The sequence below is a fragment of the Engystomops pustulosus genome, chromosome 1 (assembly GCF_040894005.1).
Source record: "Engystomops pustulosus chromosome 1, aEngPut4.maternal, whole genome shotgun sequence".
Taxonomy (NCBI): Eukaryota; Metazoa; Chordata; class Amphibia; order Anura; family Leptodactylidae; genus Engystomops; species Engystomops pustulosus.
In genome coordinates, this window is record NC_092411.1 from 262,338,255 (window position 1) to 262,863,534 (window position 525,280).

The window sequence follows — 525,280 nt, forward strand, 5'->3', positions numbered from 1 at the left end:
GTATTGGGGAAGGCCGGGAGAAAGCAAAACAAGTCAGACAGTGGTAATTGGATTTGCTACTTAATTACCATCCTGCCACAACAATGTTGTCATTCAATAGGAGAGGAAAGTTACCAGGAAAATTGTTGCAATTGATATTGCATCTAAACTATGAAACGCGCCGGAACATTATTTACTAGAATACAATAATATAATTGTGAGGATATATCCAAGAAAATGCAATAAGCTTAATTATTATTGGCTTATTCCATCGACCCACTTCCTACTTCTGGGACAGATTAAGATAAATGTGCCAGAACTCTGGCTTAATTTGCTACAGAAAATTGTCCTACATGAGGTGCACCGTATTTTTGAGATTTCACTGTGACACCTGACCGGTTTGGCTTGGGGCCATTCGCAAGGGTGTTATCTAAAGTAAGTGATTCTGTTATCACCCTATGACCCCTGTATAGACATCTGGGCTACACTACCACAAAATCAAAAGGCTGATATACTTTGTAGTAGTCTGCGTACTGGTGGCAGCTAACCTTGGTGGGTCGGAAATTAAGGTGAAGCCTCAGGTAGACAGTAGTTAGAGGCCTGGGTCAGGTACAAGTGGAAGATCTGGGGAGAGTTCAATTTAGAAGCAGAAGATCTGGACAGAGTCCAAGGTAGAAGTGAAAGCTGTGGACAGGGTCCAAGGTAGAAGAAGGAGATCTGGACAGAGTCAAAGATAGAAGAGGAAGCTGTGGACAGAGTCCAAGGTAGAAGTAGAAGATCTGGACAGAGTCCAAGGTAGAAGTAGAAGATCTGGACAGAGTCCAAGGTAGAAGTAGAAGATCTGGACAGAGTCCAAGGTAGAAGCAGAAGATCTGGACAGAATCCAAGGTAGAAGCGGAAGCTGTGGACAGAGTCCAAGGTAGAAGCGGAAGCTGTGGACAGAGTCCTAGGTAGAAACAGAAGCTGTGGACAGGGTCCAAGGTAGAAGCAGAAGATCTGGACAGAGTCCAAGGTAGAAGCAGAAGATCTGGACAGAGTCCAAGGTAGAAGCGGAAGATGTGGACAGAGTCCAAGGTAGAAGTAGAAGATCTGGACAGAGTCCAAGGTAGAAGCAGAAGATCTGGACAGAGTCCAAGGTAAAAGCTAAAGATCTGGACAGAGTCCAAGGTAGAAGCTAAAGATCTGAACAGAGTCCAATGTAGAAGCTAAAGATGTGGACAGAGTCCAAGGTAGAAGCGGAAAATCTGGACAGAGTCCAAGGTAGAAGTAGAAGATCTGGACAGAATCCAAAGTAGAAGCGGAAGCTGTGGACAGAGTCCTAGGTAGAAACAGAAGCTGTGGACAGGGTCCAAGGTAGAAGCAGAAGATCTGGACAGAGTCCAAGGTAGAAGCAGAAGATCTGGACAGAGTCCAAGGTAGAAGCAGAAGATCTGGACAGTCCAAGGTAGAAGCAAAAGATCTGGACAGAATCCAAGGTAGAAGCGGAAGCTGTGGACAGAGTCCTAGGTAGAAAGCGAAAGGCTTCAACAGAGGATCAAGGCAGAATCTATGTCATAAAACACACTTGCGGTCAGCAACACTGTAATGGATAGTGGCAGAACGTAAAACTTTGTGATTAACTAACAAAGTGACTTATAATGCTCAGAAACCTTACAGTGGGAGGAAGCTTTCTTCTAAAACCAGTGGTGAGAAGGGATAGGACAAAAACACATTGCATATTGGACCCTCAAATTTTGTAACTTTTAAAATTAGGAGTGTGCAAAGATCAGATGAGGACACATTACACATTGAATCATCAATATTCATAGCTTGACCGAAGGGGACAGTAATGGCCGGATCACAAGAGGAAGAGGTGGAAGGCACCAGATGGACATTCCCACAGGTACCTAGTTTGTTTTGTCCATGATATGGTGGGACTAAGTAAAAACATTGGGGTTTGTTACAGGACTAAGGCTTAACAAAAAGGTCATAACAATTAATCGAGACAGCTCCAAATTTATCATCCAGCATGAACCACTACAAAAATCTTGCATAATTTGAGACCAAAAAGTAAAAAAATTGGACCAGATAAGTTTGTCTGACCAATTGTGTATAATATTTTGGTTAAAACAACATAAGGCAATTATGAAAATCATTTATCATGATGGTTGATGTTAAGATCACTGCTTTATGGCTGGGGACTCCACAAATTTTCAAAAATAGAGGTGTCGAGTCCTGTCATTAGGAAATTAGGAAATACCTGTCTCACTCTGCTCCCTTTATTATCTATGGGACTGAAATAGAAGTTGTAATGATAGACAATTACTATTAAAATGTGTGTGAAGAAGAAGTTGTAGGACATCATACATAGGGGGGCACCGATGGAAGCACAGATTGACCTGAAACTCTCTGTTTGATACTTGTTATTTGTATTATTTTCTATCATGTAACACTTCCCAGACCTCGGTGTCACTTCAAAGCCATTTCATTCCTCTTTGTTCCCAATCTGTTAGGATGTTCCCAGGCTGCTGCATGTTCTGGACTTTGCTGATCCGCCAGTTTGATTAACCTTCGCCTGTGCTGACTACAACACCGACTGTCCCGGCCCGTGCCTGACTTTCGTTACATTACCAAGCGGGACATCCGCATATGTTCCGAAATGTGCCTTCAGCTTTTTATAGATGAAACCAGAAGTCAGTTTCATGCCTCATCCCCTTCCTATGTATAACGGGGAAAATATGTACAAAAAAAAAAAAACTACGTCATTTTGTACAAAAAATATGGCACCACATAACACATGTGATTCTATTGATGTCATTTGCGGCAGAGTAATTTCGAGAAAAGAGTGAAGAGTATCTACAAAATCTAAGAACAGCAACATTTTGAGAAACAATATACAACAATTATATGTCCTTTAAAAAACATAATGATCAGACTAACCAAAAAAGAGCAATCCAAAAAACAGGTGCACCATGGGAGAAGTCTAAAAATATAAGAACTACTCTCTTATGGGGTAATGTGTTAGAATGTTTAAAGGGGTTGGCAACTTTACCTCATGTTTTTGTACTATGTGTGTAAGTGTGGGGGCAGGATATTAAGTAATTTACCATTATACATCTATTAATAGTTCTGTTCCACTTTCTTATTATGTAAAGTGAAGCCTCCTGTATTTTAACTCATCAGACCAGACATTCCTGCCATAAAATGGCTGCAGATAGAGGGTCATGTGATCTTTAACTGTCCGTGAACAATCGCCCTGCCAGGGCCTTTATTTAATATTCATGAATACTATCATAAGGTCCTGGCAGGGCGATTGCTCATGCTCAGGAAAGCGGAGTAGAACTATTCATAGATGTAGATTGGCAAATTACCCAATACCCTGCCTCTCACACATTACAGAAACATGAGATCAAGGACAAGATGAACAAAAAGAAACAACAGAGGACGGCGCCTCGGGTGATATCGTTTGGTGGTCCGATTAGGATGTAGGAAGAAATCAGGGGTGCTCACCTGCTTAGTTCTTGAAATAAAGCTCATAAAATGTAGGTAGTCGGTCTGCACTCCTTTGTAGCCAATTAGATGACAAAAAATGGTCCACTAGGCTTAGTCTATTTGTAGGGGGTGTTAACGTTAAAGCAGCTCCCACAACCTTGATACCCCGGAGCACCACTGGGGGTCCGGTATGCAAAAATTAATTGAGAAGAAAAAACAACAGGGCTATCGTGGGGTGCTGACCGTATACTACCCAAAAATCCAAATAAAGCAATTTTAGCCAAGAATACAAACAACTTTTAATGTTCTTGTAGGAATACAAGCTAAAAAATTTATTAAAAAAAAACAAGTAAAAACCTTAGATGTCCAATCGTGACGCGTTTCGGGTATTCCGCCCTTTCTCAAACATAGGACAGTCATAGGACGTTGGTTTTATTTAGCTTGTATTCCTACAAGAACATTACAAGTTGTTTGTATTCTTGGCTAAAATTGCTTTATTTGAATTTTTGGGTAGTATACGGTCAGCACCCCACGATAGCCCTGTTGTTTTTTCTTCTTAATTAGAAACATGAGATGTAAGATGAGAGTCCTGAGTTGAAACGGAGGACTCTTATATTTCATCTTTTTAACCACCGACCACTGACACGGTACAAAGAAATTTTAGCTTTTCAAAAAACAAGAGGTAAAGTGTCCAACCTCTTTAACGTGAAATAGCCCCATCATCTGGAGGAAGAAGGGAACACATGAGGATGGTGAATTTCATGCACACAGCAGTGCTCCTAGCAAGATGCATTGTTCTCCATCATGAAGTTAGCCCAGCAGGAAGTTTATGTTTCCATATTTATTTAATACTATAGTAGTGACAATAAAATAAAGCCGTCATGCGGTGCACCGATTACCATACACATCCCATCTACAATGAGGAACTAACATTCCCACCACTAAGACACCAAATCCTATTCGCTTTGCCGCTGACAATCTAGTTCCCTTTCAATGCCTTATGTGATTAATTAAGAAGAAAATTAATTGCAATACTGAAGGGACTGACGGTTTTTTTATTATTTTAACCTCATGGCAACATTAATTTATAGGGCTAATTACTGGGCTGCCCTTTGTATTATAAATCCTGGGCAGATAAAGCTCTAAACAACTGACAGGTACTTTTTTTAGTACCTCCCCATGCTGGTATTGTAACCATAGTATGTAATATACTGCAACTAACTCACAGATAGGGACTATTTTTAAGTTGCTATTGGGGTCCATTTGAATTGAATCTCCAGGAACCCCTATATTGAGATTTATTTGTGTGACATCTTATAATAAGCCCCCTGCTGGAGATTTAGATTGAACAATGTATCTAACCTGGGACAGGCCTGTGTGTATAGGATCTACCCACTCTACCACAGTCATGGCTGAGAGGCAGACAGGGGTTAAAATCCTGAGATCTGCCCCACACCGGCCCTTAGCCGATAACTGGCCACATACATTTTCCTCTTGACCTCACTGAGGGGCAGACTCATTTCCCAGTTTCCTGTCTTTGACAATATTGCTGTTTGGAGTGTTCTGTATTTGGACCCTTGGCTATTCTTGGACTTGTGATTTGGACTTTGACATGTACCTGTTGTCATGACCTTTGGCGTGGGCCTGGTTTATCTCTTGGTTGGTGATTCTGTTATTGACGTACAATCCTGGTACAGACCTTGGCTTGTTCACTCCATTCTCCATCCCTTGCACATGATTTAGTGAAGGGGATGTCGCCCAGTTGGGGGCTGTCGTTTAGAGTTGTCAAGCAGGCAGGGACAGTTTGGTGGGTTTAGTGCTAGGGCTCACTAGCTCTTTCCCATCCTCATGGTCTAGGAGATGGCATAGAGGGGATAATAATTGCAATAATTGGGGTTTTGCAAGTAATTGCAATAATTTCAGGTCTCCATGGGGACATTCCCCGATGACTCATAAAAGGTCACTAAATGTATACGGAGCAAAGTAGATTTCTGAGTTGTTGTCTATAGATGGCAGTAACCAAAACTGTGTAACCAGGGCAGCACAGTGGGAAGAAGTGGAAAGACCATCTTTGTTTTAACAGAGAAACAGGGGTTTCAAATAGAGAATCTACAGTATCTCATAGTTTCAAAGTTGGATATTGGTGGCACCTTTAGAATTAAGGCAACACTAAATATGGCCCAGGGCTATTCTATCTACACAAATATGGTTTAATAGGCAAATATCGCTTTGTATGGAATTGCCCTTATATGCTGCAATCAGCTTTTATACCTCTGATCTGTCATAAAACAGGACAATGACTGTATAGGGGTGGACCAACTCCCCAATAACGGGCTCAAACACCTATACTAGTGACTTTGTAGACTGCAATGACAAATATATCAGCTCAACAGATATATGTGTGCAACATGACTTGTATTTATCACCTACAGAAGTTATACTGGATTTATTAAGTGTCACATAGCCAAAGATAAGAACATTTATATGAATTTTACAATCTTGCTTTATTAGAGAGCAGTAAATTCACGGAAAACACCATGGTATTATCAGAAGTAGAGTAAATCAACTGGCAGCGGAATAAAAGAAATTTTATATTGTGTGAATTTCTCCTTTTTATTTGGTCTCGATGACCAATTGATCTCAGTATTAGAAACATTTGACAAAATGCACTTGAGGAGCCTCCACCAAGATGAATTATTGTACTACAATATGCTCCTAGTTTGGAGCATTATAGAGAGCTATATGAAGCTTTACAGGAGGGAGTGTAAACATATTGGGGACAACTTCATGCATAGACAGTGCAAAAACTTCAAGAACTTTAAAATGAAGGTTTGTAGAAGCCTCCTGGAAGAAAAATCTTCCAATTATGTGGACTTTATACTTTCAGCGGAAGTTTTGGAATCAGAATGACCAATTATATTTGAATAAACTATACAGTAGAAGAGGAACATCTAAGCTAAACCGGTTCTTGCGCTCTTCTTCTCGAGGCATTCACATTTCCTTAAGTGTGAACAGAACATTATGTAACAAAGTTAAAGAATGGAGATCGTGAATTTCTAATGTTTTGCTGGAACCAGAGAGTTCTCTGCTGCACCAAAGACAGACATCAAATCTATGGTGTTTTTCACCCACTGTGATCCTTCTAAATGAAGTCTAAAATTCTGTGAAATCTTTTCGAGATCACGTCATGGCGGCTTTCTTGGTCAATTATGCCAAAGAAAAGACAAAACTACAAATCTGGAACTCATCTATGCCTCAATGTAACTCCTCGCACTGTATAGGGTTAGTGTAGTCCTGGAAGCTACCATGCAAATGAATATGTACAGGAAAAGGTAAAATGTGGTATATAATAGCCGAAAAAGTGCTCCAGCAAAACAATGCTATTCACATCAAGAAGAGGCGTTAGTAGATACCACTTAGCTGGGATGCCACATTCTACCTGCCGATCAACATTAGGCTACATTCACACAATGTATGCCCACCGTACCGTAGTACGGCGCGCATACATTGAGTGACGGGGAGAGGAGGAGGGGGTGAGTGCCTCTCCATAGCGATATATGCCCGCTACGCCGTATTATGGGAGAAAGATAGGACATGTCCTATCTTTCTCCCAGCTACGGAACGGTACGGTGCGCCACGTGTGCTGCACTGTACCACTCCCGAAGGGCGCTGTGCCGTGTATGGGGGACGTATGTACGCTGTATATACATCGGCCATTTATACGTCCCCCATGCGTGTGTGTGAATGTAGCCTTAAAGTGACAATCAGATTATTCTGGCCAGATGCCGCTTGAAATTAAATTTGGTCATAATCTGAGTAAAACACCCCAACAGCAGATTTTGACCCATATTTTTCAGCCAGTCATAGAAAAAAAATCTACATGTTCCATATTCTGGGCAGAATCTAGGTGGATGTCATTGGAATATAGGTTATATCAGTCAAAATCTACGTCGTAAGGCCCAACAGATGATCTGGTATTTGACCCAGATAGTTTTAGGTACCCTTATAATGTATGCTCCATTTTTTGAAAGGTGCCAATATTGGAGGTGCACACCAAGGTAAGCTGTGTAGTACTGTCACTGACTTATTATTTGGGGGTTTGAACTGATTTAGACACCCTTAGGAATTTGGTGGACTCTCTAGTAGTGCTGTCCCTATTCAAAAAATTATTAATTATGTAGCAAGACATTTTTTTTTTTTAAAGGAATGCATTTTTGAACAGACACAATTACATTGCATTGTCTGCTTAACACAGATGATACAAATTGAGTGGTTAATAGCCGGAAAGAAGAGACAAAAACATCACAGTAAGAGGAAGTTGGCACAAGTTCTACTTATAAATCAATTCATTTCCTTTAACTACTTTGGCATACTCAAAAGCTGAAAAGTACGGTGTTCTTGGAAGATTCGGTTGGTTAAAATCCACATGGAACAAGCCAAAGCGAGCGCCGTAGCCAGAAGTCCACTCAAAGTTGTCAAGTAGGGACCAAGCAAAATAACCTTTCACCTTCACCCCATCTTGCCTGATAGCTGCCAAGGGAAAAATGCAATGTGTTAGATATATTGAACAGCTAATACACAGTCCTATTGATGTGATACCCATCAGTACATTTTGTAAGTAGAACAATGCAGAGCACTGTATACAGTATATTAACACTTTAACATTCACTTAGAGGGAACCTGTCAACACCCGTCACTACTTCTCAGCATTCAACAAATAATATCATGTGACCAGGGTGACATCATCTAAGGTCTTCTTTTGCCTCCTAACATTGGCAAACTCTACCCCATGCATGTATCTGGTAACATGAAATCATAGCATGCCTCCATGGTTTGCAAATGTTAGGAGGCAAAAGGACATTAGATGATGTCTAATGACATTGTTCATATGTCCCTTGACATTGGTCGTATGGTCATATGACATTATTTGCTGAATGCTAAGCAGGAATGGGAAGGAGCTGCTGTAGTCAGCTCAAGAAGGCCAGGCCCCTTCGTCTCCTGCTAGACGTGAATGTATACAAGGCAAGATTATAAAGCTAGTTTCATGGCGATGTGAGGAAAACAATTTTTAGCCAAAAGGGCTCTATGGGATCCTTTAGTAGCTGTATTTGTGAAAAATGTGGTGACAGGTTCCCTTTTAAAGCGGTTGTACCAAGTTTGTTTGTTATCCCCTATCCACATGGCTTGGCTATTTTTAATTCAGTTTTATGGATTTTAAAACAAAACGCCATAACAAGTGCATGAAAAAAGAATAGTCATTAAAGGTGGAGAGAACTAAACAGAATATACATACATCACAATGAAGTCTCCTGTACCCTATGTTTATGTTCCATAAAGCAACAAAAGAAAATCAAAGTTCTACCTGTCCACACAATAGAGAGAATACAGGGATATGGGGCCACACATAGCCAACATGAAGGAGCAGCGTATCAGCGTTACTTATGGTGGATTAAGGCTGCCAAGCTACATGCGGGTGCGGGCCAAGAGGAAGAATTAGGGAGGCTATAATTTGAACAGGTCAGCTCTGCCAGCATGAAGAGGTACAGGAGGCAGAAAACAGGAGAAGCAGTAAAAGGACAAGGGGAGGGAAGAGGAAAGGACAATATGCTAAAAAACTGAAACGGTGGTGGGGACGGGGGAGAGGGCAAGACATTGGTGGGGAGAGGAGGACTAGGGAGTGATAAAGGTCTATAGGGCTGAGCTCAAGAGGTTCTTGAAGTCCAGGGACTCACGAAAAGCTATCCAGGGTTTCCATAGCTGAATAAATTTTTATGAAGTACCCAAGGAATCAGCCTTCAATTCCTCCAATCTGAAGATGTGTAGCTGTTCCTGGATCCAGTCAGAAATGGATGGTGGTGTAGTTGAGCTTCATTTACGGGGGATGACTGCGCGCGCTGCAATTAGGGAGAATCTCGGGAGACAATTTTTTTTTTGCTTTTAGATAGAGCCTGGAAGGATAGATAGCACGGCCACCTTTGGCGCAGCTGAGCCTGTTATACTCCGTCTGCCCCGCACCTCCAGCACAGATCCTGAATCACGGAATAGATCGAATGCAGCAGGGATGGAACCCTATACCATCTGGAGAGGATTTTAAAATTCTTCTCTTGAGCATTGCAAGCCACAGAGAGTTTGTGTGTGAATAAAAATGCTTTGTCCCAGTCTCCGGGGGATAGGGAGGTCTTTAGGTATATGGTCCATTTATTGATGAAGGGTGGAGAGGAACTGTCTGATTTGGCTTGGCTATTTTTGACGCTCCCAACCACTGTCTATGAGAATAACAGAGATATCCAAGCTCTGTTGTAAGTTACTTCCAATATTACCATTATATGGTATAGTGCTGCAGGAAACCTGCTTGACCTGCCGCACCATCATTTCATCAGTAAGTGTGAATGGCAGTCCCCATTTTTGTTATCAATGAGAGTCTGTTCTCTAGGTCAATAGAGATCCCAGACATCCACTGATCAGACTATCCCGTAGGTAGGAACTGTGTACGACCAATTTAAAGAAGACCTTTCTTCACCTCCAACTTTTTACTCTTTAACAGTTGTCACTTCACTCATTCCAAAGCAGCTGAACTGCAAAGGACTGTAACATGTTGGGGATGGAGATTGCAAGGCACGGTCTAAGTGCTCCCTTGGTTTTCATCCTTTCGCTCTATATGGGGTTCAGAATTTCACTGCTGTATAACCATTGGGCATCTACTTCTTAAGACCTAGCCCAGAAGTGTCAAGAAATGCCAAAGTTTGGAACCACATAGATAGGCAAAGAAGTGTTCAGTTGACAATCCGACGGCAAGCAAAATTTCTCGAATCCGGTTTACCGGCGACAAGCAATCTGGGGCAGTAGGCAAACAGAGGATTCCAGCACATCTGGTAAGTGGGCATAAGCCAACTGATTAATTTTTTCTGTATTAGGGGGTTTCTAGGCTCCCATTGAACAGTAATTGGCTGTTTTGTGTATTCTCCCGGCTGCATCAGATGTATCAGCAATCGTGTGACTGCTGCAGTCAAGCAGTAGACTCCATAGTCAAAAAAGAGGGAATGGTGACATCATGTGTAGAATGTCTATGTCCTCACACAAAGAACCCAAATAGACAACATTGCCCGACTAGCTATGAGAAAGGCAGTCGCAACGCAAGAATCAGAAGCTCCAACATCTTATTTTTAATGTTCCATCTGCCACAGCAACCTTGGAGTTTTTTGGCGAATCCCGAAAACCTGTCCAAGTACACCAGCACAGGGTTCGGTCGTCACATCTATAGGAGATGTATGGACAGATTCAGAATCAGCACAAGACAAGTAACACAATGCACCTTTCAATGAGAATGAATTCGAGATGGGAATAGCTGCTTGTGCTGTACAGCGCGATTTGTACTTACTGTAACTTGATGTGAATTCTTGTCAAGAAAAAAAATGTTTATCCAACAAATAAGACTACAAATACTCCGCATTTCCAAATAGCGAAACACATCCAAGTCGAACTTTTATAATCCATCCAAAGAAACCAAGAAAAAAGGCAAAGAAATGTAATAGCGTGATATGCCAATATGATTTATGAAGCACTGAAGCAGTGAAAGTAAAGTAAAAAGCAACCTTTGTGTGCGCAACTTCTCCTTAAAACTGAGTGGAATTTTAAGATAACAGACAGAATGGAATGACTGTGGATCCAAGGAAACTGGAACAAATGCGATAAGCGCCGCTCTTCTTAAGTTTCAAGAACATTCACTCCTACCTGAAGACTATATTAAGAAGAAAAGAGCAGGAGCAAACAGGCGAGATGTATCACGCTATTCTTAAGGCGTCTCACTAGCTACACATTACTTAAACCATTTGAACGTGTTTCGAGACCCCCAGCTATAATTACTGCGTGATTTAGAATACTGAAAGCGCGCTGCTCTGGAGGAAGGCGAGATCCCATTCAATAAAATACATTATCTGGCTGTGACCGTGCAGTTAACCTGTCATCTGCAACCGGAGGGCTTGACCAAAACATCCCTCGAAGCATCTCTAAGGATAGGACGCATTCTCATAAATTAAAGAGGTATTCCGTTTTTACAGTTCGGGCCAGTCAGCTATTACTGATTTAATTAGTACTTGCAATTCAAGAACCTAATTTTTAACTCTAAATTGTAGGTTTCTCTGTTTTATCCTATTGGAAATGAATAAATCAATAGTTAAAGGAAATCTACCGATCTATTTATCAAAATCCATCATGATAAACCAGAGACACTTACTCATAGATCCAAGCACCGTGGCTGTGATAATCTTCTTATATTTATTATTATCTATGGTTTCCTTTCTTCTAAAATCAACTTTTACAATTATGCTATTGATCCACAAGGGCTCTGGGGGGGGAGTTAACAGAGCCCAACCATGCTGCAGTTTTACAGGCTGTTATACAGTCTCTTTCTTGCTCCTGCTCAGCACTACCCCCCTCTGTCTGCCTGATGTAATCACATGGAGGCAGGGACATTGGGAAAGGGGCAGGGGAAGTAGCTGTGCTACTACACAGTGTAAGCTACATAACAAAGGGGCTCTGTTAACGCCCCGAGAGCTTCCTTTCTCATTAGCATAATTTTTAAAGTTGATTTTTAGAAGCAAGTAGATATAAGATTATCACAGTCACGGTGCTTGGATTTACGAGTAAGTGTCCCTGATATATCATGCTTTAATTTGATGGTAAATTTCCTTTGAAAAGACAAGAAACACAATGCACTTCACTAGTCAACAAGCCAGGTCCTTTCCTGCCTGTATTTCGGAGCAGCCATTCAACTCCTTTGGAGATAAATCTCCTGCCAGCTGAAATGGGCTGCAAACTTTTCCCAGTTTGTGGTCTGTTTCTGCACACATTCATGAGGCCTAAAATGTATTGAGTAACTATTGGGGTACACTGGAGAGGCTGCCAAGGATGGGGTACATGAGTAGGAAACCATCTCTGGGCAAGCAAAAGTGATTAGGTTTGCAAGAGTATACAGTCATGGCCATAAGTTTTGAGAATGACACAAATATTATATTTTCACATGATCTGTTGCCCTCTAGTTTTTATGTGTGTTTGTCAGATGTTTTTATCACATACAGAAATACAAGTGCATAATATGAGTAACAAAAGCTTTTATTGACAGAATGAGTTAATGCAAGTCAGTATTTGCAGTGTTGACCCTTCTTCAGGACCTCTGCAATTCTCCCTGGCAGCTCTCAATCACCTTCTGGACCAAATCCTGACTGATAGCCGTCCATTCTTGCACAATCAATGCTTCCATTTTGTTGGTTTTTGTTTGTCCACCCATTTCTTGATGATTGACCACAAGTTCTCAATGGGATTAAGATCTGGGGAGTTTCCAGGCCATGGACCCAAAATCTCTATGCTTTGTTCCCTGAGCCATTTAGTTATCACCTTTGCTTTATGGCAAGGTGCTCCATCATGCTGGAAAATGCATTGCTGATCACCAAACTGCTCTTGGACGGTTGGGAGAAGTTGCTCTTGGAGGACATTCTGGTCCCATTCTTTATTTATGGATGTGTTTTTAGGCAAGACTGTAAAAGAGCCGATTCCCTTGGCTGAGAAGCCGCCCCCCACATGAATGGTTGCAGGATGCTTTACAGTTGGCATGAGACAAGACTGGTGGTATCGCTAACCTTGTCTTCTCCGAACAAGCGGTTTTCCAGATGTTCCAAACAGTCAGAAAAGGGATTCATCAGAGAAAATGACTTTCCCCCAGTCTTCAGCAGTCCACTCCCTGTACCTGCAGAATATCAGTCTGTCCCTGATGTTTTTTTCTGGAGAGAAGTGGCTTCTTTGTTTCCCTCCTTGACACCAGGCCTTGCTCCAAGAGTCACCGCCTCACAGTGCGTGCAGATGCGCTCACACCTGCCTGCTGCCATTCCTGAGCAAGCTCTGCACTGCTGGTAGCCCGGTCCCGAAGCTGAAATACTTTTAAGAGACGGTCCTGGCGCTTGCTAGTCCTTCTTGGGCGCCATGGAGCCTTTTTGACAACAATGGAACCTCTCTCCTTGAATTCCTTGATGATGTGATAGACTGTTGACTGAGGTGCAATCTTTCTAGATGTGACACTCTTCCCTCTTAGGCCAGTTTTGTGCAGTGCAATGATGACTGCACAAGTTTCTTTAGAGATAACCATGGTTAACAGAAGAGAAACAATGATGCCAAGCACCAGCCTCCTTTTAAAGTGTCCAGTGGTGTGATTCTTACTTAATCATGACAGACTGATCTCCAGCCCATCCTTATCAACACCCACACCTGTGTTACTGGAGCAATCACTGAAGCCATGTTAGCTGCTCCTTTTAAGGCAGGCCTGCAATGAAGTTGAAATGTGTTTTGGGGGAAAAAAGTTCATTTTCTAGGCAAATTTTGACTTTGCAATTAATTGCTGTTAAGATGATCACTCTTTATAACTTTCTGGAGTATATGCAAATTGCCATCATAAAACCTGATGCAGTAGCCTTCTCAAAAATTATACAAAAAATGTACCAAGTCAGAGCCAAGTTGAAATCTGCTTTGATGGGTAATAACATTGTTTAGACAAAAAAACTAGGAGGTACCGAAGTGATGATATGGCCACTCAGAGCTCTTATCTCAAAATCATCTGGGTTGTACATGACGAGACAGAAGGGTTTCAGAATATCACTGGTTAGCTCTCCAAGATGTCTGAAACAACCTCTCGGTCAATACCCTGGAAAACTATGTGTAATTGTTGATGCTGTTCTAAAGACAAGGGCCCACAATTACTAAAATGGCAGAAACCAACCAAAGATATCTAGCAGTGGCATTGTAGAAGACACTCAAACATATCTAAAGAAATGAAGATGTCTTATAATGAACAGCATGTCCTGGTAAATCATAATGGCTGCTCCATGCCTCTTTCAAAAATGTCAAAGTATTATCATATAGAACAAGGGGTTTCACAGAAAACCCCAAGGGGGCCAGGGTTAGCATAGAAAAGAATAAATAAATAAAGCTTAGATACCCAGCTCCGACTCCCAGTTCAAGCATTGCAGTGCCCACTGGTTTACCAAAACTGCAGGCTGGGTCGGAACACCCCGTTGTCAATAGAATGTCTGCGTCCAATCAGTGACCTCCGCAGATTCAATTGAAAACACTTGTTACATTTCACTGGGACCCACTGATAGCGGCAAAGGATTCTGTAACTTCCGGTAGGGTGCAACCTTGACCAGAGGGATAGTTAGTTGTTTTGCTTAATTTTTCTTTTTAATTTTTGCTAAATAAACTTATGTTTTTGGGTTGATGCGAGTACTTTCAACACACAACCATGATATCTGATGGGCCATGTACAGAAATACAGTGCAACTTCTAGAAACATTTAGATTAGTAATTGCTGGACTAGATTATTTTCCTCCACAGAGAGAGGTGACTTTGTCAGTGTCTAAATAGTTTGTCATACTTTGGAGTTACGAAGAAGATTTCGGGATCATTTTGCTGGAGTACAGTCGTCCTGGCTTCTCCTACCACTCTGCCGCATTAGCTAAATCATCCTTGGCAGTAATTCAAATTCCCCAAATTCTGAACTTATTACATTTTAGCTCGGCAACAGCGAGCGGCGGAGCTTCTTGTGACTCAGCACATTTCCAGAGCTTCAAACGTCTCTTTTTCGGATGCCAGTTCCATGTTCTATTCCCATCCGCGGAAAGTTGGAAATGTGTGTTTGAGTCTGATTGTAGCAGGGGTTTAGTGGTGTCCGCTCCATGCATCTCCGGCATGTAAAAGGATTGTATGAAAGATGTGCCACGGCTTAGAACAAAGCTGTCCTTGCTGCATGCAGAGCAGCGCATTTATTACCGTCATTTATATACATTGTCTATGTTAATGAAGGGAAAGTTCTGGAAAAAGCTTTTTATTTAAGTGAAGACATTTTTCATATCGACTTAATCTCTGTTTCCTAGAACAACTTTTGAACAGGTGTACATGCCTCGCATCTAGAAGTTGGGAGAATTCTGGAGGATTCTCAAAGACATTTGCTTTAGTCATTTAGATATAATATTAGAGACATGGAAGCACACTGCCCTCTCCAGTCTGTGCCGAGGCAACTCCACAGACATAGGATTTCACAGCAGTAGTGTTTTATAATGAGAGGACAATCCAAAGACAGGGACGGAGTGGTCTGATGATGTGATATGTAGTAAATCATTTAATTCCCTAGAAGGGATGAATTTTAATAAAGAGAATGTTTGAAGTCAGTTTAAGAGGAGTAATACGTGCAAAATGATTTTACATTGCACAAGGTTTGACAAGTTGGCACATCTGAATACCTCACACTTCTGTCCTGAAGTGTTACTGCACATTCTACACCAACTCTGCAAGCAACTACTCTTGTAAAAAGTTACATGAGATAAGCACATTGGCTTGAGAGATGAGGCATTCCCACAAAAGTACAATTAAAATGTAGAATGCAGAAAAAATTAGAACAAAAAGTTGCAAGTTGTTTGTCTGATAACTCGAGAGCAGGACTTGATAACAACTTGATTGGAAAGTCCCCACCCACCTTAAAAGGGCTGTACTGGGTATCATTTTTATGTCCTATGAAAAAGATCATGTAATTGGAACCCCTACCGATCTCGTAAACGGAACCCCACTGATCTCGTAAACGGAACCCTACCGATCTCGTAAACGGAACCCTACCGATCTCGTAAACGGAACCCCACTGATCTCCTAAACGGAACCCCATTGATCTCCTAAATGGAACCCCACTGATCTCCTAAACGGAACCACACCGACCTTGTAAACGGAACCCCACCGACCTCGTAAACGGAACCCCGCGATCACGTAAACGGAACCCTGCAATCACGTAAACGGAACCCTGCAATCACATAAACGGAAACCCTGCAATCACGTAAACGGAACCCTGCAATCACGTAAACGGAACCCTGCAATCACGTAAACGGAACTCCACCTATCTAATAAACGGAACCCCAATTCACCAATGTAAAGAACATTCTAACTAACCGACAGAGCAGCAGGTCGAGCATCTTTGTGTCCGTTGTTCTTATAGAGAGTGAATGCTCAGAAATTTAAAACGCTCCTATAGTGTTGAAAGGAGCTAAAGGACACATGTTTGACCTGTCGCTCCATTAATTAGCGAGAAGAGAACCCCCATACTCATGATCAGTCAGATTGTTATCACCGATCACAGTATTTCGCCACCCATGAAGTTTTAGTAAGAAGTGATAATAATTGTACAGTTCCCAAAATGGTAGCAATGGAAATGTCAGCTTGTCCCACAGGTCCATGCACTGATAAAAAAAAAGTTATCGGTGGTAGAATAGCATAAAACTTATATAAAAAACTTAAAATGCAAAAAGGAAAAATGGCATAAGACGCAAAGGGTTAAAGCGTAACTGTAAAGTGACAAAAAATAGTTTCAGCACAGCTGGAGAGAAACTTTAATGATACCTATATCATGCTACTGGCTTCTTCCTAGCTGTAGATACAGGCTGGCATATGCATCATCTCTTCTTATAAAAACATATTTAGCTATTGCTGAAGTGGGCGGCACTTTTTGGCATTCATATGAATCAGGAGAGCATGTTTATAATTGGCCAACCAGAGCCATGTGATAAGTCACATGCTTGTGGCATCACGCAATGTCATTTGGCAGAACACTAAGCCTTTCACATGAATCAGGACAGCAGGTTTTTAATTGGACAACCAGAAGCATGTGATGAGTCACATGCTTGTGACACCACTCCAGGTCCTATTTTCTTGCTCTGCTCTACACAAGTCTCCTGCCATCTCTACCTGTTCTATACAGTTTCCCATGGTCACAAGAAAGCATGGCAGATGGAGATTAGCCTTGGGGACATGGTAAATCCTCTTCTAGCAGCTTAACACCTGCAGGTAGCTAATTATAGTAAATTAGAAAACTGCTTATTATTGCTTAGTGCAGAGTTAGGAAAAAGTTCTGATACCTTACAGTTTTACTGTAATTTTAAACTCCAACATACCATAGAGACTTATCTGTGTAGGCTATGGTGCTTTACCGTTATTGTCATTGTATTGAGCATTAAATCTCTAGTGGCTGGGGACAAGTCTATGGTTCTGATCCAGATGCCACTTTTGTATACTAGTCGCAGGCATACTACAATATACACATCTATATAAATCTTAGATGTTGTATTATGCAAATGTACTGAAAAATACTTTAAAAAGTTTCACCTTTCCAGACTTCTGCCAATGTTTCTTGAAAATACCCCCATCTGTGTGTGTCCTGGAGAAGCGGAGGATCACTCTGAGCAAATCCATTCTCAGTGATGTAGATGTCTGGATCACCAAACTGCTCCTGGGAAAATAAATCCAAATTATCAATGATTTCTGTGCACTCGCTCTTGTATGGGACTTGATTGTTTATATTTGCCCCATTTACCCCAGGACTAGACAAATCAGCGCAGACATCAGAACTAGGGTAAAGTGCATCAATTTCCAACATCTGTCCTACTGCTCCTAACACACACAAAGGTATGCCCGCATGGCATACAGATATTGGGGGTCATTTACTAAGGGCCCGATTCACGTTTTCCCAACGTGTTACCCGAATATTTCTGATTTGCGCCGATTTTCCCTGAATTTCCCTGGGATTTTGGCGCACGCGATCGGATTGTGGCGCATCGGCATGCACGCGACGGAAATCGGGGGGCGTGGCCGAACGAAAACCCGATGGATTCGGAAAAACCGCGACATTTAGAAAAAAAAAGTGTCGCGAAAATTGCACTTACCTTCACTCAGCTCGGCTCGGTGTATCCCAGCGCAGCAGCGCCACCTGGTGGACGTCGGAGGAACTACCTTAATAAATCCCAGCCTGACCCGAATCCACCGCAGAGAACGCGCCGCTGGATCGCGAATGGGCCGGGTAAGTAAATCTGCCCCATTGTTTCTAGCTGTTGTAAGCTATAGGGACCTTTTTAACTGAGATAAATATCCTTTACAGGACTCTGATGGCAACTCCTTCTCTCTCAACAGAGAACAAATGCACATGTACATTTGAGGAACCTTAAGTCTATACTATGTTCCTGCTGTTTCAGTGGAAGTTCTTTAAACCTGTAGTTGATCAAACATATTAGATCGAGGTTGGCTAATCCCTCCACTTGTCATGGCTCCAGCTGTGTGGCCACTCCCCCCTCCTTAAGAAACAGCAGCGTGTGGCCGCACATTCGCTAATAGATAGAGCAGGCACCATACCGCCACCAGGCTGCCATTGCTGTCTATGGGGACGTATATGCGACCGCAAATTTACGGCCACATATACGTCCCCATAGACAGTCGTCTGAATGTACCCTATGGGTGTGAAGGAAGATCTATGTACTACGTGTCAATGTGTCCAGGCTAATGTTGCCCAAATGCAGTAATTAGTGGGTACAACCCTAACCCATATATTACAGGTGACTCTCCTGCCCCTTGTATGCCATGTAATTCATGACACGAACACTGGATGGTGCCATTACATGGGGACATATGTGACCAATGTAAGATCAGTCAAGGCAAGTGATGAACCATGATGGCGCAGTCACAAAAACTTTCCAGGAAATCCTGACTAAGGCAAATTCAAAAACGAAGGCCTCATGCACACAACCATTATGGGTACTGCCCCGTGACGAGAGCCACAATCCCCCATAGAGGTCTTAGGGTGGTGAGCACAAAGTGTCTTACCGAACTGTAACCAAGCCAGGTGCACCCTCGGGAGGGGTAAGGAGCACTCGTCCCTCCTCTCTCCTGAACCAGCCCGATTGAGCACGTTTGTGTGCCATGGGGCCGAAGACTTTAATTAATACAAATAGAGCTCTGGCAAAAAAAAACCCCCTTGAATGAAAATCGTCAGTTCATAATGGCGTCCGTATTGTACTATACATCTCTATATCTCTGCTCAGCTTTCAGGGCCGTTTCCAAGCAGATGAATATTTTTCCATCTACTGAAACCTATTGAACCAATTTCTTACATAAAATGCCCACTTTCCGTGTATAAGATGCCACTATATGAGCTTAGATCAATAGACATCTTTTAGCTGGCGCTCTTGCCAATTAGCAGGCTTCATTTTTAGCCATGAATCATAAAGCCATGACAATTATTAGTAATAGATGTTATTTTACAAGAGGGAATGTTGAATATTACACCTTAATAGAACCTCAAATAGCATCTGCTATCGATGTTCACCTTATAAACCTGTAATTTTCTGGACATCCCGAGGCCTATGTGTTAGATGGAGAAGTTTTTTTTCTCAGTATTTTTTGCCATAAATAGGTTTTATACATTAGGAGAAACAATCTTCTAACAATGGAGTCAGGATCATTAGAAGCAATATACAGACGAGCATCATTAGCAATGCTGAAGAACGGTCCTCATCTGCTGCTGCTACAAGTCATGGTAGGTGGGCTTATGAGTGTCTTTCATATTTCATAATTATTTCGCTATTATGGGGATGGGCTCTTTATAGACATGCAAGATGTAGCAGTATAGTAGTTATTAGAAATGACATTTCTTAGGGATCATTGCATTCGCTTTTCTCGGACAACCACTCGTTCCGATTCTTCCCGAGGACAAAGAATGTTGCACAAGAAAATTCTCTGTGCCCCATACATTTTCTCTCCAAAATAAGTTAGATGAACATTGGTTGAATGTCAAATAATCATTAGATCTTGGCTGGAGCCATGACAAGCAGAGGGGTTAGTCAACTTCGATCTAATATGTTTGACCAACTACAGGTTCGAAGAGCTTCCACTGAAAGACAAGGAACATAGTTTAGATTTTAGGTTCCTCAAATGTACATGTGCATGTGTTCTCTGTTGAGAGAGAAGAAGAAGCTGCCATCAGAGTCCTGGAAAGGAGATTTATCTCAGTTAAAGGGTCGCTATGGCTTACAACAGCTAGAAACAATACCCGTTTTTCTTCAAAAAGTCTTGTGCTCCATTGCGTAGAAAATAAAGTTTCAAAATGTACCTGCCAGAAAAGAACCCAAGTCACGGAGGCAGTCCACATGGTGTACAAGTCATAAAGTAAGCCTCAAACATCTTCCTAGCGTCTCCCTCCTCTCCCCCCTCCCTTAAAGGAAACCTACCACTTGTAGTGGCAGGTTTCCGATGGAAATACCGGGCACCAGCTCAGGGTGAGCTGGTGCCGGAGCTTATTTTAGTTAGTGTTTTAAACCGCGGTATCGCGGTTTAAAACACTTTTTAAACGTTGTAGCCGGCGCAGGCAGGTACGCGCTCGGCGCTTAGCGTGCGTGCGGCTACATAGGAAGTGAATGAGAGCCGCGTGCATGGTAAGCGCCGAGCGCGTACCTGCCTGCGCCGGCTACAACGTTTAAAAAGTGTTTTAAACCGCGATACCGCGGTTTAAAACACTAACTAAAATAAGCTCCGGCACCAGCTCACCCTGAGCTGGTGCCCGATATTGCCATCGGAAACCTGCCACTACAAGTGGTAGGTTTCCTTTAAAGTGGCATACTTGGCTACAAGAGGTTTAAATCCGGCACTGGGCATGTGCACAAAGAAGGAGTTTACACCTCAGCACCTATGCATAGAGAAAGTGACGCCAAAGTGCAGCCTCCATGTCCAGTATGAACAGTCCCACACCAACTATGTCACTATTTAGGAGGGGGAATGGAGGAAGAAGTTAGGAAGAATTCTGAGGTAGGACATCCATGGAGCAGCCCGAGGATTCAGGTTCTTCTTTGACAGACAGCCAAGTAATTTTTAAACTTTATTTGCTACTCTACAGAACAAAAAGGCTTTTTTGGGGGGAAAACAGAAATGGTTTCTAGTTAAGTTAAAGAATATCAGGTTGATGTCAAAACCTGATGACGGGTTCACTTTAAGATAAAGAATAATGGGAAATATTGCTTTCCAATGACCATTGATGGCTAAGGAGCATTAGGTGACCCCAACACTTATCGAGTGGTTGGAAGCTCCTTCCAACATTCATCTAATGTATATTGCTGATTTTTAACATTTCTGTAGAAGGATTTACTTTATTACACAATATCAGTATCTAAAACTATAGCAAAACAACCCAACACTGAGCAATATGTAACTTTTGTTGTCTTTTTTTCCACATTCAAATATTGGATGTCTTATACCATACCTTTATATAAGCCAGAAGTCGTCGTAGACCCCAAGGCACCACAGCTAGCCATTCAATACCAGATATAGGCCATTCTGGATCCTTTACTCCTTCTGCTTCCAAGTCAGATTTAAAACTTGGCCCACTCTGGTTACTAAGAGGTTTCACATTTCGAGTAGTATAATAGTTGAGGCAGAAGAAATCAGCTGTGCCTTTTATCATGGTTTTTTCTTCATCCGTGAACTCTGGCAGTCTAGATGTTGTCAATCCTTCCTCTATACTCTTTTCGGAGATCTTAATTTTCATCCCTGAAGGATAATCCCCATCAATGAAGATAGGGTTAGCAAACCAATGGAGACGGAAATCTAAATATCTCTTGCATGCTTCTTTATCGTCACTGGAACTGGGATCCAAAGGCTCTGCCCAATCGGAATCCAGAGCTATGGAGACATAACCTTTTTGCTTTTCTTTGAAATGGGTGTTGTAGGCATGCCACGCTTTGGCATGGCCTTTTATCATGTTGTGGGCAGACTGATATGCTCCATAGCCTGGCTCACTTTTTCCTGGAGCAAATAGACCTTGCTCATAGCTAAGCTGGGCAACAATATGTGGCTCATTTATGGTTATCCACATTTTAACTCTGTCCCCAAAGGTAGAGTAGCAAAACTTTGCATATTGTTCGAAAAATTCAACTGTCTTCTCCGAGTTCCAGCCACCCTGATCTTCTATGGCTTGAGGCATATCAAAGTGGTAGAGTGTCACCAGCGGAGTTACATTCATTGCTAGAAGACTATTGATCAACTTATTGTAATAGTCAACCCCTGATGTAATAACAGCAATATGTTAATGAGTGATGCCAAAAACATGTTATAAGAATTGTATTTTACAACTATTTTCTTCAAGAATAAAAAAGTACTGTAGATATTTTACCAAATAGAAGACCATTTACAACGCTGTATTTAAGTGGGAAGAGTCAAGAGTAAAAATCACAGCTAATATAGGACCAGGAAGGGGTGGGGTTTGTGCAAGCTCCACCCAAAAGATACAGCCTTGTTTTAAATCCAGAGGATGTCATAAACTGTTAGAAACTCACTTTAAAGTGAACTGGTCACCACATTTTTCACAAATACAGCTAGTGACAGGTTCCCATAGAGCCCTATTAACTAAATGTCACCCTTTATTATCTTACTTGGCATCCAGCTAGATTAAGCAGGAGCCAGAGGGACGTGTCCTGTACTGCAGAGTCCAGCAATACCGCCACCTGCCTCCTTCTTACCATTCAGCACTATATGTCTTGTGACCAGGGTGATGTCATATAAGGGATTTTACCCTTATTTGCAAAATCTACCCCATGTATGTATCTGATCACATGAAATCACAGAATGCCACTACTAAGGTATGGGGAAGAGTAGAGGTCAATGGAGGCATGCTGTGATTTCATGTTATCAGATACATACATGGTGTAGATTTTGCAAATATTAGTGGGTAAAGGAACTTAGATGACATCACCTTGGTCACATGACATGCAGTGCTGAATGGTGGGGAGGCATGGAGAGCAGGATACACCCCCTCCAACTCCTTCTAGATCTATGAGCGATAAAATTTTTTAGCCAAAGGCGGGTGACAATTAGTTAACAGTGCTAAATGGGAACCCATCACTGGCTGTATCCGTGAAAAATGTGGTGTTAGGTTCCCTTCAATAAAAAAAAAGTAATTCTAGTCCATCAGGATTAACACTAAATTAGTGTTAACTATAAAACTGCTACAACTTGCCTTAAGCTTTGTATTAAAAGGAAATACTATACTGTATACTCTGGATAGCGGCTTCTCTACGACGCCAAATCAGCTCAGCATGTGAGCCAAGACAGAGGTTCTACTGAGGTGTATGGAGAAAGCTTGTCCAATGCTCTATTTCAGTCTACGGGACTTCAGATGAACTTTTAACAGAGCCAGGCACTGTAGGCCAGCTAAAGGGGAATTGTGGTCCCCTATTATGCCAATCACTGGGCTCTGACTGCCAAGATCAAACTTTTATCTTTAAATGGGTTGGTCAATAATCCAAAAATTTACCAGCGAGTGAGTACAAGATCCTAATAGGGTCATCCATAATATACTATACAAACACTCTCTGCAGTCCGTTGGAGCCATGGGTTTCATGACCCGCCAGCAGCAGGACCTGAGACTTCCTGTGACGCCCCCTCCATGAACACCACTCCCATGTCAGTGGTTGGAGGAGCATGCAGATATCTGTCAGAGGTAGGAGGAGCATGCGGATATTTGTCACAGTTAGTCAAGAGTCCTGCTGCCGGGTCATGCAGTTATAGGCCATGCCCTTTAAGCACTGTGCTGAATAACCTGTTTTTTTTTAACATATGCTAATTATATGTAAATATCTTTTACTGTACCAGCTAATTTCATGTAGACAACGAGGTGGTTCTGCCATGTCAATCCATGCCATACAATGGTAATTAGAACATGTTACTAATAGGCAGGAAATATACCATAACGTCTATTTGATCTTCGGCATGTACCCATACATAGATTGATACTGGTGAACACCCAGAATTAATTATGCCAGACAATAGCAATAACCTTGATTAAAGCTTCAACCTTGTATCCGTAAGAAACAATTACCTTTCTGGTTGATAAAACCTGTCGTCCCATCAGGTAACAGACGTGACCAGGAAAGAGAGAAGCGGTAATGAGTCAATCCAAGCTGTTTGATGCATTTCAAATCTTCTTCCCACAGTGTGTAGCTGCCACAAGCTACATCTCCAGTCTGGTTCTTATAAACTCGATCTCCTCCCTGATGAGTGAACGTATCCCAGACATTGAGGCCTTTCCCATCTGCATCCCATCCTCCTGGCCAGAGGAAAACAGGCAGTGCTTTATTATAGGTCTTTGTGCAGACTAGAAATACACAACGGACACATAGTCCTTTGTAGATAGCGGAAATCTTGAAGACTACATATATAATACAACGATGATTCAGAAATGATATTAAATAGGGAATACAACTGCACGATAAACAATTACTGTATATACTCGTGTATAAGCAGAGTTTTTCAGCACAAAAAATGTGCTGAAAAACGTCACCTCGGCTTATACACGAGTCTATCCCGATGCCAGCGCGTCCCATCTTCTTTCTTCCACGCGGCTCTTCTTTCTTCTGTCATGGACACGGCCATGTTATCTTCCTGGCTGGCGCCTACTATGATGTCAGCAGCGTCATAGCGCTCGCCTGCTGGAAGAAAACATGGCCGCGTCCATGACAGGAGACAGAAAAAAGAAGAGGAGCCACGGGGAAGAAAGAAGACGGGACGCGCTGGCATCGGGGAGCCGCGCCGACATCGGAGGGTGAGTATATAAGTTTTTTTTTTTTTAAGTGCTGGGGGAGGGGAAAAACGGCTGTATACTACAAGGGGCTGACTGGCTGTATACTACTAGGGGGTGGCTGTATACTACTGGGGGCTGGCTGGCTGTATACTACTGGGGGCTGGCTGTATACTACAGGGGCTGGCTATATATCACTGGGAGCTGGCTGACTATATACTACTGGGGGGGGGGGCTGTGACCAATGCATTTCCCACCATCGGCTTATACTCAAGTCAATAGTTTTTCCCAGTTTTGGTGGTAAAATTAGGGGTCTCGGCTAACACTCGGATCGGCTTATACTCGAGTATGTACGGTGTGTATGTATATATATATATATATATATATATATATATATATATATATACACACGTATGTATATATTATACTTTACTTGGAAACAGAGTGGAGTCTGAGATGGCTTGTTAGACTTTCATTGGACCTGTCTTGCAGAAAACTGCACTATTAATGGACCACCTAGTTTTCATTGGTGTGGTTTTGGCAAGGACCACCATCAAAGATGGACCTGGGCCAGAAAATTGTTTGTACTTGGGTGAAGATAGAAAAACATCATAATTTAATTGGATTTGTAGACGGATCCATTTATAGCAAAGTATCTATTTTTTAACGGATTCCTTTAACAGATCCATTTAAAAAAAAAAAAAAAAACCCTTGCTTTCCATTGGTATCAGTCAGTGTTAGTGTTTTTAGCATTCCTCTGCTTTGGCCATTATAGGTTTGATGGAAATTCTGGAATGTAACATTAGAGCATGCTCAGTATAAAAAAAACGGATAGCTTAACGTACGGTAAAAACTGGTAAAAATCAAGACCATCTGTCATCCATGGAAAACAGTTCGTATTCAACTATCCGCTCAAACAGGGGTGCGCCAGCCATGAAGAAAGTTGAGCCTCTTGCCTCAGGCAGCACCACCTGCAGCAAGATTGGGGGGGGGGGGCAGCATCAGGGGCTCATTTATATTGTGCAAAGCCGGACCTGCCATAATGGGGCACATTTACTTACCCTGTCTCCGGAGTTCACCGAAAGTGCGTTGTCCGACGATCATGCACTCTGCCGCAATTCACTAAGATTGTGCGCCCGATATCCTGCATGTGTCGCTTCCCCCTCAGGTCCGACAGAGTTCACCATCTTTTTCGTGGTGCATGTAAGTGCTTAGGCTTGCGACACAATTGGGAATCAGTCGGATCGTCCAACGGCACAGCCCCTAATTTGTGCCGCATGGAAGCCAGTCCAGCTGCGCCAAAAAACAATTGCAGAGCAGACAGTTGCTAAATACCTGTGCAAGCCGTGCAAGCCCCAAAAAGGGTGCACAGTCTGACGAAAGTGAACACAACCCTTAGTAAAAGATCCCCAATGTCTTAAACTTGATGTCATCATGGGTGTTCATAGAGAGAGCACTTACTACAAAAAATAATCTGCTATACAGTATTACTACTGGAAGCGGCAGAGCATTCAGGTTCACCCCTGCCCTCAAATAACAGAAGAGGTAAAAAGAGATACTAGTGGATACCATTACAACACAGAGGTGTGGCCCTAAACTTTAGCTATTTCTACATCCCCTGGTACCCAGGAGAAACATTTTTTTTTAAAAATCTACTTTTTTTTTATTTAGGAGCTTGTAAACTTATCATAAGTACCGTAACAAGTCGGTGATTTTTTTTTTTTTACTGCCGGACTAGATTTAGTTTCCCTTTAATAGTATTAACGAAATGTTTAATCTGCATGAAATAATGACGAGATCCACAATCGTTCCTTTAATTATTTATTTCCCAGCAGAGGGAAGATTTACATATGTCAGGAAACTAATTGTGTGTGCAGCGCTTGATTAGAAAAGGATATTTTTGGACAGGATGGACATGAAATGAGTAGCTAAGGGATATTCCTGGGAAAAGGCTGTAAATGACCTTCATCAGTAGAAGTGCAGAGTTTTTTGTTGTATAAAATCTGCTTCCTTATAGAATGTCTCTCGCTCTCGCTGTGATTGCTCTCGTTTCCCCCCCAGGCTTTGAGCCCTCGTATTAATGGCTAGCTAATGCCGTCCCATTGGTGAGTAAGGTTTCATTAACGAGGGAGGTCACAAAAAAAAAAGGGGGGGGGGGGTTTCCAACTTAATTATGAACTAATACAAATAATGTTCGACTGGTAGCACAAGAACAATTCCTGTTTAACCTTTTCTCAAAATGCCAGTTCTATAGGAGATGGAAGGAAAAAAAATTTTACCGATTTATATTGAAATGAAGGTAAAAAGTGAAAAAATTATACACAGGAAATTGTATGAAAGGCATAGGACTTAGTATAAAGGAAATCTACCATCAAAATCAATCATGATAAAGCACGGGAACTTACCGTGACTGTGGTGATCTTCTTATGTCTATTATATATGGCCTGCTTTCTTCTAAAATCAACTTTTAAATTATGCTTATGAGTCTGAAGGATATGGGTGGGTTACAGAAGTCCAAAGTGCTCTAGCTTCACAAGCCATTACACTGTGAAGCACCGGATCCTGGTTTCACCCTCCCCCTGCACTTCCTGTAATCTAAGCAGCAGTGAGCACACAGTGGAAAGTGTGAATGTAACCCCCTGTGAATCTGCAGCATGTAGAGGCATTGATGACACGCCCATAGCCTTTCAGGCGTATTAACATAATAATAATAAAAGTTGATTTTAGAAGGAAGGAGGCCATGGATAAGAAATATAAGAAGATTATCACAGTCACAGTACCTGGATCTATGAGTAAGTGCCCCTGGTATACCAAGCTTAAATTTGATGGTAGATTTCCTTTAAGAGAATCTCCAGCAGATACATAGCCATTTCTTAACCCCCTTAAGGAGGCAGCCAATTTGCACGTTACGGCTCAGTCTGTTTTGTTAAAATCTCACCAGTCTCTTTGCGTCGCAATAACTTTTTAACACTTCAACTTGTCTTACGGACACATTGTAGTTTATATTAGTAATATAATTTTGCCGATTGGTCAGGTTTTTGGGGTAAAAATTCACCAATTTAGGAAAAATGTGAAGCGATTTTAATTTTCTAACTGTCAAATGTTCTATTTTTATTAGACATTTTTATCTGAGACTGAGGCGCCGGACAGGGGACAGAGGGAGGCGCCGGACAGGGGACAGAGGGAGGCGCCGGACAGGGGACAGACGGAGGCGCCGGACAGGGGACAGAGGGAGGCGCCGGACAGGGGACAGAGGGAGGCGCCGGACAGGGGACAGAGGGAGGCGCCGGACAGGGGACAGAGGGAGGCGCCGGACAGGGGACAGAGGGAGGCGCCGGACAGGGGACAGACGGAGGCGCCGGACAGGGGACAGACGGAGGCGCCGGACAGGGGACAGAGGGAGGCGCCGGACAGGGGACAGACGGAGGCGCCGGACAGGGGACAGAGGGAGGCGCCGGACAGGGGACAGAGGGAGGCGCCGGACAGGGGACAGAGGGAGGCGCCGGACAGGGGACAGAGGGAGGCGCCGGACAGGGGACAGAGGGAGGCGCCGGACAGGGGACAGACGGAGGCGCCGGACAGGGGACAGACGGAGGCGCCGGACAGGGGACAGACGGAGGCGCCGGACAGGGGACAGACGGAGGCGCCGGACAGGGGACAGACGGAGGCGCCGGACAGGGGACAGACGGAGGCGCCGGACAGGGGACAGACGGAGGCGCCGGACAGGGGACAGACGGAGGCGCCGGACAGGGGACAGACTGAGGCGCCGGACAGGGGACAGACAGAGGGGCCGGACAGGGGAAAGACGGAGGCGCCGGACAGGGGACAGACTGCCCTGTGCAGCAGCATGCACACTGCAAGCATTTCAGAAACCTGGATATGGATAATGATTGGCAATTACCTCACATCATCCACAGGGGGGGATTCAGTTGCAAAATCAAGATAATATAGATTTGTGAAAAGTTGCCTCAAAATAACCAAGGAACATCTGATGACCTAAGAGTGGAGAGTTTACTAGCCACATAGTATCATACAGTGGTTGTACCTTAGTCTGCAGCCTAGTACCATTCATGTTTACAATGTAATACCAGACACATATATATTAATACAGCAATGTCTGATTAACAATGATCCAAAGGGATCCAAAGTAGAAAACTGGACAGTTTGGGAGGGGATAGTGTAAAAATCCGAATAAGAGTGGGGGGAGAGGGGTTAGAATTATCAGAAGTGTGATTCAGATAATCAGGGGAAGAATAAGCCTAATCAGAGGAGTGATTAGGATAATCAGGGGCGGGGTTAACATAATTAGAGGTGGGGTAAGAGTAATCAGAGGTAAAGTTAGCAAAATAAGAAGTGATTAGGGTAATCATGGGTGGGGAAAGCATAATCAGAGGTGTGGTTAGAATAAGAATAGATGCGACTAGGATAAATCAGGGGCATATCAGTTTAGAGGTGTGGTAAAGATAATCAGGGGTGGGGTTAGCATAATCAAAGTGATTCGAATAATCAGAGGCTGGGTTAATCTAATCAGAGCTGTCAATAGGAGAATCAGGTGTGGGGTAAATTTAATCAGAGGTGTTGTGAGAATAATTAGGGGCGGGGTTAACATAATCTGAGATGTGATTAGGATTATCAAGGGCGGGATCATCTTAAAGTGCCTTAAAAATAATTAGGGCGGGGTGAGCATAATCAGGGGTGTGATTAGGATTAACAGGGGCGGGGTCATCCTAATTAGAAAGGTTGTAAAAATAACTATGGGCAGCGTTAGCATAATCAGGATGTGGTTATTATTATTAGGGGCAGGATCATCGTCATTAGAAGTGTTGTAATAATAATTAGGGGCAGGGTTAGCATAATCAGATGGGTCATTAGGATTGTCAAGAGCGGGAATATCTTAATTAGAGGTGTTGTAAGAATAATTAGGGGTGGGTTAGCATAATCATAGGTGTGATTAGGATAATCAGATTTGGGGTTAGGATGAGCAGGTCTGGGGTAAGAATCACATGGAGTTGTAGGTGATAAGTACAGGAACTGACAAAAAAGTGGAAAGCAACCAACAACAACTTATGGCAGACATTAGAATACAAATTAATTTACATATTAGATATTCATAGACATAAATGCTGATTAGATAGATGTGATATATTAGCAGATATTTCATGTAAAAGAGGTTATCATTATTATAAAATGTGCGCTGACAATCTAGATGGGGGATTGAACTCGCCATCGTCTTCTGTCATGTTTCCTGGTCATTGCTGTGAACAGCTGTGGAAGCAAAGTGACTCAATCAGTAAGTGAATGGAGGGCTAAGTGTTCCCAATATGTTGAAGTCCTAAGGGCCGTTCTCAATTGTTCATGCAGATGTAAATGACTCACAGTCCTCGTCAATTAGTTCTCTAATATGTCTGCTTACTCTGCAGTCCTGATGGGAACATGCCGAAATCCACTGGAAACGTAAAAAGTACACTTATTCCGATACCAAATCACAAGTGGAAGAATTTTCTTAAATAGTTTTCCTAGTCTGAATACATTATGATTCTTAGATCCGATTCCTGAATGAACATAATACAACAGTGTTATGGCGGCAACTGATAGAACCAAATGACTTACAGCGAGACCCATCAGTTCTGCTGTATTATCCGTCATTTAAGCCAAATAGGATGGAATCGGCTGATAAGGGCTTTACAACGACATCCTTAGCACTCTCTAAAATAAAAAAAGTGTTGTGTTTTGCTAAACTTTCAAGTAAGAAAGTTCTGGATTTCATGTAGTGATATTCTAAAAACCATCATCAGTTTTTCCAGCTTCAGCCAGCAGGGGGCAGCATGACGATTTTAGAAATGGCGCAGAGCAGAGAGGATGGTTCCCTTTAACTCCTTAATGACTTCTGGGTTCTCACAGTGCTTTTTGAACACACCGCACGCTAACTCTTCTGATAAGACAGGATTCTATTGGCTGTGCTTCAGAAGATTGCAGAACATGGCGTCCTCAGCTGTTCATCCGAATTTTGTATTGCTTGCTTTGGGATGTGTCTACTTTTTGACATTTTATTCAGGTACTGTTTATTTTATCTACTGTTGCGTTTGTTCCTTTTACATAGGTGACAACTTTAATACTTTTGTGCATGTTTTTATGCTAGTGTCATCACTGCCATATTGCTATAGGCCAGTGATGGTGAACCTTTTGGAGACAGAGTGCCCAAACTACAACCAAAATCCACTGTGAAGTGCCAACATGGCATATTAAGCAGTAACTTATTGCTACCTCTTCTTCCACATCTTTTAATTGTATCGGCGCTTTGAGGCCACCAATACAGTTGAAAGAAGGAGGGAAAATCAGACTCTCGTAGTAGCTTCCCTCCAGGGTCTATCTGTACAGGAAGAACGGTGGGTCCTGCAGGATGAGCTCCAAAGACATTGCAGTTCTGTCAACACTTTTCCTGCAGTTCCAAAGAAGTGTGGCTTAAGTTGCCTGGGACTACAGAAAGATTTGGTCCTACTTGGTGAACTCTGTCCTGGGGCCATGGTCTGAGTGCCCACGGAAATGGCTCCAAGTGCAACCTATAGGCCCTGCCCCTTCCTGGAGACATGACGTGGGGGACATGTAAGGGCGTGATGTACACCTGAAATGTGTAGGCCATTTGTTTTCCCACCATTACTTGGTCAGTATGTACTGCTGTCATTTTATCATTCTGGATTTACAAAAAAAGTCAAGGATTCTAACCATCACTTGGTTACATTTCTTCTGTATCACAGCCCAGCATTGTCACTAACACCGGAAAAGCACTGATCCTGGGTGTTTAACCATTAGACATGGACCGCGATATCTAAGTGGCTGTAGAGGGTGGGGACTTCCTCTATGGCCCCTGGCACCAAGCAGAGGCAATCATGGGGTGCTGATGGGCTCACTCCTTCGAAGGACCCCAAGGGCTGTCTGTACCACCTTTCCATTACGACACAGAACCAAAACCTAATACGAACTGAAAGAGGAGATTCTTGTCTTCAATATGACACCAATGTAATGGCTCTAAGTAATATAGAACTGAAAATGGGGGCTTCTCAAGTGACACTCCCCCTGCACCCTTTTGACTCATTTCAGGCAAAATATGACTTTTCTCTGCTCATTTTCACATGACTTTGGAAAAGATTTATTTATTTATTTATTTATTTTTTAGGTAAACAGGTGAGAATTCACAAAAAAGAAGGAATTCTAGAAAGGACATGTCATACCCTTCCTGAAAATGCTGCTAGTTTAGTGTGGTAAAAACTGGTTCCCTTGTGGTTACTGTATGGCGGTGTACGTACAGGGCCGGTGCAAGCACTGGGCATACCAGGGCAAGTGCCGGGGCCCAGAGCTGCTGGGGGCCCCACATATGGCTGTAGCTAATGAATCCATAGGGTGTGGGGGGAGCTAATATAAAATAACCATGAGGGGGTTGTTTGCGATGATAAACTAGGGAATATTTTAGGGAAGGAGGATTACCGATTTTGTCACACTTCAATGGTGGCTGCACCCTCTACTACATCTACTGCTGGTGGCTCCAAGTCTTCCTAAGGCCACGGCCCCCCATGACTACTAACGGCTTATTTACATGTAAAATAAAACTTTATCACTTAACCTTTGCTCAAGTAAATGAGAGCGGAGGTCAAATTAGGGAGTAACAATAACCCCTAACCCCTTTAACATCACTACATAAAGCAATGAAAGAATAGTCAACCAAAACATCTGGACCCACCCGGTTCTGATGCACAGATGGACCCTGTTCTTCTGCTTTCGTATGATGAGGTCTCCCTCTAGTGGCCACAATACAGTATTCAGCATCACAATAAACCTTGTCTATAGTAAAGCAAAGCTCTTCTGACAACCCTCGGCATGGATATCATATGAATTAAATGAAATAATTTGATTTGTCTCTTTGTAGCCCTTTTTGTGTAAATAAATCCTCTTTTATTCGTTTTGTAATAGGTTATAAAAATCCATCGCTATAATAATCTATAAAAGTTTGCTGTGCGTAATATTGGTATATTTCAGAATTTATTCTATCGATTTCTCAGTATAAAAGGGTTGAAAGTGAATTTTCCTCCATTGATTTTCGGCTGAATTAATTCAAAGTCCCCTCCTCCTCCTCTGAAATGGACTTCTTTTTTTGTTTCAGTTTTCATCTCGGGTTCAATATATTAACCTTCAGTAAAACAAACATTTAATGGCGTTTGAGGGATGATTTTTTTTTTTTTACAATATAATAAAAAATGGCTCATTTACTTACCCGGTCCATTCGCGATCCCGTGAAGCGTTGTCCGATGTTGATTCGGAGCTTGCTGGGATTCACTAAGGTCGTTCGCCCGATATCCACTAGGTGTCGCTGCTGCACTGAAGTCCACCGGAGTTCACCTTCTTCGTTCTGGTGTTTATGAGCGCTATTCTTGCGAAACAATTTTTTAAAAAAATACCACGTTTTCCCCAAAACCTTCGGGTTTTACCAACGGCCACGCCATGCTCCAAAAACCCAGGGCAATTCAGGGAAAAACGGCGCAAATCGGTAATAATCGGGAAACGCGGCGATTCGGCCTCTTAGTAAGTGAGCCCCAATGTCTTGGTGCCAGGGGTTGTGGACGCAATGGGCCACATTTATAAAGTGTCTGCGCCAGTTTTGTGTCGCGGCTGCTCTGTGTCCAAAACGTCAAAAAATTCAGCACATAAACGGACGTTCTGTGAACATTTAATACAACAACTCAACAGAATTGTGTTGCACGCAGATGTTAAAGGTGCAACAAAAGCAAAGTTGGTGCCCACTTCCTGAGCAGCGCAGGGGTGCCAGATTCATGAAGAACATGCGCCAGTTTTGATGGACCTCCACAGGCAAAAAGGTTCTTGACCCCTGCTCTTGAGAGATATAAATATATATATATATATATATATATATATATATATATATTACCGTATATACTCGAGTATAAGCCGACCCGAGTATAAGCAGAGACCCCAAATTTTACCACCAAAAACTGTGAAAAACGATTAACTTGAGTATAAGCCGAGGGTGGGAAATGCATTGGTCATAGCCCCCCCAGTATATAGCCAGCAAGCCCCCAGTAGTATACAGCCAGCTCCCTATAGTATACAGCCAGCCTGCCCCCATGTAGTATACAGCCAGCCTGCCCCCATGTAGTATACAGCCAGCCTGCCCCCATGTAGTATACAGCCAGCCTGCCCCCATGTAGTATACAGCCAGCCTGCCCCCATGTAGTATACAGCCAGCCTGCCCCCATGTAGTATACAGCCAGCCTGCCCCCATGTAGTATACAGCCAGCCTGCCCCCATGTAGTATACAGCCAGCCTGCCCCCAACTGCCGGCATGGACGCGGCCATGTTTTCTTCCAGCAGGCGCATACTATGACGCGGCCGCTGCTGATGTCTATGCATTGCCGGCAGTTAAAGAAGACAGAAGAAAGAAGAGGAGCCGCGCGGAAGATAAAAAAACAAAAAACAACCAGCATGTACAAAAATATATACTTAGGTGTAAACATTTTTTTGGACAAAGTCCATCCAAAAGTATAGAATCAAAAAATGGCAGCACTTCAAGGTTCCAGTATAAGAAAAACATTTTGGCTCCTCCAAAATAGAGCCTTTCTCAAGCCTATATATGTATGGTGAGGTGTCACACTACAGTATACGCTGTATACTCACAACACTTTCTATAGGCCATAGTTCATGTCATAAGATAAGACTTCTTCTAGTAGAAGATGCTCTTTTTTTCTTTTCACATTTGTTTTGGTTATTATGTTGCAATTTTTATTTTTGTCACCAGGGTCTGTCTGTGGTCTGTCCCCCTATATCAGTGATGGTAAACCTTTTAGCAGCTGAGTGCCCAAACTGCAACCCCAAACCCTCCTTATTTATGGCGAGGTGCCAACCAAAAATTAAAGCAGTAACTTATTGCTCCCTGTTCTTCAACAACTTTCAATCATATTGGCCTCCTGAGGACAGCAACATAGTAGAAAGAAGGACAATGTTAGCTTCTTTCTGAAAACAGCATGTTTTAAGTTGCTTGTAACTACAGGAAGATTCTTCGATTCCTGTCTGGTGTGCTGGGGCGATGGCCCGGGTGCCCACAGAAAGGGCTCTGAGTGCCGCCTCTGGTACCAGTGCCATAGGTTCGCCACCACTGCCCTATATGATGCCCCTGGCTCTCATATTATATTCTATTATTTAGCACATGCAATGCTTTGCTCATGTTTTATATTTTAAAACTCAAAGAGAAAGTGTCATCAGTGACCCCCACAAACCACACAAACCGTACTTTTTAGATGCCTGTATACATGTCCCAGTGATGTGTTTATACATGGGATTAGAGTCAGCATTCTTTGGATAAAATACTTTTATTGATATCCTTTGTTCCAGTCATGGAGGCGAGGAGCTCTCTAAAATACAATCAAGCTACCGGTACTCCTCAATGACGGTGAAACTGCTAAAGAGAATACCTAAGAGAGGGGTGAGGAGGAAGGTTGATTGCTCTTTACATAGTCCGTATCCCTCTCTACTCCTGCCTTCCTGAGGAAGTGGTTAATGAAGCAGCTGAGCGAATTCACGCAAAGATACTGTCCCTCTCTCACCTGCTCCTCACCCCATCCTAAGGAATTTTCTAATGGCAGACGGTCCCCAAGTACAAGTTAAATACTAGGTAGAATGGTGGTAGCGGTGAGACCTGTCAATAAGGAACATTGGATTGGACTCACATCAGGTGAGTTTTACATAAGTTTACAAACTGATTTTTAAACACTGCAGCCATGGTAAGGAACCATTTAGGGATAAGGGCAATGCTTTTTAATCATAGGTTTTAATGAAGTGTTTATTTTGGGTGGCTTTATTTGGCAGGTTGCCTATAATAATGGGACATCATTACTCTCCCTGTAAGGAGCACATGCATCATCTGGAAGACCGTGAGCTGTGGAGACGGCTCCAGTTTCCATCAGCATCTGAAAAGTGCAGAATAGATCCACAGATATAACTAACATCTAACATATTATAGGTCATCTATGTTTTTAACTAGAGAAGAAAAAAAAAAAATCAACGTCATAGAAAATGACAATGTGACCCTAGGGAAGACCGCTATAAAACCTCTGTTTCCGAGATCAGTGCAGGTCCCAAAACTGACATCCAAATATATAATCAATTCAGGACATACACTCTGTATATATTTTATGAATAGATAACATGGAAATACCCCTTTAGTGCATACAAATGGAGGACGCCGGCATGTACATGTGCACCACTACAGTAAAGACCGATGAGCCAGTCTATTACATCACAGGTAGGGAAATTGTATACTTTACAAAAGAGCAAAACTAAAATGAAAGGATTAGGAATTAAAGGATCAGTGCACAGTGGGGCACATTTACTTACCCGCCCCTGTGCGCTCCCCGACGAAAATGCACAGCTGCCGCAATTCACTTACATCGTGCTCCCGATATCCTGCATGTGTCGCTTCCCCGCTCAGGTCCGCCAGAGTTCACCATTTTCTTCCTGGTGCATGTAAGTGCTTGGCTTGCGGCACAATTTAAATGTCAAATCCTGCGCTCAGTCAGAATCATTCACCCCCCCCCATTTGTGTGGCATGAAAGCCGGAGCCGATGCGCCAAAATCCGATCGTGTGCACCAAAAACCCCTGCTAAATGCGGCGCAAATAGGAAATTGACGATATATCCGACATTAGTGCGGTCTGTGGACCCTTAGTAAATGAGCCCCAGTATATCCACATTCATACAACAGTGATGTCCAATATCTAAAAAACAAGTGATAAAATAAGAAAAAGTTGCAGATGGCTTTACCTTCAATCTGATAAGCTGCTGTTGATGCTCCCCAAGCAAAGGATTCAGGAAATGTTAACCTTTCCATATCTTCTCATAAATCCGAAGGCAGAAAAATGGAGCTTTTTATATTATACAGCCAGGGATTTCCGTCTATTATTATCCTCGATCTGGAGAATAAAAGCCATACAAAAGCATGAAACATACACAGTCACAAAACCTATTAACTTACAGCAAACTACTTAATAACAAACTAATTGTCAAGTTGTTCCATTGCTAATTGTCAAACGCACACTAGATGGCGCCATTACAGCATTTCTGATACAACCTAGTTGTTAGACCTTGTAACATTGTATCTATTGTGTGTTCTTTATAGAAGGCATCAAATTATACATGTACTGTATAGACCTATCGTCATCATATGCATATATTAGGAGAAGTGATGAACAGACCCATTAAAATTTGTGTTTGGCCAAACCTAAATATTACATACATGTTGGAGTCTGGGGTTTGGTATCCCCAAGCAACACTTGCAATCAATACTGGCAACAATCTTGAGTGTTAATAATAATAATCTTGATTCATATAGCGCCACTAGATTCAGTTAGGGTATGAGATTTTCTTTCTAGAATTCCCTCTTTGATATAAAACATCTCTTCCAGTGCCTTGTGAAAATGAGCAGAGAAGAATCATATTTTACCTGAGATGAGTCAAGTTTAGAGATTGCATCTGGTCTCTTCTCCTCTATGTTCATTTCTATAGCACAAAATGTTCTTTTCTTTCAAATTGCATCAAGCTTGTGGCTCTGTGATCTACAGAACCAGAGATACAGACATAGGGGAGCATTTATCAGTGCTTCTATACCAGTTTCTGTTGTAGAAGCACTGAAATAATAACAATTTCTTGCAGTGCACAAGATACATCAAGAGGCCTATGCCATGACAGGGGATGTGAACTTTATTATATTTCTAAATGTCCCCCACAGGTGAAAATCCAATTCCAGCCATTTGCTTTTCCTGTCTGTATCTATGGTTCTTTAGCTGATGGAACCACAATGTGATCTGAAACATCAGATTCCTATCTTTAATATGACACTAGCACCTAGGTATTATAGAACCAAAGATTAAAGACTTCTGAATTGACACACTCACTTGACTCATATAAGGCAATTTTATAAGAGGGAATTTTAGAAAGGACATTTCTTACCCTACTTGAGAGGCTGGTAGTTTAATGGGGTAAAACCTGGTGACAGGTTCCCATGAAGTCCTCCCTATACACATTTCATGAAAATCAGTAGGTTTTATTGGCTATGGATGACTATCTAACCCAATCTGCCCAAGTCTTTTATTCAAGGGAGATTCAGTACAAATCTTGTATATACAACAATAATAGACGGATCTGCTACTTGGTGATTGAATTCAGTGGACTTTTGACAGCTTCCGTTATTGTCCGTTTGCACGAGGTCTATTATTAGAGGATAAAACTGAAAATGTTTTAGATAGGAACACACACACACATATATACACTCACCGGCCACTTTATTAGGTACACCTGTCCAACTGCTCGTTAACACTTAAGTTCTAATCAGCCAATCACATAGCGGCAACTCAAACCGAGTTCAAACCATGCAGTTCAAACCGAGCATCAGTATGGGGAAGAAAGGTGATTTGTGGCCTATGAACGTGGCATGGTTGTTGGTGCCAGAAGGGCTGGTCTGAGTATTTCAGAAACTGCTGATCTACTGGGATTTTCACGCACAACCATCTCTAGGGTTTACAGAGAATGGTCCGAAAAAGAAAAAACATCCAGTGAGCGGCAGTTCTGTGGGCGGAAATGCCTTGTTGATGCCAGAGGTCAGAGGAGAATGGGCAGACTGGTTCGAGCTGATAGAAAGGCAACAGTGACTCAAATCACTACCCATTACAACCAAGGTAGGCAGAAGAGCATCTCTGAACGCACAGTACGTCCAACTTTGAGGCAGATGGGCTACAGCAGCAGAAGACCACACCGGGTGCCACTCCTTTCAGCTAAGAATTTGCACAAGCTCATCGAAATTGGACAGTAGAAGATTGGAAATACGTTGCCTGGTCTGATAAATCTCGATTTCTGCTGCGACATTCGGATGGTAGGGTCAGAATTTGGCGTCAACAACATGAAAGCATGGATCCATCCTGCCTTGTATCAACGGTTCAGGCTGGTGGTGGTGGTGTCATGGTGTGGGGAATATTTTCTTGGCACTCTTTGGGCCCCTTGGTACAACGCAACAGCCTACCTGAGTATTGTTGCTGACCATGTCCATCCCTTTATGACCACAATGTACCCTGTAACATCTGATGGCTACTTTCAGCAGGATAATGCGCCATGTCATAAAGCTGGAATCATCTCAGACTGGTTTCTTGAACATGACAATGAGGTCACTGTACTCAAATGGCCTCCACAGTCACCAGATCTCAATCCAATAGAGCATCTTTGGGATGTGGTGGAACGGGAGATTCGCATCATGGATGTGCAGCCGACAAATCTGCGGCAACTGTGTGATGTCATCATGTCAATATGGACCAAAATCTCTGAGGAATGCTTCCAGCACCTTGTTGAATCTATGCCACGAAGAATTGAGGCAGTTCTGAAGGCAAAAGGGGGTCCAACCCGTTACTAGCATGGTGTACCTAATAAAGTGGCCAGTGAGTGTATTATACACATACACACAGTACAGAGCAAAAGGTTGGACACACCTTCTCATTCAAAGAGTTTTCTGTGTTTTCCTGACTATAAAAATTGTAGATTCACACTGAAGGCATTGAAACACTTGTGGAATTATATGCTCAACAAAAAAGTGTGAAACTGAATGTCTTATATTCTGGTTTCCTTTTGCTTTGATTACTGCTTTGCACATTATTGGCATAATCTTGGTGAGCTTCAAGAGGTAGTCACCTGAAATGGTCTTCCAACAGACTTAAAGGAGTTCTCAGAGATGCTTAGCACCTGTTGCTCCTTTTAACCTATACTCTGAGGACCAGCTCACCCCAAACCATCTTGATTGGGTTCAGGTCTGGTGGCTGTGGAGGACAGGTCATCTGGCGTAGCACCCCATCACTCTCCTTCTTGGTCAAATAGCCCTTACACAGCCTGGAGGTGGGTTTAGGGTCATTATCCTGATGAAAAATAAATGATGGTCCAACTAAACCCAAACCAGGTGTAATAGCAGCCCCTGCAGGATGCTCCTTTTCTGGTGACTACCTCTTGAAGCTCATCAAGGGAAGCCAAGAGTGTGCAAAGCAGTAACCAAAGCAAAAGGAACCTAGAATAGAAGACATATTTCATAGTTTTGATGCCTTCAGTGTGAATCTATTTATATAGTCATGAAAATACAGAAAACTGAATGAGAAGCGGTGTCCAAACTTTTGGTCTGTACAGTAATATATATATGTGTGTGTTTTAGAGGATTAAAGGGATATACCAATTTCCTGGATAATCGGAGCAACATCAATTCAGACTGAATAGATTTGGATCCTTTCAAATCTTCAATGATTATAATGGACTGCCCTATTTAAGGGAACCTGTCAGCAGGAATGTCATTTTCAGCTGGTGACAGGTTACAATAGTCTATGCTGTGTTGATTTTAAAAAGGTATTTGTCAGCATTCTGAATAAGTTCAGTACTTTAATTCACATTACCTGGCTCCCTCCCTGTGGCGAGTCCATGGGAGGGGGCAGCTGCAGCCTGTATCTCAGTCTCCTCATGCATTCTCCCTCTCCTCCACACCATCCCCCTGCTCAATGCACATGACAGGAAATGAGGAGGGAGCTGGATAAGTGTGGAGGACAGGAGACCGAAACAGGCTGCAGCTGCCCCTCCTTGGGGACTCACCACATGCTGCTGGCAGGGAGCCAGGTAATGTAAAATAAACTAGTATAAAGTACTGAAATGATTCAGAATACTGACAATGACATTATAAAATCTGTATTGCGGGAGATTTTATATAACATAAGCGGTTACCATGGTATTGACGACAAACAAAGTAATAGCCGTTGCTGGTAAAAATCAATAAAATGTGGGATTATTCCTGCGTCTTCCTCCTTTGTGGTAAATGCTCCTAAATCTTCAGTCACCTAATCCTCAGCCGCAGTAAATATTCTATACTGTAGCCAAGTGTTAAACAATGGCTGGCAGAGGATTAGCGCAGTGATTTGTGTCAGCAGCTGGAGGGCAGCACTTAGCACGGTGCCATCATTCATGTCATCATCATGTATGTATCCGCAGGAAATTCCTAACACTGGGAAGGGATCTGGGAATTCAGTCTCATGAAATCAGCAAAAAAATAAATAAAAATTGCTTGTGTTCTGGATACGAAAGGTTCTGGAAGATATTTAGGAAAGAGCTTCACCCAGTGCCCAATGCACCAGTCCAAATCACAACGGCGGAGCCTGCAGCTTCATAGCCAGGATCATAGGTCCTGCGCTTCCAGCAAATAATAATGCAGTTAGCCACCAGGGGGCAGCACAGCAATCCTGTACATAGATGCAGAACATCCTATACATAAACTCTGAACTCTATGGAGGCAGGACAGTCCCTTTGAAGACCTAAATTGAGGAAGAGTTTTCCTTTTGCCTGGTTATGACCTGGGTGGGAAACACACGTTAATGTACAAGAGGCCTAAGTTTGTAAAAGAAGTTACGAATCAAGTTATTCCCTCCCATAGAGATGTGTATTCCAGCCTGTACAGTGTGTGTCTATGGAGGCTGCATGAGCTCACATCTAATCTCCCTGTATTTGGTTAAACAGCTCTGAGAAGGGAGGATTTACAGTTCTATCATCACCATAGACAGGGGGCATCCTCTACACCTAGAGGAGAGGTGGTTCTACCATCACCATAGACAGGGGGCATCCTCTACACCTAGAGGAGAGGTGGTTCTACCATCACCATAGACAGGAGGCATCCTCTACACCAAGAGGAGAGGTGGTTCTACCATCACCATAGACAGGGGGCATCCTCTACACCTAGAGGAGAGGAGGTTCTACCATCACCATAGACAGGGGGCATCATCTACACCTAGAGGAGAGGAGGTTCTACCATCACCATAGACAGGGGCATCCTCTACACCTAGAGGAGAGGAGGTTCTACCATCACCATAGACAGGGGGCATCCTCTACACCTAGAGGAGAGGTGGTTCTACCATCACCATAGACAGGGGGCATCCTCTACACCTAGAGGAGAGGTGATTCTACCATCACCATAGACAGGGGGCATCCTCTACACCTAGAGGAGAGGAGGTTCTACCATCACCATAGACAGGGGACATCCTATACACCTAGAGGAGAGGAGGTACTACCATCACCATAGACAGGGAGCATCCTCTACACCTAGAGGAGAGGTGGTTCTACCATCACCATAGACAGGGGGCATCCTCTACACCTAGAGGAGAGGTGATTCTACCATCACCATAGACAGGGGGCATCCTCTACACCTAGAGGAGAGGAGGTACTACCATCACCATAGACAGGGAGCATCCTCTACACCTAGAGGAGAGGTGGTTCTACCATCACCATAGACAGGGGGCATCCTCTTCACCTAGAGGAGAGGAGGTTCTACCATCACCATAGACAGGGGGCATCATCTACACCTAGAGGAGAGGTGGTGCTACCATCACCATAGACAGGGGGCATCCTCTACACCTAGAGGAGAGGTGGTTCTACCATCACCATAGACAGGGGGCATCCTCTACACCTAGAGGAGAGGAGGTTCTACCATCACCATAGACAGGAGGCATCCTCTACACCAAGAGGAGAGGTGGTTCTACCATCACCATAGACAGGGGGCATCCTCTACACCTAGAGGAGAGGAGGTTCTACCATCACCATAGACAGGGGGCATCATCTACACCTAGAGGAGAGGAGGTTCTACCATCACCATAGACAGGGGCATCCTCTACACCTAGAGGAGAGGAGGTTCTACCATCACCATAGATAGGGGGCATACTCTACACCTAGAGGAGAGGTGGTTCTACCATCACCATAGACAGGGGGCATCCTCTACACCTAGAGGAGAGGTGATTCTACCATCACCATAGACAGGGGGCATCCTCTACACCTAGAGGAGAGGAGGTTCTACCATCACCATAGACAGGGAGCATCCTCTACACCTAGAGGAGAGGTGGTTCTACCATCACCATAGACAGGGGGCATCCTCTACACCTAGAGGAGAGGCGGTTCTACCATCACCATAGACAGGGGGCATCCTCTACACCTAGAGGAGAGGAGGCTCTACCATCACCATAGACAGGGGGCATCCTCTACACCTAGAGGAGAGGCGGTTCTACCATCACCATAGACAGGGGGCATCCTCTACACCTAGAGGAGAGGAGGCTCTACCATCACCATAGACAGGGGGCATCCTATACACCTAGAGGAGAGGAGGTTCTACCATCAACATAGACAGGGGGCATCCTATACACCTAGAGGAGAGGCAGTTCTACCTTCACCATAGACAGGGGGCATCCTCTACACCTAGAGGAGAGGAGGTTCTACCATCACCATAGACAGGGGACATCCTCTACACCTAGAGGAGAGGAGGTCCTACCATCACCATAGACAGGGGGCATCCTCTACACCTAGAGGAGAGGAGGTTCTACCATCACCATAGACAGGGGGCATCCTCTACACCTCTCAGGTTCTACCATAACCATAGACAGGGGACATCCTCTAAACCTAGAGGACAGGAGGTTCTACCATCACCATAGACAGGGGGAATCCTCTACACCTAGAGGACGGGTGGTTATACCATCACCATAGACAAGGGGCATCAGCTACACCAAGAGGAAAGGTGGTTCTATCATCACCATAGACAGGGGACATCCTCTACACCTAGAGGAAAGGTGGTTCTACCATCACCATAGACAGGGGGCATCCTCTACACCTAGAGGAGAGATGGTTCTACCATCACCATAGACAGGGGCATCCTCTACACCTAGAGGAGAGGAGGTTCTACCATCACCATAGACAGGGGGCATCCTCTACACCTAGAGAACGGGTGGTTATACCATCACCATAGACAGGGGGCATCCTCTACACCTAGAGGAGAGGTGGTTTTACCATCACCATAGACAGGGGGCATCCTCTACACCTAGAGGACGGGTGGTTAGACCATCACCATAGACAGGGGGCATCCTCTACACCTAGAGGAGAGGTGGTTTTACCATCACCAAAGACAGGGGGCATCCTCTACACCTAGAGGAGAGGAGGTTCTACCATCACCATAGACAGGGGGTATCCTCTACACATAGAGGAGAGACGGTTCTATCATCACCATAGACAGGGGGCATCCTCTACTCCTAGAGGAGAGGAGGTTCTACCATCACCATAGACAGGGGGTATCCTCTACACCTAGAGGACAGGAGGTTCTACCATCACCATAGACAGGGGGCATCCTCTACATCTAGAGGAGAGGCAGTTCTACCATCACCATAGACTGGGGGCATCCTCTACACCTAGAGGAGAGGAGGTTCTACCATCTCAATAGACAGGGGGCATCCTCTACACCTAGAGGAGAAGCGGTTCTACCATCACCACAGACAGGGGGCATCCTCTACACCTAGAGGAAAGCTGGTTCTAACATCACCATAGACAAGGGGCATCCTCTACACCTAGAGGAGAGACGGTTCTATCATCGCCATAGACAGGGGGCATCCTCTACACATAGAGGAGAGACGGTTCTATCATCGCCATAGACAGGGGGCATCCTCTACACATAGAGGAGAGAAACTTCTACCATCACCATAGACAGGGGCATCGTCTACGCCTAGAGGAGAGGAGGTTCTACCATCACCATAGACAGGGGGCATCCTCTACACCTAGAGGAGAGGAGGTTCTACCATCACCATAGACAGGGGGCATCCTCTACACCTAGAGAACGGGTGGTTATACCATCACCATAGACAGGGGGCATCCTCTACACCTAGAGGAGAGGAGGTTCTACCATCACCATAGCCAGGGGACATCCTCTACACCTAGAGGAGAGGAGGTTCTACCATCACCATAGACAGGGGGCATCCTCTACGCCTAGAGGAGAGGAGGTTCTACCATCACCATAGACAGGGGGCATCCTCTACACCTAGAGGAGAGGCAGTTCTACCTTCACCATAGACAGGGGGCATCCTCTACACCTAGAGGAGAGGCAGTTCTACCTTCACCATAGACAGGGGGCATCCTCTACACCTAGAGGAGAGGCGGTTCTACCATCACCATAGACAGAGGGCATCCTCTACACATAGAGGAGAGGAGGTTCTACCATCACCATAGACAGGGGGCATCCTCTACACCTAGAGGAGAGGTGGTTCTACCATCACCATAGACAGGGAGCATCCTCTACACCTAGAGGAGAGGATGTTCTACAATCACCATAGACAGGGGGCATCCTCTACACCTAGAGGAGAGGAGGTTCTACCATCACCATAGACAGGGGACATCCTCTACACCTAGAGGAGAGGAGGTTCTACCATCACCATAGACAGGGGGCATCCTCTACGCCTAGAGGAGAGGAGGTTCTACCATCACCATAGACAGGGGGCATCCTCTACACCTAGAGGAGAGGCAGTTCTACCTTCACCATAGACAGGGGGCATCCTCTACACCTAGAGGAGAGGCAGTTCTACCTTCACCATAGACAGGGGGCATCCTCTACACCTAGAGGAGAGGCGGTTCTACCATCACCATAGACAGAGGGCATCCTCTACACATAGAGGAGAGGAGGTTCTACCATCACCATAGATAGGGGGCATCCTCTACACCTAGAGCAGAGGTGGTTCTACCATCACCATAGACAGGGAGCATCGTCTACACCTAGAGGAGAGGATGTTCTACAATCACCTTAGACAGGGAGCATCCTCTAGACCAGTGATTTTCAACCTTTTTTGAGCCGCGGCACACTTTTTATACTTAGAAAATCCTGGGGCACACCACCAACCAAAATAGCACAAAATGACACTAAAACAGTCATATTATACATATAGTTAATAATATAGATTCTAAATTTATTTTACTCACTCCTGGGCCTGGGCCTGTTTCAATGAACACAAAAGGGATATCCTGGCAGGAATGGTGGAAAGACGCACACGAAGCTCTTCCTCAACAGTTCTCAGTTTCTCCCTGTTTTTAGTACATGGTGCTGATTATTATGTGGCTCATATACTGCAAAATAAAGGGGTACAATGAGAAGTACTATGGCCATGAGGCCAGAGTACAAGTGCCAGCTCATATACTCAGCATATGATCTGGTACTTGTAGTACTCCAGCCTCATGACTATAGTATTTCTCATTTTACATTTCTCTGGGAAACAAAACACAGGGGGCACCATAGTTTGGGGAACTTTCCCCGCGGCACACCTGACCATGTGTCGCGGCACACTAGTGTGCCACGGCACACTGGTTGAAAATCACTGCTCTAGACCTAGAGAGGAGAGGCGGTTCTATCGTCGCCATAGACAGGGGGCATCCTATACACCTAGAGGAGAGGAGGTTCTACCATCACCATAGACAGGGGGTATCCTCTACACCTAGAGGAGAGGAGGTTCTACCATTACCATAGACAGGGTGCATCCTCTACACCTAGAGGAGAGGCAGTACTACCATCACCATAGACAGGAGGCATCCTCTACACCTAGAGGAGAGGAGGTTTTACCATCACCATAGACAGGGGGCATCCTCTACACCTAGAGGAGAGGCGGTTCTACCATCACCATAGACAGGGGGCATCCCCTACACCTAGAGGAGAGGAGGTTCTACCATCACTATAGACAGGGGGCATCCTCTACACCCAGAAGAGAGGAGGTTCTACCATCACCATAGACAGGGGTCATCCTCTATACCTAGAGGAGAGTTGGTTCTACCATCACCATAGACAGGGGTCATCCTCTACACATATAGGAGAGGAGGTTCTACCATCACCATAGACAGAGGGCATCCTCTACACATATAGGAGAGGAGGTTCTACCATCACCATAGACAGGGGCCATCCCCTACACCTAGAGGAGAGGCAGTTCTACCATCACCATAGACAGGGGACACCCTCTACACCTAGAGCAGAGGTGGTTCTACCATCACCATAGACAGGGGGCATCCTCTACACCTAGAGGAGAAAAGGTTCTACCATATCCATAGACAGGGGCATCCTCTACACCTAGAGGAGAGGAGGTTCTACCATAGCCATAGACAGGGGGCATCCTCTACACCTAGAGGAGAGGAGGTTCTACCATCACCATAGACAGAGGGCATCCTCTACACCTAGAGGAGAGGAGATTCTACCAACACCATAGACAGGGGCATCCTCTACACCTAGAGGAAAGGAGGCTCTACCTTCACCATAGACAGGGAGCATCCTCTACACCTAGAGGAGAGGCAGTTCTACCTTCACCATAGACAGGGGGCATCTTCTAGACCTAGAGGAGAGGAGGTTCTACCATTACCATAGACAGGGTGCATCCTCTACACCTAGAGGAGAGGAGGTTCTACCATCACCCTAGACAGGGGACATCCTCTACACCTAGAGGAGAGTTGGTTCTACCATCACCATAGACAGGGGCATCCTCTACACCTAGAGGAGAGGCAGTTCTACCATTACCATAGACAGGGACATTCTCTACACCTAGAGGAGAGTTGGTTCTACCATCACCATAGACAGGGGCATCCTCTACACCTAGAGGAAAGGAGGCTCTACCTTCACCATAGACAGGGGGCATCCTCTACACATAGAGGAGAGGAGGTTCTACCATCACTGTAGACAGGGGACACCCTCTACACCTAGAGCAGAGGTGGTTCTACCATCACCATAGACAGGGGGCATCCTCTACACCTAGAGGAGAGGCAGTTCTACCTTCACCATAGACAGGGGGCATCCTCTACACATAGAGGAGAGGAGGTTCTACCATCACTATAGACAGGGGACACCCTCTACACCTAGAGGAGAGGTGGTTCTACCATCACCATAGACAGGGAGCATCCTCTACACCTAGAGGAGAGGATGTTCTACAATCACCATAGACAGGGAGCATCCTCTAGACCTAGAGGAGAGAAGGTTCTACCATCACCATAGACGGGGGCATCATCTACACCTAGAGGAGAGGAGGTTCTACCATCACCATAGACAGGGGCATCCTCTACACCTAGAGGAGAGTTGGTTCTACCATCACCATAGACAGGGGCATCCTCTACACCTAGAGGAGAGGAGGTTCTACCATCACCATAGACGGGGGCATCATCTACACCTAGAGGAGAGGAGGTTCTACCATCACCATAGACAGGGGCATCCTCTACACCTAGAGGAGAGTTGGTTCTACCATCACCATAGACAGGGGCATCCTCTACACCTAGAGGAGAGGCAGTTCTACCATTACCATAGACAGGGACATCCTCTACACCTAGAGGAGAGTTGGTTCTACCATCACCATAGACAGAGGGCATCCTCTACACATATAGGAGAGGAGGTTCTACCATCACTATAGACAGGGGACACCCTCTACACCTAGAGCAGAGGTGGTTCTACCATCACCATAGACAGGGAGCATCCTCTACACCTAGAGGAGAGGAGGTTCTACCATCACCATAGACGGGGGCATCATCTACACCTAGAGGAGAGGAGGTTCTACCATCACCATAGACAGGGGCATCCTCTACACCTAGAGGAGAGTTGGTTCTACCATCACCATAGACAGGGGCATCCTCTACACCTAGAGGAGAGGCAGTTCTACCATTACCATAGACAGGGACATCCTCTACACCTAGAGGAGAGTTGGTTCTACCATCACCATAGACAGAGGGCATCCTCTACACATATAGGAGAGGAGGTTCTACCATCACTATAGACAGGGGACACCCTCTACACCTAGAGGAGAGGATGTTCTACAATCACCATAGACAGGGAGCATCCTCTACACCTAGAGGAGAGGTGGTTCTATCGTCGCCATAGACAGGGGCATCCTCTACACCTAGAGGAGAGGAGGTTCTACCATCACCATAGACAGGGGGAATCCTCTACACCTAGAGGAGAGGAGGTTCTACCATCACCATAGACAGGGGGCATCCTCTACACCTAGAGGAGAGGAGGTTCTACCATCACCATAGACAGAGGGCATCCTCTACACATAGAGGAGAGGAGGTTCTACCATCACTATAGACAGAGGGCATCCTCTACACCTAGAGCAGAGGTGGTTCTACCATCACCATAGACAGGGAGCATCCTCTACACCTAGAGGAGAGGAGGTTCTACCATCACCATAGGCAGGGGGCATCCTCTACACCTAGAGGAGAGGAGGTTCTACAATCACCATAGACAGGGGCCATCCTCTACACCTAGAGGAGAGGTGGTCCTACCATCACCATAGACAGGGGGCATCCTCTACACCTAGAGCAGCGGCAGTTCTACCATCACCATAAACAGTGGGCATCCTCTACACCTAGAGGAGAGGAGATTCTACCATCACCATAGACAGGGGGCATCCTCTACACCTAGAGGAGAGGAGGTTCTACCATCACCATAGACAGGGGGCATCCTCTACACCTAGAGGAGAGGAGGCTATACCATCACCATAGACAGGGGGCATCCTCTACACCTAGAGAAGAGGAGGTTCTACCATCACCATAGACAGGGGGTATCCTCTACACCTAGAGGAGAGGAGGTTCTACCATCACCATAGACAGGGGGTATCCTCTACACCTAGAGGAGAGGAGGTAATACCATCACCATAGACAGGGGGCATCCTCTACACCTAGAGGAGAGGCGGTTCTACCACCACCATAGACAGGGGGCATCCTCTACACCTAGAGGAGAGGCGGTTCTATCATCACCATAGACAGGGGGCATCCTCTACACCTAGAGGAGAGGTGGTTCTATCATCACCATAGACAGGGGGCATCCTCTACACCTAGAGGAGAGGAGGTTCTACCATCACCATAGACAGGGGGCATCCTCTACACCTAGAGGAGAGGAGGCTATACCATCACCATAGACAGGGGGCATCCTCTACACCTAGAGAAGAGGAGGTACTACCATCACCATAGACAGGGGGCATCCTCTACACCTAGAGGAGAGGCGGTTCTACCATCACCATAGACAGGGGGCATCCTCTACACCTAGAGGAGAGGCGGTTCTACCATCACCATAGACAGGGGGCATCCTCTACACCTAGAGGAGAGGCGGTTCTACCATCTCCATAGACAGGGGGCATCCTCTACACCTAGAGGAGAGGTGGTTCTACCATCACCATAGACAGGGGGCATCCTCTACACCTAGAGGAGAGGCGGTTCTACCATCTCCATAGACAGGGGGCATCCTCTACACCTAGAGGAGAGGTGGTTCTACCATCACCATAGACAGGGGGCATCCTCTACACCTAGAGGAGAGGAGGTTCTACCATCACCATAGACAGGGGGCATCCTCTACACCTAGAGGAGAGGAGGTACTACCATCACCATAGACAGGGGGCAACCTCTACATCTAGAGGAGAGGCAGTTCTACCATCACCATAGACAGGGGACATCCTCTACACCTAGAGGAGAGGCAGTTCTACCTTCACCATAGACAGGGGGCATCCTCTACACCTAGAGGAGAGGCAGTTCTACCTTCACCATAGACAGGGGGCATCCTCTACACCTAGAGGAGAGGCGGTTCTACCATCACCATAGACAGAGGGCATCCTCTACACATAGAGGAGAGGAGGTTCTACCATCACCATAGACAGGGGGCATCCTCTACACCTAGAGCAGAGGTGGTTCTACCATCACCATAGACAGGGAGCATCCTCTACACCTAGAGGAGAGGATGTTCTACAATCACCTTAGACAGGGAGCATCCTCTAGACCAGTGATTTTCAACCTTTTTTGAGCCGCGGCACACTTTTTATACTTAGAAAATCCTGGGGCACACCACCAACCAAAATAGCACAAAATGACACTAAAACAGTCATATTATACATATAGTTAATAATATAGATTCTAAATTTATTTTACTCACTCCTGGGCCTGGGCCTGTTTCAATGAACACAAAAGGGATTTCCTGGCAGGAATGGTGGAAAGACGCACACGAAGCTCTTCCTCAACAGTTCTCAGTTTCTCCCTGTTTTTAGTACATGGTGCTGATTATTATGTGGCTCATATACTGCAAAATAAAGGGGTACAATGAGAAGTACTATGGCCATGAGGCCAGAGTACAAGTGCCAGCTCATATACTCAGCATATGATCTGGTACTTGTAGTACTCCAGCCTCATGACTATAGTATTTCTCATTTTACATTTCTCTGGAAAACAAAACACAGGGGGCACCATAGTTTGGGGAACTTTCCCCGCGGCACACCTGACCATGTGTCGCGGCACACTAGTGTGCCACGGCACACTGGTTGAAAATCACTGCTCTAGACCTAGAGAGGAGAGGCGGTTCTATCGTCGCCATAGACAGGGGGCATCCTATACACCTAGAGGAGAGGAGGTTCTACCATCACCATAGACAGGGGGTATCCTCTACACCTAGAGGAGAGGAGGTTCTACCATTACCATAGACAGGGTGCATCCTCTACACCTAGAGGAGAGGCAGTACTACCATCACCATAGACAGGAGGCATCCTCTACACCTAGAGGAGAGGAGGTTCTACCATCACCATAGACAGGGGGCATCCTCTACACCTAGAGGAGAGGCGGTTCTACCATCACCATAGACAGGGGGCATCCTCTACACCTAGAGCAGGGGCAGTTCTACCATCACCATAGACAGGGGGCATCATCTACACCTAGAGGAGAGGAGGTTCTACCATCACTATAGACAGGGGGCATCCTCTACACCCAGAGGAGAGGAGGTTCTACCATCACCATAGACAGGGGTCATCCTCTATACCTAGAGGAGAGTTGGTTCTACCATCACCATAGACAGGGGCATCCTCTACACCTATAGGAGAGGCGGTTCTACCATCACCATAGACAGAGGGCATCCTCTACACATATAGGAGAGGAGGTTCTACCATCACCATAGACAGGGGCCATCCCCTACACCTAGAGGAGAGGCAGTTCTACCATCACCATAGACAGGGGACACCCTCTACACCTAGAGCAGAGGTGGTTCTACCATCACCATAGACAGGGGGCATCCTCTACACCTAGAGGAGAAGAGGTTCTACCATATCCATAGACAGGGGCATCCTCTACACCTAGAGGAGAGGAGGTTCTACCATAGCCATAGACAGGGGGCATCCTCTACACCTAGAGGAGAGGAGGTTCTACCATCACCATAGACAGAGGGCATCCTCTACACCTAGAGGAGAGGAGATTCTACCAACACCATAGACAGGGGCATCCTCTACACCTAGAGGAAAGGAGGCTCTACCTTCACCATAGACAGGGAGCATCCTCTACACCTAGAGGAGAGGCAGTTCTACCTTCACCATAGACAGGGGGCATCTTCTAGACCTAGAGGAGAGGAGGTTCTACCATTACCATAGACAGGGTGCATCCTCTACACCTAGAGGAGAGGAGGTTCTACCATCACCATAGACAGGGACATTCTCTACACCTAGAGGAGAGTTGGTTCTACCATCACCATAGACAGGGGCATCCTCTACACCTAGAGGAAAGGAGGCTCTACCTTCACCATAGACAGGGAGCATCCTCTACACCTAGAGGAGAGGCAGTTCTACCTTCACCATAGACAGGGGGCATCCTCTACACATAGAGGAGAGGAGGTTCTACCATCACTGTAGACAGGGGACACCCTCTACACCTAGAGCAGAGGTGGTTCTACCATCACCATAGACAGGGGGCATCCTCTACACCTAGAGGAGAGGCAGTTCTACCTTCACCATAGACAGGGGGCATCCTCTACACATAGAGGAGAGGAGGTTCTACCATCACTATAGACAGGGGACACCCTCTACACCTAGAGCAGAGGTGGTTCTACCATCACCATAGACAGGGAGCATCCTCTACACCTAGAGGAGAGGATGTTCTACAATCACCATAGACAGGGAGCATCCTCTAGACCTAGAGGAGAGGAGGTTCTACCATTACCATAGACAGGGGACATCCTCTACACCTAGAGGAGAGGAGGTTCTACCATCACCATAGACGGGGGCATCCTCTACACCTAGAGGAGAGGAGGTTCTATCATCACCATAGACAGGGGGCATCCTCTACACCTAGAGGAGAGGAGGTTCTACCATCACCATAGACGGGGGCATCCTCTACACCTAGAGGAGAGGAGGTTCTACCATCACCATAGACAGGGGCATCCTCTACACCTAGAGGAGAGTTGGTTCTACCATCACCATAGACAGGGGCATCCTCTACACCTAGAGGAGAGGCAGTTCTACCATTACCATAGACAGGGACATCCTCTACACCTAGAGGAGAGTTGGTTCTACCATCACCATAGACAGAGGGCATCCTCTACACATATAGGAGAGGAGGTTCTACCATCACTATAGACAGGGGACACCCTCTACACCTAGAGGAGAGGATGTTCTACAATCACCATAGACAGGGGGCATCCTCTACACCTAGAGGAGAGGAGGTTCTATCATCACCATAGACAGGGGGCATCCTCTACACCTAGAGGAGAGGAGGTTCTACCATCACCATAGACAGGGGGCATCCTCTACACCTAGAGGAGAGGAGGTTCTATCATCACCATAGACAGGGGGCATCCTCTACACCTAGAGGAGAGGGGGTTCTACCATCACCATAGACAGGGGGCATCCTCTACACCTAGAGGAGAGAAGGCTATACCATCACCATAGACAGGGGGCATCCTCTACACCTAGAGAAGAGGAGGTTCTACCATCACCATAGACAGGGGGTATCCTCTACACCTAGAGGAGAGGAGGTTCTACCATCACCATAGACAGGGGGTATCCTCTACACCTAGAGGAGAGGAGGTAATACCATCACCATAGACAGGGGGCATCCTCTACACCTAGAGGAGAGGCGGTTCTACCACCACCATAGACAGGGGGCATCCTCTACACCTAGAGGAGAGGCGGTTCTATCATCACCATAGACAGGGGGCATCCTCTACACCTAGAGGAGAGGTGGTTCTATCATCACCATAGACAGGGGGCATCCTCTACACCTAGAGGAGAGGAGGTTCTACCATCACCATAGACAGGGGGCATCCTCTACACCTAGAGGAGAGGAGGCTATACCATCACCATAGACAGGGGGCATCCTCTACACCTAGAGAAGAGGAGGTTTTACCATCACCATAGACAGGGGGTATCCTCTACACCTAGAGGAGAGGAGGTTCTACCATCACCATAGACAGGGGGTATCCTCTACACCTAGAGGAGAGGAGGTAATACCATCACCATAGACAGGGGGCATCCTCTACACCTAGAGGAGAGGCGGTTCTACCACCACCATAGACAGGGGGCATCCTCTACACCTAGAGGAGAGGCGGTTCTATCATCACCATAGACAGGGGGCATCCTCTACACCTAGAGGAGAGGTGGTTCTATCATCACCATAGACAGGGGGCATCCTCTACACCTAGAGGAGAGGAGGTACTACCATCACCATAGACAGGGGGCATCCTCTACACCTAGAGGAGAGGCGGTTCTACCATCACCATAGACAGGGGGCATCCTCTACACCTAGAGGAGAGGCGGTTCTACCATCACCATAGACAGGGGACATCCTCTACACCTAGAGCAGAGGTGGTTCTACCATCACCATAGACAGGGGCAACCTCTACACCTAGAGCAGAGGTGGTTCTACCATCACCATAGACAGGGGACATCCTCTACACCTAGAGGAGAGGTGATTCTACCATCACCATAGACAGGGGGCATCCTCTACACCTAGAGGAGAGGAGGTACTACCATCACCATAGACAGGGGGCAACCTCTACATCTAGAGGAGAGGCAGTTCTACCATCACCATAGACAGGGGACATCCTCTACACCTAGAGGAGAGGTGATTCTACCATCACCATAGACAGGGGGCATCCTCTACACCTAGAGGAGAGGAGGTACTACCATCACCATAGACAGGGGGCAACCTCTACATCTAGAGGAGAGGCAGTTCTACCATCACCATAGACAGGGGACATCCTCTACACCTAGAGCAGAGGTGGTTCTACCATCACCATAGACAGGGGCAACCTCTACACCTAGAGCAGAGGTGGTTCTACCATCACCATAGACAGGGGACATCCTCTACACCTAGAGGAGAGGTGATTCTACCATCACCATAGACAGGGGGCAACCTCTACATCTAGAGGAGAGGCAGTTCTACCATCACCATAGACAGGGGACATCCTCTACACCTAGAGCAGAGGTGGTTCTACCATCACCATAGACAGGGGGCATCCTCTACACCTAGAGGAGAGGGGATTCTACCATAGACAAAGGTTCATTACTGTAAGAGCAGTGAGACTCTGGAACTCTCTGCCGCAAGATGTTGTAATGGCTGCATCGCTGAAGGACACCCCACTGCTATTAACAAGGGCTGTAAAAACATATTTGACCTAACTCAATGGAGCAAAGGTGATAGTATAATATAAATCCTTCAAAATTAGATGTGCTATATGTGGCAGCATTAGGGATGATTATAAGACACCAATAGGACACTATAGGAATAAAATGGACCTCCCTACATATTACACTGGACCTTACATAACACCAGACTTGGAAACTACATCAAAGGTTTAAAAAAAAAAAAATACAGAACCCAAAGTCCAAAAGGTGTGAACAAGCTGTATGGTGCTGCCTGCACAGGGCTTCAGGTCATTATTATGTGCACACACCTGGCCATCACATACATAACACACCGCTGTATACTACAACTGTAATGTAATACGGTACAGCACATAATACTACATATAACACACTACTGTACTGTATACGGCACAATACCATGTATAGCACACTGCTCTATAATATGCTATAGATGTAATACAATACTGTATAATCTGCTACACTGTACTATACATAATACTGTGATACACGAAATGTAACTTACAGTATTGCATATGACCATATATAATATACTATATATCATACAGCATAGACTATATACTGCATAACATACTATCTACAGTATAATGTAGCATGTGCCCTTTATATCCTGTGCATATACCCTACTACGGTGTATAATTATATTTATACAACTATATGCCATACTTTAGTAAATATACCCTGTATAGCCTACCACAGTATATAGCTATATTATCAAACAGTATTATATATGTGTACCCTGTACCCTACCACTGTGTATACCACCCTGTTGTATATCCCCTATCATACAGTATTATATATGTACCCTACCCCCTACCATAGTATATACCACCCTGTAGTATATCCCCTACCACTGACTGTATATAGTTATAACACCTTGTAGTATATCCCCTACCACTGACTGTATATAGTTATAACACCCTGTAGTATATCCCCTACCACTGACTGTATATAGTTACAACACCGTGTAGTATATCCCCTACCACTGACTGTATATAGTTATAACACCGTGTAGTATATCCCCTACCACTGACTGTATATAGTTATAACACCCTGTAGTATATCCCCTACCACTGACTGTATATAGTTACAACACCGTGTAGTATATCCCCTACCACTGACTGTATATAGTTACAACACCGTGTAGTATATCCCCTACCACTGACTGTATATAGTTATAACACCGTGTAGTATATCCCCTACCACTGACTGTATATAGTTATAACACCCTGTAGTATATCCCCTACCACTGACTGTATATAGTTATAACACCCTGTAGTATATCCCCTACCACTGACTGTATATAGTTATAACACCGTGTAGTATATCCCCTACCACAGGCGCCTCTATGCTCCGGCACAGTGCGCCTCCCCTGTGCAGCCCGCGCTATTATTGTGTACACGGAGCACCCCCCTCCCGCTGACATGTCTGCGCCTGGAGAGGAGGAGACAGGGGGGAGGAGGAGACCATCCCGGGAGACTGGGGGGGAGGACAGTCTGGAGCAGCTGTGTGTATGGGAAGGAAGGGGCCCTCAGCAGCACGGCCCCGGGCAATAATGTGACGGACCTCCCAAGCCGTGCAGCCGGGAGCGCGCCCTGTACAGCTCCGGCCTCCGCACTGGACTAGACCGGGATCACATCCTTCGCTCCGCAGGCAGGGGGCGCCACCGTCCGTGTGCTGCGGCCCGGGCTCAGAGTGTGCGGGATGGAGGCCCCGGGCCTGGCGCTGCTCGCTCTGCTCTCCCTGGTAGCCGCTCAGTGGCCGCTGCCCCCTGGGTGCAGGCAGGACGGGAGGCCGCGGGGAGCCGGGGGCAAGAGCGGCCCGACCACCGGGGGAGACGGGGGGAAGGTGCAGTGCAGCAGCCTGGACACCCCGAGGAGCCTGCCCCTGGGAGCGCTGCCCAACCGGACCAACACCCTGTGAGTACCACCGGCCTGAGCACTACTACCCCTGTCCTGTGTGTACTACCACCCCCAGCGTGTGCTGTCCTGTGTGCACTACAACCCCCAGCGTGCCCTGTCCTGTGTGTACTACAACCCCCAGCGTGCTGCCCTGTCCTGTGTGTACTACAACCCCCAGCGTGCTGCCCTGTCCTGTGTGTACTACAACCCCCAGCGTGCTGCCCTGTCCTGTGTGTACTACAACCCCCAGCGTGCTGCCCTGTCCTGTGTGTACTACAACCCCCAGCGTGCTGCCCTGTCCTGTGTGTACTACAACCCCCAGCGTGCTGCCCTGTCCTGTGTGTACTACAACCCCCAGCGTGCTGCCCTGTCCTGTGTGTACTACAACCCCCAGCGTGCTGCCCTGTCCTGTGTGTACTACAACCCCCAGCGTGCTGCCCTGTCCTGTGTGTACTACAACCCCCAGCGTGCTGCCCTGTCCTGTGTGTACTACAACCCCCAGCGTGCTGCCCTGTCCTGTGTGTACTACAACCCCCAGCGTGCTGCCCTGTCCTGTGTGTACTACAACCCCCAGCGTGCTGCCCTGTCCTGTGTGTACTACAACCCCCAGCGTGTCCTGTGTGTACTACAACCCCTAGTGTGCTGCCCCTGTGCGGACTACTACTACCCCCAGCGCGCGGCTGCCCCTGTGCGGACTACTACTACCCCCAGCGCGCGGCTGCCCCTGTGCGGACTACTACTACCCCCAGCGCGCGGCTGACCCTGTGCGGACTACTACTACCCCCAGCGCGCGGCTGACCCTGTGCGGACTACTACTACCCCCAGCGCGCGGCTGACCCTGTGCGGACTACTACTACCCCCAGCGCGCGGCTGACCCTGTGCGGACTACTACTACCCCCAGCATGCGTATGGGGAAGCCTGCAGTGGGGTGGTACCTGTGGGTCGCAGTGTGCAGGGTCTTTCCCCCCAATAGTTTGGACGAGCGCTCCCTCACCCGCTGCTCCCGGGACACTTGTGGACTTCACTCTGTTTCTGGTTCTCTTATCATCACTCATTGATCTTGTGGGTTGTGCCCAATCTACATGTTGTGTTTATAAGCGGGCGTTGTCTCACTACTGCCATGTACAGGGTGCTGGTGTGTGTGTCCCAGCTGGGGTAGCGCCATCCTTAGGCCTCGTATGTGTAATGTGTCGCATCCCTTTAGGGCACCCATCACCTACTTCTCTACTCAGGTAGAGGATGAAATGTCCTTTATAGAATCCCTTTTTTATGTGAATTATCTTCAATTTTGCCTTTTTTTTTTTTTTTAAATCTCCAACGTTTTGCCGGGAGATGAGTCATGTTTTGCCGGGAGATGAGTCATGTTTTGCCGGGAGATGAGTCATGTTTTGCCGGGAGATGAGTCATGTTTATAGGGTGCAGTGGTAGGGTCACTTCAGACACTCCCATCTTCAGTTCTATAGGTACAATTTCACATTAGAGGGGATTCTAGAAAGGATGTTTCACACCCCACCTGATGGGGGTGGTAGTTTAGTGTCCCTTAACCTTTTGTTTGGGGCGTTGCAAGAAATTGGTGAAATATGGGTGTGTTAGGGGTAACAGGTCCCTGTCTATGTCAGAGAGGTGGCATCCGATGACTCGTGTACGGGCAGCCCTGATGCTGGATGCATGGAGGTTACAGCTGAGGGTGACGCTGGTCACATCGTATCTAGGTCTCTAGTGTGAACACCGGTCAATCCTCTTATGCATATCGACCTCTCCTTAGTGTGTAAACTGTGTTCATATAAAACTGAGACGACCCCTCCCTGGAGCTGCTGATGGCACTGCGGCCCCCCTCCCTCCCAAATTTGTTGTGTGTCCCCCGAAAGCGGCTCATAATTGTGTACAGAGACCCCTTTCGCACTACATTTTTCCATGCGCGGAGTTCTGCACATGTATTTGACGTGCAGAACCTGCACTGACCTCTGACCTATTGTACTCAATGGGTTTTATCAGACTTGGATTTGCTTATTTTTTTTAACGTGGGTGAAACATTTACTTTTGCAAGTCACACGCATGAATATCGCCCCATCAGATCAAAAAAGCATAAAATCTGTATTATTAACACAGAGACGTGATGAGGCGGCCCCTCTATACTCCTCTGTACGTGTCATATGATACCATACATCAAAGTCCTGCCCTATAAACAAACTAGTCCAACTTTAGCATCTTTATTTATTTATTTTTATTTTTTTTAATTAAAAAACTTTTTACACTAAACTCCACACTCTGCAGATCCATACGTCTAAGATCCGGGACGTTTCGGCTGATCTGCTGAGACTTACTTCTTGGCCTAATCTAAATCTGTATTAAAAAAAAAAAAAAAATGTAAAAAAATAAAATACTCCTGCCCTCTGCGTCGGAATGTCTCATAATCCGGTATATTCTAGAGACATTTGCTGGTTGAGTTATTTTTGGGAGGTGTCAGATTTACACTGTTATGATTTGGTTTTTATGGGTGGGGTCTGGTTTTTCAGTGTCCCCCCTTCTAGTAGTTTAGGTGTTAACATGAAAGACATGAATAATTGTCCACTTCCTGCAGCCGCTTTTATAGGAGGTCATAAATCCCCGGACCTTGACCTGCCGAGCCCCGTCCTTCCAGGGCCTGGATGACTTCTCCTGATTTTATGACTCGGATGCTCCGATGACTATATAACTTTGTCTTAAAGGGGATGAGAGAAGTGAGAGGTCTCCTTAGGAAGAAGCCGGCGTCATTCTTCATTCCCAAACTTCTGAGAGGAGTCTCCAAAGGTGGAAACATTCTTAGAAAACCACATCAAAGCCCCTGAAGCTTTTGTAGTCTTGAGCTCGGTGATTGTTGTGTGGGGGGGGAGAACATTAGCCCCTCAGCCTAAACCACACAAGTCCCTGCTGGTTCTGCTGATGTGTATCACGTCTGTATGATGCCGGCCACACAGATGGCTCCCTGCAGTGTTAAGACCCAATTCACACTAACGTATTGGACTTCATGTTGTTCCGTTACCCCTCTTTTGACTTGTCAAATTTGGGGCAAATTGTACTAGTGTTGTAGTGGCTCCGTTTTATATTTTGTTCAGTTTATAAGGAAGACGGAAAAATATTCTAAATGTCGAAGAATTGAAAAAAATAAATAAATAAATAAATAAATAAAAAATTTTGTTAAATTTTCCTTTAGGTTTTTTTTTTTTTTACATGGTTACCTGCATGGTCCAGATGACACCTCCCCTTTATCGGGTTCGGTACCATCGCGGAGATACTAAATTTATATTTGTTTTTTTTAATATTAGATTTAATACTAAAAATTAAAATATTTTCTAAAAAAAAAAATTTAGTTTTGTCCGATTTTTCTGTATAGCAGTATATTGTGAATATACTGCTTGTATATTATGGTCTGCTTCCGGCATACTGTAATACAGATATGCTTTCTGAAAGACTTTACCAGGCTCTCAGCTGTCACAGCAACCAATCAGCGCCCACCAGTGATGTCACCAAGATGGCGGCACCCTCGAGGCGCACTATATGTCATTGCTCCCATGCACATGAAAGTGTTTTCCAAGTGTCTGCGTAGAGGCTGTAGAAAAGGCGAATCAGATGATCCTACCTGTTCCTTCCCATAGAAGTCTATGGGGAAAAGTGAAATACGTGTGACACACAGGTGTGATCCTCGGAACTGTTGCGATTTAACGCAATTAAAAGCTTGGGACAAGCTAGCGACGTCTTTGCCGGCCTTCCGTATTTTTTACCGAGTCGGAAAAACTGATAAGAAATACGACTCTGACTGCAAACACAGACCATGGTTCAATGTGCGGAGATACCAGAGCGCTGTGTGCAGCTATTTCTGACACCTTCCATAGAAATGGGACCTGCCGCTTCCATCAAGCAGTAACGATGAGACCCCGTGTTCTCATAATCTGGGGGGGGTCCTTCTACCTCATTACATTTCAGTACTTCTCTATAGGTAGTGAGACTTCTGAGCGGAGTCTCCTGTATTATCTGTGTGCGGTGTATGGGGGACATCGTAGCAGCTGGTGTCCACCCACGGCTGAGAATAGGGTAATATTACTCCATGTGTATACACAACACTCAGGATTAGTCATTTAGACAAAGAACATAGAAAGCAGAGGGAACCTACCTCTTGTTTGGGGTGAAATAGATACATTTACATTTAGACAACACCTGGCTTAGCAGTCGCTTTTCTGTTCCCGTAGTTGTAACGAGAGCGAGTCATAACCCTAATCGCTGTGTAGAGGACGCGGTCACTTCCCGGTGGTGACGGGTTAGTCCTGTATGTTGAGGCTGATGAATGTGCTGTGGGTAGGTTGTATTTGGCCCCAGGCGCAGTGTCTAGGATGGTTTGTTCTGGTGTTTACATTGCTCCTCTTTAATAAAATTGCACCCGTCCATGACCAGTCTTCAGACTCTTCCTCCCCCACACGTCATACTTCACCGTATAGACCTCGCTCCTTACTGGTAATGACCCCCGGCGATCACAATAACCAGGCTATAGAGTCCGGCTGATGTCATGTGATGCGCTATAATATAGTCTCCTTGCAATGTACAGATCAGGAACAATGGCCGCCTGTGGCGAGTCATGTGACCATCAGCCGTTCCGTGCCAGAAATAATGGAACTGCTGTGCGACTAGTCGTCAGATGACACAAATTGTACAAACTTATTTTGTGGATATTTTTTTTTTAACAATTGTTCCTGTTATGTTTTCTTCTAGGATTCTGAATAGCAACAAGATCATGGATCTGAAGAACGCTTCCTTCGAGGGCCTGAGCTTCCTGGAGAGGCTGTGAGTATTGGCTTGTGATGAAGTTATTAAAGGGTTTGTGTGTGACGCAGAGAGGAGCATGTATAACTATTGCACTGTTTCTCAAACCGAGCTTGCTTGTTTGCATTGGGTTTAAAGGGGTTGGCCACGTGAGTATGGGGCAGGATGTTGGGTAATTTACTAATATACATCTATTAAAAGTTCTGCATCGCCGGCGAGTCATGTGATCTCTATCTGTCCATAAGAAACTGTCCTTTTCTGGATCTTATAATGTTATTCAAGAATATAAGATTTAAGGTCCTGGCAGGTCGACTGCTCATGTACAGATAAAGATCACATGACTCTCCATTTGAGGTTATTTTATGGCTGATGAGCTATAAGACCGGAGGCTTCACTTTACATATCACTAAAGCGGAGCAAATTACCTAATATCCGGCCTCCCCTCCCCACACTTACACACACATTACAAAATATATGAGGTAAAGTGGCCAACCCCTTTAAGGCTGGTTTCACACGGACAGATTCAGGCTAGTTTCCTGCAGATAAACAGATCCGAACAACACTTGGTCAATGTAGTTCAGCTCGGCTAAATTAGAAACCACAAATCCTGGTGGTGGGTTCGGTGTAGGTTGTCAGGTCCTATTCGTATGCTGCGGTGTAAAAACCACGGGTCCAGTTCATGCACAAGCTGACAGGACCCATATAGGACTGTCTATGATGCTAGATGAGCACACCGAGGTTGGTTTAGCGCCCACCCCTCAACTTATTTCAGAATATATTTTCATAATCTGTATTGAAACGTGGCGTAATGCCATGCTGTGCCCTCAGCAGCCGCCACACTCTCTGCGAATACTATAACCAAGTATAGAGTTGTGTGTGTGACGGGACTGTACCGCAGGGTCCTGTATCCACATTTCTTTCTTTTGTGGATTGGGGATATGACTCGTATGATCGGAGTGAATCCTGCGCGTCAGGGGGGGAGGGGGAGCTTGTGTTTTCTGATGTGCTTTATAAACGGCAGTGAATTGACTCTTTTGAGGGGGGAAGAGTCAAAGAATGATCTGTACGTCTTACAAGACCCAGTCGTGTTTCCAGTCATACGTGTGCATGAAGTGCCCCGCTCTGCAATGGGTTAAAGTAAAAAGTATTTGAAATACACAAACAGCACAAAGCACCCAACCACGCACCCGCATCATATTCCCACCCCAGGGCCGCCTATAATAGTGTGCCCAGACTAGGGCAAGAGTTTTCTTTTCTCTTTTTCGTCTTTTTAAAGCACCACTTTATGAAGAACACCATTGCATTATTGTTATTTACTGTAAATGTAGCAAAGCTTCCTCCAGTGTGGACTACTGCACATGACGGTGTTCAGTGTTGCCCCCTGTTGGATCTGGTATGACTGTGTATTACAATACATGATGGCAGCACGTGTCCGCACGCTCCTCTGTCTGCATACCATGTGGGGGACAGCATCCCAGGGCTATATATATCCAGCATAGCACTGCAGCAGGAGATATTTATAGCTGTAAGGAATGAGGACCGCTGTTCACAGGGAAACTAATAGTTTACATCTGGATTTTAGAGCCCAGCCCACGTCCATCTTATAATGTCTTCATGGGCTCTTGGGGCACGTTCACACTTCAGTTCAGTGCAATGCATATCCTATCACTCTGGTGTTGCAGCATTGATCAAAATAAGTAATTGTGCTGCTGCAGATCCAGATTCCTGTGTTGCTCCAGTATTTCAGGCCTGATTCCAGCTGGAAGTTCTGGGGGTCCGGCCTCCTTGGACCAAGGGACAACACAGGAATGGAAATCCCTGGAACGCTGAAGTGGCGTCCCATGTCTGAGGAACATGCCCATAAACCAGAATTATCAGCGTTCCTCTCTTTTTCCCCACCTGGCCACTTGTCCCTCCTGGAAAACCCCTTTTAATTATTTTATTCAGACATTGGGGGGATTATTCTCCTCTGTGGTGTCCGTCTGGTTTTTGGAAATTTGTTACATTTTGACTGTAACTTCTGTAACCTATAACATTTGTCATTGTGTTTGTAATACCTGTCATCCTCCTTTTACAGAGATCTACGGAATAACCTGATCAGCAATATAGAGCCCGGTGCCTTTGGGGGTCTCTCCTCTCTTAAACGGCTGTAAGTTATCTTCAAGTATTTAGCATCCAAGAATAGCATTGGTGAGGGTCCCCGAGCGTCCCTACAGAGATCATATCACCCGCTCCGGTAAAAGAAGGAGCAGAAGTAGTCAACTAATATAAATGTTGTCCACTTATCAGAGTTTTTTTTTTTTTCTTCTCACACTATATAAATCGTATATCTTCTTTAAAGGACATATACCACCAGGATGAAAGAGTGTAAACCAAGCACTGGTGTGTTGTGCCCCCTGTGGCATGAACTGCTCTTTTTTTAAGCTTCTTATGCCCTTGCTTTTGGGAATATGGAATTCGGCAGTAAAATGTTGTGTATTTGATGCATAAGAAGATCCCTATAGACTTCCAATAATATTACACTGTATTCTCTATGGAAGCCCAAAAAGGAGGAACACAGTAAATCAAAATGTAACATCACAAAAAGTTATTTCTCAATGTTTGGCCAAACAGAAGTAATAATCACTGGTCTGCTCTTTTCTCTCTTTTAGAGATCTAGCCAATAATAGGATTGGGTGCCTTAACGCGGACATATTTAAGGGACTCCCCAGCCTGGTCAGATTGTAAGTATTGATGATGTGTAGTAAGAGAGAACAGATAAATGCAGACCATGTATGTGATATAAGGTTACACGACCTCTACACCCTCATACAGTGTCTAGTGAGCGCTGACACTTCCAGTCTGTGTAGGAGACGCCCCTATGACCAGCTTTGTTTTTGTCTCTGCTTTACCTGTTGGGTCAACAGCTAACGCATGGACAGATGTATTGATATGGGTCACCTGTATGGTTCTAATTTACATTTGCCCGTATATGAACAGACTCCCGGGACGCAAGAGCTGGTCGTATTCCTGCCCCTTTTTTGCAGCGAGTTGGGTGCATGAACGGACCTGAAACACCCGGACCGCAAACGAATTGTGGATCTCCAGATTTTGACCTGTTCTGCAAACTAGGCTAATGGGGAGATCTAGTATGTAGCACAGAAACATCACAAGCTGACAGGACCTCTTCAGGCTCAAACAAAATAAATAGTTTTGTGATGCAGTTATGAACCATTCCTGAGACGTGAGGTTAGCTCGGCGTGGGGCCAGACACACTCATGCTCCTGCCAAGGTCCTGCCACAAGTGATTGACACAAAGGACTAAACTAAATAAACTTGGAACGTCAATTGCTAAAGGGGAGATCAGTCACCTAGAGACATAATTTGATGGTTAATGTGAGCCATGAGTTGGCTATTGGTTTATAAGGTGACCATCTCTGTCTATGGCTCACTACTAACCCCATCAGGTAGGGTATAAAATGTCCTTTCTAGAATTCCTTCTTTTATGTGAAATCTCGCCTATTTACCTAATAACTATATCCCCCAAACGTTAGGCAAATACAACTCTTCTGGTCTTATTTCCACATGGATGGTGCAGGGGTGTCACCTCAGAATCCCCTCTCTTCTGTTCTATAGAACCATGATGCTGGTGTCATACTAAAGATAAGAATCTCATCTTATAGTTTACGCTTCTGTGATCTACAGAACCGGACATACAGGCAGTAACTGGATCTTTATCTATTAGTCTTTGGCGGCCTGTATCTCCGGTTCCCCAGTGCATAGAGCAACATTATGAGATGATCTGAAAGATGAGATTAGCATGTTTCTAGGTGTTATAGAACAGAAGATGGGGGCATCTGAAGTGATACTACACCTGAAACCACAAAACTTGACTCGTCTCATGTGAAAACGAGGCAAGAAGAGTCATATTTGCCTGACTTTGGAGGAGATTTTTTTTTTTTAAATGGGTGAGAATTCTTAATGGGGATTTCTAAAAGGCAAATTTAATTCCCGACCTAAGGGACTGGTAGGATAGTGGGTAAAACCTGTTGACAGGTTCCCTTTAAGATCAGACTTTTAATCTCTTGATTTACAAGCCATGTTATCTGATGCTAATGATGCGTCTACATCGAGTATAGTCCTCGGATCCCTTCTTGCTATAGGCGCTCTGCATGTCTGTGTATAATTACAGGGTAGGGCATTGCCAGCTCATTGTGCTAATGAATGGGTGACTAGTAACTTTTATTAGCTTTAGTTATTATTTTTCTTTCTGTGATTCACTCCCAAAATGCCCTTAAACCACATCTATCCGCTGACTGATCCTGGCGGGACGCCCTCATTGTAGTAAATGGTTAAGCTGTAACCTGATCATGGGCTTTACTTTGGTGTCTAATGAAAGTTTATACTATTTTGTCTTTCTAGAAATCTCTCTGGGAATTTATTTTCTTCGCTGCCTCAAGGAACGTTTGCTAACCTGGCTGCCTTAAAGTCACTGTAAGTCTATCCGCCACGATTTATATGGAAAGGATGTGAACGGGTCATGTGTCTGTCAGCGTGTACATTACCTGCATAGCTGAACAGGCTGCTCACCACCGGTCGGTCCATGGAAAAACTAAGCCAGCATGATTCACACCGATCACAATATAGAGGATGGGACTCCTTGCATCGTAGTGATACATGATACAAGGAGTCTCCACTTCCTGCTCCATGAATAGGCTCTCCATGTATGATGCGCATAGTCTTATCCTCTGCACAGTGGTCCATAGTCATGTGTTACTGGGCTAAAAAGAAATCCATCATGATAAACCAGGGACACTTATTATATATCCAGTCACCGTGACTGCGGTAATCTTCTTATTTTTGCTATCCATGGCCTCCTATTTTGTAAAAAAAACAACTTTACAATTATGCTAACGAGCCTCGGTGGTGTTGCTTCACTAGCTGTTACACTGTCTCTCCTCCTGCTCCCTCAGCACTCCCCCCTTCTCCTGCATGATGTAATCTCACTGCAGCATATGACATTTCAGCACACAGTGCACACAATGCGACTGCCTTAACACCCCTTATTAACATAATTGTAAAAGGTGATTTTAGAAGGAAGGAGGCCATGGATAATAAATATAAGAAGATTACCACAGTCACGGTGCCTGGATCTATGAGTAATTGCCCCTGGTTTATCATGCTGGATTTTAATGGCAGATTTCCTATAAAGTTTCCTAATGCTGATGCCAGGAAGCATCACACATCACACAGGTCCAGGAGGGGATTTCATCTTTCAGGATCTTCTATCCCCAGTGGTTTGTAAGGGAAGTGATAACATGAAGAAAAGTTCCTGTATTGTCCGTCCTGTGGTTCCTGTAGGCAGTACAGGGGCGAGATGACCCTAATCCGACTGTCCATTGTCTCCTTGCCGTCCTTTTAACCCTTTCCTTGCGCGCACATGACCAGATAATGGTCACACCCATGAGAACTGCTCCGAATGTTTTTTTTTTTTTTTTTTTTTTTTTACTTCCCCCGCAGCGAATTCCAAACTGAATTTCTCCTATGTGACTGTAATCTCCTGTGGATGCTGCGTTGGATCAAAGCAAAGAACATAACTGTCCGCGAGACCAAATGTTCCTACCCCAAGTCTCTGCTAGGACAGCCGGTCACCGCGGTAAAGCCTGAACAGCTGACCTGTGGTAAGTAGTCGGAATGCATTTCGGAATTGGGAGAGTCGATTGTTTCTTCCCAGATGTCTTGAAGGTTGTGTTTGATAATGGATTCCTTTACGTCTTCCAGAACGTGGTTGTATGGAATGGACCTCGCTCGCTTTTAGCTATATAGTTTATAACTCCCCTACGTTCATCTCCTTACATTTTATTAAATTGCTGTGTTTTGTATTGTTCTTTTCCAGAGTCTCCCCTCGAGCTGCCTTCGTTTTACATGACCCCTTCTCATCGCCAAGTGGTCTTTGAAGGGGATAGCCTCCCTTTCCAGTGCATGGCCTCCTACATAGACCAGGACATGCAAGTGTTATGGTATCAGGATGGGAAGATTGTGGAAACAGATGAGTCGCAGGGAATTATTGTCCAGAAGAACATGATCCACAACTGCTCCCTGATCGCCAGGTACCACATTGTCCCACTGTGAAAATATGAAATAATTCAAAAAAAATTATGATCGTTCCTCTTTATAGGAAATCTATTATGATAAACCCGGAAAACCTACTCTGATCCAGGCACCAGGACTGTGGTAATCTTCTTATTTGTTATCCATGGCCTCATTCCTTTTAAAATTATATTTGTTACCAGAGCCCCAGTGTGCTGCAGCTTTACTGGCTGTTACACTGTCTCTCCTGCAGCTTTTATCTCTGTCTGATGTAATGTCATGGTAACGGAGGAAGATTTATCATACAGTAGGAAGGGGAAGTTCTTCTGCACAGTGTAGCAGCTTGAGCACCGAAGGGCTGTAGCTTCACAGGATGTTACACTCTCTCCCTCAGCCCTTTCCCCTGCCTGATGTAATATCATGTCAACAGAGGCAGTTTTATCATACAGTGGGAGGCAGTGAGTGTGCACAGTGCAGCTACAGCACAGAGGGGCTCTAGTAATGCCCCCACACCTCCCCAGAGCCCTTCTAAAATCAACTTTTAAAAGTATGCTAGTGAGCTAGAAGGAAGGAGGCCATGGATAACAAATATAAGAAGATTACTGCAGTCATGGTGTCTGGATCTATGAGCAAGGTTCCCTGTTTTATCATGATGGGTTTTGTTGTAGATTACTCTTAAAAGGGAATTGATCAAGTTCCCAATTGGCCTCATAAGTAAAAGTCAACAATGGATAGTGTGCAGCAAGAACATATATTTGCAAATACAGGGACCCTTAAATGTGCCCCCATTTTTGTGTGTTATAAATAATGTTAACTAATAAGGCTGAGTGTGTTAAGGTATAATAGTGTAGTTTTATATTGACTTTTTGTATTGTATTGTTTTTTTCTTAGTGCACTGACAATTTCCAACATACAAGCCGGATCAACCGGGAACTGGGGCTGCCGGGTTCAGAGCAGGCGCGGTAATAACACCAGGACGGTGGACATTGTGGTGCTGGAGAGTTCGGCACAGTACTGCCCTATGGAAAGAGTAGTCAACAACAAAGGAGACTTCAGGTGGGTGACATTTTGCGTAGCCCCTCCACACCCTGAATGTGGTTGTCCATGTCTGTGGGTTATGTTTTGATTCAATGGATAGTACACAGACAAATTCATTTCTATGGGCTCATTCTCACAGATGTGGTATCAACTTCCCCGTGTACGAGGTAAAACGAGGCAGATCCTAGTGCTATTCGGGCAGTGTTTTCTACTGTCTGACGATGCCGGTCATACAACATGCGTTCATTGTGACATGTAAAGCAAGTAGCCCTGATACTTACTGTACTCCTGTTGTCCTTCAAAGCTGCTATTACTCCTCTCACATGAACTGTCATCCAGCTTCTCCAGATAAAGTGGCGTGCTTGCCATTCAGTACTTTGGGAAAGTTGGGTGGAGAGATGTCTTGCTGCTACTTTAATCAATGTACAATTTGTATTACTGATTATGTGATTGTATAACCTACTAGGTGGCCCAGGACATTGGCAGGGATCACCGCTTATCTCCTGTGTACACGGTACTCAGCCGGAGGCGGCATTTACCCTGGTAATCAGCAAGACGACATCCGAGCCTGGCGCCGATGTGACCGAGGAGGCTTCTGGGCAGAGGATGACTATTCCCGGTGCCAGTATGCCAATGATGTCACCCGGGTGCTGTACATGTTCAATCAGGTATTATTTTACATAGCAGATTGACACCTCCCCACATTGGACCTTAGAATAGAGAAACCATGCTGTAGCCTAACCCTAACCATGCTGTAGCCTAACCCTAACCATGGACTGTGAGTAGATCTATAGCTTCACATATAATTCACCAATACTCAGAATTGCTTTAATAGAAGATTTACATACAGATGAGATGAAACCTGGCTAAACCCACAGAACTTGGAATCAGAACCAGACTGAAAATGATATTAGACCTACCCTTGTCCTCATTATCTCTATATAATGGTTACTTGTGTTCCAGATGCCCCTCAACGTCACAAATGCTGTAGCAACCGCAAAACAACTTCTGGCTTACACCGTAGAAGCGGCAAACTTCTCTGACAAGATGGACGTCATCTTCGTGGCAGAAATGATCGAGAAATTTGGACGTTTCGCAGATAAATACAAAGAGGTAAGCGTGAACGTGAGAAGTTTGTCATCTATATCCTATTATGCGTGTGGATGTTGTAAATGGGGATAAACCTGCTATCGCCTGTCCCATCTTTTGCAGCTCGGTGACGTAATGGTTGATATAGCAAGTAACATCATGTTGGCTGATGAACACGTCTTGTTGATGGCACAGAAGGATGCCCGCGCCTGCACACGTATAGTGCAGTGTTTACAGAGGATCGCTACCTACAGGCTCGCCAATGGGGCACAGGTCTACTCCACAGTAAGTCTATAGGAAAAATCTGTAGAAGTTATCAAACTGGAGATTTCCACTGTTAAAGGAAATTTACCATCAAAATCCTGCATAATAAACCAAGGACACTTCCTCATGAACCAAGGGGCCGTGACTGTGGCAAGGTTAATGAGCCTGAAGGGCTCTTGGGGTGTTTCCAGAGCCCCTCAGTGCTGCAGCTTCAGCAGAGCAGGTCACCTTTCCCCCTAAACTGAGAGGCTGTGGTTACACCCCCAGAGGCCGTTGGTCTCATTAACATAATTTTAAAAGATGCTTTTACAAAGAAGGTGGTCATGGATAACAAATATAAGAAGATTACCACAGTCACGGTGCCTGGATCTATGAGTAAGTGGTTTATCATGATGGATTTTGATGGAACATTTCCTTTAAAGGGTATTTCTCGGGGATCAGGTAGCCAATGTGCAATAGACCTCCTAGCAGGCCTAAAAAAAGGAAACAAAAATATATAATAAATATACAAATAATCCTGCTTCATTTCAGATTTTTTTTTAAAGTTAGAGGAGCTGTATGTAAAAACCTTGTTATTAAAGTAACTTTATGTGTGGATATCTCTCTTTCTGTGGCATCTGAAAACCCAATTGGAATGTATGTAGTAGTCGTGAAGGGGTTAGCGGCTAAATGGAAAAGGGATAGTGCAAAATACTTTATATAAACCTACATTCTTTTTATTTTCCCAGTACTCCCCAAACATTGCCCTGGAAGCCTATGTAATAAAATCCACCCTCTTTACTGGCATGACCTGCACAGTGTTCCAGAAACTGGCTGCGTCCGACCGCATATCATTGGCTGATTTCGGAAGACGAGACCCCGACGGGAACCTGGATAAACAACTGAGCTTTAAGTGCAATATGTCCAGTACCTTCAATGTGGTGGCCTTAAAGGTAACTTGTATATTGTCTTTGTGTATGTATGTTTGCTTGCTATGCTATGTTACTTCTGTAAATTTGGGTGTTAAGGAGAAGGCATAATCCGGCACCCCTTTCAGATTGGCGTATTCTGATCTTGGCATTGGATTGCATTAATTTAATATTCCTATAATAGAGATTCCCCATCTAACCTATTTATGACATATCCACAGGAAATGTCATGAATAGATGGTAGATGCAGGTCCTACCTATGGGAGCGGCACCTATTTCTGGCTCAGCCCAGCTACCAGAAGGGAGTAAGCGTGACCTCCCTTTGCATAATTAGTCCATCAGTCCCAGAGATAGGACTTTCATATCATCTATTTATGATCTAACCTGTCACGTGGCAAATACATAGGTAATGCCCTATGTTTTTCGGGGCCCCTTATTGAGTGTATGAACTAGTTCTAAGATCACCATCGTTTCTGCAGGGCTCCTCCGCAACTTGGGCCTCATTTATCAAAACTGGTCTAGTTGGCCGTGGCAATCAATCGGAGCTTAGTTTTGATTTTTATAAGCTGGGCTATGATTGGTTGCCATAAGCAACTAGAACACTTTTGCTCTGACAATTTTGATAAATCTCCCCCATTAGGGGAGATTTAAAAGAAGTGTCTAGTGTAGAATTGTTCCAAGTGCCCATGGAAACCAATCGGAGCTCAGCTTTCATTTTCCCACAGCTGTTTATAAAATTAAAGCTAAGCTCCAATTGGTTTCCATGAGCTACTAGAACAGTTTTACCTCGGACACCTCTGATAAATCTCCCCCACCGTCTTTTATATTGTGTGACGTTCTGATTTTGTGTCCCTCCCTCAGAACACGGTAGTGGAGGCCTCCATCCAGCTCCCCGCCGCGCTCTTTGTACCTATAGAGAAGCGGGAGAGGCGAGCAGCGGACGAGTTTGTGTACAAGCTGCAGCTCATCGCCTTCAGAAATGGTAAACTTTTCCCTCCCACCGGGAACGCCACGCACCTGGCAGACGACGGCAAGAGGCGCTCCGTGGTGACGCCCGTCATTCTCGCCAGGCTAGGTTCGTATGAAAAGACCAATACAAATTGTTATAAATATGCTGCGCAGTATTATAGATGTCCAAAAAAGTTCTGCAGGACTGGACTCCTCCTCATAAATCTGCATTATCATCTACCTTTTTAGATGGTCCTAGCAAGAACCCTCCCAGTGTCCCCATTAACATCACGCTCCGTCGCATCGCTCACGGGAAGGACCCGGTGGCGGCTCAGTGGGATTTCGACCTTCTGAATGGACACGGTGGATGGAAGTCAGAAGGCTGCAGCATCATCGCATCCGATGAGAACATAACTACAATACAGTGCCACACACTCAGCAACTACGCCGTGTTAATGGTAGGGATTGTACACTGCTCCGTGCCCTATCAGTAGTAGTATAGTATAGTGCCACCTAGAGTTTAGGATGTGCATGACCACCGAGTGAACAGAGTGACGATGGAAACCCATGTTCGGTCACTCCTCACAGCCCGGTCTATGCATTATGATCCATTGGAGAGAAGCCATTGCCTGGCAGTATAGCTGAGGGGATGAATGGCCCTTTCTAGATTCCCCTCTTTTATCTAAGATGTTCCCTGTTTACCTATATTTAAAAAAAAAAAAAAAATCTCCCTTAAAGTCATATGAAAATGAGTAGAAGTAAGTCATATTTGCTTGAGATGAGTCAAGGTGAGAGGCTACAGTGGCAGTGGGACTTCAGATACACCTTAACTTCTATAGTACCTACAAACATGCTGCTGGTGTCATTTAGGATAAGAATCTGATCTTTCAGGTCACTCCGGCAATACAGGCAGTTAAAGATCCGATTCATGCCTTAATTTTATCTGCATATCACATTTCCAACTAAATCTTTAGCTGCCTGTATCTTCTGGTCCTGTAGATCACAGAACCACAAGCCTGATGTGATCTGAAAGAGAAGATTCTGTAATATGACACCACATGTTTTTAGTCACTAAAGACCCAAAGATTGTGCCGTCTGAAGTGTTGCTACTACTGACGTCTCTAAACTTGACTCGTCTCGGACAAAATTTCACTCGTTTTTTGCTCATTTTTATATGAATTTTTTTTTTAATATGTAAAGAGGGGAAATTCCAATAGGAGGGAATTGTAGAAAGATTTTACCCCATTGAACAAATAGGGTATCGGGTTCCCTTTTATGGGAAGTAAAAATTAGATGCCAGAAGGGGATGGAGACCGCTTCTGCCCTGTACATACTATATGTGTATCATAGACTTGCAAAATGGAAATTAATGATCGTTGAGTGAACTCCTATAACTTTTTCCATTTTTCGTCTAAAGGATCTGACTGGAGCGGAGATCTACACGCACCCTATGACGCCCCTGCACCCGGTGGTGTATGTGTCCTCCGTGGTGCTGCTCCTGTGCTTACTGGTGCTGATCATCAGTTACTTGTACTATCACAGGTATGGCTGTAGTCCACTAGAACATAACCCTTCCATTATCATTGTATCTGGTCCTGTTAATTTATTGTTTACAACTTTAACACGTGTTGGTTTTGTTTTTTTCAGCGTGATCCGGGTCAGCCTTAAGACCTGGCACATGTTGGTGAACCTGGCTCTTCACATCTTCCTGACCTGCGCTGTGTATGTGGGAGGCATAAACCAGACGGTCAATGCCAGGTTTTGTCAGGCTGTAAGTTTGGCTTACAATAAGGACGTGTTCACATGAACAGTTTTTATATTGCATATATAGGACTTTCCAACAGATGGCCTGTCCTCTGTATAGGTCATCCATAGTAGATTGATGGGGCTATGACCAGTTGCTGTACACTACAGCTCCTTTGCTTATCCGATGTAGTGCTGTACTTTGAGTAGTGGTTGCTCCTGGTATTGCAGCTCACTACAGTTTTGTCTCATTCAAGTAACTGAGACTAAGATGCATTACCAGATTATTCAGAATAGAGGCACTGCTAGGTATGTATGCCAATAGTCAGTCCCACACTGGTGTAATATTGATGTTTTGTCCTTAGCCTGAACTTGAAGGGGTTTTACCAAGTTGGCAAATGATCTGCTATCATAGGATGATAACAAGCTAATCAGTGAGGGCTGCTGGGATCCCAAACAGTCTGGAGAACCGGGGTCCCATACTCACTAATGGTTGATTGGCAGGTTGGGGATATGTACTGCCGTTTCATAACATAGTATGGAAATGTTAGAAATTGCTGCCCGCAGTGTTGGATCCCTCTGTTTCTGGGAGTGCTAGAGATACCTGGGCGCTGTGCTCTACAATTTCCAGAGGCTCTCTGTGCTGCGGATTCACAAGCTGCAGTTCATGAGCACCTCCCACTCCCACTGTGTGCTGGAAGCATCTCTGCTGCAGCGTGATTACATCAGGCAGTGGGAGATGGGGAAGACAGTGTAACAGCCTGTGAAGCTGTAGCACTGAGGGTCTCTAGAAACTGTCCCAGTACCCTTTCATTAGCATAAATGTAACAGTTAATTTTAGAAGGATGGAGGCCATGGGTAACACCACAGTCACGGTGCCTGGATATATAAGCAAGGGTCTCATTCCCAACCAATCAGTTCATCTAGTTTTTGAGCACAATATGCTATATAAGGCTTTCTTTTGTCAGGTAGGTGGTCTGAGCAGGTTGTCTGGCACCACACACCTGGCTGAGAGCCTAGTGAGGTGCTGAAATGAACAGCGCTGATTACTTGGGAATAGTGGAAGTGATTATAAATGTGAGAATATGGATCTCTGCTTTATTTTGTAATGATTTATTGCTTTGCAGATTGGGATTCTCCTGCATTATTGTACACTGGCCACTGTGCTGTGGGTGGGAGTCACAGCACGTAACATCTACAAGCAAGTCACCAAAAAAGCCAAGCGCTGCCAGGACCCAGACGAGCTCCCTCCCCCTCCCAGACCAATGCTCAGGTATGGATGGATGTGTTTTTGTATGTACAGGCAGTCCCCTACTTAAGAACACTCGACTTACATACGACCCCTAGTTACAAACGGACCTCTGGATATTGGTAATTTATTGTACTTTAGTCCTAGGCTACAATAATCAGCCATAACAGTTATCACAGGTGTCTGTAATGAAGCTTAAGTGTTAATCTTGATTGTTATGACAACCCAACATTTTTAAAATCCAATTGTCACAGAGACCAAAAAAGTTCTGGCTCGGATTACAATGACAAAATATACAGTTCTGACTTACATACAAATTCAACTTAAGAACAAACCTACAGACCCTATCTTGTATGTAACCCGGGGACTGCCTGTATATACTTATGTAGATGATAAGTAAGTAATCGCCAACATTAATCTATTGCAATTCGTACAGTTTAGCCAGTAGGTGGCACTATCGCCCCCTTCTTATTTCATTATTTATTTTTCTATGCATTAAGCCTTAAGGTTTGGACTCCATCCAAGGAAAATACTTGTGACATTGTATATACATGTGCGAAAGTGATGAATGACGCGGCCGTGTTTGCTTAAAGGAAATTTCAATGGAGTCAAATAAGTCAGCGATTGCACAGAAGTAGGAAGCCATTAAGGAAGCGGCTGTTTACATTGAGTCTTTCCTCGTGCCGGGTTAATATTTTCGTCAGGAGTCATTTATGCGTTTCCTTTATTTTTGTTTTTACGGCAGATTTTATCTCATCGGAGGCGGCATTCCGATCATCGTATGTGGTATCACAGCCGCGGCCAACATTAAGAACTACGGGAGCCAACCCACTGCACAATAGTAAGTGTCTGCTGCTTGGTGGCGCTGCTGGGTGGCGCTGCTGGGTGGCGCTGCTGGATGGCGCTTTAACTTGTTTTTGTTGTGTTTTAGTTGCTGGATGGCGTGGGAGCCCAGCCTCGGAGCCTTCTATGGTCCTGCCAGCTTCATCGTGTTCATAAACTGCATGTACTTCCTCAGCATCTTCATCCAATTGAAGCGTCATCCTGACAGAGTCTTCGAATTGAAGGAGCAGACAGAGGAACAGCAGCGATTAGCCGCCAGCGAAAACGGAGAGGGGAACCAGCAGGATTCGCTCTCTGTGTCCTTGGTTTCTACATCTGCTTTGGAGAACGAGCAGACTTTCCAAGCCCAACTCCTCGGCGCCAGCCTTACCTTGTTCCTATATGTTTCCCTTTGGATATTCGGTGCTTTATCCGTTTCCTTGTATTATCCAATGGACTTGGTCTTCAGCTGCTTTTTTGGGGTGACGTGTTTAAGCCTCGGTGCCTTTTTGGTCGTCCATCACTGTATGAACAGAGAGGACGTGAGACGAGCGTTGATCAATACGTTCTGCCCGGGTCGGAGCACATATTCTGTACAAGTCAACGTCCCGCCTTCTAACTCATCAGTGGCCAATGGCGATGCCCCGAAGTGTACGAACAGCAGCGCCGAGTCGTCTTGTACCAATAAAAGCGCGTCCAGTGTCAAAAACTCCTCCCAGGGTGCCAAGTTGACCAATTTACAGGTGGCCGCGGCACAATGCGACCCTGTACCCTTACCTGTCGTTACGCCACCGCCTCCCCCGCAACTGGACAACAGTTTGACGGAGCATTCGCTGGATAATGATATCAAGATGCATGTCGCCCCGGTGGAGGTGCAGTATCGCCCCAATGGTCACCCGTCCAGGCATCATAAGAACAGGAGTAAGCACCGCTCTAGTAGGCTGACCGTCCTTAGGGAGTACGCGTACGACGTTCCCACCAGCGTGGACGGCAGCGTACAGAACGCAGTACCCAAAAGTCGCCAGAGTTACTCAGAAGGTCACTCCCGCAGCCGGAGGGCGTATTTGGCGTACAGAGAGCGCCATTTTAATCAGTGCCATCAAGAGAGTAGCGACGCTGGAAGCTCTCTTCCTAGATATAGCAGAAGTATGGAAAAGCCTCCGTCCGCCAACCACAAAAAAGACATTTTAAGGGAACCCATCGCCGTGGAACTGGAAAGTCAGCAGAAGTCGTACGGCCTGAATCTGGCCGTCCAAAACGAACCGGTTAAAAACGAAACGACTGAGGAGCCTCCTATAAACACAGACAGCAATGGGAATGTTAGGACTGGCCTATGGAAACATGAAACTACTGTGTAGTATCTCCAGAGTGGGTCACCCACGATAGCGACGAATCCTCGGCTTCAGAGCCGTCTCCTATCGCATTGTTTACAGACACTTTTCTAACCTATAAGTTATGGGAGAACACGAACTATGAAGGAGGAGGAGAACTGTTCAACTTCACGTGACTTTACATATCAAAAAGAGACAGTGTTTTGTTTTGTTTTTTATCCACATGTGATTTTTTTAAAATATTTTTTTTTTAAGAAAAGGAAAAAGAAAAAAAAAAACACTTTTTATATGTATTTTTTGACATATACCCGATGCCTTGTTTCTTATCGGATTTGTATTTAAACTTGTAATAAACAGCGTTTGTCACTGCCCTGTTCCTTCTTTGTCTGTGGCTTTGTGTCAATCATTTTCTTTGAAACAGGATCAGTGGGACCTGATAGAAGTGTCATGCGTTATAATTCGCTACCTATCACATAGGATAGCTAATGGAAGGATAAAATAACATTTTGGATGCAGATGAAAATCCCAATTATATTTGTCTGGTGTAGGGATGTGCGGTTTTGTGTTTGGTACAGAACAGAAACACTCACCGCCACTGTGATTGGTGCTGGTGTGTGTAAGTGTGGTGGGGGAAGGATATTGGGAAATTTCTCAATTTAAATCTTTTAAAAAATCTGCTCTGCTTTCCTGACATGTAATTGCTGCAGATAGAGGGTCATGTGATCTTATCTGTCCATGAACAATCATCCTGCCAGGACCTAGATCTTATATTCATGAATTCTATCATAAGGTCCTGGCAGGGTGATTGTTCATGGACAGATAAAGATCACATGACCCTCCATCTGCGGCCATTTTATGGACAGGAAGACAGGAGGCTTCCCTTTACATATCAAGAAAGCGGAGCAGAACTATTAATATTGGTAATTGGTAAATTCCCTAATACCTTGCCTCCTTTACTTACACATATTGCAAAATACTTGAGGTTTAAGTGTCCAAACCCTTCAATCTTCTTCATACATACAGTATGTATGGATACGGTTTGACTAATTCAGAACATAATTGGTATATGGAAAATCCATACAACTTTGTGACCTTATATGATTTATAATATTAGCAAATTTCATTTTTAGTAAGGATTTCCTCTTGTTACACACAGTAACCTAGGTTCCTCCTCTGGACCCCTGTTCTGTGCCTACCATAAATTAAGCCATAGAAGAACATCCATAGGCAATATTAAGCCGACCGGATAAAATGATTTTGGGTCCCCTCCCAGTATATGGTTAGACCCTGGGCTCAGCAGAGGATCAAGTAGGTCACTCTGCCTCAATATTGATGGGTGATCGATGTACATGCTCAGCTGATTCTGAAATACTCGAAGGGTGTTTCCACATATTGTGTTCTTGGACTGTTTTTAAAAGGACTGAAAACAAGCTTACCCTGCCAAACGTATGGGAAACATTCAAAGACTCATGCGTTTTAAAAAAACGGACCTAAACACATGCGTTTAAAACGGTCTAAGAACACAACGTGTGGCAGCACCCTTGGGCCCAGACCTAAGCGTTGTATTGTACTGGCAAACACAATAGACAATAATATTACACATCCTCTCGAAATTCAATTTGAGTTAAAAAAAAAAAAAAAAAAAAAAACATACAAATCTACACTGTTCCAATTCACCTAGAAAAATTACCCGGTGGAGCAGAGTTGTACCAATGGCGGAAAATGGTCCGTCTCCAGTTTTCAATAGTTAAAAAACGAAGTGTAAAAAAATCAGCCTTGGCTCAGTGAGTCCTGGCAGTGGTGATGATACTAATGTGAGGGTGAAGCCCCTGTCTACACATGGCTGGAAATAACCACCTTGTAGGCCAGTGTTGGCGGACCTATGGCACGGGTGCCAGAGGTGGCACTCAGAGCCCTCTCGATGGTCACTCAGGCTGTTGCACCATGGCAGAGTTCGCCAGACAGGGATCCTCCTGCAGTCTCAGGACTTGCCATGTTTAGCATTTTTTTAATGTGGAGCATCCTGGTCTACCTGAGGCTGCAGGAAGAGAGCGGTGTGGACAGGGTCAGGTTAACACTGGAGCCCCTCCCGAGCGACCCCTGAATCTCCCTGTTTAGGAAGCTGTCAAGGGAAGCTTCAGTGACAACCCAAATTTCCTCTCCTTCTGACAAAGATATTGGTGCCCTCAGACCTATTGAAAGCTGTGGTACAGCACGAGCAAAAAAATTGCAATAAGTTACTGTTTGAATTGCTGTTTTGGCGCTTTGCAAAAAATTTGCAGGTTTTGGGTTGCAGTTTGGGTACTCGACCTCTAAAAGGTTCGCCATCGCTGTTGTAGCTGTCGGGGATGTAGCTGACGCCACTGAATTAGCGATCATCAGGCTCCTCTGTGATCTATTTATCACTGGGTGTTGGAAGGATCGATACCTCTCGGCTGTTACTGGTTATGGCCGATTACTTTATTTCCTTGCGTCATTTGCCTTTTGTGAGTATATACATATATATCCTACATATATATGATTTAAAGGGCATTTACCACCAGGATGAAGGACTGTATGCAAATGAGGGGTCATTTGCAGTCTTTCATCCTGGTGATAGGGAGAGAGAGAGAGAGAACACCGCATGACAATGTGTAAGGCACTGTACCTGTAGCACAACACTACAGCGCCTTGGGAGGGTCCGTCACTATACAGGCCCAGTGTATGAGACCCTGAATAGGAGGGTCATAAAGCTATCCAGCTATATCCACTATACAGGTTATGGCCTGTATAGGGGAACATGAAGTTTACTGTGACTTCAAAGTTTAGAATTTTTCAGGTTGTATAAAATATATATATGAAAAGGGTGCAATCTGTATACAGATATAGATCAGTGGGCATCAGTATGATATTGTCATCTGGTACCCATGGCATGAGGGGTAACGTGCTCATTTGGTACAAATCAATTTAGTTCTGGGGCAGACAGAAGTTCAGCTTCGGGTGTAATAACACCCGTGATCGGTACAGGCAGTCCCCAGGTTACATACAAGATAGGGTCTGTAGGTTTGTTCTTAAGTTGAATTTGTATGTAAGTCAGAACTGTATATTTTATCATTGTAACCCCAGCCAGAACTTTTTTGGTCTCTGTGACAATTGGATTTTAAAAATGTTGGGTTGTCATAAGAGCCAGGATTAACACTAAAGCTTCATTACAGACACCTGTGATAACTGTTACAGCTGTTCATTGTAGCCTAGGACTAAAGTACAATAAATTAGCAATATCCAGTGGTCCGTTTGTAACTGGGGGGTCGTATGTAAGTTGAGTGTTCTTAAGTAGGAGACCGCCTGTACATGCCACCATTTTTTTTTCCGTGGATGGAAAAAAAATCGCTTCCTGATGGCATAGTACATTTTAAAGTTAAAAGGGGTTGACCACTGTGTTTAATATTTTTTGTAATGTGTGTGGAAGTGTTTGGGGGTGCAGGATATTAGGTAATTTACCAATATACATCTAGTAAAATTTCTGCTCCACTTTCTTGATATGTAAAGTGAAGCCTCCTTTATTTTACCGAATAAGCCATAAAATGGCCGGAGATAGAGGGTCATGTGGTCCCAACTGTCTATGAACAGTCGCCCTGTCAGGACCTTGATCCTATATACATGAATACTATCATAAGGTCCTGGCAGGGTGATTGTTCATGGACAGATAGAAATCACATGACCCTCTATCTGTGGCCATTTTATAGTCAGGAATGTCTGAGATATCAAGAAAGTGGCGCAGAACTATTAATAGATGTATTTATTAACACACATTACAAAAACATGGGGTAAAGAGGCCAACCCCTTAAATGTACCATGGAGATAGAAAGGGGGGAATTCATCATTGTCTTTTTTGTTTGGCGTTGTTTTGGCGCAGTTGTGGTACAAATGCTGCTTTGCGACTTTACATTGTGGCAAATGAACATGCGTGTGACAATGCAAAGTCACTTTAAAATGCGCCAAATTCATTATTGGTATGACTGGCTTATACAATACTGAACTGAATTCATGACAAATATTCGTTTAGGCCACTGCCAAATTTATCAAGACATCAAGGCACATCTGCGCCACAAAAACGCAAAAATAAAATAAATAAATACAACATCCATAGACTCACTTCATAATTTTAGATAAAACATAAATGGAATTGAACAAAGACAACCAAGTCAAAGACAAATTGTAATGATAAATTCCCCCCATAGATACTAATTTTGTGCGATTTCTACAGCTGCCATGCAAAACAATGGGGCACATTTACTTACCTGTTCATGTCGCGATCCCCGATCCGGAATGTCTGACAATCATGAACTCCAGCCCGATTCACTAAGATCGTGCGCCCAATTTCCTGCATCTGTCGCTCCCCGATCAGGTCCGCCGGAGTTCACCTTCTTCTTCCTGGTGCATGTAAGTGCTTGGCTTGCGTCACAATTTAAATGTTAAATCCCTCGCTCAGTCCAAATCCATCGGATCGTCTGACGGCCACGCCCCGATACGCCAAAATCTGATCGCGTGTGCCAAAAACCCCTTCTAACTGCAGCACAAAATGGAATATTGACGGAATATCCGACAATAGTGTGGTCTGCGGACCCTTAGTTTCTATGGCAACAGACAACAAACAACCCATGTGTAGTCTGCTTCTAGCTCCATATTCCCAACCTTTCTATATGCCCCGCCTTCTTTCCAACATAGGGTAAATTTGGTACTCTAGCAAAAACGTGCAAAAAAAAGGAAAGAATAAAATAATGTGCGTACAGTCTACGCTGTGTATACATCTGGATATATATATATACCCTTTAGCAGATAGCCTGTGTTACTGTCTAGTAGTAACAATTCAGTTTTATTAGGGTAATTTATTACACCGAATGGCCTTGGTGCTAACAATAAAGATGAGACCATGAATCCTCCATTGATGTGGATGGTGCAGACCATGTCCTTCTCTATTATATTTCCTGGAAAGAGGCGCCTAGTAAATCGGAGGATCATTTCATGGAAATAGATGGGCAATCGGCTAATGGAGAGACGTCTAAATGCTGGGATTTTGTTTCTCACCATCCACAGAAGTCATGCTACATTTCCTTAGGGAATGATGAGCCTGTACATTAAGGAATAGCTTACACAACAAACCAGCCATGTGTATAGTAACACCAAATCCTAATTGTATTCCCAAATAAGGAGAATCCATAACATACATTAATCCCCAGAACTGGTCATATGATACAAGTGCAATGAACTTGGACCTTCATGATGTAAAGATGACCACCAAACAATACATGCAAGGTCACAGTTCAGGAAATACTTCAAGACAGATCTAGATTACAATTTCTCATAATTTTTGGAAAAATACTCAATTTATGCAAAACCTTTTGGGCTAATGGAATAGAATAAGATGCAAACCACAGTTTTTTTACTTGAAAAGCCCTTACAAAATGTCCCTCATGTTGTTTCTCAAAAATAGGGGAACACACAGACTGCCCAGTTGAGCTTTTAAGAAAATCTACCAAATAGATGCAGTGCACCAAGCACCTGAGGTAGGGTCAGCTTTTCTTTTTGCTTCAAATAGCTTAGTTTTTGAGAAAGATGTCTTTTTTCACATTATGCAAATGAGCTTCAGGGGCTCCTCTCTACATCATGGAAGCCCCTGCATGCGAATTTCCGAGAGACGGATGTCTGTACTTGCTCTCTGGTTTAGAAGGAAGGAGGAGGGCAGAATCACCGAATGGAGGCCTGACTTATTATGTGCCGACGGATGTCGACAGGATGTAGACAGGAGCCCCTGTGGCTCATTTGCATAATTTTGCGTTTTTCTCAAAAACTTTCCTATTAGAAGAAAACGAAGAACAGATTCTGTTTCAGGAACCACAGGTCATCATGTAAGTGTGATTGGTTTACAGGCACTGCACCCATGTGGAAGATTTCCTTTAACTTTTGATTCTAAAACTGTTATCAAACTATAATTCTCAACTTAAGTTTGGTCCTCTTGTAACAGCTGGAAATCTCCCATGATGCAGTATGTACAATGGCATCTTTTAAAGGGGCACTTTGCAAAAATGAAGATTTTTGTTTCAATCTTTGCCCCAAGGTCCTGGCTGCTACACTACTGGACAGCACGTTATGAGCGATGTCAATTATCATGATAAAGTGTATATAAAGACAAATGATAAAGACGTATATAATGTGGATTTTATATAATTTATATATAGTAGATGTATATAAGTTTTTGACCAACAACACCCCCCTGGCTTTTCCAGATTTCTCTGATCTTAATTTCTCTTTCTCACGGCAGCATTTCACCCAGAAAATCTGTTTTAACTACCGGCTAAGATTCTATCCGGAATATAGGGTTGTTCTCATTTTTTCTCTCCCTGAGCAACTGCCACGGTGGCTGCCCATTGATTTCTGTTGGGTAAATTTGTGGTAAAAACCACTGTCTGATTTGTCTGAAATTGCAGACACATTGATCCACTAGGATTGGTTGGTTTCATTACGGTTCTGTTTACATCGGGAGAAATAATTTATCACGACTGGGTGTATCATACACCAGTCATGATACAGGAGGGTCATGGGTAGATTGGGTGAAGGAAAGTGCGCCAAGGTGAATTCAGCCTAACGCAAGCGTAAGCCAATGGGCCAGGCTGGGCCGTCCCCTATCCATCCCACTCCCCACAATCCCAAACCACCCACTTGGCACATCCATTAATTGTGACTTTTTCATGGCTTGTACAGCAGAAAACAGGTGTACATGGCATGATAAATGCCCCATATTAGCAAAGATTTATCAAATACTGGATTTTCCTCCTGCTTCTTTGATCCCTATGCAGCCAGAAAATGAAATTTGCACTATAACCAGAAACAGGCAAAGGCTTTAGCTAGTTCAAGGCCAACATGCCCCATTCAATGCTCCTCCATGTGCATTTGGCCTTGTAGTGGTGAGAGGAAGGAAATAGTTGCAATTCCGGGAAGGCACCTGGAATTGTAACTTTATCAAAGTTTTTTTTACCCCATTGTGTGTTAACCCTAAGTGCAATATATAGACAGCATAAAGCCAGGTTGATAAGTGGACATCAGAGCCCTCCATGGAAACTTTTCACTGGGAGCGAATGTCCAAATTAATAATGATAACGATGGATTTAATGATAACTTCTATTGTTATGTAAACCAATTCATCCATTTCATCTGAATTATTGTGTCTGTGGTGACTTTTATTACATATACAGCACTTTCCATAGACTCCCCTGCATCCCGTCCTCCTCCCTCCTCTATAAGAGTAGCATCCACTTCTCGTCTTCCTAGCACAACGGAGCGGTATCTGACAGCAATCTGTGCCCTGTCCACCTCGATTTACACATGGACACTCGGAAAGTGGAGAGTATTTCAGCCCGGCTGGATGAGGCAGAGGATTCTTCAGGCGGTAGGACCTGAGGCATGCTCCTGATGCATGGACATCCATAATAGCTTTTATTAACCTGTCCCTTAGGACTGCATGACAAATTAAAACGGAGGCGATAAAAGGCACCGACCTGTAACTGCGAGAAAGCAAATGAAAAAGATTAATAGACCTGGCGCTGCTCCATATGTTTTTCTACAGGTTTGCTTTTACTGTATTGTGTTCTGTGAATTTTATTATTTTATCCGGTTTTTAGATTTTAATTTTTTTAAATATTTGTTTTTGGATTCTTATCAACTAAATTTTTTTTTAAACTTTATTCAATTTGAAGAAAATTTTCGTAATCCATTGTCGATAATTTCATCGTCTTGGTTCTTATTTGTTTCCTTATACATTGTATAGTGTAAGATTTTGAGTATACGATCTTCTTCTAATTTTCTTTCCATTTTTTTGTAAAATTCTTAATTCCTATATAACCATTGAAAATGCAGTCACTAGGTAAAAACTGCAGTAGAAAGATATGTTCCCTGGTGCCAGTGTCATGGCAGTCATCCAGTCAGGCGCATCAATAACGCTACGATGAGGATTGTAGATTTTCCAAACCACTTCTCGGGCTGGTGGAGTCTATTTGCATATGTGGCGATGCAGAAATTATGGACCACACATGGGAGACATAAATTGGCAAAGGAAGTTGTTGCGTGGAGTTGTTGTTGTGTATTTCTTAATACTTTTGATGCCCAAAAAGTTTTGGATCGTTCAAAAAAAGTTTATTTTAGCTGTAACAAAAAAACACAAAAACATCTGATGATGATCATAGAGATAGTAAAGTAATTTGGGTTCTCCAGGTGCAGATTTCTAGTTCCGGGAACAGGGTCTCTGTTCTCTTAGTTCCTCTTATGTACATGATATAAGAGCATGTGTTTTTACACTTTTTGCATGCATTTTTTTTGCTCTGATAACAAGCAGCGCGACAAAACAAAAACTGTTAGTGTGTGCGGAATGGGCTAAATAGGTTTTCAATATCACTCTAAAATCCAGAAAGTGCTGATGTCATCGATCATTGAGTGAGTAGAGGGGGAGATTGTCACTCTCAGGCATTTTTAGTGGGAAATTAAGCTATTGAGCTTTATTTAATTAACTCTTTTAAGTCGCTTCAATGCACTTTAAGAGCCAGTTTTTAGTGCCGGGGTTACTGAAGTGAGACCTTCAATACCATAATGGCTGATGGCGGTTGTTCAATGCCTTGTGACATGCATGTAGTGAGGGTGTGTAACTATTCGGATGCAGCAGAGCCGGATTTGCAATTCAATCCGCCTCTTTATTTGCATCATGATAATACTCTAATTTTAAATATAACCAATTTTTGAGGTTTTATAAAATATGCAGTTTTATAAAAAAAAACAAACAAACATTTTTTGTCTTGTAATAAAAGAGGTGGAGATCCTGGTCATTACACCTCTCTTCATGCTCTAAACATTTGGTGTATGTGCAGTAAAGCAAGATGTCCTGACCTGGACTTCACTACGTACAGTGCGAATCCCAGTAGACTAAAAGAGAACCTGTCATACAAATTAACCCACCCAAAATAAAAGCATTACCCTTAACCCTAAATGGTTCCTTTCCATGGCTGCAATGTTACACAAGTCAGTTTGTAAACTTATGTGCAACTCGCCTGATGGGAGTCATTCACACTAATTGAGTCCTGGATATTAATATTTACTTGCATTGCCTTGTCTCTTTGATACTGATTAACAGGTCTATGTGCTGAGATATTCTGCTATATGGATCATTGAGAGATAGCTCAATGATCATTGACATCACATGAAATCACACAAGCCTCCATGATGAAAAAGTAGAAGGTGAAGTATGTAACTGGACTGGAAGGAAAGTATCCACCACAATAGTTGCCATCTTTCACAAGTTATAAGCTTTTTGGGGAATGAGTTCTCAATTTACTTTTAATAATTAATTAAAAGTAAAAAAAAAACAATATAATTTATTAGGAACAAAAAAAAAATGCAAAAAAAGTACATTTCTAAAAGTCCACTTTTACCTGTATTTATCCAATGCCATAGCCCGGTAAATCACCTTAGACTACGGTACATTACTCAGCAAAATGACTGAAAATTAAAATATTTTCAATAGGAAGTTGTGATATTAAAAAAAATAATAATAATAAAAAAAATATATATATATATGTTAAAATAATTAGTTTTCTTTTTGTATTACCAACCACTACAAAAACCATAATTGCGACCGCATACACAAAGGGGCACATTTACTTAACCGGTCCTGTTGCAATCTCCGAGGTGCGTTGTCTGACAAGGATGAAGTCCGTCGCGATTCACTAAGATCATGCGTCCAATATCCTGCATATGTCGCTTCCCCGCTGAGGTCTGCCGGAGTTCACCTTCTTCTTCCCGGTGTATGTGAGTGCATGGCTTGCACCACAATTTAAATTTTAAATCCCGTGCTTAGTCAGAAGCAGTTGTCCGACGGCCACCCTCCCCGATTTGTGTCGCATGAAAGTCAGCTCGATTGCGCCAAAGACCCCTGTTAAATGCAGCGCAAATTGGAAATAGTCAGGGAACCCAACGGAAATGCGGTGTGCGGACCCTTACTAAATGTGCCCCAAAGTGTCAGGTTATTTCTTTGGACTTTGGTTGTTTAGGGGTTAAGGATTTGATAAAAAAAAATACTAATATTAATTTACTTTGCAATGATTTTCATTCATAGATTTTCCTCCTTAAAGACCAGAGATGTAAATCCCCATTTACCGCTGATGATCACATTAGTGTTACACTTCTTACTACCCTACTCTGTACTAATATGTAAAAGTCCAATTAAAATTACAAAACTGTTCAATGATCCTACAGAGCGTGAAGTAATAGATGTGACATGGGAACAGATGGAATATTGTGGATTTCACAGTTTCTGTCTCATCTACTCTTTGCCGAGCCAAGATGAGGTGGAATACTAAAAGCAGCCAAAATCGGGGCTTATATTCTAAGCCCCCAAATACTATGCGTTATTGTAAATCTATAAAAGGGGAAATAAACAGATTTTTTTGGAGACTTTTACGCTTTAATTATCTTTATTCTGTTTAAATGTTGCATGGGCTTTATCTAAAATAAAGGAACGTATCAAAATCAAAACCTATCACTAATGCACATGATAAGGGTACATTCACATGCCGTGCGGGCATACCGCCATGTGCTGGAGAGGAGGAGGAGGTGGCCCCTCCTCCCTCCATAGAAAACAGCGGTGCGCAGCTGCACACTCGCAAAAAAGATTGATGCTCTATCTTTTTGCGGTGTACAGCGCGGATAGGTGCCACACATTGCTGTCTATAAGGACGTATATGCGGCCACAAATTTGCGGCCGCATGTACACCCCCCCCAGATGGCCGTGTGAATGAGCCCTAAGGGTCAGAATCCTGGGGGTCGCCACGGCAGATACCTCCACCAATTATAAGAACAAGAATTCTATGTCAACAGGATAGATGAATAGAGTTTAATCTCTTGGAGTCGCACCATAGTTTCTCATTATATGACTTCACACTGATGCATACGTCCGCAAGACGGGGAATGATAGCACATGTCCTATCTTTTTCCTGTGCACAAAGCGGTATGGCACAATATCGCTCCATGCGACCATTGCCGTCTATGGGGGGCATATGTACGTTCGCAAGCTTTTGGCCATAGATTCGGCCCCCTATGGTCGTGTGAACTGAAGATAAAGCCCATTCTTACTGGTGGTCCTAGGAGTCCCCAACCGGAAGCCGCATGTAGAGTCTTATCGATCTGTGAACCAGGGCGTAGTCCTTTTTAGGTTTTAGATTCCCTTTTCCTTTTCTTCTGACACGGTAGAGTACGTTTATGGTGCAGAAATTGTGTATGACAACAATAAGCTCCACTGGTGCGGGTCTACCTTGTGGTCTTACAATGATGAATACTATTTATTCAGGCATTTATGGTTAATTTGAATGTTTGCATGCTTTATAATCACATCATGGCGACAAATAATTACTTTGCTACTATATCTGTAACAGGTACCAATATTTAAGGCTTATACAAAATGCCTTCTATCCATCTACCCAGCAGTACCCAAAAAGAGGTCAATATATCCACTACAGTGTCATAACACTGGTATTAGTAAGGCTGTCATGTTTTTAAGGGTTTGCAGAGTCTTCAACAAGTTTCTCACCCCTGGATTTGGGGATCCTCTGCCTCTTCCTTGCAGATCCTCTCCAGTTCCCTCCGGTTGGATGGTGACTTGGTGGAAGCCATTTTCCAGTCTCTTCAGTAGATGCTCCATTGGGTTTAGATCCGGGCTCCGAGTCCGGGTCAGGAATGGTCACAGAGATGTTTTGAAGCCACTGCTTTGTTATTTTAGTTGTGCGCTTAGGGTCATGTTGGAAGTTGGTCACTAAAGTGCCCAAGATATTTAAAGCAATTCTTTAAATCTATATATGATATGACTGTAGTGTATAAGTCATATTTGGCTCAGGTATATATATAACCCATGTCATAAATAAAAGTAATTTATGATGTACAGTCAGGTGATAGACAGGTACCCACAGCTCCAAAATTACATATGGATTTGTGGATCAATGGTAGAACACATAAAAAACACATATATAGTATAGACGAAATCTCCATCATACGAAGAGTCAAGGATAAAAACGATGATGAAATAAGGAGCTGATTATTACATAATAAATATCATGTACACGAAGATTGTTTGTACATTATTGCTGCCAGAGGGGAGAAAATTAACAAATCCTACTTTATTAAATGACCTATTGACTGTATTTTAACATGTATTAATAAACCCTCCAAACAATTAATAAGAAAAAAAAATAAAACAGGCTAAAAATATCAGCAGATGCTCATATCATCAGCGGCCCCTTGGATAATTTCCCCGGCAGTGTGATGGTGGTAATTTTCTTGGTCACGTCTGAGTAGCTTCTTAGTCAATCTTTGTAGACACTTGGCACTTTGGATTTATCTCTTGGGGCTGGTGTGTAATACCGCCATAGCCGGCTGCGCGGAGAACGGCTTCACATCTACAGACGTCCTTCATATTCAGAGAATCTTCTTCTCAACTGCAAATATCTTACACCCAACGTTGGGTGGTGCCCTCAGAAGATCTGACCTCACTGAAGTTATCTCTTACAGAGGTGAGACTAACATTTTCCATCACACTCATTGTTGTGTATGTGTCGTGTATGTGGTTATTTACAATTCCAGAAATTGCCTGATTGTGACCACTGGTGGTTCAGGTATTCGGAGTTTGTCTGTAAGTTTCCCTCTGTACCACAAACTTCTACCAGAAGGAATCCCATAGTTTCTGCATATCTCAGCTTATTGGACACTTAAAATAAAAAGTTACCTTTTCCTCTTGTTCAGACTACTCTACCATTTTGTGATTTTGTACTGTGTCTGCTCTCTTTGTTGTGACCTGGCTCTGGTGACTATTCTCAAGTGTTTCTACAGTTTGTCTCTGTGTCTGTGTTTTTTTCACCTGACAGAGAGAGGGAGATTGTCAACCAGTTGCTGGCCACTGTCTTGGGTGGTTTAGGAAAGTAGGAAGGGCAAAATTGATGGGTTAAAAAGTTACGCTGAGGTTTTTGTAATTACCATGTTCCCCTATAGAAAGTATACAATTCTACTCCATGCACCCGAATGAGCTGCAATACTAGACGCAACCAGTGGAAGAGAGTAGCGCTGTTACAACTTTAGACATCCCCTTTAACTGTGATTATGCAGTTATTAACACCAATCACTTAATGGACAGTGCATTTGTTATAATGTATTAGGAAGCTGGCCCGGTCATGTTATATTCACCCAATACCTGGCGACATTTTGACGATATCCCAATGTACTCACAGCCCAGCAATGAGACTAATTGAAGCGCGATGAGTGGGAGACTTATAGAACAATTGTTACTATTCTAGAAATCATGACACAATCTGAACCAAGAAGTAAAACCCAAACCTGGATGAAGGGACTGCGGGAATTCCATAAAAAATATCGCTTTCCCAGGAAATATCTACATAACTGCTGCCTTACAAGACACATCGTAGCTTGTCTGAACCCAAAAGTTACAGGTGATAATCTCATTTATTTCTATATAATATACACTGATATATATACACTTATATATTTAACTGATTGGTAACGACTCGGTACTAGGATTATAAGGCAGATGTATCTTTATTCTTTTGTGTTGTGTTATGCTCTTACTTTTATTTTCTTATTTTTTGGATCTCCTCTGCTTTTGATTTATCTTTGTGTTAATTTCCTTAAGATAAATCACATTCCTGTTTTGTGCAATTTTGGGCCCAATTTCCATAATTGCCGCAGTTTTGTGTGCGACCTATACCAAGCTGTTGCTCACTCTTGTGCAAATCATCCATCTCATATTTATCTATTAATCCATTTTATCTATCTATTGTCTATTTATCAATGTCATATCTAACCCTTAAGTCATTGCATATCTACAGTAGCTACCCTGTTTCCCCGAAAATAAGACAGTGTCTTATATTAATTTTTGCTTCTTAAGAGGCACTAGGTCTTATTTTCAGGGGATGTCTTATTTTTCCATGAACAAGAATTTACATTTATTGGTGAACAAAAAAATCAACTTCTCTAGCATTCCTATAAATCTCCAAATTCTGAATTTCTTGCTGTATTTCTTAGAATCATTGGCCACAATCTCTCATGTTTAGTAAAAGTACTTTCCATAAATGACGCCTTCTTATCCTGGTAGCTGTTGGTATCACATTTGCAGCACAACAGCCGGTGATTTACTTCCATGAATTCTTCCCCATGTCACAATCTATTGCAGCACCTAAAAGATTTCCTAATACTAATGTATGGTGCGGGGGGAGCTGTAGCAATGACGGCCGCTAGGTCTTATTTTCAGGGGAGGTCTTATATTTCTAAGCCTAAACAAAATTGTACTAGGTCTTATTTTCAGGGGATGTCTTATTTTAGGGGAAACAGGGTATTTATCTATTTATCATCTTACCTGACATACTAAAGAGTGGAGGATGTGCACCATTATATACATATTATGCTGCACATTGTATAGCATAACATATATATATATAACATATATGTGATGTATATATGCTCTGTATGTGTGTATAAATAATTATAACTTGCATGTGTGAGTATATAAATATGTATATTTCTTTAGTGAGAAGGGGGGCCCCATGCAGAAGCCTGTATGAGGCCCTGCTTCTCTTAGTTACACTACTGTATATATCTATTATCTATCATATATTTATCTATCTATCTATCTATCTATCTATCCATTCGTCTATCTATCATCTACCTATTTCATATCTATCTATGTATCTATCTATCTATCTATCTATCTATCTATCTATCTATCTATCTATCTCATATCTATCTATCTATCTATCTATCTATCTATCTATCTCATATCTATCTATCTATCTATCTATTATCTACTATCTATCTATCTTCTATCTATCTATCATCTATCTATCTCATATCTATCTATCTATCTCATATCTATCTATCTATCTATCTATCTATCTATCTCATATCTATCTATCTATCTAATATCTATCTATCTATTATCTACTATCTATCTATCTTCTATCTATCTCTGATCTGTCAATTTTCTATCATCTATCTATATATCCTGGGCTTTTATATATACATAGTAAAGCACCTGTGCATCCTGGTCCGTTTAATATGACACATCCTAGAAGTGTCAGGAATGATGTGGGTTGTCAGTGGGATGTTATGTAGCATCGCTCCCTCTGGTGGAACATTCCCGCCATGTACAGAAATGAAGTCTGAGCCAGGGTTTTAGTGTTTAGCATAGAATCCACCCCCCACTCCGTGTAAAAACTCTAAACCCCAATGAAATGGGAAAAACATTCACAGTAAAGTCTCATTTGTGTTTGTCACATATGTTTTTGTACATGTTGAAATACTTCCTAATGTTGTTAGTGATGATGATCTCTTTTACGATACTTTTGAATGCTTTTGAATTCAACATTTATTTAGCATTTCCTGGCAAATGATGAACTGTGATTCAATTCAATTCAAAGAAGCTTTATTGGCAGGACCAAATACAAGTCAGCATTACCAAAGCATTTATAAAATATTGAATAGTGGGGAATAAGGTGGGGTACAGGGTGATGGGGGCAGTATGAAGGGGGACATGGAGTTTGAGGGGTTGTTGCTAGTATCACATGTCTCTTAGTCTATGGCAGGCAGCGACATTATGGGGGTCATTTACTAAGGGCCCGTTTCACGTTTTCCCGACGTGTTACCCGAATATTTCCGATTTGCGCCGATTTTCCCTGTATTGCCCCGAGATTTTTGGCGCACGAGATCGGATTTTGGCGCACGCCATCGGATTGTGGCGCATCGGCGCCGGCATGCACGCGACGGAAATCGGGGGGCGTGACCGAGCGAAAACCCGACGGATTCGAAAAAAAGGCTGCATTTAAAAAAAAAAAAGTGTTGCGGGACTTGCGCTTACCTTCACCAGGAATAGGCCGGCGAATTTCAGGGCATTCCAGCGGGCCTCGGGGAACTTCAGCGCAGCAGCTGAACGTCGGAGGAACTACCTTAGTGAATCGCCGGAAGACCCGAATCCACCGCAGAGAACGTGCCGCTGGATCGCGAATGGGCTGGGTAAGTAAATCTGCCCCATTGTGCCGATATGGCCATTGTGGTATCCTCTTCCACCAGCAGGATGGAGACCTTCTCTCCCTCATCCATGGAGCATTGAGCAAAAATTTAGAAACTTAGTATAGAGGTTACTACATAGGTTCATAAATGTTAATGCCATAATGCTTTGATGTACAATAGTAGATAAAAACTAAAAAAAATTTTTGGAAATGATAATCTTTACAAGAATTCCAGAGCCGATGATCTTCTGATGGGTAAGTCATGTTCTCATCTGGTATGATTACAAAATGCAGGGTTGTGGAAGATTACATGGGAATAACACTTTGACCAAATGGTCACAGAAAACCAATGGGGACAAAAAGGCAACAACATACAGCCTCAGGTATTTAATGGTAAGGTGGAGTTAGTGTCACATCTCTATCGGTTTTATCCTTTGTCTGTGGTATGCAACTGAGATGGTGCTGATTGTACCTTTTTGCCTTTCTAAACTACTACAGTGTGAACATGGGTTTAACTGGTTCAGTTATCAGCTCTGGTAACCTCTTGTGATTGGCATCTTCTCATCTACTCACTGCTCCCTGTGTTGTCTACCAAAAACACTATTGAGGCCGGGGCTCTGAGATCACATAAGAGACATACCCACTGCTCCTACAGTGCTGGCTAAAGAGTTCTTCCTAATTGTCTTCATTTTGTGCTTATTACTCAGATCTTTGTTTTACTGGTATTTTGACCTTTTACTCTACCATTTTGTGATTTTTTACTGTGTTTGCTCTCTCTGTTGTGACCTGGCTCTTGTGACTTAAGTGTTTCTACTGTTTGTCTCTGTGTCTGTGTTTTGCACTTGACAGAGAGAGGGAGATTGTCAACCAGTTGCTGGCCACTGCCTTGGGTGGTTGAAGAAAGTAGGAAGGGAAAGATTGGTGGGTTCAGAAATAGGACTCACTGTCTTGTCTTTTCTGTTCCTAGCCCTCGCATTACAGTTAGTCTTCATTAAGCCTCTGACCTAAGCCTCTGTATTATCAGGGCAGCAGTCTTTTCAGGTTTTTCTCACATTTCTGTAAATCATGGAAATGTTTTAGAGACAAACGTCTCTACATCCCAAAATCCATTTACTTATTTCAAAGTGCCAACAAGTGGCCAAAATACAGAGCTTTCATTAATAAAGAAAATATCCCCCCTCCTAAGTTTTATGCCTCACCTTAAATATTTATAAATTTTCCCTCTCAAGTTTTGAGCCCTCTACCTGTACCCGATAGCATTGTTGACCTTCTTAAGTATTGTGCCCCTTCTTGATCCCCGACAATTTTGTGCTTCTCTTCTCCAGTTTCAGCGCCTTCTTGGAGTTTCTTCAATCTTAGCTTTGGGTGTTCGATTCAGGGAAAATCTGAATTATCTTTGGATTGTCAGGCTTGGAGGTTGTGGATCCTCTGAACCACTGCGGACGATGGCACAAGCCACTACCTGGGACCGGAGTCTAAGTGGTACCCGGTTTTCACCAGAGCCCGCCGCAAAGCGGGTTAGACAAGCTGTGGCGTGGTACCACCAGGTCGTGGTATAGAAACGGCAGTCAATCTCGTAGTCGGGGACAGGCAGGAGGTCAGGACAGGCCGCACAGGATCGGAGTCAGAGACGTAGCAACAGGTCAGGGCAGGCGGCAAAGGAGCGATGTCAGAAACGGAACCAGGGTCACAACGGGAATTCACAGGAAGAGCACAAGGCATCAGAAAAGCTTTCTCTAAGGCGCTAGGAACGAAGATCCGGCAGGGGCTTGCAGGAAGAGGCAGGCTTAAATAGATTTTGCAAAATGGCCAGTGCCAATTAATGGCGCGCTGGCCCTAGCATTCTGGGCCGCGCGTACACAGCGGAAGGGAGCAAGCCGGGAGAGGTAAGCAGCGCTGGCGACTCACTGGCAGGGGCAGAGATATAAGTCGCGGGACCACCCGTGACATGGATCTTGCGCCCGTGGAACCAAAATGGAAAAATCACTAGGAGTTCCAATAATAATCTGTCCTCATCCACATCTTCTTGTTTCTCCAGCAGTTCCAGGATGTGGCACTTTAAAATAGAGTTAAATGCGGCAAGTTCTGGGCTACCTTGGAATGCTGGAGATGTCACTCAGTACCTGTCTCTAAGTCTCCCCTATGGCACGAGTGTCATACATTCCCAACACTGACCTAGGGCATTTACTATGATGACAAGGGTCCATGTGTGACACCTCAGACATCACTGAGTCATACCCTCACATTACTCCACACACGCAGCAAGTCCTCAAGGATCTTCATTTTCTGAATGAAATTCTACAGTCGCTATTCCCTCCCTACGGCGAGTCATTTTGGCGTCCTCATCTGCATAGCGCACGTCACTTCTACTTTGTGTTGTTGAATAATTTGGATAAATGAACCTTCAGCAAGTAATCACATTCTCTTAACCACATTTGGGCAGTGGTACGTGAAGAATAAGAAAAGCTTTGTGCCTCGTCCTTTCTGGACCTTGTCACTAGCTTCAGCTCTGATCCATGCTGACACTTATTACTTACATCACAGCCCTCTGAAAGCAGAGCCCATTTACTAAGAAGCTGTCACCAATGATTAAACATTTGCACATGAATTTGTGCCGAGGACTTGGTGAGAAAATAAATTAAGGTATTTCCATTGTAAGAAGCAGGTACAGGCAGCGCTGCACACTACATCTCCCGCTGACCTACTTCTCCCATAATGCACGGAGCTTCTTCCTCTATCTGAGACGTTTCTGGTTGTGTGATTTTTCTTATGACCATACGCCCCACGTCTACTTCCTACATCTCATAGTCACTGCTCTGCACTAATGAAAAATGTGACCCTATAGAAATCCCCTGTAGGAAGTTCCATTACTTATTTCATTAACTTGTGAGCAAGACTATGTCTTGGGAAGTAACCGATGTCAAAGTATTATTATACAGTCCAGGAGTACTGGCCCGAGTCCTGGGTGCCAGTAATACCAACAACACACACAATATGACACATGTAATAGCACATACAAAGTAACAAGAGGCAAAAAACTCTTTTCGGCTTGGGAGCAAAAACAATCCATTAGGTTAGATACATAGATTGATAGACATTAGATACGAAATAGATAAAAATAATAGATAGATAAAGATATGAGCAGGGGTGTAACTTCAGAGGGTGCAGTCGCACCAGGGCCCAAGAGGCTGAGGGGCCCATAAGGCGTCACTTTCCCATATGAGAAGACTATTACTATAAACCATACATTATAGTCAGGGGCCTGACACAGACTTTGCACTAGGGCCCATCAGCTTCAAGTTACTCCACTGGATATGAGATATATTGTTAGATTTGAGATAGATAGGTAGATAGATATGAGACAGATAGACATTCAAACTAACAGAAGGCAAGTGAACAGCTGAAATGTCGCCTTTGGTGGAATAAAGAACCACTGCACGAGGAGTGTTACCTTTATGTGAAACCTAGATAGATAGATAATAAACAGATATGAGATAGTGTCAGCACCTGTCCAGCAACCGCGCAACCACAACCAGGCTTGGCGCTAGCTGTCAGACTAGGTAAGTAGTGGCGAACTCACCCTGCGACGTCCCTGCGGACTAAGGCCCTGTCTAAAGCAGATAAACCGCCCTGGTAAGGGCGAATCCGCTATCAGGAACCTAACTGATGGTCCCTGAGTGGCCCTACAAGATGACAGGGAAAACCTACTTTGTCTGGCAGCTGCTGGATGGTGGAGCGGACAGGTAACCGGGATACTGATATAGGTCAGTGTTCACACTGGTAACAGAAACCGACACTAGACAGACAGGAAGGTGGGGTCACACTAGGAGATAAACGATACTGGGGGACAAACAACACATACCGTCAGACAAGCGGAGTCAAACAAACCGGGTCAAAACCAAGATGGCGGCAAAGGAACAAATTCATATAGCAATTAGAATGGTCAGAAGGCAAAGCAGAAGTCAATACACAGAATAGCAAGAAACGCAAGAGCACTAGATACACAGATAGACTGCAATAACCAGCACCCAATGAAGGGGCTGGGCAGAATATAAGGCAGTAATAGACACTACCTCCAGCACTGACTGGCTCAGCCGTCCATCACTCAAACCGCAGCTGCAGGCAAACAATTACAGAGACACACCCAGCTTTCCCAGGATCAGAAATGGAGCTGTCAATCACAGGCAGCTCTGGGTGTAGTTTTCCAGCAAGAAGCCTGAAACCTGATCCATTCAGTACAATTTGTGAGTCCTGACAGATAGAAAATAATAATTCCTTTATTTGTATAGTGTACACAGATTATGCAGCGCTGCACAGAGTTTGCTTACAATCTAATAAACCTACCAGTATGTCTTTGTGGGAGTGTGGGAGGAAACCGGAGGACCCGGAGGAAACCCATGCAAACACAGAGAGAACATACAAACTCTTTGCAGATGTTGACCTGGATGGGACTTCAACCCAGGACCCCAGCGCTGCAAGGCTGTAATTATAACCACTGAGCAACAGTGCTGCCCCTATATAGATAAGCAAGATCTTTCAAACTGTATGAAAATAGACCTCACTAGTATCCAAATTGGGTTGCCCTCTGCAGTACCTCGGGGGTACATCAATATGTTACAGCCTTGGTTACAGCCAACAAAGGATCAGTCCAATATTGTATGGATATGTAGATAGATAATAGTTATATAGATAGGCAATGATGTTTCATTCTGTTAATAATTTTCTTGCCAGGTCTGCTTATTAACTCCTGACCTCTAGAAAGGTTGACTAATAAATAACCATACATGGGTACAGAGGGTACTAGAGATAAAGGCATCTAGGAATGGAGGCTCCACCAATCGCAGCCTGTTGTGGCTCTCCATGTAAACCTGAATGGGAAGTAAGTTACAAAGAAGTTACAGTGGCTGCAAAAAGTATTAATATCCCTTGAACTTTTCCTCATTTTTAAATTTTACAAGCCACAAACTTAAAGAGGTTGGCAACTTTTTTGTAATGTATGTGAACGTGTGTTGGGCAGGGTATTAGGTAATTTATTTCTATCAAACGTTACTGTAAAGTTTATTACGTTTTTTCCATTGCTGTAATAGTTAAAAAGAAACCTTTTTTCCAATATATGTTCATTACAGTAATGCAGCCATTTGCCTGTTAATGCTCTCCTTTCTGCCTGCCTCGGCAGAGGGTAAAGGGGCGGGGTTATGCACAGTACTCCTTCCTAAACCTCTGCCCTGTAGTAACAGGAAGCCTGGAGGATGTGCATGTCTGTTCTGTCTTGTCTGGGGTCAGGAAGTAAGAGTTCTCCTTACGGAGACTGCCAATTAAGGCTTCCGTGTAGGCGCGGGGAGTCTTATAGCCATGGACGCTCCACTAGGGGGATTCTGGGAAAATATGCAAAGTTTTCCAGGATGGGATAAGGAAATTCACGCCACTTTTAGCTACCTTGTAATGCAGCTCCCTTGACATCACGCATGACCGACAATAGGCTTTATGACATGATGCGGGATTAAAACCAAACCAGTATATCTATTCCAGAAGGAACAGACTCCCAACCGTAGATAGTCTTACTTCCCGACCCTAGTCATAAGCCTCTCACTCAGCCAAACCACTTCCCTACACTGTACTGATGAGACCCAATCAGGAGTCTGATCCTTCAGGAATAGATGTACTGCTTTGGTTCTAACCCTGCATCATATCATAAGGCTTCTTGTAGGTCATGCTTGATTTTAAGGGAGCTACCTTACAAGGTAGCTAAAAGAGGCGTGGCTATCCTTATCCCATCCTGGAAATCTTTGCATATTTTCCTGTCTTGTCTACACTCTGCCCATCATGTTTCCATACACAGTGCAGCTTCCCCTAATATACACATTACACAAATACACACAATTTCTATATGCAAATTAGACATGCTGTATGGATACAAGTAAAGAAGAGATGTATACCCCAAAATAGTCCAAGTATTTGGAATATAATTATTTGTTCCACTACTAATATGAAAAAAAGAGGAATGTCTGACTTTTATATTCCTATGTTGGAAAAGAAAGTGAACTCCAGTGGAATTAAAGATAAATGGGCCTGAGAAATGAATACAATGGGGGTCATTTACTAAGGGCTCGATTCACGACGTGTTAAATGAATATTTCCGATTTGCGCCGATTTCCCCTGAATTGCCCTGGGATTTTGGCGCACGCGATCGGATTGTGGCGCATCGGCGCTGGCATTCACGCGACGGAAATCGGGGGCTGTGGCCGAATGAAAACCCGACGGATCTGGAAAAACCGCAGCATTAAAAAAAAAAAATGTGTCGCGGAGCTTGCACTTACCTTCACTCAGCCCAGCTCGGTGTATTCCAGTGCGTTCAGGGGAACTTCAGCGCAGCAGCGCCACCTGGTGGAAGTCGGAGGAACTGCCTTAATGAATCCTGGCCGGACACGAATCCACCGCAGAGGACGCCCCGCTGGATTGCGAATGGACCGTGTAAGTCAATCTGCCCCATTAAAGGGCACCTACCACCACAAATCTACCTATAAAGGTAGATCGGGTGGTAGGTGGATCAATGGGACGTGAGGATAGCCCTTTTAAGGGCTAATCCTCGCGTCCTCGCACTTTTTTGGAAACTTTTATTACCCTAATATGTAAATTTTGTTATGCGGCTACTGGGGCGTGGAGTAGCCGCATCTGAGGTTACACGAGGTGGCTACTTCACGCCCCGGTAGCCACTTTACCCCTCCTACTCACTATCTTCGGGGCGCAGCTGCTCGTAGCTGCGCGCCCTCATCCGACGATCCTGCCGTCTGCGCATGCGCAGAACAGCAGTCCGCCTGTGCAGCCCCGGCTGCGGAGCAGTGACTGCACAGGCGCGGGCCTGCTGTTCTGCGCATGCGCAGACGGCAGGATCGTCGGACGAGGCCGAAGATGGTGAGTAGGAGGGGTAAAGTGGCTACCGGAGCGTGGAGTAGCCACCTCGTGTAACCTCAGATACGGCTACTCCACGCCCCAGTAGCCGCATAACAAAATTTACATATTAGGGTAATAAAAGTTTCCAAAAAAGTGCGGGGACGTGAGGATTATCCCTTAAAAGGGCTATCCTCACGTCCCATTGATCCACCTACCACCCGATCTACCTTTATAGGTAGATTTGTGGTGGTAGGTTCCCTTTAAGTTCTATTCTATGGGAACAAATTCAAAAAGATATTAAAAACATTCCCAAGATTCCATCACATAGAAGTGTCCAGATATTTATATTGCATAGAACATATTTTTCCCCACAATGGCTGATAAAGATGTATGAGGGACGTAATGCACTATGTAATCGGTGACATGGGATGGGAGCAGAGGATAGACACTTGTTATGGTGCTGTCCCAGGATGGAGGTTTTTTTGGATTGAAGTTATTAAAGAAATAGAAAAACTGACAGGTATACATGGGCTATACTCATTTCAAGTGTGTATTTTACAGACTCAGAATAAATACCTATATGCAAGATTTTGTAAGGAATGGATTGCAAAAAGTCCTCCAACCACCAATATGTGGATTAGAGTATCTAATCTGTCTCTACAAGGAGAATGGTACCATTTGAAGACAGTTGCCTATAGGAAAGCTGTGCAATTTGAAAAGATGTGGAAAAATTGGATAGAAAATAACTATCCAATAAGGAGGGAAAAGATAAAGAGGAAAAGTAGGACAAAGACTCCTGTATACAATATTTAAGAGTGTGGGCAGTGTAATGTAAAATTATGTAGAAAAGGAACAATGTGATATGTGTATTGATAGGATTTTTTTTTCCTTTTTTTAATCTCTTGTTATTTTTGTATCCGATTAATAAAAAATAGAATATAAAAATTAAAAAAAAAGGTTGCTGTATCTCCTCCATCCTCTTCCTGCGTTCCTGCGAGTCAGCAGTTGCTTTCATATTGCTATCTGTACTCTCCCTCCCCCCCCACTGTCCTGTAGTGATGGGTTTATCACAGATGAGCTGACTCTTTTAGGTGAACAAGGAAAGTTGGCTCCCAGCAGTAACCACATGGCTCAGTCAACCCTGCCCTTTTATTGTTGACGCCAACTTGAAATCAGAATAAGTGGGGGAAGTTGCTCTGACTTCACAAGTGGGGGAAGTTGCTGATGTCACAATGAGGAAGTGCCCACCAACGTCAGGAGAAGCTGCAGAGGATTTTACAATTAGGGCTCATAGATATATTAGGCTGCATCTCAGGCTAGAAAAACAGCCAGCAAGATGATAGAGGTATCGTTTGAATTGTTGTCAAAGGCTCTCTCTAGCTGTGCTAAAACAATTTTTGGGCAGGTAACTTTAAATGCTTTAAATGTGTTATGCTTTAAATGTTCTGCACCACTTACTTAAAATGTAGAGTAAGGCCCCTTGTTCAGAAAGGACTTTTATCTCATCAGTTCCCTAAGCTGTTCTGAAGAGACCCAACCAGGTACTGTCTACCGTTGGGAATCTGTTCCTTCTGGAATAGATTTGGTTTTATTCATGATTTATGTCATAAGGCTTCCTGATGGTCAAGCTTGATGTCAAGGGAGCTGCCTTGACATCAATAGCTTAAAGAGGCTATTATTTCATTATCCCATCCTGGCATACTTATTTGCATATTTTCCCAGAATCCCCTATTGTACTCCGGAGCGGTGTTAGATAGCGTTATCGGAGGTTTCCGATAACGCCATCACTCTAACACTGCTGCATTTTTTTTTAGCACAAGGAGCTGCTTACTAAAGTGCCGAATTTCTGGGTGACAGGTCCTCTTTAATAAATAACAGTGAATATTTTTCCTCATGGTGCGATGTACAATTGCCAGGATTTCACATGGAGGATGTGTCCTGCTGTCACAGATCTAGATGCCCCTTATTATTGACAGAGTGATAATGTGTGGATTGTGTGACTATTATGACTTGTGTTTGCATTATTCATGGTATTTATTGCCCTTTGCATGGTGCGTATCTCTCTGTCATGGAAGGTCAAGGCCTGAAATGACACAACGTTTGATGTCGTTATTCTACAGGGTTGTGAATATTTAATTAGAATGAAGGAGGATATGAACAGCATTTTCTGCCTCACTGTCTGCAATGTAATCTACTTGTGACTGCAGCATGGAAACCAATCCACACATTGTCAAGGGCACCGAGTAGACACCAGTCTGTCCTATGCTCAATAACCAGGGAATGTGCCGTAGATCTCCTTTAATTCCCATTCACCTTTATTTGAGTAGCCCTCACATATCACATAGTACAGTGTCACAGATATTTTTTTTTCGTCCACATTTTCTTATATTTATGTATAATTAAGCCTTTTTACATTACCACATATATTGTATCAAACATTGGTGCAAATACAGTTTGAAGAATTTTTGTTAAAGGAAACTTCCATTTGTTTTTATGCATTATGAAGCAAACATACCTTGAGAATGCTGTAGCTACACTGATGCAGAAACATATCTTGTTTAATCCCTGAACCGAGTGGTTTTCCGGAAAAAACAATATAAATGAGACTCTGTGGCCTCCAGGGCCCTCTCCTCTTACCATAATTATGCATTGCTCCAGTCTTGTCCTGCCTGCTGATATGTCATCACTGTGTTTTGCCTGACAGGACAGAAGTAATAAATAGCCGTACTATCCCCCAGCTGCTGTCTATGAGTCATCCAGCTCAGGTTGATTAGTCCTGTCTGGACAGTTCAGGAAGCTTCATGTAATATGTTTATGTATGGCAGCCATCCTGCACCCAACTTTCCCAAGGTCCTGAATTTTATGATTGTTATTTGAGCAAAACTACTCAGTTCAGGGATTAAACAAGATATGTTTCTGCATCAGTGTCGCTACAGAATTCCAGAGCTATTTGCATAAAAACAAATGGTAGATTTCCTTTATCATTGTCCCGTATTGTCCAACTCATCTTACCAGTCTGTAGTTCCTAATAGAGATGAGCGAAACATCCAAGATTCAAAGCATTGAAGCTTCATTGCACTTTTCTTAAAATTTCAATCGCTGAATCATGTCGCTCCAATTGTCCTGAAAATTGGTATATATCATTGTCTAGTCCTCTAAAAGATAGATATTTTTTTAATATCCTAAAGGTCCTATCTAATCCTTGCCTTAAAGGGATTGGCCACTTTACCTCATGTTTTTTGTATTGTGTGTGTGATTGTGGGGTGGCAGGATATAAGGTAATTTACCAATATACATCTAATAGTTCTGCTCCACTTTCTTGATATGTAAAGTGAAGCCTCCTGTCTTTTATCTCATTAGCCAGACATTCCTGAGCATAATATGGGCACAGATGGAGGGTCATACGATCTCTATCTGTCCATGAACAATTGCCCTGCCAGGACCTTGATCTTATATTCATAAATACTATTATAAGGTCCTGGCAGGGTGATTGTTCATGGACAGTTAGAGATTATATTGTAAAACGGGGTCCCTCATGGTCACTTCTGATGGGAGCGGTCATAGTGTAGTCACACTCCCTCTCCAATAATTTCTACTGGACCGGCCAGGACCGGGTATATAGCAATTATTTGCTTTATTTGACAGTCTGGTAAAGAAATCAAGGGAATAGCAGCACATTGTTCATCGATGCAACTTTTCTCCCATAGAAGGACCTGCAATGATCAACAACATATCCCATACCCTATAGATAATGAAAAAGTTATATTTGTGGGCAACCCCTTTAAGATATATCATACCAACTTTACAAACACTTGCACTTTCATTCCAATTAGGATAAAAAGTGCTAGCTCTCCACAAGATTTTATCTGCAATCATTCAATAAGGCATAAAAATTCTAAAAAATCAATTTGCATTAAGGTCATTTCTGCTGATAACATAATTAATGTGAAGCGTCTGAGAGTTTTACAGAAGAAGACTGTAAAAACATGCAGCAAGTACAACGCCGGAGGTGGCACTAGGCTGCTTGTACTATACAGGCAGTCTCCGGGTTACGTACAAGATAGGTTCCGGAGGTTTGTTCTTAAGTTGAATTTGTATGTAAGTCGAAACTGTAGATTTTATCATTGTAGATCCAGACAAAAAATTTTTTTTGCCCCAGTGACAATTGGAGTTAAACATTTTTTGCTGTAATGGGACCAAGGATTATCAATAAAGCTTCATTACAGACACCTTACAGCTGATCATTGCAGTCTGGGATTAAAGTAAAGCATTCAGAAAGCTTCACCAGATGTCACAGTGGGCAGAGGGGTCCATCTTTAACTAGTGGTCGTCTGTAAGTCAGATGTCCTTAAGTAGGGGACCGCCTGTAAATACAGGGTGGTGATCACCTATCTATGTTCAACATGATGCTCACAAAGTTTCAGCAACCTGTTGAGGTTGTAATACCAGTACCAAAACCATGGTCTAACATTATTAAAAATAAAACAATCCAATGTATTATTTCCAAGATCAACTCACAACTCTTCTCAATGGACTAGGTTTGGTATTGGAGGACAAGTGACGCTCAGCTGAGTCTCAATGACAGTGGTTAATTGCTTATTATCCAATCTACATCGTCTCATGAATGTGGCTACCACCTCATATGATAATCCAAAAATATTATCAAACCATTTGTTGTTAGAGACAACTCCAAGGACACACCCTGGGTATTTCTTATTCTCTACCACCTATGAGGAGGACCTTAGGATGAACATTGCATAAGACTACACCCCTCGTGAAGACCTAAGCTGAACATAGAAGTGACACATTTGGTCCACCTTCCTGCACTATAACAACCTTGGGTTCCCATGTTGTCATAACATTGGGGCACATTTACTTACCCGGTCCATTCGTGATCCCATGGCGCGTTGTCCGACGTGCATTCGGGTCTGCCGGAATTCACTAAGGTTGTGCGCCCAGTGTCCACTAGGTGTCGCTGCTGCGCTGAAGTCCGCCGGAGTTCACCTTCTTCGTCCCGGTGTATGTGAGTGCTATTCTTGCGATACAAATTTTTTTTTAATTCCACGGTTCTTCCCAATCCGTCGGGTTTTCCGACGGCCACGCCCCCCGATTTTTGGCGTGTGAAAGCCACAATCCGATCGTGTACGCCAAAATCCCGGGGCAATACGGTGCAAATCAGAAATATTCGTGAAACCCGACGAAAGTGAGCGATTCGGACCCTTAGTAAATGAGCCCCATTGAGTTAACAGGCTCCTACGTTCAAAAATATGTACAATCCATAAATCACTGTTTCTCAATTTTTTTTCTCATATCGCCGGTTTAGGATAATTTTGATAATTTATGTTGATTTTAGAAGGAAGGAGGCAATGGACAACAAATATAAGAAGATTCCCAAAGTCACAGAGCCTGCATCTATGAGTATGAGTAAGTGTCTATGATCTATCAGGCTGGATTTTTCTGATACATTTATCTGTAGCTCACCGTTGTATCATTATGTATTTAACTATCTGTATCCCCAGTTTTGTAGATCACAGAACCACAAGCCTGGTGCAATTTAAAAGTTTGGATTCTATTCTTTAATATGATGCCCAATGCATGTTTTTAGATAATTTAAAGCCCAAGATGGGGGGAATCTGAAGTTAGACTCCTCTTCCAGATTCCTCTTTAAAAATTAACATTAAAGGGGCAGGTCCAAGTTTGATAGCCATCTTTTATATACAGAATAGGCAATAATCTGATAATCTGGTGGGGATCAGACCTGGGACCCTAGCCAAGAACACTTGTTCCATTCCTCCTCATTGATGGAGCCACAGTCCAACATATGTCCTCCAACATCTATAGGAGTGTTGAAAATTGCCAAACACAGAGCTTCTGTGAGTACTAAGGCAAAACCTTATAAATCTCTATTGTTTGTGTTAGACCATTGAAGAACATTAGATGAAAGGAAATGGAATGTCTAATGGATTATATTGGACTTGTACAATGCTTGCTACAGGGTACAATAACCTTCAAAAAAGTTAGCGAACTTTACCTGACTTGATAGCGGCTCACTAATGTCTCATAGCTTGTCTGCTCAGCACCTAATCGGAGAGACACATATACACTGGGAATGTGCTTTTACACATTTGTCTTCTGTTATATCAGCAGAAAACTTTTCTCCGTTGCATTAATTTTTTATCTTACTCCTATTTTCGACTTTACTTTTAAGACTTTCAAGCAGTTGTATGTAACCCCAAAAACTCACATTATATAAATTAGTAATAGCAAGTTTATTGACTAATCATTGCTGCCCGTCTGACCGTAGAGTAGAGTACACCCATAAGTGACGTGTTATCTGTAACTACTGGTGGGGGCACAATGCCAAGCTTCTTGATTTCTAAGACTAAAAGTTCACACTAGTTGCCTCTATCTGGTTCAGACGCACTTATTTATCTATATCGTCTATAAAATAGGGTTATCTATTTTTTGGATAAATTACAATACAATATGATAAAACTTTATTGATATTCTGGGGGAAAATATTTTGTACATAGTGTTCTGGCGATTGTTACGCAGTTAGAGACAATTCTGTGGTTAGCATTACAGCCTTGCAGCACTGGGGAGCTGGGTTCAAGTCCCAGGGTCAACATCTGTCAAGAGTTTGTATGTTCTCTCCATGTTTGCCTGGGTTTCCTCCGGGTCCTCCGGTTTCCTCCCACACTTCAAACCTAACATACTGCCAGGTTGATTAGATTGTGAGCCCCATGGGGACAGGGACTCATTTGGCAAGTTCTGTGCTGCGCTGCGTAATCTGTGTGTGCTATATAAAAGAATTATTATTATATAAGCCGACCCGAGTATAAGCCGAGATCCATAATTTTACCACCAAAAACCGGGAAAAACTATTGACTCGAGTATAAGCCGAGGGTGGGAAATGCATTGGTCACAGCCCCCCCCAGCCTGCCCCGATGTGTAATACAGCCACCCCCAGTAGTATGCAGCCAGCCAGCCCCCAGTAATATACAGCCAGCCAGCCCCTAGTAGTATACAGCCAGCCCCTAGTAGTATACAGCCAGCCCCCCAGTAGTATACAGCCAGCCTGCCCCCATGTAGTATACAGCCAGCCAGCCCCCAGTAGTATAAAGCCAGCCTGCCCCCCAGTAGTATACAGCCAGCATGCCCCCATGTAGTATACAGCTAGCCTGCCCCCAGTAGTATACAGCCAGCCTGCCCCCATGTAGTATACAGCCTGCCCCCTAGTAGTATACAGCCTGCCCCCCAGCGCTTAAAAAAAAACAAACTTATATACTCACCCTCCGATGTCGGCTCAGTTCCCCGATGTCGGCGCATCCCGTCTTCTTTCTTCCCCGCGGCTCCTCTTCTTCAGGCACATAATATAACACGGCCGTTGCTGACGTCATAGTATGCGCCGTTGGCCAGGATGATAACATGGCCGCGTCCATGACAGAAGACAGAAGAAAGAAGACAGAAGAAAGAAGAAGAGCCGTGGGAAAGAAAGAAGATGGGGACATCAGGGAGCTGTGTGGAGTATTGGGCCTCCCGAGGGTGAGTATATAAGTTTTTTTTTTTAATAGACTGGTGTATAAGCCGAGGGGACATTTTTCAGCACATTTTTTGTGCTGAAAAACTCGGCTTATACACGAGTATATATGGTAATTATCAGGGCCGGATTATAGGCGGGGCTCCCGGGGCTAGAGCCCCGGGGCCCCCACCATCTTGCCCCCCCAGGGGGCCCCCACCAGATCACCCCCCCTGGGCCATGGCTCCTCTGCCGCCACCTCCCAGAGCTGTCCGCCCGACCACGACACAGGTGACCGCCTCCCCGCATGGCCGAGGCGTCTGCCCCCCGCACAGGTTCCCACCTCCCTGCCCGCCCAACTCGCTGCATGGTTACGCCTCCCCGCCCGCTCGTAACCCCGCTCGCGCTCGTCCTCCCCAGCCCGAACAAGCGGCCGCCCTCCGCAACCCCCCCTCCCCCGCCTGAACAAGCGGTCGCCCTCCGCTCCCCAACCCCCCCAGAAATGTGGCCGTCCTCCGCTCCCCAACCCCCCCAGAAATGCGGCTGTCCTCCGCTCCCCCCCCCCCCCCACCAGCGGAACAAGCGCCCTTCCTCCACTCCAAACCCCCCACCCGCGCCCGAACAAGCGCCCGTCCTCCGCTCCTCGCACCCCCCCCCCCCCCCGGCAGAACAAGCAGCTGCCGTCCATCCTCCCCCCGGCGGAACAAGCAGCAGCGACCGTCCTCCGCTCTTCCCCCCCCCCCTTCCCCCGGCAGAACAAGCAGCTGCCGTCCTCCGCTCCCCCCCCCCCCCCGCGGAACAAGCGGCTGACCTCCGCTCCTACTACCCGGCCGAACATCCAAACCAGCAACCGACTGACCCCCCCACGCCGAAGACCCGCCTGACCCGACAGCCAGTCATCCTAAAAGGGTAAGTATACACTACATATGTATTTATCTGTGTTTATATATGATGTATATACTGTGTATATGTGTATAAATGCATCTACTGTGTGTATATATGCATCTACTGTCTATATATGTATATACTATGTATATGTGTATATATGCATCTACTGTGTATATGTGTATATGTGTATATATGTATATACTGTGTATATGTGTATATGCATCTACTGTCTATGTTTGTATATACTGTGTATATGTGTATATATGCATCTACTGTGTATATGTGTATATACTGTGTATATGTGTATATACTGTGTATATGTGTATACATGCATCTACTGTCTATATATGTATATACTGTGTATATATGCATCTACTGTCTATATATGTATATACTGTTTTTATACACGCATATATTTGTATAAGCATATATATGTGCAGATTTAAAAATATATATATATATATATGATGTATGTTTACATGCTGTGTATGTGGTATGTATGTATATGCTCCGTATACTGAATGTGTGTGTATTTCCCGTATGTCTGTGAAAATGCTGTATATACTGAATGTGTGTGTATTTGCTGTATGTGTGTATATTGGGGGCGAGGCAGCTGTATGTAGGTGTGTTACTGGAGAGGCATGTGTATGTAGCTGTGTTACTGGGGGCCAGGCGACTGTATGTAGCTGTGTTACTGGGGGCCAGGCGGCTGTATGTAGCTGTGTTACTGGGGATGAGGCGGCTGTATGTAGGTGTGTTACTGGAGAGGCATGTGTATGTAGCTGTGTTACTGGGGATGAGACGGCTGTATGTAGCTGTGTTACTGGGGATGAGGCGGCTGTATGTAGCTGTGTTACTGGGGATGAGGCGGCTGTATGTAGCTGTGTTACTGGGGGTGAGGCGGCTGTATGTAGCTGTGTTACTGGGGGTGAGGCGGCTGTATGTAGCTGTGTTACTGGGGATGAGGCGGCTGTATGTAGCTGTGTTACTGGGGATGAGGCGGCTGTATGTAGCTGTGTTACTGGAGAGGCATGTGTATGTAGCTGTGTTACTGGGGGGTGAGGCGGCTGTATGTAGCTGTGTTACTGGAGAGGCATGTGTATGTAGCGGTGTTACTGGGGATGAGGTGGCTGTATGTAGCTGTGTTACTGGGGATGAGGCGGCTGTATGTAGCTGTGTTACTGGGGGTGAGGTGGCTGTATGTAGCTGTGTTACTGGGGATGAGGCGGCTGTATGTAGCTGTAATACTGGGGGTGAGGCGGCTGTATGTAGCTGTGTTACTGGGGGTGAGGGGGCCGTATGTAGCTGTGTTACTGGGGGGCGAGGCGGCTGTATGTAGCTGTGTTACTGTGAGCGAGGCGGCTGTATGTAGCTGTGTTACTGATGAGGCGGCTGTAATGTAGCTGTGTTACTGGGGGCGAGGCGGCTGTATGTAGCTGTGTTACTGGTGAGGCGGCTGTAATGTAGCTGTGTTACTGGGGGCGAGGCGGCTGTATGTAGATGTGTTACTGGGGATGAGGCGGCTGTATGTAGCTGTGTTACTGGGGGCGAGGCGGCTGTATGTAGATGTGTTACTGGGGATGAGGCGGCTGTATGTAGCTGTGTTACTGGTGATGCGGCTGTATGTAGCTGTGTTACTGGGGGCGAGGCGGCTGTATGTAGCTGTGTTACTGGGGGCGAGGCGGCTGTATGAAGCTGTGTTACTAGGGGTGAGGCGGCTGTATGTAGGTGTGTTACTGGGGGCGAGGTGGCTGTATGTAGGTGTGTTACTGGGGGCGAGGTGGCTGTATGTAGCTGTGTTACTGGGGGCGAGGCGGCTGTATGTAGCTGTGTTACTGGGGATGAGGCGGCTGTATGTAGCTGTAATACTGGGGGTGAGGCGGCTGTATGTAGCTGTGTTACTGGGGGTGAGGGGGCCGTATGTAGCTGTGTTACTGGGGGGCGAGGCGGCTGTATGTAGCTGTGTTACTGTGAGCGAGGCGGCTGTATGTAGCTGTGTTACTGATGAGGCGGCTGTAATGTAGCTGTGTTACTGGGGGCGAGGCGGCTGTATGTAGCTGTGTTACTGGTGAGGCGGCTGTAATGTAGCTGTGTTACTGGGGGCGAGGCGGCTGTATGTAGATGTGTTACTGGGGATGAGGCGGCTGTATGTAGCTGTGTTACTGGTGATGCGGCTGTATGTAGCTGTGTTACTGGGGGCGAGGCGGCTGTATGTAGCTGTGTTACTGGGGGCGAGGCGGCTGTATGAAGCTGTGTTACTAGGGGTGAGGCGGCTGTATGTAGGTGTGTTACTGGGGGCGAGGTGGCTGTATGTAGGTGTGTTACTGGGGGCGAGGTGGCTGTATGTAGCTGTGTTACTGGGGGCGAGGCGGCTGTATGTAGCTGTGTTACTGGGGGTGATGCGGCTGTATGTAGCTGTGTTACTGGGGGTGATGCGGCTGTATGTAGCTGTGTTACTGGGGATGAGGCGGCTGTATGTAGCTGTGTTACTGGGGATGAGGCGGCTGTATGTAGCTGTGTTACTGGGGGTGATGCGGCTGTATGTAGCTGTGTTACTGGGGGTGATGCGGTTGTATGTAGCTGTGTTACTGGGGGTGATGCGGCTGTATGTAGCTGTGTTACTGGGGGTGATGCCGCTGTATGTAGCTGTGTTACTGGGGGTGATGCGGCTGTATGTAGCTGTGTTACTGGGGGTGATGCCGCTGTATGTAGCTGTGTTACTGGGGGTGATGCCGCTGTATGTAGCTGTGTTACTGGGGGCGAGGTGGCTGTATGTAGCTGTGTTACTGGGGGCGAGGCGGCTGTATGTAGCTGTGTTACTGGGGGCGAGGCGGCTGTATGTAGCTGTGTTACTGGGGGTGATGCGGCTGTATGTAGCTGTGTTACTGGGGGTGATGCGGCTGTATGTAGCTGTGTTACTGGGGGTGATGCGGCTGTATGTAGCTGTGTTACTGGGGGTGATGCGGCTGTATGTAGCTGTGTTACTGGGGGTGATGCGGCTGTATGTAGCTGTGTTACTCGGGGTGAGGCGGCTGTATGTAGCTGTGTTACTGGGGGCGTTGCGTCTGTATGTAGCTGTGTTACTGGGGGTGAGGCGGCTGTATGTAGCTGTGTTACTGGGGGTGAGGCGGCTGTATGTAGATGTGTTACTACGGATGAAGTGGCTGTATGTAGCTGTGTTACTACGGATGAGGCGGCTGTATGTAGCTGTGTTAATATGGATGAGACGGCTGTATGTAGCTGTGTTACTGGGGGTGAGGCGGCTGTATGTAGCTGTGTTAATATGGATGAGACGGCTGTATGTAGCTGTGTTACTGGGGGTGAGGCGGCTGTATGTAGCTGTGTTACTGGCGAGGCGGCTGTATGTAGCTGTGTTACTGGGGGTGAGGCGGCTGTATGTAGCTGAGTGACTGGGGGTGAGGCGGCTGTATGTAGCTGAGTTACTGGGGGCGAGGCGGCTGTATGTAGCTGTGCTACTGGGGGTGAGGCGGCTGTATGTAGCTGTGTTACTGGGGATGAGGCAGCTGTATGTAGCGGTGTTACTGCGTGGATAGTGTGCAGGAAGACGTGTATGCACGCTGCACACAGTGGGGGCCTCCACCAGATTTTGCGCCCAGGGGCCCCCACCAACCTTAATCCGGCCCTGGTAATTATTATTTAATTTTAACAATACAAATTCATAAATTCTTCGAGAGGCAGCTTCTTACATGTTGCTGGTTCCTTACACAATACAGGTTACATGACCACGTTACAATATATATGGGGAGACAATTTTGGTACTTAAATATACTAGTCACAATAACAAGTAGACACAGACTAGACAGACTTGTAAAAGGTATACTACATTAGGGGGGCTGCTGCGGTGCTTACGGTGTTGTGATTATACCGCAGTGTGCCCCTGCTGCTGTTGGTTTGACACTGCCCTTAGCTCCACTTTTGCCAAGTATTGGCGCTTAAGCTGCCTGGTTCTGGCTGCCACTGGAGCCCATGTGCAGCGTCCTCCTGACTTGCGGTAAGGCTCTGGTTGTGATCACTTACATTTCAGGTGCTCTGATGAAGCCGTTACTGGTGCTCTTGGCTGCCAGGATCTGGTTCCGGTGCTGTGTTGCAACCAGTTGTGCGACATGGAGCACCTACTGCTAATGATCTGCTTAGTGGAGGGTGATAGGGTGAGTGTTCTGAGTTGGTACCACAAGGTGGGTGGGGGAGTAAGGGGTGGAGAAAAAACTGGATCCCATGCACAGGCAGCCACCTATAGCGGCGCCATCTTGACATCTTGACAGTGCATCTTTTCTAAGTGCCTCTACACGTCCACAAGATTTGGAGGGGAAAGGTGATGGAAGAAAGAGGTTATTGTGCTTTTCGGATAACATTTTGAAAGACAACTGTTAGACATGTTCTTATCGATAAAAACAGCTTGTTCCCTTTTGGTTCAATTCTTGAATAATTCTGTTGTGCACTTAAATAGCTGCACTTTTTAAATAAATAAAATTAGTAATGAGCCATATACCTTTCCTCTCAGTGTGGTTACAGACACTGTGGGTATCCACACCCAGTTACTCTCTGTTCAAAAAAAGAATCAATGGGAAAAACATAAACACAGTTATGTTATCACTGATACTGCACTTTGAGAATATACAGATGCAGTTATCACTGAAGCTGCACTTTAGGAATAAACAAATACAGTTATCACTGACACTACACTTTAGGAATTTACGGATGCAGTTATTGCTGATGCTGAACTTTAAGAATACGAAAACTTTTGCGCTTGGATGCGCAAAATGGCCTGTCCTTAAGAGTATACAGATGGAGTCAACACTGTCTGACATATGACTTTAGACTGCCCTAAAAAGGGCAATTATTAAGTTATTACAAACTCTGTCCCTCAATGTGACTCCAGCTGCATTCTCTCCCTCTCTGTAATGGTGCCCCGACATGTGACTCTTATATAGGAGGCTCACAAGTCCCACTTGGCCAATCACAGCCATGCCCATAATGGCCCATAAGTCCTGGTTGATTGGCTGCTCATCTTCCCATCAACTAGTCTGGGGATCTGAACCCATGATGTTTGGCACGGACTGAAATAGTATGGTTTGGATCTGCTCCTCACTACCAATTGGTCACCCTTCATGTACTCAAAAGAGGCTGAATTTTCAGTTGGGAATTGGTCTTCGAATGAGTATGTATTCTATCTGAGCATAAAGACACCTAGCAAATAGCTTGTTCAAACCAATTAGCAAAAGATGAGTTCACATCAATGCCAGGAGTTGTCATCTTTATGTTCCATTATAGGTGCAGAACCTTGGAAACTAAATGCTTATACTTAATGGAAGGCCTTTCATTTAGTATCTGTTACCATTGTCTTACATATACAGGAGGTCCCATTGCTTCATGTTTCAGCTGTTAATGATGGAAAACATAGCACAGCAGACTACTGAAACATGACGGATGACACCCTCCCACATGGAAGTCAATGGTAACGGTCTTCCCTTTGCATTAATAAATAGTTTCCATTGTTCTGCTTTTATAATAGAAGAGAACAACTGACACTCCTGTTGGTGATGAAACCTTAAGAAGCCACTGTCATCCCTTATTGGGACCTTTAAGTATCAGAAAAAAATCTAGGGTGGCTTCTAAATACTAAAGAAGACAAAGCATGTAAATTTGGACAAAAAGTAGGGAATGAGTAAGCCAACAACAGAGCTATGAACAGATAAATTCTGAAACGCGTGGGATCTTCCTGTTTTATTTCCTTTTTACTCCTACACTATGGATACACAAATTTTTTTACATTTATTCTAAGTGGATTTTCTTAACTTGCATGTGCTGGTTGAGATGAAGCCTTCCTTATTTAATGGAGAAAACTTCTCCTAGGATTATAGCATAACATATCTTTCAGGAAACTTTTCAAGATAATGGGGAAATGCATATGACAGGAACTTAATGGTCTCTCAAGGAACATCAGAAAGAGCTGCAGATTGAGAGACAGAATGCAGAATTACATCTGGGAATTAATATTTTCATCTCAAAATTAGGTTGGACATCTCAACCCTCTCTGATGCCTCTTGCACCTGCTTGATTGTATATAGGAAAAAAATGACTTTGCCCTAAGGATAAATTTAGGAATAAGAAATTGTTCGAACAATATTTGTAAAGGTCTTTGGGACGATCAATTGACCAAAGGGCAGATTCTAGAATATGGGGACCTTCATACATACTGATATCCTCAGCTGCGTTTTATGATGCCTTCACTTAGGGATGTGATGATTAGTATCACCCCAATCCAGACTTGCCATCATGTGAATAGATAGATAGTTGGCAACCAGATGAAACGCGTAGGTGGGCTTTAGGGTTTTAACTTCTATGACTTTACAGCTTCCTAATGGTCCGCTGTCATCCATGCTTCCTTAACTACTTTCTCCAAACTGGACTGGTAAAGGGGCTCTGAGTATGAAGCATCCGGCTCCCATTATTTATATATGAGGTAAATAGAAAGTAGAAGGGCAGGTGATCCCATGTTTACACTCCATGTGCCATTACAAGGTGCCTCATTATTCATTGGTTTACAGTATTGTTTCTTGTCCTCGGCTCAAGTTTACAGTGCAGACATCTCACATGACCTAGGAACAACCTCCGATGGAATATCATGAGTCTGGTACATGGTCTATGAATACAATGTTGTAGTGTTATGCAAAGGACATCACGCTCCACTGATCCAAATTATGACAACCCTTCACGTATCAAGAACCCTTCCTCAGGGTCCACAGAGACAGCGCTGGAGCAGGTGTTAGTCATGTTGCATTTACGTATTGTTAGATGCAACCGGTGAAATACAGAAGGAAAATACACCTGGGAAGCGGAAGGTCGATAGGCTATTTGTGTAGCAGACCTTGTATTGGTTTATATCTAGTTAATACCAATAGGGTCATGAACTGCCAATTATACTAATGGCTTCTATATATTAAGATCTGGTGGTTAGAGAGAAACTCTTGCAGCCAGACAATCTGTCTCCTGTACAGCTTACCTTGTATTTCTGAGCTCGCTGCTGGGTATCCGCCAGTGACTACTGTATATTCTCCTTGTGTGTCATAAGCATGAAATTGAAAATGAGGGATAAACATAAATGCAACTATATGCAGACAAAGGAGATTACATGCTGCAGGGAGACCCCCATTAATCACCGAAAATTAAATTTTTTTGCAGCTTTTGTCTTTCAGAGAATCATTGAAAACTTTTGGAGGAAATCTACTATGAAAATCTAGTTAAAGAGAGACAAACACATATAGATATATACATATATACATCTTCTAGCAAGTGTTCTGCTGTTTGAATCATGCAGCTGAATTCACAACAACACTGCTCAGTACTGCTGTATAAAGTCCCTAATGCTGCTGCCTTAAAGCGGTGGGAAAAAGGTAGAGATAGAGAGCAGTGTATGGGAGCAATCGAATGAGAATTTCGTGTCACCATGGAAGTGACTGCTGGTTTCAGTTCCCCAGTTTAACCAACTCAACCTTGATTGACAGTTCCCTAGCTCCTTCTCCTATGAAACCGGGTAACATTGGTTGCAGTAAAATTCTAATTTGCATACAAATAAAAATTTACATTTCTCTGAATTCCTTTTTACTATGATACAGGTCACTGCAACTACAAGGCCATATATTTAGATTAACGTATATACTTGTGTATAAGGCAATCAGAATATTAATTGTAACCTGTACATGTACCGCACAGAGGAGCGGGGGGTGTATGAAGAGGGCTCATGGTGTGAGCCCTCTTCATACAGAAATAGAGTTTGCTGCATATTGCTGCAAACACACACCACTAATACCTGCGGTCGGTGCAAGCACCGATCGCGGGTATTAACCCTGCTGGCAGCATTTAAAAGGCGGCAGCGTGTGGGTGTCGCCATCTTGGTTCCGATCGTCGCTCCCCAAAATGTCATCATGGAGCGGCGATTGGTTGCCATGACAGCCCTGAGGCTGGTTTCTGCAGTTTCGATAAAATGAGCCAGTGGCTCATTGTAATGAAAACTGTGTAAAAATGTGTAAATGTGAATACAATGTAAAAAATACAGTACTGATGCAGTATATGGTAGGAACGATCAGACCATCTAGGCTTGATAGTAAAAATAGTAAAAAAAAGAAAGTTTAAAAAATAATACAAAATGTAAAAAACCTAAAAATTCAAATAACCCCCCTTTCCCTATAACTGATATAAAACGTAATAAACAGTAAAAATCACAGACAGGTTAGGTACAGGCGGTCCTCTACTTAAGGCCACCCGACTTACAGACAACCCATAGTTACAGACAGACCCCTCTGACCTCTGGTGAAGCTCTCTGAATGTTACTATAGTCCCAGGCTGCAATGATCAGCTGTAAGGTGTCTGTAATGAAGCTTTATGGATAATACTTGGTCCCATTACAGCAGAAAATGTTTCAACTCCAATTGTCACTGGGGCCAAAATTTTTTTTTTCTGGATCTACAATGATAAAATATACAGTTGCTACTTACATACAAATTCAACTTAAGAACAAACCTCCGGACCCTATCGTGTACGTAACCCGGGGCCTGCCTGTATCTATCAAAATATAAAAACACTTTTACACCGCTTTACATCACATAAAAAATGTAATAAAAAGTCGCCAAAAGATTGCATAGTCCTCAAAATGGTAGCATTGAAAACATCAGCTCATTTCTCAAAAAATGACACCTCACACAGCTCCGTACACCGAAGTATGAAAAAGTTATTCACGTCAGAAGATTTATTTTATTTTTTCTTACACAGCTTAATTTTTGAAAAGGTATTAAAACACTATAAAACCTAAATCTAAATGTGGTATTACCGTGATCGTACCGAAAAAACTGAGCCCACAAGAAAGTGATGCAATAGTTTTTTTTTCAATTTCAGCACATTTGGAATTTTTTTCCAGCTTCACACAGCTTTTTACATGGAAAATTGAAAAAGTTTTGGATAAGGGAAGAGGCTGGCTATTTAGTAGACTGCCAGGTGGCCAGCGCCTATTAGCGGCACGCTGGCCCTTTGAATCTCGAGAAGCCTGCGCGCACTCGCCCTAGAAGGCGGCAGCGCATGCGCAGGATCGCGGGAAACAGTGCTGGATTGTGGACAGGTGAGTGAGCCTGCCGCAACGATGAGGGGGCACAGGGAGGCACATGGGTGTGCCTGAGACTTGAGAGGGGGATCGCAGGAGCACCCGTGACATTGCTTAGCAGCCTCCCCCAGAAATGAAATGCACGCAGCAGCCCTTTGTTAAAGGGCACCTACCACCACAAATCTACCTATAAAGGTAGATTGGGTGGTAGGTGAATCAATAGGACGTAAGGATAGCCCTTTTAAGGGCTAATCATCACGTCCCCGCACTTTTTTGTAAACTTTTATTACCCTAATATGTTAATTTTGTTATGCGGCTACTTGGGCGTGGAGTAGCCGCATCTGAGGTTACACGAGGCGGCTACTCCACGCCCCGGAAGCCACTTTACCCCTCCTACTCAGCTGCTCGTAGCTGCGCGCCCTCGTCCGCCGATCCTGCCGTCTGCGCATGCGCAGAACAGCAGGCCCGCGCCTGTGCAGCCCCGGCTTCGGAGCAGTTACCGCGCATGCGCAGACGGCAGGATCGGCGGACGAGGGCGCGCAGCTACGAGCAGCTGCGCGCCGAACATGGTGAGTAGGAGGGGTAAAATGGCTACCGGGGCGTGGAGTAGCCGCCTCGTGTAACCTCAGATGCGGCTACTCCACGCCCAAGTAGCCGCATAACAAAATTAACATATTTGGGTAATAAAAGTTTACAAAAAAGTGTGGGGACGTGAGGATTAGCCCTTAAAAGGGCTATCCTCACGTCCCATTGAGTCACCTACCACCCGATCTACCTTTATAGGTAGGTTTGTGGTGGTAGGTTTCCTTTAAATAAAAAATAACCTCAATTACCCCCTATAATAATAATTATTATTATTATTTATATAGCGCACACAGATTATGCAGCGCTGCACATAGCTTGCCAAATTGGATACCTGAACTCTCAATCCTCCAGGTGAAGTTTATAGAACTCCTGGTGGCTGGAAAGTTCTAGAGAGGTTACACCGGAAGTTCCAAGGCCTTTTCCACCTTGGACAGTGACCAAGTCTAAAACTAGGGTTTTTTAGCTGAAAACCTTGGCTAATACTCGAGTAAATATGCTATATATACCCTTTACATACAGCATAGACCTGCTTTTCACAGCAGAAGAATTGTGACAACATATCCACCCACAGGAATCCTAATGTTATCCTAAAGTATAATATCTCTCTAGGTGTCCAGGCTGTTCCCATTTACTGACTACAATCCCGTATCTTGAAAATAGTGAAAGATTGGAACACAAAGTATATAAGAAGGTTGTAAAACTTTCAGTTCTGGAACGATTCAGTTTATTTTAATAAATCTGTTAACTTGGAAGTGGATTATTTTGCACTGATTATTGATGAGCAATACATGGAGATTTGCTGTGAAGTGCCTGGATATGTGTGCGAGGCTCAGGTTAGAGGCTCCGCCTGGAGGCTGCGGTGGCTGATGTGAGCTTGTATTTTCTACTGGGAGCCTTGTGTAAGTAAATCTCTTCTGTAGCATATCCAGTTAACTCCGCATGAGCATCACTGGCCAGGCAGGCTGTCTGTGGAGTGTCATTGTGGAGCACTGCTTACCCTGGGAGGAATCCTCATCATCCTCATCCTCAGCACATTCATGATATCCTGGAGACCTCCAGTACTGAGAAGACTGTGACCTTAAATCAAACCTAAGAACATCATCATCTAGGGAGACTTTTCCCATTTTTTCCCTCTTTCTCTACTATTAAGACATCACATAATTCTGCTCCATAAGATGAGCACCTGTAGGAAACGCTGTAAAAGGGAGATTCTGAAGTTTGTGCAGTATCTGGTGAGGTTGGCCACTGGTTCGCTTCATACAGGTAAAGGTAATTAGAATTTTTTTATCTTATCTTTTACATTGTCTTTAGGGTTTATTCTATTTTATCGTAAATTCTTGCTTGTCAGATGTATCCGGTATGTGTGGAATAGCATTTACTTGTGTGTGGGATTATATGTTACATTGTATCTAATGTAAGGTCCTAGTTTTTAATACTTTGGTTATGTAGAACTTTAGGTTGGTGACAAATTGGTGACATAGGTTACAAATTATTTACATGGGTGCTGATATGTGTTGTATGATGGAGCCGATAGCCTTTTTTAAAGGAGAAGTCTACTTTTTGTGAGCGATTTGGACTTGGGGTGTTATCTAAGATGCGATGAGTCCCGGCATCCCTACGGACTACTGCAGCCATGTGAATATTGCTAATACGCCTGTGCGAATAAACCTTCAGATAGAGATCGCAGAGCTTGGTCCATGAGAGTGTGCCCCAGGACAGGTTGACTTCATTTGTGTTTTGTCATGAGCTTCCCCTTTAAATGAGCAATATATACATTAACCCTTTCTAAATCTCAATGATTGTGACCTATGAAAACTTCAATAATATGGAGATGAACTGTATCATTTTTCCTTCATTTGGGGGCGATACTGACACATTATACAGGCACCCATCAGGTTCCCATACAATTTTTCTTGCAAACTATTTTGTGTGCGATTTAATGATGTTTGGATACAAGTGTGACTAATGATCAGAAAATTGTCTGCATTCACTTGTGTTGACACAATATGGCAAATATTTTAGGTATTGGAAATATTGATGTATGGACTGAGGTAGTCCTTATATTGAGGACCTGTCTGATACTGAACAATCACACACAGCAGATATGGACAATCCATAGGACAGTGATGTATAACCCATGTTATCATTTATTTCAGGTGATTAGAGGATAATTTAATGAGATTATAGACAATCCATTTGGTCCCTGCACATGATCGGCGTATCACAGGTTCATGGCTGGGTAATGGCTTTTACTTCTCTAAGTAAAATATGGGATTTCAACCCTAATTCATTGGCTTACACATTTCATCAAGAACTGGGTGGTGTAATGCAAAAGTGTATGACGAAATAGCACTTTGGATATTTAGTTTCTGCCCTGTGTTCCTACTATGTAACTTATCTGCTATATTTAACACCTTAGCGCTCCGCGCCGTAGCTGTACTGCGCAGCTTCCGACGATTAGCGCTCAGCGCAGTACAGCTACGGCGCGAGCGCATAGGATTTTAGAATTGTCACCACGTCTCGCGACGTGGTGACATCGGGACGAGAATTGGGTGACAGAGGCAGGAGGAGTTCCTGTCTCCGTCACCCGACCAATCAAATCGGTCCCGCCCGCCGATCGCCGTGATTGGCCAGTCAAACCTGACTGGCCAATTACAGCGATTTTGGGCTGAAAAACGTGCTTTTAGCCCTTTCCTCTTCCTCCAGCGGCACCATTTTGGTTTGGTATCGCTGGAGAGAGGAAAGAGCGTTACTGTGTGCACCAAAATACACTTTTACACTATAAATAGTGTTCTGATCCTTATCTGATCCCTATTGTTCCCTACAAATTCCCATCCTATCTGTTTTTTCCTGTGTCCTGTGTGTTCCCTGTGTGATCGCCTTGTGTGATCCCACGTGTCTTCCGTTTTTCCCTGTCTGTCCCTTCTGAACCCAAACGCACTTTTCAGTGCGCTGTGTTAGCGTTGTTCTGCACTGGACGCACTTTTCAGTGCGCCGTGTGAATAGCGCTGCACAGAATCTTTAGCAGTCTTAGCGGTAGTTAGTTTGTCTTAGGGCAAGCTAGGTGCATTAGTAGCGCCTTTTTGCGCGGTGCACATAGGTTTTTTTTCGGTGCCTGGTAATATTTTTTTCCAGAGCGCCGTAGGTGTACCCGTACGTAGCTACTTTTTGTGTGTGCCATCTGTGCGGCTGGTCCGTGTGGTTTGGTGTGCATTCTCTTTTTTTTTGTGTGCTATCTGTGCGGCTTGTCCGTGTAGTTTAGTGCGCATTATTTTTTGTGTGCCATCTGTGCGGCTGGTCCGTGTGGTTTGGTGTGCATTCTCTTTTTTTTTTTGTGTGCTATCTGTGCGGCTTGTCCGTGTAGTTTAGTGCACATTATTTTTTTTGTGTGCTATCTGTGCGGCTTGTCCGTGTAGTTTAGTGCGCATTATTTTTTGTGTGCCATCTGTGCGGCTTGTCCGTGTGGTTTGGTGTGCATTCTCTTTTTTTTTTTGTGTGCTATCTGTGCGGCTTGTCCGTGTAGTTTAGTGCGCATTATTTTTTGTGTGCCATCTGTGCGGCTTGTCCGTGTGGTTTGGTGTGCATTCTCTTTTTTTTTTTGTGTGCTATCTGTGCGGCTTGTCCGTGTAGTTTAGTGCACATTATTTTTTTTGTGTGCTATCTGTGCGGCTTGTCCGTGTAGTTTAGTGCGCATTATTTTTTGTGTGCCATCTGTGCGGCTTGTCCGTGTGGTTTGGTGTGCATTCTCTTTTTTTTTTTGTGTGCTATCTGTGCGGCTTGTCCGTGTAGTTTAGTGCACATTATTTTTTGTGTGTGCCATCTGTGCGGCTTGTCCGTGTAGTTTGGTGTGCATTATATTTTTTTTTTTTTGTGTGCCTGCTAGACGGTTTATCCGTGTAGTTTGGTGCACATTATCTAATTTTTCTAGTTCTCTATTTTTTTTGTGTGCAATGTCTCAGAAGACGTACACCGTGTTGGAGGCATATAACATGCTTGCCTCTGACACCGAGTCAGCTAGTGGGGATGATGGTCCCTTTTACTTATCATCATCCTCCTGCTCATCTTCTAGTGACCTGGAAGGACCCCCAAGAAGGCGCCGTAGGGTTCCAGGGACTTCTGCAGGAGAAGTGCCTGGGACTTCTGCAGGAGAAGTGCCTGGGACTTCTGCAGGAGAAGTGCCTGGGACTTCTGCAGGAGAAGTGCCTGGGACTTCTGCAGGAGAAGTTTCTGGGACTTCTGCAGGGAAGCGTCTGGGGCTTCCACTGACCCCACATGGGTAGCCCCAGATAATTATACCCCTCAGGTCCCTGACTTTACGGGCCATCCTGGAATTAACTTTGACACGACAGGGCTCAGAGCTGTGGACTTTTTTAAGTTTTTTTTTGATGAGGCGCTGCTGAATATTATTATATTTCAGACAAATCTCTACGCTGCACAACATATTGCCCAAAACCCCACGTCCTTTTATGCACAACCCTACAGGTGGACCCCTGTCACTGCAGCAGAGATGCACAAGTATTGGGGCATAATACTCCTTATGGGGTTAGTAAAGAAGCCTTCAATCAGGGACTACTGGAGCACAGATATACTGTACCACACCCCCATGTTCCGCATGGCAATGAGCAGGATGCGCTTTGAAGCCATCCATAAGTTTTTGCACTACACTGACAACACACAGTGCCCACCCAGAGGTGACCCCAGTTATGATCGGTTATTTAAGGTCAGGCCCATATTAGATCATTTTAGTGCCAAGTTTGCCCAGGCATATACTCCCGCCAAACATGTGAGCATAGACGAGTCCCTGGTACAATTCAAAGGGAGACTTCAATTCCGCCAGTACCTGCCCAATAAGAGGGCAAGGTATGGTGTGAAGATGTATAAGCTGTGCGAAAGTTCATCAGGGTACACATACAAGTTCAGGGTATATGAAGGGAAGGACTCCACTATAGTGCCCCCAGAATGCCCCCCCTTCCTGGGTGTTACAGGGAAGATAGTGTGGGATTTAGTGCACCCACTGCTGGACCAGGGCTACCACATCTACCTGGACAATTTCTACACCAGCACCACCCTGTTCAAGTGCCTCACTTCCAGAAATACTGAGGCATGCGGCACTGTACGCAGAAATCAGAGAGGTCTCCCTAAGTCGCTGCTTGGGCAAAAACTTAAAAGGCACGAAAGCAGGGCACTATGCAGCGACTCTGTACTGTGTGTTAAGTACAAGGACAAGAGAGAGGTCCTTGTATTAACCACAATACATGAGCACACCACCACCCCTGTCCCAGTACGAGGTGCCAGTGCAGAAGCCCCCAAGCCAGACTGTATTTTAGATTATAACAAATACATGGGAGGGGTGGACTTGTCTGACCAGGTGCTTCAGCCGTACAATGCCATGCGGAAGTCGAGGGTGTGGTACAAGAAGCTGGCCGTGCACATCATGCAGATGGCATTGTATAATGCTTATGTGCTGCATCGATATGCCGGCCAGAGGGGAACTTTCCTGGAATTTCAAGAGGTGGTAATAAAGTACTTTCTTTTTGGAGACCAGGAAGGGGAGAGTGCTAGCACATCTGGAAGTGAGGCCACATCACGTATTGTACCAGGGCAGCACTTTCCAGGAGTAGTTCCCCAATCAGCCAGCAAGGGAAGGTCACAAAAGAGGTGCAGGGTGTGCTCCAAAAATGGCATTAGGAAGGACACCATTCATCACTGTGAGACATGCCCAGAAAAACCAGGGTTATGTATGAAAGATTGCTTCCGAATTTATCATACATCCCTGGATTTTTAGAGTACCCTGTTGTTACCCTGACGCACAGCTTATACATCATGCCGCATGCCGCATCTTCCCTTCTAAGCCCTGCCATGTGCCCAGCCTGTAGATTACTATCCCGTATGCTTTACCCGGGAAAACATGCATCATGATTTTTAGGGTGTTTGTCTCCCGTGGCAGCAGCTGGGCACAAAATGACATAATGGATATTTTTTACTATGCACTATCCATTATGCACTTTTTCAGGGGTCCACCTGTGGGGTTAAAATGCTAACTATACCCCTAGATTAATTCATGGAGGGGTGTAGTTTCCAAAATAGGGTCAGTTCTTAGGGGTTTCTACTGTACTGGCCCCTATTGCCATCTACAAATCTTTCATGATGCCAAAAAGAAAAAAAAAAGTACAATGTCTGTGCTCCAACAAGTTATTCCCTTTTGAGCCCTGCCGTGTCTCCATCCTACAGGTTATTGCCTCCTATGGGGTATTGCCCTAACCGGGGTAACCCGCAGAATGATTTTTGGGGTGTTTGTCTAAAGTGGCATGAGTTGGGCAAAATACTTTTGTCACTTCAATGGCATATTTGATAAATTGCAATACAATTGTTTCTCTGCACTACTCACTTTGTATTACATTTGAGCCAGCACCTTAGTGGTTAAAATGCTCATACAAACCTACATACATTCTTTGAGGGGTGCCCTTTCCAAAATGGGTTCACTACTTGGGGGTTTCTATTGTACTGGTACCTCGGGGGTACCCCCCATTACCAATCTAGTGAAAACGAAGCTTGAAAACCTAAATTGTGCTTCTTTATTACTGACCCCTGCTGTGTGCCCAGCCTGTAAATTATTGGCACATGTGTGGTATTGCTGTACTCGGGACAACCCGCAGAATGATTTTTGGGGTGTTTGTCTAAAGTGGCATGGGTTGGGCACAGTACATGAGGCACTAAAATGACATTTTTGAGATAAAAACACAATTTTTACTCTGCACCATTTACTTTGCACTCAATTTTGGCCAGCGTGTTGGGGGTTAAAATGCTCATACAAGCCTACATACATTCTTTGAGGGGTGCCCTTTCCAAAATAGGTTCACTACTTGGGGGTTTCTATTGTACTGGTACCTCGGGGGTACCCCCCATTACCAATCTAGTGAAAACGAAGCTTGAAAACCTAAATTGTGCTTCTTTATTCCTGACCCCTGCCGTGTGCCCAGTCTGTAAATTATTGGCACATGTGTGGTATTGCTGTACTCGGGACAACCCACAGAATGATTTTTGGGGTGTTTGTCTAAAGTGGCATGGGTTGGGCACAATATATGACGCACTAAAATGACATTTTTGAGATAAAAACGCAATTTTTACTCTGCACCATTTACTTTGCATTTAATTTTGACCAGCGTGTCGGGGGTTAAAATGCTCACCACAACCACCGATAAATTCTTTGAGGGGTCTAGTTTCCGTAATGGTATCATTTATTGGGGGTTACTATTGCACTGGCACCTCACGGGCCCTGCCAACATGACATGGCACTCCAAATCCAAACATGTGAAAACGGAGCTGGAAAATCAAAATTTCACTCCTTCCGTTTTCATCCCTTCTGTGTGCCCAGTCTGTAAATTATTGGCACATGTGTGGTATTGCTGTACTCAGGACAACCCGCAGAATGATTTTTGGGGTGTTTGTCTAAAGTGGCATGGGTTGGGCACAGTATATGAGGCACTAAAATGACATTTTTGAGATAAAAACGCAATTTTTACTCTGCACCATTTACTTTGCATTTAATTTTGACCAGCGTGTCGGGGGTTAAAATGCTCACCACAACCACCGATAAATTCTTTGAGGGGTCTAGTTTCCGTAATGGTATCATTTATTGGGGTTTCTATTGCACTGGCACCTCACGGGCCCTGCCAACATGACATGGCACTCCAAATCCAAACATGTGAAAACGGAGCTGGAAAATCTAAATTTCACTCCTTCCGTTTTCATCCCTTCTGTGTGCCCAGTCTGTAAATTATTGGCACATGTGTGGTATTGCTGTACTCGGGACAACCTGCAGAATGATTTTTGGGGTGTTTGTCTAAAGTGGCACGGGTTGGGCACAGTATATGAGGCACTAAAATGACATTTTTGAGATAAAAACGCAATTTTTACTCTGCACCATTTGCTTTGCATTTAATTTTGACCAGCGTGTCGGGGGTTAAAATGCTCACCACAACCACCGATAAATTCTTTGAGGGGTCTAGTTTCCGTAATGGTATCATTTATTGGGGGTTTCTATTGCACTGGCACCTCACGGGCCCTGCCAACATGACATGGCACTCCAAATCCAAACATGTGAAAACGGAGCTGGAAAATCAAAATTTCACTCCTTCCGTTTTCATCCCTTCTGTGTGCCCAGTCTGTAAATTATTGGCACATGTGTGGTATTGCTGTACTCAGGACAACCCGCAGAATGATTTTTGGGGTGTTTGTCTAAAGTGGCATGGGTTGGGCACAGTATATGAGGCACTAAAATGACATTTTTGAGATAAAAACGCAATTTTTACTCTGCACCATTTACTTTGCATTTAATTTTGACCAGCGTGTCGGGGGTTAAAATGCTCACCACAACCACCGATATATTCTTTGAGGGGTCTAGTTTCCGTAATGGTATCATTTATTGGGGGTTTCTATTGCACTGGCACCTCACGGGCCCTGCCAACATGACATGGCACTCCAAATCCAAACATGTGAAAACGGAGCTGGAAAATCAAAATTTCACTCCTTCCGTTCTCATCCCTTCTGTGCGCCCAGTCTGTAAATTATTGGCACATGTGTGGTATTGCTGTACTCGGGACAACCCGCAGAATGATTTTTGGGGTGTTTGTCTAAAGTGGCATGGGTTGGGCACAGTATATGAGGCACTAAAATGACATTTTTGAGATAAAAACACAATTTTTACTCTGCACCATTTACTTTGCATTCAATTTTGACCAGCGTGTCGGGGGTTAAAATGCTCACCACAACCACCGATAAATTCTTTGAGGGGTCTAGTTTCCGAAATGGTGACATTTTGGGGGGTTTTCTATTGTACTTTTACTTCAGGGGCTCTTCAATTACACTGTGGCACCACAAAATATTTGCAGCCAAATTGGCCTTCCAAATTCCCGGTATCGCTAACTCTGTTCTGGACATCGATGTGCGGGGAAACAGGAGCTGACATCCACATGTCTGGTATTGCCGTACTCGGAAGAAGCAGGGCAAGAAATTAGGAATATATATTTACCTCAAATTCCTTCTGAATGTATCCGTTTTAGGGCTAAATTGGAAAGATTGAAATCAAAAATTGAAATTTCAAAATTTCCACTCCATTTTCATATGCTTCCGGAAAAATAATTAAAGGGTTAACAGACTTCTTAAATGCTGATTTGAATAGGTTGAGATGTTAGGTTCATAAAATGGTGTTACTTGTGGGGGTATATAGTACATAAGCCTTTATAGAGCACTTCCAAACTGAATTGATCACCAAAAAGTTCGCATTTTTCAAATTTCAAGAAAATCTGAGAAGTTGCTACTAAAACTTCAAACCTTCTCACATCCATAAAAATAATGGAAACGTAAAACAAATTATGGATATAAAAAGAAGACCAATGGCAAAAGGTTTCTATCAAAAAAAATTTGTGGTATCACTTTTTGTCTAAAAATTATAACATTTGAAACTTTGAAAATAGTCATTTTTTTCAAATTTTTCCTAAATTTTTGAATTTTTACCCCCCAAAAAAGGAACGGATCACTGAAATGACACTACTAACATAAACTACAATGTCTCACGAGAAAACAATCTCAAAATCACAGAGATATCTTAAAGCGTTGAAAAGTTATTACCACAGGAAGAGACACTGGTCAAATTTCCAAAAAAAGTTGCGAGCCTTAACCTGCAAACAGGCTGCGTCCTTAAGGGGTTAAAGGGATTTAAAGGGACAGGCACACTATGATCAGCAGTTTCTGTATATCCATGTAGAAGTTTTGGGGAATTAAAGAGAACCTGCCATTTAAATTAACCCATCCAAAATAAATACTTTACCAACAACTATGATTAAAAAACATTGTCCCTATCCCTAAATGTTTCCTTTCCATGGCTGCAATGTTAACAAAACAACTGTTTGTAAACTTACCTGATGTAATGGGGTCCATTATATGCAGTGTTCACTGTACTGCGCTGCCTCCCTAGTCCTGCTTGACAGGTCTCACTGATAGGACATGCTGCTATGTGGTACATCTCTCATACATCATTGGGCACTTCATGTCATGTGACCAAGGCAATGTCATCTAGGGTCCTGTTACTTTTGCAAAATCTACCCCATGTATGTATCTCATCACATGAAATTGCATGAAATACGTATCTGATGGTAGGGAAACTATTTTAAGCTAAAAGAAGGGTTTCAGTTATTTAGTAGAGCTCTAAGGGAACCTGTCACTAGCTGTATTTGTAAAAATGTTATGGCAGGTTCCCTTCAAAGTTGGTTGACGATTTACATATTGATAACCTATCCTCAGTACGGGTCATCAATTTCAAATTGGTGGGGGTAAAGCAATTGGCAGTTCCACCGGCGATCAGCTGATCATAGTTACCCAAAGAAAACTCAGGTATAACTTCATTTTCTGTGTAGTGGCCACGCTGCGTAACTACAGCTGTGTGATACCCACTGACCTAGGCTTTAAGTTCTCGCTCCAGAAAAACTTTTTCTTTAACTCTGTAGTGTTCTTTTAACTCTATCACAGATAAGTCCAATGATGAGGATGATAAGTGGGTTCGCTGATTCTCCAACCATTGCACAGGAATGACTGGAGGATGAGGATAAAGAAAAGTGGGGCAAATTATATCATTCATATCCCTGGACTATGCTACTCTCAGGAAATACAGCATAAGAGGCCTAACAGGTTCCATTCAAATGACTATGAGTGGACTCATATTGGTTCAAGTTTGGCTGAGTTTGGCAAAACCAGCACTTGAAATTCAGTTTGGCACTCTAACTACACCCCCCAGTAACCCGTGCAATCGGTGTTTGAGAAGTTTAAATGCCACCGGCAAAGTCACATCTGAATTGATGTGGCATGTGCTGCCATTTTGGGGAGGATTGGCCTTCCCCATGACATCATTGGGCTCCAGTGGTCCTGAAAATAGATCGATTTAAAAGCCAATGGGCATTACTGGCGGCTGCGGAAACATGAACTTTGTAGATCAAATCCACTCAACACTGATGAGTAGCTAATGTTTTTAACTACATAGAAAATTTTTAGAGAACAGTATCGTTACCGTTACGTAAAAAGCCACCTGAGTAATGTGTGGACCCTTCCTATGCCACCAAAACATCCTTAGGTATAGGCTCGGCAAACTCTCTGGATCTAGCCTTCACTCCCAACATATGCCTCTGGCTTTAATAACCACTGGTCATCTTACGGGTAACTTTACAATTAGTAGGCACTAACCACTTTATAAAGGGCAAATCCTAAACTCCATAATACTTACTTCATTAGGGATGCACTGACCCAGTTGACCAGCCATCGGAATATGGTTCTTAACAAACTTCCTCAATTCCTTTTGTTTTCTTCCAGCTCATCACCTCTAATAAGTGAGTGTACACTTGCTGCCTTATCTATCCCATGCCTTGACAGGAGCTATTTAATGAAATAATCAATGTTCTTCACTTTACTTGTCATGGATGATGAGTGTGTATCCAGTTCCATGTTATGGTCTCTATTGTCTACTAGTCCAAGATCCATCAGCAGCTTCACCTTCACATAATTTAAGAATGAAGAACAAGGTAGCAGATCAGTCTAAAACTAAACTACTGTCACTTTCCACCCCTAGTGCTGTCTCTTTATATGTGTTGTATTAAGCTAGGGAGTTTATGTATCATGGGGCCGAGATTGGCAACCAGTCTCTGTCCCCTGATGAGATTTGGAGCCAGTGATTGGATAAGGAAAAGGATAGTAAGTCATGGGTTCAAATCTTACCACAATCAAAATTTACATGTGTGTTTTTATGGTTTTTATGTTTTCCCTAAGGCACTTAAAGGAAATCTACCATCAAATAGAGCATGCTAAACCAAGGGCACTTACTCATAGATCCAGGCACTGTGACTGTGGTAATCTTCTTATATTTGTTCGTCCTTCTACAATCAGCTTGTATAATTATGCTAATGAGCATGAAGGGCTCTGGGGGTTGTTTCCAAAGCCCCTCAGTGCTGTAGCCTCACATGTGGTTACATTGAGCAGAGAAGATCTCCCTGCCCCTGCTTTTCTGCTGTTGCTAGAGAACACAGACGGAGGTAGGAGGGAGAGAGCAGATATATTATGCTCATTGTAACAGCCTGTGAATCTGCAGCACAAAGACAAGATTATTAAATATGCTCAGGATAACAAATGAACACAATGGGGCACATTTGCCAAGAACGTTGCAGCCTGGACTATGTGCAGTTTGCCTGTGTAGTGTGTAGGGGGCGCAGGATTCAGGATTTCTGACGCATGTTCCTCTTGAATCTGGTACCCTTTGCACAGCTCAAACAGAGTACACCAATTTTTTTTGATGCACCTTTAACATGAGACATTTGACACCTTTCTCTCTGACTTTGTATGTTAAATCTGGAACATATCCGACTGAGCACCGGAACGCCCCCTTCAGTGCAGAAATTCGTGTCACATGATGACTAGTGCAACCGCGACGCTAATGGGTCACGTGTAACACAAATGTGGCGCAGGCCCTTCTTCAATACCTGTGCAAGCAGTTTACACGAGAAAGAATGTGCAAAGTCCAACAGAAAACTGGCGCAAGCACCTTAGTAAATGTGCCCCATTCTCTGTTTCACTGTTATTGACAAAAATACAGCATTTTACAGATATTATTCCAACTTGTCTCTATCAGTTCTGGTGTATACAATTTTGGTTGCCACGGGATCCAACTGTAAATCAGAAGTCTGGGGTCGGGCAGGACAGATTGTTCTCCTGTCTGACGCTGCAGTGAGCGACTCTCCGCAGTGGCCCCTCCCATTGCATTCCAATCCTTTATTTTCTCATTTAAAAGCCATACAGAAAAATGGAAATGGATAACATGTTAACGCGTTTCGGACAAATGTCATTATTCATAACATATTTAACATTATCACAAAACACGAGTTAAATGGAAACCTTTCACTTGGGTTTCTATTTAAGTTGTGTATCATGACAATGTTAATTATGTTATGAATAGAGATTTTTGTCCGAAACGCGTCAACTGTATGGCTTTTATATGAGAATATAAGGAATCTGAATTTTAGAGGATTTTTGCTGCCGGACTTTGTCTTCTTCTTGATAAGACTATCCAGTGTTTTACGTTGAGATATTTTTGATAAATCTGCCCAAATAGGTCACAGTCATGAACTTTTTGGGGGGGCTTTTATAAACACCAATTTGGGGTACAAAAAAGGAGTAAACTACTGGTTTGCCTCTTTTTCTACTCCACTCTTTCAATGTAAAGGGGATATGATGAGGGAGGGGGAGAAGTTGGGTAGAGTTACCATCCTACACGCCATTGACTCCAGTCCCCTACTAGACGCAACTGTACCGAGCCAGTGTCTAGTCATGTATTAGGTCTACACTGCACATGGGTATGGTGCTATTAAGACCCTTATAAAAAAATATCCTGGCCTTGATAAATCTCTGTCCTTGTGTATATTTTACTTATGTCCATTTTTTAAATGGAATTCAGGGGCAATAGGGGCATTTTTCCCACACCAGGTCACACCAGCAGAGTCAAAATGTTGTCACTTAGGCTTCCTAGAAGCACCTAGTTCCTGATTATTTCTCCATAGGTATATATATATATATATATATATATATATATATATTAGGCCTGTGTGTATGTGTTTTTAGATACCTGTGATGAAGAAGCAGTCATTTATCACTCAGATTATTACTGATGACGGAGCGTCTGCTCTGCCTTTAGGATCACTTATAATTGCTCAGTAAATAATGAATGCACTTTTTGCGGTATGTGTTACTCCGGGCACGTGAGATACCTCCACACGCTCAGCTTCTTGTAGACTTTTTGTTTACTCCTTTCTATGGATGAAAATATTCTCTAAGTGAACAGTAAACCTCTGTCTAGAACAATAGAAAAGATACAATATTCATGACAGAAGAGATCAATAATGGATTAAAGATTTATGATTCAGCATAAAGGTATAGAGTAGAGCTGGATATCTGAGCTGCTCATACGATGTCTGACTCCTCGCTCTGCTGAAGGCTATGACCATATTTCTACAGAGTACGTCATTAGGGTTTGTTCCTTAACTAATTTCATAACACATTAACTCATTTTAGGTCCAGACATAGCTGAGTTATCTTCACAATTTATTTTTTAGTGGTGACATTTTGCCACCGTTTTGCACTTATAGTGGATACAAAGTTGACCAACCTCATTTGTACAAACATATGCTCACCTGGACCATAACCAGGGCGAGTATACAGCTGGATGCAGAAGGGAGCAGGGGTGAGTGCTCCTCACTCCTCACCTCACCACTGAAAGCCAAGTGGCCAACATTGCAATACACCAAAATATAGGACATGTCCTATATTTTTCTGTCCAGCCACTCGACATTTAAAGGGGTTATCCGGGTTTAAAAATCTTTTTATGGCCGGGCTGGGGAGGGATAGTTAAACATAATAAACATGTACTTACCTCCTCCGGTGCCGCCGATGTCCCGCGCCGCGGTCACTTCGATCCGTGCCCCTGTAAACAAACAGGGGCACGGAAGCCGCGCACAGGGAGCTTCCGGTCCGCGTTGTGGACGGCTCCTCCCATCCGTCCCTATCTCTCAGCGTTGTAAGCGCTGGGAGATGGTGCGCATGGGAGCATCCATCCGGCCGGAAGCTCCCTGTGCGCCGGTGTAACGAAACCGGCGCACGGAGAAGACGGGCCGCGGCGCAGGACATCGGCAGCACCGGAGGAGGTAAGTACATGTTTATTATGTTTAAATAGCCCTCCCCAGCCCGGCCATAAAAAAATGTTTAAACCCGGATAACCCCTTTAAGTGAGACAGCGTATGTTACCATTCCGTGACCGGGTGCCATAGACGTCTTTTGGGGCCGTGATTCAACCACAAATCATGGGGCCAGATTAGGTTCCTCCATATGTTTATGTGTGTCACGGGTGCGCCTGCGATCCCTATCTCGGACCACAGGTGCACCCGTGTCCCTCTATGTGCCACCACGGCTGGCGCTGCGCCGGACTTACCTCTCCTGGCTCCTTCTCCCCAGCGGACTGTCGGCGTGCGCACCCTAGGAAATTTAAAGGGCCAGCGCACCACTGATTGGTGTGCTGGCTGAACACCTCCACCTTTATTAATCAGCGGCTCCCTTCCTTCCCCACCAGATCTTTGTGCCTACGCCTTAGAGAAAGCTCTCTAAGTGATATTCCTGTGTGATATTCCTGTGTGCCTGTATCCCGTGTTCCTGTGTTCCCATTCCCATCTGCCTGGACCTCTCGTTGCTGACCCCGGATTGGACTTGACATTGCATCTCTGCCGCCTGCCCTGACCCTGTGCCTGGACCTGACCACAACACTGTCTTCCACTAAGGTACCTCGACCTCGGCTACCACCGCGGGCTAGTCCATTTGTGGAACAACCCGCTGGTACCCTGCCGGAGCAAGACCATACCACTTTGCGGTGGGCTCTGGTGAAGACCAGGTGCCACTTAGATTCTGGTCCCAGATGTTGGCCACCTTAGTACCATCTCCCATGTTGGTCCAGAGGATCCACTCATCCTAAATCCTGACAATGTGCATGAGGTCTTTATCCGTACCATTTTGTGTAGTACTGGCCAAACCACACATCCATTTTGTATGGACTGTAATACAACATTTATATCCTTCTATATTATAGGTGACAACAACCCAACAACAACGAATTTGCTGGAAATACTAAAAAATTTTTGGAAAGGATAATAAATGAGCTTTCTGGCCAAAAAGAGGTGGAGTTTTCCCGATCAGCAACAAAAGTGGGTGTTCTTGATTGGGTTAAGAAAGCACCAAAGTCTTACACAAAAGTGTGTAACTATGTCTTAGGGCCATAATATTCCTTCGTTTGCCTCCAGTTGACCATGCTTAAGTTTGGACCTAAAGCTGAGTCATATTACCGCTCTGTAACCTTGGCCTATGGTCCTTTTATTTTAAGTTATTATTGCATTCAGAGTAGCTCTGCTCCAGACCTGGAAGTGGGAACAATTTTGGGCAGCAAAAGATCGAGCTTCCTTGTAAGAAGCAGAGCAGGAAGCAGAGCTTGATGACTTGATTGCCAAAAGCATCCACCAGTTGGACACTGGCAAGGCCACACATGGTAGCAGCAGACCACTCCAAAAAGCTGCTTCCTCCAAGAACTAGGGGGCATCCAGTATAGCCTGATCCTTCGCTGAGAAGCAGATAGTGAGTGTGAACTAGAGCTTGTATCTCCTGATACACACCCCTTACTGAAAGGGAGACCTGTGTATAATTGGTCTTGGAGGGCATAATATCTTTCTGTGAAATGATTCCAATTGGTTAGTATGAGGTCAAGACTAAAGTTTAATATTTTTCTGGTTGGTCCATTAATGTTCATATCACCTGCTTGGACCCGCCCAGCGGTGAACAATTAAATGCCCCGAGTACACCAACCGTCTCATTGAGAGGAGAAATGAATGTTCACTTTAGCTTAGTTGAGATGATACAGTTAAGTCTAATCTCAATAAGCTAAAGTGAACATTCATTTCTCCTGTCAATGAGACTTTTAGTCTTGCCTGTAAACAAATGACATGAAAGAAACCCTACAGTGTGAACAGAACCTGACTGACCCCATCTTTGTCTCTGAAGGTGAGCTCGTCAGTTACAGTATGTCTGCTGGGTAAAAGAACATCATATGGATGGATTCTTCCCCTCTTAACACACAATAAGTATAATGCTAATCATTTTATCATAAATACAAAATTAAATAACTTGCTTTAGCACAAGACGGACATGAAAAATGATTAATATTTCTCCCGGTAGGCCGCACGCTGCCTCTGTGCACCCATGTGTAGAAAATATACTAATTTGCTTTGCATTTTTGTAGCGCTGTCTTCGTTCCGGTGTAGCAAGCATGTCCAGCCTGTTAATGAAATGCTCTTGTCTAGAAAGTTTGAAATTATTCATTTCCTCTTTCTCCTGAATTTACTTAGGCATGATGGAAAAAAATGAAAGGTGCATGATGGGAGTTTAATGCAGATTTGTCCTACAATAAAATCCCATTGTATGTTTTCATCAGTTGGGATATTGATAATGTCCTGTTCTGCTTCATAACCTTGACTTTCTTGAGAAAATCCTTGTCCTAAATACAAAAAAAAATATTTTTAATAATATGCAAATTAGCATTTGGATGCACCATGGGCGTGGCCATGAGGTCTGATGCACCACTCATTGTGACATGTACATATAGTGTTGTTCCGTTAACTTCTTTTCTTCTTATATTTTTGCATGAGGTTTCACAAACGATTTCACATTGGTAAGAGGGTACATTTCCGTAGATGTTTTTGTCAAAAGCTTGTGAGCACATTTAGGGAGGATCATTTAAAAGTGACAACCTATATGGCGGCATTTCCATTGCTATTCTTCCCAAAAATTGTTGCCACAAATAGATAGAACTAAATCTATCTAATATCCCATTCTCACTAACTGATGGAGCGGCAGGTTGAGCATGAGCCCTGTTACTCCATTCACTGACTATGTTGGTGCCAATCCCACAGAATAGAATGGGGCATCAGGGCACATGTGAGAACGGGATCCTTGTTTTCAAGATCTCTTGATCAGTGGGATCCCAGCAGTCGGACCTCCCCAACCAGATAGTTATCCTCTATCCACAGGATACCGATACATGGGACATCCCCTTTAGCCCAGCAATCTGAGGGCAGGTTAACAACACGGTGAAAAACATCCATCTACCATCTGTTTTTATCTTTTTTAATGGACAGCAAGCATCTGCAATGTATGAAATACTTTTTAAGGAATCAATGACCATGGCCAGTAATTTAACAGACCGTGCAACTGATCCATTTAAAAATTAGAGAATTGCCAACTCAGAACCGTTTTCATGTGTCACTTGTAGACTGGAGTTGATGAGGATCTGTGAGGAAATTATTGGTTGGAAATTATCTTTGCATTCCTGTTTCAAAAGATGTCTGAGGGCTTGTTTTCTGCTGACCAAGTTGTACTTCCTCTCTGCACCATTAAACATAACATTCAATGAACTTGGAAGCCAAAATAAAATCCAAATCAAGTACAATTAACTAACTAATTAATTAATTAACAATTAACTTTTTACCGACTCTGTTTTTATATCTTCAACTGCAGTGGAGTCCAAATGACACCTCCTCTTGATTCTTTGGGTCTTTAAAAAAATTTGAATCTTTCTAAAAAAAAATTTCAGTATCGGCATTCTCTGACCCCTGTAACTTCTTCAAACTTTAGTGTACAATACTGGGTAAAGTATCATCTTTTGTGATACACATTGACATTTTCACAAAATTACTGATACCATTTTGGGAAATGTACAACCTTTGGTTATTCAAATTGTGATGAAATAGTGAAAAAGCAATGATTAAGAGATTTGGGTGTTTTTGTCTTATAGCTTTCATCACATGGAATAATTATTCTTATATTTTGATAGATCAACATTTTGGGATATGGGGTAATACCTAACATGTTGCGATTTATTTTTAACTCTAGGGAAAACATTACTGGTTCAACTCACTTTTAAAATTGGCTAAAAGTTTACTTGGAACCCTGCCTGCAAACTGCATTATGCCATGGAGTCATCATCATTATCTTCTCACAGCTCTAACAACTTCCTGCTCCCTCCTCAACCTCTCCTCATGCAGATGTGAGATGATAGAGATTACGGCACATGGTCAAATCATGTCTGCAGGAGGGACGAGTGATGAGGAAGGAAGAAGTAGAGTTGTAGGAGGAGATAACGATGATGATTCTGTAACTCACAGTTTGCTGGCAGGTTGCAGGTAAAGTTTTTTTTTTATCTTTTAAAAGTCTGCCTCCAGATAACATCACTGGGGGGAATAATGTGTCAGGATGAAACTACTAATAGGAGTGAGCCCTCCCCATATATCCATATCAATATAAAGAGATGAAAGTGGAATTGTTCACTGTCATGACATGGCTATTTTGGTAAATACTTTTCCTATAAAATATTATTTTGAGATAAACTTTTCTAATAACATCAGTTTGCCGTTTCTCTGTTGTAAATTGGCAAGTAGAATGTCTCTTTATAAAAGGGGTATGGTAATGCAAAGTTGTCAAAGAGCTCTAGAATTGTTATGTAATGAGATATCAGGAGTGGTGATATCTCCTCATTAAGTGTTCACAGGTATCTTAAATGTAGACCTCTACTTGGTTTTGCAAAGTTCACTGCTACATCACCCTTTTCCCTTGCCCTAAGCACACGTCATAGGCCTGCCAGTATGGGTACAGTATGTTAGAAATTCTTCTTGTCACAGAAGACGTCTTCCAGATATCATACCAGCATCTGGCTTATGCCTAACATATTTCAATCCACAAAACCAATTCACAAGTTTACACAATGGAAACCATCAGATTAATGGGGTCTCTGAATAGATCGAAAATCCATTCCAGCTATTTCCAGATGTGAAACTACAATATATGAGGTTTGCTCATGAAAGGCTCCCAGAAAAGCTGGAGTGAACTCATTTACCTATGTCATGTACATCCGCAAAGTTATAGTCGTCACTTCCCAGCCCTACCCTATGAAACTTCACAGAGAAATTTAAAAAGAATATGCACTTTGCACCGGCTATTAGAATATTGCACTATTCTCGCTATAGACCAGGGTCCATGCCTTTTTTGGGCCCGACAAATGGGGTCTCTTTAGTGCACCCACGACTACAGTAGCATCAACTACCAAAATGCAGCACAAAATACCTTCCCAGGAATTATAAATGACAACGAATACAGACTGCAGACCAGACAATGAATAATTATACCGACCCCAGGCCAAACAATAACAACATAAATTAAGATCTTCTTAGGTGTAGTATTTTTTTACCAGGGTCTGCATAGAGAAATAATAGACTGTGGCTCAATTGAGCATGAAGCAATAGAGATGTGTTTTTTATTTACAAGAAAGTGCATCAAAAGTGGACGTTTCGGCCCACTAGGCCTTTGTCAATACACTGTAATATTTGTCCAATTTATGAAACCCATGGCGTATGGTGCTGCTGCACACTAGGTCGGTGGACACATATCACAGTGTGTTGACAAAGGCCAAAGTCTATTATTTCTTTGATATTATTGGGGTTGGATCCCGAGACTTTTGTACAAATTATTTTGTATTATTTTATAAGTATTTAGATCATATAATAAATAAAACAGATCCCAGACCGAACAAATAATAACAATATTAACCCCCAGACCAGACAAATTTATATTAATTCAGACAATAATAATACACACCACAGAGCCAGCAATAATGATAATAATATTAGATAACCCAATGCAGACAATTAAAGAACAATAAAGACCCAAACGAGAAGAAACACAACAAACCCCCAATACTGTAAAAAAAATAAATCAAAACCCTAAATTAGGCAAACAAGTAAAAACCCCTAGAAGAGAAAAGCGAAAAAAATAATTTGTCAGTGTCTGAAGTATAAGAAGTTGGGTCAGTGACAGGGACTCTAAAAACAACCAGCCCATTACTTCCTTCAGATTCCTTCTGCCATTTTACGGCCGAAATAAAAAGTAGAAAAACATTGGGTCAGCAGAGATTTATGCTGACGATCTCTTAAGCTCACAGAGGATTGTCTTGTGCATATAGATTACAAATGAAGCCAACGGGAAGATGTACGATAAGAAGGAACGTCCCCATTCCCTCACAGCCTGCAGATATATTACAAGCAATAACTTTTTATTACTAAGTTGCCAAATGATGAGGTTTCACTTCTACGTAACATTCTTCGTTATTTTGCTGACAAATGGCGCGTATCCCTTTAAGGCATAAATTGCATCACAAGCTGAAGCTAAGAAATAAATGAGCTGATTGTGTTACCATCTCCTACACCTAATGGACTTTGAAAACGCATTATCTTTCTGCAAAATCACATTGGCTTCTTTAAAGCTGTTTTTATGAGAATTTCAATGGTGAATTTAACAGATGTTTATCTTCCGTTTTTATGATTATTTTATGTGCTGTTAAATAATTTGAACTTTCCACTGTTAATGCGTCATACAGTAGCTATAAAAGGGTTATATACAGTACTTCTCCACGCTCTGCCATTCCTCTGCAGTAATAATAATATATGGCCAAGTGGGTGTTCCTAGTTGGGGGTGTGTCCCTGAAAGTTAAACACTAATCAGAACTTTCTGAACTGTAAACACCCACTTGGCTAACTGCTCAAAAATAATTCTTGGAGAAAGAACAAAGAAATGATACAAAAAAATAAAGTTATAACAATAGATGGTCTACAATTACTATTTCATGGGGAATACAACTATTTATTAAACCAGACTTGTCAGAAGAGGCGATGAGTTCCCTTTAAGTAAATGATTTATCTTCCCTGTTGTCAGTAATGGAGGTGAGTTAAGTAATTGGACTGACATTACAAGATTTTAAAGAATTGCTAACAAACAATGTAATTCATAGTCCAGAAGAATATGAAGCAAATATTGTTCTGTCCAGTAGTGACTCCCGCCGGTAGTACTAGCTGCTCTCAATAATTCATCAGAAGGCGCTGTGTGTCCTCATCATTTTTTCTAAAGAAGATTCCGTTTCATCCACATCCTAGAAAGCAGAATGATTTGTATATTGATTTCTATGTCACACAATCCCAGTATATCGGCCTCATGTTACCCAATGGGTTTCTCCTAATGAATCTTACTTTCTAGGAATTCACAATATTTTACTTTATTTTTTTAAAATTTCTCTGGTTTCTGAGGAGCAATCAATGGTCTCAGTATCAGTTACTTATATTATTACCAATGAGATCTATTCCGGGAACTGTGCATTATTAGAAAATTTCCTTTACAGACTTTAGTTATAAGGAGACAAAACTGAAAACGAGTCCTTCCTGGCATCAATGAAAGCTGTTATGTACTATTTGGAAATATTTATGGTACCTATTCACCCATTACAAATTTCTGGGCCCGCACATACAAAGTGGGAAAGTGCAACTGATCGAACTTCATATATATGTGTAACGTCCGTGCCTGAACGTCGGTCTATCCACAGTTGGCAGAATACATGGCGTTTATTTGTGTGTGAACTGTGGCTTATTCTTGTGTTTGGATTAACTGAGCCACACCCTGCTCCTTGTATTTCTGTCCTGCCCAACAAGGGTTACTAGCCTGATGGACAGTTCCCCCAGTATGCTGCTGGAGGCGTTTCTAGGATCGGCCTTATATACCTGCCCATTCCCATCATACCTGGCTGGTTATTTTCAGTCTTGTCTTCCCTGTGCTTATAGTTCAGTTTTACATGTCTCCATTTGTCTGCCTGTATCTGTACCTGATCTGTATATTACCCGCTTGACCTTGATCTTGACCTGACCTGTATATAACCCGTTTGATCCTGACCTGTATATAACCGCTTGATCTTGATCTTACCTGCCTGTACCGCCTGTACCTGTATCTGGATCTGACCTGTGATTATCTGCCTGAAGACCTGTCTAAATCTGTTGTTTTGTCCCTGTTCAGTCTTGTGTTGGTTTCTGTGCGCCAGTGTGAACACTGGTCTATACCTGTATTCCGGTTACCTGTTCAGTCTTGTGTTGGTTTCTGTGCACCAGTGTGAACACTGGTCTATACCTGTATTTCCGTTACCTGTCCACTCCACCATCCAGCAGCTGCCAGACGAAGTAAGTTTCCCCTGTCATGTTGTAGGGTTGCTCAGGGACTGTCAGTTAGGTTCCTGATAGTGGGTTCATCTGCTTTAGGCAGGGCCTTAGCCCGCAGGGACGTCGCAAGGTGAGTTCGCCACCACCTACCTAGTCTGACAACTAGCGCCAAGCCTGGTTGTGGTTGACCGGTTTGCTGGACAGGTGCTGACAATATGGTTTCAGACAACCATGCTCGGTCCCATCAAAGTGCCGTAGTGATACAAGATGATTACAGTTGGGCGCTTCTGTTTTGTAGATAAGGTGGACTGCTTTTGAGTCTGGAACTAACAGACTGACCATGGTCGTCTGAGGTTGGGAAGTAAGAGTTCTCCTTACGGAGACTGTAATTTAGGCCGCCATGTAGGCGTGTGGAGTCTTATAGCTATGGATGCTTCACTAGGGGGATTCTGGAAAAATATGCAAAGTTTTCCAGGATGGGATAAGGAAAACCCTGATCTTTTGCTACTTTGTAGGGCAGCTCCCTTGACATCAAGCATGACCTTCAGGAAGCCTTAAAACATTTGAGATTAAAGCCGCTTCCTGAAGCTTCCTGAAAGTCATGCTTTATGTGAAGAGAGCTGCCTTCCAAGGTAGCTAAAAGAGATGTGCCTAAGTTTGAGAAGTCTGGTAGGTGGGAATCAGACCTTTAGGGCCCTCACCTTTTAGATATCCACTGACCTACTTTATGCCGATTTTGCTAACTTTTAAACAAAACCATCTGAAACAAAATATAATGTTTTAGACACAAGACAAAAAAAAAGATTTCTCCCTCTGGCGAAGACCCGACTTTCCTTACGGAGAGGAAGATAATTCCGCTGTCTATAAATGTATTATTAGATCTCCAATTTACAATCTCATTTTGGACTAATATTTAATTTTTTATTTCCCACAGTGTTATCGCGTCCTGCATATATGAGTTGGGGATGTTTTGCCTATAAGGCTCCGTGATGATTAGAAATAGTGTTCAAATTGGATTACATTTCAGAACTTAAGCTTTGGAAAGAAAGCAGAACTGCTTAACATAATAATAGCCCAAGAGAAATGTATTTCTCCTTAAAGTAGACAACCAGAAATGAGAGTGGAGGTAGAACGCGTCTCTATGTAAAGATTTCTGCTTGCAATCAGGGAACTATATCAGAATTTGCAGGAAGAGCTACTAAAGTTGTAATGTGTTTCCCTCTTTTGACGTTGAACACACTAGAATGAGTTAGGAAGATAACATTACATGCAAAAAAAAGATGCTGTAGAATTTCACATTCCTTCATGGAGCTCTCATGTACCTGAAAGAGGAGCACGGACAGAGGAAGGAATAAGGAAGTTTCAGGAGACGCAGTGTATCAGAAGACCAAGGAAATCTAGCACATGGGACACATATATTCTGGTGTTCACCTCCTGATACAGGATCCATTCTTCTTTTGGCTTCTGAAGGCATAGTTGTTGAGAATATTGGCTTTTAAAAATATGCAAATTAGCCTCAGGGGCCCATGGCTGCATCATAGAAGCCTCTTCTAATTAGTCATGCCTCCACAAGGAAGGGAGGAGGTGGGCAGGAATGACAAATAGAGGTGTGAATAATTAGCAAACGATGAACCCAGAAGGGGCTTCTATAATTCAGTTGGGAGCCCGTGAGGCTCATTTGCGTAGTATTAAAAGACATTGGGGCAGATTTATATACCCAGTCCTGTTGCGATCCCCGAGGTGCGCTCTCCGACAAGTATGAAGTCCAGCGTGATTTTTCAAGATCATGCATCCATTTTCCTGCATCTGTCGCTTCCCCGCTGATGTCCGCCAGAGTTCACCTTCTTCTTCCCATTGTGAGTGCATTGTCTTGCGACCCAATTTGAGTTGTAAATCCTGCGCTTAGTCCGAATCAGTCGGGTTGTACATCGGCCACGCCCCCGATTTGTGCCGCAAGCAAGCCGGTTTGTTTGCAACAAATTCCGAAATCGGAAATAGTCGGGAAACCCGATGAAAATGCGTCATGCGGACCCTTATGTGCCCCAATGAGCTATTAGAAGCAAAAAAAGAAGAACATAATCTGCTTCAGGAGACACATACCTGCATGTAAGTTTGCTTGTTTGATTTTGAAGCATTGCAGGCTGAAAATCACTCTTCTGTTGTGAGATTATATCAAGCAGAGGGAGGGGTTAAGGGCTGAGGGAGCAGGGTTAGGGGGGGGGGGGAGGATGACACAGCCTGTGAAGCCACTGCAAGTCTAAAGATCCAGGATCAAAGCTACCGAGGCAGTTACGGCCGGGCCACGGTGAGTTCTGGTTAGCTGGGGCTGTTGGGGTTCTGCATAGATCTAAGTGTTCTCACGTAAATGGCTGGAGGGCTGAAAAGCAAAGACTAAGACAGAACTGGGTTTCCAGGGTGGTGCTAGCAACAGAAAGCCAAAGCAAAGAGCTCTGTGAGGCAAATCCCCCAACGAAGTCCAAAGGGTCTTTCACCTATAATTGCGAAGGACAGAGAGGAGTCTGCCTGGATTCACAAAAGAGACTGTGGCAAATTTACTAAAAACTCTGCAAACTGCAGAGGGTGCTAGATTCATGAATCTGGCGCCCCCTACTCATTAGGCTAATAAAAAGCATTTTTCTACTAGCAGTAAGACGCCGATTGCTCACAGGACCCTTTTACACATTGCAGCCAAGGGCTGGCCACTCTTTTCTCATCTCTTACGCCGCCATCCAATCTGTTTCTGATGAAGATCGGATAGACCAAAACGTCAAAAATTATTTTGGATTGCTATATGTTTTTCAATAAACTGGAATATTATATTTCAACACATTATGGGGTGCTGGGTTATTGCTATTTGGATATGTTTAAACAGATTCTTTCATCAGATTTTACTACTACCCGTAGTTTGAATTGTAGTCTCTAAACTTGAAGTATCTCAGGCAGATATGACGCTCCACATAATTGGTGATTTCCCCTTCCCTCTTTTAGCAGAAAGCAAGAGGGGAGCACCAAAGGCGCAGGGAGATGGTTACAAATGTTGCAGGGGGTGTGAAATAGCCAAAATACATGGAGCCCAGACCTTCCCCATGAAGCATTTCTGCTTCATTTAAATAAATACAAAACTTTATTTTATGACTAAAGTAGCAGAGCAAAGATCTATAAAAACATATGGCTGCATGCACACTGCTGACACTGATCCAATCAAGTAACATTAATGCTTTATAAAGAGGCGATTAGATAGTAGATTTCCTTTACGGGTTTTGATTCGCTACAAAAAAACATATATAATTCCTAATAAGCTTTTATACAAATTAGACATTGATTTCAGTGCATTCCAATGAACAGAAGGCTATTTTTATTAAAAAAGACTTTACTAACTAAGTAAGCTTTACTTTAATGTCTCATTTTACTGATCCTTTCAAAATAATTGCACCATTACCTTTAAATGTCTTCAAACAGCTGTTTTAATGTCAACATTTTTATTCCTTTTCTTATAAAGGTCATTAAAATGTAATTTCCTATTTTTAGCTCAATAATTAGACCTTAGACCTTAATTTTCCATTTTTGGAGAGAGCAGGGCTGTGATTTTATATGGCAACAAAAGGCTCCAAATCCCACTAAGTAAATTTGCTTCTTAAAGGAAACTGTCAGGCACATCTAGCCCCCCAAACCGAGCGTCCTACTTAATTTTCTGTAGTTATTTAGCAGGTATGATGATATGGAAATGAGACAGCGGCTCCTGTGAATTGTAAAATGAACCGCCCATCTCTCCATTGTGATCCTGTGAATTGAGTCAGTTGGGTGTTCATGAGCTGAGGTGAGTCAGGCTACAGCACCGCCTTCCTCCTCTGGTAAACACGCCCCCTGCATGTATCATTCACACCACTTTCCATGCTGCAGCTAAGCAGTAGCTGTGTGCAGGAGGATTGCAGGGGGCATAGGGAGTTTAACATTTATATAATCTGATAGTTCATTTGATTTGTTCTTTTTAGTAATATGATATTAGTTACAAATACCTTAAAATTTAATTTGCTTTAATTAAGTTTAGTAACATGTTTAAATTGAAATTTTCACTTACAGCAAAATACAGAGATTTTAAATATGTTCAAGTTTAATGTTAATTTTAATTTTTAATTTTCATAATTTTAGAAATTCTAAGGGGCTTGATATTTTCTCTGCTATCCTATTAGCTTGTCTTATTTGTAACTTCTACATATGCTGTTATAGATGTTCTTTAATATCGAGCAGCAGCTCCCTGGCTGTATCTAGCTTTCCTGTTTCCACTCTGTTTGCACCCCATCATTGGCCATACATTACTATGTTGTAAACATCTTTTGCTTTCTACCTTCTTCTGTGTCTAACATTCTTTGCCATCCACTTTTCTTCTACAATAAGACATACCTAGTGTTTTATGGCTGGATTGTGGCACACCGGTTCAGTGCTCCTCATTTTGGTACCTTGCTTACCCAGATTGATTCTGCCCCTTTGTGCAATCTCTCCAGCTTTGCCACTTCCTCTCCTCAATCCCTCACAATATCTTACAATTCGAACAATTTTCAAACCTCATAGCTAATCTCATACAAAACTGTGTAAAACAGTGCTGAAATAACTTTTTTTATTAAAAAAAATACATAAAAAATGTTTATCAAAAAATACTGTTACTTGTCCTGAAAAAACAGACTCTCATGCTGATACATTAATAAGAAATTAAATAAAAGTGTAAAGCTTGCATATAGTGGCAACTCAACAAGGTAGCGGGTCCTAAATGGGTTAAAGTATGGGTTAAAGATATATGAATTGTATCTCCAATAATTCAGATTTCACGGCAAACAGATATTTTTGCAACTTAATTAAGATTGTTTTTTAATTCTTATAGAACTCTAGAAATAATATAACAATAACATAAATTACATCAATAACAACAATGATAACACCAAATTTCAATAAATAGTCACAATAAATAACAATAATTAATAGTCACAATTTATTAGAATAGTCCATTATATATTACAATTTTCTAGTGTACAAATTATTACTGTTATTATTGCTCACTTATAGTTTTTGGTTTCTAAAATACCAAAAAAATCTCTTCTTTTTAGTTTGTGTGTCTATATTAACCATTAAACGAGAGGGGTGTCAAAAAAAATTCTGAAATCATCAAGACTTATGGTTCATTGTAGTCCTGCAATGTTCATAGCGGGTTCCTTGTCCATAGTGCACAGACATTACAATTCTTCTATGCCTGGGCTGGGATATGCGCAGTGTAATGATGGTCCATGTAATGGGATACTCTATCAGGACATGTGGACACCCCTGCCTAATGGACTTGTGGTCACAGATAAAATGGTAATGCCAGTGCTGTGGGATTTTTTTTAAGTGTTGTCGAAATAGAGCTGCAATTTCCTGTACAAGGAATTGGGTATATTTCCAGTTAACCCCTTCACGGCTCTAAATATCTTATTTGCACATGATCCGTGCAGAAGGGAGACGTTTATAAACGTCTTGACAGTGACCATATCTCCTGAATCATGAAGCCTAGAAACATAATTTTATGTCATTTTAAACAGAAGAATGGCTATTTAACAGAATCGGAGATATCTGCCCCTAAAGTTGTACTAAAAAAATTATTTTCATGTACAGTTTTCTATTCCCGATTGTAACTTTAAGAATGGATATCTCCAGTTCTTAAGAATCCATGCACAATTCATACATAATTATATTATATATATATATATATACATGAAAGGGGAGACTCTCTTGTTTAATATGACACTAGAATTATGTTTCTACGTGCAAGGGTTCAGGAGATTTAGTTGTTTGAAGTCAGTCCCCCTCCAGCCTGTAAGCTGAAGGCAGAATATAGAAGAAGCTGCAGGAGACTTTCACTATCATTTTTCAAAAGTACATGCACCCTCTGCATCTGTAGCTCAACCTGGGAAAAGGTGATGGAATAATGATGTGCTTATTTATAACATATTTTTGTAAAAGTTACTACTTATTTAAAAAACTTTAATTGGAAAAATGACAAAAAAGCTTATTTCACACTCAAAGTCAATTATTGGCAAATTTTATAAAGAAAAAAATATGTAATTAAAAAAACTATCAGTTAAAGTCTCACATGTCATGAAAAAAAAGGAAAATTTTTATAATATGTAAAGCTTTTCCAGAGATATTGTCATTTAACCCTTTCCTGGTTTTTCATTTCCATTTTTCACTCCCCACCATAAGCCGTGTGACGGCTTTTTTTCTGCGTAACAAATTGCACTTCATAGTGATGGTATTAAATATTCCATGCCATGTTCTCAGAAGCGGGAAAAAAAAATCCAAATGCAGTGAAAATGGTGAAAAAACGCATTTGTGCCATTTTCTTGTGTGCTTGGATATTACGTCTTTCACTGAGCGCCCCAAATGACATGTCTACTTTATTCTTTGGGTCGGTACGATCACGAGGATACCAAATTTGTATAGGTTTTATAATGTTTTCATACATTTACAAAAATTAAAAACTCCTGTACAAAAATTATTTCTTTGATTTTGCCATCTTCTGGCGCTAATAACTTTTTTATACTTTGGTGTACAGAGCTGTGGGTGGTGTAATTTTTTTGCGACATTTGATAATATTTTCAATTATATGATTTTTAGGACTGTACGACCTTTTGATTACTTTTTATAGATTTTTTTATATTTTTCGAAAGTGCCATTTTCGACTTTGGGTGCTATTTTCCATTACGGGGTTAAACGCATTGAAAAAACGTTAATATATTTTGATAGATCGGGCATTTTCGGACGCGTCGATACCTAATCTGTTTATGATTTTTACTGTTTATTTATATTTATGTCAGTTCTAGGGAAAGGGGGGTGATTTGGATTTTTAGGTTTTTTTATTATAATTTTTTTTTTAACTTTTTTTATTTTTATTTTTGCTATTTTTTAGACTCCTTAGGGTACTTTAACCCTAGGTTGTCTGATCGATCCTATCATATACTGCCATACTACAGTATGGCAGTATATGGGGATTTTCCTCCTCATTCATTACAATGTGCACATTGTAATGAAGGGGTTAAAACGAAATAGCCTCAGGTCTTCGGAAGACCCAAGGCAACCATGGAGATGGATGGCCGCTCCCCTATGACGTCACGGGGAGCGACGATCCCAGGCAAGATGGCGGCGCCCACCGATCACGGGTGTTACCGGTAAGTCTTTGCTGCAATATGCAATATGAGCTCGTGAGCACTCTCCATGCAACGGGACCCGACCACCGCAGTGAATACATGGCGGGCGGTCGCGAACCAGTTAAACATCAAAACGTCAAAAATTGACCTGGACATTCAGGCATCAATGACCACTGGTCATAAAGGGATTAATTATATGTGTGTATACATTTTATTATGCTTATGTATATTGAGACAAAAAGTTAACTCATTTTCATGAAAGCTTGGAATGTTTTGATAATCTACCTGAAAAGCGAACTACTTTGATTATTTTATTACAATAGCAGTTGTTATAGGGTGGAATACAGAAGAGGGTCAGTTTTTTATTTGCCCTTTATCTTGGTACAGGATTCCCCTCAAGGATGGTGCCATGATGTAGAGTGAAACATCAGTGTAATTATTACAAATATTGACACTTAATGTTTGGATGAGAAGGCACTGAAGGCTCTGTTTGCTGGACAGCTCTGGACCGGCAAGGGTTAAGGCTAGCAGACCTTCTGAACCCTTCTTCTCTCAGCTGGAGCACTCTGAAACCCCATATGCACCATCTTCCCTTGCTAGTCAAACAGTTTGTCTTCTAGGTTTCTGTCTGTGCTCATTCTGATATTCTCTTGTTCTTCTGGTTCATTGATAATGACTACATTCCTGACTATTCTCCTGATTATTCAATTTAGTATTTTCCTTGCTATATTGTTGTGACTCGGGCTGTTGACCTCCCACATTGTGTCATTTGTTTGTCTGTGTTGTTAAGTGTCTACACTTTGGGAGCAGAGAGGGAACGGCGCCCAATTACAGGCCACTGTTTAGGGTGGACCCAATAAGCAGCCAGGGACTGCGTGGGGGCCTAAGAATTAGTGTTCAATGCCCTTGTGTGTGCCACGCCCAAACACTTAACTTGTAGGTTAGAGTCTCTATTGGGTACACAACCTATCCATTACTGGCAATAGAAAATCTTGTTGGTTTTATGGCCTCCCAGGTTAGCAGTTATAAGTCTTTGATGAGCAAACAGTTCCCAATTTTGGGAACTCTCTCACTGTCCCTGTTGGTGGACGTATTACCTGGTCTGCAATTCTATCTGCATTCTCGGGATGCAGATATAGTTAAATATTGTAGTTAGAGACTAGCAAATCATCCAACTACACTGAAGCTTTGTTTACTTGTTCTTAGGATTCGGTTTCAGTTCAAACTGATGTTGCTATTATTGTCTTATAAATGGATATATCACATCTTTTAGTCCTCTAAAGCACAGGTTTTGCATGAAAAGCTTTTATTTTTTATACACTTTTTCATATTTGAAATATATATATTTTTTCATTTAGAATAATAATTTTCTCCATCAAACTATGCTTTCATCAGAGAATGTTCCCTTTGCTGCAATTCCAGCATTGCAGACCATTGGCGTTCTAGCTGTCAATTTGCTGAGGTTATTGGAGAAATTTCACCTAAAGCTTCCAGAAGCCCCTCCCACAAGTTGGATCAACTTGATGGGCACATTTTGTGTACCATACAGTTCAGCTGCTCAAACAATTACTCAATGGGGTTGAGATCTGGTAACTGGGTGGCAAATACATTAGAGATAGAATACCAGCTCCCAGGTTCTTCCCTGAATAGTTCATGAATAACATGGAGGTGCTTTGTGTCACTGTCCTCACTGAGTATGGCATGGCGTTTCAAAATGGAGTGATAGCCTTCTTTATTCAAAATCCCTTTTACTCACTTTACCAGCAGCAAAGCAACCCCAGACCATCACATGACCTCAAGCAGCATCTGTTCAGTTGTTCTGCTTCTCACAAATGTTCTTCTGTGTGATCCAAACACATGAAACTTAGATTTGTCTGCCCATAGCACTTTTTTCCCATCTTTTTCTGTCCAATGTCTGTTTTCTTTTGCCCAAATTAATCTTTTTCTTTTATTAGCCAGTCTCAGATATGTCCGCTCTGCCCTGAAGGCCGGCATCCTGGAGTCGCTTCTTCACTGTAGAGGGTGACACTGGTGTTTGGCGTGTACTATTTAATGAAGCTGCCAGTTGAGGACCTGTAAGGTGTCAATTTCTCAAACTAGAGACTCTACAGTTGTCCACTTCTCTTTCTACACTGGTAAAAACCAGTTCTGGCTCTCCATTGAATGTAGTAGTACACACAGTTGTAGGAAATCTTCAGTTTCTTGGCAATATGGGCTTCTAAGAATAGACAGTCGAGCTTCCCATAAAATTTCTTTATTTCTGGCCATTGAACAAATAAATGTAATATTTACTCGAGATTCTCAACCAGCTCAAAGGAAGGTCAGGTTTATAGCTTCTCTAATCAGCCAAACTGTTTTCAGCTGTCCTAGCATACTTAAACAAGGGTTTTCAAGGGTTTCCTAAACATCCATTAGCCTTCTTACACAGTTAGCAAACGCAATGTACCATTTAACCACTGGGGAGGTGGTTGTTGAAAATGGGCCTATTCTAAGTGATCCCGGTGACCCCGTTGAAAATGGAAAGAGCTTGGCTGGTGTTGGGGAGACTGAGTCTATAATTGATTGTGGTTTATGTTTTATATTTTATCTTTTATTTGTTGTTTTTGCCACGGTAGGGAATCCCTCATTGGGGTTTCTGGTCTGGACAGTACATTCTCTAGTTCTCACTCAATGGACTTCTCAAAAGATGAAATGGGGAATTTATCTGTCTCTCACCTCTGCATACTCTCATGTCTCTCACCTCAATGCAGGGACTAGATTCATGGAAGCCAAACAGTACAGTGAGCCTGAAACTGAAGCTGCCCAAAAATCTCTACCTGCTGATCGATCCACCCTTAATGGTGGGCAGTAACTGTTTGTCACTCCCTACCTATGACAAAGTGCAAACGTGTAACAGTACAAACAACACAAATGGCAAACAATAGTCACCAAGATAGGGCACAAAAGAGAATGCAATGAAGCACAAAAAGAAAAAGCCAAAGAGTAGTGTAAACAGCAGCCGAGATTAAAATACTAGAGTGAATTATAAAAAAAGGATTGAAATACCAGAACAGCGAACAGTGTCTTTCTCCCAAGCAAAGAAGCAGGTGAGATAAACTAAAACCGGCAATGGACTGAATGTGAACAAAACACTTAAATAGCACCAGAACCTTTACTTCATGGCAAGAGGAGCAGAACTTTCTAAGCCACAAAAGTTAACTATTTCTGGAAAGGGCAGACTGCAGGAGGATTAGGGTGTGATGCAATAAACTCCAATTCAGCCAGCAAGCCAAGAGCGTGTTCACACAGGCTAATACCACGAAACAAAGAGACAAAATCAGCAACTGCTCGGACAGACACCATAGACTCCTTTTTTCCTAGTGGTCCACACTATGTTCCTGACTTAGGGACCATGGTTCCACCATTTTGGTGGACTTTATATGTTTATCTACCCAAAACTATGTAACTGTGCTCTTTATTTTTATTTTATTGTTTTTGTAATAATTTAAGAAAATTCCTTAATAAAAACATTTGGAAAAAAACATTTGGCAAACATTTGACAATATGCTAATATGCTAATACAAGAATGTCCATAATACGAGGTATTATGGAAGATGGCATATTGGAATATTGCAGGTGTGGGACGTTCCTCTTCGCCCCTGAGAATGGCCCTGGTTATGCTACTCCACCCCTACTTGCCGTGGGGGTGGCAAAGGTGGGAAAATAGCAGCAAATTCCTGGCCGTGCGCCAGGAATTGTGACTATTTCAGGGCTTGTACATCAAAAAAACTGGCAGACAAGCCCTGATTAATCACCCATTTTTTTTTGTAATTAACTTTTCTTATTGAACAAAAATACATTTTCAACAAAATTCAACACCCTTCCATGAACTTCTAAGAGGAATAGCACAAAAATGTCTTAGTCTTCTAAGTCATGTAAAAGCCAAGTATTTCCTAGACTGCAGGAGTCAGCAGGTGACTGCTCCTCTACATGTGTATGCTGCCCAAAAGATGTGAAAAGTTACAAGTAGAGCAGATCGCTGTCCGGCTTATGAGCAAGAATGTTTCCATACGGGGAGTAAGAATAGCAAATGATATTTCTCTGCGGGGAATCAGTAAGCAGATCCATTAATAGGTCACATTGTTTGGATTGGGTTATGCGTCTTTACATTATTTCAGGTTATAAATGAGATAATGAAGCACATATCCTGTGTTCTGCTAAAAGTCAACAGATACTTCCACGCCGTGGATATTACATAGGGCTTTTAGGAGCTGCAAATGGAATTTAAATGGGAACTCTGCAGGAAATGAATCATCTTATTTTATGCTACATTAAACATTTTACACCCGTGTAATGACTGTGTTTTCGGACAATGTGATTGTGGGGCATGCTCCAGGAGTGGTCCACATAGGTATCTGCACATAACAAAGGCTTCATTAAAGACTACGGAGACTACATCATATTCAGTATAGACTTACACTATCTATCTATCTATCTATATTTCTATCTATCTATCTATCTATCTATCCCATATCTATTTATCTATTCTTTATATTATCTATCCTATATATTATCTATCTCATATCTATCTATCTCATAGCTATCTATCTATCTATCTATCTATCTATCTATCTATCTATCTCATATCTATCTATCTATCTATCTATCTATCTATCTATCTATCTATATTTCTATCTATATCCTATCTATCTATATTTCTATCTATCTATCCATATATATCCTATGTATATCATATCTATCTATCTATCTATCATCTATCTATCTATCTATCTATCTATCTGGCCCGAAATGAAACAGGAATAGATGCCAACACAGTTTCTCAGGTCGATAAATGACGCTCTTTTCACAGCTAGTAATGATACAGGATCCTCTTGGCAAAAGTATTTATCTATTGTGATCTATTTATAACCTACAGTGTGTGTGATTTTGGGAATTTTGGGAAAGAAGATGGCAGCAGATATTCAAGGCATGTGCTCTTTTTAGGTATACAGTTTGGGGGTCTGCAAGTATGGTGTAGGAACCTTCACCAGGTGATCACCAGGTGGCAATGGGTTTGGTTTTTATGGTGTTCATTGTCTTTATATTATAACATCACTGCAATACCTAATTAATTTAAGGTTTTTGTTGAAAATATGTACAGGGGCATGCATGGGCATGAAGGGAGGGGAGTGACTGGCCGCTGCGTGGGCGAAATAAATGCTGTGCAGGCCCCAGAGCCTCTTGATATATCCGGCTGCGTAGAATGCTTGGCGGGGCTATTATAAAAACCCCCATAGGAGACAAGTGACAATAACTTTTTTTTTATTTGTAGTGATGAGTAGCCAAATCCAAACATGAACGTTTAGTCTGGGTGTGGGTCCGGAAACCAAACCCAGCACAGATCATCGGAGTTACCATTCAAATGCAGAGTTCACACCAACTACCAGTTTGGGTTCCCTCATCACCAGTTATGGGTTAAATATTTTCTGATGTGAGGATTCTTCATATTTGTATTTTCCTATTTTTTAAAAAACATTTTTAGATTAAAGGGCATAATGATTGTGTTTGTAGGGTGTGCAACCACTGTCAGAGGTGGAGGGGGCCTGATAGGGAGTTCTGTGTTACACAATAATGAGTGGGTGCTGGCATTTCATATGTACTAATAAGAAGATCCTAGCACTGCATATGAATTAAGGGAGGGGCGCCGGTGCTGTGCATACATTATTTAGAAGAGGTCAGCTCTGTATAAACATTAGTATTTGAAGTATTTAAATTAGATAGATGCTACTGCTACTATATAAATCAGAGTGAAAGTGTATTGAACTTGGTGAGGGTGCACTGCATTGAATTAATTTAGGGGGTTTCTGTATGTTTTTCATTTCTGGGGATATTTTATAATGAGATCATATAAGAGGTTTATATGTAAAGAAATAATAGGGGTACTTTTTACCTTGAGAAAAAGATTGGGTAAAATATACATTTATTTAGGGAATATTGAATTTACTATATTAAGAGGTTACAGTGTGTCATTTGGTACATTTGTGGACAGCACAATGTAGTTAGTTGTGAGGGGTATATAATATTTAGGAGTACAGTTTGGGGCATAGTTGTTATCCAGGAGAATTATTATTATTATTTTCAGACCTGCAGCATGAGCATGGGGATGTTCTGCAAATAGCTGAAGACAAGGAGGCTTAAAATATTGCAATGATAAATTCCTGTGACCAGGATGTAGACCAGGATGTAGCAGGATAGCACAAATAGAGGAGGCAAAAGGGGAGACTGAAATCTTTCTCTGCATGATGGCAGTCCTGTTGTTCAGTACATTGTAAACATTTTTATATGTATAGTATATTTATTGGTATATATTCATGTGCGGCATTGTCACATATTTATATGTGACATATTCAGTGCTGCTATATATTTATGTGCTGTATATTCACTGCTGCTATATATTTATGTGCGGTATATTCATTGCTGCTATATATTTATGTGCAGTATATTCGCTGCTGCTATATATTTATGTGCAATATATTCACTGCTGCTATATATCTATGTGCGGTATATTCACTGCTGCTATATGTTTATGTGCGGCATATTCATTGCTGCTATATTTATGTGCGGTATATTCACTGCTGCTATATATTTATGTGCGGTATATTTACTGCAGTTATGTATTTTCCTGTGCGGCATATTCACTACTGTTACATATTTATGTGTGGTTTATTCACTTCTTCTATATATTTCTGTGCGGCATATTCGCTAATTGTATTTAATAATATTATATATTATAGTATATGGATTTTTTATAAATAGACAAATACAAAGTTGTGAGCTCTCCGAACAACACTGCCCGTTCATTTCAAAACAAGTGGAAGGGATAATAACTTTTGTCTTTTTTGTCCAAGGCTGCATTCACACGAATGTATAGCCGGGCGGGCATATGTTCGCTGCGATGGTGAGAAGGAGGGTTGAACCCTCACCTCTCCATAGAGATACACGGCGCACGGTGCTGTAACAAGGGGAAAGATATCGCTCAGTGTGGCCCTACATATGTCCCGCCGACGGTCGTGTGAATAGAGCCTTAGAGGACCTGAGTATGTGATAATTAGATCATCATAATACTGCTGTGGATCTACTGCGCCCTGACACAGATACTGCTTTATAGTGTAAACTTAACCAGAATTCTTCATACATGTATGATACATGTCAGGAAGGGGTATATATCATATTTTGTTTTATAAAGACTTATGATTAGTCAGCAGTGTCTACACACCTCATGGTCTATTGGGCTTGGAGTCAGAACTAAGTTTATTCATGTGAAATACAAATAATAGATTTTGAACTTTTTCTATATTTTTGCTTGTAGTCGCCGTTTCCAGGTCATTCAGAATGTGAAAGTCAGTCTGTGATTGATCAGAGCTCTGGAAATAAAGCTGAGCTGTCAGAGAAGGAAGGGTGGGAGTAGAAGGTTATGCCCCTACAGGCTGCTTCAGTTTCTTCTTATGAAACTCTTTGACCCTCTGTCTCCTATTATTGCTTCTGCCCCTTCCTTCCTTTTACTTCTTTGGAATTTAAAACAATGAAGGTCACAATAACATTTTCTGGACGCCCAATTATTAAATTAATCTGAGGAATCTTAACTAGTGGCTTTGGAATAAATAATAATAATTACTATTCAGAGATGTAACTTGTAAAAGGGGTGTTAGCATCTGGAAATTCAGATTTCATTTGATCCATCTGACATATTCAAACATTTCTGACATATTCGAACATGTGAACGATTGTATTTTATGAAAAATGCACCTGTGTGAAGATAATTTTGCATAAATGTGGCCATGTTGTCCCTTAGAAATGAGATGGCTGTCCTTGGATACCACCCCCCACCGCACTCTGGCAGAGGTAGCCAGGCATTTGCTATTGATGCCTGCCAGACATTTTATATTTAAAAACTATTTGTTTCTTTGTGCCTTAACTCGAGCAGCGGTCGTATCCAAGGACAGCTGTCCTCTATTTCTAAGGGACAACATGGCTATATTTATGGGAAAATATCTTCACACATGTTTAATAACATCCATTGAAGAAATGTGAGTATATGGCAGATGAATTAATTTAAATGAATACCCCTTCAATGTTCCTGCTACCAAATCTATATATATGTTTATACAAACCTGGGTGATGGGTCCTTTGTTGTAAGTTCTTGGTCAGTGTGTCATCAGTGTCTAAGGTCTACTCATACGTTGATGACAGGGGAGCAAATCCCGGCTGTGTGTATGAGCCATATAAATACATGGGGAGGTATGATAGCCAATGGAACAACAAATATCACAACTCTGATGAAATAGACGTAATACCTCGGCATGTATATTGAATTTGCAGATGTAATAGTTTACATAAAAATTTAATGTATTGTGAAATAATATTATGTATTATGGACTTATTTCCTATATATTATGTGTGTGTTTTTTTTTTACTTTTTTAAGTACCACATGAGGGGCATAAAAAGTTTTCCACTATTAGAGCCCCAATTATTCAGCACTATGAAGTGAAGACAGGAGAGTAGTGACACAGTAATTAACCACTGCTGTCTTCTCTCTAGAGTCTCAGGCTGTCTCCTGCCCTGCTCCTGGTATCTGTGCAGGAGCAGGAGAAACTGCTGTTTCACTGAAAGACAAGGCTGAGGACCAGATACCTACATCGCCCTTATGTAAAAACAATGGGTTTGTGTGCTTTACCTGGGGGTGAGGATTGGTTCTCTTTTAAGTGAAACTGCACTGTGACTTTACCACCAATATCAGCAGAACTCTACCTGTAAATTGTAGTGGTACGGTCTTCTTAAAGGGAACCTGCCATCAGGATTTCCCAATTTTGACCCTATAACAAGTTCCCCTAGGCTGCTTAATACTAAATATCAATTTTTTTTATAATAATCATTCTTATTTCTATTATGTTTCAAAAGAATACAAAAGTATACCTGGCACCCTGCCAGCAAAGAGGACACCCCCATGACTCTAACCTCTTTGCTAGCAGGGAGGTAAGTATAATTTTATATAACGGAATGGAACTAAGAATGTTTATTATATAAGAAGATGGGCATTTAGTATTTAACAAATTATGGGAAGCTGTCATTAGGCCAAAATGTAAAATCTTGATGACAGGTTCTCTATAAAGCTTTCTAGTAGGACAGTTAGAGGGATATTCCTACTTAGACCATGTGTTTCCTTCGCTGTTTCATAGAGGGGAAACAGAGTTACAGAAAAAGGGCTGTTGAACGCACCATAATGTTTCCAACTTAACCAGTTCTCCTCTAACACAGATAAAGTTCACGTCCTGGACACATCTCATGGTGCACCACCTCCTGTCATCACTGTACCGCTATATATAAATATTTAAGTCATGTCTACAGCGTCCATGCAGATACCATAAATTGCCGCTCACATATCATATACACAATACAACATACATCATAACAAAATAATTTCTAAATTTGAGACACTTATCTTGCCCTCTTTTACTACAGGTTACATGGACCAAACGTATAATGAGTTGTACAAAATATTCCAGAATCCGACTGGAAATATCTGAAACTGTTAAAACTTTTGAGGCTCGGTGAGTAGAGCTCATAGTGCGGATTCTGCTGCCACCTGCTGGTCATAGACATAACTGTGACATATTAAATAAAATCTACAATCAACATCAAGCATAATAAATAGAGATGAGCGAACACTAAAATGCTCGGGTACTCGTTATTCGAGACGAACTTTTCCCGATGCTCGAGTGCTCGTCTCGAATAACGAACCCCATTGAAGTCAATGGGAGACTCGAGCATTTTTCAAGGGGACCAAGGCTCTGCACAGGGAAGCTTGGCCAAACACCTGGGAACCTCAGAAAAGGATGGAAACACCACGGAAATGGACAGGAAACAGCAGGGGCAGCATGCATGGATGCCTCTGAGGCTGCATAATCGCACCATTATGCCAAAATTATGGGCAACAGCATGGCCATGACAGAGTGACAGAATGAAGCTAGATAGCATCTAAAACATCCAATAATTGACCCTGACACTATAGGGGACGGCATGCAGAGGCAGCGGCAGCAGGCTAGAGAGTGTCATGGCGACATACCCTAAATGGACTCAGGCTTCAAACCAATGGGTGGCAGAGAGGAACCAAAGGAGGTGAGCAAGAAGCGCTCAAATAATATCGGTACATGATAAAAGTTTGCCAGTATATTTTGTGGATTACACAGCAGGGTGGCGACAAAGTTAACATGGAAGCCATGAAAACAACCCAAAATTCTGCCTGACACAGCTCGTTTGATAAGGGGACGATGTATGGAGGCAGTGAACTAGTAGTAGATTAAAGGTGCTGCAGTTAAAACTATGTTAGTTGGATCTTGGCATGGAGCTGGCGCTCCGCTGCCAGGCGAGCTTTCGCCAATCCAAGCCCCTGTCTATAGGCTACTCCCCAAACAGCACTTCTAAGAACCTTTTGTATAAGATCAAGTGTAGTAGCGTTCTTATAAGTTTAGGATATGGCGGGTGAGGGGAATGTAAACAGATGCGCAAGAAGCGCTGAAATAATATCCCTAAATGGTAAAAGTTTGCAAGTATATTTTGGGGATTACACAGCAGGGTGGCGACAAAGTTAACAACTTTGATGTGGAATGCCCTGTAATAGCTCTTGGGCGGTGTGCCTTTTATCGCCTAGGCTCAGCAGTTTCAGCACCGCCTGCTGTCGCTTAGCGACGGCACTGCTGCTGTGCCTAGAGCTACCGACTGATGGCGCCATGCCCACGGATGGTAATTCGGAGGAGGAGGAGGTGGAGGAGGGGTGGGAGGAGGTATAGTAGGCCTTTGAGACCTGGACCGAGGTAGGCCCCGCAATTCTCTGCGTCGGCAGTATATGACCAGCCCCAGGGTCAGACTCGGTCCCAGCCTGCACCAAGTTAAGTGTAGTAGCGTTCTCATAAGTTTGGGATATGGCGGGTGAGGGGAATGTAAACAGATGCGCAAGAAGCGCATGATGCGCATGGAGCTGGCGTTCCGCTGCCAGGCGAGCTTTCGCCAATCCAAGCCCCTGTCTCTAGGCTACTCCCCAAACAGCACTTCTAAGAACCTTTTGTATAAGATCAAGTGTAGTAGCGTTCTTATAAGTTTAGGATATGCCGGGTGAGGGGAATGTAAACAGATGCGCAAGAAGCGCTGAAATAATATCCCTAAATGGTAAAAGTTTGCAAGTATATTTTGGGGATTACACAGCAGGGTGGCGACAAAGTTAACAACTTTGATGTGGAATGCCCTGTAATAGCTCTTGGGCGGTGTGCCTTTTATCGCCTAGGCTCAGCAGTTTCAGCACCGCCTGCTGTCGCTTAGCGACGGCACTGCTGCTGTGCCTAGAGCTACCGACTGATGGCGCCATGCCCACGGATGGTAATTCGGAGGAGGAGGAGGTGGAGGAGGGGTGGGAGGAGGTATAGTAGGCCTTTGAGACCTGGACCGAGGTAGGCCCCGCAATTCTCTGCGTCGGCAGTATATGACCAGCCCCAGGGTCAGACTCGGTCCCAGCCTGCACCAAGTTAAGTGTAGTAGCGTTCTCATAAGTTTGGGATATGGCGGGTGAGGGGAATGTAAACAGATGCGCAAGAAGCGCATGATGCGCATGGAGCTGGCGTTCCGCTGCCAGGCGAGCTTTCGCCAATCCAAGCCCCTGTCTCTAGGCTACTCCCCAAACAGCACTTCTAAGAACCTTTTGTATAAGATCAAGTGTAGTAGCGTTCTTATAAGTTTAGGATATGCCGGGTGAGGGGAATGTAAACAGATGCGCAAGAAGCGCTGAAATAATATCCCTAAATGGTAAAAGTTTGCCAGTATATTTTGTGGATAACACAGCAGGGTGGCGACAAAGTTAACAACTTTGATGTGGAATCCATGAAAACAACCCAAATTTCTGCCTGACACACCTCGTTTGATAAAGGGACGATGTATGGAGGCAGCTATATGGACGACTTTTGGAGGTAGCAATGGAGACAACGTGTGGAGGCTGCTATGGAGACAATTTAATTTGGATAGTGCCTGTATGTGGCAGTCCCAAACATTTTTCAAACCAGAGGAGCAGGTAGGTGGCCCTCCAGTAAAATGGGATAGATTGAGTGCCTGTATGTGGCAGTCCCAAAAATGTTTCAAACCAGAGGAGCAGGTAGGTGGCCCTCCAGTAAAATGGAATAGATTGAGTGCCTGTATGTGGCAGTCCCAAAAATGTTTCAAACCAGAGGAGCAGGTAGGTGGCCCTCCAGTAAAATGGAATAGATTGAGTGCCTGTATGTGGCAGTCCCAAAAATTGTTCAAACCAGAGGAGCAGGTAGGTGGCCCTCCAGTAAAATGGAATAGATTGAGTGCCTGTATGTGGCAGTCCCAAAAATTGTTCAAACCAGAGGAGCAGGTAGGTGGCCCTGCAGTAAAATGGAATAGATTGAGTGCCTGTATGTGGCAGTCCCAAAAATGTTTCAAACCAGAGGAGCAGGTAGGTGGCCCTCCAGTAAAATGGAATAGATTGAGTGCCTGTATGTGGCAGTCCCAAAAATTGTTCAAACCAGAGGAGCAGGTAGGTGGCCCTGCAGTAAAATGGAATAGATTGAGTGCCTGTATGTGGCACTCACAAAAATTGTTTCAAACAGAGGACCGGGTAGGTGGCCCTCCAGAAAAATTAAATGCATGAAGTACTATAGCAAGAGCCAGTGGGCCCTGTCAAAAAATAGCCAGTTTCCTCTGCTTTACTGTACAAAGAGGAGGAGAAGGAGGAAAATGAGGAGGAGGAGGAGGAGTGGATCAATTATTCAGGTTGAGCTTCCTTCACCTGGTGGAGATTGGAAATTCTGAGAAATCCAGCCTTTATTCATTTTAATAAGCGTCAGCCTGTCAGCGCTGTCAGTCGACAGGCGTGTACGCTTATCGGTGATGATGCCACCAGCTGCACTGAAAACCCGCTCGGACAAGACGCTAGCGGCAGGGCAGGCAAGAACCTCCAAGGCGTAGAGCGCCAGTTCGTGCCACATGTCCAGCTTTGAAACCCAGTAGTTGTAGGGAGCTGTGTGATCATTTAGGACGATGGTATGGTCAGCTACGTACTCCCTCACCATCTTTCTGTAAAGATCAGCCCTACTCTGCCGAGACTGGGGACAGGTGACAGTGTCTTGCTGGGGTGACATAAAGCTGGCAAAAGCCTTGTAAAGCGTACCCTTGCCAGTGCTGGACAAGCTGCCTGCTCGCCTACTCTCCCTCGCTACTTGTCCCGCAGAACTACGCACTCTGCCGCTAGCGCTGTCAGAAGGGAAATACTGTTTCAGCTTGTGCACCAGGGCCTGCTGGTATTCATGCATTCTCACACTCCTTTCCTCTCCAGGGATGAGAGTGGGAAGATTTTGCTTGTACCGTGGGTCCAGGAGAGTGAACACCCAGTAATCGGTGCTGGAATAAATTCTTTGAACGCGAGGGTCACGGGATAGGCAGCCTAGCATGAAATCTGCCATATGCGCCAGAGTACCAACGCGTAAGAATTCACTCCCCTCACTGGCCTGACTGTCCATTTCCTCCTCCTCCAACTCCTCCAACTCCTCTTCTTCTGCCCATACACGCTGAACAGTGAAGGACTCAACAATGGTCCCCTCTTGTGTCTCGCCAACATTCTCCTCCTCTTCCTCCTCATCCTCCTCCACCTCCACCTCCTCCGATATGCGCTGAGAAACAGACCTCAGGGTGCTTTGGCTATCAACAAGGGAATATTCTTCCCCCGTCTCTTGTGACGAGCGCAAAGCTTCCGACTTCATGCTGACCAGAGAGTTTTTCAACAGGCCAAGCAGCGGGATGGTGAGGCTGATGATGGCGGCATCGCCACTGACCATCTGTGTTGACTCCTCAAAGTTACTCAGCACCTGACAGATATCAGACATCCACGTCCACTCCTCATTGTAGACTTGAGGAAGCTGACTGACCTGACTACCAGTTCTGGTGGAAGTTGACATCTGGCAGTCTACAATCGCTCTGCGCTGCTGGTAAACTCTGGATAACATGGTCAGTGTTGAATTCCACCTCGTGGGCACGTCGCACAACAGTCGGTGAGCGGGCAGTTGGAGGCGGCGCTGCGCTGCCCTGAGAGTGGCAGCATCTGGGCTGGACTTCCTGAAATGCGCACAGATGCGGCGCACCTTCGTGAGCAAATCAGACAGATTGGGGTATGTCTTGAGGAAACGCTGCACTATCAGATTTAACACATGGGCCAGGCATGGCACATGTGTCAGTCTGCCGAGTTGCAGAGCCGCCACCAGGTTACGGCCGTTGTCACACACAACCATTCCCGGCTTGAGGTTCAGCGGTGCCAGCCACAGATCAGTCTGCGCCGTGATGCCCTGTAATAGCTCTTGGGCGGTGTGCCTTTTGTCGCCTAGGCTCAGCAGTTTGAGCACCGCCTGCTGTCGCTTAGCGACGGCACTGCTGCTGTGCCTAGAGCTACCGACTGATGGCGCCGTGCCCACGGATGGTAGTTCGGAGGAGGAGGTGGAGGAGGGGTGGGAGGAGGAGGAGGCATAGTAGGCCTGAAACACCTGGACCGAGGTAGGCCCCGCAATCCTCGGCGTCGGCAGTATATGAGCAGCCCCAGGGTCAGACTCGGTCCCAGCCTCCACCAAGTTAACCCAATGTGCCGTCAGCGATATATAGTGGCCCTGCCCGGCAGCACTCGTCCACGTGTCCGTGGTCAGGTGGACCTTGTCAGAAACGGCGTTGGTCAGGGCACGGATGATGTTGTCTGACACGTGCTGGTGCAGGGCTGGGACGGCACATCGGGAAAAGTAGTGGCGGCTGGGGACCGAATACCGAGGGGCGGCCGCCGCCATGAGGTTGCGAAAGGCCTCGGTCTCTACTAGCCTATAGGGCAGCATCTCCAGGCTAAGCAATCTGGAGATGTGCACATTAAGGGCTTGGGCGTGCGGGTGGGTTGCACTATATTTGCGTTTCCGCTCCAGCGTCTGGGGTATGGAGAGCTGAACGCTGGTGGATGCTGTGGAGGATCGTGGAGGCGACGATGGGGTTTTTGTGGCAGGGTCCTGGGCAGGGGGCTGACTAGCAGCTGACACAGGGGAAGGAGCAGTGGTGTGCACGGCCGGAGGTGAACGGGCTTGTTGCCACTGAGTGGGGTGCTTAGCATTCATATGCCTGCGCATACTGGTGGTAGTTAAGCTAGTAGTGGTGGAACCCCTGCTGAGCCTGGTTTGGCAAATGTTGCACACCACAGTCCGTCGGTCATCCGGTGTTTCCTTAAAGAACCTCCACACTTCTGAAGATCTAGCCCTCGCCGCAAGAGCCCTCACCACGGGAGCTTCACTAGTTGACAGTGGCGCTGATGCACCAGCTCTGGCCCTGCCTCTCCGTCTGGCCCCACCACTGCCTCTTCCAACCTGTTCAGGTCGAGGACTCTCCTCCGTCTCAGAAGCACTGTGTTCACCCGGCCTCTCAACCCAGCTTGGGTCTGTCACCTCATCATCCTCCGATCCCTCAGTCTGCTCCCCCCTCGGACTTCCTGCCCTGACAACAACTTCCCCACTGTCTGACAACCGTGTCTCCTCATCGTCGGACACCTCTTTACACACTTCCACTACGTCAAGAAGGTCATCATCACCCACAGACTGTGACTGGTGGAAAACCTGGGCATCGGAAAATTGCTCAGCAGCAACCGGACAAGTGGTTTGTGACTGTGGGAAGGGTCCAGAAAACAGTTCCTCAGAGTATGCCGGTTCAAATGCCAAATTTTCCTGGGAGGGGGCAGACTGGGGGGGAGGAGGCTGAGGTGCAGGAGCTGGAGGAGTGGCGATTTCGGTGACATGGGTGGACTGCGTGGAAGACTGACTGGTGGTGGACAAATTGCTCGAAGCATTGTCAGCAATCCACGACATCACCTGTTCGCACTGTTCTGGCCTCAACAGTGCTCTACCACGAGTCCCAGTAACTTCAGACATGAACCTAGGGAGTGTAGATCTGCGGCGTTCCCCTGCTCCCTCATCAGCAGGTGGTGTCTCACCCCGCCCAGGACCACGGCCTCTGACCCCTGCAGTAGTTGGACGCCCACGTCCCCGCCCTCGTCCTCTACCCCTAGCCCTCGGGTTAAACATTTTTAAAATGAGAGTTATAACTTTATTTTTTTTTTTACTTTTTTTTGTTTTTTTTTGTGTTTTTTTGTTTTTTTTTGTGTTTTTTGTTTTTTTTTGAGTTTTTAAAACCAAACAATGCTATCCTATTGCTATGGCTATTTTCTAGCCAAGTATCAAAGGAAGCACAGTACTATGCCAGATGAGATGACACTGAGTTATTGCCTAATAGAAATCCAACCCCTACTGAATTTTGCCACTTCGGCCTTTGCTATGGATATGTGCGCCACTAAGCGCAGAACACAGCGGTCGCAAGTCCCACTACAAATTGCTCAGAATTGGCAAGTACATGCACTGCAGAAACTACAGCCACCAGCAGATCAACCAGAAATCAAATATATAGAACGCTACTGTAGGCTTCAAGATCAAGAAGCTGTTTGTATTCTCCTATGGCTATTTTCTAGCCAAGTATCAAAGGAAGCACAGTACTATGCCAGATGAGATGACACTGAGTTATTGCCTAATAGAAATCCAACCCCTACTGAATTTTGCCACTTCGGCCTTTGCTATGGATATGTGCGCCACTAAGCGCAGAACACAGCGGTCGCAAGTCCCACTACAAATTGCTCAGAATTGGCAAGTACATGCACTGCAGAAACTACAGCCACCAGCAGATCAACCAGAAATCAAATATATAGAACGCTACTGTAGGCTTCAAGATCAAGAAGCTGTTTGTATTCTCCTATGGCTATTTTCTAGCCAAGTATCAAAGGAAGCACAGTACTATGCCGGATGAGATGACACTGAGTTATTGCCTAATAGAAATCCAACCCCTACTGAATTTTGCCACTTCGGCCTTTGCTATGGATATGTGCGCCACTAAGCGCAGAACACAGCGGTCGCAAGTCCCACTACAAATTGCTCAGAATTGGCAAGTACATGCACTGCAGAAACTACAGCCACCAGCAGATCAACCAGAAATCAAATATATAGAACGCTACTGTAGGCTTCAAGAAGCTGTTTGTATTCTCCTATGGCTATTTTCTAGCCAAGTATCAAAGGAAGCACAGTACTATGCCGGATGAGATGACACTGAGTTATTGCCTAATAGAAATCCAACCCCTACTGAATTTTGCCACTTCGGCCTTTGCTATGGATATGTGCGCCACTAAGCGCAGAACACAGCGGTCGCAAGTCCCACTACAAATTGCTCAGAATTGGCAAGTACATGCACTGCAGAAACTACAGCCACCAGCAGATCAACCAGAAATCAAATATATAGAACGCTACTGTAGGCTTCAAGAAGCTGTTTGTATTCTCCTATGGCTATTTTCTAGCCAAGTATCAAAGGAAGCACAGTACTATGCCGGATGAGATGACACTGAGTTATTGCCTAATAGAAATCCAACCCCTACTGAATTTTGCCACTTCGGCCTTTGCTATGGATATGTGCGCCACTAAGCGCAGAACACAGCGGTCGCAAGTCTCACTACAAATTGCTCAGAATTGGCAAGTACATGCACTGCAGAAACTACAGCCACCAGCAGATCAACCAGAAATCAAATATATAGAACGCTACTGTAGGCTTCAAGAAGCTGTTTGTATTCTCCTATGGCTATTTTCTAGCCAAGTATCAAAGGAAGCACAGTACTATGCCAGATGAGATGACACTGAGTTATTGCCTAATAGAAATCCAACCCCTACTTAATTTTGCCACTTCAGCCTTTGCTATGGATATGTGCGCCACTAAGCGCAGAACACAGCGGTCGCAAGTCTCACTACAAATTGCTCAGAATTGGCAAGTACATGCACTGCAGAAACTACAGCCACCAGCAGATCAACCAGAAATCAAATATATAGAACGCTACTGTAGGCTTCAAGAAGCTGTTTGTATTCTCCTATGGCTATTTTCTAGCCAAGTATCAAAGGAAGCACACTACTATGCCAGATGAGGTGACACTGAGTTATTGCCTAATAGAAATCCAACCCCTACTGAATTTTCCCACTTCGGTCTTTGCTATGGATATGTGTGCCACTAAGAGCTAAACACAACGGTAGCAAGTCCCCCTGCTAATTCCTCACAAAATGGTAAAAGATGCAAATTAAAATAAAAAAAGTAGAACGTTATTGTAGCCCTAAGAAGGGCTGTTGGGTTCTTTGAGAATCACTCCTGCCTAACAGTAAGCTAATAGAACACCCTAACGCTTTCCCTGAGCAGCAGCAGCTCTCTCCCTAGCGGCATCCAGAGACAGAATGATCCGAGCAGCGCGGCCAGCGGCTAGTCTATCCCAGGGTCACCTGATCTGGCCAGCCAACCACTGCTATCGACGTGTAAGGGTACCACGTCATGCTGGGTGGAGTGCAGAGTCTCCTGGCTTGTGATTGGCTCTGTTTCTGGCCGCCAAAAAGCAAAACTGCGGGAGCTGCCATTTTCTCGAGCGGGCGAAGTATTCGTCCGAGTAACGAGCAGTTTCGAGTACCCTAATGCTCGACCGAGCATCAAGCTCGGACGAGCATGTTCGCTCATCTCTAATAATAAACCAACATCAATCATGGTGATTATAAAAGCAAAGCCTTAAAGCAGTGATGGAGAACCTTTTGGGGACAGAGTAACCAAGCTACAACCAAAACCCACTTATATGTTGCAAAATGCCAGCATGACAATTTAAGCAGTAACTTATTGATCCCTGCTGTATCACAGGTTTTAATCGTATTGGTGTCCTGTGTTCACCAACACAATAGAAAGATGATGGAGAAATTTGGATTGTAGTTTCCCTCCAGGGTCCCCTGAAGAGGCAGAATCAAGGGATCCGAACAGGAGCTCCAATGATAATCCATCTCTATCCACACCTTCTTGCTCCGCCTGTAGTCCTGGCAGCCAAGGGTGTTGCTTTAAAATAGCGCTGGGCATGGCACATCCTGGAGCACAAGAGGTAGCCTTTCTAAATGGCAAACTGTGTGTTGAGCCCGCAGAAAGGACTCTGAGTGCCACCCACGGCATCGTGCCATAGGATCGCCACCACTGCCTTAGAGGGTGTAGAGAGCTGGGCACAGGCCTTGTGTAGCAGGTCCACCAAAAAATTGGGGGCCTTATGGCATATTTTACAGTGAGGCCTGTTGAGGGGGTGAACAGTGAGCTATTTGTCTGGGTGCTTGTACTTTTTCTGCTTTTCTCCTTCTGCTGCCAGCAAACCTTTGTCTATGTCCACAATTATTTCTATATTTATTATTATTATTATATAGCTGCGCCTGCTTACTGCCGGATGCAGAGCTGAAGTCATGATGTATGTGTTTGCATTTCTGTTACTTGTGTAGATTGTAAACACCACTTTATTTTAAAAAGGGAGTCTGAATTGTGATGCTTTATACATTATTTATGAGTGAAATGTATCTTATTTGTGATATTTGTTGTGAAAGTTGCAATCCAAAGGTGTTCCCTTTAAGACTCTAGGAGTCTGGGAATAGTTGAGTATTTAATGATACCTGTGAGTACATAGATGGGCTCTAGTGTCTTAGCTGATCACAGGGGAGCTCCAAGATAGTTTCAACCTGACCCCTGAATTATCAGTGTTTTTGTTCTTGCTATGTTTAGTTTATTTTTTGCTCAAATATATACAAAACCTTCTTTTGACCTGAAGCCTGAGGCTGCGCTCACATGATGTTGTACATCACGTTTTTTGCTGCGTTTTTGACACATAACAAGGGCTTCAGCCTTTATCACATACTAAGGTTACATTGTGTTTCCACTGCATTTTCTAAAATGCAGTGTAACCTTCTATGGTTGGATTCTTCTCATGAATAGCTTCTCTTGTCTGCACACTGCAGTGCTCTCTGCCTCTTGCCCCCATCCTGCATTACAAGACGAGCTCAGACACAGGTACTTCCTGCAAGCAGACAGATAAGGTCTTTATCCAGGAGAGGGGCAGGGGTATATAGCAGTGCTGACTCTGTGTGTGCTATAACTGATTTAGCAGAGCTGAGAGTGTCATTGTGTGTTATATCCATCCTATGGGTCTCATTATCTCTCATCTCTGGTCTCATCTCTTTCTTTATGTGTCAGATACTAGTAGAATATTCAGAAGATAAATTAAAGTGTAGCTAAACCCTGCACCATGATAATCCAAGCACATTGTCAGCCCACAGCATCTCATAGCACAGAGGAATCATGAAGTGTCTGATTAGAGAGTTCCCTCCACACTCGGAATCTTACACTGACAATCACTGAGTAATAAGAGCTAAAACAGCAATAAAATAACAAAATTGTAAAATAAGGGGTTAAAAATTATCTAGGGGTTTGAGAACTTTCTTTCATATGCAAACTCCTTTAACAAGCCATTTTTTGGCTGCATAAACCTCTCAAACCCATTTTGAATCAGTTTTTTGCCCATTTTTAAGCAAAAAGCATGCGTTAACCCCTTAAAGACCAGGCCATTTTTCATTTTTGCATTTTCATTTTTCCCTCCCCACCTTCAAAAATCCATAACTTTTTTTATTTTTCCATGTAAAGAGCAGTGTAAGGGCTTGTTTTCTGCGTGAGAAATTGCACTTCATACTGAAGGTATTTAAATGCTAATCTATAATAAAATACACTTTTTTTAAACCAAAAATTAGCCGTTATACATCTACATGATTCGAACATCTAAAAAAATTGTAGTTATTGAAAGGCAGGAAGAAAAAATGATAAACTCGTAGATGGGAGTAGGATAAGTCAGATTTTTTGTAGTATTGTGATGTGTAGGACAAAAGCTAAAGGTGATCTCTGTCCTGGTGATAGGTAATATTATGGTATCGGAATTACTTGTGGTCACTGTTTTTATGAATATGAGGTCACTTTCTGTTACTTATTTTGTCAGTGTTTGATAGATAATGAGCGAGGAGTCTACTGAGCTCAAAGACGTATTGATATACAGTAGATGATAGAAGAGAAAATATGTCTACTCTAAAATGTCCAGCAGGTGGCAGTGCAGCTCCAATCTCTGATTTTATCTCCATCATATGGTGAGTCTTCTGACTGTTACCTATAAAGCACATGGACCACCTGCCACAATTAAATGCAAATTGTAACATCTTAGTAATGTATCTATTTTTGCAACATTCAAAGTATTTCTCTTCACAGTTTAGATTGAAAGTATTGAAAAGAAAGATTTACTTTACATGGCAATTATTAACAACTTGGATTATTGGGGCTTGAGTAGATTTGTAGGACAGGACAGTAGCACCTGAATGCCTTGTGCAAATCATTAGGAACATTCGGATTGTATTTTTCTTTGATAATTGCAGTTATTCTAGAAAAAAATCTCAATGTAGAAAACAGATTTTTTTTCTCTTTTTTTTTGCAAATAGTTGATTTTAAAAGTATTATAATTTCTGTAAGCAGCTCACCAATATGAGGAACTTTGGACTATATATATATATTTCAGTAATAGCGACTGAATGATTATCCAATAGTAAAGTACATGTGTCTTGCCTCGCGGACCCCTAGCAAATAGTTACATCATCACGGCTAAACCCCTACAGGTCACACATAGCATGTAATATATTGCTTAATTTGCAGAATCACAGAAGCTCTCTTCTCTGCACTCCTGCAGCTGATCCCCTCTTTGCACTCCTGCAGCTGCTCCCCTCTCTGCACTCCTGCAGCTGCTCCCCACTCTGCACTCCTGCAGCTGCTCCCCTCTCTGCACTCCTGCAGCTGCTCCCCACTCTGCACTCCTGCAGCTGCTCCCCACTCTGCACTCCTGCGGCTGCTCCCCTCTCTGCACTCCTGCAGCTGCTCTCCTCTCTGCACTCCTGCAGCTGCCCCCCTCCCTGAACTCCTGCAGCTGCTCCCCTCTCTGCACTCCTGCAGCTGCTCCCCACTCTGCACTCCTGCAGCTGCTCCCCACTCTGCACTCCTGCGGCTGCTCCCCTCTCTGCACTCCTGCAGCTGCTCTCCTCTCTGCACTCCTGCAGCTGCCCCCCTCCCTGAACTCCTGCAGCTGCTCCCCTCTCTGTACTCCTGGAACTGCTCTCCTCTCTGCACTCCTGCAGCTGCCCCCCTCCCTGCACTCCTGCAGCTGCTCCCCTCTCTGTACTCCTGCAGCTGCTCTCCTCTCTGCACTCCTGCAGCTGCTCCCCTCTCTGCACTCCTGGAGCTGCTCTCCTCTCTGCACTCCTGGAGCTGCTCTCCTCTCTGCACTCCTGCAGCTGCTCCCCTCTCTGTACTCCTGCAGCTGCTCCCCTCTCTGTACTCCTGCAGCTGCTCCCCTCTCTGTACTCCTGCAGCTGCTCCACTCTCTGCAGTCCGGGAGCTGCTCTCCTCTCTGCACTCCTGCAGCTGCTCCCCTCTCTGCAGTCCTGCAACTGCTCTCCTCTCTGCACTCCTGAAGTTACTCTCCTCTCTTCAATCCTTCAGTAGTTTCTCTCTGTACATATGCTGCAGCACTCCTCTCTGTACATATGCAGCAGTTCTCCTCTCTGCACTTCTGCAGGAGCACTCCTTTCTGCACTTCTGCAGCAGCACTCCTCTCTGCACTTTTACAGTACTACTCCTCTCTATTTATATATTGACATCAACAGAAAAGCCCAGCGTTGGCCCACTGACTGAACCCCCTCCAAGTCCATGGCCAGGGATTGCGCCTATTTCAAGGCTTGGACACCACATTTTGGATGTACAAGACCTGATAAATATGACCCACAGAGCTCAGCGCTCACTATGGAAAAGACACAATGTACAATCTGCTCAGCTCCTCCTGCAGCTTCTGCCTGCAGATAGGACACTATGTACAATATCCTCAGCTCTTCCTGCTCTATATCATGTTGCCTGCACATAGGGCACAATCTACAATCTGCTCAGCTCCCACTACTCTATGATGCCTGAGCACAGGATTTGATAAAGATTGTTGGAAGCCCCTGCATAAAAGCTGATGGGGGCCCCCAACAGGATACCGGAGCAGAACCAAGATGCATAGCTGCAGGACCACAGCCATGCTTACTTTATAGAACTGAAGAGGAGTCTACAATGTAAACCAGTATATGCTTATATTGGAGGATATGTTGTTTGGTTCATCTCCTCCCTCTTGAAAGGTGAAGAAGTGCAGTCACCAGAACTTACTGTATATCTGGTGACTCATGAAGATGTTTTGGATTAGAGGAGTCTCTGTCATTTTTTCCCTTTACCTGGCCACTGTATCAGCCTGTCCAAATCACAACTTAACTCTGTGGAGTCAGCAACACAAAACTTTTAGGTTCCTGACTTCATCATTATCTCCTCCACCTTATTATCACATACATTGTAATGTTTACTTGCTCCCTTAGAGTTGACTATTATACCCCCACAGTAACCAATATAGTCACAGTTCCGCCACAGTAGTCAACATAGTAACAATACCCCCACAGTAGCCAATGTAGTAACAATACCCCCACAGTAGCCAATATAGTAACAATACCCCCACAGTAACCAACATAGTAACAATACCCCCACAGTAGCCAATGTAGTAACAATACCCCCACAGTAGCCAATATAGTAACAATACCCCCACAGTAACCAACATAGTAACAATACCCCCACAGTAGCCAATATAGTAACAGTACCTTCACAGAAACCATTTTAGAAACAAATCCCCCAGAGCCCTATCCAGTATAGTAACAGGACCCTCACAGTAGCTAGTATAGTAGCAGTGCTCCACAGTAGCCAATATGGTGACAGTGCCCCCACAGCAGCCAATATAGTAAACCCCCCACAGTATCCAACATAGCAACAATGCCCTCACAGTAGCCAATATAGTAACAATGGTCCCACTGTAGAAAATATAGTTATTTTGCTGCACAGTAGCCACGTCATAGTGTCTGCCACACAGTAGCCAATGATCACAATGCCCAGACAGAATCCTATAGTCACAGTAGTCAGTATCCCTGCTCAGTTGTATGCTTTTGTCATGATTATACTAGATCACATTAACAGTTTTTACAGTTCTTTAACCAACGATACTTATCCAGCCATTTAATAATTCACTTTTGGATAATTTCCTAATAATATAATAATGTTAAAATGTCTGGACAAACCATTTAAAGATAATCATTAACATATTAAGCACATCGTGGCCGGCAGACCTACTGTTATTAGATTCTTGAACCCAAGTTCAGCTACAAGATATTAAAATCCCTGGAAATGATGTGCACGAAATCTAAAACTGCAAATTACCCGCCAGAAACATTGCACCTAGAATAATGGCGAGGAGGAGATTCACTTCTAGTTCTCAGCTATCGCTACCATATACATAGAAAGAAGATGTGATGGGAGACGGGTTTCTTGCACAGTCCAGTAAGATACAAATATCCTGTATGTATAGTGGCGAAGCCAAGGCTACATCACATTTGGCTTTCAACCTTAAAGAGGACCTGTAAGGGTGATTTTGGACACTAAACCATTCACAAGTCCTTATGCAGTACGCTGGCTTTGCTTTGCGATTACACTGGCGTGGGGACCACCCTGCCAGCTGCACTTTAATACTATAGAAATAAATGGAGTGCAGGTCGGCAGAAACACCTTTGCTCTATTCTATACAGGGCACATCAGAGGAGTTTCCATCCCCATTCTTACGATTGCTAGGATAAGGGGTTAGTGTCTTTTGGTGGAAATCTCCTTTAAGAATCCATTGTTGTAGTTTGACTGGCTGTGATTGACATCTATAACCCTAAATTGTCTAATAAAGACGGAGTATCACAATTTCATGTTTTTTGTAAAGCTGATCACACACTATTTCTTTTGCTCACTAAGCAGACACTTCAAGGTTCCTCTAGTGCTATGAAATGCTTTGTGCTGACAATGTGCTGAAATTATCAAGGGCCCAGGTTTATCTACACTTTTATTTAACTTCTGAATATTGTACTAGTATATAACACATAGGAAAAGAGAGATGATGCGAATCATGAAATGCATATAACACACAATGACACTCTTAGCTCTGCTAATTCACCTATAACACACACAGGGGCATATTTATCAAGCGCCGGTATATGATAGCCCCGCCTCTGCAGTTTCACAGTGGCATAAATCAAGAGGTTTCTGCCTCTTGACATATTGGGGCAGGCGGCTGAGCAGCGTTTATTCTACTCCAGACATATGAAAAGTCACTGGCAGCAGCGAGAACTCTACTCTCGGCTGGCCTCGCCCCCCCCCGCCTCATGCCCCTTCATGCCCCTTCATGCCCCAATGGCGTGAAGGTTGCGGAGAGGGCAAAATAGTCATAAGTGTAGCAATAAGCTAGAGGCCCTGATAAACATGCCCCACAGAGTCAGCTTTGCTATATGCCTCTCCCTCCCCCTCCCCATGATAAAGACTCTATCTAGTCTGTAACTTGTACAGTATGTCTCTGCACACTGCTATCTGCAGGCAGGACGTGCCTGTATCTGTGCTGTTCTTGTAGTGCACGGGGGAGGGGCAGGAGGCAAAGAGCACTGGAGTGTGCAGACAAGAGAAGCTATTCATGAGAAGAATCCGACCATAGTCAGAAGAATTACGGACATATCCAGGGACAACCAAAATTGCAAACACTAGGACTGATAGAGACAGGTTGGAATTATATATGTGAATTTGTTATTTTGTTATCCTGAGTATATTTAAGAATCTTACCTTAATGAGAATAATGGGAATCCCCCTTTAACTTGATTACAGGATTAATTCTGTAGTAACTTTATGACAATCAGTCATGTTTTACTTTGGAAATATTTAAAATAGGCTTTAACTGAGATATTCCATCTTACTTGAACTATAAAATTCTCTAAGTGCAAAGGCTAAGCATAAAACATACTATAAATAGCAGTGATACAAAGAATAACAGGCACAATAGACATTTTGGACAAGGTCATACACCTTTATATTAGTTCACTGGACCAGACTTTTCAGCATAGTGGATGCAGTGACATTGAGCGGTCAAATCTCCCAATATGAAGCTCCTTATCATCATAGAGACTAAAAAATATTTAATCTAATAGGGTTTGACAGGTTTGCGTTACAGTGTCCACCGTTTGGAAGGATGATAAATAACGCCGTGCTATTTCTTCTGGGATTTTTGTGACAGAATCTGTAATGGGAGCCATTAAAGGAGATGTGAACACAAATCACTAAAATTCAATACCATGTGATATCCATCAAAACAACAAATCACTGGATCCATCAGATGAAAAGAATAACATAGGACTTTTGTTTTTCCTTAAAACTTTATGGGATAAAATATAAGTACATCTGTAAATATAAGGTTATCTGTGTAGATATCCTAGTGCATGATGTACATATAAGGGAATAACCAAATCACATCCTATAGTATAACTCAATTCTTAAGCTTACAAAAAACTCTGTCACCAGATTTTAACCCATTACTAATAGGGTCTGAAATGTCCTTTCAAGAATTCCTATAAAAATCTTCTTCAAAATCCAGCAAAAATGACTCTTCTCTGCTTGTATTCACATGAAATGAGTCAAGTTTAGAGGCTGCATGAGCGGCATCACATCAGATACTTACATCTATTGTTCTATAGTACCTAGAACATGGTTTTGTTTTATTAAAGATAAAAATCTCATCTTTTAGATTGTATCAGGCTTGGGGTTCGGTGAGTTACAGAACCAGAGATACAGGCAGGTAAATAGAAAGGCAAGAATTGGATTTTTATCTGCTGCTTTTTTATCTGCTGCTATCTCCAGTATATCTGCTTGTATCTATGGTACTGTAGCCCATTATTATAACTTTTTGAGAGCCAATTCAGTAATATGTCTGGGTTGTGTGGGGCAAACCCCGAACCCGAACAAGAAATTTGGGTCCACTTCTCAATTAATTCAATGGGAGCCGCTGTATATTCAACCCATAATCAATAGTTTTCTGAAGTATCTAGAATTATATTTTCGCGCTTGATGCCTTGTGGCTCTGTGTGGAGTTTGCATGGAGAATGAGAGGAATAATCAGCTGTCACTCAAGTCTCGGAGATCTGATCTGTACTGCTGGGCTCTATGACAACTCGTCACTAGATAAACATTTTTTTTGCCCTATACGTTGTCATTGACTTGAATTGGTGAGGAATAAACTGAAATAGTAAAGTGTAAAATCTGTCAATCAACATTTCTGCCATAGATTTTTAATAAGACAAATAGGAAAATGGGAAAAAATTATTACAACAATAAAAGCAATAGCGAAAAAATATTGTGGATGTTCAACCTTGTGTGCTAAATTCGTGATATATTTAGTTACAATAGTTGAAGGCTTGTTCTATTGTTACATTCCCAGACTAGCCAAATCCTAAAAAAAGTGTTTTCCTTATAGAAACAACTATACTGCATACTCTGTGCTGTGCTATAATTCCCAAAATCCTTAGCAAAGAATCAATATCTACAGCCAGTCCATCTCGGCCTGCTGGGAGGACAGTGTGATTTATTTTTTACTCTCCCATTAGTCAACTTAAGAGAAGGATCAAATGGTATTAACTAAATAAGGCAATTATATATAGAGTGGGGAATAGGTAGATAATGAAGTAAAGGAAAAGTGTTGCTTTAAGATGCCTGATGGATACAGTTTCGGCTTTAAGACATGTCACCTTCACTGATTTACGGTACTCCCAATCTATATCCCCTGACACGCCCATTAATACATGATCTCTCTCGAGGCCAAAAAGGAACATCAATAGTACCAGTGCTTGCCATGGTAGCATTTATTGTGTGTGGAAACATACCCAACTGGGCAGCAAGAACTTGAACCTGGAGTGACCGGCTATGATGGTGGCTAGGCACAAGTGTCACCAGAGCCATGGGTCACCAGGGCCATGGGACATTGGCTGGCAGGTCAGAAGCCACATGTGTATAAATTATCTCCCTGGGGCACTCCCGGTGTAGGTGTGTATCTCCAAAGCAGATGTTAGATGGAAGGCCTGTGATGGTGGTGTCAGGTCAGCGACACACATAATGAAGTAGAGATCTATAAACAACTCATAGTTTTATTGGTAGGCTCTAAAACAGCAGCAAAAAGCAGGTGGGCAATAACTATTTCCATTAGAGACTTGCAAGCTATAGACTTGACTGGCTTTGGTTATGGTGGGTTGCAGGAAAGTCAGTGTGGTCTAGAGGTTAGCATCACTGGGAAGAGTCTCCTAAGGAGCCAGGTGGGCTCAGCTGCATCTGCAGCAATGATAGCAAACTCTGTGGTCGTAGCACACAAAGCCACTAAGACAACAACAATCTCAGAAGTGAAACCCAGAGCTCTAAACAGACCCTATATTTATAGGTTTGGTCTGTCTAAACATACATTCAAATATTGCACATGTAGTGACCCATTTCAGCCACTTAGAATTGTGATACCATGTAAACTAACCCGGGAAAGAAGTATGCAATTTAATACACAATTAAAGTCATCTGATTGTGAATAAGGCCCTAGATAACTGACTTTACCTTGAGTTGGAGCATAATGAGATGAGCAGTCCCACTAGCAGCATGTGGTAAGACTATGAACAGTTAAGTCGTAATGGCCCAACTCCAGGACATTACAAATGTTTTATCAGTGGGTCTTATTACATTACAATGGGATCATCAGGAGATCTTCGGGGGTGATGATGACTTCCTTGTGTGTGTGCTCCAAATTGAGCCAGGGCAGCCACCATAACAATGTTATGACATATAGGAAGAAGCTCAATTCCAGGCTCGTATAGCAGGTGCATGTGCTGTATGTGTAGATATTACTGTATAAACGTTGTAGAGCTTCATTTGTTTAGTTACAGCCCAAAGTGAGAGGAATCAACATGTTAATTGAAAGGGTTTGACCAGGAATAACAATTGATGGTGCAACACCCTCGCCGATGCAAGGCAGGGGAGTGGTTGCGAATACGTCCCACCATGTAGCTTGCAGCCTGTGTAGGGTCTAGTCAGCCCCAAAGCATGTCACTACATAACACTAGATGACACAGATGAACATTGCAGTGGTAGATCCTGCCTGGTAAGGCAGGAGTTAAGTGTTTTGTCTGATGTAATATGTGTCAGCCAATCACATGTGTTACACACTGTTTCTGTGAGCTGAGATGTAATTGGAGGAGTAGCCACCACCTGACCAGTGGGAGTAACAAAACCCCTGGCCAGGAATGTTCTAGAGAACACTTCTGGAGAGCAGTCAGACCCAGGAGTCTGCAGAAGCAGACTGGAGTTACTCCAGTACAGATTCTGTACAGCTAGCATACCAGACCAGAGCAGGAAAAGCCTAGCCCCTGCCTGAAGAGTGGAACTAATAGCTAGTATAGTGAGGAAAGGGGTTTCATCCTACCTTTAAGGGTGATACCTGAAGCAACCCAGGACAAGCTGAAGCATCCTTCCAGGACACAGCTACCTCCCAGCCTGCCCTCTGCATCCAGGCTGGCGCTCTACATCCTGTGGCTCCCTCCAACTGCATCTCAGCACTCCAATACTCTGTTAAAGGCACGTTGCTGCGGTTCCTGTCGGTTCCAATAAAGAACTGTAAGTTGTTTTTGTTCAACCTCTGCCTCCCTCTGGTCCCTGCTACTACGGCTGTCATCATCACAGGCACCCTTTCCGCCACGCAGAGACTTATACTCTAGACACCAAAGGGTTGCCCCAGGGAGAACCGCTATAGCAGCCTCTCCCTCATCATTTCTTGCCAACACCACCCTGCTGGAGACCTGCCAGGCTGTAGGACAGCCCTCCGGTTCCCCATACCAAGCACCGTGACACTAGCGTGCCTAGGCCGCAACCGCCAGCCACTCAGGTACTGCGGGCCCCGGCTGACTCCAGGCCCCGTGAAAAGGCTAGGCCCCGGTGGGGGATGTTGCAATGGCCTTTTCTCAGGATCGGTCATCAAAAGTAGATAAGGGAGTCCAAATCTTTAGTAACAACTTTCTGCTGCAACGGGGACACAGAGCTGCATTTGCCAAGTGCCAGTATCAGCCCCTCACCGATCAACTATTGATGGCTTATCCTGAGAATATTCCATTAATAGTTAATCCTGCATCTTTAATTGAACTCCACCTTTCAAATTCTCTCCAATTTAATTTTTCAGAATTTTGGAAACAACCAAGATTAGGGGTGGCCTTAAATGCCCCAATTTTATCAACTTAAATATTGTTAACTCATTGAACCTCACACCTATTTTTGAGCCTATTTAATCCGGAGTAATGTCCTCTGTAATGTAGGCAGTGGTCCTCTACCTTCTCTATCTACTTCTACCATCACAAATGACCATCTGCTGGTAAATGAAATTCATGAGCTGTCTGTCAGCCGGGTGGTGGCCAAGTCCATCTTCTCAGCCGAAGTGAAACCTTAAAAAGCCGTTCCATAAGGACCGCTGTTCTCCGTCTAATAATGTCCCAGAGGAGAGGAAACAAGAACAATTACTTTCTTGTGGATATCGGTGAAACATATGAGGATTTACAATGGAAACTGGAGGCCATTTATCTTCTTCACATTAGCTGTAAGGCAGATGAGTGGCAGCCATGATGTGCAGCTCACACGTGGCCGACAACGTAAACCGGAGCATCTCGGCACATTGTAGGTACTGTGTGATATGCTGCTGATGTCCAGAGCTATAAACCTTATAAAATTTCATTAAAAAGTTATATTTTATACATTATTTAGATCCCTGGGACATACATATAATATACATATTATAAAGAGATGAATTCATTTAATAATGATCTTTAGTAATATAGCACCAACCTATCATAGTAAACGTATTGGGACAAAATCACACATTACATAGAAGCAAATTTAATCCAAGCATTAAGAACCATGGTTTATAAATGTTACATGGTACCCAGGGCCAGATTAAGGATTCTTTTGGTAGGGAGCACTTTAATTAAGTTGGGGCTCCCCCTGGCCCTGCTATCATAAGACCCCTACTGCAAAAATAAATCTAAGTGTATTACAGTTATGACCTATATGGAACTGCTAACCATAGAATATAAGCTTGGACACTAGGGATATTACATAATGGGAAATTAAAGGGGTTGTGCAGCACATATATTTTGTTTGTATGATGAAATGTTCTACAATTTTCCAAAAAAGTTTCTGCATCGATTCCTCACGGTTCTCTAGATCTCTGCTTGCTGTCCTGCTATAGGAAGCTTCATTGTTTACTTCCTGTGAATAAACACTGGTCTCTGATCATGTGTTCTTACTCAGGTGCGCGGCTCGTTATATCCCTGGTCAGGTGATGTCACACAGGTGCACAGCTCGTTATATCCCTGGTCATGTGATGTCACACTGGGGCACGGCTCGTTATATCCTTGGCCATGTGATTTAACACAGGTGCACAGCTTGTTATATCCCTGGTCATGTGACGTCACACAGGTGCACGGCTTGTTATATCCCTGGTCATGTGATGTCACACAGGTGCATGGCTAGTTATATCCCCAGTCATGTGACGTCACACAGGTGCATGGCTAGTTATATCCCCAGTCGTGACGTCACACAGGTGCACAGCTCGGTATATCCATGGTCATATGATGTCACACAGGTACATGGCTCTTTATATTCCTTGTCATATGATGTCACACAGGTGCACGGCTCATCGTTAGAATCACAGAGAGTAATCAGAGCTCTGTGATATACACAGCTCTGATTACTCTCTGTGATTCTAATGAGCATGGCCTGCACCTTAATGACAGTTCATGCCTTTATGTCCACCCAGAATCCTTATATATTCCTTTATAACCAGCAAGAAGCTTCATTTAAAAAAAAATTCCTTCCTACAGCCTGCTACTATTACTCTTAAATGTAATTCACTGGTGCCTAATGATCACCTTCCCCAAGCTTGAGACCTACAGGAGGATTATCATTGGTGTTCCCCAGCTACATCTCATCTATGGCCAAGGACTTCCTGAGAATCTTGTATAGGAACTGTATAAAATAAAATGTAAAGTCAGATAAAGAAACATAATAGGTCTATCAAAATATATGTTTTAGGAACGTTTGTTAGGGTACGTTTTTTAATTAATGACTGTTTGGGGTAAAACATTCCAGAGAACTGGTGCAGCTCAAGAAAAGTCTAGTACCTAAGAAATGAAGCATGGAAGGAGGTAGAGAAAGATAAGCAGAGAGGGTTATTATCAAATACAAAAAAATCTAAAACATTCTTTTTTACTACATTTTTAAATTGAGATCCCAAAATTCACACTGACAGGATGTGAGAATTTACAAATTGCCTCTGCCTTGGCTTCTAAAGCAGTTTCTCTATATAGTCATTACGATAATATTGTCTGTAAACTATGGGACAGAAGTAACTGGACCTTGAGCAGTGCCTTATACAGGTATAGGATTCGTCCCTGAAGACTCTCTGTAAGGAGGCATTACTAGATGTAGGTCTGGTACTAATTAAGTCTAAAATTAGCTGTCAATTAATAACAGGTAAAACACAAATGAGCTCTCATTAATAAAAATGATTTTTATTAGTACCTCCGAATCCGGCCTCGTAATCCATAGAGATTGTGTAACATTAGAATTACTGATCAGAAAACAGTGTGACCTATAGAAAAAAGGACCAGGTTACTATTTGTTCCCAAAACATTTTGATCAACTATTAAGTTGCAAATGCCCAGAATTACTCAACTGTAATGACTGCACCCCTAGTGGTAACACACAAGGTAATGTCAAATACTGGTAGGTGTCTCAGGTAGGTTAAAGGAAAATTTGTTGTCATGGGTATTGATGGGGGTTATTACTACCAAAATGTTTGATTTTCCATTCTAATATTCATGACTATTCTAAATTTGTGCTGGAATATATTATCCAAAGCTTTTTAAATGACTTATTTTGCCCCATACAGTTCCCTATAGAATTTACAAAAAAAAATAATACCCTTGAAAAAGGGGGGATGGAAATTACTAAGAATCTTTCTTTGAACTCCTGAATATTGGGTTTTCCTGTCCGAGCACCTCATCCAGATGTATGCTCTGCAGAGGGCTGATTAATTCTAGTCCAAAGCCTCTCTCAGCTAGGATGGCACATGTGTGCTATTAGGTGTGTAAACATGGTGCTATTAATGTGCCAGAGCATTGCACCAATCTGCTCCTGCGGAGGTGTCCAGTCACTGCATGTATTCTTTTTCCTCCCTTAAAGTGGGTACCTGGCTCTTGTTTATTGGTAATTCTGAGCTTTGCTCTCTACTTTTTGACTATTCTACTGCTTTATAATTTTGTAACTTGTTGCCATCTTGGTTATGACCTTGCTTTTTCTGCCTGTATTGTTTGTTTGTTTATTTGGTTGTCTTTTAGTTTAGTGCACTTATCCAGCATAGGGGACAACAATCAGTTGTCACCTGTTTAGAGCAGGGCCGGCAATTATTTTGGGATTGTCATAGTTTGTGAGGGGCGAACCGTCTGAGAGTTTCTTTGGGAAGAGCCCCTCTGGGCCCCCGTGGGGGATGGTTTGAGACCTGTGGTGGCAGTCAAGGTAATAAATGCAGGAAACAGTCACAACCTGAGATGACAGCAGGAACTCAGAGGAGCACTGGTAACGCTGGTACGGAGTGAAGACACTGTTGGGCTGGAATCCTGGAAGGCACGGCAGAAGTACAGGAAGGCAGGAGGTCACCACTGGGCTGGAACCCTGGGCGGCACAGCAGGAGCACAGTCATATGGGAACGGACCACAGGATATGGACCACAGGATACGGACCATAGGATATGGACCACCGGACACGGACCATAGGATACGGACCACCGGACACTGACCACAGGATACGGACCACATAATACACACAGGAACAGGACCTCGGGATACACACAGGAACGGGACCTCGGGATACACACAGGAACGGGACCTCGGGATACACACAGGAACGGGACCTCGGGATACACACAGGAACGGGACCTTGGGATGCACACAGGAACTGGACCTCAGGATACACACAGGAGGCTTTCACTTCAGTTGGGAAGACTTGTTGATCCGACAGGGATTGAAGGGGGCCGCCGGGTTATATCGGAAGTAAACAGCGCCAATGGGAAGGACGCTGACTCTTTAAGTCCAGAGGAGTGAGCGCACGCACACCATAGCAGTGGGAGCGCGCGGCATGGAGGCAGGAAGCATGCGGCCTGCACGCCGGGACCCAGAGCACAGCCAGGAGCCGGGAGAGGTAAGTGCAGGTAGGGGAACGGGAGCAGGCAGCCAGTGGAGCATGGGTGCACCCGCAATCTGCAACATGGATCGCGGGAGCACCCGTGACAGACAGAGGTTGTAGGAAGTGCACAACCCAGTCTTGCTTTACCTGCCCTACATTTACAAATATGAAATACATGTCTTTCCCTTTGGCGGAGCTACATAGTTTTAGAACTTCCGTAAGTTTATCCCTGGAACTCCCAGCAGAGGGACATTTAATTACTGTCGTATTAAGGGACTCATTGGATCTCTTTGGCAGCTGTGCTCAGAGAGTGACTCTTTATTTTGGTGATTATATACCTAATGTTTGATATGGGCAGAAGTTGTCTTTATCTTCATGAGGCATCCCCAATATAAGAATTGTACAAGAAACTGAAAACTAACATTTTACGTCCTATGTTTCCTTTATTACAAAAATAGTGGAATCAAACTTTCTATAACTTTGTTTCCTAAAGCTCTCCCAAAATAATTGAAGCTGCTGACAATTGGAAAATAGGTTTTATTCCTTCAGTCAGAGGGAGCAGTGACAGAATTTTCTGTTGACAAAATAAACAGAAAAACCAGTGACCTTTATTGGGCAGAAAAAGTAACAATTGCAATTCCTCAAGGTACAGAATGATATAATAGCCAGTAGTCTGTAACTTCCATCTATCAATTATATACAGTTGTCTGACAACTATACCGACAACTACAGCAATATCCATAGCCGCGGAGCCTGGTGAGATAAACTTTTACAATGTGTTTTTGACGTATCGGAATCAATGTTGGCTGATATTCTCCAAAAAAAAAAAATAGTCTACTAGATAAAACGTTGACAGTGGTTTATGGCCCTAAATCCTCGTGGCCACTGCCTTTTAACTATTTACTAGTATGAAAGCACAAATTTGGCTTTTCAGAAGTAGGGATTGTTCACTTTTAAGCATATATTGGTATTGTTTATGTAATAAAAAGTTATACAATTTTACAGTATAAGTTCTGTATCAATTCCTTATGTTTTTCTAGATCTTCTAGATCAGAGCATATGTATTTCAATGAAACTGAGCTCTACAGCTTTGAGGAACTTCTTTGAATCTTTCGTATCTCCAGTCCTTGCTCGGGTTTTCTGTACTGGTGACCATTGGAGCTAATCACTGGCCCCGGCAGCCTCAGGCCACATATGTAACTATTGCTGATGAAGCCAGGGCACATGACACAAAGACAATCAGCAACCTCTGGATTTGTAGCCCTGGATCAATCTGGAATTTATATGGTAATTCCTATTCATATTTTTTTGCCATTCTTTTTCACGTGAATGCAGCTTTTTGAATCTTCTTTCAATGAAATCATGGGAAGAATGCCAATAGAAGACACCATACATAAATCAAGTCAGAGAGGTGGAGAGTTCAGCGCTAAAGTCAAGCTCTCCCTGCCTCTGAACACCTCGTCCCATGTGACTGACTTCATGCGCCAGACGTCAGGAGTTCTGGTCATGATGTCCCTGGTTGCAGGACCATAATTACAGTGAAGGGGCTGCTCTAAGGCAGGGAAAGCTTGACTTCAGTGTTAAACCCTCCTCCTCCTTGACTTCATAAAACCAATTTACATCTCACTTTACAGTTGATTTTCTGGATGATCACACCCAACAAGGCCATGAAAGAAATATGATCTAAAAACTGTTCAGCTTTGTGACAACATACTGGTAGTGGTTTATTTGGACAATTTCTGATGACAGGTTTCCTTTAAAGAGTAACTGTAAAGCTTACTCTTGCTATGTAAAACAACCTTGCCTATTATCTTTATTACCTATATTCAGTAGTTTCTCTGCTAAAGCCCTCAGATTACTACATTGCTGCAATAGCTGCCTACTCTCCATGTGCGGATTACACTTTGTTTCTGGCCGGTTTCCTGGGAGGAGGGAAGGAGCTGCTGCTCCCTGCTTACAGGGGAAGAGGTCATGTTTCATTGAATGTAGCAGAGCTGCAAGTGTACAGAACAGTGAATGCAGATGTCTCCTGCACAGAATAGGGAGGTACAAGATTTCCCCTGTTCCCTATCAGTCCCTCCATCCCAGTCTGTGATTCTACAGAAATTTCTCTGTCTGTCTCTGCTCTTCTCACTGCTCTCTCCCCCCAGCTTGTCATCAGCAACATCAGTTAACCCTTAGTGCACAGGCTATAGACTGCATGTAACTGTAATGGTTTACTTATGATTTCTCCCACTTATTACATGTTCCCTGCTCCTCCATGTGATGGAAGCTGCCAGACTAGTCCCCATATACATCCTGTATATACACTATGCAGTGTTCCCTCAATTCACTTGTGGGAAAATATATGGATTTATTGCTACATTACTTTGAGAGAAAACACAAGGCATCATGGGATCTGTGGACAAGCTAGCTGCCATATGCATCGTTCTGTTTGTTTTCAAAGGGGGGATCACTATAACTTTACAGTTATGCTTTTAGGATGCAGGTTTTTATGCTCATTTCTCGCTTTCTACCTTCAAAAAAATCATAACTTTTTCATTTTTCCGTGTACAGAGCTGCTTAACAAATTTTACTTCGCAGTGACTGTGTTTGTTATCCCATGCCGTGTACTGGGAAGCTGGAAAAAAAAATCCAAATGAGGATTTTACGACTTTCACCATATGCTCCAAATAACTCCTCTGCTTTATATGTTGGTTTGATCACGGTGATACTAAATGTATGCAGGTTTTAATACATTTAAAAAAATTAGAAGAATGTGTACGAAAAAAATTCCGTCATTTTCTGATGCTAATAACGATTTCATACTTCGGTGTACAGAGTTGTGGAGTCGTTTATTGAGAAGTGAGCTGACATTTTGATTGCTACCATTTTGAGGACTCTCCGACCTTTTGATCACTTTTTATTACATTTTTTATGGGATGTAAAATGGTGTAAAAGTCATGTTTCGGACATTTGGGCGCTATTTTCCGTTATAAGGTTTACCGCCAACAATAACCGTTTTTTATATTTCATAGATTGGGCAATTTGAAACACGGCGATACCTAATGTGTTTGTGATTTTTACTGTTTATTATGTTTTATATCAGTTCTATTTTTAGTTTTATTTGTATTTTTTTATATCAGTTCTATTTTTAGTTTTTTTTGTATTTTTTAGGATATTTGAAACAGTGAGGTGCTCCCCAATTGATGACAGAAGGGTTCATAGACAAGGAATCACATTCCCTTGTTTGCAGATCCCATGAAGCCAAAGTCTAATTATCTAGGATTATACAGGATTATGTCTAAATAACATACAAAAAAATTTTATGTAATAAACACTTGATGTAAATAGAAATTGACAAGTTATTTTCAGACACTCAACCAGGGACATATTGGAGGCAATACTAAAAAATAATAGACATGCTAAGTAATACAATTCTGTACTCCTCGTCTTTCCTTCTTCCATTATTACTCACTCAGTGTTTAATCTGCGGAAGTCATTAGTTGGAATCTCAACTGTGAAATTGGTGGCTAATATTTATTTCATTAATAGTACATAGCGCATTCCCCTCCACACCTGGAAATATAACATTAGCATTTTAATTAAAATGCTGAAATAACCAGGATTAAGCCTGAGGTAAAACCATTTTCTACTTTAAACTCAACAAAATAAAATAATGTTTTACCTGATATTAAATATTGTAATGGTGATGGTCCCAGTTTAGGTGATGGCCTCAATGTCGATGTGGGTCGCAGTGTAACTGATGGCCCCAATGTAGGTGTTGGTCCCACTGCAGGTGATGGCCACAGTGTAGGGGATGGTCCCAGTGTAGGTTATGGCCCCAGTGTAGGTGATGGCCCCAGAGAAGGTGATTGTCCCAGTGTAGGTAATGGCCCCAGTGTATGTGATGGTCCCAGTGTGTTTGCAACAGAGTGGGCGATGACCAATGTAGGTTATGTCCCCAGTGTAGGGGATGGTCCCAGTGTAGGTAATGGCCCCCAGTGTAGATAATGGCCCCAGTGCTTATGCTGGCTGCAGTATAGATGATGGTCCCAGTGTAGGTGTTGGTCCTAGTGTAGGTGTTGGGCCCAGTGTAGGTGAGGGCACCATTGTAGGTAATGGCTCCAGTGTAGGTAATGGACCCAGTGCATATGCTGGGGGCAGTACAGATGATGACCGTAGTACTTATGATGGTCCCAGTGTAGATGATGGTCCCAGTGTAGGTGTTGGTACTAGTGCAAGTGTTTGCCCCAGAGTGGGTGATGGCCCCAATGTAGGTGATATCCCCAGTATAGGTGATGGCCCCAGTATAGGTAATTGCCCCAGTGTAGCTAAAGGCCCCAGTGTAGGTTATGGCCCCAGTGTAGATAATGGCCCCAGTGCTTATGCTGGCTGCAGTATAGATGATGGTCCTAGTGTAGGTGTTGGTCCCAGTGTAGGGGAGGGCACCATTGTAGGTGATGGCTCCAGTGTAGGTAATGGCCCCAGTGCATATGCTGGGGGCAGTACAGATGATGACCGTAGAACTTATGATGGTCCCAGTGTAGATGATGGTCCCAATGTAGGTGTTGGTCCCAGTGTAGGTGTTGGTCCTAGTGCAAGTGTTTGCCCCAGAGTGGGCGATGGCCCCAATGTAGGTGATATCCCCAGTATAGGTGATGGCCCCAGTATAGGTAATGGCCCCAGTGTAGATAATGGCCCCAGTGCATATGCTGGCTGCAGTATAGATGATGGTGCCAGTGTAAGTGTTGGTCCGAGTATAGGTAATGGCCCCCAGTGTAGGTAATGGCCTCCAGTGTAGGTTATGGCCCCAGTGTAGGAGATGGTCCCAGTATAGGCAATGGCCCCAGTGTAGGTAATGGCCCCAGTGTAGATAATGGCCCCAGTGCATATGCTGGCTGCAGTATAGATGATGGTCCCAGTGTAAGTGTTGGTCCCAGTGTAGGTGTTGGTCCCAGTGTAGGTGATGGCACCATTGTAGGTGATGGCTCCAGTGTAGGTAATGGCCCCAGTGCATATGCTGGGGGCAGTACAGATGATGACCGTAGCACTTATGATGGTCCCAGTGTAGATGATGGTCCCAGTGTAGGTGTTGGTCCCAGTGTAGGTGTTGGTACTAGTGCAAGTGTTTGCCCCAGAGTGGGCGATGGCCCCAATGTAGGTGATATCCCCAGTATAGGTGATGGCCCCAGTATAGGTAATGGCCCCAGTATAGGTAATGGCCCCAGTATAGGAGATGGTCCCAGTATAGGTAATGGCCCCAGTGAAGGTAATGGCCCCAGTGTAGGTAATGGCCCCAGTGTAGGTAATGGCCCCAGTGTAGGTAATGGCCCCAGTGTAGATAATGGCCCCAGTGCATATCCTGACTGCAGTATAGATGATGGTCCCAGTGTAAGTGTTGGTCCAAGTGTAGGCGTTGATCCCAGTGTAGGTGATGGCCCCAAGTGTAGGTGATGGCACTAGTGTAGGTGATGGCTGCTGTGTAGGTTATGGCCCCAGTGTATATGTTGGTGGCAGTATACACTCACCGGCCACTTTATTAGGTACACCTGTCCAACTGCTCGTTAACACTTAATTTCTAATCAGCCAATCACATGGTGGCAACTCAGTGCATTTAGGCATGTAGACATGGTCAAGACAATCTCCTGCAGTTCAAACCGAGCATCAGTATGGGGAAGAAAGGTGATTTGAGTGCCTTTGAACGTGGCATGGTTGTTGGTGCCAGAAGGGCTGGTCTGAGTATTTCAGAAACTGCTGATCTACTGGGATTTTCACGCACAACCATCTCTGAATGCACAGTACGTCGAACTTTGAGGCAGATGGGCTACAGCAGCAGAAGACCACACTGGGTGCCACTCCTTTCAGCTAAGAACAGGAAACTGAGGCTACAATTTGCACAAGCTCATCGAAATTGGACAGTAGAAGATTGGAAAAACGTTGCCTGCTCTGATGAGTCTCGATTTCTGCTGCAACATTCGGATGGTAGGGTCAGAATTTGGCATTAACAACATGAAAGCATGGATCCATCCTGCCTTGTATCAACGGTTCAGGCTGGTGGTGGTGGTGTCATGGTGTGGGGAATATTTTCTTGGCACTCTTTGGGCCCCTTGGTACCAATTGAGCATGGTTGCAACGCCACAGCCTACCTGAGTATTGTTGCTGACCATGTCCATCCCTTTATGACCACAATGTACCCAACATCTGATGACTACTTTCAGAAGGATAATGCGCCATGTCATAAAGCTCGAATCATCTCAGACTGGTTTCTTGAACATGACAATGAGGTCACTGGACTCAAATGGCCTCCACAGTCACCAGATCTCAATCCAATAGAGCATCTTTGGGATGTGGTGGAATGGGAGATTTGCATCATGGATGTGCAGCCGACAAATCTGCGGCAACTGTGTGATGCCATCATGTCAATATGGACCAAAATCTCTGAGGAATGCTTCCAGCACCTTGTTGAATCTATGCCACGAAGAATTGAGGCAGTTCTGAAGGCAAAAGGGGGTCCAACCCATTACTAGCATGGTGTACCTAATAAAGTGGCCGGTGAGTGTAGATGATGACCGCAGTACAGATGATGGTATCAGTGTAGGTGATGGTCCCAATGTAAGTGATGGTCCCAGTGTAGGGCCAAATGAGACCTATGAGAAAGCACCAAGGCTCAGGCAAAAGAACCATCAAGTAGAAGCCCAGGACATGACTGGTAGAGCTCATGCATGTTAGGTAATAGGATAGGGAAAGCAGCACAAATATGAAGATAGAGACAAGCAAGGGTCAAGCTGCGGTATCTAAGTTGACATGTTTGAAAAGTAATCTTAAATGTTTGCTGTATCCATTATAAATATTTCTTTATAATATTTTTCTATAAATATTTCTTTTCTGCCCCTAGTTTGTAAGAGCCTAGCAAAGAACCTAACTGCAAGTGATGCACTAAAGGGCAAAGCTGAAAGTCTTATGGGGATGGCTGGGCACAAGCCAAACGTTTGCTTCTGGTTATGTTGGCCTACTTGACCTACCAGAACCGCATTCGGTTAATATGCAGATAATAAATAATTATAGACAACCAATTATATGGATAGACCAGCCATATCCCATGGGCGTATGAAAATTGTGAGTAATGGTTTGACCTTTACTGGCTACATATGATACCACAACTTCATGGGAAAGGGGGGGGGGTATTCTATGCTGTAGGCATTCAGTTATACAGTTTAAGGACCTTTCAAGGAATTTCAAAGGTATATAATAATAATTCTTTATTTATATAGCGCACATTGGGTTCACAATCTAATCAACCTACTAGTATGTTTGGAGTGTGGGAGGAAACCTCCGCAAACAGAGAGAACATGGAGAAATCTGAAAAGGAATCCAGCATCCAGTCAAAAAGTATAAAATCTGGCACTTTATTGAAAAAGGGTTAAAAACATAATACTCAGAAGTCACATAATCTGATGCATTTCGGATGGTACATGGTCCTTAGTCGCAGCCTAAAAATATAGTGACAATGCATGTTATATACAAAAAGTGAAGTGAACTTCATTGGACGTAACTACCCACATTGGTTTGTAATGCTTTATGGGATATTAGCCAAGATAAGAGTATGCACAGATAAGAGCGCACCTAATGTGAATACACACACAGATTCACATTCGGTGCATTCTTGTCTAAAATGTGAGCACCTGTGCATACTCCTCTTATCTTGGCTAATATCCCATAAAGCATTGCAAACCAATGTGGGTGGTACTCACCTTAGTTACGTCCAATGAAGTTCACTTCCTTTTTGTATTTAACATGAATTATGTCACTATGGGTCACGTCTAAGGACCATGTACCATCCGAAAAGCGCCAGATTACGTGACTTCTTAGTATTATGTTTTTAACCTTTTTTCAATAAAGTGCCAGATTTTATACTTTTTGCCTGGATGCTGCATTCCTTTTCGGATTTCCTCCTGATTGTTGCTGTTCCCACATGGCTTTCCGTGCATCGACTAAGACCAGGACTGCACTAACCAGGGAGGTGAGCTGAACCACATCTTTTTTCTACAGAGAGAACATACAAACTCTTTGCAGATGTTGCCATGGAAGGGACTTAAACCAAGGACCCCAGCGCTGCAAGGCTTTAGTGCTAACCACTGAGCCACTGTGTATATAACATTTTTGTCTATAGCTGACACATATGTGAGAGGATTTCAGAGCTGGAGGTATATCTAGTTATTATCCCTACAGGTCTAATCAAATTAGGTGGGTGTTTGGTTTTCGATGGGTTCCTAGAAGTCTTGAGTCCCAGGAGGTCGCCAAAACCTCTGGTATAATAATCCTTCCTCTAATGACCAATGAATATGATCATAGTATACTGTAGAGCCAGGAAGCCTTCACAATCCATAGAAATTACACATCACCTCCTAAGGTCTTCATCTACAATCTACATTTGCCTGCTCCATCTTTTTCTGGAAGCTTTTAAGACCGGTTGCATTATCCAGCTTAACCTTTCCTTTATTACAGGGTTTGCTGTAACGGAGGAGCTTTGTAAATAAATCCCGCTGAGGCTAAACACTTCTAGTATTTCTTACAGAAGGCTGATTTTATTTTTCCTGTGAAGTAAATGTTGAGTGAGTAGTAAAAAAAAAATGAAGTAGAAGAAATGCTCCAACTGTTCCTTCTAATATGATTACAGTATCGTGACACATGGAAATCCTGACTGCAGCTCACTTCTCTCTCCTCCGAAGCAGAAGGAAGGAAACATCAATCACTGTCTCCCAGTCGGTGAAACACCTGGGCAGATTATGGTAAAATGTATGTGCGGTGTAGAGATACTGTACGTGTGACGTTTTATGTCATTCCATTAGGAGTTACGGTAAAATGAAGAGGCTGCGTCATCGTGTTATTCTTGGATGATTATGCAGAATTGCTGGGTACCTAGGGTGGGAGGCTGAGTCTCTATTGGATTTATTTATTTCCAGATAATTGGGAATATTACTATCCATTACCTACATGATCTAGATGGGGGCAATGGGCAACCTGTACCAAGAGCGTCTCAGAGAAGGAACATTGTCATACCAGTCCCTAAGAGGACTCATTTCATATTAAGACAAGACAATGAGGTGTCCATGGTATATATGTGTTCTATCTACTGGCAGCATGTTATAGAACAGGGATAGTTGAGAATATTGTAAATAGTGTTCTATCTACTGGCAGCATGTTATAGAGCAGAGGGAGCTGAGCAGAATGCATGTAGGGGCACATTTACTTACCCGGGCCAGTCGCGATCCAGCGGCGGGTTCTTCGACGCTGATTCGGGTCCGGCCGGGATTCACTAAGGTAGTTCGCCCGATGTCCACCAGGTGTCGCTTCTGCGCTGAAGTCCGCCGGAGTCCGCTGGAGTTCACCATCTGTTGCTGGGTGCAGGTAAGCGTGTGTCAAGTGTGACACATTTTTTTTAAATACGGTGGTTTTTCCGAATCCGTCGGGTTTTCCGACGGCCATGCCCCCCGATTTCCGTCGTGCACATGCCGGCGCCGATGCACCACAATCTGATCGCGTGCGCCAAAAACCCGGGCCAATTCGGCGCAAAACGGTAATTTTCAGTAAACGCAACGACAAATAGCGATTCGGGCCCTTAGTAAATGACCCCCATAGTGTCCTATGAGCTGAGCAGATTGTAGAAAGTGTCCTATTTTCAAGCAGCATTTTGTCGAGTCGGAGTTAACTTTCTGCAGGCAGGAGGAGTTGAGCATACTTACTGCATAATATTCTTAGCTGCTCTTGCTCTATATCATGATGTAAGACATAGGTCCACATTTATTAAAGCGTTTGCACCAGTTTTCTGTCCTGTGTCCGAAAAGACAGAAAAAATTTTCACATACAGGGACAAGTTACTGCTTAGTCGGACCATACGGCACAATTATGTCCGACGTGCGCCACAATTCTGCAGCATGAACAAAGTGCACCAAAAAAAATGGTGCATTCTGGGGGCGCCAGATTCATGAAGAACGTTCACCACAATTTTTGAATCTGGCGCCCCCTGCACACTACACAGGTGACTGCAAATAGTACAGACTGCAGTGTTTTTTCGATAAATATGGGCCATACTGTTCAATATGACATGTTCCCTTTAAGGATAGATTTGTGGTTAGTTTTCTTGAAGGCATGTCACAAATTAGTGTGTGAGTAATTTGCCCAGGATACTAACATTACAGGAGATATTAGGAATAATAATAAGATAAAATATTCTCCTATGTAACCCTGAGCAGATAGTCCGTCACTGTATACCTGTCAATGTTCCTGTGAAATACACTTACAATATTTCTTAACCTACTTTGAATGCAAAATAAGACTTTGGACAGTGAAAAGTAATTCTTGAAAAGTATAAAGGAAAGTTCTGGAAGACTGTCATAAGACTCTGGAGATCTAATTAGTTACCCTTCTTTATGTGAATGTCATGTTATCGGAAGGCCAATGGCTAAGATATAGTCAGAACAAATACAATCATTCCGACACCTTTGACTTCCCAACTTCCTCGGTTTTTATTTTCGGGCATTATAAATATTTCATGGAGCATTTTTCTGACGTGGCTCGATAGCGTTGTACCTTCGCTATGTTTAATTAAACCGTTCTTAAATGTTAAATAATGGATTTATTATGTAAAAGATTAATATACACAAAGTAATTGCCGCTTTATCTTACTGACTCCTGCTGAGCTGAAATGTACAATACCTGAGCTCAACCGGGGAGGTAATTTAGAAGCAATCAATCAAAAGGTAGAAACCTCCAGAGAAACGGATGGATAACATTTCTGGAATTCAATAAAAATGTGGAAAATTAATGGGGCTCCAATTACTTTTCTATTAATGTGGACCTGGGAATGCGAGGGCTACTAAGCATGAAATGTAAGACGTCTTGTATCCCACTACTCATAATATTTTCAGTTTATAACTGAACCTCCGAGCACTTGAGCCAAGCACATGGTATTTAGTTTTCACTTTAGTAGCCCATCATGAAGAGGCTGATAAACTGGTAATTATGGTGTCTCCCAAAGGTTGAATAGCTGAAAGTTGAGTATCCTCAGTTGTTGATACTTTGTATTGACTAACTGAAAAGGATGATGATAATTCAAAGCTTTTGAGTCTACTTAAGTAGTCTCGAAAGGGTCGAATTGTCATCATCCTTTTTAGTTAGCCAATAAAAGGTATTAACAACTGAGGATTCTCAACGTTCGTCTATTTAACCACTGGCTAACACAGTATAAAGAATCTTTTATCTACACAAAGGTTGAGACATACTTGAGGATTCTTCAAAATATTAGAGCCACCTGCAGGAACTATAAGCAGAACAGTCAAATTCTCTTTCATAAAGTATCAGTTATTAAAAGTGTTCACTTCAAATCACATTGTTGAAAATCATCAATATTTAACTCCATAATGATGAGACCTGAAAAGGTTTTAAAGGGAACCTGTCAACCAATGTCCTTTCTAGATTTCTTTCACATATATGAAATCTTACCCAATTACCCATACAAAATCACATTCAAAATCATCAAAATGAGCAGAGAAGAGTCTTATGCTGCCTTCAATGAATCAAGATCGAGTGTCACCTCAGATTTCCCTATTTTCAGTTCTATAGCACCCAGAAACATGCTTATGGTGTCATATTAAGGATATGAATATAATCTTTCAGATAGGATCAGGCTTATGGACTAAAGATACCGGCTGTTTAAAGAAAGGGGAGGGAACTGGATTTTTATTTGCAGCTACCGTGTCTTTAACTGCCTGTATCTCTGGTTCTGTAGCCCACAAGCCTGATGTGATTTGAAAGATCAGAATCTTATTTTTAATATAATAAAATCATGTTTCTAGGTACATGAAAAAGTATTTCTATATATTTATATACATCCTGTGTATGTGTTTATAACTTTATATGTCCCTCTTATTTTTTAACAAGTTTTTTACTGAAGTATAAGTACCCCAGTTATGTGGAAAACAGCCCCTTATGGGGGTGAATAATTTAGGTTGTACTGGGTCTAGTACGACCTAGCATCTCTGTTTAAGGCTACATGTACACAACTGTATTTTCTGGCCAAGTGCTTGCTGTATCACAACATTTTTTTCCCGGCTAGCAAATGGCCCCATTGTTTTCGATGGAAAATGCAGTCACCCATTTGATCGACCGTATTTACGAATGTAATTCGGCCTCACATCTTTCAATGGAAAGGGGAGGGGTGAGAAATGATAACTCCCCCTCCTTTTTCCACCCAGTCATGTTGTTCCCACCCTGGTCAGCACACGAGTGTGCATGTAGCTTACCTTTTCTCCACCAAGCGATAACATGAGCCCCTGGGTCCATAGTTCTAGCGCCTCGTTCAAACGATGTATTGAAGAACGGAAAAGGCAGAAGCGGTAATAATTCACTTCTTTCTTCTGTCTTGGATCTCTGGCTGTCTGTGACCGACGGAAACCCATCCTACTCCGGTGATCCATTCAGAAGTAGGAGATCCTTTAGCTATTCCGAAAGAGCTTATGCAACACCTGATGTCTAAAGATGGTGGGTGGTCCTAAAGGCAATACGGGAAGCACAGAATGTAACAGGAAGCAGACAGCTCAGTTATTAGTATAGTGGCTGAATCAAGTCCCTGCAGCTTAGCTCCCATTCAAATGAATATTAAATGATATGCAGATCCGTTATACGGAGAATGGGGCAGATTTACTTACCGTCACTTACCGGTACGAGGATTCGGGTCCGGCGCAATTCACTAAGGCTGTATGTTCCTGCATGTGTCGCTTCTACGCAGAGGTCCGCCGGAGTTCACCGGTTTCTTCCTGGTGCTTGTAAGTGCTTGATCTTCCAACATATTTCCTTTTTTAAATTCCACGATTTATCCAAATCCGTCGGGTTGTCCCACAGGCGCTCTCCCTGATTTCCATGGCATGCAGGCTGGCGCCGATGCGCCAAAATCCGGTCGCATGCTCCAAAAACCCGGGACAATTCAGAGCCAAAGAGAAATATTCGGGAAACCCGACGAAAGTGCGGCGTTTGGACCCTTAGTAAATGAGCTTCAATGTCTTAGAGTTGTTGTTCTGGATATGATCCAGAATTTGATATGGACGCAAAAACTAATTTGATTTCATTTTATAGGTGTCCACTGCCAAATCATATTGATGGCTTGGAGATGAGTTTGTGTAATATAATAATCTATTCCTGACTTCCTGCGACTTTATCTTATATCTTGTGCACTTAGAAAAGGGTATATGTGAAATATCTTATTATGAACCTGAAATCTGCGGATATTCCAATAACTACAGGACACATCATCTTGCTGCCTGTATCTGATCCATTTCTAAGAATCAAATCAGTGCTATTTTTCTTACCTCTTTTAATGTTGGGGATGATCAATGGAACTGATGTTTGTTAGGGGGATATCACACATACCCTCCCCATATGTTAATAAATTAGTCGTTGGCTCCTATAAGTTCCCTCACTAAAAGATATCCGTGCATAAACACAACTAAAAAGAAATAGTTTTCATGCTGCCTGACAACTTTAATCCAGTCTTAGATCAGAAGATTAGTAGGAGTTAGATACATTATTTATGAATGGAAATTCTTCAAAGATTGAATATGCTCTGCCTCAAAAGTTTTCATTTGTTTCTTTCAGATTTCCTCTTACATACAGTACTTATTAAAATGAGACCACATAAAGTGAAAAAATAACGTTTAAAGTGATGGTAATCAAATATGTAATACAATGTAATACTGGTGTAGAACACGTTAGTCTCCTGGATTGTCCGACTGTTTCAGGCAAAGGCTCAGGATGAGTAGAAGTGCATTCTCCTGTTTATGTTATGGGAGGAAACACTCAGAACATCATTGGCTGCTGCTGATGTTCACTCCTCCTCATGCTTTTAGGTGGGAGGGGGAGGAGAATCAACATCAACAAAACATCCTGCTGTATATACATAGGGTGGAATATGTGGGGAATCCGACTGACATATGCATACAAAGGAGGACTAAAAGTGTGATGAGAATGTAGCTTTACACGTACTTACAAAGTTAATTATGTTCCTTACCAATTCTATGGTCAGGAAGACTTTGCCATTTAAGGCCGCCTTGCAGATGTGTGAAGACTTACAGCCATTGATGCTCCACAAGATTATTCTGGAAAATATGCAAATATGTTTTCCAGGATGGGATAAGAAAAACATTGCCCCTTAGCTACCTTGTAAGGCAGCCCTCTGAACATCCAGCTTGACTTTTTCAGAAAGCCTAAATGACATGAGGTGGGATTAAACCCAAACAAGTACATGTATTCCAAAAGGAACAGATTCCCAACTGTAGGCAGCACTGTTTCGAAGTGGTTGTGTTGCTTTAGTACAGTGTAAGGAACTGGTTTGGCTGAATGAGAGACTTTTGACTAGAGTCGGGAATAAGAGTTCTCCTTTCAAAGACTGTCAATTAAGGCAAATTCAATTTTTTTTTACATTTAATGTTGGTCAAATAATTTTTTTTTCTAAACACCACTGAATCGATGCTTGAGATTTGCTGGTCTCAGAACTGCAGCTGAATCGGGAAGGCAACTTTTCTCTTATTAAAGGGATAATGGTTGTTTCTCTGAAAAGATAATCTTATATATGTATCAGATAAGGTATAAATGTCTGACTGCATCGGGTTTGGTGCATTTACCTCTTTTATTGGCTATACGGTGTACAGCTTAACAAAACCCCATTGTGTTTCTCCTTGACTTCTGTTCATAGGACGAGCCAATGACAAAGTCAGACTTGCATACCCCAGTTCTGCTGAATATTGAGGAACCCAGCAGTCAGACTCCATGCAATCAGACATTTATACCCTGTACATGGATAATTATAATTAAAATGGGTTGGCCACTGAAAACTTCAAACTTCATCAGGTTACCAATTTTATTCTTTCCATTCTATGGTTCACCATTCACTGTCCGGAGCTGCTGGTCATGTGACACTTGGACAGCAGGACTTGCAACCACCTGGGGGAGGGGGGCTTGAAATCATTAGGGTCATATGGTTACTGGTTAGAGGGGTATGCGGATATAGGTGTTGGGTGGAGTGGCCAACAACTTACTAATGAGCAGGACCAGGCTTGGTGACAAAATCAGGGACTCTGGGGCAGATTTACTTACCCGGTCCAGTCGTGATCCAGCGTTGGGTTCTCCGACGCTGATTCGGGTCCGGCCGGGATTCACTAGGGTCCGTGCGCTTATATCAACTAGGTGTTGCTGCTGCGCCGAGGTCTGCTGGAGTTCACCAGAGTTCACCCTCTATTTCTTGGTGCAGGTAAGTGCGTGTCAAGCGTCACTTTTTTTTTTTTTTAAATACCGTGATTTTTCTGAATCCGTTGGGTTTTCCTATGGCCACGCCCCCCCGATTCCCGTCACATGCATGCCGGCTCTGGAGCGCCACAATCCGATCGCGTGCGCCAAAAACCCGGGGCAATTCGGCGCAAATCTGAAAAATTTGGGAAACCCGATGAAAAAAAGCGTTTCGGGCCCTTAGTAAATGACCCTCTCTGTGTCTCACCTGTATTGTATGTGCATCTGTAATCTAATAGATTTCAGGATGTAATTAGGCATTCTTTTTGTGCCACTTGGTTGTGCACAATACAATGTAATCTTTCAAAAATTCCAATTTCTTTAATAAAGTGTTGTAATTACTCCACGAACTTAGCGACCTCATGCTGTAATTGTTAGCGAATCTTCTTCCAATACATTAATTAAAATGACAAAGTTGTTGTGAAAGTCTCATTTCACTCCTTGATGGAGCTTTCATCTTCTACTTCAAAAGAAGGTGGCTTATTTATTTTTAGATATTCTTCATCAACTTGTTCTTATCTTTGTTTAAAAAAAAAAGTTTAATATGGTTTTAATTGTGAATTATGTGGATCAAGATACTGGTTCTCATCCTATGAAGGTAAACACAGGACTTTTTTGTATGAGTTGGATGGCTGGTGTCTCCAATAATGAGATGCCTAACAAGGTGGATTCTGGGTCATAGTGACATTTATAATTGGAAAGATGTCAAACATTTAGAAGCCAATTCCCCTTGATGAAGGTAACAAAGAGTTTTTGAAATCCACATAAGTCAAAGCAAAGTCTTCAAGTTTCTTCCTACTAAAGAAGATGAGAGAGGCAAGAGAAGGTGGATATGGAAAGTCTGAGGAGATCATTTGTGTAGGAAAGTTGTGGTTTTATGGTTTTGTGGGCAAGGATAGATAAGGATAATGTAGATAAATGTAAGGTAATGCACTTGGGTCGAGGAAATGAAAATTTGAATTATGTTTTAAATGATAAATTTCTTGGTAAAACTGATGGAGAAAAAGACTTAGGGGTATTGGTGGATGTAAACTCAATTTTAGATACCAGAGCCAGGCAGATGCTACTAAAGCAAATACAATTATGAAATGTATCATGAGAGGAATGGATTCTCATGATAAGGACATAGTTTTGCCTTTATACAAATCACTGGTCAGACCACAGATGCAATATTGGGGCACATTTACTAAGAACAGGGCAAACTGCACTAAATGTGGTTTGCCTGTGTAGTGTGCAGAGTGCGCCACTAATCTGCGTTTTTCATGAATCTGGAGCTTCCTACACTGCTCCGACAAAGTGCACCAACTTTTTTTTGGTGCACATTTAATATTGCTTGTTACACAATTCTGTTGGACTTTGCATGATAGATCTGACGTACAGTCCGACTGAACACCAGAACGCCCCCTAATTTGTGTTGCATGAAGCATAGTGCAGCCACACTACAAAAGTGTCACGTGCAACACAAATGTGGTGCAGGCACTTCTTAAATACCTGTGCAAGCAGTTTGCACCTAAAAGAACGTGCAAAGTCTGACGTAAAACTGGGGCACGGCCCTTTGTAAATTTGCCCCAATTTTGGGCACCAGTGTATAAAAGGACATAGTAGAACTGGAACGGGTGCAGAGGAGAGCAACCAAAATTATTAGGGGAATTGGGGGACTAGAATACAATGATAGATTTCTGGAGTTATTCACCTTAGAAAATAAACAACCTCACTACAAATACCTGAACGGGCAGTACAAGGATATCTCTAAAGATCTTTTTATGCCTAGGCCTGTGACCAGGACAAGGGGGCATCCTCTACACCTAGAGGAGAGGCAGTTCTACCATCACCATAGACAGGGGGCATCCTCTACACCTAGAGGAGAGGCAGTTCTACCATCATCATAGACAGGGGGCATCCTCTACACCTAGAGGAGAGGAGGTTCTACCATTGCCGTAGACAGGGGGCATCCTCTACACCTAGAGGAGAGGCAGTTCTACCATCATCATAGACGGGACATCCTCTACACCTAGAGTAGAGGTGGTTCTACTATCACCATAGACAGGGGGCATCCTTTACACCTTGAGTAGAAGAGGCTCTACCATCACCACAGACAGGGGGCATCCTCTACACCTAGAGGAGAGGCAGTTCTATCATCGCCATAGACAAGGGACATCCTCTACACCTTGAGGAGAGGAGGTTCTACCATCACCATAGACAGGGGGCATCCTCTACACCTAGAGGAGAGGTCGGTTCTACCATCACCATAGACAGGGGGCATCCTCTGTGCCTAGAGGAGAGGCAGTTCTACCATCACCATAGACAGGGGGCATCCTCTACACCTAGAGGAGAGGCAGTTCTATCATCACCATAGACAGGGGGCATCCTCTACACCTAGAGGAGAGGTGGTTCTACCATCACCATAGACAGGGGCATCCTCTACACCTAGAGGAGAGGCAGTTCTATCATCACCATAGACAGGGGGCATCCTCTACACCTAGAGAAGAGGAGGTTCTACCATCACCATAGACAGGGGGCATCCTCTGTGCCTAGAGGAGAGGCAGTTCTACCATCACCATAGACAGGGGCATCCTCTACACCTAGAGGAGAGGAGATTCTACCATCACCAGAGACAGGGGGCATCCTCTACACCTAGAGGAGAGGCGGTTCTACCATCACCATAGACAGGGGGCATCCTCTACACCTAGAGGAGAGGAGGCTCTACCATCACCATAGACAGGGGGCATCCTCTACACCTAGAGGAGAGGAGGTTTTACCATCACCATAGACAGGGGGCATCCTCTGAATATTGGTTGAACAATACTGTATAATTCCAGAGTATATCTTTAACATCTGCATCTAATTGGATACAGTAGGTTTAAACTTCAAGGTTAGTTACTAAAAGTTTTGTGCTTTGGGATTCATGAGAACATATTGGTTGATGCCTGTCCTAAATAAGCTGTTCTATTAATACAGGTGCCAGGTAACACGTGGAGGCTTATTAATTTATAATCCCCATTAGAATTGTTTAACAATAATGAATACAATAAGTTGGCCTAGTTTACTTAATGTCTACAAAGACATTTTATTACACCATTTTGAACATTATGGTGGGTGATGATCGTAATGTACTTAATCACTGCTCAAGTTATGAGCATGACTGTCCTTTACTGAATGTCATCCTGTAACCATTGGGAAATATGTGGCATCCATTGTGCACAGAAAATAACCTTTAGAAGATCATATATCATTCTAATATTTCAGTACTGAGCTCATTATTTTAGTTTTCTTATCTCAGGGCAATTTCATGTGATTAAGAAAATAAGTGAAAAGAATAAAACACTTGTTGGGGTTTTCGAGCTCATCCTCTACCGCTACAGTTCAGATAATTCTAATTCCTGATATACTGGACTTTCTAAGAGTCTACTGTCAGGAAAGCGAAGACTAGGAAATACTACTGAGCCAATCAGAGGTTGGAACGATGACCAGCCTCATCCAGTGATTGGCTCTTGTGTCAGGAGACACCCATTATGTAGAGTGGAGTAGTGGCTGGGATCACCAGGATCAGAACAAAGGGAGCAGAACCTAACTATATATTATTATTGTGGCTTCTATAAATAATAACAATTCATATATATAAACGCACACCGATTATGCAGAGCTGCACAGATCTTGCCAAATCAGACCCTGGTCCCATGGGGCTCAGAATCTAATCAACCTACCAGTATGTTTTGGAGAAAACTGAGGGACCCAGGGGAAACCCACGCAAACATGGAGAAGACATACAAACTCTTTGCAGATGTTGCAAACAAAAAAAAAAACAATGAGTCATCACCCCCAATGAGTTCTGACACCTGTCTCTCCTAGCCACAAAAGAGTTTGTGCTGTATTTGCTCTTCTGTAGAGCAGTCAGGATGACATTTGTACTTCTGGCACATCCCAAATCATGAATACATCACTTGTTTACCAGATGACACGTCTCTTACCACATTTAGTATGTAATTACTGGGTATTCGGCAAGGCGATGACCAGGTTGCACTTGTTGAGGAAACTGAGGTCAATTCCAATCTCCATCCTAATATTAAAAATATTTTACGAAACGATGATGGCGAACATTTTGTTTCATGCAGTTGTCTGTTGAGTAGGAAACCCACATGGAGGCACATTTATTAAAGGGGTAATCCGAGACTAACACTTACTTTTACTTACCTCCCAGCGGCCTCCCGGCATCCCACAATGCCATCGGTCTGGTCTGTGCCCCATGTAAACAAACAGGGCACTGCAATGCATTTAGCTTCAGGAAAGCCAAAGAAGCCGGCCATGCCCACCCTTCCCTGTTTCCAGCACTGTATACAGGCAGTCCCCGGGTTACGTAAAAGATAGGGTCCATAGGTTTGTTCTTAAGTTGAATTTGTATGCAAGTCGAAACTGTATATTTTATAATTGTAGTTCTAGACAATTATTTTTTTGCCCCAGTGACAAAATCAAATTTTTTTGCTATAATGGGACCAAGGATTATCAATAAAGCTTCATTATAGACAATTTACAGCTGATCATTGCAGCCTGGGATTATAATAAAGCATTCAGAGAGCTTTACCAGAGGTCACAGTGGGCAGAGGGGTCCGTCTTTAAAGAGAACCCGTCATGCAAAATAACCCCCCTAAACTAAATATATTTTCATAAACTGCCATTAGAGAGCATTGCCTCTATCCCTTCATTGTCCCTCTACATGCCTGTAAACCTAAGCAATGAGGTCCTAAAGCTGTATGCAAATGACCTGTGAAATGTCCAATGAAGCATTAGCATATTCAAGCTGTCCAGCTAATTCATGAGTGGGAGGCACAGCCACACCCCCAGTGCTTGACTGACAGCCTGTATAATGATGTGAGGCTGTATAATGATGTGCTTCCTGGTGCTGGTGGCCACGCCCCCTGCAGCCTGTGTGTGCATGTGTGTGTGTGTATAGGAGAGATACAGCAGCTCCAGGCAGCCATGTTATAGCAGAACATGTCAGGTACATGTGTAGCTCATGTCTGTGTCTCTCACCTGTATATTAGGAGGATGCAGCATGTCAGCAGATGCAGCACACACACTAGCCATGCTTTACTATACATTACACACAGACATGAGCAGGGGGAGGAGAGGGGAGGGGGAACAGGGGTGACATCACTGCCTCTGACCATGTGACCAGCCTCATTTACATGATAAAAAATAGATGATTTTACAATGAATAATGTATGAAATAACTAGATAAAGGCTGTGATGGGATCCTTGTGAGCTGCTCCAACAGGTAGTAGTGACAAGAGTAGTGACACAGACCTGATGACAGGTGTCCTTTAACTATGAGTTGTCTGTAAGTTGAGTGTCCTTAAGTAGGGGACCGCCTGTATACGAGTCGGGTTTGTTTATATGGGGAATGGACCGGAGTGATAGCATTGTGAGACGCTGGAAGGTAAGTAAATGTTTATTTTTTTTAAGCAGCCCCCTTCCGACCACCTTTGTTTTTTTAATACAGTCTCAGACTCTAGGGGTATTCCCACAAGACAAATTTCTTATATGTACTTAGGACAACAATATAAAACATTCTCGAATTCACTGTTATTAACAAAAATGCTGAATTTTACAGATATAAGTCCAACGTGTCTCTATCAGTCCTGGTGTACACAATTTCAGTTGCCCCTAGACACGACCCAGTAACTTCTGACTTTAGGGTAAGGCTGCCATCATTGGATTTGTGTGCGAAGCCGTGCTTGCTGAGTTTCTGTGTCTTTCTACTCTGAGCTTGTAGCCAAGTCCCCTGAACGAGCACAGAGACACTTACTCATCACATCGTGAGCAGAGAGAAACTACAAGGAGATAAATGATCCATGGGAAAGGGGAGGCAGGCACATATCTGTGAGAACAGAGATGTAGCAGTGCTGACAGTGTAAAAGTCTGTCAGTATCTGTGTGTGTAATAGGTATCTCATGCATCTCTGATCTGTCTCATCTCTCTCCTTCTATGTGTCAGTGTGTTAGTACAATGTCAGTAGCCAGATAGAAGTGTATTTACACCTGTACTCTAATAATGTAACCACATTGTCACAACACAGAACTAGATGGATCATAATGTGTCTGCCTAGAGAGGCCCCGCCCACACCCTGAGCTTACACTGAGCAGCCTAGGGAATAATAGGAGCTAAAACAGCAATACAACTGAGTAACATTGTAAAGGAAAGGGTTCAAATGATCTTTTTGTCTAAACATCTCTAGGGGGTTGAGATGTGAGAATTTTCTTTTGTGGGAAAACCCCTTTAATGGTTTTGCATTTGATTTTTGTCAATCCCAGGACAAAAGGTCTGCCAGGTACATTAAGGCCATGTGTCACAATGTAAAATCTCTATCCAAAAGAACACTAATGTTGGGTGCCAAGAACAGACCTAGTGCCACATATTAATAAATGCCCTCTACGGCCCATTTAATGGAGATTCTCTATTAACCTTTTGGCAGCTTTAAAAGGGGTTTTCTTTCTTCCTTTTCATCAGGGCATTCACATTTTATTTATTTCATCTGCCATATTTAGTTATTTTGTCAAATACCTGTCTGAATATCCTTGGATATGACCACCCCTTCACCTTGGCAGCGGTGGCCAGGGATGTGCTTTTGAGCACTATCCGACTGTCGGGATTCAGCAATCATTACCACAGTTTGGTTGTGGGACATGCAGTAACTTCATGCACAAATCAAGTTGTTTCTTTGTACAATCTCTCCAGCAAAAGTGGTCATATCCAAGGACAACAATCTAATTTCTACGGGACAACACAGCTATGTTTATGGGAAATCATTGTCACATAGGTAAAATTATTTTAATAACTTTCAATTGAAGAAATGTATCTACACAGAAGGTGAATTAAATTAAATGTCCATACTCAGATGAGAATACTCCTTTAACCTTGCAGCTGGCTGGTGTAAGTTCTTAGAGCAAGACAAACTGCCAATCATTGCACAGACACCTCATATCAAACTTTGTAACTCAATGTCTTTGTAACCCCATGCAGAGGAAAAAAAGTCTAACTATTGGGGGAGATGTATGAATGTGTCAGTCTTTATAGAACTAGACAGATCTCGGCTGCACCAGAGTAATCCCTGTGCCTGATGCTGGATGATTAATCTGGTGCAGTATAAGACTGATGATTTGTATTTTGCAGCTCCTATAAGTTGGTTGAGTTTGTTGCACCACAATATTGAATTTACTTGTGCATGGGTTATTATCAGAGATGAGCGAACACTAAAATGCTCGGGTACTCGTTATTCGAGACGAACTTTTCCTGATGCTCGAGTGCTCGTCTCGAATAACGAACCCCATTGAAGTCAATGGGAGACTCGAGCATTTTTCAAGGGGACCAAGGCTCTGCACAGGGAAGCTTGGCCAAACACCTGGGAACCTCAGAAAAGGATGGAAACACCACGGAAATGGACAGGAAACAGCAGGGGCAGCATGCATGGATGCCTCTGAGGCTGCATAATCGCACCATTATGCCAAAATTATGGGCAACAGCATGGCCATGACAGAGTGACAGAATGAAGCTAGATAGCATCTAAAACATCCAATAATTGACCCTGACACTATAGGGGACGGCATGCAGAGGCAGCGGCAGCAGGCTAGAGAGTGTCATGGCGACATACCCTAAATGGACTCAAACCAATGGGTGGCAGAGAGGAACCAAAGGAGGTGAGCAAGAAGCGCTCAAATAATATCGGTACATGATAAAAGTTTGCCAGTATATTTTGTGGATTACACAGCAGGGTGGCGACAAAGTTAACATGGAAGCCATGAAAACAACCCAAAATTCTGCCTGACACAGCTCGTTTGATAAGGGGACCATGTATGGAGGCAGTGAACTAGTAGTAGATTAAAGGTGCTGCAGTTAAAACTATGTTAGTTGGATCTTGGCATGGAGCTGGCGCTCCGCTGCCAGGCGAGCTTTCGCCAATCCAAGCCCCTGTCTCTAGGCTACTCCCCAAACAGCACTTCTAAGAACCTTTTGTATAAGATCAAGTGTAGTAGCGTTCTTATAAGTTTAGGATATGCCGGGTGAGGGGAATGTAAACAGATGCGCAAGAAGCGCTGAAATAATATCCCTAAATGGTAAAAGTTTGCAAGTATATTTTGGGGATTACACAGCAGGGTGGCGACAAAGTTAACAACTTTGATGTGGAATGCCCTGTAATAGCTCTTGGGCGGTGTGCCTTTTATCGCCTAGGCTCAGCAGTTTCAGCACCGCCTGCTGTCGCTTAGCGACGGCACTGCTGCTGTGCCTAGAGCTACCGACTGATGGCGCCATGCCCACGGATGGTAATTCGGAGGAGGAGGAGGTGGAGGAGGGGTGGGAGGAGGTATAGTAGGCCTTTGAGACCTGGACCGAGGTAGGCCCCGCAATTCTCTGCGTCGGCAGTATATGACCAGCCCCAGGGTCAGACTCGGTCCCAGCCTGCACCAAGTTAAGTGTAGTAGCGTTCTCATAAGTTTGGGATATGGCGGGTGAGGGGAATGTAAACAGATGCGCAAGAAGCGCATGATGCGCATGGAGCTGGCGTTCCGCTGCCAGGCGAGCTTTCGCCAATCCAAGCCCCTGTCTCTAGGCTACTCCCCAAACAGCACTTCTAAGAACCTTTTGTATAAGATCAAGTGTAGTAGCGTTCTTATAAGTTTAGGATATGCCGGGTGAGGGGAATGTAAACAGATGCGCAAGAAGCGCTGAAATAATATCCCTAAATGGTAAAAGTTTGCCAGTATATTTTGTGGATAACACAGCAGGGTGGCGACAAAGTTAACAACTTTGATGTGGAATCCATGAAAACAACCCAAATTTCTGCCTGACACACCTCGTTTGATAAAGGGACGATGTATGGAGGCAGCTATATGGACGACTTTTGGAGGTAGCAATGGAGACAACGTGTGGAGGCTGCTATGGAGACAATTTAATTTGGATAGTGCCTGTATGTGGCAGTCCCAAACATTTTTCAAACCAGAGGAGCAGGTAGGTGGCCCTCCAGTAAAATGGGATAGATTGAGTGCCTGTATGTGGCAGTCCCAAAAATGTTTCAAACCAGAGGAGCAGGTAGGTGGCCCTGCAGTAAAATGGAATAGATTGAGTGCCTGTATGTGGCAGTCCCAAAAATGTTTCAAACCAGAGGAGCAGGTAGGTGGCCCTGCAGTAAAATGGAATAGATTGAGTGCCTGTATGTGGCAGTCCCAAAAATTGTTCAAACCAGAGGAGCAGGTAGGTGGCCCTGCAGTAAAATGGAATAGATTGAGTGCCTGTATGTGGCAGTCCCAAAAATTGTTCAAACCAGAGGAGCAGGTAGGTGGCCCTGCAGTAAAATGGAATAGATTGAGTGCCTGTATGTGGCAGTCCCAAAAATGTTTCAAACCAGAGGAGCAGGTAGGTGGCCCTCCAGTAAAATGGAATAGATTGAGTGCCTGTATGTGGCAGTCCCAAAAATTGTTCAAACCAGAGGAGCAGGTAGGTGGCCCTCCAGTAAAATGGAATAGATTGAGTGCCTGTATGTGGCAGTCCCAAAAATTGTTCAAACCAGAGGAGCAGGTAGGTGGCCCTGCAGTAAAATGGAATAGATTGAGTGCCTGTATGTGGCAGTCCCAAAAATGTTTCAAACCAGAGGAGCAGGTAGGTGGCCCTCCAGTAAAATGGAATAGATTGAGTGCCTGTATGTGGCAGTCCCAAAAATTGTTCAAACCAGAGGAGCAGGTAGGTGGCCCTGCAGTAAAATGGAATAGATTGAGTGCCTGTATGTGGCACTCACAAAAATTGTTTCAAACAGAGGACCGGGTAGGTGGCCCTCCAGAAAAATTAAATGCATGAAGTACTATAGCAAGAGCCAGTGGGCCCTGTCAAAAAATAGCCAGTTTCCTCTGCTTTACTGTACAAAGAGGAGGAGAAGGAGGAAAATGAGGAGGAGGAGGAGGAGTGGATCAATTATTCAGGTTGAGCTTCCTTCACCTGGTGGAGATTGGAAATTCTGAGAAATCCAGCCTTTATTCATTTTAATAAGCGTCAGCCTGTCAGCGCTGTCAGTCGACAGGCGTGTACGCTTATCGGTGATGATGCCACCAGCTGCACTGAAAACCCGCTCGGACAAGACGCTAGCGGCAGGGCAGGCAAGAACCTCCAAGGCGTACAGCGCCAGTTCGTGCCACATGTCCAGCTTTGAAACCCAGTAGTTGTAGGGAGCTGTGTGATCATTTAGGACGATGGTATGGTCAGCTACGTACTCCCTCACCATCTTTCTGTAAAGATCAGCCCTACTCTGCCGAGACTGGGGACAGGTGACAGTGTCTTGCTGGGGTGACATAAAGCTGGCAAAAGCCTTGTAAAGCGTACCCTTGCCAGTGCTGGACAAGCTGCCTGCTCGCCTACTCTCCCTCGCTACTTGTCCCGCAGAACTACGCACTCTGCCGCTAGCGCTGTCAGAAGGGAAATACTGTTTCAGCTTGTGCACCAGGGCCTGCTGGTATTCATGCATTCTCACACTCCTTTCCTCTCCAGGGATGAGAGTGGGAAGATTTTGCTTGTACCGTGGGTCCAGGAGAGTGAACACCCAGTAATCGGTGCTGGAATAAATTCTTTGAACGCGAGGGTCACGGGATAGGCAGCCTAGCATGAAATCTGCCATATGCGCCAGAGTACCAACGCGTAAGAATTCACTCCCCTCACTGGCCTGACTGTCCATTTCCTCCTCCTCCAACTCCTCCAACTCCTCTTCTTCTGCCCATACACGCTGAACAGTGAAGGACTCAACAATGGTCCCCTCTTGTGTCTCGCCAACATTCTCCTCCTCTTCCTCCTCATCCTCCTCCACCTCCACCTCCTCCGATATGCGCTGAGAAACAGACCTCAGGGTGCTTTGGCTATCAACAAGGGAATATTCTTCCCCCGTCTCTTGTGACGAGCGCAAAGCTTCCGACTTCATGCTGACCAGAGAGTTTTTCAACAGGCCAAGCAGCGGGATGGTGAGGCTGATGATGGCGGCATCGCCACTGACCATCTGTGTTGACTCCTCAAAGTTACTCAGCACCTGACAGATATCAGACATCCACGTCCACTCCTCATTGTAGACTTGAGGAAGCTGACTGACCTGACTACCAGTTCTGGTGGAAGTTGACATCTGGCAGTCTACAATCGCTCTGCGCTGCTGGTAAACTCTGGATAACATGGTCAGTGTTGAATTCCACCTCGTGGGCACGTCGCACAACAGTCGGTGAGCGGGCAGTTGGAGGCGGCGCTGCGCTGCCCTGAGAGTGGCAGCATCTGGGCTGGACTTCCTGAAATGCGCACAGATGCGGCGCACCTTCGTGAGCAAATCAGACAGATTGGGGTATGTCTTGAGGAAACGCTGCACTATCAGATTTAACACATGGGCCAGGCATGGCACATGTGTCAGTCTGCCGAGTTGCAGAGCCGCCACCAGGTTACGGCCGTTGTCACACACAACCATTCCCGGCTTGAGGTTCAGCGGTGCCAGCCACAGATCAGTCTGCGCCGTGATGCCCTGTAATAGCTCTTGGGCGGTGTGCCTTTTGTCGCCTAGGCTCAGCAGTTTGAGCACCGCCTGCTGTCGCTTAGCGACGGCACTGCTGCTGTGCCTAGAGCTACCGACTGATGGCGCCGTGCCCACGGATGGTAGTTCGGAGGAGGAGGTGGAGGAGGGGTGGGAGGAGGAGGAGGCATAGTAGGCCTGAAACACCTGGACCGAGGTAGGCCCCGCAATCCTCGGCGTCGGCAGTATATGAGCAGCCCCAGGGTCAGACTCGGTCCCAGCCTCCACCAAGTTAACCCAATGTGCCGTCAGCGATATATAGTGGCCCTGCCCGGCAGCACTCGTCCACGTGTCCGTGGTCAGGTGGACCTTGTCAGAAACGGCGTTGGTCAGGGCACGGATGATGTTGTCTGACACGTGCTGGTGCAGGGCTGGGACGGCACATCGGGAAAAGTAGTGGCGGCTGGGGACCGAATACCGAGGGGCGGCCGCCGCCATGAGGTTGCGAAAGGCCTCGGTCTCTACTAGCCTATAGGGCAGCATCTCCAGGCTAAGCAATCTGGAGATGTGCACATTAAGGGCTTGGGCGTGCGGGTGGGTTGCACTATATTTGCGTTTCCGCTCCAGCGTCTGGGGTATGGAGAGCTGAACGCTGGTGGATGCTGTGGAGGATCGTGGAGGCGACGATGGGGTTTTTGTGGCAGGGTCCTGGGCAGGGGGCTGACTAGCAGCTGACACAGGGGAAGGAGCAGTGGTGTGCACGGCCGGAGGTGAACGGGCTTGTTGCCACTGAGTGGGGTGCTTAGCATTCATATGCCTGCGCATACTGGTGGTAGTTAAGCTAGTAGTGGTGGAACCCCTGCTGAGCCTGGTTTGGCAAATGTTGCACACCACAGTCCGTCGGTCATCCGGTGTTTCCTTAAAGAACCTCCACACTTCTGAAGATCTAGCCCTCGCCGCAAGAGCCCTCACCACGGGAGCTTCACTAGTTGACAGTGGCGCTGATGCACCAGCTCTGGCCCTGCCTCTCCGTCTGGCCCCACCACTGCCTCTTCCAACCTGTTCAGGTCGAGGACTCTCCTCCGTCTCAGAAGCACTGTGTTCACCCGGCCTCTCAACCCAGCTTGGGTCTGTCACCTCATCATCCTCCGATCCCTCAGTCTGCTCCCCCCTCGGACTTCCTGCCCTGACAACAACTTCCCCACTGTCTGACAACCGTGTCTCCTCATCGTCGGACACCTCTTTACACACTTCCACTACGTCAAGAAGGTCATCATCACCCACAGACTGTGACTGGTGGAAAACCTGGGCATCGGAAAATTGCTCAGCAGCAACCGGACAAGTGGTTTGTGACTGTGGGAAGGGTCCAGAAAACAGTTCCTCAGAGTATGCCGGTTCAAATGCCAAATTTTCCTGGGAGGGGGCAGACTGGGGGGGAGGAGGCTGAGGTGCAGGAGCTGGAGGAGTGGCGATTTCGGTGACATGGGTGGACTGCGTGGAAGACTGACTGGTGGTGGACAAATTGCTCGAAGCATTGTCAGCAATCCACGACATCACCTGTTCGCACTGTTCTGGCCTCAACAGTGCTCTACCACGAGTCCCAGTAACTTCAGACATGAACCTAGGGAGTGTAGCTCTGCGGCGTTCCCCTGCTCCCTCATCAGCAGGTGGTGTCTCACCCCGCCCAGGACCACGGCCTCTGACCCCTGCAGTAGTTGGACGCCCACGTCCCCGCCCTCGTCCTCTACCCCTAGCCCTCGGGTTAAACATTTTTAAAATGAGAGTTATAACTTTATTTTTTTTTTTTACTTTTTTTTGTTTTTTTTTGTGTTTTTTTTTTTTTTTTGTGTTTTTTGTTTTTTTTTGAGTTTTTAAAACCAAACAATGCTATCCTATTGCTATGGCTATTTTCTAGCCAAGTATCAAAGGAAGCACAGTACTATGCCAGATGAGATGACACTGAGTTATTGCCTAATAGAAATCCAACCCCTACTGAATTTTGCCACTTCGGCCTTTGCTATGGATATGTGCGCCACTAAGCGCAGAACACAGCGGTCGCAAGTCCCACTACAAATTGCTCAGAATTGGCAAGTACATGCACTGCAGAAACTACAGCCACCAGCAGATCAACCAGAAATCAAATATATAGAACGCTACTGTAGGCTTCAAGATCAAGAAGCTGTTTGTATTCTCCTATGGCTATTTTCTAGCCAAGTATCAAAGGAAGCACAGTACTATGCCAGATGAGATGACACTGAGTTATTGCCTAATAGAAATCCAACCCCTACTGAATTTTGCCACTTCAGCCTTTGCTATGGATATGTGCGCCACTAAGCGCAGAACACAGCGGTCGCAAGTCTCACTACAAATTGCTCAGAATTGGCAAGTACATGCACTGCAGAAACTACAGCCACCAGCAGATCAACCAGAAATCAAATATATAGAACGCTACTGTAGGCTTCAAGAAGCTGTTTGTATTCTCCTATGGCTATTTTCTAGCCAAGTATCAAAGGAAGCACAGTACTATGCCAGATGAGATGACACTGAGTTATTGCCTAATAGAAATCCAACCCCTACTTAATTTTGCCACTTCAGCCTTTGCTATGGATATGTGCGCCACTAAGCGCAGAACACAGCGGTCGCAAGTCTCACTACAAATTGCTCAGAATTGGCAAGTACATGCACTGCAGAAACTACAGCCACCAGCAGATCAACCAGAAATCAAATATATAGAACGCTACTGTAGGCTTCAAGAAGCTGTTTGTATTCTCCTATGGCTATTTTCTAGCCAAGTATCAAAGGAAGCACAGTACTATGCCAGATGAGATGACACTGAGTTATTGCCTAATAGAAATCCAACCCCTACTTAATTTTGCCACTTCAGCCTTTGCTATGGATATGTGCGCCACTAAGCGCAGAACACAGCGGTCGCAAGTCTCACTACAAATTGCTCAGAATTGGCAAGTACATGCACTGCAGAAACTACAGCCACCAGCAGATCAACCAGAAATCAAATATATAGAACGCTACTGTAGGCTTCAAGAAGCTGTTTGTATTCTCCTATGGCTATTTTCTAGCCAAGTATCAAAGGAAGCACAGTACTATGCCAGATGAGATGACACTGAGTTATTGCCTAATAGAAATCCAACCCCTACTTAATTTTGCCACTTCAGCCTTTGCTATGGATATGTGCGCCACTAAGCGCAGAACACAGCGGTCGCAAGTCTCACTACAAATTGCTCAGAATTGGCAAGTACATGCACTGCAGAAACTACAGCCACCAGCAGATCAACCAGAAATCAAATATATAGAACGCTACTGTAGGCTTCAAGAAGCTGTTTGTATTCTCCTATGGCTATTTTCTAGCCAAGTATCAAAGGAAGCACAGTACTATGCCAGATGAGATGACACTGAGTTATTGCCTAATAGAAATCCAACCCCTACTTAATTTTGCCACTTCAGCCTTTGCTATGGATATGTGCGCCACTAAGCGCAGAACACAGCGGTCGCAAGTCTCACTACAAATTGCTCAGAATTGGCAAGTACATGCACTGCAGAAACTACAGCCACCAGCAGATCAACCAGAAATCAAATATATAGAACGCTACTGTAGGCTTCAAGAAGCTGTTTGTATTCTCCTATGGCTATTTTCTAGCCAAGTATCAAAGGAAGCACAGTACTATGCCAGATGAGATGACACTGAGTTATTGCCTAATAGAAATCCAACCCCTACTTAATTTTGCCACTTCCGCCTTTGCTATGGATATGTGCGCCACTAAGCGCAGAACACAGCGGTCGCAAGTCTCACTACAAATTGCTCAGAATTGGCAAGTACATGCACTGCAGAAACTACAGCCACCAGCAGATCAACCAGAAATCAAATATATAGAACGCTACTGTAGGCTTCAAGAAGCTGTTTGTATTCTCCTATGGCTATTTTCTAGCCAAGTATCAAAGGAAGCACAGTACTATGCCAGATGAGATGACACTGAGTTATTGCCTAATAGAAATCCAACCCCTACTGAATTTTGCCACTTCAGCCTTTGCTATGGATATGTGCGCCACTAAGCGCAGAACACAGCGGTCGCAAGTCTCACTACAAATTGCTCAGAATTGGCAAGTACATGCACTGCAGAAACTACAGCCACCAGCAGATCAACCAGAAATCAAATATATAGAACGCTACTGTAGGCTTCAAGAAGCTGTTTGTATTCTCCTATGGCTATTTTCTAGCCAAGTATCAAAGGAAGCACACTACTATGCCAGATGAGATGACACTGAGTTATTGCCTAATAGAAATCCAACCCCTACTGAATTTTCCCACTTCGGTCTTTGCTATGGATATGTGTGCCACTAAGAGCTAAACACAACGGTAGCAAGTCCCCCTGCTAATTCCTCACAAAATGGTAAAAGATGCAAATTAAAATAAAAAAAGTAGAACGTTATTGTAGCCCTAAGAAGGGCTGTTGGGTTCTTTGAGAATCACTCCTGCCTAACAGTAAGCTAATAGAACACCCTAACGCTTTCCCTGAGCAGCAGCAGCTCTCTCCCTAGCGGCATCCAGAGACAGAATGATCCGAGCAGCGCGGCCAGCGGCTAGTCTATCCCAGGGTCACCTGATCTGGCCAGCCAACCACTGCTATCGACGTGTAAGGGTACCACGTCATGCTGGGTGGAGTGCAGAGTCTCCTGGCTTGTGATTGGCTCTGTTTCTGGCCGCCAAAAAGCAAAACGGCGGGAGCTGCCATTTTCTCGAGCGGGCGAAGTATTCGTCCGAGTAACGAGCAGTTTCGAGTACCCTAATGCTCGACCGAGCATCAAGCTCGGACGAGCATGTTCGCTCATCTCTAGTTATTATCTGTCTAGTCACGCCCCCTAGTTACCAATGACACACCCCTATTTTGGAGGGATCGGAAAACTGCCTAAAATGATCTAAAACTTTCAGTAAATGTACGTAGACAGACTGATACATCTCCCCCATTGAGTTCACAGCAAGATTATAGCTGATGCTTAGAGGTCCCTGCTAGGGCCTATTGGGATCAACTTTTTTTTCTTGGAAATTTTTTGCACAGATAGTGATCATTGTTAATAAATTAGTTTCTTACCATGTTTCTATGAATTACCTCCAAGTATTCTGGTTTCTTCCCACAGATTTGTGATCCCTAGTGGGATGAGGGACCCATGTAACCACTGGTATAACACTGGGGAATAAGTGTGATCTGCATAAATGAGCAATATTATAATAATCCATTTAATCAGCTCCAGGAATCCTCTGTTATGAGCTGAGGGGAAGATGATGTAAGTGATAGATTCCAGTGTCTGCTCTTTTCATGTTTGTAATAAGTTTAATATTTGAGGGCGAAGTAGCGTATGTAAATCCTGTAATTTCAGCACGTTCTGGAGAAAAGATAATATCATTTTCAAATCCAATTTAGAAGATTACTGACTTGTCATAGTCATTGGTCAAAGGAACGGCGTAGGAAATTCATGATCAGCTCAGCTGCAGGAACTGAATTGAAATTTCCAGTGAATAAATGGTTCTAATACGTTACAGTACTAATGAATAGCGATCCATTACCGCAACACATCACACGTCATAGATTAACATCGGCGCTTCGTTACATGTTACCATACCTCCTCCATCTCACTTCATTCCACTTTTTACACATTGGGAAAGAACAAGCATGGCAGAAAATGAGAACATTGAAATCCCTGCACCCCCGGCACTCTCTACACTTCTCCTTCCTCCACAAAGATGGTTCCCCACACAGGGACTTCTATTTTGACCGGAGGCCTATATAGAGGAGGACATCTCGTAGACAATTCCTCACATAAAATGCTACCTTAAAAGAGATATTCCCAAACGTTAGTCCCATATCTGCAAGCAAAAAGTTATATGACGAAAGTGTTGACATTATTGCCCTCACCAGAATGAAAGCCCAGCGTTACAAAGCTCACCAAATCATACCCCTACCATGTGAGGCCATACATGTACAGTAAGTTCTACACATTCAAACACAGCCCACTAGATTATACTACCTTGAAGACGGCCATCACAGGATAGCTCAGAGATATCCCACAACTTACCTCTACCACTCTACTGAAAGCATGCCTCAGTATCCAATGTCTTCCATCCAGCACATACGCCTAGATGAGCCGACATTTACTCCTATAAGAGGTTATCATATGGGCACCCACATGACTACTAACTGCCTCCAATACCAATCAGAAGGTGCCTGACCAGTACCATTGGTTATGGCCTTGCCCAAGGGAAGAAAACTTCAGCCAGAGGGTCAACCAGTTCACTGTAGACCACCTCACCCCAGCAGTCACACTGAACCCAATTTGGGCAATATATGAGTATATGGACTCTGATGACTATCCTAGCCCACCAGTCTGCCAGGAGCTATTATATATGGTCTCTGCAGCAGGGATCAAAAAGATACTTCACACATGACTAGGCACTACTTTGCCACTGGACCGACTATTCCTGGAGAATCTCTCCTTCATAATGGAAATAGACTGAGTGGAAGACTCCCCCCAAAAAGAAAAACATGTGGAGCTTTTCTTTCTCAGCTTGGAAAGCTGCATACACATACTGCCCAGATAGGTAAAGCGATCTGTTTATGCCTTCTTTAAGTTAAGCTCCTATCCAACTAGAAACCACGTCCTCGAAATATATCCTACAATGGATCCACGTGCCACAACGTCCACCCAAAATGGTTGGGTGAATGATTCGCCAGGTTAGCTACACAGAAAGACAATGGAGGAGAGGTACCTGAGTCAAGTTGGCCCCCCCACCTTGTTCAAATCAAACAAAATTGGTGTCAATCGTTTGTGCTACGTTTGTGCTGGTTTGTGCAGCAGAGATTTTTGTTTGTGCTGCTATAGTTTTTAAGATTTTAATGAAAGCTTCCATAGGTCATCAGAGGTCAACCAGCCCCCCCACATTGCCCAAATCAAACAAAACTGGGACCGAACAATTCTGCTTCGTTTGTGCTGGTTTGTGCTGCTTTTGTTTTGAACAAAAAGTTCAAAAGGTCAACCAGCCCCCCACATTAACCGAATCAAACAAAACTGGTGTCAAATGTTAGTGCTACGTTTCATAGTATCATAGTATCATAGTATCATAGTATATAAGGCTGGAAGGAGACACAAGTCCATCAAGTCCAACCTTCAAGAATTAAATAAATGTTTTATCCCCATAACCCGTGATATTTTTGCTCTCCAGAAAGTCATCCAGGTCTCTCTTGAACATGTACATAGAGTCGGCCATAACAACCTCCTGCGGCAGAGAGTTCCACAGTCTCACTGCTCTTACAGTAAAGAACCTTTGTCTATGGTGATGGTAGAATCGCCTCTCCTCTAGGCGTAGAGGATGCCCCCTTGTCCTGGTCACAGGCCTAGGTATAAAAAGATCTTTGGAGAGATCCTTGTACTGTCCGTTCAGGTATTTGTACATTGTAATGATGTCTCCCCTCAGTCGTCTTTTTTCTAAACTGAATAATCCCAAATTTTGTAATCTGTCATTGTATTCTAGTCCCCCCATTCCCCTAATAATCCTGGTTGCTCTCCTCTGCACCCGTTCCAGCTCTACTATATCCTTTTTATATACTGGTGCCCAAAACTGTACACAATATTCCATGTGTGGTCTGACCAGGGATTTGTATAAGGGCAGAACTATGTCTTTATCATGAGAATCTATTCCTCTCTTGATACATCCCATTATGTTATTTGCTTTAGCAGCAGCCGCCTGGCTCTGGTCACTAAAGTTAAGTTTACCATCCACCAATACGCCCAAGTCCTTTTCAGCTTCAGTTTTACTAAGTAATTGACCGTTTAGAACATAATTATACTTTTTGTTTCCATGGCCCAAGTGCATAACTTTACATTTATCTACATTAAACCTCATCAACCATTTCTCTGCCCATCCCTCAAGCTTCCACAAATCCCTCTGTAATGCTAAACTATCGACCTCAGTATTTATTACTTTACACAGCTTAGTATCATCTGCAAATATTGAAACTTGACTGTGTAAACCCACTACAAGGTCATTAATAAAAATATTAAAAAGAAGTGGCCCCAATACTGACCCCTGTGGCACTCCACTGGTAACATCAACCCAATCTGAGAATGTGCCATTAATGACCACCCTCTGTTTTCTATCACTAAGCCAATTACTTACCCAGATACACAGATTTTCTCCTATTCCCAGCAGTCTCATTTTATATACCAACCTTTTATGTGGCACGGTGTCAAATGCCTTTGAAAAGTCCAGATATACAACATCCACAGCGTCCCCCAGATCCAGTCTTGAACTTACCTCCTCGTAGAAACCAATCAGATTAGTCTGACAGGACCGATCTCTCATAAACCCATGCTGACGCTGGGTTATAAGGTTGTGCACAGTGAGATACTCCAGGATAGCATCTCTAATAAACCCCTCAAATATTTTCCCCACCACAGCAGTTAGACTTACGGGTCTGTAGTTTCCAGGATCGCTATTTGATCCTTTTTTGTATATTGGTACCACATTTGCTATGCGCCATTCCTGTGGAACATAACCAGTCCTCAGTGAATCTTCAAATATTAAAAATAACGGTCTGTCTATCACCGTACATAATTCATGCAGAACCCGGGGGTGTATGCCATCTGGCCCAGGTGATTTATCTATCTTAGTGGTTGCGAGGCGGCGCCGTACCTCTTCCTGGGTTAAACTGTTGACATTATAAAAAGAATTTACATTATTCCTCATTGTGTCTTCCACCAGGGGATTTTCCTGGGTAAAGACAGTTGAGAAGGCGACATTCAGTAGATTGGCCCTTTCCTCATCTCTTTCCACCATGACCCCCATGTTATTTCTAAGGGGACCCACACTCTCTGTTTTTAGTTTCTTATCATTTATATACTTGAAAAATAATTTGCGATTATTTTTGCTCTCCCTGGCAATATTTCTTTCCGTCTCTATTTTTGCGGCCTTTATCTGTTTTTTACAGGATTTATTTTTCTCTCTATAATCCTGTAATGCCTCATCGCTACCTTCACGTTTTAGCACCTTAAACGCTTTATCTTTCTCGCTTATTGCTTTCCTTACAAGACTAGTTAGCCACATAGGGTTTTTCTTGTTCCTTTTATGCTTTTTCCCATAAGGTATGTGTTTCTCACAGGACTTTTTCAGAATATATGAGAAAAAGTCCCATTTTTGGGGGGGGCTTTGGTCTTTGAGAGCATTATCCCAGTCTATGCCTTTAAGGTCTTCCCTTAGTTGATGAAAATTTGCCCTCCTGAAGTTTAGAGTGTTGGTTGCCCCTTCACTAACGTGCTTAGTAAAGCGTAATACAAAATCAATGATATTATGATCACTATTCCCCAGGTTCCCCCCCAACCTGTAGTTTTGATACCCTATCAGGTCTGTTGGTAAGGATAAGGTCCAGCAGTGCCCCCCCTCTTGTTGGCTCCAGGACTAGTTGCGACAGGTAATTGTCTTTTGTTGATGACAAGAACCTGCTACCTTTGAAGGACCTGCAGGTTTCTGCCCCCCAGTCAATATCTGGGTAATTGAAGTCCCCCATGATAAGTACTTCACCATGCTTTGAAGCCGCATCCATTTCACTTATCAGCATTTCCTCTGCTGCCTCCATTATATTTGGAGCCTTATAACAAACCCCTAGTAATATTTTATTTTTATTTTTCCCTCCTCTTATCTCCACCCATAGGGACTCCACATTTGCGTTACTGATGTCATCTCGCAAGACGGGCTTGAGGCAAGAATTCACATATAAACAAACCCCTCCCCCTTTTTTATTTATACGATCCTTTCTAAAAAGACTATAACCATCTATAGTAACAGCCCAGTCATAGCTACTGTCCAGCCATACCTCGCTGATACCCACTATATCATATTTCCGTTCCAACATCAAGAGTTCCAGTTCCTCCATTTTGTTTGTGAGGCTTCTGGCATTTGTGTACATACACTTTATATGGTTTTCCCTGTCCGTATTCCTTTTGTCCTTATTCCCCAATCTCATTCCAGCCCCCCTTCCTCCCCCGTGGACTATGGCTCTTCCCAGCTCTCTATGTACACCGTCTATTTGCCCTGCACAAGTGTAGTTGCCCTCCCCCCAGGTCTCTAGTTTAAACACTCCTCCAACCTTCTAGCCATTTTTTCCCCTAAAACAGCAGCCCCCTCCCCATTGAGGTGCAGCCCATCCCTACTGTAGAGCCTGTAGCCCACAGAAAAGTCAGCCCAGTTCTCCATGAACCCAAACCCCTCCTTCCTACACCAACTTTTGAGCCACTTATTTACCTCCTTGATCTCCCGCTGCCTTTCTGGTGTGGCACGTGGTACAGGCAGTATTTCGGAGAAAATTACCTTTGAGGTCCTTGCCCTGAGCTTATGGCCTAAATCTCTGAAATCATTTTTAAGGACCTTCCACCTACCTGTTACTTTGTCATTAGTGCCAATGTGGACCATGACCGCTGGTTCCTCACCAGCCCCTCCCAGTAATCCATCAACCCGATCCGCAACATGCCGAACCCGAGCACCCGGCAAACAACACACTGTTCGGTATGCACGGTCTTTGTGACAGATTGCCCTGTGTGTTCCCCTAATAATGGAATCTCCCACTACCAGCACCTGTCTGACCTTGCCTGTGCTCCCATTACCCTTCTTACTGGAGCACACATTCCCCTGGTTGCTAGCGGCCACATCTTTCTGCAGCATTGCTACCCCAGAGCTGATATCCCCCTCATCCGCCAGCCTGGCAAACTTATTGGGGTGCACCAGATCAGGACTAGACTCTCTACAACTCTTCCCTCTACCCCGCCTTCTACATGTTACCCAACTAGCTGCCCCCTCACTCTGCACCTCCATACTTCCCTCCCCACAACCATCTTCCCCAGAGAGTTTGTGCTCCAGGAGCAGCAAACTTTGTTCCATATTATCAATTGCCCGTAGCCTTGAAACTTGCTCATTTAGATCCAGAATCTGGGCTTCCAGATGAGCAATTTTCACACACCCCACACAGCAGTATTCCCCCTCGAACGGCTGTTCAAGGAAAGCATACATGGCACAGGATGTACACCGTGTAGCAATGCCACTTATGGAGTCCATTATTCTAATGGGGATTACAATAGAATTATGCACAGAAAGAAGAATTTACAGTCAAAGTAACACAGAACACAGAAGTTACCTGCTAAAGCCCCTCAAACTTAAGTCCCTTAAACGTAAGTCACACTTAAGACACTGCACACACTTGGGATCAATGCACACTCGCTGCCAAGCTCATACACTCGCTTTGCTAATGCTTTTTTAAAAGTTATCTGCCACAAAAATCTGCAGAGCTCACTGCACAAGATCTGGCTGCAAAACCCAAGATCTTGCTGGTTTGTGCAGCAAAAATTTTTGTTTGTGCCGCTATCATTTTTAAGGTATGTTCAGGTGTTTAGGATGAACTGGTAAAAAACAAACCTAGTGACACTTCCCTGGCTTGATCACCAGGGGGAGCTAGCAAACACATTGGGGCAGATTTACTTACCCGGTCCTTTCGCGATCCAGCGGCACGTTCTCTGCGGTGGATTCGGGTCCGGCCGGGATTCATCAAGGTAGTTCCTCCGCCGTCCACCAGGTGGCGCTGCTGCGCTGAAAAGCATCTGAACGCACTCAAGTTCACTGAGCCGGACCAAGTGAAGGTAAGTGCGTCCCAAGCGACACTTTTATTGTTTTAAATGCGGCGCTTTTTCCGAATCCGTCGGGTTTTCGCCCGGCCACGCCCCCCGATTTCCGTCGCGTGCATGCCGGCGCCGATGCGCCACAATCCGATCGCGTGCGCCAAATTCCCGGGGCAATACAGGGAAAATCGGCGCAAATCGGAAATATTCGGGTAACACGTCGGGAAAACGCGAATCGGGCCCTTAGTAAATGTCCCCCATTGTACTTTGGAAGAAATGAACTCTGATGACCTCTGCAAAAAAGTATGAATATATTAAAAATGATAGCAGCACAAACAAAAATTTCTGCTGCACAAACCAGCACAAACGTAGCACTAACGTTTGACACCAATTTTGTTTGATTTGAACAAGGTGGGGGGGCCAACTTCACTCAGGTAGGAGAGGTATGTGATGCTTTACTGAATTTATTTATATTGTTTGGTGCAGTTATATGATGCCGTTAACTATCCCCCCTCCCTTATTGTTTTACCACGGGACACTATGGGGCACATTTACTTACCCGTCCCGTTGACGCCGCTGATCCAGGATGTCCGACAAGGATTCGGAGCTGCCGCGATTCACTAAGATCGTGCGTCCAATTTTCTGCATGTGTCGCTTCCCCCGTTGAGGTCCGCCTGAGTTCACCATCTTCTTCCTGGTGCATGTGAGTGCTGATCTTGCGACACAATTTTATTTTTAAATACTGCAGTTTGTCCGAATAAGTCGGGTTGTCCGATGGCCAATTTGTGTCGCATAAAAGCCGGTGCGCCACAATCCGATCGCGTGCGCCAAAAACCCAGGGCAGTGCAGGGCAAAAAGGGAAAATTTTGGAAACCCAACGAAAATGCGTCCAACGGACCCTTGTAAATGTGCCCCTATATCTCCAATGGACTATTTTAACAGAGTGGTTTTAATACATGAAACTGAATCTACAGGACCAAAGGCCATTTACCAGTCCATTCACTGGCCAAGCAAAGCTCTGAACATTGCCTTTAACCAACATTCTAGATGTGGTTTTTCTAAATACTCATAAGAATTCACCAACAGCATTAAAATTTACCAGCACCTTTAACTACAGTGGTTGAACCAAACCCCGAAGGGGAGGACCCAAGCCTGTAAAGTTCGGCACATACCTAGGTCCGCTTAACACTACTCACAATAACTGATGCAAATAATTAAAGACCTTACAGACATGTGATCTGGGCCTAAGGTTGGACAATATAATGAAATCTCCTTTTACGCTACTGACACTGTCATAAGCATATTTCTATTTTTTCATCATTGAATTCCAGCAGTCATATACTTTTTAGTCTGATGACTTGTTTTTGCAGGATAAGTTCCACTTTTAAATAGTTTACTTGCTAGGTAGATACAGTGTTATTTATCAATACAGTTTAATTAGTTTGTTAATGGAAATCTACCATCAAAATCAAGCATGATAAACCAGGGGCACTTATGTGTTACCTAAGGCCTCCTTCCTAGATCCACTGGTTTATCCTGCTTGATTTTAATTGAAGGTTTTCATTAAGGAAAGGGGGGAGCAAAATACCCTTACTGTGACTCTAATTTAACCTAAAACTTTTTATTTTTCCATATACAGAGCTGTGTCAGGGCTTGTTTTCTACAATACTTCCCTGTATAAGTATTAAAAAGGGTTTGGCCCATGTGATTTTACTGTCTCGTGTATAATCCTTGAATGTTTATCAAGTGATTCTGCACTCCTGATACTTACTTTTGCACGTATGTGAAGACTCTCCATGTTTCTTTGTTTACATGTCTGAGCTCTGCTGAATAGGAGGGCCTGCATCAAGAAATTGTGACTCGGCCTTCTTGCTCCCTTTTTCCTGTGGAGACATCATGAGGATGTCCTAGAGCAGTGAGAGAGCGAAAGCTAATATCATAGTATATAAGGCTGGAAAAAGATGCAAGTCCATCAAGTCCAACCTGTGTATATATGAAGAGGGCAGCATGGAGAGAACAGAGACATGACTAATGGACCAGATTTACTGAAAAGTGGCCAACCACTTTAATATTCCATGCCTTAATTTGGGAAGCTGGAATAAATTTATATAATTATGTTTTACTATATATTTTTTTTAATCAACAATAAACTTTATTAAAGGGGCCATTGAGGGACAAAGTGTGTTACAAAAGAGGCTGATCAAGCAAAAAAGAGTATAAAAAGTCAAATACATGGTCTTAATATGGACGGTGTTAAGGGCTCTTTCACATAGGCGTTGATGGTCAGCTTAAGTCGCATCCGTTTGTTTTGTGGACCCATACACTTCTATTGCGTTCTTTGATCCGCTTCAACGGAAAAAATAGGACATGCTTCTTAATTTTTTCCAAGGACAATGGTTCAATGAATATACAAGCCTATGTGAAAACGCCCATAGAAATCAATGGCTTTGTGAGGCATCCGTGGACCATGGAAGTGAAAAACATTTGAGGCAGCTGGTTTCTGAGATAAATTTAACAATAGTATAAATAGCTATTCAAAAATCAGTTTACTATAAAACAGAACTAAAACAATCCACCTTCGCCATGCCACAACCTAAGGGTTGACCACTACCAGAAGGACTATTGGTAGAATGTTAGAGAACAGCAGTAAACAGTGACTCAAGCCACCTGTCCCTTAAAGCATGAAATCTTCTTTATTTCTTTCTATGAATAAAGATCCATTGACCTTCCTAATCGAGTCAAGGATGGCGGTGAGTGGGTGGACATCCAGGATCTCACCATAGCCTTTATAAAGCAGGCCCTCTCGACAGTGGATTGAGAATGTTTTGGCCTCACCAGTAGGAGGCACACCTGGGGTCATCCGGAATTGGTCATCGATTAGAAACTTATGGACCTGATCCCCAAATTCCTTAAGCACCCCAACAGATGGAGGAAGGTACCGGTTTAGGCACAAGTCTAGGAAATCAAGTCAAAACGTACTAACCCTAATTGTTGTCGGATATGTTGAAGAATATCCAATTGCGACATATGATCGCCCCAAACCATGGGTCCATAGTTAGGGCATAAAAATAGTGATAAGCTAACAAAGTGGTTGGGACCGCTGACTCTCCTCGTCCATCAGTGGGCCCACTTCAACCTCCCGACAAGACCTCGTCCTGTCAGCCGACAGTAATTCGCTATAGAGACTGGACATAAGACCTTTCCCGGGGACTCCTAGGAGGAGGGGAGTGAGAGGAAAGGAATTGTCCTACAGCTGCTTGCCCACAAACTGCATGTTTATAGCGTGTATGGCAGATGTAAGGCGTTAGGTAATGCATACAGACAGATGCAAGCACGCTGACTGTGCTAATCTTCTTATATTGTTCCATATGGCCTTCTTCCTTCTAAAATTAACTTTTAGAATTATGCTAATGAGTTCTGGGGGGCTCTGTGCTTTAGCGTCACAGGCTGTTACACTGTGCAGGAGCAATTCTCTCCTCCTACTGTGTGAGATTACAGCAGACAGAGGACTTTTGTGTGCCAGAAATTGCACCTATGGTAAGTGGGCACGGAGGGGCATGAAGGGGCAGAGTGAACCAGCATAGGGGTTGCAGTCCCGTATATAATGTGATTCAATGCCAGGCAGGACCTGGCGTAGGACTACCCATTAGTGCAGCCCCCGCCATATATATCAGGAGGCTAAAGCCTTATGTTGTGTTAGATCCAGTTCAAGTCATAGGCTCATGCGCCAGCGTATAATAAATTTCCCCTATATATAACCCAAAATAATTCTATCTCAGCCATATCAATGGAAAAATAAAAAAGTTATGGTTCTTTGAATGTAACAGTAAAATTTTTTTTGTCGCATTCCACTTTTCTTTTGGGGAAAAAAAAATTAAATGAATGTTAATACATATTAATAATCAATTAGGTTAATTAGTAAAATTGTCTCTTCTATTCGTTTGCAGTTTTTCTACAGGGAAAATGAAACAATGCTGATATTATTAATGTGACAGCAGATTATACCTGGCGGAGATGAAGCTGAGCAGTCTTCTTACTGTGTGTTTGTGGCATCAGGTAATGTGTGACAACATGAGATTGTCATCTCCGCATACTTGGTCACACTCCTTAAGATATAATTAACAGCTTCTAGAGTCCTGCTAGGAGAAGCTGTCACTGCTGGGACGATCAGATGGGAGTCGTTGCCGGTGAGGAAATAAATATTTGGTGACCTATTTATATTAAAAGGAGGTGTTAAGTGAGAATGTATAATGGGAATAAAGCAGCAGTGAATTGGTGTTTCGCCCATGGGATCTGTGCCATCACATCTCCTTATTCTGCAGGGACCATGGCATCATAATGTTGTCAATGATATTGTAACTGACATACTGGGATAGCAAAAGAATTATAGCTCGAGGCATGTACAGAGATGGTCATACTAGGTGGGATGAATGGGTAGCAGTTCGAAGCGAGGACATAATGTATAAAAGTTTACATTGAAAAGAGACGTTGTGTGAACAAGACACCTTCTGTCCATAGGAGCTAATAGAAACTATGAAACGTTATTGAGGTCCACCACTTTTAGTGATGAGACCATTTGCAACACCCTTGCCAATGTATAGGCATGGGGGTAGTAGTGAATAAAGCCCTTTATCTGTCCGGATCCATCCGGTGAGCCTGCGCAACTCACCCAACTGGAAAGGCAATAGTTAAATGGGTGTAAGATGTTATCCAATTATGTGGCTGTATTGTAAACTGTAGTGTGATTGGAGAGGTGCTACCACCTGACCAGGGGGACCACCACATGGTCCAGTCCAGACCTCATGGTCTCTTAGCACATGGTCAGAGTGAAGAGAGAGTCAGTGTTCAGCACACCATCAGTGCTGTCACATAAACCAATCCTAGGAACTGAGTCAGAAGACTCTAATCCAGAGTTGCAGCTTCCACAGTTTGGACACAGCTCCACCTCCACTATCTCAGCCTTCATATACCATCAAGCTGGTGCCTTATCCTGCTGACCACTCTCCACAACCACTCCAGTACCAGATTCCGAATCTGCTGTTAGACCGTTTAGGCCTGTTGCCTGCTACTGTTGTTCTATAAAGAACTGTGAATTGATTCATTACCCAGGGACCTTTCTTACAGACATTCAGGGGTTGCCCCAGGTAGAAACAGTACCATAGCTCCCAACTGTCCCGGATTTGCTGGGACAGTCCCGTTTTTTCTACCTCTGCCCCGCCTCACAGGCAGCTGCGAGATTTTCCCGGATATTCCCTCCAGGTCCCACAGTGGCTGGGGTTGTCCTGGCTCTGAGTCCTGCAAACTGTACCCCATGCATGTATCTGACCACATGAAGTCACAGCAGCCTCCATTGACTTTTACTCCTCTCCATCCTCCATGGAGGCTGCTGTGATTTCATGTAATCACATACATGGTGTACAGTTTGCTATTGTTAGAAGGCTGAGGGACCTGCGATAATGTCACTGGTCACATGTCATGAATGTAACACAAGGCACGGGTCGCACTTTCGTCGGATTTTTTACATTTTCAAGATTTGCGCCGCTGTGACAGGTATTTAACTGGGGATTGTGTCGCATGCAATCGGATTGTGGCGCAATTGCTCTGGCTTTTATGCGACAGAAATCGGGGGGCGGGCCGTTGGACGATCCGACTGATTCGGACTGAGCGCATGATTTTATATTCAAATTGGGTCGCATCCAATGCACTTACATACTCCAGGAAGAAGATGGAGAACTCAGCGGACCTGAGCGTGTAAGCGACACATGCAGGAAATCAGTCGCACGAACTTCAGGTGAACTCCGTTGGCCGGGTAAGTAAATGTGCCCCAATATTTCCCATCTTTACATAGAGCTTTATATGTCTGTAGTGGAATATTAACAGACAGTCCCTAAGTACAAGGAGGCAGAGCAGTCATTTGATGAGACACAGAGCTGTCAGTCAGAATAATGGGGTGTGGCTCACTGGTATCTCTGACTCTTCCCCTCTCTCAGGTTGACAGAGATGAGTCAGAAAAGCTAATTTGCATATCAGAAAAATGGCTGTAATTAAGGTACGGTGCACCACTGGCAGCTAATTTTAGGTGATATAGAGAGGACTTGTAACCCTTTCAAACTGTTTTTATCCCGAGAAGGGTAAAAAAAAACTACAAGGCTGAGGCCAATTGACCCAAGCAAGATTAAAATTATAATTAATAATAACTAAACCAATATTTTTTTGCTCATTTATTAAACAAGGAAACCTGAAATATGACATGGTCATAAGTATTGAGACCATTTGCTGTGACATTCATATTTAGCATGCATGCTGTCCATTTCCTTCTGATCCTCCATGAGATGGTTCTTTTCTGTTTTGCAGTTCAGATGTGTTGAATTAAACTGATTGGACTTGATTAGGAAAGACACACAACTGTCTATATAAGACCTCACAGCCAACAGTGCATGTCAGAGCACATGAGAATCATGAGGTCTAAGTAACTGCCCAAGGAGCTCACAGACAAAATTGTGGCAAGGCACAGATCTGGCCAAGGTTACAAAAGAATTTCAGCAGCACTCAAAGCTCCTGAGAGTCCACTGGTCTCCATAAATCTTGAATGGAAGAAGTTTGGGACGGATGCAGTAGAGAAAGGAGAAAGTTCCACAAAGTCAACTATCATTGCAGCCTCCACCTATCAGGATTTTATGTGCTGAAGGAAGCACAACATATGAAAGCCACATACAATTTGCAAAAAAAAACACACTAAGAACTCTCAGAGGAATAAGATTCTCTGGTCTGATGAGATGAAGACTGAGCTGTAGGTGTTAATTCTAAGTGGTGTGTGTGGAGAAAACCAGGCGCTGCTCATCAACTGCCAAATACAATCCCAACAGTGACACATGGTGGAGGCAGCATCATGCTATGGGGGCAGGGACAAGACCACTGGTTGTAATTGAAGGAAAGATGAATGTGGATGAGTACAGAGATATCCTGGATGAAAACCTCTTCCAGAGCTCTGGACCTCAGGCTGGGCAGAAGGTTCACCTTCCAACAAGACAAGGACCCTAAGCACACAGCTAAACTAACAAAGCTTCAAAAAAACTCTGTGACTATTCCTCAGGCCCAGCCAGAGCCCAGACCTAAACCCAATTGAGCGTCTCTGGGGAGACTAGAAAGTGGCTTTCACCAACGTCACCATCCAACCTGAGGGACTGGAGAGGATCTGCAAGGAAGAGGCAGATGATCCCCAAATCCAGGTGTGAAAAACTTGTTGCATCATTTCCAAGAAGACTCCTGGCTGTACCAGCTCCAAAGCTGCTTCTACTCAATACTGAGCAAATATGACCATGTGATATTTCTGCGGTTGCTGCTTTTAGTGATTCATATCGCTCCCAATATTGCAGGTCATAGCTACACTGCTCACTACTGCAGTATAATGTAGTGTAATGCAGTGTAATGTCCCCTATGCTGACGTTTCTGAGGATGTGAGTAAGAGAATAGGATTGTCTCTTCTCTATGTGCTATGTGTGAGAGACATCACGGCATTCTCCACTCAACAGGTCATGAAAAACTTTGAGACTGCAGATGATCGTGTGACAATGGACAGATTTGTATCCACTGAAAGCAGACAATGACATATCACATTGACTGACAGTAAGCAGAGGTCAAGAAAACCAGGATGAATTTATAAGTATGTTGGAAAATTGTATAACATTTCATTATAAAACAATAACATGAAGTCATCCACTCTTTGTGTCAGGAGATGCATGTGCATAATGGAACATCAGGCCATTGTCCAGCAGCCAGTGAATCGAAGAAAAGCCACGCACAATACTCACTTAGCCTGCATTCACACACATGTATGGGGGACGTATATACGTCCCCCATACACTTCAATGGGCTCACAGCGCCCTACGGGAGCGGTAAGGTACCGCTCCGTAGCCCGGGAAAAGATAGGACATGTCCTATCTTTTCCCGTATTACGGCGCCGCGGCCATATATCGCTATGGAGAGGGGCGGGGGTGAGCGGCGCTCACCTCGTCCTCCTCTCCCCGCACTGCCGTGTGTCCGCCATGCTACAGTGCGGTGGGCACACTGCAGTGTGCATGTAGCCTTAGTTTTGGACAGCTGCCCTGGCACCACCACATTGCTATAGTTGCACTGGCAACTATTGTCAGATTATGAGGGAGACTATGCCTTTACTGCTGAATTTAAAGGAAACCTACCACCAGGTATCTACCTATTAAGATAGATCTGATGGTAGGTTCCCAGTAACGTCCGAAACCCTAAACTACCCTTCTCAAACCCTAAAATGTTTTCTAACTAGTATGCTAATTTTCCAGAGAGGCTCCTGGGGCATAGAGTAGCCTCTCCGGGGAGGGGGAGCAAAGGCTACTTCACTCCCCAGTAGATAAACTGTAGATCAGGTTAGAAACCATTAAAGGGTAGGGAAGTATAGTTTAGAGCAGTGATGGCTAACCTATGGCACTGGTGCCAGAGGTGGCACTCGGAGCCCTTTCTGTGGGCACCCAGGCCATCACCAGAGATGACTCCAGGTATCTTCCTGCAGTCCCAGACAGCCCAGGACTTGCTGTGCACAGAGCTATTTTAAAGTGACAGCTCTACCTGGGATTATTTTCTGCTATATTGGTGCCTCAGGGTGCTTGAAAACTGTGACAGAGAAGGGAGTATAAATCACAAATTAAATTTCTTAGTTGGCACTTTGCGATAAAGAAGTGGGTCTTTGTTGAAGTTTGGGCACTCGGTCTCTAAAAGGTTCACCATCACTGGTTTAGAGTATATGATGTTACTGGGAACCTACCATAAGATCTACCTTAATATGTAGATTCCTGATGGAAAGTATTATTTAAAAGTATATACAGTAAAGATCTTCTAGTATGTCCTATCTACAGAGAGCTGCTATCACATGCCTCCCCCTCCAGAATTGCTAAGTAATAGCAATGTTGTCTGATATGACATGACCTATTGATTCTTTAAAAATATATAATTGGTTTTAAAGAGGACCTTTCATCAGACATGTGCTGATGAACATAACATGACATAGGGGCTTCTTCACAGTATCTTTTTAGCCCCAATGGTTGTTGAGATATCTGACAATAGTAATCCTCTCCACTGTCAGAGAGGAGGATTACAATGGTCACACACTAGGGTCTACAAGGGAAATTAAAGGTGTCCCACCAGCCCCTGGTAAAATTATCAGCACATGTGTGAGGGGGTCAAAGGTCCTCTTTAAAAATGGATAGAAATTGAACCTAACTCAAATCTATAATGCAGGATTAAAAAGATAAAATCTGTGTTCAACATTAATTTACTTGCTTATCGTATATTCAATTTATTTTAATACATTTAATTAAATATTTTATTTTAATATGAGATAGTTGACATCTCCTTCCTCTGAGTAGTGGGCAGATCAGGGGACTGTAGATAAATTCCCATTCATTGGTATGTAAGCTGTGAGCTGCTGTGACTTGGCTTGGCCACTACATCAAAAATGGTATTGTCTACTTGTCTAAACCTTCTCCCTATTAAATTCTCTATTCATCCGATAATGAGAACGGGTTATCTGTAGGTGGTGTGGAAACTGATACATTACTGATGATCTATCCATTGGTCATCAATATTTTTATGGCTGGGAAAGCCAAAAAGAGAACTATCCGAGAAGTATGGATTCAATCAATTCCCTGTTCCCACTCTGTGCAAAAACGGACAGAAGGCGAGCGATAACTTATGTAGTCCCGGCAGGTGGCCTCCTGAAGATGTATTCAGACGCTGCAGGGAGCCGGTACATTGTCTGATCTAAGCGGTCAGTCACATTCTGTACTTTATTGTTTTAATTTTTCGTTTTTACAAAAAGTTCTGAACAAGTTCATTTGGAAGAGTGGCTACTCCGACAAAAAAAGGGTTAAATGCTAATTTTGTTAATGTAATTCTCTCATCATTTTTTAGATTTTGAAGGTGCACTGGCCCGAGGCAGTACACTCTGTACTTGTAGACTGTGGAGGTTCTTGCAGACTCGCGCATTATCTTTGTCTTTTCAGGCGCTGGCAGAATACCAAGACTATAGTGACAAAGGAGCTTTCTGACAACTCCAGAGTGTGAATCTTACATGAGGATGTCAGGAGGATTTTAGATCATGTCATCACAGATTGCAGAGAATTTTGTATTAGCACAAAATTGTACAACTTTATTTTGAAGAAGACCTGTCACCAGAATGTATCCACCCTGACTAACAAAGGGTTACAAGTGCTTTCCATGTCACCTAAAATTTGCTGCCAGTAATGCACTGTACCTAAACTACAGCCATTTTTCTGTTATGCAAATTAGCTTTCCTGACTCATGTCTCCTGGCTTTGACTCTTCTCCTCTTCCAGGGTGTCAGTGAACCACGCCCCCTTATTTTGACTGACAACTCTGTGTCTCTTCAAATCACTGCCCTGCCACGTTGTACGTGTACTCACCTACAGACAAATAAACCTCTATTTACTTATAGGAAATATTGTTTACACTTTTTTACACAGCGCCTTGTGTGACATTCATGTCATGTGACCAGAGTGACATGATCTTAGGCCATTTAGCCTCTTAACATTAGCAAACTGTACCCCATGTATGTATCTGATGACATGAAATCACAGCAGTCTCCATGCTGGATGGGAAGTTCATGGAGACATGCAGTCATGTCATGTGATCAGATGACATCACCCTGGTCACATGACATGACTGCACAGATAAATAGATGGGAGGGGCCGAACGAGCAAGACACACCCGCTCTGATGCCAGGTGATTTACAGGGATGTGAGGGAAAAAAAATTAAATAAAAGAAGGGTGTGAGTTGGTTAATAGGGCTCTGTAGGAACTTGTCGCTAGCTGTATAGGTGGTGACAGGTTCCCTTTAAATATATGTTCTAGGAGTAGTGTTGTTTTTTGCCAAAATGCAATGTACACTGTAAGCTTACCTGCTTATTAACCTCTTAATGCACCTTGATGTACTTGTATGTCATGATGCCAGTAAGAATGTATGGAGCTGATTCCTCTCCTTACAAGGCGGATGTATGCTGTATAACAATACAGATAACTGTTGTGATCTGTGCTGGCACTAATCATTACAGCTATCCCATTAGGTGCCACTGTCCAACCCGATTGTGGTACCAAACAGCATCAATTAGTGTCCCCTCTGATGTCATCTGTGGGGAGCCAATTGGTTGTTATGACAGCTGTAAACCTTTCAGAGGCTCCCAACTCTGTCATTTAACATTTTCTATGACAGCCTGCCTTAGGTATTATATATTGCGTATATTCTGTTTTTTCTAAACATAGTTTCCCTCAGGCAGGCTATAATAAGAAAGCAGTATATTCACAATAAAGACTATTCCGAACCTCTAAGGTTCACACACCCTTGGAGACCTGTAAAACCAAACACTTAAATGCATACATCAATGAACAAATAAAATCATAAAAGTGTCTCCAATTGCATAAACTATAAAAATATTGAATTAGTTTGAGGTACTATCATAGTATCATAGTTTAGTATCATAGTTTATACGGTTGAAAAAAGACACATGTCCATCAAGTTCAACCAAAGAAGGGAAGGGATTGGATGAGGAAGGGATTTAGGGGAAAAAATTCTATATAACATAACCATCAATGTAATTTAGGTGTAAAAAGGCATCTAGACCCTTCTTGAAGCTCTCTGCTGTCCCTGCTGTGACCAGCGCCTGAGGCAGGCTATTCCACAGATTGACAGTTCTCATAGTAAAAAAGCCCTGTCTCCTCTGGTGATTAAACCTTGATTTCTCCAGACGGAGACAGTGCCCCCTCGTCTTTTGATTTGATATAACAGAGGAAAAATATATTTCAGCCCGGCAGCTCCCATCTCTGTTGCTGTGTAGCGGACAATTTTCGCTTGCTACGGCCTCTGGCTGTTAGGCTATTGGGACTGTATGGCTGTTGACTTGATGTCACTGACAGCGGCCAGCAGTGGTGCTGAACAGGAAAGAAAAAAAAAGACAAAAAATCCCATTTAACGAAAATGATGTTGCATGACTAATAGAGGTAGTGGCGGATTAAACTTCCCTGGTCCCTGGGCTGTATGAATAATATAGTCCTACAAGTCTGGAGTCACTTACTACATATGGCACTAGAATCAGCTTCTTGGGGAATGGAGAATGCTTTCTTTTTTTTTTTTTGCCTTCTTTCAATTAGCACTTTTAGGACAATTCTAGGACCTACAAAGGTCCTGAAATGGCTATTGTGTACATTTGTATTGGCAGCTGTACGAATAATTTATAGGTGAAGGTCCTTCTCAGTATAAAATTTGGTGCCTGTATTAAAATCCACTTATTAGAGGGTTCACTCGTCCAGTTAAATAAAAATCAGTTCTTGCCCTGCTTGTCAGGGAAGGAGCAGAGCCTCTGTAGCATGTTGGTGGTGATTTATCTTTTTGTGAGCCTCTTTTTTTTGCACCTGATTTTTTTTTCAAATTAAGTTTTTTTGCGCCTTATTAGGTGAAAATTTTAAAAACCACAGAAACAAGACAGGAAGTATGCAAGAACTATGAAAGTTTTTATTAAGTCAAAAAATATACATAAAAACAATTAAAAAGCACTACATGTGCTAAAGTCCAGCAACCATCCATGGGCTCAATGCAGAAAAGTAGACAAATATGGTATACATTCCAGGATGTAAAACCTGGTATGGCTCAAAACCACCAACAATTAGGTACTACCATATTCAAAGTGCAGAGTATGGGATACAATATAGATTTAAGTAGTTTGACCATAAAGAAGACAAAAAGAATAATTACCTAAAGTGCATAGTGCAAACAGGGAAGGAGCTGGAGAAAGGATTCCCCATGCATATCGCCCGTCCAAACAGGCTTCCTCAGGGGTAAGTGTGAGTAATACACAGATGCAGTATATATAGGAGAGACCCACCTCCAGGTCCAGCCCCCCCGTGATCATGCATGCCTCCCGGATCAGCTGTCGGCGTGCGTTCCAGCTGCTGGAAGTCGTGTTCCAACTACCGGAAGTCGCGGGGCGCGCATGCGCAATGCCAAGTATTTGTTCTAAATAGAGCGTACAGGAGACAAGTACATATTGTGAACCAGACTGTAAGTATCCGATGTATAACATCAGAGCGCATACTTATACAGGTGCCAGATGTGTCCATTCCTAAATAAAGGAATATGTACAGATTGGTAAATAGCCCCTATAACATCAGTCGCGGCATAGAGGACAAAAGACATCAACTTGCAAAGAGGAAATTTTTTTTCGGCGCATCGGTAGTTGGCGAATATGCCAAAGTATAAACGCAATGACGGATATCAACTATAGGTCAGACTATAAGTATAAAGTATAGGATACAAATGCATGACTACTGGTTTATATAGGAATTTCATGTAGGCATGCCATGGTGCAAAAATATGTACAAAAGGGTGCGTAGCCTCCACAGCATCAATCGCGGCACAAAGAGTAAGAAGTGCCAACTTACAGGAATAGATTATTCTTTGGCGCAAAAGTAGTAGGAGGACCAAAATACAGAAAGGTAAGCATATATACAAGGTGAAGACAATATAGGTATTGTGAAGAAGGTTTCTTTGTAGAAATAATGGTAGAGAATATTATAAAGTATTGTGTGAGCATAAACTGTGCGTAAAAAGACATAATAAGTATTATTATGACATTATGAAAGCCAACTATTGTGAACAGCGATAAAGATGGTGGATTGGATGAGCAAAATAGGATCTACTCCAATCTAAGGGAGATGAAAGAGTGTGAGGTACTAAGCCTCGAGAGATATACCTTAACCTATGCGCCCTACTCGCTGCGCAAGATGCTATTGTAGCAGGCTCCTACTTCCGGTAGTTGGAACGCGACTTCCGGCAGCTTGAACGCACGCCGACAGCTGGTCCGGGAGGCATGCATGATCACGGGGGGCGGGGGGGGGGGGGCTTGGATCTGGAGGTGGGTCTCTCCTATATATACTGGATCTGTGTATTACTCACACTTACCCCTGAGGAAGCCTGCTTGGACGGGCGATACGCGTGGGGAATCCTTTCTCCAGCTCCTTCCCTGTTTGCACTTTTTGTCTTCTTTATGGTCAAACTACTTAAATCTATATTGTATCCCATACTCTGCACTTTGAATATGGTAGCACCTAATTGTTGGTGGTTTTGAGCCATACCAGGTTTTACATCCTGGAATGTATACCATATTTGTCTACTTTTCTGCATTGAGCCCAGGGATGGTTGCTGGACTTTAGCACATGTAGTGCTTTTTAATTGTTTTTATGTATATTTTTTGACTTAATAAAAACTTTCATAATGCTTGCATACATCCTGTCTTGTTTCTGTGGTTTATAACTTATACCTTGGGATGTTTATATGGAAACTGCTACACTGCAAACTCTGGCGAACTACTGGAAAAAGGCACAAAAAAATTGTGCAAATACCCCAATGTGCTAAATGACCCCCGTTGTGGATAGCTAAGAAGACTTCTTTTACAAAGGTAGGCTCGATATTGGAGGTTGATGATGATATGATTCTGTCCCCAGCAGCTCTGATACATACTGACATTGATTGACATTGGGGTGTTGCCACCCCTCCTTGCCTCTACACAGTCTGATAGTGGCTGCACTGATTGGAAAGTGTTAACCCAACTGGCAGTAGTGGATTTTAATATAGGCAGTTTTGCTGGTTGCTCGGGGCCCAAGCCCTCTAGGGGGCCCATGGCAACTCAAACCACCCAACAAATATTATACTGAGAAGGACCTTGACCAATGAAATCTTTGTAAACCTTCTATCAATACACAGGCACGCAAGAGCCATTTCAGGACCTTTGTAGGTCCTGACACCACAGATTGAAAGCAGACAGAAGGGACACCCAAGAAGCTGATTCTAGTCCCATATGTAGGAAGTGAATTCCAGACTTGTAGGAGCTATAATATACCATACAGCCCATGGCCCATGGCAGGCTTAGGCCACATTTAGACGGCTCTCGGCCAAGCACAGGGTCGAGAGGAAGAGGGGGCAGGGTGAGCGCTCTCCACCCTTCCTCCCTCCATAGGCAGACAAGCAGCCGCCCAACTTGGTCATGTAGGAGTGATGCACCGTGATCCTTAAAGGTCTTTTGGGGTCGTGATCTGGTGGAAAACCACAAGATCTCTGCTTCCAAACCAAAAACTAATGTGCCCCTCCCAACAAATAACTATTAGGCTGGAGACCTTGGAGGTGGCCTTGGAGAATTTTTATTGCAAGCAAAAAAAATGTTGCAGTTTTTGAACCCAGGTTTTATTCATACAAGAATAACAGAAGAACAGCACTATGTCAAGTTTGGAGGAACTAGACAGAATCTTCAGGGGTTGGGCAGCTTTAACTTTGTGTATTCCCTTGAATGACTTATAGCAGTGGTGGCGAACCTATGGCACGGGTGCCAGAGGTGGCACTCAGAGCCCTTTCTGTGGGCACCCGGGCCATCACCCCAGCACACCAGACAGGACTCAAAGAATCTTCCTGCAGTTCCAAGAAACTTAAAAGATGCTGCTTTCAGTCATATTTTGATACTCAATTCTCTACTTGGGACTGTAGGAAGAGAAAGAATTAGACAGGGTGGAATTATCTTTGGAGGACCTCCTGCTGGCCCCACAATTCTCTGTGTACAGAGGGAAACTGGAAAGAAGCTAAAATGATGAAAATTTTCCATCTTTCTACTGTGTTGGTGTCCTCAGGAGGCCAATATGATTGAAAGTTGTTGAACAGGGAGCAACAAGTTACTGCTTTAATTTTTGTTTGGCACCTTGCGATAAATAAGCGGGGTTTTGGGTTGCAGTTTGACCTCTAAAAGGTTCGCCATCACTGACTTATAGGATGTATTTGTGGGTACCCAGAAGTAGACCCTAGGCCACCCCCTCTAGTACATAACTTGCTGTATTATTTCTGTATCCCCTCCATCACGCCTGGCAGAGCTCAGAGTTCAGTTTTGACATCCGGCATCCAAGGTCACCGGGTCTACAAGGATCTCTCAATGTCATAGTTAGTCGGAGCACTCAACCTTTATGACTCTACACCGAGCATTACCTAAAGGTATCAAACCTAGATTTACTTTCCAATGTTACATGTGGTTACCAAGGGAACTGCCAATCCACAACATCTCCAACCATAAAACATGGGAATGAAGAAAAGACAGAAAAAAAATCCCAGGTGTTTTGCCGTCAGTTTGTCCACATCACTTTTTAGCAGGGAGGTTTTCTGGTGTGACCTCCTGGGTCCTTGGGTGATGGTCACTCTCCGTCTCCCTTGTGATAAGAAGCGTACGGGTAAATCCTGACAGGCCTGAGTTTCTCCGTCTGCCACTTCTGGCCTCTGCGAGCGTAGACAGGAGGCAGTGTGTGCACACAGACACGCGCTCCCTCATTCTCTCCCTCTCCCTGACTGCCACTAGTCCTCCTAATGTAGTTTCATGGCTTGACAAAGCAGAGCAGAGGCGTGAACGAGCTGGCTGTGGTCAGACCATGACCTAGCTCGCCATGAACTTGGAAGGTCTTGAAATGATAGCCGTACTAATCGTCATTGTTCTCTTTGTGAAATTATTGGAACAGTTTGGGCTGATTGATGCAGGGATAGAAGGTAAGGGAGACGCTTCTTCTCTAACTTTCTCCGTGCTTTGTGCTGTCGTGATGCTCGTCTCTTATCAACTTCACAAAGTTTTTTTTTTTCTTGTAGTTGTGTGTGTTATGTTCTTTTATGCTTTTTCTAATGTAGATGAAGTGCAGTTCATTTTCCCAGGTGTAGCAGGGCTGAGTTTGTCTTATGGCACTTATCATAGTAGGGAACTTTTAATACATCGAGGAGCTGTCACCATATATAAGGGGGTTGAGTAGTATAGTGTGACTTATTCAGCTCTGTCTCATATGTATTTAACTATACACCCCTATCACATAGGAAGCGGAACATTTTCAAAACAAAATGAGTTACGCTAGAAAGATACGGATGGATAGATAAATAGATGGATAGATACGGAAAGATAGATATGAATAGATAGAATTTAGATAAATAGATAGAGATGGGCAGATAGATAGGTCGATAGAGAGAAAGATAGATATATATATAGGAGAAGGAGATAGATAGAAGATAGATAGATGGATAGATAGATAGATAGATAGATAGATAGATAGATAGATAGATAGGAGATAGATAGATAGATATGATATAGATAGATAGATAGATAGATAGATAGATAGATAGAAGATATATAGTTAGTTATATAGAATACATATAGATTGTTTTATCTGTAATATATCTCTGATGATACAAAGATATGGAGTTAGATAGATAAAAATGTATTCACTTTTTTCACTTAAGTGGATGTGCTGCCTTCCTTTATGGACTTTTAGATAGATAGATATGAGATAGATAGATAGGAGATAGATATGAGATAGATAGATAGATATGAGATAGATAGATAGATAGGAGATAGATATGAGATAGATAGATAGGAGATAGATAGATAGATAGATAGATAGATATGGGTTAGATAGATAGGAGATAGATAGATAGATATGAGATAGATAGATAGGAGATAGATAGATAGATAGATAGATAGATAGATAGATATGGGATAGATAGATAGGAGATAGATAGATAGATAGATAGGAGATAGATAGATAGATAGATAGATAGATAGATATGGGATAGATAGATAGGAGATAGATAGATAGATAGATAGATATGGGATAGATAGATAGATAGGAGATAGATAGATAGATAGATAGATAGATAGATAGATAGATAGATAGGAGATAGATAGATAGATAGATAGATAGATAGGAGATAGATAGATAGATAGATAGATAGATAGATAGATAGATAGATATGGGATAGATAGATATGAGATAGATAGATAGATAGATAGATAGATAGATAGATAGATAGATAGATATGGCTATGAGATAGATAGGACACATGTAGTTTACAGTTTTTATATATATACATACCGAAGGACATTTTATGCACTGTATGGATGTGTGTGTGTGTGTGTGTATATATATATATATATAAATCTAATAAATGTGATTGAAATTATTGAGGGATGCAGTTGTTTCATTTATTGAAATCTCTTTGGGGCAGATTAATCAGCTAATAATGCATTGAGAAGTGGTCCAGGGGGTGAGGCCTTATCAAACAAAAAAGGTGGCAAGTATATAGAGTATATGTAACAGAAAATCTGTTTTGCTTTAACGTCTGCTCAAAGAGGTGTTTTTTTTAAATAAGTTTCACTGTATGTATCTGAAGACATCAGCTGTGCCTGTACATGAAGCATCTTTAGGTCTAAGGGAACATCCACATGAGTGGAATCCATGATCCTCCATTGTATGAACACTGATGTAGCAGTGTTGAGTTTATCATGCTGTTACTTTTGATTATGTCCACTATTCTTATCACCATCCAGCACTGCTACATCTACCCAATTAGGATTTGCCGATTCTGTCCTGTATCTGTGTTTTGACTGTGTTCCTCTTCCAGATTAGAAAATTCATCATGTGGAGCTGTAGTTTGGTAAATGCCAGGGGCAGCAGTGCCAGTGTAATGTCTGTGTAAGATAAAAGCGCTTCTGTCCTTCATTAGTTGGCGGAGTTTGCTGTGTGATCACGAAACGTTTTATCAGCCGCGTTGCTTCATTACGGCTTCTCTTTGAACAATACCTGTGGAGGTCGTGTCATCGGTGGCGCACGTCTGCACGCCGTTACAGTGGTCGTGCCCACAGTGTGTCCCTGCAATTTTATGCTTCAGGGGACATTTATTTTTATCTCCTTTTTTTTCTTATGGACTTCGTTTATAAGGAACAATAATTACTGGGAACTCAAATAATTTGTCTTTACAAACAGATTAACGGGTAATGAACGAGTTAACCAGTCAGAGATGTTTAAAGTATTTGTTGCGGTTTGGACATCATGTCAAGAAGATTTGTTAAAATTTGTGTGTACTTTCCTATAGACATGTGTTGGACTTTTTGTTTGTTATTCCTCTTGGAAATGTATTCATTACCAGTAGGACAGTGTGTAAATCTGCCCCATGATCCCTTCTTTAGGCTCTGGGGCAGTTGGTCAGTATGAGGTCCAGTTGTTGGACCCTCACTAGCTAAAACACCTTCAAAAACCATGTATATGTCATTACCCATGGACGATCACGTGATCAATGCGGACTAGATCTTTGCTTGTTACATCCTTGATGTTGGTCAATGGTTTGGTAATATCTGATGGTTAAGTAATCTGATTTACACAAAACACTATGGGGGAGATTTACTTACCCGGCCGTTGGAGATCCCCGAAAGTGCATTGTCCAACTCCAATGTACTGTGCCGCGATACACTAAGATCGTGGTCCGCCGGAGTTCACCTTCTTCTTCCTGGTGCATGTAGGTGCATTGGATGCGACACAATTTGAATCTTAAATCCTGCGCTCAGTCCGAATCAGTAGAATCGTCCGAAGGCCCGCCCACTGATTTATGTTGCATGAAAGCCGGCGCAGCCGCGCCACAATCCGATTGCGTGCAACACATTCCCCTTCATTGTAACAGTGGCACAAATCCCAGAAAATGACGGGAAGTCCGAAGGATCACCTAAGTTATGGAGATGGTATCTGTCAGCTGATCCCCTATGGCAAACAGCAGAATTGTGATTGCAGTTCTGAAGTCTAAAACTTCACACAGTTTAGGAGCAGTACAAGATAAGTTTGTCAAAGATTTTACAAAATTGCTTAGATCTTTTGAAATATTATGAGTTAGCATTGGTTCTGCTGAGTCACTTTCTGTTTTGTCTGATTTGGTCAGTGTTTCTTCTTCCGGCAAGTTGGTGGGTGCTGAGAGCAGATTATGGGAGGTGTTAATGCATACACTGGGTGTAGTAATTTAATCATAGAAATGGAAACTCAGATAATGAATGGCTGAAAAAGCTTCTGCCCTATGTGATTATATCATAACCGCTCCATTATGTTATAGATAACCTGTATACTGGATCATATCAGCTGTTATAGTGGAGGGAATCTATCAGCACCCAAATTAATAACATGAACCCAATAGGGTGTAGGGCACTACTAGGGTATTCCCTATCATTTGAAAGAAAATTCAGTCTTATATATATAACGAAGAGAAAAATGGCAGCACTCCAAGATTCCATCCAAAATGGTGCACTTTATTCAAGTGACCACTGCAACGTCTCGACTCCCGAAGTCTGGAGTCCTTCTAAAGCAAATCACGTAGTGCAAAATGTAAAGTATATATACATAGCCAGTGAGCCAATGGGGATTATTTACTAAGGGTCTGCGGACACACATTTGTCAGCTGTGACAGTTATTTAACAGGGGATTGTGTTGCACGCAATCGGATTGTGGTGCAGCTGTGTCGGCTTTCATACGACACAAACCGGGGGGGCGGTCTGTTGGATGATCCGACTGATTCAGACTGAGCACCGGATTTAACTTTCAAATTGTCTCGCAAGATCAAGCACTTACATGCACCAGGAAGAAGAAGGTGAACTCCGGCAGACCTGAGCGGGAAAAAGACACAGGATATTGGGCGCACAATCTTGGTGAATCGTGGCAGAGTGCATTATCGGACAATGCATTTTCTGTGAACTCCTAAATGTGCCCCATTGAGCCAATAGTGACATCAGTATGCAAATTATGTAACATCCTAATAATTTGTATATGTAAACATAGAATGACATGTGAGCATTCAATACAAAAGAGTATTTCATGTTCCTAATCTATCAATAGCCATCATACATAGTAGCATAGTAGGATAGTGCTAATTATTCAGATGTCACATAATTTGCATATTGATGTCACTATTGGCTCATTGGCTCACTTTTTTTTACACAAGCAGTGCATTGTGGATGGGCCCGTGTTTACCTGTGCACCCATTTTCGTCTTTACGACTTCTTCTATCAGATATCAATCATTGTGTAAAGAGGCAGAGCTGAGTAGTAAGAAGAACAGGTGCCCCAACACGTGTGGCCCCAACCCCTAGTGCACTAGAAAGGTTTAAGGTTTAAGTTAAAATTTTACTGGAAAAAAGGAAATGTATTTCTGATTAGAAAAGGCTAGTGATGATCAGACCCGAACTGCGATGTTGGTGCCCGCAACTCCAGATTTCAGCTACAAGTTGGGTCAACCCCCACCAAAAACACTTGTGATTGGTGCTGGCACCAATAACAGGTGTTAACTCCTTAAATGCCACTTGTGCACCACCATTTACTTGGGGATTTCGCTCCCTGAGGATTTCAGAGGAATAAACCACAGAAAAATAGTCACTTTACAGGTAACATTTAAAAGGAGACAACCAGGGGGTTGAGCGTGCTGGCACGGGTTCGGTATCCAAACTTTAAGATTCATCTTATGGTCTTGGCTGTGGGCAGTTTCTGTTGACCCAAAGTACCGAAACGATACCAGAACTGGGATTCTGGGCTAAGGAGGCTAAGTGCGATCTCTTTCTTTTTGCCATCCCTGTCCCTCATGCCTTTCAAGAATGTATGGAGGACCCCTTTAAGTGCCCTACACAATGATGGTTTTACCTGCTTTGGGAGCAGGTGTATCCACTGAATACTTCTGAATATTTAGACTACTTGGATTTACCATACCTCTGCTCAAATGGTTGGTCTTTAAACAGTCCTGTACTGGCAGTACCGTACTGAAAAGCGTCAGAATATGTAATGACACCCCCCTCATAAGTAAATCTGCCCTATTTTGTTCTGAACCTGTTGAAACATATAGAGGATATATCATATACTGACTTTCTAAAAATCGGGAATGTACTTTTATTCCCTGGTAATTACTGAATTCCCATAGACTTTGATTCTTTTCTTCATTAAGACCTTGAGGGTGATTTTCCAGGTAATAATTAGGGTCCCCTTGTCCCCATCTACATCAGTTAGGAGCCCTGGATACATGTAGACACTGAGCAGCCGCTGCACCTTCTCCCATGAATAATAGTCAGTGGTTTCACCTTGGATTTCTTGCTCATAACTCGGCTGATGGCAGATAACGATCATTTTAATGATTTCACTTTTGCACACTCCACAAGAAGGAAAGCTTTGCTTTTCCTGTCTGTAATGAATTGGATATTGCTGTAAAGTAAAACTATTTTTGATATTCATGAGATGTAACAGGTGAAGGGAGACAAAATCTCCAGCTGCTCCTTCCCTATATCCCTTCTACCAAAGTATATACATGGTTCAGAGCTGATCAGAGGTGGTCATGTTAGGCTAAATTCACACTATTGTTCCTTTCCTCCATTAAAAAAGTGAAGAATGGAGGTTTAACGGAGGTTGAAATTATCGGTTAAGAATCTTATTGACAGCAATGTAAATTTTATTGTCATAAGTTATGGTCAGTTTGGCAGGGATCTGTTATCCATGCATTTTTTTTTTCGAATGGACAAAAAGGACTACAGTCCCCATCAGATATTGAACTAATCTAAAGGTTTAATAAGTACCTGACATCCTGCCAGAGCACTCAACCAAGTCATGGAGACGTGTGTTGCCTTCGACCAAGTCATTCACTGACTCACGCAACGTTCTCTTCAGCTTCCTCTTCCCCTGATGCTTCCACCGAGGTCGTCCTCTTTCAAACGGCTAATTCCAATATGCAGGGTCCACTCCCCTACAACGAGACATGGAAGAGGGATCCAGTCTCCACTTTCTCACTGCACACGTGCCTCATCGCGGGATAAGTCATCTAAGAAACGATGATGGTGGCAGAAGGGAAGGGGAAGAGTTTGCGGAACGGGACAATGGCAAAATTGCTCAATGACTAAAGATAGCACCCCCCCCCCATGACTTGTTTGAAGATTCTGGCAAGGTGACAGGCACTTTTTTTAAAAAATTTTTAGGCCAATATTAGCAATGTAATTTTTAACATAAATACATTATTAGTTACTGTTACAGGAAACTATCATTAGGTTTAAAGGTAACATCCTGATGGCAGGTTCCCTTTAATTTGTTGATATCAAAACTAAAGCTGTAGTATTGTAATATTGCTCAGTTTTCACATTTTATTTTTAATGCCCAGCTCTGTAAGTTTATGTCAGCTTTCTTATACTAGGATAAACAATATTGAAAATAATTGTAATTAAAAGCATACTACAATTTAATGTTTACAACTTCCATGCAGACCTATCTATCTCCATGGTTACAGACTACAATGAAACCCTGTGTAGTCTGAATTTGTTTTATTTTATTCATTTAATTAAAGCAATACTGAGTGGGAGTAAGTGGTTGACTAGTAAATGGTAAGTGGTTGAGTGGACAGTGGTTGATATAGAATGTAGGATTCGTTACTTTCACTGAAATAGCCAAACTTCATGTTAGTGGAATTTTATTTATAGAAGAATCTTCAAATAAAAAGTGTCAGATTTGAGAAAAAGAATATTTTATGTGTTGCTTGGAAAATCCTTGGAGACTTCATGGTACAGCATGCATCATAGAAATTGCTGTATACACCAGCCTGAAAGCTGCAGTCCTTGATGCTGGGCTCTATGACATATCCTCTACCTAGCAAAAATAGAAAAAATGGAATATGTTTAATATAAAAATAGCGCAACCCCTGACACAACCATGATATGACCTTAAAGTGTAATACATACACACATGAATTGTAATACACAAGCACATATATAAATATAATACATAAAATGTTTTAAGTACATAAATACAAAGGTTTTAAAATACAGTAACGCTCTATCTAGAGGTTTTTAAATTACTTTTAAACTTACTTTTTCACCCTGCACATCCATGTTGGCCAAACTTTGTTTCCAGATAGACCGCCGGCTTGAAGAGCATTTATAAAGAGTAAAGACACGTGACGAGTTATGTGGTGAATTATGTGAGAGAATGTACCTAACCATGCACTAAAACTGTGCCCATCATGGGCATTACCATCACAAGGCACCCAGGCATATGAAGACCGTGGAAGAGATTGTTGTCCAGATATTGGGGCTAATTTACTAAGGGCCCAAATTGTGTTTCACCGACGGTTTTCCCGAATATTACCATTTTGCGCCGAATTGCCCCGGGTTTTTGGCGCAAGCGATCGGATTGTGGCGCATCAGCGCCGGCATGTACGCGGCGGAAATCGGGGCAGAAAACCCCGACAGAAAGCCTTGCCGACAGAAAACCCGACGGATTCGGAAAAAACGCTATATTTTAAAAAATGTGTAGCTTGACACACACTTACCTGCACCCAGCCTAGCTTGGTGAATTTCAGTGAACTCCGACGGACTTAAGTGCAGCAGCGACACCTGGTGGACATCGGGCGCACTACCTTAGTGAATCGCCGGAACCTGCCCCATTATGTATCTACTTTTTGACTGAACAGATGTGACTTGTGGCCACTCAAGAGAGCGTTGTATAGGTTGCCCAACCGTTATTCCTGGTATCACCTAGTTGGGATCTGAAACTTGTGATTGGTGACCTAGGTGGATCAACAGATCCTGGTGTGTAGCATAGCTTCAGGTCCCATGGCAGCAGAGGGCCCCATCACAGTTGCAACTTGAACATAGAGTTGAGGGTAGTAACAATCACCATCAGTACAAATCACATCGGTACAAATCACAGCTATAGAAAAGGTTACTGCCCCCAAAAGAGGAGGAGACAGAACTCACAAACTTTGCAATAGAGAGATTTGTTGGATTTTAATACTTGATACACGCTCACCAAAAGGTCTAAATAAAGGATCTGACACTATGTACTTCTATTAACAAGCATGTCTAATACATTATATTACATACTATATAACAATTAGTACTTACCATATTCTCTCTGCACACGCCCAGACAATATGACAGCATCACATTAGCCCTTTAAATGTGTGTAACAACAGCAGCAGGTAGACCATAGCTAAGGGCGGAGATATATAGCGTCCGAAACGTAGCTCTGCTGCTGTTTATTAACCATGAGCATGCATGCTCTATGCTTATTTGACTTTTTTGTACCTATCCAGAATATTTTTGATGCAATGAAATAAAACTACAATAGGTTTTTTTTAAATTCTACACGAGTTCTGGACCATCGTTTCTTCCTTTTTAAATTGGACTTCACCTTATTGGCACAGGACAACTACTGTTCTGGGCACAATCCACACTGAAAGGCAACCTATGTTCAACAAGCTTTGGATTGGTAAGCAGTGATTCTCTGCTGTCTATGCAAGTCTTTTTTACTATAATACTGCCCCTATGTACAAGAATATAACTACTATCATACTGCCCCTATGTACAAGAATATAACTACTATAATGCTACCTCCTATGTACAGGAATCTAACTACTGTAATACTGCCCACTATGTACAAGAATATAACTGCTATAATCTGCCCCCTATGTACAAGAATATAACTACTATAATACTGCCCACTATGTACAAGAATATAACTACTATAATACTGCCCCCTATGTACAAGAATATAACTACTATAATACTGCCTCCTATGTACAAGAATATAACTACTATAATACTGCCCCTTATGTACAAGAATATAACTACTATAATACTGCCCCCTATGTACAAGAATATAACTACTATAATCCTGCCCCTATGTGCAAGAATATACCTAATATAATACTGCTCCCTATGCACAAGAATATAAGAATATAACTACTATAATACTGCCCCCTATGTACAGGAATATAACTACTATAATACTGCCCCCTATGTACAGGAATATAACTACTATAATACTGCCCCCTATGTACAAGAATATAACTACTATAATACTGCCCCTATGTACAAGAATATAACTACTATAATACTGCCCCCTATGTACAAGAATATAACTACTATAATACTGCCCACTATGTACAAGAATATAACTACTATAATACTGCCCACTATGTACAAGAATATAACTACTATAATACTGCTCCCTATGTACAGGAATATAACTACTATAACACTGCCCCCTATGTACAGGAATATAACTACTATAATACTGCCTCCTATGTACTAGAATATAACTACTATAATACTGCCCCTATGTACATGAATATAACTACTATAATACTGCCCCCTATGTACAGGAATATAACTATTATAATACTGCCCCCTATGTACAAGAATATAACTACTATAACACTGCCCCCTATGTACAGGAATATAACTACTATAATACTGCCTCCTATGTACTAGAATATAACTACTATAATACTGCCCCTATGTACATGAATATAACTACTATAATACTGCCCCCTGTGTACAAGAATATAACTACTATAATACTGCCCCCTATGTACAAGGATATAACTACTATAATACTGCCTCCTATGTACAAGAATATAACTACTATAATACTGCCCCCTATGTACAAGAATATAACTACTATAATACTGCCCCCTATGTACAAGAATATAACTACTATAATACTGCCCCCTATGTACAAGAATATAACTACTATAATACTGCCCCCTATGTACAAGGATATAACTACTATAATACTGCCTCTATGTACAAGAATATAACTACTATAATACTGCCCCCTATGTACAAGGATATAACTACTATAATACTGCCTCCTATGTACAAGAATATAACTACTATAATACTGCCCCCTATGTACAAGAATATAACTACTATAATACTGCCCCCTATGTACAAGAATATAACTACTATAATACTGCCCCCTATGTACAAGAATATAACTACTATAATACTGCCCCCTATGTACAAGGATATAACTACTATAATACTGCCTCTATGTACAAGAATATAACTACTATAATACTGCCTCCTATGTACAGGAATATAACTACTATAATACTGCCCCCTATGTACAAGAATATAACTACTATAATACTGCCCCCTATGTACAGGAATATAACTACTATAATACTGCCCCCTATGTACAGGAATGTAACTACTATAATATATGAAGATGTAGACCGGCCATACACCGGCTCCGACGCAGTCGGCCCACCGGGATTTCCCCCAATGGGTTACATGGCCAGTCCGTCCCTGCCTATATAGAATGTGGATCTCTAAAACCGATGACTGTATTAAACTGATAAGTTATGAAGAATATATATATATATAATTGAAAGAATATATAAAAATAATTAAAATGTAACTGGAACACAAATTGCATCCACACTCGGGAAGTTGCATCTAAACATAGATTGTTAAATATGCAAATTAAAAATAACAGTACAATCATAGTGTTGATGCAAATGTTTTTTATATAATGCAATCAGCCACTTAACTATTTCATGTCCTTAAGATGAGACCAGAATATTCTGAATCTTCTTCTCAGAGAACCAAAAGTCATTAGGGGAGATTTATCAGAAGGTTCTGAGGTAAAACTGTTCTAGTTGTCGATGAAAACCAATCAGAGATCAGCTTTAAATTTATAAACAGCTGTATGAAAATGAAAGCTGAGCTCTGATTGGTTGTCATGGGCAACTAGAACAGTTTTACCTCCTACCCTTCTGATAAATCTTCCCCATTGCTTATAATAAAACATCAGACTTTTAAGTGAGTATCATCTGTGTCATCCGGGGCATGTCAGACATCAGTATTTGTCTTTCTGCAAATGTCAGAAGTTTTGATAAGTGAAGGTTCCAGGACTGAGAGCCCCAATGATCTCTGGAGCTAAGGAGTGGAGACTGAAAACTGATCTCTGATCAAGGTTCTGCTCAACTTTCCTTGAAGAGGTGCAGAAACTATTGTACAGACTAATAATTATTTATCATACATTCTATGCCAGAAAACTGAAGTACACTGCATTCAAAAAGTTGCCAATTTGGAGAATTTTTTCTTACTTTTTGGCCTGTTGTCTTTCACTCTTCAGGGTGCAGTGGTCAAGGCAGAGTATTTAAAAATGATAAAAATGGAATATAAATTGAATAAAAGAGTAATTGTGAGTTCACACTGCAACAGATTGCAAACAGACTGCAATGTGCCCCTAAGTTACAATGTTACTTCGACATTGCGATGGCAAATCAAGCTGAAAGTGAAGGGGTAAATCCTTCCTTCTCAGAGCTGTTTAACCAAACACACGGAGATTAGATGTGAGCTCATGCAGCCTCCATAGACACACAGTGTACAGGCTGGAGTACCAATCTCAACGGGGAGGAGCTTGATTTTGTTTACAAGCTAAGCTGAATTTTTAGTTTAAGGCTACATTCACCTGAATGTGTGCCCACAATACTGTAGCATGGCAGGCACACGCCGGCGCCCAGGAGAGGAGGAAGGGGTGAGCACTACTTGCCCCTGCCCCTCTCCATAGTGATGTATGGCACACGGCGCCGTATTCCAGGTAGAGATATATGTCCTATCTTAATCCCTGCTCTTGTACATCGCCGTGCGCCCATCGCTGTGTATGCAGGATGTATATAGGACGTATATATGTCAGCCGTATATACGTCCTCCATACAGTCGTCGAAATGTAGCCTAAGGTATATTTGAAAAATGTTCACCACATCCTCTGCACCCAGTATAAAAATAATACTGAAGATGCACCAGAGCCTGTCAATAAATCAGGTGTATCTTGTGCCAGCGGGTGAGAGGGTTAAAGGGGTTGTCCTTCTTATAGCTATCACATATCCATAGAACATGTGAAGTAATTCACCCAATATAAAAAGGTCAATCCAAATCTCACTAAAATTATCTGGAATGTGTGCACAGTATTAATTTATCTTATAGGGACATGTAAATAGGGGTTTTTCCCTACACAGCAGCAATCCTGGCCATTCACTAGGTAGGAAAAAACAAGGTAGGAAATGCCCTTTACATTCTAGACTATGTTGCTAGAATAAAGCTGTGTCCGTGTATAGAGAGTTGCTATACCGACGCTATACACACTTATCATAAGGGACATTGGCAGAAGACTGGAACAATTATATTTATGAAGAACAGAGATGCCAGTAGGATGGATTGGATAGAAAGCAGCATGGCACAGACATACACTGAGGTGATAAAAGCAGCCAGGGCCCACAAGGCACCATCACAGGATACAGCCTAGGGCATAGTATCACTCATACATGAGCTGGATTATATCAAACTAAAATGTTTAGGAGCTGAACTCATCATTTAAGGTACAAAGTACAAGAACATAATAAACAAGATCATAGACTCGCAGCCCAGTGAATAATCTGGTATTGGCCAGACTGGAAGGGTTTCATACTATTAGGAACAGTGTGAGTTTAGCCCAGGGGCGTAACTTAAGGGGTTGCAGAGGTTGCGGTCGCACCCGGGCCCAAGAAGCTTAGGGGGCCCTTAAGGTGTCATTTTCCCATGTGAGAAGACTAGTACTATAAACCATACATTATAGTCGGGGGGGCCTGACACAGACTTTGCACTGGGGCCCATCAGCTTCTAGTTACGCCACTGGTTTTTCCTTTGGCCTCAGGGTGGCAGAATGCGATAAATGAGAGGGGGCCAAATGATCCAAACCCTGATAAATAACATCTCTTGCCTTTTTTTTTTTTAGCTTCTGCTGCTTTCAATGACTGTGTATAAAGTTTTAGCCTTCCTCCCACCCCTCTGGCCCCCTGAGAGTGACCTCTGGTGAAACTCTCTGGATGTTACTATAGTCCCAGACTGCAATGATCAGCTGTAAGGTGTCTGTAATGAAGCTTTATTGATCATAATTGGTCCCATAACAGCAAAAGTTTTGAAACTCCAATTGTCACTGGGACAAAAGAAAAAAATTTGTCTAGAACTTCAGTTATAAAATATACAGTTTCAACTTACATACAGATTCAACTTAAGAACAAACCTCTGGACCCTATCTTGTATGTAACTCGGGGACTGCCTGTACAGGGAATGTTGGGGGATACCATTTCACTTTTCGCTTAGTGCAGCAGAAAAACTTGGTGCAGTCCTCATTATGTCCTTCTCTATGATATTTCAGTTTTATGTAACACTTAAAACCATAATAGTTTACAGCTCTACTTTATTTTATCTTTTTTTTTCATCAGTTTTCACAGGAACTGAGGCATAAAAAAAACCTGATGAAATAATAATTTTTGAGGTGGCTCTAAATGGTTGTAGGGCCCTACAGTGTTCAAGGAAGACTTTCCATTAATGTTTTGTAAATGGGACCAAACTTACAATGGAGGTAAAGAATTTCACTGTGAGGCAGGTAACCTATAAATCACTTCTACAAATGAACATGGGAGTCTTGACCCTATTGAATTTGAGGCCGTTGCTTATTGTTATCAGCGTATTGCCCTTGTAACTAGGAAGTTTGCGGCTCCTGACTTACATATCTTGTGGGCCCCCCACAGGATGATCATCCATCCCTGTGTACACAGTGAGTTGGAAAGGGAGGAGGATTTTCTGTGACTTAGGCCCCTTCTCCTCTTTGGAGCCCCCTGAACACAGTCACACTGAACCCCCCTGATGGCCGCCCTTCTTGTTACCCATAGAATCTGCAGATATTTATGACTATTTCAATCTTGAAGAGTATATACATTGATACACATTATCCACATTATCTAGTCGGAGATATTTCTTTACAGAGCCAATTCCATTGATGCTCTTTTACTACAATCCATTTACCAATCAATTGTAAGTGAATTGAGCACTAGAGGAGCGGAGCAAATTGAACAATCTTCCCACACGTAACACAATTACTATATGCTGCCTCCTTATGCATCCTGCCAGCACACGACGGGATGGGGATAGATCATCCAAAAAGAGAAGGGATAAACACTGGCGGGTCAGGATAGTAAAGCATCGGGGGAGCTTCAGGTGCAAAACTATATAAAAAAAGGCAATTTTACTTAAATAAAGAAAAGTTTGGATAACCGATTGTAGGGCGCTGTTTGTTCACAGTCCATTTTCTGACACAGGATTCAATTTAGGAGCACAGAACACAGTAAAAAAAAATGTTGTGATCACAAAATATAATACATAAACGCTTAATAAGTTCCAGATAGACAAAAAGTAGATTTTTTTTCTTACATCTGCGTCTTTTGCATGTTTGTGCCAAAATTTGGGACGTTTCCAATCGCCTAGCAAAGTTAGCCACACAAGACTTTTTCAGTGTTGTGCCTGATATATCTTTAACGCTTTCACGCTCTGCACCATATATGTGTGGAGGCTGTATGGAGAGGTGAGCCTTCTTCATACAGAGATCTTGTTTTCTGCATATAGCAGTATTTGATGAAGACCTGAGGCTGTCATGGAAACTTATTGCAGCTCCCCGATGATGTCCCAGGGAGCGATGATTGGAACAAAGATGGCCGCGCCCACATGCCATTGTTTTTTAAATGCCGGTGGCATTTTTTAAATGCATTGATCGCAGGTATTAACCCTAAAGACGATCATCAATCCGTCACTGGGAAGTCATCGGGGAGCGGCGATGGGTTGCCATAATAGCCTCGGGTCTTCGCGCCAAATTCAGGCAAACAACTATCACCTCCGGACAAACCGTCCTCTGCCCGTTTTGGGATTCTCACCCTGCCTAGTCCCATCACCTTTGGCGCTTAAGTTTCTACCACGGACCTGATGAAGGGGGTGGACCACCCCCGAAACGCGTAGTCCTTTTACTATACAAATAAACATAACCTTGAACCCTACTACCTGTGTCGGACCTATTCGGGCAGCGCGTCTTATACAAACCCGGGTTTTTGTAACTCTATATCCATGTGATCGGGTCTGATGAAGCAGAGCATCTGCAGTTTCGTTACAATGAGCCAGTGGCTCATTGCAATGAATACTATGTAAAAAATGCTAATACAGCTCTTGGATGCAGTCAAAACCTTCTCACGGCTGCTCATCCTAGTAAATCCCCCCTTCCCCTGCCTCACGTTCCTCTGCACTTCCCCCAGCTCCAAGGTGCTGTGCACCTGTCAGTTCGGAGCGAGTAATGTTTTGGGTGGCATGTGAGTGATATGTGCTGGAGCAACCCCTATCTAGTTATCACTCGCACATTACAGGCACATTCGCAGTGGAGCAGTCTTTGGGGGGTGCACAGGCTGACCCCGAAATGACTGCACATGAACAGGAATTTTTTACGAAAGAATTACAGTGCATGGAGCTGTGAGCTGTAGGGGGGCACAGTCTTAAGAGCATGAGCAGCGGTGAGGAGGCGGGAGAACTTGACTGCACCCAAGGCACCCGCCTTCTTAATTGAGCGTTTGACAGATAAGCAGGGGGGGGGGGAATTAAAGTAATTTTTTGAAGAATGGTGCAGTGAAAGAATGAAGATATATTTACATTCTTGTATAAAGTACTCGCCGGGTTTATTATTTTGGCTTTAGATAACAGGTTGCCTAAAATCCGTGGTCATGAATAAGAAGCTATGCGTCAAAACTAGAGATGAGCGAGCACTAAAATGCTCGGGTACTCGTTATTCGAGACGAACTTTTCCCGATGCTCGAGTGCTCGTCTCGAATAACGAGCCCCATTAAAGTCAATGGGAGACTCGAGCATTTTTCAAGGGGACCAAGGCTCTGCACAGGGAAGCTTGGCCAAACACCTGGGAACCTCAGAAAAGGATGGAAACACCACGGAAATGGACAGGAAACAGCAGGGGCAGCATGCATGGATGCCTCTGAGGCTGCTTAATCGCACCATTATGCCAAAATTATGGGCAACAGCATGGCCATGACAGAATGACAGAATGAAGCTAGATAGCATCTAAAACATCCAATAATTGACCCTGACACTATAGGGGACTTCATGCAGAGGCAGCGGCAGCAGCGGCAGGCTAGAGAGTGGCATGGCGACATACCCTAAATGGACTCAGGCTTCAAACCAATGGGTGGCAGAGAGGAACCAAAGGAGGTGAGCAAGAAGCGCTCAAATAATATCGGTACATGATAAAAGTTTGCCAGTATATTTTGTGGATTACACAGCAGGGTGGCGACAAAGTTAACATGGAAGCCATGAAAACAACCCAAAATTCTGCCTGACACAGCTCGTTTGATAAGGGGACCATGTATGGAGGCAGTGAACTAGTAGTAGATTAAAGGTGCTGCAGTTAAAACTATGTTAGTTGGATCTTGGCATGGAGCTGGCGCTCCGCTGCCAGGCGAGCTTTCGCCAATCCAAGCCCCTGTCTCTAGGCTACTCCCCAAACAGCACTTCTAAGAACCTTTTGTATAAGATCAAGTGTAATAGCGTTCTTATAAGTTTAGGATATGGCGGGTGAGGGGAATGGAAACAGATGCGCAAGAAGCGCTGAAATAATATTGGTAAATGATAAAAGTTTGCCAGTATCTTTTTTGGATTACACAGCAGGGTGGCGAGAAAGTTAACAAGTTTGATGTGGAATGCCCTGTAATAGCTCTTGGGCGGTGTGCCTTTTATCGGCTAGGCTCAGCAGTTTGAGCACCCCCTGCTGTCGCTTAGCGACGGCACTGCTGCTGTGCCTAGAGCTACCGACTGATGGCGCCATGGCCACGGATGGTAATTCGGAGGAGGAGGAGGTGGAGGAGGGGTGGGAGGAGGAGGAGGTATAGTAGGCCTTTGAGACCTGGACCGAGGTAGGCCCCGCAATCCTCTGCGTCGGCAGTATATCACAAGCCCAAGGGTCAGACTCGGTCCCAGCGTGCACCAAGTTAAGTGTAGTAGCGTTCTTATAAGTTTGGGATATGGCGGGTGAGGGGAATGTAAACAGATGCGCAAGAAGCGCTGAAATAATATTGGTAAATGATAAAAGTTTGCCAGTATATTTTGTGGATAACACAGCAGGGTGGCGACAAAGTTAACAAGATTGTTGTGGAAGCCATGAAAACAACCCAAAATTCTGCCTGACAAAGCTCGTTTGATAAGGGGACCATGTATGGAGGCAGTGAACTAGTAGTAGATTAAAGGTGCTGCAGTTAAAACTATGTTAGTTGGATCTTGGCATGGAGCTGGCGCTCCGCTGCCAGGCGAGCTTTCGCCAATCCAAGCCCCTGTCTCTAGGCTACTCCCCAAACAGCACTTCTAAGAACCTTTTGTATAAGATCAAGTGTAATAGCGTTCTTATAAGTTTAGGATATGGCGGGTGAGGGGAATGTAAACAGAAGCGCAAGAAGCGCTGAAATAATATTGGTAAATGATAAAAGTTTGCCAGTATCTTTTCTGGATTACACAGCAGGGTGGCGAGAAAGTTAACAAGTTTGATGTGGAATGCCCTGTAATAGCTCTTGGGCGGTGTGCCTTTTATCGGCTAGGCTCAGCAGTTTGAGCACCGCCTGCTGTCGCTTAGCGACGGCACTGCTGCTGTGCCTAGAGCTACCGACTGATGGCGCCATGGCCACGGATAGTAATTCGGAGGAGGAGGAGGTGGAGGAGGGGTGGGAGGAGGAGGAGGTATAGTAGGCCTTTGAGACCTGGACCGAGGTAGGCCCCGCAATCCTCTGCGTCGGCAGTATATCACCAGCCCAAGGGTCAGACTCGGTCCCAGCGTGCACCAAGTTAAGTGTAGTAGCGTTCTTATAAGTTTGGGATATGGCGGGTGAGGGGAATGTAAACAGAAGCGCAAGAAGCGCTGAAATAATATTGGTAAATGATAAAAGTTTGCCAGTATATTTTGTGGATAACACAGCTGGGTGGCGACAAAGTTAACAACTTTGATGTGGAATCCATGAAAACAACCCAAATTTCTGCCTGACACACCTCGTTTGATAAAGGGACGATGTATGGAGGCAGCTATATGGACGACTTTTGGAGGAAGCAATGGAGACAACGTGTGGAGGCTGCTATGGAGACAATTTAATTTGGATAGTGCCTGTATGTGGCAGTCCAAAAAAGTTTTCAAACCAGAGGAGCAGGTAGGTGGCCCTCCAGAAAAATGGAATAGATTGAGTGCCTGTATGTGGCAGTCCAAAAAAGTTTTCAAACCAGAGGAGCAGGTAGGTGGCCCTCCAGAAAAATGGAATAGATTGAGTGCCTGTATGTGGCAGTCCAAAAAAGTTTTCAAACCAGAGGAGCAGGTAGGTGGCCCTCCAGAAAAATGGAATAGATTGAGTGCCTGTATGTGGCAGTGCAAAAAAGTTTTCAAACCAGAGGAGCAGGTAGGTGGCCCTCCAGAAAAATGGAATAGATTGAGTGCCTGTATGTGGCAGTCCAAAAAAGTTTTCAAACCAGAGGAGCAGGTAGGTGGCCCTCCAGAAAAATTGAATAGATTGAGTGCCTGTATGTGGCACTCCCAAAAATTGTTTAAAACAGAGGACCGGGTCGGTGGCCCTCCAGAAAAATTAAATGCATAAAGTACTATAGGTAGAGCCAGTGGGCCCTGTCAAAAAATAGCCAGTTTCCTCTGCTTTACTGTACAAAGAGCAGGAGAAGGAGGAAAATGAGGAGGAGGAGTGGATAAATTATTCAGGTTGAGCTTCCTTCACCTGCTGGAGATTGGAAATTAGGAGAAATCCATGCTTTATTCATCTTGATAAGCGTCAGCCTGTCAGCGCTGTCAGTCGACAGGCGTGTACGCTTATCGGTGATGATGCCACCAGCTGCACTGAAAACCCGCTCGGACAACACGCTAGCGGCAGGGCAGGCAAGAACCTCCAAGGCGTACAGCGCCAGTTCGTGCCACATGTCCAGCTTTGAAACCCAGTAGTTGTAGGGAGCTGTGTGATCATTTAGGACGATGGTATGGTCAGCTACGTACTCCCTCACCATCTTTCTGTAAAGATCAGCCCTACTCTGCCGAGACTGGGGACAGGTGACAGTGTCTTGCTGGGGTGACATAAAGCTGGCAAAAGCCTTGTAAAGCGTACCCTTGCCAGTGCTGGACAAGCTGCCTGCTCGCCTACTCTCCCTCGCTACTTGTCCCGCAGAACTACGCACTCTGCCGCTAGCGCTGTCAGAAGGGAAATACTGTTTCAGCTTGTGCACCAGGGCCTGCTGGTATTCATGCATTCTCACACTCCTTTCCTCTCCAGGGATGAGAGTGGAAAGATTTTGCTTGTACCGTGGGTCCAGGAGAGTGAACACCCAGTAATCGGTGCTGGAATAAATTCTTTGAACGCGAGGGTCACGGGATAGGCAGCCTAGCATGAAATCTGCCATATGCGCCAGAGTACCAACGCGTAAGAATTCGCTCCCCTCACTGGCCTGACTGTCCATTTCCTCCTCCTCCAACTCCTCCAATTCCTCTTCTTCTGCCCATACACGCTCAACAGTGAAGGACTCAACAATGGTCCCCTCTTGTGTCTCGCCAACATTCTCCTCCTCTTCCTCCTCCACCTCCACCTCCTCCGATATGCGCTGAGAAACAGACCTAAGGGTGCTTTGGCTATCAACAAGGGAATCTTCTTCCCCCGTCTCTTGTGAGGAGCGCAAAGCTTCCAACTTCATGCTGACCAGAGAGTTTTTCAACAGGCCAAGCAGCGGGATGGTGAGGTTGATGATGGCGGCATCGCCACTGACCATCTGTGTTGACTCCTCAAAGTTACTCAGCACCTGACAGATATCAGACATCCACGTCCACTCCTCATTGTAGACTTGAGGAAGCTGACTGACCTGACTACCAGTTCTGGTGGAAGTTGACATCTGGCAGTCTACAATCGCTCGGCGCTGCTGGTAAACTCTGGATAACATGGTCAGTGTTGAATTCCACCTCGTGGGCACGTCGCACAACAGTCGGTGAGCGGGCAGTTGGAGGCGGCGCTGCGCTGCCCTGAGAGTGGCAGCATCTGTGCTGGACTTCCTGAAATGCGCACAGATGCGGCGCACCTTCGTGAGCAAATCAGACAGATTGGGGTATGTCTTGAGGAAACGCTGAACTATCAGATTTAACACATGGGCCAGGCATGGCACATGTGTCAGTCTGCCGAGTTGCAGAGCCGCCACCAGGTTACGGCCGTTGTCACACACAACCATGCCTGGCTTCAGGTTCAGCGGTGCCAGCCACAGATCAGTCTGCGCCGTGATGCCCTGTAATAGTTCTTGGGCGGTGTGCCTTTTATCGCCTAGGCTCAGCAGTTTGAGCACCGCCTGCTGTCCCTTAGCGACGGCACTGCTGCTGTGCCTAGAGCTACCGACTGATGGCGCCATGCCCACGGATGGTCGTTCGGAGGAGGAGGTGGAGGAGGGGTGGGAGGAGGAGGAGGCATAGTAGGCCTCAAACACCTGGACCGAGGTAGGCCCCGCAATCCTCGGCGTCGGCAGTATATGACCAGCCGCAGGGTCACACTCGGTCCCAGCCTCCACCAAGTTAACCCAATGTGCCGTCAGAGATATATAGTGGCCCTGCCCGGCAGCACTCGTCCACGTGTCCGTGGTCAGGTGGACCTTGTCAGAAACGGCGTTGGTCAGGGCACGGATTATGTTGTCTGACACGTGCTGGTGCAGGGCTGGGACGGCACATCGGGAAAAGTAGTGGCGGTTGGGGACCGAATACCGAGGGGCGGCCGCCATCATGAGGCTGCGAAAGGCCTCGGTCTCTACTAGCCTATAGGGCAGCATCTCCAGGCTTAGCAATCTGGAGATGTGCACATTAAGGGCTTGGGCGTGCGGGTGGGTTGCACTATATTTGCGTTTCCGCTCCAGCGTCTGGGGTATGGAGAGCTGAACGCTGGTGGATGCTGTGGAGGATCGTGGAGGCGACGATGGGGTTTTTGTGGCAGGGTCCTGGGCAGGGGGCTGACTATCAGCTGACACAGGGGAAGGAGCAGTGGTGTGCATGGCCGGAGGTGAACGCGCTTGTTGCCACTGAGTGGGGTGTTTAGCATTCATATGCCTGCGCATACTGGTGGTAGTTAAGCTAGTAGTGGTGGAACCCCTGCTGATCCTGGTTTGGCAAATGTGGCACACCACAGTCCGTCGGTCATCCGGTGTTTCCTTAAAGAACCTCCAGACTTCTGAAAATCTAGCCCTCGCCGCAGGAGCCCTCGCCACGGGAGCTTCACTAGTTGACACATTTGGCGCTGATGCACCAGCTCTGGCCCTGCCTCTCCGTCTGGCCCCACCACTGCCTCTTCCAACCTGTTCTGGTCGAGGACTCTCCTCCGTCTCAGAAGCACTGTGTTCACCCGGCCTCTCAACCCAGCTTGGGTCTGTCACCTCATCATCCTCCGATCCCTCAGTCTGCTCCCCCCTCGGACTTCCTGCCCTGACAACAACTTCCCCACTGTCTGACAACCGTGTCTCCTCATCGTCGGACACCTCTTTACACACTTCTTCCAGTACGTCAACAAGGTCATCATCACCCACAGACTGCGACTGGTGGAAAACCTGGGCATCGGAAAATTGCTCATCAGCAACCGGACAAGTGGTTTGTGACTGTGGGAAGGGTCCAGAAAACAGTTCCTCAGAGTATGCCGGTTCAAATGGCAAATTTTGCTGGGAGGGGGCAGACTGGGGGGGAGGAGGCTGAGGTGCAGGAGCTGGAGGAGTGCCGATTTCGGTGACATGGGTGGACTGCGTGGAAGACTGACTGGTGGACAAATTGCTCGAAGCATTGTCGGCAATCCACGACATCACCTGTTCGCACTGTTCTGGCCTCAACAGTGCTCTACCACGAGTCCCAGTAACTTCAGACATGAACCTAGGGAGTGTAGCTCTGCGGCGTTCCCCTGCTCCCTCATAAGCAGGTGGTGTCTCACCCCGCCCAGGACCACGGCCTCTGACCCCTGCAGTAGTTGGACGCCCACGTCCCCGCCCTCGTCCTCTACCCCTAGCCCTCGGGTTAAACATTTTGAAAATGAGAGTTATAACTTGAATTTTTTTTTTAACTTTTTTTTTGTTTTTTTGTTTTTTTTTGTGTTTTTTAGTTTTTAAAACCAAACGATGCTATCCTATTGCTATGGCTATTTTATAGCCAAGTATGAAAGCACACTGCTATGCCAGATGAGATGACGCTGAGTTATGAAAAAAATAAACGTAAAATAAAAAAGGAAATAGCAGACTGTGCCTAATTGAAATACAACCCCGGGCCCTAATAAATTTTCCCACTTCGGTCTTTGCGATGGATATGTGCGTCACTAAAACACAGTGGTCGCAAGTCTGACTCCAAATTGCTCACAATTTGCTAGTAGATGCACTGCAACAACTACAGCCACCAGCAGATCAACCAGAAATCAAATATATATAACGCTACTGTAGGCGTAATTAAGCCGTTTGTATTCTCCTATGGCTATTTTCTAGCCAAGTATTACAGCACACTACTATGCCAGATGAGATGACGCTGAGTTATGAAAAAAATAAACGTAAAATAAAAAAGGAAATGGCAGACTGTGCCTAATTGAAATACAACCCCGGGCCCTAATAAATTTTCCCACTTCGGTCTTTGCGATGGATATGTGCGTCACTAAAACACAGTGGTCGCAAGTCTGACTCCAAATTGCTCACAATTTGCTAGTAGATGCACTGCAACAACTACAGCCACCAGCAGATCAACCAGAAATCAAATATATATAACGCTACTGTAGGCGTAATTAAGCCGTTTGTATTCTCCTATGGCTATTTTCTAGCCAAGTATTACAGCACACTACTATGCCAGATGAGATGACGCTGAGTTATGAAAAAAATAAACGTAAAATAAAAAAGGAAATGGCAGACTGTGCCTAATTGAAATACAACCCCGGGCCCTAATAAATTTTCCCACTTCGGTCTTTGCGATGGATATGTGCGTCACTAAAACACAGTGGTCGCAAGTCTGACTCCAAATTGCTCACAATTTACTAGTAGATGCACTGCAACAACTACAGCCACCAGCAGATCAACCAGAAATCAAATATATATAACGCTACTGTAGGCGTAATTAAGCCGTTTGTATTCTCCTATGGCTATTTTCTAGCCAAGTATTACAGCACACTACTATGCCAGATGAGATGACGCTGAGTTATGAAAAAAATAAACGTAAAATAAAAAAGGAAATGGCAGACTGTGCCTAATTGAAATACAACCCCGGGCCCTAATAAATTTTCCCACTTCGGTCTTTGCGATGGATATGTGCGTCACTAAAACACAGTGGTCGCAAGTCTGACTCCAAATTGCTCACAATTTACTAGTAGATGCACTGCAACAACTACAGCCACCAGCAGATCAACCAGAAATCAAATATATATAACGCTACTGTAGGCGTAATTAAGCCGTTTGTATTCTCCTATGGCTATTTTCTAGCCAAGTATTACAGCACACTGCTATGCCAGATGAGATGACACTGAGTTATTAAAACAATAAACGTAAAATAAAAAGAAACTGGCAGACTGTGCCTAATTCTACTCAAACCCCTAATAAATTTTCCCACTTTGGTGTTTGAGGTGGATATGTGTGTCACTAAGAGCTAAACACAACGGTAGCAAGTCCCCCTGCTAATTCCTCACAATATGGTACTAGCTGCAAATAAAAAAAAAAAAAATTATAACGTTATTGTAGCCCTAAGAAGGGCTGTTGGGTTCTTTTAGAATCACTCCTGCCTAACAGTAAGCTAATAGAACACCCTAACGCTTTCCCTGACCAGCAGCAGCTCTCTCCCTAGCGGCATCCAGACAGAGAATGATCCGAGCAGCGCGGGCAGCGGCTAGTCTATCCCAGGGTCACCTGATCTGGCCAGCCAACCACTGCTATCTACGTGTAAGGGTACCACGTCATGCTGGGTGGAGTGCAGAGTCTCCTGGCTTGTGATTGGCTCTGTTTCTGGCCGCCAAAAAGCAAAACGGCGGGAGCTGCCATTTTCTCGAGCGGGCGAAATACTCGTCCGAGCAACGAGCAGTTACGAGTACGCTAATGCTCGATCGAGCATCAAGCTCGGACGAGTATGTTCACTCATCTCTAGTCAAAACGCGTTGATCTATTAAATGTATGGGCATGCTGCATGTTGTTCTAATTCAGTTAAGAAGAATACCAGTTGTACCAGATTCTTGTGAAGTTCGTGCGCTGGACATTCGCTATACACTTTTTTCTCCATTGTTTATCTGTTTACTTTGGATGTTGTTACGTGCGCCGCCTTTAGAATCTTGTAGGAGTGCCGACCAAGGAAGAGGGAAGGGGGGGATCTGGTGTTTCGAGCTTTGTTTAAAAAAATGTGAGTGTAACATGGGGGAGTTGATAAAATATACATAGAAGTAGAAATTGGTGGCTTCATGTAGTTAGACGAGACATAACTGGAAGTAATACCTAAAGATATTTCCCAACCCTTTCTTCACCCATCCAAAGGCTAAGTAACCAATATTAGATGGGTGAGGTTCCACCATTTGGTATCATCTATTCTAGCAATGTCCAGGCTACATCACCAAGAGCACAGCTCTGTTCTGTGTGTAGTTTCCAATCTATATTACTACTGGACAGCACCCATTCACTTGCTACACATAAACAGTCACATGCTTTAAAAGAAAACATCATCTTCCATCGATCTCTGATCCAGTTCTGATCTTCATGTGCTTATTGAAGGCAATTTCGGCACAGAGCTGGGGTCGGCAGATAGGGTTGACTCCAGGTATCAGTTGGCCCCTGGTCCACAGAGCCGCTGTGGGCCCCTTTGCAGTGAACTCATGTGGCGGCATAAAAAATTCAGAAACTAACTAAAATATTCTCTAGTTTATCATTTCCAAATGTCCTGTCAAAGATATTTCATAAACAGCCCCCTCACAGTTTAACTATATACAGGCCTCCCATAGATTCATTACATACATCTCCCTCACCCCTCACCATGTGCTGCTAGCCTGCTGGGGACTAAGATCTGTCTGTGTAGCCCCCCCCCCAGTAGCTCTGTGCCCTGGCACTTGTCCAGGTACGCCTGGTGCTGGTGTTAGCCCTGTCCGCAGAGGCGCTTGGGACTGTCTTGAAACTATACATCTCCATACACAGCTTTGATGTGATCTGACACCCTTCTAGCATGGGCAGAATTACAATCTTCAGCAGTTTGCTCTATTGTAGCTCATCAGTGAGATCGGATCAGATACTAATTACATAGATTTTGCTTTCTACCTTCTCTCTGTGCCTTTGGGTCATCACTGGGAATCTTGTCTGTTTCATTAACGTAATCACTTTCTATCCTTGCTCTATGCAATGGACTAGCAAGAAAGATAATGCTCTGTATTTGAAAACTGTTTTGAAGGAAATATATATCTTTGTGCACATTTTTCACAGGCATCAGTGGGAGTCCGAGATCTAGGGTCTCCACAGCTCATAGCACAAACAGTTCCTTATCTCTAGCATATGCTGATGGGCTCTTAGGGACATCAATGGACTTGAGAACTACCATGAAGTCAGCGGAGAGCTCAGCAGCACTGCCACGATTCTCGGAAATGTCTTGGCTATAAGTTGGAGGAGAATGGTGCTTAGAGGTTCAAAGATCCTCCTTATGTTTAGAATTTTTCAGCATTGATGGGAATTGCAGATTATGGGGGACATTTATTAACTTGAGCAGATTTTCAGTAGAATTTAAGTTTGGGGCGCAATGGATTAATGATTTGGCGCACAAACAAAAAAAAAGTTAAAATAGAAATAGGTGAAATAGAACCAATTGCACCCAAAAACAAGATGGAAAATAAGAAGCGGTGGAAAAGTGTTGGATTCTTTAGCAGTGCCACAGTTTTGTCTGAACAGCACCACTAATGGGGTGACAACACTTCATAAATAAGGCGCAAAAGGCACAGCAAGGAAAGAAAAAATTCATATTTACACTTTTCCTGTACTTCTAGTTTTCTGGCACTTTCTATGTAGCAATTTTTGGCGCATTATTAGACCAAAAAAAACCCCCAAGTCTACCAATTTATAAACTCCTTCATAAATGTGTTTGACATTTCTGATGCTCATTTGTTTATGTTGGGGTACACCAAATACATTAAGCAGGCTGATCAAAATATAACAACCCAGTGCAAAACAACATGAAAATCAGGCAAAAAACAACACCTGGCAACAAAAACAATAAATTCAATGATAATTCAATAATATAATGCGCTTATACAATAGTCAACTGTATTAAAGGACATTTACCATCAGATTTACTGATGGAAGATGTCCCAACCCAACCTTACTTTCTCATCATGTCTGTCAGGGGATGACTTTACTTTGGTTATCTCCCAGATATCGGCATTCTTTTAAAAAACACTTTACAAAAATATTAAAATGAGCAGGAAGGGGAAGTGCTCTGGGCTACGCCGCCCGAGCACCTCTTGGCACACGGAGCGTGGGGACGAGATGTCCAGCGCTACAGGCTGTTAATTATTCACCCACCCTATAATGCCATGCTAGAGGTGTGAATTCACACATCCAGCATAAGAGATGCCTCCCTCTCCCATGTTGGAGAGGGAAGTGAGGTCATGCAGGAGCCACAAAAAATTAGCAGTCCGTAGCGCCGGATATCTTGTCCCCTCACTTCGGGCTGCTTTTTTAAAAGTCTGATCCTGGCAGTCAAGAGTAGCGAAGACAAATCCCGGGTTCCTGATGAAGAGTAAAGGGAGGAAAGGGAGTATTTTCAGTTTCAATTTCTTTTACTTTTTTCAGACTGGTTGATTTCCTTTAATGTGTAGACTTATCCACTTTACATCAACCAGGCATGACGGACATGACTTTACTGCATCTAATAAGATTGATTTTTTATGCAGAACTAAATTTGGTATCTCTTCTCTACCATTGTTTCTTGGGGCACATAGGGGCATATTTAAACAATGTGCCGTGCAGCCAGGGCTCTTCTGCGTCAGGTCTGACCTGGTGTAGAATAGTGTCATAGCCTATGCCTAAATGGGTGCCGGAAACAGGCAGTGCATAGTCCTACTGAACAGCGCCGCACCCCTCCCCCTCCCAACCTGAAAAGTCGCTATTCCCTGTGCAGTGTTTTCAGGTGTACAAGCCCACGTGCACAAGAGCCATTTCAGGTCCTGAATCACATCCTCCATTCCCCAAAAAGTTCGATTCTAGTACCATATGTAGGACCTGATTCGAGACTTGTAGGGGCTGTAACATTCATACAACCCAGGGCCCATGGCAGTCTTAATCCTCTCCTGCATACAAGCCGTGATAAATGCGGCCTATAGCTTTTCACAAGCTACTTGTGGTACTTTATTAGAGCTTAAATATTTAGCCAGACATTTCTGTAGTGTATTAATATATTATATTCGGGCAATAAGAGAGGTATACATCTCAGGTGGTTTACAATGACTGGCAGGAAACCATATACCCTTCTATTATGTGATCAGGATGGGGGGGGGGGCTCAGAATCAGATCACATACATCTGATATAGGAGTATGCCGTCCATATAAAATGTTTGAAAATGTTATTCTACCCCCAAAAGTTGCTTATTATAGTATCCTAGAGTAAGTCCGAGGACGATGCATTACTTCATAGACTCTCACGGTGTAGTTTCATGAAAATTTATTCAAAAGTCGATTGTATGCTAATAAGTCCCGGCGTTATTTGCATGTCTAGGAACTGTATTAAAAAGTGGCTATTTTTAGCAGAACCCGATGCTGAGGCAATTACAATGCTGAGGCTCAATAGGGAATTGTGATGAGCAGTCGCTTTCTCCTCTGTAAACATTGTGCATGGTAATGCTGATACTGAACATTTCAGGGGCTAAATCAAAGAACCTACAGGATCTAACTTTAATGTGTGTTCTGATGCCAGAAACTGAACTATTCCATTACAGCATAGAAATTGCTCCAATAAATTGATTTAAAATCCAGATTTAACCAAAGTTGATGCTCTATTCTCCATGAGTGATGGAGGGCTCCTGCCCCCGCACAATGCTCTGTGTTCCATGTAGTGGTCAGACGCTGAAATTAAAACTCTGATTTATGCTAATGTTCCTAGCCCCACCCCCTGTGTCAGTATGAACCTATAACATCTATAACAGTGGTGGCGAACCTGTGGCACGGGTGCCAGAGGTGGCACTCTGAGCCCTTTCAGTGGGCACTCAGGCTGTTGCCCCAGCACAGAATTCACCAGACAGGACTTGAGGGATCCTCCTGCAGGCCCAGGTAGACCAAAACGTGAAGCATCTTGGTCTACCTGAGACTGCAGGAAGAGAAGGTGAGGACATGGTCAGATTATCATTGGAGCCATTGAAGCTCCTGCTCTTGGCCCCACAATTTTTCATATTCATGGAAGCTCGGATGGCAATCTGATTTTTCCCACCTTCTGTCAACGATATTGGTGTCCTCAGGACCCTTTGAAAGCTGTGGTATAGCACGGAGCAAGAAGATTTTAATAATTTAATGCTAGAATTGCCGGGTTGGCACTTTGCAATAAATAAGTCTGGTTTTCATTTTGGGCACTCAGTCTCTAAAAGGTTCACCATCACTGCTCTATAAGGTACTTTCCCCCATGGTAGGGTGTCTGCGCTAAGGTTTATGCCATGTTCTAGTTTCCTGTATATAATGTATAATTGAGAGTCAATACATCTCGTATTGTATAACCCTTATTTATGATTTAATTTCTCTTCATTGTGAACATTTTCTCCCTTCTATCATCGAGCAGAAATATTCTTAGGTCAGACAAGTTGTCCAGGGTTGATGGTTTGTTACAATCAGAGTTTGCTCTAAAATTTTCCCAGAAGAGGGGAAAAAACTCATCTTACCATTTTGAAGAGTAAAAATGTATTTCATGTTAATGGAAGACTATTTATGTAATAAAATCATTACCACCCATGTTTTCTGTACTAAATATGAACTTAACTCCCCTCCCCTGGTAAAGAAATTATTAAAAAGTAGTGAAATAATTCAATAATTCAGATGCAAAACAAAAAGTTTTGAAAACAACATGGAACCTGTCATCTTGTAAAAATTACATTCCTGATGACAGGTTCCCTTTAAAAGAGGCGCACAACATTTTTTTAGTTTTCTAAAAAAAAATGCAACCTACAGACCAGATAATTATGTGAAATCAGAGTGCTTCTTTGGCCTTTTTCACAGTACCATACCCCATTATGACATCACAATGCCTAACTGGGATGCCAGTATGGTACTTCTTTACCTCTCGATGTAAATGTCTCAATAACCCATTGAGACATCACAAGGTCAGTTATGACATCACAACGACCCATTATCATATCACAATACGAATGAAAATACCTCTATCCTCAGGATGAACTTCCAGTCACTCCTTAAAGGCGTTGTCTGGGAAAGGCAAATTTTTAGAGTACTGGCCCCAGGTGGAGCAAAAAATTAGAATCAACCTCCAGACAAGCTTGGTGCATCCCATCACCCTCGGCTTCTGTTACTGAACAGAGGTTTAGCATTGACACATCAACTGTTGGTGGGTTTGCAACGTCAATGCAATATCAGTGCTGAGCCTCTATATTACAACAAAAGCCAACCTTAAAGGGGGTTTGAGCTAAACTGGAGTACAGGAGAGAGGCAAGTGTAAGGCTGCATTCACACGACGATGTGCCCGCCGTACAGTACGGCGGGCACACGTCGGCGCCCAGGAGAGGAGGAGGGGGTGAGCGCTGCATAGGTGAGCTCTCCATAGCCATATATGGTGCACGGCGCCGTATTACGGGGAAAGATAGGACATGTCCTATCTTTCTCCCAGCTACGGAATGGTACGGCGCCGCACAATTCTAGAGAGACTGTAAATGGACAATAATTTTAGCTACTACAATTTGCTGAAAATTATGTTATTTTCTATCTCAATGATAATCTATGTGAGTTATAGTCCTATTTACGGGCTCATAGTTGTTTTAATTCACTACACTCTGCATACTATTATACACAATTTGGCATCAAATTAAGCAATTTGTCATCTGTCAAGTCATGGCAATGGTGACCAAAAATTCTCAGAATTAACCATCTGTTAGAAGACGTCTCACAGTGTGGAACTGCCTGTGTTTTTCATACATATTCTCTTCTGTTATGACATGCAAGACGGCAGCAATACTAATACCATATGTTCCAGACCACAGGGTAAGACAGATTTTGTTGATACCTCTTTTAACAAGTTATCAGCTTCATCTTTCACGAGGCTTAATTAGAAACCATGAGATTCCATCACAACGGTTTACGATTTTGGAAAATCGTATTTAAGGCGGACCAGTAATGTTGTTGAGAACAAGCCATATGCCTAATGGGATTGTAAATCTCTTTTTATACATAGAAATAGAACAAAAAAAAAACAATAGAACAAAGTTAAATTAATATACTACTTCTAGCACATCACACTATGCAACAATTTATAATTTGTCATTTACAAGGTTTAAACCTACAAAGCTGGATCTATTCCTAAAAATGAAGATATTAATAAATCATCAAAGGCAGGACAAGAATAGGAAGTAGAGAGTCACCCACCACTAACATTACCATGATGTTGAATGGTTTTTGCTGTGGTTATGCAGCAGGACATAAAGTGGTTTTGAATTGAGGGGCCAGGGTCAGAAACATAAACAGGACAGTGAGCCCTAAACTAAAGCTCCCTAAAAGGCCTTAGCTACTTGCCTCACATGCATAAATGGTACAGAACAACTAGAAGGTGATCCCTCCACATGATAAAGTTCAAACACACAAACAGGGAAGGACAAACAACACAAACAGTGAAGAATATTCAACAAGCCGGGTCACAACAGAAATCAACAAAGTCACAGAGTCTCAGAGTCTTACCCCAAGGAATGGAGCTGGTTAAGATAAGCTATAAGCAGCACTGAATTTAATGTGAATGAAATAGTTCTAGGAAAATGATATTGATTGGGGCATTGATAAATGAGTGGGGCATCTCCCTGGTAGTCTATGTAATGGGTGGGTTAAAGAGCAAATTCCTGATTTAACTATAACTACCTTATATCCATTTGTTTATGAACCTTGTCAGGCTTTTCCACTGTCTAGGGTCCACATGACTTCAAAATATCTACAAATGCAGGAGAAAAGGATTTTAATATGGAGGACTAGAAGGCCCCTGAGATGTTCCATGATTTATCCTGCACTACACTGACATGGGTTTTCCAGTATGGCTTATAGTATGAGCAATGCTGACAAAACTATGTATAGTGTATACATAATCAGCATACCTGGCACCCACTATTTTTCCCATGCTGCCTCGGTTCCTCTGTTGAGGTCCACCATGTTGCAGGAAAGTTACTTATCAATATACTGTAGGAACTATGGCAGTAATGGAGAAATGGTGGGTACAAGGTATACTATATTGGTCACATTTACTAAGGGCTATGCCCCAGTTTTCTGTTGGACTTTGCACGTCCTTATCAGTGCAAACTGCTTGCACAGGTATTTAAGAAGTGCCCGCGCCACATTTGTGTTGAATGCAACCGTTTTGTGTCGCGACTGCACCATTCTTCATGCGACACAAATTTCAGCGGGGGCGTTCCGGTGCTCAGTCGGATCGTGCGCCACATTTATCAAGCAAAGTCCAGCAGAAATGTGTTGCATGCCCCATGTTAAAGATGCACCAAAAAAAAGTGGTGCCCTCCGTCGGAGCAGTGCAGGGAGCGCCAGATTCATGAAGAATGGGCGCCAGAAATCCTTAATCTGACCCCCCTTGAACTATACACATAGTGCAGTTTGCACTGGTCTTGGTATATGTGCCCCTATGTGTTATGTATACAGGCAGTCCCCGGGTTACGTAAGGGATAGGTTCTTTAGGTTTGCTCTTAAGTTGATTTTGTATGTAAGTCGGAACTGCATAGTTTATAATTGCAACCCCAGCCAATTTTTTTTTTGTCTCTGTGAAAATTGGATTTTAAAAATGTTGAGTTGTCATAAGAATCAGGATTAACAAAGCTTCATTACAGTCACATTTGATAACTGTTACAGCTGTTTATTGTAGCCTAAGGCAAAAGTACAGTAAATTACCAATTACCAGAGGTCCGTTTGTAACTAGGGGTCGTCTGTAAGTCAAGTGTTCTTAAGTAGGAGACCGCCTGTAATCATTTTCATATCATTAACATAGTGATCTTATTTCTGATTTTAACAAATTGAAAAATAATAATATCATCCTTGTTACGTTCATTTTCACCAAAACTTGTCTGTGTATTACACACTGAAGCCCTAATACTGAGGATCCATTGTTATTGCTGATGTAAATGTAAACATTTACCTAATACTGTTTCAGGCTGATGATATTTTACTTACAGATGGTGCAATATTTTTACAAAAATAATGGGAAAGCATTCTTCCTAAAGTTAAAACCTAGAATGTTGGTACAAGGAGCTCGGTGACTGCGCTGTCTGCTTGTTATTTTGCTTCCTGCTGTTACTTTGTGGCTTTTATAAGAATCAAAAAAAATAAAAAATTTAGGAAGTGGAACAAAAAAAAATCATTTCTCTTGACAGGTTTAACAAGACCACGATCAGCAAATGATACCAGATGTAACTATTGTAATAATGGATCATATAATGGAATTATCACAATGTTCTAAAAATAATAATTAAAGGAAATCTTGGTATAATAAAGCAAATGAGGCCTAACTCTTTACATACCTACACAATATTTCTCGTCATGATTCAGTGTCAGAGAGAATGTTTTTCGAAACGAAGACTGATTTATATGCAAGCTAAAAGTAGAGTAAAAGGGTGGTAAAAACAAGTTAAAGAAGTAATTCTAAAATAAAGTATATTACAATGTATTAAAATTAAAGGCGTTTGGATTAAAAATGGCTGTACAGTACAGGAAGTCCCCGGGTTACGTAAAGGTTAGGTTCTATAGGTTTGTTCTTAAGTTGAATTTGTATGTAAGTTGGAACTGTATATTTTATAATTGTAACCCTAGAAGGAATTTTTGGGTTCTCTGTGACAGCTGGATTTTAAAAATATTGGATTGTCATAAGAACCAGGATTAACAATAAATCTTCTTTACAGACACCTTTGATAACTATGACAGCTAGTTATTGTAGCCTAAGGATAAAGTACAATAATTTAACAATATTCAGAGGTCCGTTTGAAACTAGGGGTCATCTGTAGGTCGGGTGTTCTTAAAATTAGGGGACCGCCTGTAATTCTCAATATTCCAATTAGATTTATGGTTGTGGGCTGGAAGAAGCTACAATAGTGAAACAGGCATCAAGCAGCTTTGCAGGTAATCTCCCCTACCAATTACATGACATTAGGTATCTTGTTAGCAATAGGTTTTAGATATCAGATACGTTATATTCAGCTCTTTTGCAATCCATTTTATGCTTCCCTCTAGTCTCAGTACAGGAGACAGTAATAGTATACAAACTAGTAACAGCAAAAAGAAAACTAACAAAAATATATAACTACTTACCAGTGTTTTCCATCTTGATAAGTTGGAAGTGGCGGCTCAGGATTATAGGAATGGAAAAGATTTAAAAAATTTTTTAAGGCCTATTGATAATTAGGGGATAATTTGGGAGGGGGCGTTAGCACTGTCGCCTTGTGTATGCCTATACAGGCAGTCCCCGGGTTACATACAAGATAGGTTCTGTAGGTTTGTTCTTAAGTTGAGTTTGTATGTAAGTCGGAACTGTATACTTTATCATTGTAACCCCAGTCAAAATTTCTTTGGTCTCTGTGACAATTGGATTTTAAAAATGTTGGATTGTCATAAGAACCAGGATTAACAATAAAGCTTCATTACAGGCACATTTGATAACTGTTACAGTTGTTTATTGTAGCCTAGGACTAAAGTACAGTAAATTACTAAAATCCAGCGGTCCATTTGTAACTAGGGGTTTTATGTAAGTCAGGTGTTCTTAAGTAGGGGACCGCCTGTATATTATATTTCAGAAAACCAAAGGTTAATTATCACCCCACCAAGATAATAAAAAAACTCATACTTTATTAATAACCAATAAAACATCCACATTATAAAATGTATCAAACATTCCAAGAATATCCACTTTAAACAGGCCAGAAAATTAAAACATTTCAAACCATTCATTTCAAGAAAATAGACATTTTTTCATTTTATACCTGCATTTGCTCTTGATATAATTTCTGCTGTATCTTACAACACTAGTGAGTACCATCCCCATCCATAGGGAGGATTGCTAAAGAGCAGTCTGCCGCATGAGCCCCCTCCACCTTAATGTCACGGGGGTTAATTAAATGTGACACGTATTTATCTTTTTGCATCATGTTTTAATAATTATGATCTTTCTTTGTGTAAAACCCTAGACATCCACTAGTCACATTTATCTTTATGCGAAATGGGGGGAGGAATGAGCTGACATTTCATCAGTCCCATAACCCTGTCCCTCCCAGCCGATACATGTCTAAATGCCATACTGGGTGATTTGTTACAGTAAGTGTCTTAAATGCCACCTATGATTGGCTCTAACCTTGGGTGTGTTGTATGTAAAATAATACATTGTTTCTGGAACCAGATTATTACATGATTCTGATTATCAAAAGGATATAGTAAACCTGATACTGCATATTATATATAGAGAATCTGATCCATGTTTGGCCTTTTCATTCCTGGGTGTCATATGCCTCTACTATTGTTGTCTGCAATATTCTTAAGTATTAAGTATTAGTAAGCTGTAAGTGTGTTTGAAGTCACCGTAGTTACATAGTTATTACGGTTGACACATGTCGATCAAGTTTAACAACAAAAAGGGAAAGTGTGGCCCCTCCTTTTTTCTCTTGCAGCATTGTAGTTTTTCCATAAATCACTAGATCAGGAGCTCAATCGATGAATCGATCATGTCCTCAGGTGGTGAACCCTCCTATGCATGAGCTAACATTACCCTTATCCATTTAGTACCAAATGACAGCCTTATCCCTACACACAATTAGGGTAAAGCTGTCAATCAGCAGTGTGAGGGTAGGTAAAGCCCATCACAGGGGGCTATTTTTAGGCCTTACACACATTATTATGATGTGATGCCAAAATGTGAAGATCAATCACACATTGGAGCATTCTGGTGTGATCCACACGGAGATGCGTAGCAATTACATATATTTACATAAATCCACAAAATGTCTGAAGAAGGGGCCACACCCCTAAATGTCACATGACACGCATGACGCCACTCTGCTTGATGGAGTAGCCGCACATGTTACTTTCAGCCTGCATGCCCCGTCTTTCACGTAATGGAGAAAACTGCACTGTGACTGATACCCAAAAGGGTGAATATTGGTGGTGATGTATTGCCATTGAAAACACCTGTATTTTTTGTGGATTTATTCAAATACATGTCATTACTACGCAGCTCTGTGTGGTTAAGGATCGTGCTAGGGTTTGGAGACCCAAAGAGACAGCTTCCACAGCAAGCCAAAGTGTTTACTGAACCACAGTATATGATCCAACCAACATACCAGACTCAGTAAGAAATCGGGAAGGCATTGCAAAAAAATAAGTAAAGCATAGTAGGGTAACACATAGTGGCCGATGACCAACCATATTCACCTAATCATGCCATACATGTGTAGTTTCTTTAGACAGTAACCTAAAATTATTCAACATGACATTTTTGGCAAAACTGAAGTGACAATGGACACAATACCAGCAATTGATATAAACTCCGCCCTGTGGCATATACCAAGAGAATATACCGGGCTCTCAGTGTGCGGCTGGGAAATTGTACTCCATGTCCTGCCTGGCGGAGGCTTGTCTAGTTCTGCTTCATGACCCCCCATGTCCCCATTTGGTCTGGGGTTGGCATAAGGCTGGAAATAGTCGCAATTCCAGGACTTGCAACTAGTTCAATTCTCGTTGGTCAGAAAACTGGTGAAATAAAACAATCTCCTCCAGTGAATAAATATAGTGATATTTGTTCTTGGGTATAATAGTGATGATTAAGTTGACATACAGATCATTTTACATGGGTGAATAAAAGTTTTATTTTTTTATGTGTAAAGTTATTTTAAAAAATGTAGTACGATCAATTTCCAATGAAAAAAAAGTTTACTACTGTAATTCTATTTACTATTTTTTTTAGTTGTTCTCTTTATAAAACTTTAAATTAAAAGATACTCTTCCTAATTAGGTATCATACGATGACCCTATGATGTGCAAAAAAGGGGCTTTAACTTTTGTCCATTCAGGCCCGAAGGGACGGAGGCTACAGCTTGTTTGCAGGTGCTGGCGCATGAACACCCTGCACTGGCCGGGGGACCCGATTAAAAACCAGATTATGCTGCAATGCACCAGGAATTGTGATAACTTCAGGTCTTGTATGGCAAAAAAAATGGTATACAAGCCCTGATAAATTACCCCCATAGATTTTAAAGGACCTTGCTCATGTGCCGTTAAAGGGTTTTGCACATAAACATTTGACATATACTCCATCCATTTTCCTTAGAAAAGTGAAATTCCTGTTAACACATAAGGCTACCTTTACACAAACCTAACCTGTGCTCACTCCTACCCTCTCCATAGCAAATAGCGCTGCACGGACGTTCTTACGGGGCCAACAATAGAGTCAGAGCACTTGTAGTGCTCACGATCCAGCGTGCTGTGCCTATTGCCATATATGGGGTCATATATATGTCCCCACAATGGCAGTGTAAATGGGGCCTTAGAAACAATCAGTTGGAGAATCTAATTTTTGGACAAAGAAGAGGACCTGGATTTTGTAGGAGTACAGGAAGGACCAGAATTTTGAGTGCTTCTTTAGGTGCTCATATTAAAAGGAACTTCCACTTCACGTTATAATCTGCTGGCAACATGTAGCAGGCAATTACACCCATTTCCAACACACCTTTTTTTAATTTCTTTGTTATTATCAAGATAATCCCAGTTTAAACTGTATGCTAATGAGGTAGTTGGTCCACCCAGGTCATGTCCTCAGCATGTGGAACACTTCTACCCCAAGCCGCTGACAAGACACATTTCCAGCTCATATGAAGGAGGGAATAGTTGTCCAGCCAGGAATACTAGTGCACGAGGATACATCCTGGGTGCACCAACTGCTTGATTAGCATACAGATTAAAATAAGGATTTCTCAGAAATAGCGTAATGGACCGAAACAATAAAGTTATTTTTATAATAGTTTATTTCTCTACAACATGCTGTTAATAGATTGTATTGCTGGGGGGGGGGATAGACTCCCGATAAGCACATAGCTTACTTGGCGGAAGGTTTATAGTATGGGGATAACTATACAGATTTTCACTTATACATATTGTAACTAGTCTGACAAACATTGTAGATTGCAGAGTAAAATCTTCACGACTCTGCGCATTACTGTGTGCAGCTGTTGCTGTTATCACAGGTTCCTGCATGTTTTTTTCATATTTAGGGATTTGATAGACACTATTTAAGTCTCGCTTTTAAAGGATAGCAGATGGCGCGCTTCTTGATAATGGGATGTTGTTTCAATTAAGTATGTTAATTAAGAACAGTTTGCATACGGTTTATGTGTTCTATTTCCATCCTGGAAGACAGTAATAGAAAGTAATAGTAGATGTTATTTTTACTTCAGCAAGAAGGACCATTTTATAGATGAATATGTAAAACATTCACACAGCGCTATCCACTTTGCCGTAAGACTTTATAGACTGAGGCAATGATTCGTCAGAAGTGGTAGTGATAATTCTCATTCTAATATGCATCTGTGTATGTCTCTAGATACTTTATATATATGGTCCCCTCCTATATTAGCTATCATTATTGTACAAATTTAAGAAGATCTGAAAAAAGAGGAACCTCAAAATTTAGTCCCTGGCTCAATAATATACTGATACTCGCTAACATTGGTAAATTGGACAGTTTTCCTTTCTTCCAATGTAGTTGATGCTGAATGATAAAGCAAGATAGTTTAGGACTGTTGAGTAGAGATGAGCAGACCTGAAGTGTAGGCTCGGGTTGGAAACATGAACGCGTTCCTCTCGACCCAGAAATATTTCCGGATTGGCTGCCAAACAGTTAATCTGGTAAATTAGCTTACCTAACAACTAGCCATAGCTATTATTGGCTAGGGGGCCACCAGGTTCACTCATCTCCACTGTCTAGTCTAACTTTACGTCGCCTTATTGTTGGCCTTGGCCAGGAAAATCTGTGAAGGCAGGGATGTCAAAAAGAAAAAGTGTTGCACCTGGGACAAAAGGAATCCATTTCAGCCAATCAGTGACCTCCATTGTGCACTGGACGTCAACTCAAGGTGGATCAAGGTACCAATCCGGTGACTTCCATTGTGTACAGGACATCAGCTGGGGGTGGATTAGGGCGAGTAAACTTTCTGTTTTTGCCATCCATTCTAAGCTACATTCACTTTTTGGTAAGGGCCATCCCCTTGTCCAACTAGAGGCATGCAATTATTATATGTAGTTAAAGTTGTATATCTGTTCTTGGTGCAAATTATGCATGAATTCTGGCACACTTGTTTAGAAATTCTGCATGTGAAAATTGTTAATAACATTTTTTTACAATAGCTGGGGAATGTATAGTACCTGGTCACATTGTTCACATGATGTATTTGCCATAGTTATTCTGTTTGGAAAATCTGTGTAAAAATAGTGCTCTCCCTGAAATAGATGATAGGCCATTGGCCCAGATTTAATAAAAACAGTGCAGTCGGTACTAGGTGCAGTTTGCCTGTGGTTTGTGCAGAGGGTGCCAGATTCATGATTTGTGGCAGCAATTCTTCATGCTCTGACAGGTTGCACCACTTTTTTTTTTTAGCACACTGTTAACATGGGGCGTGCAACACACCTCTGTCAGACTCTGTATGATAAATATGGCGTACGGCCCAACAGAGCACCAGAACGCCCCCTTCAGTGCAGAAATTTGTGTTGCATTAAAAATAATGCAGTTGCAACACAAAAGGGTCCCGTGCGACACAAAGGTGGTGAGGACACTTCTTAGTTCAAGGACCTTAGTAAATGTTGGCCATTATGTTTTCTGGGAGCAATCTGAGCAGAGCCTAGAACATGTTGGTCCAAATTTGCCTTTCTGACCAGATCTCCAGAATCGCTTTCTTCCACTGATTTTTCTTTTCAGGCAATCGATTTGGATGTGAAAGTTATTACTTCTCCTCCTGTACAAATTCCCGAATCCTCCGATTAGAATAAACCACCATTCAGATGACCACTACTGCGTTTTTTATATCCTCCTTTGTTCACACCACCCGTTCTGGCAGATCGCTGGAAGAAATTCACATGCAGAGAGCGTAGAACATTCTTGACATTTTTTCAATAAAAATATATGCTCAAACGATCATGTAAAATCTCCAAATTGGACACCAGCTTCACATTACCGCCTGACCCTGGGTTTCACCAAACACGTCTTCTTCCGGGGCGACACGGATCCCCAAGTGATGTTTACATAATAAAGGTCCATTGACCCCTTACCTTACAATTTTACAATTTAGTATTATTACTGTTTTAGCTCCTATAATTTAGTGATGGTCAGTGTAAGATTCCAGAATGTGGGTGGGGACTCTCTGACAAGACACTTCATGATTCCTCTGTGTTATTAGATGTTGCGTGCTGACAATGTTATTTAGTTATCCTGAGTATATTTAAGAACCTTGTCTACATGGGAATACCCCTTTAAAGAAGACCTTTCACCACCTCACACATGTGGAGGTTAACATACCAGAACGTATAGACTGCTTCTTAGATTCAGGAGCACTTTTAATTTTTTTTCTAGCCCCTGCAGTTTCCAAGATCGTTCTATCAGTATCTGACCTTTGTAATCTTCTCCAGTGTCAGGGAGAAGGTGCTGGAGCAGGGGAATGGATGTGTGTCTTGATAAACTTCTCTGACACTAAGACACTGAGAAGATTATCATAACAAACACACGTTCCTCCACTCCAGCACCTTCTCCCTGACGGTGGAGAGGATTACAATGGTCAGATACTAGAACTGATATCTTGGTAACTGTAGGAATAGAATAGAAATAAAATATCTAGAAACAAAATTCAAAGTGTTCCTTTACATGTGTGAGGTGGTGAAAGGTCCTCTTTAACTTTGCTCGACCTAGAGGCAACTTTTTGCTGTGGAAACATTTATACATGAATGAGGAAGCTGTAGTAAACAGCCATGGCCATTATATGATGGGAAGATAAAAAGTTTTGTACCTTGTTAGCCATTTAGCCATGCCTGATGAAGGGACCTAAGCTGTCCCGAAAGCTTGCTTGTAACATCGTATATTTTAGTTAAAGGTATCATCATCTCAAGAAGGTTATCTTATTTGACCTTTATTGAAAAGCAACGATGGGAATATTTTGGCGTTGACATTGTGAATCTGGTGTTTTCACCTTTTGGTTGGTGAGTGAAAAAGTTGGACAAAAGGCAAAAGTTGGACACTCACCGTTCTATCCTATTTCTAATAATGACAGAACTTTAGTTATATTTACATATATACATGTATATGATCATATTCCATATCACTGTACAGATCATGTGGAACATATATACACAAAATAAGGCATTACATATTCTTATTCTATATGATCATGTAAAACAGTAAGAATGAGCACCCTGCCCTGAAGTCTTGTTTTTGTATCTTAATTTTGTTCTATTATTAAAAGAATTCTACCATTCAGAAGCATTTTCTGAGAACACGGTTGGGTCTGACAGTGGTCTGGTAATTAAGCGGTTAATATGCTCACATCGTTTTATTTTTGTGTAAGACTGAAATCACTAACCACTAGGGCACACGGTAATCATGTCCCCCGGGATACCTGTCTGCTGGAAGACAGGATCCCAATCACTTCTGTTTTCCGGCCTTCCAAATTGTTACATCTTTTTGTAAATAAAATTTGCTCCTCAGGATTTTGTAAAAAAAAGAGTCTTGACAGCTCGATCCTGACAACAGGGTTATTGAATTTCCATTTAGGATGATGCAACTTTAAGAATGTTGCTTTGAAGGCAAAAAGATGTTGTTCGTTATGGCTAAAAGAAGGGCATGCCAACCAGGGGCATAACTAGGAGAGGAAGGGCCCCATAGCAGACTTCTGAAAGGGGCCCCACTACCCCCTCAAAAAATATACATAATCGTGTACTCACACATTTATACATGCATAATCATACATTTATATACCAATATATACATTATACACTTACACAGATCTGTCCCAGTAGCTGCTGACCACATGGGGGCGCTACATGGCAGGAATTAGAGATGAGAGATGAATCCTGTCGTTTTCTGTCCCTCTCCCTCTCACCGACAATTCTTATCTGTGCTGCCGATTCATTGGGGCAGATTTACTTACCCAGTCCATTCACGATCCAGCGGTGTGTTCTCTGCGGTGGATTCGGGTCCTCCGGCGATTCACTTAGGCAGTTCCTCCAACGTCCACCAGATGTCGCTGCTGCGCTGAAGTTCCCCGAGGTCTGCTGGAATGCACCATCCTATACTTGGTGAAGGTAAGCGCGTGTCCCGCGACACTTTTTTTTTTAAAAATGTGGCGATTTTCTGAATCCCTCGGGTTATCGTTCGGCCACGCCCCGTGATTTCCGTCACGTGCATGCCGGTGCCAATGCGCCACAATCCGATCGCATGCACCAAAAACCCGGGGCAATACAGGGGAAATCGGCCCAAATCGGAAACATTCTGGTAACACGTCGGTAAAACGCAAATCGGGCCCTTAGTAAATGACCCCCATTCTGTGTGCTGTGGAAGATGTGACCTGTTATATACATATTAAGCTGTACAATGTGAATCATAATATGTACACTACCACTCAAAAGTTTGGTGTCGCTTAGAAATTACCTAATTTTTGATAAAAAAAAGCACTTTTGCTTTCAATAAAGCTAACATAAAATGAATCATAGTTAAACGAGTCCCGAGGACTCCTCGGGACTCGTTTAACTATCTCATCTACACGCCCCCGGGATCCTGGTCCTGTGTTTTCGGAGCGTGGCCTACTGCGACCGGCTGCTCGGACCCGCACATGTGATATGCCCCTTTGAACCATCCATCAGGTGAGAGTCCACTATATTACTAGTGCACACCTACCACTGTATTTACAATATTACACGAGGTTGCGCTCCTCCGTTTCTTCCTTCATATCTCCTTCCAACGGGGTGACTCAGAGTTCCTCTGAGCCCCCCTCTCCAGGTTATTTGATAAAATGAATCATACATACACTCTATACATTGTTAATGTATAATAACAATATAATGTTGCTAACACCCATTAACCATCAAAGGTGCCGGTGGCATCTAAATGTCGGTGGCGCCCATGCATGGTTTCAATGGCGTGCCCCATGATGTCATTGGGGCATGTCGATCGATTGCCAAGACAGTCGGGAGTTTAAGTCAAACTCACTGATAAAAAATAAATAAAAAAGTAACATCATAAACATGTTAGGCATTGCCGCGTCCCAAAACGCCTGATCTATCAAAATTTAAAAATGATAATTCCCATAACATAAAATAGCACCCAAATAAAAACTAAATAAATAGTTAAAACATTGACAGACCTATGTAAATTTGGCATCACTGTGATCGTACCCAACCGTAGAAAAAATCGGAAGGGGTTAACCCCTTCCCGACGCTAGTAGTAGTAGTAGTAAGGCCAAGCCCTCTCCATAGCCGGTAAGTCTTTGCTGCATATTGCAGCCCTCTCCATAGCCGGTAAGTCTTTGCTGCATATTGCAGCTAAGGCTTACCGGTAACACCCGCGATCGGTGCTAGCAATCGATCGGGTGTTTTCCTGCCGATTGCCACTGGCAATGTTGCCATGGATCGTCGCCCATGCACCCCAATCTTGCCATGGATCGTCGCTCCCCGTGACATCATCGGGGAGCGGCGATCCATCACCATGACAGCGCCGGGTCTTCGGAAGACCCGAGGCTGTCTCGTTTTACTGTAGAATGGCAGTATATGATAGGACTGATCAGAAAACCAAGGGTTAAAGTACCCTAGGTAGTCTGAAAAATGGTAAAAATAAAAATAAGTTTTAAAAAAATTACAATAAAAAAACCTTAAAATTCTAATCACCCTTTCCCTAGAACTGATATAAATATAAATAAACAGTAAAAATCTTACAAACACAAAACACAATAGATATCGGCGTGTCTGAAAATGCCCGATCTATCTAAAATAATATAATAAAGGTTTTTCACTGCTTTTAACCCCGTAACAGAAAATAGTATCCAAAGTCAAAAAATATAAAAAAATCAATAAAAAGTTATCAAAATGTAGCACAGTCTTAAATATGATAGAAATGAAAATGCCATCAAACGTCGCAAAAAATGACACCAGCCACAGCTCAGTACACTAAACTATGAAAAAGTTATTGGAGCCAGAAGTTGGCAAAATGAAAAAAAATATTTTTGTACAGGAGGTTTTAATTTTTGTAAATGTATGAAAATATTATAAAACCTATACAAATTTGGCATCCCCATAATCGTTCCGACCCAAAGACTAAAGTAGACATGTCATTTGGTGCGCACAATGAAAGCCGTAAAATCCAAGCCCACAAGAAAACGGCGCAAGTGCGTATTTTCACGGCATTTGGAATTTTGTTCCTGCTTCCCAATACATGGCATGGAATATTAAATACCGTCACTATGAAGTGCAATTTTTTACACAGAAAATAAGCCATCACACAGCTCTTTATGTGGAAAAATAAAAGAGTTATAGATTTTTGGAACTGAAAAATGGAAGTGAAAAAACTAAAAAGGGCCAGGTCGTTAAGGGGTTAAAGTTGTAAATATGGAGCCCATAACAAAATGATGCAAATATGTTTATTTGCTTATTTCACCACATTTGGAACTTTTTTCCAGGTTTCCTGTGCACTCCATGGAGTATTAAATATCGTCTTTAGGAAGGACAATTTGTTGGGTAGAACACAAGCCGTCACACAGCTCTGTACATGGAAAAATGTAAAAGTTTTGGATTTTTAAGGGTGGAGAGCAAAAAATGGAAACCGCATAACGAACAAGGCCAGCGGCGTTAAGGGGTTAACAGCTATGGAACCCGGAGCCTCTCAGGATCATTTGCATAAATTGTAATATCCTTTTTTAATAAAAACCAGGACATAATAAGCTAAAAGAAGAGTAGATCCTGCCAGAGGGGGCACACCAGTGTGTCAGTGTGCTTGGTTTACAATTAGAGATGAGCGAACATGCTCGTCCGAGCTTGATGCTCGGTCGAGCATTAGGGTACTCGAAACTGCTCGTTACTCGGACGAATACTTCGCCCGCTCGAGAAAATGGCAGCTCCCGCCGTTTTGCTTTTTGGCGGCCAGAAACAGAGCCAATCACAAGCCAGGAGACTCTGCACTCCACCCAGCATGACGTGGTACCCTTACACGTCGATAGCAGTGGTTGGCTGGCCAGATCAGGTGACCCTGGGATAGACTAGCCACTGGCCGCGCTGCTCGGATCATTCTGTCTCTGGATGCCGCTAGGGAGAGAGCTGCTGCTGGTCAGGGAAAGCGTTAGGGTGTTCTATTAGCTTACTGTTAGGCAGGAGTGATTCTCAAAGAACCCAACAGCCCTTCTTAGGGCTACAATAACGTTCTACTTTTTTTATTTTAATTTGCATCTTTTACCATTTTGTGAGGAATTAGCAGGGGGACTTGCTACCGTTGTGTTTAGCTCTTAGTGGCACACATATCCATAGCAAAGACCGAAGTGGGAAAATTCAGTAGGGGTTGGATTTCTATTAGGCAATAACTCAGTGTCATCTCATCTGGCATAGTAGTGTGCTTCCTTTGATACTTGGCTAGAAAATAGCCATAGGAGAATACAAACAGCTTCTTGAAGCCTACAGTAGCGTTCTATATATTTGATTTCTGGTTGATCTGCTGGTGGCTGTAGTTTCTGCAGTGCATGTACTTGCCAATTCTGAGCAATTTGTAGTGAGACTTGCGACCGCTGTGTTCTGCGCTTAGTGGCGCACATATCCATAGCAAAGGCCGAAGTGGCAAAATTCAGTAGGGGTTGGATTTCTATTAGGCAATAACTCAGTGTCATCTCATCTGGCATAGTAGTGTGCTTCCTTTGATACTTGGCTAGAAAATAGCCATAGGAGAATACAAACAGCTTCTTGAAGCCTACAGTAGCGTTCTATATATTTGATTTCTGGTTGATCTGCTGGTGGCTGTAGTTTCTGCAGTGCATGTACTTGCCAATTCTGAGCAATTTGTAGTGAGACTTGCGACCGCTGTGTTCTGCGCTTAGTGGCGCACATATCCATAGCAAAGGCCGAAGTGGCAAAATTCAGTAGGGGTTGGATTTCTATTAGGCAATAACTCAGTGTCATCTCATCTGGCATAGTAGTGTGCTTCCTTTGATACTTGGCTAGAAAATAGCCATAGGAGAATACAAACAGCTTCTTGAAGCCTACAGTAGCGTTCTATATATTTGATTTCTGGTTGATCTGCTGGTGGCTGTAGTTTCTGCAGTGCATGTACTTGCCAATTCTGAGCAATTTGTAGTGAGACTTGCGACCGCTGTGTTCTGCGCTTAGTGGCGCACATATCCATAGCAAAGGCCGAAGTGGCAAAATTCAGTAGGGGTTGGATTTCTATTAGGCAATAACTCAGTGTCATCTCATCTGGCATAGTAGTGTGCTTCCTTTGATACTTGGCTAGAAAATAGCCATAGGAGAATACAAACAGCTTCTTGAAGCCTACAGTAGCGTTCTATATATTTGATTTCTGGTTGATCTGCTGGTGGCTGTAGTTTCTGCAGTGCATGTACTTGCCAATTCTGAGCAATTTGTAGTGAGACTTGCGACCGCTGTGTTCTGCGCTTAGTGGCGCACATATCCATAGCAAAGGCCGAAGTGGCAAAATTCAGTAGGGGTTGGATTTCTATTAGGCAATAACTCAGTGTCATCTCATCTGGCATAGTAGTGTGCTTCCTTTGATACTTGGCTAGAAAATAGCCATAGGAGAATACATACAGCTTCTTGAAGCCTACAGTAGCGTTCTATATATTTGATTTCTGGTTGATCTGCTGGTGGCTGTAGTTTCTGCAGTGCATGTACTTGCCAATTCTGAGCAATTTGTAGTGAGACTTGCGACCGCTGTGTTCTGCGCTTAGTGGCGCACATATCCATAGCAAAGGCCGAAGTGGCAAAATTCAGTAGGGGTTGGATTTCTATTAGGCAATAACTCAGTGTCATCTCATCTGGCATAGTAGTGTGCTTCCTTTGATACTTGGCTAGAAAATAGCCATAGGAGAATACAAACAGCTTCTTGAAGCCTACAGTAGCGTTCTATATATTTGATTTCTGGTTGATCTGCTGGTGGCTGTAGTTTCTGCAGTGCATGTACTTGCCAATTCTGAGCAATTTGTAGTGAGACTTGCGACCGCTGTGTTCTGCGCTTAGTGGCGCACATATCCATAGCAAAGGCCGAAGTGGCAAAATTCAGTAGGGGTTGGATTTCTATTAGGCAATAACTCAGTGTCATCTCATCTGGCATAGTAGTGTGCTTCCTTTGATACTTGGCTAGAAAATAGCCATAGGAGAATACAAACAGCTTCTTGAAGCCTACAGTAGCGTTCTATATATTTGATTTCTGGTTGATCTGCTGGTGGCTGTAGTTTCTGCAGTGCATGTACTTGCCAATTCTGAGCAATTTGTAGTGAGACTTGCGACCGCTGTGTTCTGCGCTTAGTGGCGCACATATCCATAGCAAAGGCCGAAGTGGCAAAATTCAGTAGGGGTTGGATTTCTATTAGGCAATAACTCAGTGTCATCTCATCTGGCATAGTAGTGTGCTTTGATACTTGGCTAGAAAATAGCCATAGCAATAGGATAGCATTGTTTGGTTTTAAAAACTCAAAAAAAAACAAAAAACACAAAAAAAACAAAAAAAAGTAAAAAAAAAAATAAAGTTATAACTCTCATTTTAAAAATGTTTAACCCGAGGGCTAGGGGTAGAGGACGAGGACGTGGGCGTCCAACTACTGCAGGGGTCAGAGGCCGTGGTCCTGGGCGGGGTGAGACACCACCTGCTGATGAGGGAGCAGGGGAACGCCGCAGAGCTACACTCCCTAGGTTCATGTCTGAAGTTACTGGGACTCGTGGTAGAGCACTGTTGAGGCCAGAACAGTGCGAACAGGTGATGTCGTGGATTGCTGACAATGCTTCGAGCAATTTGTCCACCACCAGTCAGTCTTCCACGCAGTCCACCCATGTCACCGAAATCGCCACTCCTCCAGCTCCTGCACCTCAGCCTCCTCCCCCCCAGTCTGCCCCCTCCCAGGAAAATTTGGCATTTGAACCGGCATACTCTGAGGAACTGTTTTCTGGACCCTTCCCACAGTCACAAACCACTTGTCCGGTTGCTGCTGAGCAATTTTCCGATGCCCAGGTTTTCCACCAGTCACAGTCTGTGGGTGATGATGACCTTCTTAACGTAGTGGAAGTGTGTAAAGAGGTGTCCGACGATGAGGAGACACGGTTGTCAGACAGTGGGGAAGTTGTTGTCAGGGCAGGAAGTCCGAGGGGGGAGCAGACTGAGGGATCGGAGGATGATGAGGTGACAGACCCAAGCTGGGTTGAGAGGCCGGGTGAACACAGTGCTTCTGAGACGGAGGAGAGTCCTCGACCTGAACAGGTTGGAAGAGGCAGTGGTGGGGCCAGACGGAGAGGCAGGGCCAGAGCTGGTGCATCAGCGCCACTGTCAACTAGTGAAGCTCCCGTGGTGAGGGCTCTTGCGGCGAGGGCTAGATCTTCAGAAGTGTGGAGGTTCTTTAAGGAAACACCGGATGACCGACGGACTGTGGTGTGCAACATTTGCCAAACCAGGCTCAGCAGGGGTTCCACCACTACTAGCTTAACTACCACCAGTATGCGCAGGCATATGAATGCTAAGCACCCCACTCAGTGGCAACAAGCCCGTTCACCTCCGGCCGTGCACACCACTGCTCCTTCCCCTGTGTCAGCTGCTAGTCAGCCCCCTGCCCAGGACCCTGGCACAAAAACCCCATCGTCGCCTCCACGATCCTCCACAGCATCCACCAGCGTTCAGCTCTCCATACCCCAGACGCTGGAGCGGAAACGCAAATATAGTGCAACCCACCCGCACGCCCAAGCCCTTAATGTGCACATCTCCAGATTGCTTAGCCTGGAGATGCTGCCCTATAGGCTAGTAGAGACCGAGGCCTTTCGCAACCTCATGGCGGCGGCCGCCCCTCGGTATTCGGTCCCCAGCCGCCACTACTTTTCCCGATGTGCCGTCCCAGCCCTGCACCAGCACGTGTCAGACAACATCATCCGTGCCCTGACCAACGCCGTTTCTGACAAGGTCCACCTGACCACGGACACGTGGACGAGTGCTGCCGGGCAGGGCCACTATATATCGCTGACGGCACATTGGGTTAACTTGGTGGAGGCTGGGACCGAGTCTGACCCTGGGGCTGCTCATATACTGCCGACGCCGAGGATTGCGGGGCCTACCTCGGTCCAGGTGTTTCAGGCCTACTATGCCTCCTCCTCCTCCCACCCCTCCTCCACCTCCTCCTCCGAACTACCATCCGTGGGCACGGCGCCATCAGTCGGTAGCTCTAGGCACAGCAGCAGTGCCGTCGCTAAGCGACAGCAGGCGGTGCTCAAACTGCTGAGCCTAGGCGACAAAAGGCACACCGCCCAAGAGCTATTACAGGGCATCACGGCGCAGACTGATCTGTGGCTGGCACCGCTGAACCTCAAGCCGGGAATGGTTGTGTGTGACAACGGCCGTAACCTGGTGGCGGCTCTGCAACTCGGCAGACTGACACATGTGCCATGCCTGGCCCATGTGTTAAATCTGATAGTGCAGCGTTTCCTCAAGACATACCCCAATCTGTCTGATTTGCTCACGAAGGTGCGCCGCATCTGTGCGCATTTCAGGAAGTCCAGCCCAGATGCTGCCACTCTCAGGGCAGCGCAGCGCCGCCTCCAACTGCCCGCTCACCGACTGTTGTGCGACGTGCCCACGAGGTGGAATTCAACACTGACCATGTTATCCAGAGTTTACCAGCAGCGCAGAGCGATTGTAGACTGCCAGATGTCAACTTCCACCAGAACTGGTAGTCAGGTCAGTCAGCTTCCTCAAGTCTACAATGAGGAGTGGACGTGGATGTCTGATATCTGTCAGGTGCTGAGTAACTTTGAGGAGTCAACACAGATGGTCAGTGGCGATGCCGCCATCATCAGCCTCACCATCCCGCTGCTTGGCCTGTTGAAAAACTCTCTGGTCAGCATGAAGTCGGAAGCTTTGCGCTCGTCACAAGAGACGGGGGAAGAATATTCCCTTGTTGATAGCCAAAGCACCCTGAGGTCTGTTTCTCAGCGCATATCGGAGGAGGTGGAGGTGGAGGAGGATGAGGAGGAAGAGGAGGAGAATGTTGGCGAGACACAAGAGGGGACCATTGTTGAGTCCTTCACTGTTCAGCGTGTATGGGCAGAAGAAGAGGAGTTGGAGGAGTTGGAGGAGGAGGAAATGGACAGTCAGGCCAGTGAGGGGAGTGAATTCTTACGCGTTGGTACTCTGGCGCATATGGCAGATTTCATGCTAGGCTGCCTATCCCGTGACCCTCGCGTTCAAAGAATTTATTCCAGCACCGATTACTGGGTGTTCACTCTCCTGGACCCACGGTACAAGCAAAATCTTCCCACTCTCATCCCTGGAGAGGAAAGGAGTGTGAGAATGCATGAATACCAGCAGGCCCTGGTGCACAAGCTGAAACAGTATTTCCCTTCTGACAGCGCTAGCGGCAGAGTGCGTAGTTCTGCGGGACAAGTAGCGAGGGAGAGTAGGCGAGCAGGCAGCTTGTCCAGCACTGGCAAGGGTACGCTTTACAAGGCTTTTGCCAGCTTTATGTCACCCCAGCAAGACACTGTCACCTGTCCCCAGTCTCGGCAGAGTAGGGCTGATCTTTACAGAAAGATGGTGAGGGAGTACGTAGCTGACCATACCATCGTCCTAAATGATCACACAGCTCCCTACAACTACTGGGTTTCAAAGCTGGACATGTGGCACGAACTGGCGCTGTACGCCTTGGAGGTTCTTGCCTGCCCTGCCGCTAGCGTCTTGTCCGAGCGGGTTTTCAGTGCAGCTGGTGGCATCATCACCGATAAGCGTACACGCCTGTCGACTGACAGCGCTGACAGGCTGACGCTTATTAAAATGAATAAAGGCTGGATTTCTCAGAATTTCCAATCTCCACCAGGTGAAGGAAGCTCAACCTGAATAATTGATCCACTCCTCCTCCTCCTCCTCATTTTCCTCCTTCTCCTCCTCTTTGTACAGTAAAGCAGAGGAAACTGGCTATTTTTTGACAGGGCCCACTGGCTCTTGCTATAGTACTTCATGCATTTAATTTTTCTGGAGGGCCACCTACCCGGTCCTCTGTTTGAAACAATTTTTGTGAGTGCCACATACAGGCACTCAATCTATTCCATTTTTCTGGAGGGCCACCTACCCGGTCCTCTGTTTTAAAAAATTTTTGGGACTGCCACATACAGGCACTCAATCTATTCCATTTTACTGCAGGGCCACCTACCTGCTCCTCTGGTTTGAACAATTTTTGGGACTGCCACATACAGGCACTCAATCTATTCCATTTTACTGGAGGGCCACCTACCTGCTCCTCTGGTTTGAAACATTTTTGGGACTGCCACATACAGGCACTCAATCTATTCCATTTTACTGCAGGGCCACCTACCTGCTCCTCTGGTTTGAACAATTTTTGGGACTGCCACATACAGGCACTCAATCTATTCCATTTTACTGCAGGGCCACCTACCTGCTCCTCTGGTTTGAAACATTTTTGGGACTGCCACATACAGGCACTCAATCTATTCCATTTTACTGCAGGGCCACCTACCTGCTCCTCTGGTTTGAACAATTTTTGGGACTGCCACATACAGGCACTCAATCTATTCCATTTTACTGCAGGGCCACCTACCTGCTCCTCTGGTTTGAACAATTTTTGGGACTGCCACATACAGGCACTCAATCTATTCCATTTTACTGGAGGGCCACCTACCTGCTCCTCTGGTTTGAAACATTTTTGGGACTGCCACATACAGGCACTCAATCTATTCCATTTTACTGCAGGGCCACCTACCTGCTCCTCTGGTTTGAACAATTTTTGGGACTGCCACATACAGGCACTCAATCTATTCCATTTTACTGCAGGGCCACCTACCTGCTCCTCTGGTTTGAAACATTTTTGGGACTGCCACATACAGGCACTCAATCTATTCCATTTTACTGCAGGGCCACCTACCTGCTCCTCTGGTTTGAACAATTTTTGGGACTGCCACATACAGGCACTCAATCTATTCCATTTTACTGCAGGGCCACCTACCTGCTCCTCTGGTTTGAACAATTTTTGGGACTGCCACATACAGGCACTCAATCTATTCCATTTTACTGGAGGGCCACCTACCTGCTCCTCTGGTTTGAAACATTTTTGGGACTGCCACATACAGGCACTCAATCTATCCCATTTTACTGGAGGGCCACCTACCTGCTCCTCTGGTTTGAAAAATGTTTGGGACTGCCACATACAGGCACTATCCAAATTAAATTGTCTCCATAGCAGCCTCCACACGTTGTCTCCATTGCTACCTCCAAAAGTCGTCCATATAGCTGCCTCCATACATCGTCCCTTTATCAAACGAGGTGTGTCAGGCAGAAATTTGGGTTGTTTTCATGGATTCCACATCAAAGTTGTTAACTTTGTCGCCACCCTGCTGTGTTATCCACAAAATATACTTGCAAACTTTTACCATTTAGGGATATTATTTCAGCGCTTCTTGCGCATCTGTTTACATTCCCCTCACCCGGCATATCCTAAACTTATAAGAACGCTACTACACTTGATCTTATACAAAAGGTTCTTAGAAGTGCTGTTTGGGGAGTAGCCTAGAGACAGGGGCTTGGATTGGCGAAAGCTCGCCTGGCAGCGGAACGCCAGCTCCATGCGCATCATGCGCTTCTTGCGCATCTGTTTACATTCCCCTCACCCGCCATATCCCAAACTTATAAGAACGCTACTACACTTAACTTGGTGCAGGCTGGGACCGAGTCTGACCCTGGGGCTGGTCATATACTGCCGACGCAGAGAATTGCGGGGCCTACCTCGGTCCAGGTCTCAAAGGCCTACTATACCTCCTCCCACCCCTCCTCCACCTCCTCCTCCTCCGAATTACCATCCGTGGGCATGGCGCCATCAGTCGGTAGCTCTAGGCACAGCAGCAGTGCCGTCGCTAAGCGACAGCAGGCGGTGCTGAAACTGCTGAGCCTAGGCGATAAAAGGCACACCGCCCAAGAGCTATTACAGGGCATTCCACATCAAAGTTGTTAACTTTGTCGCCACCCTGCTGTGTAATCCCCAAAATATACTTGCAAACTTTTACCATTTAGGGATATTATTTCAGCGCTTCTTGCGCATCTGTTTACATTCCCCTCACCCGGCATATCCTAAACTTATAAGAACGCTACTACACTTGATCTTATACAAAAGGTTCTTAGAAGTGCTGTTTGGGGAGTAGCCTATAGACAGGGGCTTGGATTGGCGAAAGCTCGCCTGGCAGCGGAGCGCCAGCTCCATGCCAAGATCCAACTAACATAGTTTTAACTGCAGCACCTTTAATCTACTACTAGTTCACTGCCTCCATACATCGTCCCCTTATCAAACGAGCTGTGTCAGGCAGAATTTTGGGTTGTTTTCATGGCTTCCATGTTAACTTTGTCGCCACCCTGCTGTGTAATCCACAAAATATACTGGCAAACTTTTATCATGTACCGATATTATTTGAGCGCTTCTTGCTCACCTCCTTTGGTTCCTCTCTGCCACCCATTGGTTTGAAGCCTGAGTCCATTTAGGGTATGTCGCCATGACACTCTCTAGCCTGCTGCCGCTGCCTCTGCATGCCGTCCCCTATAGTGTCAGGGTCAATTATTGGATGTTTTAGATGCTATCTAGCTTCATTCTGTCACTCTGTCATGGCCATGCTGTTGCCCATAATTTTGGCATAATGGTGCGATTATGCAGCCTCAGAGGCATCCATGCATGCTGCCCCTGCTGTTTCCTGTCCATTTCCGTGGTGTTTCCATCCTTTTCTGAGGTTCCCAGGTGTTTGGCCAAGCTTCCCTGTGCAGAGCCTTGGTCCCCTTGAAAAATGCTCGAGTCTCCCATTGACTTCAATGGGGTTCGTTATTCGAGACGAGCACTCGAGCATCGGGAAAAGTTCGTCTCGAATAACGAGTACCCGAGCATTTTAGTGTTCGCTCATCTCTATTTACAATCCTTCCTCCTAGTGGTAGATGTCCTTTAATTGAGGGTCTACAAGATTTGCACAAAAACACCTCAAAAATGGAATTCTGTGCAAATGGAGGCTCAATTTTGAAAACCACTGCTAAACAATATACTGAAATATGCATTTTTAGTTATTTGCTGCCCCCTGGTTCCAAAACTGCAGCAAAGCCACCGGTTGCGTAAGGCGCCCTATAATGCCGTGCTATAGAAGCATCCTTACACAAGGAGTTAATGTTTCAATGTTTAATTAACATTTTAATTATTTTTGCTGCAAAACTCAGATGCCTTGGCTGGATACGAAAATGAAGATTATTTTTAGCTCTGTGTTATGCAAATACCATATTTATATTCCGAGCAGTCAAGTAGCAATCCATCATCCACACCCAGACCTTCAGGTGACAGCTGTACATGACCTTGGAGCCAGCAATTTTTGTATATTAGAAATCATTAACCGGAGAAGATGGATTCAGGTCTGTGATCAGACGGCGCGCCGCTCACTCTTGCATCCAGGAGAGGTGAGAAGGTTCACTCAAATTTTACATCTTTCCTAAAATTCATCAAACAGATGTTCATTTATCAAAGTCCTGAAAACACCGCGGCTTCATGTGCACATTGGTTGTCATTATCATGCTATATATAGGAGCGCCGTCATGCACATTTCATAGATTGTCAAATATGGCATCGCTTCTCTTCTATTTTGATATATAATTTTACATAATATTTTGGCAGGGGAATCAACAGACAGAAGGTGCAGAGAGGAATTAACATGCAAATGTTTCTTCATTAGTAGCAGCAGCTGAGAAACACAAGTGAGACAAACACTACTGTATGATATGTCACGGCGTAGCGGATCTCATAAGGAACACTAAACGGATCATCTTCCTCTGGGGTCATACATGAAAATTCTTGTTAGCACTTCACCATGACGACTAAAAATTTGTAGAAATTAATTATTTACCAACTTGTGAAAATTCAACTTCTCAAAATATATCCAATGGGAACTTCATGGATAATTTTCGTGTTCTCCTAGTCCTGGGTTGTCCTACCAAATACATAGACATGGCCTTCCAATGACACATGATAGGGGATAGTTGCCGTTTGACTGCTGGGACCCATAGTAACCTGGACACTTGGATAGCCCCTTGAATATCTTTCAGTTTCTTTGGTCAAGGGGCTAAAAGAAAAGTTATTATTAGAAATCGGTGAACGCCCAAAGGAAATAAACAGAACTAGAAAAAATGCTAGAGATTAGCCAAGTAGGAGAAACAGAGGAAATTGTATGAAAGCTTTGACTTAGCACAAAAACACATATCCTGTGAAGTTCTGGAGGGTATGGAAGCCCTGACCGACCTCTTTGAGCCCTTTTTGAGAGTTTGAGATTGTTTGGAGCTTCATCCCAGTCACTGTAGAATTTATGCCAAGACCGTGGAGTTCTCAAAAAGTCTAACCCTATGGAGCCTTGACTTGGCCTTGAGGGCGGGGGGTGGATCATCCCGGTGCTGGAAATCTAATGTTATAGTTCCAAAGGAGTGTCTGCCATGGATTTTAGGAGCTGGAGGACCCACTCCCCAAGATCCAGTCAGGGCTCCAAGGGAGCAGCTACTTTTTCTGGCGCCAGGCCATTCTGTAAATGGCCCTAGGGGGTTGGATAGAGCTTCCAAGATCTCCTGATCATGCTGAGGAACAAGGCCTCATTTCCCTTGTAATGGAATTATTTTTAGAACTCTATAGACTATTTGGGTTCTATTCTTACATGTGTGTGGTAACAGGCTGAAAGAAAACAGTCACTACAAGTGTATAGTGCAGGGTGTGCCAGATTCATAATTTCTGATGCCCGTTCTTTACGAATCTGGTGCTCCCTGAACTGCCCCGACAGAGTTCATTAACTTTTTTTGGTGCACCTTTAACATAGGGCATGTGACAAAATTCTCTCGGACTTTGCCTGATAAATGCATGGTCCGACTGAGCACTGGAACACCCCCTAATTTGTGTCACATGATGCGCCACAAAACAGTTGCGTGCGCCACATATGTGGTGCTGACAATTCTTAAATACCTGTGCAAGGGGTTTGTACCTAAAAGAACATGAAAAGTCCACAAGAAAACTGACCTAGAGCCCTTAGTAAATGTGCCACATTGTGGTTTTTTAAATCACCCAAAAACACTAAGTTCCCTTGATCTGAAGATTTGGGTGATTGAAGTGAGGGTGGGGTAGGTATACTGGAGATGAAGTGTGGTTGCTCCTAAGTCTTATTGACCTACTATGGAGAGAAGGGTGCTGAGAAACAATTGTCTTCCATACTCTACAATCATCTGACTATGGCAGTATGAGCTTCAACACATTTTAATGATTAAGGGTGGTAACAGATTGCCTGCTTCAGCCCAGGACCATCCATGTGACAGTAAAGAGTCCAATTAACATATGGGGCAGATTTACTTACCCGGTCCTGTCGCGATGCTGTGATGCGTTGTCCGATTCACTATGGTCGTGAGCCCGAGTTCCTGCATCCATTGCTTCTGCGCCGAGGTCCCACAGAGTTCACCTGCTTCTTCACAGTGCTTGTAAGTGCGTGTCTTGCAACACAATTCGAAATCTTAAATTCCGCGGTTTGTCCGAATCTGTCGGGTTGTCCGACGCCTCCAACACCCCCCCCCCCCCCCCGATTTTGGTTGCGTGCAAGCCCGGGCCGATGCGCAACCAAAATCCGAATGCGTGCGACACAATCCCTGGGCAATTCGGTGCAAAATGGAAATCGGCAGGAAACCCGACAAAAATGTGCTCCGCAGACCATGAGTAAATGAGTAAATTGGGGGGGGGGGGGGCGGGGACTAATGGCTCTGATTGTTTTGGGAAAAGTTGTGGATAAAAAAAAATCTTTCTGAGAATATCCTATTAAAATATCAAACAGTTGGTGGATGTGGTAAACGGTCCTTCATAATACATATTATTCAAATAAACACAACTTTGTTAGGCTTTCATTTACATTTGCATTTATCTTCCATTTAGAAGAAAATCTAATTTCTGAAACAATATTCATTTCATTTAGCTTTAGAATTCTGGCAAGTTAAAATGTAAATTATGTCCTTGTTTGGAACTCATCAATGTGTCTTGTTTTCAGCGATTTTTTGCCAAAATCATTATGTTCTTCTTCTCCTCTGCCATGTTTAGACAACCGTGTCCGTGGGTTTATGGGTTTTATACGAGCTCATGCACCAAATGATCAAGATCCAGCTTACAGTCTTTGTATCATCCCAGTAGTTTTAAATTAAACAAAAATCACATTTTATCCAAAGTTTATGTTTTTGATGACTTTATTTACCTGTAGTATGTACAGTGATGGAAATGTGCTGCTTGTACTAAGGAAGATTAGGATGGGTCTATCCATAGTTTTACTGAACAACTATAAGATGTGGAATGTGTCTTTCTAACAAACCTTGTTCATGTGCTGTGGTCCAAACAAACAGAAGCTCTCACTATGGTGGAGCTAAGTCCTCTATATACTATGGGGCACATGCGTTAGAAGCCACTATGCCTGCGGCATGGACGTGAAGAAAGGCTCGGGTGTGGAGTAGCCTCGGTCAACTACAGGCTAATACTACTCCACACCTGAGCATAGAGACATGTCCATGCCGCAGGCACAGTGGCTTCTAACACATGTGTCCCATAGTATATAGAGGACCTAGCTCCACCATAGTGAGAGCTTCTGTTTGTTTGGAACCCAGTATCCTATGTAGGATAGAATCTACCAGCTTGCATCTATGAGGACCACTATGATCATCTACAAGTCCTTTCAACAGATTATATTGCCAACAAAGATTTGAAACAGATGCAGCAAATATCTAGACTATAATTAATCTTGTGTACAAAAGACATCTACAGAGCTCCTACAACCCCAAAAAAGTAAGGTGCCTCCCTAATGATAAATCTGCCTTCATTTTTTATTTTAATGGGGGACATTCCTTGTGTCCCAGAGTCCATTATTGTGGAGCACTGTCGAGAACTGTGCAGTAATTTTGCCTAGGCTGTTAGTTTGTGGAGCCAGGGCTTAATAAATTGAGCACTAAAAATTGTGCCAGAAAAGGGTTGGGATTCCCAAATTGAGCCACCAAAAAAAAGTGTGATAGAGTTGGAAAAATGAGTATCAGGTCAGGTGCCTGCACACTACCCATAGCCTACACGCGGTCAGCCTCAAGCGCATTTGTATGCGGGTCAGACCCCCTCTTGCACAAAGCAAGGAAGCTCCAGGAGCCTCCTGATAGATACGCCAGGTTCCGGGGGCACCTTAATACACTGGCACACTTAGTGCCCTAATACATGCCAGAAAAACCCTGGAAAAGCTATAATTCACAAGACAACCAATGGGTGGAAACCCAAACCGCAGTGGCGTTACTAGGAGAGGCAGGGCCCCAAAGCGAACTCCTGAATGGGACCCCACTTACCCTTTGAAAAATATACATGCAGTATATACACACAATACATACATACATACAGCTTTTACACACATACATACAGTACCATATACACCCATGTATCATATAAACAGACATACATATACATACACATCACAAGAGCATATTCACACCCGTTTTTACCCCAGATACCGGGGCCCCCTGACACTGTGGGCCCCATAGTATCTGTTATGGATGCTACCCATGTAATTACGCCCCTGCAAACAGGTAAGAAGATACTTATGTTTTCAAAGAAGTCTCTTTAAGTGGAGAAGACCGGAAAAGAATGTTTATTATAATAAAAGTAATATACATAAAATTTTGCATAATATGGATACAGATTTAGGAAAGTATATTGTATTTAATCATAAGTTACAGAAGAGAATCTATTACCTTGCAGACCTAGGACCGATGCTTGAGTTACACGCAGAACACATGACAATACACAGTGCTCTGCATTCTCCACCAATACAAATATACTTCTCTCTATAACTATTCATATCAATTCATGGTAATGATTTACATAAATTTACATCTTCATGATCACCTTTACTTGGCCCCGCTGTATTTTACATTTTCCCCTATAATATTCAATAAATTTCTCGCCATAACCAGAAAGTGACTTATCTTGGGGGTTATACATTTCATGTGGAAGGCAGATACACATTACTACATAATTGAATTAGATTATTATTGCTCCATCTGTTTTTAGTGCATATAGATATACTGTACATTATTCCGGGAAGCTCCTCAGATGTGTATATGACATTACTGTAATGCACTCACTTTACTGATAGGTGGAGATAAACAGCCGGCAATTCAATTACAACCTCGCTCTGCCTTAAGGGAGAGACTATTTCCTCAGTGATGTGCATCCAGGCCCGAAAAGAAAGGAAATGGACTCTTCTGCAAAGTTCTGGTGCGATGCTAATGAGATCCTTCTCTGCAAGTACTAAATGCTGTATGACGCGACTCCATTTGTGGCTGTTCCTCTGATTGTGTAACTTTTTGTGAAAATGTAATCTCCTGGTCCCCAGAAGTTTATATGTGAATTTGCTAAGAGTAGCCGAGGCCGAGGTGACCATTTATTGTTTTATATAGGTGGGTCCTTCTGTTGTATCAAAATAAAAGGCCACCACCCCCTTGGCTAGATATATACACTTCTAAACGTTATCCTTTGCAGGGACGGATTAAGACTGAAAGTCTTGAATTCACGTCCAACATATGGTACTATAATCAAGCTTCTTGAGGAATGGAGGACTAGTCCCTTTTGCCTACTTTCAATATGGGAATTTAGGACGCTCTTGTGGACATGTGTTTTAAGAGCAGATACAGATGTACGAGGATTTCATGGGTGAAGGAGCACAGAGCAAGTATGAAATTTGGTGTGTGGTTTGGTTGGCCATGGGCCCCCTAGAATGCCTGGACCCCGGACTACCGCCCAAACTATTGAGCCATTGGATAGTTGGAAAACCTCCAAATTGAACGGTAGTACGTCGCCAATGAAATGCGGTACGCTGTTTAGTGTCATGGCAGGTTTTCGTCAATCCCTACTTCCATACCAGCCTTCATCTGAACATTGGAGCAATAACTATCGGATCCTCTCCAATTTTAACTTGATTTCATAGGATTAAAAGGGGAAGGGTTTTATGCGAAAAACGGTTAGCTTATGTAAGCGATTGGTTTTCAGCCAGGAGACGACTCACAATCTTCATGAATGACCAGGGATGAATCTAAACTCTCTGCTGCCTAAATAATAGCACCCCCTCCAGAAGTAATATTTTTTTTTGTTTTTTTTCATAAGTTGGTTCTACATGCAGTCTCTCACACCCATGCTGACTAGAGGTGTGAAGAGACACTATTTTTAGGTGTCAGGTCTTACTTTATAGTAAATGATTGCACCTGTGATGCTGCCCCCAACCTTACTGCAGGTGGTGCTACCTGAGGCAAGATGCTCAACTCACCTCATGGATGGTGTACCCCATGTGAATGACCCATCAGTGGGACATACAACCCCAATAGAGTTCTGTCTTGACTGCTCAGAGTCCAGTGAGTTCTTGCAGCACTAGTAGGATTTTATTGTTAAGTTGCCTGGCATGGAGCATTTATACTGTAGAGACATGTGTGAGTGTGCAGACAGCTGTGAGTAACAAAGTCTAGCATTTGCAACCAAAGTTGTAGTCAGAGGGCTGTTTAATTAGTTAATAATGCCTTTATTTATATAAAACACACATATTCTGCAGCGCTGCACAGAGCTCGCCAATTCAGTGCCTGTCCCCATAGGGCTTACGATCTAATCAACCTACCAGTATGTTTTGGTGTGTGGGAGGAGACCGGAGGACCTGGAGGAAACCCACCCAAACACGGAGAGAACATACAAACTCTTTGCAGATGTTGACCTGGATGGGATTTGAACCCAGGACCTTGGCGCTGCAAGGCTGTAGTACTAACCAATGAGCCACTCAGTGGCACTTAACAGTGGCAATGCTAGATCTCTGATTTTGGACCATAAGACAAAGGGACTTTTTAGCAAGGTTTTATAGTCCAAAAATATGACCTGGCTATCTGTTAGATCTCTAATATGGGATGGACTAGGTTGGTCTGAGCTTCTGGGGCAGTTGTTCAAGGACCAACTCATCCACTATATCTATTATACATCATTAGTGCAAAGATACCTACTAATCAATGACCTGTAGAGGCAGAAGAGCTACAAGTTCACACACAAAGGCAATGGATGTGTTCAGTGTTATTCTTCCCAGTAGAAGTCTTAGTACTTATACCCCACTTAGACCCAATTTGATAAGTTTTGGCCCCTGTCTGGTGGCCTCCACAGAATAACATACAATGTCTAGACTTCAGAGGTGCTATTCATCGTAATTTATCACCATATAGTGTAGCTAAGAGGATTTCTATTACGGCAGCAATGAGCTTTTGTAGACTGATTGAATGAACATAATGAACCGCGGCTTATTAAGCATGGCAGGCTTTTGTGTACAATATCAATGCACACCTGGTTTTAATTGGTGCCATTTAATGTCGTAATCCGTTTACACGGTGCATTGGCACTGTGACAAAACGCCCTTCTGTGCATGATATGATCAGTGGTTATGGATTATATAGTGATCGCTGTGTACACAAAAATTAAACTCTTAAGTCAAGTGTTAGTTTGGCAATTGTTTTCCATGTATATACTTTATGGCTAAATATACATATCAACAAATATCAAAAGTTATCAACAAAGAACCAGGAAAATTCCCTGTGCTCGGGGGAGCAACTTGAATGGGAGCAGAGGTTGTGGTCACAACCCGGCCCAAAAAGCTGAGGGGGCCATTTCGCCATATGAGAGGACTTGTACCCATATATTATAGTCGGGGGCCTGTCACAGACTCTGCACTGGGGCCCATCAGCTTCAAGTTACGCCACTTCCTGTGATGACAGCTGTTGACGTGTCGTCCATGGTCCTGTTCGTTGAATTAGACCTTTTGCAGAGCTTGAAGGGTGGAGCATGACTCTAGCTTCTATTAAAGAATTGAGTCCTGCTCCTCCTTTCAGGCCCTGCCCCGTGTATTATTCAATCTATGGAGAATTTCTATGTTAATGACTTTGGTACCATAAGAGATATCGCAGATCTAAATGTGACAATAAATTTCTGAGACTATTTTTTGATATGTTACATGACCACCTTTCCCTTTGAAAAATGTACCCTTTGATCTAACATGGCGTCTTTCAATATGGCAGCCATGTACTGACAAATTAGAATTACTAAAAAAAAATGAAAAGAGGAAACGGCAATAGCAAAATAACACAATGGAAAGTTCCAATCTTTAATCAATACAATGTTCAAACAGTAATAAAAAAATGGATGCAGGGAGAAGACTAGAGGTACAAAAGACAATTCAGGCAATGGGGGGCATTTATCATATGTGAGTGTCTCTGACTGTCTCTGTGTCTATTTGTCCCTGACTGTCTCTGATTCTTTTTGTCTCAGACTGTCTCTGTTTCCGACCGTCTATGTCTCTGACAGTTTCTGTCTCTAAGTATCTCTGATTGTCTCTGTCTCTGACAGTTTCTATAAAGAAAACAAAAAAAAGGAGAGGCAAAACAAGAGGACGGCACCTGGGGTATTATCGTAGGATAAAATGGGAAAAAATAAATTAAATTGAAATTAAAATATCCGAGGTATATGTATAGAGAGGGAGGGTATGGACAGTACCCCTCTAAGAATCGTGCTCACATTAAATAGCTTAAATCAATCGTAGAGATACTCCAAAAGCTGCCCAACAGCTTGCCGGTATTCGATTTATGCAAAGGCTGTTCCAGTGTCACAAGCATAAAATGGGGTTTCTTGGTTTTCTAACTCCATTTTATGCTTCTGACAGTTTCTGTCTCTAAGTATCTCTGATTGTCTGTTTGTCTCCGACTGTCTCTATCTCTGACTGTCTCTCGCCGTTTCTGTCCCTGAGTGTCTCTATCTCTGTCTCTTTCTCCAACTGTCTCTCCTTTTTTCTCTGACTGTCTAACCGATTTTGTCTCTGTCTGTCTCTGACTGTCTGACACTGGTATTCTCTGACTGTCTCTGACTATCTCTGTCTCTGACTGTCTCTGTCTATCTCTGACTGGCAGACTTCAGTGTTTTCTGACTATCTCTGACTGTCTCTGTCCCTGATTGTCTCTGTTTCCGATTGACTCTGTCTCTAATGGTCTCTGACTGTCCCTGTCCCTGATTGGATCTGACTGTCTCTGTCTCAACTGTCTCTGAAAGTCTCTGTCTCTGACCATTTCTGTCTTTAAGTGCCACTAACTGTCTCTGATTGCCTCTGTTTCTGAATGTCTCTGTACATTTCTGTCTCTGAGTGTCTCTGCCAACGACTGGCTCTATCTCTGTCTCCATTACTGACTATCTGTGACTCTGGTTTGCTTTGTATGTCTCTGACTGACTCAGTATTTGTCTCTGACTGTCACTTTGTCTATTGTTTACCCTATTTATTTTCAGTATAGAAACATAAAATTTTGGGCGAGGTTTATCATAATTGTCCAAGGTAAAACTGCTCTAGCTGTCCATGGAAACAAATCAGAGCTCAGCTTTAATGTAAAAAAAACCCTGCAAAAATGAAAGCTGAGCTCTGATTGGTTACCATGGGCAAATAGAACAGTTCTGCTCTCAGACACTTCCGTTAAATCTCCTCTATATTGCCTGGATTATTGCCTGTGATATTGCTAATGATGTTTCCAATTTCTTTCCTATTTTTTCTGTAATTCTAATTATTAGTGAGGAGTGGACCCAGTGACTTTTGGGTTCGGGGTAATATCTGACCTCCTGGAAAATGGCGGCTTTCTGCCACACCTGCTATTTAGCCAGCACGCAATTGCATTTAAAGTTAACACTCGTGATTGTGTTCTGGTGTTAAATGGGGAGAAGCCAAACTGAATTTCTGACTAAATTCTGGGTTTGAGGTTACTGAACCCGCAATGTTTGGCACGGATCTGAACACGACAGGTTTGGTTTTGCTTCTATTTATTCATTCAGAGGCCACTGCATATATTTCTGGTTTAGAATAGAGGCACAGCACCCATTGCTTGCTGGAGTATCAGATAAATGATCCCTTTCCCCCCACAAAAAAATTAAAATAAAAGACAGGCGCAGCTTTCTAGAATAAAGATAACAGACCTCCGGGGTATGTACAAGTGGCCAAACTAAATGTCTGTGGAGCTGGAAACTCAGGGTCATAATAGGAGTCCATTTGATATTTTTTATGGCCTATATTATCATGTACCTGACACTTGAGGTGTTGTCTGATATTCTTCTGCCCAAGACACTACCAATACTTAAAGGGGTATTCCCATCACATTTAATTTAATTTATTTGCCATATGTAAACATTTCTTCAATTGGATGTTAAAAAATGCTCCTGTGTGAAGATAATTTCTCATAAATGCAGCTATGTTGTCCCTTAGCAACAAGATAACTTCCTTGGATACGACCACCCCTCACTATGACATTGGTGGACATGCGCTATTGAGTTCTGTCTGACCTCCTGGATTCAGCGATCATTACCACAGGACGACTGTGGGACCTGCAGTAACTCCTGGACATTTCATGTACAAAAACTTTTTGTTTCTTTGTGCATTTCCTCCAGCAGAGGTGGTCGTATCCAAGGATACAGTCTTGTTTCTAAGGGACCAAATGACTACATTTATGATTAACTATCTTAATACAGGTATTTTTTCTAATAACATCTAATTGAAAAAATGTTATATATGGCAGATTTATTAAATTGAATATGAATGCCCAGAGGAGAATACCCCTTTAACATGGCAGAAAAAGAAAACTCAAGATATCTACTCTAAGAACCATGTCCAGCTCATATGCCAGGCATCCCCTCTCTTACAGCTTGAATATTTAGGGGCTCTTGATTTACAAACCTAAAATTTTTCATTAGAGCTGAAGGAGCATTAGAAGGAGTTCTAAGACCTCATAATTGGCAGAACATCAAAAGAGTTCATTTCAATTACTTTAGTTTTATAAATGAACTTCACATATGAAAAAATATATAGTAAAAATTAAAAGGTTTTATTTCAAATCCCATTTTTCAATATGGTTTCATATTTGGATCAACTGACTTAACAGTTTGGGGGTCATTTATCTTTAGTCAGGACATTTATACTCCGCCCACAAACATTGATACTGAGCAGGTGTAGAAACACATGATGATATTCCTTTCAAACTTATTTTGAAAAAAATACCTGTTACCATTAACCCAACTGCACAAAACTCAAATATTACAGCCACACAATTAACCCTATGGGGGTCATTTACTAAGGGCCCGAATCGCACATTTTCGTCGGGTTACCTGAATTTTTCCGATTTGTGCGGAATTGCCCCGCTGACATGTACGCGACGGAATACAGGGGGGGTTGCCGTCGGAAAACCCGAGGGATTCGGAAAGACCGCCGTATTTTTTAAAAAAATGTGTTGCTCGACACCCACTTACCTGCACCAAGCCTATCTTGGTGAACTCCGACGGACTTCAGCGCAGCAGCGACACCTGGTGGACGTCGGGCTTACTACCCTAGTGATTCGCCGGAAGACCCGAATCGTGGTTGGAAAACCCGCCGCTGGATCACGAATGGACCGGGTAAGTAAATGTGCCCCTATTTGTACCATTAGATTTTGACAGAAGTTTCTTTATCATCCTTGTAGTTATTACTCACCCCTATGGATTCCATGGAAGTATTATGTGGGCCCCCACCCCCCCAGCAGTTCTGGGCCCTGACTGTTGCCCAAGTGTGCCCAGTGCTGGCGCCGATCCTACATGACATCATCAAAGTGACGACATCACAGCCGCACAGTAGGGCAGAATGGTGGAGCAGGGAGCTCCATGAAGACACAGATACCTCCGACCATCTCCGACAGCGGGGCAAACCTCAAATCTGGGACTGCTTCATTCATCCTTAGGTTGTCTGTGTATCCATGCTCTGCTGTAGGCTTCAACTGTAAAGCTGTATGTGGTTCATTTATATAGAAGACACGTAAAAAAATCTAATCCTTAACCGCCAAGTAACAAACATCAGTCATTTTTTTTCTATGTTTTTTTTAACTATTTTGTGCTAAATGGAATTTTTGCACCTATTTACCACCTAAACTCCAAATCGGTGGTGCACTACTTTTCCCAGTTTGTGCACTTACTCATCCTTGTCAAACAAATGTTTTGCTGAAATTAAGGCTGTTCCATCAACTTTAACCTGCATTTTTGTCGCATTTTTTTACAGCAAAAGCACTGGTGTGCGCTAGGATTGCATGGGCAGTGCATAAAATTGCAACTTTTTGAAAATTAGGAAAAAAAACACTTCATACATAGCAACACATGCAAAAGTAAATAAAACAAGCCCAAAAAAGCAGGCGCAAACTTCAACAACAACAACAACAAAAAAAACCTTTGATTTATACATGTAGAGCATTTGATTATTTACTTTGCTCTAGTTTAGGTCAGGACACAGACTCTGGGGCAAATTTATCACTGTTTCTGATGCTGAATGGTAATTCAGTTGCAGTTTAAGACTTTCTAAACTAACTTTGCCTCTTATTAGTTGGTGCAAAAAGCTCTGCGTTCTTTTTTTTTTGTTATCACACAAGAACAATGCCCTTTTTGACACAGCAGTCACAATAGCATCTTCTTCCTTTGTTAAATGTTGTGCAGGGTGTTTGAGCAGAAACTTGACAAGCCGTGGCCTGTATAGTCATGTGAAGAAATATTGTACACTACTGGGCACATTCACAATATGCTAACGCTAGTTACTAGTGTATGACATTGCCCCTTCATCAGGCATTCACCAGATCTAAGACCTCCTGATAAATCAGGACTAGGACTGGCAGCTACAATGTGCTATGCTGGTGGGGCACTTCTACTGTATGCCAGGTCAGACTAAGCCTGAAAGGGCACAGCCTATAGGTAGTGCACAGACGCAGTGCAACAACACCCTGCGGTAGCCAACTGCATGGCCCAGCATCGCCCCCTCCTCACCCAACCGGTGTAAAGTGCAGAGAAGTCGCAATCCCCGGCTCTGCACTAAATCCGTGACTAAATCACCACTTGTACGCCTGTTTTCAGGCATACAAGACATGATAAATCCCCCACTATGTGCATCAGAATAATCCCAAATGTACTGTTTCCCACTACAGAATTTGGAATTCTGCTGCTCCATGTGCACGGGACCTTACATTGTATTCATTCAATACTTTATGTGCCTTTACATTTTGGTGAATTTGCTAAAATTTTGAAAGGCAAAAACCTGTAATAAAACTGTGTGAAAATGTCTCTGGAGATTCCGTCGCTTATTCTTGTGTTCTTATAACTGCGCTGCAGAGAATTAAGTCTCATTGTTAGCCAGTAGAGAGCAGCAGTGATGTATCTCTAATTATAGGCGAACAAAGCGAAGGTATGCTGCGTCTTGCATCTATCTATAGAACAAGCTATCTATATATCATCTGTGTATCGATCAATCTCTGGGCCTATCTATCTTATATTTATCTATCCATCTATTATCTAACGATTTTATGGGTTTTATATAAACTTGCAGCATCTTGCCCATAAATTCTATACACATTTTAAGATGATGTGTTCTCGCCCCAAACTTGTCTATGAATAAACTGACTATTGGGTGTTACCAGTGAGGTGTATTCTACATCTTCTGATACTGTCCAATCAGTGATGTGAGTATCACTGTGACAAACCTCTGTTTACAGAAGAAATGTAACCCTTTTATACCGAAGGATGTCAAAATGTCACAAATAATGAAGAAATAACTGACAAATAAAACTAGTTCAGAAGTCAAATTATTGGGAAATCTTAACACTGGTTCAGGGGCCCAGGGAGTAAAGGGGCCCCAGATTATGTGGCTGAATATGAATGACCCAGGTTACAAATAACATATCTTACATTTACTATAGGTTGTAAAGATAACATAAGGGGCGCTATATGATAAGTTTTTGTAGAGCATGAGACCCAAGGGAGACAATTGTAAAGGATGGGAACATATTCTTGCAGGGCTGATCCGTCCCTTTGAATGCCCTGTGTAAAAGTGACTTACTACAGGCAATGGTCCTCTAGGACCAGCATTACACATACTTGTCAACTGAAGTGTCCCGAAAGAGGTGAGACCTCTGAAGGACCTAAAAAGTGTTCAAATTTATTAGAGGCTGCCAAAATGATCCTAGATTTATTGGTCATTTATATGTGATCCATATGGGGATCCATGGGGGTCACGACTAGCACCAAAATGGTAGCTTTGCCAGTGGCATGTAACACCCACCATCAGGGCCAGTACCAATTACTCGGGTTACCTTAGGGTTAACGGACCCATTTAAAGGGTCAATAACTGCGATCGGTGGAAGCACGGATCACAGATGTTCAGATTCTTTTTGTTCCAGGTTCAATCAAACCTGCCGTACCCAAATACTGATGGGTCTGCTCATCACTATACGGGATACATACAAATTATCTGTCGGCCACATCTCGAAAAATGGGTTGGGCGTGGTTTAGACAAAAGAGGTGTGTCCAATTGTCAATAATGGAATAATATGAGGTAACGAAACATTCAATGTGAACATGGTCTTCTTTCCAGGCTGTAGAGGCCATTGCTGTAGTATAATACAAGACGACGCATGCCGAGTCATGATATCAGCCGGCTAATAATAACATCTGCATGGGTCAGGAGCTCTATAAATAATGCATTTCTATCAATGGCACAACAAATACCCTACGGTTTACACATCATTAATTAGAGCTGGTCATGGCGAATGGCTATGACCTCCTGTCTCGTGTCATTGATTTCTTCTATACGTTTCACTCCTGCTATTTTTGACTTGCTGGAAGGAAATTATATATAACACACCATATAAAGAGGTAAATAATACTTATAGTCTGCGTCAGGTCCTCTGCATGTCCTACAATGTGAACTTCAATATCATGTATTATTCTAAATGGGGAAAAATGGCTGCAGAATATGTTAGGGCTAATCTACTACATTTATGGATGTGTCCTGTCTTAAAGGGAACCCGTCAGCAGAAATTACCCTAAAAAAACCACTATTAGTTTGTCTTAAAGCAGCTAATCAACTTTCAGATCATGATCTGTTTAAAGGGGTTGTCATGAGACCCACCTCAGCCAATCAGCGGCCTGCTTGGATCATGAGACATAATTTCCTCTTGTAGAATTCTATCCCATGTTCTGAATAGACACATCTCCCCGGTAGGAGACGAAGACCTAAAATAGCTCTAGTTGTGTAAGTACACTTATCTTTTTTCCTTTTTTTGGTGGTCCCCAAAGGATTTTTAAGAAGTGCCTAAAAACTCCTCCTTCTTTGGATTGACTTCTAAACACGGTTAAGAATAGGACCTGCTCTGAGTTTTGCAGCATTTGGCTCATACATGGGGCTGTGTGTATGAGCCCATAGAAAAACATGGGCTAGTGTTCTAGAATTATCTTGAGATATGCTCACTAAACACTGACATAATATGATATGGAAAATATAATATTTCATATGACTAGGAGATGTTATTAGGTGAGGAGTACACAGCACAGGAGAAGAACTTCTTATCACACAGAAGTATCTAAATCCGCACTAAAAAACACTTTTAAAATCCTTAAAGAAGAAAACTGGTGAAAGTTATCAGATCAGAATGAGATTAGCCTCCCTGACCCTGCATAAAATATTCAGCTGGTGTTGTGGCTGCTGTCCTCTTCATCTACCAACGCTGATTCTTATCTACTTGCATCAAAAACTGGTCCAAAATCACTGAACTACAAGAAAAGGATCTTTCTTTAGAGTTAAAAGAAGTCTTCATCTTAAAGGAGTTGGCCACTTTGCCTCATGTTTTTTTGTAATGTGTGTAAGTGAGTGGGGGCAGGATATTAGGTAACTTACCAATATACATCTATAAAAAGTTCTGCTTCACTTTCTTAATATGCAAAGTGAAGCCTCCTGTATTTTACCTCATCAGTCAGACATTTCTGTCCATAAAATGCAGATGGAGGGTTATGTGATCTCTAACTTTCCATGCACAATCGCCCTGCCACGACCTTGACCTTGTTCTGGCAGGGTGATTGTGCACGGACAGATTTGATCACATGACCCTCCATCTGTGGCCATTTTATGGACAGAAATGTCTGGCTGATGAGGTAAAAGATACAGGAGACTTCATTTTACATATCAATAAAGTGGAGAAGAACTATTGATAGATGTATATTGGTAAATTACCTAATACACCCCCCCCCCCTCATACTCACATACGCTTTACATTAAACATGGGGTAAAGGGGCCATACTCATGAGAAGTCTAGCAGTCCATGCATGTGTATAGAGCAATGGAGGGACAGGAAATTAAAGGGGTTGTACTACTCATTTGAAAAAGTGTCATGAATTCTCAAATGTTTAAATGCTGCTTAAATAAAATTGGCTGTTAAATTATTAGCAGATTGATTGGCTAACCCATCCAAAGAATAATTCCACGCAAAATGGCCACATATTAGTATATCAATGGAGACATACATCCAAAGAGAACCAACATTCCAGCAACCTAAACAATTTAGAGGCTTTCCATAATAATTTTCGTGTCCTCTTTGTGTGGTGCACAGCACAGTGCTCCTCATTCAGATACTTATTGTTAGGACCAAGCAGTGGAGAAATAAAGAAAATGATAGCCAAAGTAGAAGAGAACACGATCCTTAGATGTAGCCCTGGCTGGACCTACTATAGTGCATTGTTTGTTTTCCACAGATTTCCAAGACTTCGGCATAGCTATCCTGTAGCTGCAGCAGTCAGTACAAATACTAAAGCACCCAAAGGTTTAAAGTAGTAAAAGTATATAAAAGCATTCCTGGCTCCCTGCCAGCAAACTACATCAATTCACAGGGGAATCAGTTACAAGTCAATCATCATCGTTATCTGCTCTCTGCTCTGCTCGTTCTTCTCTTTCCTCCATCCTCCCTTTCCCTCCCTCAAGCAGCTGTTAGCTAACCCCCTGCTCCAAGCAAATCTCAGCTCATGCCTGCAGAATGGAGGGAGGATGGACTGAGGAAGATCTAGCAGAACAAAGAGGAGATTTTGATGATGAAAACAGGGGCTTCACCCCTGTGACTCAATGCAGTTTTCTGGAAGGGAGCCAGGTATACTGTTATCAACTCTTAATAGTGAGTCGAACCATTAATGTTAATTTTAAAGGCTGATTGGGAAATAGTATCAAAAGGACAAAAGGAACCTGACATTGGGCAAAAATGTGTGATGATGGGTTCTCATAGCCTTTTTGATACAAATCTACAATCTGTTTTACATTAATGGTATATAAAAGTTACCTGGCTCCCTGCTAGCAAACTATGGCGGTCATTTATCTATGTTTGTTTCGGTTGGTTTTTCATGTCTTTTTCTATCTGCTACTTTTTTCCTTGTGTTAAATGTTTTTTTTTTCAGATCTCGCTTTGCAACATTTGCTACAAATGTCTCAAATGTGTCATACAAATGTCTCAAGTCATTTCTTTCCATTTTTTGAGTTTTCCTTAAAGGGGTTTTCCCACAAAAGAAAATTCTCACATCTGAATCCCCTAGTGATGTTAACACAATGAAAATCATTTTAACCCCTCACTATACAATGTTACTCAGTGTTATTGTTGTTTAAGCTCCTACCACTCTCTAGGCTGCTCAGTGTAACATCCCAGTGTGTGGGTGGGGCCTCTCTGAGCAGATACATTACTATATTATCCATCTAGTTCTGTGGGGTGACAATGTGGTTACATTATCAGGGCACAGGTGTGAAAAGACTCTCATCTGTACTAACACACTGACAGAGAGAGAGAGATACATGAGAAATACATGAGATGCATGATGCCTTTTACATACAGCCTGTTACACTGTGAGTTCTGCTACATCTCATAGTTATGTGCCTACCTCCCCCTTCCTCCGGATCACTTATCTCCTTGTAGCTTGTAGTTTGCAGCTTCTCTCTCTGCTCCTGGCAGGATGTGATCAGTGAGTATCTCTGAGCTCCATTCCGGAGGTGTGGCTACAGACACAGAGCAGAGAGAGACAGAAATCTCATCTCCACCATCTCACACAAAAATCCAAGATGGCGCCCACGCGACCCTGAGTTAGAAGTTACTGGGTCGTGTCTAGGGAAAACTGAAATTGTGTACACCAGGACTGATAGAGACAGGTTCTGTGACATGCTGTATTTTTGTTAATAACAGTGAATTAGAAAAAGTGTTATTTTGTTATCCTGAGTACATATAAGAAACTTGTCTTTGGGGGAATACCCCATTAAGTATGGTTTTGTCTGGAGTTTTTTAGATTTAGCATGTCTTGAATAGAAGATAGATATGTCTTACTGACAATAAAGTAATGTCCGTCAGACTTCAGTGCACATTTCAAAAAGTCCCCAAACGGCGCAAAAATTGCATTGAGCCAAAAAAAAAAAGTCTCAAAAAAGACGCCTCGCAACCAGAAAAGAACTAACCACGATGTCTAAATCCTGTATATAGATCACCTTTTATTGTTTATGGCTTAGACTGCTTAGATTTTGCTTATTCTACAACACTGGTCGTCTTCTCCAATCCAGATTTTGGTAACTAACATGTTAATGGTGGGTTGGGCAAATGGTCCAAAACCAACCGAGTAAATCACTTTTGCAGACTACAGATCTGATACAAACAGTCTCCATCTCTGTACAGAAGATGTACAGAAGGAGGTGACACGTCATCTCAGGCTCCTCCTTACAACGAATACAAGTTATATAATAAAGGGTTCATGATGAGTGGTGATGATGCTGCAGCTTATTGACAAGGGAAAAACCAAAAAGGGAGAGTTACAAATATGAAAAAATTTAATAAAAATTGACCTAAAATAAAAAAGACGGAAAAAACTATAAAGCTAAATGACTCCCTATGAGTTACAGGGGCATCTGTTACAAGGTTACAATCATCATCATCATTATCTGCTCTCTGCTATGCCAGATCATCCTCTTTCCTATGCATACAGTATATGTTGTGTGATATTTTGTGGTATGGTCAGCCATACTTTATTCACACTGTAGTTGTAGGCAGTAATGGCCCATTCAAAATGCCATGGGTCGCTATCAATTTTAGAGACATCCTTATGCCACAGTTATCCAGACATGGATAGTTGGATTTAGTGGACAAGTCGTAGAATGAGCACAAAAGTAATTGCTAACAATGTGTCATTCTGTCCTGAGCTGCAAAACTCTGCACCATATGATTCCACTATTCGTTACTGACTTTATAATAAGTGTATGAGATCAAATATTGTAATGTTGGGAGCAAATTCATTTGTCAATTTATGTCTTTCAACAACCTGCAATAATCAGTCATCCACTTCTATGGCTCCTTCAAGATAGATCAGAGCTCGACACAAATAGCAAGGAGACCCCCCCCCCTCCCTCGCTGTGATAACAGCCCACTGCAGACCGATAGGAACCATAAGTCATATGGTTGTAATGCTATAACAACATTACACATGGAACATGCCAAGGGCGAATGTCCTGTCTTGTTTCATGTTACCTTCATTTTATTGTAGAGCGCGTTCAGCCGGGGCCCGCAACGTCTCTAACTCGATAGAGGGATAAAGCTTATTACTCACAATAACAAAATTAAGTGACAGCAAATATATTTTTGTTTGTTGGTTCTCATTGAAGGCCGCGGGTAAATCAGGGCCCAAAAAAAAATTTTAAAACATTTGTTTCTATTTTTTGTCTGCAAGCAAAACCCCAGTGAAATGTGAAAGAAGACTGTCCAGCTGGGATGTAACGCCAAACGGGATCAGATGATTCACAATTATTAAGAGGGACAAGCTAATTAATAATGGGTATGATACATAATATATATTTGTAGAGCTTATAAAATCATTGACAAATACCCTATTAAAGAATATTTGATGATTCAAGGGGTTTTGATTACTTCAATTGTAGCTGTAAACTGTACTTGGATAGAAGGTGAACTGCAGTAACCAAAACCAGCAACTACATTGTGTACAAAGCTGTTTGCTTCTCATTTACACACAAATTTTCTGCTCCAGAATGGATTTGACTTAAGCTGTCACTTAAGGGCATTTCCTGGTATTCACACTTTAACCCCAAAACAGGGATAAAGCACCTGGTCTCTTCCTCCTGTAGTTATCTTCAGTAAGTCACAGCCAGTTCAGAAGGGTCAAGAGATGCCAATTTGTGACCCCCAAATAGGTTGGACAGAAACATGGTAAGGGAACAAGCCAAGGACTGTTTGCCCTCTTTTGGGATTACATGGCTTTGACAGGTATTTAACAGTGGATTTTGGCAAATCTGTGCTGGCCTCAATGCGACACAATTTAGGAGGCAGGCCGACGATCTGACTGATTCGGACTGAGCGCAGGATTTAACTTGCAAATTGTGATGCAAGCTCAAGCACTTACATGCACCACTAAAAAGATGGTGAACTCTGTCGGACCTGAGCGGGGAAGCGACACATGCAAGATATCGGGCGATCTTAGTGAATCGAGCTAGAGTGCATGATCGTCGGACAATGCATTTCCTGTGAACTCCAGCGGATGGGTAAGTAAATGTGCCCCAATAAGTCAGGGCAGATACAACAGGATAAGAGTCAGCTAAGAAGCTGAGGTCAAGCAGCAGTATACAGCGACTACAACAGGAGGAAAACACCTTTATAAGTTTAGCAAGCAAAAAACGATGCAGTCTGCTGGCAGGGAGACAGGTAAATAATAATAATAATTCCTTTTATATAAGGAATATTATATATACTACAACACAACTTCAGTATATTGGTGCCAGCACCAACTGAGGCAGTTACTGGGAGGTGTCAGCTGTGTAACACAGCAGACACCCGCCGTGTATGGATAGGGTTGGTCCATGAGTACTGTCCATATACTACTTCACCACTGGCTAAAATATATTTAAATTGGCTGGTTGTAAAAGGGTTAAAGGACATTACAGCCAAAGACTAGAGCATAGCACTTACAGCCTAGAAGAGTAGTGTTGAGCGCACTCGAACAAGAAGTTCGGCTTTGTGTTCAGCTCACAACTTCCCCAGCATTTAACAGCTGTGACTAGTGCTAGCACCAAAATGGGTAAAGACTGTTTAAATGCACATGGGCTGCCAGGAGGAGGCACTCAGAATCCCCCACTTTAATTTCAGGGTTAAACTTTCCACCTCATTGACTTTATACAACCAACTTTAAAGTTGATTTTCTGGATGATGCCATGACACTGGGCCATGAAAGAAACACAAATTAAAAGGTATTACGCTGTTTGACAACATACTGGTAGTGGTGTATTAGGCCAATTACTGATGACAGGTTCCCTTCAAAGCAGTGTTCCCCAACCACTACCCTATTCCCCAATTCTCACCTTCCATGTTCCCCTGCAGTAATCTACTCTTTGTTTACTTCATTTTCACGTTAATGTGCTGCTCTGTTGGCAGTGCGCGTGAGAATGTTATCACATTGTGTCTTCTGACAATAGAGCCATGCACTAATGCAGAAGAGAAGTGACGGAAGAGATGACTGTCGCAGGGGAACGGGGAAGGTGAGTATTGAATTTTTTTTAGAGTTAGGCTGGGGAGTGGATATTGGAAGGAGAGGGTGGGGGCATCTCAAGGAAAGGGGACACGGGAGGGGGGCATGCTGCGGGAAAGGGGACAATATAGGTGGGGGGGGCTTTATCAGGAAATGGGACAACATAAGCTAGGCATATAGAATGTTATGGTGGGGCATGCACACATACATTTTTGGCTGAGAAACTGGGACACCAGACCGCATCCCCCCACTCACTGGTCCCTGGAGAAAATTTATGTTTACAGCCAGTCCCTGGGCAAAAAAAAGGTCTGGGACCACTGCAATTGGAAGTCATTCGTCTTATCTCTTTATGTTTAGACTTTTATTGCCGTCTTTTTTCTGTCTCAGAGCACTTTAAAGGGAACCTGTCACCAGGAGACCCATTTTTAGCACTCCCCCAGTCCCCACAGAGCATAGTACATACACTGCCTTAGTGTTTTTGTATTAAAAATTGGTTTTACAGAAAAAAAGATATGTTATATTGTACCTTTCATTAGCATCTGCTGTGTGACTAGGCAGTTGCCTATTGGGAGGGGCTGGAAAGGAGCAGTTCCCCCCCACCCTTGGGGAACAGCTTCTCCATGTGACCTTTTCAAATATATGAAAACACCCATCACTGGGCTTAGCGACGCCCCCTGCTCCTCTACAGCCAATCCCAAGTGAGGGGAGTTTTCATATATTTGAAAAGGTCACATGTTTCCCAAGGGTGGGGGTGGGGGGGACTGCTCCTTTCCAGCCCCTCCCAATGGACGAGTGCCTAGTCACACAGCAGATGCTAATGTAAGGTACAATATAACATATCTTTTTTTTCTGTAAAACCTATTTTTTATACAAAAACACTTTGGCAGTGTATGCACTATGCTCTGTGGGGCCTGGGGGAGTGCTAAAAATGGGGCTCCTGGTTCCCTTTAAGCCATTTTTTAAGTTTTTTTTAAGTATGGTTTCATCTGTCGCAAATTTTAGACAATTCCAAAAGATAAATGTTCTTTGCTGAATTTAGCACATCTGGAATAGAAGATAAATGTGTCTTACTGACGATTAACAAATTCAGTGCACACTTCAAAAAGGTGCATAATCTACGCCTTTTATCCTGTAGCTTATCCGTTGTATCTTCCTCACTGGATCTCCAAATACAACTGGCGAAACTAGGGGAATGAGTATATCTACCATTCGCTTGTACATTGCTACTGATTAGGGACTTTTGTAACGTAATACAGAATCCTGTACCACAGAAAATTCATGACGAGTGTGTACTGACGCTAAGCCTGGATTTTTTTTACTCTTTTTCAGTATAATGAGGGAAGTTATTTTTTCTGTCCTCTCAGTTGACAATTGTAATGCAGCTCCTAATTTAATAGGCATAGATCTTGCAATAATTTATCGGCCACACAAAGCAGCGTTAGATCCTATCAGATAAACTGGCAACAGCAATGAAAAAACACAAATTAACAATCTAAAAATGTCAAACACCCACTATCAAATATTTAACAAGGCAGAGTGCACCAAGTCCTCACAGTGAAACTCCTACAATGTTTTTGTACAACGTGGCCAAAGGAAGGTGGGCAAGAGAAAAGCGATTATTAGCTAAAGGCGGGGGGGGGGGATGAAAAGCAGAGTTAATAAATTACAAAAAGAAATTGAAAACTTTGTTCAGGAAAGTTTGGATAAGTTTATACTGTATTTTAAAAGTTTCATTAAAGCTTGTTTTGTGCAGGGTCTATAGCTCAGAATGGACAATAAAACTGCTATGTTTGCTTGTTAAAAATCCAGTATTTTGCCTTTCCTATAACGCGGTTATGTCTATGGCTGCAAGCTATATTGATTTCTACAGAATACCAACTTGGAAGAGAAGGTAGTTATTCCTCCCACAGTGACATCATGGCAGCAGTAACCCTGCTAACCTTAAATGCTACACTTTAAGACAAACAATGGAACAATGCAGGTGTGGACCTAGCGTGCCAGGAGGACCTAGCGTGCCAGGAGGACCTAGCAATGTGACGTGAGGCCACTATTGAGAGTGTTGTGTAAGTGATCGGGTTTAAAAGGTTTAATTCCTGCAGGGAGAAAGCTGGCTGGTCCTTCAGCCATAGACCCCAGTCATCAGGAATAGCATTTTTAGTATGTCATCCAATAGCATATTTTATTCTGACTTTAAAAATGTCTTTTCCGGCATTCTGAATCATTTCAGTAGTTTATTTCACATTACCTGGCTCCCTGCCAGCAGCATGTGGTGAGTCCCCAGGGATGGGCAGCTGCAGCCTGTGTGTGAGTCTCCTCTCCTCCACACTCACCCAGCTCCCTCCCTAATTGCAATGAGCAGGCAGGGGAGGGGGATGGTGTGGAGTAGAGGAAGAATGCATGAGAAGACACAGGCACATACAGGCTGCAGCTGCCCCTCCCCTGGGACTCACAACAAGCTGCTGGTAGGGAGCCAGGTAATGTGAAATAAACTTATATAAACTACTGAACTGATTCAGAATACTGACAAAGGTATTTTTAAAATCAGCATAGCAAAGGCTATTGGATCCTGTCACCAGCTACAAATGACATTCCTGGTGACAGGTGCGCTTTAAGTTATGGCAGACCAACATGGGTTTAGAGACTTACACGGGAGAGCATCTACCATTCCTTCTGTCTTTGGGAAAACATAAAATGGAAAAAACATAAGAAAGAAATCCAAGCAACTTTTAAATCATTCACAGTTAAGCCGATCTTAAAAAGGGGAAAAGAGAAATTTCAGGAGTAAATTTTACCTCACAGATAAATATCTACCAACAATGAAAATGCCATCTAATATATATTAAGGAATGAATATACTGTATATTACCACCACAGTAGAGTGTAACGTAGATAAAAACTATGCCTGTTCATTTTAAAGATCCATGCACATGATTCTTTTCAGCCCTCAGGGACTCATCAGGGACTCTGCCAATCTGCCATCTGAGGCGAGTTGCTCTGCTTGCTTCTTGCCAGTGCAAAGTCATGAAACAAATGGCATTCTGTAAGGAGGGTGTGGGATGGGTCAAGCTACCACCGCAGCTTATGGTCACTGCAAGTGAATATCGCTGAAACGCAACACCAGACATAGACCATAGAGAAGGGTGGCGCTGTTTCTGGAAGAAAGAAGGAATGTTTCTCCAATGCCATTCAACCCTATGGGGCAGATTTACTTACCCGGTCCATTCGCGATCGAGCAGCGCGTTCTGCGCTGGATTCGGGTCCGGCCAGGATTTATTAAGGCAGTTCCTCCGACATCCACCAGGTGGCGCTGCTGCGCTGAAGTTCCCCGGAATGCACTGATCTTCACCAAGCTGGACCGAGTGAAGGTAAGCGCGAGTCCCGCAACACTTTTTTTTAAAAAATGCGGCGGTTTTTTCGAATCCGTCGGGTTTTCGTTCAGCCACACCACCCGATTTCCATTGCGTGTATGCCAGCGCCGATACGCCACAATCCGATCACGTGCGACAAAATCCTGGGGCAATTCAGGGAAAATCGGCGCAAATTGGAAATATTCGGGTAACACTTCGGGAAAACGGCAATCGGGCCCTTAGTAAATGACCCCCAATATCTTTATAGTGCCCTCAGAGAGTAGGGTGGGGGGATCTCAATTCTCATCTTTACTCCAGATATTGCAACTTTATCAAGATTTGTGAGTCGGTTCACTTCTTGCAGAGTTTAATCTCATAAAAATATCTTTAAATACACACATTTTGTTAGTTCTGGTCGCTGAAACCATAGCAACTTGAGTTAACGTGATATACTGGTAAGAAGTAATCATATCACAAGTGAAGCGCGCGGGTCAGGTAGACGGCCACCTAAAGGAACAAATCTGTTGTCAGGAATTTAATTATGAGAAACTTTGCCGTATTACACATCACTTTATGTACAGGAACAGGCAGCAGTACAGAGGCTGCTGGGATTAGGCTAACTATTTAAAGGGAAAAATATATTTTTTTAAAGGTAATCTACAATCAAAATCCATCACTTAGTCGTAGATCCAGGCACCGTGACTGTGGTAATCTTGTACTTGTCAACCATATCCTCCTTTTTTCTCACATCAACTTTTAAAAGTATGCTAAAGAGCCACAAGAGATTCTGGGGTTGTTACCAGAGACCCTCCATGCTGTAACTTCATAGGTTGTTGCACTTTCCTTTCCACTGTGTGAGATTACAGCAGGCAGAGGGAGGGTAATGGTTTGAGTGAGCAGGGGGGAAGGGGAACAACCAATCAGAGTTCAGCTTTTGAGCATTATAGAAAAGATAAGGAGTCACCGCCAAAAACTATCCCCACCAAATATCTTCCACCTAATCCTGTCCTCACCCCCTTTATATTTATTAAATTTTTATTACAATTTGTGTGTGCTAACATAGTTTTAATCGATCCGACCTCTTACCAAATACGGATCGTCGTACAGGTCCCCGGGCAGTCGGCCGTATTCATGAGGGGGCCGGCCGACACACCCCCTCCACGCCCCTGTCAGTCAGGGACCTGTAAGAATCGGCGGCAGCAGCGCATATTTTGCGCAATGGCTGCCGGCTCTATGCGATGCGGCACGGTGACAGTGGCCGGAGAGGGGCTTATTCACAGTGCAGGTTGAACGTTAGGCCGGCACTGTGAATCAGCCCCTCTGCGGCCGCTGTCTGCTTACATCATATTCTGTGCGCAGCCAGCGCACACGGAGCTGTCACCGCCAGCCAGACTCCATCAGCGGAGCTTCGGGGGAGCGTTGGAAAGGTGAGTTCATCGTTTATTTTTTTAGACCAGTCCCAAAAGTCCCAAATTTGCCCCAAACCAGCCCCAATCCAGTCGGCCCACCAGTAGTTTGAAGCATAGTCTTTCAATGGACTTACTTTTCCCAAATAATAAACCAGCTTCTCATTAATGGACGAGGGGATCTGTTCAGGTGTGGGTTTATGGTGTTCATCCGAACCCAGAGCTGGGAGTTTGGTTTGGGTTCAACGACCCAAACCTAAATCTTCACGCCTTCAAACCTAAATCAGCGGCGTGCGCGCTGACATCACTCCCAGCAACATCTTAGCGTAGCAACAATCCTAGAGTAAATAGTGGTGCGCACCAATCGCACTGAGTGTTACTGGCCAGGGGGAAGTTGAGCTAGAACGCAATACCCAGAATCTTGGTTATGGGTTCAGGGACCAGAACAAGCAATATCCGGCATGTGCCAGAACATTGCCGGTTTGGGTCTGTTTAACGCTACTTTTAATGTATTTTTGGAGCAAGTGGGAAACATGTAATCTCAGAGTCAGTACAAGCATAATACTGATTTGGCGTCAAAGATGCTCAGAATTGAGCAGGTCAGATCTTACAACGTGACTAAACTGATCACTTGCAATACAAGCTTCAGCTTCTGACTATAAATTATTAATTTGTAATAAAAAAAAAGGCAGAACATGAGCCCTAAATCCCCAGTGTTTTTTCTGTATAACATTCATTCTGGTAGATAAGAGATCAATACAGTCTATTTTAGTACCTGGCCTTGTATATTAGTATAAGAAATATGACATTTGTGTTGGGTGATATCATCTCAAATTTCGGATGAATAATAATAGTTCAGCATTGCTCATGTGACGATTTTTTCTTGCTGTATGGCATGGCAAGGAAAACTGAAAGAAGTGCAATTCAGCCGCAGTATGGAGGTCAATGTTGGACGGATCGGGTCATATGACCCTTCATCAGTGTCCATATTGTCACATAGATCCGTATAGTCCAGTGATGGCGGAGCTCTAAGCAGTAGGTTATTGGTCTCGGTTCTGTCATAGGTTTCAAGCGTATCAGCATCCTGAGGACACCAATACAGTGGAATGCAGTGTATCATTGTAGCTTTCCCCCAGGGTCTATCAGAACATAAAGAATTGTGGGGGACAGAGCAGGAGCTCCAAAGAAAATTGAGCTCGGTCCACACCTTCTCACTCCTCCTGTAGCTGGGGATGTGTCGTCGTAAAGTATCGCTGAACACAGGACATCCTGGGCTGAAACGGAGGAGGCCTTGAACTCTGAGCCCTCTCTGGGCTGTCACACCCCAGCACCCCACGCCATAGGTTGGCTACCACTGCTATAGTCAAACAAGAAGCCCTGGTTATACAGAATATTTTGGGTCATGGTTGCACCACAAATACTCCTATTTTGGTCATTCTACTAGTTTTAGTAAAACAGACCAAATTCTTGCATGAAAGTGAGTTTCACCTGTAGAAAATCACAGCAATCCCAATATGGCTGCAAATGGAGGGTAATCATGTGATCTCTAACTGTCCAATGAACAATCATCATGCCAGGACCTTATGATAAGATTCATGAATACAAGATCAAGGTCCTGGCAGGGCAATGGAAAGATGGAGATCACATGACCCTCCATCTGCGGCCATTTTAAGGCTGATGAGGTAAAAGACAGGAGCTTCACTTTATATATCATGAAAGCGGAGCAGAACTGTTAGTAGGGTAAATTTGCTGTGTTCTCTATGGTAATTTCTGTATTCAGTAAATTCAGCACAATGGTAAATTACCTAATATTTTGTCCCTTTCCCCCCCACACACACTTACTAACACATTACAAAACACATGAGGTAAAGTAGACAACCCCTTTAAACACTCATAATCACAAGTGACAATTTTATAGGCACCTGCCAGTAAGTAAGTTGAAGGGAAATACAGCACCCAGAAGCACCTAGAGGTAACTAACCAAAATACAAAAAAAATACTAATAATTCAAAATGGAATTAAGGAAAAACATTGTTCTTCCCATTGCCCCCACACAGAATTATACCACTCTCCATGTAGTGACCCCCACAATGTATGATGCCTTCCCCAGGTAGCCCTCACATGGTGTAATATCCTCTTCCTGTAGCCCAATCAATTATCCTTTATAATATCCCCGCTTATAATAATGCACCACCAATGTGTGGAAGGGAGTGAGAGGGGCAGCTGAGAGGATGATGCTGGTAGTACTGTAGTGACACAGTTTGGTTCCATTTACATCTGTTTATTTAACTTGTGATCTGTGAAGTTGTGGATTGCTACAACTTTTACTATATTTGTAGTAATTCATAACACATAATCAGGGCCGGCTCCAGGTTTCAGTAGGTCCCTGGGCGACAGCGCCTCAGTGGGCCCCTTTGCAGTGAAGTCACGTGGCAGCATCAAAAATTCTGAAACTAAAACAAGCTCCTGTTCCCTAAAATATTCTCAAACAGCCCCCTCATTGTTATTTTATATATAGCCCCCTCAGGGTTTATTATATATACAGCAACCTCATGGTTAATTTACATATGCAGCCTCACACCCTATGGATTCATTAGATAGAATCTAATGGATCGCCCCATGGATTTCTTATGTTCAGCCTTATGTGGGCCCCCCAGCAGCTCTGGGCCCCCGACACTTGCCCTGGTATGCCCAGTGCTGTTGCCGGTCCTGCACATAATACAAAATACATAATAAACCTAATACAAAATCCAATACAAATGTAAAATGAGCAAGTATCCAGCACACATGGACATACAGTAATGTTCTCTATACTGTAATCCTCCCCGGATAGTAAAAGCCACTTCCATTCGATTTCACATACAGTACAGAACAACCTCTCCGGTTCTGAGAATTGAGAGCCCCCCTCACCCCATGGATTCCTTATGTACAGCCTTATGTGGGCCCCCCCCCCAGCAGCTCTGGGCCCCGGCACTCGCCCTTGTATGCCCAGTGATGTCGCCGGTCCTGCACATAATACAAAATACATAATAAACCTAATACAAAATCCAATACAAATGTAAAATGAGCAAGTATCCAGCACACATGGACATACAGTACTGTCCTCTATACTGTAATCCTCCCCGGATAGTAAAAGCCACGTCCATTTGATTTCACATACAGTACAGAACAACCTCTCCGGTTCTCAGAATTGATACTTAAAATAAATAAGGTTCATTGACTTTACAGCATGTCGGAGTTTAAGATGCTCAGGTCCGGAGATCACAAGTAAATTTCTTTTATGTAAAGAATAACTCAACAATAACTAGATTTGTCTCTAAATATAGAAGACCAATGCAAAGGAGGGAGCGCACATGGAAGATTCATGGTTCTGGAGGGGGGGGGGGTGGATTAGAATTGTGACATTCACTATATCCCAGCAGCTGAGATAAGGTTTCGAAGATTAAAAGGAAATAAATAGGAAGAAAGGAGCAAAACGCTTGAACAAATGGATGCTTTTCAATAAGACATTAGAGTCTGAGAAGGAAGAAGCGGCAATTACTTTTTTCTTTGAAACGTGGATAACTTGATAACGGCAGGATAATGCGTCCTTTTATGCTGCTGTCAATGTATTTATACAAGGGAGAGACGATACAAGCAGGAAGGCAACAAGAAATCCAGGAACAAGATAAATGTTGTGATTTATTCATTAGATATACTCTATACACTGGAGAGGAGAATCAAAATAAGCAACAAGAAAAATAAAGAAAAGCCAACATTTTTCAATAACCAAAACTTTTTTTGGTTGTGTGCTTACAATGGAGGCAAAGAAGACAAATTCTGACCCTGAATTGCTCCATATTCTTCACTTCATTATGGATAGAAATAATAAAAGTCTTTTTACATTTTCTACCACCTGGGGGAGCTCAAGCTGAGTTTGATTGATGAGGTATACGTTCACATGCATTGAGCTCCACCTAGTGGTGGCAAGAGGCAGCAAGAATTGTGTTATAGGAAACATAAATGATTTAATGAGCCATTAGTTTGTGTAAATGGAGTCATTTGTCCGTGGCAATATTTCAGGATTAAGCTGAGCAATTTTATACAAAAGTGTCCCTCTTTAAGATAAAGAAAGGTAAGCTGTTGTTATACTGCAAGTCAGCATAAAAAACAATGCAATGCAAATACAAAACATTCAAAAACAGAATGCTATACCTCTAGGGTCACCTGTGGAAACTCATCAGCAGACTCTTTTCTATGCATAGCAGAATACCAATTGGTTGAGTAAGAGACCATCATATTTCCATGTTTTTACATTATTATAGGGTCATAATTAGATGCCTGGTGCCATCAGTTAGCTGGAGAACCAGCTATCCCCCACCTTGTCAAACCAATGCCGGTAAATTACAGTGGATGTTTTTGACATGTTTTTCGCTATACATTACTTAGCAGGGTTTGTCACCAACTTTTACACCACAAAACTGATGTAGGGTATATAATATACAAACATATAAAATATGCTTTCAAACCTTTCCTCTTTTATAATGAATGATGCTGATTTACCTATGGAAAATGTCCTCCAAAGTCATATGAAAATGAGAAGAGTCACTTTTTCCTGGGAGGAGTCATTTTTGGAGGTTGGTGGAGAAAACTTACAGACGTCCTTCTTTTGGGCTCTATAGTACATAGAACCATGCTTTGGCAACATGCTAAAGTAGAGAATCTCATGGGGCATGTGGTTCTGTGTCCTACAGACACAGGCAGTTAATGGCGTATTCAAGGACCGGATCTTTACCTACAGTACACATTCTCAACTATGCCTGTATTTCCGGTTCTTTATCACATATGATCCCAATCCTGATGCAGTTTTAAAGAAAAGTTTTACATTTTTAATATGATTCCAAAATCCTGGTTTACAACGCAAAGGGGCAAATATCCTTATTCTGTCACCAATAACCAATGTGACACGCCAATAACCTGATGTAAACACTAGGCGCATAGAGGTGGGTGAAGGCATTCCTTCCCCACCTAGGAGAGACTGTGTCGGGATCGATACTTTCCATACCTGGGCCATATTTCTATAAAAATTCTCCCTCTGATGAAACTCTGGTGGAAACGCGTCAGGGAGGTGTGATATTTAACCCCTTAACGCTCTGCGCCGTAGCTCTACGGCGCAGAGGTATAAGGGATGTATGAAGAGGGCTCACGGGCTGAGTCCTCTTCATACAGAGGTGGGGGTTTTTGCATTTTGCACAAAACCCCCACCGCTAATAACCACGGTCGGTGCTAGCACCGATCGCGGCTATTAACCCTCTCAATGCCGCCGGCAAAGTCGCCGGCGGCGTTTAAAAGACGGCGGCGCACGGGCGCCGCCATCTTTTTTTCCGATTGCCACGCCCCCGAACGTCATCGGGGGGCGGCGATCGGTTACCATGGTAGCCTCGGGTCTTCTCTTGACACGAGGCTACATGGTTTATGCAGGTTCGTTACAATGAGCCAGTGGCTCATTGTAATGTATGACCTGCAAAAATGCCATATATTGCAATACTGTAGTATTGCAGTATATGGTAGGAGCGATCTGACCATCTAGGGTTAATGTACCCTAGATGGTCTAAAAAATAGTGAAAAAAAAAAGTTTAAAAAATAAAAAAAATTAATAAAATATTAAAAGTTCAAATCACCCCCCTTTCCCTAGAACGGATATAAAACATAATAAACAGTAAAAATCACAGACACATTAGGTATCGCAGCATCCCAAAATGCCCGATCTATCAAAATATAAAAACGGTTACGGGCGGCGGTGACCTCCGAGGCGGGAAATGGCGCCCAAATGTCCGAAATGCGACTTTTACACCTTTTTACATAACATAAAAAATGAAATAAAAAATGATCAAAATGTCGCACAGACCTCAAAATGGTAGCAATGAAAACGTCGCCTCATTTTGCAAAAAATTACCCGTCACACATCTCCGTGCGCCAAAGTATGAAAAATTTATTAGCGAAAATTTTTTTTCTTTTTTGTACACATTCGTTTAATTTTTGAAAATGTATTAAAACACAATAAAACCTGTATAAATTTGGTATCTCCGCGATTGCACCAAACCAAAGAATAAAGTAGGCATGTTACTTGGAGCGAAGAGTGAAAGTAGTAAAAACTGAGCCCACAAGAACGTGACGCACGTGACGTTTTTTTTCAATTTTTCCACATTTGGAATTTTTTTTCAGCTTCGCAGTACACGGCATGTTAAAATAAATAACATCACGGGAAAGTAAAATTTGTTACGCACAAAATAAGCCCTCACACAGGTCTGTACACGTAAAAATGAAAAAGTTATGGATTTTTGAAGTTGGAGAGCGAGAAATCGGCCGAAAAACCCTCCGTCCTTAAGGGGTTAAGGACAATGGATAGTACTTGGGACTGCCCTTGTAAAGATGGGAGCTATTGGGGATTAGGGTGTGCCTTGCTAGGGAATCACACCCTCCCCAGGAAAGAAAGAGGAAGCTCCCTCCCAAGCCCGAAAATTGCAATTTATCTAACTACACATGTATGGGTAAGCAAGACCCGTTATGGGTCTGAGAAAAAATTGACCCTTAGGGTAGGTATTTGACCAAATATACTTACCTTCTTTATGGTGATACCTACCTGTACCTATGTATATGTATATATATTTGTCTTTTGTGCCTTCAATCTGGTACTTGATACACCAGGGATGTTGTGAAGGCGTGTGTTGTATTGTTCTTGGTGTGAGCAAATTTATCGATTTATCGATTTTTTAGAAAGAATTTAATAAAAACGGTATTTTAACTGTTTACCGTAGTACTGCTAAAGGACAATATCTTGGTTTAGGTGCAATGGAGCACAAAACAGGGCTTTCCTAAGTGAGTCTCTTCTTCTAGGCTCTAAAATCACTCATCTCATGCAAAAAGTGACTCTTCTCGGCCTATTTCTATATGACTTTGGCAGTGATTATTTTTATAGATAAACAAGCGAGTGTGAACATAATATGTACATTCATAATTCATAAATTCATAATATATATTTCATTCCCTATCTAAGGAGGTCTTGAAGTTTAGTGCAATGAAAGTTGGTGACAGGTTCCCTTTAAACCGGATTGTGCCGCAGTTCTCTGCACAGTCGACTATTAAGTTAATGGTGTGGAAGAGCTGTCAGCTCCTTTACAGAGAGAGTAACTGATGAAAGTTAATCGCTGAAGTTTTACTGCTTCCTCTTGGGTTTGTGTTTTCCAGGTGTTAGAAACTTTCGATCATTTTTGGTGGTTTTGCATGGCTGAATTTGTTCACTTTCATAAACAAGTTTTCAAAGCCTTCGCACAATGAGCGATCACCAAGTGACGGCGGATGGAGACCGCACAATGATCCGTGAGATGACGGAGGAATCGATCAGTGACATTGCTCCATCTGGGTATTGACAGCTCCCAGTACGACACAAGAGGCATTGTTCGATATGTTATTAACCTCCCATTTATTCTGCTCCCGTATCGGTGCTATTGTCTTTCATCAGACAAGTACAAGACAATCCACAAATCCCCCTGATACATAGATTCTTCTGAATTTACATTAAGCTTCTTATTGTAATCTCTGCTCTGCCGCATGTATCTTATCTGTCAATGGAGTAATTATTGATGTCTTGTAGGAAAGTAAATACCTTCAGCTTCTCTTCTTGAAGATGCGGTTCCTTCTATAATCCTCACAGGAGGACAGCGTGTTCTCTGTAGTGTCTTTGCATAATTGGGCACCTGGGGTCAAGGTATATTCACGTCTCCGTATTATGTACTTTTTAATTAACACTTTGTAAGACCTTTCTAATAGGAGTCATAACAGGCTCTCCAAAGTGTCTATGATAGGAGGGATTATGGACTGAATGTCATCTCTGATTATCATGGATTGGAATATGTGAAGGAGCAATTGATGTTACTTCTGGCTTGGAGCTTGTAGAGTCTGATGCATCCTCTGGAAGAAGTCAGATCAATGTTCCTCTGGTTTTATGAAATGTTTGATGTCATAGACATACTGATCGGTGAGGATGTGGCTCACGAGTCCATCATTGACGAACTGTTAACGTCTTGTGCAAAGTTTTTCAGTTATGGCATATCAGTTGGACAGTGGTCTTCAGCTTGTGGCTTGGCAGCTGAGGCTTAGATTTGTTGCCTTGCATCAGCTTTTTTACCACTAGTTGTAGACTTGACCAACTTGTCCGGCTTTTTTTTGTTTGTTTTAATACAATAAAGTTTTATTATAATAGAGAAAACTCATAAAACTGCCTACAGGTGAGCACCAAATAGTAGGAAACCTGGAAAGAACTGTCTAACGGGGCATAATACCTCGGAATCCCATTGTACCCAAGATTCCTTACAACAAATCACAATCAAGCAAATAAGAAACAATTTCAAAGATTTCTAAAAGAAGAAAAATAATAAAGAAAAGGAAAAGAGGAGAAAGTAATGGGGGCTTGTCCAGCATGGGTGGGTCAGGGACTAAAAGAGAGAGACAAGAGGTTGCACTTCATGAAACCACAGAGATAAGGTTTCAAAAACGTCTCATATCTGTTGTTTAGGATTGAGGTGAGATTCTCATTGACGTTATTCCAATTCAACATTCTGTTGACCTCAGGGAAATCAGGTTTCTTCCATGCAACTTCTATAGTTTGATGGCCAAAGAGCAGGACACTTCAGCAATTCTAGGAAGTAGCAGTACCAAGGACCCTCAGGAAGGTTGTGTCCTATACCAGAGTGAGAGAGGTATTTGGCCACAGACATGGTGCAAGTACATTCCTGGTAGGAACCAAATACTAGCACATCAAAACTTTGAAATAGGTCTCTGGCTTCAGAGTGTTTGTGGGGGGAAATGTTGAGACCTAATCATCTACCCGTTAGTTGATTTAGAACAGCCGCATGAATGTACGCACTGTGGAGTGGACCCAAGGAAATCTGCTAGATAAGAGCCTTGGTGTGAGGGCATCTCGAATGATGTGTGGGTGCTGGGATATACAGTCTTCCTCAAGAAAGGGTGAATAAAAATGAGATGGAGAAGTAGTTATACTCTGAAGAGGGACGCTTAATGCTCTTCATAGAAGATGTTGGGGAAGGAACCTGCATGCTAGTGGAAGAATGTATGAGGAGACTTAGATACAGGAACGCATAGGCTGCAATTGCCCATCGGGACTCACCACACACTACTTGCAGGGAACCACGTAATGTGAAATAAAGTTTAATAAACTAATGACATGATTCAGAATCCTGACATTTTTAAAAATCAGAATATCATAGACCAGTGATGGCGAACCTTTAGCGGCCGAGTGCCCAAACTGTAACCCAAAACCCCCCTTACTTATCGCGAGGTGCCAACCAGAAATTAAAGCAGTAACTTATTGCTCCCTGTTCAACAACTTTCAATCATATTGGCCTCCTGAGGACAGCAACACAGTAGAAAGATGGAAAATTTTCATCATTTTAGCTTCTTCCCAGTGTCCCTCTGAGAATCGTGGGGCCAGCAGGAGGTCCTCCAAAGATAATTCGGTCCTGTCTACTCATTCTCCCTCTTCCTACAGTCCCAAGTAATGAAGTAAGTATCAAAATATGACCGGAAGCAGCGTCTTTTAAGTTGCTTGGAACTGCAGGAAGATTCTTTGAGTCCTGTCTGGTGTGCTGGGGCTGTGGCCCGGGTGCCCACAGAAAGAGCTCTGAGTGCCACCTCTGGCACCCGTGCCATAGGTTCACCACCACTGTCATAGACTATTGAACCTGTTACCAGCTAAAAATCCTGCGGACAGGTTTGCTTTAAAATGATATTAAAAAGTCTTTCATAAAGTGGTTGTTCTTCTCTAAACCTGGATGCACGATGTATGGTGGAAACAGAAATCTATCGCACAAAATCCTATTTGTCCCTATAAAGGGGTGGTATTGACTCCCCCATTGATCAGGTGTAGAAAATCGCTGAAGTCTCTTGTTCCTATGCAGACTGGATTTTCCTGCAAAAAAAACAATATTCGATATTTAGTGCATGAAAACACTTCTGACATGTCCATGTCCGATGGGTTTTGTTGCGGTTCATCGATGTCCTGTACTGATGATTTGACAATGGCGGTATAACAGCTATCACAGTTTTGTATCTCTCAGTATCTTGCTGGAGTTTTGGTTCCCTGAACATGTCAGAGCATGGACAGAGGTGTGACTGACTGCTGAGATTTCTAGTATAAATGTGTTTCCAGTAACTTGATCAATTCTCTAATTTCAGTGAAGCCAGTCATGGCAGCTGTATGTCTTAGTGATTGATGTACAAGTCATTCATTCATTTTCTTTCCCTAATAAATAAAACATCATACTGAATAAATGAATACAGATGGATTCATCCTTAAAGTGGTTTAACCAAGTCTTATCGGCCCTCCACCGAGTGCAATAGAGGGTCTCACTGTCAATAAATTATTGAGCGGCAGGTCGAACAAGCATCCATTCAAAACTAGGGGATTCCCGGGCACAGAATTCCAGGATACTCTTTCCATTGTCTATGAGATTGTCGAGATAACTCTGTTCAGCAACATCTGGAGCTTCCACAGTTGTGGCCATAACCAACTAATGTGGCCATTTTTGCATTAGTTTAGCAGAAGAAGGTGTGGCCTAATTGGAAAGGTGTGGTCTGAATGTGCCACAATCGGGTGCAGAATAAGCCAGCCATTCGGTGTAACTCATCTAAACACACATGAAATGTATTGCCCAACATAAGCCACAATTATAAATTAGTTTTCGCCTTTAGACTGCCAGATCTAGATTTACTTTGTATATTGTACAGAGATATTGGCAGATATATTGGGTATTGTATCCATGTCTTTTTGGCATTGAAAAAAACTTTTTGCATGATGAAAGCTTGATACCATTGACTCCTATTCCCGATGCCAGGGCAAGGGGGTATCAAGACCGGTGTAAAAACATCACCATATTTGATATATTCCCCCCCCCCCCCCCATTAAAAGCAACTAAACACATACAACTAAACTCATACAGACATTGAAAAGGAAGATCTAGAATCTTAGAAATGTACACTTGGAATTAAATGAAAATGAAATTCTGTTCTAAATGTCCAGTTACATAGGTGTCAAAATAAAACTTCAGTGTTCTATTAGAATTATATGTCTACTACTTCCAGTTGACCCAGTACCCAAATGTCAATCTATCAGTTTTTTTGTTCATATTGATGACTTTTCTACTTGTCGTCTCTGATAAGCCACATATTATATTACTGGTTGTATCTCAAAAGTAGATGCTGTTTTACAGACAGTATAATGGGATCTGATTGAAATACTTCTGGCAACGGATACTAGACAATACTAGGAAGCTTAGTCATAAACTATGGCTGAGGATGTGATGATTTTTTTTCTTAGGTTATGTTCTGTCCTTGCTAGTCTGAACACTGCTTTAGTCCTTTCCTGGCTTTCTTTTTTAATTGATTTCCACCATACCAGTCTGTTTCTGTAGATTTGCTCTGACAGTTCAGAATCTTCCTCCGCTCACACTTTTTCTCTGCTGATCTGCCCTGTCTTAATGTCAGGGAACTGGTCCAAACACATTCTGGACCAGGATTTTGACATCTCATAAAAGGTTTACCTGCTATTTCACATGTGTTTTCTATAAGTCTTATTGAGAGCTTTCTGGTGTTTATCTTGACTTCCGTATTTTGAATTATTTGACCCTTTGCTTGTTTTTTGACCATCCGTTTTGTACATTGATTCTGTACTGCATTGTCCTCTTAGTTCTGACCCATATGTGTTGAGTATAGTAATATAATTGTACTGTTCGGTCTTGGTCTCCTCGTTTGCGCAGGTAGGGATCATCGACCAGTTGTCACTTACTGCTTAGGGTTTGCTGGGTAATTAGCTAGAGATAGCTGGTAAGGGGGTTAAGCCTTAGGGTTCAATGTCTTTCCTTCAAGTCCATCCAAACTGTTCCCTCAATGCATTACAGAAACCTAGGAATGGCTCCAGGGTTCAGTAGGCCCCTGGGCAACAGACCCTCAGTGGATCCCTTTGTAGTGAACTCACGTGGTGGTTTTAAGATGATAGAAACTAAAACAGTCCCCTGTTCCCTAAAATTTTCCCTATCATCCCAATAGCTCCCTCATGATAATTTTATACACAAACCACTATAGTCTCATTATATACAGACCCACATGGTTACATTATATACTGAGATTAAGCCGTGTGGGCCCCCCCAGCAGCCCTGGGCCCCGGCAGTTTCCCAGGTTAGCCTGTTGCTGGCTCCGGCCCTGTAGATACCCTTTAATTTTCTATATAAAAACTGAAATAAATGATAACATTTTACAGTAGAAGCAGCTTAGGAGCTGGTAAAGATCTCAGCATGAGGTGGAAATTTGCGATTCACTTTTTTATACATTACTTTAAGCAGAAGAATTTAGACCAAAAAATGTGGAATAAAAAAGGGGAAGATCATCTTTCAGACAATTTTCTATTTAAAATACTGTATTGTGTTATTTACAGCATAATATACAAAGATAAATCCAAGTGTTGGATGTAAATCTTTAAATCCTGTATGTTCATCTAATGAGTTGTCCCTAATACTTCGGCCACCTGTGCTGGCACTAAACCCCTCTGCATTAACATACATGAAATACAAATACTACTCGTGTATAAGCCAAGTTTTCAGCACAAAAAATGTGCTGAAAAACGTCCCCCCCGGCTTATACACGAGTCAATGTACTTAAGTATAAAGAGTAAAAAATACTTAAAAAATAATAAACTTATATACTCTCCCTCCGGTGGCCCCGATGTGCAGCGCTGCTCCCCCGATGTCCGTGCGGCTCCTCTTCTTGCTTCCGCGCCGGTTTTCTTTCTTCTGCTGGGAGCCGCCATGTTTTTCCCCCGGGCGGCGCCTAGTATGACGTCAGCAGCGGCGCGTCATACTAAGCGCCTGCCGGCCGGGGGAGATCGGCTGTATACTACTGGGGGCAGGCTGTATACTACTGGGGGCAAGCTGTATACTACTGAGGGCTGGCTGTGTACTACTGGGGGCAAGCTGTATACTACTGGGGGCAGGCTGTATACTACTGGGGGCAAGCTGTATACTACTGGGGGCTGGCTGTATACTACTGGGGGCTGGCTGTATACTACTGGGGGCAGGCTGGGCTGGCTGTATACTGCTGGAGGCAAGCTGGGCTGGCTGTATACTACAGGGGGATAACTGGCTATATACTACAGGGGGCTGGTTGGATATATAATGGGGGGGTCTGTGACCAATGCATTTCCCACCCTCGGCTTATACTCAAGTCAATAGGTTTTCCCAGTTTTTGGTGGTAAAATTACGGGTCTCGGCTTATACTCGGTTCAGCTTATACTCCAGTATATACGGTATACAGTAAATATTAATGGTTTGTTCCTATGTGATTGGATGGTCCACCAGAATGGACATATGGCAGAATGAGATATAACACAAGGTAGTGAGAAGAATATTAATAATCTAGCTGATTAAAGCAGTGTCTTAGGAATATATCGTATAACTGTATAACCTGTATAAATCCCGAGAACATATTACTTCAATAAAATTCATAGCGCAATGTTAATCACAGATCGGTACGTATAAAATGAATCTTTCCCAGGCTGTCCTCCAGATTATAAAAGCAATAAAGCTGTAACAATCAGGACACCAACATTATATTTCAATTATCAGTATTATACAGGGATCATATAACCTGGGGCTTATGGATAGGACTGAAGACACACTACATTATTTATAATCCATCTATTGTATGAAGAGCTTCAAAAGAAACGGTAGAAGTGGTACAAATAGTAACATAACAAAGATTACTGTAAGGGATAAAAATAGAATAATAATATTTTTTTTTAACCTCATGCTACACAGAGAAAGTGATATGGAAATGGCCTTGAGGATATTAGTGTAGACCAACTGAGCTGTAAGCAACCGGTGGCAGGAAACTGCTTCCATGGCACGTGAGGTCACGTTGAGGTTGGTTTACCTTTCTCGGGATCAACTGTAGATAGAATTGTGAGGTTTTCTATAATACTGAGTTATTCTGCTATTTTTCTTGACTATATTCATGTGCATTACAATACCACACCCTACCGAAGCATAAAAGAGGTTGAACCAATTTTTATTGTTATCTAGGATAGGACAGTGATGGCGAACCTATTAGAGAAAGGGTGCCCAAGCTATAACCAAAATCTACTTATTTACCGCAAAGTGCCAACATTGCATTTTAAGAAGTAGATTATTGATACTTGTTCTTCAACATCTATCAATCATATCGGCCCCCCTAAGGCCACCAGTTGAAAAAAGGAGGGCACATTCAGACTATCATTGTAGCTTCTCACCAGGGTCTCTCTGTACAGGTAGAATGGTGGGTCCAGTAGGAGGACCTCCAAAGATAATGCAGTTGTATCTACACCTTCTCACTTTTCCCATAGTTCCAAACAGCCAATGAAGTGTCGCTTTCAAATAGCACTGAGACCAGCATCTCTTAAGTGGCCATAGGTTCACCCCCACTGGGATAGGAGATAACAACCTGATTTCTAGGGGTCTGCTGGGTCCCTCAACGTTCAAAAGTATTGGGGTGTTGTTTTCACTGCATGATATATACTTACTGTGTGTGCATATAAATTGTATACACTGTATATGTGTGTACATGATATGTATATACTGTATGTGTGTATAAATCTGTACTTATTAAGTTAGTATGTGGTTTGTGTATAACTGTACATACTGTATATATGAGAGCATACATGTGTGTGAGTGTATACATGTGTGTGAGTGTATACATGGATACATGTGTGTGTATGAGTTTAGAACAATATGAGTGTGTATATAAGTTTATAAATGTGCATGATTTTATGAAGTGTGTTCAAATATTTATAGTTATTTAATCTTTCCTAGTTACACCCCTGCTATCTCATAACAATCTTTTAAATTGTTGTTGTTGGACATTTGCTTCAAATCCATGAATAAGTTATTTCTTTTGATAAAATAATAATGTTTCTGTGATGATAATTCTGCGTCTATTTCGCTGCCAATGTAGTAGCTGCACACTTTGGCCCAGGTACTTAAAAGACCAAATGGCACATGGAAGCTGGGGAACTCAAATACAATTATTCCATTGGGGCCCAAGAGCTTCAAAGTCCTGGTTCTGCTGCTCTCATAGATGGTATTTTATTATAATTGAGCAGTTGAAGTGATTATTGAAGTATAAACACAACCGTCACATCAAACCTTGCTTCAAAATACTAGAAGTCCTATGGGAGATGGAGAACAGAGGCAAAACACATCCATGTTTAAGAGCCCTGAACCCAAGGAGAGATGGCGTGTACATGTGTAATTGGCATGCTGGCAGAGTGGGACATGATGACTTAGTATGCCTTGCAGCATAGATTTAGCTTAAGCTCATGTTTTAGGTCTACTGTTACCAGGGTTTTTTGGACAAAATGGGGCCCTGAGCAAAACAAAAAGTGGGGCCAAAAATTAAAACTATTTTTTGAACAGTCACATTCAGTAAGATCTCTCCCTTTAGCCCTGCGCAATAATAATACTTTGTAGTTTACAAACAGTAGTAAGGTAAGGCTATCTGTAATATGGGGCTATTGGAAAATTATATAGGAAATGATAGGTAAATTCATGCATGTGGCCCCTTTAGGACAGGGGGCCCTTGGCAAATGCCCAGTTTGCCGTCCCCTAAAGCTGGCCCTGACTATTACTACCCTGTAGATCTTCTTCATTATAGCCTACACTACAGATATTTACACATTGTAACAAACCAAAAGTGCTAATAATAAACACTAATGTGCTATAAGAAGACATTATTTCCTTCATACTACTTTACCCATGTAGTTTTATGTACCATAACACTCTAAGAACCTTTGATTGGTGGGTTGAATAATTAGATTCTATAAAGATTGCTCATCTCTTCTGATACCTATATTTGGGAAATACCTGTATTCCCAATGAAATAACAATTATAAAATTAAAACCTTTTGTACAAAAAAAATCTTTATGGACCTGTGCATAAGGGTTCCTTATTGACCTGTATGAGATCTATCTACAAAAAAAAAACAAAGTTATCAATATTTTAGCTGAGAAAACCTTTTTGCCAGTTTAAATTTATAATTTTTCCTATGTTCATGGTAAAAACTCCTCCAGGGTAAGATCCTTTACCCAATTAAAGATTGATGTCTTGTGATCCAGATCAAACCTCATTAAAGTGCAACCTGTAACCATGTGCCATAGATTTATACTGTATCCATGCTCCTCTAAATCTTGTAAATGTTGGACAGTAGTGGACTGGATAAATATAGGCCATGTAAATTGCTGTCATGGTTACAATTCATTTAGCAAACAATATGTCCTTTTCCATAATCTGTCTTACAATAAAGGCAATAAATTATAGAAAAAACAATAAATTGTGTGTGATTTTGGTCTTATTTAGAAGGAGATGATACATAATTATTTGTTGAATTACAGCAGTTTTGCAGCTCAGACTTGTGATGAGTGGAGAGGTTTGGGTTCAACTTACCGCTCCGCCAGTAACCCCCCTCGATTGTGCCACTTCCTTTATGATTATCAATCTAAGATGAAGTCGCTCCATGATGATCCCTTGAAAATGGTAGTGAGCACATGGCGGTGGCTGTGCCAACATTGATCTGGGGTGTTACCGGTGGGGTTCAGCATTTGGGTCTTCTTCTGGTACTCAAAGGGTTCCATTCATACCAATATATCAAAGCTCAGGGATCCATGCTCCAAATCCGTTGAGGGTAACAGGTTTGATGACGAATGGGGAATAATTAATATTCATTATGTTATTGTCCATGCCATTTAACCTGCTGGAGATGACTTGGATCCACAGATTTGCTCAAGATTTGGGAACAGAGTTTAAAGGATTTCCAGTATTTACCCTATAATCTCAATTGCTCCAATCAATCTCCAGATCACTAACATTCGGGGTAATCGGCATTAGAAACAACTTACGGGCGTTTAATAATTGAAATCAGGACATGGTAGCAACTCAAGCAGTAAGGGCAGTAACAACGTGTAAGATGGAGATGACTCTTCCAAGTCTTGACAATAGCTGAAAGATGGAGGATCTTCCAAAAATAACAAAATTGTAACACCAGGGTTAGAGAACACATTTTTCTTTGCAATCATCAGTAGAGCAAGGCTTACTAAAGAATGAAAGGCTTACTAAAGAATGAAAGGCCTACTAAGGTGTTGAGACCTCCTCTTTAAATTAACCTTAGAGGTACCATAATACATGTTTAGTATTGAGTGTGAAAGGGACGTTGTGTATAATGGATCCGTTTATCCTAATCTAATCAGCTTATTGTCTACAGAATGAATTATTAACAATAAGTTTATAATGAATCAAATGTTATAAAAGGTCATTCCCCATTTCATCTCCTCGTAAAGTTCACATTCCTTTTATCTCTTTGTTTAGGTTTGACATAATGGCCAGCTCATTTATCTGGGGTACATAATTATCAAGGTCCTCTGGCTGTGCCAGTCAGGTCCCGGACACTTTACAGTGAAGAAGCTTCCACAAAGAATCTTCAAAGTTTCCAACAACATAAATAGTACATGAAAGGCTTTAAGGAATTGTCCAGTTATAAATAAAAGCATGTAACCATGGACTCACTAGGACAAGGATTTGACATAGAGATAAAGCTGGGATAGGAGTTATAGGGATTTTAAATTCTGAACAATTTATCCCTGCAAGGAAGTTTGTTTAGCTACAGGGGATGCTCAAGTGACTGCAATGAAGTAGTCAGGAAGAGATTCTAAATACACAAATATGTAGCCAAATAGAACAAAATTGAGGCAGCCAAGATTCAGTTGTTGGCCGAGATCATGCAGGGGTTAAGATGGAAAGTAGATGGCTAGGAAGCAAACTGGACCCATAATGATTTTTTTTTTTTTTTATCAAACTCTAATATGTGATTCCCTTCAAACAGAATATTGCCCTTATTGGGTTTATTACCTTTTTCTTTCCAGAGTTATGACATTTTCTTTAGAGATGGGGGCTGGGTGCACACCAACAGCTGTATACAGGACAAGGCATGGAAGGAAGTCATAATAACATCTCATCCTGTACCATAGCTTAAGAAAGTAAAGAAGTTGATTTTGCAACCCCTTTGTTGAAGATTATTTGGTGTGCTCCAGACCTCCATCTGTACTGTCACTTAGGTCAGAGAACCTTTCATGTGGCAGAACATATCTATATGTATTCACTAAAGTTGTGCCTAATGTTTAGTACAACCATGTATGGTGAGCAATAGTATTATTCAACACTCCATTGATTTATGTAATAGTGCCATTGCCCTATGAGCACTTAACCCTCTTTGCTACTTGTCAGAAATATCCCTCAGCAGCAGAGGAGCTGGCAGAGACTAACCTCTTCCTGTCTTTATACTAATCTGAGTTTATAATATCTGCCCATAGTTCTCATGATACGTTGTGTTCTCTCATGAAGGAAGTTAGCAGCAAATTCAATAAGTTTTGTATACATAAGTCTACTGAGCTTCAGATTTTATCACATGGATAAGCATTGAGCATGTAGTAGAATAATCACAATTACTTGCAAATTGCTGGTAATTGTGATTATTTCTCTCTTTGTATCATCTCCATGCAAGTGGGTGTGGGGGGCTATGGAGGGGGAGTGGTCAGCTGCAGAGGCGTGGTGAGGAGCCTCCTGATGTATGTCGGGTTGGGAGGGGGATTTATTATATGCCACGAGATTATATATTCCCCCCAATGAATGAACTGTCAGTGGATATTTTGGGGTTTTACTGTAAAGCAAAGGACACTAATATGTTTTAAATAAATTCACTCTTAAAAATCCCAAAAGGCACAATATAAATATTGGCAACTATGATTGAAATTTTATTGTGAACCAGATTTAGATTGTTCTTTTTGTGTTCTGTAACTTTTTGCATCTTTCTAACGAGAACAATCAGACATATAGAACCTCATCGGGATCTCCGTACATGCAGAGCGGCCTTCATCTTGTAATATGTGCACAATTACCAGCTCTGCATCTTACGCCTCCGTAGTCTCACTTCTTTGCCAGTCTATCTACAGGGATCATTAATCTTTCAGAACCCTCTAGAGATCTGAGCCTCACTTCCAGGAGTCACTGGTTTTCAATTAGTCATGGAACAGTTCTGGTATCTTATCAATAAATTGCTTGTCTACATAGGCCGGCACAGGCACGCCCAGGGGTGCAGAGAGACGTGTAACATCATGTACTACATGGTATCTCTTATACGTTTCATATTAATGACTAGATAATTTTCTGTGGGATAACACTCTCCGCTGAGATCTCCTCCTTCTAAATGGATATGTTAAAATATATATAAAATTAAGACTAACTACAAAGCTCCCATCGCCTTTCTTCAAACCTTAGGATTTCTGCCAAATTCAAGGCCACGGTGGCCTTGAGATCGGAGACTGCGGTTGACTAGAGATTAACCCTGTAGTATGTATGGAATAATGTATAGCTAACTGCTAAGTAAAGTAGCCCCCTGGCCAAGAAGGAGGCCTAAAAGAGGTTTGCTCTGACTGGAAAAGACACGTAAGAATCTGTAAAAAATCCTTGGGGGTAGGGATTGGATGAAAAAAAAAAGTATAATTCCACCATTTGGCTCAAGGCTTTGGTTTTTGGGCTTGCATCAAGCATGGGGTGGGGATGGGGGTCACAAGAACTGCTTTATCAATGGACAAAACAGGAGCAACGTCCCCTGGTAAAGGGAATTTCTATCCCATGATCCGAAAAAGGCCGCACATTGGCCAAATCAGGTTTGTGAACTTCTGGAACTTCTAGCTGGATGCAGGCCTGAAAACTGGAAGTACCGGAGCAACGCCAGAACTTGTTTTTTTCACCCTGGCTCCTTAGGTATTTTCGTGATTCCTGGAAAACCTTTATACTGGCTCATTTACACAACTATGAGCTGTTTCGGCCAGGTGGAAGTGAGACGCTAAGCTCCGCTAGGCCACCCCGCTCAGTCATGGTGCAGTGAAACACAGCAGCCTCACCGCACTGTGACTATGCATAATAGAAGTAATTGCGGCTGGGAGCTAGGAACAACTTCTGTCGCGAGCCCACGGCTGCCATATGAGGTAATTAGCATGACACCTAAGGTCCCTCTTTAACAGCAGTGGAACAATACAATGAAGTAGGCTGAGTATAGTTTTTCGCTTTTGGGTCATCTCCCAGAAACTTTTGCACCCCTAACTATTTGAACTCATAGTCAATGAGACCCTGTACTGTTAAACTAGGGTCATTATTTTCCCTCACTTTAAGACCACTTTCCATAAAAAAGGGCCAGCTTCAATCTAATATTACAGATATCAGAGTAATTAACAGAAAATGACCTGTAGTAACTAAATATTTTAACTTATAAGGGTTTTCAGGTTTTTTTTATATTGATGGTATACAACATGGGCGGAACTTGAGGGGGTGCATCAGGTGCGGACACAACTGGGCCCAGGAGGCTTAGGAAGCCCTTAAACTGTCACTTTCCCATATGAGAAGACTATTACTACAATCTATACATTACAGTCAGGGGCCTGGCAGGAGCATAACTAGGAGAGCTTGGGCCACATAGCAGATTTCTGCATTGGGCCCCCCTTCCCCTGGTGTTGCTGCTGTACTGTTGCCATCAGACGGGAGAGAAGGGACATCCCCACAGGCACCACTGTTGTTGAGCCCCTGGGACCTGTCACAGACTTTGCACTGAGACCCATCAGCTTCAAGTTACGCCACTGGTGTACAGTGAAATTAGGATAGTCCTTCAATATCATATCTATAGGTTATCACCATCATCTATAGGTCCAACAAGCATTGCAACCTCTTCAATACCAGGGCTAGTGTTGTTTATTTGTGTTTGGGAATGTAATACCAGGCACAGCCACTACAGGAGGGACGGTGTTGGACCAGATAATAAAGAGTCTGCATTGTCTCACCAAAGACTTCAACCCCATGCAACAGCATCTAGTTAGAAGCCTTTAGAGAATCCTGGTAGAGTCTTCCACTCATCGCTGCCGGAGCATTGACTGTATCTACAGTACATTCAGCTTTCATTGTATGTGGATGATTCAATTGCTCGACTTGGTTAGCTTGTTGTCAATTGCTTATCTTGTTGTCATGTTGTCGCCCACCAAAAGATGATTTAAGGCGTCATGCAGGTGTGATCACATAGCTGGTATTTCCTATAACTGGCTTTAGAGACTTATTAGATGTATCTTTATCATTCATTTTTTTAGTATATCATGCAGGGTGTCCTTCCTGACAATTCAGATTTAATACTCCTAATAATCCAGACTATGTGATAATCCATCAGGATTACATGTAATGTCATTGCACTATAATGTGTGCCCTGCCAGCCCGGATCACACAGCGTTAATTATACTATTAGCTTTGGAATAAGTAATGAGGCATAGAATAGACATAACCGGCCTCCTGGAGCAACGTGCTCATCCTAAAAGTTTCCAGGCGACGTTCCTGATCAGAATTGGGAGTGTGCGGGGATGGAGTTGTGAACCAGAGAATCCAGCAACACCTTCCCCGAGTAGAAGAAGCTGCAAGTAATGATGTCAAAGCAGAGAGCTGCTGGTGGTCCACCTCAGCCTCACGAGGAGACTCACTCCTAACACCATCACACACTGGGAAGCATGAAATGCGGAGCTGCTGCACATTGTGATTCAGTCAGAGGCAGGAAAAAGGCTGCGTCCCCTCTCCTCTTCCATGAATGCCGCTCTCTATTCTAACCCCATCAGCTGTAAAGTTTGAAACAGGAATGATTTGTCAATTCCAAGGATGATATCGGCAGAGTGGGAGTCAGAGGGACTACAGACGGTGGGGATTGTAATGATCATCTGCGCTTCTCTGAAGCTTCTGCATTTATTGGGGCTCATTGACTTCTCAGAAGGTAAAGTCCCCATCACAACGACATCTTTATCTTCATCATCATCGCTACTATTTCTTTTCTTCTTTATGATCTTCTTCGTTAGTTCTTCTTCATCCTCTTCTTCATCTTCCTCATCATGAGCTTCTTCTTTCCCTTTCTTTACTTCAAAATCTTTATAATCTTTTGGATCTTTTATTTTTATTATTTAATCCTCTTTGATCTTCATTTTTATCCTCATCATTATCATATTATTATTCTTCATCATCATCTTTGCCTTCTTTTTCTACTATGCCTTACTCCTACTTAACTTCTTCATAATCTTTGTCATCTTCTTAATTATCTTCTACTTCTCCTTCATCATTGTCATCCTGATTCTTCAATTCCTCCCTCGTCCTTAACTTTGTCATAATCTTTATCATTGTCTTCTTCATCATCTTCTTTTTCTCCATCTTCTTCTCTGTCATCATCAACTTCTTCTATCCCTTAACTTCTCCATAATCTTTACCATCTTCTCCTTTATTATTTTCTTTGTCTTATTCTACTTCATCATCACCTTCTTCTTCATCTCTTCCCTTTCTCCTTTTCATTCCCTCATTTTGCAAGTTCTATAGTTTTGTCTGGTATATAATGACTTCACTGTTGGTAAAACAAGTGCCAGGCAGTCTGGCAACCAATGCCAAGTAGAAAATAATTGCTAATGTTAATTGAGACATGGAGACATGTATTTAATTACAAAAGTCTTGTATGTTGACTTTGTTAATTAGTTTATCATTATGCAAACTGCATGCATGTTTGGAGTCTTGCATAGTGCTGGTGGATAATGGATTGTTTAACAGCTTCAGCTCTGCTACAACCCTGGTATAGACATCAATCCAGATGCCCTCAGTTGCAATATGTTCAGCACAGATTTATTTCAATGCAGCAGAACTGAGTTTGTCGTTTTGGTACTGATACCGCAAGACAATGACCCACAATTGAAACTAGTGCAACATACTTAATGTACAGTTTGCCTGTGGAGTGTGCAGAGTGCCCTAGATTCATCAAAACTGACGCACATTATTCATGAATCTGGCGCGCATTGGTCATGAATCTGCAGACTGCTCTGCAGAATGCACAATTTTTTTTGGTCCACTTTGTTCATGCTGCAGAACTATGGCACAGACAGAATTGTTGTTTCATGTCAGACCGAATTGTGTCACAAACTCTGACTAAGCAGTAACTCGCCCCTTTAAAGGGGTTATCCAAGTTTTAAAAATTACTGAAGGCCGGGCTGGGCTATTTAAAAATAATATACATGTACTTACCTCCTCCTGTGCCACTGATGTCCGGCGCCGATGCTTGTTTACAGGGGCACAGAAGCCGCGCACAGGGAGCTTCCGGTCCGGGATGTGGCCGGCTCTTCCCATCCGTCCCTATCTCTCAGCGTTGTAAGCGCTGGGAGATGGTGTCGGATGGGAGCTTCCGGACGGCCCTGCGTACAAACCGGCGCACAGAGGAGACGGACCGTGGCGCGGGACATCAGCGGCGCCGGAAGAGGTAAGTACATGTTTATTATTTTTAAATAGCCCTCCCTAGCCTGGCCCTCTTAATTTTTAAGACCCTGATAACCCCTATAAGTTCACATTTTTGTCACAGCGCGGCCGCGACACAAAACTGGTGCAGACACTTGATAAATACATGTACTAGCAGTTTGCATGTTCTTTTCAGTCCAAAGTCAGACAGAAAACTGGAACAAATGCTTTATTAAATGTGCGACGGTATGCTTACCTGTATAGATGAAGATGAGCTGAATTTGTTGTGCATCTTGAAAACTTGGGTATCGGTATATATGACAAACAATAAACCCATCTGCAAAATGTATATGTAGCACACAATTATATCATTGTGCTCAGTGCACAGACAAGTTCAGTACTGCTACATCTGTATTAATATCCAAGTGGATGTGCCAACTCGTTTGCAACCAGAGACTCATGATCAACTCAGCTCTGCTACATCTCCATGTGTCTATGTACAGACAGTTTTCCTTGCTGCACATCTGGACTGACAGCAAGTAGTAGACTTCTCCATAAATCCTGGCGTTGTGCAGCTTTAAGCATACAGTGCGCCTTGTAATTTCCAGATAAGTACACTCAGATTTCTCTGCTTGATAAAAAAAAAGCGTCTTATTAATTTTTTTTTCCAGAAATAGAACATTTTGCACCTTCTTAGCTGATAGCAGCTGTCACCTCATATTACAGATCGCATTAAGATTTTAATTGCAAACCTTTTCTTTGATGTTTCGATTACGAGAAGTAAATATTTATGTCTCGTAGTAAAAGTAGAAAGGAAGAACACGACGCATTGTGTAAAGGGAGGATAAATATTTAATGATGTTTCCATGTAATAAATTGACATGTGAGTTTACGCTGTAGCTGGTTACTTGCACAGGCAGAAAACTTTTCATGGTATGACTGCTAACCCCCTGCAGGGGAGGCGAGATTCACACCACGTGCTTGTATCCTGCTTTACTTTTTGGTAACAGACAATTTAGACAAGAGGCACTGACACAAAGCTGATGCAGATTTTTTTTGCTACAATACAGTCAATAGTAACATAGCAACCTGTTCCGTTCTCTTTTAAAGGTTCTCGACCTTTCTCTCCTACTCTCCTACAATCTGTCCAAATAGACGGAAACTAATGTAACAAGATCTGCAAAGTAAGGGTTTATTACCGTTGTGCTTATTTATGCTGAGTTTTATACATATATACCACTCAATTCTCTATCGAGAGGTAGGTGTGTACGATCTTATTCCAGTATCTACTCTATGTAGATAGGATACAATTAGAGTAAAGAAGTGTTAGACTCACTGGGACCCAGGGAGGAGATATCGAGTTGCTCAGGTACTTCCATTCTTCAGCACAATCAAGTAGATGCCAAAATAGAAGAAATTGGGGCACATTTACTAAGGTGCTTGAGACTGTTTTCAGGCAGACTTTGCATGTTTTTGTGAGCAAACTGCTTGCACAGGTATTTAAGAAGTGTCCATGTGTCGCGGCTACACTATTCTAAACCCAACACAAATGTTGTCACTGAAATGGGCATTTTGGGGCACAGTTGGACCGAGCGCCAAATCAACATCAACAGAATTGTGTCGCACGCACCATGTTATAGGTGCACAAAAAAAAAGTTGGTACACTCTGTCAGGGATTTATGAAGAACAGGCGCCACAAATCCTGAATCTGGTGCCGCCTGCACACTACACAGGTAAACTGCACATAGTACAGACTGCACTGTTCTTAGTAGATGTGCCCCATTGTACTTATCCTGTGACAACTCATTGTTCTCACTTTCCTCCGGTACTTCTACTCTTTAACAGCTATGTCTGGCCAAGAGTGCTACAGGTTCCGTTACATTAAAGTTATATTACTCCCTTAGGCCAATTAGTGTCCTCTTTAAATCAGGGAACATACGAGGAAGTCACCTCCAGTAGTCTGAGGAGCTCCCCAATTGGCCAAAGTGATACCAGTGACACTCAAGCACTTCCGGCCAGATGGAGGTGCTAAAGACTGGAACTGATGGAGGGATACGGGAACAGGAGCCACAAAAAGGATAGTGCTTTTTTATTTTGTCACCCCTGCCCTGGCCCAACAGGGTATTTCAACCCCTTTAAAGATGACTTTCATAACTTCCACCAAACCAAATTCTGTGTCCTTTCATTGGAGGCACTCCACCAATACTTGGGGGGCTTGGATTTTATTTCTCTCTAGCTCCCACAATTCCAGAGCATTCAGTTCGTTGCACTTATTGTTGGCACCCGATATGCTAATTGCACTAGTCAAGTGGGTGGTCCCAAGACTGAGAAGAGTATTACATTCTAATAGCAATGACTTCTCAAACTACGCTCTTTGATTGCAATTACACAGCTAAGCCACAAAACAGAGAATGGAGCTGTTCTTATACTTCCATTCTCTATATTTACTCCAGTAGTGTAGGCAGCAAGAATCAGTCAATCTGTGGGGGTTTGGATTGTCACATCAGTCATCCATATAAATACAGTGGAAAACCCCTTGAAAGGAAATTTGGATACTGACCGACATCTGGATCGTGGAGAATCTTTTGATTCTCTAGTTCTGCTAATGGTGATAAAATCATGTGATGATTTCTGTCAAAATTGCATGAAGGCGCACATGAGTATAACATATTGTTAGACATGTACACTTTAAAACATAAATGTGGGTAATATTAATACTGTGTAAAAAGTGCCCCCAAACTCTGGTAGCAAACTTTTCGATTACTGTAGAAGAACCCCCCAGGCACGAATAACACAACATGTTCTCCACGTCAGATGAGAATAATATTCGGCGTTCTCAGTAGGTGTGGTGCTTCAAGCCGCCTTTTCCTCGCAGATTAATAATGTCCTAATAATGAAAGATTTTTCTCTGTGATATGAAAGGCGCCGCACAGATAAGAATATTGTCTCCTGCTATTTATACTCAGGTCCTCACCCGTCATGTAATATTAAAGAGCGCAGGCTTTGTTACTTACTATGCACCAGGCATCTTCTTGTTTTTGGACATTTTTATATAACGCCCTTAGGCTCTCAGACGCTCTTGTTTGTCATGTGTTCAACCCGTCCCTTTGTGGATTAACACTGTAGTAAAATACATTCAAGGTAAAGGGAATCACCTCAGTATGAAACATGTTGCTGTATGGTCCGGACCTGAGATGTGGGTTCGTTTACCAGTGTTGGACTAGGGTACCAGAGACCCAACACTGAACCCCAGAGAACCAGCAGAAGGCCTAATTTGGAGGCCAGTAGGGTCTATAGGGGGGATGATGTACAGTACAGTGGGCCCCATAATGATTTTATCTGGCGGTCCCAAGGAGCTCTAGTCTGAAGCTGCAGTCAAGAGAAATATATATGGGATAGGTCTATCTGAAGAACTGAGATTGGGCTTTTGACCCCAGGAAAACAGCACAGGTGAGAAATTGGTGTATTCAGGCAGTCCCCGGGTTACATACAAGATAGGTTCTGTAGGTTTTTTCCTAAGTTGAGTTTGTATGTAAGTCAGAACCGTATACTTTATTATTGTAATTCCAGTCAAAATTTTTTTGGTCTCTGTGACAATTGGATTCTAAAAATGTTGGGTTGTCATAAGAACCAGGATTAGTAATAAATCTTTATTACAGACACCAGTGATAACTGTTATAGCTGTTTATTATAGCCTAGGACTAAAGTACAGTAAATTACCAACATCCAAAGGTCCGTCTGTAACTAGGGGTCATATGTAAGTCAGGTGTTCTTAAGTAGGGGACCACCTGTATTCACATTTGGCAGACATTTTTTCAACCAATCAATGAATTTCATGGACAACCACACGCATTTCTGCCTTTGCCTTTTATATGAATTGGAAAGTCGAGAAAAAATTTAGTTATCATATGTTATTCTTAGGGTAAACCTATTCATTGTATAATATTATAGATCATCCATAGGAAAGAAATGAACGAATGCACGGATGGGTGAGATTTATTAGAAGTCATAAACTAGAAGGTAACTCTTCTAGTTGCTCATCGCAACCAATCAGAGCTTAGCTTTCATTCTATAAAATGCTGTGGGAAAATGAAATCTGAGCTCCTATTGGTTGCCATGAGCAAATAGAAGAGTTTTGCTCTCTGACACTTCTAATGTATATGCAGATATAGATTAATTTTCAAGTTCCCTAGAACAAATCTGTCCATTGCATAAAATGACTGTATAGTAGGTGTAAATCCATCCCTACTGTCTGACTGTTCTACTCCCGAGAACCTATAGGTGGAAAAGCTGTGGATTTGTTTTCTCTAGTGAGGGAGGCACCAAAGGTTGTGAATCTGTGAGACATTAGGAATCAGGGTCGTGTGATGCTACACTTGGTGGAGCTGTAGGTAGACGGGATGTAGTAGCATTACACCGGATGGTAACACTTGCATGTACACGTGAAGAGGACGTCGTTCAACATGGCCGAGATGTCATCCTTCATATGGATTTGGGTAACCTAATTAAAGAGGAGGACTGTCAGTAACACCTGGGGACTTATTTAATTAACTTAATCTTTATGTCTAATATTGGGAGCCACGTACGTCTATTACCAGGGCTAAATAGGGATTGCTTCCTGAGCAGCTACCCATCAATACGGAGGCTGCCCTCTCATCGCCAATCATGTCTCCATTCCCTGGGGGTAAACAGAATGCAGATGGTGAATGTGTCATCGATGGAAAGATTCTCAATTATCAGGATGCTCTTTGGGAGAAATGTTAATTGGCCATAGGAAAATGTGACCACCCTGTAGTCCTGTCAATAGAAACTGTCTCCATAGGATTTGCAGATAGTCTCTATTTTTACCAATGAAACAATATATACATCATGCCATCATGGTTGACATACCTTGCATCTATTTGCTGTAGGATGAGAACATTTTTGGAACTGGGATTAAGGACCACATCACATTAAGGCTTTTGCAGTATTTTCCTAAATTTCAAATAAGTGTGCAGAAAATTTGGTAATAGTTTTCTATCCCTAGGATAGATCATTAGTATTGAATTGGTTAGTGTTGGGGTACCTGGATCCCAAACCAACTTACTCTGGTGCTCTTTATAGAACCATTGGGAGTTATATATCACGCGCCGGCCCACTCACAATGGCTGCACCCACCCCTGGCTGGACACGCCCCCTTCACACCCCTCCACGCCACCCCCCCTGCCGTGGACGTGGCGGTAAGGGCAAATTAATCGCTTACGTGGCACAGAAGCCCTGATAAATACCCCCCATTGTCTCTTATATAAACTAGATGGACTTCTCTACTTTCAGCCCCACCCAGTGTATCATTTCCAACTCAAGAGATAACCAATCAAGATGCGTTTTTTAGAACATTAGCAAATTTTTGAAAAGCTTCGGTCCAATTCGAATCTGTCCGAACTGATGTTGCTCCAATTATCCTCTAAATTGCAGAATATCCCCCTATTCCTCTAAAAGATTTTTTTTTTTTTAGAAAAAGGTTTTATCTTGTTTCGATGATTTTTTACATACTTTTTTATTTTCCCTATCCTATCCTTACAATATTTGCTAGCTGCCATTTTGAAACATTTGTCCAAAGAGAAGCACAAAAGATTTGGATTTGAGCCTTAAAAATGTCAAATTGACACCCCCTTTAGTGGGAGCCAGTCATAGAGGTAACAGAATAGTATCAGTACAGTAATGTTGTATTCCTCCCAGTATTGTCACTAAAGGTCATCAGGCATTGCGGTGCACTGTACATTATATGACATACATTAGTTGGTTTGATTCTTGGTGGAATGTCAGCTTAAGACATTTGTGACAATATTTATAACATCCTTTGCAGTTTGGTTGTGATATTCCATCTTGTTCCTATACAAGATTAATATGACACCAAAGTGGTTTTCCTGTATAATAGGTTGGGATGGGTTGTATGAAGAATAGTTCTGCTAAATGATTTTTTTGAGGAATTTATAGATCCCTTGTGACATCACATGACCAGGGATATAACGGGCCTTGCACCTGTGTGACATCATATGACCAGGGATATAACTAGCCATGCACCTGTGTGACATCACATGACCAGGGATATAGTGAACCGTGCGCCATTGTGACATCACATGACCAGGCATATAATGAGCCGTGCACCTGTGTAACATATGGCCAGGGATATAATGAGCCATGCACATGTGTGACATCATATGACCAGGGATATAATGAACCGTGCTCCATTGTGACATCACATGACCAGGGATATAATGAGCAGCACACCTGTGTGACATCACATGACCAGGGACCAGAGTATGTCCACAGGAACTAACCAATGGGGCTTCCTGTTGAATGACAGCAGGCAGAGAAAACAGTGAGGAATTGAGACAGAAAGTATATTGGAAAATTGTATTAAAGGGTTATTATCATTTCAGCAAATTAATGTTAAAGTTTTTATGATAAAAAGTTATACAATTTTCCAATATACTTTCTGTATCAATTTTTCACTGTTTTCTAGATCTCTGCTTGCTGTCATTCTGTAGAAAGATTCTATATTTACTGCCAGTGGACAGAAATCTGACCATGGTCACACAGGTGCACAGATGGTTAGTATCACAGAGAGTAATCAGAGCTGTGTGATATATGAGACTTGCACCTGTGTGACCATGGTCAGATTTCTATCAACAGGCAGTAAATATAGAATCTTTCTATAAAATCACAGCAAGCAAAGATCTAGAAAACAGTGAGAAATTAATACAGAAAGTATATTGGAAAGTTGTATAACTTTTTATAATACAAATAATAACATTAATTTGCTGAAATGGAAATACCTCTTTAAGTTTTATTACACAAACTTTATCAATAATTTGCTGAAAGTTGAGAATACAATTATATTACCTATTAAAAATTTGAATTATCCAGACTCCTGGAGCAAATAAGTAAATAGTTTTGGCTTTTGCAGCAGCCGCCTGACACTATGATGCCATTCAGATTGCTGTCTGCTCATAGTTCCCATCTAAGTTAATGTCCCGGTTTGAGCACTGTCTCTATATTGATTAAACTATACACTGAAGATACATTTTAGCGGCGGTCCTGCAGGCTGGGTAACTGGATTTTATAATCTTTAAGTTTTGAAGAGGGAATAAATCTTGTGACTAACAAGCAAACAATCCAGCTAACTACATGCACACATCCCAGCGGTGCTGATCAGGCAAAGTTGTACAATTAATGACCAATAAAGTTTTAGTTTGCAAAGAGGGAATAGTTTTAAATATGAATGTAGGAAGTGTCTCACAATCTCTCACCCCTAGATTTCCAATGTTAAATATGCTTTCTGGCAATAAACTCTACCCTCACCTGGACGTCAGTGTTGACCTTGATCTTCTATGAATCATTGTTGGCCCTGATGTATCCCTCTAGAATGCTTATTTAGCTCTTACTTTTCTGTGTCTACCTTCTTGTTCTCACTCCTAGTTTCTCTACCTGCACAAAAGCGTGTGATATATCGGACTCATGTGTCATTGATGTGTGAGGTCCACTCACGCGCCAATGAAAAAATAAGAAGACCGTCTAAGCCAGCATCACAGGCAGGAATAGGTCCGGATCAATAGTTTGCAGCTCAGGTGTCAGAACTCGCTAATTGCTGTCAATGGGATCAGATTTCAGGCTTCTGTGATTGAACACCACCCCCTGAGCTGCCTGTGATTGACAGCTCCCTTTTAGGATCTTTCCTAAGGAAAAGCTGGGTGTATTTTTGAACTCGTTTTGTGTTCAGCTGTGGCTTGAGTGATGGACGGCTGAACCAGTCAGTGCTGGGGGCAATGTCCATTACTTCCTCCTTGTTTTTGCTATTGCTATCTTTGATATTCTGTGTATCCGACTTCAGCTCTGTTTAATCGACCATTCTATTGCTTTTCGATTCTGTAACTTTGCCATCATCTTGGCTCTGATCCAGTTTTGTCCGACTCCGCTTGTCTGTCTGTATCTGTTGTTTGTCCCTCAGTGTTGTGTGTCTTCCGGAGTGACCCTGCTTTCCCTTTCTCAGACTTGTTTGGTTTTGGCTTTCTGATTTCCTGCTACCTGTCCACCATCCAGCAGCTACCACACAAAGTAAGTTTTCCCTGTCAACTTAAGGGTTTTTCAGGGTCTGTAAGTTAGGTTCAAGATAAAGGGTTCCCCGTTAGAGCGACAGAAGCAGAAAAACTCCTTCAACATTATGTATACGAAATGTAATATCTACCATATATACTCGAGTATAAGCCTAGTTTTTCAGCACAAAAAAATGTGCTGAAAACCCAAACTCAGCTTATACTCGAGTAAAGAAAAATATATCAAAACTCACCTTTCCAGCTTCCCCCGCTGCTGGCTATATACTGGGGCAGGGGACTGGATATATACTGGAGCAAGGGAGCTGGCTATATACTGGGGCAGGGAGCTGGCTATACACTAGGGGATATTAGCTGGCAGGCTATATACTGGGGGGCAGGTGCTGGCTATATACTATGGTTCAGGGTCTGGCAGGCTATATAATGTGGAGGCAGTGACCAATGCATTGCCCACCCACAGCTTATACTCGAGTCAATAGGTTTTCCCATGTTTTTGTGGTAAAATTAGGGGCCTCGGCTTATACTTGGTCGGCTTATACTCGAGTATATACGGTATATCAATGTCCGCATATAATCTGCTGTTTTGATACCTTTTGTAAAAACTTGACATAATTTGTGTCCACTAATCCAGTAGGTAATTCGACAGCATATAGTATGGCCTTAGAGTTACTAAACCTTGTTCTGGGAGCCCTTTTCTTAGCACTATTCATGGGGTGAGGTGTGATTTTTTTATTTTGTTTCATAATTAATATTCTGCCACTACATCCATTCTGACACTTCTCAGGTCCTGACAGTTTTAATGCAAAGAGTTCAAGAGAAGACCTGTCATCATCAAGCATAGTAAATAAGATTAGAAAAAGACATCCGTCTATCAAGTCTGATCTATTAATTCTACATTATACATGGGTGATCCAGAGGAAGGCAGAAAACCCTGCAAGGCTGATGCCAACTGGCCCAAAGTAGGAAGAAATTCCTTACCGACCCCTAATATGGAGGTCAGAATAACTCCCTGGATCAACAGAAACTTCTTACAAAAGTTTTACTCTCATAAGTTGCGCTAATATGCTCTTAAGGGTGTTAACAGAGCCCTTCTTGGCTGCAGATTCACAGGCTGTTACACTGTATCAACCTTCATCTGTGCTCCCTCAGCACTTCCCCCCTCCCTCTGGATCAACAAAAACTTCTTACAAAAAGTTTAATTCCCATAATATGTGATATTATGCTCTAAGGATATTACCAAAGCTCTTCCATGCTAAAGATTCACAGGCTGTTACACTGTCTAAACCCCTGCCTCCCGATCCCTCAGCACTTCCCCCCTCCCTCTGCCTGATGTAATTTGACACAGTGCAGTTGTTTTCTGCTAGTCAGCCACTGGGTATAAAAATGTTAGACTTAGGTGCACTGGAAGAACTTTGGGTTCTCTGTTGTCCCAGCTTTGGCTGTTACCATATTACTGAGTTTGTCGCCAATAGAAAACAATGGATACGTTTTGAGCATTTGCGGGGAATTAATCGGCAAGGCTATTTCGATAATGTCTAGTATGTAACATTTTATGATATTCTAAACTTGGGCGCAGTTCATAAAGTAAAGAAGCGCCCAATCTTGGCTTAGTGAACCCATCATGACGTTACATCCGGAACGCTGCAGTTTACCGAGTGCGGCTTTAATGTTACTGAAGAGAAATGAGAAAAGCGAATTTATTCTAATGACACATCAAACTCCGTAATCGCATTGGATTTTTATCTGCATTTCTCTGTGCCAGCGCCGATAAATAAAAATTAATTTCTAGACTTGTTGGGGGTCAGATAAACTTTCAAGGTCAAAATGAATCGTTACAAAGTCTGCCCATTATCTGTGCATCTCCTGCACCTCGCTGAGCAAGCCGTATTGGATTCTCTTAATGCCGGATCATGTTGAAAAATGAAAATGCTATTTCTTGTTTTTCGGCTCTGGAGTCAGAACTACCGTAATAATTACTCGGAAATCTGGGTATTTCTCTGCAACCAAGTTTTAAGGACTTCTAGCCGCAAAAGTCAAATTCTTGGTTCCTGCAGAAGTAAAATCTGTTTTACATCATCCTGGCGGCATCTACCGTATATTCCGGCGTATAAGACGACCTGGTGTATAAGACGACCCCCCTACTTTCCAGTTAAAATATAGAGTTTAAGATATATTCGCCGTATAAGACTACGCCTTTTCCAACGCATACAAAACACCGGTAAAAATTAAAAAAAAAACAGATTTGAATTTAACATGGTCCTTTTTATTTAAATTCTTATGACATGCAGGTATACAGCAGGAAAACTGTCACTCATAAACATAAGGCATACAACAACAACATTACCATCGTCCATTTTACTGTAAATGTTACCATACTGTACCTTAAATTTTTATTTTATTAAATATTCCATGCCATGTACTCAGAAGCGGGAAAAAAATTCCAAATGCAATGAAAATGGTGAAAAAACGCATTTGCACCATTTTCTTGTGGGCTTGGATATTACGTATTTCACTGAGCGCCACAAATGACATGTCTACTTTATTCTTTGGGTCGGTACGATTAAGGGGATACGAAATTTGTATAGGTTTTATAATGTTTTCATACATTTACAAAAATTAAAACCTCCTGTACAAAAATAATTTTTTTGATTTTGCCAACTTCTGGCGCTAATAACTTTTTTATACTTTAGTGTACGGAGCTGTGGTTGGTGACATTTTTTGTGAAATTTGATAATATTTTCAATTATATCATTTTTAGTACTGTACAACCTTTCGATCACTTTTTATAGATTTTTTTATATTTTTCAAAATGGCAAAAAAGTGCCATTTTCGACTTTGGGCGCTATTTTCCGTTACGGGGTTAAACGCATTGAAAAAACGTTATCATATTTTGATGTGTTTATGATTTTTACTGTTTATTTATATTTATGTCAGTTCTAGGGAAAGGGGGGTGATTTGAAATTTTAGTTTTTTTTATTATATATATATTTTTTTTTAACTTTTTTTATTTTTATTTATACTATTTTTCAGACTCCCTAGGGTACTTTAACCCTAGGTTGTCTGATCGATCCTATCATATACTGCCATACTACAGTATGGCAGTATATGGGGATTTTCCTCCTCATTCATTACAATGTGCTATCAGCACATTGTAATGAAGGGGTTAAAACGAAATAGCCTCAGGTCTTCGGAAGACCCGAGGCTACCATGGAGATGGATCGCTATCTTTTTGAGGCTGCCGGCAGCTTTGCCGGCAGCCATCGCTGAGAAAATACCCGCGATCGGTGCTAGCACCAATCGCGGGTGTTACCGGTAAGCCTTTGCTGCAATATGCAGCAAAGACTTACCGGCTATGGAGAGGGCTCAGCCCGTGAGCCCTCTCCATGCAGCGCGACCCAACCGCCGCCGTGAATTTGTGAATACAGTCTTCAAAAGTCGTCTTATAAGACGGAATATACGGTATATTATCTCTAATGTGCTTCTAGTTGCACCTCAGCACGTTCTCGTCTGCTTTGTGCAACTTTTTCTCCCGCAGTTTTTTCTTCCCTTGATACTAATATATCTAAACACATCCTACTTTGAAGTTTGGAAGTTTTGTCGGTTGTTTGTTGTTGTTATGATGCGTCATTGTAGACCTCCAGAATTCCACAGATTTGAACCCTGACATTCCATCTAGTAGTGCAAACTATGGTATTGTTTAGGCACTGTATAGTAATAGAAGTGCCGCACAATAGACATAGATTGTGACTAAGCCCATTACAATACAATTGTGTGTTGTAACTTACCTGGATTTCTGACAGACTCCTCTATGTAGTCTCATGGGTTGGGCTTTGGTTTGGATGCATTTAAAAAAACTACATGTGACTTGTCTGTTCTGATCACTCGTCAGCTCTCAGCCCCCATCTTTGTGCTCCTGTACATCTCCTCTCTCCCCCTCTGATGTCAGATCCCCAGGCTGTGAGCTCTGTTCCTGTGAAAGAGCACAAAGTTTTGGGCTGAGAGCTGAAGAGTCTGCAGCACAGACAAGTCACATGTTGTTTCTGGAAATGCATCCAAACCAAAGCCCAACCCCTGGGACTACACAGATGATTCTGTCAGGGTGCAAGGTAACTTATAAACCACAATTATATTGTAATGCAAATGCTTAGAGAAGGCAGAAAGGTAGATTTGCAATTTAGCTGTAATGGGCTTCTGCAGCCTGTCTTTAGTGAAATTTAGGTCCCTGATAAGGTTAACTTCTACATTTCAAAAGCAGTAATCATTATATTATTAAAGGAATGATATTGACTTGCATGATATTAAGCTAACAATCTATGTACCATTCGGCATCTTCTCCACGATCCAGGAACATGGATGTAATTACAGTGGTAGCAGCCATAGCAGCTGCTATGGGGCCCGCAATGTCAGGGGGCCCCCACATCCGACCTGACACTTGAAAGAATGGAGGAATTTCCCCATAATGGGGCATATTTATCATGCTGTCTGAAAGTCAGAATATTTCTAGTTGCCCATGGCAATCAATCACAGCTCCCCTTTAAAATATTCATGAGCACTGGTAAAATGAAAGCTGAGCTGTGATTGGTTGCCATGGGCAACTACAAATATTCTGACTTTCAGACAGCTTGATAAATCTGCCCCATTATGCTGCACATTGTACAACTCTAAACGGAACCATACTTAAAGGAAACCTACCACTTGTAGTGGCAGGTTTCCGATGGAAATACCGGGCACCAGCTCAGGGTGAGCTGGTGCCGGAGCTTATTTTAGTTAGTGTTTTAAACCGCGGTATCGCGGTTTAAAACACTTTTTAAACGTTGTAGCCGGCGCATACAGGTACGCGCTCGGCGCTTACCGTGCACGCGGCTACATAGGAAGTGGAGGAGAGCCGCGCGCATGGTAAGCGCCGAGCGTGTACCTCCCTGCGCCGGCTATAACGTTTAAAAAGTGTTTTAAACCGCGATACCGCCGTTTAAAACACTAACTAAAATAAGCTCCGGCACCAGCTCACCCTGAGCTGGTGCCCGATATTGCCATCGGAAACCTGCCACTACAAGTGGTAGGTTTCCTTTAAGGAAAACTTGATGGAAATGGAAAGAAGTGACTTGAGACATTTGAATAAAAAACATTTAACACAAGGAAAGAGGAAGACTGATAAATTACTAAAGTAGCAGATGGAAAAAAGACATGCAAAAACAAGCCAAAACAAACAGATAAAATAAATGACCCCCAATGACTTGTAACTCTACTACTTCTGTAGACCATCAGGTTAATCTAAATTACTAGTCAATATGATTTTCCTATTTTCTGGTGACTGAATCTTGGATGAGCCTTATAGACTGGAAAATATGTTAGTTAATGTATTTTTTTGATGAAATGTTCCCTTTAATTCTCCCATTCTTGTAAAAAGTAGTTTCATCTGTTTTACATTAAAGCGATTCTTTGTGTCGTTATAAGAATTAAGTTCTGGTACTTTGGGGAAGATGCGATAGGAAGATGCCATATAAAGATGATCTGCAAAAGTATTTTGCATTGCAAATTTTTAGATCTTCTTATCTTACCTTAGATGTAAGGAAAAAAATGTCTTTTACTACTACGGCTGCATTTTTTATTCAAGACATACTTCTAAGTAAGGATCCTTTTATGTCTGGAGTTGTTACTTTTCTGTTGTAATTCTTTTTTATAGACCCATTTCGTTTTGATAGCAAAAGCGGATGGCACTTTAGATGAATCCTGGAAACAGGATTTTACCTGTGTCCAAGGGGACTTCATTAATGCTCGTTCTCATATGATTACAAGGAGGCCGGCTAGAAAAAGTTACAAAAGGAAAAATCTCTAGAACCAAAACAAAGGCAAAGGAAGTAAATGTATAGCACACAAATGACATAATACAACTTTATACATGTGAAAAAAATCTTAGGTCCTTTCCTGTAATCCAGATTTACAGTCCTTTCACCTTGTTACACATAGCATTGTTTTTTGCCAATGCGGCTCCAAGGCTTTATTTTTCCTGATATGAAAGGGATTTTGACAAATTTTTTAACTTTCTCACAAATAATCATAATAATTCTTTATTTATATAGCGCACGCAGATTACGCAGCGCTGCACAGAGCATGACAAATCGGTCCCTGTCCCCATCGGGCTCACAGTCTAAAGAACCTATCAGTATGTTTTGGAGTGTGGGAGGAAACCGGAGGAAACCCATGCAAACGTGGAGAGAACATACAAACTTTTTGCAGATGTTGACCTGGATGGGATTTGAACCGAGGTCCCCAGCGCTGCAAGGCAGAAGTGCTACCCACTCAGCCACCGTGCTCACCCATCATATCCATTAAAACAGGAAATTCTAAAAACAAAATAAGAATATTTTTATGGAAATTAGACAATGAAAAGTATCAACAGAAACTGACTGGGAATCCATGTGATAACTACAAATAGACACATGGGGCACATTTTCCGACAGTCCCCTCTGCTGGCACCCATTAGAGCTATCAGGAGGCCCGGGATCTCTGTAGATCTGCTCCACCCCTCTTTACTCCCCTCCATGCCAAATCATGATGTTATTTATGAACTCTACACATGTTCATCTATTACATCTAGGAGATGTGAAACTAATTATTTTCGGCTTGGGGCACATTTTTTTGCCCACAAAATCAATTTTTATGCATTTTTTTCAAAAATGTCACACTTTGAATCAAGTTTGCATGAAGGTGCAATCATGTCTATAAACTCCTTAATGCAATTTTGAAAACAGTGTAAGTGTCTGATTTCAGAAAATATAGGGTTTTATGGGGTTTAGTATAATTCTTTATGTTGTAATTTCTGTTTTATTTGCACATGTCAAAATTGTAAAAATTGCTCTGACCAACAACGGAACAGCGTTTCCAGAAACTCCTGATAGGGAGAGGGATAAGATTCATACCTTCGCCTTCACTACAACCTCAAGACATTTATCACCTTCCTACCTCAATCTGGAGTCTACAAAAATGGTAGTCCATGCCCTCGTTCCCTTCTTGGACTGCTGCAATATTCTTCTCTGTGGTCTCCCAGCTAACTCTGCTGTCCGGCTAATCCATCTGTCTCCTCATTTCTCCTCTGCCGCTCCTGTTTGCCCGTTCCTCTGCTGTCTTCCCTTTCCACAACGAATTCAGTTTTCTGAATTACAAAGCCTTCAATATCCTGTCCCCTAGAAATATCTCTGGCCCAATATTGTCCCACACGTAAACCTCTGATCCTCATTAGACCTTCAAAATCACTCTCCTACTATCCGTTCTTCTCACAACTGTTTTCAGGTCTTCTCCCAATGCTTCCCCATACTCTGGAAGTTTCTACCAAGACATGTTAGACACCCCCCTTCTAAACCTTGTTAAAGAATCTGCTCCATTTCAGTGAGACCAACTGAATGTTTTATGTGTATAATCGCCTCCTTACTCATGGAATTGGGAGATGAAAAGATTGGGTTGATTTTTATCACGCTGTCTTCTTTGTTTCCACAGGAGATATGTTGCCACTAGAATTGTATGAATTGTGTATATTGTAGCTGTAGGTCAATCTCTTCCCTTTTTTAAAAACACATGCACAAGCAAAGTCCGAATAGCTGAATAACTAAAGCTATTGAAGGAAGCTTAAGAAGAAACACTAAAGGATAAAAAAGCAAACCACCAGGGGTAAAGAGCATGATACTGTGATGGAAACACGACTGGCAAGACAGAGGCCAAAAGCAACAATACTTTGGTTATGTACTCATGCCCGTACCGGCCAACAATGCCACTCACAGGAGATTTCTTTACAATTTATAAACAAAGACAACAAAAAAAAAAATCATAGAAATATGGAACATAATTTCGGAATATAGGGCAATAATTTTAGATTACAAGACAGTGGTGGGGAAAATTTGGCACAGGTGCCAGAGCTGGCAATTAGAGCCCATTTGTTGGGCACCCAGGCCATCATCCCAGCAAAGAGTTTGCCAGGCAGGACACAAGGCCTCATCCTGCAATCTGGGGCAGCCCAGGATGTGCAGTGTTCAGCATTGTTTTGAAGCGACTCATCCTTGGCTGCCTGTAACAGCAGGTGGAGTGAGGTCAGTGGACAGAACTGGAGCTTCCACTCCAGACCCCACTATTCTACCAGCAGGGCCAAAAAACTATTGGTCACACCAAAATCTCAGCACAGACACCTGTTAAATACCAGTCCAAGCTGTGCAATCCCCGAAACCCCAGCAAAAGTGTGATCCATGACCCTTAGTAAATGAGCCTCAATATGTTTGAAAGCTGTGAGAGAGCAGAGAGCTGTTACTGCTTACGTTACTGCTTAAATTACGGTATTGGCACTTTGAAAATTGGGTTTTGGTTGTAGTTTGGGCACTTGGTCTCTAAAAGGTTCACCATCACTTCTACAGGACATATACATTTAAAAGCTGTAAAACATTAGTCATTAATAACATTCTTACTTTTCTCAAATGAAGCTGAACAAATGTTTATCAGTGTGGAAAGAAACTGGCCCTTTCCATTTTTACCTTTTAGTCATCATGTGCTGCTGTTATTTTTAATATATGGAGGAATAAATAAAGCTTTAAGGATTTTACCCACTTCTGGTGCGGAACGCCACAGTTATTTTCCATACTGCATGAATCTCTCCAGTCCGGGTGAGGCGACCTGCACATTTGTTTGGGCTGTACGGTGTACTGAAAAACTTTTCCAGGTTTTACATGTTTATCAGCATTCTGACAATACTGCACCAGAGGTTGTTATAGGCCAGCAGAAGTGGCTTATAACACATGTGGTTTGGGCGGTAGCCCAGGGCCCAAGCCTCCTAGAGCGCCCATAGCCACCCAAATCATCCACTTTATTTTATACTGAGAAGGACTTCACCAATGAAATTCTTGTATATATGTTCCCTACTCTCAATATATATGTATAAAAGAGCCATTTCAGGACTTTTGAAGGTCCACTTAAGGTCCTGGAACCACAGATTGAAAGCAGGTAGAAAGGACACATCCTCCAGTAGCCAAGAAACTGATTCTAGTCTCATATTTAGGAAGTGATTCCAGACTTGTAGGGGCTATAATATTCATACAGCCCAGGGCCCATGGCAGTCTTATTCCGCCCCTGTATACCAGGGCTGGTAATGGCACATACTCTATGCACTGAAAGCTTACTACTCACCTTACTACTCATGTAGAGCATGGTGGTCAACGTCAGCTTAATATAAGAGATGGCTGACTATGAACATCATGGCTGGATACAACTCTGGGGGGGGGGGGATTAAAAAAGACTGGCACATTGTGCTTCAGTCTTAATATTTCCAGCACAGGTGCACAATATGCTGGATTTATCCAGGGGCCTGCATTAGATTTCAGCTCTAACCTGCACCAGTATTCTGGTTGTGATTTTTTTTTTGTCCCACCATCCATGAAAAATCAGGCAAATGTGTCCTTCCTTACTTACCATATATACTTGAGTATAAGCCTAGTTTTACAGCACAAAAAATGTGCTGAAAACCCAAACTCTGCTTATTCTTGGGTCGGCTTATCTTGAGTATATAAAGTATCTTCTGACCTAGAACTTGTATATGGACAATACTTTATAACGTACATTATGGTACTACTATATGTGGCACAAGTCATGCAATAGTTTGAGGCCCCAGAGATCGGAACAGGAGGGAAGGGTCACAAAGAGGAACAAATACAGTTAGATTATAGCAATAGACTTTATGTCTTGTGGTACAGGTGGCACTACACCACAACCTTTGACTGTGTGACCTCACCTTGGCCAAAATTATCTTTTAATAAATATTAGATTTTGGTATAAAATAGATGTCTGACTTTAAGAAATGAAGGTCAATGAAAAAAAAAACATATTTTCACCTTCCAACTTTTATTACTTATTTTTGTAACATTAGTGATTTGTTATTTTGCTGCCATCATTAGTTTTTAGTTTTGCATTACCTTCATTATAGCTTCCTGGTAGTAAACCAATGTACAAAACCCCAAGAACATATCCTGAAGTTCTAAAGGTCTACTACAATCAATACTCAATTTACTTTAAAGAAATATAGTAGCATGGCCACAGAATAAATTGTATTACGAATGTGCATATTGCTACCGAGCCTCCCAGCCAGTATCTTAAAAACAATCTAAATTACCCTATGTGAAACCTGTCCATGGGGTCTGGGTTGGCTATAACTCTCGTGCTTATTTGCGAATACTGCAAGGTTTTTTTTTGGTTTATTTGTGTTTCTTCCAAGGTAAAGTTTTCAGAAAGCAGCATAAATCATAAAGTATCCCGTCAACGTGTCCTAGAATCAGTCGAGAACCCGCAGTCCTACGGCACTTAAGACATATCACAAAATCTGCAATCAAAACCCCAGTCCTGTGTAAATACTGCTCCTAATAATACAGCGGCGGATCAGGTATTGAGATATACAGGCCGGGGAAGCTGTATGCTACTTGGATGCTTTTTTTTTCACGTCTGCATTATGAAATATATGAATCGCACATTTTATCAATAAATTGCAGCCGCCTCTTCTAGTACAGTGATTAATGGCGACTTGCACGCTCTCCAATTTCTTTCCCACTTCCTACTTTTTCTAATATAAAAAGTCAAAAGCGAGAAAAAATACAATTAAATTTAAAAAAAAAAATGAAAATACAAAAAACTGTTACTGGGTTCGTTTATCAATATAGATCACAGGAATAGTCCCAAGGACTTGACAGTATGTGTAGGCTTTGTGAATATAATGTATATTGTGTGACTATGCATCTTGTATTGTAAATACACAGAAGTCGGCGAGAGGTTGAAGTTATCTTTAAGTAAAAGTGTGTAAAATCCAGATTATTGTTGGATGTTTACATTTCCGAATCGTATCATGCAGTAGATCTCGAAGGTCGAAATTGTATTAAAGGGAAACAGGCAAAGCTGCAGACAGTGTTAGGTACTGTCCCTGGAGATCTCTGTTACCATACAGTGTTTTGTCAGTTGTGACAGGACAGTGAATAGTGACACACGTGGGTGGCCTTACACCCTGAAGAGCTTTCTCCTCTCTTCATTGAGCTTTTCTACCACCCTCTTCTCTGCACCGCACTGCTATCATAGCATCATAGTAGATATGGTTGAAAAAACACAGGTTCATTAAGTCCAGTCTATAAATTAGGATTAAACAGATGTTTTTCCCCATAACCCATTATATTTTTATTCTCAAGAAAGACATCCAGGACTTTATTGGACAAGTACAAAGTATCCCCCATAACAACATCTTGCAGCTGAGAGTCTCACTGCTGTTAAAGTAAAGAATTCCTGTCTATGATGGTAGAACTGCCTCTCCACTGGTGTAGAGGATGCCCCATGTCTATGGTGATGGTAGAATCGCCTCTCCTCTAGGTGTAGAGGATGCCCCATGTCTATGGTGATGGTAGAACTGCCTCTCCTCTAGGTGTAGAGGATGCCCCCTGTCTATGGTGATGATAGAACCGCCTCTCCTCTAGGTGTAGAGGATGTCCCCTGTCTATGGTGATGGTAGAATCGCCTCTCCACTGGTGTAGAGTATGCCCCCTGTCTATGGTGATGGTAGAACCACCTCTCCTCTAGGTGTAGAGGATGTCCCCTGTCTATGGTGATGGTAGAACCTCCTCTCCTCTAGGTGTAGAGGATGTCCCCTGTCTATGGTGATGGTAGAACCGCCTCTCCTCTAGGTGTGGAGGATGCCCCCTGTCTATGGTGATGGTAGAACCTCCTCTCCTCTAGGTGTAGAGGATGCCCCCTGTCTATGGTGATGGTAGAGCCTCCTCTCCTCTAGGTGTAGAGGATGTCCCCTGTCTATGGTGATGAGAGAACTGCCTCTCCTCTAGGTGTAGAGGATGGCCCTGTCTATGGTGATGGTAGAACCGCCTCTCCTCTAGGTCTAGAGGATGCCCCCTGTCTATGGTGATGGTAGAACAGCCTCTCCTCTGGGTCTAGAGGATGCCCCCTGTCTATGGTGATTGTAGAACCTCCTCTCCTCTAGGTGTAGAGGATGCTTCCTGTCTATGGTGATGAGAGAACTGCCTCTCCTCTAGGTGTAGAGGATGTCCCTGTCTATGGTGATGATAGAACCTCCTCTCCTCTATGTGTAGAGGATGCCCCCTGTCTATGGTGATGGCAGAACTGCCTCTCCTCTAGGTGTAGAGGATGCCCCTGTCTATGGTGATGATAGAACCTCCTCTCCTCTATGTGTAGAGGATGCCCCCTGTCTATCGTGATGATAGAACCTCCTCTCCTCTAGGTCAGTGATCCCCAACCTTTAACTGCCCAGGGACCAGCTGTAAACATACATTTTCTTCAGGGACCAGTTCGGTGGGGGGTTGCGGTCTGGTGTCATAGTTTCATAGCTAAAAATGTATATTTGAATGCTCCACCATAATTCCCTGTGTGCTTAGCTTACATTGTTCCATTTCCTGAAGAAGCACCCCAACTTGTATTGTCCTTTTTCCTGTAGCATGCTCCCCTCCCATGTCCCCTTTACTGCATTATGTCTTCCCTCCATGTCTCCTTTCCTTTGCTTCCCTCACCATATGCTTCCAATGTCCCCTTTCCCAGCCGAACTCTGTCAAAAACAAAAACACTTACCTTCCTCATTCCCCTGCAACAGTCTTCTCTTCCTTCCCTTCACTAATAGCATGATGTTATGACATCATGACGCTTGTCGTCAATAGAGCAGTGCATTATTTGGTGTTTTTTTGTTTTGTTTTACAGGGGTCAGACGCGGCCCAGTACCAGGTGTTCCAAGGCCCGGTCTTGGGCCGCGGACCGGTGGTTGGGGAACTCTGCTCTAGGTGTAGAGGATGGCCCTGTCTATGGCGATGGTAGAACCGCCTCTTCTCTAGGTGTAGAGGATGTCCCCTGTCTATGGTGGTGGTTGAACTTCCTCTCCTCTGGAAGGTAGAAGATGCCCCCTCTCTATGGTGATGGTAGAATCACCTCTCCTCTAGGGGTAGAAGGTGCCCCCTGTCTATGGTGATGGTAGAACCTCCTCTCCTCTAGGTGTAGAAGATTCCCCCTGTCTATGGTGATGGTAGAACCTCCTCTCCTCTAGGTGTAGAGGATGTCCCCTGTCTATGCTGATGGTAGAACCTCTTCTCCTCTAGGTGTAGAGGATGCCCCCTGTCTATGGTGATGGTAGAACCTCCTCTCCTCTAGGTGTAGAGGATGTCCCCTGTCTATGGTGATGGTAGAACCTCCTCTCCTCTAGGTGTAGAGGATGCCTCCTCTCTATGGTGATGGTAGAACCGACTCTCCTCTAGGTGTAGAGGATGCCCCCTGTCTATGGTGATGGTAGAACCTCCTCTCCTCTAGGTGTAGAGGATGCCCCCTGTCTATGGTGATAGTAGAACTGCCTCTCCTCTAGGTGTAGAGGATGCCCCCTGTCTCTGATGATTGTAGAACCTCCTCTCCTCTAGGTGTAGAGGATGCCCCCTGTCTATGGTGATGGCAGAACTGCCTTTCCTCTAGATGCAGATGATACAGCCTGTCTATAGTGATAGTAGAACCTCCTTTTCTTTAAGTGTAGAGGATGGCCCCTGTCTCTGGTGATAGTAAAACTGCCTCTCCTCTAGGTGTAGAGGATGGCCCCTGTCTCTGATGATTGTAGAACCTCCTCTCCTCTAGATGTAGAGAAACAAACCACTTTAAGGCAAAACAACTTCCATCCATCTATCCAGTTATACAAGCCTAATAGAATTCTTACATTTCTGCTTTATCCTTGTAACTTGTATTTACTGAAATGAAAAACATGAAACAATTACAATTTCTCATGTTTGAGATGCTGTTACTTTCAGTTACATTTTCCATCAGGGAAGGTTTTCCAATATATTTTAAATAGAGGGCAGACATGGGTCATGTAACCATTGGAAAAAAATGGTTCTGGAAGTAACAGAAACTTTTGTAGTTTTAAGAAGATGATAACTTGGTCCGAAGCATTTTAAACCAAGGCAGACCAATCGCTGAGCCCCAAGCCTCTACCACCATCATTGCTTCCCCTCTACAGCTTCTAAAATTTGTATCCAATTGCACAATCTAAAGTCAGTTTCCAAGACATGTTTTGCAGGACCGGGTACATGATATAGATTTTCCTGTCCAACTATAAAACTTGGCATAAAAATATGAGAATAAAGTGGAGCGGTAAGATAAAGTTACACACTTTGGGAGTTATGGGTGCGTCCGCTGATCTGGAGGGTAGCAGGTAGGTAGGTAGTCATTTATTTGGTGTGTGTTAGGAAAAAAAGAGAGTAAAGAGTTGTAATTTCTGTATAAAGGATTTACACCATGTATAGGCCCACATTTACTAAGGTGCTTGCACCAGTTTTCTTTTCAGTGCAAACTGCTTGCATGTGTATTTTGGTGAATTCACTGAAGGGGGCGTTCTGGTGCTCAGCCAGACCGTGCGCCATATTTATCATGCAAAATCTGACAGAAATGTGTCACACGTCCTATGGTTAAAGCTTCACAGTAAAAAAGTTGGTGCCCTCTGCCGGAGAAGACGCCAGATTCATGAAGAACGTGCTCCAGAAATCCTAGCGCCCTCTGTACACTACACAGGAGAACTGCATCTAGTACAGTTTGCACTGTTTTTAGTAAATGTGGGCCATATAATTCAGATTTCCCTTATATTCCTATACATACATTTTTATGTTTAACTTTTTTTATCAGGTTAATTCTAATTGTAGGTTCACTATCCATGATTTAGATGTATGTAATATACCTTAGTGTTATAGTGTTAAAATATTCAAGTAATATGGAAAACCAGCAGGGGTACACATACTTACCTCATTAGGGCTCTCTATTCTTCAGCTTGCCCGGAAGTTCTTCTTGGCCATGGGCTGTCACCTCCAGTTCCTGTGTTCATGGAGGTAAAACATTCGGGCAGATTTACTTACCTGTCGCGATCCCGCGGTGCAATGTCCGACGAGGATTCGGGTCTGCCGCGATTCACTAAGGTTGTGCGCCCGAGTTCCTGCTGCTGTTGCTTCTGCGCCTTCTGCTTCTTCCGGGTGCATGTAAGTGCATGTCTTGCGACACATTTCTAAATGTTAAATCTTGTGCGTTGTCCGACGGCCACGCCCCCTGATTACTGTCGCGTGCAAGCCGGTGCCGATGTGCCAAAATCCGATTGCGTGTGCCAAAATCCCGGGGCAATTCGACGCAAAACGGAAATCGTCAGGAAACCCGCCGAAAATGCGCTCCACGGACCCTTAGTAAATGAGCCCCATTGTATGAACTACTGGCCCGAAAACAAGAAGTACTGGAGCACATGGGAACTGAGAGCCAGAGTGAGGTCACATTCAGGTCTCAACCCCCTTTAAGCCTCAATACATTCTCTATTAGCTTCCATGGAGAACATTGTGCCAAGATAATAAGTAGAGATGAGCGAGCACTAAAATGCTCGAGTACTCGTTACTCAAGTCGAACTTTTTCCGCTGCTCAAGTGCTCGTTTCGAATAACAAACCCCATTGAAGTCAATGGGAGACTCCAGCATTTTTCAAGGGTACCAATAAAATGTATCATTTCATTGAGAGATAAGGAAGTCAGTCCTGTTTTTTCATTTTTTTAATTCAATGGAATATTCGTGGAACTTCAAAAACATCTGCAATGTGTTCTTCACACATATTGTTCTTCACATACTATTGTGAAGAACACCTTTTTGCACTCATGTCTTCTGATAAGTTAGCAGATGTATGGAAACCTCTGCAATGTGTTATTCAGAGAAGAACACATTGCAGATGTTTCCATACATCTGCTAACTTATCAGAAGACATTTAAGTGAAGAACACAGTGAACACAGGATCATTTAAGGATCATTAAGGATCATTAAAGTGAAGAACACAGTGAACACAGTGAAGAACAAATTGCAGATGTTTCCATACATCTGCTAACTTATCAGAAGACATGAGTGCAGAAAGGTGTTCTTCACAATAGTATCTGAAGAACAATGGGGGTCAGTTACTAAGGGCCTGAATCGCGTTTTTACAGCGATTTGTCCGAATATTTCCGATTTGCAACGATTTTCCCTGAATTGCCCCTGGTTTTTGGCGCGCGCGATCGGGTTGTGGCGCATCGGCGCCGGCATGCACGCGACGGAAATGGGGGGGGTGGCAGAACGAAAACCCAACGGATTCGGAAAAACCGACACATTTAAAAAGAAAAAGTGTTACTGGACACGCATTTACCTTCACCTGGCAATGGATTGTGAACTCCGGCAGACTTCAGCGCAGCAGCAACACCTGGTGGACGTCGGAGGAACTTCCTTAGTGAATCGCTGGAAGACCCGAATCCACTGCAGAGAACGCGCTGCTGGATCGCGAATGGACCGGGTAAGTAAATCTGCCCCAATATGTGTGAAGACTGCCGGGTTGCATGCAACGGAAATCGGGGGGCGTGGCCTTTGGAAAACCTGACGGATTTGGAAAAAACACAGTATTTTTTTTAAAAAGTGTTGCTTGACACGAACTTGAACTCCAGCGGACCTCGGCGCAGCAGCGACACCTAGTGGATATCGGCACACGGACCTTAGTGAATCCCGGCCGGACCCGAATCAGCGCCAGAGAACCCGCCGCTGGATTGCGACTGGACAGGGTAAGTAAATCTGCCCCTCTGTGTCTGTCTTAATAAACATTATCAGAAGGGGCACTAGCTACACCCTAGTCACACCAAAGCTTCTGGGACTCTGCCCCTCTCTTAATCAATCCTTCCTTTTATTGCCCTTCGTCCCTGGTTTTGAACAAAGATTATCATTACACTACAAACTGTATAAAACCCTTAGGCTAGTTTCAGACAATCAAGGTATGTTTGCTTCATACTGCATCAAATCAAATGGTAGGTTTCCTTTAAGGTGTTAAAACAACTGGAAGAAATATATTGCCCACTACATACGTGTATATACCCGATTTGTAACCAGGCAATCTAATACAAGTATTCATAGTAAAGCTGCTCTTAGCTTTCCAAGAGAACAATATTATAGGCTTCTGTTCAGCTTTTCTTCATGTTTCTCCTAGTAAAACACATCCAATATAAAGTCTGATTGCCTCGTGACTCACCTCTGTATTGCTGTTCAATATCGTCATTATTCATACAATTACGTGCGCTCTTAATAGCAAGAGGATTGGAATGAAAGTGAATCTCTTTCCATTATTGATAAAAAGTTTCGGAAAAAAGTTAGAAAGAATTTATATTTCTGATACTTTTAAACTGTTCTGAGAATATCATTATATGAAGAAATTGAAGATAATGGAATTTCCTAATAACATCTTTATAGCGGTTTCAAGGAGGAGCTTCACTTAGGGTCCATCAATTGATTTCAAGCCTCATTCTTAGTCATTGTTTCTTTTTTGTCTACAATTTATGAAACGACTTAAAAGGAGGTTCTGTAGTAAAATCCATTTTTGTTCAGTTACTCGTAAATGCGTTGACTAAGCCCACCAAAGCTAAAAGCTATTCATGCTTGGGCCGATACGTAGCTTAAAAGTGACACTTTCTTTTCCATCAATGTAGCAACATCTGATCTGCTGACCACCCCTCCTAACTTACGTCTGAGCCACTGACCTTGATCAGAATCTGTTAGACCTCTAAACCCTAATACAGACAGATAAGTGGATATATTACACTTAAAGGGCACCTACCACCACAAATCTACCTGTAAAGGTAGATCGGGTGGTAGGTGAATCAATGGTACGTGAGGATAGCCCTTTTAAGGGCTAATCCTCACGTCCCCGCACTTTTTTGTAAACTTTTATTACCCTAATATGTTAATTTTGTTATGCGGCTACTTGGGCGTGGAGTAGCCGCATCTGAGGTTACACGAGGCGGCTACTCCACGCCCCGGTAGCCACTTTATCCCTCCTACTCACCATGTTCGGCGCGCAGCTGCTCGTAGCTGCGCGCCCTTGTGCGCCGATCCTGCCGTCTGCGCATGCGCAGAACAGCAGACCCGCGCCTGCGCAGCCCCGGCTTCGGAGCAGTGACCACGCAGGCGCTCCTCACGTCCCTTTGATTCACCTACCACCCGATCTACCTTTATAGGTAGATTTGTGGTGGTAGGTTTCCTTTAAGTAATTAATCAAGTGATAAAAAGCTCAGGTGACCAAAACAAAACTTGCACTTTCTGCAAATGAGTGGAGTTTAAAGGGGCATTAAATGTGGAGCTAGTGCTTAAAAAGTTCCTAGTGTTAAAAATGGCACATGGTAGGAGGCTATCCAGTAGTTGTGTTACAATGTGTAACTTGTTGTGAAATCACAGCAAATTGGTTTAATGGAAAATTTAAATATTGGAATATGGAATGGAATATTTACCCAAATTCAAACTAAGTTAGAGGTAGAGACATCTGTAGACAGACCACCTTGACTTGATCATTCAAGCACTGATGAGGCAGGATGTGTTAGAGAGCCCTATTGCATTGCCAGTACATTGCCAGTTAAATTGGCTACAGTGGGGCCCTTGTTAATATATTGGCTACTGTGGGGACGGTGACTACATAAAATACTGTGGGGGACCCTGTTGCTATGTTGGCTACAATGTGGACATCGTAATTATATTGGCTATAGAGAGGATTTTATTGCAATTTTAAAAAACAACTAGGGCGGTGATGGGGAACCATTTAGGGACAGTGCCCAAACTACACCCAAAATACACTTACTCACTGTGAAGTGCCAGCATGGCATTTTAAGCAGTAACCTATTCCTACCTGTTCTTCCACTTTTTTCAATTGTATCGGCCACCTGAGGCCACCAATACAGTTGAAAGAAGGAGGGCAAATTCAGACCATCATTGTACGTTCTCACCAGGATCTTTCTGGAGAGAGGGAGTTCCTAGGAGGTCAAGTCCCCACTACACAGTATCGTCTCACTAGTCAAGTTTTAACTTTCTTTTTGCTTTATTATTATTGCTGTAGGACTTGAATGTTTTTTCTACGATGCAATGTTTAGAATTTATAGCGAACATCTGGTCTGAGAAAATATTGGGCCAGATCTATAAAGTGTATGTGTCATTTTTGTGTCGGGGCTTCACTAAGTCCGACAAAACAGAAAAAATCTGCACTTAAAGGGGCAGTCACTGCTTTGTCAGAGTTTATGACCGATTTAAAACAGAGACTCTACAGAATTGTGTCACACGCTGTATTTTAAAGGGGAAACAAAATAAAGATGGTGCTCACTTCCCGAGCAGTGCAAGGTGCACAAGATAATTGAAGACCATTCACCATGGTTATAGAAAATTGAAAAATGTATAGAAAACCTGACTTCTAGGGAATTTACTTTTTATAAGCACAGTTGATTCATAAATACATTATAGAATTGTTGTACAGTAAAGTAATGGTCTACAACACTTACCTGCTACAGCCGGCACGGATTGATCTTTTAAAGTTTTTAACCTGTATAGAGAGGGATCTTGGGCAGGTGTCTGCTGTTTTAAACAGAAGACACCTGCCACTGACATCTGTGATCACTGTTGCTTCTACCGATTGTGGGATGAACCATGGCAGTGGCGGTGGCTCATGGGTGCTGCAATGTTAGTCCAGATTAACGACCCCGCTCAATGATGTCATTGGGGACAGTCAATTGCTGTGACAGCTGGGATCTCCGAGATGCTCATATGGAAATCAATTAATAAGCACTGTAATATGTTGCCTAATGCAGTACATTAGCATTGCACAATTATTTTGCAGGGTGGTTTTTATGAGTGATAGACCTCTAGAGTTTATGTACCTTAGGGGACCTAAACAAGTAAAAAAAAATTAAATTTAAACAATAAAAAGTACTAAGGAGGCATTTATTACCACTTTGGTTTCCTCTACTACTTTTTGAGACATTTTCGTTGAGACATATGTGTCTCAGATGGGATTGATTTGTCTTAGATGAGAGTTTTCTTGTCTCAGTTAATCAAATAGGTTTCAAGAAGTTTTAATCATGTTAGGTATTTCCGCATCCTTTGAAACTATAAAAATAATTACCTTATATGGTGAATGCCGTGACGGAGGAAAACCTCCGAAAGGTTAAATAAAATGCTGACAACATGAATAATAATGGATACCTCACCTTCACCGCATTTTCTCTCTTATTCAGGATATTTCATTAAAGCGGTTGTCTAAGAGTTGCAAAAAAATCAGGGGTCAGGCTGGGGTGGGCTTTTAAAAATAATAAATGCATACTCACCACCTCCGTTGCTCCCAATGTTCTGTGCCATGGTTTACAGGCGCATGGAAGCTGTGCACGGGTATCTTCTGGCCAGGTGAGGTGACTGGCCACACCCATCCGTCACCATATCCCAATGCCTGATAAAGTGCTGAGGGATAGGGATGAGAGGACAAGGCCGTCAACCTCAGGTGGCCGGAAGCTCCCCAGGCACAGCTTCTTCCCGTACAACCCATTTAAAGGAAACCTACCATCTCAGATCTACCTATTAAGGTAGATCGGTGGCAGGTTCCTCTTATAAATGACATTGACCGATAAGTTTTGAAATCTTTTATTGCCCAAATATGCAAATAAGTGTGAAAGGCTACTGGGGCTTGGAGTAGCCAGAGCTGAGGCTACAAGGCACGGTTACTCTACGCCCTAGTAATCTCTTTCAATCCTCCTACTATATTTTCTGCGTGCAGCTCCTTTGTCCGTGATCAGCTGGCGGCTGCACATGCTGGTTTCTGAAGCCTGAGCATGCGCAGTAGCTCCGACTTTGGAGCCGAGTACACGCAGCTGCTGGCTCTGTATACATAGCATGCAGAGGGCGGACGAGTGCATGCAGCTACCAGGAGCTGAAAGCTGAACATCTCTGGGTAGGAGGATCGAAAGAGGCTAGTGGGGTGTGGAGTATCTGCGCCATGAAGCTTCAGCTCCGCCTACTCCACGCCCCAATAGCCCCTTTAAAAAATGTGCATATTAGGGCAATAAAAGATTTACAAACTCATGGGCCAGTGAAGAATTTGCCCTAAAAAGGGCTCCAATGGCATCTATTAGAGGAACCTGCCACCGGATCTACCTATTAAATGGTAGGTTTCCTTTAATCTTCATCAAACAATAAATACAGTAAAAACTATAATAGAATAATTTTTTCCTGTGTTATTTTCCCATTTACAATGTATCGTTTCTATGATTCCATATCAGAGATGTAAGAAGAACAATGTATAATTTTATTTATACTGCGCATTTGTCCAAGAAGAGAAATGCAGTCGTCATTCCCCTCATTTTCACGTCCATTTATGTCCTGGATGAAATATAAATGGTCATTTGACAAAATCTCATGTTGTCATCAACAGATAAATGTAAAGCCCATCGCAGAATGTCACATGATGATTCACCATGTTAATGGCGCCATCACTCAATGTTATGACCTTCATATTCATGAAATATCTGCTCCAGATAAGTGGAGGATATATGTCACCGTAACCTAATGTAGACATAATGATGGTATTTGTGTTATGGAAGATAAAGCTTCTTGCAAAATGTGAAATACCGGCATGTTGTGGAGCGTGTTATCCAAAAATTCTGCTGGAAACAGGTGGTTACATGATAATTGAGAAGGAATTGTTACCCTTTGGCAAACTCAATAGTGATGTCGGACATTTTCATCACAGATGCCAATTCTTTTCATAATATATTGGAATTTAATTTTTTTGTCTTAACCCCTTAAAGTAATTTTGGTTGTCCATTTAATAAAAGTTTACTGCTTTCCACAGGACAGGAGATCACACACTGGTCATGGGGGCCCAATTGGTGGGACTCCCATAGATCAAGATAACGGGAGTCCGTTGTGTACCAAATGACTGGAGCAGTAGTTTGGAAATGTGCACTGCTGCTCCTTTCTATGACACTGTTTGAAGAAGCCAAGTACTGTACTTTATTGGCTGTGGAGGCAAAGGCTCACCACTTCACCCCTGGTAGGTTGTATACAAAGCCATGCCCCCTTCCAGTAAACAGCATACATGGCCCTCCCCAGTTGACAGTATACACTCTGCCTGTCAATTGAATCGGCGCCTTAAAGCTTTTGGCAAGTCCATACAACCGGCGGTAATATGCTGCCCCCAACAGAGGTCCCTGATCTGCCGCCTGAGGCAGGAACTTCATCAGGCCTCATGGCACTTGCAGCCCTGTATACAGATTGTGCTTGCTTATTCCAGCTCTGCATATGCACAGTTAGGTATTCAGTGTCAGCAGCTGCCACAATATGTGCATGCAACCTGCCGCAGGCGCTGAGAAAGAGCTACTGTGCATGCGAAGAGCTTGAAGTAGCAAACACAATCTGAATATCAATAGCGCACAGTTGCAGAAAGAAGTGGGACAGCAAAGGATGCTGGGGTATGGAGTAGCCTTATTTCTCACAGCCTGGAGAAGCTACTACCAGTAGCCCATGCTGAAGATGTGCATATTAGTTAGATAAAATTTACATCGTGCTTGGAAGTGTTATAAACTTAGGGAAAGATAGTTAAGGATGTAAGTAGGAACCTACCATCGGATCAGCTCTAATAGTTAGATTCCTGATGGTAGGTTTCCTTGTAGTATTTTCACTGCCCTTATACCAATGACCATTAGTCAGCGGGGAATGGGCCGGTGGGGTGTTCCTGAAAATGCCAAGTTTTTAGCCAAAAATTTAATAAATAATGTTAGTACAATTAAATAAATTTATACTCGGGGATTGTAGCTGGACATAGAGCACTATTGTTCACTGGAGTGAGATAATTCACATAACTGCCTCTCTGAGTCACTGCTGTAGCAGCCTTCTGTCTGCATACAGCAGCAGTTACTCAGAGCAGAAGGTCCGTACTGTGTTCAGTGAAGAGAACTCCGCTACATTGCTTGTACTATATAACAGCATTTTTTCCCACAGTCCAGGCGCTATAAATAGCACACACAAAAATATATCTTGAGGACTGATGCCTAACACTGTCTGTAGCTTTTGCTTCTGCTGACAGATTCCCTTTAAAAAAAAACTAATTTGTAGTATATTATTATATTATTAACTAAGATTCAAATTTGAAATATTTTCTCAATTTTTATTTACAAGTACAATTTTATATACCAATATATTGTACAATAAACCAACACCAAGAATAAATTGCAAGGAAAAAACCTCATCATATTGTTACAAATCTATAAACAAAATAAATGCAAACAGAGACAGGATTATCCAAGGGTGAAAATTACATTTTTGTTTCACTTGCTTTAATTAGCTAAAAAAAATATTTAGGAGACTCACTGGAAGTGGAGAGTCCCAATATTAATATGTTTGATACTTGTAATATATTTGAGTAAGAGGTTGTTGTTTTTTTGTCATTTTATCAGTCTAGTCTGCACCACATCGCTGATTTTCAATTAAAATACAATGAAGACAGAGTTTTATACCCAAACTTTCTGCTTATGAATAGGTCTTTATTATCCTATAAAAGGGAAAAACCTCCAGTATGAAGGTGGTGGGTGCGTTGTGGAATATTAAAAGTTCACTTTTATTAGTTCAGGTAAAAAGATATACAACAAAGACCACAATAAATAAAACACTCCCAGGTGTAAGGATGTTGGTGGGTTAGGTAGAGGTACATTTCCATGTGACGCAGACACTGGGGGTTATTTATTATATATTGGCATACGCTGAGGAAGCGTCCTTGGTTTATCCTGCTTGATTTTGATGGTAAATTCCTTTAAAGGGCATCTACCACCAGGATGAAGGACTGTAGGCAAATGAGTCTGAGGGGCTCCAGGCTCCATTAATACCTATTTAGCCTGGAGCCCCTCAGGCTCATTTGCCTGCAGTCCTTCATCCTGGTGGTAGATGCCCTTTACCTTTTACCATTAGAATGTTTAGTATAAACAACATCCTGTAGGCTCCATACAGGGATGAATCCAAGCTTTTGGTGGAGAGCTATAGAATGGCGCCCCCTCCATCACAACCAGTAGGTTATTTATTTTAGTAAATAGGTTCTCCATTCAGTGGGGGTCATTTACTAAGGGCCCGATTCGCGTATTTGCGACGGGTGACCCGAATTTTTCCGTTTTGCAACGATTTTCCCTGTATTGCCCCGGGATTTCGCCGCACGCGATCGGATTGTGGCGCATTGGCGCCGGCATGCACACAACGGAAATCGGGGGGCGTGGCCGTAAAAAAACCCGTGCGTTCCGATGCTCTTCAGCGCAGCAGCAACACCTGGTGGATGTCGGAGGAACTGCCTTAGTGAATCCCAGTCGGACCCGAATCCAGCGCAGAGAACGCGGAGCTGGATCGCAGATGGACCGGGTAAGTAAATCTGCCCCTGTATCTCACACTAATTCTGATATTGGGTATGAAAAGATACTAATTTTAGGTGTCAGGTCCTGCTTTATAGCAGGTGACTGTGCCCCTGATGCTTCCCCCCCCCCCATCTTGCTGCAGTTGTTGGTGCCTGAGGCAAGATACTCACCTCATGGATGGTGCACCCCTGCTTCCATATAACAGATGAACTTATCTTCTCATGGAAGAATGAGGAAGCCCTTAGACAGCCAGTCCCACAGAATTTGTCAGATGGAGTTGACTTTCCTTTAATGTGAATGAGGAACCTAAGGGACATCATCTGGTCGTCATGTTCTGCTGTCTTTTTAAGGAACATTTTTTTTTTAATTACTGAACAATTTTGAGCTTTGTTTAAGTTTTGAGATCATAGACTATCAAATGTCTTTTACATATCGGTCTAGTATAGATAAACATGACAATGATGGCATCTGTGAGCGTGCTGCAGAATTACAAATAAGACTAATAAGACTTGTAATAAGACTATAACATGGTGGTGTACTCAGGGCATTTCCCTTTAAGGGGAAGAAAGAAATGGGAGACATTCACGTATAGTTATTCAGTGGAAACTGTACTTGTTGTTTCTAAACTTGATGTCTCTGTTTACTTCAAATACTTGATGATTTGCCCCTCGGGACTGGTACTAACTCGATCACTTGTCTAGCTCCATTCCACGACTTCTTCCACTTGGATCCCTACCAGTTTTACTGACTCCTCTTATTAAGACCTGCCACTTATCTCATTTTTTGGGGTTGTTATTTCTAGGTTGCCTCTATACTATGTGTCTTCAGCTGATTTTTTTTGCTGTTCTTATCCAGCAGTCTCTGTATATGGCTCTGTCCCTCTGAATTCAGTCATTTCAGTATCTCAACAACCCTTTACCTTCAGCCCATTGTGCTTCTCCCAGCCTCCTTAACATTCAGACTCATCTTCGTCTCTTCACACCTACTTCTGAACTACATGATCAAGAATCCAACCTGGACCTACATTTTGGGGACATTGGTACAAACTAGATTCCCTGAAGGAGCCTCAAATGGCTAAAAAGATTTAGTGACCAAAATTAGAAGGAAGATCCCTGCACAGCCTAAGAGGTAATCGTAGATGCTAAGGTTTTCCAAAACCTCTGGGGCAGTGGTAGCAAAATAAAGAAAAAAGGAAAGAATACTTACCTTTCTCCGGCTCATTGGTTGCTCTGGAGATTCCATTTTTTGTTCCTGTGCCAGGCTAGAAGTTATAAAGGCTGGAGAGAATGGGCCCGATTTGGTACATGAATGGCCTTCTTGGACCCCAGGACATCAATTCCCATGTCCCCAGGTCCATGAACAGGGGGCGTAACTAGGAGAGGAAGGGTCCCAGAGCAGACTTCTGAATTTGGACCCCTTCCCACTTAAAAATATACAAATATGTATATTTACATATATTATGTAATATACATAATATACATTTGTATCCTCACACATTTATATACTCATGCACACATATTTATGCACTGATGCCCCTTTCCCCAGACAGACACTGTGAGCCCCATTTTTTGGGATGTCTGTGCATAATCACTAAGCAAGACCACTCACCATACACCTAAGCCTAGTAAATTATACAAAACTTTTTGAACAGTATCTGGGACCCCTACCAATCACTAGACTAAGGTGCCCCATTTCCCCTAAGCAATGAAGTGATAGATTAAGTGTATGCCCTGTTGCTTCTTTGCTTCTCTAAGGTATTGTCGGAGGTTGTTGAGTACTATGGAAGTGTTCATTAGCTTAGATTCATAGTTCTTCAAACAACGTGAATAGGTTTTTGTCTGTAGTAAAACTACAAAGCAACAGCTTATTTATATATGTAAAAATTCTACTTTATTCCTACAAGATGCTTGCCGGTTATTTGATTAGAAGTATTGAAAGAAATGCAACTAGACAGAACAACCCCAGTCTCATCCCTGAACGTGTCACACTTGTCCTATGGAACATAACGAGGTCAGTTCAAAACTTCTTTTAATTTTTCAACAACCCAGTTACAGCTCCCTTGGCAGTACAAATATTATGACGATGTATATAATAAGAAACGGGAACAAAAGATGATAATAGGAAAGAACAACATGGAATGTAACAGCACCGGGAGGCAATTACCTACATGTGTTATTCCATATAGAAATCTTCCCATCTCACATGACTCTCCTGACCATCACATTAAAAATAAGTATTCATAAAATTTCCACTTGCCCCGGGATTTTGGCGCACGCGGTTGTATTGTGTTGCATCGGCCCCTGCTTGCATGCGACAAAAAACGTGGGGCGTGGCCATCAGAAAACCCTACGGAATTACAAAATAATTCTATTTTTGTAAGGTTTAGAAATAAAAGGGCTTGTTCAGTACGTTATATTTATGGGCTGTCATCAGGTTGGGTGGATCCACTGTTTGGGTTCTACACAAGATATAAAAAAGGGATGGAAGAAGTTCTGTGTAGAGCAGGTGACATCACTCTCATTCATTTGTAAGCTCCTCAGCCTCCCCTAGTGGCGGCTCCAGGCATGATAGATTTTTATCATGTATATCTTTAGAAACGAAAATGATTTTATCTTTGGTCAAGACAAGGTAACTTCACATCTAGAAATGTATACATGTTATTGATGTTTAATGGTGGATTAAAGGAGTTAACGTAATATCATTTGTAGGTGGAAGTCAGCAAAGATAGATTTTGGGCAATGGATTGCTCAGCCAACAGCTATCTTATGTGTATGGAGGTATTTAAACTGTTCGAGTTTTGGACCACTACTTTAGCCCACAAGGTGAACTCTTTCTCTTCACCTATCAGGGTGGGCAGGTCACACCAGCTCTAAATATGGGGGGAAGCACAAGGGCTGCAGACTGACATATAAAGACTGTTTATTTGTGTATAAATGGAGGAGAAACCCCTCTGGAGACTAGTAGATGGTAAAATTTTACACTTGTTTGTTGGCAAAAGAAAGAGTGTATACTGTTTGACCTGTAGAAGGAATGAAGATGTACTTGTATATAAGATGTAGTGAGGGCAGGAGAATCCTGGTCACATGAGGGCAGATTTATCAATGAGTTCAGGGGGAAAAAAAAAAAATCTATCTAAAACACCTATTTTAACTTTGCACTGTAAATGTTACATCTATGCCTGCGTTATCATGTGTGCATAAAGAACAGGTGAGGATGCGCTGATATGTCAGTTTGTTTCGTTCTGTCTTTTACTAGTCTGAACACTGGTGTATTAATTTTCCTGACAGCCTTGATGGATTTCCCTCACACCCATCTCTGCTCTGGCTCACAGTCAACCTGCTGTGATTGACAGAATTGCTCCCCACACTCATTGCTGCCCTGCCTGGTGTTAGAGAACTTATCCAAACTGATCCAATCACCTTCTGGGCCAAGGCTATAGTTTCTTACATAACTTTGTGGAGCAGTAGTCTTTGTTTGCTATAGTATTGTATTTGTCTTGCTCCTTTTGGTATCTTTGACTATCAGTTTACCTAGCAATTTTGTACTGCCTTGTCCTCTTGGTTCTGACACATATTTGGCAACTTTCCTTCTCTGTTTGTACTGTCTAAACTTTGTCTCTGTGCTTACACTTCAACTAATTGTTTCCTACCGCTTAGGGTAGGTAGAACAATTAGGCAGGTACAGCTGTGTAGGGGGATTAGTCTAGTCCTTCCTTTCTGTTCTTTTACCATGCATAACACAAAGCTGATCCTTTTTAAAAGCAACATGACTTCCATGTGGTTATACTAATTTTCTTAAATAATTACATGCAGCTGCAGATTTCTATACACAATAAATAAAGTTTTATATATTTTTACCAGCAACCATCTTATGTACGACATCTTACAATAAGACGACCATCACAACACGCAATTATGTCTTTAGTGTTACATAATGATCTGACCATGCAGTTTCAACATTAAATATTTAAATACAGAAATATTATCTTATCCAGTAGGCAGTAAAATGAAGTAAAAATTGTCTCATTGAATTTGTTTAAAAAGTAAATCTACCAAAAATAGATTTTCTGCTGTATCAGAGCATAATAGTCTTAGTCCGTGATCTTCCAAAATGCAGGGACTTTTACATTTTTAATGCCTTCGAAAACAGGACATATACCCAGGGGATGCTTCTTGTTGTGGACTGGAAAATAGTTACACCACACAAAAAATACTGAATGGAAGTTTAAAAAGATGTATAAAAATGCAAAAAAGTTCCCTAACTTTGCACGTTGCTAACTCTCACCCCTGTAGTCAATCCACAAATCTTCTCTGAGGGCATCTATTTTGTCCGATGCTGTGAAAGCTACTGGAAAAATAGGAAAATATGCAAAGTATATTTCCAGGATGGGATAAGGAAAACCTTGGCTCATTTAGCAACTTTGAAAGGCAGCTCCCTTGACATCAAGCATGACCTTCAAGAAGCCTTATGACATGACGCAGGATTAGAACCAAAACATTATATCTATTCCAGAAGGAACATATTCCCAACTGTAGACAGCACTGTTTTGACCTGATTGGGTCTCATCAGTACAGCGTAGGGAAGTGGTTTGACTGGGTGAGAGGCTTGTGACTAGGGTCGGGAAGTAAGAGTTCTCCTTACAGAGACTGACAATTAAGGCCACCTTGTAGGCATGTGGAGTCTTATATCCATGGATGCTCCACTAGGGGGATTCTGGGAAAATATGCAACGTTTCCGGGATGGGATAAAGAAAACCAAGCCTCTTTTACCTACCTTGTAAGGCAGCTCCTTTGACATCAAGCATGACCTACAAGAAGCCTTATGACATGATACGGGATTAAAACGAAACCCAGAAAACTAGTCACAACTAGAAGTCAGACATCTTACAATATTTGCATTCAAGTCTTTTCTGCTCTTTCTTCCTGCAGATTCTTGAACTTTTACGGAATATACGGAACATCAGTCATTGTCTTCATCAATAAAGAAAATAATTACTAGACTGTAGAAAAAATATCTCCTAAACTGTATGAAATGAATTAGAAACTTCAAAACTGTTAAATAAGCGATCAGCCAAGTATACAATGTTCAGCTCCGTAGCCATCGCGAGCCAAGTCATTTCCTCTGAAATGTCATTTTTCACCCGGTATCACAGATTAATGAATCTCCAGGATACAAATTGCATCATTATGTCCCCACTAACCACAATTGTCTCACTTCAGATTATCACACCAGAGACAAGTGCTGCATCATCAATTCACAGGCTTTTATGACAAGGAATCTGAAGCGACTGGGTGATTTCTTGTTTCTCTGGAGCTTATTAAAAATTATATTTATTGTCATAAAATAAGAAGTTGATGCAACGAATTAGGGAAATCCACTGATCCATTGTCATCCCATTGGGTCCAAATTCTAGAAAGACACTTAAAGGACCCATCTACACTTTGGCCTCTGAGGTCATGCAGGGATAATCCAAACAGAAGCTGCCAATAATCTCCATTTTTGATTATTATGGATAGATGGATGTAATTATGCTGCTGTTTCAAGCAGAATAACACCTTCTGGATCATGTTCTTTTTAAGGCCTAGTGATAAAATAACTATCTTTCATAATCAGCATCCTTCAAAAAGATGTCATAACCATCCATCATAATACTCTTCTGCTAAAAACCGCATTCTTCTATAACTTTTAGTTTTGTAAAATGGTGTAGTTCTTGGCCACACAGCGGGGCAAATTTACTTACCTGGTCCAGTAGTGATCCCCGATTCGGACAGTCCAACGAGGATGAAGTCCGGCACGATTCATGAAGATCGTGCGTCCGAGTTTCTGCATCCGTCGCTTCCGCGCTGAGGTTCGCCGGAGTTCACCTTCTTCTTCACAATTCTAAATGTTAAATCTTGCGCGTTGTCCGAGTCCGTCGGGTTGTCCGACGGCCTGGCCCCGATTTCTGTGAAGTGCAAGCCGGCGGGATGCACCAAAATCCGATCGCGTGCGACAAAATCCGATCGCGGCGCAAAACGGAGATCGTTGGGAAACCCGACGAATATGCGCTCCCTTAGTAAATGAGCCCAAGTGATGTAAGGTCTGGAGGAAACCTTCTCACCGGAGTTCTGCTGCAGTGTACTGACCAGGTGCACCATTGGACTGGGGTGAAAAGTATAGCAAGCAGCTCAATTCTTGTCATAAAAAATACTTTATCTCAAGTTTTATGGTCAATAAACTATGCATAGCATTTAAGATATAGGTAATATATTTCGTAAGAACAAGGTGCTTTCTCCTTCACTTACTTTTCTCCTCCTCTGTTCCTCCGCTCCCTGATGTTATGTTCTCAAACTAAAATCTCTGCTGAATTTCTTCTCTCTGGGAAGATGTTCAGAAGGTCATACAAGTGTTAAATTACATAGAAGTCTTCAGAGAGGGGAGTGGGGGAGTAAGAAGTGAATCCTAGCAGCTATGTCTCCACCCACCAGCTCAGGGAGAACTGAAAATGATACGGAATCTGTAGAGGATGGAGGAAATAAGTCATATGACGTCCAGAAATCGTATTACGCATAGCGTTTCTTGAAAGGTTAGGTATGCTTAAAATGAGTGATTGTCCTTTTTTGAGCTGTTTGAGGGTTAGATGCCTGTTCTGCTACCCAAGCCTTAGGCTAACTGCATATGATTGTTGTTTTACTATGTCTGCAATCTGCGGTGGTAATGGCCGTATTTGTGAGCAGTGTATAATCCATATCAGGGCTCTATGTCTGCAAAGTTGGTCCATGTGGAATTGTGTGCAATTCATTTTTCCGAGATTGAGCTAGGCCAGCCCATTGTTTCCCACCAACCAACCACAAAAATGTCCAGAAAACCTAGTACAACCTTGTGCAATCTGTTTTTTTTAGCAGCCCCTTTGACTTTTATGGGACCTTCTGAGCCACAAACACGGATTAGAATAGGACAAGACATATAAATATATACTCCAGATGATATGACTAAAGAAGGCCCACACACCAAAAGTATTATACAAATGTGAATACGGAAATGTCTATAGCATCATGTTGATGCAAATGTCAGGGCACTGCAGATTTAGGGTACATTTACAAGGCAGTATGCCCGCCTGGCGGGCATACCGCCATGCGCTGGAGAGGAGGTGACCCCTTCATAGGAAATAGCAACACGCGGCCGCACACTTGTCACATGTGTGGCACCGTATCGCAAATTTGCTTCCGCATATACATACCCCCAGACACCCGTGTAAATGCACCCTTATGCACATTTTCCATACAAAGGTATAAAGTTATAAGGACCCATGTCAAAGAATGTTTTTCATAAACAATATAGTGCATCAATGAGGATATAACATTTACAAAGGCAGGCACGTGTAGCCGGTGTTTGAAAGAAAAATATTCCTGGTATTCCAGGAATATGAACATCTGATACAAAAACCCATAATGCTATAATAAATACATGACATACAATGTTATTAATCACAAAATGGAGCCTAAATACTTTGCTTTTATGATTCACAAGATTTTATGGGCTTTCTTAAGTAGGCGGGGTTATCTCAAAGATGGCCGCCACTGGAAACTACAAGTCCCATGATCCTTTAGTTCTCACATTACCTCACTGAGATGGGTCTCACCAGAACACTGGCCACGCTCTGAGTATTCATCATGGGCATGGTGCTGAGGATTCCTCAGTAGTGAGCATTAGGCCAAAGCAATACATGGAGCTGTGACACAGCCGCAAAAAAAAAAAAAACAATGGTGTACTGGAGGGCTTACGTAGTAAGAGCACCTATCCTGTCCTAGCTCCCAATAAAGTGACTAGAGGTTGAGTAGCAGTAACCTTGGACTGCGGAGCTCTCTGTTCTGACTCCCGCTGATGTCAATTTTGAGAAGTTCATTGATACTAGTTGCTGGTTGTCACAAATCAATGGCTTATCCTGAGTTTAGTCCACCAAAAAAATGGCTGGAAAACTATTGGTTGCAATATTATCCAAAACCACTTTTATTCTGTTGATACTATTGTACGTGCAGGAAAGACTTAAGACCAGAAGTTAATCTATAATGATCCAGACTATGCAGACTGCAGGCATCACAAGAACCTGGGGTATGATGAAAGGTCATCAATATTTGACTACAGGATGAGGAAGTGCAGCTTTAAAATGAAATTTTCTGCATTGGGTCCTGTTAAAAAAAGATGGTTTCTATAGATACAACCATGAACAAAATGACAAGAGTTTTTGACATCAAGCAGAGCATTTTGGCAGCCGGGCTTTTTCCCCTATCTAAATTTAGTGTAAAAAATAGAAGCAGAAGGATGATGACAGATGAAGGAGATAAAGACCAACTGGACTTCTCTGTCTTTCCTATTATTATGTGGGTTTCATGCTGGAAAGTTAATGTGAAATAATCCTGCCACCGACTATATGCCTCATTATGAGAAAATGCAGGTTAAGGCTTAAAACTCACAAATGTGATTGGTCTGTGAATCATGGACCACGTGGTGGCTGGATCTCATGGACCGGGGACGGTTCTGCAAGTGTCATAGTTATATATGGTACAAGGAGCTGCTGCAAAATCTTCAGACAACAACGACTATAATCATGATTACAGTCTGATGCTGTTTTTCCTGGAAGATAGTAGTGACTTCTTGAATTATATATAAATTTGACACTTGAAATCCTGCCCCTGGTGAAATCTGTCCACCATATGGTCTCGGTAATGGGAAGGAGCATGTTCCTGTGTTTGAAGTCTAAGAGAAATGTTTGCACACAACCAGTGACCATCATGCCACCTAGAAGTCCTTAGAGGGCCTGAAATCACCTCCTCTTCTCATACTCCCCTGGTCCCTACATATTGAAACAGTCAAACCTCAAAAAGTTGTGATGCTATCACTTCATTTAGAACTACTATAAGAAAATCTACATTACAGTATTGTTTAAGGTCTCGATATGTGGCCTCTATGGCTTCTAAGCCCAAGCCCAAACCATTAACTCTACCCAAATCAAGCTATGCCCAACTTCTGTGACCCATACTCATCATAGGAATGAAGTACTGATCTAGCACCGTGGCTCCTCCTCTGTTTTTGATGTTAGCTCACATTGACTAGACTGCATACCATTGTATCCACTTCTAATCAGGATTAGGGTTAATGCCTCTGAACATAAGCAACAGTACCTGTCCATTGACAGAAAGAAATGGACAACGGGGAGCATAGAAGATAATTCCCAAAATGTCATCCGTACAGGGATGATGCGTTTTCAACATAAAACTGAAACATTAATTTAATGGCAGGATCTAGGTAAGGCTGTGGATATTGTGTTTCTCAATATTTCCAGGTGCCACATACAAGGTCGGTACATAATATGGGAATGCTGAGATGAGGCAAAAATATGTTGCATTGGGTTAAAAATAGGATAGAAAATAGGGATGTTTCAAATAGTAAATCCTCAAAAAATTGGTGCATAATATGAGAAATCTTGGATCACAGAAAAATGTGTATAATTGGGTCATCAAATGCATATTAAATCGCGAGAGTGGTAAGAAATAGTACATCCTCAAAATGCTCTCAGTAATCAGTACCAACGGGATCATTATTTAGTACTCAAACATAGGACTTCCTATACCTGTAATAGCAAACCTTTTAGAGACTGAGTGCCCAAACTACAATGGAAAGCCACATATTTTTCACAAAGTGCCAAATGCCAATTTAAAGTAATTTATTGCTCCCTGCTGTGTCACAGATTCGTATGTATTGGCGTCCTGAAGACACCAATACAGTAGAAAGATGGAGAAATTTGGATTGTTACTGTAGCTTCCCTCTAAGGTACCTTTAACAGGATGAATGGCAGGCCCTGAGAAGGGGCTTCAATGATAGTCCAGCTCTGCCCACTGCTCACTGCTCCTCCTGCACTCTTCAAGTCACTTGATGTCCTGAATGGTGACCTTTGAGCTGGGTGATGACCTGGGGGCCCACAGAGAGGGCTCCGATTCCATCTCTGGCATCCGTGCCATAGGTTTGCCACCACTGCCCTATACCATAAATGTTGGTAGACCCTGGTAGATGGTAGATACTTCAGCAGGAAGTCTGTTATCGTGATCAGTGTTTTGCTGAACGCTCATCGGTAACACCCGTGATCATTGCTCGCACCCATCTTGAATGTTGTCCCTTACACGACAAGGGCAAAGTTGCCAGCACTGCATGTGGGGTGTCATTTTACTGGGGATCTTGTTGTTCCCCATAATGTCACAGGGAGTGACAAGATTCCAGGCAAAATGGAGACATGCATTTACATGCCACTGGCTGCTTTACCCATGGCATGTAAGGGTCTGAAGAAGTACTTTGCTGCGTGCAATGGCCCATTTGTCAAAGTCCCGTTGGACGAAAACACGTGTTGGGGAGGTGCCGGGCAGCGTCTCTTTGTATGGGCCTTACCATCTGGTATATGTATTTTATTGATCCTTCCTACCCTACATTTCATGTGCGTTTGCTATATTTATCTATGCACTGTTTGTACTGTAAACACTTATGCAACATCACATTTTTGGCTGTGCACAAAGCACTTTATCTGGCATTTTGTATGCATTGTCAGCCTCTTTTTGTACGCTGCCTGGCACCTATATGGTTTGCCATTGAACCACTCTATATGTTTGTATGTTTCTTTTTTAAACATATAGTGCATAAGACTAGGTTTTCCCCCTAATAATGGACAATAGGCATCTCTCTAACGTAGACTCCATGGATATATATCTTGTGCATCCATATCCACCATGTAATGAGGGTATAAGTGATAGTACTTCATGCAGTGACTATGGCTTCTGCATACCTGCTCATGTGACATAATGTGTGATGATAATCCATTACCACTGACATTTGCTGCCATTACAAGGAACAATGAACTTTTTTTATTATCCTGTGATATTCCAGGAGTCTGGTTACTCATCTCACTCGCTTTCTGCAGATACATGATCATACAGACATAATATTTGTTAGGATTTGTGCTGAATGTGGCTCATACTTTCCCATCTTATATCCAACACTTTCCACTTAGTCATTCCTCATCGTCGCTGTTAATGTCAACATCATTAATGCTTAGAATGGTAGAATATGTGTATTCCAGTATGTGTCAGCGCTATTAATACTTGCATACACTATATGTTGGCTAAAGCTCAGTGTCTCATGTATAAATCATCTTGTTTATAACGGAACTGTGATTAGGGTAAATACACAGATTGGTGCATTGCCCCCCATTTAATTTGCTATTGATGGGTGGTCTTAGTAACAATAATACATTTTCTTATAGCAACTTATCTGGTGTCTAGTAGACTATTTCAAGAGTGGGGATCAATAAACTGAAGCTCTGTGATACAAATCCAAGGTCAAGGCTGGCAGAGTTCAGGCATCACAAGCCTGGACCCAAGCAATTTTTGCATAAATCAATAGTATGAATAAACACACGAAACCTTGAGATTTGTCTTATCATGGAGAAAAATGCTTCTTTCTTTCCTTATCTGGCTCATTTTAGTTAAACTGAAGTTCTCTCTAAAATTTCGCCATCTTGCAAGCTGAAAGTGTTGAAACTGTAATTGTAAGTTTCTATCTCGCCCCACGTGCTTTATTTATCTTGATTTTAGTAAAACTGAAATTCCCTTTAATTTATGTCCTAATTTCTTGCTAAGCCAGCAGAGAGGAGAGTTATGGAGCAGATTTTCCATCACTTTCCATGTTTAGGGTAGTGGAGACAATATAACAGCTAGTCTCCACCCACCAGTTCTGAGAATAGGGGATACTGTACAACTTGAAAAAGGGAAAACTACTAAAAATGCTGAATAAAAGTCATTAAAAGGGCATAAACTATACTATTAATTTATACAAAATATAATTTAGAGTTAGATGAGCTTAAAAAAAGAAAAGCAGGAGCTAAGAGTTCTGGAACAAAATTGTAAGTCTCACCCCAAGAGCTTTTAGCACCACAATAAAAGTCAGAATTCTCCATAATATATTAAATATTAATATTTCTGCAGAAGAGAAAAGTTTTATGGCAGATTTTAGCAGATTTTCCTTCCATTTTATGTGCAGTATATGTGTCTGACAATGAAAGAAAGCCTTCAAAGGGAAAAACTGCTAGAAATGCCAAATACAAGTCATAAAAAGGCCAGATACTGTACTATTGATTTATACTAATATGCTGAAGATTAACTTACATTGTACAACACAGAACACACATTGCTATAGACTAGAGAGATTTAAGCTAAGAATTAAATCTTAACTCCAACTTTACCAAATTGTCATATGTAATTTTGACTTTATTAACATACAGAACAATATTGCATTTTCTATACCGAAACTACGATCAGAAATCGTCTATAGCAATAGTAAATTGGTGGAGTCTAACCTCTTCCTGTTATAGGCCCTGAAGCTGAGTCAAATTTAGGATGCCCAAAGTTCCTGTGATGCCTCATTAAGTAATTTAGCCGTAAAACCAATGAGATTCCTATCCACTGAACCTTGCATAGTGTACATATAGGATCTAGCGACTCTCATCACATGGAGGAGAATGTAATAAGTAGTACAAACCAGTAGTGAAATCATTACCTGAAGTGTATAATCTGTGAATAGTGTTTGCACACTAAGGTTCAAAAGCTTCTCTGCTGTGTAGAAAGTGTCAGAGAGCAGTAGATGGGGGAGGGAGCTGTAGAGTTCTGTATGACACCTTAATGTGCAGCTAGAGACAGAGAAAGTTTTGCAGAATCACAGACTGGGATGGAGGGACTAATAGGGAAGCGGGGCAATCTTCTGCCTCATTTCTGCATTCACACAGCATTAAAAAAGTGAAATACTGTATTTGCTAAAATTTCAAGCTCAAAAATGTGCTGAAAAATCCAAACGTGGCTTATACTTGAGTAAAAATAGAAAGTCAATATTCAACAGGGGGCTGAATGGCTATAGACTGGGGGCAGGGGGCTGAATGGCTATAGACTGGGGGCAGGGGGCTAATTGGCTTTAGACTGGGGCAGGAGGTTGAATGGCTATAGACTGGGGGCAGGGGGCTGAATGGCTATAGACTGGGGGCAGGGGGCTGAATGGCTATAGACTGGGGGCAGGGGGCTGAATGGCTATAGACTGGGGGCAGGGGGCTGAATGGCTTTAGACTGGGGCAGGAGGTTGAATGGCTATAGACTGGGGGCAGGGGGCTAATGGCTTTAGACTGGGGGCAAGAGGTTGAATGGCTATAGACTGGGGGCTGAATGGCTTTAGACCTGGGACAGGAGGTTGAATGGCTATAGACTGGGGGCTGAATTGCTTTAGACAGGGGGCAGGAGGTTCAATGGATATAGACTGGGCGGTAGGCAGTGACCAATGCATTTTCCACCCTCGGCTTATACTCAAATCAAAAGGTTTTCCCAGTTTTTTGTGGTAAAAGTAGGAGCCTCGGCTTATACTCGAGTATATATGGTAGCTTCTTAAAAGAGAAAAATCTTTCAGCCCGGCAACTAGATAACATTTTTGGCCAAATTACATGCAGTGCTGCACAATGCCATATCGACACAATGCTCAAATAACGCCATCATACAGTTATGGTAATTTAATATTAGTGCCAGATAATGTGCAAATAATATTGCAAAATAATAAATGATGTAATTTTTTGTGGGTCGGGAGCCGGACTAAATTATCTTCCGTATATTATTACAGACGTGGTAATTATTAGAGATGTAAAATATTGTGAAATATTCACTAGTAGTTATTACTGAAGCAAATCTGCTGTGTCTGTATAGCTGGATATAGCAATACTAATAAGAATCTGGGCACCTGCGGGTATAAGTGAGAAATGTAACGTCTTGTGGTATCTTGACCTCTTGCTTTTGAAAATAAAATTTTCAGCATTGTGTATAGTTATTTTGCCAAACAGATTTCACAAGTAAGCCCCAAAATCTCTCATGTATGTTCAGCTTTCTGCTCAAATCCTCCGCTGACATCTTGCTGAAGCTCGCAGTTCATTAAATTTTAAAAAGTACAATTCATGGAGAATAGCAGCGAGCCCACGGCTCATCGCTACTATCACTTTACTGCTTCTGCATAACTTTTAATATGTTTCTCATTAGTCTTTTCTAATTTTGGGGAGAAAAAGCCATATCTTGTAATTAAACATGTTGTATTATTATTTTAGTAGTTTATAAAATATTAAGCATCAGACATGAATCTAAACTTAATTAAACCAAATCTGAAATCATACAAGTTGAAACAAAAAAAAAAAATTGGGGGGCAGTTGGATAAAAATAATGTTGAAGTTAAAAAAGACTGTATGATGGCAAAGGCCGTTCATGGACTATAGAGATTGAAGTAAGAAAGGGGAATAATTTGAAAGGGTCATACTGAGGGAACTTGGGAGGCCCATAAGATGTCTATTTCCCAGTAGAATTAATTGGACCCCATTGAAAACATTTGGCCTTTTTGCTTATCAATTCTTACCCCCCTGCAAATGTGTGTTGTGGTTTGTAAATTTATCAGCCACCACAATGTATCCCTCTATGGAATGCACCTAAATTAGCTCTTTCTGGAATTCCATACCCACACAATCACCTACTTATGCCCAGGGGCAACCCCCAATTGTGTTGATTTGAAGGGATCTGCACCTTCCAAAACCATTCACATACAAAATATCAGAAATTCAAATCCCTAACTGGTCTATCAACTTCCACATATTCCAAATTGTTTACTGATCAGAGTCCATCCAACACTTCATCTCCTATCCCCTCCAGTAAATCCCCCCCCCCTCCCAAAACATTTTCCTCACCTCTTATTGGATGGTTTCCCTAGGTGAACCATGAGCCATTGTATTGTTATTATGTCATTATGTTCAATTCTGTTTGAGTCGCTTGGTACCTACTTGGTACCTGGATTTGGTGCCTTTTCAGTGGCGTAACTAGGAGAGTCGGGGCCCCATAGCAGATTTCTACATGGGGCCCCCCTCCCCCTTAAAAAATATTCATACATACATAAACGTTTATACAATCACACACATTTATACTCTTAAATACACACACATAACATTCTACACTCACTTTTATATACTCGTACACACATACATAGGTATACACTCATATGCACAAGTTTATGTACTCATATATACATTTATACACTAATACATGCATTTTTTAAAAATTCATACTGTATATACATCATCAAAGTTGCATACAAACTGTTTATATACATACATATAGCATACATACATCATATTCATACAGTATAAAAACACGCTACACACATACTGAATCTATATACAGCATTTACACACATACATACAGTGTATACACACTAATGCATATCCAAACAGCATACACACATGCATACACTATATACATATAAATATATATTTATATGCATGTGTCTACATACAGCATATAACCACACATACAGTATATACAGCATATACACATACACAGAGTATATACAGTCTTTACACACATTTGCATATACATATGGTATATACAGCATATACACACACATACAGCATATACACACATACATACAGTATATACTGTACAGCATATATACACATACATATGTTATATACAGCATATACAAACATACAGTATATACTGTACAGCATATACACACATACATACAGTATATACTGTACAGAAGATACACACATACATACAGTATATACTGTACAGCAGATACACACATACATACAGTATATACTGTACAGCATATACACACATACATACAGTATATACTGTACAGCATTTACACACATACATACAGTATATACTGTACAGCATATACACACATACATACAGTATATACTGTACAGCATTTACACACATACATACAGTATATACTGTACAGCATTTACACACATACATACAGTATATACTGTACAGCATTTAAACACATACATACAGTATATACTGTACAGCATTTAAACACATACATACAGTATATACTGTACAGCATATACACACATACATACAGTATATACTGTACAGCATTTACATACATACAGTATATACTGTACAGCATTTACACACATACAGTATATACTGTGCAGCATTTACACACATACATACAGTATATACTGTACAGCATATACACACATACATACAGTATATACTGTACAGCATATACACACATACATACAGTATATACTGTACAGCATATACACACATATATACAGTATATACTGTACAGCATATACACACATACATACAGTATATACTGTACAGCATATACACACATACATACAGTATATAGGGACTTACACGTCTTGCAGACTGTCTGCTTCTTCGGGAGGGTAGGTGGCCTACGTGCCCGGGAACACATAGAAGTAGTAGGCCAGCCACGCGGATGCGGTAAGCCTGCTGGATGGCAGCGGAAGGGGGGGCTTGTGCGGCCGCGGATGGGGGGGCTGTGCGGTCGCGGATGGGGAGGGCTGTGCGGCCGCGGATGGGGAGGGCTGTGCGACCGCGGATGGGGGGGGGGCTGTGCGGCCAAGGATGGGGGTGGCTGTGCGGCCGCAGATGTGGGCGGGGGGGAGGTCGTTTTCGGACGCGTGACCGCGTGCAGACTCAGCCGGCCAGGCGGCCGTGGATGAACTAGGCCGGGCGGCCATGGTTGGAGTAGGCCGTCTGTGGACGGAGTGGGACGGCCGGGCAGACGGAGTAGGCGGGCCGCGGACTGAGTGGGATGGCCGGGCAGACGGGCCGCAGACGGACTGGGCCAGCCGAGTGCTGAGTAGGACGGCCGCAGAAGGACTAGACCGGCCGAGTGGAGGCGGACGGAGTGAGCCAGGTGGCGGACACAGACAGAGGGACGGCACAGGGGCCCGTATTTCGGACCCATCGCCCCAGTATGCATTTGTAAATTTTGTCTCTGTTGTTCATCCGGGCCCCTGTGCCGCCTGTTGTTACGCCACTGTGCCTTTTGTAATTTGTAATGGACCATTGCACCATTGTTTTCTGGTGATTTGAAAAATAAAGAATTTGGCACAGTATCAGGGGGACAATAAAAGCAAAGTCATGGGGGCATGTGTGGGTAAAGCCCTATATAACATTTAGTTTAGCAGTTAGTTCAGATATGTAAATCATGTTGACAGATTCCCTTTAAAATACATTTTTATATGAATGGATGGTATATTGTGTATTTTTATTTAAAATTATGAAATCTCTACACTGATTTTAAGAAGGGTACAACAAATTTGCAAGACATTTTCCCAATCCTGCCTTAGTCTACCCAGAAAATCTCTCTTCTGGACACATTGAATAAACACCATCCCAATTGAAGTCTGTTTCACGTGGTAGACTCACAGGAAATGGCTTGTTCTAGTAATTACTGGAAATCCATAGGGTTTCCGTCACAAATATTGGTTATTACTACATGATTGGATACATTGATGATTAGTCTACAGAAACACAATGAGGGGTGGATGAGTAAGATTCTCCAACTGATCTAGGCTCTGTCACAATAATGGACTTCAAATTTGCAAATCAACCTCATTTCAACTTTGGGGCCAGTCAGTTATTGCTACAATCTATTTCTCATGGAATCAAAATTACCTACAAGATATTGTTATACACAAGATAGATACCTACCTAAGGTCATCTTTCCACAAAGATAGTCTTGGGATTGGAGCAGTATGATGGAAAAAGTAGGACAGAGCCCTGGTCCTGGCTTTCCCTACCAAATTGTCCTTACAACCCTAAATGGTAGATGACAACTGGTCCACATTCCTTTCCTGTCCTAGTGTGAAAACACAGAGACAAAAACAGAACAAAGCAAACATATAAATAGAAATAAAGGTCAAAATCAACAGGAAAATGCTATGCAGTACCAGAGATAACTATTTTTCTCCCTGAAAAGATGAGCTGAAGAGGCATCCCTCCTTTACATCTAACTTAACTGTCTGAAGTCCAGGACAAAGTCAACAGGACACAGGCCCATGTAATGGAAATCAAATAAGACATTGAGGAGTGAAGTAAATCTTTGTTCAGACTTGTCCAAGACAGAGTGCAAACCACATATTAAATTACTGTCAGCAGTGCATCTGCTGTACTTGATGGGCAGATGATGGCACTGAAGCCTGAACAGGCACATATGTTAAACACTTAGGTGCACTTGTGATACCCAGTTTCAACAATCATTGTGGGTCCCAACAGTTCCTAAAAATAGAAGATATATGTTGTATCAGTAAAACTCCTTTATCCTGTAATAAAGTTTTTTCATGACACAATTAAAAGTGCCTTTAGACATTCTCTATATATGGAGACCACCTGTGAAACATAGATGGACTCCAGGATCTTACATAAGACAATAGCAATGTATAGAAGCCCATAGAGAAATTCTCCCAGGATCTGAATATTCTGACTATCACATCCACCAAGTCTCAAATTGATTTAGCAGTCGATAGTTTATAGACAAAGTGCATTTACCTGAGCAATATAAAAGGGAAAAAGTTTAGACTTCCCAAGGAATTCTGCGGAAACAAAAAGCATTTTGTAAAGTAAAGTTCAGCTGAAGGTCACTGGATGTTCTGAGACAAGTTATCGGCATCGGTTGAACAATAAACTGTTATTTCTATCTATATGTTATTTCTATCTATATAACTTTGCTCATTAATCCCTGGACGAGGAGTCTTCGTACAGTTCAAATATTACCTAGAAAACATTGCACTTGGAAAGAGAGACATTTCCAGGTGAAAGGAAATCGAGCCACATTTTTGTTATTTGCGGAAGTGATTTTATTATGCTCCAAACAAAACTAACAAGTGACGAAATAATTTAGTTTTGTCTAAAATGTTAGTAATAAATAGCGAGGGAGAAGACTGCAGATGTGTCCAGGCAGTGACACACACCTGATATAATGATGTGGGCGGAAGGTCTATATTAAGGTGACGATTAAATATGGTAGTTCCAAAGAAAATCAGTTTTTTATATATTTAACCCCTATTCAGAAAATGGCAGATAAATATCTGATGGCTTGGTTTCCGCCCTCTGGATAGAAATTAAATGGCTGATCACTCTGGGTCTGACCTCTGAATAGAAGTTAAATGTCTGATCACTCTGCGTCTGACCTCTGGATAGAAAATACATATCTAATCACATGGGGTTCAAAATTGGGATAGAAATGAAATAATAATAACTTAAAACAATTTCTATTTATAAAGCGTAATCAATCACAAATCATAGGGGCCATATACAAATAAAATAAGACATTACAGAGTAATACAGGCGGTCTTCTATTTAAGGACACCTGACTTACAGACGACCCCTAGTTAAAGATGGCCCCCTCTGCCCACTGTGACCTCTGGTGAAGCTCTCTGGAGGTTACTATAGTCCCAGATTGCAATGATCAGCTGTAAGGTGTCTGTAATGAAGCTTTAATGATAATCCTTGTTCCCATTACAGAAAAAATTTTTTAAACTCTGATGGTCACTGGGGAAAAAAAAATTTTGGTCTGGATCTACAATTATAAAATATACTGTTTCAACTTACATACAAATTCAACTTAAGAACAAACCTATGGACCCTATCTTGTATGTAACCCAAGGGATTGCCTTTACAGTCTTATGGAACAATAGGAGGGAGGGCCCTGCTCGCAAGAGCTTAAGGTCTATGAGTACAATAGGAATTTTTTTTTTCTACTGAATACATTTAAATTTCCCCTAAGTCTTCTATATTTTCATAGATAAAGGCAACGAGGTGAATTGTTATCTGATTTTTTGGCAGTCACATAATTTTAGTTCTTTATTACTTCTAAGCAAAGTTCTATGAAATCAGAACAGGAAAGTAACGTATCGCCTATACTCGAATAGGGGATAAATTCCAGATCCGGAGAATGTGGAACTAGAAGTCCCAAAGTGAATGGAATAGCAGCCACCAGCACCTGTGTTTTATTTGCTGGTGGACGTTTGGTCCCACTTAAATGTCTGATCACTTATGGTCCGACCTCTGGATAGAAGTTAAATGTCTGATCACTCAGGCTCCGACAGCTCAATAGAAGTAAAGTGTCTGATCACTCGTGGTCTGACCCTTGGATAGAAGATAAGTGCCTGATCACACGGTGTCTTGGAAAGAAGATAAGTGTCTAATTGATGGCCTGACCTTTCAATATAATATTAATTTCTGATCACTTGAGGTCTGACCTCATGATAGGAGATCATTTTCTGATCGCTTGGGGTCCAACCTCTGGATAGAAGATAAATGTCTAATCGCTTGGTGTCCATTTTTCAGATAGCAGAAAAATCACTGATCACTTGGGGTCAGACCTTTCAATAAAATATAAATGTCTGATCACTCGTGGTCCACCTCAGGATAAAAGATAAATATCTGATGACTTGTGGTCCAACTAATGGATGGAAGGTAAAGGTCTAATTCCTTGGGGTCCCACCTCTGGATAGGAGTTAGATGTCTGATCACTCACAGGTGTGATGTCAGGATAGAAGATGAATGTCTGATTGCTTAGTGTCTAACTTTTGGACAGCAGATAAATAACGGATCACTTAAGATCCAACCTCAGGATAGAAGATAAATGTCTGATCACTCTGGATCCAACAACTGGATAGAAGTTAAATGTCTAATTGCTTGGGTCCAACCTCCAGATAACAGATACATGTCTGATTGCATGGGGTCTGACCTCCAGATAGAATGTATAGGTCTGACCTCAGGATAATAGTTAAATGTTTGATCACAGGGTAATGCAAGTTTCCCTTCTGGAATCAGCCATCTTGTAAACTGTGTCGGAAGTCATTTTTACAAGATCTGTAATTTAATTTGCTGTTGAACCTCCAATTTTTATTGTGGTTTTGATCTCTGCATTCTAAGAACCATAGCTTTTCTACTTTTCTGTCAAGTTTCCATATAAGGACTTGCTTTTGCGGGAAGAGGTGCATTTTTAATGGCTCAGTGTTGGGGCACTGTGTACACATTGGGGGTCATTTACTAAGGGCCTGATTCGCGTTTTCCCGACGTGTTACCCGAATATCTCTGTATTGCCGCGGGTTTTTGGCGCACTCGATCGGATTTTGGCGCATCGGCGCTGGCATGCATGCGACGGAAATCGGGGGGCGTGGCCGAACGAAAACTCGACGGATTCGGAAAAACCGCAGCATTTCAAAAAACGAAAGTGTCGCAGAGCTTGCACTTACCTTCATCCAGGATAGGCCGGTGTACTTGAGTGCGTTCCGATGCTCTTCAGCGCAGCAGCGCCACCTGGTGGACGTCGGAGGAACTACCTTAATGAATCCCAGCCGGACCCGAATCCACCGCAGAGAACGCGCCGCTGGATCGCGAACGGACCGGGTAAGTAAATCTGCCCCATTGGGGCACATTTATCACTTCACATGCAGTTTACCTGTGTAGTGTGCAGGGTGCGCCTGATTCATGAATGTGGTGCACGGTCTTCATGAATCTGGTGCCCCATGTACTCCTCTGGAAGTGTGCGCCATTTTTTTTTTTTTTTTTTTGCAGAATTGTAGTGCAGACACAATTGTGGCACATGTCGGACAGAAAGTTTACAATTCTTTGAGATTTTCTTTTATGCTCTGTTTTTTATGACAAAAAAATTAACTCACTGGAGCGATCCTCACGCTTCTCCAGCGCTCAATCACTTATCCACTTGAAAAAGGGGACCACAGATCCCCGAAACGCGTTGTGTTTCTTCCGTGTACCTTTTGGAACCATTACCCGGTCTTGTTGTGCGCCTTTCGCTCTTGACTCCACTGCACCTCTTCTCCGACTCCAGCCGACCTAGCACCTCGTGCCTGGAAAACCCAAAGACGCCGGCTGCACCTCGACCCAAATAAAACCCTTCATGCCAATAAGAGAGTTATGCCTTACTTTGAAGCACAACTCTTCCAGGTAAGCGACTGCCCAACAAACAAGCGACTACCCTGAATCAAACGATATCACCCTATGAGCGCTGTTATGTTCCTTGTCTGCTATCCTTCCAAAATATTAACTCGATACTACATTTATATATATATATTTTTAATGTTTTACTGGTTTTGTAAAAAAAAAAGTTGCTTACAATGATCCTTACCTTGCCAGCTACCACAGCCTGGTATGCCCCACTAATCCCTGGCATGAGGGGGAAATAGTCACAATTATCATCCGTGCATCAGGAATTGCAACTTTATGAAGACTTCTACGCCAGTACAAGCCTTGACCATAGTCTCTACAACGTATGGCTATATACTGCGATTATGAAATATGATTAGCTGAGCACTATGTGGGGGCATTTCCGATGTAGCATTGTCAAAGAGCATCATCCAACATAAGACCGATCCTTACCCTAACACAGGACCGACTTGTATAAATGATACAACGGTAGAGTAATAGATGCGGATGAAGACGGAGAACATCATGCCTTTCTGTCTACTGTACAGTCTGTAACCTTCTATTCCTAAACTTTGCTACAGATGATCACATCATACAATGGAGGCCTGTGCCCTGTGAGATGTGATCAGAAGCCGGGCTTATCCTAATCTGTCTTGTCATATAATGAACCTCTCCTGATCCCTCCTCTCACTGCTCCCACCCCTCGGCTGCTCCTGTCCTATGACATCACATTCCTGCAGCACATTACACATTTTTCATTTCCATTTATTTAGCTCTCACTTCTGTTCATGCTGAATACTAAGTTAAAAGTAAATAAATGTATTACATGTCAGGAATAGCATAGACTGTAAGGGAGTGGTCTCAGCCCAGCGCCTCCCTCCACCTCAGCACAGTATGATGAATGTTTCCTGCTGTGCACATTGTGAAAACATCTGCAGATCTGACCCGTCCAACCTCAACCTTCATTATAGGTCTTACAGCATAAAAAAAAGATATGTTCATAATTTCAATTTTGTTTCATTTAACCTTTATCTATCTATCTATCTATCTATCTATCTATCTATCTATCTATCTGTAGGAAAGAGGCAGCACTCCAAGGTACGTGGAAACGGGTGAAGCTTTATTCCATGTGCAATGTTTAGGCGTTGAATCACGCCTTTTTCAAGCTTGAAAAAGGCGTGAAAAAGGCGTGTTTCAACGCCGAAATGTTGCACATGGAATAAAGCTTCACCCGTTTCCACGTACCTTGGAGTGCTGCCTCTTTCCTACAGTTACCTAGACGGACCCTGGCCAGGGGACCTACGGCTGCTGTACCCTTGCCTACCTGTGCTGCTTCGGACTTTCCTTCTTTGTATCTATCTATCTATCTATCTATCATATATCTCTCATATATCTCTCATATCTATCTATCTCTCATATCTATCTATCTATCTATGTATCTATCTATCTATCATCTATCTCTCATATCTATCCAGGGCCAGATTATAGGCGGGCTCCCGTGGCCCGAGCCCCGGGGCCCCCACCATCTTGCGCTCCCAGGGGTTTCCACCAGCTGACCATGTCTGACACTGACCGGGATCCCCCTCGATCACGAATGATCGCAACTCCGATTGACGTGGTGCAGAACCCCTGAAAAATATCCCCTATAAAGATAGAAAGATAGATAAAACAGTTTAAAGGAAACATCATTGAAAATGTGAACATAACATGTGTGTAAGTTGTAAAGTGGACAATATATTATCAGATATAATAACCTAGATCAGGAGATGTTGCTCAGCACTTAACATTAGCACTTTGTGTAGAGTGAATTAAAACTCCCCAGCATGGGCTCCAATAATAGATTAAACCTCTGAAACTATTAACCTGCTATAGAGATCTTGAGGAAGGCATTTAGTTAATGGTCCGGTGACCTTTACCAAGCGCATACGGAGAGAGAAGAGCGAAAGAGCTTTTACAAAAATGAGAAATACTGGAGAATGAGAGCACAATATTATAGTACAGAAGGTAGATAAATGTTACAAACCTGTAACTCCTAGCATGCTCAAAGTCCGAGTTTCACACACATAAAGGCACATGTTTATAGTGAAATTAGTTTTAAAGACGGTTGCTGATGCTTTGAGAAACTCCTTAGAGACTACAGTTACATAAAATGGAGAAAAATTGATATCAGGTATGGGGAAAGGCTCCCTGGGTTTTAGTGGTGGCTCTCGGCTATGTAGATAGAACCTGGCGTAGAATTGTTCAGCCGCCCACTGGATATGTCAAGACATTTTGGCCCCTCAGGTAGGGTTTGAAATGTCCTTTCTAGGATTCCCTTTTTTATGTGAGCCTCGCTAATTTACCAGTAAAAGTAAATATTTTGATGGACATGAGTCAAGTTTAGAGGCTGCAGGGAAAGTCTCACTTCAGAAGTGCCTGTCTTTAAATGTATAGAACCTAGAAACATGCTGCTAGTGTCATATTAAAGATAAGAATCTCTATTATTATATTAAAAAAGGGACAACAAAAGAATGTTTCAAGCTTCTCCCCCTGCAGCCTCTAAACTTGACTCATCTCAGGCAAATATGACTCTTCTATGTTCATTTTCCAATGGACATTTCATCCCCTGCCTGAGGGGGTTAGTAGCTTAAAGGAAATCTACCATATTTTATCATGAATTGAGAACCAAACATACCTTGAGAATGCTGTAACTACACTAATGCAGAAACATATCTTGTTTAATGCCTGAATTGAGTGGCTTTGCTGAAAAAACTACTAAAAAATTACGATAACTAGACTGTCTCTCCTGGGGCTGGCTTTGCGCTTCTCCTCTTAACCTAATAATGCACTGCTTTAGAGAATGATTTAATCTCTGTGTTGTCCCTGACAGGCAGAAGTAATCAATCACTGTACCATCCCCCAGTTGCTGTGTATGGGTGATCCAGCTCAGGTTGATTAGTCCTATCTGGATAGTTCAGAAAACTCTGTGAAACACAGCAGCCAGTAGGCAACCCAGCTTTCCCAAGGTCCTGAATATTATAATTGTATTTTGAACTAATTCACTCAGATCAGGGATAAAACAAGATATATTTCTGCAACAGTGTAGCTACAGCATTCTCAAGTAATTTTAGGTTCACAATGCATGAAACAAATGGTAGATTTCCTTTCCTTGGGTAAGGTCTGGTGACAGAGCCCCTTTTTAACGACTTACATAATATACTGGGGAGAATTGAACATTGTGCGCCATTCTTAATATGCTCCACGTCTGCACACAACCTACTGGATATAGTATAGTTTGGAGACACCAAACTGTAGTTATGTAGTCAGTGCAGGATCTGGGCATAGAATTCAATCATAGAAATTTCCCTGAAAGTGGCATAATGGTGGCAAAAGGGGAAAAAGAAGCAATTTCCCCTCCGTGTATCAAAAATTGCAACTTTTTCATGACTGTATGCAAGAAAAATGACGCGCCTCCTCAGTCCTCACCCTCTGGCCGCACTGATATTATACCGCCTCCCCTACACCTGCAATAGAAAATCCAAAACGCCCCAATTACGATAAACTCTCACTTCTACTGCATGAATTTATTATTTCCATTCGAAGTCAAAGTTAAAACCCGTCACGGATATCCAAAAGTATAAAAACAGTTAATTTTTTTCCCTCGCTCACAGCGCAGGAAACCTGTCCCTATAAATGCATCAAAAGTCTACCGTGAATTGACAGGCAAAAAGTGAATTTTTAAATTGCCTTTATATTGATAGTCCCAGAAGAATGATCAATTAATGGAAGTTAGACGAGTTCGCCTGAAAGGCCCCCGCGCTAATTTATCTTATAATATTTGCGGATAATATATGGCGTCTGGCCTAATTTTACCTTAAACGTGTCCTCCTGAAATATTGTGTTCCCATAGTAACTCTCACTACTGACATCTTGTGAGAACAATTGATGTCCGGGAAGCATATGCTTGCTTAATTAGGCGTAGATCTTTCTAAATCTCCGACTATTAAGTCATCCTCAACGAGTTCAGAAATAAAGAAAATTTACAATCCAAGGTGAACATTACGGCGCCGCGTCGGCAAGCAACTCGCGGCCGCCTAGAACAAAGGCTTTTTCTTTTTCATCGACCCCAAATGAAATTTATCTTGTTGACATAATTACTGTGCATTATTCTACCGGACGATGATAATTACTATTTCTTCATTAGTGACGCTCAACTGGTTACTTTATGAGGCAGTAAATACCAGCGCCAAACATCGACGCAGCTTCTACAAGGTGTACGACTCATAAAATTACCGAGAAAGTCAAATGCGGAAGATCTATCAAAGAAAACGACAACAACCAATCACAGCGCAGCTTTCATTTCCTTAGAAGAGTTTAAGAAATGAAAGCTGAGCTCTCAATGGTTACAATGAACAAGAAGTATAATAGTTCATGTTAACTAGATACCAATATTGGATCAATAGCGAGTTTTTCAAATGAGGTCATGTAGCAGATGAAAGAACCGAGTGGTCGCCACATTTAGATTTACAATATCTTGAGGATCAAACGTTATCAACTCAGAGATTCCCCATAAATACTCATAAAGGAGCATAACAATTGGATACAGCTTCTTCATCTCTCTGTGCTCAGCACCAGGTACAGCACATCACATAGCTGTACATCATAGGGAACGTTTCCAGTCGTCTTTGCAACTTGTTGATAACTTTTCAATGACCGATGACGCTAAGGATGGTTCACAATGTACATGATGTCATCTGAAATGTTTACATATTGGGGCAGATTTACTTACCCGGTCCTGTCGCGATCCCATGGTGCGTTGTCCAATGAGAATTCGGGTCTGGTGCGATGCGTCATGCGTCGAATTTCCTGCATGTGTCGCTGCCGCGTCGAGGTCTGCCGGAGTTCACCTTCTTCTTCCTGGTGCATGTGAGTGCTTGATCTTGTGACACAATTCAGTTTTTCAATTCCGCTGGTTTTCCTAATCCGTCAGGTTGTCCATCGACACCCCCCCCCATTTCTGTCGCATGCAAGCCGGCGCCGATGTGCCACAATCCGATCGCGTGTGCAAAAAAACCCGGGGCAATTCGGCACAACACGGAAATATTCGGAAAACCCAACGGAATCGCAGTCCTCCGGACCCTTAGCAGGTGAGCCCCATTTTGTATGTTAGTAGAGACAATGGGGGTCATTTACTAAGGGCCCGATTTGCATTATCCCGACGTGTTACCCGAATATTTCCGATTTGCGCCGATTGTACCTGAATTGCCCCGGGATTTTGGCGCACGCGATCGGATTGTGGCACATCAGCGCTGGCATGCATGCGACGGAAATCGGGGGCATGGCCGAACGAAAACCCGACGTATTTAAAAACCGAAAATGTGTCGCTTGGGAAGCGCTTACCTTCACCTGGTCCAGCTCGGTGTATTCCGGCGCGTTCAGATGATTTTCAGCGCAGCAGCGCCACCTGGTGGACAGCGGAGGAACTACCTTCATAAATTCCGTCCGGACCCGAATCCTGTTCAGAGAACGCGCCGCTGGATCGCGAATGGACCGGGTAAGTAAATCTGCCCCAATGAGATATTTATCAAATGAAGTGCAAAGTAAACTAGGTGCAGTTTTGCCTGTGTGTACTGTAGGGAGCGAGAAGATTCATGAAAAGTGGAGCACGGTCTGCGTTGACTTTTATTTTGTTGACAACAAAGAATGAAAATAACAAAATAACTACATGAATTACCTTTCACCATGGAAATTTTTTTTTTCTGTCAGTCTTCAATTCCGTCAGGAGAGATAGTACTTGAGAAGATGTACTTTGTTCTTGGTTTACAGTAGTACCGGAACCGGATTATAATTCCCTTAGGCTACATGTTCTTCCCTATTATTGCGTTTGAGAACATTTGTAGCAACGGATGATTCACTTGTAGAAAGTCTGACAAAACTATATCAATGTCTAACCATTCATTATGAAATCTATACATGGCACAAGTTTTCCTATTTGTTACATTACAACTTGATAATTGTCCTACACAAGGTTCTGGTTTGACTCCAAATAACCAAATAACATCAAGCTCCACATTGGGAGCCTTGCGAACCATATGTAAATCAAGCCGTCTATTGCTCTCTGCTTTCCATTAGCTTCAAATTGCTATGTGTTCGGAGAAAGTCCCTAGCCCCTTTGACGTCTATATAGATAACACTGACCCATCATTACATCACTACTGACAATAGATGTCACAGCTTATCTCCTCCTCCTCACTGTACAATGACCTCTATATAGATAACACTGACCCATCATTACATCACTATTGACAATAGATGATGTCACAGCTTATCTCCTCCCCCTCCCTGTACAATGACCTCTATATAGATAACACTGACCCATCATTACATCACTACTGACAATAGATGATGTCACAGCTTATCTCCTCCCCTCCCTGTACAATGGCCTCTATATAGATAACACTGACCCATCATTACATCACTACTGACAACAGATGATGTCACAGCTTATCTTCTCCCCCTCCCTGTACAATGTCCTCTATATAGATAACACTGACCCATCATTACATCACTACTGACAATAGATGATGTCCCAGCTTATCTCCTCCCCCTCCCTGTACAATGTCCTCTATATAGATAAGACTGACCCATCATTACATCACTACTGACAATAGATGATGTCACATCTTATCTCCTCCCTCTCCCTGTACAATGACCTCTATATAGATAACACTGACCCGTCATTACATCACTACTGACAATAGATGATGTCACAGCTTATCTCCTCCCCCTCCCTGTACAATGACCTCTACATAGATAACACTGACCCATCATTACATCACTACTGACAATAGATGATGTCACAGCTTATCTCCTCCTCCTCCCTGTACAATGACCTCTATATAGATAACACTGACCCATCTTTACATCACTACTGACAATAGATGATGTCACAGCTTATCTCCTCCCCCTCACTGTACAATGGCCTCTATATAGATAACACTGACCCATCATTACATCACTATTGACAATAGATGATGTCACAGCTTATCTCCTCCCCCTCCCTGTACAATGACCTCTATATAGATAACACTGACCCATCTTTACATCACTACTGACAATAGATGATGTCACAGCTTATCTCCTCCCCCTCCCTGTACAATGACCTCTATATAAATAACACTGACCCATCATTACATCACTACTGACAATAGATGATGTCACAGCTTATCTCCTCCCCCTCCCTGTACAATGACCTCTATATAGATAACACTGACCCATCATTACATCACTACTGACAATAGATGATGTCACAGCTTATCTCCTCCCCTCCCTGTACAATGGCCTCTATATAGATAACACTGACCCATCATTACATCACTACTGACAATAGATGATGTCACAGCTTATCTTCTCCCCCTCCCTGTACAATGTCCTCTATATAGATAACACTGACCCATCATTACATCACTACTGACAATAGATGATGTCACATCTTATCTCCTCCCCCTCCCTGTACAATGTCCTCTATATAGATAAGACTGACCCATCATTACATCACTACTGACAATAGATGATGTCACATCTTATCTCCTCCCTCTCCCTGTACAATGACCTTTATATAGATAACACTGACCCGTCATTACATCACTACTGACAATAGATGATGTCACAGCTTATCTCCTCCCCCTCCCTGTACAATGACCTCTACATAGATAACACTGACCCATCATTACATCACTACTGACAATAGATGATGTCACAGCTTATCTCCTCCTCCTCCCTGTACAATGACCTCTATATAGATAACACTGACCCATCTTTACATCACTACTGACAATAGATGATGTCACAGCTTATCTCCTCCCCCTCCCTGTACAATGACCTCTATATAGATAACACTGACCCATCATTACATCACTACTGACAATAGATGTCACAGCTTATCTCCTCCCCCTCCCTGTACAATGTCCTCTATATAGATAACACTGACCCATCATTACATCACTACTGACAATAGATGATGTCACAGCTTATCTCCTCCCCCTCTCTGTACAATGAACTCTATATAGATAACACTGACCCATCATTACATCACTACTGACAATAGATGATGTCACATCTTATCTCCTCCCCCTCCCTGTATAATGACCTCTATATAGATAACACTGACACATCATTACATCACTACTGACAATAGATGATGTCACAGCTTGTCTCCTCCTCCCTGTACAATGACCTCTATATAGATAACACTGACCCGTCATTACATCACTACTGACAATAGATGATGTCACAGCTTATCTCCTCCCCCTCCCTGTACAATGACCTCTACATAGATAACACTGACCCATCATTACATCACTACTGACAACAGATGATGTCATAGCTTACCTCCTCCCCCTCCCTGTACAATGACCTCTACATAGATAACACTGACCCATCATTACATCACTACTGACAATAAATGATGTCACAGCTTATCTCCTCCCCCTCTCTGTACAATGAACTCTATATAGATAACACTGACCCATCATTACATCACTACTGACAATAGATGATGTCACATCTTATCTCTTCCCTCTCCCTGTATAATGACCTCTATATAGATAACACTGACACATCATTACATCACTACTGACAATAGATGATGTCACAGATTGTCTCCTCCTCCCTGTACAATGGCCTCTATATAGATAACACTGACCAGTCATTACATCACTACTGACAATAGATGATGTCACAGCTTATCTCCTCCCCCTCCCTGTACAATGACCTCTACATAGATAACACTGTCCCATCATTACATCACTACTGACAACAGATGATGTCACAGCTTATCTCCTCCCCCTCCCTGTAAAATGACCTCTACATAGATAACACTGACCCATCATTACATCACTACTGACAACAGATGATGTCATAGCTTACCTCCTCCCCCTCCCTGTACAATGACCTCTACATAGATAACACTGACCCATCATTACATCACTACTGACAACAGATGATGTCACAGCTTATCTCCACCCCTCCCTGTACAATGACCTCTACATAGATAACACTGACCCATCATTACATCACTACTGACAACAGATGATGTCACAGCTTATCTCCTCCCCCTCCCTGTACAATGACCTCTATATAGATAACACTGACCCATCATTACATCACTACTGACAATAGATGATGTCACATCTTATCTCCTCCCTCTCCCTGTACAATGACCTTTATATAGATAACACTGACCCGTCATTACATCACTACTGACAATAGATGATGTCACAGCTTATCTCCTCCCCCTCCCTGTACAATGACCTCTACATAGATAACACTGACCCATCATTACATCACTACTGACAATAGATGATGTCACAGCTTATCTCCTCCTCCTCCCTGTACAATGACCTCTATATAGATAACACTGACCCATCTTTACATCACTACTGACAATAGATGATGTCACAGCTTATCTCCTCCCCCTCCCTGTACAATGACCTCTATATAGATAACACTGACCCATCATTACATCACTACTGACAATAGATGTCACAGCTTATCTCCTCCCCCTCCCTGTACAATGTCCTCTATATAGATAACACTGACCCATCATTACATCACTACTGACAATAGATGATGTCACAGCTTATCTCCTCCCCCTCTCTGTACAATGAACTCTATATAGATAACACTGACCCATCATTACATCACTACTGACAATAGATGATGTCACATCTTATCTCCTCCCCCTCCCTGTATAATGACCTCTATATAGATAACACTGACACATCATTACATCACTACTGACAATAGATGATGTCACAGCTTGTCTCCTCCTCCCTGTACAATGACCTCTATATAGATAACACTGACCCGTCATTACATCACTACTGACAATAGATGATGTCACAGCTTATCTCCTCCCCCTCCCTGTACAATGACCTCTACATAGATAACACTGACCCATCATTACATCACTACTGACAACAGATGATGTCATAGCTTACCTCCTCCCCCTCCCTGTACAATGACCTCTACATAGATAACACTGACCCATCATTACATCACTACTGACAATAAATGATGTCACAGCTTATCTCCTCCCCCTCTCTGTACAATGAACTCTATATAGATAACACTGACCCATCATTACATCACTACTGACAATAGATGATGTCACATCTTATCTCTTCCCTCTCCCTGTATAATGACCTCTATATAGATAACACTGACACATCATTACATCACTACTGACAATAGATGATGTCACAGATTGTCTCCTCCTCCCTGTACAATGGCCTCTATATAGATAACACTGACCAGTCATTACATCACTACTGACAATAGATGATGTCACAGCTTATCTCCTCCCCCTCCCTGTACAATGACCTCTACATAGATAACACTGTCCCATCATTACATCACTACTGACAACAGATGATGTCACAGCTTATCTCCTCCCCCTCCCTGTACAATGACCTCTACATAGATAACACTGACCCATCATTACATCACTACTGACAACAGATGATGTCATAGCTTACCTCCTCCCCCTCCCTGTACAATGACCTCTACATAGATAACACTGACCCATCATTACATCACTACTGACAACAGATGATGTCACAGCTTATCTCCACCCCTCCCTGTACAATGACCTCTACATAGATAACACTGACCCATCATTACATCACTACTGACAACAGATGATGTCATAGCTTACCTCCTCCCCCTCCCTGTACAATGACCTCTACATAGATAACACTGACCCATCATTACATCACTACTGACAACAGATGATGTCACAGCTTATCTCCTCCCCCTCCCTGTACAATGACCTCTACATAGATAACACTGACCCATCATTACATCACTACTGACAACAGATGATGTCATAGCTTACCTCCTCCCCCTCCCTGTACAATGACCTCTACATAGATAACACTGACCCATCATTACATCATTACTGACAACAGATGATGTCACAGCTTATCTCCTCCCCCTCCCTGTACAATGACCTCTACATAGATAACACTGACCCATCATTACATCACTACTGACAACAGATGATGTCATAGCTTACCTCCTCCCCCTCCCTGTACAATGACCTCTACATAGATAACACTGACCCATCATTACATCACTACTGACAACAGATGATGTCACAGCTTATCTCCACCCCTCCCTGTACAATGACCTCTACATAGATAACACTGACCCATCATTACATCACTACTGACAACAGATGATGTCATAGCTTACCTCCTCCCCCTCCCTGTACAATGACCTCTACATAGATAACACTGACCCATCATTACATCACTACTGACAACAGATGATGTCACAGCTTATCTCCTCCCCCTCCCTGTACAATGACCTCTACATAGATAACACTGACCCATCATTACATCACTACTGACAACAGATGATGTCATAGCTTACCTCCTCCCCCTCCCTGTACAATGACCTCTACATAGATAACACTGACCCATCATTACATCACTACTGACAACAGATGATGTCACAGCTTATCTCCTCCCCCTCCCTGTACAATGACCTCTACATAGATAACACTGACCCATCATTACATCACTACTGACAACAGATGATGTCATAGCTTACCTCCTCCCCCTCCCTGTACAATGACCTCTACATAGATAACACTGACCCATCATTACATCACTACTGACAACAGATGATGTCTTATCTACACTTCCTACCTGCACAATTACCTATAGTCAAAAACTATATTGACCTTGTATATTTTCATCTAAAGTTTTCCTTTAACAAAAGATGACATATGAAATTTCTTAGCTTACTTCAAAATGTTTTTGATTATAGGAAGGGAAGTGATATTTTGGGATAATGAGGAATAAACTGCAGATATGGTGGAGTTTAAACACAATTTGACTTAGATACGTAAAAAAAATGAAATGACAAACATTATCCAATTAACTGAAATCCTTTGGGTTATAAGAAAGCAAACACAGGGCTAATTAAGAAAACACTAAGCGCAATATGCTAATTCAAGAACAAAGCCCAATTCCTGTCTATCGGCAATGCAGAGGGACATGATATAATTAACACTACGGAATCTAATACTAACCTACAAGACAATATAATACTCCCTCGGGATTAGGGAACACGACACCATTTACGGTGACAATATTCGTCACAGACATTTTCACAACGGAGATTGATTTATTGGTGAGATTGGTCAATTATTAATTTTGTTTCCAAGGCTTTTTATTTATCAATTTTACCAATTTTGTGCATGGACTGCAGTGTTTTGTGCTATTGGCATACTTTACAGTATGCTATGTAAAAAAGCTGCATTTATTTTTTTTTTAGAAAATTTGCACAAATTTCCTAAAGAACTTTGATTATAAATAAACCTGCCATTACTTAAATGGACTTCAGGTAGGAAATGAAATGAAATGCTGTCAAAAAACAGTGAGCAATCGGGAACAAGTTTAGCCAATTCTCACCAATGTCCTTGAGAGTTCTGCAAAAGCTTCTGAATTCTAATGGTGCTAAATTGCAGTTGTTTTAGAACCAGCACCAGACTTCTTTATTCACTGTCACTGGTACTAGAGTTCTAAGGGTTTTACTGGGGGGCAACAAGTCCTCTTTAGTGCCACTTCCATTGACGTCCATAGGGCTATGGGATAAGTGTCACAGAAGTGACTTTATAAGCACTTCCCCCTTAAAGGGGGGAAGTTGTTTGTAGATTTGTGTCTTTTTTGGCTTATTTGTAAAGGGAATGGTGGCTTTCAGGATTTCTACAATTTTTTGCTTATTATTACAGCACTCATTCCACCTTTGACAAGTAGTACGGAGTGTGGGGATTGTAGTCTGGTGGCCTCTTTTACACCCAATTTATCAGATACAATTAAGGCCTCTTGCACACAGATGTTTTTATTCCATTTATAAGTTATCTGTACCTTAAAATTTGTATACAGGTAACACACAGCCACATACTTTTCAGTGTGCAGTATAGTCATCCGTTTGAATGGCCGTATTGCCCACCATTCAGTGCCATGCAGCCACGCCGGTAAAGATATATAACATGTCCTGTCTTCTGCCGGATGTACGGCACGGTCTCCCGACTTCATGTGGCGAGGGGAGGGATGAGGAGTGCTCCTATCTCCCTCCTGTACCTGGCCAAATGCTGCACCCAGGTATCGCCCGGCCCCAGGTATCACACGGCCGAGTACAAGGGCCCTTACAGTATCAAATAGTTTCTGAAATAGCTGGAATCTTCCCTCTTGTAAGGAGGAGGTGTAGAAAACAATAACGTATCCGGACAGAAGGATTAGACTTATAGATACACCAAACTAGCAACTCTCCTGAGCTCTCAGTAGACACATATTCATGCTCATTTACTAAGGGTCCGTGGACCGCGATTCTGTCGGGTTTCCCGAATACTTCCTTTTTGTGCCGAATTGCCCTGGGTTTTTGGCGCTCACGATCGGATTGTGCTGCATCGGCACCGGCTTGCATGCGACAGAAATTGGGCGACGTGTCATCGGACACCCCGACGGATTCGGACAAACAGCAGAATTTAAAAACGAAATTGTGTTGCAAGATCAAACACTCACATACACCGGGAAGAAGAAGGGGAACTCCGGCGGATCTCAGCGGGGAACCAACACATGAAGGAAATTGGACGCACAACCTTAGTGAATCGCGGCAGACCCGAATCCTCATCGGACAATGCACTGCAGGGTTGGCGACAGGACCGGGTAAGTAAATGTGCCCCATTCTGTCAGATCCAAAGCATCGGAGGAACAGGGGGTTTGAGTTTATAAAGCAAATAAATGGAGATTTAACTACTAACTGAATAGATAAAAAGAAGTTTTAATAAAGTATTTTTAGGTTAATAATAAAAGTAGGTACTAAAATAATTGCTAATTAGATGTTTACACACCAGATCTTATGGGAACATGGAAACATTAGAATTGTAATCACGATAAGTCCTGTGGGTCTAATGACTCTGCTACAAGATTTATACTTTACTAACTATAATAATTAGAATTGGATAAATTACTGAGTATCTTTGTGAATTAGTCTACGATTCTCCTGGTCTCTTCCCTCCAATTATTTGTATGTTTTGTACCTGGTTTATTGGGATTTTATTGCAATTATCTTTTATAAAACTCTTAAAAAGAGAAGATGGAAGACCAAGCCGACCCTTCCTCGCAGAGCGCAGACTAATACTAATGGCCAACATGGTAACCGACTCAAATGGGGACATTTATCAAGGCTTGGGCACCAGTGAGTGTGGAGGGTCATGACCTGGATCATGCTGGAGGGAAAAGTTAGCATAAGCTTGTGGATGTGCAGGACCTGGCATAGAATTATATGACAATACAGCCGCCTAACGCATTTATCAGGACACCGGAGCCTCCTGATATAACCGGCAAGACGGGAGTTGCACGGTTTTTAAAATATACTGGTGCATGATGCGCCTATGTATGATAAATCCACCTAACAGGAAATACTTTCCCTGAAAAAGACCTAGCCGATGGTAAAACTCATTTCACCTGTCTACAACCACTGCAGTAACCTTTTCACACTACCTCCAATCCCATCCCCATATATAGCGGCCGTGAACTAGCCACAGAACTGGCAGCAGGCTCACATCCGCCATAGAGGTGCATTATGCACGGGCGCGGGGCATTGAGCGCACCATGTTTCCCTACATTGTGACTGATCCACATGGCTACTCACTTCCTTATGGAGAGACGAGGGATGAGCAGCGCTCACACCCCCCTTTCTCCACATGGCAGAAAACGGGCGTGAGGTTTGACATGTGAATGTAGCTTAAATTTGTATATTTAGATACAGAATTTACCTCAGTTTCTCTTTATCCATCTCCTCCTAATATGACTAAAGCAAAGACCTGTTTTCCTACAAGTGTCAGACACAGGACACTGTTCCGAAGACGTGGTTTCTAATATAGAGTAAAGACTAGGACGCTTCATGCTTCAGCACATAAAACAGAACATAGGAAATTGTGCCTATAGAAATATTCCTATTGGCACTTTATAGCCTTCACCAAGAGAGATAATAGCAAGTGGTTAATAAAGTCCTGTGATTACTGCAGCCTTGGAACTTCAACAGAGAGTAAGACTGAACCTATAGGGAACCTATGGGGGGGTGGTTATAGGAAGGGAGTTTATTGTGAGCTAGAGGGCTATAATACGCATATCAGCAATCATGGATATTCCCATTGAATTAAGGAAAACAAATGTTTGGGACTTCAGTTGCAAGTAGAACAAGTCAGGGAACAACCAGAGGATGTGTCTTTGGTGCTCAGCAGATAAAATTATTCTGGATGCTCAGTCATCCCATATGAAATAGTCCCTATTAGGATCCAACTTTGGCTGTATCCTGGTGTTTCTCTGGGGACCACTATTTGCTCGGAGCCTGGGTTCTCTGGTGGAGGATCCTCTGGTTCTCTGGTGGGCCAGTTGGACACTAGGTGGGCACTTACTAGCCACTTTTCTTTATTTAGATGCAGAGTTGGCACAATCACCTGATCTTTTGCCCCAGGCAATCATACTGCACCAGACCGACACATTGATAGCACATGACATATGAGGTCTCAGAAAACTTTAAAATGGACGTTCTGAAAATCTTCCCCATGTTTATAATTTGCATATAATGATAGTGATACCAGCATCAAAGAGAGAACTTCCACTTTCCTTCTTCATCAAAGTTCTAGAACCCTAAGTAGCGGCTTCATGTTCCCGAAAGTGATGATTAGAAGACGTAGGAAAGTCAAAAGGATTCTGTTTACCAGTTTTAACTCTCCATTTTCCACATGGATGGCCGTGCGGCTTCTCAGCATCTGAAACTATTTTGGCCGGTGGATGATTATCCTCAGTAAGTGGAAGCTACTGAAGCTTTTCCGAATGTATAAAACATGCATTAAATCATTGTGGTCATCTCCACCTGAATAAAATGCTCATTATATTCCTACTTCAAAGATGCCCTAGAGGAAAGGGCTTAAATGAGAAAACTTCTCCAGAATTTCTATATTCTAACAGTAAACATGCAGAATTATAGAGACTTAATAATAATTCAAAGCACATGTTATCTCCTTAGTATGTAAGTCTGGCTGTGCTCTGGAGACCTGCATTGTGAAGTGCTAGTGATCACTAGAAGGGCCGTCACATCTTTACTTACTCAATACAGCATTGGGGACTTCATATGTATTTCCCAAAATGGGGTTTTCTGCCTTATATGTCAAATCAATGATGGTCCATCAAGCAGCACCCCTGCCCATCAGCTCGTTCTCCTTGCCTGTGATGCCGTTAGGTACGCTGTATTTTTGTTAATAACAGGGAATTAGAGAATGGGGCACATTTACTTACCTGTCAACGGAGTTCACAAAAGTGCATTGTCTGACGATCATGCACTGTGCCTCGATTCACTTTGATCGTGTGCCCGATTTCCTGCATGTGTCTCTTTCCCGTTTAGGTCCGCCGGAGTTCATCCTCTTCTTCCTGGTGCATGTAAGTGCTTGATCTTGCGACACAATTTGAAAATTAAAGCCTGCGCTCAGTCTGAATCAGTTGGATTGTCCGAAGCCACGCCCCCCCCCCATTTCTGTTGCATGAAAACGAGTGCAGCTGCGCCAAAAACCGATCGCGTTTGATGCAATCCCAGTGCAGACACCTGTTAAATACCTGTCAAAGCTGTGCAAATCCCGAAAACAGTGAACAGTCCTACGAAAGTGCGATCCACGACCCTTAGTAAATAAGCCCCAAAGTGTTATTTTGTTATCCTGAGTATATTTAAGAATCTTGTCTTCATGGGAATACCCCTTTAAAGCACTTTACTTCCTCTCTGCTGTTAAGAGAATATGTAGAAATACAGAGTTAGGCTATGTTCAGACCAACGTATCCTACGTATACGTATCCTACTGTATGCTCATATAGCGGGGTAAGTTTTGCTGTTCCTCCCCTTGAAAATGGGGAATAGGAGCGACATCAGTGTTTCCATCAGTGATGTCAATGTCCGTATATTGACAGTTACATCACCTACGCTCAACAGAGGCCAGAGATGGAAGCAATATTGTTGCATCCGTCCACCATAGGCTATTTTGGCCATGTACGTTACTCATCAGGAGGGAGCGTGCTTCCACTTTCCATCCTTTGTTCCCAACAGAATATGGCATTTACTATGCAGACAGAGGCAAAAAGAAGGCTTCTGTGTGCCATGGATATGCTTTGTCTATGCAGCTTTCCAGGCAGATACAGTATAAAACCAGATGTGAATGTACTTATTAATGTGTTAACAGGACAGATAAGTGCAAATCCAAAAAGTTAGTAAAGTCCTGTGATTTGTACAGAGTTGGAACTTCAACAGAGTATAGGAGTGAATGTACGAGGGAGGGGGATGAGAAAGAAAGAAAGTGTGAGATAAAATGCTACAATATAATTCATTTCTATTATCCTTCATGTTTGGGGCGATATTGGGGATATATAACTGTACTACAGTATATATTTTACTATAGACTCATTACTATACTGTATATTACTATATACATTGTAGAAGAGACACCTGATATGTAAGTAGTTTAAGGTCAGGACAGGCTACTAGATTTTGCAAGGGTTGTAAATGTGTAAATGGCATTTATCAGATCAACACTCCTCATCATAGTCTATGTATGAAATTACAGTTTAATGGTCTTCACTTGGATAGAGATGAGCTGGGGTTGTATTATGGTAATTTTCTCACATTTTTTAAATCAGTTACATAAAAAACTTACATCCATTCCATTGAATAGACAAAGACTGCAATACCCCACACAGCCTGTGTATCACAGTGGCGCTACTGCTTAAAGGAAATCTACCATCAAAATGAAGCATGGATAAACTCGGGACACTTACTCATACATCAAGGCACCTTGACTGTGGTACAATTATGCTTATGAGCCTGAGGGGCTCTGGTGGGTGTTTCCATAGCCCCAGTGTCACAGGCTGAGCAGATGAGCAGAACTGTTCTCACCTTCCCCCATGCTCTCTCCCTCCTCCCTCTGCTTGTGTAATCCAGCAGCAGCAGGAAGTGCAGGGGGAGGGGAAACCTGCTTTGCTCATTGTAACAACTAGTGAAAAGACATCACTGAGGGGCTCTGGAAACACCCACCAGAGCCCCTCAGGCTCATTAGCAAAAGTTTTAAAGTTGATTTTAGAAGGAAGGAGGCCATGGATACAAATATAAGAAGATTACCACAGTCACTATGCCTGGATCTATGAGTAAGTGTCCCTGGTTTATCATGATGGATTTTGACGGTAGATTTTCTTTAAAGAAGGCGGCCATATTTATCTTTAAATGTCCCTCATGCACAATTTATGTGCATTTTTACAGTCATGTGATACAAACTTTCCATCCTAATAAATTCATGAAGAATTTGGGAGCCAGTAAACAACACAAAAATAAATAATGGCTTCATATTTTGTTTCTCCCTCGCCGCTCGTTATTCATGCTAACAAAGGTGCGCCGTTTCTGGGCTTAGTTGCGCGGTGATGGAGCACATAATTACCAGGAGAGGCAGAAGAATCAACTCCACTAATAGTATTTACTTTCCTAATGACAGACTTGTAGCGGCCTGAATCTATCAAAGTCTCACTTCCATTTATTGCGGTTACTCAGCTGCCGGGGTGGCGGTAATATTTCCGTCTTTTGTTCTGGAGAGATATTTAAATATTTCATCACTTTCACTTTTTTAGATTGTGATTTGTTACATTTCAGAGTTAACAAAATGGAAAGTAACAAAATTGCTTTTCTTGAATGGGAAATAAACATCCGATGCTGCAAAGCAAACCTGCCGAAAAACATTGGCGCGACCAGCCAGTATATACATGCATGATACATAATACTGCATGTACTAGCAGCATGTGCAAGTTACTAGTATTGCATGCATGGAGAATGATAACCTTTAAAGGGGTTTTTTTCAAGAAGGGCGCGGATACGGCACAGCAATGATGATAGCCATACGCCAAAGTGCATCAAAAATACAAGTAATAAGAAACAAGAAAAAGGGGATGCAGCTAAATGGCAATAAAATGGCAGTCTTTATTGAAAAGGTATCAAACTAATGTACAAACAAGGAGACACACACCAATAAAAGCAATTAAAACATGTGCTATACAAAGCACAAACAACCCCCCTTATTTAAGGGTATGGGATAGAGATCCCAACCCCGGGGAACCCACAGCCGTCCTCCAAAGTCCACCCTAAAAGTAAAGCCCCAATAATAGACCATAAAGTGCACTATGTATAAACACAGGAAAGAACCTGGAAGTAACCGTGTATAATACCTCCTACCAGCAGGTGAGCATGGAGCGGAGTCGGCAGATACGACGGGGCAGGGAGGAATGGAACAGCTGTGGGAGAAGGAACCCCACGCGTTACGTCACTAATTCGTGACTTCCTCAGGGGTAATCATACCCCTGAGGAAGTCACGAATTAGTGACGTAACGCGTGGGGTTCCTTCTCCCACAGCTGTTCCATTCCTCCCTGCCCCGTCGTATCTGCCGACTCCGCTCCATGCTCACCTGCTGGTAGGAGGTATTATACACGGTTACTTCCAGGTTCTTTCCTGTGTTTATACATAGTGCACTTTATGGTCTATTATTGGGGCTTTACTTTTAGGGTGGACTTTGGAGGACGGCTGTGGGTTCCCCGGGGTTGGGATCTCTATCCCATACCCTTAAATAAGGGGGGTTGTTTGTGCTTTGTATAGCACATGTTTTAATTGCTTTTATTGGTGTGTGTCTCCTTGTTTGTACATTAGTTTGATACCTTTTCAATAAAGACTGCCATTTTATTGCCATTTAGCTGCATCCCCTTTTTCTTGTTTCTTATAACCTTTAAAGGGGTTGGCAGGATATTAGGTCATTTTCAAATATTCATCTTTTAATAGTTCTGCTCCACTTTCTTGATATGTGAAGTGAAGCTTCCTGTCTTTTACCTCATCAGCCAGAGATTCCTGACCATAAAAAGGTAGATGGAGGGTCATGTGATCTCTAACTGTCCATAAGCAATCACCCTGCCAGGACACAACCCCTTTAATTCTTTTTAGAATTTACATTTAAATTAATCAGCAGGTTGTTAATTCACAATACAAACACATTACATATTATATCCCTTATTAATCTTGTCTGTATTATAAGTCAGAGCTGCATTCACAATTCTGCTGGTTGTCACTGGAAACAGTTAACAAGGGGTTGGCCACTTATAGCAAAACTTTGACGGGGTAAGTATAAGATCCTAATAGAAACACCCATATTATACTTGCCCTGTTAAAGTTTGTTTGTAGATGCTGGGAGCTGTGGACCATGTGACCCCCTTCTTGTGATATCCCGTGTCCTGTGATGGAGGACACGCCCTTTTAACCACTGATATGGGAGTGGTTATGGCAGAGGGGGCGTGTATACAGTAATATCTGCACAGCCCCTTTATTCAGGACACAGGATGTCATCTCACCCCTATAACGGGGTAAATGTAATTTGGGTCTTAAATTTACCCTGTTAAAGTTTTCTATAAGTGACCAACCCCTTTATCAGTCAACAATGATCTCTAACAATGATCTTGTCAAGGATAACATTTTTTTTTATTACTGGCCCCAGGTAATGTAAAAATAATAAAGATAGTATTAGTATAAGTTATACTTACCATAGTACTTACTAGAGGTCCAGTACGTTGCCTCGCATCATTGCCCGTCTCTGTTGGTGTATAGAGGCTTAGTTGTATACAGGCTGCATCCACCAAGACACCACAGCTGAGCCACTGGATGCTGGACAGGACGAAGGACTAAGATCACTTTTAGTTTAACATTACCTAGAGCCTAGACCAGTGATGGCGAACCTTTTAGAGACCGAGTGCCCAAACTACAACCAAAATCCACTTATTTACCATAAAGTGCCAACATGGCATTTTAAGCAGTAACTTATTGCTACCTGTTTTTCCACATCTTTCAATCATATCGGCCCCTGAGTCCACAAATACAGTTGAAAGAAGGAGGGCAAATTCAGACTCTCATTGTAGCTTCTCTCCAGGGCTTCTCTGTTGGGGAAGAATAGTGGGTCCAGAATGAGAACCTCTAAAGATAATGCACTTCTCTCCTGGAGTGATGGTCTGAGTGCCCACAGAAATGGCTCTGAGTGCCACCTCTAGCACCCGTGCCATAGGTTCGCCACCACTGGCCTAGACTATACAGTTATCAGAACAACTTGCTTATGACTAGCGGACCCGAATTGCAAAGTTCAACCCAAAGTTTGCCTTCAACGTCCATCCCCTCTACTGGTAATACCTCCGGGATGACGGCATTTTCCCTAGGATTGTCTCTCCCCGTGACGTCATAGTAAAAATGGCTTTGGCGGCAGCACTTAAAGGGTAACTCCTTGGAGTTGAGTGTTCAGGTACTACTTATAACAATAAGTTATTAAGGTAACATTATGGTAACATTAAATGGCTAAACATAACACTTGCCAAGGACAAGCTACTCCTCTAAAGTCAACAATAACAGTTTAGGTAGCATAAAATAATTAAACATAATGGGGGTCATTTACTAAGGGCCTGATTCGCGTTTTCCCGACGTGTTACCCGAATATTTCCGATTTGCACCGATTCTCCCTGTATTGTCCTGGGATTTTGGCGCACGGGATCGGATTGTGGCGCATCGGCGCTGGCATGCACGCTACGGAAATGGGGGGGTGTGGCCGAACGATAACCCGACGGATTCGGAAAAACCGCCGCATTTTTTAAAAAAAAAGTGTCACGGGACTCGCGCTTACCTTCACCAGGAATAGGCTTGTGAACTTCAGTGCATTCCGGCGGACCTCGGCGGACTTCAGCGCAGCATTGCCACCTGGTGGACGTTGGAGGAACCACCTTAGTGAATCGCCGGAAGACCCAAATCCACCACAGAGAACGTGCCGCTGGATCACGAATGGATCGGGTAAGTAAATCTGCCCCAATGCCTGCCAAAAACCAGGAAATACATAATTTTACCTAAAGGTCAACGCAAATGTATCGTAATAAGCATGTGATTTGTACACATGTATTTTATTCACAATGAAGTAATCAAACAATCACGCATGTTTTAAATAGTATAAATATCTTGGGGCGGCTGAATAGGGTGTGCTTATTACCCAGAGTTCTTTGCATCATTTGCTCGAGCATCTCTTTACTTTCTCAATTAGAAATCCCTCCAATATATCAGGTCCGTTTGGGACAGATCTATCAGTACCACTCATTCCTACTTAAAAAACCAAAACCAGCCTGGAACAGCTGATTTGTGTCTAATACTAAAGATTTAACCCAATAACAAACATTACCAAACAAGAAAAGTCTAGTGACACTGGCAATGTCTCCCGGTAGGCTGGTGGTCGGCTTGTGGGGTCGTTAATCGCATTGGACTCATTCGGAAGATAAGAGTAAATGTAGAGTTGTAGATGGAAGCGCGGCACTCGCCGGATCATGACTTAAGTGCATCAGGGTAGAAGACGACTTGCAGCTGAAGCAACGGGCCGTTTCGTGATGCAAAACGCTTTCTCTAGTCTAATTGAGAAAATACTTTGCAGTGCGAAACGGCCCATTGCTTCAGCTTCATGTCTGCGTTTCATTTTACTCTGACGCACCAATAAAGCTTTGAAGTCATAATCCGGTGAAAGCCGCGCTTCCATCTACAACTCTTCATTATCAAACAACTTAATTCATCCTGTCAAAATTAGAAACTTGACAACCCCTTTAACTACTAGTAGAGCAGAAATGTCTATCCAGGGAACTATAACCCAGCATGCAGTGATTTGCACGTATCTGCCTTGTAGATGTGATATAAATAGTAGCATGCGGTGCCGGAGCCTTGTCCTGTTACACAGTATCTGATGTATCTTGTAGGTTTCCTCTACGCTAGGACCAGTACTAAGTACAGCATTAAGGAGAGGTTACTGAGCCTCCTGCCCTGCCTGGCCGTCAGAAAGACATCACCAGAGATCGAAAGCAAGTTCTCATCTTCTGTGTATTCTCTGTATTACTAAAGATAAAGGAGTCTTATCTAACTAGTATCATGCACTGAATGTACTAACCTCAAGCGCAGCAGGTTTATAGAAACTGTATGAATATTTTATCTCTCACTGGATCTACCTTTGCAGCTGAAGTAACCCTGTGACTCTAGCGGAAAGCCTCAAGGAGGTCAATGTTTGTCTGAAATTCTGCAAAAACAGACAAAACAATAATAAAAAAAATAAGAATTTGCAAAGAACAGCCAAACTTTAATATACTTGTCAATTAGCTACAATTTTATGGGGTTTTTGGAATGTGTCTGATTCTGTTGGGTAATTCTGAGTTATTAGTTAGGAATCTCTCATTCAGGATCCTCATCTGTTAGAGGGAGAGTTCAATGAGCAGTTTTCACTCTGTATATAACACATATAGGCCCATTTGAAGAGGCCCTTGCACCATGAGTCTGCATGTTCTTTACAGGGCAAACTGCTTGCAGCTGTGCTTAAGACGTGTCCAATATACTTTCTGTATCAATTCCTCACGGTTTTCTGTATCTCTGCTTGCTGTTCTCCTATGGAAAGCTTCTATGATTACTTCCAGTGGATAGAAATCTGACCATGGTCACACAGGTGCACAGCTCGTTATATCACAGAGAGTAATCAGAGCTGTGTGTTATAACGAGCTGTGCACCTGTGTGACCATGGTCAGATTTCTATCCACTGGAAGTAATCATAGAAGCTTTCCATAGGAGAACAGCAAGCAGAGGTACAGAAAACTGCAAAGAATTGACACAGCATGTATATTGAAAAATTGTATTATTAATTTGCTAAAGTGGGAATACCCCTTCAAAGGATGATTTCTGAACCCAAACACTCAACCCCGCTGGTAAGACTTGCGATCAGTGCTGGTACCAATCACTGATGTAAACTCGGCAAAGCTGCCATAATTTTTCTGGGGATCGTCTCTTCCCGTGACCTCATCAGGGTGTAATGATCGTCTGGAAAATGTTGGTTAGCAACGATCACAGGTGTTACCAGCAGGGGCTGAGCCAAACATGGACCCTGACTTAGACTGAATTTCAGTCTTGGGGACCTAAAATAAACACAATCTTTGGCACAAACAAGAACTAGTAACTACAGTTACTACTATAGAAATTTGGATATATTTGGTGATGACTTAAAGGACAATTACCACTAGGATGAAGGATAGTAAACCAAGCACACTGCCATACTGGTGTGGGCCCTCTCTGGCAGGATCTGCTCTTATTTAAGCTTCCTGTGCCCTTGTTTTTCAGACAAAAAGGCTTTAAAAATTATGCAAATTTCCATAGTCTCAATAGTTTTTAATGGAGTCTTGAGCCCCTCACGCTCATTTGCACAATTTTAAAAGCCAGGACATTAGAAGCAAAAAAAAGAGGGGGCACACACCACTATGTCAGTGTGCTTGGTTTACTGTATTCTTCATCCTGGTGGTAGCGAGTAAAGGGATATGTAATTTGGTGAAAACTGTAAAAGATAAGCCTGATTTTTCCTGTAGATTGCATAGAATATTTACTTACTGCTATGTATATGACAAAATAAATAAGCTCTGTCACTTCAGTAAGTGAAAAACAAAATCACAAAAAATGGAAGGGGTTACGACGACATTCCCATGAAATAAATCTAGTGGATCACGTAAAACAGAACCTTGTTTCCCTAGTGTTTTGTGTAATGGTCCTAGTCCTGTTCCTTGCATTTCTAATGTTTTTTACAAATAGAAGAGTTAATAGTTTACTTATTATCAATTAATAAAATCAGAGTGTGGAACTATAAGAAAATATGAAGCCCATTTATTTTTGGGGTGACCACACTGTGCCCTAAAAACAGAATCAGTTCTTCTAGGTAGCCTTGCACACAGTTTTTGAAACTCTCCAGGTAGTTTTGAAACTTTTTAGAGGACTTCGGTCTCCTCATGTAATCTCAGACAGACTGGATGATGTTGAGATGAGAGTTCTATGGGGACCATATAATTTCTTCCCAAAGCCAATGTTCTTCTTTAGGCTGGAAAGGATTTGGACACTTTTTTTGATAAATCTCTTCCATTAGACGTGCCTCTGCATGTATATGTGCCTGTGTCTTTGATTCTTTTGAGAGCTTCAGCCTTTCCCTGTTTTCACCATACTGCCCTCTGCATATATACACAACTGTGTCTCACTCCTTCAGTCCTTCCTCATGGCGTCACCCACTGTGCCTCTTTCTCTCACAGTTTGTCTTAATAACAGAAGCAGGAAGAGGGGAGTCATAACTTTCATGCTACAGCCCCTCCTATACATCAGTGCTCATTCATGTTAATAAAGATCCACGGAGAGTTTATACACAGCACTTAAGTAACACAAAACCAAATTATCAACACAGAACGGAAACCTAGCAGTGATTCCGCACTACTTTTTAGTTAATCGAACCCACTTCATAAATTTTATCTGAATCCAAAAAGACACAAGAGTGAAAGGCGGTTCCTACATATCGAATCTCACAAGAAAATTTCTTAAAAAGTTCCATTTTTTATTGAAAATTAATATTTAAAAAGGACAAACAATTTACAACATTTATGAATATTTACAGGTTATTAGTTTGGATCGTTCCTGAAGGTCCAAAAAAGTCCATCACTACAGTACCAAATTTCTTTTAAATAATTTACATAAGGCACAAATTTATATGTATAGTGCAATAACTGCCAATATTGTATAAAGTGCAAAAGTGCCAGCATAAGTTATTGCTCAACCCAAGTCACGAAGTGCCAATGCATGAAAAAAAGGATCTATATATGGGTATGATAGAAGTGCAAAGTTACAACAATTATATGTCAAAAGAGGATCAGATGTAGGTTCACTTACCCATGGTATATATGGTATGCAGAGTGGAAAACCCCAACGTGCGTTTCGCATGCCACCGCTTCCTCAGGGGGCCTGCACATAAGTAAGTAGCAGGACTGCTAAATCACTTGTTGAACATTCTGGGATTATTAAGTCAGTAAAGGAATACGGGCAACTTAAGTAAAAGAGTGACCAACCCCTTTAAAGACATATGCTGGATTTTTGGGGGTCATTGTCCTGCTGACACTTCTATTTCCTAGAATATTCTTATTTGATATCATTGTTTGCATATTTTTCTTTTTCAACACAAACTTTTGTATAGTTCTGTATATAAAGGAGTTCATGTGCCTGTTTGTGAACAGAAGCCCAAGCAGAACTAAAAGAGTTTGGATTTTAAAAAAATGTAGACCCAACTTGAAGACCATTAGCTTCGGGAAAGAATCACTTTTTGGGACAATTTACTAATAACTGATGCAGTGTGCACCTTCAACCAGTTTCTTGGTGGGCCACAAATTCCCCTCCATCAGTGTTCTCTGAAGGACCCAAGTCACAACATTGTCCTTATACATAATTACATACTTAAATAATAGTTTACTAAAAGCAAAGGTTTTTGTTTTCTAAAATGTACTTTCATTTAAGGGGTTGTCTCATTGGCTCCCCCAAAGTCAGGGATTTCTCCTGCAAAGGTCATCCTTGAAGGGCAGCTCAGGACAGGAGGTACTTATGCAGATGATGTATCCTTTCCGGCTCATATAAGCGTGTCTGAAATGAAGGCCTCCCTCTATAATGTAGACTTTTTTTAAGATGGGTGTCAATGAACATATCTCTTGAAGATGGGACAGTAATTCTATGCAACGCTGCAGATGTATTTGTGTCGTGTCTGCAGAGTTTTTCTTACATTATTTACAAGAAAATCCAAAATATACAGCAGATCTACCAGACTGACACCAGAACAAGTGACAATCTTCAAGTAGAACAAAAGGTTTTTCAGGTCACTTGTTGTGATGACACAAGACACAAATTAATGAGCTCCAGTCCTAGAATCTATGACTTCATTGCCGATACAAAAAGTCACATCTATCTGCTGACATGTAAACACCACCTGTCTCCTAAAACACTGCGTGATTCTGCAAGACGGAATCCAACAACTAAAGCTTGTCAGAGAATGTTAGGGACAAAGTTAATGAAATTACATTTTCATTAATGTGTTCTGTAATTAAAGGGGTATTCCGGGAATATTAACATCTGATACAAAAACCCTTAATACTATAAATAAATTAATATAACAAAATTCAATGTCATTAGTCACAAAATGGAGATTAGATACTTTGATTTTATGATTTACAAAATGTTATAGATTTTTTAAAGTAGGTGGAGTTATCTCCAAGATGGCTGCCACTGGAAACTACAAGTCCCATGATCCTTTAGTTTTCAGTAACAGCTCTTCCCTTTTCTTCTCTTCTGGCCATTAACTATCTATCATCTCTATCTATCTATGTATATCCTATCTATCTACCTATGTACCTACTTATCTAAGTAAAACTTCAGCACCGGACATGAGGGGACAGCTTGAAGACTTAGAGAGTCTCTCCTGCCATTTCCTGCTGTGGAGTGTGAGGTGATGGGGGGAGGGTGGTTGTGATCGATGTGCAGCTTGTGTCAGTGTGGGTTATTTGTTAATACAAAAGTGTGGGGAAAGCTGAGGGAGAGATAAGAGTGTAGTTGTTTTGTTACTACATTAGTTAGGGCTTTTCTCTGCACATGACAGTGCTGGAGCAGTGAGACATGAGGTAATCAGCTGTGAGCAGACAGGACAGATAGGCATGTCTCTCCCTCCATAGTCAGCTCCTCTGTGAAGATGGAATGTGCCTAGCACCAGCCATATGAGAGATCACTGACATCTAGGGGAAGTCTACAGAATACAAGAGGAAGGAGCAAGATTCAGGTAACTAATCCAATTACCTGCCCTACAACATATCAAAAGTTTTTTTAAATGACGGTTACACTTTAAATACCTTCTTAAAATTTCAGTTTGCACTAAAACTGTTGTTGCAAAGCCCGCCAGAAAACTAGCACAAGCGCCTTAGTAAATGTGGGCCATTGTATGAAGTTAATTTAGTAACGCCTACTTTCACCACCCTCACCTGGAAAGGAGGCACGGTGGGAGTGGGGAAAAGCTGGAGCCAAGGGCTGCACCAGATTTTTTGACTTTCTCAAATTGATTCCGTTCCCTTAATGGCATGCAACTGGAGACAGGCGCACACAGCTCAGCTCTTCTCTCTCATATATTAGTGTACAGATAGGAAAACAGATATGAATATAATTCAAAACTAATAGGATAATGTTCACCTAAGGTCCATATAAAAAGTAGCTGCAGTATATAATATGCTAATATAGATCTATAATAATTTCGGTATTTATTGCAAAATGTTCATTTATCCATTAATGGAAAAATAAAGGATATGAAAAATGGTCATTTAATAGTGACCCAAACACAACTTAAAGCTCCATACACCTGACAAATAGAGTGCGTTACGCTGGTTGACAAGTCTGTGGGATTTGTGAGAATCAGTTACAGACACCTATAGATACGTCAGCTGGATTACTCTCCCTAATAGACACTGGTTGTGTGTCATTATATCGGAGGAGGAAATCCTGCCATAACTCCCCATGACATCAGGAAGAGACGTGTAGATACTGGGTCGTGCTTACAGCAGTATTATGGTAGGTGACATCTAATACATTTCACCATTGTGACTCCATGTATGAAATAAATTCCCTCCTGCATTTCATCCACAAACACGTATGTGCTAGGTAATTGGATCTGACCTGACCCTTTTTGTCTCTTTTATTACTATATTTGAAAACACTATATTAGAATAAAAGAGTCACCTCCATTAGTAAAAAAAACGTACTTTAACAACCATGTTGATCCCATTTTTTGTCCATAGTACGTAGCTGGTGAGGTGCTAATTGTATCCTTGTGCCGTTATGAAGTCTGTCTTTTCTGCCGCATTAACTCTGGTTCATTGTTACGTAACCCCTTGTGATTGAGATCTGCTGATAAAACTTACCTACTCTCTGTGTTGTCCAAATCTCTAGGTTTTGGCCCAATCACTATTGCAGCCAGGGCTCTGAGATCACAGAAGAGTCTTCCCACCCTTCATAGGGTGCTGACAATAGAGTTCTTCCTTGTGGTCTCCATACTTTGCTTATTACTCTGCTCATTGTTTTCATGGTTTCCTGATCCTTGGCTCTTGTTTAGACTATGCTACTGTTTTTGAGATTTTGTAATTTTGTTGCTCTCCTTGTTGTGACCTGGCTCTGGCTACTATTCTTATCTGTTTGTACTGTTTTGTCTTGCCTCTGTGTTTTGCACTTTGGTGCAGGGAAGCAATCATCTATTAGTTGTCTATCCACCGGCTAGGGTGGGCCAGGCAATAGTAATCTAGGGAGGGGGATAGTCTCATGGCCTGCTGTCTTTGTCTGTGTATTCATTTTTTTACCAGACCATGCAATACCCTTATAGTATATTTAAAGGATGCTCTGTTACACCAACCCCACTATTGGTTTTAGGTTTCAGTCTGCAAACATTCCTAAATTATTAATCCTTTCAATCCATGAAGACTTTTAGATTTTTGCTATCTACTTTTGGTTTAAAGGGATTCTTCACAAAAATTTCGACTTTGTGTTGTGTTGCATAAATGTCCTATGTTTGCATAGGTTATTTATTAGAGAACAGAGAGGTCCAATACCCATCCCCACACTCATCAACTACTTTATTTCAGCACAGTGCAATGAGTAAAAAATAGACAGTGTCATACATTGTATAGTGGTTGAGTTGCGCTATTGCAGCTTGGGTGACTTCTCAGTATATGGAGACATCTCCTTCAGGGTATGTAGACTCTGCAATTGTCACCTTATTGCGGCAGAGCCTGGTGGTCAGGACCCACCGATCTCCAATTTATAACCTATTCAAAGGAAAGGTTGGAAAAGCTCCTTAATCCAGAAATTAGATTGGAAAAATCCATAACTTTTGTTAGATTACATATTGTATGAATAATTGTATGAATTGTTTGGCATTTTAATTTACAATAGGAGATCTGCATTTGTGGAGACCCAAATATCCCCATTCATTTACCAATGCAGAATTTATTCAGCTATCACTGTCTATTACTTGACTTCCCAGAAGACCTGAAAGAAGTAGAAAAGGAAACACTGAAAACATACAACAATGTAATTTAATAATGGCAAGAACAATGAGACATTGAACAAATGAAGGGCAAGATCAGATGGTCATAAGCAAGGACAAGTACTGCGACAAACCTTATGGGACCTGATGCCGCTCAGTTCCTTGGAGCTCCGTCTCTCAGTTCTTAGAAGTGAATTCTATTTGAATCAATTCTGTTTTAACTCAAATTTTGCATTTTTCTTCAGACAATGTGGAAGATGAATTGGAAATGGCCACAGTTCGGCATCGCCCCGAGGCTCTTGAGTTGCTTGAAGCACAGACAAAGTTCACAAAGAAGGAGCTTCAGATTCTCTACAGAGGATTCAAGAACGTGAGTTTATTCATTTACTAGATTTTAATTATAGAGCTGTTTAATTAAAGAGTTATAAAGACCAAGAAGTCTATAGAGGAAAAGATATCATGGGGGGTATCATTATCATTGTACATCAGACCCTACCACACCAGCACAACTCTAGTGTACCATTAATAATGGATTTCCAGGAATTTCAACAAGAGAAAAATTCTATGTTTTGTGATTATAAGGGTTTACCTGTGTATGAATTCTGGTAACCCATCCATAGGGTCTTGCTTACATAGGTCATCAATATTGGATTGGCACAGGACTGGTTCTGGCTGCCTTTTTTGGCAAAATAAAACCACAGAGAACCAAAATGTAAGAACAAGAAAAGGGGTAATTTGTATATGATATGGGAATGTACCCCAATAGCATGATTTTGGAAACATATTACAGATTTTCTCACTAGACTTATTACCCTGACGGTCCCATGTGTACCTGAGGTGTGCCTCCTGGGGTTCTTATCAGAAGAAGACTGGACACATTATCACCGCATTTTCCTACGGGAAATATTATTCATAGCAAGAAAATGTATAGCGCTCCGGTGGTATGACCCCAACACGCCAACAATACGAATGTGGAAAGTACAAATCAATCAAATGCTTCCCTTTGAGGCAATCTTATACAAACACAGGAATTGTCCAGATAAGTTTGGCCGAATCTGGGGCACTTGGTGTGACTCGGGTGAGACACACTATTCTCCTCATAGACTCAGGGCAATACTTGCGGAAGAACAATCTGCAGGTTGACAATGTCTATCCCATCGCTGATAAGTTACTTGGGCATGAAGAGAAAGGTGTGGGCCCACTACACCCCGGACCCTGGGGAATAGATCAGGGGCACTCAGGCTAGAGCTCACTGAAAGGGCTCAAACCTTATTAACTAAACGGCCATAAGATAAGGATACTTTAACGGCACCTACAGATCCAGAGTTACCAGAATCACCCGCAAGTGATGTTTTGTTTGCATTGTAATGTTCATCTGGTTGCATTGTACTATGACATGTCGTATGCCTATGATACTACTGTAACACAATAAACCACAGCTATGGAGACACACATGCTGTAGGGTAGGCGGGTGGTAGAATAATTGAGCAACTACTGGAAGAAAGTGTTTCAATTACTGTCACAATCCTTTTCTTTTTGTGTACCAATAATTGTGTATAATGCAGCTGTACATTTATTTCATGATTCTGTTGAAATAAAGCAGTTTAAAAAAAAAAGAAAAAAAAAAGGGGTAATTGTCTTACAGTGGTCAGGCCGGGCTTCTCCAGATGAGCTCCTACTCAAGTCAGGGGGAGCTGAACTGTATCCGTCACCTATTATGAATAGTTTTGTCTCAGTATGGACATATGATGATGCCAGTGCTTCCCTTTTTATCAAAAGGCCAGATATTTCATTGGTGATGTCTATCTGTTCTAGCTCATAGAGTGGGTCTCAGGTGGGGGACCTTCCTTCCTTTATTATGTTTAAATACTCTTACAGGTCATTAGGACAGTAGTTGTCTTGATGGGACAATCCCATTAAAGAGGATATTGATGACTTATTCCCAGTAGCTGATCTTATGTTGTTACTTGGGTTCTTACAGTTTGTTACTTGGGTTCACTTGACCTGAGTGAAGGGTGGAGAAACCTGGTAGCATTTAGACCATGGATTTCAACACCCTTTGCTTCAAAAGATGGCTTCTTTATGATACATTTAGATGAAGACTCTCCATACCAGTTTTTTGGGCATCTGATATGTTCTAACAACCCTGATTATTTCAATTCCACCAATGGGGGGCCAAGCCAATCTTCTCATTTCCGGTGTTTCAGTGGTGGACGACACATCGCCCATTAAAAGTCATAGCTGAATATTTCACAATACCAGTAAAGATGTAAGTGTAACAGATTATTTCAGCCTTCTCCTGTGCCTTATTAGTTGAGCAAGTCTGAGTTCTCTCAGGACATCACATCTAATAACTTAGATTCATATATGCAGCATAAGCATCCATGTTTCCCCAACGGCAGCCGCCCTTCCCACATCTTGACGATTTGCAGCAACATCTGTTATAAGAACCTGTACAGGAGCTCTTACTTTGCACCAACATCTGTGATCTTTGCTTAATCCCCACCATCATCACAGCCCATAACTCGATAATGGTCTTGTTTGCTGAATACTACATGGTTTCCCTTAGGAGAAGCGCAGGGTAAGACAGCATGTTGTGTACATCTGTTAAGGAGGTGCAACTCCCTTATTGAGTATAAAGCTTTTTATGGATAAACAACTTATCATCAAAAGAAGGTCTGCTGATCTCTAGACATTTTAGAGGAATAATAGTTATTTTATGCATATAGTGGAAACAGTGCAGCTAGACAGTCTCCACAAGGTTCAACTTCCATTGAAGTAGTTGTTCTAAATTTGCATATCACAAAGTATTTGTCCTCCAAGTATTCAACCTCCTTATTCATCCATATAAAATATATGTGCAAAGGAGGTAGAGTTGAGGGCTAGAATAGGAATCCTATAAAAAATGGAGTCATAATTTGTGCATGAACTTCCTGAAATGGGTTTCGGAGGCCAAGCCATGCACAATGCCAAGCGTTGGCCATAGTCGGTTAAACCAGATTTTCCCTGGATTTTTCGGGAAGTGGATACCGGCTCTTTGGATTGATGATTTGCATTTTATCTGGGATTCTTAGGGATGTTTTTTTGGCTGTGAAGATGCCAAAAGAACACGACTAATGGAATGTACAGTGCAATAAAGGGGGCTTACTGGTACTGTCAGAACCAGAACATCAAAAGGCATATCCACAACCAGAATTGGCACAAGCTGTCAGAGTAAGTAAGTGTTGTCCTGAGTTCCCTGCTACAATCCCTCCTACAGTGGATAAAAAACCCTATTGTGGATGAGGCCACTATCTGGAACCTGCTGACGCTGAGTGATCCTACAAGGGATAGAGGTGAACTTGCTTTTCCCTGATAGCTGCAGTTAGTAATAGAAATGCAAATACTAAAGTCAATCCAAACTTACAACAACATATCAAAGGAGGTACAAATAAGAGAGAATAGTGAAATGGCCGGAGTCCCGTAAGAAGCTAACAAGCAGTTAAACACTAGAATACAGTAATAGTGAATGAGCCACATAAATACAATCTCTGGCAGAGAAATCAAGTTTGTTTCATATGAGGCTCAAAGAATAATTTAGTGACAGCAGAAGAAACCGATCAAGATTTTAATCCCCATCTACCTCTCAGACCAGAACTTCAAATATGGCATGTGACAGAGGACTAATGGTATGGAGCTGTTTTTCAGAATAGAATTAACTCCTGTTACGTCAAGTCAAGATGTAACTATCGCGCCCATTGAGGCTTCAGTGCCATCTACTGCCCATAAAATATACAGAAGATGTGCTGTAATTATGCAGCTAGTTTGGATTCTGTCCCGCACTAGTCTGAACACTGCCTTATTTTAATCCTGATTGGCTTAGTTGATTTCTACCACACCCATCTGTCTCCTCTTCACTTTGTTCTAAGCTGCAGGCAGTAAGCTACATTTAATGGACAGATTCTGTCCCCTCCCCTGGCATTCTTCCCCTGCTAATCTGGTTTGTCTCAATGTCAGGGGACTGGTCCAATCACTCTCATTATACCTCATTAGAAAATTGTCTGCCCACTACCTAGTGCTTGCTATAAGTATTCTTTGAATCCATCCAGAGTTGTTTGAAATTTCTGATCTTGAATTTCGCCCATATTTATGTCCCCATTCTTCTGTGATTGTTTGTCTCATTTTTTTGTCTTCAAGTTTTCACTTTGGCACAAGAATGGAAAATTGACCAGTGGTCACCTACAATCTAGGTTAGACTAAGCAAGTAGGTAGGGACAAGGAGATGGGTGTAGATTTAGGGCTTACTGTCCATGTCCACTGTCCAGGCACATTTCAAAATCTTATGGAAATTTTCTTTTTAAAGTAGAGTGAAAATTGTAATAGTAGTCAACTCCATTGTATTGTCCTTAGTTCCTTTATTTATAAATATATAACACCAACATATTCTGCAGCGCTGAACATAAATTGCAAATCAGTCCATGTCTCCATGGGGGTCACAAACTAATCAACCTACCAGTATGGAGGACCCGGAGGAAACCCACACAAACACATAGAGAACATACAAACTCTTTGCAGATGTTGACCTGGATGAGACTTGAACCCGTGACCCCAGTGCTGCAAGGTTGTAGTGCCAACCACTGCTCATGATCAGAGAGTTCATGTAGCTATGATGGTTAGGTGTTCCCAAACTTTTTGCCATATAATTATGGACTATAGATTCCAAGCCATTATACTTTTATCATCTTGGTTGTCCCCGATAACAAAGTATCCACTGCATAAAATAGTTAAAAGCTTAAAACTAAGAGATTTATATATAAAGAGATTTCTTTAGGGATAAATTTACGTACAGCTTAATGCTAAAAGCTATTTCCGTCTTTGTATAGTTTGTTTTATATGTCAGGTATTATACCGGTTCTATTATATCACCTGAGAACGAAAAAATGGTGGCAAAATGTCACAATACAACTTTACCCTTGGAAGCCTCTGACCTATAACTTGGCCATTTAAATCCTTGGAGAGTATTTTTATGATTAAAGGGCACGACCATCGCGTGGCATTTACTAAATGAACTAATTTCGTGGCGTAGCATTTCGCAGCGTCTCCCTGAAAGCCGCTCTCAGACAGCCCCCATGTTGTCCAATGTTCTGAAAGACGAGAGATAAACAACTATTAAAGTAATTGGCCGTTTTTAGAAGAAAGTTCTAGTAAATTAATTTCTTTGCTGCAATCTTTCCAAAAAAGCGTTATCTCTTCATTTGAAACTCGTTTCCAATTACTTTACGAGATAGCATCTTCATCTACATAATTTCCATAATAAACAACACTAAATGCATATTCGTGATAAAAATTCAATTATCCCCCCAGACAGACAAGGGGAAAAAAATGAATCCCGAATATCAATTGAAACAATATTTACTGCACTGAATATAATGAATCCACACAACAAACAGAAGCGTAGATTTGTTTTGCATTAGACTGATTTCTTACGTGGACGTGAAATATTATATTTTTAGCTAAATTATATTTACATAAGGGGAAAGGGCGGCTTGTTTACTGACTAAATTAGGTCACTTTAAGAAGAAATTGCAAACAGCGCCTTAATCTAGATACAGAATTACAAATGATCTTCTGATCATGATGGCGATTGCAGACAGTCATATATTTTACCTACAGTGGCCACTACAGGGCAGGAATGGTAGTGCATGCAAACCTGTTTACAGGGAATCTATCATCAAATTCTATCATGATAAACCAGGGACACTTACTGATTGATCCAGGCACAGTGACTTATATCACCTCCTTCTTTCTTTGCTCCCTCAGAACTTTCCCCTCCCTCTGCCTTGTCACGGGTGCTCCCGCGCTCTGCTGGCTGCCTGTACTCGCCCCCCGGCCCGCACTTACCTCTCCTGGCTCCTGGTTGTTTTCCGGGTCCCGGTGTGCAGGCCGCACGCCTCCTGCCTCCAGGCCGCGTGCTCCAGCTGCTAGGGCGCACGTGCTCACTTCCCTGAACTTAAAGGGCAAGCATCCCTCCCATTGGCGCTGGTCACTTCCGGGTTTCCTATACAACCCGGCGCCTCCCTTGACTCCCCGCCGGATCTTCAAGTCTTCCCAACTGAAGTAAAAGCCTCCTGTGTGTATCCCGAGGTCACGTTCCTGTGTATTTCCCAAGGTCCCGCTTCCTGTGCCTTTCCAGACGCCTCCATGTTCCTGTGCGTTCCCAGATGCCTCCTGTGGTCTGTGTCCTGTGGTCCATATGCTGTGGTCCGTGTCCTGTGCTATATATCCTGTGGTCCATGTCCAGTGGTCCGTGTCTTGTGGTCCATATCAGGTGGTCCGTGTCCTGTGGTCCATATCCTGTGGTCAGTGTCCGGTGGTCCTTATCCTGTGGTCCATGTCCGGTGGTCTATATCCTGTGGTCCGTGTCCAGTGATCCATTTCCTGTGATCCGTTTCCTGTGGTCCATATCCTGTGGTCCATGTCCGGTGGTCCATATCTTGTGGTCCATGTCCGGTGGTCCTTATCCTGTGGTCCGTGTCCAGTGATCCATTTCCTGTGATGCGTTTCCTGTGGTCCATATCCTGTGGTCCGTGTCCGGTGGTCCGTAGCCTGTGGTCCATGTCCAGTGGTCTGTATCCTGTGGTCCGTGCTCTGTGGTCCATATCCTGTGGTCCGTGTCTGGTGGTTCGTAGCCTGTGGTCCATGTCCGGTGGTCCGTATCCTGTGGTCCGTGTCCTGTGGTCTGTGCCCTGTGGACCATATCCTGTGGTCCGTGTACAGTGCTCCATATCCTGTGTTCTGTCTCCTATGGTCCTTATCCTGTGATCCGTGCCCAGTGCTCCGTATCCTGTGGTCTGTATCCTGTGGTCCGTTCCTGTACGACTGTGCTCCTGCTGTGCCTGGTGCGGGAAATGCCTGCTGCAAACTCACACAGTGGGAGGGAAGAAGTGGTCCTGCACAGTTGATTTTAATGGTAGTTTTTTTTTTGAATATTTAAATTGCCCATTCCCTTTACAGGGATCTTATTACCATAATTGATTTAATGAGCCATTCACAATAATGCAACGCTATCACGAAGTGGCGGAAATAGGTATACATCTGTGCAATGCTTGTGTACTGCTACTTGACTGAGTGGTCAATTAATACTCTATTTATTCTAATTTGTAAACAGATACATATATATCCATATCCTGTGGTAACTCACGCTGTCATTGGTTGTTACATTAGAGATGTTACTTATGACCTAGGTGATATGAAGACCTGGTCTGCAGCTCTTAGTTTAATTTACGCTAAAGATCTCTGTCATTATTTCATGCAGTCTCCATGCAGGAGACACATCTTTGACACACAGATAGCTGAGCTGCTAATGCAGCAAAGCCAAACAGGCTCCCAAGGAGAATATCTAGCCTAGTTGACTCATAGATCCTGGGCTGATGTACTAGATCGTTTCTAAGAGTAAGGATTGTTACCTACACAGAAGCCAGCCAACAGACAGATCTGCTAGCCACTGGAGAAAATGTTACCAGCCTGTACTTTCCTGATGCTTGGACTTTTTGCCATTAAAAGAACTGTAAGTTTTTACCACATTACTTCAGTGTCTTCAGTGTGCATCCCTGGGCTGCTGTTAACATCAAGAGTCTCCCTTCTGCCACATGCCAGGGATTAACCATCAGGAGTGCCCCAGGGGGGCTATCTACCATACTATAGCCTCCCCCTCTTTTCTTGCTTCTACTCTGCCGGACCAGGCAGGGGTACATAAAGCCTAAATTAGGATCAAGCCATCGTAACATCAGCCACAAGGACACTACCAAGCCAGATCCTCCAGTCTGAACCACCTAATTGCTCCCGTTTTCTGTTGGTCCCCAGTGGGGTAACATTACATATACAATGCACAGCACTGACTGGCATCAACAGTGACCTATCTACACAAGGAACACCCTTGAGTGGCCTCAGCAGTGATCTGTCAATGTCACATGACAACAGTCAAATATAAGTCACTAAAGGTGGGATTAGGCTGCCAGAGCTGGAATGGAGGGAGAAAGACTACATTAATTATTACCCCCGTCCCCTTCCTCCATTCTGAGCACCACATGGTGACCTGTACAGTGTATACTTTTTAAATTTTTCCCGAGCTACAAAGTATAAAAGTACAAGTAATATACAGTGTACACACCACATCATAGTATATAACATATATCATATTATTCTCATATATAACATATAAGAATAAGGCTTCTCTAGCGCCACAATACCAGCCCTGTATCCCAGTCTTCAGTGACCAGGACTCTAGGAGCCTCCGCGTTGTAGAGGATGAGACATGCGGCTGTTTGTTTTAATCTAATAACACATTGATTTATATTACATTACATGTCCCTTTGGCCCTGAGAGGAATAGACATTGGCCGCTATTGATCCCAATTTAACTCAATGATTTGATTACCCTCAAGATGTTTGTACGCGGCATTCATTTTCCTTTTCATTTCTGTTTCTCTAATGAAAAGGACATTATGTGTTACTCGCAGGCTCAGCGTCACCTCCAGAAACGGATGCTCGATGTGTAAACTTATATTACAGATAAATATGATACATGGCCCCTGTTATGGGACCGCCTGGAAGGATTACTGTATCTACAACAGGCACTAGGAAGGGGTGAAGGTTCCAAGTCCTTGGAGACAGAGGAGACAGGAAACCTACCACATGGATGCAGTATTTCACATTAAGCAAACTTATCCACTGGTGTGTATATCCTGAAACAGGATCCGTTCTTCTTTTATCTTATAATGGCCTGGTTTTGGAGAAAATCATCTTTTAAAGTTATGCAAATGAGCCTTATGGGGCTCCGTCTTCTTTAAAGGGAACCTGTCACCAGGAGACCCATTTTTAGCACTCCCCCAGTCCCCACAGAGCATAGTACATACAGTGCCAACGTGTTTTTGTATAAAAAATAGGTTTTACAGAAAAAAGATATGTTATATTATACCTTTCATTAGCATCTGCTGTGTGACTAGGCACTTGTCTCCTGCGAGTGGCTATAGAGGAGCAGTCCCCCCCCACCCTTGGGAAACTGCTCCTCCATGTGTCCTTTTCAAATATATGAAAACACCCATTTCTTGGCTTAGCACCGCCCCCTGCTCCTCTACAGCCAATCCCGAGTGAGGGGAGTTATTCATATATTTGAAAAGGACACACGGAGGAGCAGTTTTCCAAGGGTGGGGGGAAACTGCTCCTTTCCAGCCACTCCCAGTGGACGAGTGCCTAGTCACACAGCAAGGTATAATATAACATATCTTTTTTTCTGTAAAACCTATTTTTTATACAAAAACACTTTGGCAGTGTATGTACTATGCTCTGTGGGGACTGTGGGAGTGCTAAAAATGGGTCTCCTGGTGACAGGTTCCCTTTAAATATCGCATGCCTCAGTATGCCATTATGGCCCCCCTCCTCCCCTTCCCAGCTAGATAGCCGGAGACGTCAGATGAAGCCAAAAAGGGCTTCTGTGAGTTATACAGGAGCCCCTGAGGCTCATTTGTAACCCCTAAAGGACACAGCCTTTTTTTGTTAATTTTTTGCTCCCCTCCTTCAAAAATGTATAACTTTTGTCATTTTTCAGTGTACAGAGTTGTATGAGGGCTTATTCGTGCGTAACAAATTGTACTTCTTAGTGATGGTATTTATTATTCCGTGCCTTTTGCAGGGTAAAAAAAAATCCAAATAGGCTGAAATATTCTTTGGTTATGTACAAGCACTGGGATATTAAATTTAAACAGATTTTATAGTGCTTTTAAATACATTTTATTTTAAATTAAATCTTGTGAATCGGCTACTGAACTGCATAGTTTTCCATTTGGCCACTAGAGGGCACTTAATATACAGACATCTACTAGGCACAGAAAGTTTACACACTGAGCAGAGGGGATTCGCCATCTAGTGGCTGCTACATGAAGTGCAGGCATAAAACTATATAAAAGTAAGAAACCTGGAGAAAGTGTCCATCTCTGGGTAGAACGTAGCTGCTTATTCTGTTACGTCAGACAATTCTCAGCGCCTTCACATGTTCATACCATACATATATTATGCTACAGAAGTGATAAGTGGTCGTTATAATCGTTACGTTGAACAGGGCAAAGAAAAATCCAACATCTGTATGGACAGCAACACAGTAGAAAGATAGTAAATTTGCATAATTTTAGCTTCTTTCCAGTGTCCCTCTGTAGACCTGTAGGGGCCAGCAGAAGGTCCTCCAAAGATAATTCATCCCTGTCTATTCATTCTCAGTCTTCCTACAGTCCCAAGTAGCGAAGTAAGTATCAAAATATGACTGAAAGCAGCTTATTTTATCTTTTAAGTTGCTTGGAACTGCAGGAAGATTCTTTGAGTCCTGTCTGGTGTGCTGGGGCGATGGCCCGGGTGCCTGCAGAAAGGGCTCTGAGTGCCACCTCTGGCACCCGTGCCATAGGTTTGCCACCGCTGCTCTAGAGAATAAAGGGGTTTCAGCAAAATTTGCTTCCAAAATGTCACCCAAACACCTGCAACACAGTTTTATTCATGTACGGTAAATAGCCGGGTGTGGTAAGGAAGATCTTCCCAATACTATACTGTGTGTCCTATAGAGATCCCCATGGTGCATGCTGCTACACAGGGGCGTAACTACAGCGGTAGCAGCCATAGCAGCCGCTATAGGGCCCACAGTGTCAGGGGGCCCCATCATCCAACCTGACACAATAAAGAATGGAGGATGTGCACCAATATATCTATATTGTACTGTACATGTCCAGCAAAATATGTATATAACATATACTGTGATGTATATATGCAGTATCTTTGATGTGTATATGGTGTCTGTATAGCAATGTCCTACTGGCTAAAAGGATGGACAACCTGACACTGGAGAAACCATATTACAAGTCAATAGAAGTCATCAAGCAGAAATTGACTCCATCATATTTCTGTCCAAATGAAGAAGAGTGTAGGAAGCTAAGGAGTCACAGTGCTGGGGATAGCATCAAGACTATAGGCTGTTATTATAAGAGAACCTGTCAGTTAAACTAACCCACACTAACTAAACATCTCTATCAAAACTGCTATTATACATATATCCCTATATTGTTCCTCCCCATGCCTGTGAAAGTTTGACAGTCCATTTAAAAAGTTGACTCACAATCTATGCAAATGATCCCATGTGAGTCCGATCTTTCTTTTGAGCCGAGTCTGGCATATTCATGTACATCCAGCTCAGCTATGCCTTCCAGATAGAAATGCTGGCTGTGTGACTCACTGAAGAGAATTCCTGGTGGAGGGGATATCAGCAAGTTTAGAGAAATGCTAAATTTCTGAATAAAAATCAAATCACTCAATCCCCATCGCTCAGGAATTTTCTTCAGCGAGTCACACAGCCAGTGTCTATCTCATTCCTGAGACAGGAGTAAAGAAGCAGAGATGAGTAGTCTAAGCTAAAGAAAAAGCATGCCCCATGTCAATCAGGAAGCTGGGGGTGTAGCTGAGCTGGAAGATCATTAATATGCATAGATGGTGCGTCAACTTTACAAATGGTGTAATTGGGGGAACTTTCCAAGCATAAGGAGGAACAATATAGGGATAGGTGTAATGCTGTATAGTAGCAGTTTTCATAGATATCTTTAGTTCAGTTAGTTTAACTGACAGGTTCCCTTTAAAGGGGTTACTCATCTATAATCAGAACCCACCCCTAGAACCCTTAAGAAGAGATTATTTATATTTTGGGTAAGGATCATACAGTGTTACATGGTGCCCATTTTGGCAGGTGACTCTGCATGTATGACTAGCACAACGGAACTTCACCAGAAAGTGAATGGATTTCCATTTTGGTTCACATAGAGAGGGTCCCAAGTGAAAGACACCTGTAAAGCATCTCTATTCAAAAAAGGGCATATAGATAGTTGTTGTCTTCAAAAGTGATGACCACCATTACAATGCTCTTGTTTAGACCGTCAATCCCAATCTATAATCAGCAATAGGTAATATAGAGTACATTGGGGCACATTTACTTACCCGGTCCAGTCGCGATCCAGCGGTGTGTTCTTTGACGCTGATCCAGGTCTGCCGGGATTCACTAAGGTCCGTGCACCCGATATCCACCAGGTGTCGCTGCTGCACCGGGGTCCGCCGGAGTTCACCTGCTTCTTCCCGGTGCATGTAAGTGCTGATCTTTCGACACAATTTCTTTTTTAAATTCCGAGTTCTTTCCGAATCCGTCGGGTTGACCGATGCGCTAAAATCCGATCACGTGCGCCAAAATCCCGGGGCAATTCGGCGCAAATCAGAAATCGCCGGGAAACCGGACAAAAGTGCGCGATACGGATCCTTAGTAAATGAGCCCCATTGTCATCCTTGTAATCCCAAATTGCAGTGGGGGTCTTCTTACAGAGGGTCTATAGTGAGTATGTGATTGGTATAACATGTCAATGATAGTTATTAGCATAGGAAGGTGTTATGTAGTAGAGGAGAATCTTTCCCTCTGAGAGGAGCGGACCCCAGGGATTGCTTGTAATGCCGCAGTCATTTGCCCTGGTTAGGATTCTGGGCATGTTGGTGATACATAATATTCCTCTGACTGAAAATATTTATACAAATATGAATGCCAAGCATGATTACGCCTGAAATATTGAAATCCATTCCTACATAAATCTCGCCTGAGCATTCTCTGTCTCAGTACATTTGCTATGCTGACATCTCACCCATAATCTGCTTGCAAATTCAAGCGGCAGGAAGAAAATAGAAAATGAATAACTGAGAATCTATCACACAGATGCAGCAAGTAAATATAACACAAAGGCTGAGTGCACCCGCAAGTGTCGGCCAGGGCCCTCACCCAGTGCCCACCGCAGACTCCTCACATATTTACTATGTACATGTACACCATCCCATGGGCACAGAGAAGATATATCTAAAGAATACGAGTAGGGTGATCTATAAAACTATAACATAGCAGCAATCAGGATATAAGGAAACCAATCTGATTTGTTGGGCACATTTTCGCAACAAAAGACTCAGGTTGAGCGAAGCCGAACCACAATCTTCAGCCAGAAGTTCTCCGTTCGGCTTACACCCTCCTAGGATTGTTGTTCACCCCCAATGGCAACATCGGGGAGCATTGACTGCTCACACACACTCCTGTATGGCATTTTTATTGGTAATATTACTGAAATAAAGCTGAATCGTGTCTGCTTTATTTTTATTTCGTTGGACATCATCAGGGAGCAATGATTCTAGGGAAAGCAGCGTCACAGGCACTTTGTGGTGGCATTTAAAGAGCTAACACCCACTACTAGTGCCAGCACCTATCCCAGATATTACTGGTGGGTGTTCCCATTCGGTCTTGAGTACCCGAACCACACTTTTAAGCACTTTTTTGGCCAAACTCAGTGAACCTGAATGGGTCCAGTATTGACTACGAAACACCATAGATTTACTTGGCTAAAGTCAGTTCTGATATGTAAGTCTTTTACCAAGAAAACAGAATAGACTATGGGGGGATTTATCACAACCGGGTGCATCGTTCACCAGTCGTGATAATTTATTCATATATTTATGGGAGGAATAATGGAGGAGCAGCACTATTTGACGGGGAGAACAAGATGTAGAGAAATGGGAGCTGTCCAGAGTATAAGTGCTGAATGCAGCCCCTGTACCGTAGTAGTGTAGATGCAATGTTGTGTAATGCTGGTGCTCTATAATAAAGTCATCTTTTTTATGTGATATTTAAAAACTAAAAAAACATGTTTCTGTATAACAGTCACCCATGTTCAGCAGGTTGTGTCCCATTGTTATTTTAGTGCATCAGTCGGAGGAAGTGTAACATACAACTACTGTACAGTGTAATCTTTAGGGAACAGAAGGTGAATAGAAAACCTTCCATTGTTTGGTTTCCGTTACATTCTCCTAAAATGGAGAGAGCAATGGAAAGCAGGTGTGACGTATGAGGGTTATTAGAACCAGAAAACACACAATCTGCTCGAAACACTGCCGCCACCTCCCAGATCTGTGATAACTATTGGTCCTATGGGATCGTTACAGTTGAGTTGTATTCAGGTGAATGGAACTGACCTGCAATACAAAGCAAAGCTGATTATAATTTCCGATTATTAGGTTTTATTTCTAAACATATAGTAAGCTAGCAGCAGCTAGCATCGAGATACATGAAAAACATCTGCCAGCAGTCACCACTAGAGGGAGCATAGGAGCTTACTGTATACAGTTTGATTATAAGCTTTTATTTTTAAGCATGTAGTAAGCCAGAAGAAAAAAATCTGCATAATTTATTAAACATATACAGGTGGTCCCCAGGTTACGGACTTCTCTGACCACTGTGACCTCTGGTGAAGCTCTCTGGATGCTATACTTTATTCCTGGGCTGTAATAATCAGCTGTAAGTTGTCTGTAATAAAGTTTTATTGATCTTTGTTCCCAAAATTTTATAAATCCTGTTGTCACCAGGACAAGAAATAAATGTGTCTGGAGCTACAATAATAAAATATAATAGTTCCGACTTACATACAAATTCAACTTAAATGCAAACCTAAAGAACCCATCTTGTACGTAACCTGGGCACATAAGAAGCCATAAAAAAGTATTAATAGCTGACACACAGCCAGGAATTGTGACTTTACCCTCCTTCTTACACCAACCCCATGGGCAGTTAATACTGGGTGCCGATGCATTAACTATAGCCTGTGCACGGCAGGACAGGGCTTGATAGAGAATTAATCTGGAAGCCTTGCAGCCTATCTAGCACAAAGTACATGTCCATTCCCTATAATATCTTTCCATAGATGACAGGAATGCTTAAAGTACAATTTTCAGACATTTCTTCCATTCAGTAGAACATGTTTCGCTATCACTATGACATGACACACGTCTGCTGCAGATGACAGGGGCAGGTGTTTACAGACAAGTAAAGTGACACCATGTTCAGCATAAACTCTTCTCTCCTGAGGAAAAATGTCTCTATGATGGGAAATCACTTCAATATGTGCTGGATGTACAAGAAAAGTGGAAAAATCTGCAAAGGCAGAGGATGAGAGGAGAAGAAAATCTTCAGAGGATGAGAGGAAAAGAAAAATTTGCAGAAACAGCGCCCCTATAGACAGTGCCTGGTAATGCACCTCAATTGAAATAAACAGCAATACTAAACAAATAAAGGCCAGCAGCTACCTCTGCTTAGATTATGAGTGACTAGCTGTAGCGCTCTGCATTGGCCGGGATAGTAAATAACTGCTCTCAGGTTTAACAAAATAGAATTGGTTGAGAAAAATATTTTATATCTTTTTCTCTCTAGATCTATCTATCTATCTATCTATCTATCTATCTATCTATCTATCTATCTGTCTCTCTCTGTCTTTGTCTATCTGTGTCTCTCTGTCTGTCTCTTTCTGTCTCTGTTCATCTCTATGTCTGTCTCTGTCTCTCTTTGTCTGTTTATCTCTCTGTCTGCCTCTGTCTCTCACAGGCGCCATTTGCAGACGTGTGCATACAGCCTCACACAGCAAAATTTTGCATAGCTGCTCCCTATAGCTCAGGGAAAGTAACAGACTAGGTTTTGAGTCAAAATTTTCACCCTGCACTTTCCAAAATACACCACCGTATACAGGAGCCATGAACTGCTGGCTTCTGTGACAATAAGCAACCAATCACAGCTAAGCTTCTATCTGTCTGTCTCTATGTTTGTCTGTCTCTCACTGTCTTTCTCACTCTGTCTGTCTGTCTGTCTCTATGTCTGTCTCTCTCTTTTTCTGTCTGTGTATCTCTCTCAGTCTCTATCTATCTGTCTCTATGCCTGTTTCTTTTGTTCTGTCTGTCTTTCTGTCTCTATCACTATCTATATTACCTCATATATATGCTAAAAGCTCATATTAATGACCTGTGGCATAATAGAAACTTAGCTGTGATTGGTTACTTACTGTCACAGAAGTCAGATGTCAAATGGCTCCTGTATATGGTGGTGTATTTTGGAAACTGTGGGGTGAAAATTAAAAATTTAACTCAAAACCTAGTCTGTTACTTTCCCTGAGTTATAGGGAGCAGCTGTGCAAAATTTGGTACATAAGGAATCCATAGCGGGGGAAGAGGGGCTTATATAAAATAACCAGGAGACTGTTTAAGTTTCTGAATTTTAATGCCGCCGTGTAATTTTACCACAAAACGGCCTGCTGAGGCTCTGTCGCCCAGGGGCCTACTGAAACCTGGAGCCGACCCTGCCTGAGAGCCATAACTTGTGAACATAAAACACTAAATTGATTAAAGGTAGAGCAGCAACACATAAAGTATGTTATTCAGCATGTTGTACTGGGTGACAGGACGGTGCCACAATATACAAAGATCCCACGTGATCAGTACGAGACAGACTTCTAGGATCCTCATAATCAGGAAAACAGGGCGTGATGCACAGGAGAATAGTAATAGTAAAGACGTAAAAGACCACAAAAATCTTATAGAATTAAATAGAGCGCAGGTCAAGCATGAGGCAAATGTAGAGTTTTGCTATGTCAGGCAGGAGAACCACCAACTAAAGATGAAGTGAAGGTTTATCTACATCAATATCTTCTCTGAGGCATCAGCTCTGAAGACTTCATCACAATGTCCCAGGACAATGAAGAAAGCTGCTGTCAGTCCCCGCCGCCTGTCAATGCGATCACATCATTAGCCTGAGGTGTAGATACAGTACAGCACAGATTGGGTGTAATACATTACTGGATCTATTGATTTTCTGTACCGGCGCTGTCCTTGTCTATTTATCTCTTTGTGGTTGGTTACAAGGAAATATCTTGTTATCTGTCTACAGCAGAATCAATGTCTGTAATCTAGATATTATACACAGTACCTACCAAATGGGGGTGGTCCTCCCATGGAGTTATGGTCCAACTACAAGGTCAATAGATGTGGAGGAACAATGATGTTCCAAAATCCTCCACCTTTCTTCCTATGGTTCATGCTACTGATCACCAAAATGTCACCTCACCTTGTATTTCAATGTGACCATACAAAGCTGCAGGCGTCATTAGGTATTGTCCCTGGAGATCTGTGTAACCATACCTTGGTGTATGTTATTAGCAGCAGGACTATAATTATTTTATATTCCAGAATTGTAGCTGGTCCTGTAGGATATCTCCTCACTGAAGAGAGCACAGATCCTCCTCTCTGCTATAATGTCTATGCAGAAACCTGCTACAGCTTTTACTCAGAGCAAAGGGCTTAGGGCTGTAAAACAGTTTCAATGTAGAGATCTCACAGAAGTGTCAGGATTCACACCCAGTGCTCCAAGTCCAGCTACAATCCTGGAATATAAACAACACATTTTTCAACGTCCTGCTGCTACTTATACCACACACACATATGAATACACAGATCTCCAGGGGCAGCACCTAACACTAGCAGCAGCTCTGTATGATTAAAACAGCTATTAGACTCTGATTAAGGTTTCTATTATTAAACGTGTAATCCCCATCTGCCCCTTAAAGGGTTATTCTCGTCTGGGCATTCACATTCAGTTTCATTAATCTGCCATATATAAACATTTCTTCAATTAGATGTTATTAAAAAAATGTTCCTGTGTGAAGATAATTTCTCATAAATGTAGTGATATGGTCCCTTAGATACAAGACTGTGGGCCACATTTATCACTTTTGTGCGCCTAAGTGTAGTAGTTGCGCCTAAATTCGGGCGCACTGTTTTGCCAGAATTATCACAAGCTACAACCATCTGTGATAAGTATATTTTCTGCCTCTTATTAATCACTTTACTTTAACACAGTTTAGGCGCAGTTTAGGCGCAGTTTAGGCGCAATGTTAGATTCGGGCACTTACATGTGATCCTGCTACAAGCTCCTCTCTGCTTCTCCCACATCCCAGAATGAAGATAACACTCACAGCAGCACCCAGGTGTGTGACACCCTGCACCCAGTGACCTCCTCAGCAGTGGCTTCTCCTGGAGGGGATCCCCCAGTGCTGCTCTCCTGCTGCACCCCTGTAATTCTGCACAGTATCCCCCTCAGACACACTGGTGATACTGTGCAGAATTACATGGGGGACACTTGTTTGTAGTATATGCAAACTTCTGCAAGCTTCTGCAAACTTGTGCAAACTTCTCTTGCTCTTGCTGTGAGCTCAGGAGTTTTGCAGAATATTTTGAAAATAGAAGGTGATGAACTGTAAATAGAGTCTGCAGCTCCTGTCTGCAATGTATCTAATGTATCTATTATATGTTCTAGTGTCTGCCTGAGCTCTGCTGCTAGAAATGAGCTCTTCTGCAAAGGTGCTCAGTGCTTTCTTCTCAGATAACGCCACCTTCGAGCTGGAGTGTTTTTGCGCCCGTTTTTGCGCCTAAATGCAAAAGTCGCACGTGATGAATATCATTAGGCGCAGCAAAACATCTGGAATTGAAGGATAGATGAGGGAAAGCTGGTTATTTTAGCTGCGCGGCTAATTTGACGTTTAATCGCAAAAATGGCGCAAAAACGGTGCGCCTAAACGAAAAGGCGCAAAAACAACAGAAAAAACGAGTGATAAATGTGGCCCTGTGTCTTTGAATACGGCCACCTCTGCTGGAGGGATTGCACAAGGAAACCAAAAGTTTCTGAATATTAAATATCCAAGGAGTTACAACAGGTACTGTGGTAATAAACCCTGCAACCAGGAAGTCAGGCAGAGCACAATAGCTCATGTCTGGTCACCGATGCCAAAATGTGTGGTGGTCGTATCCGAGGAAGCCATCTCGTTTCTAAGGGACAACATGACTACATTTATAAGAAATTATCTTCACACAGGAACATTTCTTAAATAACATCCAATTGAAAAAATGTTTATCTATGGCAAATTAATTTAATCAAATGTGAATGACGAGATGGGAATACCCCTTTAAGCCAAGTGACCCTGATTTCTGGACATGCCATATATGCAGACTCATGAATGTATAACCATGGGATCCAGATGGGGCTGACGGAAGCTACATGAATAAGATTTTTTGATTGGAACGAGTAGGCAACGTCTGATCTACAGCTACCTGTTCCATGTTATGCCACAATGCAATGTTTTAGAAAGAAGTCTTGGAATACAATAAAGTTATTCGATTTTACAAAGAAGACACCTCTGGAGCAGGATACGCTGGATATAAATTTGATTGGCGCACCTGAAGCCCAGGTGATTCTTGACTCTGAGAGTCCGTAGTCATTTTGTGGCGATATCTAGGTGAGGGGACACCTTCTCTTTATGATATATCCAGACAAGGGTACTATTATACATATGTATAAAATGTAAAGGATATATATATATATATATATATATATATATATATATATATATATATTTTTTTTTTTTTTATATAGTTTTTTCTATATTAAAATTTTCAAAATGTCTTTTATGTCATTCCTCTGAAAATGTCCCTATTGATATCACAAATGTTGATGGAACATGTAGTTATGAGATGATTTATAGTTGGGATTATCAGATCTGATTGATATTACATCCTTGATGGGATAGATATGAGATAGATAGATAGATAGATAGATAGATAGATAGATAGATAGATAGATATGAGATATATATTTATGTGCTGATAGAAAAATAGAGATATTAGATAGGTAGATAGATAGATGATAGATAGATAGATAGATAGATAGATATGAGATAGATAGAGATAGATAGATAGATAGATATGAGATAGATAGAGATAGATAGATAGATAGATAGATATGAGATAGATAGAGATAGATAGATAGATAGATAGATAGATAGATATGAGATAGATAGATAGATAGATAGATAGATAGATAGATAGATAGATAGATATGAGATAGATAGATAGAGATAGATAGATAGATAGATAATAGATAGATAGATAGATAGATAGATAGATAGATAGATAGATAGATAGATAGATAGATAGATAATAGACTGGATATATATAGATATGAGATAGATCAAGGGAATGGTAACACCCACTTGTCAATATATTTATAATAGAATAGTAATATAACTTCTGAAGCAGACAGTTCGGTAGAAATGAAATTTTCTTTTAAGGTAATAGGCAAATTTCCCAAAGAGATCCATACCTCTGAGCCATTTAGGTTACTGAAAGTAACTGAAAGTTCTTTTCAAATTCGGGACTGAACACTCACCGCCCAATATTAACACCCATGGTTGATGTTGGCACCAATCACTGGTGTTACTCTTTAAATGCTGCCAGCAGCAGCAGCATTATATGGCGATGACAAACGCCATTTCCTCGAAGATTGTCGATCCCCGTGATGCCATCGGAGAGCGGCGATCCTAGAATGCATGGCGGGCTTGGGTGTTACCACGGAGGAGGAATGGTTGTGCCAATGGTGAACCTGAATTCAGCTTCAGCAGCCTAGAACCGCAATGTTTGGCATGGACTCTGTGGTTCGGGTCCACTCATCAATAATTACTACACAATGGGGTCACATGACAGCCAACTTATATGCCGGATAAAAAAAAGTAAAAAATGTCTCCAGACTTTTAAAAATTAATCAAAAATTCCATGTATTATTCGTCTCGTCACCTCTGATTAAATCTATTTTCCTTCACTTTTCCAGGAATGTCCCAGTGGGATTGTCAATGAAGAAACGTTTAAAGATATTTACTCTCAGTTTTTCCCGCAGGGAGGTAAGTGGCACTTTATGTCTCTGCATATCACATCTAAGACATATGTAGGTAAATGTAGGCTGCAATGTCAGTAATGTTGTACTAAGGGAAAACAAACATGTAATGACAATATACAATCTACAGCGTAATGGTCCATTCCGGAGAAGAACACAGCAGATGCTCGGCAGTAACGCCGGCAGCACTAGTCCTAAATATTCTTTAGTGCGCTTACTATATTCTCCAGAACGTGCTACTTAGACAAGACATAACTAGAACCAAAACTGCCAGCATGTACATTACAGAATATTCCACATGTTTTTCAAATTCAACACTAGAACTAATATCAAAGACATCATCACAAGCAGAAGTCTCTTTATGTAAAGCACTGTGCAAAAGTTTATGCTAGGTGTAGAAAATGCATTCTATAATATAGAGGTAGGTGAGGGTTAAAACCTTAAGTTCATTAGCCAGCTATAAAACCTCCTTGAGGCTGGACTAAATTTAGTGATGACCTGTCCTGCGAGACATTACACGTGTCTGGCATTTCAGAATCCATATGCCAAAAAAGGTTCATTGCAAAGATAACCTTCCTGAGGAACAGGACTCCTCTCCTTACATTAATCTAATCCCAGGCAGACTTGAGTACTAATGTAGTATTTTTCCTCACCTACATCAAACTTTTGCATAGTACTTTACAGTCTGTGCACATGCTCAGAATATATGAAGAGTAAACCTCTGAATCATAAGAAAACACAAAAACCATCAAAGCCTCCAGTGTTCTACCATTTACTGTAGTGGAGTAAGTTGGACTTTAGGCCCCTTTCACACTTGCGTTTTTCACGCACGTTTTCTGCGCGTGCTTTTGATGCGCAGAACTTGCATTGCACTCTGATCCATTGTAATCAATGGGTCTTTTCAGACTTGCATTTTTTTTCACGCACACACGCGCGTTTTTTTTAAACGCGCGTTTAAATCTCGACATGCTCTACTTTTGCAAGTCACGCACGTAAAAAACGCACCATACAAGTCTATGGAGATGCATCAAAAACGCATTGCACTCTGAGACACTTGCAAGTGCAATGCGTTTTTCACGCATCAATTGCCATAGAAAAGATAGAGCTCAGTCCTGATTCATTTCACGCGCATTTTCTGCGCGTGAAAAACGCATTGAAATTGCATTGAAAACGCACGTGAAAAACTGAGACACTGAACAAACTCTGACTGAAAACTGATTGTATTCTGATGCAAAATGCGCGTTTTTCACTGACCAAACCCTGATCGCACCCTGATCAAACTCTGACGTGATCTGCAACGCAAGTGTGGAAGGGGCCTAAGTTGAGTCGTACGTTGTTTTCCCAGAAGGACACAAATGGGATTTTATCCTTACACGTTGTATTAATGACTGTACCAGGATAAGTGTGATCCTCCCACAATTCCAGCTCTGAGTACTTAAATAGAAAATTAATGATGATGTTCACATTTGCCAGTGCTCTCTGCCTCTACCTCTCGGCACTTATTGATCTGTTCGTGAAGGTCGATATGCAGTCAACAAGGGCTAATGTGGAGAAATGAAAAATGCTTCAGATTTTAATCCCTGCAATACTTTTGGTTTAATCGTGGCTGTTTATGTGCTATACAAAGTGATGAGCAGAGGCGTGGCCTAATACTGCTGGACCCAATGCAAGATGTGCAATCGAGCCTCCCAATGTTATCCTTCACAGTACTCATCCTCTAAGATGTGGAAGAGATGGTTTGCCGGTTCCTAAGGCTTGTTGGCCTTGCTGGACAACACCATGGGCAACCCTGATCAGTGGGATTCGCAAGATTTATGCTGCAGATTTCTTTTTTAATTCAAGTCATTTTTATTACGGTAATAGTTTGCAAGACATAAATACAATACAAAAACGTATACACAAAGAAACCCTAAAACACCACCCACTCCCACCCAATGTTCACTTGGCTAAGGGTAACTCAAACCAGCTTTTAAACAGGGTGCAGTCAAAGGGCTCACACATGGGCCCAACAGGAGCCGAAGAAGTCAGGCATCAAACCTCCCTCGTGACCTTCACCAACAGGGAAGTTATTCTGCCCAACTTTGCATCAGAATAGTCATGTCCCTCAATGCCAGTACTGGGGTCAACAACCATAAGCACCGCTGTCCCTCAGACCATTATGTTTGATAGACTTCTCCAGTTTGATAGTATAATTAAGTGGTTTGGCTAACTCTCAGAATCTTGGTGGGATCCATCTGGCCATTGGATAGCCACCAATGTAAAGGATTTTTCTAGCAGCTTTTAGAGTGACATTAATGGTAGGGAGTGGGGATGCAAGGACAGTAACAAGATTTTCAAGCAAATCAAACACTCGACCCCAGAAACCTCACAGTCCAGAACATATGAAGGAGGTCTGCCTGTTCACCAGAGTCCCTGAGAGTCCCTATCGGTATGTTCTGATAAAGCTAGAGATTTAACAGTGCTATAACTGGGGGAGGGCTAGGGAGCTGCTTACTTTTGTATGAGCAGCTAAAGTGTTTCAATAACCTGAAAGGTTCTCTTTGAAGAGGTTTTCCCAACAAACAAGTTAGGCCCTATCCAACTTGTATAGTTCCAACATATCTGGATTAATGCAGCAGATTGTAGACATGAAATTCAACAAAGATTAACGCTATGGATTTTAATGATATGCCTTAAATAAAGAAAAAGTTACCCTTGGCACGGCTGGATCTGGAGTGGTTAAGGTAGAGTCAGCATTAATACAAAACGCCACCACTGTCTCTACCTACTCAACAACAGCTCGCAACTCGCAGCATTCTCTACACTGACTAATGTAAGAGATAGGGAGAAAGCTAACGTCAACATCAGAAAGCTGAGACAATACACTACAGACAAAAGCATAATTAAGAGTATAGTGAAAGGCCCAACCCAAAGTCACAAACAGATGGCAGCCCGCTACAAAATCAGGAGGCAAGGGGTGGTCAGAAAACAAATCAGAAGGTTGGCAACTCACATCCAGCACAGGCAGAACAGACAAACAGGTAGGTGAACCAAATCACTGGCAGGGAAATCCAGCCTCAAGGAAGTTTTGATAGGTGGCTAATGAGCTGATTGAGAGGCAGTTGAGCAAACCAATTAAGGTTTAATCCTCACCTACCTTTCTACCTCTCTACCCGTCTTACCACTGCTACAAAAGATGTGACATCAGCCTTTGTGATACAAAGTTTGAACTCTGCCCCCCCCCCCCCTGCAGGCTAATGATTCCATTTAAAGCACAAATGTATCTCAGTGTTCTTTGTATTATATCACAAAGTACAACCAAACAATAGCGCTATATGGTTAATATGCTATCATTTCATTTCTAGTAACTCTGTTTTTTATTTTTAGATGCTTCGAATTACGCACATTTTCTGTTTAATGCTTTCGACACAGACCACAATGGATCAGTCAGTTTCGAGGTAGGTCGGCGGTGCCTTAGTATCACCTATGATAACAGTGTGTTGTCTGTTGAATCATTTTCAGTTCTCTATGTATTGAGCTTACTGAGCATAGAGACGTATGTATACAGCTGTATCAAAGTTTATGGGGCTCATTTACTAAAGGTCCGCGGAACGCATTTCCGTCGGGTTTCCCAAATTTTTCCGGGAGAATTTAACTGGGGTTTTTGGCGCACGGCGGCGGCGGCTTTCGTGCGTCACAAATTGGGAGGCGGGCCGTTGGACGATCCGATGGATTCAGACAATGCACGGGATGTAACCATTCAAATTGTGCCGTAAGACATGCACTTACAAGCACCAGGAAGAAGATGGTGAACTCCGGCGGACCTCAGCGGGGAAGCGACACATGCAGGTTCTCGGGCACACGATCTTGGTGAATCGCGCCGGATTTCATCTTTGTCCGCATAGGGGATCGCAACAGGATCGGGTAAGTGAATGTGCCCCACTATGTCAGTAAATAGTGGTTTTCTAAGCATTGCAAATATCAACATCTGGTGGCTTCTTACACCTCACAGGTTTCTCACATCTCTCAAATTCATTAAAGGGGTTGCTTGCCTACTGAATCCCTTCGCCCCTGTGCCACACATCTGGTATTTGTTGACTTGACCACAGCAGTTTTGTTATGTTGAAAGCCCTAATTGGCTGCGGCAGTCATCAACACATCACAAGGCCAAGTCAACAAACACCAGTGTGAACATTGGTAAGCGAGCAATGCAGCAGCAAGGAGGTAAGTACTGCTTTCCTTAACTTTTTAACCCTTTCTCAATCAGTACACATTTTTTTATGACTACTCCTTCAAGATTAAAAAAAACCCATCAAGTCCAAACTACAGTGTTAATCCATTAGGAGGCAAAAAAAAACCCCCAGAGCAGTAATTTCTTTACTACTGTTTTCATTATATTTCCATTGTTTGGTAATTTTGGGGACAGATGTAGACATGGTAAGGGAGTCTTAGACCTTATTCGCATGACAAACTTTTCTGTGCCCTCTCCTTTTTCTGGCGGTATTATCATTCAACGGTTCACACAAGGTCCATCCAGGTTGGTTTTCGACCTTATAGGCTCACCGGAGGACCCTCTGGTTGGCCAGTCATACCCTGTTGCCCCCTTGTTAGATTATTCACTTACTGTTCTGTCAGAATCAACCATTTTTTTTATCAGATTTGTTGGTAAGTACAACCATTGTCGTAGCCCCTGATCTATCACACTTTTCATCAAGTCTCCAGTAGGTTATTTCACACAAATTATGTCGATGGTAAGCACATCCAATGTAGAAAGAAATGTCACAGATCTGTATTTGTGACATCCAGCTTTGCTATATCTTAGCATGAAGTGTTGCTTTATTTATGGCTCATGGGATGAGTTAGAGATGGAGCATGAAATCTGACTTTCCAATGAATCCTGCTGTGTTGTGTAGATCAGGCGGTCATTTCATCTGTCGTGTATATCTGTTATTGATGTTCTACAAGATGGTGTCATCTTCAAAGCGCATCTCTTTAGACTTTGATGTCAGGTTGCAATAGATCCTGTCAACCTGGAGAAACAAAAAGTTCAAAAACTTGTCAGATGTGTATTTTTTTTAAGATTTTGAGGCTGAAGTAAATACAGCAGGTCTTTTCTTCATAAGATAACTGGGCAGAGCAGCATATCAGTCACCTTTATATAACAGGATCCCTCTAGTCTCAGGGCTCTTATTATCCCTCAGTACAGAGTAGACTCCTTGGTCTAGATGAGATGCCTTTGATGAGGCTCTCAAGGGGTACTAGTTGTTCTCGCAATGGTCCAACTATAGAGTGACAACTTTCTTTGTTCCTTCTGAGCTAATATCCAGAACCATTCACAGAGACCACTGTATGAGAGACCCAATACAACAGTAAAGGACCACAACAGGTAGAACCATTACCTCCTCAAGAAACCTCTCTACAGTAGGGGTGTCAGACTCATTTTCACCAGGGGCCACATCAACCTTGTGCTCAACTTAAAAGGAGCACTTTGCAAATGGTAGAATGTGCTGCCTATTATGATGGTTCCATACTAAGGCTAGGAGGACCTGATATTACAGGGGACCTGTCATCACAAAACCCCACAACATACCCTGAGCAGTACCTTATGGGTGACCGTAATTGTGGTGTTGTGGTGCCAGTAGGGCTCCTCTTGGTTGCTGCTTCCGCACAAGACAGACTTTTCTTCTCCATCATTGTCTTCAAAGATGCGGGTTGTGACAGAGCTCTTGGATCCAGTCAAGTTCCCTGCTTCCCACATCCTAAACCTGCCCCTCGCCACAGCCCCCCGTCACAGCCACTATATGATACTACAACTTGGCTTGAAAATTCTGCACATACGCAATGCAGTGTTTGGGTTCCACTGCCAAAATGCTAGGCACATGTGAGGAGTATTCAAACCGAGTTATAGTGATGTGATAAGGGGTGAACAGGGGGGGCGGTTTACGATGTAGATCAGCCATTAGGAGGTGGGGTACTTGACTCTCCTATATCCTGGATCTTGTAAGACAATGATGGGGTATAAAAGTCTTTTTATGGTCAAGTAGTAATACAGAGGAGCCCAACTGGCACCATTACACCCCAATTACAGTCACCTATAAGGTAAAGTTTAGGGTTTATTTTGGGATTTGTGGTAACAGGTTCCCTTTAAGGAACCTATTTATTAAAGAGTGTGTTGGCTGCTCCATCTACAACACTCAGCATCTATGAGTATGACAGGTTTATGTGCAGCGTTTTCCTTCTCATGACAAATAGGATGAAGCTTTCCGCACAGATCATGTAAATGTAACTAACATCTGCTGTGCTCCCATCTGTATTGAATAGTTGAGTTTTTCAGCAGTGGAAGTATAGAAAACTAAACCATAGCAGGGACTAACACGAGGGAGAGTCCCTGACAGTGACACATTTTATCCATTATCTACTAAAAATGCTATTTCCGACAAGTCATTAGGACTAGAGATGAGCATATTCTGTCCAGTTCCAGTTTTGTCCTTTGTCGAGTCAGACTGAGATTTGTTGTATTTCAATACAAGAGGTGAAAGGTTCTCCTCCGCTCTACATGAGGAAAGGATATGGGAAACTAATGGGCAAATTGATTCTTAGATTGAATATCATGGACTCGTCAAAGAGTGAAGCAGAATATTTTTCTTATCCTGATGGATTTTAATTAGACTAAGTCAGGGGACAAGTATAAAGATGCCCCCAGTGCTTGGCACAGTATGTACATTTATGAAGAGGTGCAGTGGTTGGTGTAGAATAAAAGGGGTTGGTCCATGTTTTTGTAGAGTGGGGGTCGCATATAATGTAATTTACCAATATACATCTATTAAAACCTCTGCTCTACTTTCTTCAAATGTAAAGTGAAGCCTCCTGTCTTTTACCTCATCAGTCAGACATTTCTTTCCATAAAATGGCCGCAGATGGAGGGTCATGTGATCTCTAACTGTCCATGACCTGTCATTTACCAATATACATAGATGTATATTTGTACATTACCTAATATCCTTACCCCCACAGTTACACATACATTACAAAAACATGAGGTAAAGTGGTCATCATCTCTTACTCCATTTTGTGTTGTGAAATTGATCGAGACCAGTCATGGGCCACTCTCCATACCTCTATGTTTGAAAGTGGCACAATAATATAGACATTAACCCCCTCCCTCAATAGACTTCATAGTAGGTTACGGATCTGTTGGATTGATAAAATAATCTTGGTCTCCTCTCATGCCAGATTATGTTGCCTCCTCGATCTACAAAGCACCTCACGTGCCAGCTATAGTGTTCAATCACAAGAGGGGTCTATTATTCAAGTGCCCCGTCTACAAAAGTCGGTGTGACTTATTCTCTGTTTTAGCACTCATAATTTAGATTCTCTCCTGTTAGGTATGTAAGTTTATGACTGCCTGGACAACACTTATGCTCAACCGCTAATCCATTGTAACTCCTACTATCTTCATTTTAGATACTGGTTGCGGGTATCAGTTGTAGTTCATCTTATGAAGGAACGTCAAGTGTTGAACAACCCCTTTAAGTCATTTAAAAAAAGTTTTCTAGACCAGAAAACTAATTTTATTATAAAACTAAAGTCTGACAAAAGCCCCTTGATGTTGAGGTCTTGGTATTTCTACCACGACTTATAAGGGCTTATTTAGTAAGGGTTCACGGATGAACTTTCGTTGGACTTCCCATCGTTTTCGGGTTTTTGCGGCTATGACAGATATTTAACAGGGGATTGTGTTGCATGCAATCAGTTATGGCGCAGCTGCGCTGGGTTTCATGCAGCAGAAATCGGGGGGGGGGGGGGCGTGCCGTCAGACTATCCGACCGATTTGGACTGAGCGCGGGATTTAACCTTACAAATTGTGTGGCAAGATCAAGGGAAGAAGAAGGTGAACTGTGTCGGACCTGAGCGGGGAAGCGACATGTGCAGGAAATCGGGCGCACGATCTTAGTGAATCGTGTCACAATGCATGATCGTCGGCCAATGCACTTTCTGGAGGGGTAAGTAAATCATTTACTGAGGGTCCGAACGCCGCACTTTCATCGAGTTTCCCGAATATTTCTTTTTTGCGCCGAATTGCCCTGGGATTTTGGCGCTTGTGATCGGATTGTGGCACATTGGCGACGGCTTGCACGCAAAATCGGGGGGCGTGGCCGACGGATAACCCTATGCATTCGGACAAACTGCGGAATTTAAAAAAGGATTTGTGTCGCAAGATCAAGCACTCACATACACCAGGAAGAAGCAAGTGAACTCCGGCGGACCTCGGTGCAGCAGCGACACATGCAGGAACTCGGACGCACGATCTTAGTGAATCGCGTAAGTAAATCTGCCCCAATTTGTACATTTTTATAAATGGAATACTTATTACTGAGGATGATGACAAATTTATAACTTCTATCTATTCTTCTATCTTTCGTAGTAGACATGTTCCAAAAACAGTTAAAATTATAAAACCTTTTTTCTTTATTAAAGAGTATTTTTCTTAGAATGAAATAGCTTGAAATGCAAATGTACTGAATATTTAATATAATGTACACTCGAGACACTCGAGACCCTCATTATAGCTGGAGACCCTCTATTCAGACTTGAGGGAGCCCTTCGTTTCTGACTTTTCTGAGGAGATGTCTCGGGCAAGGCTGTTTGAAGGAAACAAAGTGTATATTCATTTCTATTAGCATCTCCTTATAAATGAGTAGTGGCTGCCTGGTGTGTGTATACACAGTGCATTATCCTCACAGATGTAAGTATTGTGCGCATTGATTCGCTCCCCATAGAGCCGTCCTTGGCTCCATCTGTTCAGATGATTTATTTATTCACCGTACACGTGTTGCTGAGCATTCCAGCTAGAACGCCAGTCAGGGAAGAAATTTCAATAAAAAATCTCTTATCTAATGGCCTTGTGTTTATATCTCACCTTGGTTGGGGAGAAACATCTCTCCCCCGTGTCTGATTTCTAGCTTTGGTGTCTGCTGTTCTAGCAAACAATGAAATTTAAAATTACCTTCAAAATAATCAAAGATTCCTTCACAGTCCTTGCAACTCTTTCTGTTAACTCCTTCTTTGCCTTTGGAGACAATTAGGCTTGTGGTGCCCTCTATTCATGTTTATGTAGAGCAGCATTGGAAGAAACTTGAGAATTTCATTCTTCTCTGCTTATATCTATGGATAGATATAGGTACATGTCTTAGTAAAACAAGAGACCACAAGCTGTGTTTTATGATCATAGATGTAGTTTGCAAGTTAATGCATTCATGTGATCACAGCAGCCTCTGCACTGGGAGATGAAGAGAACAGAGGAGGGAAAAAACTAAGATAAAGGAGACAAAAAGATATAAAGTTCGGTCTTGTTCAAATACGACAAATCAAATACGACTCACCCAATATTTGACATCAGAAGATGTTATCAGTGTTGGACTGTCCCACCATAGCATCAGAAGATCCTCTGATGAGCCCAGGTTCTAAATGGAACTTAGAGGTCAAGCAGAATGTAACTTAGTTAGAGTCTATTTGGATCTATGTTCTAGAGTCTCTGATGGGGACAGTTAACTTTGTTTTCACTGGTAACACAGTGAGATTTTGGTGCTTGCTTTAAGATCAAGGACCACACACATCTAAGATGACTCTCCTATCCCCCCTGCAGTCACTGAAATGGACCATGGTCCAGCCGGCTGTAACTGTAGGACACAATTCTAGCATTCCCAGCTCTCTGGGTACAAGTCTGCAATAAATGTAGTGCGTGTGGGAGCTCTGGCTTCCATGCCTAACTGCCTTAACTAACTGAGGTAAAATGGCCACCGTTTGCTCCGCACTCTCAACGGGATTGTTTCCCCGCCTCCAGATGACTCTGTCAGGAAGTGAAGCCAGAGCAGCGAACAGACAGTGACTGCACCAGAGGCGAGGTAACTCTCCTGGTGAGATTGTGGCACGAACAGCGGCCATCTTACCTTCGTTAGCTAAGGACACTGCGCCAGGGGCTCAACAGGAGAGTTGCCCTGACACCTGATTGCGTTAGCCTGCTGCGCGTCAGCAAAAATGACTCAGCGTATCAGTCCTGACACATGATAGGTTAGCCATCACTACTCTAGAGGCTAATGAAGTATGGACCCCCAAAATAATTTTATCTGGTGGGTCCAAAAACATCAGTTCAACACATAACCAAGTTTATCTAGGCCTCTACGCCTTGTCCGTGGTCTATTCACAATATCTATAATGTGTTAGCTTCTGCAGCTTAGGAGATGGAACTATCACAGCAGTGATTATTACTTTTCGAGTAAATAAAGGATCTTTTCTGATGTAAATTAATGTTTATAGGTTTCCCGGGAATTATAAAACAGTACATTTTTGCTAAACTGTAGGGGAGTGTAATGCTGATTCTTAACCCAGAGGGGGGACATTCCTAACTTCCTCCCAGAAGTTTTCATCACCCCCAGCAGTGATGGACATATGTTTTTACTCCATCTGGACTTCTACAAATGGAAATTCTAGCCTTGAGTGAAAAAGATGCAAATACTGTACATTTTACATATACTTACAGCATGACTCACGCTTGTAGATTGTTAGGTCAAGGCTCTAATGGCCCATCATCTTAAAATTTTGCGTAACCTCTAAGTAGCTTTTAGTCAAATTCTAATTCTTTTCTAGGATTATAGATGACCCCCTCCCCCCAATTTGAAAATCGGTGAAAAGACAATGGTTTGAAGGGTGATATCAAGCAGAAAGAAATTGGGGTACATTAAAATAATCATATGATGATGTCAGGAAGAAGAAACAGTAGTAAAAGTTCTAACAAGGTTTACTACGGGGTCAATACATTTCTTTCTCTGCCACTTTGGTCTTCAGGGTCTGTCAGATGGATATGCAACATCCCCCACCGAGGCCTAGCCTTTTCTTGTGGGCAGCCGGTGCCAAGAATAACGGAGTGGCTGGCGGTTGTGGCCTAGGGCACGCTGATATCAAGGTGCTTGGTATGGGGACTCGAGGGCTTTTCTACAGCCTGGCAGGTCTCCAGCAAGTGGTGTGTGCAAGAATTATGGAGGGAGAGGCTGGTTCTCCCTAGGGCAACCCCTGAGTTTCTTTAAGATAGGTCCCTGGGTAATGGATGGGGAAGCCCGTGGTGGTAGACAGCCGTATCCAGGGATCAGACGTAGGCAACACTGTGCAAATCAACTTACGGTTCTTTATTGAACAGCAGACAGCAGGCAACGGGCCAGAATGGTCAAACAGCAGATTTGGATTCTGGTACTGGAGTGGTCATGGAGAGTGGTCCCCAGGAATGGTGCACACAGCCTGATAGTAGATGCAGGCTGGCATAATTGAGATGGAGCTGTGTCCAAATTGTGGAAGCTGCAGCTCTGGGCTAGAGTCTCCAGACTCGCCCTGTGTGCCAGGCATAAGGCCTGAAGCACTATCAGTTCCTGGAATGGATTACTGAGGCAGCACTAAAGGTGAGCTCCTCTTTCTCCCTCCTTGGGATAAGACCATGTGCTCCCACTGCACAGGGGTTTATATACTCCCCCTGGTCAAGTGGTAGCACCTCTCCAATCACACTCCAGTTTACAATACAGCCACATAATTGGATAATTACTTACACCCATTTAACTATTGCCTTTCCAGGCAGAGGCTACAGTTGCAGTTTACCTGAGTTCTCCCTCCATTATCCTCTGGGTGAGTTGCGCAGGCTCATCAGACCCTGATATGGAGAGGGCCCCACCTCCTTGCCTATACGTTTGCAGGGGTGTTGCAGATACATGTAACATTGGCACCACAACTTACCTTCATCTGCCCGGTGGTCTCTGAAGATATCTAAACTTCACTTGTCAATACAAGTACCTGAATGTTATAGAGCATCAAACACTTTTCTTGTCAGCTATTACAGGAGAATCAAATGTGGCAATATGGGAAAACCTGGCCATGAGCATTAGATAAGTGTAACCCAATTACCCTTAGGATTACCCCCAACGCTTCCATTCACACACCACTAGGCTGAGCATGCGTGTGATTTCTTTTGGCACGGAGGAAAGGTAAACTGTTGTCATTCACCTCTGCCAGTGACTTGTGTCCGATCAGAACACATAGATCTGGGATGTGGCATTATTTCCCATGATACTTGTTACTAAATATTTATTCTTTGGATGAATTTCTAGCCTTAGGCAAATGCATTGAGTTTTCATTCATCCTTCATCCCTCTGTGAGCAGTTTTTTCATCCATTACAATTTACACTGAGAGGGAAGATAATACATCAGGGCTGAGCTTCTCCATCCTGATAGACGAGCAGCGTTTTGCATGTGATTTTGGGTTCTGTATCTTCCCCCCAGGATAGGCAGGAGAGACAGATGAACTGAATGTAGATTAATACAGAACACATGCCCAGCAGGGATTATATTATGGTTACATTATATTATAAGATACAATGGGCTATCAATATCAGAACCGCATGTACCCGCTATAAGGTCATGCATTGATAAATGTGAGTCTGAAAAAATATGGATCGGTTGAAGGCTTTTGCGCCCTTTTATGATTGGATGAAATTATATGTATATCATTTTGAAAAAAAAATGTTGACGCATGAACCACAATACTGTGTAACCCTTAGGGCAGTGATGGCGGGCCTATGGCACGGGTGCCAGAAGTGGCTCTCGGAGCCATTTCTGTGGGCACTCAGACCATTGCCCCAGGACAGAGTTCACCAAATATGACCAAATCCACCAAATCTTCCTGCAGTCCCAGGCAACTAAAGAGATGCTGCTCTCAATGCTATATCAAAATCACACTTCATTGTCTGTTTGGAAATGCGGGAAAAGTGAGAAAGTGTGGACAGGGCTGCATTATCTTTGGAGGTCCTCCTGCTGGACCCACTGTTTTTCCTATACAGAGAGACCCTGGAAAGAAGCTAAAATGATGGTCTGGATTTGCCCACCTTCTTTTAACTGTATTGGTGGCCTCAGGGGGCCGATACGATTGAAATATGTGGAAGAACAGGTAGCAATAAGTTACTTCTTAAAAAACCATGTTGGCACTTCACGGTAATAAGTGGAATTAGCTTGTAGTTTGGGCACTCTGTCTCCAAAAGGTTCGCCATCACTGCCTTAGGGGGTCATTTACTTACTGTATATACTGGCGTATAAGACTACTTTTTAACCCCTTAAAATAATGGCTACAGTGGGGGGTCGTCTTATACGCCGGATATACGGGGGCCGCACTGTGTGAGGTGTTTTTTTTCCCCGTCAGTGCGCAGAGAGCCGCTTCCTGGGACCGCCGCGCATGCGCGGCAGTCCGCCTCTCACAGTCATTAGAAGAGGCTTAGTACGCGCTGACGGGGCGGCGCGCTGTATGCTAATGCAGCCGCCCTGTCACAGCGGTCGGCGTCACAGAGCTGGGGGTCACAGGCGGCACTTACAGAAGCATGTCGGATCTTCATTAATATCGCAGCTTACAGTTATGATCACCAGGCACTTGCTCTCTTGTTTGTTTTGCAAAGTTTTAAGCAGACTTTTTTTCATTTGGGAGAGGGGTAGTCTTATACAGTGAGTATATACCAAATTCTATATTTTTAGGGCAGAAGTTGGGGGTCGTCTTATACGCCCAGTCGTCTTATACGCCGGCATATACGGTACCCATGCGGAGGAGTTCACCAGAAGTGCATTGTCCTGCATTGTCCCAATTTTGGGATAATTATTCGTTAATTGTATCATCCTACCTTACACACGTAGTCACAGCCTCTGAATTATTTCATATTTTATTCCTCTTCTCTCTGCAGGACTTTGTAATGGGACTTTCTACACTTTTGAGAGGGACAATCCAAGAAAAACTGAACTGGGCATTTAATTTATATGATATTAATAAAGATGGATATATCACTAAAGAGGTAAGCATTGTTAACATTGTATATGTTCCAGGATTGTAGCGAGACTTGGAGAAGTCTGGTGCACTGGTGATAAAAGTCTCACTTCTGTCTTGAATTTATATCAAGAACAGGTGTTTCTTGATCACTGGTGGGAGTCTTTGCTTTTAGGGGATTATAAAAGCTGTTACATTGTGCAGGTGCTTTTCCCCCTCCCGCACAGTGAAACAGCCTGTGAAGCTGCAGCATGGAGGAGCTCTGGTAATGCCCCCCAGAGCACTTCTGCCTCATTAGAATTATTTTAGCAGCTGATTTTAGAAGGAAGGAGGTCATGAATAACCAATATAAGTCACGATACCAGGATCAATCGTAAGTGGTTTATCATGGTGGATATTGATGGTGGATTTCCTTTAATGACCGCAGTATCAGCTTTTTACGGAGGTCATTAAGGGTACTTTTCCTGATGCAGCACAATCAGCCATCGGCACTCCCTGTATCACCCAAGGCTACCTTGCAGCAGCCGAAGACATCGTAAGCAGTCAGGGATCTTCTGAGAGACCCCTGGGCTTCCTGTATTATCTTTCTATTTGACTATGCCAGAGGCATGGCCTAATAGAAAGTCTGTGAGTAAAAGCCTGTATAGAAAGCTTGTTAGTAACTGACATAATAGTGCAGTTTAATGTACAAGAAAAAACTAGGTCAAATCGTCCATCACACAAAAAAAAATTATATGAAACACGATAAAAACACACACAAAAAAATTATATGAAACATGATAAAAAAAAAACTTTATGAACCAAAGTGTGTACAAATACAATCTACAGGTCTTTACACAAACCCTGAAAAAGCACCTCTCTGGTTATATTTGGGTATATAAAAATAAATAAACTCTTTACGCACCTTTCTGCCACCCCCCGCAGGTCCTCTTCTAAATCCCTGCCCGCTGGCAGTGGCAGGTCCGTGCACGCTAGGATCTCGGCACGTGGCTGTGCACCCGAACGTGCAAGGACCTGTCACTGCCAGTGGGAATACTAAAAGTAGTAGACCTTTGGGGGGCATCGGAAAGGTGAGTGCAGAGTTTATTTTTTTATCTGCCGAACAGGGGACTGGCTATATACAGGGGACTGGCAATATACAGGGGATGGCTGGCAATAGACAGGTAACTGGCTGGCTGGCTATATACTGGGGCAGGGGGCTGCCTATATACTAGGGATGGCTGGTCATATACAAGGGCCGGCTGATGATATATACAGGGGCTGGCTAATGACATATACAAGGGCAGACTGGCTATATACAGGGAACTGGCTGGTTATATACAGGGCAATGGCTGGTTATATACAGGTGACTGGCTGGCAATATACAGGAAACTGGCAATATACAGGGACTGGCTGGCTATATACAGGGGCTGGCTATATACAGGGGACTGGCTGGCTATATACAGGGGACTGGCTGGCTATATGCCAGGGACTGGCAATATATGGGGGCTGGCAGGCCTTATACAGGGGACTGGCTGGCTATATACTTGGGCAGGGGGCTGCCTATATAATAGGGCTGGCTAGCTATATAAAGAGTCTGGCTGGCCATATACAGGGGCTGGCTGGCTATATACAGGGGCTGGCTGGCTATATACAGGGGACTGGTTGGCTATATACAGGGGACTGGCTGGCTATATACCAGGGACTGACAATATATGGAGGCTGGCAGGTCATATACAGGGGACTAGCTGGCTAGCTGACTATATACAGGAAACTGGCTGGCGATATACAGGGGCTGCCCATATACTAGGGCTGGCTCGCTATATACAGCGAACTGGCTGGTTATATACAGGGGACTGTCTGGTTATATACAGGCGACTGACTGGCTATATACAGGGGCTGGCTGGTTTTATACAGTGGACTGCCTGGTTATATGCAGGGGCTGGCAGGCATATACAGGAGACTGGCTGGCTGGCAATATACTGTGGCAAGGAGCTGGCTATATACTGGAAGCAGGGGGCTGCCTATATAATAGGGCTGGCTAGCTATATTCTAGGGCTGGATGGCTGGATATATATGGGGGACAGGGGGCTGGCTGGCTGGTTTTATACTCGGGCTCACTATATACTGGGGGCAGGGGGCTGGCAAACTATATGATGGGGGAGGCTGTTAACCAGGGGTCTCAAACTCAATTTACCTGGGGGCCGCTGGAGGTAGATTCTGGGTAAGGCTGGGCCGCATCAAGTTTTCCACACAAAATGCGCTTACAAAATATCATTATTCAGATTCAAATGTCATGGCGTCTCCCAGCGCAAGGAAAGCCCCGAGCGGGGAGACGTGTTCTCTATGAACGTGTCCTGTGCACCGAGGGGTCCCAAGCTCCTACCGCACTGAGCCCAGTCAGGGACACTCCATCCCCCCCTCCCCCCCGGTACTTGCCTCCCCGTGTCCCTCCCATCGAAGAAGATGAAGTCGCCGCTCTGACCTGCACCAAGTGCGTTCAGAGCGGCGACTTCATCTTCTTCAAGTACCGGAGGGAAGGGGATTAACCGGTTACGGGCCCTTTCCTGTTTTTTCATGTCCATTTTTCACTCCCCACCTTCAAAAATCTATAACTTTTTTATTTTTACACGTAAAGAGCTGTGTGACGGCTTGTTTTCTGCGTAACAAATTGCACTTCATAATGATGGTATTAAATATTACATGCCATGTACTCGGAAGCGGGAAAAAAATTCCAAATGCAATGAAAATGCATTCGTGCCATTTTCTTGTGGGCTTGGATATTACGTCTTTCACTGAGCGCCCCAAATGACATGTCTACTTTATTCTTTGGGTCGGTACGATTAAGGGGATACCAAATTTGTATAGGTTTTATAATGTTTTCATACATTTACAAAAATTAAAACCTCCTGTACAAAAATTATTTTTTTTGATTTTGCCAACTTCTGGCGCTAATAACTTTTTTATACTTTGGTGTACGGAGCTGTGGGTGGTGTCATTTTTTGCGAAATTTAATAATATGTTCAATTATATCATTTTTAGGACTGTACGACCTTTTGATCACTTTTTATAGATTTTCTTATATTTTTCAAAATGGCAAAAAAGTGCCATTTTCGACTTTGGGCGCTATTTTCCGTAACAGGGTTAAACGCATTGTAAAAACCGTTATCATATTTCGATAGATCGGGCATTTTCGGACGTGTCGATACCTGATGTGTTTATGATTTTTACTGTTTATTTATATTTATGTCAGTTCTAGGGAAAGGGGGGTGATTTGAAATTTAATGTTTTTTTATTATAATTTTTTTTTTTTAACTTTTTTTTATTTTTATTTATACTATTTTTCAGACTCCCTAGGGTACTTTAACCCTAGGTTGTCTGATCGATCCTATCATATACTGCCATACTATAGTATGGCAGTATATGGGGATTTTCCTCCTCATTCATTACAATGTGCTATCAGCACATTGTAATGAAGGGGTTAAAACGAAATAGCCTCGGGTCTTCGGAAGACCCGAGGCTACCATGGAGACGGATCGCTGCCCCCGGGGGATCGGCGATCCCAGGTAAGATGGCGGCGCCCATGCGCCGCTATCTTTTTGAGGCTGCCGGCAGCATTGCCGGCAGCCATCGCTGTGAAAGCACCCGCGATCGGTGCTGGCACCGATCGCGGGTGTTACCGGTAAGCCTTTGCTGCAATATGCAGCAAAGACTTACCGGCTATAGAGAGGGCTCAGCCCGTGAGCCCTCTCCATGCAGCGCGACCCGACCGCCGCCGTGCTTTTCCAGGTGGGGGCCGCAAAATGTTGTCCCGCGGGCCGCAGTTGGCCCGCGGGCCGCGAGTTTGAGACCCCTGCTGTTAACAATGCATTTTCCACCCTAGGCTTATACTCGAGTCAATAGGCTTTTCTCAGTTTTTTGTGGTAAAATTAGGGGTCTCGGCTTATACTTGAGTATATACGGTAAGTCTCTATTCCTTAGTAATTGTAAATAATGAATTCTATAATGTTATGGATATTATAAATTGTAGCTGGGAATGTAGAAATATTCTCGTCCATCCTAGCAGCTGATTTGGATATTCTACTGGTCATGTATTACAGGAGATGCTTGATATCATGAAGGCCATTTATGACATGATGGGTAAATGCACATACCCTCTTGTTAGAGAAGATACCCCCAAACAACACGTGGAGAATTTCTTCCAGGTAAGACAAACCCATGAATCTAGAGAGGTCTATGACATGAAGGGACTGTTTAGGGATCTTTATTGAGCTAGATAAACATGCTTTGTATACATTTTTGGATACATAATGTATGTTCATACTTAGAAGCAACCTCCTAAAGCCTGCTGGTATGCCAGTGGGGGTCATTAAGGGGTCTTATATTTTAGAGAGCTGCACTACAAGTTAAGATCGAAAAAGTGAGCACTAATTTTGAACCACCCCTCCCCCATACTGGCCCTGCCTGCTTACTGGGTCCATCCTAAACAGTGACCAGTTACTGGGCACCATTCCCACTCTGCGCCAAAGTTTAGACATGTAACAAGGGACACGAATAACACCAAGGGGATGTTGACAATCTGAGTTACAACAATATAGCAAGCAGAGCACAAAATCAAATGGACAGGAGAAAATTCAAGAACGTAAGTCAATATAAAAAAACAGTATAACATAGAATATCAAGAAAAGCACTGCATCAAAAAGCTATTGATACAAACTAGTTTACCAGCAAGTAAAGGTGGTGCATAAAAGATTTAAAGGAAACCTACCATTTGATTTGATGCATTGTGAAGAAAACATACCTTGAGAATGCTGTAGCTACACTGATGCAGGATCATATCTTGGGTAATCCCTGAGCTGAGTGGCTTTGCTGATAAAACAATTATAAAATTATGATAATGAAGCTCCCTCGCTTCTATGGCTGGCTCAGCGCTTCTCCTAGCACATTAGTTATTCACTGCTTCACAGGATGATGTGATCCCTGGGTTGTGGCTGAAGGCAGAATAATCAATTGCTGCACCATCCCCCAGCTGCTGTGTATCCAGCTCAGGTTGATTAGTCATGTCTTGACTAAGCTCCATGTGTAATGACAAGCTCTGTGTGTAATGTGTTTATGTAGGCAGCCAGTCTGACCCAGCTTTCCCAAGGTCCTGAATGTTATCATTGTTTTTCAGCAAAACCACTCATTGATTAATCATGATATGATCCTGCATCAGTGTAGCTACAGCTGTCTCAAGGTATGTTTGCTTCATATTGCATCAAATCAAATGTTAGGTTTGAATCAGAGTGCTCCAGGTGAGAGAGGCAGAGCAGGGTTGAAGGTCTACTTTATGTCTACTCTATTCTTTTGGTTGATACAATCATGGGTATACCACATTTATATAGGTTTTATAATGTTTTCATAGATTTACAAAAGTTAAAACCCGTACAAAATTTTTTTTTTCATTTTGCAATCGTCTGGCACTTTTTCATACTTCATTTACGGAGCTGTGTCTGGTGTCATTTTTTGTGACTTTTGATGATGTTTTCAATGCTAATATTTTAAGGACTGTACAGCCTTTTGATAACTTTCTATTGAATTTTTTAATATTTTGCAAAATGGCAAAAAAGTGGCATTTTCGACTTTGGGTGCTATTTTCCGTTATGGGGTTAAACACTGGAAAAAAATGTTATTATATTTTGATAGATCTGACATTTTGGGATGCGGCAATACCTAACATGTTTATGATTTTTACTGCTTATTTATATCAATTATAGTGAAAGTGGGGTTTAACTTTTTTAATTATTTTTTTTACTATTTTTTTAGACCCCCTAGGTTGTCTGATTGATCCTACCATATACTGCCATACTACGGAATGGCAGTATATGGGGATTTTCCACATCATCTATTACAATGTGCAAATCGCACATTGTAATACATGGTTTAAAACGAGACAGCCGCAAGTCTTTAAATGACCCGAGGCTGTTATAGTAACTAATCGCCACCCCCCGTGATCTCACAGGGGGCACAATCAAATTCAATACAGTTGTGCCTATCCGCCTCCGGGATTTAAATGCTGCCTGCAGCTTTGTCGGAGGCATTTAAATGGTTAACACCCATGGTCTGTGCCAACACCGACCGTGGGCGTTACCGGTGGGTGTTTGCTGCAATATGCAGCAATCACCCACCTGGTACGGAGAGAGATGTTTTTTATTCTCAAAACAGAACATAAGACTCTAAAAGAAGAGCAGATCCTTCATCCTGGTGGTAGATTTCCCTCTTAACATATGTGCTTGACATTTGAAAACCACTCATTAGTTTTGGTTAATGCTCCTTTTTCTCATGATGAAAGGTTTAGTAGTTTGACAAAAATCTCTAAAAAAAAACTTACAGAAAAAGAAAGGGTAAAATATATAACATCAAACAATTACCAAAATGATACAAATGAACAATCTAACTGGTCCTGAAGTGAAACCTCACAAAATTATTTGTCAGGGTTCAGGGGTAGAGGACCACTGGACAACTGCAGACGATGACGTAAGGCGACGCCTAGGAACGGAGTCTAAGTGGCACCAGAGCTTGTCGCGAAGCAGGTTGGACTTGCGTCGTGGTACCACCAGGTCGCTTTAAAGGCACGACTTTGTCCATGGTGTCGGCCAAGGTGAGGTACAGAGTCGGGAGGCAGAACTGTGGTCGGGGGCAGGCAGGAGGTTGAGGAGGTCAAGTCAGGTAGCAAAGGAACGTAGTCAGGGACAGAATCGGGGTCACCACGGGGAATCTCAAGACAAGCACTAGGCATAAGGAACAAGCTTTCTCTGTGGCACAAGGCACAAAGATCCGGCGGGGTGTGCAGGAAGAGGCTGGTTTATCACAGATTCCGGGAATAGCCAGCACCCACAGTACAGTGCATCACTGTGCCGCTGCCTACCGGGATTAATCAGGCCGGAGCCTCCTGAAAGATCCACTTACCAACTGAAAACATTTTTAAAAAATGAGTATCTACAAAAAATTTACTTTTTAAAAAAATGTTGAGGCTACAATATATTAAAAATATGCTATTGTCAAGTCTGTGTTTATTTTTCCAGAAGATGGACATAAATAAAGATGGAGTTGTGACCATAGAAGAATTCATTGAGAGCTGCCAAAAAGTAAGTATTATACCTCAAAAAATAAATCAACACCCACCTTATTTATATAAAGTCATCTTTGGCTCACGCATTTATGGCCAGAGGTGGAAGTGATAGAGGTGGAATACAATGTTTGTTCTGAAGACCTTCATCTACATCGCTCTATGGATCCGTAGACAGGAAACAAATAAATTATTCAAGGAACTTCTCATGTTTTCCTGGAGGTAAAAAGTAACTGCTTGACATGACTGAACCTTGAGAAATTCAAGGTTTAAATAAGGTTCATGATATGATTTTCCAAAAAGTGGTTTTCTATGGGTTGTGTTGGCCCATCCTAAGAGAGTGAAAGCTCTTTAACAAGTTTTCCCCATCCTGTGAATATGAAACTGGTTGGAACGGATCCCAGTAGTGGGACCCAAAAGATGTCAAGAACAAGGTTCAATTGGTCCCTCAAGTGAATAAAGCAGCTGATCGCACATGTGCCCCACTGCTTTATTCATCTCTATAGGACTGACATTTCCAAGTGTAGTACTCTAGTCTCCTAGTGATGTTTACAAAATAAAGATCATTTTTAACCCCTACCTTTACAATTTTACTCAGTTTTATTGCGGTTTTTACTCCTATAACTCAGTCATGGTCAGTGTAAAATTTCAGTGCTGACAATGTGCTTAGATGATCAGGGTACAGGGTTTATTTACACTTTTATTTAGCTTCTGAACATTGCACTAGTATCTGACACATAGAAAAAGAGAGATGAGACAGATCATGAGACAGACACAGGCAAGAAGTGCCTGTGTCTGAGCTGGTCTTGTAATGCAAGGGGCAGGGGGCAGGGGGCAGAGAGCACTGAAGAATCCTACCATAGTCAGAAGATTTACTGGCAGGAAGCAAAGAGCACTGTAGTGTGCAGACAAGAGAAGCTATTCATGAGAAGACTCTTACCATAGTCAGAAGATTTACGGGCAGGAAGCAGAGAGCACTGTAGTGTGCAGACAAGAGAAGCTATTCATGAAAAGAATCCTATCATAGATGTACGGTTGGATCCAGGGGCAACTAAATTGTATACACCAGAACTGATAGAGACAGGATGGAATTATATCGCTGAAATGCTGTAGTTTTGTTAATAACAGTGAGTTTTGTTATTCTGTGTATATTTAAGCATCTTTTATTTAAGGGAATAACCCTTTAAGTCAGTATCATAGACACAGAATGGGGGGGAGGGTCACACATTTTCAAACTTTCACTTCGTTCATTTAGGTAACTTTTTACTGCAAATCACTCTAACCTCGGCTAGGACTCTAAGCCAATACTTAATAATGGAAAAATCACCACCAAATGCAACCTCTAATGGGAGAGTTCTGGACAACTTTTACAATAACAATCCCTTTAATCATGTTGGAATTCTTGCAATTGTTTAGATCAGTGATTTTCAATTTTTCTGGACCTCTTTAAAGCAAGACTTTTGTTCAAGACCCCCAAATACTCTACTAGGCCTTGCTTCTTAAATGTGCTCAGCTTCTTGTGATTTTCATCTGTAGCACCACTAGCATTGTACATAGCGGTGAATGGCTCTCAATCCCCTAAAGCAGTGGTGGCGAACCCATGGCACGGGTGCCAGAGGTGGCACTCAGAGCCCTTTCTATGGGCACCCAGGCCTTCACCCCATACATAGTTTGCCAGATAGGACTCAAGGCTTTCTCCTGCGGTCCAAGACAGCCGAGGATGCACCATGCTCAACCCTATTTTAAAGCAACATCCTTGGCTGCCAGGACTACAGGAGGAGCCAGAAGGTGTGGATAGAGAGAGATTGTTATTTGAGCTCCTGCTCTGGGTCTCCCGATTTTTCCTCTTCAGGGCACCCTGGAGAGAAGCTACAATCCAAATGTCTCCATCATCTTTCTATTGTATTGGTGAACTCAGGACACAATTAAAACCTGTGATATAGCAGGGGTCAATAAGTTACTGCTTAAATTGTCATGATGGCACTTTGTGACATACAAGTGGGTTTTGGTTGTAGTTTTGGCACTCAGTCTCCAAAAGGTTTGCCATCACTGCCCTAAAGGTCTTAGCACGACCCCACCGGGCAAGGGTCCCAACAAACAGTTTGGGAAAAAGTGGCCTAGATAGTGAGCGCCAATAAGGGGAAGGGACACATGTGAGTGAATTTTGTACAACACTTTGGAATTATTGTTATGTAAATTAACAAAAAATATTACCATAAATACCAAAACATTCTGTTTTTGGGTTATACTATGATTATTATAGAAGTAAAAGTGATCCATATGTCATGTGGAAACCCTACTCTTCTCCTACTGTACAAATAGTCATCACCAAAATGTTCTTCTCTCTTCCAGGATGAAAACATCATGTGCTCTATGCAGCTGTTTGAGAATGTGATTTAGCTCCTGTCCGCGGACTATGAAGGACCTTTTCTCTATTTTTGACAATAACCCGGAGCTGCAGTTTCCATCTTTCCATGAATAGACTGTTCAGCTTTATACTAAGTCATATCTTATGCAAAGTAGCTTTTCTATGATGCCTTCCAAGAATCAGGTCTCATGATGTATAGTGTATCCGATTTGTTTCCATGCTTAATACATTTCACCGTTGATGGGAATCGTTTTACATTCCACGCTACTTATTTTAAACGGGTTTCTGGCGGATTTTAGTTGATGCCCATTTGCTGCAGATCATTAAAATAACTTTTTTTTAATAACTTTCTTCCCCAGTCTCTTCTTATCCTGTGTTGAAACCTTCTTCTCTTCTTTGACGGTCTCTTCTAACTACCACATCCAACATCATTTCCAGGAGATCACAGTTGCAACCATGTAAGGACCTTTATGGGGACGTATGGTTACGTGACTGATGACCCATAGAGAGAGGTCAAAATGAGGTTTGTGATTGGAAGTGATACCCAATCATTAGCCATATTAGTTATATGCCCCAAATGAGACGTAAGCAAGGACTAGCAACAGGTGCAATAAACTGGAAATGGAGGAGAAACTGGTTTAAAGGGAACCTGTCACCAGGAGACCCATTTTTAGCACTCCCCCAGTCCCCACAGAGCATAGTACATACACTCACCGGCCACTTTATTAGGTACACCTGTCCAACTGCTCGTTTACACTTAATTTCTAATCACCCAATCACATGGCGGCAACTCAGTGCATTTAGGCATGTAGACATGGTCAAGACAATCTCCTGCAGTTCAAACCGAGCATCAGTATGGGGAAGAAAGGTGATTTGAGGCCTTTGAACGTGGCATGGTTGTTGGTGCCAGAAGGGCTGGTCTGAGTATTTCAGAAACTGTTGATCTACTGGGATTTTCACGCACAACCATCTCTAGGGTTTACAGAGAATGGTCCGAAAAAGAAAAAACATCCAGTGAGCGGCAGTTCTGTGGGCGGAAATGCCTTGTTGATGCCAGAGGTCAGAGGAGAATGGGCAGACTGGTTCGAGCTGATAGAAAGGCAACAGTGACTCAAATCGCCACCCGTTACAACCAAGGTAGGCAGAAGAGCATCTCTGAATGCACAGTACGTCGAACTTTGAGGCAGATGGGCTACAGCAGCAGAAGACCACACCCGGTGCCACTCCTTTCAGCTAAGAACAGGAAACTGAGGCTACAATTTGCACAAGCTCATCGAAATTGGACAGTAGAAGATTGGAAAAACGTTGCCTGGTCTGATGAGTCTCGATTTCTGCTGCGACATTCGGATGGTAGGGTCAGAATTTGGCGTCAACAACATGAAAGCATGGATCCATCCTGCCTTGTATCAACGGTTCAGGCTAGTGGTGGTGGTGTCATGGTGTGGGGAATATTTTCTTGGCACTCTTTGGGCCCCTTGGTACCAATTGAGCATCGTTGCAATGCCACAGCCTACCTGAGTATTGTTGCTGACCATGTCTATCCCTTTATGACCACAATGTACTCAACATCTGATGGCTACTTTCAGCAGGATAATGCGCCATGTCATAAAGCTGGAATCATCTCAGACTGGTTTCTTGAACATGACAATGAGGTCACTGTACTCAAATGGCCTCCACAGTCACCAGATCTCAATCCAATAGAGCATCTTTGGGATGTGGTGGAACGGGAGATTCGTATCATGGATGTGCAGCCGACAAATCTGCGGCAACTGTGTGATGCCATCATGTCAATATGGACCAAAATCTCTGAGGAATGCTTCCAGCACCTTGTTGAATCTATGCCACGAAGAATTGAGGCAGTTCTGAAGGCAAAAGGGGGTCCAACCCGTTACTAGCATGGTGTACCTAATAAAGTGGCCGGTGAGTGTACACTGCCAAAGTGTTTTTGTATAAAAAAAAATAGGTTTTACAGGAAAAAAAAAGATTTGTTATATTATACCTTGCTGTGTGACTAGGCACTCGTCCCCTGGGAGGGGCTGGAAAGGAGCAGTTCCCCCCCACCTTTGGTAAACGACTCCTCCATATGTCCTTTTCAAATATATGAAAACACCCATCACTTTCTTAGCAACGCCCCCTGCTCCTCTACAGCCAATCCCGAGTGAGGGGAGTTATTCATTTATTTGAAAAGGTCACATGGAGGAGCAGATTCCCAAGGGTGGGGCGGAAACTGCTCCTTTCCAGCCACTCCCAGGGGACGAGTGCCTAGTCACACAGCAGATGCTAATGAAAGGTACAATATAACATATCTTTTTTTTCGGTAAAACCTATTTTTTTTTTATACAAAAACACTTTGGCAGTGTATGTACTATGCTCTGTGGGGACTGGGGGAGTGCTAAAATTGGGTCTCCTGGTGACAGGTTCCCTTTAAGTGAATTAAAAAAAAATATATATATAATGATCTACAGCAAAGGGGTTTCTACTAAAATGAGTCGGGGAACCTCTTTAAGTAGATTTTACCATTAGCAACTCATTTATTGACCATATTGTATTGTTTAACACCTGTCACTTATGAACTCTCCATTCAGACGGGTTATGGGATGGACTAGTACTCATATCATAGTACATTGGCCTGACCAACAAAGTGACCGTATCTGATACCAGGTATATAAATGACCGGTGGATTTTTTTTTTTGCACTTATTTATTTCATATAAATTGAAGATTTTATTTATTTGGTTAAGAAATGAAAATCTAAGTTTGTGTCCATCGATATTGCCTTCTACCTGGAAGAAACGTCTACAAACTGTTGAAGGACTGAAAGTTTCAGGAAGTGTTGCCTTTCTTTTCGTATTCACATAAGGAGCTTTGGAGGGACAGGATGACTGTGGGGTTTTTTTTTTTTTTTGCTTTTTTTTTTTATTTGACAGAATGTCATGAACAACCATCAAGCTTCAGTAAAATAAGGTTTCTAAAAGAAAAAGTTGTCTCCTTTAGTACTTTAATATAGAAAGGTGAATAATGTCCATTAGGACACCTCCAAAAAAAAACTGTGACCACATCACCCTCGAAAGGTTCTTTGCAACACAAAGTTTAAGTTTCTGTTGAAATTGTAAATCTGTTATAGAATGTTCCTGGACGTAGATAGCAACAATCCAATGAGCATACAATAGGTCTGTAATCAGTGTCGGACTGGCCCACCAGAGCATCGGAGAATCCTCCGGTGGGCCCCAGGTTCTAATACTTTATAATGGGCCCCAAAGATCTTCATTTGGAAATGAGTGGGATAATAATTTGATATTATGATCTATTTCATATGGGATGATTCCAATATTAAACAGTAGATTATTACAGCTTGTTGATGATACATTTTAAAAGATATGATTTGTTTAATGGTATTTTATGGTTGAAGAGTGGGCCCTCAAGATCACCACCTCTGGTAGGCCCAACATATGCCAGTCCAACTCTGTCTGTAATAGGTTATCTATGTATCCCCTGATGTACATGCTGTGATCCCATATGCAGCACCGAGAAGGACGCAAAAATAAGAAACACTTCCAAACATTAGTCTACACGATATTTGGTTAAAAGGCAAACATGAGGGTACAGTAAGTCTGCAGGACTACCACTTTGAGTGTACCAAATTGCCCTATGTCATTCGTCTAAAAAGACCCAAACATTCATACTTACCTCGGTCGAGGGATCTCAATGTCTAGACCGTCATTTGGTGGAGCAGGCGTATTACATCCAAACTTCACTGTGGCCTTGGACAGAGATGTTCCCTATTGTGGTCTCTACATCAATGTCTGACTTGAAGGATGCCTAGTGACATGACATGGTATAATAGCCAATCTAATCAGTCTTTTTCAAAAGTTAGGACCTGTTCACATCTCTATTAGGCCCTATATAAATAACTATTATGATGCCTCCAGTGCGGCTCCCTTCCTGACATACAGTGCCTGAACATCTATGGCCTCGCAACAGCCAGTCAAGCTACCCACCCTTCTGATGCTACCACTGGTAACCTGGCCACCTTTGAAATGAGGGAGGTGAGAGATGTTGGCTTTGCTGAAGAGAATTCCTGGGGGAGGAGGTTGAAAGAGATGCATCTCTCCTACAGCCAACATCTCTCCCAACCCCCTCATTTCCCTCTCTCAGGAATTCTCTTCGGAGAGTAACACACAGATAACTTCTCTCTCAACTCCCTCATTTCTGAGGTGAGCCGGGTTAGCATTGTCCACCTCAGTTAGAATGCTGTATAGGTTGACTGTATGGTGGAGGTCCTCCTCCATGGCTGCATCTTTAGTAACAGAGAACATCAAATAAGTCTTTTTTTTTTAAAAATGGTGTCTCTAATCCCATGGACAGAGGAATCAGTGAAAAATAATAGACACATCTAAAAGGTACAGGGGTAGATTTACTCACCCGGTCCTGTCGCGATCCAGCGGCACGTTCTCTGTGGAGGATTCAGGTCTTCCGGCGATTCACTAAGGTAGTGCGCCCGATGTCTATTAGGTGTCGCTGCTGCGCTGAAGTCCGTCGGAGTTCACTGTAGTTCACCAATCTATCGTGGGTGCAGGTAAGTGCGTGTCAAGCGACACTTTTTTTTAAAATATGACGTTTCTTCCGAATCCGTCAGATTTTCTTACAGCCACGCCCCCTATTTCCATCGCAGACATGCCGTCGCCGATGCGCCACAATCCGATCGCGTGCGCCAAAAACCCGGGGCAATTCAGGGAAAATCGGAGCAAAACGGTAAAATCCGGGTAACCCGACGGAGAAACGCGATTCGGATCCTTAGCAAATGACCTCTATTGTGTGTGGTTTGTGGGGGAGGAAGGCGACAGGTTCCCTTAAAATTATCTTTCAATTTTTCTGGTTTTTATGTTTTTACACTAGAGGCTTCATAGGACTGTAAGATGGTCTGAATACAGAATAACCATGAGGTTATGTTGGTCAGTTACATGTTCTGTACATCTTCATTTAAAGGTTTCAATAAACCAATTATAATATAATTAGGAAATACAATTAGCCAACATGTCATAGACTGAATCAATAGGAAACATTCATCTCTATAAAGAACAGCCTGATGTATCCAACTCAATATACCAATAAGCCTAGACCAATGTCAATAGAGATGTCTATACATTGCTTACCATGCTTCTCCCGAAAGGGCATAGGGAAATGATCATATCTTATATAACCAGGAAACAATATAAAACTAATCAATAGGGAGATGGAAGTAGACAATACCCAAGGTCATGGAAAGGTCTCTTTACCCCAACCTGACTGTATATAACACTTTTCTCTTCTTGTATGCTTTCTGAAATGACTTTTTGTAATGCAGCTTCTCTTCACTGAACAATGCCCCCGTCATTTACGGTCCTTTTTTCCCCACCTGCTTTTGTTTGCTATCAATCCCATGATGCAGCAAATGATCACATGAACCATGTTAGACAAAATGATTATTGTTATCTGGGAGTGCACTGCGATCATGCTAAATAAGCTGGTATATTATAAGTAGAGACGAAAGGCCACAACGTTTGCATTTTGGGTTTGGCCGTGCAACCTGGACACATTGCCGGATTGCCAGCCAATCTAGCAAATTGATGCCCCTAGCAACCAGTCATGGCTATAATTAGCCGGGGTGTCCCCCTACCCAATCATTACCATGGCTAATTGCTGAGGGAATAGCGATGATTGTTCTTGCAACCAATTATGTTACTTAAAAACTTGAAGCTTTAACCAGAAGTCACAATTTAAACTTAATGTTTATCAAGACTTAAAGGACATTTACCATCATAATGACTGCTGGTAGATTGTCCAAACTTACGTCCTGGTCTTTTAGGAAAGTCGTTGCCCTCGTTTTCCTGATGAAATGCAATGTTCGGATATTGCTTAAAAACAATTTATAAGAATTTGGAAATGAGCCGCAGCTGCTCCGACACCGGAACGCCTTTTGGCTCTAACGTGTGATTAGATATACACGACCCCTTTGTTAGTCCCTCCTACCGATGGTTACGTGGCCAGTTTTCTACAGGTCATTGGGTGGGACCAGACTAAGGCTACGGACGATGTTTATACGGCGTATATACACTCACCGGCCACTTTATTAGGTACACCTGTCCAACTGCTCGTTAACACTTAATTTCTAATCAGCCAATCACATGGCGGCAACTCAGTGCATTTAGGCATGTAGACATGGTCAAGACAATCTCCTGCAGTTCAAACCGAGCATCAGTATGGGGAAGAAAGGTGATTTGATGCCTTTGAACGTGGCATGGTTGTTGGTGCCAGAAGAGCTGGTCTGAGTATTTCAGAAACTGCTGATCTACTGGGATTTTCACGCACAACCATCTCTAGGGTTTACAGAGAATGGTCCGAAAAATAAAAAACATCCAGTGAGCGGCAGTTCTGTGGGCGGAAATGCCTTGTTGATGCCAGAGGTCAGAGGAGAATGGGCAGACTGGTTTGAGCTGATAGAAAGGCAACAGTGACTCAAATCGCCACCCGTTACAACCAAGGTAGGCAGAAGAGCATCTCTGAACGCACAGCGCACAACTTTGAGGCAGATGGGCTACAGCAGCAGAAGACCACACCGGGTGCCACTCCTTTCAGCTAAGAACAGGAAACTGAGGCTACAATTTGCACAAGCTCATCGATTGGACAGTAGAATATTGGAAAAACATTGCCTGGTCTGATGAGTCTCGATTTCTGCTGCGACATTCGGATGGTAGGGTCAGAATTTGGCGTCAACAACATGAAAGCATGGATCCATCCTGCCTTGTATCAACGGTTCAGGCTGGTGGTGGTGGTGTCATGGTGTGGGGAATATTTTCTTGGCACTCTTTGGGCCCCCTGGTACCAATTGAGCAACGCCACAGCCTACCTGAGTATTGTTGCTGACCATGTCCATCCCTTTATGACCACAATGTACCCTGTAACATCTGATGGCTACTTTCAGCAGGATAATGCGCCATGTCATAAAGCTGGAATCATCTCAGACTGGTTTCTTGAACATGACAATGAGGTCACTGTACTCAAATGGCCTCCACAGTCACCAGATCTCAATCCAATAGAGCATCTTTGGGATGTGGTGGAACGGGAGATTCGCATCATGGATGTGCAGCCGACAAATCTGCGGCAACTGTGTGATGCCATCATGTCAATATGGACCAAAATCTCTGAGGAGCTTCCAGCACCTTGTTGAATCTATGCCACGAAGAATTGAGGCAGTTCTGAAGGCAAAAGGGTCCAACCCGTTACTAGCGTGGTGTACCTAATAAAGTGGCCGGTGAGTGTATGTCCCTGATACACTTCTATGGCCCCATGGCACTGTTCCATAGCCCGTAGAGAGATAGGACATGTCCTATCTTTCTACGGAATACGGCGCCATGCGTTGTTTATTCCTATGGAGAGGAGCTCATCCCTGCTCCTCTCCGCAGCACCGATGTATGCCCATGAAGAGCGAGGGGGAATGCATATCCATTTACACGGCAGAGCCAAGAGTCTAATTTCCATATTCTTAATAAGTGTTTATAAGCAGTATTCCAGCATTGCAGATCATCAGAAAAACGGAGACAGAAACTTTCCTAAAAGGCTCGCACGTAGATGTCCTTTAAACCTAATGACAAATATTAGGGTGCTACTAGCCCTTTAAAACTCTCCAGATTTTTCACAGCATCGTTACCGTCACCAGTTTCCCACTCTTGGCAGGTCGGCATTATCCCATACCTCCTGTCTCTCCGCCTATTAGCTTGGTGTAAATTCCTTTTGAAATGTTAATGTTGACGGCGAGATGACAGCGGAGGAAGTGAAAAAATTTATTAGATCCTAAGGAATCGGAAGCCTTAGCTCAGTGCAGCAAAACATGACAAAAAGCCCTGAACGGAGAACTGTGTTATTAGCGCTTCAGTGGATGCCAACAGCATCGAGAGCAATACGAGAGGGGGAGGGAGACCTCCAAGAAAACCTCCTTACAGGACATTGTATACACTATCACCTATGATAGAAATTCTGTGAATTCAACTGGTCAATGTGTAGAAAAAAAAAAGTAAGTAAGGGGTTAATTCTATTTAACCCCCCCAACAGGATCACGAGTTATGAAATGTATGAGTAAAAAGTTCTACAACTTAATTTCTTTGCAGATAGAATCTATAAACTTATTATTACTTAAAAGAGTTGTCAGCTTTTTGGATAACCACTGAAGGGTCAGTATTTGGTGGGAAATATAAGTTAATGTTATACTTTTTCCACAGGAGGAGGGGGGGGGGTAAGTGTCTGGGTCCATGTTGGAAGCTAGGGACTAGTTTGGATAACATCAAGTTCATTGTGCATGTGGCATCACCTATGGTCCACAGGAGTGGTCTTCCACGGTGCCCACCGCTTATAAAATTTTGCCAGTGATCCCCAACAAATTGTTATAAAACTCATTGAACCTGAAAGGGGTTGGCCCCTCTTTTACATAAGTTGACCATGTGCCATTACTGCCTTAAAGGAAATCCACCATTTCAAAATGGTAATTTCGAGCCAAACATAGCTTTACACAGGGGTAGGTAAGGTGATGCTGAAGGTGGTCTTGATAAGGCACCGCATATACAGTTGTCAAAAATCCGATTTATACACTAGGCATGTGACCCATTTGGTGCTCCTAGGCGCACAGTGTGCGGTCACTAGCATAACAATGAACGCACCTTGCATGCTTGAAACTCCTCCCGAGAGCCGCTGATGTCATCAAGGCCTCCAAAGCACTGGTGCATGCGCACTGTATCTTCATTTTGCACGGCCGTGATATAATAATCCCTGAATGTTTACTTTAGTGCTGACTGCAATCTCTCAGTGGATCTTTGTTTACATGCCTGCGCAGTGATGAATAGGAGAGGCTGCAGCAGGAGAGTTATGACTCATCCTGTTTCCTCTTCTCCCTGTGTCGGTCAGTGAGATGGACTCTAAGCGAAAGAGCCACAGAGGGAGCCGCCATTGAAAAGTGGTGTTCCCCTCCTCTATCCTGAGGCATTAAGGATTATGAAGTGCGAGAGGCAGATACACACATAACAGCACACAAGAAGGAAACAAGCCTCCACGGTAGTACTTTCTACAAATGCAATAAATATTTTAGTAGAATGATTTTAATGGATAGAAAAATACTGAATTACATCTCAGAAGCTCAGAGGCAAATACTTATACACTCAGTTTACAAAATGATTCCACAGCGAAGAAATCTTTCATTCAGTACAAATACGAGAAATAGAGAAGGATGAACCTTAGGTGGGAAGAAATCCTGGGCAGATACTGGGCTTAAAATGATATAAAATGAGTGTCTGAGAGCAATGATTTTCCATGTGAAGGCACACGGGGATCTGCAGAGTAAGTACTAGTATTGTAGGCAATGGGATACGTAGAAGGTTTAGGTTTATACACCAGTATCTAGGGCTCACCACTCAACTATTATTCACTCCTTTTGTACTTCTTAAAGGGATTGTCCAGTGGCCGTATATCTAATAGCAGTATAGTAGCTTTTGAGTAGATAAAATGCAGGACATAAGTAGCATTCAAGCACAAACCATGTGTAGGCCTGGAAGCCTGACCACAACAGAGGGAAGGTAAGTGATACCCAAAGTTCAGGCACGCACCTTCCACCTATATAGATGGGATATCCATAGAATATGTGCTGCATATGGGATCTGTGGTTTAATAAGAACTGTCACAAGAAGAGATGCATTTCATGTGTAGTTGTTGGGTCGCTCTGCTTCGATTTAACTTAATATGCAGTAACAAAACTTGGCCACTACAGGAAGAATGGAGCTGTTCTTACTCCTGAAGATTCTGGAGACACTTAGTTAGCAATATAAATAAATCTATTTTAAGCTATTGCAGTTTTAATCAAATAAAGTTCAATCTTTGAAGAATAGTAGAAAAAATATAGAATTCTTTGATATACCTTGTACTCAGTTCATCAAGTAAATACTGATGGTCTCCCCGGGATGATAGCAAGTTACATATAACATTATATATATCATTGCGTTGTCTCCATAGGTATAAAATCTCATATTTGCACAACTCTGAGGGAAACACACATTTGGGTTAAACACAAAATAAAGAACTGCTGCGGTTTGGTCTCCGCTTCATGTCAAGAGGCGACATCTTCAGGGTGACATCAGGACTGTGGCTGATAACATCCCTGTGCGGCCACACGTCAGCTGTATATGGAGCAGTAGGTTGGGATTTTAGATTTGATGATTCCGAGACTTTCCTTGGAGAAAACAAGGAAAAGATAAACCCAACTTTCATTTATGTTAACTGTAAAGGGGGTGGGAAGAGGAGGGTGCGGGAGGGGGGTGGGGAGAGGAGGGTGCGGGAGGGGGGTGGGGAGAGGAGGGTGCAGGAGGGGGGGGGAAGAGGAGGGTGCAGGAGGGGGGGGGAAGAGGAGGGTGCAGGAGGGGGGGGAAGAGGAGGGTGCGGGAGGGGGTGGGAAGAGGAGGGTGCGGGAGGGGGTGGGAAGAGGAGGGTGCGGGAGGGGGGGGGGAAGAGGAGGGTGCGGGAGGGGGGGGGAAGAGGAGGGTGCGGGAGGGGGGGGGAAGAGGAGGGTGCGGGAGGGGGGGGGGAGGAGGGCGCAGGAGGGGGGGGGGAGGAGGGTGCAGGAGGGGGGGGGGAGAGGAGGGTGCAGGAGGGCGGGGAGAGGAGGGTGCAGGAGGGGGGAAGAGGAGGGTGCAGGAGGGGGGAAGAGGAGGGTGCAGGAGGGGGGAAGAGGAGGGTGCAGGAGGGGGGAAGAGGAGGGTGCAGGAGGGGGGAAGAGGAGGGTGCAGGAGGGGGGAAGAGGAGGGTGCAGGAGGGGGGAAGAGGAGGGTGCAGGAGGGGGGAAGAGGAGGGTGCAGGAGGGGGGGGAGAGGAGGGTGCAGGAGGGGGGGGAGAGGAGGGTGCAGGAGGGGGGAAGAGGAGGGTGCAGGAGGGGGGAAGAGGAGGGTGCAGGAGGGGGGGAGAGGAGGGTGCAGGAGGGGGGGGAGAGGAGGGTGCAGGAGGGGGGGGGAGAGGAGGGTGCAGAAAGGGGATGAGTAGGAAGAAAGTGCCCATTCCCAGCAGCAGAGAGAGAGGAGTAGAAGTAGGAGCCGAGTCCCGGCAGTGGAGGGGGAGGCGCATGTGTAGGGAGTAGCAGCTAAGACTAAGCAGCGGAAGGGGAGGAGTAGGGAATAGAAGCTGGCTAAAAGCAGCAGAGGGGGAGCGTTAGGCTACATTCAGACGAAAGTGTTCCCACCGTGCGGCACACGTCGTTGCACAGGAGAGGATTAGGGGGTAAGCGTTGCTCGCCCCTGCCCCTCTCCATAGAGATCTTACAGGGGAAACATAGGGCACGTGCAGCACCATACCGCTCCGTACGCCCATTGCCGGCCTATGGGAGATGTATATACGTCCCCTAACGGTCGTCTGGATGTAGCTTTAGGGAGTAGGAGTGGAGTTAAAGTGGTGCAGAGGGAAAAGTAGGGAATAGGAGCCGAGTCCCAACAGCAGATGGCAAGGAGTAGGGAGTAGGAGGCAAGTCCCGGCAGCAGATGGATACGAGCATTGAGTATGAGTCGAGTCCCAATAATGGAGGGGAAGGAGTAGGTAGTAGTAGCTGAGTCTCAGCAGTGAAGGGGGAAGAGAAGGAGCGGAGTCTCAGTAGTGAAGGGGGAGAAGTAGGGAGTAGTAGCTGAGTCTCAGCAGTGAAGGGGGAGGAGTAGGGAGTAGTAGCTGAGTCTCAGCAGCCCAGGGGGAGGAGCAGGGTGTAGGAGCGGAGTCCCAGAAACCTAAGGGAAGAAGTAGGGAGTAGGAGCTGAGTCCCAATAACAAATGGGGAAGAGTAGTGAGTAGACACCGAGTCCCAGCAGCCGAGAGGGAGGAGCAGGGAGTAGGAGCTAAGTCCTAATAATGTAGGGGGAGGAGTGGGAACTAAGTCATAGCAGTCATTGGTCTTGTCTACTAGAGCAATACATTTTCCTCTGTATTACAAGCGGCAGTATGATTTATTTTGGGCACTACATTGTGTATGTGTACAATATGGACCCACAACTGGGCCATGGACAAGACCTCTTTACAGGAAGTGTACTAGGGATAGTTACACACTTGTCTAGCAGATGTGACTGCATTTACATGGTCTGGTGAGATAAAAAACAGCTCTGCCCACTCCAAGTACTGACCCGCGTTGCCAGGTTGTGTCTCCAGGAGCAGTATTATTGCTGGTGAGGGTCGTGGACCTGTAGGGTGGAGGAGTAAAGGGTAATGGCTTCTGAGGGTACAGCACATTTACCTTTCCCCCGTACTGCTCCAGCTTCTGTAATGCAGAGGTGACTCCATCCTTAAATTTTCTGTCCATTAATCTTTTGGAAAGCTACAAAGGAAAAACAAGGAAACGGTGACATCAGCACATCGCCTAATATAGCTAGGCACAGCCATGATCACGTATAAACCTGGAGGAGAACATCACTCTGCACATGTAGTAACATTTTTTGTTTCATTTTTATCCAAAAAAAGTGGATAACATAATAAAAGACACAATAATTTACTTTTCGTTCCCCCTCCATTCTACTTCTACATTTCCCAGTCTTCTGGCCTTCTGTGACGAACATTGAGAGACAATTATTCCATTTTGTTGCCTGTAATTGGCATAAAATACATGATTTAAAGGGGTTGTCCAACCACATCACTTGTGGAAGGGGATAACTTGCTTGTCAGTGGGGTCCCCCATGGATCACGAGAATGGGGGTCTGTTGTACCCCAAAGGTGCTGGTGCAGCTCTATTCATGTAGGGTATAATTGACCCCATAATCACGATCCATGGGGGTCCCATCACTAGGATCCCCACAATCATTTAACTAACTTGAAATGACTGGACCACTTTATGTTGGATACAACGTCAAAGACAAAGATGGAAGAAAAGACCAAAAAGTATGGATTTTTAATTTTTTTTTTTTTAAACTTGAAGTTAACATTGAGCCAAACAAGGGTCAACTCTGTGCTCAATATTGGATCACATAGAATCCCAATTACCATGAATAGACTGAGTAGAATAGAAAAAACCTGTTCAAAATATAAGGTTTCATAACTTCACACACATCAACAGGAATGTGAATGATTTTTAAGTGCGAATAAATAGAGATGAGCGAGCACTAAAATGCTCAAGTGCTTGTTACTCGAGTCGAACTTTTCCCGATGCTCGAGTGCTAGTTTCGAATAACCAACCCCATTGAAGTCAATGGGAGACTCGAGCATTTTTCAAGGGGACCAAGACTCTGCAATAAAATGTGTTATTTTATTGAGAAATAAGGAAGTCAGTCCTGTTTCTTCGTTTTTTTTATTCAATGGAATATTCGTGGAACTTCAAAAAGGAGAATGACCCGTGTTACATCTGCAATGTGTTCTTCACACATATTGATCTTCACATACTATTGTGAAGAACACCTTTCTGTACTCATGTCTTCTGATAAGTTATCAGATGTACGGAAACATCTGCAATGTGTTCTTCACTGAAGTACACATTGCAGATGTTTCCATACATCTGCTAACTTATCAGAAGACATGAGTGCAGAACGGTGTTCTTCACAATAGAATGTGAAGAACAATATGTGTGAAGATTCTTCGTACAGGCGGTCGCTGTACTGTGGTCCCGTACAATCTACACTTACGTCTCCTTCTACTTACACTGGTCAATAGGTTCTTCAAATGAGTATTGAGAGCCGGCCCCACCACGGCGCTCAACTGCACCAAACCATTCAGTCCTCTTTCAAAAACTCCCCCGTCAGCGTGAACCTGCATGTCAAACACAGAGAACCGACAGTGGAAACACCAAAATATTTTAATGTGTCTGCATCACAAGATCAATTTAAGAGAATGTAATATCTGCCATGCTGTCTGTACAGTCTATAGAGATCCATGCGTCAAAGACATCAGACCATACGGTTTTTAAGGAACTGTACAACACAGGCTCTCCACAGAGGGGGGCACAAACTTCTATCACAGTCCAGACTGTTACACTTTGCCATAATAAAACAACATCGGCGTGAGCATTGTAACAATCGAGTGCCTGAATTTTGTGTCACAGTTACTACTTGTAGTTAGACAGATTCCTGTCACACAGTTATAACTCAGCCTCCCTGACTGTATACTTATGGTTTATAGAACATAGATGGAGAGATAATCATTGTGGAACACAAGCACGCAGGGATGGTTTTGAAGTCTTTGTAGCATGTACTAATGCAAGACACTATCCTGACCTCCATATGGTGAGTAGGAGCCTTTTGGCTACATATGGAGCCTCCATACATCGCGTTAAGTGTAAAAGCAGGAACACTTCTGATCTGTTTTTATATCGCTTTAAGATTCTGCCTGGATTATAAAGCAAAATGGGATACAAGAGACATTTGTTGTAGCCCTTCTGGCATATCCTAGGGTTATACCATTACTGAAATCTGGTTAGTAATCTCCTCATTGCCCGAGTTTGTCTTATGGCAGAAGTCGTATCGTCTATAGGTTTGCCTGAATATGTAATGATGTGCAGGTATGAGGTGTGATACCTACCAGGGCACCTTTCAATGCAGCGGCCACTTTAGGCAAGATGGGCAGAGCTTTATCGGCAGCGCCGGGAACCATAAGTAACTCCTTGAACCCCTCCTGGGATACGAATGTGTAAGGGTGTCTGGTTTCTTTAAGTCCCTGACATGAAAAGAAGAAAAAACAGAAAAGTTTCAAAAACAACTAATACAGAACATAGTAGAGACGCCGAGACACACAATAACATCACATCCTCCATAATACCTGCTCCTATAGTAACCAGCTGTGCAATGTGTGTGACTCAATGGGGCTATTAACCCCTTCTATTTCTCTACAACTTGTTTCATATTACAGGAAATCTACCATCAGATTCCATCATGATAAACTGGGGACAGTTACTCATAGATCCAGTCACTGTGACTGTTAATGTTCTCATTAAATGAGAAAGTGTTGTAGCCCAGTAACTTGATGCAAATTATGTAGGTATATATATTATTTTCTTCCTGTCTGTCACTGTAAACTATGTAGGCACAGATATTACCGCTGTTCTGTCTGTTGCTGCAACTTATATAGGACCAAATAGTACTACTTTACGCTTGGTCGCTATAACCGAGCACAGGGCACAGATAGTACTATCATACCTGTTTCTCTTGTAAATGATGCAGGTGTAGAAAGTATTGCATTTTAGTAACTCAGGGTTGCGGTCACACGTTGCGTTTACCGCATGCATTTAAAACCGCATTGGAATAGCTGAAGAGTGATTTGCCTAATTAAACAGCTGTTAACACTTGCGTTTACAAAACACTTGCGTTTACAAAAGTGTTTACAAAACGCAAGTCTTAGCGCTTGTGGATGTGTTAACAATGCGTTTACAGTTGCGTTTTGTAAACACCCCTTTAACTCCTGCCCTGACAAGGACAGTCCACATCTGTCCTTATCACTAAAGGTGTATGCCCACTGTCAGCGTCACTTATCCCTGACGCGTTTCGTCATTAGACTCCTCAGAGGGATAGGAACGAATATCGCCTTCCACACTTTGCGGTTAGGCGTGCATGGAGCATATCAAGTTCGATGAAAGCATGTTATCCAACAGTGCTTAAGGAGATTACTGCACCTCTCCTGTCCTGGTGGTGGACCCGGAGAGTATGTGTGCAGGTTGGCGGTGGTGAGCGCCACAATACAGGCACTTCCGCCTCATAAAGACCAGAAGCCCCGCCTCCGCAACCTGTGATTGGGCGCACCTCCATCCCTCCTTAACTGCTATAGGTCAAACCTATATCTCTATCCCCTATGTCCCCATCTCTAGCATAAATTGTGTATTCCACCTATATTGTCCTTATCCTTAGCATAAATATGCTGTGTATCACTTTAAATTTGCTCCATTTAAAATGTTGATCCGTTGGGGCATCGGGTTCACAGTACTACTTACCTACTCATTATGTTGTCATCAAACGTTCACTAATATCTGCGATTGTGTATTGTACATAATAGAGTTCAGGTTTTATGCACTAAGTTTAGTCCGATATCCACATCGTTGTTGATCTGGTATCCTCTGTAAGATTCTGTCATACCACTAAGAGTACATTCACGTCCAGCACGGGGGCTGGACGCATCAGCGTCTCTAGGAGACGTGACCCATAGACCTCCCCCATCTGATTCTGCGCATGCGCACTCTCCTCCGCCTTTCCGTTCTGTTATGAAGCAATAGTTCTCACTCAGGTCCGTCTGAGAAGATGCTCTCAACGCGGTCCGCCGCGCGCATACGACGGACAAAGGTTTGACCTATAGCAGTTAAGGAGGGATGGAGGTGCGCCCAATCACAGGTTGCGGAGGCGGGGCTTCTGGTCTTTATGAGGCGGAAGTGTCTGTATTGTGGCGCTCACCACCGCCAACCTGCACACATACTCTCCGGGTCCACCACCAAGACAGGAGAGGTGCAGTAATCTCCTTAAGCACTGTTGGATAACATGCTTTCATCGAACTTGATATGCTCCACGCACGCCTAACCGCAAAGGGTGGAAGGCGATATTAGTTCCTATCCCTCTGAGGAGTCTAATGACGAAACGCGTCAGGGATAAGTGATGCTGACAGTGGGCATACACCTTTAGTGATAAGGACAGATGTGGACTGTCCTTGTCAGGGCAGGAGTTAAAGGGGTGGCCTCAGGGACAGGACAGTTCAAAGTTGCCCCCACTACCTACCCGTCAAGCTTGGAGACACTGGAATCATGGTAGGAGACCATCATCTATTGAGTTAAGGTATTCCACATTGATTTGCTCTCTGTGTTATCACATACATACACTTCCGCATGGGTATCGGGTGTTGAGTGCCCAGTGTTACCCCTGTTGACATATTTATTTGTATCCACCTAAAGGTGGTTTTTTATGATTGATTAATAAAAGCTATATTTTAATAATTTAACCCTCCATAGTACTACCCCCTAATTGCTGATTTGACTTTTATACTGGAGGTTCGTGTATAATCTATATTGTATTTCTTCGGCTGAACATTTATGAAATGATGCAGACAAATACACAATACATAGGAAATAGAAGAGCCATTAATCCAACGCTTCGGGAAGAGAGAACACGGAGGCATGGAGCGCACAGCGGCGTCTGACAGATACATACAATGTCTGCGATGGGACGGGATTGATCTCTGCAGTGGATGATGGGTGCAAGACACCTGACAATAATTACCAAACTATTCTCGTGTTAAATGACAATCACTCACTGAACGTAGGAGAGAAACGTCACGTCCAGACTACTCAAGAGTGATGATGTACAGAGCTATAAATATATTACATAATGAGAAGGAAATGCTTAAAGGTTTCATAGATTTTCGATCTGTTGGCCAAAGGTATATAAAAAAAGAAATTACTGAGTTAGACAACCCCTTTAAATGTTTATACACAGAAAGTAACCTGTAGACCCATGAATCCAGGTCATGAAATCAGTGACACCACCACCAATCACTAGAGCCGCCAGTAGGGGGCGCCCCAAGCACTTGGACAAAGCCCTTCCCAGGCTGCAATTCACATCATAACCAGCAGAGTATGGAGCAACACTAATAGGATTTTATGTTTCAATATCACTAAATCATTTTGGGTGCAAATTTACTTATCTGGTCCTGTCGCGATCCCCGATTCGGATGGTCTGACGAAGATTAAGTTTGGCGCGATTCACGAAGCTCGTGCACCCAAGTTCCTGCACCCGTCGGAGTTCACCTTCTTCTTCCAGATGCTTGTAAGTGTGTGTCTTGCGACACAATTCTAAATGTTAAATCCAGTGTGTAGTCTGAATCCGTCGGGTTGTCCGAAGGCCCGCTACCTGATTTGTGTCGCGTGTAAGCTGGCGCCGATCCGTTTGCCAAAAAAACCCCATTAAATGCGCCGCGAAACGGAAATCGTCAGGAAACCCGACTAAAATGCGTTCCGCGGACCCTTAGTAAATGAGCCCCATTGTCTTGAAAACTTTGTTTCTAACCCCAACCCATATAATGTGCCATTTCCTGCAGCCCCCCAGTCTATACTGGCCCCTTTTCTGTAGCCCCTCCTGATAGTGCTGCTTTTTCTGGTGTCTGTCTATGTAAGAACAGCACTACAGAAAAAGGGGGCACTGTAACACCCTTTTTGTATAGCCCCACACAGATCTATACACGCAGTATACATACAAGATAGGTTACATAGGTTTGTTCTTAAGTTGAATTTGTATGTAAGTCGAAACTATATATTTTATAATTGCAGATCCAGACAAAAAATTTTTTTGTCCCAGTGACAATTGGAGTTTCAAAATTTGTTTCCTGAATTCGGACCAAGGATTATCAATAAAACTTAATGACAGACACCTTAGGCTGGCGCCACACGTAGCGCTTTGTATGCGCTTGCAGACAAAGTCGCGTTTCTATGGAAACGCCGATGCAATCGGGCCGAGGCCGCTCCGGTGGGCGCGACTTTGTCTGCGTTTGCAAGCGCAGACAAAGTGCTACGTGTGGCGCCGGCTTTACAGCTGATCATTGCAGTCTGGGAATATAGTAACATCCAGAGAGTTCACAGTGGGCAGAGGGGTCCGTCTGTAATTAGGGGTCGTCTGTAAGTTGGGTGTCCTTAAGTAGGGGACTGCCTGTAATGTTCCCTTGTCTTTGGCCTTTTCACTATGAGGAAAAAAAAAAAATCATACTGTAAATACTCAAGTATACGCTGAGGCTCTGAATTTTACTACAAAAAAAAAAAAAAAACTGGGAAAACGAAATGTCAAAACATGTCTGATTATAACGGGGCCTGTACTGGAGGGAACAAAGCGTTCAATGTCTGCACTTCTCTTGTATACACTTTAATAAGTTTTGGGTGCAAGAAGGGAAATACATTCCTGCTGGAGTAATTTCTTCAAAACTATTGGTTCAACTTTCACCATGATGTGCACTTCAGGCTATAACTTCACACCAGGTGGATAATGTTTTGCAAGACACATACAACTGTATGAGTAAATGATGTGTGACTTGTGCCAAATCTGGATGTAAAGGAGCCCATAGAACCTGGAATAGTGGTCGGCCGAGTGCTAGCGACTGTCTCTCTTCAATTTCTGAACTATCACAACTCAACCTCGCAAGATAATATGGGACAAGACACTGTAAGGCCCATGGAAAAGCATAAAATCACAGTCATTGGCTTACCTCAGCTAAAGTTATGAGCAGAGGGTCGAATGGTATCATTTCTGGAGAACGTTCCCATTGTAACTTGTGTTTTACAGAGCCATGGACCAATCTGTGAAACACACATAGTAGATGAGTAACAGCACTCACAATACACAACTTATACTCATTACTGTCTCAACAATATACATTTTATAATGGGGCTGGAGTCCTAGTTTAATGCATGCCCCAAACTTAAAGGGGTTTTCCAACTTGATGACAGGTCATCAGTCGCTGAATACGGGCAAATTGACACCCAGCTACTATTGCCTGGTTACTATACTATGAAAAGATTCAAAGATAGATGTCTCCATCCACTGCGCAGTGGGCGTTAAGAGGTACTGCAGGCTTAGCTTCCACTTGCATCAAATAAAGGAAGCAGCTAATTAGTGTTTCAGCTGTCAGAGAACCCCCATATTGACAAATATTGACAAGAAATTGAGGGAGGAAATTGGGATTGAGTCACAGAGAGTGCAACTGGCTGTAGGAGATGAATTGAGAACGGTGGATACGGTGATATCTATTATACACAGATATTACCTGAGTCTGACCTCCACCAATCAAAAGATATGATACTGGACATGTCACCTACAAGGCCATACAGTTATTTCATGTGTGACCAGACAGCTTTATAGGCAGTTACTAGTGCACATTGTAATAGATTTGCCAGGAGGTGAATGCCAAAACTAGAGAGGAGCGGACTTCAAGAGGACCTGTCAGGTCAATAAAACAATCTAGCCGCACACACTAAAGGAAACAGATACGGAAAGCTATGAAACGCTGAGGATCGTAGTGGTCCGATAGAGGGACCTAGCTTCTGACAGTCTGGAGTATTCATGAGGGGGTGGTGACTGCAGCATCAAATCTTACAGTCAGCGCTGGGATTTTGTATGTGGGTGGCGGCCCACTGGAGAAGCTGAGAGAGGCGAGTGCCTTGGACGGCGCCCACATGAATATGCCAGACCGCTGGAAGCGAGGTCGGTTGATCGGACCGCCATGTACCTCAGTATTTCATAGGTTTTCGGTATGTTCCAATAAAGTTAGAAATTTAACAGAGCAATAACTGGGGGAGGGCTAGTGAGATTCTTCCTTTAGTGTGTGCAGCTAGATTGTTTTATTGACCTGACAGGTGCCCTTTAATGTCTATTCTCAGGTTCAGCCACCTGACCCTGACATATTGCCGGCCGAACAGCTGATATGGCAAAAGAACACCCCTAGCAACTAGCCATGGCTAGAATCGGCCTGGAGTTCCGGAGTGCCTGAAATAAGTGCAATGCCTTGGCAACCGCTAGGAAGTGTGATTATTTTTCCCATGCTGAGTGGGAGTGGAGTGAAGAAGGATACGGAGTATCACACTCACTATAGCCTATCACTGCTCACGTCTAAACGGTAATAGCGCAAATCTACACCTGGTGCATTGTATGCCAGCGCAGGCGGCTACCAGATATATGAGGAGGCTGCCGCCTGGTGATGTATCTGCCGGTGTATGATAAATGTCCCCATTTGTCTGTCTATGGAGTACAGAGAGGACAAGCAAACAGCACAGAGGGACACGCTGCCCACAAGTCCTGGCGCTGTCACTTCTGGCTTCTTTACAGCGGCTGTTTATGTAAAAACGTACAAAAGCTGAAGTTACCTGCATGGAATCCCTCCTTTAGAATATATCGCTGCAAAGGCAGAGGAGGAGCGCTGGGTCTCAGCAAACTGCGAGCAAACAGAGACACAATAAAAGTAACGGAACCGAAAAATGACAACACGGGGACTCCAGGTATTACCCCATGAAAAGTACCAACCCCCCTTAGGTAGGGGATGAAGTGTCCTTTCTAGAATTCCCTCTTTTATGTGATATCTCACACGTTTAACCAATTAAAAAAAATACATTTCAAAATTTTAAGTGAATGAGCTGAGAAGAGTCACTTTTAGAGGTTATTGGAGACGGTTCTATTCAGATGTGCTCTATGACGCCTAGAACCTTAGTGTAAGCGTAAAGATAAGAATTTTGCCTTTCAAATCACACCAGGATTCTCCATAGTCCATTCTCCATTCTCAACCGGTGGTTATCAATGGGACAGACATTGAGGCAGTGAAATCCTATAAGTACTTGGGTGTCCTCCTCAACAATAAACTGGAGTGGGCAGAGAACATAAATGCACTTCACAGGAGGGGTCAGAGCCGGCTACACCTGCTGAGGAGGCTGAGGGCATTCGGAGTGCGGGGGGCTCTTCTTAAGAGCTTCTTCAACTCTGTAGTGGCATCAGCCATCTTCTTTGGCATAGTCTGTTGGGGAAGCAGCATCTCAGCGAGGGAGAGGAGCAGACTGGACAAACTGATTAGGAAAGCTAGTTCTGTCCTGGGGGGTCCTCTTGACACAGTGCAGGTGGTAGCTGAGAGGAGGACACTGTGTAAGTTGAAGTCTATTCTGGAGAATAGCTCCCATTCCTTGCATGAGACTGTGGTGGCATTGGGGAGCACATTCAGTGACCGACTGCTTCACCCCAAGTGTGAGAGGGAGCGTTATCGTAAGTCATTCCTCCCCGCTGCCATCAGGCTGTTCAACAAACAAGGCCCAAACAGAAGTAACCTGCGCCCCCCACCTAACCAGTCCCTGCAGGTCCCATCCACAGACTAAACATCAAACTGTCTCTTTTTTGTCTTTTTATCCCCCTTTTCTTTTTGTTCATTTATCCCTAATATTATTGTTGTACTTCACTCTCTGTACCCTCTCTGCTGCTGTAACGCTGTGAATTTCCCCACTGTGGGACTAATAAAGGATTATCTTATCTTATCTTATATAATACAGGTATGTAGGACATCTTCAAGAAGGGTCTAGATGCCTTTTTACACCTGAATAACATTGATGGTTATGTTATATAGAATTGTTTCCCCTAAATCCCTTCCTCATGCAATCCCTTCCCTTCCATGGTTGAACTTGATGAACAAGTGTCTTTTTCCAACCGTATAAACTATGACGTAAGATAAGCTTCTGCTAAATCCTGCAGTAAATGGGCGCTCCTATAGAAAAGTTGCTCTCAGCTGCCTGTATGCCAGATCATTATTCTGGATCAGGACCTTTACCTACTCACCGGGTCTATAGTCTTGGGGTTCAGCTTATCGCTTGGCCTCACATGACCTGCACCGGCCGCGGTTGCAGATGCTGAAGGAGCTGGACTGCTCTTACTTCTTGGCGCTGTACTTCTGGATTGTCCTCTTGAAGACGCTGACATTTTTTGACCATAATTCTCTAGGGAGAGGAGAGGGGGATGTGATCTAGTGGGTACAAGAAATGCTGGTATAGAGTCCTGAGAGGGGGCATCACATCACAGCTTATATGGTGCACGTAACCACTGAGCCAGTCTATAGCGAGGACGTGATGGGTCCAATGTGTACATCGCCATGGCCTATGTCACCTCCATAGTATAATGCATCATCAGAAAGGATATCCCCACCAATCAGCATGGAGATCAGTGTAGGGAGATAGATGGCTCCAGCCAATGAGCTGACACCCAGCTTTTCCACAGCCAGGAATGTGTTACATAGAGGAATGGGCACAATCACACTCTGGGAACGCTGAGACCCTGGAAAAGTGTCTGGGAAAGCTGAGTCCCTGGAATTAACTCTATGTAAACTGTAAACGAAGCCACATTTCCAGTCACCCAGCTTTTCCCAGTACAGAATGTCATGATTTCTATGTCCTCCAATGAGAGTAATGCTTCAGCGGATGAGACAATGGGGTGAGCCTGCAGGATGTGAGGGGACAGGAGGACACTTATCTTCGGTACTTACCGCGCCCGGGATCACAGAACCAGCCCGGCGGCCACCGCACTAACCTTCCCTATAGCCATAGCAACCACGGCCGCCGCTCTACGGCGCCGCGAGAGGGACAAAGTACCTCACTAAGCGAAGCGGCAGGCCTGGGCGTTCTCCAGCAGTTCTCATGTAACAGGACGACTGCGGGAAATGTTGGAGCAATGCAGGTCTATGTCTTATCCCAAAAGTCAGGGTGGTCTTGCTTTTGAAAGGTTGTCATTTTTGCATGCATCTTTTTTAACGTTTTTGCAACTTTTTTACATTTTAAGAATAAAATGTAGCTTTGTTTTTTAATTGATTTTTTTTTAAACATTTTCTTTTTACAATGTCTTTTCACTCTTTTATAGTCCCGCTAGAGTCCTCAAAACTAATCTGAACTTTCTGGCCTCTCAAAACCTTGCTTGGCACTGAGCGAGTACCCGAGGCTGACTACCAAGCCGAGAATTCAGTGGAAAATACAGGTATGACAGAGCCCACTGCCAGGTATCAGGGGGGATTATACATCCTATAAACCATGAAAAATGAGGTATTTTGGAGTGTTTAACCCTTTCATGACTGCCATGCGAGGCTATATAAGTCCTAATTGCACATACCCCAAATAAACAGCACATGTATAACAATGGCCCACTTTAACGGTTCAAGCCAGAGCCAGGGGTTGATTGGTGCCGGAGGGGCGATGTTTTGTAATACACCAGTACACAATGAATGCCCTATATATGTTTGTCATTTATCTTTAACCCCTTAACGACTTGGCCTTTTTTAGTTTTTTCACTTCCATTTTTCACTCACCAACTTCAAAAATCTATAACTTTTTTATTTTTCCACATAAAGAGCTGTGTTATGGCTTATTTTCTGCGTAACAAATTGCACTTCATAGTGACGGTATTTAATATTCTATGGCGTGTACTGGGAAGCGGGAAAAAAATTCCAAATGCAGTGAAAATGGTGAAAAACCACATTTGTGACGTTTTCTTGTGGGCTTGAATTTTACAGCTTTCACTCTGCGTCCCAAATGACATGTTTACTTTATTCTTTGGGTCGGTACGATCACGTGGATACCAAATTTGTATAGGTTTTATAATGTTTTCATACATTTAAAAAAATTAAAACCTCCTGTACAAAATATTTTTATTTTGCCATCTTCTGGGGCCAATAACTTTTGCATACTTTGGTGTACGGAGCTGTGGATAGTGTCATTTTTTGCGAATTTTAATGCCGTTTTCATTACTATAATTTTTGAGACTGTGCGACCTTTTGATCACTTTTTATTAATTTTTTTATATTTTTCAAAATGGCAAAAAAATGCCATTTTCGACTTTGGACGCTATTTTCCGTTACGGGGTTAAACGTAGTGAAAAAACATCATATTTTGATAGATCGGGCATTTTCGGACGCGGCGATACCTAATGTGTTTATGATTTTTACTGTTTATTTTTATATCAGTTCTAGGGAAAGGGGGGTGATTTGAATTTTTAGGTTTTTTTATTATAATTTTTTTTTTTTAAACTTTTTTTTATTTTTACTTTTACTATTTTTCAGACTCCCTAGGGTACTCTAACCCTAGGTAGTCTGATCGATCCTATCATATACTGCCATACTACAGTATGGCAGTATATGTGGATTTTACTCCCGATGCATTACAATGTGCAATTAGCACATTGTAATGCATGGGTTAAAACGAAGTAGCCTCGGGTATTCGGAACACCCGAGGTTACCATGGTGACGGATCGCCGCTCCCCGTGACGTCATCGGGGAGCAGCGATCCACAACAAGATGGCGGTGGCCATGCGGCGCCATCTCTTTGAAGCGATCGGGGTGTTACCGGTAATCCTTTGCTGCAATATGCAGCAAAGACTTACCGGCTATGGAGAGGGCTCGGCGCGCGTCGGGAAGGGGTTCATTTATGCCATTAAATCTTGTGTATTTTAATAATTGCATTGCACAAGGTGGTATATTTTTTTAATACTAAAGTATTAAAGGGGTTTTCCACCACGTTCCCATGACGGCCCCCACCTGGAGGTTGCTCCTTATATCCTGTAGGGACAGGAAGTCACAAAAGTTTAAAAGGCTCCTCCCTAGCACCCCACACCACTGTCTTCCTGTCCCTAGGGGATACAAGTCGCAAGAGTTTCCTATCTGAGGAACACAAATGGTAAGGTTCTTAGGAACCAGTCCGCTCCCACACTTTCTTAAGTGCTGGGAAAAGACCTAAAAACACCCCCGTCCCCTGTACTCTCCCCTGCTAGAACCTATCCAGCGGTCCCACGCGGCTAATGCTGGGTTCAGTAAGGGGAAAGAAGAATAGAGTACAGGGGCAGAAAAGTTGGTCCTTCGCTCCGGGGAAGAGGAAAATTGATAGCGGCATACCTTGGAAAAAATCTGTTGCACGGTCGATGCGCGTTCCGGCATCGAGTCATTGTGGCGCGAAATTTCTGGCGCATCACGAGGAACTTCCGGTCCAGACATCCAATCAGGTAACACTTCCGGGTCTCTCCGGAGGGGGTGGGGGAGGAGCCCAGACATAAAACCGCCAAGCCTCAGGCATATGGCGTTGGTCTCAGACAAACACTAAGTTGGCTCCAGCGTCTCCATCTCCCACATGGCAGATGAAGCGATTAACGTGTTCCAGGTCCTGGTACCTGTAAGTACAAGCCCTGGGCTACCTCTCTGTCACATTTCAGCTTTTCTATGTATTAATGGCTGTTATTATGTGTACCTTCTCAGGGCAAGGATCAGAAAGAGCCCAGAGAAAACGAGCCAAGAGAGAGGGAAAAACCAATTAAAAAGCCTTCCAAACGTTGTGGGTTGTGTAATGCAAAAATGGCAGAGGATTATAAAAAGAGTTTGTCCAGACTGCTTAAATAAAATCCTCAAAGAGGAAAGATCTTCTTTAATAGATGAATTAAGATCAGTGATTAAAGAGGAAGTATCCTCATCTATTGCGGCCCACTTACCTGAACCCCCTAAGAAAAAAACTAAATATATCCAAACATCCTCTTCTGAAGAGGATTCGGATTTTCCCTCAGGATCCTTTAGTGAAAAAGTGGAGGATGACCTTGAAGAGACTCAACCTAGAGATCTAAATCAGGCAAAATATCTATTTTCCTCAGAGGAACTGGAAAATGTATTAAAAGCATTAAAAAATACTGTAGATATCGAGGACGTGGTTGAACCATCCTCGGTACCTCTTTAACCCTGACCAAAAACAAAAAAGACAATGACTTACAGGTGGGGGGAGGCTTTCTTATTTTGTAACAAAATGGGAGGAAATTTCTCCGAGTCCTTGGATTCCGCAGATTATAAAATCAGGTTACAGGATAGAATTTCTCCATTCCCCCTCAAAACTTCCAGATTTACCAAGACTCAAAATCTCCAGTTATGGGCCAACATTCAGCAGCTGTGTCACATGAATGTGATTGTCCCAGTACAGAAGTCAGAAGAAGGGAAAGGATTCTACTCCCCTCTATTTTTAGTAAAAAAAAACGAATGGCACTTACCGTTTAATCATAAATCTAAAAAAATTGAACAAATTTATAGTAACCAAACATTTCAAGATGGAGTCAATAAGATCTACAGTACCTCTCATAGGTCAAAATTATTTTCTATGTACAGTGGATCTCAAAGACGCATACTATCACGTCCCAATTTTCCAAAACCATCAGAAATATCTGAGGTTTGCGATTCAATCCCCTCAGGGGAAAATTCTTCATTTCCAGTTCAGGGCACTACCGTTTGGAATTTCATCAGCTCCACGCATATTCACCAAGATAATGGTAGTAGTGGTAGCCTACTTGAGAATGAAAAATATTGTAATAGTACCCTACTTAGACGACCTGCTCTTGGTGGCCAGAACAGAAGTAGAATTAAAAAGTCACCTACAGACATCTCTACTTCTCCTTCAGGATTTAGGCTGGGTAATAAACCAGGAGAAATCCAATTTCTCTCCAGAAAAAACAAAGATATTTCTAGGGGTAGTACTGGACTCAATGAAACAGAGTTCCTTCTTGCCACAAGAGAAGTGCAAAAAATTAAAACAATCTGTAAGTCTCTTTCAGGAGAAAATCTTTTGCAGCATCCGGGCAGCTCTAAGTCTACTGGGACTCCTGACCTCCTGCATCCAGTGCGTGGCCTGGGCACAAAGTCATACGAGAATCATGCAGGCCTGGACGATCCGAATCTGGGACAAAGATCCACTACATCTAGATCACAAGGTAAAAATCCCTTATCTAGTAAAACACTCGTTAAATTGGTAGAAAGATCCCCAAAATTTAAGGAAGGGGGTCTGGTGGAATCCGTCCCCGGTTCTCACAATACAGACAGACGCAAGCCTGCAAGGTTGGGGGGCAGTTCTCCCAGACCTACATCTTCAAGGACAATGGGACAATCTATCCCGATCCATGTCCTCAAACTTCAGAGAGCTGAAAGCGGTCTTAGAAGCGCTAAAAGCTGCACACAAATCCATAGAAGGTCAACATATCAAAATCTTCTTCGACAATACGACTACGGTCGCTTACCTTCGCAGGCAAGGGGGAACAAAATCAAAGAGCCTGACGAATCTATGTTGCCAAATTTTCAGATGGGCAGAATCTCACCTCCTCTCCCTCTCAGCAATCCACTTAAAGGGGATAGAGAATACAGAAGCAGATTTTTTGAGCAGAGTCACACTGGACTCAAACGAATGGTCTCTACATCCAGAAACCTTTTTGGAGATTTGCCACCTGTGGGGAACTCCAACTCTGGATATGTTTGCCACCTTCCAAAACAAAAAGACGACCCTATTTTTCTCTCTGGATCCCAGGGGCTCTCCATCAGGCCTAGATGCTCTCAGCCAGTTATGGGGAACAGGTCTAGTCTATGCCTTTCCCCCTATATCTTTGATTCCAAAAGTGCTGCAGAAACTGAGATCCGAAAAGATTTTTCTAATACTCATTGCTCCATTCTGGCCGAAAAGGAGCTGGTTCCCGGCTGTTCAAAGACTGTCAATAGACAATCCATATCATCTTCCCTACCGTCAGGACCTTCTCACACAGGGGCCATTATATCATCAAAACCTAAAACAGTTAAATCTGACAGCCTGGATCCTGAGAGGTCGTTCTTAGCAGCCAGAGGACTCTCTAGTGAAGTGGTCAGCACCATAAAAGCAAGCAGGAAACCAGTAACAAATGCCCATCTATCAAAAGATCTGGAAGAAATTCTGCTCCTGGTGCGGAGACCGTCCTCCCTCTCTGGGAACCCCAAACCTAGCTCAAGTGTTAGACTTCCTACAGTCAGGGTTCTCCTTGGGTCTTAGGCCAAGCACACTCAAGGTCCAGATTTCTGCACTTAGCGTTTTTCTTGATTTTCCCCTGGCCAACCATCAGTGGGTCAAAAGATTTATCAAGGGGTGTTCCCGTATTAGACCTTACATTAAAAACCAAACTCCCCCTTGGGATCTTTCCTTAGTGTTAGACCATCTTACAGGGCCTTCCTTTGAACCTCTAGAGGCAAAAAACATAAAAAGCCTTACACTAAAAACAGCCTTTCTTATAGCCATCACTACAGCTCGTAGATTAGGAGAAATTCAGGCCCTTTCATGTAAAGATCCCTTCTTAAGGGTCCTAGAGGATAGAATAGTCCTTAAACTAGACCCCTTATTTTTCCCAAAAGTGGTCTCTAACTTCCATCGCAAACAAGAAATTATTCTTCCCTCTTTCTATCCTAACCCTAAAACAGACGGTGAAAAGAAATGGCAGACCTTAGATGTTAGGAGGACTGTGCTTCTGTATCTAGAAGCTACACAAAGTTGGAGGAAAGATTCTAACCTATTAATAAATTTTGGGGGTAAAAACAAAGGCCGTAAAGCCTCTAAAGCAACACTAGCCAGGTGGATTAAATCTACCATCATACTTTGTTATAAATCAGCCAACACTTCCCTACCAGAAAGTATTAAAGCTCATTCTACCAGAGCCATAGCAACTTCATGGGCAGAAAAAAGAGGCGCATCCTTAGACCAGATCTGCCGCGCAGCCACGTGGTCAAGCTCCTCTACATTCGCAAAGCACTACCGCCTGGACATTGCCTCTCAGAGCGATCTGTTGTTTGGCAGAAAGATTCTCCAGGCAGTGGTCCCTCCCAAATAATGGGTAATCTGGTAAGTCTCCAGGTGGGGGCCGTCATGGGAACGTGGTGGAAAAGATGGAATTAGTCTTACCGGTAATTCGGTTTCCACTAGTAACCATGACGGCCCCCCATTATTTCCCTCCCTTCCTTCCTTCTTGGTAACGGGTCCAAAGGTGTATGCACTTACATCCTTCCAGGTGGTACTTTGGTAGACACTGGTGTGGGGTGCTAGGGAGGAGCCTTTTAAACTTTTGTGACTTCCTGTCCCTACAATATATAAGGAGCAACCTCCAGGTGGGGGCCGTCATGGTTACTAGTGGAAACCGAATTACCGGTAAGACTAATTCCATCTTTTCCCATGAAAAAGAATTCTCAAATCTCAATCCCCTAGTGATGGTTACACAATAAAGATAATGTTTAACCCTTTACGTCACAATATTACTCAGTTTTATTGCTCCATAGGCTGCTCAGTATAAAATCCCAGGGTGTAGGCAGGGCCTGTCTAAGCAGACACAATGGGGCAGATTTACTTACCCGGTCCTGTCGCGATCCCGTGGTGCGTTGTCCGCCAAGGATTCGGGTCTGCCGCGATTCACGCCCCGCACTCCGATCGCGTGCGACAAAATCCCGGGGCAATTCGGCGCAAAAAATGGAAATCTTCGACAAAAATGCGTCCGACGGACACTTAGTAAATGAGCCCCATTATGATCCATCTAGTTCTGCGGGGTGACAGTGTGCTTAGATTATCAGGGTGCAAGGTTTATATAAACTTTCATTTACCTGCTGAATATTGTACTAGTATCTGACACATAGAAAGAGAGATGAGACAGATCAGAGATGATGAGATCCAAGTTACACACAATGACAGTCAGCTCTCCCACATCTCTGCTATTCCACAACACACTATATCTGCTGAGCCTCCCCAGATAAACAACTATGTCTGTAGCTTGTAGTTCTCCTCATGCTGCTGCTGCTGGCAGGAACTCATTGAGGCACTGTTACTTAGAAAGACGGAAATTTCACTAAAAGTGCTCTTTTCGTGTATAAGCTTGATGAGACACATTCATTAAGAACATGCACCAGAAATCATGAAAGTGTTGCTTCCCCACACTGGCCGACAGAGTTCACCAACTTTTTTGTGGTGCACCTGTAACCTTTAAAGGGTACCTACCACCACAATTCTACCTATGAAGGTAGATCGGGTGGTAGGTGGGTGAATGGGTAGATGGATCGGGTGGTAGGTGGATGAATGGGACGTGAGGATAGCCCTTTTTGGGCTAATCCTCGCGTCCCGGCTATGCTTTAGTAAACTTTATTGCTTGTATATGCAAATTTTGTTAAGCGGCTAGTGGGGCGTGGAGTAGCAGGACATGAGGCTATTAGTCGCGGCTACTCCACGCCCCAGCAGCCTCGTTCCTCCGCCTGCCATGTAATCTTCGGCGAGCAGCACCTCGTAGCTGCGCACCCTCGTCTGAATACCCGGCGTTCTGCGCATGCGCGGCCGTAGCTCCGAGGCCGACGCTACTGCACATGCGCAGAACGCCGGGTACTCGGATGAGGGCGTGCAGCTACGAGGAGCTGCTCGCCGAAGATTACATGGTAGGCGGAGGAACGAGGCTACTGGGGCGTGGAGTAGCCGCGACTAATAGCCTCATGTCCTGCTACTCCACGCCCCAGTAGCCGCTTAACAAAATTTGTATATACAAGCAATAAAGTTTACTAAAGTATAGCCGAGACGTGAGGATTAGCCAAAAAAGGGCTATCCTCACGTCCCATTCATCCACCTACCACCCGATCCATCTTTATAGGTAGAATCGTGGTGGTAGGTTCCCTTTAAGCCCTTAGTAAATATTTTCCATTGTCTGTGTATCAGAGAGTGAGCTCGGTCCTGGACTGCAGGGGACAGGGCTACAGTGCAGGGAGCAGAGAAAGAGAAACTCAACTCCAAGGCCGTCACACAGAAATCCAAGATGGCTTCCCCGACCCTAGGTTACAGGGTCGTGTCTAGGGGAAACTGAAATTGTGTACACCAGGACTGATAGAGACAGGTTGGAATTCTATCTGAGAAATGCTGTAGTTTTATTAATAACAGTGAATTAGAGAATGTGTTATTTTGTTATCCTAAGTACATTTAAGAAACTTGTCATCTTGGGAATACCCCTTTAAAGACTACATTTTAAGGATGATGGAGAGGGGCTGAGCAAGAGGATTTATACAACGCCTCACTAATATATAAAGTGAGGCTTATACAGCGATGCACTTTGTAGCCTTCTGTTGCGAGTAAACATCAAGGAAGGTAAAATGAAGTGTGAACGCACCTTTAGGCCAGATGCACACACATTCTTTTTTGGGCGTGAGCTGGTCGCAAAAACTGTGTCCAGTTCACGGTCTGCAGACACGATGCATGCAGGCAGCTTATTTCCTATGGACATTGGTGGGGAGCGGTACCCCCTATACAGATGTGCACTGGCCCTTGCGCACACACATTTCTGTGCATAAGGCATTGGAATGACTATGGGTCCTGGAGCGGTAATTACATAATTACAGTCTTAGGCCGACTGCCCACAAGCCACTAACTCACATCAAGCTCGCATCGTGTTCTTGCCTGTAACTTGAATTATGTGCTTGTTGTAATGTCCGGCCCGACTGAACCCAGCGTGTCAGTTCACTTCTGGTTTCTGAACGATCGGGCTGGCCATTTTGACAAGCACACAATGCAAGTTTGAGGCAAACACACAATGTGAGTTTGGGCAATAGGCCTTAATACCCAATATTTTAGCTCCACCCACACACCTTAATTTAGCAAGATCCTCCCATAATGTAAAGAGTAGTAGTTAGTGAACCCAGAGCTTGTCACACACAGTGGTCTGATCTACTCCACCACATTCATCCAATGCCAAATACACATTTCCTCCAAAATATTTTGACCACAGTATTCCTAGACCATAACCTCTTACCATAAACCAGTGATGGCAAACCTTTTAGACACCAAGTGCCTAAAATACATCCAAAACCCACATATTTTTTTGCAATGTGACAATTTAAGCAGTAACTTATGACTTCCTGCTCTGTCACAGGTTTAAATTGTATAGGCAGGCACCTGAGGACACCAATACAGTAGAAAGTAGGAGAAGAAGTTTGGATTATCATTGTAGTTTCCTTCTAGGGTCCTGGGCTGCCTGGGACTGCAAGAGGCCTTGAGTCCTGTCTGGAGAACTCTGCACTGGGGTGATGGCGAGGGTGCCCATAGAGAGTGCCATCTCTGGCACCCGTGCCATAGGTTCGCCACCACTGCCATAGACTATTCCTTTTTCTTAATTCAAATAGGGTGAGTTCACCTGTGGCGGCTTTGTTGTAGAATATTCTGTCAGTCCATGACTCATCTGAATGGGACTTCAAGAAATTAATCTGCTTGCTTCCTAAAAAGCCCAGATGAAATTCTGCAATTATTCTGCCGCTTATATACAATACTCAATCTTCCAATTTTAATAAAAGTTTAATGAAGTTGCATTGATGCGTTCTGCCACTAGATGGCGCTGTGTCCCTGTGGTTGTTACATACTGTGAGTCTCTTCTATGGATGCAGAATATGGACACAAGTTCTTATAGTTACTGACACTTTGTATTACCCAACAACATGGATCTTCATCAAACACATGTTATAAAGTAATGGTAAAGATTTCATTAGAAACTGCTGTTTACGAGGGAAGTATTGGAATGACTGGAGCATTCCTGGCGTCTCTATTCAGCTGTAACTTTGGGAGGTTGCAGTCATTTTGACTCTGCCATAAATCATCTTTTCGGAGTGATAGTCGTGGCTGCTATCAGACTAATACATACAGGACAACCCTTCCAGAAAATCTGGGAGGCTCCTGGAAATGGTGTGAACCTATTTTCTAGGTGTTACTTTATGGACCAAGAAAAATTGTTATTGTTTACTTGGGTGTCCCCAATTAGGTTATTACATTCTAGATCAGTGATGGCAAACCTTTTAGCGACTGAGTGCCCAAACTGCAAACCCAAATCCTCTTCATTTATTGCTAGGTGACAACAAAAATTAGAGCAGTATCTTATTGCTCCCTGTTCTTCAACAACGTTAAATCTTACTGGCCTCCTGAGGACACCAACGCAGTAGAAAGAAAGGGGGGAAAATTTGCAACCTTGTAGCTTCTTTACAGTGTCCCTCTGTACACAGAAAATCATGGGGCCAGCAGGAGGTCCTTCAGAGATAATTAGGCTCTGTCTACACATTCTCCCTCTTCCTACAGTCCCAAGTAGCCAAGTAAGTCACTTTAAAATATCACTGAAAGCAGCATCTTTTAAGTTGCCTGGAACTACAGGAGTGCTGTCTGGTCTGCTGGGGGGATGGCCCGGGTGCCCACAGAAAGAGGTCGGAGTGTCGCCTCTTGCACCCGTGCCATAGGTTCGCCACCACTGTTCTAGGTGTTAAGGTAGGCTAAGACACAGGTAAATCTCACAGTAGACCAACTAAGGTAATGTCTGCTATCTAGATGTGCTGAGCATCCTCCAATTATAGGCTTTGCTGTGTGTGGGGGTAGTAGTCACTACTGGGAGGCTGAGGGGGACCAGCAGGTCCTCTGTAACATCACCAGGAAAAAAGATCACCAGAGCATACACTATCTTTTGCCGTATGTAAGGCCTGGCTGCACGGCTGCCTATGGAGAGGGGAGTGGTGAGGAGCGCTCACCGCTCCAGCCGAACATTTGCCACACCTAGGTCCCAGTCCGGGCATACCAATTCTCTAAGGGGCAAACGCTTTATATACTTCATATACTTCATATACTTAACCACAAGTGCCAAAAATATACAGCACAGTGTCTTACAGACTGTATGGAGAGGGGTCTTGGACTGAGCCCTTGCTATACAGGGCAGATGACTGCTGTATGAGGCTACATTCACACTGCCGTTGCCTGCCGTACTGTAGCATGGCGGGCAACGGCAGCGCGCGGGGAGAGGAGGAGGAGGTGAGCGCTGCTCCATAGGGATGTATGGCGCACGGTGCCGTAATACGGGAGAATATAGGACATGTCCTATCAGGTACGAAGCGGTACAGTGCTGCACGTGTGCTGCACACTACAGCTCCCATAGGGCGCTGTGCGCCCATTGCAGTCTATGGGGGACGTATATCGGCCGTATATACGCCCCCTTTGCGGCAGTGTGAATCTAGCCTTATACAGGTCACACCCACCACTAACACTTACTGGTAGAGTCAGTAATTATGTTAACCTCTTAAAAACCACAGGAAATCTACCATCAATATCCATCCTCATATACCAATGACACTCATAGATCCAGGCACCGCAACCTTGGTAATCTTCTTATATTTATAATCCATGGCTTCCTTCCTTCTAAAATAAACTTTTAAAATGATGCTAATGCGACATAAGGGCTCTTAGGGGTGTTACCAGGGCTGTTACACTGTCTCCCTCTCCCCCTGCTCCCTCAGCACTTCCTCTGTCTCTATCTAGACTTGACATATAAGTGGACCTGTCACACCCCTTAATAGTGGGCATGTCAGGTCCTGTGTTAATGTAGTTAATCAGTAGGCCTGTCCCTCATCACCTGAACATGCAAATGTGGGTTTGGTTACCTAATATGATTGTCTTGGCACCCGCATTAGCTGGCTGGCTAAATACTGGGGCAGGCTGTCTGGCTAAATACTGGGGCAGGCTGTCTGGCTAATTACTGGGGCAGGCTGTCTGGCTAATTACTGGGGCAGGGGGTTGGCTTTATACTGGTATACAGGGGACTGGCTGGCTATATACTGGGGACTGGCTGGCTATATACTGGGGGCTGGCTGGCTATATACAGGAGACTGGCTGGCTATATACTAGGGCAGGGTTTGGTTGGCTATATACAGGAGGCAAGGGGCTGAATAGCTATATACTGGGTGGAGGCTGTGACCAATGCATTAGAATTAGATACCTCTGCTTATACTTAGGTCGGCTTATACTCGTGTATATTCAGTAGGTAAAAGATTTGTTATACAAGGGACTAGCTGGCTATATACTGAGAGGCGGGGGCTGGCTAGCTATGTACTGGGGGCTAGTTGGCTATATACCGGGGACTGGCTGGCTATATATCGGGGACTGGCTGGCTATATACCGGGGAGGGGGGGGGGGGTATATAGTACAGTAGATATATACAGCAGGTAAAAAATATACAATAGGTAAAAATATTAGTCCTCTTCCTGGTCCCCTCCCTGTTGTAGGACTAGGCCATTTGGCTAGAAGGGATATAATTCCCGGTGACTACAGAGCATCAGCGTTCAAGGTCGGCTTGTCAAATAAATGTAGTGACAGCTCTCCGGAGTAATAGGATTCTATTATGTTGCTCTTTGATCTTCCACCTTTTTGTGAACCTTTTTCATCAATTAACCATGAAACTCCTCGGCTTGTCTTATTTACTCTATATAAAACTACTTTGGTCTTGCTGACATATTCTACATTATAGATCAAAGATAGTGGGGGGGGGGGCAGGGTGGTCAGTATCCAACCGGGATAATTATGGGAGCATTTTCCATATCGTGTGGGAGAAAGAAATATCATCTCGGTGACATACAGTATCGGAGACGCAGTTTAATCTCCTCTCAGAGCAAAAACCGGGTGCCTTTAAATAGCAACCGAGGAGACAAGTCAGTGCCAAAAATACCAGGGCGTCTCGGGTGAGAGCAATTTACAGCAGGCTATCGCTAAAATATGCTCAGAATCCTGATGATAACATACTGGAGACTGGGTCACTAAATATTCTGCTCCAGACACTTCTATGTGAGCTCAGGGAACGTAGCACATGCATACAGCCACCTACATATCCTTCAAGGGGTTGTCCAAAAAAAATTATACACTCCATTTACAATTTCAGCTCAGTCCTTTTTAATCCAGTTTATTAATATTAAAAATAATAAATTGTAATATCTATTGCTCCATCATATATCAGAGCGCTTTACAGATCATAGGGTACACAAACAGACAAAATAAGACATAACGGAGAAAGAACATAATGGGGGTCATTTACTAAGGGCCCGATTTGCGTTTTCCTGACGTGTTACCCGAATATTTCCGATTTGCGACGATTTTCCCTGTATTGCCCTGGGATTTTGGCGCACATGATCGGATTGTGGCGCATCGGCGCCGGCATGCACGCGACGGAAATCAGGGGGCGTGGCCGAATGAAAACCCGTCGGATTCGGAAAAAACGCCGCATTTGAAAATAAAAAAAGTGTCGCTGGTCACGCGCTTACCTTCACTCGGCCCGGCTTGGTGAACTCCAGTGCATTCAGCGCAGCAGTGACACCTGGTGGACGTCGGAGGAACTGCCATAGTGAATCCCGGCAGAACCCGAATCCTCCACAGAGAATGCGCCGCTGGATCGCGAATGGACCGATGCGATAGTGAGAGTGAGGGTCCTGCCCCCAAGAGCTTACAGTCTATGAGAATGTGGGATAACACAAGAGCTTACAGTCTATGAGGATGAGGGGGTGACACAAGAGCTTACAGTCTATGACAGTGGTTCTCAACCTGTGGGTCGGGACCCCAGCGGGGGTCGTATGACCAAAACCGGGGGTCGCCTAAAGCCATCAGAGCCGCAATTTTATTGTGTTTTTACTGCGAGTTGCATTATTTGGGGTCACCACAACATGAGGAACTGTATTGTGGGGTCCCAGCATTAGAAAGGTTGAGAACCACTGGTCTATGAGGATGAGTGGGTGACACAAGAGCTTACAGTCTATGAGGATGAGGGGGTGACACAAGAGCTTACTGTCTATGAGGATGAGGGGGTGACACAAGAACTTACAGTCTATGAGGATGAGGGGGAGGCACAAGAGCTTACAGTCTATGAGGATGAGGGGGTGACACAAGAGTTTACAGTCTATGAGGATGAGGGGGTGACACAAGAACTTACAGTCTATGAGGATGAGGGGGTGACACAAGAGCTTACAGTCTATGAGGGTGATGGGATGACACAAGAGCTTACAGTCTATGAGGATGAGGGGGTGGCACAAGAGCTTACAGTCTATGAGGATGAGGAGGTGACACAAGAGTTTACAGTCTATGAGGATGAGTGGGTGACACAAGAGCTTACAGTCTATGAGGATGAGGGGGAGGCACAAGAGCTTACAGTCTATGATGATGAGGGGTGACACAAGAGCTTACAGTCTATGAGGATGAGGGGTGACACAAGAGCTTACAGTCTATGAGGATAAGGGGGTGACACAAGAGCTTACAGTCTATGAGGATGAGGGGGTGACACAAGAGCTTACAGTCTATGAGGATGAGGGGTTGATACAAGAGCTTACAGTCTATGAAGATAAGGGGGTGACACAAGAGCTTACAGTCTATGAGGATGAGGGGTGACACAAGAGCTTAAAGTCTATGAGGATGAAGGGGGGACACAAGAGCTTTCAGTCTATGAGGAAGAGGGGGTGACACAAGAGCTTACAGTCTATGAGGATGAGGGGGTGACACAAGAGCTTACAGTCTATGAGGATGAGGGGGTGACACAAGAGCTTACATTCTATGAGGATGAGGGGGTGACACAAGAACTTACAGTCTATGAGAATGAGGGGGTGACACAAGAGCTTACAGTCTATGAGGATGAGGGGGTGACACAAGAGCTTACAGTCTATGAGGATGAGGGGGGATACAGGAGGTACAAGCGCCACTATATATATTTACAGAATCCAGGATGCATATGTTTGCATCCTCATAGACTGTAAGCTCTTGTGTCACCCCTCATCATCATAGACTGTAAGCTCTTGTGCCTCCCCCTCATCCTCATAGACTGTAAGCTCTTGTGTCACCCCCTCATCCTCATAGACTGTAAGCTCTTGTGTCACCCCCTCATCCTCATAGACTGTAAGCTCGTGTCACCCCCTCATCCTCATAGACTGTAAGCTCCTGTGTCACCCCCTCATCCTCATAGACTGTAAGCTCTTGTGTCACCCCTCATCCTCATAGACTGTAAGCTCTTGTGTCACCCCCTCATCCTCATAGACTGTAAGCTCTTGTATCAACCCCTCATCCTCATAGACTGTAAGCTCTTGTGTCACCCCCTCATCCTCATAGACTGTAAGCTCTTGTGTCACCCCCTCATCCTCATAGACTGTAAGCTCTTGTATCACCCCCCTCATCCTCATAGACTGTAAGCTCTTGTGTCACCCCTTCATCCTCATAGACTGTAAGCTCTTGTGTCACCCCCTCATCCTCATAGACTGTAAGCCATTGTGTCACCCCCTCATCCTCATAGACTGTAAGCTCTTGTGTCACCCCCTCATCTTCATAGACTGTAAGCTCTTGTGTCACCCCCTCATCCTCATAGACTGTAAGCTCTTGTGCCCCCCCCTCATCCTCATAGACTGTAAGCTCTTGTGTCACCCCCTCATCCTCATAGACTGAAAGCTCTTGTGTCATCCCCTCATCCTCATAGACTGTAAGCTCTTGTGTCACCCCCTCATCCTCATAGACTGTAAGCTCTTGTGTCACCCCCTCATTCTCATAGACTGTAAGCTCTTGTGTCACCCCCTCATCCTCATAGACTTTAAGCTCTTGTGTCACCCCCTCATCCTCATAGACTGTAAGCTCTTGTGTCACCCCCTCATCCTCATAGACTGTAAGCTCTTGTGTCACCCCCTCATCCTCATAGACTGTAAGCTCTTGTGTCACCCCCTCATCCTCATAGACCAGTGATGGCTAACCTATGGCAGAGGTGGCACTCGGAGCCCTTTCTGTGGGCACTCAGGCCATCACCAGAGATGACTCCAGGTATCTTCCTGCAGTCCCATACAGCCCAGGACTTGCTGTGCACAGAGCTATTTTAAAGTGACTGTGCTACCTGGACTATTTTCTGCTTTATTGGTGTCCTCAGGTGCTGGTATCAATGAAAGCTGTAACAGAGAAGCGAGTATATATCACAAATTACATTTCTGTGTTGGCACTTTGCGATAAATAAGCGGGTCTTTGTTGTAGTTTGGGCACTCGGTCTCTAAAAGGTTTGCCAACACTGTCATAGACTGTAAGCTCTTGTATCACCCCCTCATCCTCATAGAATGTAAGCGCTTGTGTCACCCCCTGATCCTCATAGACTGTAAGCTCTTGTATCATCCCCTCATACTCATAGACTGTAAGCTCTTGTGTCACCCCCCACATCCTCATAGACTGTAAGCTCTTGTATCACCCCCTCATCCTCATAGAATGTAAGCGCTTGTGTCACCCCCTGATCCTCATAGACTGTAAGTTCTTGTGTCACCCCCTCATCCTCATAGACTGTAAGCTCTTGTGTCACCCCTCATCCTCATAGTGTGTGAGGTTGGTACAAAATATGTGCTATTTTATTTTTTATTTTAATGAGGCAGGTGATTTCTTTGTTTGGTGGTTTTTTTTACTTTTTTTATATTATTTCTATTTCTTACTTTGCCCTGACAAGAAATCATGTGATCTCTTTTATAACACATGTGGCACATTATGTAGTGCAGTGCATGATACAGTCAATTTCGTATACCTCTCTAATGGTCTAATAGAAATCTACTACAAACAGCCAAGAGGTTCCCTCAGAACACCCCTTATGGCATCATCGGCACCTCTTGATCGCTGATGTGGGGTACTGATGGATCTCAGAAGGAGCTTCCTCCCTCTGCGCCCTCTTAGACACTGCAGTCCTTGTTAGATAGACCACCGTGTCTAAGGGGTTAAACACCCATGTCCGATAATCTCCCTGTAGAAAGGCATCACATCAGAAGAATTACCTTAAACGGCCGTCGTAAAAACACAATATGGTCGTTGTTAAAGTGTTAATGGTATTGTGCTAATGGATTATATAGAGGGGAAGAGAATAAAGCCGGGGCTAGTGAAAGGAGAGTAACAGTTACATGCAGTTCCTAAGTGTGATAGAGCACATTTGATACTTGGATATTAGTCAGGGGTAGTGCATTCCAGAGAATTGGTGCAATTTCCTTCTATGTTATGACATTTCTTGTAGTCCCTTGTTCTATTCATTTATACAGCTTGTTGAAAAGATAGTGACCCTTTAATTCCTCTAAGTCTTGGTCTTCAGGTTCTGGTACCTGGGAATCCAATGGGGGTTGTCTTGATAAGATATTGGGGCAGATTTACTTACCCGGTCCATTCGCGATCCAGCGACGCGTTCTCTGCGGTGGATTCGGGTCCGGCCGGGATTCACTATGGTAGTTCCTCCGACGTCCACCAAGTGGCGCTGCTGCGCTGAAGTCCGCTCAAATGCACTCAAGTACACCGGCCTATTCCTAGTGAAGGTAAGTGCAAGCACCGCGACACTTTTTGTTTTTTAAATGCGGGTTTTCGTTCGGCCACGCCCCCGATTTCCGTCGCGTGCATGCCAGCGCCGAAGCGCCAAAATCCGATCGTGTGCCCCAAAATCCCAGGGCAATACAGGGAAATTCGGAGCAAATCGGAAATATTCGGGTAACACGTTGGGAAAACGCGAATCGGGCCCTTAGTAAATGACCCCCATTGACTTATATTTACATGAAGTAGGCCAAAAGGGTGATGTGTTGTGGTCAATGGCTCATGTCTACCACTGAATATGTGATAGATATATGTTAGAGGTATCCTACACAAACCGGACATAAGATGCATTTCCATTATTTGGAACCCAATCTCTTTGGTGACTTTTCCACTTCACGAAAATGCAGGAAGTACCTGATACTGGGTACTGTTCTACCACATCATTCATGCAAGGTATCAAGCAGTATAATAGTGTCACATGACCAAACTTTTCAGCTGTGATTGGTCAACAATAGCTTTGAGAAAAACCTGTACTTTCTGCTGTGGTAATGCAATTACATGGTAGCCGACCTGTTCATAACTGAATTGACCGGAAGTTGAGATACCCTAAACCCCTAGAGCATAAGGGGATTTTAAAGGACACCTGTCATCAGGTCTCTGCCACTTGTCCTGTCACCTCTACCTGTTGGAGCAGCTCACAATGATCCCATCCCAGCCTTTATCTAGTTATTTCATACATTATTCATTGTAAAATCATCTATTCTTTATCATGTAAATGAGGCTGGTCACATATTCAGATGCAGTGATGTCACCCCTGTTATCCCTCCCCTCTCCCCCCCCCTGCTCATGGCTGTGTGTAATGTATAGTAAAGCATTGCTAGTGTGTGTGCTGCATCTGCTGACATGCTGCATCCTCCTAATATACAGAGACACCGACATCAGCTACACATGAATCTGACATGTTCTGCTGTTACATGGCTGCCTGGAGCTGCTGTATCTCTCCTATACACACACACAGGCTGCAGGGGGCGTGGCCACCAGCACCAGGAAGCACATCATTATACAGCCTCACATCATTATACAGGCTGTCAGTCAAGCACTGGGGGTGTGGCTGTGCCTCCCACTCATGAATAGAGTGGACAGCTTGAATATGCTAATGCTTCATTGGACATTTCACAGGTCATTTGCATACAGCTTTAGGACCTCATTGCTTAGGTTTACAGGCATGTAGAGGGACAATGAAGGGATAGAGGCAAAGCTCTCTAATGGCAGTTTATGAAAATATATTTAGTTTAGGGGGTTATTTTGCATGACGGGTTCTCTTTAATGATTAACAGATTCATGTTCTATCTCTGGGCTGTCTGATTTTTATGTACACCCTTACATGTGATCCATCATAAACATGACTAGATTTCTCGACTTCTTCTGTCATTGGGTTTATTAATACTGATGTGGATTCCTCGCCCCCCCCCCCCCCCCCAGAGCCACCATACACTAGGACCTGTTCTCAGACATGTGAAAGATTACAGTGCAGGCACCAGTCATTGCAGGATTTCCTTCACAGGGCATCTCATGACTTGTTCATCTGCTTCCACTCTGGACCACCGCAGGAGATGGCACTAGCCGACGCTTTGGACCGGAGTCTAAGTGGCACCTGTTCTTCGCCAGAGCCCGCCGCAAAGCGGGATGGACTTGCTGTGGCAGGGTACCACCAGGTCGTTCCACAGATGTGACTAGCCTGCGGTGGCAGCCGGGGTCAAGGTACCTTAGCGGAAGACAGTCTCGTGGTTGTGTCCAGGCACAGGATCAGGGCAGGCGGCAGAGATGCAGGGTCAAGTCCAAATCCTGGGTCAGCAACGGGAGGACCTGGTAGATGGGAACGGGAACACAGGCACGCCGGACACTCTGAGAAGACACTACACAATCTCTCTAGTGCTGTCAGATGCTGTGTGCTGACAATGTGCTTAGCTTATCAGGGTCCAGGTTTATCTACACTTTCATTTAGCTTCTGAACATTCACTAGTATCTAACACATAGAAGAGAAATGATACAGATCAGAGATGATGAGTTCCATGAGATGAATATAAAACAGAATGACACTGTCAGCTCTGCCAATTCACCTATAACACATACAGTCAGCTCTTCTAAATGCCTCCATCCCGAATAAAGACCTTATCTGTCTGTAGCTTGTAGAGTAAGTCTCTGCACACTGCTCTTTGCTGGTAGGAAGTGCTGATTTTGTAATGCAGGAGGAAGGGGCGGGAGGCAGAGAGCACTGCAGTGTGCAGACAAGAGAAGCTATTCATGAGAAGAATCCGGCCATAGTCAGAGGATTTACTGTCATATCCTGAGACAACCAAAATTGTGTGCATCAGGACTGATAGAGACAGATTATGTGAAATGCTGTATTTTTGTCAATAACAGTTACCGTATTTTCCGGACTATAAGGCGCACATAAAAGCCTAGGATTTCCTTAGAAATCCAAAGTGCGCCTTATAGTCCGGTGCGCCCTATGTATGGCGCAGGGCAGCGGACCCTACTTACATAGGTCCCCGCTACCGGAGACAGCAGATCTCCAGCGGGAACTGCAGACCACGCGGCACGAACAACTTCTGCCGCGTCGGTCTGCAGTTCCCCCAGGAGATCTGCTGTCTCCGGTAGCGGGGACCCATGTAAGTATGGTCCGCTGCCATCTTCCCCTCTGAAAGACCCCCTTCCCCGCTCATCTCAACGGTCGCTACGTCTCCGCTCACCTCTCCGGTCGCTACGTCTCCGCTCACCTCTCCGGTCGCTCCGTCTCCGCTCACCTCTCCCGTCGCTCCGTCTCCGCTCTGCCACTCCCCCGGAACTCCGCCACGCCCCCGGCCACCCAACGCCTTATAGTCCGATGCGCCTTATATATGGTATAGTTCCATATATAAGGCACATCAGACTGATGCGCCTTATATTCCGGTGCGCCTAATGGCCCGGAAAATACGGTAACTAGAAAAAGTGTTATATTGTTATCCTGAGTATATTTAAGAATATTGTCTTTGGGGGAATGTAGCTTTGATTGGATTTACGGTGTCCTGCTCTGGATTTTATCTGCTATCTATCTATCTATCTATCTAATAAAGGCTCTTAGGAGCCAAATTCGCTACTGTACTTCATTGTACTCTTAAACATGGAATGATCAGTATCTATCTATTTATCTATCCATCCATCCATCATCTCCTAACTATCTTTATATCTATTAATTTATCTCATATATATCTCATTCTTCAGCGATAAAACCACATATAAGGTCATCTGCATTTGGGGAAAATCTTTCCCTCTGTATCACAACCCTATATGATTTCTCATTGTATTTTCTGATTTATTATAAATGTGGCTCCATGCTTTCCATGATCATCTTGAAGCTATTTTATAACTGGAAACAGTCTCTTGGAGGATTTAGTTAATCCTCTATTTCCAATATATTAAAGTTGTAGTTCCTGGAGTCATGAAGAGCTGATTGGGGGTTGATTTAGAGGAGTACGCAGCATTTTGAGGAGTGTTATTTTGCTAGGCTTGTATATCAGCGGTGCCATGTAATCAGTGATGGGATGTCAGGTTTTCGGCTTTATAGAGATAACTGCTTTACAGCAGCAGATAAGCCCTGACCTGCGGTGTGCGGCACACATGGTGAACATACCCCACGTGGGCTCCTATGTGTGGGGGAACCAGGAGGCCCAGCTCATCACTGATAATAAGAACCATAATATAATGCTTACGTACTAAGAATTACATTACAAGACACCAAAGTCAATGACCTAAGAGAAGGTTCATCAACCTCAAGATGTCATCTCCTAATGTTCTTCAAGGTTGCAGATACTTTATCAAATTCCAATTGGGTCTGATTGATGATCATGGATCTCTTACTAAATAAATACTGAAAATCATGTAGAGCAGTGGTTCTCAACCTGTGGGTCGGGACCCCAGCGGGGGTCGAACGACCAAAACCGGGGGTCGCCTAAAGCCATCGGAGCCGAAATTTTACTGTGTTTTTACTGCGAGTTGCATGGTTTGGGGTCACCACAGCATGAGGAACTGTATTGCGGGGTCACAGCATTAGAAAGGTTGAGAACCACTGATGTAGAGTATTAACTGAAGGATAATCCCTGACTAGTAAATCTGAATAAACATGGCTCTAACAGTAGGTGACTGCACCCTTAAAGGAAACCTACCACTTCAAAATGACCCTTCTGACCCACAAATACCTTTAGCTTGCTCATGATGAACTGATGCTGGACCATATTTTCATTTAACCCAGAAACCGCTGTATTCAAACATATTTTATTTCTTTCCTTTACTAAAATCTTCCTTCGGGCGCTTCTGTGTGCGTCACACAGCGCGCACCACGGATCCTGCTGCTCCATGAAGCTCGCGACCGTCGATCGCGTCGGCGCCGCGCCAGTGTGAAATGTTGTTGTGCCCGAGAGCCGGTGACGTCACCGTGCTCTCGGGCACACTAGCGCATGCGCACCAGCTCGCCGACTCGCGTCTCGGCCGGCTTTTCACTGCGCATGCGCGAAGTCCCGAAGCCTCGTAGTATCGCGAGGCTTCGGGGAGAAGACCGTGGGGGTGAGTGCTGTAAAAAAAAAACTATGCTCGCCGCTCCCACCAACGAGAGGGGGGTTCCCTCCACTGCCACCAATGATAAATAAAAGTTTTAATGCACTTCAAGCCCCCTGACACCAATGTTTATTAAAATGCATATCTATTAAAAAAAAATATATATATATATATATAAATATATATGTGTATTTATTTATTTATTTAGATAAATAAATACACATATATTTTTATTTATATATACATGCACATATATTTATTTAAATAAATATATATATACATATCGGTGGCCCCTAATACATATATGTGTGTATATATTTTTTTATATAAAGAAATATATAAATGTAGATAAATATACACACACACACATCTATATTTACTTATATAAATAAATACACATACCGTATATGTGTGTGTATATAAAATATATATTATATACACACACACATATATGTGTATATATTAATTATATAAGTAAATATAGATGTGTGTGTGTATACATTAATATATTTCTTTATATAACTAAATATATACACACATATATATATATATATATTTATTTTTTCAAAAGAATATATATTATTTTTTATATATATCGGTGGCCCCTAATACATATATGTGTGTACGGACCACCTACAACAAATATATATATATATATATATATATATATATATATATATTGATATATATATTGATATATATATATATATATGAGAGATATAACATTAATGTCAGGGGTCTTTGCTAGTTGTAGATACATATGTACTAATACAAATAAAAAGACCCCTGACACCAATGTTATATCTCTCATATATATATATATATATATATATATATATATATATATATATATATATATATATATATATATATATATTTGTTGTAGGTGGTCCGTACACACATATATGTATTAGGGGCCACCGATATATATAAAAAATAATATATATTCTTTTGAAAAAATAAATATATATATATATATGTGTGTGTATATATTTAGTTATATAAAGAAATATATTAATGTATACACACACACATCTATATTTACTTATATAAATAAATATATACACATATATGTGTGTGTGTATATAATATATATTTTATATACACACACATATACGGTATGTGTATTTATTTATATAAGTAAATATAGATGTGTGTGTGTGTATATTTATCTACATTTATATATTTCTTTATATAAAAAAATATATACACACATATATGTATTAGGGGCCACCGATATGTATATATATATTTATTTAAATAAATATATGTGCATGTATATATAAATAAAAATATATGTGTATTTATTTATCTAAATAAATAAATAAATACACATATATATTTATATATATATATATATATATATATTTTTAATAGATATGCATTTTAATAAACATTGGTGTCAGGGGGCTTGAAGTGCATTAAAACTTTTATTTATCATTGGTGGCAGTGGAGGGAACCCCCCTCTCGTTGGTGGGAGCGGCGAGCATAGTTTTTTTTTTACAGCACTCACCCCCACGGTCTTCTCCCCGAAGCCTTGCGATACTACGAGGCTTTGGGACTTCGCACATGCGCAGTGAAAAGCCGGCCGAGACGCGAGTCGGCGAGCTGGTGCGCATGCGCTAGTGTGCCCGAGAGCACGGTGACGTCACCGGCTCTCGGGCACGACAACATTTCACACTGGCGCGGCGCCGACGCGATCGACGGTCGCGAGCTTCATGGAGCAGCAGGATCCGTGGTGCGCGCTGTGTGACGCACACAGAAGCGCCGAAGGAAGATTTTAGTAAAGGAAAGAAATAAAATATGTTCGAATACAGCGGTTTCTGGGTTAAATGAAAATATGGTCCAGCATCAGTTCATCATGAGCAAGCTAAAGGTAGTTGTGGGTCAGAAGGGTCATTTTGAAGTGGTAGGTTTCCTTTAAGTGGCCCTGATCTTCTATAGAGGAGTGTCATTTGTATATAACAAGAGCATGCTACAAAGTGGCATCACAGCAATACAACCTTGTGTGGTAAGGTATATAGGAAGAATACAGAGAGAAGGTGTAGAATCTGCTCAGCTCCTCCTGCTCTATAACATGCTGCCTGCAGATAGGACACTATGTACAATCTGCTCAGCTCCTCCTGCTTTATAACACGCTGCCTGCAGATTGGATACTATGTATAATCTGCTCAGCTCCTCCTGCTCTATAACACGCTGCCTGCAGATTGGACACTATGTACAATCTGCTCAGCTCCTCCTGCTCTATAATATGCAGCCTGGAGATAGGACACTGTACACTCTGCTCAGCTTCTCCTACTCTATAACAGGCTGCCCTCAGATATTACACTATGTGAAATCTGCTCAGCACCTTTTGCTCTATAACAGGCTCCCTGCAGATAGGACACTATTTACAATCTGCTCAGCTCCTCCTGCTCTATAACATGCTGCCTGCAGATTGGGCACTGCACACTCTGCTCAGCTCCTCCTGCTCTATAACAGGCTGCCTGCAGATAGGGCACTGCACACTTTGCTCAGCTCCTCCTGCTCTATAACAGGCTGCCCTCAGATATTACACTATGTGAAATCTGCTCAGCACCTTTTGCTCTATAACAGGCTCCCTGCAGATAGGACACTATGTACAATATGCTCAGCTCCTCCTGCTCTATTGCAAGCTGCCTGCAAACAGGACACTGCACACTCTGCTCAGCTCCTCCTGCTGTGTAAGATGCTTCCTGAAGATAGAACAAAATGTACAATTTGATCAGCTCCCCTATTATCTATTAATGCTGCCCCTCTGGAATTCAGGGGTATACTTTTATGTTTGAAGATAATCCAATATATAAAGCTGAGTGTATGTATGTATGTATGTATGTCCGCTAAAGGAATCTGTACCATCGCATTTACAATCACCAAATTTTGCACAGTTGTTGCCTGTGACTCAGGGAACATCATAGACTCGGTTTTGAGCTGAAATTTTCACCCTGCGCTTTCCAAAACCCACTTATTAACCACCATATATAGGAGCCATAGTCTGCTACTGCTGTGGCAGTTGGAAGCTGAGCCGTGATTGGTTGCTGTTCTGCCACAGGTCATTACTATGAGCTCTGAGCTGTGATTGGGTACTATAGGCAATGAGTATAATACAGCTTATGTGTGAGGCAAGATAGAGAGGGCTACAGGGATAGGGGGAGATTTATTCTCCAGTTGCCCATAGAAACCAATTAGAGATCAGCTGTAATTTTATAAACAGGTGTGCAAAAATGAAATTTGAGCTCTCAGACAGTAAGTCGACAGACAGTCACTGAAAGAGACTGTCGGCGACAGACAAACAGTCATTGAAAGAGACTGCCGGCGACAGGCGGACAGTCACTGAAAGAGACAGTGTATACATACATATAAAATATTTTTTGTTAACCCATTCTTTTTTGTTGTAGCTAAGAACAGTTATTTACCATCCCAGGCAAAGCCGGGAGCTACAGTTAGTCTATAATATAAATTTGTACATCCCCTACAGTATAGAAGGAGGGTGAAACATCTTCCCAGGTAAACCTCTCCATAAATAAGTCAGTAGCGTTTAGCTGCCTGTGCAGGGAAGCATTACTTATTAATATCAAAGGCCTTGCGGCTGTAGTGCTGAAGGGCAGACAATCCTGTCTCCAGAAGATCAGAGGCACATTATATGTATTTTATATAGTGTAGCTTCTGTGGATAACATAGGAGCGCCAAGCACTTGCTGAATGTTACAGAATCAAAGAAGTTTATAATTGAATAGCGTAAGAGTGTTCAGGAGTCTCCATCCTATTATATGTTTATAATACACCTTTTATGTTACTTTTAGGTATTTGTTATTCGGTGTATCTGGACAATACTTGTATAGATACAAAACAGGGGAATGTAAATTATTACAGCACAAGGCCTGTAGCCATAACTTGTGCCAGTGTCACTCCCGAACCTCCGGCGGCGGCAGTGATGTCAGGTTAATGGTAAGAAGAATGTAACAAATCATCGCCCAAATCATTGATTACATTCCCAGCTATCCCATGTGGTCATGCTAGCACACCGGCAATTTAAGGCTTTAGGGGGACTTTTGTTTCCCTCTTCGCCCAATTGTTGGGGGGTCCTAGTGGTCACACCCCCACTAACCCTGAACATCACCTATGGATTAGGGCATAACTGGTGGGGCAACACTTTTAATGGTGAAATTCTGTCTGCCTGGAGCCACCATTAAAGGAAACCTACCTTCAAGAATCTACCTATTAAGCTAGCTCTGATGGTAAATCACAAAGATTTATAGGTAGATTCCTGAGGGTAGGTTTCTTTTAACCCCTTAGTGCTAGTACGGTGTTGAGCCACACTGTCAGCCTAGGCATCAGCTAATACCCTGCAATACATTGTATGGTTTTAAAATGAACAAGTATTCAAATGATTGCTTGTTCATGTCCCATAGTGAGACAAGTCAAGAGTTAAAAAAAAAAGGGAAACAAAAAGTTTTGCATAAAAATAAACAAATGAATTAATCAAAAAGCCCGAAAAGCTCTGTTACATATTACAATTACATATACAAAAAAAAAGTGAATATCACCATAAAAACCCCACATATGTAGTATCGCCACTTACGTAATGACCGGTACAATAAATAAAATCATTAATATACCCACATGATGAAAGTCGTAAAAAAAAATCATTGAGAAAAACACCAAAAATTATGATTTTTACTTATATTGTCCCACATAAAATGAAATTAAAAGCCATCAAAAAACGTATCAGTATGAGGTTTTAGTTAGTAATTATACCAGAAAAATGACATAACAAATTTTCTCTTTTTATCTTTTGTGAATGTTGAAATTTTAGGGATACATGAACGTATTATCGACAAAATTGGACCATTCTAAACTTCACCTTCATTTTGATATAATTACTATGAAGATCTCAAGGGGTTAACAATCTTCTTAAAAGCTGTTTCTGATAGTTTGCGGGGTGCAGATTTGAAAATAGATTGATATATAAGGTGTTTCTAGTATTATATATTTCAAATTTCATTAAAAACAGTAGTGATTCCCAAAAAAATTCAATTCTGAAATCTCCTTTTATGGAAAACTGATGTTCGAGTTGTAAGCCACATGACATCAAAAATTATCTAGAGATTTCAGAAATTCTGAAAACGTAAAGCAAACATATGAGAAATGTTATTCAGCAATTTTGGTGGTAAAAATATCTGCCTGAAAACGAGATAATTTAGAATTTTGAAAATGGCAAATTTTTTAAAAAATTAATTTTTTTAAATAAATAAACGCAAAACTTATCAGCCAAAATGTACCATAAAATGACGTATAACAAGTGGCGAACAAAAAAATCCTAAAATCACTTTGATAAGTTACAGTGTTCAAAAGTTATAACCATATAAAGTGACGCAAGTCGGAATACAAAAAATAGGGCTGAGCCTTAAGCTACAAACTGACAACATCCTGAAGGGGTTAAGGGAAGCGTAGACCCACAACTACATTTAGAAAGCTGTACGGCACCCCCTGTTGGTTGCAACTAAAATAGGATTCTTTTTTTTTAAAGATCTAAATGATTGACCTGCCCCAATCTCACCTCCCACAATGCTGCCTGTCTTCCCTTATGTTGAGTTAGACAACTGATACATGTGCTGGATAACTAGGACCTAGAGGTGTAATGGGCCGCAGGCAGCAGACCCATGTGATATTGGCCTCTCAGGTCCGCTCATATGCCGATGACAGTAGAAAAGATTCCCCAGTGTTTCTCTAAAATTTGCGGTTTAAACATGTGCCAAAAACAACTGACTCAACCTCTAACTGTCAATATTCTGCCCCAATCTCCCTGTTTCTGCCTTATTTGTATACTGTACTAAGATCTTATCTCTTTCTGTTGGCCCAATACGCCCTGACTTGTATGTCTGTCTGCCTTATATATTGGCTGATCTTAAAGGGAACAGGTCAGTAAAACTAACCTACACTAACTAGACATATCTTTGAAAACTGCTAATATACAGCAGCACAACTATCCCCATATTATTCCACTCTATGCCTGAAAAGTTCTACATTTTATTTGTAAAGTTGACACCCCATATATGCATATTTATATTCTTCTAGATAAGCCGCATCTCCAGCTTCCTGATTCACAAGAGGCCTGCTTTCTAATCAACTGAGCCAACTGTGCTCTGCTACCTCATTCACATGCTGGCCGTCACTGCCAGTCACTAAAGAGAATTCCAGAGGGAGGAGAGGGACACTGGCTGTATGTGATCGGCTAAAGAGAAATCAGCTCACCCCTTACTCAGGAATTCTGAGGAGAACTGAATGTGTGCAGCTTAGCAGGAAGAACATGAATATGCCTGACAGGACTAAGAGAGAAGACGATAATTGGACTCACATGAGGTCATTTTCATAGATGGTGTGTCAACTTTGCATATGGTTAGTAGAACTTATTAGACTTTGGGAATAACAATATAGGGATAGTTGTAATGCTGCAATTTTTAGACATATGCTTAGTTAGTATGGGTTAGTTTAAGCTATAGGTTCCATTTAACCCCTAACCCTAATTTCTTCTTTCTTTACTACTGCTTAACGATAATGTACTGTGTCCTGGTATCCACAGTTCTTGTCAAATCTTATGCAAATAGTTTAAAAGCATAGAAAAGGCTAATAAAGCAGGACTTTTTTGTCCTCCCTAGCATTAAATATAGCTATAGCTGTCTTGTGCTATATACCAATGACGCCAGTGATTGCCTGTGATGGTGAAGTGTCTACGTATACGCCTCTCCACTACCGGTGAGTCTTTGGTAAATTGCCATCACTATAGGACCTCATGTATCAATGTTTTGTGAATTCATTACAGTAAAGGTGAGGCCTAGTGAGGTTTCTCTTATTGCTGTCACTTATAACATTACAGCTTGTTTCCTTCGAAGTGACATTTCCCTTTTAGCAGTGAAAGTTTTTATGATTCATTCTTACTTAATCCATATCAGAGGCTGGAGGAATTCCGTCTCATCTGCGTTGCCTTTGACTATACAAGAAAATATGTCCAAATTTCGAAAGTATTTATTCCTAATGCCAACCATTGAAAAACAACATATCTTTATTAGATCCATATTAAAAATGATGGAGGAACATCTGAGGAAAACATCTTTAATGGATCGCCAGCTCGGTCGTCTAATACAAAACAAATCCGAGCGTCTTAGTGAGAACTGGGGGTGTTCATTTGAAATCACTGAATTCTTGACCAGACTGTAGATGTGATGAATTTAGCAATGCTCATGAGCCAAAGACCATGTGTGAAGCTGAACCTCAAACAATAAAAACATGTGAAATCTGTCAAAATTATTCAACTCATTTGCTTTGTCAACAGCAAACGGGAACCCACAGCACTGGGTCCTAACACCTTTAGCTCAGCTTCCTCCTAACAGTGGTAGGGTGCTCATTCAGAAAGGGGACCATTTCTGGCCACCTTCCCGGGATATGTGGTCACAAAAACAATGAAGTAGAACAGAACTCCTGATATTTTCTGCTTTAGCTTTATTTATACAAGTTTTCAAGGAAAGAAGAAGATAAGCTGTTGTAAGGCACCTTAGGCAATGGTTTTGAACACAAGCAATGAATATTTTAAAGGACATATATCGTATGTATCTTATCTTTAGGTAGTCCTAATCTTTACTCTTTACCCAGTTTGGAGCTCCTGCGCAGTCACACAGTGAAGCCGGTATACTACACACCGGCTTCACTGCACACGCGTTGAGGGGACTGTGTTTCAGCGATAAAGTCTGAGTGTACTCCCCCAGCATCATTGAATTACTGCACAGGAAGCACCAGAGATGGTCGATACACTTCATCAGACCCATCTCTAGTTAAGATTAGTTATAATAGTTTGCACAGAGGGACTAGCTAAATGATGAGTTCGGACACTAAACCACTAGTGTCCCAAATCACCCTGACAGATCTTCTTTAAATACATGTCCAAACGAAGACCTTAAGATCTACCCACAAGAAAGATATAGGGGGCCTATTACACATTAGATGGTCAGTGTGGGTTAAGGTTGTCTTCAGTTGATAAGTGGGGTTGATTCTCTTAGGCTCATTAACCACAGGCAAGTTTTTTTTTCGATAAACTCACTCCATTGATGTGCACACTCAACTGATATGCTGTGTTCAGGCAAGCAGTTGTATGGATGTTCTGGTAAATCCAGCATTCACGGGTTGACTTTGTCTGAACAGCTTGTGGTCAATGGACCTTAGAACTGCCTTTATTCCCCGATTAAACCAACCACTTTTATTTCTACAACTGTACTGCCTTTACAGATCCAGATCATTGACTTATTCTGTAGCCTTCTGTTGGAGCAGTATGTGGTCATTGGCCTCCTTGAAGGGGCAGCCACATTGCCTAGCACATTGGTACACATTGGCCTTATTTGATTCTTGCCCATTTGTCAGACCTGGATTCCTAGCAAAAGAATTAAACTCTTACGACCAGCTGTGTAACTGTGATTGTTTGAAGGTCTACAGGAAAAGGGTGCTCAAGGTGAACACCATGTGTAGACCGACCATTATCCCCAAGGATTTGTGAAAGCATTGCTGGATGTCAGATGGATTGGGGCACAGTTTGAGAAGATTGAAGAGCTGTATCCTGTTTAGGTTTATAGACTTGAAAGTTATATGGTAGGGAATCTTTGACAGATAGGCATGAAATAGCAAAGTGATTAGTCTTGTTCCTTTAACAGATCTAGGGCCACAAGGGTGAATATGCATGGCGTTTTCTCAGGGGATTGTTCTGTGTGTTCTTATGTAGGGTAATTAGATTACAACCCCAAAGGAGTCAGGGATAGATCGGAATAATACATCTTAAGGCTGGATAATATATGTACATGGTTAAGGAAATGATAAAGCATTGGAAAATAAAGGATAATGTAAAAAAAATCAATGACCCCAGCAGCATACGACCTTAAATGATAGTATCAGTAAACTCATCCATCATTTCCTGAATTACCCTTGATGCATGTTTTCTATCTAACCAGATTTCTAGAAATAGTCCTTTGAGGAGGACAGGGATGACCATACTAGGAAATCCAGTGAGAATTTCTTCATTTGACCTATGACCTGATGTGCTACATCAAAGCTTCACCCTTAAGACCCTTCAACTTCCTATGCCTTTCTCTTGGACAAGTCTCGCCATGCTGTCATCCAGGGTCTCTAGTGAGAGTCTGTTCGTCTCCTGTAATAGTCTGCCTTTAGAGAGGATTAGTGAAGCCTAGAATAGCACCTATAGCAGTATGTGATAATCTGTGGTATCTGGCACAATCCAGGTCTTCAGAGTATTACACAACTCATGATAAACTTCACAAAAATACAAAGGGTGCTAATGTTGTGTTTTGGGGTCTCTGTCACAAAATTACTTAGAATTTGTCACAAAAAGTCATTCTGCAGACAATTTGCAGACCCGATATGCAAGTCTTTGTTCACGTCTGTGCCAAGGGCTATTTTGCCCAGTTAGAGAGGACTTTTCATCACCTCTACAAAGTCTAACTCTTCATCTTTCAGGTACCAATCGGCTGATTGGTCGCAGTTGGAAACCCTAAGGGCAATCAATGGCGATTAATTTTTACCAGATATACTAATAAAGCTCTTTATGGTCAAATAGGCGGTTCTGAAATGCAGCAGACAACCTGGCACCACCCACCTGTCAGTTGATAACATGCTGTGATGAAAATAACAGCACTGCTTGCTTGGAAACGGTGGTGGTTATGAAAAAAATGTCAACTGTGGTGGGATTGGTCAAATGATATCTAGAAAAGAGCTAAATTTTGTGTAGGGGGTAAGAGGCTCTCCTTAAATTACAAACACCACATTCGAAGTTAATGGAGACATTTACAGCCAGTGTCCATTGTGCATAATATCCAGCACCTTATATATAAAAACAAAACCACAATGCAGATGTATAAAGAGCGTTTGCCTTCTCTTCTACAAACATTGCCAGTATTCCAGGACTTCCTTTACTATTCTTTCTAAGAGGCCATCTGTCTCAAAAATTAAATAAATCAGAAAAACAACATAAATAAGAACAATTTATAATCTGGGCTTATTCTTGTAAACAATGTCATCAGCCTCTTGTGGATTAACCACACACTTGTGAAAGACTCATTTGGTTTTATTTTAGCTAACGAGAAGTCAAGAAAACTTTCTAAATAACCAACACTTTGCCAATTTTCCACTTGTTTGTCTCCAGCGCTACTCCAGACTGTTCCACTATATCTTTCTTGTATTAATTAGTGCTAATCATAAACTATGTTCAGGTTCATCCAGACTAGCCAGCCGAGCGTAGGTCTTAAATTTTTGTAGGTTGTGAGATACTTTCCAATACAAAATATGTGGTTCAACCACAATGCAAATAATTGGGGCAATTCCTACAGATACAACACTTATGTAAAGGTGTCCATACTCATTAGCTAAATGTCGGTTGTCTCAACCTGCTGTTTTTGGCAGAAAATATTTGACCATTTTAATATGTATTGCAATGTTACAGGTTAGAGAGGATTGGATTTCCCCTAAGGACATATAAACTGATGCCAGAGGTAGCTATCAGCAATTTACTATCCTCTCCCTACTATGAACACATACATGCACACATAGGGGGCATTGCCACGGCCGTGTGGTCGCCCAGACTGGATACCGGGCGAGCACAGGGCCGGGAATAGGAGGGGAAGGGGTGAGCGCTCGTCACCCTTCTTTCCATCATAGGAAGGAAAGTGGCTGCACCGCGTCGTGGAGCCATTGAAATTTGGGCCGTAATCTGGTCGCAAATAATGCTACTAAATTACGGCTCCATAGTGGCCATGTGAAGTTTTTTGGCATATAAAGCCCTGATATAATCAAAATTACTAGCGAACCGCCAGTAATTGTGATCATTTCCCCCTTCATGCCATCTCCATTCCAAGTGGACGTGAAGGGGAAGGAGTGTGGCCATCGGTAGAGTGGGCTGGCTGAGCACTAGCTATAGCCTGCAAACATTCCTGAAAGCTCAAAGGGTATAGAGCAATTTTATGCCATGCAGGGTCAGCAATAGAATTGTCCAATGGCTCAACCGCCCACCAGATACATCAGAAGGCTGTCCTAAAGCTTTAGGGCCACTTCAGTGACTGCTAGTCATATATAGTCTACTAACAAGTTTTAAAAAATGCTGATGCCACTGGTTTATATCCACACCTGCATCTGCCAGCAGTTACAAGCCACATGGAGGGGACTAGAGAGTTGCATGTGGCACTTGGTTTGTGAAACGAGAATTACAATTTGTCATTTTTCTGGATTCCTGGTGTAGACCCATAGACACTCCATGTGTTGCTGTACAAAATCACACATTCATTCTATTTTATTTCAAAAGTGACGACAGGGCAATATTGTTAAATGAGCACAGGGTGGCATATAGCCAAGAACTGATGTGTGTAAAAGCAAAGCGGTTACTAAAAAGTATACAAAAGATGACTTTTTTAAAATTACAGCTTTGTAATTGGCTGGCAAAGGATGTATTTACCAGTAATGGAATAGATGTGCAATTATCTGTAAAGTTAAAATAATTTAACACTAATTTGAACCTGCCCTTAGAAATTTCTCTGTATTTTTACAGAAATATCCAATTGAAGAATAATTATATGTATGTGTATGTATATATATATATATATATATATA

General features: G+C 42.9%; 4 protein-coding genes across 12 annotated transcripts; 2 read left to right on the plus strand and 2 right to left on the minus strand.

Annotated features, from left to right (window-relative positions):
* Window positions 1-7,638: 7,638 nt before the first annotated feature.
* Window positions 7,639-58,117, minus strand: LOC140078495 (cytosolic beta-glucosidase-like). Of its 4 annotated transcripts, none has more exons than XM_072126009.1 (6): window positions 57,988-58,117; window positions 36,691-36,839; window positions 24,167-24,394; window positions 21,554-22,353; window positions 17,638-17,761; window positions 7,639-7,980 (listed from the first exon to the last, which is right to left on the minus strand). In XM_072126009.1, the coding sequence occupies exons 2-6, from the start codon at window positions 36,755-36,757 to the stop codon at window positions 7,781-7,783; spliced, it is 1,419 nt and encodes a 472-aa protein (XP_071982110.1). In that variant the 5' UTR covers window positions 36,758-36,839; window positions 57,988-58,117; the 3' UTR covers window positions 7,639-7,780. The 4 variants fall into 4 exon arrangements, with proteins under 4 accessions (XP_071982110.1, XP_071982112.1, XP_071982111.1 ...); XM_072126011.1 differs by having other exon boundaries at window positions 58,047-58,105; XM_072126010.1 differs by lacking the exon at window positions 57,988-58,117 and adding an exon at window positions 56,487-56,572.
* ADGRA3 (adhesion G protein-coupled receptor A3) lies at window positions 56,567-77,684 on the plus strand. The gene is made up of 19 exons (XM_072126008.1): window positions 56,567-57,070; window positions 61,796-61,867; window positions 63,924-63,995; window positions 64,498-64,569; window positions 66,248-66,319; window positions 67,346-67,506; window positions 67,722-67,935; window positions 68,807-68,971; window positions 69,420-69,621; window positions 69,917-70,066; window positions 70,166-70,327; window positions 71,035-71,238; window positions 72,076-72,289; window positions 72,412-72,620; window positions 73,580-73,704; window positions 73,810-73,933; window positions 75,033-75,178; window positions 75,900-75,995; window positions 76,086-77,684. Exons 1-19 carry the CDS (start codon window positions 56,856-56,858, stop codon window positions 77,332-77,334), a joined length of 3,924 nt encoding a protein of 1,307 aa, XP_071982109.1. The 5' UTR covers window positions 56,567-56,855; the 3' UTR covers window positions 77,335-77,684.
* A 6,916-nt stretch (window positions 77,685-84,600) lies between these two features.
* KCNIP4 (potassium voltage-gated channel interacting protein 4) lies at window positions 84,601-468,963 on the plus strand. Of its 6 annotated transcripts, XM_072126013.1 has the most exons (9): window positions 84,601-84,733; window positions 417,574-417,675; window positions 424,967-425,091; window positions 445,281-445,350; window positions 448,710-448,780; window positions 459,086-459,193; window positions 463,245-463,349; window positions 466,209-466,271; window positions 468,605-468,963. In XM_072126013.1, exons 1-9 carry the CDS (start codon window positions 84,670-84,672, stop codon window positions 468,650-468,652), a joined length of 756 nt encoding a protein of 251 aa, XP_071982114.1. In that variant the 5' UTR covers window positions 84,601-84,669; the 3' UTR covers window positions 468,653-468,963. The 6 variants fall into 6 exon arrangements, with proteins under 6 accessions (XP_071982114.1, XP_071982120.1, XP_071982118.1 ...); XM_072126019.1 differs by lacking the exon at window positions 417,574-417,675 and having other exon boundaries at window positions 84,611-84,733; XM_072126017.1 differs by lacking the exons at window positions 84,601-84,733; window positions 417,574-417,675 and adding an exon at window positions 119,309-119,659.
* An 8,765-nt stretch (window positions 468,964-477,728) lies between these two features.
* Window positions 477,729-491,766, minus strand: PACRGL (parkin coregulated like). The gene is made up of 8 exons (XM_072126020.1): window positions 491,612-491,766; window positions 490,912-491,069; window positions 489,465-489,532; window positions 487,811-487,901; window positions 483,167-483,301; window positions 482,291-482,398; window positions 480,900-480,980; window positions 477,729-478,868 (listed from the first exon to the last, which is right to left on the minus strand). Exons 2-8 carry the CDS (start codon window positions 491,050-491,052, stop codon window positions 478,812-478,814), a joined length of 681 nt encoding a protein of 226 aa, XP_071982121.1. The 5' UTR covers window positions 491,053-491,069; window positions 491,612-491,766; the 3' UTR covers window positions 477,729-478,811.
* Window positions 491,767-525,280: the final 33,514 nt, after the last annotated feature.

Excerpts from the sequence above, each read along its gene's own strand:
- LOC140078495 (XM_072126009.1), bottom strand. The coding sequence starts at position 36,757 with ATGGAAAGGTTAACATTTCCTGAATCCTTTGCTTGGGGAGCATCAACA. Across the intron at positions 24,395-36,690 it reads AGCAGCTTATCAGATTGAAG|GAGGATGGGATGCAGATGGG; the intron begins GTAAAGCCATCT and ends TCCTCTGGCCAG. Across the intron at positions 17,762-21,553 it reads GACTTCTGGCTTATATAAAG|GAGCAGTTTGGTGATCCAGA; the intron begins GTATGGTATAAG and ends TTATTTTCCCAG.
- ADGRA3 (XM_072126008.1), top strand. The coding sequence starts at position 56,856 with ATGGAGGCCCCGGGCCTGGCGCTGCTCGCTCTGCTCTCCCTGGTAGCC. Across the intron at positions 64,570-66,247 it reads CTCCCCAGCCTGGTCAGATT|AAATCTCTCTGGGAATTTAT; the intron begins GTAAGTATTGAT and ends TTGTCTTTCTAG. Across the intron at positions 71,239-72,075 it reads TCAATGTGGTGGCCTTAAAG|AACACGGTAGTGGAGGCCTC; the intron begins GTAACTTGTATA and ends TCCCTCCCTCAG.
- KCNIP4 (XM_072126013.1), top strand. The coding sequence starts at position 84,670 with ATGGACACTCGGAAAGTGGAGAGTATTTCAGCCCGGCTGGATGAGGCA. Across the intron at positions 417,676-424,966 it reads GACATCACCAGAGATCGAAA|ACAATGTGGAAGATGAATTG; the intron begins GCAAGTTCTCAT and ends ATTTTTCTTCAG. Across the intron at positions 425,092-445,280 it reads TCTACAGAGGATTCAAGAAC|GAATGTCCCAGTGGGATTGT; the intron begins GTGAGTTTATTC and ends TCACTTTTCCAG.
- PACRGL (XM_072126020.1), bottom strand. The coding sequence starts at position 491,052 with ATGTCAGCGTCTTCAAGAGGACAATCCAGAAGTACAGCGCCAAGAAGT. Across the intron at positions 487,902-489,464 it reads AAAGGAGGGATTCCATGCAG|ATTGGTCCATGGCTCTGTAA; the intron begins GTAACTTCAGCT and ends TGTGTTTCACAG. Across the intron at positions 482,399-483,166 it reads CTGCATTGAAAGGTGCCCTG|GTTCACGCTGACGGGGGAGT; the intron begins GTAGGTATCACA and ends TTTGACATGCAG.